The sequence below is a fragment of the Alosa sapidissima genome, chromosome 18 (genome assembly GCF_018492685.1).
Source record: "Alosa sapidissima isolate fAloSap1 chromosome 18, fAloSap1.pri, whole genome shotgun sequence".
Classification (NCBI taxonomy): Eukaryota; Metazoa; Chordata; class Actinopteri; order Clupeiformes; family Clupeidae; genus Alosa; species Alosa sapidissima.
The window spans coordinates 3,854,707-4,431,422 of record NC_055974.1 but is presented as its reverse complement, the minus strand read 5'-3'; the positions used below and the strand labels follow the sequence as shown (position 1 = coordinate 4,431,422).

Below are 576,716 nucleotides of genomic sequence, written 5' to 3'. Positions count from 1 at the left end.
TCTAAAAATCTTCTGCATCGTGTATTTGGGTACCCACCCCTGCCAGCTTGTGATAGAATGAACAAGCCAGTAATGGACCCCTGCGGAGCGGCCGTCCACCCAGCCTGCCTCGGCGGTCTACACTGCGTCCAGACTGCCCTCCTGAGCTCCTCCGATGGTCCGTCTCTGGTCCCGGCCACCCTTTCGAGCCGCCTAGACAGAGCCACCTCGGCCGGTCTGCCCTGTCTGCCCTGCCACCAGGTCGTCCACCTGAGCTGCCCAGCCAGAGGGCTTCGGCCCCCAAGCCCCCTCCCACCCACCCTGCTTGGACTTGCTAGTTTCTGTTAGGGGCATCTGGAAGCCGTCCCTTAATAGGGGGCACTGTCACAGTTTGAGGTTTTTGGTTTGGGACTTGTCTCCGCCCCTCACCTGAGTCTTAAGTTAAGTTTGATTACCTTGTTCCATGTTTACCTGTGTCTTCTTGCCCGTGTCCAGTGGATTGTGTTTCCTGAGTAGTTTCCTGTGTATTTAAGATCTTGGGCTATATTTTAACGGTCTGAAACGGAAGTGTCTTTGCACAAAACGCAAGTCTCTTTGTGGGCGGATCTTGGATGCTGATGCTATTTTACCGGCGGGATATTTGACTGTTGCGCCCGACACAAATCTAAAATGGGGTGGTCTGAAGTAGCTACATTAATCATGAGTGTGGTTTGGGCGTAACGTGCAATAAACCAATCAGGGCGTCATATCACATTCCCTGTAACAACAGGCACGCTTCTTCCATAGCTAATTGCTATTATGGTGGCGTATTTGCCAGGCACAGGCGCTATAATTATACTGTTCAGTTAGGAACGGTCAGCTATTGATTTTTCCTCTTGACAAAATTTAATACAGAATTGTCACAAAGACATACTTTCCGATGTTTTGGGATCACTCTCACTGAATCACGAGATTATGAATGCATGGTGATATTTTTGCTATGTACAATGTAATCTAACATTACCTCTCTATAGACAATGCATATCTTCTGTCAGTTAATCTCTTCTCTCCCGTGCTGCCGCTGGGGCATTTGGGTTAAATGGCATCGGCATGCAATTCCCTCTCCTTACGTCTGCTTAAGTCATCTAATATTTCCTAATTTATGTCATCAACACATCCGTGATTCGTGAAAATGTGTACGCTAGATTTATGCCTATTTTTTCACATAACTTTAGCCTTTATAGGGCTGTATAAAGTTGTCCAAATTAATTAGGCAACTTGTTATAATTAGGCGTTGTTGTTGTAAAGATATTGCATGTAGATGTTGTGCTACTAAATTTTTAGGTCACCAATGTACGAACAAAACCGGGAAATGGACAAATATTATCAAGGCTTTGAATGTTTCCGTCTGTGCACGGGGGTGTCTGTAGATTGGTGCGCAACGCATTCATTCATGCAGGCCTGTGGTCATGCATGCGCCCTTAAAATAGCATCTGCATTTGCGCCACAGACTTTAGACCAGGGAGTTCCTGGTCTGTGGCGGAATTGTTTTCTGAAACTGCAAAATATCAACAGTGAACGTTTGCGCCGGAACATGCCCCGTCTTTTCGCTGAACCGCCCCGGTGGGCGCAATCGAATTCCCTAATTTACAGGCACGTACCTGTGGAGGGAAAATTCCAATATGCGCTGACTGCAAAATAGGAAAGACAAAAGCGCGAGTTTACAAAGTCAATTGCGCTGGGATGCACGATAGAGCCCCTTGTGTTTGCTTTGGTCTTTGCTTGGTCATTGTCTATTGTCGCGTTGCCCCTGTGTTTCGTGTGAGTTCTTTGGTGTAAAGATCCTGTTTTGTTTAACTTATGCAACCGTGTCTGCACAGTACATGACAATCTAGGCATAAGTATTATAGTTTGTTGACGGAATAATTTGATTTGAGAGAAAGAGTTAAAGGGAGAGAAAGGGGGAGAGGCTGCAGAATTGAGGGAGATCGAAACGCCATTGAGAGAGAAGAAGGGATGTGTGAGGTATAGGACAATGAGTGGAGAAATACTACTACTACTACTCTTCTGTCTTCTCTTCCCCTGCTTTTCAACCTTCTATGTGCAAACAAATTAAACACATAGGCCTTGGGCCTGGCCTGTCCTATCATACATACATCATCACAGTTACGGATTCAGAGTTGTGTATATATATGTGTGTGTGTGTGTGTGTGTGTGTGTGTGTGTGTGTCTGTTTGGCAAGAAGTTGGGGCAAACATTTCACTGGAAGAACATCCTGAATGAGTCACTCTGTGTTTACCATCCACATAACAGTGTGCCACTTGCTTTTTCCCCTTCTCCCTCACACACACACAAACATACACAAACAGTGTGCCACTTGCTTTTTCCCCTTCTCCCTCACACACACACACACAAATACACACACACTGTGCCACTTGCATTTTCCCCTTCTCTCACACACACATATAGCATGGCAACACCAGACACAGTGGCCTATGCAGCTGCTGCCAGAGCCCCACTCTGGCCATTAGTACATTCAAGTGCAGTGTGAAGTAGGGGATTTAGAAAAGATGTCTGGATTGAACCAGATGTGAAGAAACAAGCTAAGAGTGGAGAGAGTGAATGGAAGAAAGAGAGGGGGGGGGGGGTGTTTGACGCTTTGGCAACACAATTTTCCTGTAAATGGTCATGCCAATAAAGCATTGAAATTAACTAAATTTAACTGAATTGAATAGAGTGAGAGAGAAAGAGAGCAGCTAAATCGATGGGGGTGGGGGAGAGGGGTCATTGCACACTGTCTAATCTCTACCCTCATAAGATAGCTTCCAGGTGTTCAGAGGTGGAGTGTGTTAATACAGAACTAAATAAAGCGATAGCCAGCGCATAAACACACTGGGCCAAAAGAAAGAGGTTGGTAATAAATAGACATTTTTTATCCAAGAGAGATGAAGGGGAGGAGAGAAAAGGAGAAAAAGAAAGGTGTCCTAAAAATGTCTTGTGCTTTCCGTACCTCTCTTGCCCAGACGAATGTGCTCACTTTCAAACAAATCTGTGGAGACAAGACAACAAAGAGATTTCAGTTGTCAGACCACATTGTGTGTGTGTGCGTGTGTGCGTGTGTGCGAGTTAATTTATGCACATATTCTAGTGTGTATGTGTGCTCATATATGAGTTGCAAGCAGGGGTGAAAGTAGTTTTTATTTCTTGGTGGTACTATGATATAGAGTTATAATGCACGCCCAGAGCGCGCGCCGAAAATTTCACTTAGCCTAATTATTTATTATTTATTTATTTGTTTATTTACTGTATTATAGTCTACTTATCAAGCATTCACTAGGACTTCTTATCACTCTAGTATCACTCTTTAACCCACCTGCATCTGTTTTTGATTATGAATAAATTGCAAACACTTAATTTCAACATTTATTTATTTTTATTTATTATTTATTTAACCTAGTTACTCTGCTCGCTCCCACTTCCAATCAATTTTTTTTATATAGGCTACTGTATATCATGAAACACGTTTCTTTGAGTCATGCCTTTTTATTTGGGAGACTGCAACATACTTCTGTCCGCTAAAACACTTTCATTATTGCTGCGCAAGATCTGGTTAAGCCGTACACGCACTGTCTGTCTCCTGTCTCTCCAGCGAAACACTGCACACATAAAACCAGAATAGGCTATTGAAACATCAACATATTTTTCTTTAGCCTGTATGTTTTTTTTATTTGGGAGACTTTCCAAGAAACGTCCGTCTGCTAAAACACTTTGGATACCAGTGCACGTTGGCGCAATTACTGTAGGCTACTGTACGCGCGCTATAGCTTGCTCGTTGTCTGTCCAGCTGCACGGGAGGTTTAGACACAATTCAGATACAGTTCAGAACGATGTATATGAAATATATTTTGGGGGAAACGTGTTGCTTCTGGTAATTTGACGTTAGCAGTTGTGTTGTCATGCTGAAAGTGCTATATTTTTCAGAGACAGTATAGTTTTCTTTCCGGTACGGCGTACCCTCTCCAAATATTTTAGTGGTACTCCATACCGGCCAGTACCGGCTTACTTTCACCCCTGGTTGCAAGGGATTCTGAGTGCATATGAGTGTGTGTGTGTGTGTGTGTGTGTGTGTGTGTGTTTGTGTGTGTGTGTGTGCATGTGTGAGAGAGATAATTTACGTATGTTTTTGTGTGCATGTGTGCTCATGTCTGAGTTGCGAGTTAGGGATTCTATAAGTGACCGTGTGTGTGTGTGTGTGTGTGTGTGTGTGTGTGTGTGTTCACATATGAGCAGACACTCCCACCACACTACTCCAACCATGACCGACTGCATAACTCTCATTCACAAACAAATAAATGTCATTTCTGGTATTAGTAGCTCCCATCCAAACCTCCTACCCCAACACACACACAGACACACACCAGATGACCACCGCGGTGCTTGCGGCGACGCTCCGATAAGCTATCAGAGCAACAGACGTGTGTGTTTATTAGCTCGCCGTTGGGTGTTTGCCGAACAAAATATTTTTTGTTGCTATTTGAAGAACAGACCGAATATTGGGCTTGTTTAGAGGGAGTGATATAAAAACGTCTGGATATGCCCAGATAGCACCCTGTAAACGTTTACTCGGGAGATAATCCGACCTTACACAACTGGCCCAGTCGAGTGGAGAACACACCAACAAAAGGAACAGAATTCAGTGGAGCGGACGGGGATAAAGTGATGGAGAGACGTGCTGAACAGAAGAGTGAACAGCAAGAGGATGGAGGGATGGGGGGGATACCTGCGGGAACGTGAGGGTGGTCATCGATGCCGAGTTGCCCGCTGGTCAGGGTCAGTTCAGGACAAGCCTCCCTCTGCAGAGGAAAAGACAATTACAATAAATACAGATCTGGGATCAGTTTCTGAACCCCTTAAGATGAGCGCTGAATGAAATTAGTGCAGATCTAGCAGTGATAAGGGATGCAATGATGCTACTGCCTTCCCTGTTACCACATAGGTTAACACTGCAGCTGCTTTAAGGTATACCTAGACAACACAGTGTGCAAAGCGACTGATGATCAGGGATTAATCACAATACCCATTCATAAAGAACAGGTCTGAGAGCAGAATCAAATCCGAATCCTGCTCTTCTACTTCTATGTGATCATGCGCGGTGGCCCCCGACATCCACAAACCCCCTTCTCAATGAAGCACATGGGCACACAGTGGCCCACTATCTGAGCACACAGCATTCATCCATTATAGAGCAAAGTGAAAGTCAACAGAGTGAGATTCAGCAGACACTTTTAAGCAAAGCGACAGGGACTCACAACATACCAGGTTTTTGGTTTCAAAATATGGTTGCGACAAAACCAGACTGAATACTGTCCACGTGTGTGTTTGTTTTTTTCCCTTCTCACACACAAGCACACACACAGTGTGCCACTTGCTTTTCCCCTTCTCTCTCACACACACACACACACACACACACACACACACACACACACACACACACACACACACAAACAGTGTGCCATTTGCTTTTTCCCTTCTCTCTCTCACACACACACACACACACAGTGTGCCGCTTGCTTTTTTCTCTTCTCTCACACACACATATAGCATGGCAACACCGTGACACTGTGGCCTTGTGGGTGATTATCATCAGCTGGGGATATGTGTGTGTGTGTGTGTGTGTGTGTGTGTGTGTGTGTGTGTGTGTGTGTGCGCACGCCTTCTATCTTGGCTTATAAAACATGCCATACCCTTCCCCAGTCAAAAGACCTGCCGTCAGGGGATGAACGAACATGTCTTCTGCTTAAAGACAGGAATTGACGATTTTAAGCATGACTCAAGCCAGTTTTATGCGGTTTTCCTGGACTTTCGCGATGCTTTTGGTACTCTACCGCAGAGTGTCATGCTGCACGCCTTGAAAGACATAAATCTCCCTCCCTCTCTTACATAAACATAGTTGCATATGTATACAAAACATCTTTTATCCAAGTCATTTGCATCAATATTTCAACAGACCCGAATCACGCTACCATTGTTCATCCAAGTAATTTGCAACAATACTCTAACAGACCCAAATCATGCTACGAGTTGGTATTAGAACAGAATGCCCTTGGAGTGAAGTAAACCTCACCCTGACCCTGGCCATCAACAACTGGATGGAGTGGTTGGAGCAGTGCAGTGGTGCGCTCACCACACCCAGTCCAAATGGCTTCCAGAGATGAGCGTGTAATCCATCAGATGCTCCACAGTCCTGCAGTAGTCGAGACTGGAGGTGAAGCATGACCAAATTACCAAATGTCTTTTTTTTTTATGAAAGACGTAACGGAGGAAACCGCTGGTACTCCTCAAAATTAGACAAACCACCTACATTCACAATACCACAGAAGCTAATAAGACTCTGTTCCTGATACAGATACCTCAGCTATACATTTAATGTAGCAGGTAACTGGGAAGAGCCAATCACATAGCTCACCAGCGACTACTCCACCAGACAGGACCTCAATATGCAAATATCCATATTCCACAAAACATATTGACAGAATTGAACAATAAAACCGACTGGTAAGTAAGTGGCTCGGGCTGAACACACATTCAACCCGGGACATTATCTTTCAGTCTCGGAAGGATGGCGGCCTGGGTCTCCCAAATATTGAATGGATGTACATTGCCACAAGAACCAGCCACTTGCTCAACATGTTTAACAATAGCAATAACATAGCGATCCAACTGTGAAACAGATGGCCCGCGCATTACTTATCCAAAATCAAAGGCGGAAAGTCACAATCGCTAAGGAGAATGACACACAGGTTCTTGGATATAAAGTAAAAGACAACGGCAAGCTAGACATCAAAGCGTCAGGATATGGTGTGAGGTCGGACTGGCTTGACCTAAACAATCTCTGCCATCTGACTGGAGTAGATCTGATGTGGTCAAGACCCTCTGTAATATTCCAAAAACCCCAGATATCACCATCATAGATGTAATTAGTAAGAATATGACTACTGTTGAAATAGGATGTTCTTTTGTTTTGTACATGGATACTTGTTACTCCAAGCTATTCAAATATCAGCCATTTTCTGACAGTATTACAGTGCTGACAGTATTCAATGCAAACTTATTGTTCTTGTGTTTTGGGAGTCTTGGGCATGTGCACAAACTTGTTATATGTGGACTGCAACTGTGTGGACTAAGCAAGCCAAATGCAAAAACACTAGCAAAGTACTGTACTGCTCCATTTCTGCAACGATAAGTAGTGTATCCATATGGAGACGACGATGCCATACCTCTATCAATGTTTGGATCTGTAAATTCTTCCCCTATGTTAGGATCCAAATAAAAACATTGTGTGTGTGTGTGTGTGTGTGTGTGTGTGTGTGTCTGTGTGTGTCTGTGTGTGTGTGTGTGCGTGTGTGTCTCTCACCAGCTGGGGGACATCTCTGATGTGGAGGGGCACCTGGATCAGACCCCAGTGGCTATGGGAGCCCACCTCCTCACTGCAGTCCAGGTTAGGGTTTCGCAAGCTGATCAACACCTGGGGTAGAGCATCACAGGAACACACACACACACACACACACACACACACAAATATAGAAACCCAGAATTCATATTTTATACACTTCCATTATCATTTTATCATAAAAGCTGCATACACATATGTAGTGAGAAATTCCAGAGTGTACTGTATGTATTTTAACATTCCAGAGTGTATGTATTTTAACATTTGTTTTGATCATCGCCACCCAAGGTCTTTTGATTAAGCCAACCCAAATCGCAAACCTTTGTCACGCCACGTGATGGGATTAATCATCGCTGACGTGTTTTTCTCTTAACACAATCATTGAAGAGTTGAAGAGTGCTACTTGCTTTAACATAATGCTGGCGCCTCACGAGACAAGGTACGACCGGAGAGAGAGCGTCACGTGAGGCGACGGAAGGGGGATCACTAGAAATGTATTTAAGCAAGACAATTTGTATTTTTTCTTGGAGTTAGCACGGTTGTGAGGCTGGAATGGCCCACAGTCTGTATCGACTCCCGGATTCGTTTTGAGTTGGTATGGTTGTGATGCTGAGATGGCCTACGTTCTGTATCAACTCCCGGATTCGTTAATAAACCTCGAGTGTTTTGTGTCTTTGCCACTGCTCGCTTTGGATTGTCTCCATTTTGTTATGTTAGTTGGTTATTTTTTACACATACACACAACACAGCTTAAAGGTGCCATGTGTAATGTCCGGCAAAAAATCAATTCATACTCCACATTCCCTAAAAGATGGGGGCAGTATACCTCCAGAAAGTGAGTTGGTCTACCCTAGAGTAACAACCGAGACACGTGTATTGCAGTTTGGCTGGCGGTTATGTTGCCCGCATACCGCCTCCCATGGCCGAAACTGGTATTATGACACCTGTCGGGCTGTGGCTAGTAATTTAGCATGCTAATTCAGGTTGATATCTCTGTTGCACTATACCTTGTCATTTTTTTAATGACATCATCGCCCTTATTTCTTCTCATTCTTTTGATACGTGTAGCTCATTTTTTGGATATTTTTACCTCAATTCTTACACATGGCACCTTTAACAACATCATCTCAATACATCATCTTAAGTTAACAAAAAACCCAGCAGAATATTTCCAGTAAATCAACACATAAACTTTGATCTTTTCTGGGCATGTTAATCTGCTCTTTATCTCTTGGGGAGGGTTTGTGGTGGGGGGGGGGGGCGTCTGACTCACCTCCAGGAAGTCCTTGGGAGCGTAGACAGGCCTGAATTTACTCAGGTCTGAAGAAAGACGAGAGAGAGAGAGAGAGAGAGAAACAGCTCAGTGATGTGCAGATATGTCGTTACATTTTTATGGCTCTCATATTCCTAAGTAAGTGCAGAGCCTTCCGGATGCAGCCGTGCGACAGTGATAAGTGTTCTAAAAGCGTTTGTTTTTGGTAAAGTTTTGGTTGTTAAAGCCGTCAACACTTTTTTTGTGAACTTTCGTGACAATTTTGTAGAGGAGATAAATGAAACATAAAACGTGACACAGCAAGATAAACAGTGGACACAACACACACCTAACCAACCCAAAACCTTAAACACACTTGTTCACTCCCCTCCAAACACACTGTATACAGTGGTAGGCCAAAGGGGAGGAAGAGAGGGAGAAAGATTAAATAAGAAGGACAGAGGGAGGGAGGGGGGGGGGGGGGGCACGACTATCGAGAGTTCCCCGAGGTTACCGAGGATGAAACCCAGAGACCTGGACATCCTCTGGGCCCCGGTAAAGAGGGAAGGGCTGTTTATGTGGCCGTCTGGTTAGCCTCGTAAATGTTAGCGTTGCCTCCTCACACAGATAGCATTGTTACAGCACTGTTAGGCTACGAAGGCAGTGTAAACCTCACAGTGTAAAACAGGAATGATACTGTCTGGCAGACACACACACATACATACACACACACACACACAAACACACACACACACACACACACAGAGGGTTCACACTAAATTGAGGCATGTAATTTTAGTGTATAAAAATCAACAGACTGTGAGTTTCCCATACATTGACTTATTTGTGGCGGCCCACCACAATATCAACATTGAGAACGACACACTGATTTTTCAGGTTGTACTAAATTGTGCTTAAATCTGGTTAGCATCATAACCACGCTGTGTTAATTTGTTAAAAACTGTTGTATTCAAGTTAATTCTGCAAACCACCACAAATAGAATTCAATTCTGTGGGAAACACTGACTATTTATAATATTCCTTGTCAAAGGGAGCTAATGTCACATTGATAATTTGCTGAGTGTCTTAGTGGTCTCAGCACAGAAAAATCCTCCCTTCTCAAAACCCCACTGGGGTCAGATGCAGAGCAGAAACCGATATCCATGCCCCCACTGATGCATATGGGTGTTTGTGTGTATGTGTGCCTATGCCCAGCCAGCAGTACCCTGCATGAGTGTCAGCTCTGTGCCAAACCATGGCAATCTAAAAATGTAATGTCTCCCCTACTGTAACTGCCATTGTTAATGCAACAGGGGAAATATGCTTTGGACACTAAACCTGTGTGTGTGTGTGTGTGAGAGAGAGAGAGAGAGAGAAAGAAAGAGAGAGAAAGAGAGAATGAGAAAGAGAGGGACCTGGTTCATCCGTCCCCATCTCGTTCCACTTGTTTGACAGCTCCCTCTGTTCTGGCACTGGCCTCTGAAATACAGAACACCGACACAAACGACATTAGGACACAAACAGTTCCCCACCACCACACACTTCCTCACGTACACAATCACTCACATCTCAAAAAGAAAATAAACACGCAAAAACATTAACACTAATGACCTGCAGATGACCGCAAAGCAGATAGAGTGAGAACCTCCTCCATTAATGGATCAGATTGATTAATGAAGACAGAGATAAGGGGATGTTGTTGTGTCTCCAGCTTGAATGTACCTCAGTTCAGAAACATCAGAATACTTTTCTAGCAAAAGACCCTTAGTAGAACGTTTAAGCCTTTTAAAGGTGCCATTTGTAATGTCCGGCAAAAAAATCAATTCATACTCCACATTCCATAAAAGATGGGGGCAGTATACCTCCAGAAAGTGAGTTGGTCTACCCTAGAGTAACAACCGAGAAATGTGTATTGCAGTTTGGCTGGCGGTTATGTTGCCCGCATACCGCCTCCCATGGCCGAAACTGGTATTATGACACCTGTCGGGCTGTGGCTAGTAATTTAGCATGCTAATTCAGGTTGATATCTCTGCAGCACTATACCTTGTCATTTTTTTAATGACATCATCGCCCTTATTTCTTCTCATTCTTTTGATGTGTGTAGCTCATTTTTTGGATATTTTTACCTCAATTCTTACACATGGCACCTTTAAGGATCCAAAGACAAAATATTTTTTTTCAGCATTCAGTCTTGATCTGATTGGAAATCTCAGGAAAAACGCTTCTGCTGATTGAGTCAGACGGAGGTGTTCCACGTTGCCATCTCTGGTTACTGTTTCCTGCTGTGAAAGTCACGCAGCGCCAAAGGGAGTCCAAACAAGTTCGGTTTTTAATGTCATAATTATTTGGGCTTGGCTATAAACACGGTGCTTTGGATCTGGCCAGTACCGTTCCTGCCAAATCGCTCTGTGAAAGTGTCACTCGACCGCAACATGAAACAGAGCTGAAAGTGACCAGAAGTAAGGGCGTAAGGCCTATTTGAGCGAACAAGTGAGTGTTGCATAATAAAGGTTCAAAACCAAAAGGATTTAAGTCATGTTCCATGTCAAGCAATAATTTGAAATGCCCATCAATGCTCTGGGGAGCTTTAACACAAAAGCTGTTGAACTGTCGAATCTATGGACTGCCTGTGATGTCGAAACCCCTGCTAATCAGTGTAAAATCCAGACCTGGCCCAATTATTGCAGTCATACTCAGTTACTGTTTGTAATAATCAGTGGCAAGGTTAATTTGTCCTGTCAAAATTTGCCAAGTCTCGTTTCGACCTTCTAGCCCATGCAGGTAGATTCACAAAACTATAAAAAATAATAATATTAGTCTCTAATGGTCTCTCACATACACACATAAACAAACACACACACACACACACACACACACACACGCTAGGTCTCACCTTGCTCGCCAGTGGAACCCCTAGTTCAGTGCACATGCTGTTCAGACTTTTCAGGATCCTCTTCTCCCAGCTGGCCTGTAAGGACACACGCGCACACACACACACCACAGTGATTCCCTCAAAAATATAATTGACACTTGAGTAAGCAACCCATCACACTGCACTTCCTCACTCCTTTACTCAACAGAACTGAAATGAAAAAACTGGCACTGTATCCATGGGTCATGCATTATAGATTTGGTGAAAAGACCAAAAAGAGGGGGGGGGGGGGGGTTTAAATGGAGGGGGGATGATGGGTGGTAAAATAATGACTGGAGAAGATTGAGACAGAAATAGAGAGGGAGACATCTCAGAGGGGAATGGACCGAGAGAAAGGGATGCAGATGAGATGAGGATCTAGAGGCACGAAAGAGATGAGTGTGGAACGAAGGACACAACCCACCTGGGCCTTGCGCATGTAAGCCAGTGGCTCTTTGGTGTGCTCAGGGGGGGCAGCAGGGTGCCTGGGGGGAGGCCTGCTAAAAAACACAGAGCCAAAATATAACACACACACACACACACACACACACATGCAAGCACATACTGTATATACACGATACAGATACTGTGTGCATAGAGGCAGATGTAAACACATACACAAATAAACCTAAACACACACAAACACACACATTCACAACACATCTGTACACATGGAGAGAGACACACACAAACAAACACACACATGTACGCTCTATCACACATATGTACACCCAATTACTCACACACGCACACACACACTGTCCTGAAATTACATCTGAGGCATCGGAACATGATGATGATGGAGAAGCTAGAACAAAGAAGAGGGCAGTGAAGTATGGACATGGGGCTCTGTCTGCACTCTCACTGTACAGAACTAGTCTTCTCCTAAACAGGGATGTCATGAGTCACATTCATTTTCTCTGTAGCAATCATTGCTGTAGATCTTACCACCAAACTGAGTACGTAGGACATGTTATTCACATGTTGAAAAATCAGATCAGTATGGTACCATGGAATCTCTGGTGATTCCTGCCCTTAACCCTACCTACCTATACTGGGTACTAATATGACACATTTGCTGTACCATGAGTCCCTGGTCTGATCCAACTGTGTGGATCAAAAGAGCAGCTCGGCCCTGGGTGACCCGCGTACACACAACCAACCTAAACACATCAAACCTGAGACAGACACCCAGGTTCATGACTTATGGTCCAGAAAGGGAAGGAATCACTTCACTTTTATTTCATGCTGACCCCCGGTCCAGTTAGAGAGGGCCATTACTCACTACCAGTCCTTGATGGCTGCTTGGCCTCAAAGTTTAAACACAGTAAAAAATCTGCACTTAGAGACACACTGTGTCTGTGACCCCCCCCCACCACCACCACCACCACCACAAACGTCAGGACAGTTACATTGCTTCACTCTAGATCCAAAGCTTGTGAGCATTGTGTATTTATGCGAATATTGCCTATACATTGTCAATGTTCAAGCACTAAATGACATCAACGCCCAGAACCAAAATTCTTGAGTGAAGATGCACTGCAAAAATTGCTTGTCTAACCAAGTGTTATTAATCTAAAAAAATAGATTAAAAAAAAATAAAAAAATAAGATAAAAAAATAAACCTTAGATGGCATTGTTTTTAGCATAAAGTCATTTACTTCCTAGTATAATCATTGGACTTAATTTAATGAGTTTGACTTATTTTAATAAATATTATCAACAAAACAATTTGGCTGCTTATTTTAAGACGTCTCAAGACAAATTTGTTCGACGTACTGGCTGCCAAATTTGCTTGTTTTCTTGATAATATGTCTTAAAATAAGTCAAACTCTTATTAAATTAGTCAAATGATTTTAAGAGAAAACACTAAATATGTGTCTTTATACTAAAAACAATATTAACTAGATATTTTTTCTATTCATATAAGATTAATAACACTTGGTTAGATATCAGTTATTGCAGTGTACTTGGCAAATAAAATCCCATTCTGATTCTGCTTGATGTCAGTCGGTACCAAACCAGCACATCTCATTGTAAATGAGGTGAGGTATATTTGATAACAAAAGGAACGAGAGAAGCAAAACAACACTGTTTAAACATGTGCAAATGCCTCACACGAATCCCAACATGTTTATGTGTTTACAGAGACTTACTTGCTCTACAACTTCACACCAGACCAATACATTTCAACTCAAGAGACTGACTGGAACATGACCCATAACAATAATCCCACTCCTAAATAAGACCCCATCCGGCAGATTTGCAAATCAAGCTCAATATGACCTCTTGTAACTCCTGCAGATAGAGATGGGGGTGTGCATGGGTTATGCCAGTACTACAGGTTTGGTCTGCACTTGAGCCAGTGAGAGAGGATGGACCACGTCATCCTGTCACTTCCAAACCATTGCAGGATGGAAGATTTCTCTCCATAAAGCACAGTATAAACACTATGACACAAACTGCAGGGTGGGTGTATGTGTGAGAGTGAGAGACAGAAAGAGGAAAAGAGAGCTAGAGAGAGAGACAGAGAGAGAGAGAGGATGAAACTTAAAGTTTCATCCTCTTGCACTTGGAATTGGAGCTTTAAATACTACCTAGTGTTCCTCAATAGCCTATTGAAATGAGGTCTTTGCATTTAGGCATTAATGCATTTCATTTGCATTTTAGATTTTAACCATTATCTAGATGGATGTCTTATATGTATCTGCATCTGACAAAAGCTCATAGCTGTTAGTAAAAAATATACTGTAATATATGTCTGATAATGGCATGTGAATGAGAAAATAGCCTAGAATGGAAAGAAGAAAAACTGCATTAATATTACATAAACAAACCATTATTAAAGTACAACCCAGATTATTAACTTACATATGCAATTCTCTGTACACTGCATTCTGAAGCTTCCTCTCCCAACCTGTAAAGAAAACTGTAATTGTAAAACAGACCGCATAGGCCTATGCAAAAGTCGCCCGCCTGGTATTGCATCCCAGCAAAAAGTACCCGGACACATATTACAGAGCACCACCAATTGACTGCAGCATGACCTACCCGATACTTTCAAGAAATTCCGAACATCGTCTTTAAGTGATTCAAGTTTTATATCCGGTCTGTGCAAACATTCCTGTAGTGCAGAAAGAAACTTGTGAGAACATCTGTGTAATTACATCGTAATGTAGCTTACATGAGATAGGACAGCTGTCATAACGCTAGCATCAGCTAAAAACAGCATCCCAGATATCCAACAGCACTAGCTGTGCTTCCATTGCTAGGCTAGCGAGCTAACCTGAGTGTGTTAGTGGTACTGTGGCACACCATAACGTTACTGTACTGCACACATAGGAAACTGTACTACTCACTTTCGCCTGCCTTTCTAGCTGAGAATGCAAATGTGTTCCTTTTAAGCGCTGAACAATTTGGGCGATTGTAAACGACAGCTCAGTTTCCTCATCCATCATTATGTGATTCCATGTAAACAACTCCTTCTTTAGCTAGCAACTCTTGCTAGCTGAAATCTGCAGATGCAGACCCCACTACCGTAACCAAGCAACTAAGGACCATATATTTGGAGGAAACAAAGGCCAAGGAAACATGGTTCCTACTGCAAAATATGACAGCTGTTTTATTCAAAATTGTACCAAGAAGTGGTCAAATTATTATTTGAAGTCTGCTAGATCGTAACTTGTAATGTGTTGATTGATATGAAATAGATTAGGTCTCGAGATAGGCTATGTCAATTTGTGCAGCCTATGAAGCAGTCAGACAATCTTTCTGAAAGATTAATAGAAACATTAGCCTGGTCCTGTAATCTGTTAGCTGTAGCTGGTAAATTAACATATTCCACAAGTTACTTTATGTCAGCTAAAAAATGTAATGATTATTTTTTCCCATCACAAAATTGAAATGCATATAGATCCACCTCATTCAGCAGGACATCTGCTTCACCACACAGACATACAGTAATAATAATGTAACCTCTGCTTGAATTTACTGCCATCATGGATGGCCAAAAAAATGATGCTCTCACTTGACTCATTTAGGCCTACATGCTGTCTTGACACTCAACTGTGCTTTTGCAAATTGTAAGTGACTCTTCTCTCCAGCATTTTTCCAGCATCATTGAAGACCGCATTTATCAAACCTCTCTTGAAATAGAAAAACCTTGATTCTTCAGTCTGCTTTATAACTAAATGCCTATTTCAAACCTCCCCTAGGCAAGGTTATTGAGAAAGCTGCTTTTACCAAATCAATCACAACGCTGTCCTCACTGGCCTCTCCAAAAAGTCCATTATACAGATAGGCCTACAGGTTTTGGAAAATGAATTTAAACTAAAACCAAGAAAAGAGAGCAAACACATCACTCCAAACTAAGGCATTTGCACTGGCTGCCAGTTAGATTCAGAATTTAATTCAAAAGCCACTAGAAACTACATAATTTTCCCTTGCCTTTGACTAATCAGTTGACTTTTGGGTTGCAAGTTATAAAATGATTGTTTTGTAGCAGTGAGTTTATTTTTATTATCATTATTATTTATTATATTATTTATTATTTTATTATTATTATATTTCATAATTCTATTTCATCCCATGTTTAACTTTATTCTGTGCATGGCATTGTGGCATATAAATAATTTTGAACTTGAACGTTTTAATAATAATAATAATAATAATAATAATAATAATAATAAGCTTTATTTGTATAGCACCTTTCATAGACAGAATGCAGCTCAAAGTGCTTTACATTTGGAGCATGTAACACAATAATAGTCAGTCAGTCATTATCAATCACTTTCACTTTTCTTCATTGCTGTGGCCATTTATGATCCAATCAGCAACATATCAGAAATATAGAAAATAACATGTAACACAGTTATTAGAGAAGAGTCAGTCATTCCCCTTTGTTGCTGTGGCCGTTTATGATCCAATCAGCAACATATCAGAAATACTAGTATGGATATATAAAGGCTTTGCTGACAAATGCCTAGGCTAACAAATGCTTAGGCCCCGTTGATGCGGACTGTTTTAAGTTTTATTAGGCATATGTAGGCCTATGGAAGGCCTGCTGTGGTAGGCTAATGTTCATCTAATTTAGAAGGCTCCTGTTATGATTTGGAGATTAAGATCTAAAGGACAAGTTTGTTCGAGTTAAGTGATGTTTAATCCTCTATAAGTGGCCTTAATATCGGATGACCAGTCTTTTTTCGAGTTAAAATATGAACGTTGCCCACTTCTTTAGGATTTTTCCATTAAAAAGCCTAAAAAAGAACAGTAGAGGAAGCAGTTGCTGCAGTTTCTGCAGTACCCAAGTCTCTAACTCATCTTGGTCTGTATTTCATTAAACTAAAGGAATTGTCTTGAGGACAGATCAAAGTTATGATAATTAAATATAGTTCAGCCCGACCTGAATATACCAGAATGCGGTCAAAATCAAATATATGAATACAAAAAGGCCTGCAAGCTTTGAAATGTGAATAAAGAGTCTGGATTGGGAGGAGGACATTGGTGAGTGGGTGGTGCAGCCAGAGTATGGTTCCCGAGAGAGGAAGCCACATCCGACACAGGATCTCTTTCTGCCACTTCTTGAGTTTTGGGTAATGTGGGAAAGTGAATTGAACTGGTTGCTGTGTGCAGAACTCGTGTGTGTTGGTAAACTGGTGTAAGACGGAAACTGTACAGACAAAAGGGTTTAAATGAAGGTAAAGCATGTGAGGTGTTTGGCAAGCTGTTAGGAATGTAAAAGTTGCCATTTTGCATAGATAACTCTAGGCATACTGTTCTTTGTGTCATGCTTCATACTGACCCAATTGGCCATGTGTTCCTGAAGCCTGGTCTATGAGAGTTCAGCCTTGGACATCTCATCTCTCATCGCCATGGTTTTATATTATTCTATTTTTAAATTTGTTTCTAAACTTGTCTGAGCCATGCATGTGTGTTTTGCACCTGTCTACTGTTATAACTGAGCATCTCAAATGTCAAGAAAGAGCTATTGCAGGAGACTCTTGGGAAACATTATAGACATAACACTGGCAAGGTCATCTGCAATGGACTCAAATTTATAATTGTATATAGTTTTTTTCTCTAAAACAATTATCTGACAACCATGCAGAAATGGTGTACTGTAGAGGTTCTAGCTTCTGAGTTTTTTTGGGTGTGGTCTGTTTCCACTTTTACCATGCCACAAACACCATAAAATCACCATTACCATGCCACAAACACCATCAAATCAATACTTATGTCATTGGTACATGTCACTGAACTTCTACGATGGACACCAACTGAACATTCATACCGTATACCAGCTAAATGGGGTTCTAATCTGATTAAAGATATCTGTAAACAAGAAATTCAGAATTGCAATCAGTTATATCCTCTTTGTTTTGGGAGCAAAATAAGATTATCTTTCTGGAAACCAGCATCTCTTATTGAGAGATCATGATGGGTCATCTGGGGATAGTGGGCCTTGTAATATAATTGACATATGTAAGTCGCTTTGGATAAAAATGTCTTCTAAATGAATACAAGTAAATGTAAACTGCAATATTTTTTTCTAAATCTTCTTCTCTGTGACTTGCTACAGTATGTGGTCCTCTTAATGACGGACTGGGGAAAAAAAAAAAAAAAAAACGGACCTGGAATTTGCAACACAACTACTGCCACCACCACACGCACACTCGCCATCTCCAAGGATAGGGTCACCATTCACACCATGAACAGTGGCTGCCCGATCGCTGAATTAATCACTACCGCTACACAAAATTCCCCCAAAAGAAACTCCTGACCATTTTTACCAGCTTGAGTTGACACTAACAAATAAAAATATAGATATACACAATATAGCATACAGTACAGTATCACCAACATTTTGCCAAAATACTAATTAATTGTTAACAATTTTCATATTGGGTTTATAATTCATGGTATCAAAACTAGGATAGCAATTCTACACATATTTATCTTAAGTTTCAGAGTAATGTCACTTATTCCTTAATCCTTTGATGGGTAGGATACACTATGACCGTGATGTACAGGACAGGAAAATTGTATAGCAGTCAGCTGTCTAGTAATGATCAAATCATAAAGTTTATAGTAATTGATAAACTACTAGATTGAGCTGAAAATTATGATGGCTGAAGTTGGTAAACATGGAGGCCTCATGTGGAAATAAAGAGGGCCTGCCTACTTGGGTGTAGTGTGTTCCTGCACCACGCCAATGGTAGGCTACGTTTGCCAGTGATACGGAGCATTCTGAGTGGCCCATTTGATGGGTGGCCCTTCTGGTATTTCCCCAAAATCCAGATGACCACTGGGTCCTATAAATGGAATGACGATCACTTCAGCAACTCATCTGGTGCAACCAGGGGCGTTTCTAGACTTTCAGGACAACCAGGGCTTAGCCCGGCTGGACCGGATGTCAATGTAAAGATTAGCTGAGGATTTTTTTATATATATACAGTACATAAAAGGTGTTATTATAGTAGACAACAGACTACATTAGACTGCCCAAATTATTTATTATTGAATTACTAGGTACATACATGTTTAAGTGTGAGGTTGCATGTAATGTATCATTAAGCAAATGTTCTCCTTCTGTTGATCTCCCTTCTCTCTCCATCACCTGACGGCTCTTGTTGTTTGATCTATGCCAGAGATCTACCAAAAAGACAGTAAAATGTTTGATGTTAAAATGGGATTGCACACAGAGAGAGAGAGAGAGAGAGAGAGAAAACAGCTACCCTCTACAAAATCATGGAATCAGATCAGTGTGTAGCAAACCAACAAAAACATACTATACTACATTGCAGGATACAAAGAACTTTTGAGATTGCAATGTTCAGCTCTAATTACAAATGCTTTGCTTATGCATAGGGCATTTGCATACATTTCAGTGGACATTTAAACACATTCCCATGAAACATGTTCATTCCCATGAAACTTGGGTTTTTTAATGCTGTTTTATGTTTATGTCATCAGCTTTGTAATCACTTTGATGGTTAAATGGCTCATTACAGGGTGAATGAAAGCTGTCTCAGCCCCCCCTAGATATTTAATGGTTTATAGTTTGTCACTGTTAAAACATCTCCCTTACGAAAAAATCCTACATTGCAGGCCTACTGTGTATCAAAACTGCAATTTTTTGCTATAGTGTTAGAGAGTGTAACATCCTTGTCTGCTCCTCAGAACATCAGTACAAATGTTCAACAACAGGGGAAAGCATTTAGCCCTTCTGGCTAAATTTAGTTATTTAGAGCTGAGCGTAGCCTAATAAATCTCTCTCTCAAAACGAGCACTGAAATGTGTCGTGCCAATTAACCTGACCAGATGCCTTGCAGTTGCCTAATGCTTGCTTAGCCTAGTAGCAGGGCTCAAAATTGCACCAGACAAATGCTGGTAAATATTGATATTGGTAGATTTCAGACAGAAAATACGGATTACCTTATTCAATATGGATTATTGAATGGTGGGTGAATTTCGCCACTTCATTTGTCAGTGAATTTATTCAAGATAGTGAATGGTAGATATTCACATTTCAAAAAGTTAATTTTGACTCCTGCTTAGTATTTACTAGCCTAATGATAGCTTGCTAGCCAGCTAGCGATAGGATAGGTAAACAACACTAATAGCTGGCCTTTATGGAGTTGGTCGGACAGGACTAAACTTATATTTCAGTTTGCAAACATGAATTCTTACCCTTTGCCTTTCGCTTGAAAAAGCCAAACAGTTTAAATTGTTTTTTTGCTGGCCATGTCACATCTGCTTTCTCCACGTACTGCAACCTATGACGCTGCACCACCCAGTGAGTTGACAGCAGTAACGTTAGTTGAGAGAGCACAGATTCCACTGATCTCAGACCAGACCGCGAAGCGACCCTCTGCCGCTCTCCACCCACCCCCGCCCCGCCCGTTCTGCTTCTCCTTGTCAGAGTTTAGTGCTCGGGATTCCTTGTTCGAACAGGCTACAAGGGATAGAATGCACAACGAAATAAAAAAAAGTTAAATAACATTTTTTTGGCTACCCGGGCTGAGCTCAATTTACCCCGGGCTGAAGCCCCGGTAAAATCGGCTGGCGACGCCCCTGGGTGCAACATCATCTGTTTATACTGAATATGTCAAATGAAGCAAATATCATGGTGTCATTGGTAGTGTAATATGTGCTGTAATGTGTTGTCCAGAAAGGGGTCACATTCCTATGGTTGCAGAATCCTTCACTATCCATGCACTGAAAAGGGGTAGTCATTTGACAGGGGCGGAACTTTGGGTTGAACAAGTATTTACAGTGTGTGTGTGTGTGTAGGAAGCTTAGCTACATACTGTATGATTTGACATTTATATCATCTCCATTCCCGATGGGGAAAAAAGGTAACAATTATTTATGATGATGGGGGAAAATAACTCCACTTCAGAATGATTGTAGGCCTACAAGGTTAATGAGGGCTGCTATATGCCCCAAGGCTCTTTTACATCTGACATGAAAAAAGCCTTCAGTGGTTGTTTTACATAATTTTGTGTAGGCTATCACGTTTGACATTGATGGTGCCCTGTGAGAGTTGGGTTATGACTTTTGAACTGTATTATAGGCTAACTGAAACTGAACAGTGATTTTGGTCCTATGTTGTTGTTTGGGTTTTTGTAGCCTTTTCGGTTGTCTCTTGTTCTCTTAAAGTTGTAATGTTGTATAGCCTAAGGATTTCTGACTTTTTAATGTGATGGTTGTATTTATATAAGGTTAAAAAGGTTAAAAACCGTACCTCAGAAAAACCGTAGATAGATGGAAAGGCGGGATTAGGGTTAGAAAATCCGAACCACCCATGCGCTCTCGTGCGCTCCTTCAGAATCCTCTAGCCCTTCAGCCGTAAACAGCGCGCGCAGTTCATCAACCGAGACCACAGGCATGAAGTCGTAATGGACGGTGTATTTCATACGCTTTGGACATCAGCTTTATTCTTTCAATGAACTGTGGTGGACTTGGTTATGGACACGCATGCCGCTAATTGGTTGCAAACTGCTTTTGAATTCGTCGTTCGTTCTTTTAATTTTTCTGAAGATTTGATTTAGGTGCAAGAAAAGTAGTGTTTACTACGGGAGGCATAATGCAGCAAGATCAATTAACATACTATCTACACTTGAAATGAAAATGCGCCTTAACATATTTGCGTAATACGTGGAGAAAATAAAGCAAGGCAATGGAGACGTTTACCACCCATGATATGCTCATAAATACCACCGATATTTATAAAATATTATGTGGACTTGGAATTGGGAACGTCTCAGAATGTGAACCTGACGCCCCTCCGGAACCAAAAGGTAAAGTTTACATATACTCGATAAGTGGATAGCCTATGTTTCAATAATGCTACGAATGAATATCTTAATCGTAATAAATTACTAAATATGTTTTCAATTACTAGTTATATTATTAATTCAATTTATATATCATTTCATAGCAAATTTATTTAATACGACGAAAAAGAACTAATAACTTTTGAAACCGGATGCCTAAGTGTAGACCATATTTTATTTTTTTCTATGCTTTTATATGCCAAACTGTACACATTCCTCCCTTGTTTGCCGTTGTAGTGGTCCGGTATCTATGGTTCACTATTAGAGACACTTATGGGTCCACTTTCTGCACCACGGGGGCAACTTCAACTCTCACCAACAGATGGGCTGCCCGAGGAGGGAATATTAATAGACTCTTCTAGACTTTGTTTAAACATTTTGGCCCATTCTGCCTGTACAAAAAAAGGGAACTGAATGAATATATTATTAATGATATTGCAAAATTTCATATAAAATATAGATAATACCATTTATTATTGTTGTTATTATTGTTATTATTATTATTTGTATTATAATCACTGTTATCATTGTTATATGTCAAAGAGAAGTATTTTGTTAGTAATATACTATGCACATACACGCACAGCCAACCTGTTGCGCATTAAGCAGTAACCAATATGTAATGTTTGCATTGTACTTTTTTAGTGGGTGAGGGGCCACTAACAGTTGAATCAATTATGCACTTAAACTCATGTGCTCCAATTTGTACAATATTATGAAGTCTTTTGAAATCCAGTATCCAGTTCCCCTTGGTCTTAGTCTTACACTATTCCTCTGTTTGTCCTGGTTTTCCCCTGCATTTATCAGACATGAACCAGGCCGTGCGGATCGCTCTGTACAGCATCATCTTCCTCCTGAGCATCTTTGGCAACAGCCTCATCATCGCCGTGCTGGTGAGGAACCGGCGGATGCGCACCGTCACCAACCTCTTCCTCCTGTCGCTGGCCGCCAGTGACCTGATGCTCTGCCTCTTCTGCATGCCCTTCACCCTCATCCCCAACCTCATGAAGGACTTCGTCTTTGGCAGCGCCATCTGCAAAGGGGCCATGTACTTTATGGGTGAGTCTCGTATTAAGGCATTAGGAGTCACTGTCATTGTCTGGCAGCAGACACTCAATCTGAGATCAGTCTTTATGCACAATCTAACTGTGGTGTTGGCGAAGGGTCCTATATTATTTTCATGTGAGAACTGGGTTCCAAAAACAAAGGTTCCCAATCTGAGTGTTTCAGTTCTGGAACAAGGGCGTTGCCTCGTTCCTCTCCTCGGTCCACTGTGCCGGTCAGAACTAAACACATACAGTAGATGGCCAGCTTCCCATACATGGATTAACTAGACTAAAAGCTTTTCCCTATGGAAATCTCCTTTTTTAGTCCAGGACTACAGTAGGCGTAATCCATGTATGGGACACCAGTCCAGGGTGTTTGAAGAGGGACTTGGCCGTAGCATAGACCCTTTTCAGAAGATTTTCCTGCGGTCAGACCCACCAACCAGAAAATATGGTGAAAGGACAGTTTGCTACTGAGGTCTTTATTGAGAACATCTTGTAGCACTAAATCTGCACTGGGAGAGAATTTTCTTGAGAGTTCTCAAGCTTAAGAGTAAACCAACATTCTTGTCCCTGTTGAATATATCATGACTAAAATGTGGGATTTGTTCCTAATTATAAACACCCTTGGGTGTAGTGATTCAAAAACCCTTTCAGGAATGACTGTGTAAGCCAAATTTGGTTGCACGGTCAGTCTCTTGGATCTCACTAATCCAACAGTCCAGTATTCTAATCCATTACCTAAGATTGACGCTTAGTGTTGGGTAAAGCAAAAACAAAATATAATGTCTGTTGCTTGTAATCCTGCATCAGTCAACCCCAATGACATGTTTACAACAAATGAGAAATTGTTCGGCAAATCCTCTGGACATTTTATTGGGAGGTGGTGGTGTGAAGCTCTATTAAGCAACTAGTGTTTAATGGGGCTTGGGGGCCGTGCATCAAAGAGGGTCGTGGGCATTAGTGCTTGTCTCCGCTGCTGAGCGAGAGCTTGTGACTCTGAGAGGTTGTGCGCGTGATGAGTTAAGGAAACATTTACAGAGACCTGCTCCTCTGAGGGCAGCACTTACCACCAATTGCGTTTGTTGGACCCCCCTGCATCAATCTCAAACAGACATGCGACCGCAGGCCTGTGTCGTATTACTGTGAAGGTTTGAAAAGTCTCACAAACTCTACAGGCACATGCGCGCGCGCGCGCGCACACACACACACACACACACACACACACACACACACACACACACACACACACACACACACACACACACACACACACACACACACACATGCATGCATGCATAGACACACACACACGCACACATACACACCTCTTAAACCTCTCCCTCATGAATATTTTCAGGGCAGAACCCATTGAAAATAATCATCTCTCATCAAACAACTGCTAAATTTATCACGCGAGATAGCCAGAGGTCTTCACAGTTGGATAATCTCCAAGGTGGGTCAATGGCGGGACAACAGTGTTGCTCTTATGAGGCCTCTGTGTCCAAACCTGTCCCAGTTGTTTAATGTGTTTACGTGGCTCGCTGAGACCTGCGATAATGCCGACGGATTTACTGCGACCCGTTGTAAAGGCTCTCGGGGTTTGTTAACATTTATATCGGTAACAGATAGTGGCTGTTGATTGTGGAGAAGTGCCATGGTCCTAGCTCAGTCTCCGAATGGTTGTAAAGAACAAAGTTGACATGCTGTTGGCATTAGCTCATGCACTTCTATGCACTTCTTTCAGTAAGGACTGGTTTAAATCAGTTGCCTTCCGTATGTGACATCATTAACTAAGGGAATTCCTGAGAGGTTATTATCTGTATTTTCATAAATATGAAATCAAGTAGCACACGTTTAAAAAAATTCTGTATTACTTGTGTGATGACAACATTGAGGACATTATGCATAATTGAAGGATAGGCACCCTTTCTTAGCTTTTGTGTAGGCTACTGTGCCCTGTGTACCCAGAGACTACGGACTCATTCTGTCAATCACGGACGCTTGATCCAGAAGTGTGTTATGGATATTCAAAAAGGGTCTGTTGGACTTAGGTTTTTTTAAAGTTAACTCACAGTTTGCTTATTAACTCCAATCTTGAACCACCTACAGTATGATGAATGAGTGTATCAAGGTGAAGCATAACGTTCAATAGTATTTGGTGGATTCTCAATGATCTAGTGTTGCAAAACATAAACATACTGTAACATGCAGTTTAGCTGAAGACAACCAATAAGGGAGCATTTGATCTAATGTGAACCATTAGAAAGTTGAGTTTTTTTTTAAACAGAGCCCTGCCAGGCCAGGGTGACAGAGCCCTCTCCATTGCTGCTCAGCGCTCCCCTCTGGAACTTCCACGCCAAACACATGCTTTTAATGACTAATGGAGATTAATGTGCTGCTTTTGTTGAACAGTTTTTACTTTGATTCTTTTAAATTGCATGTAAAACACCTCATTTCAGTACCTTGAAAAGCATTCATTACATTATTATAGTCTCAACTTTGTCCAGTTGGCACTGGGTTTTGAGAGGAGAGCCACTCTTGTTTGCATCAGCTGTTGAAACCTGGTCCTGTGAGAAATCCTGTGACCAGACGAAAGTCACCCATGTAATTCCATCTGACAGTTCACAGGTGAAACTGTCTGTTTCATACGTTCAGAAGCTGCTTCTCAACCTGGTCACTCATGATGTTACCATGTACTATATAGTATGACTTGTATGTACTATGTCCACACTCACAGTGATAATAATGATTTCACCTGACAGCTGCAACAGGACATTTTCATTAACACATGTGCCATGCCCCCACCCCTCCACAGGGATCTCGGTGAGTGTGTCGACCTTTAACCTGGTAGCCATCTCACTGGAGCGCTACAGCGCCATCTGCAACCCACTCACCTCGCGCGCCTGGCAGACCAAGTCGCATGCCGCCAAGGTGATCAGCGCCACCTGGGTGCTGTCCCTCCTGCTCATGCTGCCCTACCCCATCTCCAGCACGCTGGTGCCCTTCACCCGCGTCAACAACAGCACTGGCAACATGTGTCGCCTCATGTGGCATAGCGATGCCATCCAGCAGTCCTGGTGAGGAGGAGAGGAAAGGAGGGAGGGAGGGAGGGAGGGAGGACATGTAAGGAGGCCAGTTGAGCAGACACATGGGATCCATTTTTGTCGATCCATGGGAATGCTAAAATTGGGAGTTCTATTTGGACATTTTGAAAGTGCTTTACTAATTTACTGACTTGGATTTCAGTAAGCAAGTATTGGTATTGAAATATTTCTCACCGTTGATCAGTGGTAAGAAACATTTTAAACAAATCAAATAAACTAGGTTTATTTCATAATGTCAGTAAATTGTACATTAGTACATTAGTACAATATTGGCATGCAACGACTAGTTAAGGTTAACTGAGTAATTCAGGTCACACATTTGTTAAAGCAACATACAAAAACAATACATTCAACAATAATGAGATAATTAGGGATGGGTAAAAATACATCAGGATGAATTTCAAAATAAAATACCTAATACTCTCATTTTTAATGTATCAAAACAAACTACAAAATACAGTAATCATATTATGTATCAAAATAAATGAATTTTGAAAATACTCAAAATACCTTTTTCAAGGGAGTATGGAAGCACTGTAAAAAACAATGTACAGTATACAATTTGGCCCCTGTGATACCAAATAGTATACTGTATGCAAGTTAATGTAGTGTGATCAGAGTTAAGAATCATTCAAGAATTTACATTTAGTCATTTAGCTTATGCTTATCCAAAGTGACTGACAGAGCTTTCAATTAACCACATTATAATCAATAGGCCAAAATCATAATTGTGTATCTGTGACAAGATTCCTAATTCAAGTCCAGTGCAGAAGTGAATAATCACAAGGCTATGTATCTTGAAGTTCCAGAACGTGAGAAACTTGATGTACCTAAATATCTCCAAACTCAAGTATGCAGCTAATAAGGAAATATAATTGTTATTTAAATGTATTGTTACTTCTCCCCACTGTGAAATGCAGAAAGAGATGTTACAAGGAAGGGAATTCAAACACACCCAACACCTTACCATCTATTAATGTCATTGTGGTTTATTGAAATACCTGTCATTTTTTACCTGTTAAGGATTAGCATAGAGGCAATAGGACTGGTTGCCTTTGTCGGTGTCCTTTGCTCTGAGAACTTGCACAGGTAAACTTGCTCATCTTTACTTGCGTACGACTTCGCACCAAGGCTTCACACCAGAGCTGACACTTTAGCAATAGCCGTCACTGAAATACTGTGAGCTTCTTTGAACACAGCTGTTCTCACATTAGCTGATTGCAATAAGAGTAAACCATTGTTGCCTAATTACCAATTATTCAGTGTGCCCACACATATATATATATATATATATATATATAAAAATTGATTACATCTTTTAATCATGTGTCGTGAGGCTGGTCAAACTACACAACAAATCGGACCAGATTCAAATGTTTGACGGATCCGACTGATTGTGGGCTACAAGCCAGCACCAATGAGAGGCTCTTTGCATCATTTTGCGCTTTTATGACATCATCACATAGAGAGTATGTTACAGTATTTTTAAAATACAAAGATACACACCAATAAAGTATTTTGATACAAAATACAGAACCATTTTCTTCAACCCAATAAAATACAAATGACAAAATATTACATGTATCAGAAATACTGACCATCCCTGGAGATTATTTTTCAGTAAGAATGACGCAGTTAAATTAATCAAGAAAGTATCATGGTAAAGAATCTGTGACTTATACATGAAGTATACATTGGAGAAATCTACAAAACAAGCAAATATTTAGCAGAATGACGGCTGGTTTTTCCCTGTAATGGGTTTAAATAGAAGGCCAGTTTGGCCAAACCAAACAAAGACACTTGGAGCTCTCGTTCCAGACTGAGCCAAACAAACGGATCCCTGTTTACTCGTGGAAGACCATGTGTGTTTGATATATTGCACAGGGTATTTAATGTCTTAGTGTTTTATTTTCATTATGGGCAAGCAAAGCCAACCAGTTTGCCCAGGAAAAGGAGACACACAGTTTACATTTTGGGGTGATGTGTGGCGATTGTTGATTGCCCTGGGCAATTGAAGGTCATGATTGAGAATAGTCATCAAGCCATAGTTTAACAGTGTACAATAGTTCATTTGCTGAAAAATTCTACAGGTTAGTATGGTGAATGATGGGCAAGAGTGTGATTATACTATTGAGATGTATTTGTCACCAAACCTTTTGATGTCTTCGTATCAAAAAGTGAAACAGTTTTAAATACACAAATATAAAATTTTCAGTACATACTGGATAGAATGGTTTGTCATTCTATTTGTAAAGGTAAAAGTACACTGACTCTGTTAAATAAGTGGACAGTGTTAAGAGCAACAGCTATTCTCTGCCTATGAGAAATGCCATACATACAGTCAACAGATCAACTATACTGACCTGCCAGTTGTATCTCATAGCTTAAATACTATATCAGAGATGTACTCAAAAAGTCACAACTGAACTTGTCAAGTGGTGCAAACTAACCAAACATATTGTTCCATGAGTACACTGATGAACCTATTATGTCAGTGTACTGATGGTACACTGACATAATACAGAGAATGACATCAGTCATTGTCACTGCATGCCCAGAATTCTTAAAATGCTTTAGATGAGACATGAGGCAACTTGTTGAGCAATTTTACAGGGAAACCTGCCAGCTGATGATTCCAGATAAACAACAGCAAAGGGAACATGTCAGAACAACTATATCAGGAACATTGCTCAGAAAGGTGCTTTGTGTATCATCAGCTTTGGAGGACACATACACATCACAGTCTAAGTTACTCCAAAATTCTACGTGTGGGTCAACAATTAACCATGTGGTTATGTGGTATTGTGTGTGTCAAGGGCATAGATTTGTATATGGACCATAGGGTCATGTCCATACGAATATTTTGGGATCACAAAATTGTCCTAGCCCCTACCAATATTTTATTGAATTCTTGTATTATTTTTGTTGTGAAGTCATATTCAGTAAGTCATTCATTTGAACGTGTCCTCATAAAGCGTACATCTCCAGGACAACCGGTTTATGTCCCTACCAAAGCTGGAACCAAACCTACACACTTTGTGTGTGAGCAACCTATACATTACTTATCTTGCACTGGATCATCATTTTTCAGCACCATTCAGAGGCTACATTCATTTTTCTGCACTTTTATGATGTCATCACATCACCAAAAATATTTGGCAGTATTTTTAAACTACAAAAATACCCAGTTCTAAAATATTTTGATACAAAATAGGCAGCCATTTTCTTCAACCCAATAAAATACAAATGACAAAATGCTAGTTTGTATTTGAAATACGTATCTTAAATACATGTATCATTAATACTGCCCATCCCTTGTCTTTAGGTATGTGTTTCTGCTGCTGATTCTCTTCCTGCTCCCGGGGATAGTGATGACATTGGCCTACGGCCTGATTTCTCTGGAGCTGTACAGAGGAATCAAGTTTGAGATGGACAACAGGAAGGCAAACAGGGGTGGGGCTTGAAAGTAGTTTAATTTGTTTACTAACCAGTTACTACTATTAAAGTAGATTAACTTGTTTATGTAGAAAATGTTTTGATTCCTTGTTGCATGTTGTGGGTGTCTCAAGCCAATTGGGTGCTTTTGTTGTATCTTGTGTTATGTTACATAACATCAATTAGGCTTGCTTGTTGATTGGCCTCTGGGGGAAGTCCCCAACCAATGACAGTCTAATATAAAGCTAATATGTGCTTAAAAGGACTATACATGTAGTCACTCTCACCCAGTGTCCTCACTTGTGCTATCTTTCACTCTGCTTCGCCCACCAGAAAGGGAGAGCAGCACGGGGAGCCTGAAGCCTGCCGATTTTGATGGCTGCTACTTCCAGCCCTCCAAGAAGCGTCGCTCCGACGTGACCCACCACCAGTCGGCAGCGCTGGTGATCTCATCCAGCAGCAGTAGCAGCGCTGCTGCGGGCGGTGGGGGTGGGGGTGGTGGTGGCAGCGGCGGCGGGGGCAAGGCCAAGGTGAGCCGCGTGTGCAGCAGCAACCCCACGGCCAACCTGCTGGCCAAGAAGCGCGTCATTCGCATGCTCCTGGTCATCGTGGTGCTCTTCTTCCTCTGTTGGATGCCCGTGTTCACGGTCAACGCGTGGCGCGCCTTCGACCGCCGCTCGGCCGACCGCCTGCTCTCGGGCGCGCCAATCTCGTTCATCCACCTGCTGTCGTACACGTCCGCCTGCGTCAACCCCATCATCTACTGCTTCATGAACAAACGCTTCCGCCAGGGATTCCTCACTACCTTCAGTTGCGGCACGGGCCGAGGAGGAAGAGCAGGAGGAGGAGCGGCGAGCGAGCGCACCGGTAGCCGGCGTAGTGTCCTGACCATGACGGGTGGTGTCGGAGGAGGAGGAGGCGGAGGTGGAGGAGGGACGAACGATAATGGCCACGCACAGTCGAGTGGCAGGGGCTCGCTGACGCGCTTCAGCTACACCAGCATCCGAGGCTCTGCCCAGGCCTGAGCCTGTCCAAGTGCAGTCCACCTTTACAAACACCAGACCCCCACCAGAACCCCATCCAACACCCCCCCCCCACACACACACACACACACACACACACGCACGAACGAACGAACGAACGAACACAAGAACGCACTTCCCTTATCTCTCTTTTTTCCTTCACCCCCCTCCCCCATCTCACCACCATACACGCACACACGTACGCATGTACACACGTCCGCACACGCGCACACAGATGACACACACACACACACACACACAGCAGTCACCGTTAACAACTTACTGGGTGTTTCTCTGCTCTCTTGCCGGCTGGTGGTGGCAGTTCAGTCATCCCTTCACCTCCACTTGACTCATGTCCCTCCCTCAGAGGGGCCTGTCTCTCCCAGTCTCTTGTGGTTCTGGCTGTGCGCTTGACGTTTTCCTTACAGTGCGCTCAGCCTGGCTTTAAGGCCATGACTCACAGACCACAGGGCCAAGACTCTGGAAGCCGAACACTAATACGGCCTGACACGGACTCTGCTGTTGTAAATACAGAACCCTAACATACTACTTGGCCCCTGTGTTGCCAGACTTAAGGCAGGACAGATAGTGGGCTTCTGGCCTTTTAGGGGGCATGTGGGGATGCTTAAAAGCACAGATTCTTTTCAGCCGTAAGGGAAGCGCTAGTGAGTGTGGATTCAAGTCCTGTCTCCCACCTCTCTTTGTTACTTGTGCAGCCATAGTGCAGACCTACAGTCGTGTTCTCTCGTTAAAGCTCAGTGGCTCAGTCCTCCCCTGGCAGCAAACACATACACACACACACACACACACTGAATTCGAGCATCTTGTACACTATTGCTGCTGCTTCCAGACCCTCCTACTAGCTGCCCAACCATCACTGCCGCACAGCCTGTGAAAGGTGCTTTACTGTCGGGCTCTGACACTGTCCAGACGTCCTCCTGAAAGTGCGGCGCTAGCGCCTCCAAATCCTTTTAAGATCTCCAGAGAGCGCTGAGGCGTCAGCAGTCAGCAGACACATAGACAGACAGATAGCTGTGCACGGCCACACCGAATACTTGAGGCCATGGCGCAACAAATACTTTCCCATCATTAGATTCCCTCATAACACTTTCAAGCTAAGCTGCTAATTACATAACACAGGCAAGAATAGTCATCGGTGGACATTGCCTTGCTTTCCTGCTGCATATTTGAGACAAAAATTTGTGGCCAGTATTAAGGGAACCTGACAAAAATGTGTAAACAGGTTTTCAACAGATCTCTACTCTACACTATTGTTAAAGTATATGCCATCACTTTTTGTTCAGGAATGGCAGTCTAAGTGCAAAAAGTTGTAAGTGCTCTTCGGTATATGTTGAAGATTCATCATGTTTGTGCAAGCTCAACCACTGATGGAGGAGCTGGCAGGAAATGGACCTTGGTCTGATCTGACAGAAAATGGACCTGGGTCTGGTCTGACAGGAAATAAACCTGGCTCTGAACTAAATGGGATAAAGCTGGCAAAACCCATTTCACTTTAAAACAGCTCCATTTAGTTCTTTTACCATACAATAATGGCTTCAAACTCATGCCACACTGACTTACAAAAAAGGAGAATGAAGTCTCTGACATTGGTAATGCACCCCCGAAACCCCTGGTATTGCACCATAGATATTAGAAAGCTAGATACCGCATTGTCCATCGAGTTCTATTAGGTGGCATATGTAAACGCGGCCGCCATATTGCTGGGGGCAATACCTTTGCTGTCTATGGGCAACACTTGCTGGCAATCAGAGACACCTGTTTCTCCATTGGCCTCCAGTGATTACTGCCCCCACCAAGATGGCGGCGCTATTTATGTACGTTTTGGAGCCCAATGCCCAATGGTATTGCTCTATGTAAAGTTGTTGTAGTGGGTAGGCGCATGACCCTTTTTGACAGTTTTAGACGTTAGCATTATGGTGTATCCAGTATGTTGAAAGGATGAGTGAAGTCATCCACCTTAGTCACTAACTTGGCACCCAAGTTAGCACTGCGCAAAGAAAGAGAGCTTTTGGACATGAATCACCTTAGATGCTGTCCATGTCCCATGTCTTCCTCTAGCACCCTCATACATTTTGAAGTGCTCCTTAACCTTTGTAACATGAATAATTGTGGTTGCCATTCTTTCATCCCTCTAACCTCCTGAACACTCACAACTCTAGTAAATCCCCATCGAGTAAACCCTTAAGGATAAACTTCAGGGTTCCGAGGAAGCAAGTGCAGTTATTGGAAGAAGGCCTGTGTTCCATAACTTTGTACTTTGCATGCAGTCAGATGCTGTAACTGTCGCCTGGTGTCCTTGACCTGTTCATTGTTTTTCTCCTGTGAGTGTACCGGTTTGTATACTTTGTGCAGTGAACTGGTGTTATCTTCACATGGGAATCCAGCATCTGTCACCATAGACTTCAAAGAACTCTAAATTCTTGCTGAAACTTGCTGTTCCCACCTGGCTTAGTTTGGTTTTTGCTCTGAGAGGGTCTGAAAGCAGCCTTTACCATGTAGCATTTAAATCCATGTCCTTGTTTGTTGTGAACAAAACTTAATAGCAAAGAGAGAGCACTTTGCATAATTGTGTAATTTGCTTTTGTTGTTTTATATTTGATAAAAGAATGTAATATCAATTTAGTATTAGGCCCACTGTCATGTTACGGATGCCTTGAATGTGCATTTTTTTTAATATATTGTAATGCTGTTATAGTTGCTTATGGTTCTACTGTATATAACTTCTATTTTGCTTGTGAAGCTAAATGTAAAAATTGGTCAGCTTTAAATGACAAAAATCACTTGTTTTTAAAGTTCTGTTATATAGCAGTCTATCATCACATTTGTGAAGTTGTGAAGTTTTAATTAATTTCCATGTACATATTATTTACCAAAAAGGAATAACACATTAGAAATAAACATGAACAGTGTCATTCCGGTTTCACATACCAATGTTTTACATATGAATGCAACAAACTTCAAAGACCAGAATTGTGTTGTAGGCCATAACAGTACGGTGTTTCTCTATGTACAAATATGGCAAACACCTTCTTCATAAAGGCTAAAGCAAAAGGAATTCATGTAATTAATTCCATATAAGGGTGTAACACAGTCATACCACAACATTATTGTTTCATTTCTGAGACAGTATCAAAGGAATCACAAAATGAAAAGCTTCTGCACATAAAATATCCCATTTTCATTGCACTTTCTTATACTGTACCTCTCACTTTGTTGGTTACACACACACACACACACTTTCACAGCCCCTGTGCTGCGTGTTTGTATTTCTCCTCTCTCAACTGTCAAGCGCGATAAACTCTCATGTGTATCAGTGAGGAAAGCAGTCGGCTTGGAGAACACAGGGATTAGACAAAGCTTTTAAGCACCTGGCTGGATGCATCATTTATACACACGCTGCGTTTCTCTCCGAAAATATTTGGTCGGGATGAATGGACCTCTGTGTACGTGTGTCTGTGTGTATGAGTCTGTGTTGGCCTTCACTCTCCTATAACCCTCCCGCATTGCTGTGCTTCAAAGAGCAAAAGAAGCTCAAAGCTTTTAATGGCCAATATGCAAAGAGGTTCTAGGAATCTTAGGACCAGTGGCACGGACGGCTGTGACAGTGCCCGTTTTCCTACCTTGTCCCCACAGTGTAAACGCTCAATCAGTTGCCACAGAGGGGACATGCCAGTTTTAGAGGGAAAAAATGGCTTAGAAAGTCCCTGGTGGCTTATCCTGAAGACAAATATCTCTGGAAGACATACCTTAAAGGTACACTGCAAAAACTGCAAAATATCAGTGTCTTGTGTTATTAATCTTAGTAATAGACACATTATCAAGAAAACAAGCACATTTGGCTGCAAGTGCGTTAAGCAAATAAGACGTCTTATCATGATACATTTGCTTGTTTTCTTAATAATATGTCTTAATAAGTCAAACTCTTATTAAGTCAAATGATTTTAGGAGAAAGTGTCTTTATACTAAAAACAATACTAACTAAATGCTTTTTTTTATATATTACATTGCATTGCCCATTACATTGATTGTTAACACCTGCCTCAACTCTGGTGTGGTGCCTGCTGCCCTAAAGACTGCTGCAGTTCCACCCATTCTCAAAAAACCTGACTCCGACCCCACATCACAAATAAACTACCGCCCGATCTTCAACCTCCCCTTCCTGGCCAAGGTACTGAAAAGAGTGGTGGCCTCACAACTACACACCTTTCTTAACCACCACGACCTGTATGAGCCCTTTCAATCTGGCTTCCGCTCATGTTACAGTACAGACTGGCCTTCTACGCATAGTTAACGACCTCCTCCTGTCTGCTGACTCTGGTTCACTTAACATTCTCATTCTCCTTGACCTTAGTGCTGCTTTCGATACCATCAACCACAATGTTCTAATCTCCCGTCTGTCTGCTATTGGTGTTTCTGGCACAGCCCTCAATTGGTTTCAGTCATACTTCACCAACAGAAAGCAGTTTGTAACACTTGGTCCACATCAGTCCCCTAAGTTCCCTTTCACTCGTGGTGTCCCCCAGGGTTCTGTTCTTGGGCCCCTCCTCTTTCTCATATACATCCTCCCTCTTTGCCAGATTATTCGCAGCCACGGTCTCAACTTCCACTGCTATGCAGATGACATCCAACTCTATCTTACCACTCCCTCTCCCTCTGACCCCCCACCACGTTCCCTCACTGAATGCCTCTCTGACTTGATGCAAAACAATTTTCTCAAGCTCAACACAGACAAAACTGAAATTCTGCTGATTGGCCCTAAAAGCATCCTCACCAAATCTCCCCATCTCACTCTCAACATTGATGGCTCATCTGTCCACTCCACCCCTGTTGTTCAAAACATTGGCATTCAGCTTGACTCCACCCTTAGCTTTGATCCTCATATCAAATCACTCACTAAGATTGCTTTTTTTCACCTCCGTAACATTGCACGCCTCCGACCCTTCCTCTCTGCTAGTGATGCACAGACTTTGGTTCACTCTTTCATTATGTCCCGTTTAGATTACTGCAACTCACTTTTCCTTGGTCTCCCCACTAAAACCCTTCAAAGACTACAATATATTCAAAACTCTGCAGCTAGGCTCCTCACCCATACCAGACGATCAGCACACATCACCCTCATTCTCCATCAACTCCATTGGCTACCAGTTCCGTCCCGGATCAAATACAAAGTACTACTACTCAACTTCAAAGCCCTCCACAACCTTGCTCCCCCCTACATCTGCGACCTCCTGACCCCTTACACTCCTTCCCGCTCACTCAGATCCTATGACCAAAACCTCTTGGCTATCCCCCGCTCCAGACTCTCCACCCTGGGTGGCAGGTCCTTCAGTGCCTTGGCCCCCAAACTCTGGAACTCCCTCCCCCAACCCCTTCGTGCCTGTCCTTCTCTTCCTTTCTTCAAAGCACATCTCAAGACCTTTCTGTTTAATTATCACTTCTCCTCCACACCCAACACATAGTTCCTACAGATAACTTGTCTTTGTTGTAGTTTTGTTTGTTTGTTATTGTATTTCCCTGCCTTTGTCTCTGTTGTATTGTTTGTTTGTTTGTTATTGTGTTTCCCTGCCTTCCTACTATGTGAAGTGACCTTGGGTTTGAGAAAGGCGCTATATAAAATAAACTTATTATTATTATTATTATTATTATTATTATATAAATAGAATATTAATAACACTTGGTTAGAAAAGTTTTGATTGTAGTCCAATATGCTTTTTGCCAGTTTTAGGTAATTCATTTTCACAGTTCACAGCCCTGAATCTAAGGGTAAATCAGGAAAAGAGGGTTGTATTAAGATTAACTGTACTGCTAAAACATCAGCAACATCTCCTGGACCACCAACACAGCATCACTGGCGAAGAAAGCCCAGCAGCGCCTCTACTTCTTGCGCAAATTGAAGAAGGCGTGTGCCACGCCTCCCGTCATGACCACATTCTACAGAGGGACCATCGAGAGCATCGTGTCCAGCTGCATCACAGTGTGGGGCGGAAGCTGCACAGATCAGAACAGGAAGACCCTCCAGCGCATTGTTAACATAGCTAAGAGGATCATTGGAGCACCACTCCCCTCCCTGCAGGACATTTACACCACCCGCCTCACCCGCAAAGCACTAATGATTGTCAAGGACACAACCCACCCTGCACACGAACTGTTCAGCCTCCTGCCCTCTGGAAAGAGGTACAGGAGCCTCCGCTCCGCACCACCAGACTTGCAAGTAGCTTCATCCACCAAGCAATCAGGATGCTGAACACTCTACCCACTCTCCCATCACTGACAGCCCCCCCACCCACCAGCCAGCTAGGAACCTAGGCTCCTGTCTACCCTAACCCCCCCAACACCTCCCCAGGACCGCCCTGTGGAACTGCACTGTGACTGCGCAGCCTAACATGTTGCTGCTTCATATCAAGCCTGATATACTTGAAATGACTGCATATCAATGTAAATATACAGTACACACAAGCACAAGTTTAAACTTCATGTAAAAGCTATTAATGTTATTTATCACTCTGCCACAATGCTGCTATGTAAATATACAACACAACTACCTCTATTTTTTTATATATTCTATATTTCTATATTCTAATACATGTTCTATATTTCAGTCTCGCACTTTAATGTCTGTATGTGGTATGTCTGTATATTTTTATTTTTTATTGTCTATGGCTATGTCTATGTCTAAAGTATGTCTATGTCTGTATTTAAAGTATGTCTATGTCTGCATGGGAAAGTAAGAAACGAAATTTCAATTCTTTGTATGACCAGTGCATGTAAAGAAATTGACAATAAAGCCGACTTGACTTGAACATCTCTAAAATCACCAACTCTTCAAATTGCATGCTGCATAATATTATTAATCATCCAATGATTTTCTGTTTGAAGGTTGATTGTTTAACCTCACTTGCATATTGGGCCATGTTATGCATAAGAAAGACAGTCAAAGTATGTATAACTCTTTATTCCACTTTTTTATTTCATGGTTTTTATGCCAATATTGCAAGTTTTTTTTTCCTTTTATAACATGGAACTGAGCAGGTGCAATATGTACAAAAAAACAATCAGACAAACAAACAAACAAAAAAAAAAACAACAACTATCATATGTTATCAAAAAACTGTCCCCTTGTTTCATGTTATTGCTAGAAGTTACAAACAGCACAGACTCTACCGTCAGAGGCCCTCTGAGCACTGAGTTGACTAACACACCAACAGCTCTGCTTATACGACTACAACAATACACTCACTGATAGAGAGAGAGACAGTGAGCATGAAAGAAGTTAAATGACTGATGGAAACATGTAAAACAAACAGGAAAAAAGAGCAACTAAATACGAAAATTGGTGAAAACCAGAGAAAAGATGTATGAAATGAACCGTAGAGAGGAAGGTTTGGGGGGCTATGCTGCCGAGGGAGTAGTTGCAAGCATGGAAGATAAATGGGTCTTAAACTGATCCGTGATCAGTGCCAGTCAGGCCACATTAGGCGAGCCCCATGCTTTAGCTACACAAACATTTTGGAGGGCTTATTGGCCAATGCTCAGAGATTTTTGGGAGCGTGTTTTCCAAATGAAAGAAAATGCTTCAATGATCACCGTAACAGCAGAACAGAAGAGAGACTTTGCAGTGCAGCAGCTTTGGGAAGATCAAATAAGTGAACACTGGTGAATGGAAAACCACAGCGTGCACAAGAACACAAGAGGGCCAAGACCTCTGCTAACATACGAGGCGTGCAGGCTCCTCTCTTCATAGACACTATTAGACAGTCAAGGTGAGAGAGAGAGAGAGAAAGAGAACAAGGTGAACACTTCTATTCAGTGCAGCCTCTGGGACTGAGATTGTAAGGCTGAGAATCCACAGAGAAAGTTCCTCATGTTGTTGGGCTGTTTCTCTTCTTCTCCATGTTGTTTCTTTTTTACTTTTCTTTTCTTAAAGCTGCCCCTCCCGCTGCTCTCTGTAGGTCTTATCCTAAATAGCAGTGCATGGAATTCTACGTTTTTTTTTTTTTTTTTTTTTTTTTTTTAAAGACATTTGGCATATTGGAGAACATACACACAAACACACGTTGATCAGAGCTCCTTGTTTAAAAAACAAAAAACATGACAGCTGCTTTTGGAAGAACATACATTTTATGATGAAAAAATAAAAAGAATGAAGTGATTTGTTTTTTCAAAAAGAAAATATCAGTCAATGTAGTTTTGACATATCATCCCATTTGACTGAGAAGGTGAGGAAGCGTAAGTTGTTAAATAGGTACTTTTGTTTTTAAAAAGGCTTGTAACAGGCTACAAACAACAAACAACCCACTTCCAATCAGGCTGAGGTGAAATCGAATTAAAAGTGATAAAACTGAATTAGAAATGGTTTCAAATGTATCTAGTTGATATTTTGATAACCCATATGATTGAATGGATTAATGACACCTTTAAAGCACTGACACCAGTGAAAGCCCATGAATGTGCTCGTGTTGACTGTGTGGTCTCTTCCTTTCTAAACGGATATGTGTAAACAGTGGAACCAGACCAGAAGCAAATGACTGTTTTGCTTCTGATGTGGTCTTGACAGTTGGCTGAGAAGAGCCTTGTGACCAGCACTGTTCGGCTAAGTTGCTGAGTTCATATTGGCGGACAGATTTTGCCTCTATTTCTGAAATCCCAGGGGTCAGGACTAGATGGCAGACTAGGTGGCACAGAGAGAGAGAGAGAGAGAGAGAGAGAGAGAGAAAGAGAGAGAGAGAGAGAGAGAGAGAGAGAGAGAGAGAGAGACCTCCTCATTCCAAAATACCAAAAACAACAAAGACTAGCAGCCGAATGAGTAAACGAAACCACACAGATATAACTGGAACAGAGAATCTCAAGGACACAGTTATACAAAGAATATGTTGGAGTCTAAGGGTGCCAAGACATGAACTGAATGTGTTTTAGTGTGTTTACAAATATAAAACCGATAAAACTCAAACTTGAGTGACTTGTAGTGCATGCAACAATCATTGGCTTTGGTAATGACGCACAGTTCTAGTGGTGGTTCTTTAAAATGAGCCAGTAGTTGTACACTACATCAACTTATTAATCGGTTGCTGAATTTTACCCCAAAGAAACAACAGTTTCATTACAAATACAGTAAAAAATATCCACATATTTACTGAAGACACAATAACCAAATCAAATCAAGACCGAGAGTAAGAGGCAAGTTGATAAGCAGTATGTTCTCCTACATCACTGATGCAAAAACTCCATGTAACACAGATAACAGATGACAATTCTCAGGGTTTGATGTGACACTTTCAATGACAAGAAAGAAAAAAGAGAAATAAAGAAGTCAGGCTCTTAGCACCGGTTCCCTCGGAAACTGCCAGCAAGCCGTCACCATGGTGACTATTTAAATATCAACTCCCAGGCCATAAGGAGGCAACTTGGGTATAAATGCACTTAATTTATTTTGGTTGGGGGGGGGGGCATAATATTAGACTGGGTGTGGGAAGGGACATATTTTAGAATAATTTAAAAAGAATAACAATATTACATTGTATAACGCTTCCACTAGTGACTACAAAATGGGACAAAATTGTCAGCACAAATCCCTTAAAATTGATGATTTGACAAAGGCAAAAAGACAAGGGGGGAAAAAAAAAGTCTCCATTGTTCTGAAAGAGAACCAGGACATACATGAAAGATACCGCCAAGAAACAAGAGGAAAAAAACACTTTCATTTTTGTTTTTTTCCCAACATTCAAGTTACAGTTTTCCCCGGAAGATTAGGCTGTAATACTAGTATTGCCTTAATATACATTTATTTTTTGTTTGTTTTCAAAGAATGTTTTGTTCATCCATGTCTACCAGCATACAGGAAGACAGTGCAGCAGTAAATGAGTATGGAGTTTATAAGAGCGTTTGCTTGGTTAGAAAGCTGATGAGTGAAGTGTTACACAAAACGATGGACCTAGATTTTTTTTTGTTGTTCTTGTGGTTTTAAAAATGACCACAAAGATACAAGACCAGGCAGCTAGGTCAGTGGTTATCACATCTAGACCAGACAGAGAGCATGACCTATACAATATTGCTGTTCCCTACATTTTCTTTGAAAACCCTCAACACATCAACGCGTAAAGAAAGGGATGCCTTCCTTTCACAACTTCTACTGACTGTTTTGTCTATCATTGTATCTCTTTACACACAACACAGCTAAACGACAGCAAATACAAATATGGTAGTAGCTAGCTAGTGCTTTCTGGAGAGTACGGTAGCACGTACAATGAACATCTAACTGCAGGAAAACCACAGACCATTTTTCTTCTAGGCTAGGGGCCACAAAGGTGCTGATACTAGACTAGATTTAAAGTGTGTCAAAACACATGGAGGCAGTGCAGTGATCGTGAGCGAGACACGGACCCTGTGCTCATTGAGACAACTGAATCCTTCTGGGAGAGAAAAAAACATCACCAGTAAGGCTAATCTTTCGACAAAATTGTTGGCGCTGCAGTTTATCTAAACAATCACACCATTTCTTTTTTCTTTTCTTTTTTTTTTTTTTTTATCAGGCTCACAGCCGATATATCCTGCTGGTTTTCGTGTTCGTTTTTAGAGTCAGTGACTGGATTTAAATGCACCCATTTTTTCCCACGCTGCTGGACAATTTCAGGGTATTAAGGCCGTGCTTTTGATGAGACATTATGTGCTCGATGAAACACAGCTTCTAACACGTGTGTTTGTGGTTTTTACAGAGTCCAGGAGTCATCTTGACATATACGTAACAAGCAGGTTAAAAGAGGCATTGAGAAACTTTTTGTTTTTGTTGTTGCTGCTGTTGTTGTTCTGCGTCAAAGGCATCGGTTGTATAACAACAGCCAAAGCAGAAGCACTCTTACAAGCTTTCCAGACAATGAGCTGAATATCAATGCGGATGCAAGAGCAGTCCATAGCGTGACTGCAAAGAGCTCTGGTCATCAGGATCAGAAATCTTGAAGATGAAATGACACTATTACTAACAATTCAAGCGGAGACCTGCCTTTGGTATACAATGGCCTGCAACCGGAGACGACAGTGAGTTCAATAACCACTTCACATTAGTCTGGCAGCTGCTTCCATATTCGAGGAACATTAACTGTGCATGTATATGAGAGTATGTACCACTGACATCATCCCCGCTTCCACATGCTACAGGATTTCCAGAAGTCGGCAACTGACAGTTGTGCGACGAAGAAACAGCAATCAGAACGTTTCATATAACACCTCGACATAACTCCGGCCACTCGAGTCGGGCGCTGAAATCTGACAGAAAGGCAAGTGAGGAGCGCAAGAGCAACACAGTCAAAACAGGTCATCCTTTTCAAGGAGCGACTGTGCTCTCAGCACTCGGCTGCAGTAAGGCCACGTCAAAAATGGAAGAGTCTGCCTTTCATGTGCATGCCAATGCTTCGGCTCTTCCATCAGTCCTGAACTGAAAGTCAAAATTGAACGAAAGGAAACTGAATTTGAGGAAGTTGAGGGATAACTATAAAAAACAAAGGCCTTGATTTCAAAGTCCGGTAAAACTTTTTTTGTTTGTTTGTTTTTAAATGTAACATCTGATACTTCCATGGTAACAACAACAAACACCATTATGACAACTTGATTGATATTGTGGATATGTGGGTTTTCTTTTTCGAGTAGTACATGATCTTCTCTTTGTAAGTACACTGAAAACATGAGCTAGAAGACATTAAACTACTTTATGGCAAACCGTTAGGACTTAAGCACCACAGCTAAGGCTAGATTGGATGAATCGACAAAGAGTTAGTCTGCCTGTGAACCGCATGTGTCGACTGGAAGCCTTGCTGGATAAAGAACAGAAGACTCTAGGATTTGCAGACATCGCCATGGCTAGTGGGAGATTATGCAGACGTGTTTATGCTTCTTAAAGGAAATGTAGCGCACAGAGTATTGCAGGCAAGGCAGAGGCATTGCTTAAAGCTTTTCTTCTTTTTTTCTTCTTCTTGTTCTTTTTTAAAAGTCTTCATAAAAACACAGGATAAAAAAGAGGACCTCTGAGTTTCTCCCAAACGCAAATTAATTAACATTTTCAGTAAAAACAGGAAGGAGAGAGAGAGAGAAAAAAAAAAAACACCCTCACACTAAAGAATCTTCTTTTACCTCTTTGAAACAAAAAAAAGTAGCAAAACATAAAATCTCCATCTGAAAGGCCCCCCAAGAGCAGGCATTTGTAAGAGGGGAAAAAAATCTATGATACAGATGCACGTGAGGAGACAGCAACCCCAGACAACGGAGGAACAATGTAAAAATAAAACAAAACATACATCAGGACAGAGGCTCAGAGGAAGAATAGAAACTATTTGGTAACAAAAGTGTACTATATGTTTGATACAAAAAAGGTATGAAGAAAATGTACCTTTACTAAAGCTTATAGAATATCCTTGGTCCATAAAAACTGTTATTATCACGATTTGTATGCGTGTTCCACTAGGACTCAACCCTCCTTTTGCACAATAATACATCTTGCCCTTTACAGAAACAAAAAAAACATAACAGACCAAGACAAAAGATAAAAACAAACAAACAGAAAGGAGAAATGATAAAAACAGAAAGGGAAAAAACAAAAACGCAAAAATAGACTTCTTTTTAGACAAAGATTTGTACATGGCTGATGTATCATTGCCGTGGCAACACTTTCACGGGCCTATCACAGGCGCTGGTGCTCTCGGCCAATAGGGAAGCTCCTTTCACGAGAGGAAGGTTGGTGGAGGCGGAGTCCACCACCTGCACCAGAAGGGCGTGTCTCTTTAGCATGTGCCACTGGAGGGTGCTGTCGAACACCACGCAATCATGACATCAACATTTTCCCCCGGACTTCCGTTATCCACTGCTCAGTCATCTCCCAACTCCTCGTTTGTTTTTCCACGTTCACGTTTTTTTTTTTTGTTAAGGTTCTCCGTCAAACTTAATATGCAGCACTTTTTTTTTTTTAAGAAGTCTGTATGCTCAGTCTTTTTCTCTTTGCTGTTCGTTTGTTCCGTGTAGCAGGGGTGTGTGTGTGTGCATATATGTACACCCACAGAAACCCTGAACTCACACCCACCACCACCACCACCACACACTCTTTCACTCCCGGTGTGTGCGTATGTGTGTGTGTGTGTGTGTGTTAGGACACCACGGCCGCCGCGGATGATGCCGACGCCGGTACCCCTCCGCTGGCTCCGGATCCGTAGGGCCCCGTGTCGGGCCCCCCGCTGTTGGGCCCCGTGCTGTTGGGCGTGCTGGCTCCCGAGAGGAGACTACTGTTGCCGCCGGACCGCAGGATGGCCCCGGCCGCACTGCAGTGAGGCCTCGGCCCCGGCTCGGGCGTGTAGGTGAAGGTGAGCGTGGTGGAGTAGATGATGCCGTCGTTACGCACCAGCGTCACGGGCACCTGCACCGGCTGCCGCACCCAACGCCAGCCCTCCCGGAAGGCAGAGATGTCGGGCACCACGCACAGCATGCTCTCCGCACACCTGCGGAACGGACGGAGAGAGATATGCAAAGTTTAATCCGCGCCTTATGTTAGCCAATAGGTGGTGGGTAGACTTCAAAAATTGTGTGAAGGACATAACTAAAATCAGAAGCTTGCACTCTACAGTGCAGAGAAAACGCCAAAATGTGGAGGGATAAGGCAACGTGTTATCTGGCAGACAGCGCAAATTTTTCAGGTGCGCTGCAAAAACGGATTGTCTAATCAACTGTTTTTTTTGTATGAAGGCACTTACTTAGCACTTTCTCTCATCATTTGACTTCATGTAATAAGAGAGTATTTTGACTTATTTTAAGACACATTATCAAGAAAAGAAGCAAATTGCTCAATTCATCGTAAAAAAAAAACATTGAATCATATCGCCTTAAGTTGACAAGGAATTTTAAAAAATAAGGAGAAACTCTGAACACCATTTCCCTGTGGAGTGAGAAACATGGAGTGAGGGTTGGGGGTGGGGGCGATATGACACAGTGGGTCCACAAAGAAGAATGGAAAGAGAGAACACAAAGTGAAAAGAAAGGGCCGGCAAGATGGATGTGAGAGAACATCGGAACTTACAGAAGCAGGGTAAAGGACACAGATGAGAAAGGGAGAGGATTTCACCCCACGGAGTGGGAACAGGAGGAGGAAGAGGAGGGAGGAGTGGAAAAGAGGGCAAGAGAGAGTGAGTAAGGCCAGTGACAGTGATGGAGATTAACAGGTGAGACGGCGACAGAGACGGGAGGAGAGAGAGGCAGGCGGACAGGTAAGCTGGCGGACAGGTAAGCTGACGCACAGAAACATAAAGGTAGTAATTGATTAAACTGCTTCAACACCACCACATACAGTACGCTTGAGCAGGCAATCGATGCTGACATGCATCACAGCTACCTGGCCTTGTTCATAGTAACCAAACAACACACATGAATCAATAAATATGTCTGACGCTAATTGGAATAATGTACAGTCTGCTGGCAAGGGGAAAAAGATTCTGACAGGTCAAACAGGACCTTAACTTGCCAACTTTCAGTTACAGTGACGTTCAGTTATTATAAGCTGATTTTCAGCAGGCATTTTAAAGCATTTTTATACGGCTCTTCACAATGCAAGTAGAACGCTCCATTGACTTGAATTTATACTAAAAACAAAAAAAATTAAAAATGGGGGCAGCCGTGGCCTACTGGTTAGCACTTCGGACTTGTAACTGGAGGGTTGCCGGTTCGAACCCCGACCAATAGGCACGGCTGAAGTGCCCTTGAGCAAGGCACCTAACCCCTCACTGCTCCCCGAGCGCCGCTGTTGTTGCAGGCAGCTCACTGCGCCGGTATTAGTGTGTGCTTCACCTCACTGTGTGCTGAGTGTGTTTTACTAATTCACGGATTGGGATAAATGCAGAGACCAAATTTCCCTCACGGGATCAAAAGAGTATATATACTTAATTGGATTTTCCAAAGTTCTACCGGTCATTATTTCCGTCTAAGGACCTCTAAACTAGATGTACCGCATAGCGGTACAAAATATGACCGCCGCTCAGTCCTGTACATCCATTCCGCGAAAATAAATCATATAAATGAATTTGTCTCCATCTTCTACTCCATCCCCCACTCTTGAAACTTTTGTGTATGCTTGTTTGGAATGTGTGTTTGCGGGCTGCACACAAAGTAGCCTACTGGCGCTGCAAAGGTGAATAGATTTGTAGCAGTTGCCAAAAAATTTGTAGCATTGTTATAAAACCTTTAAAATATCTAAACAATCACAAGTAGGGCAATTCATCACAGTCCATCCATTGCAACTGGACTGATGAAAGGTACACCTGTAGGCTACATTGTATTTGGGAAAAGCAGAAGGTAGCAGCATAATCTATTTATTTATTTGTTTTTAAACAAAACAATCCCTGTCAGTTCCATGCAGTTTTCAACAGCTATCAAGAAGAGAGGTCATGTCATGGATTTTTGTGAATGTTTCTTCTTCTACATATGCATAAGTTTAGTCATCTAGTTCATATGATATTCAGCTTTATTGTCAATACACAAATTAAATACCAGTAGTCTAAAACAAAATGCCGTTTTACCCAGTGGTGCAAATAACTGACATGTCCAAAAGGGCCTTCATGAAATGCGTTGCTAGACTGTTCATACACATTTTAACGGGCCAAGTTGAAGAGCTACTGTCCGTTATTGTTTGTGCAAATAATATGCTGATTCATGTTCCCTTGCATTTTGCAACTATGAGGTCCATGGTTAGTCTGGCTTTCGCCAGACCAAGCTCAATCTTTTAAGAAATCGAAAAGGAATCGCCGGCAGATCAGGCTGAGTTCACCCAGCCTAGTCCATTGTAGGCGTCTGATAGAAATATTGTTTAATTTTGCAATTGAGATATCCACGCACTGCTAACGTCTCAGTCTCACGGTATAGCCATAGGCAAAACTGTATTGGACCGGTGTAACGTTGGTACTAAATCATCCATCGCAAAGAATGATTTTTGTAGCACGTGCAACAAATATGTGTAGGTACAGCCCTGCCCTGGATACATCGCTCTAAAACATTTAGTTTAAATGGAGATGTTAATCACGGGTGCGTTAATAAATCTACATTGCGGCGAGTTGACACAAATTATTCACTTTGACGAATTTATGTAGTTTCAGTCCTAGTTACTTTACTTTGAGCCATGCTCTTCCTTACTTGAATCACCTTTGAAAATAGAGGATTGAAGTAGCCTATATGGGTGTTTGGGAATGAACGTTGACTCAGATGCTTTTTGAGACTTTGAGCTAAATGTCCCAGCTTGGTGTTTAGGATGAATCATCAGGTTATCTTTCAGGTAGCCTATATTTTCCATTAGAAAACCATCACGTAGCGAACGTGTTGTGGCTAACTCACTTAGCTCCTGTTAGTAGCCTAGGTTATGGTTATAAGCAAATGAGATGACCGTCGAAAGATGCAATTAGTGCTGTTATAGTGCTAGCGAAGCTAGCGAAGCGGTCATATAATGATTGTCTTTTTTCGTCATCTACTTCCTGAATTTTTGGTCAACGATACCCGGGACACCGAAACACCGGTGCATATGAAATTTAGTGGGTATGTAGCCCCACTAGACTTTTACGGAAAAACTTTGTTTCGTCCCCGGGGGCCACTAACCCCCCCACCCCCCCCCCCCCTGTGCTGGGCCCCCCGAACCGCAAAAAAAGCAGTTTTTCCTAAATAACTACCTGAACCGTGGCACTGAGGATGAAGAATCTTTTATGGTATGTTGGTCTCAAGGGCCCACATCAACCTGGCCCATAATCACTCATTTGTGATTTGCACCCACCCGGTAAAAAATGAAAATGCAATATTATTCTGCTTTAATCGCCCCTATCTTCAGTTAAGATGTTCAGAACTGCACCAAATTTTATGTGTATGATTGACCTGGCATTCTCTGGGGGTATGCCAAGTTTCGTAGAATTTCATCCATGGGGGGGGTCCAAATAAAATGAGGTTATGTGTACATTTAGTGACTGTACACTCATCAAAAGTCAAAGTCAAAGTCAAAGTCAGCTTTATTGTCAATTTCTTCACATGTTCCAGACATACAAAGAGATCGAAATTACGTTTCTCACTATCCCACGGTGAAGACAAGACATATTTTACCAATTTAGGTCTACAGACAAACATAACATTCAAGTAAACAAAAAAGTAAGTAAATAAGTAAATAAGAGGGCACATATAATAATGAAAAAATAAGAGCAGCAAAATTTGGTTGAAATTGTGCATAGACAGTCAATAAAATACTAGTGCAAAGTCAGGCCAATAAAAGGCTTGGGTAGTTCTGTTTGACCTAAGTAAGAAAGAAAGTGGCATAGTGGTGCAAGTTATGTAAGAGCAGCAGAAGTGTTGTGTTTTCAGGACAACAACACCAAGTTGTAAAGTGTACAGTGTGCAAGTGTGCAAGTGTGCAAGTGGAGTAGTGCAGGCGGCCATTGTGGGTCCAATGTCCAGGATGTTATGTAGCTGAGGGTGGAGGGGGGAGAGGAGGGAGAGAGTTCAGCATCCTTACAGCTTGGTGTATGAAGCTGTTGGTGAGTCTGGTAGTGCGGGAGCGCAGGCTTCTGTACCTCTTCCCAGAGGGCAGTAGATCAAACAGATTCTGAGCGGGGTGACTTGCATCACTCACAATTTTGGTCGCCTTGCGGGTGAGGTGGGTGGTGTAAATGTCCTTCAGGGAGGGGAGTGAAGCACCAATAATCCTTCCAGCAGTGTTCACTATGCGCTGCAGGGCTTTCCTGTTGTATTCAGTGCAGCTTCCGCCCCACACAGCGATACAGCTGGAGAGGATGCTCTCAATGGTGCCTCGGTAGAATGTGGTCATGATGGCTGGTGGAGCACTTGCTCGCCTGAGTTTCCGCAGGAAGTACAGGCGGCGCTGAGCTCTCTTCGCCAGTGATGCAGTGTTGGTGGTCCAGGAGAGGTCTTCACTGATGTGCACCCCCAGGAATTTGGTGCTGCTCGCTCTCTCCACCACAGCACCGTCGATGGTCAGTGGCAGGTGTTGGGTGTGACCTCTCCGGAAGTCAACAACAATCTCTTTGGTCTTGCTGACGTTCAGCAGGAGGTTGTTGTCCCTGCACCACGTTGTCAGATGGTCGACCTCCAACCTGTATTGAGTCTCGTCGCCCTTGGTGATGAGACCCACCAGAGTTGTGTCGTCAGCAAATTTCACTATGTGATTGTTGCTGTAGGTTGCAGTGCAGTCATGCGTCAGCAGGGTGAAGAACAGCGGACTGAGCACGCAGCCTTGGGGGGCCCCTGTGCTCAGTGTGATGCTGCTTGAGGTATTGTTGCCAACACGTACTACTTGGGGCCTCTGAGAGAGGAAGTCCAGTAGCCAGTTGCAGAGGTAGGTACTGAGTCCCAGTTTGTCAAGTTTGCAGATGAGTTGTTGTGGTATTATGGTGTTGAATGCAGAACTGAAGTCTATAAACAGCAATCTCACATATGAGTCTCTTTTTTCCAGGTGGGTGAGGGCTGGGTGGAGGGCAGAGCAGATTGCATCCTCTGTAGACCGCTTGGCTCGGTATGCAAACTGGAAGGGGTCCAGGGTGGGGGGGAGAATGGCTTTGATATGTGACATCACAAGCCGCTCAAAGCACTTCATGATGATGGGTGTCAGTGCCACAGGGCGGTAGTCATTGAAGCAGGATGGAGCAGTTTTCTTCGGCACAGGTATGATGGTGGCAGCTTTGAAACATGATGGGACGATGGCTTGCACTCATTGGCCTGTAGATGGCGGTGCACACATATACACATGCACACACACACACAGGCACCCACATACTATCGGTATTAGAACGGCCGATACATAATTACAAATTCAGTAGGATTAAAAGAAAGCCAAATTCATCATGGCTGCATTTCCAGTATTGGCGATAAGAAGCGGTTTGTCCACTAGATGGCGCATCGTTGCAGTAAAACGTAATTTTGTTGGAAGTGGGATTGAAAAACAATGGACGCTTCCTACAAGGACTGTAGCAGAGCCCGTCTACGGAGAGCCTTGCCACTCCGTATTAAGTCCCATTGTACCGAATTTTGGATGCAGTTCCACCAGAGTTCCACTGGGGGCGATCGCCATGAGTGCAGAATGAATGTGAGTCAATGGAGCTAGACGGCTAAAATTGTCTCTTTCACCTGATTGTCGTTGACAAATCTCAGATTTGATTGTAGTTTGTATAACTTCAACATGGGTTAAAGGGCAAAAGTTGAATGAACGAGTACTTATGTCCTTTTGATTTCTTACAGGTTGGGTCGTTGTTGCACATAACATGCTAGCATTGTGCTAATGAATGACGTCATTGACACATTTGAAAGGCTTTTTAGAACAATTAAGTGACTTTAAAAAATATAATACTCAACCAAGTGTATTTTCTTTGCCTCCCCTTTCGAATACAATACTCAAATTACTTGAAAAAAAATTATATCCCGAGAAAAGTGGATTTTGAGGGGTACAGCTCCATAGACCTCCATGCATTCTGCACTCGTGGACGAGCGCCCTCATGTGGAACCACAGAAGGAACTGCAACCAGTTCAGAAACCGGAAGTTTTCCGAGAGTGGCAGTTCTCCCCTTATTAGACATTCTCTGACTGTAGTTTACCGCAGAGAACGTCTAATAAGGATAGGACGATGTTCACATGAAATGTAATTCCCATTTCTTCTTGAAGCCAAAATAAATCTGAGGATGTTTATCGGACATGCTTGGTTTTTACTGCAGGTAAGTTAATCTTTTAATATCAATAAGGACCTAGGTAATGTTACCGTTAGCGTTGGTTGAGTGATGGAGGCCAATTTGATTGATTGCATTTGTAGGAAACTATAAATGCGGTTATACCAAGCAAATTGATAGCAGCACTGTAATTGTATCATTCGACTGTCATTTGCACGTGCTACAAAAATCAAGTCAAGTCAAGTCAAGTTTATTTATATAGCGCATTTCATACACAGAGGTCATTCAATGTGCTTTACATAAACAAAACAATAATAACAATAATAACAAATAAAAGCATAGAAGGGCAATATAGTCAAAGAATAGTTAAAAGGTAAAGATCATAATAAAAAGAAAACATAAAACACAAGGTAAAATCATTTAAAAATAAAGAATAATTAGTAAGCAAAAACAAAGGCAAAAGTAGTAAAAAAAAGTAATAAAAGACAAGGTAGAATAATTATCAAGGCAGATTCAGAATTTGTAACTCGGCACAGTTAGCAGAAAGCATCTGAGAACAGTTTGGTCTTAAGTCTAGATTTAAAACTGGCTACAGTTGGGGCCTTTTTGATGTCATCCGAAAGTTGGTTCCACAGCTGAGCCGCATAGCAGCTAAAAGCTGCTTCACCATGTTTAGTTCTAACTGTGGGTTTTACTAGCAGGTTTTTTACCTGGGACCTGAGAGGACGAGAAGGTGTGTACTGCTGAAGCATGTCTGACAAGTATTTAGGTCCTGCTCCATTTACTGATTTATAAACAAGCAATAGTGCTTTAAAGTCAATTCTGTGATTTACTGGAAGCCAGTGCAAGGACTTAAGAATTGGAGTAATGTGGTCAGTTCTTTTAGTTTTTGTTAGAATCCTAGCTGCTGCATTTTGTATCACCTGAAGCTGTTTAATAGTCTTTTTAGGAAGGCCTGTGAACAGTCCATTGCAGTAATCAACCCTGCTGGAGATAAAAGCATGAATGAGTTTTTCTAAGTCATGTTTTGACATCAGCCCTCTGAGTTTGGCAATATTTTTGAGGTGGTAAAAAGCTGATTTAGTTATCGCTTTCATGTGGTTGTTGAAATTTAGATCACTGTCAATTAATCCACCAAGATTTTTAACAGTATCCTTTGCCTTCAACCCTTTTGTGTCAAGGAGAGTGGCAACCCTAAGTCTTTCCTCCTTTTTACCAAATATAATTACTTCAGTTTTTTCTTTGTTCAGCTGAAGAAAATTTTGAGACATCCAGGTGTTGATTTGTTCTATACACTGACACATAGATTCAAGAGGACCATAGTTGTTTAGTGATAGAGCTAAGTAAATTTGTGTGTCATCTGCATAGCGATGATATGAAATCAAATTATTTTGAATGATTTGTCCAAGTGGGAGCATATAGAGGTTGAATAATAGTGGCCCCACGATCGACCCCTGGGGAACACCACAGGTCAAGGACGTTGGTGTTGAGGTACAGTTTCCGATGGCAACAAAGAAGCTCCTTTCTTGTAGATATGATTTTAGCCAGCTGATAACTATGCCTGTAAATCCAACCCAGTGTTCTAGTCTGTGTAGCAAAATATTGTGATCAACAGTGTCAAATGCTGCACTAAGGTCCAGTAGCACTAGGACTGATGTTTTACCTGAATTTGTGTTGAGGCGTATGTCATTGGAAACTTTAATGAGAGCTGTTTCAGTGCTGTGATTTGCCCGAAAACCAGACTGAAAGTAATCAAAATACCCATTTGATGTTAGGAAGGTGGTTAATTGATTAAAGACTACTTTTTCAATAATTTTGCCAATAAAAGGTAGATTGGATATGGGCCTGTAATTGTTTAGCATGGAGGCATCCAGGTTATTCTTCTTGAGAAGTGGCTTTACAACAGCTGTTTTCAGTGACTTACTGTAGGAAAAGTGCCAGACAGCAGTGATACATTTACAATTTGAAGGACATCCGCCGCTATGAGGTGAAAAACAGTTTTGAAGAAATTGGTAGGCAGAGTGTCTAAGACACATGTGGAAGAGCTGAGATTCTGTACCGTTTTTTCAAGTGTTTCGTAGTCTATCAAGCTGAACTCTGACATCAAGTTTAGTTTCCCTCTGTTTGTTGCTGGAAGTTCAGGTTGTTGAATTTGTAATTGAGCAGATATGTTGAGTCTGATTTTGTCAATTTTACCTTTAAAAAAAGATGAAAACTCATTGCATTTATTAGTTGAGAGAAGTTCAGGCGCTAATTGTGAGGGGGGATTTTTTAACTTATCAACAGTTGAAAATAGAATACGAGTGTTATTTGAACTTCTATTGATAATGTTAGAAAAGAAAGACTGTCTTGCTTTGCATATTTCAGAGTTATATGTGCGGAGCATCTCTTTATGGATTTCATAGTAGATCTGAAGTTTGTATTTACGCCATTTTCTTTCAGTCTTCCTACACTCTCTTTTTAGAAGTTTAACTGCTGGATTTTGCCTCCATGGTGCTTTCTGTTTGTCCTTAACTTTCTTGAATTGTAATGGAGCAATGTCGTCCATAATGTTTGCCATTTTTGCATTAAAGTGATAAAATAAGTCTTCAGAGTCTGACAGTTGACTTGACTTTAGTGAAAGTGCTTGCACAAAGAGAGCACTTGTCTGATCATTTATGATTCTCCTTTTTACCATCATAGCTGTGTTTTGAGTGTGTGGGGACATAGACACATCAGAGAACATGCAGAAATGATCAGATAAGGCCAGGTCTTTAACAGCTGTAGAGACATCGAGACCCTTTGTGATAACAAGGTCGAGGGTATGGCCGAGAGAGTGTGTTGGCCCCTGTACATGCTGTGTTACGGAGAAAGTATCGATTATCGAATCATTCTGTGCAATGGAAGATTTACCAACGTTACACCGGTCTGATACAGTTTTGCCTATACATGCGTGAGAATGAGACGCATGTTTATTTGTTTTAAGTGCGTGCAGGGTGTGAGAGGGTAATCTATGTGCTTTGATTCCAGCTTGGTAGTTGTAGTCTGTGAAATTAAAAAGCACGTGTGTGTGAAGTATCCAAACAATGACACCTTCATTTCATTATGGCTGCTTTAGCAACACACCTTAAGCTACTGTGTAGTGGGCCCCATTTAGAAGTGGCTACTTCATTCGCGCTTTCCTTGACTCATGGAGCTGCGTGAATTTTATTACAACTTTTCGCCACGATATGGCAGTTTAAGTCCGCTTGATACTGTAAGGCGTAAGCCATTGGTTTCCAAAGGAGATTTTATTTGTGTCGCCAGCATAGCCTATTGACAATTTATGTTGTAAATAGGCCTACCTTATAAGCCTACCTGTAGCTTAGGGAAGCTAACAGCTTACTATTAGGATCTAGTTTGTTAGTTACAGTTTTGTCATAACTCCCTGATGCATTTTTGCATTTAGAATAGCCAGAGCGTGGATATCTCAATCGGAAAATTAAACAATATCGGGTGCCTATGGACTAGGCTGGGTGAACCCAGCCTGATCTGCCCGCTATTTATTTTTTGATTTCTTAAGATGAGCTTGGTCTGGTGAAAGCCAGACTAGTCATGGACCTCAGTTACACAATGCAAGGGAACATGAATCAGCCTATATTTGCACGAACAATAACGGACAACAGTTCTTCAACTTTGGCCCGTTAAAATGTGTATGAACAGTCTAGCGACGCATTTCATGCCCATTTGGACATGTCAGTTATTTGCACCATTGGTTAGATGTAAAACAGCATTTCGTTTCAGACTACTGTTACTTAATTTGTGTATTAACAATAACGTTTCAGACTACTGTTACTTAATTTGTGCATTGACAATAAAGTATCACATGAACTAAAGATGACTAAAATCTTATGTAGAAGAAACATTCACAAAAAATCCATCCATCCAAAAATGACCTTTGTTTTTGATAGCTGTTGAAAACGGCATGGAACTGACAGAGATGTTTTTGTTTATTTATTTATAAATAAATAAATAAATAAATAAATAAATAAATAACATTATGCTGATACCTTTTGCTTTTCCCAAACACAATGTAACCTACAGGTGTAAGTGACCTTTCATCAATCCAGTTGCAATGGATGAACTGTGATGACCTGCCCTACTTGTGATTGTTTAGAGATTTTAAAGGTTTTATAACAATGCTACATCTTCTTTGGCTATTCTACAATCAATTCACCTTTTCAGCACCAGTAGGCTACTTTCTGTGCAGCCGCACACACACACTCAGGCATGCCAAACAAGCATACACAAAAGTTTCAAGAGTGGGGGATGGAGTAAAAGATGGAGACAAATTGAAGTGTGATTTATTTTCGCGGAACGGATGTACAGGACTGAGCGGCGGTCATATTTAATACCGCTATGCGGTACATCTAGTTTTACCTACTCTAGGCTATTGATATAACTTAAGATTAACGTAGCCTACCTGCAGTAAAAACCAAGCATGTCCGATAAACATTCGCAGATTTATTTCGGCTTCAAGAAGAAATGGGAATTACATGTCATCCTTATTAGACATTCTCTGCGGTAAACTACAGTCTTGTCCTTGTAGGAAGCGTAGTGTCTTTCCAACCCACTTTAGATTAACTTCCAACAAAATTACGTCTCACTGCAACGATGTGCCATCTGGTGGACAAACGACTACGTGACGCCAATACTGGAAATGCAGCCAAATTATTATGATGAATATTTGGTTTTCCTTTAATCCTACTGAATTTGTAATTATGTATCGGCCGTTGTAATTGCCGATACTGATGGTATGTGCGTACCTGTGTGTGTGTGTGCGTGTGTATATGTGTGCACCACCATCTACAGGCCAATAAGTGTACAGTCACTAAATGTACATATAACTTAATTTTTTAGACCCCCCCATGGATGAAATTCTACGAAACTTGGCATACCCCCAGAGAATGTCAGATTAATCATACACATAAAATTTGGTGCAGTTCTGAACATCTTAACTGAAGAGAGGGGAGATTAAAGCAGAATGATATTGCATTTTCATTTTTTACCGGGGGGGTGCAAATCACAAATGAGTGATTATGGGCTAGGTTGATGTGGGCCCTTGAGACCAACATACCATAAAAATTCTTCATCCTCGGTGCAACGGTTCAGGTAGTTATTTAGGAAAAACTGCATTTTTTGGGTTTCGGGGGGCCCAGCGCGGTGGGGGAGTGGCCCCGGGGACGAAACGAAAATTTTCCGTAAAAGTCTAGACGGGGCTACATACCCACCAAATATTATGTGCCCCGGTGGTTCGGTGTCCCGGGTATCGTTGACCAAAAATTCAGGAAGTAGATGACGGGGGGGGAAAAAAAAGAAAAAAAACTATGACAATCCCTATATGACCGCTTCGCTAGCGGCGGTCACAATAATGACCACTGTCAATAGAAACGGATTTCCGTTCAAAAGTGAAGGCAGACGGTTGATTAGCTGTGTTCTAAAGAACAGTTGATTCAAGTTCAGCGTGTGTTTCTCAGCAAAAGCAACAATGAAACAGTAAAAAATAAATGTAAAGAGACATATCGTGGAGTTTATTTTTTCGTTTTGGCAAGTAGCCGCATAATAAGTGGGATAATGTGTAAAGTCCCTTCAGGGCAAAGCAAGAACGGTTCGCCCGGTCGGGACTTATTTTCCCAATAATGACTGGCGTTCTATACATTATCCCTTCCATATAGGACCTAAGAACATTGCGATGGCCACAGCATTCTGAGCCGCTGTGTAACAAACCCTCATCAAAACTCCAAGTCTGGACTTCTGGAGCTCATGATGGCATGGCTGTTCAGTTCCAGATATCTACCATGTTATTTTCTCAGAAAAATAAATTCAATTGTTCCTCTAAGTCAGAGCTAGGAGCGGAGAGCACTTAGCATTTTACTAGCGGAGGTAAGACTGATGGGATCAACCTGCCATCTCCACATGTCACTCACAGTTTTGAACAGTGGGGGTTTAATAGGCTTGGCCTGTTTGTCTCTCTCTGTGTTCTCCTTTCATGGGAGGGGACAGAGTGGTCAGTGTAACCTTGCAGGCTCTAACTAGACTCGTGGAGATAAATATATGACTAACACATTCCAAAGAGACCGCAAAAAGCATGGTAACGGCATATGCCATGGTTTAGAGATCAGATGTTTATCGTTGTGTGTGTGCTTCATATAAAAAGAAAACAAATATATACTATAGTATAAAAACGAGACAGAGAGAGAAAGGGAGAAAGAGAGAGAGAGTCCTGTACCTGTACATGGTCTCTGCTTCCACATCGCCGAACCACACCCTCAGGTTTGGAGTGAAATTCTGCCCTGTGAGCTCAAGCATGGCCACATCACCACCTCCGTTCAGCTGCAAACAGCCAAAGAGAAGGTGTGGGTGTGTGTCAGTGTAAAAGATGCAAACAGCCAAAGATAATGTGTGTGTGTGTGTGTGTGTGTGTGTGTGTGTGTGTGTGTGTGTGTGTGTGTGTGTGTGTGTGTGTGTGTGTTTCAGTGTTAAAGATGCAAACAGCCAAAACAGCCATAGAGAATGAGTGTGTGTGTGTGTGTGTGTGTCACTGTAAAAGATGTAAACAGCCATAGGGAATGTGTGTGTGTGTGTGTGTGTTTCAGTGTTAAAGATGCAAACAGCCAAAACAGCCATAGAGAATGAGTGTGTGTGTGTGTGTGTGTGTCACTGTAAAAGATGCAAACAGCCATAGAGAATTTGTGTGTGTGTGTGTGTGTGTGTGTGTGTGTGTGTGTGTGTGTGTGTGTGTGTATGTGTGTCAGTGTAAAATATGCAAACAGCCATAGAGAATGTGTGTGTGTGTGTGTGTGTGTGTGTGTTACCTGTAAGCTCTCTACCACAGGCACAGGTGTGACCGGTGAGTGGACAGGGCCCATGCCCTCGTAGAAGGTGTACTCTGCCTTGTCCGTGCTAATGATTGTCCAGGAGGCGCCATCGTTTATCATCTCCTTGTTTGGTTCTTTTGGGCATGGAGTGGCCTTGAAAAGCAATAAAACACACACACACACACACACACACACACACAGTCAGAAACAGCAACACCTATCGAAATGCTCATCTGTACAAGTACATTAGCTTATAAACTAGGCCTTAAGAAGTATACCTTTTATGAACCATGATGAGCAGATTGTCCCTCTAAACATAATGTACCTAAAATATGAAGTGTAATGATAGAATGGAGGGTTCTTAATAGGGCACAATCTATGGCAGGACCTGTTCTGTTTGAGGTCGAGTTGGATTCCCTTTAGATACTTTAGATACTAATTTGAGATTAGTATGGCTATTTTGGTTGACAGTTTGTGAGACCTTGAGTAGTGCAACGTAGACAGCTTGTTTAGGTCTAGTTTAGACTGATTTTTGTTCTTGCACCATGTTTGCTCTACGTTGTTTATCAAAGTAATCACCTTCTTCCTTTTGTGATCACAATACTGCGGTCACTAAATAAGGACATTCTTGAGTTGATTATTTTCCACATGCTGCACAACACATATTTATCACAAGGACATAACTTCATCATCCCTACCATTGCCATTAGCATATCACTTGTTTAAAGCCCCCCTGGTAGGATTAGCTATATTTCCCCCTTTGCTGGAGAAGGTGTGCATTATGCTATTTCAAACTGTGGAAAAAGGTAACGATAAAGCACATGGATTTGTTTACAAGCTAGCGAAACGGTTAGCATAAGTTCAGCAGAACAATGTGAAAGTTACACGTGAAACGCGATTTAAAACAAGTTTCTTGTTTCTCACTTCTCTTACCGGGACGGTCGTCCCAATGTTGGAAGGTTGGTTTTCCACCTGGGGACGCTAGGGGAAAGTCACCATTTTCACCGGAACAGGTCAATTAACCATCCAAATGATTTCTAAACGGGTTTATTAAGTTGAAATAGTCGTCAACTTCCCCTGTTTACTGAATGTAAATTTTGTGATTTTTGGTTCACTAAAAGGTTGGAAGGTTGGTCAATGAACGGCAGAGAACAAGTAGGATCATATCCATCAATCAAACTTGATCCATTTACTTTGCTTTACTGAGGTCTCTTTCTGTGTGCAATGTGCTCTAACGAGAACTCTCGGCAAAGCTACCCATCACAACGCTACATATCTCAACTCCTCACATGGTGAGTCAGGCTTATCATCATGTTTTCCTACAAATTACATATTTCCACATGCTGCACCAGAGATATTCATCGCAAGGACACAAATTCATCATCCCAGTCATTGCCCTCTCAATCTCCGTCTCCTCAAGAGCGCTACTCCAGGAAGCCTGACTCAAACTTCTCGGATACTAATTAGATGACTGCATCACAAACGTTGGCAGGCATAGATAACGCTCGCCGGTCGGCACGGCAACCGCATGTCTAGAGGTAATGAGGCGGGCAGGTTTCCGACCGAGAGTGGAGCACAACGCGGTGATTTCGGTATTCTGCATCCATTACATGGCATGACTGACAGCTTGGTGACATCAGCCATCCTGCCTTGATGAGGTCTAGCTAATGCCCCAGAACAAAGCAGCACTGGGAAAGGAAAGGGGAAGGTCACATCACAACCAAACACCACCACACCACAACACAGAGGTCTGGGCACATGCCCAAGTACCTACATTAATGAGTAGGTCTGAGTAAGTCTCAAAAACATGAGCCTGGAAAAGTCAAGGAACGACTATAAAGCACAGCACTGAACTGGAATAACTGAAGTCTTGGGTTGTGTGCAGTCTGGGAACTGCCTTCAAATCAATGTGGGTGCGATGGGATACATAATGAAATGATTAAGTACAAAGGCATGTGGGTGCGATGGGATACATAATGAAATGATTAAGTACAAAGGCATGTGGGTGCGATGGGATACATAATGAAATGATTAAGTACAGCAGCCCAATACTGAAGCAAGCCATTCTCAAACTTTTCAATCTAGTTCTAGCTGTTTTTCCCACGGCCATGGAAAGAAAATCAAATTGTACCAATCTACAAAAACGGAGATAAACTAGATCCAAACAACTACAGAGGCATTGCTGTAAGCAGCAACTTGGGAAAGCTTTTCTGTAGCATCATAAACAACAGAATGGTAGAATTCTTACAGGAAAATAGAGTTCTAAGTAACTCTCAGATGGGGTTTATGCCAAAACACAGAACAACTGACCACATATATACATTACAGACATTAATTGAAGAATATGTACAGAACACCAACAGAGGAAAACTTTTTGGATGCTTTGTAGACTTCAAGAAGGCATTCGATTCAGTCTGGCATGATGGACTCTTACTTAAACTGTTAGAAAATGGGATAGGGGGAAGAATCTATGACCTTATAAAAGATATATACAAAAACAACAGATGTTGTGTCAAAATCGATGATAAAAGAACGTCATACTTTAAACAAGCCAAAAGGTGTTCGGCAAGGTTGTAGTCTTAGTCCTATACTCTTCAATCTATATATCAATGATCTAACATCAGACATAGCAAAATCCAAACTATCAGGAGTCACAATCGGAGGTAGAGACATTAAAGGTCTCCTGTTTGCAGATGACCTCCTACTTCTGTCTCCAACTGAGGAGGGGCTACAAGAGAGTCTGTCAATCCTGGAAAAATACTCTCAAATTTGGAACCTCCCCATAAATAAAGAAAAAACAAATATAATGATATTTCAAAAAAAGACACGTTCAACAGAGAATAAATATAATTTCACCCTTGGTGAAAAAAGACTTTCTCAAGTGACAAGCTATAACTATTTGGGCCTAAATATTTCCTCCACGGGCAATTTTAATCTGGCTATTAAAGACCTGGTTGACAAAGCACGGAGAACATATTATTGCATAAGAAAATCACTAGACCAATACAACACCCGTATCAAATTGTGGCAAAAGATTTTTGATTCGGTTATCAAGCCCATTATCTTATATGGCAGTGAAATTTGGGGCATAAAACATCAAGATAATTATGAGCTATGGGACAAAAGCCCAGCAGAAACACTACACCTGGAATTCTGTAAGAACATCTTGGGGGTACGCAGGAATGCAACAAATATTGCATGCAGAGCAGAACTTGGAAGATATCCACTATTAGTTGATATAAAAGAGCATGCAAATTGTATTACCATGTACTGTCCTCAAAACCAGAGAAATATAATCACAGTGCCCTTCTACAGAGGAGAACCCACCCAGAGAGAGATCCTTTTGATTATCTTATATCAAAACACAATTTGAATTTGAATACACCTGACATGTCTCAGACAAAGTTAAAACATATCGAAAAATTAACAGAATATTACAAATATTGGCTAGACAAAATTAAAAAATCCAACAAACTGATCTATTATCAAAAAATAAAAACCAATTATGAATTTGCATCTTATTTAAAAGAAATTCACATTTCATTTATTATTCTCTCTTTTTAATTATTATCATTTTGTTATTATTATTATTATTATTATTTTATTTGTATTTTTATTTTTTAAACAGATATTGTATCTGTGTTGTTTTGTTATATGTTTGCTTTGGCAACACTGCTTCATTGAGTAATGCCAATAAAGCTCCATTGAAATTAAAATTGAAATTGAAATTGAGAGAGAGAGAGAGAGAGAGAGAGAAAGAGAAAGAGAGAGAAAGAGAAATAGAGAGTGACTGAAAGAGAGGGAAAGAGTGAATAGGCGAGTGAGTGCACTCACTTGGAATTGGATGATCCTCTCTTGGGAAAGGCACAAGTACATGCGCTCCGTGTCCTTTAGATAGAAGGCACACTTATGCAGCTGAGAGACGGGGTCATCAGCGTCCAGCAGGGCCGTCTGCTTATCCACCTTACGGATGATCTGAGGGGAGACGTGGGGGGAGGAGGGACAGAGACAGAGAGAGTGTGGTTAGTATGCCATCACGAAAGCCTTCAAAGTCAAGCACTCTAATAACGCTGGGTGGAAAAGAATAACGTAAGGCAGTGTTTCTCAAAGCGTGGTCCGCGAGCAGACGTGGTAAAATATAATATAGATGAGTTGTTTGCAATATTGACCCAACTTGTATATGAATCCAAACAGTTCTGCAACACTGCCTATGTAAGCTACGCCAGTTTAAATCATATGAATCGTCTGACACAATAAGCAAGGTGCAAAGACAATAACCAAGGTGGTTCAGTGAGTAGGCCTATTGTGTAATACTTTTGAAGTAGGTCTACTGTTTGGTTTTTTTTTCAGCTACTGTAGGTGGTCTGTGATTTTTTTTTTATTGGTTAAGTGGTCCTTGGTCTTAAAACTTTGAGAAACACTGACATAAGGCAAGGACAGGGAAGAGCCAATGAAAGAGAGACAAAAGCAGGGTGGAGGGCATACGAGGAGAGTTTAAGACAAGGGAAAGGGATATGCATAGGTAGAGACCAGAGATAATACAGAGCAGTGAGAGCAGGGGGCTCTCGCTGGTGAGACTGCTGTACGGAGAGAATCAGAGAGAGAGAGAGAGAGAGAGAGAGAGAGAGAGAGAGAAAGAAAGAGAGAGGGGATGGGGGGGCTGTACCAGTCGTGGCAATGCCATTCCTGTGACCGAGCAGACCAGTTTGACCGTCTGGCCATAGTGGATGTAACCGTCCCGCACTGTGAACTCCTCCCCCTCGGACTCCTCATCATCCACTGGTCAGACAGACAGACAGACAGACAGACAGACACCATAAAGAGGACTCAGATGGCTGCTAAGTACATATGAATGATGCAGAGTAAGAGTCTAATTTGTAGAGAAAATGTAACAGTGACGTACATGTACTGTAAGTGAATGTGCATGTGCATGTGCATGTGCATGTGCATGTGCGTGTGCATGTGCATGTGCGTGTGCGTGTGCATGTGCGTGTGCATGTGCATGTGCGTGTGCGTGTGCGTCAGTCAGACTTACGGAGGTGGATGTAGAAGGCGCCCCACTGCTGTGAGCTGGCGTGGAAGTTTCCCCCCTCCACGTGGAGGTAGCGCGTACTGACCGTCTGTGACCGCAGCCTGTTAAACAAGGCCACCTTAGTGCCCGACGCTATACACACTGCAGAGAGACAGAGAGAGAGAGAGAGAGAGAGAGAGAGAGAGCGAGAGAGAGAGAGAGAGAGAGAGAGAGAGAGCGACAGAGAGAGAGAGAGAGCGACAGAGAGAGCGACAGAGAGAGAGAGAGAGAGAGAGAGAGGAAGAATCAGAGAGAGAGGGAAAAAGAGGGGAGGGAAAGAAGGGGAACAAAGAGAGAGAAAGAGGGGGAGAGAGAGAGATACAAAGATACAGGGGGAGTGGAGTGAAAGGGTGGCACAAAAAAGAGGAGAGAGAGACAGGGTGCCAGTCAGAGAACAGGCCAACATGCCAAGTTCCAGAGCAGACACATTAAACATTCCCCAACCCCCTGGAGAACACAGGGGACCTAAGCACAGCTAGACTCTTACTTTAGAAGTAACATACAAAACAATCCTGGAGAAAAAAAAACATCAGCAGCAGCAAGCACTAAAAAAAAAAAAACATAGTACAGAGAAATACACAGCCAGACAAGCCAGTCAGGACAGGACTGGCAAACTTGGGAAATGGGCTACAAAAAAAAGGTTGGCGTGTCATGCTAAGTTCACTCCCAGGCCTCAGTTTTCACTCAAGAGAACAGCACCACCTGGTGGTGAAACAGCTTTCCAGTGCTTTCCGGAGTTTGTCCAGTGCTTTTAATGATGCAAAGGCTTATTCTAATGGTTCACATCCCATAATGTGGAGTGAAATCTTTGAATGTCTTACATTAAAAATATACATACAAGACCTTGTTGTCTCTCTCTTGACCTCTCACCTTCAGTAAACCTCTGAGTTACAATGCCAATGTCACCACCTTGAATGAATTGATTGCATTTATGAAGATCACATATTACACTATGCTTTTCAAGACATAACTTTGCTCGTTATACACACATGAGACAGTGTGTTTGCTTATCTGTGTGGGTGAGTGCATGCATGCATGAGATCGTGTTATGTTGTAATGTTGTAAGGTCGCAATGTTGCAGAGTAACAGTGTGTGTTTGTGTGTGTGTGTGTGTGTGTGTGTGTGTGTGTGTGTGTGTGTGTGTGTGTGTGTGCGTGTGTGCGTGTGTGTGTGTGTATGATTTGGGTGAATGAGGCAGCACGCTTGCTTATCTGTGAGTGTGTATGTGTGTGAGCTCCTTGTGCTGAGCTAACTCACGATCTGCATTCTTGAGCGACTGCTTCTTTTTGGAAGGTTTGGAGATGACTTTGATCCTCCTGCTGAGGAAGACGCCGATGTCGGCGCTGTTGCCGTAGAACATCTTGACCGACAGCATGAAGTGCTTTCTCTTGTCCGAGTCGGATATGTACAACGTCTTCGCTGTGCAATAGTTCTACAGGAGAAGACAAATCAAGTTGTAGATGATGATTGACAAAGACAGTGGATTCACTAAGTAGTTGTTAGTGTTAGTGTTATCGTCCATGTCCACGTCCGTGTGTGTGTGTCTGTGTGAGAGAGAGCAAAGGATGTTCAGGATTAACACACACATGGTTGCCAGTAACCCCACTTCTACATACACATGTCTCACGTGCAAAAGGACCTGCTGGTCCAGGAAAGGACTATTCAGCCATCAGGAAACTCACGACTCAATGGATAGCCATAAGCAAGCAGTGAGTGTGAGTGTGAGTGTGATTATGAGCGTGAATGAGACAGAGTTTAAAATAGACAAGATATAGACAAGATAAAATAGACGAGCGCTTTAAACTCTAACCAGCGTCACAATGGAGAATGAAAATGACAGCTCTGCCTCATAGGCCACATAAAGCGTGATCAAATCAGAATGGGGAACTCCCCTCCGTGTGTTTGCAGCTTCCCAGAGTAATTGCACAGCTCTCAGTCAAGGCCCAACTGGAGTTTATTTCCGCCTCTAGGCTGCTTTTCGACGGTCTATGGAAGGGACTTCTGCTCAGACATGGGCTCTTTCGACATACATAATTGCATGCATAATTACATGCCTCACACTGCGCAAGACTGTTCCCAGCCAAGTAAATGTATGTTCATCTTAGTTTATGTCCGGAGAATTATACCCCTGTCAGTGACACGTGAAATGGGATCTACACTTAGTGATCAACTGTGCTGGAAACAGACAGAAAAACAGAATGTGTATGTGTGCATGTGTATTTGTGTGTGTGTGTGTGTGTGTGTGTGTGTGTGTGTGTGTGTGTGTGTGTGTGTGTCTAAGACAGAGGAGAGAGAGGGGGGGGAGAAAGAGAGAGAGTGTGTTTGTATGTAAATCTATGAGCCAGCCTGAGCCTACATCAGTGTGTCTACATGCATGTCTGCAGCACAACAACATCTGTGTTTACATAAGCATCCATGACTAGTATGAATACTCGTTTTGGTAAAATTTACTAAATTAAGTTAATGTGCTCACATGAACGGCCATTGACTAAGCTTTCCAACTATATGTATATCGAGGGTATTGCAAAAAGTATCGCTAAGATAACCGCATCCAAAGTTGCCATGGTTCTCCTGTCACGATACGCCAGAAGAGGAGAAAATCACCTTTTTAAGTAAATTGTCATGTGCGATAGTGTGAGGACACAGCTATTATTAGCCTTACGGTAGCATGACTTTGAAGCGGATGACTGACTATGTCCAGTTTTATCAACCAAGTGAGTTACTTTTTCTTCCCCATAGTTAATACCTGGGACGGTCACAAGGTGTCACTATAGAATATAATTAATGTATTTCGGGGAAGTAAGAGGAGAAGAAGTTCTGTGTACACAGATTGTGTAGGCTATAGGCCCACTTTTAAAATGTGCTACGGATGGAATATGGAATGATGGAATACTTCTCCTGGTCCGTAAAATGACGCCAGGATATTTCTAAAAGTTCGTGCTTTTGACCGTTCGTGCCCTGAAAGGCAAGTCTTTCACATTCATATTCGGTTACATCTGCCAAGAACGATAGAGAGCTTACTGTACACATTGAGTAACGAGTAGCCTAATGAGTACATTTTCGCTCTACCGTAAAACCTTATAGCAGCATGGACAAACGCTGGAATGACTGCTAATGTGTTTAATCTTCACCTAAATAAAGTCAGGGTTTAACAGTCAAAACGTATGTTTATCGAGAAATTTGTTCACAGTATGAAAGTGTAGACTGTATACTGTCGAATTATGCGAAAACGTGAAATTCAACATTTTAACCCGTACGTTTGTTTATCGTGGATTTTCTCAAAATAGCACTGTGCGCAAGACGACGGTTTTGCCTTGCAGGGTCACATATGTATATATGTGCATATGAAATATGTATATTGTGTATATATGCACAATGTACATGTGTGTGTGTGTGTGTATGTGTATGTGAGCGTGTGTACATGCGTGCACGTGTGTCTGTGTGCAAGTGTGTGTGTGTGCATACTTTTCCCTCCAGGTTAAGCTGCTGCATCTCCTGGTCGCTGTTGCCGATGCCGATGAAGGCGCAGGGCTGGGACTCCTGCTCAGAGCAGCCCTCTCTCTCCATCTGCTCTTTCTTTTTCTTCCAGCCGCTGCCCATCAGGTACACACATGGAGGAGGGCAGAAGAACCTGCACACACGCACGCACGCAAACACACACACACACACACACACAGACAGACACAGAGAGAGAGAGAGAGAGAGAGAGAGAATCACATTACAAACACATTTTAGCAAGTGCATGCTCAGAATCACATGAACAAACCCAAAGACCAACCAACACACACACACACACACACACACACACACACACACACACACACACACACACGTGATCAAATTATGAGTTAATTACTCAGAATCACAGTTGTGTTCAGAATAATAGCAGTGTGTTTTAAAAAAATTAATAAAGCTCAAAATCCTTAGAATAACTGTTAATTCCATAATATCAAAGCATTGTGAACACTGCACAATCAATTTCAAATCAAAACATGACCCAAATTGATCAAGTTTGTGCTATACCTTTACAGAAAGTGAAGAAAAGGGAAAGTTAGACTGAATGTTAGATAGCAGTGTAATAGCAGTGTTTGCATTTTTCTTTACAAACTCAAACATTTACTGTATAAACTGAAAAATGTCTCAAGATTTTGCTTTACTTTGAATCACTGCACTAATATATAGTTGCATTGCCAATATTTCTGAGAATTGCTTCACATCTGTGTTGCATGGGGTCGACCAACTACTGGCACCTGTGAACAGGTATTCCAGCCCAGGATGATTGAACTACATTCCATTGAACTACATTCCTCTGCATTTCTGGGTTTTGCCTCAGAAACAGCATTTTTGATGTCATACCACAAGTTTTCTATAGGATTGAGGTCTGGGGATCGGGCTGGCCACTCCATAACGTCAATCATGTTAGTCTACAATCAAGACTTTGCTCGCTTACTGGTGTGTTTTGGTTCATTGTCTTGTTGAAACCCCCGTTTCAAAGGCATTTCCTCTTCAGCATAAGACAACATGACCTCTTCAAATATTTTGATGTATTGAAACTGATCCATGATCTCTGGTGTGAGATAAATAGGTCCAACACCACAGTATGAGAAACATCCCCATAACATGAATTGTGCACCACCATGCTTTACTGTCTTCAGTGTACTGTGGCTTGAATTCAGTGCTTGGGGGCCGCAGACAGCTTGTCTAACGACGCACATGCACACACACAACTACAGAAGCACACACGAACATACAAAGACACACACAGACACAACGAGTCCAATTATCTAATCAATATACTGCACTCAAGCACACACAACATACTTTTGAATTAACTGAACAAATCAATATAATTCAAATACAGCCTTCAGCTCAGACACAGACACAGGAAAGTCATTATTTTATCTTCATGGAAACAGTCCTTGACCCCATGACTCTTCCCTATAGGATGAACGCCACATGCTACATGCACCACCCCTTTCGGCCACTAGATGGCAGTATTACCAAATCTAAATCCGAGTGGGAACCCTTGTGGGCTCTGCGGTGAGGCAGTAGAGGAGCCAGACCAGCAGAGCAGAGCCCATGAAGAGCCACCATAACAACCCGTTCTAACAGATGCAAGGGGTCATTGTGATGGGCATCTATGGTGCACTGCATATGAATATACATAAACACTAACCAACACCATTCACCACAGCAAATAATACCTCCATTTCTTTATCTGATATATATGTTTCTTGCTTTTCCAACACTATTTCCGTTAAATTGGTCAGACATATTGAAGTGTATTGAACTGAATCACTGCCATATACAGTAGTTGTATGGTGCACTGCGTAGTTCTGAACACCAGTGGTTGGCCAGTGGGTGTAAACAACATGTCATGCCTGCCTTCTACACAGCATCAGAGACGCTGACAGCACACATCAATTAGGGACTGTCCTTAACAATATAGAACATGGGTATCTATATGCAAATGTGTGTGTGTGTGTGTGTGTGTGTGTTGGGGTGAAAGGGTGATAGACAGAAAGACAGAAAAGGTGGGGGTGTTGGAGCAAAAGCTTGCTCATGACTTCCTCCTACTTGAGGAGAAAGGACGAAATGGCTTCGGAGAAGACCAAGGCTGAAAGCACCTAGTGCCCCACAAGACCACCTGCACGGTAATATCCCCCTGGGGGGGGAGGGCAAGTAAACAAACCACAAGCTTCCTCCCGTCATCTCACAAGTGAGAGACAAGACTGAAGCAGAGAGAGAGACGGTTGGCCATGTTTCACCAACACCGGAGATATGGACCATATGTACTGGGTATCATGGGTGTGTGTGTGGGTCTCAGAGGAGGAGGACACTAGGGGACTTCTCCGTGACTGCTAATGACTGTGATAGAGATGTCTACTTTCACATCCGTAAACCAGACAGACAGCAGTCATGCCATCAAAAACATCTGATGCAACCTGTCTGTTTTGTGACACAAATACATACACACACACACACACACACACACACACACACACTTTAGGACACAATGTCTGAACTTTCTAATGAAAGGCCTGGACAGGATATTTGGTGGTGGTGGTGGTGGTAGTAGTAGTAGTAGTAGTATGTGTGTGTGTGTGTGTGTGTGTGTGTCATGAGTACACTCCAGTGTTTTCTGGGGACACGCTGTATGTGTGTATGTTCTGTACAGTTTGTGCATGACTGAGCCTTTGTGCATAAGCCAGTGTACACTTTTCACCGTGGACCTCTTCCAAATTCAGGGCTAGGGGGACCCAACAGACTAAACAGAGAGAGAGACAGAGACAGAGAGAGAGAGAGAGAGAGAGAGAGAGAGAGAGAGAGAGAGAGAGAGAGAGAACAAGGCCTCAACATTTCACTGTACTGTAGCAACAGATGAATTGGAGGGATTGTGCAGTGTGTGTGTGTGTAAAAAAGGTGGTTTGTGCAACATTCCCCTCACTCCAGACTGGAAAAAGGAAAATCTGTGTGTGTGTACTGTGTGTGTGTGTGTGTGTGTGTGTGTGTGTGTGTGTACTGTGTGTGTGTACTGTGTGTGTGTGTGTGTGTGTGTGTGTGAATGTTGCTCTGGCCTCCAACATCCCACAGTGCATTGTTGTTACGGGCTGTGACAAGACAGACTCCAGACAGAATCAAACGGTTTAAACAGTTTACCCTTCACTACACTACTCTCTCTCTCTCCTACTCCTCCACCTCTCCTGAGGAGCTCACCAGTGGAAGGTGTGTGTGGAGGTGTGTGTGGAGGTGTGCGTGGAGGTGTGTTTAGAGGTGTGCGTGGAGGTGTGCGTGGCACTCGGCCAAGAGGGAGAAATGGACATGGCTGATAGCGGCGGTCATAGCTGCCAAGGCTGCTGCCTCCTCCTTAGCTAAGACACCGGGCTAAAAGTCTTGACCGCCACAAGTGCCACCGACCAAGCACATACCTGACAGTCCATCTCATTCTCTCATTCTCTCTCTCTCTCTCTCTCTCTCTCTCTCTCTCTCTCTCTCTCTCTCTCTCTCTCTCTCTCTCTCTCTCTCTACTTTTGCCTGCTTGCCCAGTTTCCTCCTTTTCATTTGTTTTCCCTCCCATTCCTCCTCTCATACTTTCTTTCTCCCGCACCCTCTCCTCTCCTGCCTCGTCTCTCTCCCTGTGTGTGAGTGTGTGTACGCTCACCTTTTTTCATTTCCGTAGGACTTCTGGGCCACTTTGGCGTGCAGGATCAGGACTGTTTGGTCTCCCCTCTCCTTCAGGTAGTTCCGCATCGCTTCTCTGGGGAGGGAAGGGGAAGGGGGGAGAGATGGAGAGGACAGGGTTAAAAAGAGGGAGGGAGGGGGGGAGATCAGTTTGTCAGTTATGATGGAAGCACAAGATACTGTGTATCTGAAAAGGAAGTTACCAACACTGACAGCTCTAAATACTGAGGAAGAGAAAGACCGATGAAGAAATGAGACAGTTAGAAAAAAGGGGGGAGAGAGAGGGGGGGGAGAGAGAGAGAGAGAGAGAGAGAGAGAGAGAGAGAGAGAGAGAGAGCGCAAGACTGAGATGCAGCGGACTATGTAACAGCAAAGGAGAAGGTGGCAATAAGAGATGATCAAAATGACCAAAAAACGCAAAATACAAAGAGTGAGAGAGAGGAGAGAGAGAGAGAGAGAGAGAGAGAGAGAGAGAGAGAAGATAAAGAGAGTGAGAGAGAATTAAAGCGAGAGAGAAAGGGAGAGGGAGAGAATGAAAGCAATAGATGGTCTCCGGGAAAAAGCACTCCACATCTCAAACCTCAAGAGCTCCACTCCAAACAGAGTCCCTCGTCTGATTAGCCAACTCTCTTGTGTGCTAAAGTATGCACCACTCGCTATGGAGGGGGGGGGGGGGGGGCACATCACTACGGCCAAAAACCTCAACTTTCCAGCTGGGAGGGGGATTTGCTGTGTGTGTATGTGTGTGTGTAATTTGTAGAGAGTGAGTGTGCGAGTGTGTGTGTGAGTGAGTGTGTGTGAGTGAGTGAGTGAGTGTGTGAGTGTGTGTGTGTGTGTGAGGAGCTCACTAAGGGACACCAGCAAGGAGGGGGGATTGTTGAGGTTGAGGGAGGAAACGAGTGCAAGAGAGAGAAAGGGGAGAGAGGGAGAGAGAAAGAAAAGAAACAGAAGGAAAAAAACACACAGCAGAAACCCTTAGCTCACTTCCCAAGAATTCCAATTTCGTGTCAAATGTTGCACGGTCCGCGCTCCAATTACTTAGTTAACTAAGCAAAAACATGCTCCCCCAAGTCTGTAAAAATCAGCTCTGTCTACACGCAGTTGGCACTGACCAACAGTGGAGGAAACACAACGCAGCACCCCAGATGCATGTTTATGAAGGGGGTTTTGTGTGTGTGTGTGTGTGTGTGTGTGTGTGTGTGGAGCTTTGGGGAGGGGGGGGGGGGGTCATAGATATATGAGGGGTGGGGGGGCAACGAGACAGGATGATGGGTGATACAGAGTGCACAAAAGCACGGGTTCGGTATAGACATTTATAATTTTCTATCAGTGCATGCACACACACACACACACACACACACACACAGACACACACACAGACACACACACACACACACAGGGTCCATTTGCACAGATGTCACTGACACCTGACACGCTAGAGTGCTCAGAGGGACAGAGACATGGAATGGGGAGGGGGGGGGGGGGGGTAAGAGGGCGGGGGTGGCTTCACACACACACACACTCACACACACTCACACACACCACGGGTCTGCTTTGCTCTTCCACGACAACGCGGCACACGCACAAGTTAGACAAGCTTTTGTTATGGAAAGCAAGGGGCCCTTGAGAGAGAGAGAGGGAATAAGAGAGATAAAGAAAAGAGAGGGGGAGGAGGAGGAGGGGAAGAGAGAGGAAGGGGTGAGGAAAAGAGCTAAACAGAGGTGAGAGAGAAGACGGGGGGGGGGGGGGGGGGCAAGAAATAAGGGGAAGAATATGGAAAAAAGACAAGTGTCAAAGCGAGAGAAAAAGAAAAGGGGCAAGAAAGAAAAGGGCAAAGGAAGGGGAGAACAGGAAAAAGGGAGGGAGGGAGGGAGGGAGGGAGGGAGGGATGGTGAAAGAATGGCAGTAACCTTTGCTGTGAAAGCCACAGAGAGACGAGTGTGTGTGTGTACACATGACCATGCTTTTGTACACACGGATCCATAGTAATTGCTTTGGAATGGTGATTGTGTAAAATCATTGGTAGACACGTGTGGACAGGGCATTGCGCGCTGGCGTGTGTACATTCAACCATGCATCCATGTGTCCACTCCTGGCTCAGTGGAAGAACATGTGTGTGCGTGTGCATCTGTCTATGGAACTGTGTTTATCCATCAGTCCCAGTGTTTCTGAGTGTGCATTTGCATGTGTGTGCATACAATTTTATATACATCTGTGTTTGTGTGTGTGTGTGTGTCTGCGTGTATTTTCATCAGCGCAAGTGAGTGAGAGTGTGATAGTGTGAGTGTGTGTGTGTGAGTGTGTGTGTGTGCGTCCACGCTCTGCTGAAGCGCGGCATCAGTGGCTAGGCCTTGAGTGCTAACGTGATCCAGGCGTCCAGTAAATGTGCGGGGCCCCCCTGTCCCAGCTCCAGCTCCGACTGCCTGCCCAGCCACCTCACCAGCAGGGCTGCCCTGGAGGACCCCTTGTGACTGTCTGGGAGATTTTGGGGGGGGGTAGACATGAAGAGAGAAGAAAAGAAAGAGAGAGAGGGAGTGAGGGAGAATAAGAGAGGGAGCAGAGAGGGGTAGAAGGGCAGAAGGGAGGAGAGAAAGGAAAGGAAAAAAGGAGAAATGCAGACAGAATGAGAGCGAGGAAAGAGAAAGAGAGAGAGATAGAGAGAGAGAGAGAGAGAGAGAGAGAGATAGAGAGAGAGAGAGAGAGAGTGGGGGAGACTGAGATGGAGAGAAGGAGGGAGACCCAAAGAAAGAGAGGAAAAAGAAACGAAGGGGCAAAGAGCAAGTGAGCGCCCACCCGGGCCAGCGCTCATGCGAAGGGGGAAGGCTGCTGAGACATGTGACTGCGTAACGCTGAGTGGAAACCACAAGGCTTTAGCTGCAGCTTTAGCTGCCCGACTGCCTGCCTGCCCCCTCACTCCTGACCTCAGAGCTTCCAGGCACCGGCCAGAGACTGGCCACTGGAGGCTTCCACGGGGAGGAAGAGGGTGGGAGAAATGGGGGAACAGAGAGAAAAGGAGAGAGAGAGAGAGAGGGAGAGAGAGAGAGAGAGAGAGTGACTAAGAAGGTGGGAGAGAAAAAAAGAGATGTATGAGGGCCTCAGACATAAAGGGAAGGAGACAGGAAGGAATGAAGGAAGGAAGGAAGGAAGCACAGGGGAGAGTGACTGGGTAGGAAAGACAAGAATGAGAGAAGGAGTGAATGAGAGGAAGAAAGAGGAAGAGAGAGGAGGCAGCTGGAGCTGGACTAAACAGAGAATCCTGCTAATTCTACGCACAATAAATGGTGTGTATGCTTTTAAATGGGCTAATTGGCTCTGTGTTGTCGTCGGCCGTGGGTTCGGGATAAAGTCACTTGGACACCGGAGACGCTGCGAGCAGGTTCTGGTTTCCGTGGCCGCCGATGCAGACCCAGCACAGATCAATAACAACACAAACAAACAAGAGCAGTCTCAAGGAAACAGCCTAGCGCTAACACAAACACAGTTTACTCTTCAGAGTGCACACCGATGCAGAATGTGCCTGCGTGTGTGTGTGCGCGCGCGTGTGAGCGTGTGAGTGTGCGCGTGTGTGTGAGTAAATATATAAAAGGGAAGTGAGAGGATGGGTCAGTTGAGAATGGCAGAAAAGCACCCGCACGAAGACGAAGACAAACACGCACACACACACACACACACTCAAACACGCTATTATGCACACACATAGAGGAACGACTGCATTGGGTGAATCATCTGATTTCAAACAGGAAATGACAGATATCAAGCCTTTGGCTTCCAAGCACTCTGACAAGTAAACACATGCATGCAACACGCATGCACACAACAGACGACACACAAACACGCACAACTGCATCCACATGCAGCAGCCATAAACAATACACACAAATGCATTAACCTCAGTCATCCTGACCGCAAGTGAACATTTGCTTTGGTTCAAACTCTTCGCTGCACCGAGACAAGATGGATCGCTCCTAGCCCTGCCCACTTAGTTCTTTTATCTAGTTTACTCCCAAGTTGAAAAAAAGGACGAAAAAGGGTTCTCTTTCCCTCCCTCTCTCTGTCTGTCTCCCTCACACACACACACACACACACACACACACACACTAGCACTCCAATGGGAAAAAAACGATGTATTTTCCTACTGTAACTTAGTGTATAGCCTCGACCACGAGTGCAAACTGCTTGCAAAATATCCATCGGAATAATAGTTAAAGGAGAGGATCATTTTACACAGACAAGGCCACCATGGCCTGTGACCCCATGAGCCCTAATATTAACAGCAGGCAAAGTGCACAAGTCTGTCAAGAGACAAAGTTCTTGAACTTTAGTTTTCTTATGGCACGTGGGGGCACTGAGCTGAGCTGATCAATGTTTGCACTTCGATGTCTTGCCCATGTTGTTATATTAGCAACTTGAATTGGTCTCGTTATTAAATTAGCTTCAGAATTTGTACTTTGCCCATGATTCTAATGAGGGCCACATGTGTTCATATATTCATGAAAATATGTGAAAAATGGGTAGGTTGCAGTCACTTAAAAAAAGAAAATGAAAAATGACACAATGACCCACACCGGTATGAATTAGCCTAGATACAAACACACACACCAAGAATGCTTTCTTTTATCTATTCACCATTTTACCCCTTTTTTGCTTCTGCTGACTTTCTCCATGTTAAAAACTGCTGCATTTCTGCGTAGTTTGGGCCATGAACTACATGACGCATTTCTGCTGCTGCATTCAGCGCTTCACAGGTCAACACTGACAGCACAATTCCACTGATTTCAAAGGTAGCATTCTTAGCGACATCTGCTAACATTTTCTGCACAATCAACATTTCATCTCCCTCAACAAATTGTTCCATCAAATGGAACACACACTTGTCGTGCTTCGTCCTTCCCCAAAATTAGCTACCAGGACTTCAAAAGAATGGATTGTTTCAGCTGCCTGCCTCCATTCTCTGACAGCTGACTAAAGACACATATCTTGTAGTTGCCTGTAATGTAGTGAGGGAACCTGATATGGGTGACCCTCACTGGCTCGATCTGACCGATAAGCCAGAAAACCAAGCGTCCAACAATGGCCTCTACGTGGGTCATCAAACCAGGCCAACTTGACCAACAGTAGCCCATTCACACCCTTGGCCAACCATTTACTTTCCTGGGTCATTAGGCCCATATAAATAAGATTACATTTATGACTTCATCCAACTCAAGAGACTCCACTTCTTAACTTAATATCTCAAATGCAGAGAGAGAGAAGGAGAGAGATGAAGAAAGGGCATAAAGACAGATAGGAGGGGACAGGCGACAAAGGATGTGAGTGAGTAAGTGAGAGAGTGTGTGTGTGTGAGAGAGAGAGAGAGAGAAAGATACATAGAGAGAGAGTGTGTAGGCAGCCAGATAGACAGACAGATTCAGAGCAGCACACGGGAGGATCCCCAGGGGGAGACTGCTAATACGGCGGGTAAGTTGTGCTGCTTGTGTGTGTGTGTGTGTGTGTGTGTGTGTGTGTGTGTGTGTGTGTGTGTGTGTGTGTGTGTGTGTGTGTGCGTCTGTGTGTGTGTGTCTGTGTGTGTGTGTGTGTGTGTGTCTGGGGGGGGGGGGGGGGGGGTTAATAAGATTACTAGGTTAATAAGAACTGAAGTTGAATCAGACAGGCATCTGCCTGCTACATCTGTCACAGCGTCGCGACCAGTATGTCCAACACACTCACCCACCCCCTGCTGAGCAGCCAGCGCTGTGGTCACGCTACTCTCTCTCTCTCACACACACACACACACACACACACACACACACACACACACACACACACAGCAGGAGCAGCATGTACACAATGCCTGGACATAAGGGTCATATATCTGCATAGATGGCTGTAACACACAATTAAACCTCAGGAAATGTAAAATAAATGTCTCCTCTCCTCTGTAGTCTAAACACACAATGTGAGCATAGCCTTAAGAGCAAGCCTACAGAGCCACGACACATCTGTAAGATGCCTACAGAGCCACTACACATCTGGAAGATGCAACAGATAATCAACAGAAGGAATGTGAAACCAAACTAAATATACAGCATTTAGAACACCCAGAGAAATAAATGATGGCAACCACCATCACAACATTATGCATTATGGTAATAAATGTGTGGCTTGCATAATATTTCCTGATATAGAAGGCTATATGCATCAACACAACACTGAGATGTAATGGGACTCTTGAGTACCTTGTGGATTCTTTTGAGGGGAAAAAAATATTTAAGGCGTCTTTTAACACACAATAAGCCCTCTGTTGCCAAAAAGCTCTTTGTACTTTCGACTACAGAGCTCGCGCCTCCAAAAAAAAAATTGTAATAAAATTCAAAGAATGTTTCAGTGGCTCACTCAAAGCTTTAAGCTGCCGAAGCCTTACATGTGCAAGTCGGTGTCCTTCCCCCAAAGTATGCAGTAAGATCTGAGGGAATCTATGGCCTAATTCCAAATGGTGCACTTGTAGGGCAGTAAATCATCACTTCCCCTTGTTGTCTTTATGTACGGAAGTCTAACATGGGGCAACCTACAAGATTGTCTAAATAGAGCCCTAAAAGTCTTATGCTAAGCACAGTCGGGTGAGTCACCAGGATGTGACATAAAGACCATGTGCTACTGAAGGTCGGTCAGAAGGTCGAGGTACTATCGAGGCTCCAAAAAGACACTCTTTAGTCCACTAAGTTCTCGGAGGTGCTGAGCCCTCTACTGAGCGCTCTGTGGAAAACAAGGCAGCAAACGGGGCCCGTCACGGCTTTAGAGTTCCTCTGTGAACAGCACACTCTTCAATCTGGAGTGCCCTGGAGTATCCTGGCATGACTTCACTCCCTGCTTTGTTGAAAGCTGATTTCACTAACAGCAAGACCCAAAGGAGTGACACGAGCCTCAGGATATGATGCGGAACTGGATTCATTGATGCACAAGGGTGAGCACCACATCGATATTAGGCTATTACTACATTACTCTTATTATGATCATCCTCAAATTATACAGCACTACATTACTGCAATAACATAAGATGATAATATTGCTCTCAGAAATAGACACCGAGAGACCTACACATCTAAACAGACCTAAAATTTCCATTTTCAACTTGCTCCTACAGGAACATTGCAAGAGTTGGCAGACCCGCCCAGCACTCTGCTGCCTGTGTTCCGTTCCCTGGCCGCGGGGCAGGCTGGGCACGTGGAGACGAGCTTAGCCCATCAGCGCAATATCCTCCCCTAAACCTCACATGCCAGCCCTCAGAGAAGGCAAACAAGCAATAAAGGTATTGGCAAGGGCTTTTTTAGCTTTAGCGGTTAGCGACCGTCTCCCCGCTGCCAAGATCACTCTTGGTTCAAGCCCTGTGGAGTGACCAGGCGACTGGGGGCGACCGGGGCGACCGCTCAGGCCCGAGGCCCAGGGTGCAGCCCGTTTGCCAGCAGCCATGAGCCGTGCAGTTTATAAACACTGGCCACTCGCATCTGTGATTAAGTGGTGGAGGAGGAGGAGGAGGAGGAGGAGGAGGTGGAGCTGGTGCACTGGCCTGCTCGTCCTTTCGAACGCAGTCACTGAGCAGTCCAGCAGATGCTGGGTTTAGGAAAAAAAGGAGGGCTGGAGGGTTTGGGGGTGGGGATGGCGGTGGGAGGGGGAAGGTGGAGGCCCCTTGCCAGGGCCACGGGTAATAAGCGGGTCCCACCACGGCCCCAAACCGCGAAGCGTGCTGCCCGTCGACGACCGTGCCGAGAGCTGTGCCCGCACTCGTCGGCCCCGCTCTGTCATTGCGCTCGCATGCTGAGTAAATCAGAGGTCCGTTGGGGACGCCAGCAGCTGGCTACACAACAGACACGAGAGAGAGAGAGAGAGAGAGAGAGAGAAAGAGAGAGTGAGAGTGAGAGTGAGAGAGAGAGAGAGAGAGAGAGAGAGAAAGAGAGAGTGAGAGAGAGAGGGCAAGAGAAGGGGAGAGGGAAGGAGAAGGAGAGCAAGAGTCTCCTGAGTAATTTTTCAGCTTGTCAAGCGAACCTTCAACCTTTCATTTTCCAACCGAACTATCCTGGCCTCTCAAACCTCGTCCTCTCCCCCTTGTCTCTCCCTCAAAACACAGCATATATCATAACTCAGGCATACACAGAGAGAGAGAGAGAGAGAGAGAGAGACGAAGAAAGTGAAAGAAAGAGAAGGGAAAAAAAATATCATTGCCAACAGACCAAACCCCAAAGGCGGCCACAGTCCATAGGCCAAAAAAAGTTTAAATTGTGTAAGGACACGTGTCTAAAAAGAGCACCAGCAGCCAAATATAAGATCAACCTTCCTCACAGCAATGCACCCAAACCACCCCAAAGACACACACAGACACACACACACACAGACATACACACTTCTAAGGAACCATTTCATAAAAGGATGGCTCTTGTTCTTTAAAATCACAAGAAACGCAATTCACCCATGGTCTCCATATTGTAAAGAAACAAAACATCACACAAACTGTTCAGCTATGGACGAATACAGAACACAGAACAGAACAGAGTGGAGACCACAACAGAAGAACACAGCAGATTTTGAGGTGTTTTGGAAGGGTGTGGTGAAGACATCTCACCTTGTCAGGCGCTGCGGTTGAGGGTGCTCCCCAAACTTCCTGTAAACAAGCAAAACAAAACAAAGCCCATTAGCAAGACTGTTAGCATCGAGGTTATCACAGTATCAGAACAGAAACATCAACACCTGCACTGTCAGCCCCCCACACCACCCCCCCCCCCCCCCTCCCTCGCCACATGAACGTGCATGTGATTCTAATTGGCTGCTCCATGGGAAGGAATCTCAGCTTGCAGATGCCAAAGCGACCTTGGGAGTGAGGCGAGATGGGATGTGATCATGTGACTAGAAAACACGTGCAGGTGGCTCAGGGAGGTTTGTGTCTTCCTGCTTTGATTTTGTCTCTGTTGTGTGTGCGTGTGTGCGTGTGTGTGTGTGTGTGCGTGTGTGTGTGTGTGTGTGTGTGGTAAAGGGAAAAGCAACTGAAAGGGCATACGCCTATGTGGTGGGAGTGATGCCGGCGTGTTCATCTTGACCTTCCCTTAAACTCCTCCACAGGTGAAAGGAGGCAGAGTGTGTGTGTGTGTGTGTGTGTGTGTGTGTGTGTGTATGCATGGCTAGGACGTAGCTTGACTAGTGCAGAGGGGGCTAGTACTAATTGCAGTGGCCAAAGGATAGAACAAGAAGAACGCCAACCCCCATCATTGTATGGCTGGTTCTACAGCTGTATGATCATTTAGTGCACAAGGTGCCAATGTTTCATTCATAGACACATAGTTAATCATATTGTGCTCTTTGGCACTTGGTACTCTAAAAGCCCATAAAATGAGCAGATTTTCATGTTCGTAGTTACCCATATACCATTTTTATCCTTGACAAATGCAACATCCCCTAAATGTACAAATGCCCATTACTTGCGGACCCTTCAAATACTGGCATACCAAAATGAAAATGAAATATATTTAACGAAATCCATGACATAGAACATCAATGTGCATGCCATACAAACGTTCACTCACAATGAGTACATTTGTTTTCCATCCTACAAAGTTTTGGCTAGCTAAGAACAATACTGTTCAAGATATTAATGCCCAAAAACACCCTAGACAATGTGTTTTTGAGGCTAAAATAATACACTGGCCTAGCCTAAAAAAATACAAAGACTTTGAGATTTGAGCAGAAGTATTTTACAGACCTTGGATTTGTCATTGTGTGACAGACAAAATCTGAGACGGTGCAGCAACAACTTTATCTAATTTTACACAGAATAGTTGACGACATGAGCAGTCAGAGATTATGCCATCGCGTTTCATTGTTCAAGACACCCCTCCACACCCATTTTCTTTCTGACTGTTACAGTGACGCCACCAGTCTCTCACAACAGTGAACTATTTTAATCAGTACACAAACATTAAAGTTTTTTTCCTCTCCCTTTTAAACCACAGAGACTTTACTATGAGTGTGGTGCCACAAGCACAGGGAGCTGCAGACATGAGTGTCATATCACCACGACATCAAACACGAGTCGCGTCACCATATTTGACCACTGCTCCCTTTAGACAGCCTTGCAGAAACTTCTGAAAAAGCGGTGTGTTTGTGTGTGTTTGTGTGTGTGTGTGTGTGTGTGTGTGTGTGTGGGTGTGCGTGTGTGTGTTTGGGAGGTTTTGGTTGCCATGACTACAGTACAGCATCAAACCAGGAAAGTGACGCCCGAGCGAGGGACTTTTCACCAAAGTTCAACCACAGACGCTGTCGCTCAAAAGAGCCTGCCGTTTGACGACATGAACAACCTTTAAACAAAAGACATGTGATCTTCCAGACTCTGCTGTGCTGACTGTAAGGCTGGTGACAGGAGAGCGGAAAAAAGTTGTACCTGAATGACTCAAGAAGCAGTACACCACCCGAGTGGCGTGAGAGTATCAAGGGTACAAAAATAGGGACCAGACATTCCATATTCTACTGTATTGATTTTGAAATGTTTTCACGGTGCAGCGTTAGATGCCTTATGAAGTGGAACCAAGTAGCTCCGTGTTTTGTTCTGTCAACATCACCACACAATCCTAATTAAAACAAACAAAAGCTTTGAAAGGCAACGGCAATGTCTTGCAACAAAATTGGCTGTTAGAACACGTTGAGTCTCTCTCTCTCTCTCAGGTGGATTCTTGTTTTGTTCTTTAAAAGAGCTGGAAGAGTGAGGCAGCCTCAGCTGAGAGAATCGCAGAGTGCAGCCGACTGATGATTCAGAGAAGGGCCCTGCATCAAGAAGCACCCCCCCCCCCCCCCCTCCTCCTCCTCCTCCCCATCCCAATCCTCTCTCCTCACACGGCTCAAAGCCAACCGACAGCAACTGACAGCAACCTTGAGCCCTCGGTGCGGACCTACGGGGAGATGGGAGGCTCCGAGCAAAAATAGGATACAGGGAAGGCGAGGAGAGGATGAGGGGGAGGGAGGGAAATCAATGACTCCATCAGAAACACACACACACACACACACACACACACATGGAGGGAGAGGAGCCCTACTTGCCGCAGATGAGAGGATTTGTGTCTGTGCGTGCGTGTGTGTGCGTGTGTGTGCGTGCGTGTGTGTGTTCTGGATAGCATGGTAAACAGAAACTGTTCTACAACCATGCTTATATGAAAAAAATGAACCACATCAAGCCGCTCTACTGGCAGCCCAACATTAGACATATTATTGACAATAACAATGTTCAGCTTCCTTCCAGCCTTCAGTATTTAGTGATGTTCATAGTATTTGCTTAGAGGCGTCATGCTCAGGCTGCAGAATCATCACAGATACATGCACAACTTTAAAAGGTAACATAAATGTTTAGAGGACGTTTGCCAAAAGCCACTGCTCAAAGATACCACATTGGCGTCACATATCACTCCAGATGCTCTCACACACTGTGCACACACACACACACACACTGTGCACACACACACACACACACACACACACACACACACACACACACACACACACACACACACACACACACACACACACACACACACACACACGGAGAGGGTGAGTGAATGAAAATGAGACTTGAGGATCATACAGGATACAGAAACATGTAATGGAGGTCCAGTGAGCACAATGATCAGACACATGTTAGAGGAGAGAGAAAGAGAGAGAAAGAGAGAGAGAGAGAGAGAGAGGAAGAAGAGAACAATAGAGAGGGAGAAGGAGAGACACAGGGAGAGGAAGAGGAGAAAGAGTATTGAACATCAGGGAATAGGGACACAAAAAGGAGGAGATATTAGGGAAAGGCGAAATATTAGGGAACAGCCTAAGTATGATTGAGAGTGTGCATGTGAAAGATAGTCAAGATTATGAAACAGCAAGAGAGAATGTGTGTGTGTGTGTGTGTGTGTGTGCGCGTGTGTGTGTGTGAGGGAGAACAGGCAGTGCAGTAAGGAGAACGAGGGAGCAGCAGTGAAAGGGAGCGCAAGTGTGCGAGTGTGTGTGTGTGTGTGTGTGTGTGTAGGAATAATTATAGAGGAAAGGAGATCAATAAGGTTCCCACAGTGAGGCACTGATGCTGGGGAGGATAATGGATTCCAGGCAGCTGCTGGGTGGGTGAGGCACACGACGCAGCTCTCCTCAGCCTGGTGGAGACACGGACCAGGGGAGGCGCGGTGGCGTGGTGGATAAGGGATGCCCTCTCGATCCTGGACCACGGCGTTAGCATCCAATTCAATCAGCACACGTCGCCGTTTAGCTTAATCACCAGACCTGAGAATCGGAGCAGTTGGCGATGATGGAACGGACTTCTGGCAACTCATACGGCCAGATAGCGGGTGGTGATATAGATGCTTCTGATTTGGTTTGTGCACTAGATTTCTTCACTGGTAATTAGCAGCTTATGCATAACATTATGCAAAGTGCAAAAAGCCAGGCATAACATTAGGCAAAAATAAATGGTTACGGCGCTCCCGTGACGTCACATTGTCGTGCTACCGGTCGGGAGTGGCGAGTATGTTGAAGGCTTAAGGCCTCCCAACCCATGCAATAGGCTAAGGCCTCCCAACCCATGCAATAGGCTAAGGCCTCCCTAACCAGAGAGGAGGAGTTACAAAAATGTTCACAGAGCGCCCAACATCGAGAAAGTGAGTGAGTAGCAGACTGTAAGCGAGGACTTGATTTCCACGAAAAACCACCAGTGCTTCCTTGAAAACGCGCCACATTTAAAGGAGCGCTAGTACTGACGCCTCCAGAACACACATCAGGTTTGTTGGCATCCTCAGCAGCAGCTGCGTCGCTGCACTGACAATACAACAGCAGCAGAAATATATTTTTAACATACAGACTGAGCAGAAGAAAAAAAAAAAAACTTAACGGTCATTTTTTGTTGTTGTTGTTGTTGTTTGGCACTCTGGTGAAACTAACCACTAAGCCAAGCCTGTGCAAAAAAAGCAGTGCAGCTTTTTTGTGCTGCTTTGCACACAGAGATACTGTAAATAGCTGATGCTAGCTTGACCACTTCTCCCCCTTTCAAGTGCTAAACTTATCCCTTACTGACAGTAAGGGTGAACAGCCCAAATACAGACGGTTGACCAAATTACAGGGCTGATAGCCACAGCCAAGTGCAGTGACAGATAAGTTTGGCGGCATCAAGGCTTCTGAGGACAGGCTTTCACTGTCCCTGACTGACCAAAACTAAATAAATAAAAAAATACAAATAAGAATAAAAAAAAAAACACTTGTTTAATAAAATGACTCAATATGTGGTTGTTGAAGCCAGATGGAAGATTCAAAGTGGGTGACCATGCACATGGGCATGTGTGCGCTGGGTTCTGTTCATTCTAGTAGGGTTAGGGCTAGTCCACACGTACGAAACCGATCTTTTTTTCCTCCGTCTTCCCTGAAACCGCATCAAGAATATTTGCGTCCAAACGGATCCATCTCAACACGACTCAACACGTTACTTCATACCCCAAGCCTATAGGTGGCACTGTTTCTTTACAGAAATTGACCAAAGTTTGTGTGCTTTACAAACAGACAGAATAGGCTATGACAAAATGGCTAGTGCAAGGAAACCAGAATTGTTTGTGTGGACTGATGGTGAACTGACAACTGTAGTCAACTGTAAAACTAATACACTTTATTTTACGGTTTGTGAAGGGTGCAGTCGCGTCCTTTATTTGGCTAACGCAGGTAGGCCTACTAATCACCTTTACTTTCTTTGGTTGTAGGATAGTCCGTGATTCACATTAGTTTTGGCTATCACCGCAATTAGGCTACTAAACGCAAGGCTTACCCAAGTTCTAGGGTATTCTGTCGCCACATTTATAATATTGCTATAAAACCTTCGTTAGTAACAGTCAATACGTTTGCCTGCATCAAATCAAATCGCGCATTTGCATTCAGTGTGCTACCAGCTTAACGTGAGTTCTAAGCGTCTTTGTATGCTTATATCTGATTTCACTCAACTGTGAATGCATGTATATATGTTGTAAGACATGTAAAATAAATGAATGACACTGGCACTACGCACAAATTAATGTAGCCTAAACTTACACCGCACTTTCCTAATAACTTAAGTTCTCTAGCGTCACTGACAGTAGCTAGAATGCATTAAAAAACACCGAGGAAAAACAGTGTTCAGTCCACCAAGTCATAAGCTATCGGCGCTGCACAGCACCAGTTGTGATATTTATCTTACGGAGTGTAATCATAGGTAATGTCATGTATGAAAACTAGTATTGTTAGGCAATACTATAAGTGCAAGTCCAGGGCAGCTGAGGTGTGGCGATGACATCATCGATACGCAAGCAGGATGTGCGGTTTCACTGTCTAAACGAATTAAAACGGGCTACGGTTTCAGATTTCTCCACTCTGGGACCAGGTTTCAGAAAAGTGCGGTTTTGGGCAGTGCGTTTACAGGATTTGTTTGGACGCTCGGCCAAGACGAAGCAAAACCTCTGCGTTTAACCTAAAAAGCGTCTCCGTGTGGACGGGCCCTTAGAGGAAGTCACCAAAGTAGGTTCAAGGGGGCAGGCGAATTCCCGGAAGTAGAAGCATCGATGTAGCGGTGGTTATCAACTCTCTGCTAACCCCATAGAACGCCCATTCATTTAGAATTTTTTTGAACTCCCATAACTTCATATAACATATATCATGTGCCAATATTTTAGCTTCTGTGTTATCTACATAAACAATAAAAGGCAAAACAAGACTCGACTACCTCGTACGTAACGTTAGTTTCCCGTAAGAAGAATGTTTAGCAGGTCCGGTTGAAGGGAAGCTAACGCACTGAAGGGAGATAACCGTATTGTTTGGATAAGAAGCGTAGTCCAGCCAGCACGGAAACTCGTGATCAAAGCTATGTAGCCTACAATAAATAGCATTGTATGTTAAGGTAAAGCATAGAGGCAAGTAAACCTAATGAAAAACAGTAGTTTTACCGTTAGGTAGTGTAACGATAATCATTTCAGAGGTTTTCGATGGATTGACCGTAGGTCAGAAAAGTGGAAAGAAGATTACCTTCAAGACTAGAAGCTATAACTTTTTTGTTGTGTTTTACCATGACTGTTTTTGAAGATGATCATGTGTGGTAGTTTCAACATTAACACGACTTGATATCACTTGTGAGGATGATATTAATAATAATACATAAATAAATGTTTAACTTTGATGACTTTGAAGGCGAAGGAAGTGTGAGAAGAATTTCTGTGTATCTATCATATGAGTTACAAGATTCAGTTCGATGGCTAACGTCACGAAGTTAAGTGCGAGTCTGCCCAGTACTGGGGGGACCAACTGAAAAATTACTCAGTGTCTGTTCGTCCATTTCTTTTACTGTCTATGAGTAGGTTAGGCTATTTCTCTTCCTCTTCACTACCTCTATAGTGGAACACGCTGATGGGTGGGTGTTAAAGTGTGAAGATGACAGCGATCTTCTGAAAGAACAACAGGTGGAAGCCGATATGCCCCGGGGGCCACAACCTGGCCCCAAAAATACACGTCTGCAGTGACCGGTGCCACCCAAACGGCCCTGGCACTGCCCTCTGCATTCTGCTGGTCTTTGGGATGAATTACTTACACAATACACAGTACAACAAAACTTTAACATCAAACTCAAAACCTTATTGTGATACAGCGATTCTAGCAGACTTAACAGAATAATAATAATAATAATAATAATAATAATAATAATAATAATAATAATAGTACATAACAATAACAACAACAACAACAACAACAACAACAACAACAACAACAACAACAACAACAACAAAAACAAAAGTAAATGGTGACTGTGAAAAAAGTTCAGCAGTGTGAGAGGAAACGAGGGAGGAGAGCAGAGCGCAAAGGGGAGGGAAGAGAGAGGCACAAAGACGTGTCGGACCTGCTGACATTTTGTCTTCTGGGGGGTGAAAAGGGAGCTCAATAAAGGAAACGGAAGTCCTGTGGAAATGGTGCTTTAATCTGCTCTGCTCCTGTACTATCCCTTTCCTCACCTCCTTCCTTCCATCTCTCCTGACTCTTCCTCCTCATCCACCCCCTCTCTCCCCAAGTATACTATCCGGCACTTGGAGAGAGTGATAGAGAGAGGGGGGGAGAGAGGGGGAGGGAGAGAGAGAGAGATAGGCTAGATGAAGGGCCAAAGGAGTCGGTGGTGTCAGAGGCCTTTCTAGCACCTGGTGCACTTAATCCGTGTTCTCAGAAAAAAAAAAAAGAATCACTCATTCACTACATAGCGCACTGTATTAAATAACCGCCATATAGTTATTCACTATACAGTGCACTATGCAGTGAAAGAGTGGAGGTTCTGAACAAAGGGTGTGACTCAACGACACCACACACGCCTGCACGTAAGGGACTATCCCCTCGTGCTGGGGTCATTCTATCATTTCACAATATTACACTCTCACTCCCTTATTGGACTTTATGGTCTCCTTTCATTTTTCAATGTTTGCCACTGTGCTATTTTCTTTCATGCCTGTACGTAAGTACGTAAATAAAAAAAAAAGCATAAATTATCTTTATTATGCTAATTATGAAGACCCAGTTAACTCAAGAAGGATAATTCTGAAATATAATACTGACCAACAGCCAGTGAGCGAACGACGCCTTAACCAAATATTCCCCAATTCCCACTAACCTGCATTCTGGGTGTGATGGAGTTACACAACCCACACAAGGAACCAGAGAGACAACAATGACCCGAGTGACCTTCTGAGGCAAGGTGAAGGATGTCCGACACAGGGGTCACTGGAACTAGTCATTACCGGTCATTACGAAACTGTTGCAGTCCGTCTTTGGGTGAAGACAGGAGGAAGCACTGACAGTGTGTTTTCCAAAGGGTAGTGAGTGACAATGATGTCATGAGTCGCACCGGCCAAAAAACCACCCACCTTGCAGTCCCTTCACCACAAGTCGAGAGCATGACATGAAAATGTGTCATCAGCATAAACAAACATGAGTGCTGTGCTGATATGCAAAGATAGGGGAAAGTTTAATGGTGTTGTTGCCATGATAACCCCCTAAAACAAAACACTTGTGAACATCCGCGAAAAAAAAAAAAAACAAGTGCCCTTCTTATTCTGACAGTATTCAGCTAAAGGATGACCATGGCTTCCTGAAAGTGTTATAAAGGTCATTTCCATTAAACCACTGCTACAGCTGAATGACTGGGGACAGATTTCCGATGACGCAGAGCCTGATAATATGACTTTCATAATTAAGCACAGGAAACCAAAAGAGCTTGCAGCATTTCCTCAATGCTCCTCCACATCAATGGCAATGGAACATGTACCATTTCATTCATCTCCCAAATGATACTGACGACGAGAATGGATTTCTCTGTAAAGGGGAACCAACTGGCCATTTCGACAGTGAATGAAACCAAACTTCAGCACAAGATTCTTCATCCTCAGCACATTGCTTTGCAGGCAACCAAAAATCCACATTGAAAAATATCCCCTTTGGTTATTTTTGGCGTCTCAGTGAAATAGCGATCCATGTTGAATGATTCACAGTTTGTCCTGAGAGTAGCATATCCCAGTGTGGTCTCTAGTGAGGCCTCTAAAACCAGCACTGTGCTGTGCTAAAGTTGATGCGAGATTACATGAAAAGATATTTGTAAGTCAATCCACCGAAGTACTTAGAAACACTCTCCCTTAACAAAACTGTAATAAAGGTTATAATTTAGAAGCCAAAACATCTCTATAGTTACAACATTTTAGACAGAATCAAAAGAAAAGTTATCTTCAGTCATTTTTCAGGCACACATAAAAAGAGGACCACATTCCCATGGTGCCCAATGACAGAGAAGCTCCATTTGAGATGTAATGCTAAGACAATCCTCTCAACCAAGCATTAAGGACATTACCAAAATATTTTGGTAACTTTCTAAACACACAATTTCTTCATACAGCCCTGGAGATGAAAAAATAAGAGCCTCGCACTCTTCAGTTAAAAAAAAAAATCATCCAAAATCACCTGAAACTCAGAGGCTCTTTGGCACAAAAACAAGCATCGTGCTGAGAGAAGAGCTAGGCCTTTAGCAAATTAAAAAAGCGTGAAGTGTGTATGCTATGAAGGGAAAGAGGAAATGACATAGAAGGTGGCATTAAAATGGTGTAAAGACCTTTCAGCTTGCTTTCAACGTGTGCACCAGTCAGGGCCTTGAAGCACCCCCCCCCCCAGCCTTTGTGCATCAAAGGTTAGCATTGTGCTTGCGAGCAACTGCATGGGACGAAAAATCAGTTCAGGTTAAAGTTGCAGGTTAAAGTGGAGAGTTTGGTTTGGTTGCGTTTGCCATACTGACTGGATGGACTATTCATGGATGTTACCAGGTTTATCAGGTCTTCTTAATTTTCTTGCACTGTGCTGTTTGGGGCATACGGACCCATCAAGGTCCCAAGTGTCCTCTTACACTCGCAGAGGTCAGCACGAGAGATATAGCTTCCCTAGGCATCTTCAGTCAAAGGTCACTCTTTCTGCAACCAGTGACAAGGGCAAAATGGCTACCAGAACACGCGTGATTGGCCCATACTGTGCAATGATCACCAGGTGACACAAAGCAATAGCGTTTAAAGCGCTGTCTGGAAGGAGCATGCGTTTTCTCAGAAGAGTAGAGCAACACACTTCACTAACTCATAGGGGTGTATTTCGGGCTTCTAAGAAAGGTTAAAACTAAGTGCTCTCCTACACTCTCTCTTGCGCACACACACATGAAAAGGCTTTTAAAAGGAAAGGAAATGTCTGTCACAAAACTGGAAAAATAGACGACATTTAGACACACAACCAACCCACCCCCCTCCTCCCCACCATCCTCTTCTGCACAGCAAGGAGAGTTGCTCTAGGGTGCAGGTGAGTGAAATCATACAAAGTTGTGAGTTGATGGGGGATACCAGACCAGTAGTAGAGGATTAGGGGGTATCCCATTACAGCTCCCTCAGGGTGGAGATAGTGGATACGGCTTCTGCTCCAGTGGAGCTCCGTAATTACTTAAGAATTGGTAGGTCTCTTTGTGTAAAAAGACACACACACACACACACACACAGAGTGAATGTTCAAAGAATAAGGTGTGAAGATGAGGCTGATACTGTGTTGTGAGCATCGAATTAGTATGGTGCTGCTTTACAGGAGCAAGCAGAAGAGATAGACGGCATGTTGCACCACCAATTAGACATGAGCTTTGTAATGAAATGAGTCAACTCATTTTGCAACCTGCAACCACATCAATACAAACTCACAAGCACAGGTGACCTAGCCTGTAACTTATCTTTCAGAAATCCCCCTTTACAGGTAAAGGTCTCAATGATGCACCTCCACACGCACGCAGCCATGCACACGCACGCACTAAGGAAGTGTGTATTTTGTTAATTAACGATCATCTAATTAGAAAAGATCACATGTAGCCCACGTTATGAGTGCTCTGAGGTGTTCTGTGTGTGGAAGGTGTGGGTGTATGTTTCATGGCTGTGGGAGGGCTTGGGCCCCAAAACATCACACAAAAGGTTGTAAGCCATTAAAACTATTCGAAAGCAGTATTTTTCATAGCTTACTTTTTTATGGGTGGATTTGAGGCCATTCTTAAAAAAAGTTTGCCGTACCTCGACCGACCCTGTCAATTTAGGACCGACCCAAATATTTATTTTTTTTTCCCCTTTCAGTCCCGATTTTTTTTTACACTTCCAAACAACTAATAAAATGCAATAAAACAATATGAATTATATTTTAGTAAGTATCGTGAATATAAATTGTCTACATACAAACATAGGCTATATTCTTTCTTTTCAATAAAAACCTGTGGCGTCATCTATGATTGTGTTTACACCATTGGTTTCCGCATGTCACACCTACAGTAAACTCCTAAACTGGGCTGGTGCATTTTGTCGAGTTCAGAGAAAAAAGCAGTGTTGATGGACACGATAATGTTGTCAGTGACCTGATCTGTAGTCTGTGCCTAGTTTAACATGTAACGTGAACACTGTTCAGTGTTCACACAACTTTATTGGTTGGTTAAACACACTTCCACAATGCCACAATTCTGTAAGTAGCCTAGGTAACAGGTTAAACCATTTCAAATCAGTTTTACTAATTAAAGCCTAGTCTACCCTATTGTATATAATAATATTAGTGTTATATATATACTATTGTATATAATAATACTGTGTCTCAAGCAAGTTTATTTATTACCTGTTTTGGTCCAACAAATATTCAGCCTTATCATCTTTATTCTAGCCTAATAGCCTACTATGAAGTGTCCATTAGGCCTATGAAATCTTCAGGAATAGAAGCTAACTGCAGGAATAGAAAATAACTGCAGGCACAGAAAAAGAAAGAAAACTCATGTAGATTTCTGAGAAGAGGAGGGCCAGGCCAAGCAGGCCCTTCACACTTTGGCCCAAGCCAAAAAGAAGAAATAAAGGCATTTTTATTTAGATGATTTTTTTGCCCACAATACAAGTTTTTTTTGTTGTTGTTTTTGTAAAAATTAGTCATTTTGTAGTTTGTTTTCTTTGTAAACCTTTGTAAGGTCTTAGGTCATTAGGTCTTAGAAGATATGCACTATTGGCATGGCAACAATGTCACTCGTGCTTGTTTCACTATGAAACGGCCATTTCCCTCTTCACGCACCCTTCTCACCTTTTTCACCACTGAAAACCACCGTTTGCATGAAAACCACTGTTTGCATGACTGAGTAAAGAAAATGTTCACGTCACCGTTCAAAGTCTTACGGGTTAGGGCACCATAGTAATACATCTAAAAAATGCATTAAAACATCTTGACACTGCTTTAAGTTGGCACAAAGTTCTGAAAGAACCGAGGTTTGCAACGGTGTGCCTAAAGGTATGGGTTGAAGACCCAGTCAGTGACGTCACAATATGCAAAATTCTTTAAATTCATACCTACGCCTTTACCATGATCAAAATTTTACTGTTTTTTTACTTTGAAAAAAATAGACCTACCTACAGGACCTTTTTTGTTTTGGCTGTTACTGCAAACAAAAATATTTTTAAGGATGGCCTGAGCAAGCATCAATGCAATTGATACATTAATCTGAAAATAATTGCTTTATATCAAATGGCAAGTGGGTAGATGACAAATAGCAGAATTCAGACTGTCCATGTGTCACACACTTATAAAAAATGGCAATTGTTAAGAATTGATATGGAAATGTTGTAGGTCTGGTAGGTTCAAGTTCTGTCATATTAAATTTATTGGATTTGTATTTCACTTTTGACTTAAAATAATCATCCAAACATAAAAAATGTCATATGGTGTGACTGTCCACCATGTGTGCGAACTTCCTAAAAAGAGTGTATATCCATAAAAAGTATAATTACTTTAAAGTTTTACCATGCATATAAAATAATTGGATGTTTTTTACAACCACAGAAAGTTTTGATGTTTATGCATGCTGTCCAACTAAGTTATAATCAAATATATTTTGTCCATAAAATGGTTGTCATATGGCGTGACACTATATTGTATATTTTGACCGGGCATTCATTTGGACATTATTATTGGGAAGAGGACCCTGCTTAATCAGGAAGTAACAATAGAATGTCAGGAGTAATTGGCATGGTCAAGAGGTGAGTTCTGCTTTTTGGATTTTTATATAAAAAGCTTTGAATTGGACATCATCAATCGTGGCCAAATTTTAGTGTCTTATGGTGTGACATCATTTGCCTAAAAAGTAGCTATTTTCCACAAATATTCTTCATGAATTCTTAAAAAGCACTGCTGCCATGTGGTCAGTTGCATGCTAAATAATAGTTAGCTGTATTTAACTGTCTAGAAAATTAGCTTAACTTTCAAAATGTCATATAGTGTGACGCTGCATCATATGGTGTGACAGCTTTTTTCAAGTCACACTATATGACATTTCTGTCACACCCTATGACCAAATTGCATTTTTACATAAAAGTTCTTGTAAAAACATGTTTTAAATTCAGATATTATATGTTTTTTGTTAAATCTGTGATAATTGGGGAAAAAAATGTATCTGTACAATTCATATTTCTCATACTTTTTTCTTTTATGTTACCATGCCATGTAAGTTTAAAAAATAAATACTAAACTTTCATCTATTTTGCTGTTACACGCATACACCATTCATACAGTGACTTCAAAATTCATTGTTAATGATTTTATTGTCATTAAAAACCCTGTTTTGCTCTGACACATGGTGGAGTGGTGCAGTTCATCATATGGCGTGACACCATGTCATTTGGTGTGACATTAAATAATGTCACAAAAAATACTTTATAATTGAAAAATCATTAAAACATCAATAGCACACAAAGGAAATGGTATCTGCAAGAACCTCAAGAATTTTGAGTGAGTTCTTACAAGAAATATTAGAATTAAGCTAAAATATCTGGTTACACTTAGGAGCATTCTCCACCTTGACAAAATAACTTGTTAAATTTTAGGTTTTTCTTCTAAATATTCACAAGGAAATGTTGCATATCAGAGCAAACGTGATTAAAATGTACAGTGACATAAATTAAAGTAGAAAAAAGTATCTAATTTTCATTTTATTTCAAATTATTTTCACGTCACACCATATGACAATTTTAGGCACTAACATGACAAATTGACATATAAATATATATTTTTTTTTTGATTTTTTTTTTTATATTAGTCAAGTTTAGAGATACAGCAACACATATAAACACTTTTTAGGGATGATATTTGAAGTTTTTTTAAATTCCTTTTTTCAGGCTTATTTGTCATCCACCCAAGTATTGGCATTTTATTTTATTTTAATTATTACCGATAGCAATTGCATATTGGATTGCTTCTGAGAGAATACAAAAATATACCTTCCAATCTCACGATTTTACATATCTTGCTGTTTTCAAATCAGATGAACAAAGTGAAAATGTTGAACATGTTTTCTAGTTTTTTTGTAATATGTATCACAGTACTATTGCATCATAAAGTCTCCAAAAGCCTGTCACAGAATCATACCATGTCACAGAATCATGTACTGTGCACAACCATCATCATACTGCATCAATGGGCCACTAGTGGTCCCTCCCTCGGTATTAAAGTGTTTCAGCTGGGCTACATCCAGTGTGCAACTGAAGCACTCCGTTCGTGGAGTGTAAAATTTGATTTAAAAGACTGGTCACACTTTTCCGAATTCGCGTGGTGCGATCACATCTGATGTAGTTGTGTACAGTGTAGCCAGGCTGTTTTAGGGTTCAGCTATATTCAACACAAAAATTAGACAAGACAAAAAATAATGCATAGGGAGTGCCTCTGCTTCCATGTGAATGATAGAACTCTGAGTTCTGACTGCTAAGGTTCACTAAGACAGTGACAGTTCACTAAGAAATGGCCGTCCCCTGATGTCACGCCAAAAACCCATACCCAGCCGAAAACCAATACCAGGCAAGTGTCTCCCACATCCTCAACCCAGAACAGTACTTGACACACGAGATGCCCCTCCAAAAATGCAAATGAACGAGTATTTTCACTCTTCCACTAACCAAATGAGTCCTGTACTACAAAAATCATATTATGAAATATGAATACATTTAAGTATTTAATTGACAAGATGGCAAATCATGTTTAAGTATTAAGTATATATACTCTTTTGATCTCGTGAGGGAAATTTGGTCTCTGCATTTATCCCAATCCGTGAATTAGTGAAACACACACAGCACACAGTGTACACCCAGTGAGGTGAAGCACACACTAATTCCGGCGCAGTGAGCTGCCTGCATCAACAGCGGCGCTCGGGGAGCAGTGAGGGGTTAGGTGCCTTGCTCAAGGGCACTTCAGCCGTGGCTACTGGTCGGGGTTCGAACCGGCAACCCTACGGTTACAGGTCCGAAGTGCTAACCAGTAGGCCACGGCTGCCCCAATGATTGCACATCAATAATTTAATGATTGCACATCAAGATGATGAAAGACACGGCCAAGATCATTTCATAAAAGACAGATCATCATGCGAGGCTGCCTGGCACAAATCGGTTGCAACACACCCAAAAACCATGAGCACTACTCACACACCATGAGGAAGGAAGAGGTTTTTTTTTTGAGGACCAGTGCCGACATGTCATTCAGTGACTAGAACTGATCAGAGTGTTCCAGAAGAACAACCAGTGTTCTGCACAAGAAACCATCGGTTCCCTCCTCTCAGCCCTCCTGCGGGTAGTAGTCGTAAAGTGGGGAAGTACTCGGCTTGGCCAACATGTGCCACACGCATGTGCCAACCATCACATTACCAAACAGCTCAGACTCAATATAAATATTCCTGTAGACTGTGTACGTGCCAAATCCCTGAGGAAATTTGGACTTAATGTAAGGAAAGACACCAAAAGGACAAGGAGAAGAGGGATATGGACCCTTTCAAGAGAGTTCCACGATCAGCATCATAGTTGGCCCCACAAGACTTCCGTTTTAACATTCCATATGTTATCTTAATGCAGAGGAAGTAGATTGGGGCCCAAATAGAACGTTCAAGCATTGTTTTTGTTTACCTTGTTGAAAGGGTCTATAAATGGCCAGAGGCAGTCGTTGTGGGGCAGAGAGAGAAAGAGAAGGAGAGAGAGAGAGAGAGAGAGAGAGAGAGAGAGAGAGAGAGAGAGAGAGAGAGGCTTGCCTGTTACCCGTGAGCTATGTCTGGATGAAAAATGACAACCTGGATATCGTACAAAGAAACACAGCGAGGAAATGGAGTGAATAGGGAAACCATAAATTCAGGCCATGCACCGGCCCCAACATAGCCCCTCTCAAGGCACGGAGGTCGGGCACTTCGTTTTTGGGGGGGGGGGGGGGGGGCATGCAGTGTGAGGGACCAAGCCACTGGTGCTGGCTCAGTGAGGGTTGGGTTGGGCTCTGCTGGGCTACGCAGGCTTTGGGTTGGGTTGAGTCAGGTCGCCTCAGGCCGCCTCAGGCCAGGGAGGAACGCATGATTCTGGCTGCGCCTGGAGCGCCAATTCCATCTGACATGGGGAGAGTTTAATGACAGGGAAAACACTGGAGAAATCTCTCGTGCCTGCTCTGACCACTTTCAACATCAAGTGAAACCCCTCTGGAGCTCTGTTTGGGGCTTTCGAGGGAGTCGTTTGGCACGGCTGTTGGAGACAAGCCTAAAACAATTACACAAACACACTTGCGAGTGCACACAGATGTCCATACACTTGTACAGTATCCTGTAATGCATTAAGCTATACATAATGTATACAGTGCAGGTAGAGGGGAAGCAGAGAGCAATCCAGCAAGTAAAATGTAGTGTATAAAGAAAGTGAATGAAAAAGTGGTAGCCTAGTCCATCCAATTCTGAGGTTTCTTAAAAAGCAGAAAATCTGAAAAAATACCGATCAAGCGAATGCTTCTGTGGCTAAGCAAGCTGAGCAAAGATGTTTAATGTATACATTTCATCTGAAACCACAGCAATACATTCTAGACTATATTTTTTCCCCAGAGAGCCCAGAGAGACAGAGAGAGAGAGAGAGAGAGAGAGAGCTTGAAGAGGAAGTCTTGGTGCTCTTCTGTGCCTCATGTCTCTCCAGTATAAAAAAAAAGAACGGACATCCTCTCACTTATGCACAGCTTTCAGCTTCCACCTTCAGCAAGCACAAGAGCTCCTTTCTGCACACTCTAGAGTCTCCTGTCTGCAGTTAAACAAGCAAAAGACATTTTTATCCTATTTTGGAAAACTTATTTTGGACTGGTAAAAGAAAAAAAAAAAGGACTAAAAGATATAAACCGCATGTTTGGGACTCCAGGGGCCAATGAGATCTGGAACCACAAAACCAGAGAAACCAAGTCAAATCAGATCAGAGCACAGTGGAAGCTAAGACCCACTGAGAGTAAAAATCCCAACCGACCAATTCCACGTCCGTTCAGAATACACAATCACCTCTGTTACATTATTCCGAGGTTGATGAGCAGGCTGAAATGGAATGAGTCCACCTGGACACTGCAGCAGGCAGAAAGAGGGAGGCAGTGATATGATCTGAAATAAAGCACTTTGGACAAACTGGAGGTTTGTCAGATTTGTATCTCCATAGACAGATTAATGATGTGTTGTGGCAGGGTCACATCTGGCGGGATATCATTATTACATTAACAACTTGGTGATGTGTGCTTGAGGGTGTATTGTGCAACAAGGACAATTTGTTAATTCCTTATCTACCATTTAAAAGCAATTATTTAAAACCTTAAAAGTATATTTTTGGCAACTGCAAAGATAAAGAACAGAAGATATATTTTGCATAAATGAACAGAGTACTGTTTAGACCTTTTGTCTTTTGAGGCCTGGTTGCTGACACTAAAAGGTCGTCCTGACGAAGATATGTTCACTTTCAACGAAAGAAAGGTCACTGCCTTTTCAACTTTCCTATCTTACACCACTGAAAATCAAAGGTCTTCTGAGAATTGTACCTTGAACACCTTAGGGCTTCACTACCCAAGGGATGGGCAACATCTGAAAGAAACGTGCTCCAATTTTTGTACTCCGAAGGTACTTGTGTTCAAATTGGAACGCCAGGATGACACAAAAGAGGTGTTTTTAAGGGTCTAGTGGTAATCTGCTAATTACACAAAGTGGCCCCACTCAAAGAGGACTGGGCCCCCAGCTACCCCGAGGTGGGTTCCTTCATGCCACATCTCTCTCTAGCTGGAGCATATGTGTGTGCTTAAAACACTTGTCAATCTCTCTGAAATAAACTCATTAGCCAAGCCCACCTGTTCCAATGGGCACTAATTTGATTGGCGAGCACTGACACTCCTCCATCTGTCTGGCTTGCATTCCATTGGCCGACACTTTGATTGTGTCCTCCCATAGCTGAGCAGTGGCTCGCTCTCATTGGAGGTGTCCGACTGGCAATCATGTGATCATGTTTTCAAGCTCGAGCAAGAGGTGCACATGTGGTAGACTTGTGTGGATTTTGCCTCAGAATTGTTGGACTTGGGATGCTTCTTTCCATATGCAGCAAGAATGCACTGCTACCAACCATGGTGATGTACCCCAGGGCTGAGAGAATTACACTAGTGCTTCTCTGGTAAAGTCTCTGGGCCTGGGTCTGATGCTCTGCGTTTGTTTAAAGACCACGTGTGAGCCATCTTTGCAAGAGAAGAGTCTTGACTGTTTCCAAACATGCTGTTGTGGGCCAGTTTTGGGGGCAACATTCATTGCTTACCACTTTTCTCTATGTGGCGCTTTCACTTCACAAGTGGTTGAGCTAAAAGCTTTTTTATTTACTATGTTTTCTCTGAGCCATCAAAATAGTTCCAAGCCTGGGTTGGCTTTGCTTTGATTCGTATGTAACTGACCACAACATTGCTTTTAACCAATTATGTGCCAGCACTTACTGTGCATCAGTCCCTCTCTGTTTCCAAACTCATTTATCTTTCCCTCTCAGAAACGTCAACAGTCTTCACTGTGTCCTGTTAAGTTAGTGCTAGCTCTCCCACCATCTCATTCACAAATGAAAAACGGGTCCTTGCTATGAAATCCTGATATCTATAATATCCTGATATCTACCCAAGACAAACAACTTAGTGGGATATCAGAAAGCAACTTGTGTGTCAAACTAAATTGACTGAATCCTATTATAAGTGTGTTAACTTTTGACTCTATCCAATTTGCTAGTCTGATGAGAGAGAGAGAAGAAAAGCCATGCTGTGAGTAAATAGTTGATGATCTGTTTTTGTATCTTGCACCCCCAATGACCTGCTTTTTCCCCCTCCTCTCTCACTCGCTCCTCCCTCTCAATTTGGCTGCAGAGGAGCAATGACTCATGGCCACTGGAGAGAAGGAGCAGGATGAATTGAAGGGGGGTGTAGGGGTACAGGGGGCTGGAGGTGGTGGGTCAGAGCGCACACAACAATTCTGCCAAAACCACCCATCTCCACCCCCATACACAACACACACACACACACACACATAACCACCCCTCGACACACACACACACACCACCACCTCTTGACACACACACGCACACCTTATCAAATAAGCCCCACTGCCTGAAACACCCACACAACTCATTGGTCAATTCTTACAATTCTGTTGCGCAAGAATCCCACATAATAGCCATTATTTCCTTCCCAAGTCAAGGCTTTTATAAACATGCCGCTTCATATTTTAATTCAGTGCCCCCCGCCCCCCTCCCCCCTTTTAAATTACTCATCGCAGACCTGCGCTTGCAACCTCCCACCCTTTCATCCACAGCCTTGAATAGTGTGCGGCTGTACCACAGCTGACATTAAAGGAGGTGAGAGGAAAGTGAAAGAGTAAGGTTTCCAGTGAGTGGTGGCCTGAACAAAGGGAAAAAATGAGAAGGGATAGAAATAGAGAGTGTGTGTGTGAGAGTGAGAGAGAGATAGAGAGAGAGGGGAAGAGAAGAAAAAACAGGCAAAAAAAGTGAAAACTCAGACGCTTCAAAATCTCAGTGACCTTTAGCCCACTTGTGATCCACAGCCGCCAATGAAAGCAAGGGAAGGAGTGGGGGGCAGAAGACAGTGTGTGGGGGAGTGGGCAGGGGAGGGAGCACAAGCTTGGGGGGGGGGGGGGGGGGGGGGGGGTAGCTGTACTGCAGAGTCGGTGTCACCTCTAACCCGCTGTCTGGTTTCTGTGTTGCTGTAATGGCAGAGGGAAAAAAAACATTTAACTGGCGCTTCTCGTTCCCCTATTTTTCACCTCTATCACTTTCTTCTTCCACGCCTCCAAGTCTGATGACCTTACAGGATGAGAGAAAGAGCGACAGAAAGGGAGCGTCCCTCCTTTGTCTGCCTGCCTGTCTGTCTGTCTGTCTAGTTGTCTCTGGCTGGTTTCTATCTTACCCTGTGCTCAAAATAAAACAAGCCAGCAAATCACTCCATCCTCATCAGTATCGCTTTGATTGGTTTGGTAAGACGCAGGGCTCCATCCAGCAAGTGAACAGGGAGGTGGGGAATTCAAAGTATGTGGTTTAGAGACTAACCTGTGTTACAAGTAGGCCTAAAGCTCCAAAAGAACAACCCTAGGCTTTGATTCTTCAGGACAAAGAAGACTTAGGGCCCTTAGGAGGTTGAACACTTCAAGTACTACTACTAAACAACCAATTTTGGAATACCCCCCAGGCACAGTCAGTTTGTGTTGAAACATGTGACAGTCAACAAGCACACCTCACTCAACCCAAAAAGACTCCACGATCTCTAAGAACATCCATGAAACTCATGAAATTCATGTTCTGACACCAAAGCCCATCCAAAAGAACTCTATGTCTTTGAAGTATAGCGAGTGACTTTGGTCCTCTCTGACTTGTGACCACTGAGTCACCCAACAGTCCCATGAGCAGACCAGCCTATTTCTTTACTCGGTGGAACGGGAACCTATTGCCTCCCTTTGGCAGAGTATGCCCTGACCAGGATAGGCATTTCCAATATCAACCAGCTGCAAAATTCCGATATCTACCTCGCTGACCAAACCCAGAGTTGATGGTCTCAACCAAACTAACAGAGTTACACTTCCTCCTGGCTAAATACTAAAAAGTCAAGAAGGACACGCGACTACATCATCGATGCCCTGCGATCCCTCAAGACAGTGTGGAGAAATGAAACAAGCATCTGCCACTATAACATCTGTTCAAATCGGGCTGGTGCAAATCCACATCTCACAATTGCAGATTACAGAATGCACGAGCTAGTTCACTAAGCAGTACTCTTTACGGTGTATAAAGCCCAACACAGACAGTACAGGGTGACTCAACAGTCAGCCTTCATTACAGCATGTCCTTTCAAGTCAATTTGAATTTGAATATTGTGGTGTTGTGCCATGATAAATGTTTGGGAACCTCTTCCCTGGTGATCTGCATGAACATGTTTACTACTGATAGAGCAGGCAGCAGTAGCAACAGCAAGGTGATGGTTTTGCCTATTAACACACACATTAACCAGAGAGCATACACTACATAGCAATCAGCCTTACCGACCTAGCCGAACGGTTGAACGTCTGGCCAGTCAATGTGCATGGCTCCAATCTGTGCGGTGTGCCAGTTTTTGTCTGGTGCATATGTTGACTGGTGATATTTGCGTAATCAGTAAATATTCAACAAGGCCCTACCTACATAGTTCTTAAAAGAGCTCTGCTCTGCCTCCGCCTCTGGTGTTTGTTAAGTCGGACAACATAATGGATCTCGCCGAAAAAACGTACATATCACGTCTAATGAATGTCCACTTCAGCATTGTACACACACAATACAAAATGTGAACTGAAAGAAATAAAAAAAAACAATAAAACAAATTAAAGCAACGGAGATTTTGATGGGGTTCGAACCATGAGTCTCAATGACTGAATGCAAATAAACTGAACGCAAAAGACACGCTGGTTTCATATCCCATTACGCCACTGCTATCTACCAGAGAATGGTGGTTTACAAAAGGATATTGCAATTATAACCTCTGATAACAAAGGGTAACATAAGTAAGGCAGCATCAACATTTGGCAGCATCAACATTCTTTAGAACAGTGGTTCTCAAATGGGGGTACGCGTACCCCTGGGGGTACGTCAAGGCACTCCAGGGGGTACGTGAGATTTTAACCCTTAGAACCCGATTGACGCAAAGTGCTGAAGGTAGTGGAAATGCCCTAAAAACAGCTTATGGTTAAAATATACATAGATTTAAAAAGTAGAATCCATGCAAAAATACTTTAAAAACAATTATTTAATAAATATTTCAGGAAAATATAAGTTAATACAATTATATTTCAGTAGGCTTTTCAATTTCATTATCTTTAAAACCCAGAGTCCCCCCATACCAGGATGGTTCGACCCAACCTGTCACATGCCACCCGCCATCACCTGTCAATCACTGCCAAAACTCAAACGATGGAGTCGTGGTTGAAGTTTATGGATGGAGTCGTGGTTCCAAAGTTTAATAAATTAGACACGGATGTCACAGTGCACTGTTTTAAGTCTTTTTTTCTCTCAAATAAAAATGCTTTGCGCTGGTTAGGGGGTACTTGGCTGAAAAAATATTTCACAGGGGGTACATCACTGAAAAAAGGTTGAGAACCACTGCTTTAGAACACAGCTGATCAACCGTCTGCTTTTACTTTTTAATGAAGTTCCATTGCAAGAAGTGACCGGACTACTTGCGGAGTGATATGAAAGATGTAAATCAGAAGCACAAAACCTGTTGCCATTGACAGCGGTAATTACATTACCCTTGAATTTCCCCTTGGGGATCAATAAAGTATCTATCTATCTATCTATCTATCTATCTATCTACCTACCTACATGAATATATTTTACTGTAGAACATTGGAAAATCCCATTCAAGTCAATGGAGTGTACTACTAGCATTGTGAAGAGCCGTATAATAAGTGAGAAATATACGCTCATCTTATCTGGTGATATTAACATAGGCTAGCCTAAACTGTAAATGCAAGCCTTGAAACAAAAATGCTCAATTGCCTAACATAGCAAAACTTATATTATGAGCAACAAACTGACAAGACCCCAATTCAGTTTTGGGGACAGAAAATCACACATTATAATGCAGAAACATAATTATCAGCGTCGCGTGTGGGCCTCAAACCTCTCACGAAAAGCTCAATGGCAGATTTATTTGGCCTTCATACCATGAGGCATTACAACTCTGCCAGAATGGGCAAATAAACGATTCATCGTGTTTTACTGAAATAAAATAAATGCTCATGTTGTAATGTGACAGTGACACAGCTTATTGTGTCAAACGACATTACATTGATCATAGCAATGGATAACTGAATGTTTGTAAATCATGACTGTTTTACTATCTGGCAACCATACTACTTTTTGCTTTTGCAGTGATTTTATACAAAATGTCACGAGTCAACATGATCACCAGACAAACTGGCACACCGGCAACACGACAGACCGCTATCATCTTGTATTAGACGACGCTGTAGGAAAACGGGTTATTCTGATTGGCTATTTAGCTTTCTTACTTGCTGCTTAGAAGCACAGTGTAATGTTCTCGTAAGGGTACTAGGGCTGGGACAACGCGTCGACGCAAAATATGCGCGTCGATTTGTCAGACCCAAAATGCGTGCTGCCAAATATTTTGAATTTTACACCTTCAATGGTTCCCATACGTTGACTAATCTGTGGTGGGGCGCCACGAAATCAAAACCGACCGTTACACATTGATGTTCTAAGTTGTACTATTTAAATTAAAAGATAAGATAAAATCCTTTCATTGAGCTGCACTTTTTACGCACGCAGCCTTTCCCTGCCCCGCCCGCTCTCTCTCGTAATGAGCCCGCTGCGACTCTTCTGCATGTGCATTTAACACAAAATATTCACGATTGTTGTTGCCACATAGAAGCATTGCATAGAACACAGCTGACTAAATTGCTATTAAATCCGCAAGGATTTGCAAGGGTTCCCTCACGAACGTCTTAAAGTGACAGGCACTCAATTAGACCTATACACTACTGAACTTTATTCAATGCTACCTCTGACTAAGAATGCATGACTTTGCACTTGTATTTTATTTTGGAATTTTAAGAGCAATAAACATGTATTGCAATGTTAAGGAATTCATGTTTTTTCATTCAGATATATATAAATCAACATGTATAAATTGCTATTAGTCAGTTAATGGGGAGATATTCGAAATCGAATCGGACTGAAAAAATGAATCGATTAATCGATGCATCGAATAAATAATGGCTAGATTAATCGTTTAAAAAATAATCGTTTATCCCAGCCCTAAAGGGTACACAATTGTGGTAGTTAGTATTTATCCTCTGGATAACTGGATCTAATAATAATTTTTTTCTCCTCAACCTCGCTTTCTTCCACAACCAAAAGACTGAGGACTGACAATACCAGTGTCATTTGCAAGCTAGGCTAGTGTTTCCCATACGTTGACTAATCTGTGGCGGGGCGCCACGAAATCAAAACCGGCCGCCACACATTAATATTCTATGTTGTACTATTTAAATTAAAGATAAGATCAAAATCCTTTCATTGAGCTGCGCTTTTTACGCACGCAGCCATTCCTTGCCCCGCCCCATCTCGTAACGAGCCCGCTGCCCCTCCTCTGCATGTGCATTTAACAATTGTTGAAGGAGTGTTGTTGCCACATAGAAGCATTGCATAGAAGACGGCGGGCTAAATTGCTATTAAATTTCCTTTATTTTAACTAACTAGGTAGACAATGTTATGAATTGCACCCACACATCAGCAGCCTTTTAACTGTGTTACTAGCAAGGGTTTCCTCACAAACTTCTTAAAGTGACAGGCACTCAATTAGACCTATACACTACCAAGACAATCTTAGCACCCCCCCCCCCCCCCCGCCACAAATTCAATCAAATTCTGTGGGAAACACTGTAGGCTATTAATGAAGCACGTTTTTGATTAGAAGTAGATAAGGTATTGGCTCTGGTGAGCAAGAGTAGTGTGAACATGATGAGCTAGCCCTGCTTTGTTTATGATTGGTTTATCTGCACGGCCCCTGTATCCGCATCGTGCTAGCAGCAGAATGTAGCCCATGTTCTCATTGACAGAGGGCACTCAAAGGCAGCACAAGGCAAATAAGTGGTCACTATCTAGTAGATAGTGCTTTAAAGTCAGACCACAAAAAGGTCTCAATGCAAATGTCTTTTCTTGCAAACAACAGTCCCTGGAGTACCCTAATTGGTGATGTGCAATTTTATCCCCCTCTCAAAGTGACTTTGAGGCTTCGAACCTTAAGAAGTTTGAAGGCCATGGCCCGGCCCTTCTCTGCTCTTCTCTTTCTCTCTCTTCAGGACTGATCTGGTCTCTGGATTTGTCCTCTGACGTCTCCCCCTGGTCTCTGAGGGATTGCACTAGGTCACTCGGTGGAAGTCCCCAGCGCAGCAGAGGATGATCTGTCTGTCTAGTCTGGTCTGGCCACCCTCTACTCACTTCCACCCTATAATTACTGATCTGGCTCAGAACAAGACGTACAAAGTGTGCGCGCTGGTGAATAGACTGGATGTGACACACAAAAGAACGAGGGAAAACTAGAAAAAGAGAGAGAGAGAGAGCGAGAGAGAGAGAGAGAGAGAGAGAGAGAAGCCTGCAGAGGAGAGATTAGATAAGGGCAAGAACAAAACCATATTCAGACTTGAGCTGGTTGAGCAAATTGAAGGGACAGAGATTGGATAGGTTCTCAGGCGAGTTAAGGGACAGATCTCTTTGAAGGATGTTGTATTCGGCTACAATGCACCACTAACTAAGCTTAAGCCTTCACTCTTTCCACTGAGGAGTGCGGATGGGTGAGAAGGTGAGATGGGTTTTAAAGAATCAGAAGATGAACTCATTTACTACCCCCATTCAGTTCCTTCAGTGCCTTCTAACCTGCCCTGCGTACACAGACCAAGCAACGCCCCAGCTGTTACAGTATCGCATTCTGACACACTCTCCTCTTGCAGTTTCCAGTGAAACAGTTCCGAAGAGAACAAAAGGAAGAAAGAAAGATCCTGCATTAAGTTTGCATACAATTTGCTCACATCCATTGGCCTGCCTTTAAAAAAGCATTCACGTTTTGCTGATTACCTTCCTGATTCCATCAGGTTTATTCTGTCACTCAACGACACTCTACACCATGGGGGCCTCCCTATTTTCAGCCAAAACAAACAATTCATCAACAAGGGGCCATTTTCCTGTCCAAAAGAATCACAAAACGGTCCTGATTTTTTTCTTTTTCTTACTGGCATGTTTTCCACAGCTGGGTCAACCTCTCCTGCAAAACTTTTCGAGCACTCAGACTTATCTCAATTTTAATTAACCACTCAGGCCAACATTAACCCGTCTATTGAGAAAACACTAGTCCACAAGAGAAGGTAGAAGGAGAGAAGGAGAGAAGGAGAGAGAGAGAGAGTTAGTCAGTTCATGATCCTGAACCCAAGGGAACCCGCCACAACTTGCAAGGGAAACTGTAGCAGAAAAACATTGCAAGGCTCGCAAGCAAGTTTTTGACTGCTTGTTGCTTTTAGCCTCTGCCCATAAAGATTGCAACACAGAGCACTTTGGTTGGAAGTTCACTGAATGAAACCAAATCTAAAACAGAACGAGAGTGGGAGGGGGCACTTAGTTTTTTTTTTCTGAATGAAGCATCCTGAATGTCGAGGGGGAGCGCAAAAATTTGCTGACAACAAAGAAAGACAAGTTCCCTTGGTCATGCCGTAATCACGACCAACAGGAATGGTTTATGAACGAGGAAACTCTTAAAGAGGAAGAGGGCACCCACAAAACAACATTTGTACTTTCATACGCCTTTTTTAGTGCCCCATACATCACGCATGCCAAGTCCTATAACAATGAAGAGCACTGTAAGAAACTCGAACATTTATATAGGTCTGTATAAAAAAAAAACTCTGTTCTGGTTACCATTCATTGTCCATGCTTGTATTTCATGGGGATCCACAACGACATTAGCTGGCAATATTCATGCAAAACAGTAATGACATGCCTGCATGATTTGGATAACTACTCACATAGTTCTCACAAACAAATAGGCTAAGCGGGAAACCGTACCATACAATAGTGTAAATTCAAACAGACAGCAGACCCCCTGTTCTGCAAATCCTAGTATAAATGTTCAAAAGTGCAAAAGTGCACGCGCGCGCGCGCACACACACACACACACACACACACACACACACACACACACACACACACACACACACACACACACACACACACACACACAGAGAGAGAGGCAGGAGACCAGCACAATCAATGTGCCAAACTGAAAAGGGACAAAGCCAAATTACTCAAAGAAAAAAAATTGCCTTTTCATTCGGAGTGCTATTCGTGTGGTGTGTGCCCTGGACCTAGTCTTGAGGGGGAAAGAGAGAGAGAAGTAAAGGGAGAGAGACCTTTTTTGAGGGAGAGGGAGAGGAGAGACCAGGCTGTCTTTTTTGAGGGAGAGGGAGAGGGAGAGGAGAGACCGGGCTGTCTTTTTTGGCCAACCACAAAAACAACTTGTCACATTTCAAATCAGCAAAATAAGAACCACACCAAACTCGGCACATGACCACCACAATGAGCCGTAGCTCTGAGGGGGGACATGGGAGCCTAGTTGTTTGTCTGCACTAACAAAGCCCTGAAGAGTGTATCTATTGGCAAATAATCTAGTATACCCATCCAATTCGCTCTTAAAAAACGTCCGAACACTTCAACAAAGCAAGTCCACTGTGTGTTGTGATCTGTCTGAAAATCTAAATATATTGTGTCAGCAGCTCATTCACCAACTCAAGCTGGCAGTCACATGGCAGGGCCTTAGGAAATGATGCAGGTAACGTTGACGTTGCTATTTTCTCTGAGTTGTGTGTGGGGATGGGGGCACTGATAGTCAAGAACACCCATCTCGTGAGATCACTTCCAAACCTTAAAGCCAGACTTGCATTCTGATACGTGTCTGGGTGATCACCCACACACACACACACACACAAGTATAATCTGTGCCCAGCGCTGGCGTGAATCAGTTGTTCCTCTGCGTGTGTGTGTGTGTGTGTGTGTGTGTGTGTGTGTGTGTGTGTGTGTGTGAGAGAGAGAGAGAGAGAGAGTATGTGTGTAGCCCAGCCGTCAGGTGTAATGGGTGTGTGATCTGTTGTTCACGCCCTTCTCCCTACCTGTGCCTGTGTGTGGAACAGGCCCGGGGGCAGGAGGGGTGAGGCCACATTTGTGCTCCCTTTTAACTCAACACCAGCAGGCCCCCCAGCCCTCACATCTGCTGCTGCTGCTCGCTTCTTTTCAACTCCCCCTCCTCGCTCTCTCTGTCTCTCTCTTAGTCACCCCCCTCCCCACACACACACACACACACACACACACACACACACACACTGAGCCCTTTTTCCTTTCATAACCAGTATTAGGGAAGAGGAGAGCCCCCTCGGGAACTTTTCTCCTGTAACACTTTTCACCTTTTCTTTCCAGGGAACTTCCCTCTCCTTGAGTGAACACACACGTGTGTACACACACACACACACACACACCTCAGCCTGTATGTCCTAAGCAGGCAGGCTTTGTGGTGTCCATCTTTGACTTGCACTCCTTTGGCAATGAAAGAGTATGAAGTTTAGGGTGGGGGGGGGGTGGGGGGGGGCAGCAAATGAAATAGGGAGGGGAAAAAAGAGAGAGGAAAGTTATATCAAATCCCATTCCCTGGGGGTAAGACTTTGGCTGCATTGTGTTGAAATAAGTGATTCACGGCTTTATCATCACAGGTGATGTGGAGAGTGTTTCCCCAGTGTGGCTGGGCTTCTTTCAACACCGCCAAAGCCGCATGTCCCTCTGATAGCCCAGAGACAAATCAACACCCACACACACTCACACTCTCTCTAAGTCTCCCTCTCTCCAACGAACACACACACACACACACACACACACACACACACACACACACACACAGCTCACGCTTTTTACAATCAAAGAAAACAAAGATTACAGCAGACTATCTCTTTTTCTCACTTTCTTCTCTCCTATCCGGGATTTGTAGAGGTGTACTGCAGCAGAGATAAGCAGCCTCACCTGATACTGTTACCTCAAATAACTTGGAATAACAACAGGCTGGCTGAAGGAGACAGGTTAGTAGCCCACTTTAGGGACCAGCTCTGTGCCACATGCATCTGTGAGAAGTCATGGTCCTCCCTGCCCCTCTGCCTCTTTCTAAAACTCATTCATTGAAGTCATAGCAGGCGGATGGATTTGGTGTCCGATTTATATTTAATACAGCCTAGACTGTAGAGAAAAAAACAATGCCACCCATCTGAAACAGGCTTCCTGCTAACTGCATTTTGCAATTACAAATATTTGTCCCCCCCAAACCAACCCCAAAAATGTCTAACCACGCTATGAAAGAAAGAAAAGGTCCACCACTTAATACAAAACAGGGGAGATGACTAAATGGCTAATATGAATAATAAACATGGCATTATTGTCATCATTGTCATCATTGTCATCAGCAGCACACAACTGTTTAGCACAGTGCATTGGTGGGCCACAGACCACCAATGAAACCTCCACATTCGAGGTGGAAAGAGGCAACAAAGAATAAATAAATACAATCGTTTACATTCAGGTTTCCCACTCTAAGTCAGATGTAAAATTCCATGACTCGTGGGAACCCTGTACATTATTTCATAATATCCTATTTCCTTTCTTTGCATGGACTTCTTCTGAAGAAACCAACAAAATTTATATTGGGTGATATTTTCTAAATTCATACAGTGCACAGAAACACGCACACTCACACACACACTCGGACACACCACAAGTGACACAATAATAAACCCAAGTATGGGTTTCATAAAATAAGCACCTGTCAAGTGTGACCACCATGGCTCGACCTTGCCGATAAAGACGTGCCTCTGGAACAGGTCTGAAGCACATACACAAACACACACACACACATACACACACACAAACAGTGCAGTGATAGTGCACCAACAACCAGTCACATTCCAGCAGGCTCCCTCCCCGGTGGCTGGACCAAGGAGTACTGTGCGGAGGAGTGCATCTAGCAGGCCTCACTGCAGGGGGTGGCCTGTGGTTTGGTGGTCACAGACGGCCCGTGCTGGCCCTTGCACACGACTGCCAATGTCTGCACTTCAGACAACTTGGAAGCTGGTGGGCTGGGGGTGGGGTGGTGACCCCCATCATGATTGGGTTTGCTCAACTGTAGCATGGAGACTGGGACACTCCTCGTGTAGCCTCCAGCCGTTGACACAACAGTACCCTTTGACTATGCTAATAAAGGGCCCTTATGGCACCCTCTCATTTACCCCCCCCCCCCCCCCCCCTCCAACACACACCCTCCCTTTTCCTCTCATTTAAGAAGAGAACAGGGAGTGTGCGTGGTGTGTGCTGGGGGGGCAGACTCAGTAAATATCATCTGGACAGGTGGCCAGTCTACCGGTTTCTCGCTTCCCTGTCAAAGCAGAGATGACAAGTACCATCACTGGATGCTGGAAAGCCCCAAAATGAACAGCAGCCATCTCCTTGCCCTCCCCTCAACTCACACCCCTCCCTGGCTTAAAAAAAATCCCTGTGTCTGTCACCCACTGTGCTGTCTATGAGGATTACAAATTGTGCAAAACAGAAAACCTGCTCACTGTCAATACCCAGCGAGGGGCATTGGCTATAGCGTTTTATCTAGATAAACAAAAAAAAATCTGTGTCGACTGATGCAGTATTGTTTTAAATTCCACATTTGTCCTGTATTTTTTCCTCTTTTTTAATTCACAGATTTGCAGCGCGGTTTCAACACCACTCGAAATACAACCATCGAAGTGTTCATAAGCAACTCCCACAGCAGACCAGTGATCTACTGTAAGGTTAGCTATAAACACCCAATTAAAACAGAGACCACGGAAAGGGACGTGGAACTCGCTGGGGCTTTCTGCCTTTTTCTTTCAAAGAATTACTCTAGGGGTTTAATCTCCCGGTTGCGCAATTACTGTCAAAGAAAGTGGGTTAGTCTTGAGTGGGGGGAAACAAATAGAAGAGAATGCGTTAAATTCTTAGTTAGGCTATTTTCTGTCTGAGTACAAATAGCGAACGGTGACAAATGAATTCCGATTAACGTTAGCATGCCAAATTGCAGAAGTGTATCATTTATAGATGCTAGCGAGTTGTCTGTGTCTCACTGCAGTTTGACGTCTTAGAATGCAGGCAACAATTAAAGCTTCATATTTTTTTTTAAAAAATGCTCAGCTTTGTCTGCTTATTCATCAAGTTAATGCCAGGTAGTGGCATATTTTCCATATGAAAAAATAACTGTTTGTAAAATAATTGTGGACTTATCTACACAATGCGCAACCACTTCTGTTTTCGGTGGCATCTAGGCATTTACTGTCCTTAGTTGCACTCGGCATTAAATAATCATTCGTCTGCACCGCGAGGGCGACGAAGGGAAGCCACCCGGACTGTTTGGTAAACAACACTTACATACGGACACACAGACGCATGTCAAAACAGTTTCTCCACACATAGTGACCAGCCCTACAGTATTATCGCTTACAATATGTCTACAATTTGGCCAATAATACAAAGCAACCGAAGTGAAGCGATACAAATACAGGGCAAAATGAATATCTTGAACAAAGCCACAATATGTTTTAAAAGCCCCGCGATCCATGTACCCTGTGTATGTTATCATACGTGGGCTTTCGAATCATATTACTTAATATATTTTTATTACCAAAATAAGCAGTCTGGATTGGTATTTTTTTCTCTCTCAATATAGTCTGGCTATTTCTATTCGTGTCGTTGTCTGGTGGTGCACAAAAAGACCGCTGGTAGCTACAAGCTAGCTGGCTAGCCCCAAACTCCCGTGCAGTCGTACTAGCGCTGGGGCTCGTACAAAAAGCCACAACACGGCACGGCGGTACAGCAACAGTCACTACACTAGAGAGTAACGTTAGTCAAAGAAAACCAGACAACACATTTCACTTAAAGAAAACACATCGCATTGTTTAAAAATAACCACCAAATCAGAAACAGATCCCCACTGAGTTACATGTTTTAACCAAAGGCATCAACTGAACTCTGAGTACTTAAAATCTACTTTAACTCCAACAGAAGCAGCAGCACTGAATCTCAGACTTACCCTGTCACAACAGGCGCCATCTTCCACAAACTCTCACCAAAACTCCAACACTCGCGAGATCCCTTTCTCCCAGACCAACTAGCCGCCGAGACAACAGCAGCAGACTGGAGATGAAGGAACGAGGGAGAAGGAGAGAAAGGGGGCGGGTGAGGAAGACAGAGGAAGGGGGGTAAGAGAGAGTGAGAGAAAAGGGCAGACGCCACAACAACAGGCGTGGGAAACTTCTGAAATCGCGCGAGACCTGGAAAACTCTCACAATAGACTAGAATGGAAAAGCGTGTTACCCATCGCGAGATGTGTGTGGATAGTTGCTGTGGCTTATTTTACAGCTCTCGAGGACTATTCCCACGTGTTTGCTCGGCAATAAATTAGGCTACAGCAGTGATCAGGACGTAGTTTGGCACGAAATTTCACACGATGTTGCGAGGAATCCAGAGTTTTCCCAGGCCCTCAAAAGGCAAAACAGGCTACGTAGTAGGCTACAGTGGGATAGCAAAAAACAGACAAGCATTCCCAACATAACTGCTAGTTTTGAAGTACATTTACAAAACAAGTCAGAGATGAAGGAATGCATTTTATAAGAAAGATGTGGAATTTGATCGAACGGAGACAGGTGGGGAAATACGAGTGATATTTTTTAACGGCGTGGGATTTGTTGACCGAATCTTGCCATTTAGCCAGATACGTGTGTAGAACAATTCAGCGCAATGCGCAACACATCTAGCTACTTAAAACATGAGCACTGCGTGGTGGGAGAGTACACGGCTTGCAGAACATTCAAATATAGCGAAACTGCGATTCTTTTTTCTTTTTTTTAAGGAAAGCCATTTATCCTGTGCAAACAACACGTGGAAGTGGAATGACCTGATCCAAGTTAGGTCGACGAACAAGGAGGTGTTTCCATTTTTATTATTCTCACACGCATAGGCTGGTTCCCAGGCTATGTTAATATCGTTGAATTAGCTATGTTTTATATCTGATAGGCTACGTTATGTATTTATGACGTGACTTATAATACACGCGGTGTTACTAACAATATTTCCCTAGAACATTCCTTCCCCAAGGCATGGTGAAAGTGCTACTGTGCGTGTGAGTGTCTGTGAAAGACAGAGCTGCCCCCACCGTACTTTTCATACGGTTTACATTGACTGTCTTGCACAAGTAATAATGCTTACAGCTAGTTCAGTTTGATAATTTGACGTTTAGATCTGCATTAGACTAGGTAGGCTAATCTACGTAATCTTCAACAATGTTGTTTACTTGTTTTTATTTAGCCTGCCCTAATGTCAGTGTGGGGGAGGTGGGGGCAAAAGACAGAGAGGGCAAGAGAGAGAACAGGAGTAAAAAAAATCTGCACTAGTGAGGGAGAGAGGGAAAGACTGGCCTGGAGCCCACACTAAGAAGACCTTATCCAGTTTTCCATCGTTTTTTCCCTTCCTCTTTTTTTAACAGTCGGAGGAGGACCTCCTGTTACTCACTGGAGTTTTATAGGAAGCGTAAAGTTTCCTAAATGTTTTACAGCTGAAGACAGTAAAAAGACTACACAAGTATAAGTACTTAAGCAAAAAATAAAACTGAATTGAGTCCAACAACGTCTATAAGCCCGCAGACTGCTTCTACTTTTTAAAAAGTACAGGGCTATAAGAAGTTGAACAATTTGGATGTGATCTTTGACCTCTTTGTGTTGTAAAGTCCATAAGATATTTTTATGGATACTTACAGACATGATTTAACGTTTCCCTTGGAGGCCTCCTAATTCTTAAGACTCCCTGACCATGCCCTCAACTGCATGCCTTTGAGTGTAATGGGGGGAAATCCTGGAGGAGTGCATATGTTGCAGCAACTATCATTTCATACAGTTTTGCGCATTAATGTAAGCACAGCAACAACAACATATCACAAATACTCTGTTTCTATTTATGCAAGTAGTGGATTTGCTCTTTATCGGTCTTATTCCATTTTACTTTCTTCGACCTCCTCCCTCCCCTCCACCCGTTCAGGTATAAAATGATTATTTTTAATGGAAAAGGCCTTCCTCTGGAGCTCAATAAAAAGCTAACAAAGGCCGCCAATTCAAGCAATCATGCCTAAGCCACGAGTGCGTTGTCCATAAATCCACTCTGCTGACTGCCTGTGTGTTTTGCCAAGAGAAAGATTGGTCTCATTTCACCGAACCGAATCTGACTCCCAACCAGATGCTGCCCTCCTTGCTCCGCCATGGACTGGAGAAGGGTGTGTGTGTGTGAGCATGGATCACATTGCAGATTTTTTAATTTGCCACTTCATTGCATTTATGACATATTTATCATGATAGCAACAGGATTCTGGACAGTCACTTATGGCACCAGGCCTTTGAGAGGAGGATCTGTTTTCCAAATGGAGGGTTCTCCAGGGCAGCGAGGAACTGAAACATTCCAATCAGACAAGCATGGTTTTCATTTTTCAATCGGAGGTTTTCTTTTTACAGTGCAAAAGCACCCTTTGGAATGATTCAGAGTGACAGAATATTTAGTAGGCAAGAACAGAGATATTTCCTTCAGACATTTGGCAGTTAATACATCTGCCAAGGATAATTGATTAGATCTCATAAATATTTACCTAAATATTCATTAGAATAAGCTTTGCGAAGGGCCAACAATTTCAGTGTGACACAATGCACACACACACACACACAAACATCCTTGTCAATGCTGCAAGAATCCGAGGTGATAAAAAGAGAGACATTCTTTTCAGTCTGCTTGCTGAAACCACAGGGCATCATAAGACAAGGCTGATGCTGTTCTAGGCTGAGTGTGACGCTAGCTGGCTGGCTCGGGCTGGAGTAGACCTCAGTGCAAGGGCGAAGGCGAGGGTGTCCCTGTGTGCCCATCAGGGGGAACACCCAGGGGAGCACAGGGCTGACAGTTTGACTAATGGAGAGGACGTGCGATCCAAAGGGAGGGCGTTTATCTTCAAACGTCCCCACTCTGACCTACGTCTGAACCACGCGTCTGTCCAGTCTGGAGACAGCAGACTATGTGTGCACTTTTAAAGAGCATTCAGTGCCCCCCAGTTTCTCTCCCAATTTTTTTTCATGATACCAAAATAGCGTTCATAATATTAGAAGGGCTTCAACTGATTTAATAATGAAATATTTAATATTTAAGGAGTTAACTTTTGATTGATCGAATGTCTGCTAACTGTAGATAAATATTCTGAATATTTGTGCTGTTTCAAAAGGCCTAGCCCTTAAGAAGTGACCTCATTGGGCTGATTAGTTTAGAAAAGTAATTTAAATAGCAGCTTTCAAGATTAACATCACCTCCGGCTGACTAATGGGGCCTGCTCAAGATATAAGTGATGTGCACGTCCCAACATTACATTTGCATAACGTGAAAATAGTTTCAGTTCTCTGAGCTGACGTGATACTAGAGAATCCTTTCTGTTTCAAAGAAATAAAAACCATTAGCCATTCCTTCAGCCCATGTGCATTCTGAAAGTCGAGAACATGACAGGTGTAAAAGACGTCAGATTGTATCATCACTGTGGTCTCTCATTTAAGCACATTTAATACATAAGAAGCCAAATAAAAATAAATCTGTATTTTCCGCACCTCACTGCAACTAATCATCATTAGCAGAAAAAAAAAATATTTTTATGAAAACAAGACAAGATTTTCTTCAGCATCATTAGTTCTAATCACCATCATCAACCCAAAAAAATGGCACAAAAAATGTTTGTCTCTTTGTTCTTTTCCCTATTTGCCTTGGCCAAAGGACTGCTCTACACTTGACCAGCAAAGGTTTTCTAGGGGCCAGTGATTTTTTCTTGAAGAAAATAGCTCAGGAAAGGGAGTGTGTGCGTGTGTGTGAGTGAGTGTGGTTTAGGCTACTTGGCGACGTGAGTGAGGGAGAAGCTTGGAGAGTTCAGTCAGAGCCTAAGGCTACTGTAGCTCTGGTAATGTGAAAAGCAGTGCATTACAGTGAGGACACTGAGCAAAAAGCCCTTAAAAAACGAGACTGGGAAAATAACAAGTCTTTATTTTTCTGTCAGAGCTGAGGAGACTTGAGGCTGATAAGGACTTTCCACAATTTATTTTGGACATCATTTCTGGGACACAGGTCCTCTTTGAATGTTGGATCGCACACCAAAAAGAAACTCATCTAACAGTCACAAACAGTTTCCATCTTCACCGGCAAGGAAATGTAACCCCAAGTGTGACAAAGTTTACTTAATCATGGAGGTTATGAACAAGTAAAAGTGACTGCAAAGGATATCACCCGTGCTCCCACATCCTCTCAGTGCTCACAGAACAAGGCTGTAGAATCATCAAAACACGGCCATTTCAGATGACTGAACCCAAAGGAAGAACTGAGTACACAAATAACTTTGATAATGTTTAAGGTATTTTCAAAGTTAAACTCACTATCAATCAATCTGAATGTACACATTTTCAAAGTAAAACTCACTATTAATCAATCTAAATTCAACTAAGCACTTGACAGTATTTTCACTGCCCCATAAGAATAATTGTTATTGTGCTACACCTACACCGAGACCCTCTTTGATCTGAACCCGAGAAGTAATCTTAAGGGGTGCTCACTAAGTTTTCAGGTTCTACCAAGGACCCTTGGCACAAAGCAGTATACACTGATCCAAGTAAAGCCTTAGGCAATGAATAATGACCTTCCTGTTTTTCCAAGGAAATGTTGTCCCTGTTATAGTGCCTTTTACACACATTGTTGACACGTTAGAGAACAACAATGCTAACTTCAAGAGCAGCAGTAGTCAAAGGCGAGACCATGACAGCCCAGGACTAATGTACAATTTGAGTCAATAATTAAGTGGCTCAAATATTTCTGCATATAGAATCCTTGCAGCAGCATGCTATGAATGTGTTTTATTTTTTAATATTCTTGGCCAAAAATCTGAGGATTATTAAGAACTCAAAAACCAAAAGGTGAAAGTGTTATTTCCTCATAACAAACTTGTCTACAGGAAACAACAAAAATAATATGGAGAAACAACAACAACAACATATGAACATTCAGGCATGCAACATTGTTTGTCATCCCTCTGTGGTAGGGGTAACATTGCCTGAACCTCTCAGTGTGGTAATGTGGTTTGTGAAGCGAGATGCATAGCTCTGCAAGATCATCTTGCCAGAAAGAGTGGTTGCTTTGAGTTCCTTTCCCCTCCTCAAAACACAGCCAAAGCCAGATGAATTAATATAGGGGTACAAGCCGAGATATGTCAACAGAGAGGCCTAAATGTGCTCTGGTGGAAGAACAGATCTTGTACAATGTATAAATACTCATTTGATCGCTATTTTATATGTTTGGGTTTAGTTAGTTTGGGTTATGTCTTTATTTCAATCAACAGTGACATCTCCAACAAGCTTCCACCCAAAAGTTGATATGAATTTAGTCTATTATGCTACTGCGTGGTATGTTATAGGCTGTGTTATGGTGAAATATTTTTTAGTAGTGTAGCCAATGTGAGGCTGTGCTCTGTGCTCTTCGGGTTTCACTCAGAGTAGTTTCAGTCAGGACCTGTTTTAACGTTACGCAGCTCTGCGCAGAGCACACTGCTGCTGTCTGAGCTGCCCACTGACAGTATAATCACAGACTCGGGCAGGGAAAGGAACCAAAGTTTTATGGGCCAACATTAAAAATATTCCCACTCCTATTAATTATACACCATCAAAAGCAACCCCTTGTTTTCTGCAGGAAAACCCTCATTGAAATACATAAAACATAATTATATAAAACAATATTATATAATTATGTACTCTAATTCATTTTTGAAATCTATGATATATGCCACAACAAACCTCATTGGAAGGCAAGGTAGTGGTGCCATAATCTTTGAGTGCCTAAGCAGTGTGGCTTTGATGTAAGCCATTTTTAATGGTAAGATACATACAGGATCATAACCACAACCTTGACAAATATCATACATTTCATTTCAAACGGCTTCAGATGACTGAACCTAAAGGAAGAAACGGAGCACACAAATAAGAATGTTTTATAGGTGCAAATGACCAATGTTTTGGGAAGAAAATGATTGTACATTTTAAGCAACGCATCTGGTTCGTTTGCTATTGTTTCAGTCAGATGGCTTACATGGGCAGCATGAATTTTGTTGGCTTCAACATTTTTTTAAACTAGGGGGGTGGGTGGAATGAAGTCTCAGCCAAGTGAACTCGTCAAAGCCCTGACCCAGATCTATCTCTCTCTGACTCTCTCTCTCTCTCTCTCTCTCTCTCTCTCTCTCTCACACACACAACTAAGATACTGTACAAGGGCATGCTCTCTCTCTCTCTCGCCTGTTTGTCATGCTTTTGTGAGCGTGTACACACATGCACATCCACACACACACACACACACAAACATACACACCACGGCACGCTGTACACTGTACTGATGGCTCTCAGACCCTGACCCTAACATCCAGCCCCCTCCTGTGCTCTCTGTCAGGCAGGAAGACTGCTGGCGATTACAGAGCGGTGGTGGAGCGGCCATGTGGGGAGGAGAGAGGGGGAGGGGAGGTGCGCTGAGCTTACAGCTCCGGCCGCCCTCCCACCCCCTGCCCTGACCCCCTCTCAGCCATTTTGGCAGGGATCCCGAAGAGGCCCCGGAAATGTTTGTGAAACATGCACACCCCAGACGAGGTAGGGAGGACTGCTATGAGATGAAACAATTGGGAAAGAGGTCATTCATAGAGCACTGGATCTCCTCATCTTGTATCATTGTCTTCTCTCTCTCTTGACCATTATCAGCTTTTTTGTTATTCAAAGGCTAGCCAGGCACATCAACCAGCTACAGTAAATCCCAGCCTAGATCTTAAAATAGTAAAAACTATTTGTAGTTGTAAATAGTGAGTCTAAAGATATAAATGCACACAACTCATTTAAGTGTACTTGTATTGCTATTATGTATTTAAATATGATAAATGTAGAGGAGCAAACCAGCTTCTTAGAAGCTTGTCTACGCAGTAAACCATATTTCATCATCTGTTATATGTGTTTTATATATGTTGTGCTATGGAACATGAAAGAAGATGTGTGGAAATGATTATCCCTATGGGACAATAAAGACTATCTATCTATCTATGGTTATACTCAGATTTACCTCCCATTGCCATTGTGTTACTCTAATCATATATCCACATATTTACTTTAAATATATTAAAACTGTTATGTGTGGACATAAAAAATACAACAAACGTGTACCTTCAAATTATTCCGAGATTGTTAACTGAGTTGTACTGCAGGTGTTATGTTTCTGCACGCACAAGGGGAACCTACACAGTCAGAAAGAGAGTATGAGTTGAGGTAGAGAAGACAGTGAGTGATTAAAAAAAAATTAAATCCACCGATTGACAGTGTGGGGAAACGAAAGGAAATAGCACGTTAGCAGGTGGGCACAAAGGCCATCACTGAGAAACACATGCGTCAAGTGTGTGTCTGTCTGTGTGTCTGTTTGTGCGTGCATGTAAGTCTAAAGGGGAATTAGGTGGGTGAGTAAGAGTGCAACTGCAAGATGGTGGAAAGATAGAACCATATGAAATCAGAGAAAGAAAGAGAGAGGGGGAGTTTAATGAACCACAGAGAAGGCAAACAGGAGGGGCATGGTGAGGAGAGGGGTGGCTTTTCCCCCCCTACTTCTTCTTCTCTTTTTTCCTTCCTTCCTTCTTTCCTCTCTCATTGCCCTCCCTCTCTTGGCAGTCCGCCTCAGACAATGTGACATGGCACACGCTATTAATTCTGGCTGAGCAGAGACCCTGCCTGGCCATCTGCTGAGGTCAGGGCACTCGCTGGGGTCGGCGTCGTGTGCCCCCCGCTGCAACCCTCCATCACCACCAACTCCCTCTCCACTACACCCCCAATACATACACACACACACATACACACACACACACACACACACACACACACACACACAGATACGCGGTTGCACACACAGTCCCCCTAGCCTGCCCCTCCCTCTTTCTCTCTCTCCAGCAGACACCCGTTCAACCCCCGCGTGCAGCATCTCGACAAACAATGCAGCCAACCTGCTCCCTCAGGACACTGAGGGAAAGGGGAGGGCAGGGGTGTTTGGGGGGGGGGGGGGGGGGGGGGGCATACTGCACCCGTCTGATAGAACAATAGCCTGTCAGGTGAAAAGCCCCCCCACACACACCACCACACGCACACACTCGCACACCCGCCTCAGTTGATATACATTACAAAAGGCTGGCAAGCCCCGCTACTCCCCACTAGCTGAATTTGAGCTTGGCGTTGCACCGGGGCCCTGTTCCTGTCACTCCACCACCCCTAACATTGCCATTACCCTCTTCTCTCTCCCTGAACCATTGTGTGTGTGTGTGTGTGTGTGTGTGTGTGTGTGTGTTGTGTGTGTTTGTGTGTGTATGTGTGTGTGTGAGGTGGGGTGTCCTTCACAAAATGTAAAAAAAATCTCTTCTGCCTGTCAATATGATAAAGTTTACGTGGACACTTCTGTCTCAACCCGGTGGGGATTTCATTGTCCTCCGCTGCCTTTGGCTACCCTGGCTTTAACTAGTAATTGATTGGTGGGTTCAGATCCCCGACTTAAGATCCTTAAAGGCCTATGGGATTGCCCCAGAGTTCAGTCAGAGTTGAAATGAAAGAAGATCAGATCCACACGCCGGAGAGACTGCCGTGGCGACATATGCCCCCGCAGGAAGAAGCCTGTGGACGTCTGTCTCGCACTTCTTTGGTCTGACAACTCACTCTGTCCTTGGAGCTGCCTCGTCCTTTCATCCGAGCCATTAATCATATTTAGTAAGCATGGCCCAACTGTTAATGTTTTTAATTTCAATTTTGCGCCCGACTCCACCCATTTTTTTTGTCAATTCATCCGCTGGATACAGATTTATTTTGTGATGTGTTTATTTGTTTACTTGATTGAGTGTGCATGTTGTCAGACTGAAGAGAAAATCCCCCGCTCAAGCCTTTAATCTTCGTCTGGAGGACAAAACAAACATAACCCACCCCCCAGACCTTTATCCGAAGAGTCCCGCTGTGCACACACCCCCGCACACACCCCACACACCCCCTGCATGGGTGCACGAAAACCCCTGATATGCTGAAATGCCACACCGCCACCTCTCCTGTCTACACCACTGGCACATGATCACGCATCACTCATATGACTGGTGATCAGACACAATGAGATTTCTTGGAAAAAAGTGTAAACAAAGCTGCCACCTTTGACATGTTAATCATTTTAGGACCAAATCCACGATTTCCCCTTCCAGCACATCACAGATCAGCCACTTTAATGCTACAAAAACTGTATGCAGTCACTGTTACATCAGCGTTTTTCACTAAAAATGGCCGTAGTTATGTTCTGAATAAAGAGGTGGAGGAAATCTGGGACTATTTTCCATACAGTTCCAAGTTTGTCTTGTCTGAGTCACATTCTGAGTCACAATTTCTAACTCACATTCTGAGTTACAATTCCCAAAGCCACATAGTGTATGACCAATTTGTTTGTAGCATGGAGTATACCACATATAACTCATCTTTACATTACATAACATAACATTGTTTTTTATAAGAAGCTGCAGCTATAACTAAAAAGTATTGTTTTTTGAGTATGTGACTAAGTTTATGACTTTTACATTATATTTCCATTCAGTCAATTAAATGTCAGCAGTACTAATAAGAAAAGTGCAATACATTAAGTCTGTTTTGGTTATTAAGGTTTGATTTATTTATAACCAATAACATGATAAATGTAGTCAGTTTTGAATAGTTATACTTCATTTATTTACTTCCCTTTTTGGGGGGAGTGGGGAGGGGGCATTGGGGTTCAGCGAGATGTCCCTCAGGAGACGAGATAGCTGCGATTGCTGGCCTGTCCGAGAACAGACGGTCAAGGTCACAGGTCACGGGGTCAGGAGGTCAAAGCCAGCTGGTGTCACAAACAAAAGCCTGCAGGTCAAGCTAAGCAGTCAGGAGGACACGCGGGGGCAGAGGGGTGGGCAGCAGACAGAGGCCGAGAGCAGAGCAGTTAAGGACAACAATGGAAGAGGGAGAGTGAGGGAAGGAATATAAAGCTGTGGATAGTCACCGTGGATAGTCAGGTAATTACACAAATAAACAAACATTTCCTTACGCAAAGCAAAAGAAAGGGAGAGAGTAAACACAGCACTCATACATACATACATACACACACACACAAACACACACAGACACACACACACACACTCACACACACACATACAGACACACACACATACAAACACACACACATACACACACACAAACACACACACACACACACACACACACACACACACACACACACACACAGACAAACAAGCCCAAACAAAACAAAGCTCGATAAATGTGGGAGATTAAAAAAGGGTTCGAGTCCTATTTTACAAGGCCAGGCAGAGAGAGTGGAGCGTAGACTCCCGGAGGCCCTCTGAAGCCTCTTGGCCAAACAATGGGCAGGCCTGCACACCACATGCAGGCCTTGCGCCCAGCGGATGCAGTCCACTCTCTGGAGTGGGCACAGGCACACTCCTGATTGTGTTTGTGTGTGTGTGTGTTATACTGGTTGTATATGCACTTGAAGTGTCTGCCATGTGAGATTACCTGTTAGTTTAGCATTTATTTTAAGCACATTGTTTATGCGTGTGTGTGTGCGTTTGTGCGTGTGTTTGTGTGTCTATGGATGTGAACGTGACTGTGTCTACGTCTATGCACATCCCTGTATTATGTGGTGTGTATATCTTCCTACTTGTGCCCTCAAGAACAGCCTTCACATTTCATGGCGATTTCCCCGTCTTTGCGATGGCAAAATCCCCTAACACAACTTTTTCCACCTTAAAATAAAGATGTCTGAGTCCGAAATATCTCTCTCCTTCTCTTTTTGTCTCTCTCATTCATCCTCTCTCTCTGTCTCTCTCTCTTTCTTTCTCTCTCTCTCTCTCTCTTTCCTTTTAAATCATTTTGTTTTTAGATCATCATGGTACTCTGCGGGTTTGGCGCCACAGGCAGCCATGTGACCGGCCCCGTCGTCATTAGCGACCGGTCAGCGTTGAGGTAATGGTGTTTTTCTGCTCCAACGTCGCCTCGCATGTCAAAACCATGGCCATCGGGCAGCCAAATGTCAGCGAGCGTTTAAAAACGTTTTCAGGGGTTTTCCTGCCGAAACCAAAATAAAATTACAAAAAAGAGTCAAGCCCTTCCACATCCTCAATACTGTTAATTATTCACCTCCCATTTGCACAGAGGGATGGAGAAAGACACACAAAGAGAGAGAAAGATAGAGACAGCGACAGAGAGAGAGAGGGAGAGAGAGAGAGAGGGAGATTAAAAGAAAAAGAGAGTGGGAGGGATAGAGGGGGGCAGACACAGCATGTGAGGCAGAGACAGAGAGGGAGAGATATTTGGCTTCAAGGCCATTTAACCATAACATGGAAAAAGTGAGATGGAGAGTCTCCTTCGTGCCAGCGAACTGATAGAGCTCTGACTTTTCTCCATCCCCCCCTTTCTTTCTTTCCCCCCTCTTTCTCTCTTTTCTTCCCCACTCTTTCTCTCCCCCCTTTCTCTCTTTACTCCCCCTTCTTTCTCTCTTTTCTCCCTCATTCTCTGACTTGGTGTTGTTTAACACTCAGTTCCTGAGCTGGCTCCTGTTTTGCCCAGTCGGGTTGAGTGGTGAGGAAGCCATTCGGAGCAATCAGATAGTCTGATTGAAAACATCCTTAATCACATCATGCACACTATGTTCTGCCAAGTATGACCGTGGCAGATCAGACACTCACACACACATGTATGGATACACACAAAGCAACACACACACACACACACACACACACACACACACACACACACACACACACACACACATACACACACACATTCTCTCCATGCTTCTGCACATAAACACACATGACCATATAAAATAGGCCCTCTCTCACACAAACATGCTTGCCCTCACACATTCAAACTTAAATAAACTTCCCCCCCCCCCCCACTTACACTTTTCCTCTAACATTTTTGAAAACATTCACACACACACACACACACACACACACACACACACAGGTGGCTGACCAGTGGCTGTGTGGCAGTGTGGAGGTCAGTCTGGGCCCTGGGCCAAAATGGCGGCAGGAAAAGCACCAGGAGCCACAGGAGGAGTCCGGGCTTCCAGCCAATACTCCCAGCCCCAAGCCCCCCCCAGAGTGACACACACACACCAATGCGCACACACACACACCAATACTCCCAGCCCCAAGCCCCCCCCAGAGTGACACACACACACACACACACACCAATGCGCACACACACACACACACACCAATGCGCACACACACACACCAATACTCCCAGCCCCAAGCCTCCCCCAGAGTGACACACACACACACACACACACACACACACCAATGCGCACACACACACACACACACCAATGCGCACACACACACACTCCCAGCCCCAAGCCCCCCCCCAGAGTGACACACACACACACACACACACACACACACACCAATACTCCCAGCCCCAAGCCCCCCCCAGAGTGACACACACACACACACACACACACACACCAATGCGCACACACACACACACACACAAACACACATACACACACACACACACACACACACACACACACACACACACACACACACACAGCTCACAGCCCATAATCCCACAGACCACTGCAGCGCACAGACACTAAGGACAACATTTCAACCAGAGCCAGGAGCAAGAGAGAGAGAGAGTGAGAGAAAGGTAGGATGGCATACAGAGTAGACAGAGGGATGGGAACGAATGACGAGAAGAGACAGGGTAGAGACAGAGGAAGAGAGGGAAAGAGAGAGGGAGTGAATGAATGAATGACTGAAGGAGGGAGAGAGAGAAAGAGATGTTTGGGCTCTGCACTCCTGAACCCGTGACAAGGTCACCACTATTTCCTCAACAGCACGGAGGCAACAGTGCTCCTTTTCATCCCTCGCTCTCGCTCTCTTCCTTCTCCTCTTTTCATCCCTCGCTCTCGCCTCTTCCTTCTCCTCTTTCCTCGCTGCACTCAGAGAGAAGGGAAGGGGAAAAGGAGGGAGAGAGAGAGGGAGGGAAAGAGTGAAGGGTTATGAGGGGGATGGTTAGGTGGAACAAGCAGCCCACAGTGTGTGCCAGAGAAAAGGCATAGTGTTTCCTGACACCGTGTTTTGATAAGTGAACCATTCTTGTAAGGGGGCCTTTCGCTCACTTCCTCGTTCTGTCAGGGCCCATCGCCGTCCCTCCGCAAATCACGCAAGAAAACACACAAGCCGCTTGCACCACAGATAAAGAGCTCGGAAAACAGAGCTGCCTTCCCAAAGCTCTATTCCCAGTCCAAGGTTCGGGTTACACCACAAACGTTCCAGCCAGCAGTTCCTACCAGCGCCGCTAGTTTACTCGGGCAGAGGCCCGTTTCTTTCTTTTTTTTGTCCACAAAGAAAAAGCAAAAGAGATTACCCAAGTGTCGTTAATCTGTATTATTCTAACAAGATCCCCTGATTCAGCCTTTCCTTCAGCCAAATATTGTTTGAGGAAATGATAATAAATATGTGGAGCGGCAGCATAAATTTTTGCCCACAATCCCCATTTTTCACAATGAGCAATAAAAGGTTGAACAGCAGTGCATGTGGAAATGCAATCCTCCTCCATTTGTCAAACTGTAGGATGCAAAGCCACAAACATTCCAAAAATGACATGGAGACAAACGACGTGGATGCTTGAGCACTTACATGTACGCATCGCCATGAAAAACATAAATAGCTCACTCTTACTTTTGCACACAAACACACATGCACACACACACACTCAACTGAGGGACGAACCATCTCCCCCCCCCCCCCACACACACACCCTGCTGTACACCCCCCTTAAATTCGTCTCAGCATGTTATCCTTTGTCAGGGCGTATAGTGTAGAAAGCCAATACCAGCGCTCTGACCACAAGCAGTGCTGTTCCAAACCAGAGATGACATCATCTTCCCCTTCCCCTTAACTCCCAAACTCCCCTCCATCAAAAAAAAAATCCCTCTCTCTCTCTCTCTCTCCCACTCACTCTCCTTCGCTCACTCTCTGTCGCTCTCTCTCACTCTATTGCTCTATTACTCTGTCTCCTGCTCCCTCTCTCTGTCTCCGGCTCCCTCCCTCTCTCCCTCACCACCATTTTCTCAAACAAAGCCATGGTCCAAAACACAGGCCTGTAATTACAGAGACATGGGGGTGGAGGTGGGGTGGTGCTGGTGGATGTGGATGTGAGCGCTGCCAGGGGCAGGATGGTGCACTGGTCTTGGCCCAGGCCTGAGGCTCGCTGCCTGACCAACAAGCATGTGCTGAGTTGCCGAAGCCCGAGGAAGAGCCGGGGCCTCGTCTGAGTCTGGGGGCCATGGCAGAGCAGGGCAGAGCAGGGCCGAGGCTCAAGCCCCCAACACAGAAAAAAAAATAATGAAAAATTCCCAGGTTGACCAGTTGAAAGGAAGGAAGACGGTAGGGAATCTCCCAAGCACCCCAAATATTCCACCTCCTTAGTTGGAATCCTGTGATAAGAGCTGCAAAAGGAAAGTAGCATGCAAGTTATTGATGAACTCATTTTGTATCATTTATCATTGTGTAGTATTGGTTACACCCAGTAAAACACTCATTAAAAAGTGTTGTCTGTGGCCAGATGTTTTGGTTTGGATGTGTGATATTTTGGTTGGGAAGTGTGTTTATTTTCTGGGGAAAAAAGAAAAAGAAATGAAAAAAAATTCTGAAGAATTCCATTTCTGGAGGGATTTTCTCATCCTTGCGGCCTGAAGATCTTAACCAGCAATTGCTCATGAGATTTATAGGTGGATGGACATCTGGGGGAAAGGGAGTTGTAAATTACAAAGATTTAACTTTCTGTTCATGGTGCTAAACAGGACAGTGAAGAATGACATCAAGCTGCTGCACAGCACACTAGGTTAAAAAAGCAACACAAACTAAATCAATTTGAGAACCCAGCAAAATACTGGATAACAGTACACCATAGTCCACTACCTAGAAGCACATAACTTATACCCTCACTGTTGGTGCCATGTTAAGAAATGTTTTTTATATTACATATTGTGTATGTTCTGTTTCCTAATACACTGAGGGATTGTAATGTTAGGTTGTGTTTCATTCATACTCGTGAGGGTCTTAAGAAGGGCATACTCCAGTAAAATACAACATCAACAGCATAATTCACACCACTTGCAAAGTCAGTTTGTGTTCTTTCAAAATATTTTTTAAGACAGAAGTGAATGACAAGGACTCAAACACACACACACACACACACACACACACAAACATATATATATATATATATATATATATATATATATATATATATATATATATATATATATATATATATATAGAGAGAGAGAGAGAGAGAGAGAGAGAGAGAGAGAGAGAGAGAGAGAGAGAGAGAGGGAAGTGCACACCATTTATATTTATGCTGTTCAGTTCATGTATGCATTAAAATAACACTTTGTAGAATTTTCAATGTACTGGGTGCCCATTTAGAGTTAAGACATACATTAATCTAAAATCAATGAAATGCTCCTACCCACGACAACAGGGTTACATATGGCAATACCAGGCGTTCTGTGCATGCATTTGCAATGTCAGAGACACCACTCTCCCTACTGTAAGTCAATGTGGAATCAAAATTGAGTTTGAAGCGTTATTTTTAGGTAAAATAACTACATTATGTTACTTTAAAACGTGGCTGCAAAGCAGCCCAGTCAGACACTTGACCACAACAAGCCACAACAAACGCAACCCGACGTGCATGCTTGCAGGGTCGTGTCTTACTGTACCTCCTGAAACCACAGACGCGTCAGAGTTAATTTCTCAGAAAGGCGCATGGTGGCGGCCGAAGTGCACCCCTGTGTATGCGCAACGAGCAGGATTCTTCCGCTAGCCAGCCAACAGCGGACAGTCTGTGTTCCATCAAGTGTTCCAAAGTTCCATTACTTACCCAGAGTCCTCTGGTGGGGCCAAGTCGTATATTGTGCTGTCATCCAGGGCGCTCTAATGAAAACCCACGAGAGACAGAATTCTGCATGTGTGTGTGTGTGTGTGTGTGTGTGTGTGTGTGTGTGTGTGTGTGTGTGTGTGTGTGTGTGTGTATGTGTGTGTGTCCATCTGTGTGTGCATTTGTGAGCATCATACTGAGTGAGGTAAGGCACTGAGATGCACAATTTTTTGCCACCATTTTGTTGGCAATTTTATGGCAACAAACTAATGAATATGTCCATGTCATCAAAATGAACCACATAATGAAATCGGTCCATTGTATGCCATCAGTTTTCGGCCTCCTACTAAAATTCTAAGGTGACTAAAGTCTCTCTCCCTCTCTCTCTCTCCTAAACCCCCCACAGGTTTGACATCATTAGAAAATGTTTGAAGACATTTCCTGCAACAGCATATAAAAACACACACGTGGGGGCTGCCTGGTTGTCTGTTGGGGACTTTTGTTATGATCACCCGGGGGTGGGGGGTCCTGTTTATTATTTTCTTCTTGAGACCACGGTGCGGGGCGACGCCAGGAAATATGAGTTTAAAACTCCATGGAACCAATGAAACGGCAGTGCTAAAGGGCCCTCCATGGAATTTAATGTGGAAGATCGCTTTGATATGAAGTGGAACACTTTTCATGACCAAAAAGTGTCCGCGTTTAATGTGACCTGTAAATCATTGTCTTCTCACTCTCCGCTTTACACGTTTAATGGAGAGTCACCCTCACGTGTTGCTGGCAATTCTGCTGGCCAACTGGACACTTCACAACAAATTTCCTCCAGCTAGAAGTTCACTGAATGTATAGTAGGAGGTGTCATTTATACACAGCATATAAATCTTTGATTGACACATTTCTGGTATATGGTTCTCACTGGCTATTGGCTTGCAGTGCATCTCATTTGTGAGTTACTTTGAGAACATGGATCTGCCAGTGAACTGTTTTATATTGTAACCGTACTTGTATATGTACTTCACAGAACACTCTTTGGTTCACCTATACACTGAAATGTTTTTACTGTATTCATTAGATCCCTCATACTCCTTTGAAGACTCCTAAGGGTTCTCATTAGGTAAATGGTGTAGATAAGTATCATAATATGGCACCCCTAGTGATCTAGTGACCTTCCCAAGAATTCTGCATTGCCTAACACATTATTGCAGGGGATAAAAAGCACTTGTTGGGTTTCTACAATAATGCAGATTACCTGATTGGCCTGTAGAGTCTCCACAAAGAAACCTTTTAAGTTAGTTAGTTATAGTTATGTCTGTAAGGGACAGACATACAGTATGGGGGCAGTAAGGGACAGTATGGGTCTTCTAAGACCTGAAGGAGAATATATTCTGGCTTTTGGTGCTTCTAAGATCTATATGTCATCTGCTTTCTGTTGAAATGACCAGGTGATGAGGTAAGGGCTCTGTGAGTAGATACTACAGGTCAAGAGACCTGTGAAAATGCCCTCTTTGCTTTCTTGTGTGTGTGTGTGTGTGTGTGTGTGTGTGTGTGTGTGTGTGTGTGTGTGTGTGTGTGTGTGTGTGTGTGTGTGTGTGCGTGCGTGCGTGCGCACTATCCTGAGTGTGTGTATCTTCACTCTGTGAAAGCCACAATTGTTGAGGAGAGAAGTGATTGTTAAGAGGAAGGGAGTGGAGGAGGAGAGGAGACTGCTCCCCACAAAAGGTGTTATTGTTTTAACACAGGTTTGGCCCTTTCATGACAGCTCACCTAGAATAAGACAGCTGTTCAGGCAAGGTGAATGGGGCACCTGCTATAGCCAAACAAATCATTTGCTATCTCTCTCTCTCTCTCTCTCTCTCTCTCATTCAACAAAGAGAGTTGGTCATGAAAAACACAAATGGGCCCAAACAGCAGGAATCACAGTTTTGCCAAACCCCCACACAATGCTCATATTAAAGAAAAAACACAAGCATAAGCAAATACATAGTCAGAATTGGTGAACAATGGGGAATTACCCCTGGATGAATTTGAGACGTTCGACTGCAAGCCATCAGCGACCGCAGCCTCATTTCGTGGCTCCGCGATGAAGTGCTCCCAGAGATTGAATTCACGAGCAGCACTGCTCAGCTTCAAGAGCGGCTTGCAGAGCGAAGCACATTATTCCAGTTTTGTCTCTGTGAGTGAATGAGAGGTGCTCTTCTTTGTTTTTCTATTCATTTCTCTACCCCCTTTTCCTCTCTCTTCCTCTCATCCTCTCTTCCTCTCATCCTCCCTCCCTCTCTCCTCTCCTCCCTCCTATCTATCCTGGTTTGCTCCCCTGGTGGGATCCAGTAACGTTAGCTCACCACAGCCCACGCTGTCAGGGGCCAGGGCCAGGCTCCGGCCTGCTACAGGATCTCATTTTTCCAGACATTGCTGAACACTTACGCTATCTCTTTCCACTGGGCTCCTTGGACCTGGTCAGGCCGGCCATGCCACCATCACCGCCAGCCTTTCAGAATAAAACCCTGTATGCAATCCAGTTGAAGATTTTTTTTTGAAGGTCCTCCAATGTAGTTATTAGTAATGGAGGAAAATGCAGGAAAAACGAACAGACAGATGTCTTGTGTTACCAAATGGGTCAGATATGTGCCGAGATAGACTCCAGTTTGTGTTTAAGCATGTGCCCCTTTGTCCTCAGACTTTGTGTGCGGCCTTGTGCTGTAACTATGCCTGTATTTGAGTTCTGTACACGAGTTGTATTCTGATATTCTGCAAGATCACGTGAGCCCCTGCACCTTTCCCTTTGACTTCTTTCACCAACTGCAACTGACAATTAACACATAGAAGTCACATTTCCTGCCGAGTAGCATCCATGTCTCCTTTATCTGCCTTCATTGGTGACAGCCTGGTAACAATGCTACTTAACATTGTTTGTCCCTGTTGTGAAATTAAACCGCTATGAAAACATTTCAGTGGAGCCTACAATAATCCAAGTAGCCTTTGACAGTTCAACCTGGTAACACGTGTCTGGTTCTGCAGCTGTGGACTGTTGTAAGGGGCATTTCTCAACTTGTGTAGGATTGATTTGAAGGACTGATAGGCCTACTTGAAATATTCAATCAATAATGTGTTACTGTTAGGGCTGTCAATCGATTAAAAAAAATAATCTAATTAATTACATACTCTGTGATTAATTAATCTAAATTAATCGCATATATAATTTTTGCTGTGAAAGTATTTTAAATATTTAAATTCAAATGAATCATTGAATCATCAGCACTAGTGACATTAAAGTTCAAAGACTCTTTTATTATTATTTTCACAAATAATTGCCATAATAATCTATGATATGACCTAATATGCTGAGGAAATAAATTCAAAAGTGCTTCGGGAAGAAGTTTTTTTTTTCACATACGTGATAAAACACTCCCCTCAATGTCAACACTTATTTCTTTGCATTGATGTGCAACTATAGAGTTGATGAACTCCGGTGATATGCAAATTCCTTGCTGCAGACATTGCAGAGGACATTTTTTTAACACCATCAGGCCGTTTTTTAAAAGTAAATGTTCCAATCAATGATCCAGTCAGCACATTTTCTTCTCTCTCCTTCATTTTACAGTCTAATTTTTACTGACTAGAACGGCTCGGGGTCAAAGGTCATACGGAATCGATTAATCTGCACTAATTTTTTTAATCAGTTATTTTTTCTCAAATTAATTAATCGAAATTAATCAGTTATTTTGACAGCCCTAGTTACTGTAGGTAAGTTTATTTTGTAACATTTTGTCAGTGATCAGCTTCAGTGCCTGGCCCCCAAAATTTACTGTGCACAGGTGCACGGACATGATATGGGTGTAATAGTATGTGATAGTGTGTGACACTGTGTACTGAAAACAAAATCGAAGGCATCTTCATGATTGTCATCCACTGGGAACCACAAGATCTTATTCCTCAAGATCTCATAGTCAAAGCAGTGAATCAATTTGTTCAAAAGTGATTCATCCCGGAGGCAGGGACTCTGCTCATTGTAGCTTTACACAATAATATTCAGTACACAATAATAACATAGTTTGAAGGAAGACTGGTTATCACTGTGAATGCTGCAGGTCTACAGTTCTGCAATGCAGTAAAAAATATTACCTATGCACCAGCCCAAACAGAGGAACATTTGAAATTCACATGGTGGGTGATACTTTGCTAAGCTGCTGGAGGCTTGCAGTCTTTCCTTTGCCTCAATTTCTGGTCTCTGCGTCTGCTGTTTGTCAAGAGGCTTGGCACGTCAGTCCACACGCGCGTCCCTCAGCAGTTTTGAGGCACCCGGGCCAATTAGCGCCCAGCTAATTGGTCCAGCTGCTAATCTGGATGTGCCATAAACATTTTCCATGAGAGGAAATCAGCCTGTCTCACAGAGGGAGACAGACACTGACAGAACTCTAACAGAGGAACCCACATACTGGCAGAAGTCGACACAATTGTTACAAGACATATAGTTTCAATTTTAAATTAAAGGCTAATTTAAATTAGGCTAATATATGTGAGCTAATGTTTACACTGAACACAGTGACTTTGTGGTCTTCCAAAAGACTCAAAAACAGGCATGTTGTTGACATGGAAATTGTCCTGCAACTAGGGGATCTCCAGTAAGTAATAAAGTGTTCCTGAAATTGTTACGTCTCAAGGACACAAGATGGTAGCCCTCCTGTGGTCAACCACAGCTGCTCTGAGGAACTGAATCCAAACTAAAGAAGGGTGTCCACTGTGGATTGTTCGTACAATACATGGGGGTTTGAAGCACTGATCTCAGGTCAGCTTTCATGTTCTGCTGGTAATGGTTGAGGGAGAAACAGGATAGGGGAGCAGCTGACCCTGGTCCAGCTGGGACTGCCAGCAGAACGAGCAGAGCTCCCCAGTGACTCATCCTCCCAGGAATGTCGCTTGCCCCCCCCCCCCCCCCCCCAACACACACACACACACACACACACACACACACACACTCTCTCTCTCTCTCCATCGGTTGTCCATCGCTTACCTCACTCACGTCCAAGGGCTCTGCTGCTGGAGGAATGGAGGACTCTGGAAAACACCAACGAGGTATGAGAGGAATTTTTGCTTTTCCTCAGTCGCGTTCCTCCCCACCTCCCCTCATCCTTTTTTTCATGCTGTTTTCCCTTTCTCCATCATTCTTTGCTTTGGACGCGCGCTAGCCACAGCGACGGGGCCCTCTGGAGTTGTCTTTGTTTTTGAACACTGACCAACAATAACAACATCCCATAAACAATGGGGTTTGTTGATTGGGGAGAGCAGGGACAGGGTGAGTGTGTGTGTGTGTGTGTGGAGGGGGTTATGGTGGACGGGGAGGGAGGCAGAGGGAGGTGAATGTTATTGGCTTTGGCAGCTAGGCCCGAGGCAGACTCCACTGAGAGTTTGCGATGTGCTCTTTGCGGTGTGGGCTGAGATATTATGTCAGTTCTTGGATATGTGGCAGCTCTCGCAAGGCAGAAAAAGGACCCCTGATTCCCCTCGACTCTCCTCTCTTACTCGTCTCTCTCCCTCTCTGCCTGTGAGATGGGTTTTGCAGACCAGGCCCTGCGCTAGAAGTCCTCTTGACTTCTCTGAAAGGGTCAGTCTGACTTTCCTGTAGCTGTCACTTCGCAAAGCACAAGCAGCAGTTTTGTTTTTGTGACACTGTGTCTTCACTGTGGCATTAAGTGACTGCTCCATCAATTGCCTGGGCTATATGGTCTACTTAAACACTGACTTTAGAACACTTATACATTATAATTGTTCTTATGCTAGGCTGCTTTGTATAACCATTAACATTCCACCTCACAATTGCTTGAGAGTTACCTTTGGGACACATGCATTGCAGACGAGACTTTGGGAATTCCAAAGGGGTGAAGGGTGGGACCTCAGAGTTCTGCAGGTGCACAGGTGCGGCCCTTCACTCTAGTCGTCATGGAGACAGAACTGGCTTTGCGCAGCACTTTCAGGAGAGCAGTGCATCTCAGGTTTCCAGATTCAGTTCAACAGGGTTGGGGCCTTTCCCCTCCACATACAACTCTTGCATTTATTCCACCTGTTCGGTGCCTTATCACCACCATGAACATACTAAAACGAACATACTAAAAATAGAACAAAGTCAGAAATGCAGTAGGTAGATATCTTAACTGAAAGGAGACAAATTTGGACTTAGGTGGTAGCGAGTATGATGGTCAAGACTGGGTATGCAGCGCCACCTTGTGGAATTTTAATAAATAAGGATTTACGGTAAGCACTCCCCATATATATTCAGCTATTCAACACACATTCTATTTAAATAAAACCATATGGACAAAATTACTGTGATCTTCAGATCCTGCATGTTAAATAACTATAGAACAATGACCTGTCCCAAGCCATTCCATACATCCATCACTCCATCACAAAGGAGTCACATCTGTGCAGTGAACTGCTAATTAAGGGGTATAAATAAATAGGTGTCAGTGGGCCGACCTTGCCACCTTCCACAGCAAACAAGAGCCAGCGGTCACCATGACTACATGCCCTCCTCGCACTAGGGCTTGGACAGCCATTTCATCATGACCTGTCATTTTCCATTCAATGCTTAATTAGATGTTCCTGCAACTATACTGATTGATACTGATGATACATACATGCTATAGTGTGCACATTGTTCTTTCTACTCCATTTGTCATTATGGAACTTTACAATGCTTTCAAATGTATTGCTTTATTTAGACAATCCCATCCCACCCAATAAGCAGTATAAGGCAGTATAAAGAACATGTTGCCACCAGGGTGTATGTACACAGCATATAGAGGTCTACTAAAAACAGGAGAACTTACAAGGTTGTAACTAACTTTTGTGTTTCCTACTATACATGTTCCTTTTCAGTGAAGAGGGGTGTCAACATATGTAGTAATAAACACTTGCTCCATCTCTGTTCCCTGTTTACTCAACCTAGCCCGCTACCTTTCACATATAATCTGAAACGTTCACATAATCGTAGATTAAGGCAGGATTAATTCAACTGATACACAAAAGATATGACTAATGTTATAGGCTACTATTGTATATTGTAGGGTGTAATGTTATATTATATCATGTTCATCTTTGATGAGTTCCTATGTGCTATTGCTGTCCTGTGTTCCTTGTGTTATTGGTTAGGGACTTCCCAAAGTGGCTGATCAAATACGACTTCAGATTCAGAAGTGTTATGACTGTTTTAAGAAGTTAGTAGTCATAGAAACTCACAAAGAGCTCAAATGTTTATGCTCTGCACAACATCCAAAGCTACACTTTATTAGGAATTACACATTTAAATAGGAGCATGATGGATGTCAAATGTAGTATAGCCAGACCAAAGAGCCTCCTGGTTTTCATGAATCAAGTGGTATAGATTCCATAGCTTAAAATCCTATTCCAGCGTAACATCCAATAGACTTTATTCATAGGATAAAGTGTTCTTCAAAGAATGCAACCCAAACCATCACCTCCAAACAATAAGTGCATTACAAGCAGACACACACACGTACACTCTAGCTCTCTCTCTCACACACACACACACCACTGTCAAACCGATGTTCATTAAGCAATCTGCAATCACTGCTCCAGCACAGGCTTCCTCAGTCTTGCCTTCATCAGAATATTCACTCTGATCGATCTTGGACAATGATCCATTACTTGGACTTGAATGGATCTGACCAAATTTTCACTCCTAAGGGAATAAAAGTCAACTTCATCAACCTTGTAAAATTTAGACAAAAAACAGTCAGATTTAACGTGATGCAACTAAAAAGCTCACACTTAACATAATTAAACAGGCAATACATTTGAGGCCTACTAATAGCCTACATTGTCTACAACAGAAATAACTAGACGATCTTTGGTAGAAGTGACCACAGTCGCCAGTCGCCACTGCCAGCTACATTGACATCAACAAAAGGTTGGTCCACATAACCATTTGGCCAACAAAACAGAATTTATCTGACATCCACACACATTTGCTCAGCATACACCTTATACGTACCCACAGGTTGTACGTCCGCTTGATTGATGCCCGCTCGGTTGGCTGTTTGAACTTGTCCTGCAGAATTTCAGAGATGATTTATTCTTATCGTTACAGACCATTGTTAGTTAGCTAGCTAGCCAGCCACCTAACAGAGACGTGAGGGCATTCATTCATACAGGGGAAACGTCATGATAAGTAACTGAAACCAGGTAATCACCACAACTATGAAATCAAGTGTAACGCATCTGCTGCCATTAAAGTTAGTTGTTGTCTTAGGTCATCTCTGAGGACCTGGTTAGCATGATGATAGCTTCAGTAACAGCAGACATAACTACTTTTTCTGTATTTGTGAAATTAGTTCACTTACTGTATTCATCTGTATGCGACATTGGATAGAAAAATATGGGATAGAATGTGGCTGCAACGGCTGCTACAAAACCTCCAAATACTAGCACTATTCTTCTGTTACTTGACATGATCTGACGAGGTTATGTATTCATCTCCTGGAGGGCAGTGAATCGGTGTCCATTTACTTCCGGGGTAAAGACGGGGGCGTGTTTGCTGAACGCAAAGAGAGCGAGTCACTGGAGAAAACTCCCTAAATACGAGATGATATCAGATATGATTCTGATCAGTTGTAACACAAAAACATTTACCATTGTAGAAAGCTACAATATCTATCAGGCCTATTCCCTCTTGTAACTACCATTTCAAAGGATGTCAAACTATTTATCAGAGTGTGAATATTTAACAAAGCACAAACACATGTGTACTCACCATGAAGTTAATAAGAAATGAAACAAATGAAAAAAAAAAATGAATACATGTGGGTGGGGGTAGGCTACAACAGGCGGTTAAACTCCTTCCATCTTTTCACACACTGAAGATTTGGATCTTCTACGCAAGCAAGTTGACCCTATGCAAAATGCATAGGCTACATAAAGGAATAAAGATTATAGTTTCAATGCCTGTCTGCTTTCTGCTATAGGCCTACCTTACCAGAAAACAATCATATGAAATAATGATAATCAAAATAATCACGTATACGGCTCCGATTATAAAGACCCATGAACTCCCCCCCCCCCCCCCCCCCCCAGCTGTAATGTGATGTAGGCCAAATAAAACTTATTTTAGATCCATTAAGGGGATTATGAGGTTAAACTATTTTGTTGAATGGTAAATGGCGAATACTAAAAAGGCGAAAGGCCCTCATTTTGCGTAGGCTAAGTTTGGACTCTCTCTCGCACTGTAGTTGAGGGGTGTGAGAAAACAACGTGACAGTCACATCGCTGTAAACAAAAGTTTTATGTCTTGCTTGCTTGCTGGAGGGGAAAATGCGGCTTCATTTTAGATTTACTTTTATAGGCCTGCTTTACTTTACACTAACAGTAGCCGAAAATGTGGCGAGTCCAATTCAGACCTTTGTCATTCCACACAGTCATATGGATGTCGGTTGGGTGTACACTGTTCAGGTAAACGAAACGAACTAATTTATTTGGCTGGTTAACAGATAACAGACATAGACATAATATCATCATCACCGGCCGCCCGCTGCTGTTGCCCAGTGCCTTGTTAGCATGATTGTGAACTTATCTGAAATAATAACAACATAAAGCGTCTTTCCGTTAACAAGCTTCCTTTTAATGTAGGAGAGTATGCATGCTTACGCGGCAAATGTCTATACTACCATGGTAGAGGAGCTGTCACGCGTGAAGCATCGAAAGTTCATAGCTGTGGAGCAGGAGTTCTTCCGCATTTGGTGGGACACAGTGGCCAGTGAAAAACATAAGCAGCAAGTATGAAGCAAACCTGTGTCTCCATTGATGTATGTGACGCCTCTGTAATACAAATGATGAATATTCTGTTCTACAGAAGTGCCTAAAGCTTACAAAGACAACGACATGCAGTTTGCGTCTAACCAAAAGTGCAGAAAAGTGCAATATGATGTAGGCTACAAAGTATAGACAGGTGGTGCATAGACAGGATAGTGCAGTGTAGGTGATTTACAGTAATATAAATGAAATATAAATATGTGCAGTGTAGTAGCAGTAATATTATAACAGTAGTAGAAATAATATAGTTGCAGTGTAGTAACAGAATATATTATAAGAAGAACAGAATGGATATTCAGTATGAACCATATAGACAGCTATGCACAGTATGTACAGCTATGTGCAGTGTGGTAACAGTATGCAGTGCAGAAACAATAACATTATTAGAGTAATAAGAATAAGTGTATGTGCAGGATGAATAGTATGAAGAGCAGTAGAATGTGTTATATACAATTTGTATATACAAACAATTTGCCTACAACAACCTCCAACAGTTATTGCTGTAAAGCAAAGGATTTAAGTCAAGACAACGAGTGCAATGTTGCAAGAGGTGATGGATCTAAATCATCTTTTATTTAGATTGTGTTTTTTTCCCTTCATAATCTTTGGAAGTCATAACTGACCATGAATTGAATTATTTGATTAATTGCCCTCATAGTCCCTTCACCACATTCTCTGAAATATTGTATGTGGTCTGTTTTCAGGCTGCCCTAGTTTAGTGGCAGCCTAAGCATACCCCTGTTAACAACATCTATACTAATTCCTCTTAGGTTAGACAGCTTTTACAAGATGGTCGTCTGGAGTTCATTATTGGCGGTCAGGTGATGCATGATGAGGCTGTCACGGACCTAGATGATGCCATCCTTCAGCTGACAGGTAAAGTGATATCGTTCCTGAGCAAAAATGGTAAATTATTAGTCATCAGAAGTTTCTCTCGCAGTGAAACATAACAGTACATTCATTAACATATATGTCACTGATACTCATGGCCTTTTGGTAACTCCATAAATCTGACTTGCAGATCAATTCATGCAAATACTAGTGATCCAGTTCTGCATCTATAAACACTTGCTTCTTCCCTTCAGAGGGCCATGGCTTCCTGTATGAGACCTTTGGAGTTCGGCCACGCTTCTCGTGGCATGTTGATCCATTTGGAGCTTCTGCCACCACGCCGGTCCTTTTCGCCCTAGCAGGATTCCACGCTCACCTCATATCACGCATTGACTATGACCTCAAAAATGACATGCAGAAGAATAAGGTATCATTGTTATAAAGCCTGTGACTGGGAAGGGATCACTGAGGTTGTAATTGTTAGAGGGAAATTAGTGCTAAATGGGCCTGTTTACATTAGTTTTTAGAATGTGTTTTGGGTAATTTTGTCTGAAGTGGTCAGCTGAGATCATTTAGTATATCCAAAGTCTACAGCTAGGTAGTCAAATAGTCATCTGCACACTGCCCAAACAAAGCCCAAACAAGCCCTTACATACTATAGTTGGCAGTTGTTGGTTGCAGTTGTTGGTTGCAGTTTTTAGAATGTTCAGAAAAACAACTTCCAGTTCCACACTGGCTAGACAGTAATTGATAAGACTGACTTAAGAAGAGTGATACTCAAACAATTCTATCCAACAAAACAACATAAAACTGAGTGCACACCAGCCCATCTGTTGATACTTGTGGGCGTTTGTTGGGGCAGTATGCAGGCACCTACAGATTCCATTATTATACAGCTCTTCGGAATGCTGCTGAAAATTCCATTGACATGAATGGACGTGAAATTTATTTTATTTGAGCTGCAAAAATTAACGACTGCTGCCAATGGCAACAAGTTTTGTGCTTCTGACTCATGTCTGTAATATTATTTTGTAAGTAGTTCTCTGCTTTGCATCCGGGTCCTGTTCACACTGTTGAGACTTATTTTCCGATACTGACCGGCAGACATTTCATTATGCCTTACTTACTGCCTTCACATTGATTAGAGGTGCCATTGTAGGGGATATATCAGAAGACATTAGTTTCCCCTACCAAGGATATGTGGTCACATGTGTTTCTAACCACCCCGGCAAGTGGATGGAGTGATCAGATCATAATGCGTCTTGGTGTTTACCCTTGTATCTAGAACTGACCATTTTTGATCAGATGAGCAGAAAACAAATATAAATAGGGTCTTTTAGTAAGCCCAAGGTTCTAGAAGTCAAAATCCCTCTTCTCATTGTGAAAGAAATATGGTGCAACTTGGCATTGCACTGACACAATGTGGTCCCTTGTGTAAGCAGCCATACTATTTCTCAGGTGTACTGATTAAAAATAGTTTTGAATCCATTGCACTCCACTCAAAACACTCACTGATAATCTTGTTACTTGCAATAATCCCTTTACTTTCTTTAACTGATTGGTAAAATGTGCTCTTTCAAGGGAAGATGTATTCAGAATAAAAGTTCCCTTCTAAAAGTGACTTTTTGACTGCTATTGGCATGTATATTCAAAGTGAAAGTTAACTGGAAGATAGATAGATAGATAGATAGATAGATAGATAGATACTTTATTGATCCCCAGGTGAAATTCAAGGTCTCAGCAGCATACAGACAACACAAACACATTCTTTAACAGCAGAAAGATTAATTAAAGTATATAATATGAAAAAAACAACAACTAAGCAATAAGGACAGTAGAAGATAAAGAATATGCTAAATATACTAAAATACAAATTATACTAACTAACACTTAATCTAAATCAATTCTAAAAACAGTATCCACATAGTGGTGATTAATCAATCAGAGGCGCTTGCAATGACTGAGGCAGGGACAGTCATTATCACCTATTCCTGAACAACGCTGAACTAAAACATTGAAAGTCCCCATTAACACTTTGTTGATCGAGGTGCATTCTTGCCTGGCCCGGACATAATGCGTTATCATAATAATAAAGGGAATGTAGCTCAGACTACCTCCGGTTGCAGGTGCAGTCATTATCACCTATTCCTGAACAACGCTGAACTAAAACATCGAAAGTCCCTATTTACACTTTGTTGATCAAGGTGCATTCTTGCCTGGCCCGGACATAATGTGTTATCATAATATGACATATAATGAACATGTTCTGAAGACAAAGAGTTGCTTCTATACTTTTATTGACACGTCATATTTACAGGTTTTTGCTCCATAGGCCTACTTTTTGGTGTGGCAGGTGTGAAGGCAATATAGGCTACAATCAATTGAGGAGACCTCTGCGCACAACTTTATCTTGCCATGGCACTGCACCTTGCTGTGTTTGGAAAAATGTCTTAACATTGTCTCGCACCAACATTGCTGCTCGAGCTGCCCTCACTGTACCGAGTCGCCGTGCCTCTAGGAGGCCGTTGTCACCAGTAACAACTTGTCGCCACTCTCCCGGCTGCACCTGTCCATCAGGTCGCTCAGTGTCAGCGTAGTTGGGTGGGTTGTACCGACGACCGTTTGCAGCATCCGTACGTGTAAGGAAATTGTGTAAAGCAACACATGCCTTAACAATGTGAGTGGCATTGTTTACACTGCAGTCAATGGGCTTGCCCAGTATCCTCCATCGTGAGGCCATGATTCCAAATGCGTTTTCAATGATCCGGCGAGCCCGTGAGTGGCGATAGTTGTACACACTCTGATCTGCTCGAAGGTTATGACCTACATAACATAAAAAACATTAGTGTTAAAAACCCATAGACTTTTCAGCATCCAGTTGAATATATAAATCATGAAGCAGTTGTAATGCACTTACCAGAGTATGGTCGCATCAAATTCAGATGCAGCGGAAAAGCAGCATCCGCCACAAACATGTAGGGGCTTGGAGTGTCTGTGCCAGGCAGTTTGGCTGGAGGTGGTAGACCCAAAGTGCCCTCGAGGATCCTTGCTCCATACTCACTTTCTTTGAAGACACCACCATCGCTTTCCCGACCATATGCACCAACATCCACCATTGTAAAGCGATAATGAGCATCGCATGTAGCCATCAGAACAATTGAATGTGTCCCCTTGTAATTAAAATAATCACTGCCGGCGTTTGGTGGGGCTTTAATCTGGACATGTTTGCCATCGATGGCACCTACACACAGAGGGAAGTTCCAAATTTGCCAGAAATCCTCCGCGATGTTAGCCCATTGTGCTTCAGATGGAAATGGCACGAACTCCGGCTGGAGACCTTTCCATAAGGCCTGACACACCTCGGGAATCAGCTTCGCCACTGTACGTGTCCCCAGCATGTAGTCAGCTGCAACTGCTTTCTGGGACGTTCCCGTACTCAGGTAGCGCAAAGTGACTGCAAGTCTCTCAGCTATACCAACAGGTGTGCTGTGAGTGTTCTGGTGGATGATAAATGGAGAGATGCGACGAACCAGCTCATCAAACTTTTCAGCAGACATGCGAAAGTATTCGTGGTGCTTCTCCTCATCTAACAGCCACATCTTTTGCACATAAGTGTTGAACATTCCTTCCCTGGCTCTTCCTTCGTTCAGTGGTCGCACATCCCACCTTCTTCTCTTCTTCATGCGTTGCTCTTCTTCCAACAACAGCAACATGCAACACAGCTCCTCTTCTTCTTCTTCATAGGTCGACATGTTGACAGTACCACTGCACACCTGCTAAAATGTGAACTGTCTTCCTGCTTTTAACTTCTTCTTTGGTGGGAGTGTCCTACTTTCAGGCTCAACGTACCGCCCCCCGTTGGCGGGGCAGATTATCACAGTTCATTCGTAGTGCGCATGCGCTAATCTTGATCGGCTAACGCGCATTCAAGAGATCAAAAACTGGAGTATGCTTCGTGTAAGCGTCGAAAATGACGCACGTCTTGGACACGCGCAAATGTGACGCAGGACCATACCAGAGCCTTAAGGTGCTCTGTGTGAATGAGTGTCATGGTGGTAGTGCAATGGTGATAGTGGTCATGGTGATAGTGCAAATGAGTAAGTCCAACAGTGCAACAATGCAGAAATAAAGTAAAGTCTATATATCTATATATTTAACTATTTAAAGAAAATGTATAAGTGTGGCTGTGGCATGGAGGGTGGGGTTATGCATATGTGCTAATATAGCACGCAAACAGTGAGGCATAAAGACAGTGGTAAAAGTGGCTAGTGGACAGACAGTATCCAAACATGGAGGGGGTGAAGAGGCAGACAGACTATGCAGAGAAGTCTATCTCTCCTCTTCCCTTAAGTGAGGCATTGAACAGTTCAATGGCCCTGGGGACAAATTACTTTCTCAGTCTGTCAGTTGTGCATAGGGTTGCCACCTGTGTCTGACAAAAATCCTGGACATTTTGACCATCCAATCGACCTTTTTGTTTGTAAGCAACGGCGCCTTTCGCACATCTAACCCAAGATAAAAACTGTCATTCTAAGCGACAATTGTATAGCTAAAATTAGTAAGAATGACAATTTCTAGTTATTTGTTTAGTTAATTGCTTTATTTAATAGCAGACCTTTATTATTTTGTTATATTTTCAACAGTTTTTAGTTGTGGACACCTGGGGGCAGTATTGAGAAAAAAGGGGGAATACAATTAGGTTCTGCTTTTTTGCTTATGTGGAATAACATTTTCTTTTCTCTGTCTCTCCTTGTCCCACACACTCTCCGTCTCCACCTTACCATTTCTAATGAACCTCCACGGTGCGTGCCCCCACCACCACCACCCATGTTATGCTACGTCATTTTTGTAGAGCCAATAAGGCTGTGCATACGTTTATGGACGTAGGCACTAGGCACGCTTCAATTAAACTGAAATACACATTTTGCGCATCATGTACAAAAATCCGGGACATTCAGTGTCCAGGATTTTTATTTTTATTTTCCTGGACAGACCATGAAAATCCTGGACAATCAGGAAAATCCTGGACAGGTGGCAACCCTAGAACTTGTGCACCATGTCAGGAATGCACCATTTTTAATAATGTGTTCCCACAGAGGCTGCAGTTTGTGTGGAGAGGCTCCCCTTCCTTAGGTGAGAAGCAAGAGATCTTCACCCACACCATGGACCAGTTCAGCTACTGCACCCCATCACATCTACCCTTTTCCAACATGTAATTACACTGTCTTTCTTACCAACACCTAACAAGTACAGTAACCTTTAAGGCTGGTTTCTTGTATAAGGATTAAAGGGGTGGTGCAGGATTTTGTACATAGGACCTCATTTCCAAGTTAGCAAGTGTGATATTTATCAGTGGAGACCGTTTTCAACACGTTTCATTCAGTCCTTCTAATTGCAGAGTTTGCAGGTGCTAGGCTAGCACAAGTCATCGGTATGTGTTAGCCTGCCACTAAAAACAGTCTTACCCACTCCAAAGTACACCCGAGGCAAATTCCAGACAATCGATGTAAATGTCTGTGTTGATAGAATAGTGTAAGAAATACAACTACTATCTCTATATACGGCTCTGGGTATCCCCATTGGACTGCGCTTCTCTATTAACTTTTCGGCGCAGTACTACTAACCGGAGCAAGTATAATTCCGCCGCTGCTAAGAAACTAGTCTCTCAAAATGTAATGCGATCATTGAAATGCAAGGATAGAATAATGTTAGAAATAAAACTATCAACACAGACATTTACATCGATAGTCTGGCGATAATTTATTTGCCTCGGGTGTACTGTGGAGTGGGTAAGACTGATGTAAGTGGCAGGCTAACACATATTAGGGGTTTGCACGGCGTGTCATCAGATCTGGATGTCGCCATATTGGAGATACTCGCCTCATTAGAAAGCATTAGGCACTGAAGTAAATCTCAAACATCGTCAAGGAAAATGGTTAATTATTGCCGTGTTTTAGGTTGTACCAATAGGTCCGACTGAGAAAAACATCTGGTGTAGGTATCGACTTCCAAAAGTTATTAAAAAACCAGGGAGAAAGGAGAATAATGTCAGAAGTTATCAGAGGAAGCTAGGGGGCACTTGTGGTTGAACTTGGTACTTCGTCTCCCTCACCCAACTCATATGGATCTGCGCTGCCAATAAACCGCCATTTCTCGAAATATCGCGCATTTTCTTGTGGTCCAAGTCCTGCCCTATATGCCTTTGCATCTTAGACGCATTTTGATGAGCTTTTCTGTTGTTTAGACACGGCTACAATCACGTAAGATATCCAAAGTGCATAATACTCCATTGTACTTCATTCACGGAGTATCGCCAATATGGCCGCGCGTGCTGGGTTACCATGGTTACCGGCCAGAACGTGATGTCCGTGCAAACCCCTAATACTGATGACTTGCGCTAGCTAGCACCTGCGAACTCTGCAGAACTAAACTAAAAACTGAACTAAAAGAGAGCTTTAATGAAGATCTACATTTGGAAAAGAGGTATTTAAATTGGATTGGGAGTATACTTAATCCATGTACGGGAAACTGTCCCAAGCTTTTTTCAGTGGAGATCTTCATTCAAGTTCTGTTTTAGTACGGAACCAAGCTTAATCCATGTCTGAGAAACCGGCCCTTAAAGATTATAAACACAGTAAATAAGATATGCAATAGCCAATTTGCCTAATGTTGTATGAAAATGTATGTGCGGCTAAAGACGACAATTGGAGTGTTGTTTGGTAATTGTTTTCAGAGGTATAATCAAAGTAATTTAAGGCTCCGTGTTTGTGCAGGTAATCATGCATTTCACTATGAGTAACGTAGCATGTCTTAATAGGTCAGGATTTTACTGGAATGGCGTGGCGTTGTTCCCTGATCCCCCTAAAGATGGTGTCTACCCCAACATGAGCTTGCCCGTCTCACCCAGCACGTTGGAACCTTATGCCCAGACCATGGTGGACAACATCAAACAGAGAGCCCAGTGGTTCAGGACCAACCATGTGCTTTGGCCTTGGGTCTGTTTAATGTCCAAGATCCATATTATATCTTCATCTATATAAGACTTCTGTGATGCTTCTCCCACATCAGTTAATGCAATTAGTATTTGAATCTAATTTAATTACTATATATTCTAAATTTGATATTTAAATATACAGTAAATCTAACTGTAGAATTCATCAGTTGTGATGAACTAATCTATGTTATAAACTTTCATGGTCTGCAAATGTGTGTCATGAAAATTCAATTGCAATCCATATTGTCTTCAAGCCCTTGAAATATTAGCACTATTGATGTTATGGCAGCTCTACATCTGGCTTCAGTTATCTCTAAAACTAAAATACTCCTTTTCACAGGGCTGTGATAAGCAGTTCTACAATTCATCGGTTCAATTCTCCAACATGGATGTTTTGATGGATTACATTAACCAGCACAGCGATAAGTTTGGAGTAACAGTTCAGTATGCCACCCTAAGCGAGTACTTCCAAGCTGTCCACCAGTCCAACCTCACCTGGGAAGTGAGAGGAAATCAGGATTTCCTACCGTACTCTACTGGTTAGAGGGCTCTGAGATCCATGTATATGAATCATTTATTAACCATTGTTTCTTCTATCTTTCACTGTGTGAATGTATATTTCTATTATAGAACCTTACCAGGCATGGTCAGGTTTCTATGCCTCCAGGAACCTTCTGAAGGGCCTGGCAAGGAAAGCCAGCTCCCAGCTTCACGCTGCAGAAACTCTCTTTGTTCGGTATCGCATCACTTACCCAGATGGACCAGTGGCAACTGACTGGGCCCTAGAAAAGCTAAGGGCCCTCAGATGGGCTGTCTCGGAGGTGCCTGATTTAAAATGAGTTTTATTTTTCCAGTGTCAGTTACGCTTTCTCAAAACCGGGATCTTGCTGAAGTTGGCTTTGCTGTTTCAGGTTCAGCACCATGATGGCATCACAGGGACAGAATCACCAAAGGTTGCTGACATGTATATGGAGCATCTCACCCAAGGCATGATGGGAGTTGAGGAACTACTAGCAGCAATTTTTATTTTACCTCAGTCCATTGGTACTTCTCAGGACCTGCATAAACTCCAGCCAGGTAACAGCCAGGAGTTCTACAATTTCTCAATTGCTCCCCTCATATGTATGAATGGCATTTTGTCTTTGCCATTTTATGTTTGGATATGAAATGTTGATAATTGTGTGTATGATTTTGATCATTGTTGTTAATTCTGTCTATGTTTCCCTTTTTAAGATCTCTCAAATGACTTGGAGCAGCACATCATCGTGTACAATCCTCTGGCCTGGAACGTCACCACTTACATCAACCTCACAGTAACATTCCCCATGGCACTGGTTTTCGATGAGTCTGGAAAGCCTGTACTGGCACAGGTGCGCACACACACACACACACTGATATATACTGCACATTATACAGTATATTATATATTATATACATATATAATCCTGTATGGTTGAAATGAAGTAGTCTGGTCTTAAACCTCATGGTATATTTATTTATTCATCCTCAGATCCAAAAAAAAGCTAATTCTACCTCGGAATACGACCTTTTCATTGTGGCTGAGCTGGGAGGGCTCCAGTTCCGGAAATATCTCGTCAAGTTCTCCGCGTGCGTGGGGTCCACCAGGTGTGGCAGGACTTACAAGGTGAGAACGGTGAAATTTGACAGACAGAACGTCAACCAGTGGAGAAGGACGGGCCGGAAACTCTTACCGATCTTCAGCGACTGTTACAAACTATTGTTTGACCAGGAGACGAACCTGCTACACAGCATCGTGGACAGGTAGGGATGGATTGGAGTGTTACATTTGTGTTCCAAATGATTTCAAGGTGAATTGTGAATTCACTTTTCACTTTAATTGTGAAGTCTTTAATGACATTAATCTAACTTTGTATTGCCTTGGTTTAGCAACCATAGCGTGGCTTGGTATGATCTATTCATTGGAGTGAGGCTCCTACACAATGGATATTAATGTCTGATGGTTAGTAATGAGTGTGCTGGATAAACAGATGCCTTTGCGGTGCTTTATAACTCCATTAGGCACAAGCATAGGAATGTGAGAGTGACCCAGGACTTCTGGGAGTATGAGTCCAATGGAGACGTGTACAAAGGCCCAATTTCAGACAACTATATCTTCAGCACCAACACCTCTGCTGTGCCTGCCTACAAAGCAGTCTCCATGGAGATCATTCCTGGCAAGATCATCTCAGAGATCCGACAGTACTTTTATAGGTTAATCAAGCTTATATGTCCAATCCAAAGTAAAATCTTCCTTTTTTCCTAAGTGATCAAATTATGATGGTTAATGTCAAATTCTGCTGAAAGTCATACTGGATTAACTTCACTGTGTGCTGAAAGACATGCAGTAACAGTAGGATTAGGAACCCAGATAAAGCAAACAAAAGTAACCTCTGGAAACGGTAGGCTTTTTAAATTAATTTGATTATAAACATTCTCTTCACAGGGAGGAAGAAGACAAAGACTATACTTACTCTGTGGTCACAAGAGTGCCTACTGGCCTGAGGGACCAGCGCCATTGCCCCAGGTTGGAGCAGAGGTACTCAGTGGGCCCCCTTGTGGTCAACCGTGAGACTGTCCTGATGACCAGAACCAGCCTGAAAAATAACAGGACCATCTTCACAGACAATAATGGCTATCAGATGATGAAGAGGACATATAAGGCCTTTGCCAACAACTCTATCCCCAGGGTGAGTTGGACAAGAAATACCCACATAGCTTTCATGCCCAGATAAATGTGCCTTTAGAGAGCCAGTCCCCAGAGTGTGGTTATGGGAATACACTAGCCTCTGATGCTGAAAGCAGGGAATACTAATCTGGTGGTGAGAATTGTGTGCTTTGTCCTTGTAGAACTACTATCCGATGGTGCGAGCAGCCTACATTGAGGATGAGTCCAGCAGACTGGTCGTCCTCAGTGAACGAGCCCACGGAGTGTCCAGTCAAAACAATGGCCAGCTGGAGGTCACACACACACACATACACATACACATACACACACACACACACACAAACAGAGGCTCAGAAACGGGCAATAACATACAAACATCCACCCACATAAACACTTTCTGTCTGTTATACTTTATATAGAGGTAAATATACACTCATTTTCATTTGTTGTCATGATACCAAAAGTATTACTTCAATACCAATACCATACCATGCCTGAGTATCTTCTTGATACCAATACTGAAATGGTACCACAGCAAAAACCTGAAACATCACTAATAGAATAGGCCTTGACAAACTTAATATATAATATAATAAATTATAAAAAAATCTCTCTCTCTTTATATACTGGTATCGTAACATTTTTAGTTTCAGGGTATCACAATACGTTTCTAGTATTGGTGCATTGGTGTTTCATTAATTTACTCACAGACTCACACACAGACACCTTTATGCTTGCCCCCCAAATGCAACCACTGAAATCCCATTCTCTTGTTCTTCTGATATCTTATCATGTGTGTGTGTTTTTTAGGTGATGCTTCACAGGCGTCTGTGGAACAACCAGGACTGGAATCGTGGGTACAACCTGACCCTCAACGACTCCTCCGTGGTGCAGCCAGTTCTGTGGCTAATGTTGGGGTCTGCAGCTGCAACAACATCTCTCTACCACCGTGAGGTGCTACAGCTTCAGCACAGGCCTGTGGTTATGCCCATAGATAGACCACGTAAGCACTCAGCTCTCTCTCACACACACACACACACACACACACACACACAAACACAGATAGATAACTGTTTGCCTGGGTAGCTGAATGTTATGGTCCCTGTTATGTATATATGTATTGTTCATAGTTATCTGTCTTCCATGTGTTTTCAGAGATGCCATGGAAGCAACAGGAGTCATGGACCAGTCTGCCTGTCTGCCCTGTGGTGCTGCCCAGTAACCTTCACATGCAGAGCCTCAGTGTCCCTGGCTGGGCTTACAGCCCCAACCACACTCTGAACCAGGAAAACCTGGATCCAGGTCAGCATGAGTTTAACACGCAAGCAAATAGCCCTCATTTGTGCTTATATTGCAAATATCTGTTGATATAGGGTAAACACATCATCTATACATTGTACATGTATGCAGGTAAACAGAAGCCAGGTGCTGATTACAACAGGATATTGCTGAGGATCATGCACCTGTATGAAACTGGCGAGGACCCAGAGCTCTCCAAGCCCACCACCATAAACCTTAAGGTGTGTGTGTATATGCAGTATAATTACAGATACACTGTGAGACTTTTGATACCAAAAAGAGTGTAGCCTCCCATATACATTTTTTTTCCATCTCAACAGGGAGTGTTGCAGGGCATTGGTGAGGTGACGGAGGTAAGTGAACGCTCTCTCACAGGAACCTGGGATATCTCAGACCTTCAAAGGTGGAAGTGGGAGACTTTTGGAGAAATGGATAAAAATGGTAAGACTCTTTCAATTACATGTTCTTCTAGGCCTTAAATAAAAATCAGGATGACCAGTTAGCTCAACAGTGAAGTCTGTGATAGAACGCACATGGTGAATATCTGTGTGGTTCATGCTGTTATTACTTGTTGTGGTGAGAATAGAACTGTCGCCATTTCAATGTCTTTGTTGTATTAATATTTTTATTAACGTTTGCAGATGGAGTACAAATATTTGATGGGGTGACAGAGGACTTCAGTGTAACCATATCACCCAAGGAGATCAGGACCTTCTTTGTGCACTTTAAATAGACTGTTTTTGTTTTTTTACTGTCATTGTTGTTGCACATAAATTGCACTTTAAATGTGGAATTTAAAATTCACTCTTTCCTGATTAACACTTGAGATAGTCAGATCTTGTCAGTTTTCTGTCATTTAATGATAATAATAAAATCTGTTGTTACAATAAATCCTTAAGTGCAGCTGTAAAAAGATGTCTTCGTTTGTTGTGTAAGATTAAAGGTTACAGTATAGTGGAAGTCTAGCCTGGGTGAGCCCAGATGAGCCTGCAGGTCTGTCTGGAAAGGATCCCATTGGCGCCTATTTCTGAATCACCAAAAACCCAGGATTTCATCATAATCACTTATCTGGCATGGGGTGGGCTTTATATGATGACAGCTACAGCAGTGTATTCGACACAACCAATGGCTGCACTGATGGCGACAGGGTTAAACAGATATGGATGTTTATTTTATTTGGAATTAAGTAAACAACTGCATTTAAAACCTTAGTTTACAAGAAAATGTGTTTGCTACACTTTTGGTTTGATTTGATTTAGCATATTAAGCAATAGCTATTTTTGTGTCTTTCATCAGCTTCATTTCCAGAGGTGACACAAACAAAAGTTCAAGCTGATTCTAGTTGCCAAGTGTTGATTATCTGCCTGTGTCTGCCAGGTCTTCTCATACAAGCAGGGTTCCCACAGGTCATGAAACCTCTGGAATATCATGGAATTTTGGAAAGTCTATTCCAGGCATGAAAAGTCAGGGAATTTCATCATTGTTGGGGAAAAGTCATGGAATATCAGGGAATTTTGTTGTAAATCTACTTGCCAAAATACATTAATACAAATATATTTCCACGCAAGACTGGTTATATCTGGTTATTAGCTTTACTGCTTGCTTGAGTAGTTGTGGTTAGCCCAACTTTGTTTATTCAATGCCCAATCATTGGAGTGGGAACCCTGTATAAGTTCCTTGTCAAACTGGTTACTGTTAGAAAGATAATATATGGATGTTAATGTTTTTATTGATTACTCAAAGATGCTGCTTGGGGAATCAGAGGCTATTTATAGCTTCTTTCAATTGGTCTTGTCTACCTCAGTCCCAGGCTGACAAGATGAGATCAGTTCCTGAGAAGACAAACAACTCCTGCCTATCTCATCATTTGGAAAGGTGTGTTGGTTGCATGCATTTTGGTAAATAAATAGCTTTGATTTCCTTCCCTTTTGCAACAGTTGTAGTCATGTGGACTGAAATCAGGGGCAAGCTAGAGCAGCTTTCAGAAAATAACTGCAATGAAGGAAACCCAGAAATGTGGCAAGAGCAATATGACTGCTTGAGATAATCACTAGGCCCAGAACAGGGTCTTTTGAGCCTACTTGCAAATATGTTACGTGACAATCGTGTGTTGTCATATACAATAACTGCCTATGGAAGTAAGTGACAAATGTCCATTCTACATAGCCTACATTTAATGGACAAGTTTGCTTTTTTTTCTCATGCCCCATAGTGTGTTGGGTCGATAACAGCTGAAATGTGTCAACATATTTAAACAACCAGTAATTAAGTAAAAGGTCTGGAGCCTTTAACCAGAATTTAAAGTAAAAGAAGTCACAAATGGCACAACAACTTGGGCTTGTTCACGATAGCCTACACGCCCCTATCAGCGACGCGCAGCTTTCAAGTATAGGAATCGAGGTAGGCTAGCTGTTTTATTTCAGCAGCTGCAGAGCCCGGTCCATAAAGTGACATTTGAAATGTCTTCGAATAGGCCTCTGGACAAGCAATGTGGGTTAAATCCGCACTAAACTGTTGGAACCCATTCATAACTTAATCAAATTAAGCACTGTACAATAATTATAAACTCGCCTGCTTCTCCCTTTCAAAAAATATTTTTTTATATATTTATCAATTTTTAGTCTTCTTACACTGAGTTTATCGATACAACATTTCTGTCCTGCGTATTTCAGTGACATGAGGAACAAGCCCAGCTCAAGCCACGCAGGTTCGTTTCGGGTTGCGAAGACTTCTACCCACGGAAGTGACGGCGAGGTGGCGATGGCGGCTTGCTGTTCGATTTCGGATTTGCTCTGAACTAGAAGGGGTTTTATGGTGACTGACTTTTTACTACGGTCTACCAAATCATTGCATATCGATTAGAGCAAGCAGGCGGAGGGCTATATTAAATGCGACGCCGAACCATCCTTACACCACTTTTATATTTAACGAAGGTTTGAATCTAACAAGCCGGAACACTACGTTAGCTTGCTGGCTCTCAAGCTAGCTTGCTAGTAAACGTTGGCTAGATACTTGGTTGAAGTAGCTGGCTACATTGGCGTTAGCAGGCTAGCTCACTGAAGCTAGCATAGTCGTCAACAGAACAATTTTGTGGAACGGTTTCGCGTTTTTTACTTGGTGGTTGGTGGTCATAGTATTTGGGCAAATGTTGTACGTATTTGATATTTTTAATCGAGTGCCAAGCAGACGTCCAGAGGCACTCATTCGACCAGTCTTCAACTGAACTGAGAACCGGCTGAGAGAGGCTTTGTAGGACATTTTTGGAAGACTCTGATCAAGTCTTTTAAAAAAGGGATCAACTAAAATAGCCCATTTTGAGTTTTTTTCTGCTTGGAGTCTGGCGTGGAGTGTCAACATGCTGAAGACTCGCCAGTGGCTGCTTGGTGTCCGCACTTTTCTCGGTGTGACGTCCAGAATATGGGGGTTTATCATGTACATCCTCAGGAAGCATTTACGTACGGTGAGTGTCAATGTCTGCGTTTCATGTCTCGAGTTCATGAAAGTCACAGTATCGCAACTGGTGGTCACTCGACACTCACTCCCGCTGTTGGCACCATCATAATGTAGTTTTTAGTGCAACGTTATGCCTAATCACTATACTTTGTACTCATCATACACATCTTAGTTTGGCTAATGCTACAACAAAGTCACAATGTAGCCACATCGTACATGATCAGGTTACAATGTAATCTGGAAAATTGGCACGTGTCGTGTTAAATTGGCTGTGCACCTCAGATGCTCTAGCTAGCACACGTTTAGTTGTCCTGAACTAATCTGGCTACTGTCAGCTAGTACCCCTAGGCGAATGCTGAAGTCAAATCGAATTTTTGTGAATTTAGGAATAATATATTGCGAAATATCAAAACAGTCCATTGGAAGTGAAACGAAGTGCTCAAGACGTCTTCAAAATTATGGAATGCCCCGACCAGTTCCCCGCGCTCTGTTAGCTGAACGTTATCACATTTGGTTTTATTTTAAGCCAACAAAACAGTGTTATGGTGGGACATTATTATTTCCATATGTCACAAAACTGTGAGTGTGGCCTTTGCATCTTTATTTACTGTTGTGAAACCTAAACTCAAGCACTGCCACATGGTAAACAAGCCCTATTACGATATCTTCCCTGCTGTGCTAAAACTGATGTGTCTGACAGTAGGTCACCTTTTCGAGTCTTCATTTAACTTGACTTTGAGTGCTAACCCAGCCAAGCATAAGGCTAGTGCAACAGGTGCTTCATGAATTCTAATTGGGGAAAGTACTGCAGTGCTCTTCACGTTTTTATACTTTATCCGACTGTTTAATATCCTCAAAAGCTTTGAAACAAGTCACATTAGTGGTTGTGCCACACTGAAATAGAAAGATGTGCTTCCCCTCAGAGCTCTGGTGCGTTCTCTCTGGTCCAGTTTTACCATTACTATAATCCATTAGAGAAAGGCAGTCCAACTTTGGCGGCAGTGTGTGGAGGATGAAGATGACACACAGACCTTACTGTTCTTTTCCAGCACTGAAGGAAGCATCTACTCTTGCACTCAAACACCACCAAACCCAGGGGTTAGTCCTGCAGTAACCCAAACACTGCAGCTGTAAGGTCAATCACTTTCCCACCAAGTAGTTACAGGAAACGTGAGGTTTTTTGTTTTTTTTCCCCTTCTCTTCAAAACAGCCAGAAATGAGCATCTCACTTATGTAAGCACCCTTGAACAATGCAGTGTTCTAATTCAGAAACAGGGCATATGTAAACAGGCTTGTAAGCTGATCATTCACATATGTGCACAGTTCTCTTAAGCCAGTTGCATAATAGTGGTAATCTATGGGTTGAGTATTAAGAAGTTGATCTGAGTAAAGAAACGGTCAGGAATAATATCCTGGAAGAGTTTATGTAGAGGGTGCCCAACACTTCATCAGTGCCCATCACTATCGTCAGCAAATTTTATCCAAAGCTTGTTATCAATATAAATACTTTAAATGACGGGATTTACAGTTGTTTTGCATTTTCATATGTGTAACAGCCTAAAATGCCAATATGACAAAGGCCTGAGCTGAAAACAGCTCATCATAAGCATTTCTGTTCATGCTACATGGTAATGAGCTTACCTCAGCAAAATGTGCCTTAATTTAGGTGGGTTACAAAAATCTAACTTGAAAACTGCATGAAAATAATGATTTTTGTTTTTTTATTATTGAACGTCTGCTGTAAGTACAATTATTCAGTGGAGAGATGTTTCTAACATCATGGCATCAATGATATAATCACCCAAAGCTATTGGCAAGTTTAGAACAGAAAATAGTCTCTTGCCAGTTTGTCTTTGGTGACTTTAGGGAGACCATTCAGACAGCCCCTCAACTGCTGACCAATGCACCAACTGGTAGATCAGGCATGCAGCTATGGCTGGCATATGTGCCGATGTGCGTGTACAACCTGTCTCAGGGTGCCCGTCTCTCTCTCTCTCTCTCTCTCTCTCTCTCTCTCTCTCTCTCTCTCTCTCTCTCTCTCTCTCGTTGGAGAAGGGCCTCACCGAAAGCTTCTGGGACAAAGTCACCCTGTGAGGTTCCCTTTTCCGCTTGGCCCCTCTTGTCCCATTGACACTCCTGGACAGCTGGGCCATCTAAAAATAGCCAGAGAGGGAGAGACTGCAGGCAGTGAAGAGTGTCTGCCCAATGGTGTGTGTGTGGTGGAGGAGTGCCTCTGTGGAGTACTGCTTAGGCCTACTCCGGGGTAGACATTAACAATGGTAGTTGAGAGACCCAAGGATGAGAAAAATTAGGAGCATCTAAATGCAGTGGCACAGTATGCGAAAGGTTCAGTCTAGAAAGAACTCGCACACCAATGTTGCCGATGCAATTTTTAATCCAGTTAGTGAAAAGTGCAAAGTGCTCCCAAGTGCAAAATGTTCTCAGTCCCATTCAGACCATCATCAGTGCATTTGGTCCCATTCAGACCATCATCAGTGAACTAAAGCACCCACCAGGCCTGGAGTCGTTGGCGCGATACCCTGTTTGCCCCATATCAGTCCAGTTTTGCAAACTAGTGATTAAACTAACGTTAGCGACAGCAGGTAACATTCTCTTTCATACTCAATTGTTCAGATATCAATAACACCTGTGAATATGTCTTCTGGGGTTGAGGTACACTACTTTCCATTCCCTGCTTGCCCAAGTGCAATGGGATGGTGGTCTCCTTTCAGTACGCAAATGACTCGTTTCTCTTAGTCTCATCACCCTTTAGTTCAGAGGAAGCAGAACTCGGACACACAGACTGTAAGTGTCCTCACTTGCCTCTGACTCCGCTAGCATGACAAATATGTAGCCGTTCTGGAGGTCCAGACATTTTTGCTTTTGTACCGCATTCCTAGAGGACCGATACCTGCCGAAGGAAAGGACAAGGTGGCCTTGTTAGTGGTGGCCAGTCTTAGTCACAGATTGCATCCCATGGAACACAGCGCACACGTCCGTGCTTTTGGACACGTCCTTTCTCTCCTTAGTAGAAGAAAGTGCCTCGGGGCAGGAGAGCACTAGGGAACACAGCTGCATTTAGAAACTAGTTTCTCCTCTTTTTATGCCATGTTTAAATATAGCCCTTGTGAGAATATAGGATTTTGATGTTGTGCGCCTTATCGTGATTCTGTGCTAAGTCTTTCCTGTTATGTGTGTTTTGCATCAGGTAATCCAGTATCAGACGGTGCGGTACGACACTTTACCGTTGTCTCCTATCTCCAGGAACAGACTCAGTGAGTATCTCTCTCTGTCTTGCCTCATGCACTCTTCTCTTTCTGTCACTCTCCTTCTTGCCCACTTTCTCTCTTCTCTCTGTCAGTGTGTTGAGAACTCAGACCCAGATGTAACAGGCTGTTCCAATCACATGCAGCTTATCTGCTGGTCTTTGTCACACTCATTCACTCATAAAACATGTATAATGTTTAATATTAATATTAATCGGTATCGGTCATTTTTCCCACCGATAAGCCGATATTGAAATGGATAAAGAATAAAACGCGCTACTTTGTCTGTAAAGCGCCTCTCACTCCCTGCACTATGTGGTCGAGAGCATTGTCCCGCCCACTACACCGTCTGATTTGTTAGTTAGCACGAATGCAGCCAATCAGGATCGAAGACTGAACACAGAAAGTTTAGGATTCTCACTGAGGCAGACTGACTGGGCTTCAGCTGTACGGAGCTATTTTTCGAAGGTAGCCTAAGGAAGGCACCTTACATTGCTGAAGTTGCAATGAATCACAATCATCTACACTGAAGTTACAAAAACACCACTTTGTAAGCTATTGTCTCTTTGATCCTGATCAATAAGTAAAGCTCCCACTTCCTTCATTTAGCGAATTCCCGATTGATGCACGTTATGCTGTTTAGCCTAGGCTACTAGTTACAAAGTCGGGTGCTGCGCGTCACGAGTTCTTTGCCTCCGGCCTCGTCCATTAATTGTGAATAACGGGACACCTTGACGAACGTTATCCCTTAGGCCTACATAGTAGACAAGTCCTAAATTATACGATAGCGAACGTCAAAAAGTCTAGTTGCTCCTTTTTGAAACGGACGGTCAGAAAAGACCAGGCTACAGGCACCCAGACCTAATCCGACCTGAAGTAAATCGCGTCCTGAGCTGGCTATTAACTTGCCTTTTAGGCTCACAAAAGTGTAGCTTAAAGCCTACCTATGGACACAAATTTTATGCTTAAATAGACTAAGAACTATTTTAAAACTGTTTTTGTTAAACTATTCAACCGTAACACTTGCCATCACGCATGCACCTCTTCCTCTCCCTCTCTCTTGCACTCACACACACGATGGCCAAGCATCCTCTTTGTGACGGGTCCCTTAACATGGTTAACAAGCCCATTGTCTAGGCCTAGTCTATGAAAATAATTGCTATCACTCAGCTCTTGGATTAACATCATACACAGGATTTACACTTGTGATGCAAGTTGATAGACAATTGTCAAATCGAAAGAAGAAAGGAAAGTTTGCATAATTAAATGCTTTTGAATGATTTTTTTGCAGCATATCACCTTTACTATCTACCCTCCTTTTTGACAACTGACATATCGGTTTTACATATTGGTTATCGGCCTCCTGTTTTGGTAATAATTGACATTGGTATCGGCCCTGAAAAAAACATATCGGTCGATCCCTATATAGCAGTACAGGTCTATGAAAGGTGTTTGGCCATGATGCAAATAAACAGGCAGCCCCCCGTCCCCCCAACAAACACACTCCCATGGATTGGCACACTTTAACAATGTCAGGAATGGACACACCATGAACACTTGATTTGTTGACACAACAAACACTTGTTGATTTTGACACCGTGCTGCCTTCCTTTATTTAGACATGTAATAATGTATGTGCCGCCTATAAGTTAGGACTATTCGGGATATTGACATGGGTTGCGGACCCACTCATTGGTTTGCCGTGGATCTTTGGAGGATGGGAAGTAACGCTCAAACTCATTTGAAAGCGCAACAAGGTGATCGCGCATCAGCTGCGAGAGAAAGGGCCCTGCCTCAGTCTCTCCCAAAAACCCCACTACTGTTTGGAACATATCAAATACACCCCGGTCCACTCGTTGTCCCCACAAATCAAGCTTGGCTTTAAATACAGTGACTTTATCTGCCAGTTTAAAGACAGTCGTCATTCTCCCCTGGAGTGACAGGTTGAGGTCATTAAGCAACCCGAATATGTCACACAGGTAATCGAGTTTTGACACCCAGTCCTCATCACTAAAATGTGCAGCTAACGGTGACTTTTTTTTTCTGTAAGAAATCTCTGCAGCAGCTCTCGCAACTCAAACACTCTGGCCAGTGACCTGCTAAAGATGATTGTTTTTTGTTGCTCATTCTAGCAGTTTAGCTAACATTGTGTGACGCTACCGTTCGCCAAGAACTGATCAAGTGAAGTGAGCTGACCTGAGGCTGCGCAGCGCTGAAGGCAATATGTAAAAGTGTTGAAGGCGGGACAGACAGATGTAAGAAGATGCAATCAAACAACTGCATATAGGCCTATGCCATGTAAAAACGTGACATTATTGCAAATTAAATTTAGTTTAGTTTGCATGCATTTTTTTTTTAAACTCATGTCGTAGGCTACGGCCCGGTTAGGAATGTCCTGCGGCCCGGTGGTTGGGGACTGCTGCTCTAGACAATGGAGAGACAAACACGGCTCATCTCAATTCCCTCCCAGCCTGCTGAATAGATCTGAACAAACAACTGTTGTCAAATGAGTGCTTGCTCTCTCAGACAGACGGACAGACAGACAGAGTCTGTTTGTGTTTAAGTTGGTGTGTTGACAAGTGTTCAGTGACTATTGTATGTGTTGAGGTTATGAGGTGGAGGTGTCCAAGGAAGTTTACATTTGTCTCTAATTTGTGTGTTTGTGTCCGTGTGGTTTTGTGTGTGTTTGTGCACAGACGCAGTGAAGCGGAAGGTCCTAGTTCTGGATCTAGACGAGACACTTATCCACTCGCACCATGACGGAGTTCTAAGACCCACAGTGCGACCCGGTACCCCTCCAGACTTCATCCTCAAGGTGGGTGAGCATGATGCTCATGCCAGCAGACACTGCACATGGCAATAGAAATATACACATACAGAGTCACAGGTTTTGTGAAAAGGTGCCGTCTTCACTGCTTTTATACTTGATGTTGATGTTGGATTTGTGCATGCAAGATTTTCATTGGCTTCATGTTAAATATAATGTAGATGAATGTTATGGTGTGATGGATAGCCACACCCTCTATTCCATAAAAGGGCCAGAACTTTGGACTAGAGGTTTTCCTTTTCACCAGTGTTTTTTTTCCCCTTCTAATATCTTTTAACATATCTTCTAATAAAAGAAGCACTGTGTTAATCAAAATGTCTTCAACATAACACACCTAAAGTCTTCATGTTCATACATACACAAGACATAAGACAATTCTAAGACTTGACTGTAATGCAGCCCCTTTGTCCAGTTGTTCAGATCAGCTAATTTAGATGTTAGTAGAATATGTCACGCCAGGGCTTGAGAACATGACCACTTTGTAGAAGACTTGCCACCGACAAGCATAGCACCATTAGATCACTTGATGCCAGTGTAAGAGATTGGATATTTAATCTTTTTTGTGCTGTGTTAGTGCTGACTAATGGTAATAGATCTAAAAACAAAAAGGCATGAGAGAAATGTTTAAAGACAGACACCATGGCTATGTTTACACAGTCAGTTAAATATGACCGAATTCCAATTTTTTTTTGCTCATATGTAATCCGATGTGCATCATGAACACACAAAAAAGCACATGGATTCGGATATGTGCCAATACGACTGTCCTGTAAAGGGACAGATTGGATATTCCCTGTCATTTTTAGCTTGTACATGATTGAAAATGCCCACAATCTTTTTTACCTTTTCGCATTTACATTATACATAATGTTGAAAACAGAGATGGAAAAGCTGCAGTAAGGACTCACTTTCTTTTTCACCTTAAATAAAACTGCTAAAAAACCTCGAAAACTAAAGTAAACAACTATCCAGTGAAATAACTTATTAACGAAAGCTTGTTGTTTTGTGCATTTGCATTGCCATCTGTGTGTTTGCTTTCATTTTGTTGACCAAAATTCCTTTAGTGCACATGTGGGTTGACTCAACTGTTAAGCAAATTAGTGAACCAGGTAATCAGAGATATCTGATATGGGCCACTTTGAAACGTAGATGTAAACAGGCAGTCAAAAATCTGATGTAGGCAAAAAATCAGAACTGTATCAAGGTCTGCCAGTGTAAACATAGCCCATGTCATCATGACCTCTTACACAAATACACTAATGACAGTCACTCATAGGGCTGCATAATTAATTGATTTTTAATTGAAATTACAATTTGAACTAATGCAATTAGCTAATCACAAAGACAACAATTAATCATGTAGCTCTGTCCCAATGGTCACTCTTGTCACATCTATGATTTTATGCCATCTTTCTTGCGTGACAGACAGTGAAGCCCACCTAACGGCTTCCACACACAGTTGCGTTCCGTCAATGCAGGCCAGTGGGTGTTCCCGACGGTAGCTATGCAAATGATTTAAGGTATAACCGTAATTTGATTGGCTGGTGCCGTTTGTTGTTCGCTTGTTCGTAATTTGATTGGCTGATGCCATCTGTCGGTGCAGCAAAAGTTGAACTTCTCAACGGGAGCGACGGGAGCAACACGACGCAATGGACCCAAAATTCAGTTCAGCAACGGATGACGTAAGCCCATGTAAAGTGAACAGGGATGCGTCTCAAGCACTGCAACGCACGCAACTGTGTGTGGGAGCCATAGCAGGAGTGCTGTGTTTTTCATACAGTAGGCATACTCACCAATCAGAAGTGTCCCAACTTAAAGTTAAATTTGGAAAATTGTGTTCTTACACCCGTTTTGTTCTTACACCCGTTTTCCCAGTCTTGTAACACATTTGTTTTGCACTCCTTGTTTTCACACCTCCCCCCAGATATGGTGTCAAAGATCAGATTGACATGGCCTTTGAATTTCTTATCTTTCACCCATGCAGGTGGCCCCTCACACAGACATACATGGGCATACCTCACACATCCCTCTACTGCGGAAGGCACAGTATTGATTCTAAATTTCCACCCTTGCTTTTTAGTACTGTAGCAGTCTTGCACACACACCGGAGATCTCATCAATACGTCTACAGTTACACTATTTCCGTTCACCCACACACCTTCTTTAAGGTGTTGAACACACACACACACACACACACACACACACACACACACACACACACTCCAACAACACAAGTGCACATTTATGCAGACACATGCATACGTCAGGTCAAACAGAAATGAATGACTTCTTCTACCTCTGTCTTGCAGGTAGTAATTGATAAACACCCAGTCCGGTTCTTTGTACATAAAAGACCACATGTTGACTTCTTTTTGGAAGTGGTAAGTCAAAGGTCTTTTAAATCGGCATAAGACGATATGCATTTTTGTTTGTTTTTGACCGTTTATTTGTGGGTGAAAATTGTATTAATTGCACAAGTGTAAATAAAATGGAAAGGAACTGATTGACAATGTATCCCTGCTCCCCTCACTTTGGTACAGGTTAGTCAGTGGTACGAGCTAGTGGTGTTTACTGCCAGCATGGAGATCTATGGCTCCGCAGTGGCAGACAAACTGGACAACAACAGAGGGATCCTGAAGCGCCGATATTATAGACAGGTAATCCTGTGAGGTCATCATATGGGAACTGCACTTTGTTTTTGGCAGTGTGTCTGGTTATCAAACCATTGCTTGTTTTGCGTAACAGGGTTACCCCAAATTAAAACAAAATGAAATGACGATCCCTGTTGTTGCACTGCTGCTTCACGTGTGTCATATGCTTTGTGAACAGTCACTGTTAAAATTTTAGTCTTGTGTGTTGGTAAGAGAAGTTTGTAGTGTCGATGGCTGCCCATAGAGTGTGAGGATGGACAATCTCACTGCTACCAAGACGTGTAAAGCTTCTTTACCCATACGTCAAACCAAGCTGTGTACCAAACTATAATTTTAGTGTGAGGACTAATATCAGGTGTTTTGTGCTTGTGCACTCTTCTTCTCTCTGCAGCATTGTACGTTGGATCTAGGTAGTTATGTAAAAGACCTCGCTGTTGTACATGATGACCTATCAAGTATAGTTATCCTGGACAACTCACCCGGGGCCTACCGCAGTCATCCAGGTATGGTGTTCAAAGTCAACACACACTCAGCATGCTGACGCGGCCTCTCTCTCCATCTCTCTTTTTTTTTAGCTCTTTTTTTTTTTTACTCTCTCTGTCTCGTAAACATTTACTCAGTGGTAATTATTGACTGAGTCAATTGCATGGTCAAACCAGTTGTTCCTCTCTGAAGTTGTGTCAGGTTGCCCAATCCATTTGTGTATTGACAACAAACTCACTTCCTTTCCTTTACATACAGACTCTGTGGTATTTTTTAAATTATTATTTCAATTGCATACATGTTGCCCAGCTATCCAGATTAACAAACACAGTATTAAACCACATGCTAGGCCACACATGTTTTCTAAACAAGGGTATTAGAGAAATTACTTAATAATTTAGCTGCCTTGTGGTTTGCTTGTTGTGTTGCAAGCTGAGAAGACTGGATTAGCTTCCACCTTCTTATTGTGTGTGTGTGTGTGTGTGTGTGTGTGTGTTTGTGTTTGTTCCTTTATCAGACAATGCAATACCAATTAAGTCGTGGTTCAGTGACCCGAGCGACACTGCACTTCTAAACCTGCTGCCTATGCTAGATGCACTAAGGTGAGCTCAACACCTACATAGTGAAACAGCTATGATCTGTGGTACACCTCTATATTTTACAGTGAAATCTATAAAACATGCAATTCGAACTTTTAGAAATTAATAATAAGTTGGTCGACTTCTAGACCATCACTTGCCATGACCCCTAATATGTTAATATAATATACTGTATAATGTGCATTTTATGTGTGTGTGTGCGCATGCAAACTGATCAACTCATGTTCTGTGCCTCTGTGACAGATTCACTGCAGACGTCAGGTCTGTCCTCAGTCGAAACCTCCACCAGCACCGGCTGTGGTGATGGACTTGCAGACAGGGGGTGCCTCGCCTCGTCCCCACCCCTCCCCGGGAGCCTCCCTGTTTTCATCCCATCCTGCCCGGCTGCTGACTCATCCCGCCCGCTCTCTCACACTGCTGACCTTTGACCTCCCCAGGAGTCCCCACATCCTGGGAGGTCACAGGGATCACAGACAGACACATAAAGCAGGATTGATGGGAGCGGGGAGAGCAAACCCTGGAATATACTTTAGTTTTATTTGTTTATCCCTTTTCTTTTTGTCTCCTTCCTTTAATGGAGTCCCGGCCTTACAGTTCTCTGGTTACAGACTTGTGTGCGAGGAGAATGCGTGCCTACATGGGAGTGTGGGAGTACGCTTGCTTTTGTATATTTTCTTTTTTGTGTGCGTGTGTGTCTTATTGTTTGGCAACACCGTATGGAAGGATGGATGCAAAAAAGAAGAGGAGAAGGAATCTTTTTCATTATTACGCATCATTTTAATATTTTTCCTCCTTTTTTTGCTAGCTGTGGAACACAGCCGTGACATCATTGTTTTTGAATGAACAGACTAAATACGACTATTATGGTTCATCATAGTGTTGTCCACAAACCTTTGGATTTGTATGAAACATCCTTGAGGACTTAATTGACTGTTGTACCAGAAGAATTAAGGCTTTTGCAGACTGAGTTGTGGGACTTTTAAAAAGAAAAAGAAAAAAAAGAGGTACTTTTATGGAGAAAATAAATTACAAGGAATATGTGAGACGTAGACGTTGACTGCTGTACACGTGGGAAGTCGTGAGAAGAATGAAGCTGAGACTCATTTTCTTTTAAAGATTTCTGTGAAATGTAATTCTCTATGATTGGTGTCTACATCCATCCTGGGCAGTCCTTGAAATCTACTCTCTACTTGACTTGTAACACATTAGGAGAATGATGAAAGGACGACAAAAAGGCATGGAAAAGAAAAAGGATTTTAATCGGTTAATGAATGCCTTGTTTTGTTTCTGTTTTCCAGTCATCTTTCTTTCTTCTCCCGGACAGGGGAACAGGGTTGACCCCCAACTGCATACCTGACAGTGGGAAGACCCATGCTCTCTTCCCCTGACATTTGGTAGTAAAATAACTTGAATTTATGGAACTTGCACTTCGTTGATTTGTTGAACTGCTGACTGAGCAACAACTACCCACAGTCCCTCCTTTCTATCTTTTTTTTTTTTTTTTTTTTTTTTTAAAACACCAACTTTAAAAACCCTCTCCTTTTACCTATCAGTGTCGTCCGGACGCCATTTGAACCATTGTAGTCTTGATGCTCAAGGCAGCTCGCTCAGGCCCAGTACACGGTTCTGTGCGTGGTACTAATAAAACACGTCAGTATCATAATATGCTCTATGCTGTTTTTTCCCCTTGATTTTCAGGAGTATTCCTAAATAATGCCATCTATTCTCTATGCATTCGTAATGGTGACCGGGTTCCCACGGGTCATGGAATTCTGGAATATTATGGAATTTTAATAAAGTAATAATTTTAAACAATTTTTGGGGGACAAAGTCAGGAAAAATCAGGGAATGTTATTGTAGAAGTTTAAATTTTACTTGCCAAAATACATTAATACAAATGTATTTCCACACAGCATCATGGTGTTTATAGCTTTTTCCATTACTGCTTGCTCCCGACTGTTCATGGAAATTCAGGATTTTTGTTAGGGAAAAGTCATTGAATTTTTACACTGGGCCTGTGATGAATACTTCACTTATCATTGCTGAGCAAGGGTCGAGTTGCATTTTGAGTATCTGATATGGTCAAGGGGATCCTGAAGCGCTGATATGTCGCAACGAATACTCATTTGTAAATTTTGATCTGCCATCTACTGGCCATAAGGAAATTGACTGTGTCGGTGTATTTTTCCGTCTTCTATCGTTCTGAACAGCTGTTTAGAAATGTGTGTTTATGAGATTGTAGAATTCTGTTTTCCACTAATTGGAGAGTAAAATTTTAGTCTGACAACAGAAATCAGCCAAGAGAAAAAACACTTTGCTCACAAGAAGACAGAATTATGATGCTAATTCTGGTCACGCGCTTACTTACTCATCCACCCCCGGAAATCAGTCATATGACGGTCGCATCACGAACACCAGACTAACCTTGCGCCCTTTGGGTTTAGCTGAAAATAAAGTAGATCTTCAGTCCGTTGTTGTTGTTCACTGAAAGGCGAAACATAATCATGACATCCTCCATATAGACTAAACTTCTAGCGCTTGACACGATTCAAACTAGCATCAAACTCGCTGTGTTTAGGTTGAAGTCCGGTGTAATGGTGTTGCAGGCATCCTGAAATAATCCACAGTTATTTATTTCAGTTGGTTGGTAAAGTCATTATATGGACGGAGATCATAGACCTAGAGATACATAGGTTATAGTCATAAACGGATATAAGACGACTGGCACTGAAGTCAACGTACGTGATATTTGGGAATATAATTAATTGCGCAGTTTACGTAGTTTGTTATTGTATCCATCCGCCACAGACGCACCAAGAAAACATCGAAGCAGCTAGTTAGCCAGCAAAGCAAGGCAGTTGGAATTGCAGGCTGCCTATAACGGTAACGTTACCTGTTCTCTACGCAAAGACAATTGGACATTTTTGGTATATTTCCGATAAAGAACATCTGTTAACAATGAAGTTTCAGTACAAAGAAGAGCATCCATTTGAGAAGAGACGGTCAGAGGGAGAGAAAATCAGAAAGAAGTATCCTGACAGGGTTCCTGTAAGTAGAAGCTAGCTATGATTGCTAACCTTAACGTTAGCCCAAAAGCTATCTGTCGTTCTTCAATCCAGCTAGCAGCTAGAAGCGAGTCATCTTTTTGGTTAGCCAATCGTTAGGAAACGGGGGACGTAAACAATTACTTCCTAATGTATAGATTACTTATTATGTGTGAACATACACCATTTAAATATATAATACCATCTATATGACGGTTTTCATCACATATGTAATTGAGTCATGCTATTTTGATGTTGCTACCGATAGTTAACATTACGGGATCAATGGTTTATGATAGCTGGCTAACGTTAGCTAGCTTCTAGCATCCAAAGAATGACCCTTAGAAGTCAACTTGACAGTGTTTTTATTTGTTTTAAGTAATGTTCACAACAATACACACTTACCAACTGTAAACATTATGTTCATGAAATACATACCGTTAACCTTAATAGATTCCACATCTTGAGCTATCTTAACATATTCACATTAGCATAACATAAGAAGCCAAGGTGAGCTTCTAGGCCAGCACACAAAACAAACATCAATTGGAAAGCTTGGTCTGTCGAATATCCGCGAATTGTGGTCTTTATTTAGACATAATTGATAGTCCAGCCCTCTTCAACACAACCGTATTTTTTCTTCGTATGGCATATTGTCCTATTCCGTTACGCAGGGATCAGTTTGCGCAATTGCCTCATATTTAGAAACTAAGTAGCCGTCAAGGAACAGAGTAACGCTAGCTAGCCAAAAATAGAACTGTTGACTTGTGTATGTGCGTCGGTTTACCACGGTTTTTGTCGCGTTTAACTCACAATTCATTTCAGATGTCCTCTACAAGCAGTTGTCGCACATTTCCACTGTCTTTTTATGTTGATGTGATGTGACCTGCCTACAGAATGGTGTATAGATCATGTAAACAATGGAACACTTGTAATGCTTGAACACCTAAAGCCATAAAAGCTGCCATTTGGTTTCCGATTCTCATTTTTAAAAGAGCACTTTGTTGTTACTAACGTCTCCATCAGACAGCCAGACTAGTGTCTTTTGTCATTAGTTATTTTAGCTTAGGCTTGGTTTCATGACAGCCCTTCCCCCCCTCCTAGCGAGCATATAATGTGTTTACTGGGTCACCAAGGCCAAGAGAGAGAAGCTGGTTTCAACCCCTAGTTTTTACATTACTATAAGGATAAATGCTATTGAAGCCTGCGTTTATATTTAATAGAACACAGTCATCACAACTGAACTCTTGCCTGACCAAAATTAAGTTGTACAATTGAAAATATACACAGGAGATATGTTAAATTCTTAGTGCTATAGGTAGGGGATTTCCCACAACGGCCAATAAACAACCAAGACTAATTATCAAAAACAAAATCACCAACAAAGCAACCTTTGTGGGCAAAAAAACAGACCAACAGAACAGCCTTTGGGAGCATTTCCCTGGGGTTATCAAGTAGTAAAATTAACCAAGACCATCCTAGTCTCTGTAATATGCAGCAAAAACAATTGAGCTTGGAAACAGTACTACGATATATCGGTTTCCTGGTGACAGTGCCCTTTATCTAAAGTACACAGCTTGTGCTGAAACTATGTATCTCTTCCCCTGTTTCTTCGCACATAAAAAATTAATCGTTCTGCGTATAAAGGGAGATTCCAATTGTGCATTCCTTCATAACACTAAGTACCACAGTACTAGTACTTGACATATGGGTGTGGTTATGGTTGTAATGGATTTTAACCATTGACTGCTTTTATTCACATGGCAGGTCATTGTGGAAAAGGCTCCCAAGGCCAGAATAGGAGATTTGGACAAGAAAAAGTACCTTGTCCCCTCTGACCTTACAGGTGAGTTTCTCAACCACTTCCTCAGAATATGTCAATATTGGAGGCTCTTAAGGGCTGTTCACACCAAGAACGCTAACTATAACCAATAATAGCAAAAAATATCGTTCTAGCTAATATGAATGACAACATGACACAATAAAAAGCTGACAGCCAATCAGAATCCATCAGATTTTAGCCATCATATTCATCAACACAAAGAGAGATGTTCTTAATCGCTGGTCAGTGTGGACGCTTATATTGTTATAGTTATCATTATAGTTATCGTTCCTGGTGTGAACGGCCCTTTAATCATTTACATCATATTTGAACTGAGTCCCTTGAGAAGCAAACAACAGGAAGAAATAGAAAATAACCTGTCAAAATATGTATGCTCCCTTGACAGATGCAATAGTAATTCCTAGCTAAGGTCTTCTTTGCACTGTAGCTTGAATGTTACTCTCCTTCTGTAAGTCACTTTGGATAGATTCGGAGTCGAAGCATCTGCCAAATGAATAAATTTAATAAATGTAAATGGGAACTTGATTAGATTTGACTGCTGTTACAGTGATTTTCTCTCTCTGTCTCTGTCTGCACCCCCTGTAGTGGGCCAGTTCTACTTCCTCATCCGGAAAAGAATTCACCTGAGAGCTGAGGATGCTCTTTTCTTCTTTGTAAACAACGTCATTCCCCCCACCTCAGCAACCATGGGGCTGCTGTATCAGGTACTGCCACTTTGTCTCTTCACTGTCACCTTTGTAGCTGACTGAAGAGTTGCACATAGACATCTTATACATTACTTTGCATTTCTTCTGTTTTACTGTCTTGTTTCCTTTGGTGCTCTCAATTTCTGCTAATATCAGCTTTTCAAAAGCGGTCTTGACCGTTATTGATTGTTGCACAAACTTGATGAAGGTTTAATGTGTAAAAACGCTAGGTGTAGGAATTTACGGTTGGGTTCACTTTGTCTCTCCATCTCTCTCTCAGGAGCACCACGAGGAGGACTTCTTCCTCTACATTGCGTACAGTGATGAAAGTGTCTACGGAGAAAGCCAAAGGGAAATGTAACCCCCTCCACTCCTCCAATCCCCTTCCACCTTCATCTCTCAACCCTTTCCTCACCCTTTCCCCTGCCTCCATTTAAAATTCTATTGTAAACCCAGATTGGCAGCCTAGAGTTCCCAGAGCAAAGACACCTGATGCACTTTTGTGGTCCTCCCAATGCTCGAATCTCTCTGTATATCCCACTCTTTCTCTTTTAGTTCTCTCTGAGTTTAGTCTGAGTGTTATCTCTCTGCTGCTTCAACACTATTGACCAGTGCCAGTAATTGACCAGTGTCAGTAATAATTATGAACAATCCAGAGGGTCAAAACAACATAAAGAGCTTCTCTGACTCAGTGTAAGTGACTGAGTATGGTCAACTGGACAATGTTGTACACGTAATGTGAATGTAAAACCATCAAACAAAAATGGGGGAGGGAAATTAATCCGGCAAAGGAAGTCAGTCGTTTTAATAGACATGTAGAGTTGTTTGACTGACTGGTCATATCTGGTCAGACATATCTGATGGAAATTTAAATTAAATTAAATTAATTTAATTTAGTGCCCCACTAGACAAGCTTTGGTATTACAAATTTTTGCCTGTAGCTAGAAATAATAAGGAGGGTAAAATTCAGACTAAGCAGTCATTGATCTTTTGTTTGTTCTCTGCAATGCCATCATGATTTAATATAATTATTATATATTGTGTATTAGTGAATATTTTAGCTTGCTTGATTGATGAAGAGTTTTAGTAAGCTACGTGATAGATTGATTTATTCTTTTCATTTTTTAAGAGTTGGTTTGGTTTTTAATCTTTGTTTTGTGAGTTTTTTTTTATTATTTGAACTCGGCATACAGCTGCATTACTGGTATCTTCCACTTCATAACAATATAAACTAGACAAAAAAATACTCTGCATGCTGTCTCTTTCTTAAAAAGTATACTGGACCAAAATAAACAGTGACTATCAGTAAAAAAGTGTCTACACAAAACATACTTTGTAGTACCAATGGTTCTTGCAAACCAAACACCTTTGATTCTTCCCATAGGTGGATATATTTTGAACATAAGAGTGATCAAAGATTGTGAAGTGATTACGTAACATTAACATAAACACCAAGCTGTAACACCATGGTGACCTGAGAATCAAACCAATGACAAACTTGATGTGCCTACTTCAAATATGCTGCTAATGCGGAAACAGAATTGTTAATTTACATGAGGAGAACATAAGAAGACTGAAGTCACACAGCAGCACACACACGTGAAGAGTTGAAACACGTCCTACCTCTGGAGATTTTTAATATCATTATGATGTGCTAACATATTATTTGGCATAGAGGCAATAGGACTGGTTGCCTTTGTCGGTGCCCTTTGCTCGGTGAACTTGCACAGGTAAACTTGCTCGCCTTTACCTGTGTACGTGTTCACACAAGGAGGGTTTCATATGAGGACTGACACTTCAGCAATACCCTTCACTGAAATACTGTTGGCTTTATTGAACATGGCTGTGTAGATCTGGTAAAAAAAAGTTTAATCACCGTTCCATATCAATGTTGATGAATGGTAACTATACAGTACCCTCCAGAATTATTGGCACCTCTGCTAAAGTTGACTAAAAACCGGTCTAAAAAGTAATCTGTTGGTGATTTATTGTAATCTCGTAATGAAAAAAAAAATAGGGAAAATTCAACCTTGAAGGGAAGCAAATTTATTTTAAGAAAAAGGAAAATTTCATTAAGAAATAAATATTTCTAAAACACGTTGCTCACAATTGTTGGCACCCCTGAAAAATCTTATAAACAAAACCTAACAGAAGCATTTTCCTAGCTAATTTCAATTTATTTAAGTTAATAGTTCAGAAGTAGTTCATGACTTTCTTTTTCACTATGGTATGAAAATAAAGTCACACAGAGGCTAAATCCTCTAGTCATTTTTCAACATCGGAAAGACAAGAGAATACACTAAATTTAAATAAAAAGAAAGTGTGTTGACATTTGTAAGTCAGAGAATGTCTATGACAACTAGGTACTTTGTTGAAAATGCCGATATTTACAGTTAAAACAATTATTAAAAGGTTCTAATCATCTGAAAATGTGACAAACATGCTTGGACAAAGACCTATGGTTATCTTGGCAAAAGTGACCTCTCTGCTAATAGATTATTTAGAGGGCATGCCAGGTAAAAGCCTGCACAGTCATTTAATTACCAATGTAAAGAGCCGGAGTTACTGAATGGTACAGTGACTTTGTCTGGAAGTGTGGTCTATTGTCAGATAAAATGAAAATTTTGCTCTTTGGCTAGAAACACTTTAGGTGTGTTTGGCATACATGGAAGAATGGCTATACTGAAAAGAACCCCATGCCTAATGAGAATGATGGTGGAGGGGCTGTGCTATTGTGGGGCTGTTTTTATTTCCAAAGGCCTTGGAAACCTAATTAAGGTGCATGGTTTCATGAACACCAAGAAAAACCTGAACATTTTCAAAGGAAATCTGTCAATCTCTGCCAAGACACTAAAAGTTGGTCATGATTGGATCATTCCTCAGGTCAGTGAACCAAAACAAATGTCCAGATCAAAACAAATATGGTTTGCTGAATACAAAATCAAGCTTCGGACATTGGCATCTCAGTCCCCTAATCTAAACTCCGTAGAAAAACAGTGGGGTCAGTCAAAGAGGAGAATGCACAAGTGTAGACCTAGGAATATGGACGATCTGGGGAGATTTTGTAAAGACGAACGGTCTTAAATCCCTTGCTTTGTATTCTCCAACTTTATGGGGTGTCATAGGAGAATATTACAAGCTGTTCTATAGGCAAAGGGAGGCTTAAGAAGGTATTACAAGCAGGGGTGCCAATAATTGTGAGTGTTTTTTGTTAAAAATATGTATTTCTTTATGAGATATTCCTTTTTTTTTTCAAAATAAATTTGCTTCCCTTCAAGGTTAGATTTTTCCTCATTTTTTTAATTGACGGATTACAATAAATCACCAACAGATTATTTTTTTATACCGGTTTTTAGTCAACTTTAGCAGAGATTCCAATAATTCTGGAGGGTACTGTAACAACCATAATAGGAAGACAGTTGAGCCTGGAAGCAGACTTCGTAACAATGGAATCAACTGTAAACAAGCTAACTGTCCACGGCTATCACTTATCACTGTTTGGGCCAAAGAAAGTTGTTCAACAAACTGAACAAGTTGGCTTCTTTTTATACTGAACCGCTTGTTTCCTTTGTGTGCTATAAAGGCATGACTATTACCTATAGTGGCAACCGAGTGATAAGCTTGATAACAGCCTTCCGCCTCGTCCATTAATTCCATATAACGGGGCACCATGCCGGTTATTATCCCTTCAATTGAATTAATATACATCAATTTCAAGACAATCTGTGTCTTTGACTTTTTAATGAATGAATTAGATGGATATATGGGTAAAAGATGCAACTGTATTAGCTGTTAGTTTCTGTTTTCAATTCTTTTCCACCTACAAAATCCATATTTGCCGGCCATCATGGCCCCCAGGGGCCAAATCCGAGGCGACTACGATCCTAAATGTGAGTTTCATAAAATGATCAATTGTTATAAAAACTTGAGTTTAACTGCCCCACTAACAGTATGGAATACCCTTAAGGCTGTATGGCAAAAAAGGTCTCCGTAATATCTTTATTGCCTTCACAACAGTCATATGACCCTAAATAGGCCTCGTTTGTAGTGTGTGTTCCTTGTGGTCTGTTTTTATCAAGGATGTCAAACTGTGGTCTGTGACCTAGTTGTTCAGAGACGCATCAATCAGGAAGTGAAACGTTGCTTGTATTCAAAAATAGATAAACCCTCCAATGTTTTTGTAAATAGTTATCCATGTGTAAACAACTTGAGTTGATTTATGAAAGAGAAGGCTGATGTACCAGATAAGTGTGGACAGAAACAGGCTTAAGATGAGCTCAAGAAAACAAACACAAAATATCACAATAGTTATGGAAAGCTATTATAACAAATACAGTTTGCTTCCACTTTTCAGATTTCTTAATTCTAAGTGTATAGGCCCATGGTAACAGAAACCGCTGTTATTATGCTCTACTCAGGCTGTACAGATAATATCTGTGTATATATATAATGTATATCTGTATATATAATATATTATATCAGAACTCAGCTATCCTTCAAGCTGACATTTACGACCAGGTGACTGTCCTCATATTGTTGTGCATTTTGCAGCTGCCTTTTGCTGCCCTCTAGTGGCTACTTGTGTCATATTCAAGGAAATGTCTTAATTATCAAAACACATTTCTGCTTGTGAAAACAGAGACAGATATTTAGAAATACAGCTATAATCATATATATATATATATATATATATATATATAAAAGCACGGACTGATTTAAAAAAGCTACAAAACAATTGAAAGTCACAGAACATATGCAAAATATTTCCTTTAGCCTATGTCCTCAAGGTTCCTAATCACAGCCACACAGTATGGAGAAACATCTGATTAAACTCCCCTGCTTTGCAGTACATCTAGTTTAATAAAGGGTTAGAATTTTATTTGTCTGAAAGTCTAAAAGCTGGTGGATGGAAGTTAATCTTGTACTCCAGTGAAACTGGGGAAGAGAGAATGATGTAAATGGTTGTGTTCTGCAAGATGATAACAACATCAAATAAGTATATTCAAAAGGCCTTATTCATCATTTTAAAAAGCATCTTCACCAGTACAAATGTTTGGAAAAACAGACCTACTCCATCTTTTTGTGTGTGTAGCTCCCAAAACATTTTCTTGTGAAAGTTAACATCTCTCTCATACACAAACACACCTTTTGACTGTCATGGAGTTAAGTGTGACGTCAATCAGGCTGTGATCATTATGACATCCCCCTCTGATTTTCTTTTTTTTACAAATCAAACCCTTAGCATGACCAACCTTGAAACATTAGAAAGTGCTTTATAAACACTGCCATCACTGCTGTCACACACCCACTGAAATATTTTGGGGGCGGGCAGACAGGCTGGTGATGTCACAATGAACAGGTGATGTCAGTAGATTCTTCCACTCTTGAAACAACTGCAAGACCATGTAACCACAGCACAACCAATTCCACAGAGGTAACAGCTGATAAGGTGAGTCGAACAATCTAGGTCTCTTCTTTCCATTAATAATTATTTTTATGTAGGGTAAGGGTAGATAAAGTGCTGAGAACGTTTTTTTAAAAAATGCTACATAACTTTAGATACAAAATAGTATTGTTTCTTGAATATGCAAATTATCAATATAATTACAGTATAGATTGTACTTCTGCTATTGTTTGATCCTATTTATTTAATTTAGTCAGCATCATACCCACTTAACTGCATGTGAGAAGTTCCTAATATCATCAACCTTACATTAAATCCACAGTTCACACTATGTACGCAATAAGTACTAGTCTACCCGTGATGTTTAGAGGCAATTACTGACTAGAAAAGCCAGTAAGACTACAGCGTTGGTTTGAATGTTGGAATGTGCAGAATGGCTTTGTGAGAGCAGGTTGCCCATGTCTGAGCCAACCTGTTAAGGTGCAAGACTGGATTGGTACAACAAGCCTAGTGACATGGCAGATGATTGAATGGGTGAAGGGTTTTTTTCACAGTACTTTGCTTACCCACTGTACACACCCAGCAGTGGGGGGACATCATGGCACAGATACAGAAAGCATACATACATTAGTGGTATTTATCAAGATCAAAATATAGAGAGCAATAATCTTGCTCTCACTTCACTCTGCCCTGATATAACAGAACAAGGTTTCCCTTAACCTTATTTTAGAAATCAGTCAGAGTTGTGCACAGGTTTCTATTGTATTTCATCCACTAACATGGGCTAGCACCTTGTATGACCATTCTAGCAGTGTTAAGAGAATCAAAAACAATCAATCAGCAATTACATATTGAATTGAACTGAACAATGACAATATGCTATGATTATGTTAAAGGCTATTGACTTAATTTAATGCTATAATCAAGTTGTCCTGGTCAAGTCTTTTGATTATGTTGTTTAACATGTCGCCCAAAGCATGGTTTCCCACACCTGCATTTTATCAGAAGAACAGCTCCAGTGCTCCATATGTCAGCACATGTTCACCAACCCAGTCTGCATCCCGTGTGGACACACCTTCTGCCTGAGTTGCATCTCAGACTACTGGGATGGCCGGCAGCAGGAGCAGTGTCCAAACTGTAAAGAGGTCTTCCTCGTCAGACCTAGGCTCAGCGTTAATGTCTTTGTGACGAAGCTGATTAATCGTCTCCGGAGGTCAGGTCTGGATAACGTGGTACAGATCTGCGAACAGCCTGTCAGTGAGCCTCACAGTACAACCACTGGGCTCACTGCAGGGAGGACTCTCTTGCTGCTCTGCATTCTCGCTGTGGCCGTAGGATATGCAGCACATGTGTTCCAGGACACTGCCCCATCCAAGCTGGCGGAGCCCTGTGACCAGAGAACGCTCACCCAGGAAATGGAAAATAGCAAGAAGCTGAGAGACTCTTTTGAGGGGAATATGCAGAAGGCTGTAACTAATTTGGACAGAAAACTGGACAATCTGTCAAAAAAAGTATCGGTCTTACTGAAAAACACATTGAAAATCCACACAACCAAACTGGGGAAGGTGTCTGAGAAGGAAACTGCAGCAGAGAGGAGTAAGTGGCCCTAGGTGCACTCTTAGGTCTGAGAATGTTCAGTTTGGTTCTATGTGCTGTACAGCTCTGATGTAACTTTGTTCAGTTATATGGATGTCATGGATGGATGTTTTTTCTTCAGCTTCCTTTCAAATGAAGGCAGCCTTTCAAAATGAATTAACTACTGTACTGAGAAAGGGGTTAGGCATTTGGCTGTGTTTTTCTTCCATCCAGATTAATGTGTCTGTAGATTAGGTTTGTTTAAGCATTATATATATATATATGTATATATATATATATATATATATATATATATATATATATATATATATATATATATATATATATATATATATACACAGTGCAACCGGAAAGTATTCAGACCCTTTCAAGTTTTCTACATTTTGTTATGTTTCAGGCTCATCTTAAAATGGATTCAGTTCATTTTTCTCTCATCAATCAACACACAATACTCCATACAAAATCAGGTGTTTGGAGTGTTTTGTAAATTTATACAAAATAAAAGTCTGAAATATTCCATTTACATATTCAGACCCTTTGTCATGACACTTGCAATTGAGCTCTGGTGCATCCTACTTCTATCAATGGTCCTTGAGATGAGGACAGGCAGACATCTCTTTATATAAGGTCTCACAGTTGATTGTGTATGTCAGAGTGAAAACCAAGCCACAAGGTCGAGACAATTGTCCGTAGACCTGCGAGACAGGGTTGTGTGCAGATCTGGGGAAGGACACAAAAACAATTCTGCAGCATTGAAAGTGCCCAAGAGCACGGTAGCCTCAATCCTTCTCAAATGTAAAGTGTTGGAGCATTGTGTGTAGATTGATGAGAAAAAAAAAACGAATTGAATCCATTTCAAGATGAGTCTGAAATATAACAAAATGTGGAAAACTTAAAAGGGTCTGAATACTTTCCGGTTGCACTGTACATACATACATACATACATACAGTTCTGGAAAAAAATGTAGGGTGCATTCACACTAGACCGTTTGGTGCGGACCTGGATCTGCACCATAGTCCACTTTTGGTCTGGGGTACGGTCACTGTTCTTTATAGATCAGTCAGAGGGTACGGTTCGTTAGTATTTTGGTGGAGTTCTAATGCTATCTGTTCCAAAACCAGCCATTTTTTGCGACGTTGCCAAGCGATGTTGGTAAACAGAAGCTAGAGTTTATGACATAAACAGTCCACAGACAAAACTGTAATTTGAACAGAGACCAGCTGGGTCAGGGCAAGGGGAGAATAATGGCACTTGGGTACGGTCCAGTTAAACGGACCCAGTGTGAAGGCAACCTAAGAGATCACTGCACATTTTTCTGATGTTATCCTACAATTGCTGAATGACATTCAAATGAGTTGACAGTCATATTAAAAATATATTTGAATATGGCCGTCAACTCACTCACTTAATTTTCTCCCGAGCTGTATATATATAGCTGGCTAAAAGTTTTGCGTAGTACTGTACATTCACCAAAAGTTGTGTGATATATACTTTTCATATTTCATAAAAGACTTGAACATGTTTTCTTACAGAACTGAAGAATATCCGGCAATATGAAGGTACTGTTATTATCATTACATGAAAACAAAAAAATACTATTTCAATTTGTGTTTTTCCTCCATGGTTACATATTTGTTTTTGGTTTTCTAGTGGATGTGACCCTAGATCCTGACACAGCCCATCCAAGCCTTCTCCTTTCTTCTGATGGTAAACAACTATGGCATGGACACACTCAACAAAACCTCACTAATCACCCAAAGAGGTTTGACTACTGTATCAGTGTCCTGGGAAAGGAGGGCTTCAACTCGGGGAGCTTTTACTACGAAGTGCAGGTCAAAGGAAAGACAAACTGGGATCTAGGAGTGGTTCGAGAATCCATTAACAGGAAGGGGAAGATTGTACTCGGTCCAACAAACGGGTATTGGACAATATGGCTTCGGAATGATGAAAATTATGCTGCACTGGATATGCCTACTGTCCCAATCTCTCTGAAAAACAGGCCTGAGACGGTGGGGGTGTTTGTGGATTATGAGGAAGGTCTTGTGTCCTTCTATGATGGGGACAGTGGGGGTCATATCTACTCTTTTACTGGTCTCTCTTTCACTGAAACACTCTACCCATACTTCAGCCCTGGCCTTAGTTCAGGAGATAAAAACTCAGCCCCGATGATCATTTCCAGGCATGTCTTCTAAATTAAATGTAGGGTCCGTTTCATGTACTCTGATCACTTAGGATCAGATCTAAACTTGAAAATGAACTGTGAAGTCTTAGATCACGTTATCCAATATTAGCTCTGATCTGGATCAAACTCTCAGTATGAATTGTAAAAATGTTTTAGAGATACATTTTGATTTAAATAAATCAGGATTATCCTAATCACAGCAGAAGAGTGGACTCAAGGTGGATTTCAGGTCCTCTGCCTTCGAGTGGCTCCTGTAATGTTCGGTACGTTAAGACGGCAAAATAAGATTTTTGCTATGCAATGCAACTTGCCATAGGTATAAAGTTTCATGCCATAGTATTAAAGTGGGCATAAAGTACATAATATACTTTACCGTTTATGGATATTCCAGAAGTGATATTCTGGAGTACATAATACAATATTTTTATTTTTAAAAGCAAGTACTTCTGTACTTCAACTTAAGTAAAAATCTGACTTAGCAACTTTCACTTGTATTGGAATAATATTTGACAAGGTGTATCTATACTTTCACTTAAGTAAAGGAATTGTGTACTTCGTTCACCTCTGGCTAGGTTATTGTGTGACATTGGTTTACACTACAGCAAAAAATCAACAAGTACATCAACACGTTTTCAGTAGCCTACCACTGTTGCAGAAATCACAAGAAGGTACAAGAAGGTATCCTTTTGATTTTTTGTACATTTTTGCACATTCCAACATAAGGATAGCCTAGAAATCTAGACGCACCCTAGCAGCAGCACATGTAATTCTTAAGTAACTCTAGTAACTCTCCGTTGGCTTGCGAGCTGGAAAAATTACTTGACGACGACCCGGCAGAAAGTCCATTATCCAGCTGCACATGGTCAGGTGCATGCCCAGACCCCTGAGCTTGGCAGGAACTATTGTGTTAAAGGCTGAGCTGTAGTCCACAAGCAGTTTTTGCATGTAACAGTTCTTTCCCTCCAGATGGGCAAGGACAGTATGAGGGGCAAGGACAGTATGAGGGGCCATGGCAATAGCATTGACCGTCGATCTGTTTGACGACATGCATATTGGATTGGATTGGATTGTCTTTAATGTCCCCAAGAGGCAATTTGGTTCACAAAAGTAGCCAGCACAAATATACTCAATCAACATAAATCATAATAAATACTGACATAATACACACATTCAAAATGTAAAATCACATAATAATACACACATTCAAAATGTAAAATCACATAATACTTGTGGCTGTAAATATATTCCATTCTGAATGTAAACATATCTACCTTGTTAAGAAACCAAACAGCTGATGGGACAAATGATCTGTTTGAACTGGCCAAAAAAATGCAGCATAGAACAGATGAAGCCCCTCAGCAGCCTCTCAGGGAATTCAATTATTTAGTTTTTCCACTTTCTCATATGCTACATAAAGAAAGATGGTGATTAAAAAACATTTCAAGTAACAGAACCATTTCAAGCACAGATAACTTATAACATTATACACGTCTCTATACTCAAAACATTTTTTTTCTCCATACCAGTTACAAAATATAAAAATAAATCTTTCAGAAATGTCTGTACAAAAACATTCACATAAATTAACTTTTTCCCATGTAGACCTTGATATGGTATAGCTACTATCAAAGTCTATATTTTATTGATCTAAAAGCACAGTCTGACAAGCAGACCTGAACTACATCAGCAGAACGATTCCAGAGGTGAAGAGTGCATGGGACAAGGTGGTGGTACCCTTGTCTTCTTGCATCACCAGAAATCAACTAGAAAACCAGAAACAACAAAATGCCACTGAAGAGAAGCTGTGCAATGATGTCAGAGGATTGGTAAAAAAAAGCTCACTCCTCAGAGTGTAGTCATGGTGGGTACCCATGATTCAGATGTTCTTCTGCTGCCTCAAGATAGCAATGTGCTAACAGTGTGCGTGAACACTTCTCATTTTAACACAAACATGGTCACAGGTGCTACACCTTGTGCAAACGCATGTGCTATTAGACAACGTGGACCCTGGGCAGGAAAATGAAAGTGGAGTTAGTCTGAAACTAGAAAAGGCTCTTGAGTCTGTACCCCTTTGGGCCGGTTGTAAGATAGGGTTACCTATGGAGATGATCCTGACTGTCTAAAAAACCAAACTGCTCTAAAAACGGTCTCAGCTTGGATGTCACAGCAGAGTCATTGCGTGGTAACTTCTTCATAAGCGCCTGCGTTGCTTTGACGGAGTCCTGAAATCCCCAGCTCTCGATCAATAGGACTGCCAAATCTGATGACTTTGCCCTCTCCAGTTTACCCCTGGGGATTGATGGTTGGCCTTCAGGGGCTTTCACTATGCTCTTCAGCCTCTTCAGTTGGTTCTCATCCAGTTCATCCAGAATATCACATAAAGTGGCCTGCCAATCATCTTCTTTCAATGAAGTCCCTCCTAAACAATATACAATAGATGCAATATGTTTAACTTAGACAACAAAACATACGAATCCAAATTGTATTACTTGACTGATTGCATTTCAGAAACTCACCCTGTTTTTCATGCTGAACCTCTGTTTTGACCTGGCTATCTGCAATATGATGAGAAAAAAATATGATCAAACAAATACTGTTATCTGAAATATGCCCCGAATAGAAGTGGTACCTACCATATTTTGCCTTGATAATCACACGACGATCCCAAGGCTGTTTATAACTTTGCTTGTCTCTAATCTTCACACGCATTTCAATTACATTGCAGTCAAAGAAAACTTCAAAAGATGGGTGTTGATAACCATGGTAGAGGCACTTAAAAACACATATCTGTAAACCAAGCCAAATAATATTATCACGCTATGAGGAAATGTTAACAAAACACAGTTATATAACACATTTTCTAGCACATTTACTTAGGAGTGTAGCAGCCAATAATGTGATAACAACCAATAATGTAATAACTTGCCAATGACGCTATTACATTATTGGCTGATTATTACGTTATTGGCTGAGTTTAAAAAATAATAATAATGTAATAATGTAATGACAGGAGCCTATAATGCAATAATATACCAATTTATCACCCGGAGAGAAGAAATACTTATCTTTTTCTTATATTCTGGCCATTCAGGAGGAAGAGATGCAGAGTGTATCTTAGGTATGAGCTACACCAGGCGCGTAACTGAAGCGTTCTGTTCGCGTAGCGTCTGCTGCAACAATTAGCTGCCACCTTAATCAATGGAAGTAGCTACACCTGACGTGATAGCGGCGCGTACGTTCGAAAAAAATTGACCAGTCTTTTAAAATGGATTTCACGCGTCGCAAACGGAATGCTTCAGTTCCGCGCCTGGTGTAGCTCATACCTTAGAATTGACCCCCCAACCATGCCCTCTGTCTAATGCGAACCTCTGTCTGATGTTCAATCTAGCGTTCTATCTCAGCCTGATCCTGGGCTTCTAGCTAACCCTCATGTTCAGCCTATGTCTGATATGGTAGGATGTTGGCAATCAGCCTGGGGTTCAATATCTACTATCAGAAATCTTATCAAGAATTATTGATTGATCTCAATCTAGATATGTCTATCTAGATATGACATCAAGCCTCTGTGAACTATCTACACCATTTCATTCCAATCTGTACATAACAGAGGTACTTGCAGAGTTTGGAACTGGACAAAGAGAATCACCGCACTATTAGTGTTATGAAGCTCTACAAGGCTGCTGGATGCAACAGTGGTCTTATTAATCTGAATTGCATGACCAAGGTTTTTCCTCATCAGCCTAGTGGTGCTACATGCCCACCAAGTTTCTAGGCTAGCGGCGGTCATATTATATAAAGTTATAAGTTATTACATTTTTCATGATTTTATTTTAAAACCCAGCTTATAACATAATAACCAGCCAATAATATAATGGGCCTTATGTTGGCAATTTGAAACGTCTGGTCGGAGGCAAAAAGTTTTAAGACATTTAAGGCGTGTCCAGTCCACATTCACTAATTTAATGGTGTGATTTTGTGATCAAATGCTGGGCGCAAAAGGGTTGATCTTATGTTTCTTAATCAGTCATGGGTGTGTTTTGGGGGTAACATATCTTTTAAACCAATGAGAATGACATCTGTCATTCCCTTTAAGAGCCAGCACACAACATCAAATAGCCTGTCAGTATTTTGACAGTCAATGTCATCTGACAGTCATCTGAAGGAATCTGCTTGCAGAATTCCACTAGAACACTACTTGCTTTACTAAAACCTGTGTTTTACCTGTATATGAGAGTACGTGTGAGTATATAACCAACATGCATCTGCACTTGCCTATTACTTGAACTTTATTTAAATATTGTTGCGCAAGGTGCACGATAGGCCCCAATAACTATTCCCAAAAACATTTTTGGTACAGACTACATTATCAGCATTATCTACATTAATGACTGCTACAAGGCGCACAACAGAAACATATATTTGGCACTCACATACACAGGCACACATGAAGAACATGAAACATAAGGCAGGCTTTTTAAAATATCCCAGAATTGCTTATTTTTTCACCTTGGGCTGCACTGCAGGCTTTTTTGAGTCTGTGATCAACTTGTACTTTCCATTGCGTCTTAAAATACAGTTGGAGCTTGTTTTGATGAAAACATACTCCTTCTGTTGCTCTTGGATCTGTGACAAATAGTTACAAACAGTTAAATGAGATAATTACAAACAGTCTGAAAACCACTTAATTGATAGAAAATCAAGTGAAGCCAGCTACTATACCTCAGCAAGAGGCACATTTCGAGACAACATGAACACCCAAAGCCTGTGTTCAGTATCAGTTATGCAGGGATCAAGGAAGAGAAGCACTTGGCCAAGGACACGGCCAGATGGTCGGCAAGATCGTTTTCTTTGTTTTTTACGCAATATCCCAAACTTACTAAGCCCATGGATTCGAACAGCTACATGTGTTTGGGTAAACTTTATTGGTGTAAGAAACTTTTTGCCGTTTGCAAAGCTGTGCATTACGACCAAGTCTCCAATAGCGTCCGCTGATGAAACAGGCATAGATGACAAAGTTGAAATAATAAACAATAACATAAGTAATGGCAAATAAATACACCATAAAACACAGCTATATGTAGATGTGTGACTCACCCTCAGTTTCACAGTGTGGCAGATGAAGTTGGCACATTTCTCTTTTGGAGCATGTAATGTCAAATAGAGGTCCTGCAGGTTCATAATGGTCCAATGACCTGATATTTGTGTCATAAGGGACCACACAATATTCTACATGTGCTTGTTTCCTCAGTCCAAACTTCAATCCTGTAGCTTTGCAGTAAAATGTCCCCCCAGTGGATGCCTGAAATCTAGAAAGCAGGGGGAACAAGAGCCAGCCACAAGGTCACAAATGTTACCATCTTGCTTAAAGGGTATTATACCCACATTATGTTGTAGGCATAGTCTGCAGCCTAGACGGTAAAACATAATGGACAAAGCGTTGTGTCTGCAGCCAGCCAGCTGTCAATCATAGGTGTAAACACGCCCTTTTTAGATTTGTTAATATAGCATTAAAAAAAAAAATTCAGCGAGAAAAGAAAAATTGTGTGTATTGAAGCATCTTGAAAACTATTTTTTCGAATAAAAAGTTGTAGATAAAAAAATAGTTTTAGGTGAGAAAACTGACACGGAAAGTTGGATACTTGGCCATTGAATTACATGGGGATGGGCGGAGTTACACATTGTACTGCAGCCAGCCACCAGGGGGCTCTGGACTAACGCTCGCATCACTCTTAACAGATGGCACACTGTCCAGTTCTATATAGTTTATGGTTGTAGGCATACCTGTAGGACATCTTGCCATTACAGACAGATATTTCTGGGTCAATCTCTTCCATCAAACAAGGGTGCTGGAAAAAGAAAAGTGCAGGCTATCTTTCTATTCTTCGATCTAAATGTACTGATCAGTTAAGATTTCAGAGCAAATGTAAATGTTAGAAGTATACTAGTGTGAACATCAATAATTTACAATGTTTACTATAGCCTACCTTTAGAGCAGCCTTGCCAGGTGGCTGTTTTTGTTCCTGATCGGTTTCTTTGTCATCATCAAGACTTGGCAACATTTCAAAGTGACTGTCCATCACAAAGGCTTCAGCATCCAACACCGGGTTGTTAAAGAGACTAAGATGAAACAGTGTGGTTAAGTAATAGTATTAAAAAGCACAAAAACGTACAAAAAGCACAAAAAAGATAAATAATCTGGTACTCACAAGACTTTCTCTGTACAGCGCCTTTTTTTCAGGAATTCCTCTTGAATTCTTTCAACTCCTTGGTCAGTGATATCATTGTTGTCTAGACTTTAACAGAATTTTTTTTTCAATATTTTGCCATCAAAGAACAGTCATGTCTGGCCTCATTACAATAACGGAGTCACTATTTGCACCCCTGGTACAATTGGCCTTGGCCACACAGCTGGGCAATTCACACCCTGTATGATGCGTGACAAAAAATGCATTGTGCATGCACAAAAAAACATGGCGGACATTCGTTTCTTCGTCAGCAGAAAGAGAAGAATTCAGCACTAATATCTGTTGGTCTGCTTCATGTCATGTGTCTGTTCATAGTCAAAGTCCCTGTTTTTCTGCTGTCATAGGCGAGCACCGTGCCACACTTAATGCACGCAACAAAGCCAACACATATAGGCTACACTGTAAAAATTGGATAGTTCCTTGAAGAACCTCAATGTTCCTCCAAGAACCCAGGGGGTCTTCTCAGAACTCAAACGTGCTTTGATGCTCTTAAAGGTCTCTGCAAGAACCTTAAAGCTGCAGTTGGCAAGTCTGACAGATTGTGGACTTAGCCAAAATGTTGAATATTTACAACTCTCATGCCCCTCCCCAACTACCACCGAGCACCATCTCATCCAGTCTGTGCTCGTCAGTGCGCACCAGACTGCACCAGACTGTGATTGACAACAAATAACAGGCTCTAGGTGGAGGTAGAAATGCGTTTTTTTTCTAAAACCAGCTGATTTATGTTGTTCTGTCGGAGCATAGTGTCGATTTCAGTGAATATGATCAAAAAAATCTTGCCAACTGCAGCTTTAACGATGTTTCTGTATGAAAGGAGGTTCCTCAAAGAACCCAATTCAATCAAGGTTCCTGGAGGATCTTCAGCAGAGAAAGAGCAATTTTCTTGAATTTATCTTTTATAGGCCTACATTAGTGTGTAGCCTAGGCCTAACAGATTCAAAATAAATAAAATAAGACTTTTGATGAATAATTCACCTATAGTTTTGACAAGTGTGTCATTGCGCAAAAGATCTGTAGCATTCAGCTACTTGTGTGGTGTTTTATTAAGAATAAGGCTATTTGCACCCTTGGTACAATTAGCAGTGTATGTTATTCGTACCCTGGTGCAATTAGAAGTGAATTCCCCATCTGATACAAATATCAATGTATGCTATTCGTACCTTGATCACACAATGTAATAAAAAAATAAAAAAATGACGAGCAACTCTTCTTTTAAAATTGATAACCTAACAGTATTTTCTTCAGCTGAGTCAACATAACTAGGTGAGTGCAACATTTTGACAGCCCTATCTCAAGCTTTTTTAATGTTGATATTTGTCGCAATACCTTAAATGACACATATTCTATGTCTGGAAACGAGATGTTTTAATTACAACCTCATTATAGGCTATAAAACTATAACTAAAGGTAAAGTCAACGTTAGCCTGTCATTGTTAGCTATTTAACGTTAACGTTTTGTTTAACATATCGATAGAGCTTACAGCCTAATGTTAATTTTAAATTGGTAAGTTATAAATTATGTTATTACCCTATATTGTATTATATATATTCTGTCTATTTTACTGTAGTTGAACTCACTGGCAGAGTCAGTAGGCCTGTTATCTTCTGCCTTATCTTCTAGTTAACTGTAGCCTACGTTAAGTTAACGTTAACGTAGGCTACATCTAATGTTAAACAGGAGCTCTGACTTTTTCCACAGGTCAGAAAAATGGAATTTAATTCAGGGAGCTTGTCCAATAGGTAGGCTAGGCATATTCTAAGAAATGTAATAAATAACACCATCCAACTTCAGTTTTACTTGGATGAATTTGAAGTATTGAATCCCTTGGGGTCAAAGCGGAGAAACATAAATGAACAGCAGTCTATTTTAGAATTGGCAATTTGTATAACAAAGAGTATATATACTTACTTAATATTTATCTGAACTTCAAAACATATATCTATCAACAGCACAAGTATATTCAATCTGGTTTCACCAACTACTCTGAAGTATTTCAACCTTTGCTGTCCGATGTTAAGAAATTATGGTGGAGGGAGAAGGTCTTCCGTGGCACAATAGCTACAATCTCCGCAGACAACTTCCCGGCTCATGCTGTTCTTGGATTGACTAGAACATTTAGCTTCAGAAGGGTCTGCCGGTTTTGTGCTACCAAGCAGGACATTTCCCATAAAATTACAGAAGATGACTATGTTATTAGAAATCCCCAAAACTACCAGTACCAATTAGAGGCTGTAACAGAAAATGCAACTAATGCTGCCATGTATGGAATTAGACATGCATGCTGCTTTTCGAAATTGAAATTCCTTCCTTCACCCATTGTTTATCTGTTCCCCCCTGACATAATGCATGATTTTATTGAAAGCATTATCCCCAAAATCATCAAATCAAAGTGTTACGAGAGCTGGTGAAAGAGAAAAAAAATGAAATTGGCACAGATCAACCAATCCAATCCAAAATGTCCCTTATGGAGTTAATGACAGAGTATCCAAACCCCCTCCAATATCTGAAAATGCACTTGTGGCCTGGTGGATGTCTGGCTGGTACAGCCACAGAGAAGTGGACGCTTCAAGCTCCACGTTGCACTTAAGCTAAACAATTAAATAGGCTACAGCACAGAGCAGGCCTGGTGTGATGCGTGCGAATGGAGGAGACGCTGTGTGCATAACAGGCAGATGACATTAGGCTACAAATGACATTTTGTTACTTTGTAGCTAACTTGTACAACTTTGTACACATGTGTTACTAATGCTTTGGACCTTTGCTTGAGGACATTTTCCGTAACTAGACCTCACTGAAGGTTAATTGAATACCCCTGCTCTAGATTAAAAAAATAAAATAAAATGCTTGATCAAGGATCCGGCCCAGCCTGGCCCGGCCGAGGATAGTGGTGGGAAATATCGGGGGTCGGATCAAGTTAGGGATCGGGCAGAGAATCTAAACTCTATGGACTATATCCTCTTTAACTACTGGCATTTCCTTCTGTAAATTCAAATTAACTTAAAGAGACACCAGGCAAGCCTGATGCTTTTTCTCTATGAAACTCCCCCTCGCTCGGTCTGAAGCTTTTTTCCTTTTTGTTTGTATCTTCCGTCAAGGGTTTTCGCTGCTTCTTTGCCGGCTCTGCCATTATACACACGTTTGCAACAATCGCATTTCGTTAGCCTGCCTCTGTGCTGTGGATGCAGGATGTAAACTGATCCTGCTTCGGTCGGCGGGTACGATACACTGAACTTGCAAGCGGGATATTCTTCATACAGGCAGTAGGGGCGGGCGAGAGAGTCTCCATTCGCCCTATAATGAGTCATTTAACCATAAAACGACTTACGAAGATGAGTAATTAAGACGAAAACGTCGCCTGGTGTTCCCTTAACTGCCCCTCATTAGCATCTCACTGACAATTTTATCTGCAAAAATCACATTTCCCGTCACGCATGTTTCAAGTGCAAGTTCAGTGCAAGTGCAAGTGCAAGTTCAAGTTTCCTCATAGACACACACACACATGCACGCATGCAGGCAGTTAAACACTCTCACACATATATACAAACACACACACACACACACACACAGAGGACATGCCACTCTTCCACTTTTTCAGTTCCCCATTATAGACATTGCACAAGCCATATATGTATATATAAGCATGTGCGTGTGTGTATTTGTGTGTATTTGTGTGTGTGTGTGTGTGTGTGTGTATGTGTGTGTGTGAATGAGTGAGTGAGTGAGTGAGTGAGAGAGAGAGAGAGAATGAAAGAAGATTACATTCAGTGCTGCAAAAAACCCATAAGAGACACACAGCAATAGCAACAGATCAAAATGACAGTAACAGCTGTCTTAAGAATTTGACGAGAGAAGACAAACACAATTTTTTGTAATACGAAATGTGAAACGGCGTGACTCTCTAAAATCAGTCTCTGGCACGTGATGTCACGTGGCCAGAGTAGGCTATCTCTGAATGCTTTTCACGAGTGTGGCATTCTGAAACCGTCCTTAAATTCGAGACCTATAGCTGTTAGAATTGTCCCTTGTTTCGATTTGGGACCGTGTAGTTGGAATTATCATTTGTTTATTTAAAGTCCAAAAACAGTCCAAAGTATTTAAAGTGTAGTGGCAGTTTATGGACGCATCATTTTAATGTTGGTTTACTACTCCATATCCATGTGGGTTGGTCTGTTGTTGCAAAATCCGCTGAATAATTTTCTGCAAGCAAACCGCATCCAGGTGCAATCTCTATATTGTTGAGGTCATATGTAATAATGTATTTGACTGTTATCTTTAATTTTATTCAAGAATTTTGCTGATCTACTATCTTTTATGGCCTATCGCTCTGACAATTTCATGATTTTAGGGGATTTTAACATTCACATCTGTTGCCCATCAAAACCTTTGGTTAAGGAGTTTTTATGCCTTGTGGACTCTTTCAATCTTGTGCAATCTGTTATGGCCCCGACACATCAAAAAGGCCACACATTAGACCTAGTATTGTCTTATGGTTTTAATGTATCTAACTTAGAAATTATGGATGTTGGGGTCTCTGATCATTTTTTGATTTTATTTGAATCTATTTTGTTTTGTCCCCCTGCATCTCCTATTCCTTTACCCATTCTATTATTCCACCACAGCCACAACATTCTCTAATACTTTCATCCTCTCTCACTTACCTACTATCTCTGTTGCTATTTCCACCTGCTCTGACATTGAAGAATTAGTCAATCTCTTTAATGCATCCTGTCTTGAGACCTTAGACTGTGTTGCCCCACTAAAACAAAAGTGTGTCAACTATCACCACTCCATGGTTAAATGCCATGACCCGTTCTGTCAGAAAATCTTGCAGGAAACCAGAGCGCAAATGGAAAAAAGAGAAGCTTCAGGTCTTCTATGACCTTTTCAGAGATTCTCTAAAGATCTACCAAAACTCTGTTAAGGCAGCAAAGGTTGAGTATTATGCTCAGCTTATCAACAATAATGCTCATAGGCCAAAAGTTTTATTTAATACCAATAATTCTATTATAAATCCTGCCTCTGCGTCTCTTTCCCCTTCAACTGAAATCTGTGAGAAGTTCCTCAACTTCTTCATCGATAAAATTGACAAAATAAAATCTCAAATCTCACCTCCGGATTCGGATCCCTCAGTGATAGAATTTTCACCTAGCTGCCTCCAACAGTTTCAGGATATCTTCCTCCCAGCTTTCTGAGGTTGTCTCCCATATGAAATCTACATCCTGCCACTTAGATGTTTTACCTGCACGCCTTTTTAAAGAAGTTTTTACCATCATCTGCCCTCTTGTATTGGCCATAATTAATCACTCACTAACCAATGGAGGTTTTAAACGTGCAATTGTGCAACCTTTACTGAAGAAACCTAACATTGAGCCTAGTTTCTGTCAAGAAAAGGTTGTCCTCTCTCAGGTTTCTTCTTATCTGAGTGAGTTCAATATATGTGATAAATTCCAATCAGGTTTTAGATCTCTGCACAGCACTGAATCGGCCTTGTCCAAAACGACATTCTCTTAGCAGTTGATTCTGGATCTTGCGCCCTCTTGGTGCTTCTTGATCTGGGTGCAGCATTTGACACCATCGACCATAACATCCTATTAAAACGCTTGGAGGATGAAGTTGGTCTCCAGGGTTCTGTTTTGCAATGGTTCTCTTCTTATCTTAGTGATAGATCATTTTCAGTTAGTTTAGGCAATTTCTCCTTTTCCTCTGCCCCTAAAGTGTGGTGTTCCTCAGGGTTCCATTTTGGGCCCTCTTTTACTCTCTCTTCATATGCTACCCCTTGGCTCAATTTTTAAAAAGTATAACATTCAGTATCACTACTATGCAGTCTCAGTCTCAGTAACTGTCTCAGTGACGTCAAATGCTGTATGGCAAAACATTTTCTTCAACTGAAAGAAAGTAAAACTGATATAATTATTTTTTGGCCCTCCAAGTGATGTTTCTATCTTGAAAAATGCACTAGGACCTCTCTCTGCAAACTGCCACAGTGAAGTCAAGAATCTTGGGGTTTTCTTTGACTCCTCTTTAAATTTTAATAAGCAAGTAAATAGTGTGGTCAAAGGCAGCTTTTTCCAGTTAAGAACCATTGCAAAACTGAAGCCCTTTCTGTCCTTCTCCGATCTTGAAACTCTTATACATGCTTTCATAACATCTAGACTAGATTATTGTAATTCATTATATGCAGGCCTGAGCCACTCCACTCTCAACAGACTTCAGCTAGTTCAAAATGCAGCAGCTAGATTATTAAGTGGCTCTAAGAAACGTGAGCATATAACTCCTGTGTTGGCTAAGCTGCACTGGTTACCTGTGGAGCACAGAGTTAATTTTAAAATGTTACTTTTTGTCTTCAAAGCCCTCAGTGGTTTGGCACCTAGTTACATAGGTGACCTACTAATTCCGTACAGCACTCCAAGATCACTTAGGTCTTCATCTCAGAATCTTCTCTATATCCCCAAAACACGCCTTAAAACTAAGGGTGATAAAGCCTTCTCTGTTGTTGCCCCCCAACTCTGGAATAGTCTACCTGTACATATTAAGTCCTCTCCAACCATTGACTGCTTTAAGTCTAACTTAAAGACTTTCATTTTCTCCCAAGCTTTTAATCTACCCTTAATACCCCCACGCACACACACACACTCTTTATTCTTTACTTTATTTTTGACCAATTTGTTTATTATTTAAATTATTTTTTTATTTCCCCCCCATGTTATGTTATTATTGTTGTTGTACCATTGTCATTGTTTTATGTTTGTTTGTAAGTGTAACGGATGCCAGCTAGCTTAGCTGTGCTTGTGGAACGTTGGTAAACCTCACTCCCCGACGCCTCAAGAGTGCTGCTGGCATGCAAGCCAGTAGCCTGGGCTATTGGCTCAATTGTTAGCGCGCTCGCCTCCCGATCCGAAGTGCTGCTCTTCGCGGGTTCGAGTCCGGGCGTGTGCAGGGCTGAATCGCGCAGGTTCAACACAGAGCGCAGGTTACATAAGCACTTTGGTTTAACTCAGTTGTTTTTAAATGTGCTATAGAAATAAAGTTGACTTGACTTGACTTGACTTTTGTATTTCAAATCCAAATATGTTACTCATCACAGCACTCACTTATAGGCTATGACTACGACAACACCTCCTTCTTCAATCTGCCAGGTAACTTATTTGCAGTCTACCTGCCGAAGCTGCAGCATCAGCTTAACTTTGCTCGCAACCCACCACCTCCCTCAGGCCTCCAGTCTTCTGTAGTTAAAAGTAAAGGAGTGTATGCCGTCATTCTAGTGCAGTGTTTCTCAAACTTTTTCAGACGAAGGACCACTTAACCAATAAAAAAGAAACGCACGGACCACCTAGCTAAAAAAAAAAAAGATTAGACCTACTTCAACAGTATATTAGCCTACACAATAGGCCTACTCACTGAACCACCTTAATTTATGATTTAAACTGATGGCATAGCTTACATAGGCACTGTTGCAGAACTGTTTGGATTTACAAACAAGTTGGTTCAATATTACAAACAACTCATCTATATTATATTTTACCACATCTGCTCGCGGACCACTTGGGATAGCTTGCGGACCACCAGTGGCCCCCGGACCACACTTTGAGAAACACTGTTCTAGTGGTAGCACAAGTCTTTTTTAAATCACAGCTTTTTCTTAAAGGTGCCCTGCCACACAAAACCATTTTTACTTGTATTTTTTTTAACATGTTAGGTCCATATTTGTTTGTGCTATGTCGTGAATGAAAATAAACAGCTACCTCCTCTGTCAGCTCTAGCCACTGAAAATAAATAAGCAGAGAAATTAGGCCAATTGCAAAAGCTCTTCAGATTGACGTGGAATTGATGAGCTCATTACTATTCATGAGCTCACCCAGTTGAGACCGTGCCCACAAAATTCGTTTAGCTCTGTGACAGTTTTAGTAGGCCTATGCAAGGATGGCTGAATGTCAAAGGACTTGTGCGCTATGCACGAATAGAACTTCAACAATGCATTTTGCCCAAGAACCCAGACTTGAGGATCAAATGGCTTCAGTTTATTTTTTGGAACAATGCTACAGGCTTTGCAAAAAGGTTGCTGTTGAAGCCTGGAGCAGTAGGCTACCATCACAGCAGTCTACGACCAGTGCCCGTAAGTAAAACGTTATTGTCAACTAGGGTTGCCAACCGTTCCGTAAAATACGGAATCGTCCCTTATTTAAAATGAAAAAGATGTGTTCCGTATTGACCTGATACGGAACGCATATTGTTCCGTATTATTGAGAATCAACTCAGTGCAAATCCGACAGATCAGTATAATAGCCTACGTTAGACTATGAACAAAGAATACATGATTAGTAGGCTATGAGATAATGGGAAACCTTGCTGCTGTCATTTATCCCTCTCGGTTTGTCTGTCATCACTATCCCAACAGGGAATGCACTTTTCGTTAGAGCCACTGTGAGTCACGACGTAGCCTAGCTTGTATCTTGTTTTGACAGATATCCCACTTCCTGAGCTCACAGCTTTTGTTGTGGCTAGACAGGCAGCAGCACAAGAGCCATGAGAGATGACAATGTCACTGTACTCACATTTAAACAGTTTCTGAGAATGATGTACGTGACCTGTCAGGAAGCATATGTGAATGTACTTTCAGCTACGTGACATTGGTCAGCCAGAGTAAGACACAGGGACCACAAGATCCGTACACTTTATGGGGCAACAGGCTACATTCAAACCAGAAGCATAGGTGACATTGGTCAGTCAGCCAGCCAGAGTAGATAGGAGACACGGCGGGGACCAGTTACACCAGTGGTTTTCCTGTGTAGAGACAGTTTGTTTCAGTCACTGAAAGTTTTTCTCTATTTTTATGTGGAGGAGAAATGTCCCGAGCATTAATAGGCCTACTCAAACTAGAAATGCAATTCCAAGGAATAACCAGTGCATGAAAATGCAAAACGTGATGTTAAATAATATAATAGTTAAAACAGCTGCACGATTGCACGATTACGGCCAAAATGATAAACACAATTATTTTGATCAATATTGAGATCACAATTATTCATTAATTTTAGTGACAAAAATATTTTTTCCCTAAACATATTGGACTTCCTATTGTAACCTGCGTTGTTTGGAACCACAAACACACGCCCAGACTTGATCCCGCGAAACAGCACCTCAGATCTGGAGTCGAGCATGCTGACAATCGAGCTAAAAGCCCAGGCTACTAGCTTTCATGCCAGCAGCACTCTTGAGTCGTCTGGGAGTCGACAAAGAGAGCCTCAAAGAGAAGCGTGCAACAGAAAGGGCCATGGCAGAGCTCCTGGAACAAGAGAAGGAGAAGCAGCTGAGGTGGACAAGGAGGGAAGAAAGAGAAGAAGACAGGCCACTTGAAAAAACAACTGGAGAGGGCGGCCCAAGACTGGACAGCCAGGATGGAACAACGACCAGAGGCATAATATGCCTCCACAATACAATTCAGACAGGCCGTTATGGACGCCCTGCCGAGACCAGTAAAGGCACAGTTGGAAAATGACTGGCGCCTGGGTTGCATGACTAAAGATGAGTTCAGACTAGCAGTGGCACACTACGTAACACTCCACAGGCAAGGAGAAGATAAAAAGGAACAACAAGAAAAGGAGGTCTTGCGAAAACTCACTCAAATGCAGTTCCAAGAGACAAAAAGCGCAAAACAGACCGCTACCCAAGCCCCAATGATGCCGGCCACAGACCCGGTACCAGGAGCCCAGACTCTTGCCCCACAAAAACAATCAACACAAATGGTACAGCAGCCTGTGGCAACACCAGTGGTACAGCAGCTGGTGACGACATCAGTGGTACAGCAGCTTGTGGCAACACCAATGGTACAGCAGCCTGTAACGGCACCAGTGATACAACAACAGGGGATGATACAGCCACAACAAATGCCACCAATGACATTTCAACCAGTGATGTATGGGCCTATACAACAACAGAGACAACAATGGAGGGTCAGTTCCCCGCCCTAACGAGGGGAGCTGACGTAGAACCGATGCTGCAGGTTCTAATACAGGACAGAGAGGTTAAATGTTTAGTGGACACGGGAGCAACGTACACTTGTCTTCACCCAAAAGATGCCCAACACCTCCCCAGGTCTTCAGGAAAATTTATGAAGACAGTGGGTTTCTCAGGAAAAACGCAGCTTATTCCAATGACAGCCCCAGTATCAACTGAAAATGAAGACAAGGAAATTAGGATACCAGTGTTAATAGCGGAACACACGCCTGTCAACCTGCTGGGGCGGGACGTGTTGTGCAATCTAAGACTCCAAATTGAATGCTCCCCGTCAAGAGTACAGATAACAGTGTTAGCAACCCAGATGGCTATGATGATACATGGCCCCCCACAAAACCACGTCCAGCAAGTTTACTGGATCGGCCAGTTGGAACAAGAGCTGTACAACAAACTTGCAGAACAAGTAAGCAACCTCCATGGCCATCTACGAGAACCAAGATGTCCCTTTCACGGCACAATTAAGTTTGACCAGACGCCAAATGAAGAAAGAGAGGAAAAGTGGAACAGAGAAGTGGAAGGCTGGAAACACATTCCGCTGGACATATACACACAGTAATAGTGGCTAAAGAGGGAGTGGCTGCTGACGTAAAGTTCATGGAAGGAGAGAATATGGGAGAATTATTTGACATGCCCCACATCACTTGGTAAGAGTGGTAGAAGGACACAGAACAAGAGAGATGGCTCAGTGATGCTCAAGGCTCGATGTGCCAAATGGAAGGGGACAACAAATGATTGGGTCCAAATAGCCGGTGAATGCGTGCATTGAGGACTATCCGGCAGACATACCACATGCTAATGTGTTACTGACAATAGGGTGTCATATTTCGTTCGACCTCCACTCCACTAGATGGCAGACATGTCATACGTCATCCCCGAGTCGAAAAATAGGCAGGCTTTAAACAAAACTTTCTAGCTACAGCGCATTGAATCAGTGCGTGAAATACCAGAGCTAGTGTGCGTGTGAGCCACTTTGTCAGAGCGATATTGTCAACGTCAGCGAGTATTTGCATTAGATTATCGTCTAATGGCATCAAAAAAGTTTACCCGAAATGAAGTGTTAGGTCTTCTATTCGCGGACCCTGATTCTGAAGGGGAATATCTGCCTTCAGAAAATGACGGTGATTCGTTTAGTGAGGTTTCAGATGTGTCCCTGCCTTGCAATGATATAGCTGGACAAAGTGAGAGTTTACTCCATAGTTTAGCTTACACCAAGCACAAACGTTGAATCGTTTGCCCAATGTCACTGGTGGGAATAATGTTTCACGGGTTCGGAGTGTTCATCGGGAAGTTAGCAGGGTGTTAGTGGTGTGGCGAACGAGGCTGGAGGTAGCCTAATGTCCATAGTTCTGTCTTTTGAACGTGTGCCTCTCCGCAGTCGCGGCGACAGTAACGTGGTGGAGCCTTTGTCTAATGGGTATGTTAGACGAGGTCAAAGTGCTCATAGGACAGTTAGGGGGGAATGTAGAGGCAGTGTGGGGAGTCACAATGAGAATGACAGTAGGCCTAGTCCGAGCTGCGCAAATTCTCTCCACTCGACGCAAGCGCGAGGCAGATCTGGCCATGCTGCTCGCAACAGGAGCAGAGGTGGTGACACGGGGCAGGAGAGCCATTAGGCCATGCATAGTCTATCACAAGATGATGGGAATGCCGGCCCTGTATGGATAGGATATGGATATGGATAGTCATTATCTCTACAGCAAAAGGCCTGCTACATAAAAAAAAAAAAATTGTCAGCCATTTATTAGTAATGATTTACACTGTTGATTATCTATTTCCCTGACCATTTAGGACATATATGTGTTCTGTTTTTGTGTGTTCATGTCCTTGTGATGTGTGTGTCTTTGTCAGCTAAGAAAAAAACAACAACAAAAAACATCAACAAAAACAACAAAAAGAAAACAAATACTAACATTGTCTCTTGTCTTGTCTCGTCATCTCACTCCTGATCTGTGCCTTGCCGTGGCAAGTGAGCTTTTGAACTAAACAGGTCTTGTCTACTTGTGTTTGTGTGTCATCTGAATAATAAATATGTGCCCCATACATGGAATCAGAGTGCCTACTGTATGTAGTAAATGGAAAATCTCTACAGCAAAAGGCGCCTACCGCTACATGCATTTGGTTTGTTTCTGCCATTTATTAGTAATGATTTACATAGTTTGTTTACTACTTAGTATTTACCTGAGCATTCAGTATTGTGCAATATAGCATACAGAAGGTGAGGGACATTTTGGGGAGAAAGAAGTGGTGCATTTTATCATTCAAACATGCGACTTTTCATGAAAATTCTATAATCCAAGATAGCCACCACCATATGACGTCATAATATGCAAATTAGATATAAACATTTAATCCCTACATAAACTTTGGGTCATCCTTAATATTTCTCTAATTTACAGAAAGTCTCTATCTCTTATCACTTTTAAGATATAGCCTTTTGAAATGAAGATGTCAAAATCGAACATTTCGGAAAAAAAACTCTGGCGCCTAAAGGGTTAACTGGAGGCAATGGCTCAGGGTTATCCACCATGCTTTCAGGGACTTGAGGCAGTGTATTCAGCATATGTCAAGGCCTCCAGCATTACCATGGGATGGTCAGTGATCATACACACCAGTCATGCAATAGCCCAGTTAGTTGAACAAGGAAAGTTCTGCCTGACACCCCAGAGACAGCTCAGATATTCGACTATGAGGGTGTACCACACAACTGTGTAGCAGACTCAGTAGCCTTCTGTAATCTTAGGGAGCATCAAGAGAGTGAGCTACTGGGGGATGGGATAACATACTTTGTAGATGCTGTAGTCATAATTATGACAACAAAACACACACAGGGTTCAGTGTAGTGCAAACATTGTAAAAAAAAAAAAAATAATTACAGTCATGTGCGAGCCCGGTACACAACCGTGTTCAGCTCAACTAGCGGAGCTTAAAGCATTAACAGCAGCATGCTCACTAGCGGAAGGACAGGAGGCAACCATATATATTGACAGTGCATACACTCACAATGTTTGCCATGTGCATGGCGCACAGTGGAGGCAAAGAGGCTTCAAAAAATAAATAAATAAATAAATAAATAAAAAAATTCAGATGTTATTCAGAAATTCAGTTATTATTAGCTGCCATAATGCGACCAAAAAGTCTAACTATATGCAAATGAAAAGCACACTGTAAGGGGCATTACCGTAGGTCATGTTAAGGCAGATGAGGTAGCAAAGGAAGCTGCCTTAGAGGCAAGAAGGCTTAATGCAGTCCCAAAACCACAAAAACCATTCAACAGGTCAAACTCGGATGGTGGCCCCAAATTGGCTCCTCGATCTCCTAATAGATCAGGCACATTGTGTTTCTCACAGTGCAAGGGAGGATGTGAGGCAGCAGATTCTTGACAGAGGATTCTGGGCACCATTGCTTCAGGATCGCATTGCTTATGTGTTGAGGAATGGTCACATTTGTGCAATAAGCAACTCAAGGAAAGGCATAAAAACAGGCATAGGGCCAAGACCCCTGGGACACATTCCACTCCCAGAAGGTCCATTCAAACATCTGGTGATGGATTACATTGACATGGGAAAAACAGTCAATTCATACAAACATGTTCTAGTGATAGTATGTCGATACTCAAGGTGGGTGGAAGCCTGACCAAGCAGGGGACAGGATGAAAAGACTGTGATTCATTTTCTGGCAAGAAGTGATCCCCAGGTTCAGAATTACAGAAATAATTAGCAGTAATAATGGTAGAGCTTGAGCGCAGATCCAAATTTGCCAAATCTAAATTGGGTAGATGCATTGCCAATTGCATTAATGAAAATGTGAAAAAATCGCACCATGCACCTAACGCCGCATGAAATGGTGACTGGAAGAGTGATTCCTACTCTGTGAATTAGTGACGGAGACCCTCGCTAGAAATATTGGAGCAGAAAGTGAGCAGTTATATTAAACAACTTTCCCAAGTTCACAGGGCAATTTTCAATGAGCGGAAGAAGAGAAAGGAGATTGGAGAGGGGGTTCGAAGAAGGGCCCATTCAGGGCGGTGTCACAGAGAAGAACGGAGGAGCCAGACGATGATCAGGGAAACCAAGGACCGCCGGGACCCCCACCAGACTCTCCTGGGGTGGATGATGGTGGTGGGGAATCCGGGGGAGAATCAAGTACGAGTAGGGGTATATCAAGGAGGATACTGCCAGCTCCTGATACTGGCCCTAGGCGTGATGTGCCTAGGGGGCATGGGGTTTTCTCTCCCCTATCTGTTCCTGCAGGGGCTGCTGATGATGGGGTCGAACCGGGTCCAAACAGGAGGAGGCAGGTACATTCACCTAACCCTGAGGACACTCCCGAACCCCAGATACCCGAGACCATACCAGCCCCAACTGCAGATAGTCCCCCAGCCGTCCATACAGCCGGCTCTACAGTCATCTCCACAACCCCCTACAACGATAGAGACCATGCCGATGAGAAGGCGGAATCAACAGACGAAGAAGTATCAGGACCAGAAGAGGAAGAAGGGGAAGCAGTATTCCCGCCGCCCACGCACCAGCAAGGGGACACAATCAACTGGCAGGCCAGTCACAACAGAGGATACTGCCATCAACTACGCAAACTACAAGCCATCCTCTTATCTTTCGCCCAGTTACCAGAGGCCACTGTTCCCTAACAACAGCCCCGGAGGGACCAGCAGACCCGGAACGTTCTGCAGATCACCCCCACTACAGGTATAGCTTCCTTGACACCCAGTGGAAAAAACAAGAAGAAACTAGGGACTGGTTCCCCCAGCGTTCGGAAAGCGAAGACGACGACTGATGGGGTGAAGGCACCAACCTTCTTGTCAAATAAGACATCAAGCGATATCCTGTATATGGAAGATTTGGTTGATGCCGTGTATATAGAAAAAGTGGATGAGACAATAAATCGACCTGAAGGGTCAGGTGAGGAGTGGAGAGACCAGGTGAGTAGCACAATTACAGAGATAAATAGCACAGCCATGCCAGTAAACAACGAAACAATACCTCTCCAGGCACTGGGGGAGGTTAGCGGAGGCCACGCCAATAAAAGTTGGATCAAAAGAAGGAACAAAAGGTCAACAGGAATTTTAAAAGACAATTCTTGGATGAAGTGGGCCGAGTACACTGCAAAGACAGTACACCCAGAAGGAAATTGCTATGTGTGCTCAACAATTAAACCAAAACTGACTGTACTGCCCATGGCTGGAACATGCGAAGAAGTTGCAGCCGACATGAAGTCAGGAAAAACATTTTTACAGGACCATTTCTCCCCGTTTCATTGCCTTATGATAATGGGGAGCCGGAGAGGACGAAAATTGAATGAGACAGCAACATGGAGTGATGATGAAACCCAATACAACCAAGATGACGGTAATCCAGTGAAGAATAATAAAAAGAGATGTACAGAGGCTTACCCAGGGGTGGGAATCGCGACAGTACCGATAACCCACCCATACTACAAGGTGCCTGAGGATGCGCAATTTGAATGCTTTGAGAGCCCAGCGGAACTGAAAATAAGAACAGGTCTAAAGGATTTTAAGCTCAACTCACAGGAAGTGAACACAGGCACCAGTATGATAGCACAGTTTCTGGCACACGCTATGAAAACTGCAGTGAGATATCAACGTCAGGATGCACAGATAAAGATGGAAGAGGCAGGAGTATTTGAAGGAAACTGTACTCCGAGATGGGTTCGTCAACCAACAGATTTCACGTTCAGGTTAATGGACAAAAGTGGACAGAAATGGACCGTTGAGCCCCCAGACAATGCGACAACAAAAATGTTTTCTCGATACCCACAGGACACTCCCCTGGCGGACGCATGGTGGGCCTGTGGAAAGAAGTGGGGAGTGCGAAATACTCTTCCAAAATACTGGACTGGAAAGTGTGCCCGAGTTATGCTGACCCAGACAACTCACATCATCCCCTGGAAGCAACGTAACTCCACATTGACCAACACGACCCTAGACTCACGAGAGCAAACGGAGAGCCGTGGTGGTCCAAAGAGGAACCGAAGAGCAGTCACCTCTGGAGAAATATACTTGGACGTATTTGGACAGCCAAGGAACATTCCAAAGGAGTTCAAAGTAAGGGACGAAGTGGTTGCGGGATTTGAGGCAGCTGCCATCCCATTTTATGGAGCAGCGGTGGGAATTGCTAAGAATGCAGAGTGGATTAACGCAATCCACTACAACCATCTGCGATTTATGAATGCCACTTCGGATGCGTTTCTTGCAGTGGACCGTAGGCTAAATAAAACCACTAGGATGGTAATAGAGAACAGGATGGTACTGGACTGGTTAGTGGCCAAAGAAGGGGGAGTGTGTGCAGTCGTAGGGACAGAGTCATGTTGCACATACATCCCAGGAGCAGATGAAGATATGGAGGATTTCACAAACGCAATGAACAGACTTAAGGACTTGAACAAAGAAGCCCATGAAATTTCTGGAAAAGGAATGATGTTTGGCTTAGGTGATGTGTCAGGAATTTTTAGACCAGTAACTCAGTGGCTGAAGGACACTTTTGGGTCACTAGGGGCACAAATTGTAGCGTTTGTTGGGAAGATACTGCTTGGAGCTGCCTTGGTGATAGGACTGTTCTGCTGTTTTACCCAATGCTGTGGGAAGATCTGCTCCAAGACTGTGGCCAAACAATTGATGGTCGTGGAAAATGAGTATGAAGAAATGTACCCGAACACACGTGGACATGAGAATCAAATAATGTTGGAGGGGCTCCAGACTTAATTGGTCCTCCATCCACCGGTTTGGCAAGAATAGGGTGGGGCATGCGAGGCGCCCACACCTATACACAAGAATACATAGATGCTTTGTCTGTACACACACACAATTACTGATAGGTAACCCACAAGACATGTACCTGCACGCCCAGGTGACAGAGAAAAGGATAGAAGTCATGGGCTGTGACCTGATACGAATAGTCGCCTCAAAAGAGCATCTTTAATCACACACTCATGCACAAAAAATCATTATAAATCTATGTCTGTCTGTAATCATTCATGCTAGTTTGCCAACATCCTGACAATGGTATGCACAATTGTAAACACAATAACTGCACACACTCAACATCAAGCACTGCTGAATGTGACAAGTTCAAAACTCACAAAGCTACTGCCATATTAGCTTCAAAGTCTCAGACTTACTTTACAACTTGTGCTTTGTGCAGATGTGGAAGCAAGTGGTCCAGGCGCTCATCTGTGAGTTGACAGTAACTGAAGTCCATCTTAGAGAGTTCATTGCACTGCTCCAGAACCAGCCCCAGTGCTTTACAGAGCCCAGTGTCCAACTGAACGTGACTGAGGTCTAACTCGTTCCCAACAGCTTTTAAGATAGCTGAAGCACAGTTTCTCAACTCCAGTTCACTACAGTGGAGCATGGTAGAGAGGAACTGCTTGAGGAGAGTTTTATCAAAGCTATCCAAAAAAGAAAAGAAAAATGTTACAATTTGTAAACCACAGACCAAATATGTTGAAGTCGAGTCATCTTAGTGAACTACCTGAAAACTACTTTGTGGAGAATTGGAAGTAGCTCCTCCATTCCAGATTCTTCCACTTGGCAGTCCCGTATGGTCAGCTGAATCTTGAGTTCTACATCACTAGCACAACAGATGGCATTTGAGATGGCCCTGCAGTCTTCTGCACTAAAATATATTTCATTCTGACCGGAGAAATCCAGTTTGTATTGCAGCGCTCTCAAGAGAGACACAGTCACCTTCTTCTGCTCATTGGAAACCACACTGGCATGGATGAGCTTAATCAGCAGCTTCTGGTCAACCCTTATATGAAGACACACAAAAAAATTAACTTATTGTGTAAACTTCCCTCATTCAAACAGGAACAACTTATAAAAGGCGTACCTAAGTTTTAACACTCTGTGTAGAAGTGTTAGGGCATTTCCAATGTCTTCTAATGGAATGATGGCATCTGTGAGGTCAAGTCTGATGCCATCACTATAGTGGAGTGCAAAGCGCAAGGCGTCAAAGTCGGTAGGGTCCAGTTGTTCTTCTCTAAGACTGATCTCATTGTAAAACGACTTGGTCAGTTGGATCACCAAGTGGCCTGCACGTTGTTTGTAGATCTCTCTCAGGAAATCTTTAACAAATGGACCTCTTACTCTGTAAAAACCAACATATTTTAAACAATACAATATAATAAATAATAATAATAATAATAATAACATCCTATAATTAATCATTGTTAGCTTACTTCCCTCTCATATTACAAACATCAACAATAAGTAGGCTTGTATCACTAACCCTTTGAAGTGTATTTTGTTAGGAATCTTCAGAAGTTCCACGATCTTGAGCACATTACACTGAATTCTCTGAGGGTCTATAGTAATTGGAGTCTTGGAGTGCTGAACAAAGTATTGAAGTACACTCCAGGACAGACTGCACTGTGAAAGGTCCCCATCAATCTTCTCCATGAACAACTGAGTGAGACTGGCATCTTGGACGGAATACACTACTTCAACAACTTGACTTAAAACTTCTTGGGACATTCTGAAACAAGTCAAGTCAAGTCAAGTTTATTTATATAGCACATTTCATACACAGAGGTCATTCAATGTGCTTTACATAAACAAAACCAAACAATAATAACAAATAAAAGCATAGAAGGGCAATATAGTCAAAGAATAGTTCAAAGGTAAAAATCATAATAAAATGAAAACATAAAACACAAGGTAAAATCATTTAAAAATAAAGAATAATTAGTAAGCAAAAACAAAGGCAAAAGTAGTAAAAAAGTAATAAAAGACAAGAATAATTATCAAGGCAGATTCAGAATTTGTAACTCGGTGCAGTTAGCAGAAAGCATCTGAGAACAGTTTGGTCTTAAGTCTAGATTTAAAACTGGCTACAGTTGGGGCCTTTTTGATGTCATCCGAAAGTTGGTTCCAGAGCTGAGCCGCATAGCAGCTAAAAGCTGCTTCACCATGTTAAGTTCTAACAGTAGGTTTTACTAACAGGTTTTTCACCTGGGACCTGAGAGGACGAGAAGGTGTGTACAGCTGAAGCATGTCTGACAGGTATTTAGGTCCTGCTCCATTTACTGATTTATAAACATGCAATAGGGATTTAAAGTAAATTCTGTGACTTACTGGAAGCCAGTGCAAGGACTTAATAATTGGAGTAATGTGGTCAGTTCTTTTAGTTTTTGTTAGGTCCTAGAATCCTAGCTGCTGCATTTTGTATCACCTGAAGCTGTTTAATAGTCTTTTTAGGAAGGCCTGTGAACAGTCCATTGCAGTAATCAACCCTGCTGGAGATAAATGCATGAATGAGTTTTTCTAAGTCATGTTTTGACATCAGCCCTCTGAGTTTGGCAATATTTTTGAGGTGATAAAAAGCTGTTTTAGTTATAGCTTTCATGTGGCTGTTGAAATTTAGATTTGAAAATTAGATGTCAATTAATACACCAAGATTTTTAACAGTATCGTTTGCCTTCAACCCTTTTGTGTCAAGGAGAGTGGCAACCCTAAGTCTTTCCTCCTTTTTACCAAATATAATTACTTGGGGCAGCCGTGGCCTACTGGTTAGCACTCTGGACTTGTAACCGGAGGGTTGCCGGTTCGACCCCCGACCAGTGGGCCGCGGCTGAAGTGCCCTTGAGCAAGGCACCAAACCCCTCACTGATCCCCGAGCGCCACCGTTGTAGCAGGCAGCTCACTGCGCCGGGATTAGTGTGTACTTCACTGTGTGCTGTTTGTGTTTCACTAATTCACCGATTGGGTTAAATGCAGAGACCAAATTTCCCTCACGGGATCAAAAAAGTATATATACTTATACTTCAGCTTTTTCTTTGTTCAGCTGAAGAAAATTTTGAGACATCCAGGTGTTGATTTGTTCTATACACTGACACATAGATTCAAGAGGACCATAGTTGTTTAGTGATAGAGCTAAGTAAATTTGTGTGTCATCTGCATAGCGATGATATGAAATCAAATTATTTTGGATGATTTGTCCAAGTGGGAGCATATAGAGGTTGAATAATAGTGGCCCCAAGATCGACCCCTGGGGAACACCACAGATCCAGGACGTTGGTGTTGAGGTACAGTTTCCGATGGCAACAAAGAAGCTCCTTTCTTGTAGATATGATTTTAGCCAGCTGATAACTATGCCTGTAAATCCAACCCAGTGTTCTAGTCTGTGTAGTAAAATATTGTGATCAACAGTGTCAAATGCTCCACTAAGGTCCAGTAGCACTTGGACTGATGTTTCACCTGAATCTGTGTTGAGGCATATGTCATTGGAAACTTTAATGAGAGCTGTTTCAGTGCTGTGATTTGCCCGAAAACCAGACTGAAAGTAATCAAAATACCCATTTGATGTTAGGAAGGTGGTTAATTGATTAAAGACTACTTTTTCAATAATTTTGCCAATAAAAGGTAGATTGGATATGGGCCTTTAATTGTTTAGCATTGAGGCATCCAGGTTATTCTTCTTGAGAAGTGGCTTTACAACAGCTGTTTTCAGTGACTTAGGAAAAGTGCCAGACAGCAGTGATACATTTACAATTTGAAGGACATCCGCCGCTTTGAGGTGAAAAACAGTTTTGAAGAAACTGGTAGGCAGAGTGTCTAAGACACATGCGCTAATTGTGAGGGGGGATTTGTTAACTTATCAACAGTTGAAAATAGAATACGAGTGTTATTTGAACTTCTATTGATTGCATATTTCAGAGTTATATGTGCGGAGCATCTCTTTATGGATTTCATAGTGGATCTGAGGTTTGTATTTACGCCATTTTCTTTCAGTCATACATACATGTGCACACAACCAAATCAACAAACACATGCACACACTGTATAATAGATATGTATATGCTTTCAGTGTCAACAGACACATCAGGGACGACAACACTGGATGACATTTGGATAACTAACCTGATGAGAAACGAGGCATTGAGACACAGTAGGCAAATGAGAGTGAGGCCATCAGTTAGCCATTTTGTCAGATCCAGTATTTTAACTGTCCATATTCTCAAAAGCAATGCCAAATCACTGAGCAAGCTTGCGGTTGTTGCCACTGCTTGACCAGGATTGTCCATGGTAACCTGAAGTTCCTCAATGATAACTGGTCTGTCACACCTCTTGACCATTTTGCCCAATTTCAATATAATGACCTCATTAATTCTAAAAAAAGGACGAGAGAAAAAAGGATGAGCCACAGTGCAAAAAGTCATTACCTAACAGTGTCTCCAAATGTGAGGTAATAAATTCCTAGATGTGTAAAACACAAGTAATATCAAAGTTCAAAGTCTGCTTTATTGTCAATTTCTTCACATGTCAAGACATACAAAGAGATCGAAATTACGTTTCTCACTATCCCACGGTGGAGACAAGACATAATTTTACCAATTGATGGCTTATTCATTCTAGGATTTAAAAAAACAGGCTTGGCCAGGCTAGTGTATGCATGTTCTGGTACAAATGAATTGCTGTAACGTTACAGATACAGCCTAATCAGATTGTTTGAATACAGATATCTAACCAACTGTTTGACTGGTTTTCAGAAAATAAGCCTGAATGCTTGATATTATGCTGATTGTGATTTTCACAATGTTGGTGTTACAGCAGGTGCACTGCCATATCAGTGACAGACATATCAGTGACGAAGCATTTCTGACAACCAACCTTTTTTGGTATTTGAAGATATAGCCACAAGTGTCACTATTGGAGTTTGCTCAGTAGTGGAGAGGGAGCGGAGAGGGCTTTGTTTCAGAAAGGGCCAATAAGATGGAGCCATAGCAATCAACAATCGAACCATACACCTAAAGATGCTGGCCAAATATGTATGTAAAAGCAAAGCTACAAAATCAGCTATTTTCTTCCTATAGGGTTTTCAGAGCACATCATGAGAAAAAACGAACTAAGGCATGCTTTCAGCCAAATATAGCAGACTTTACAAAAGCAGCTCAGGTAATGAGATCCTCTTTCCTCTTCCTTCCAATTTCTATATATCATGACATGACCTGCCACTGACATCTCCATATCTGACAGTCTGAAAAGTCAGTGCATATTATACTCAAGGGATATGTTTTCCTGGATTTCATTGTCCACACTTTACTTGGGGGATTGCATTATACCTTAGTGTTTTAAGATGGGTTACATCAGAGAGAAGCAACTCGGCTCCTTTCCGGGAAACTGCCACAGGAATCAGAGTGAGTGAGAGGTTTTCTTGTCGGTCTCGGTGGTCTAGAACTTCTTTCACTGCCTTACATATTCTGCTGGGCAACACACCCGCTAATGTAAAGGCAAAGTCCATTGGTCTGAGAAGCAAAGAGACCAGCTCTGGATTCCATTTACTGTCCACAGACAGGACCTCACACAAAGACTGGAGAAGCCCATCAACACAGCTAGAGAAAAATAAATAAATATACAGTACATACACTATATAAGCATACATAAATATAAACAATAGGCTATATGCGCTAATATTTTATTACCCACCAAGAAATTGGCCTTTTTAAATATTACTAGCCTTAGCCTACTGTTTTTTTTTTTTAACTTACATGAGTTTTGTAACATGAGGAAGACAGAGAAGGAAATCCTTGAGTGTGTGTTCTTCCTCTGTCCACCCCCTTATCTCCACTGGCCTCTTCACGGTTTGTAGCTTTAGAACCTGGGGGAGTGCAGAGATGTTTCCTTCAGAAAGGTCCACCTTCCAGACTTTAGGGGTTGTCTGGAGAATCTTCTCAACAAAAGAGAAGATGGAACTTTCCATCGGTGTCTGTTGGGTCACAATGTGTGAGTAGAGGTCCAACAGGAACCGTGTCTGCTTGTACCCATCATGTTCAGCAAAGGGGAAGGTTGAGTAGTGGCACAGTAACATAAGTCTTCTGTGTACCTCCTCTCCTCTTGAAGATGCCAGAGCAACAAGGCCAAGAAAGACTTTGGTACTTGTCTTGGGACTATTGTCAAAAAATGTAGCACTGATTCTGCAACAGAGTTAACAAATAGTCTCACTTTTAATGCATCATGGTATTAATGTATATTTATGACAGTAAGGGGGCGTTCGCACTGACACACTTTTTTCACCTCCAAAACATGAGTATTCCGAAGTAGTGTTAAACCATGCAAGGTAAAAAATAATTGTGTATGTTGTTGCTATGATACAATATATTTAGCTAAATCACTAGCTCCCTGATTTGGCTAAGGCAGGCAACTAAGCAATGACCCATTGTTGGAAAAAAAAAAATGTGACCTCAAAAGTTGAACTATTTTTTTTTCTCTTCCAGCTCCTCGTGTTTTTAGAAGCCTCACTTTTTTTCAATGGTCAGTCGTGCCATTCCATAGGGAAACGATTGAATTCAAGCGCCTGGAGGCGAAAAATGTATGTCAGTGTGAACCCTCTTTTAAGTAATTTGTTGACATCTGTATCGGCAATTAGGGGTTAGGCGGGGAGATCTGAACATGCTAAAACGTGACAGACTTGGATTTTTATAACATATTGAAATTGATGTGCCTTTTCTATTATTCATTCTGTGAGTGGAGTTACACATGTGACGTGAGCAACATTGGGAAAATTAGGTATAGAGGTTATAGGGCAATTCCATGGAAAATGATTTTTTTTGTAACATCCATAACGACAATGAAATGTGATGGTATGGTATGATGTGAATGATTACATGGAATTTGAGCATTTGCTATTTTTGGCTGAAGAATGTAAATGAGAAAAAATGCACAAAAAATGAATGTTATCATTCACATCATACAAATGCCAAGGCATTTCACTGGCGTTATGGATGTGACAAAAAGTCCATTTTCCGTGGAATTGCCCTATATATTTACCTGAGTTTTGAGACAAAAGGAATGCTGTCCAAAAGACCTGACAGTTCTTCTTCTTTTCCTGACCAGCCAGTTAATTCCAATGGCTTCTTTACTGTTTGGAGCTTAAGTATGCGAAGGAGCAATGAGGTCTTTGCATCAGAAAGGTCTACTGTCCAAACTGTAGGGACTGACTCATAAACAGAATTTAAAAATGGCCGAACACTGCTTTCTGCACACGAGTATAGGTCCAGTAGGAAGGTTCTTTGCATGTCTTCTTTTTTCTCAGCAAAGGGAAATGTTAGGTAGCTGCACACTGATGACAGGTTCCTCAGGGATTCATCACCCTCCGATGATGCAACGGTGATCAGTTCTAGAACTCGATAACATGCAGCACTGTAGTGACAGAGACTGTCACTGAAACTGTAGAAATAGAATAAGAAGCTTAAATGGTTCTGCCCAATCTGTTCTAAGCATGTATGTTCAAAGTCAGCTATCATGCAGGGCTATCAAATACATATACCCAATAAGCATAATACATACTACTATTACCTCAGTCGTGATACATATGGCAGGCACTGCAAAAACCTCCTGTTTTCATCCTCTGTTCCTTTCTTGTCTTTCAACTCCACTGGTGTCTTCTCTTTTTGGCACCTTTTGAAAATCTCAAGGAGGACTGACATCTTCCCACTTGATAGGTCCACTACCCAAACCGAGATTGACTGATATAAAGGTTGAAAGGCTCGGAGGAGGCCCTCTTCTGCTTTATTTTCATTTATCAAATATGAAAACAGGTTAAACAAAAATGCCATCTGCATGTCCTTATTCTCTTCAGCAAATGGAAAGTTTGTGTAGCTACATACTGCCAACAGTGCATCCAGGGTATTGTTTTTCATGGACAGTGCTTGAGTGAATAGCTTCACAAGGATTTTTATCTTAGTGTTGTTGTCTTGGATAGCCATGCAGTCATTGAAGCTGTGATGACAAATATTTTTTATTTTATCAAAAATTATTCTTTCACTGCTATGAAATTAGGCTAATTGTTAAAGGCAGACATCACAGAACGGATACAAAATTCATCTACCTTAGACACAAAGTTCTAGGATAAAGGGACTATGGACCCCAACTATTAGCAAATGGACCCCAACTATTAGCACTCACCGCAGTTGTGAGATGAAAGGTAGGCATTGGAGAACATTTTTCAACTCATTCACTTCTTCACTTTGTCCCCTCAGCTCAACAGGTTTCTGACAAGTTTGCAGCCTCATTATTTCAAGGACGATAGATGTCTTTCCTTCAGACAGGTCTATCACCCAACTGGTGGGGAGCGTCTGGAAAACTGGCTGTAATGCTTGTACGAGGTCCACCCCTTTCAATGCTTTGGCATCAGACTTAGAGTATAGCATCTGTATAAACTCACTCTGTTCCACAGGAGAAAATGAATGTGTGTTTCTAAGAACTGATAGCAGATGTTCTACATAAGAATGGCCTTTCTCCACCTCCAACAGAGCCCCCTTCAGGTATAGATCCATCTGTGCGATCCTCACTGTCTTTTTCCATGATTCTGTTGACATTACTTGGTCCCCAGAAAAACTGAATCTAAAAAAAATAAACACATAAATAAATAAATAATTATACAAAACATGACCCTACAGGTCTATGGTCCAACACACCCAATGTCAAAGGCACCTTTCACATTTTTGGACCTTAACATAATGTATCGTATACAAAATAATTTTGATGGCATATAACCTCATATGACGAACGACACTTCTGCTATTGTCTGAGCGACCCACTAAAAGCGATTACCGACCTAGCAACTTTCTAGTTTCAGGTAGCTGGGCTAGAATGCAGTAGCTTGAAAAGTTGTGGGTTCAATACCCGGCTTCCACCATTGTGCCCTTGAACAAGGCACTTAACCCCAAGTTGCTCTGGGGACAATAGCCCTTGTAATGCATAGTGACATAAGTTACTTTGGTAAAAGTGTCTGCTAAATATAAATGTAAACTATTCTACTGATTCTTCACCCCTCACCTTATATCTGAAATCTGAGGCAAACTCCCCACAATTAAGTCCAGCCATGAACACTGGAGAGGATATTTTGCATCCAAATGCAGAACAAGTTGTATTTTTGCTGATATTGCATGTGCCAGGAGTGATTGAGCATTTACAAGCAATTTCTGGTCTTCCTGATCTTGGACTGCTAGGTGCATATTGTATCCAAGCAATCTCAGCAAGTTGTCAATGTCAGTTTTTCGTTCAGCATGGAGGGCAATGTTCCATATCCAGTGCTGGATCTTGGGGGACATGCTGCAAAACACAAGACCGTTTTTTCAGTCTTCACATCACATAGTATATGATCAAACATAGTATACAAGCCAAAAGGAGAAAAGGCAACGTACCTGAGGCGCTGCAGATTTTTCAGGCACCCCAAGATCATTTTTACACCTGGCTCAGACAGGCTGCAGTCTAGAAGATTCAGTTCCACATTTTGTTTGATGGCCTGACTGATTACATAGGACACGGCACAGCACTGATGTGGATCAAGAGTTTCGTAACGCAAATCAAGATCATTATTTACTCTGTTCAGGAAGTCTAAACAGGCCTCCGGAGACTGATACTCATACAGGCACTGACAAATAAAAAGGATATTATCAGTCCCAGCCTCCTCCTGATCCACTGTGTAAAGAAATGTGGTAATTATGTCCTTGAAATACATAGAGGTTATGTGTTGTATGTGCTCTTCAGAAACAAGGCAGCTGATGCTTTCAAAGACTGTTTTGGACAGAAGCCCACACAAAAAGGGGAAAATGTATTTGAGGTATTTCCCATCCTCAGTGCGGCACTGACTAAGAGCATCACTGATGTTACCTGGCTCCATCAGCAAGAAAAGAGCTGCCCAAAATTCTTGCATTGTGTTGTGGAGGAATGCAGAGAAAGTTGTGTATGATGCTGATGAAACCTTGGATGACAGTGAAGTCAAAAAAGCATGCTGTAAACCCTCATCTTCGCCGTCTACATTTTTAATTTTGACTGTCTTAGCTTCCATGGCCTTATAAGACGTTTTTGCTAGGAACCTTATTTTCCCCTTGTTGTCCTGTATGTACTTGTTTAAGTTCTGTGCATTTTGTTCGCCAGTCCTTTTCAAGCAGTAATGAAAGATCTGCACATACATTTCTGTTATAGTATATGGACGTTTACAAGCATCTGATGGACTAAGGGGCATGCATGCAGTCACTATAAAGGCATACATTGGGACATGACACAGGCTGAAGAGCTCTGGGTTGTTCAAGGCATGACATTTTGCATAATTTTTTGTACCCAGCATCCACTCAAAGTAGGCATGAATAGAGGCAGCATTGAACCCATGAACCTCCACCCTGTAAGATGGCCAGTCAGCAAGAATGCTAAAATCTTCAGCCTCTGGTCTACATGTTGTCAAAATCTTGGCATCGCACAAAAGCTCCTTTTCCAGGACATTTTTCAGCACTGAGTTGTCAATCACATCCATTATGCCATCGAAAATAATGGTGACATTTTCCGAATTTTCCACAATGTCTTTGTAGATTTCCTCAATTCCCTCTTTAGGCTGGAGATACATCTCGAAAAGAAGGGATCTAAGTGTTCTTGGAGCTGACGAGTGACACATGATTCTCATCAATGGTTCATCAAAATAGAACATATAGCTTCCTTGACCATGGTCCTGTTCAGTCCAAAGCCTTAAAACTTGCTGGGCAACTGTTGTTTTTCCAATTCCCGGTTTACCAACGAGTAGAATTTTCTTCTCGTTGTTTCTCAGTAGATGCTCCGGGGACAAATTCTTTTGGTCTGTTGGAATATATGTTTTCAACTTTTTGGAACGAGTTTTTTTATAAGCCTTACACTTGAAAACCTCCCTGGAATCTGTGTCCAAAACCAGTGGTGTGTATTTAAATGTTTTCTCTCTTGCCTCATTTTTAAGAAAATTCACATTGTGCCGCCATTTTTCTTGAAGAATTTCTTTGGCTTTGTTTTTCAGTTCTTGCTGGTATGTTAAACAGGGACCATCACCTAAGAACAAGAAAATAAATAAATATTGGGGGTACATTTCAGCTGAAGGATTTATTATTCACATAGTCATTGTATTAATTCAGGTTTGCTTCAGTGACCTGCTGTCAGGCAAGGCTTGACCATTTAAAGCAAAAACAAAAGTAGGCATTATTTAGAACAACCATTAGAACAAGTGCTTGTTGTAGAGGAACAAACTGACTTGTGTGGGGTCGCAGGTGACGTAGACTACCACAATTTTAAAAAACTGGTAACTTACCACAATTTTAAAAAACCTGGTGACTTACCAAACTTATCCTCCTGAGAACCAATCCATAGACCTATGTCCTCTGTAGTGGACATAAGTTCTAGATGCATACCCCTTTACCCCTTTGAGCTATTCTATCAATTCCTGTGGTGTTTTAAAGAGGACATCCTGGGCTTTCTAATGATATATCATGTGATTGGCTGGGTTGCTGGGAACCTCCTCTTCCTGGTTCTCAAAAATGGTTGACATCAAAACAAGCACATTTTATGGAAGGAGGAGAGATAAGTCAAATAGTGTCTTCTTATTATTAAGCATTCATTATGATCACAATATATGGTCTTTTTAATGAAAATGTCAGGAATCATATCATTATATCATTTTGAAAGAAGTTAAGTTATTTATATTTTGAAATAATAGTGACTTTATGAATGTCCATTATAATGGACACCAGGACCAAAATATTTTGATTGAGGACTATGAACCTGTGCCTCAAGAAGATAGCGAGGAAGAGAAAAACTAAAAAATGAATTATCGCAGATGAAAGAAAAACATGAAAATGAAATGAACAATCCAGAAAAAAAGGCAAATAAAGTAGTCTAGAAGGATAAATAACATTTTACCTTATATTTGGTTAAGTTTACCCTTAATTTAATACCACTAAAAGCATAATTTGTACATTTTTGTCTATTTTCATGGCTACCTTTTCATACTAAAACAGTCCTTTTGTCCACCACAGGGGACATGCTATAAAATTTAAAATAAAAATAAAATAAATTAAAATAAAATTAAAATTGTAAAAATTGTTGGACACTTTTTTTTCTTGGTTCTCAGGAGGTTATAACACAAAATCCCCATATTTACAGTAACTTACTGAAATAATCATTTCAAGTATTTTACATAAGGGATAATGTATAGAACACCAGTTATTATTGTTCCACCCTGAAGGGACCGCTGAAGTCAAATTAGTTATTGTGCTTCTACATCAACTGCTAACCATTAACCAACAGGAAATGAACTGTCAGGAATTTTGCAAACACAAGCATTACATAAAGTGTGAGACGCAAGGGAACATGTGTTCTCCATTTGAATAACGTTATACGCAGGGTTCTAAATTAACTTTTTTGATCACCAGCCAATGTGACTGGTAACTTTCTAAAGCAACTTTCTAAAGTTACAAGCCAGTCTGAATTTCCACTAGCCAATTTTATTCCAGTGAAAATAAGAGAAATTATGAGTGCCACTGAATGCATTTGATCATTTTATTAACATTGTTGGCATGAAAAACACATATAAGTACAATAATATACACAGAAAGTGCAAACATTTCAAGTTTGGGATCTATCTATCTTTCTATCTATCCATCTATCATCTATCCATCTTCTTTTTCTTCAGAGGTGCCATCAGAATCTGAGCCACCCTCAGTTCCTTTTGTTCCATGTTTGCGCAAGTCAGGCCTGTGGGCGCAAATTGTCAGCATGCCAGATGGCTTTGGCTCGTTTCCTCTTCTCGCCCCCAGAAGTCTGTCCCAACCACCGCTGCATTTAGTTTAATCTTTTTACACAGAGAAATACATGGACAGTTGGTGTTTCTGGTGGGGATTTGAGATTGCATTGAGTAGTTTAAATATAACAAGATTTCGAAATGGCTTGCATAGTTTGTATTGGCTATTAATGTGTCGTATACTGTTAAGTACATGCCTATATTGGTGGTCCATTTGTGAGAAACACTTAAGACAAGTTATAACGAACTGACTATGAGCTGCAAACTGACATTTTAAACGAAACGCCCACCCACGACTGAACGAGGGGAGGCAGCGCGACACCATGCGTATGCCGTGTCGTGCTAGTGGATCAGCGCCGTCCCACACACAGTTGCGTGCGTTGCAGTGCTGGAGATGCATCCCGTTCACTTTACATGGGCTTACGTCATCCGTTGCCGAACTGAATTGTGGGTCCGTTGCGTTGCGTTGCTCCCGTCGCTCACATTGAAAGGTTCAAGTTTTGCTGCACCGACGGACGGCACCAGCCAATCAAATTAAAGTTATATCTTAAGTCATTTGCATAGCTACCGTCGGGAACACCCACTGGCATGCGTTGACTGAACGCAACTGTGTGTGGCAGCCATCACTCAAGTGAAAAGGAGAGGTCGGATGGGAACTCCGGTCGAGAGCGCAGAGCGCTACTTTGTTTTTCCCACAGCAGGTGTTCATGTGCTTTGCCGTCGGAATGTGCGACAAACACGGATGCCACAACAAAGGTTAAAACATACACTCACTAATCCTAAATAAACAACTGTATTAGCTTAAAATATAGTGTAAGACGCTTGTGAAAGAAAGATTTCAAGTGACAAAAACGGCAAATTCCCAGACTAGGCCTACAAACGAACTACAACGTGATGACAAAAGCGATGACGAGCCCCTAACTGGGCAACTCTGTTAGCAAAATCTAGCCCCAGTTTCCGACCTCTGACTTACACATTATGTGACGTGAAAGATGCGGAATGATGATGTTTTCACTGGGAAAAAGGTTTTTCCGAAGCCCATGAACGCTACAGTAGGTAGCCCATGTATGTATGAATGTATGGATGATATGCATCATCAACAACGTTGTTGGAGCTACGACGTTCAAACGCCAGAGGTAGCTAATTGCGACACAGGTAGGCTACGATGCTTTCTGGAAACAGGTGTAACAATGTCGTTGTTTGGTCGCAAGTTGCGTTGTACCACGGTGGTCGAGCAACGTCGTTGTTAAGTTTTCTAGAAACGAGCCCCAGGCTATTAAGTTTTTATTGACACCAGCCAAAATTAATTTTAACTCGCATTTGGCGGGTGTTAATTTAGAGGGCGCCGGAACGAGTTTCAAAGTGCAGGGGCCAGATAACGAACCCCCTCCTTCAACTTGCAAGTGCACTGCACTCAAAGCAGTTCAATGTTTTGGAAGTTGTGTGCGTGTCACCATTCAACATTGTGAAGGAGGGTGCGCGAGCTAGGCAGCAGCACTTCCATAAAGCAATTCGAATTCGCACAATTTTTAAAAGCACTAGGAAGAGCCGTGTTCCTTAACTTTTGAAGGCAGCTTTCAGTAGCCTAAGACAAAGCATTGATTAGCTATGTAAAAAATACCTGATAGGCCTACAGCGCAATTAAATAATAAATAAAAGGGGACGATACCGATAACAATGTCCATAGAAACATTTCAACGCAGTAACGCAAAAGTAGCTTAATGTAAGGCATTAATCCCCATAGAGTGTAAAGTAATGCTATAATAGATTAGATTTTTTTTACAGTAGCGAGTAATGAGTAGGCCCCAATAGATTACTTTTTTGAGTAACGACCTGAGTAGACATACACCTGCAGGCGCCAATGGCTACAGACTGTAATAATGCAGGCGCCAATGGCTTCTGTAATAATTTCAGAAAGGACCACACACACATTTGCCAGGGCACCAGCCCCGCATGTAATTTCAAAAGTAGACAGACAAAGCCTAGGCTATTTGAAGTTAAACAAAACATACCATATTTGAGTCCGTTCATGACGCTGCTTATCAAACGCAGCAGGTCTCTTTCAAAATGCAGCTGCTTCCGATTACAGTACGTTGAATATTAAGAAAGTAGCCTACATGACGGCATTTTTGAGCTAATGAGAGAGTCAGATTTTTAGCTTCTGGTAGTAACTTGCTAATTAACTAAAGCAAGACTTGAGTGATATCACAAATTTGAAAGGAAAAATATGAAGGCAACAAGTGGCGAGCGAGGCTAGAGTTGGAAGGATATTGTGTCCTGATGCTGTAAAGGATGTGAAAGTGTGTCTGACGTAATAGGCTCACAAGTCAAAGTCAAAGTCAAAACACAAAATAGCAATTTCACTGAGAAAAAAAAATCAGTCTACATTGTGTCGTCTCTCTCAAAATTGTGTCTAAATCACATGCAATGTCCTCTAGTCCAGGGGTCCCCCAACCTTTTATGTACCATGGACAGTGAAGGTAACAATCTCTTGTGAAAAACGTGAACTTGAAGAAGTGAAAAACAATATGAACTGTGAATATTGAACAACTTGAAGCTACAACTATAAGTGTGAACATGCTTAACAAAATATGGGAACAAAACATGGGAACTAAATGTGCATTACGAATATAATCAGTGGGAGCTCTGCTTGTTTCCCTGCAACAAGAAGCTTCCATCTGGGGGTGATGGAAGACAGTGACACCCTCAGTGTGTTTGAAATGTCCAGTCGATTGCGCAATTTGGTCTTAGTTGCAGTCATTGCCGAAAACCCGGCCTCACATAGATACGTGGTGGGAAACGTTTTCAGCGCTTTTACGGCTATCTCGGGATATTCTGCTTTGGTTTTGATCCAAAAACCCGCCAGAGAGGTTTCCTTATACACACTCTTAAGACCACCGTCATTTGCAATTTCAATCAACTGCTCTTCCTCCTGCGCTGACAAGTTAGGACTATTCGGGATATTGACAAATGGGTTGCGGACCCACTCATTGGTTTGCCGAGGATCTTTGGAGGATGGGAAGTAACGCTTAAACTCATTTGAAAGCGCAACAAGGTGATCGCGCACCAGCTGCGAGAGAAAGGGCCCTGCCTCAGTCTCTCCCAAAACCCCCACTACTGTTTGGAACATATCAAATACACCTCGGTCCACTCGTCGTCCCCACAAATCAAGCTTGGCTTTAAATGCAGCGACTTTATCTGCCAGTTTAAAGACAGTCGTCATTCTCCCCTGGAGTGACAGGTTGAGGTCATTAAGCAACCCGAATATGTCACACAGGTAAGCGAGTTTTGACACCCAGTCCTCATCACTAAAATGTGCAGCTAACGGTGACTTTTTTTCTGTAAGAAATCTCTGCAGTGGCTCTCGCAACTCAAACACTCTGGCCAGTAACCTGCTAAAGACGCTTGTTTTTTGTTGCTCATTCTAGCAGTTTAGCTAACTTTGTGTGACACTACCGTTCACCAAGAACTGATCAAGTGAAGTGAGCTGACCTGAGGCTGCGCAGCGCTGAAGGCAATATGTAAAAGTGTTGAAGGCGGGACAGACAGACGTAAGAAAATAGACCTTGCAAAATGCAAACAACTGCATATAGGCCTATGCCATGTAAAAACGTGACATTATTGCGAATTAAATTTAGTTTAGTTTGCATGCATTGTTTTTAAAACTCATGTCATAGGCTACGGCGCGGTTAGGAATGTCCGGGCCGCAGCCCGGTGGTTGGGGACCGCTGCTCTAGTCCAAGGCACCGGGGAATATATATTCTAGAATGCCGTCAATATCCCCCCCACATGAAGACTGATTTTTTTTGCCTGTAACATATGGAGTGAGGATTGTCTCAAAATGATTTAAATATATATAAAAGGATACATATACATACATTTATAAATATCCAAATACAAAATACAAATATAAATATAGCTGCAAGCAGCAATGAGGGGGCCAAGCAGAATAGGCCGGAGTAGCTACGGCGACAAGATAGAACTCAGCAGACACCCGCGATCAACAGGGCTGAAACAGGGCTGAGTATTGCCACGCCTCCGCCATCCAGCCCCCCCCCACCTAATCACCCCAGCCCGTCCCACCCCGTCCTGCCATGCCCTTGCACGCACGCATTAGAATTAACTGGATGGAACATGATGTCATCAGTTTCACATCAAAAAATAAAAGATTGATAAAACACATCAGCAACTACACATCAAAATGCAATATTGCTAATTGCAGCACCTCCTACAGGTCAAAGGTCACCAAATGTTTTGAGCGTCCTCCTAATGGGGTCATGAATCCATATAGTAAGTTTGGTTATGATACATGGCAGGGTTGTTGAGATATGAGCTCACTTCCTGTTTGGCGGCTTCGCCACCAATTTTGATTGACTGTTACAAGCGAATGCTTTTGCCAATTGTTCCAAAAAGCAATATATTGATAGATTATGGTCTGAAGATGGTCTCTGCCAATTTTGGTGAGAATCCGCTGAAATTTGTGACCTGTGAAAACTTGTACGTGTTTTTGATTAAATCCAATATGGCGGCCGAATCAATTACAATGACATCACAAATTCGCTTGGGTCGGCCTAAGGACCTCCAACAGTATTACCAGACACCACTAGTGCATTTTAATTCCAAACACAACAGCAGCTACAGGCCAAAAGGCATGTTTCTTAATTACAGCGCCCCCTAGAGGTCAAAGGTCACCAGATTTATTGAGTGTCCCCCTGATTGGGTCCTGAGTCTATGCACCCAGTTTGGCTTTGATACATGCAAGGGTTGCTGAGATATGAGCTCACTTCCTGTTTGGCGGCTTCGCCGCAAATTTCGATTGGCTGTTACAGCCGAATGCTTCTGTCAATTGTTCCAGAAAGCAATGCACTGATAAGGCATGGTCTGAAGATGATCTCTGCCAATTTTGTTGAGGATCCACTGAAATTTGTGACCTGCGAAAATTCGTACGTGTTTTTGATTAAATCCAATATGGCGGCCGAATCAATTACGATGACATCACAAGTTGGCTTGGGTTGGCCTAAGGACCTCCAACAGTATTACCAGACACCACTAGTGCGTTTTAATTCTAAGCACAACTGCTGCTACAGGCCAAAAGGCATGTTTCTTAATTACAGCGCCCCCTAGAGGTCAAAGGTCACCAAATTTCTTGAGCGTCCCCCAAATTGGGTCCTGAGTCCATGGAATAAGTTTGGTTATGATAGATCAATGGGTTGCTGAGATATGAGCTCACTTCCTGTTTGGCGGCTTCGCCGCATATTTCGATTGGCTGTTACGGGCGAACGGTTTGAGTTCCGAAGACGAAAAGGAGTATCTTTTGTGAGGCTTGGGCCGAAGATCATGTGTGTCAAGTTTGGTGACGATCGGACAAAATTTGTGACCTGTGAAGTTTTAGTTTCACTTTCACTAAAATCCAATATGGCGGAAAATCCATCATGGCGGAAAATGACGTCATAGGGTGCGTTGAACTCGGCTTGGTCCAAGGATTCCAACGATACCTAATTTTTGACAATCGGCCATACGGGTCAAAAGTTACGTGCGTGAACGCACGTCCAACTTTGGCCTGTTGGTGGCGCTAGAGTGCTCAAGGTGCTGACATGAAACTTGTTGACATGAATCATTGGACTGTCTCCAATCAGTGTGCCAAATTTCAGAACTTTTCGCCAGACGGTTCTATGGGCTGCCATTGACTTCAATGGCGGAATAATAATAATAAATATAGCTGCAAGCAGCAATGTGGGGGCCAAGCAAATAAGCAGAAGTTGGGATTGGACTGGACTAGACTAAGCTAGACTAGACAAGGTTGGACTGGACTGGACTGGACTGGATTGGATTGGATTGGACTGGACTGGACTGGATTGGATTGGATTGGATTGGACTGGATTGGGATTGGGATTGCAGAGATATGAGCCTACTTCATGTGATTGTTGATTGGATTGGATTGGATTTAATTGGACTGGATTGGATTGGACTGGATTGGATTTGATTGGACTGGATTGGGATTGCTGAGATATGAGCCTACTTGATGTGATTGTTGATTGGATTGGATTGAATTGGACTGGATTGGATTGGATTGGGATTGGACTGGACTGAATTGGACAGGACTGGACTGGATTGGATTGGAATGGACTGGATTGGATTGGATTGGGATTGCTGAGATATGAGCCTACTTGATGTGATTGTTGATTGGATTGGATTGAATTGGACTGGATTGGATTGGGATTGGACTGGACTGAATTGGACAGGATTGGATTGGAATGGAATGGACTGGATTGGATTGGATTTGGATTGCTGAGATATGAGCCTACTTCATGTGATTGTTGATTGGATTGGATTGAATTGGATTGGATTGGACTGGACTGGATTGGGATTGGGATTGCAGAGATATGAGCCTACTTCATGTGATTGTTGATTGGATTGGATTTAATTGGACTGCATTGGATTGGACTGGACTGGATTGGATTTGATTGGACTGGATTGGGATTGCTGAGATATGAGCCTACTTGATGTGATTGTTGATTGGATTGGATTGAATTGGACTGGATTGGATTGGATTGGGATTGGACTGGACTGAATTGGACAGGACTGGACTGGATTGGATTGGAATGGACTGGATTGGATTGGATTGGGATTGCTGAGATATGAGCCTACTTGATGTGATTGTTGATTGGATTGGATTGAATTGGACTGGATTGGATTGGGATTGGACTGGACTGAATTGGACAGGATTGGATTGGAATGGAATGGACTGGATTGGATTGGATTTGGATTGCTGAGATATGAGCCTACTTCATGTGATTGTTGATTGGATTGGATTGGATTGAATTGGATTGGATTGGACTGGACTGGATTGGGATTGGGATTGCAGAGATATGAGCCTACTTCATGTGATTGTTGATTGGATTGGATTTAATTGGACTGCATTGGATTGGACTGGACTGGATTGGATTTGATTGGACTGGATTGGGATTGCTGAGATATGAGACTACTTCATGTGATTGTTGATTGGATTGGATTGAATTGGACTGGATTGGATTGGATTGGGATTGGACTGGACTGAATTGGACAGGACTGGACTGGATTGGATTGGATTGGAATGGACTGGATTGGATTGGATTGGGATTGCTGAGATATGAGCCTACTTGATGTGATTGTTGATTGGATTGGATTGAATTGGACTGGATTGGATTGGGATTGGACTGGACTGAATTGGACAGGATTGGATTGGAATGGAATGGACTGGATTGGATTGGATTTGGATTGCTGAGATATGAGCCTACTTCATGTGATTGTTGATTGGATTGGATTGAATTGGATTGGATTGGACTGGACTGGATTGGGATTGGGATTGCAGAGATATGAGCCTACTTCATGTGATTGTTGATTGGATTGGATTTAATTGGACTGCATTGGATTGGACTGGACTGGATTGGATTTGATTGGACTGGATTGGGATTGCTGAGATATGAGCCTACTTGATGTGATTGTTGATTGGATTGGATTGAATTGGACTGGATTGGATTGGATTGGGATTGGACTGGACTGAATTGGACAGGACTGGACTGGATTGGATTGGAATGGACTGGATTGGATTGGATTGGGATTGCTGAGATATGAGCCTACTTGATGTGATTGTTGATTGGATTGGATTGAATTGGACTGGATTGGATTGGGATTGGACTGGACTGAATTGGACAGGATTGGATTGGAATGGAATGGACTGGATTGGATTGGATTTGGATTGCTGAGATATGAGCCTACTTCATGTGATTGTTGATTGGATTGGATTGGATTGAATTGGATTGGATTGGACTGGACTGGATTGGGATTGGGATTGCAGAGATATGAGCCTACTTCATGTGATTGTTGATTGGATTGGATTTAATTGGACTGCATTGGATTGGACTGGACTGGATTGGATTTGATTGGACTGGATTGGGATTGCTGAGATATGAGACTACTTCATGTGATTGTTGATTGGATTGGATTGAATTGGACTGGATTGGATTGGATTGGGATTGGACTGGACTGAATTGGACAGGACTGGACTGGATTGGATTGGATTGGAATGGACTGGATTGGATTGGATTGGGATTGCTGAGATATGAGCCTACTTGATGTGATTGTTGATTGGATTGGATTGAATTGGACTGGATTGGATTGGATTGGGATTGGATTTGGATTGTTGAGATATGAGCCTACTTCATGTGATTGTTGATTGGATTGGATTGAATTGGATTGGGATTGGGTCTTGAGTCCATGTACAAAGTTTGGTTTCAATCCATGAAAGCGTTAGTAAGATATGAGCCTAATTCAAGTCATAGTTTTCCCTAGTGGTCAAAAGACACCAAATGTATTGTAGCTATTCAGGATGTGTTCATGAGTCCACGTCCCAAGTTTGGTGTTGATACGAGAAAGTCTTGCTAATTATAGCACCCCTAGTGGTCAAAAGTCACCAAATTTATTGTGCGTCCTCAGGTTGTGACCACTAGTCCACGTACTAAGTTTGAGGTTGATGCGAGAAAGTATTGCTAATTATAGCGCCCCTAGTGGTCGTCAAAGTACACTAAATGTTTTGTGTGTCCTCAGGATGGGGTCCCAAGTCTATGAATCAAGTTTGGTTTTGATATGTGAAAGCGTTGCTGAGATAGAAGCTAACTTCCTGTAACTCTAGCGCCCCCCTAGTGGTCGAAGGTCACCAAATTGATTGTGTGTCCTCAGGGAGGGGTTCCAAGTCCATATACCAAGTTTGGTTTTGATATGTGAAAGTGTTGCTGAGATATGAGCCTACTTCCTGTGATTATAGCGCCCCCATAGTGGTCAAAAGTCACCAAATTTATTGAGCCTTCTCCTAATTGGGTCCTGAGCCCATGTACCGAGTTTGGTTTTGATACGTGAAAGCTTGGCGGAGATAACATTTCACTTCCTGTTTGGAGGCTTCGCCGCCAATTTCGATTGGTCGTCATGGCTGACTTGTTTTGAATAAAGGTCCAAAAAGCAATGTGTTTGTGACGGTTGGTCTGAAGATCATCTGTGTCAAGTTTCGTGAAAATTGGATGAAGTTTGTGACCTGTGAAAACTTTTAAGTGTTTTTGATGAAATCCAATATGGCGGTCCAATCAATTATGTTAATGTCAAAAGTTGAGATGTGACAGCCTAAGGACCTCCCAAAGTATTGATAGAGATCACTAATATGTTTTAATTTCAAACACATCACCCCATACAGGCCAAAACGTAGTTTTGTTCATTATAGCGCCACCTGTAGGTCAAAAGTCATGAAATTTATTGAGCCTCCTCTTAATTGGGTCCTGAGCCCATGTAGTGAGTTTGGTTTTGATATGTGAAAGCCTTGCCGAGATCTGAGTTCACTTCCTGTTTGGCGGCTTCGCCGCCAATTTTGATTGGTCGTGACTGGCGACCAGCTTTGAGTATGGGTGTCAAAGGCAATGTAATTATGAGACATGGTCTGAAGATCATCTGTGTCAAGTTTCGTGAAAATTGGATGAAGTTTGTGACCTGTGAAAACTTTTAAGTGTTTTTGATGAAATCCAATATGGCGGTCCAATCAATTATGTTAATGTCAAAAGTTGATATGTGTCAGCCTAAGGACCTCCCAAAGTATTAACAGAGATCACTAATATGTTTTAATTTCAAACACATCACCCCATAGAGGCCAAAACGTAGTTTTGTTAATTATAGCGCCACCTGTAGGTCAAAAGTCATGAAATTTATTGAGCCTCCTGCTAATTGGGTCCTGAGTCCATGTACTGAGTTTGGTTTTGATATGTGAAAGCCTTGCCGAGATCTGAGTTCACTTCCTGTTTGGCGGCTTCGCCGCCAATTTTGATTGGTCGTGACTGGCGACCAGTTGTGAGTATGGGTGTCAAAGGCAATGCAATTATGAGGCATGGTCTGAAGATCATCTGTGCCAAGTTTCGTGAAAATTGGATGAAGTTTGTGACCTATGAAAACTTTTAAGAGTTTTTGATGAAATCCAATATGGCGGAGGTCCAATATGGCGGAAAGTAATGTAATAGGAGTCAGTGAACTCAGGTCGGTCCAGGGGTTCCAACTGTATATGGATCTTCAAAATTGGACATACGGTTGAAAAGTTAAGTGCATGGATGCAACGCCAACTTTGAGACATTGGTGGCGCTAGACTGCCTGGGGTTCAGACTTGAAAATTTGTGAAATGGAATATGGGAAGGTATGGAATGAATGTGCCAAATTTCACAACTTTTTACTGTACGGTTCTATGGGCTGCCATAGACTTCAATGGCAGCGGAAAGATGTGTAATAATAATAATAATAAGAAAAGGTAGAATCACTAGGGGTTGCCGCGCAGCTTCGCTGCTTGGCCCCCAATAAGAAAAGGTAGAATCACTAGGGGTTGCCGCGCAGCTTCGCTGCTTGGCCCCCAAATATAGCTGCAAGCAGCAATGTGGGGGCCAAGCAAATAAGCAGAAGTTGGGATTGGACTGGACTAGACTAAGCTAGACTAGACAAGGCTGGACTGGACTGGACTGGACTGGATTGGATTGGATTGGACTGGACTGGACTGGATTGGATTGGATTGGATTGGACTGGATTGGGATTGGGATTGCAGAGATATGAGCCTACTTCATGTGATTGTTGATTGGATTGGATTGGATTTAATTGGACTGGATTGGATTGGACTGGATTGGATTTGATTGGACTGGAATGGGATTGCTGAGATATGAGCCTACTTGATGTGATTGTTGATTGGATTGGATTGAATTGGACTGGATTGGATTGGATTGGGATTGGACTGGACTGAATTGGACAGGACTGGACTGGATTGGATTGGAATGGACTGGATTGGATTGGATTGGGATTGCTGAGATATGAGCCTACTTGATGTGATTGTTGGTTGGATTGGATTGAATTGGACTGGATTGGACTGGACTGGATTGGGATTGGGATTGCAGAGATATGAGCCTACTTCATGTGATTGTTGATTGGATTGGATTTAATTGGACTGCATTGGATTGGACTGGACTGGATTGGGATTGCTGAGATATGAGACTACTTCATGTGATTGTTGATTGGATTGGATTGAATTGGACTGGATTGGATTGGGATTGGACTGGACTGAATTGGACAGGATTGGATTGGAATGGAATGGACTGGATTGGATTGGATTTGGATTGCTGAGATATGAGCCTACTTCATGTGATTGTTGATTGGATTGGATTGAATTGGATTGGATTGGACTGGACTGGATTGGGATTGGGATTGCAGAGATATGAGCCTACTTCATGTGATTGTTGATTGGATTGGATTTAATTGGACTGCATTGGATTGGACTGGACTGGATTGGATTTGATTGGACTGGATTGGGATTGCTGAGATATGAGACTACTTCATGTGATTGTTGATTGGATTGGATTGAATTGGACTGGATTGGATTGGATTGGGATTGGACTGGACTGAATTGGACAGGACTGGACTGGATTGGATTGGAATGGAATGGACTGGATTGGATTGGATTGGGATTGCTGAGATATGAGCCTACTTGATGTGATTGTTGATTGGATTGGATTGAATTGGACTGGATTGGATTGGGATTGGACTGGACTGAATTGGACAGGATTGGATTGGAATGGAATGGACTGGATTGGATTGGATTTGGATTGCTGAGATATGAGCCTACTTCATGTGATTGTTGATTGGATTGGATTGAATTGGATTGGATTGGACTGGACTGGATTGGGATTGGGATTGCAGAGATATGAGCCTACTTCATGTGATTGTTGATTGGATTGGATTTAATTGGACTGCATTGGATTGGACTGGACTGGATTGGATTTGATTGGACTGGATTGGGATTGCTGAGATATGAGACTACTTCATGTGATTGTTGATTGGATTGGATTGAATTGGACTGGACTGGACTGGATTGTACTGGACTGGACTGGACTGGACTGGATTGGATTGGATTGGACTGGATTGGACTGGACTGGATTAGATTTGATTGGACTGGATTGGGATTGCTGAAATATGAACCTACTTCATGTGATTGTTGATTGGATTGGATTGAATTGGACTGGATTGGATTGGGATTGGACTGGACAGAATTGGACAGGATTGGATTCGATTGGATTGGATCGGATTGGAATGGACTGGACTGGATTGGATTGGATTGGGATTGCTGAGATATGAGCCTACTTCATGTGATTGTTGATTGGATTGGATTGAATTGGACTGGACTGGACTGGATTGGATTGTACTGGACTGGATTGGATTGAATTGGACTGGACTGGATTGGATTGGGATTGGACTGGACTGAATAGGACAGGACTGGATTGGATTGGAATGGACTGGATTGGATTGGCATTGCTGAGATATGAGCCTACTTCAAGTGATTGTTGATTGGATTGGATTGAATTGGACTGGATTGGATTGGATTGGATTGGATCGGATTGGAATGGACTGGACTGGATTGGATTGGATTGGGATTGCTGAGATATGAGCCTACTTCATGTGATTGTTGATTGGATTGGATTGAATTGGACTGGACTGGACTGGATTGGATTGTACTGGACTGGATTGGATTGAATTGGACTGGACTGGATTGGATTGGGATTGGACTGGACTGAATAGGACAGGACTGGATTGGATTGGAATGGACTGGATTGGATTGGCATTGCTGAGATATGAGCCTACTTCAAGTGATTGTTGATTGGATTGGATTGAATTGGACTGGACTGGACTAGATTGGATTGTACTGGACTGGATTGGATTGGATTGGATTGGACTGGATTGGACTGGACTGGATTAGATTTGATTGGACTGGATTGGGATTGCTGAGGTATGAGCCTACTTCATGTGATTGTTGATTGTATGGGATTGAATTGGACTGGATTGGATTGGATTGGGATTGGATTTGGATTGTTGAGATATGAGCCTACTTCATGTGATTGTTGATTGGATTGGATTGAATTGGATTGGGATTGGGTCTTGAGTCCATGTACAAAGTTTGGTTTCAATCCATGAAAGCGTTAGTAAGATATGAGCCTAATTCAAGTCATAGTTTTCCCTAGTGGTCAAAAGACACCAAATGTATTGTAGCTATTCAGGATGTGTTCATGAGTCCACGTCCCAAGTTTGGTGTTGATACGAGAAAGTCTTGCTAATTATAGCACCCCTAGTGGTCAAAAGTCACCAAATTTATTGTGCGTCCTCAGGTTGTGACCACTAGTCCACGTACTAAGTTTGAGGTTGATGCGAGAAAGTATTGCTAATTATAGCGCCCCTAGTGGTCGTCAAAGTACACTAAATGTTTTGTGTGTCCTCAGGATGGGGTCCCAAGTCTATGAATCAAGTTTGGTTTTGATATGTGAAAGCGTTGCTGAGATAGAAGCTAACTTCCTGTAACTCTAGCGCCCCCCTAGTGGTCGAAGGTCACCAAATTGATTGTGTGTCCTCAGGGAGGGGTTCCAAGTCCATATACCAAGTTTGGTTTTGATATGTGAAAGTGTTGCTGAGATATGAGCCTACTTCCTGTGATTATAGCGCCCCCATAGTGGTCAAAAGTCACCAAATTTATTGAGCATTCTCCTAATTGGGTCCTGAGCCCATGTACCGAGTTTGGTTTTGATACGTGAAAGCTTGGCGGAGATAACATTTCACTTCCTGTTTGGAGGCTTCGCCGCCAATTTCGATTGGTCGTCATGGCTGACTTGTTTTGAATAAAGGTCCAAAAAGCAATGTGTTTGTGACGGTTGGTCTGAAGATCATCTGTGTCAAGTTTCGTGAAAATTGGATGAAGTTTGTGACCTGTGAAAACTTTTAAGTGTTTTTGATGAAATCCAATATGGCGGTCCAATCAATTATGTTAATGTCAAAAGTTGAGATGTGACAGCCTAAGGACCTCCCAAAGTATTGATAGAGATCACTAATATGTTTTAATTTCAAACACATCACCCCATACAGGCCAAAACGTAGTTTTGTTAATTATAGCGCCACCTGTAGGTCAAAAGTCATGAAATTTATTGAGCCTCCTCTTAATTGGGTCCTGAGCCCATGTAGTGAGTTTGGTTTTGATATGTGAAAGCCTTGCCGAGATCTGAGTTCACTTCCTGTTTGGCGGCTTCGCCGCCAATTTTGATTGGTCGTGACTGGCGACCAGCTTTGAGTATGGGTGTCAAAGGCAATGTAATTATGAGACATGGTCTGAAGATCATCTGTGTCAAGTTTCGTGAAAATTGGATGAAGTTTGTGACCTGTGAAAACTTTTAAGTGTTTTTGATGAAATCCAATATGGCGGTCCAATCAATTATGTTAATGTCAAAAGTTGATATGTGTCAGCCTAAGGACCTCCCAAAGTATTAACAGAGATCACTAATATGTTTTAATTTCAAACACATCACCCCATAGAGGCCAAAACGTAGTTTTGTTAATTATAGCGCCACCTGTAGGTCAAAAGTCATGAAATTTATTGAGCCTCCTGCTAATTGGGTCCTGAGTCCATGTACTGAGTTTGGTTTTGATATGTGAAAGCCTTGCCGAGATCTGAGTTCACTTCCTGTTTGGCGGCTTCGCCGCCAATTTTGATTGGTCGTGACTGGCGACCAGTTGTGAGTATGGGTGTCAAAGGCAATGCAATTATGAGGCATGGTCTGAAGATCATCTGTGCCAAGTTTCGTGAAAATTGGATGAAGTTTGTGACCTATGAAAACTTTTAAGAGTTTTTGATGAAATCCAATATGGCGGAGGTCCAATATGGCGGAAAGTAATGTAATAGGAGTCAGTGAACTCAGGTCGGTCCAGGGGTTCCAACTGTATATGGATGTTCAAAATTGGACATACGGTTGAAAAGTTAAGTGCATGGATGCAACGCCAACTTTGAGACATTGGTGGCGCTAGACTGCCTGGGGTTCAGACTTGAAAATTTGTGAAATGGAATATGGGAAGGTATGGAATGAATGTGCCAAATTTCACAACTTTTTACTGTACGGTTCTATGGGCTGCCATAGACTTCAATGGCAGCGGAAAGATGTGTAATAATAATAATAAATATAGCTGCAAGCAGCAATGAGGGGGCCAAGCAGGCAGTTCAGCAGTCCAGAAGTCCAGATTTGCCATGCAACTCAATGCCGTGGCATCAGGCATATAGCATTAAGCAGTCACAACAAGTTCCATGTCAAACAACCCAAGATTGGCTGAGTTACAAGGTCAAGTTTCACATCAAAACATAACTGATTTTGTGTGGCTGAACCAGGGCTGAGTGTCGCCGCCCCCTCACCCAGCCAGCCCACCGCCGCAACCGCCCCTGCCCGTCCCACCCCGCCCCACCCTTGCACGCACGCATTAGAATTAACTGGATGGAACTCGCTGTCATCAGTTTCACATCAAAAATAAAAGATTGACTGAGATATGATCACACTTGCTGTGATTTAAACATAGAGGTCAACAATTGACGTCATAGGGTGTGTTGAACTCGGCTTGGCCCAAGGATTCCAATGATACCTCATTTTGCCATTCGGGTCAACAGGTCAAAAGTTACGTCCGTAAACACAAGTCCAACTTTGGCCTGTTGGTGGCGCTAGAGCGCTTGAGGTGCCGGCATGAAACTTGGTGAAATGAATTATTGGACTGTCCCCAATTAGTGTGCAAAATTGTATAACTTTTTACCAGACGGTTCTATGGGCTGCCATTGACTTCCATTGCAAAATAATGCGCATCAGCAACTACTGGCCAAAATGCATTTTTGTCAATTACGGTGCCCCCTAGAGGTCAAATGTCACCACATTTCTTGAGCGTCCTCCCGATGGGGTCTGAGGTACATGTACTAAATTTGGTTTTGATACATGAAAGCGTTGCTGAGATATGAAATCACTTCCTGTTTGGCGGCTTCGCCGCAAATTTCGATTGGCTGGTACAGGTCAATGCTTCTGTCAATTGTTCCAGAAAGCAATGCACTCATCAGGCATGGTCTGAAGATGGTCTCTACCAATTTTGGTGAAGAACAGATGAAATTTGTGACCTGCGAAAACTTGTACGTGTTTTTGATTAAATCCAATATGGCGGCCGAATCAATTACGATGACATCACAAGTTGGCTTGTGTTGACCTAAGGACCTTCAACAGTAGTACCAGGCACCACTAGTGTGTTTTAATTCTAAGCACAACTGCTGCTACAGGTCAAAAGCCATGTTTCTTAATTACAGCGCCCCCTAGAGGTCAAAGGTCACCAAATTTCTTGAGCATCCCTCTGATTGGGTCCTGAGTCCATGTACTTAGTTTGGTTATGATAGATGAAAGGGTTGCTGAGATATGAGCTCACTTCCTGTTTGGCGGCTTCGCCGCATATTTCGATTGGTTGTTACGGGCGAACGGTTTTAGTTCCGAAGACAAAAATCGATAACTTTTGTGCGGATTGGTCTGAAGATCATATGTATTAAGTTTCGTTAAAATCGGACAAACTATGTGAGGCGTGAAACTTTAGTTTCACTTTCGATAAAATCCAATATGGCGGAAAATCCATCATGGCGGAAAATGACGTCATAGGTTGCGTTGAACTCGGCTTGGTCCAAGGATTCCAACGATACCTCATTTTTGACAATCGGACAAACGGGTCAAAAGTTACTTGCGTGAACGCACGTCCAAATTTGGCCTGTTGGTGGCGCTAGAGTGCTTGAGGTGCCATCATGAAACTTGGTGACATTAATCATGGGACTGTCCCTAATCAGTGTGCCAAATTTCACAACTTTTTACCAGACGGTTCTATGGGCTGCCATTGACTTCCATGGCGGAAGAAAGTTGCATAATAATAAGAAAAGATAGAAAAACAATGGGTGCCTTCGCAGCTTCGCTGCTTGGCCCCCAAATATAACCGCAAGCGGTGATTTACGGGGTCCGAGCAAAACGAACATGAGGTAGCATAGCTTTTTAGTTTTACATATGCTTTGATTGTTTGGGCCCAATTGTTCAAAAGAAACGTGATCGGATTTCGGTTATCGGATTTCAGTTACCGGATTTCGGCTATCGGATTGGATCAAATCTTGAAAATGGCTTGTTCAAAGGGAAACAAGGATCCTGAAATTGGATTAGATCACATAATCTATTCTTGGTTTTGATCTGGATAAAACCTTCACTTTGTGTTGTTCAAAACTTTTGAGTTAAATTGGAATAAATTTGATGCATAAAATTAGGATTACCCTGTGCTGTAACGTTATAGTGTGCTAACCTCCACAACCTAATAGTATTCTAACAATACCCTATTCTAGTGTGCTAACCTCCACAACCCAACAGTATTCTAACAGTAGTATTCTAGTGCGCTAATCTCCACAACTCGATAGTATTCTAACAATACTCTATTCCACAGGACTATGCATTTGTCATGGATAAGATGAAGCGTCTGTTAATGGAAGGCAGTGTTTCCCACAGAATGGAATTGTATTTGTGGTGGTAGGTGAAGGGGGGTGGGGGTGGGTTCTGTGTTGGAGTCAATAAGATGAACAACCTATAATTATGCAGTTATACTTGCCTTGCACGACAAGTCCTGTCAAGTAGCTGTAACGTTATAGTGTGCTAACCTCCACAACCCAACAGTATTCTATTCTAGTATGCTAACCTCCACAACCCAGCTGAAGGAACTGTAGGGGGCGATGTGGGTCGAGGTAGAGTGAGTGTGTGGCGAGCAGGCAGAGCCTCGGTCAGAAGGCTCAATGGTATGAAGTGATGACACGGAGATGGCAGGTTTCGGTGCAACACAAGTGAACTTTATTTGAGTTTCAATTCATCTGTTCTTTTGTTCTTTACTTGTATGTGTGCTGCATCAAAGAGGAAACAAACAGAAAATGGAGTAATCAGTGAAATGGGGTAAATCAGTACAGATCCCAACTCACAAACAAACCAATTGACATTTGAACAATAAACTGAAATCATATGGCTATATAAGGTACAACTAAACAATACTTGACATCCCAAGTCAACCAACATCACCTAATTATCTCTCACATGGGACTCCAACACACCAAACCAACAAACAAAGACCTTAACTATACACATGATGGCAGAGCTACTCTACAAACTGATAAACATCACAAAAGTCATAGTGAGGGTCATTAAAGTGATGACTTACGTTAACTCAAAGACGCACACAAAGCAGGACACACTGGAGTGCTGGGTTGAGATGAACAAAAGAGTGAACTGAGGGCGCGCAAACAATTTATCCTGGTCTGAGCCCCTGCTCCGGAGCTACAGGGTTTCCCAGCAGGTAAACTGGGTGTGGTTTGGTGACAGAGCCAAACAATCCAGCAATTTCTCCACAGCACCTCCTTACACTGACAGACTTTGGAAAGATTTGCAAAGATTTGGAAAAGATTTTTGAAAGACTACAGTCTCAGACCCTCTCACATCTAAAGACAAGTAGTAGAGTTTTAAGTCACAGACTATGATTTTGCAATGACTAGGGATCTTGCAGGGTCACTATTTACAAGACTGCAACACGATTCCTTTAAATTATTACCCATCGTGCAATAGATAAACAGGAACTGAAAATGATAGCCTACTAAACTCAAAGTCGTATTTTCGTGTTTCTGCAGCATTGTTTCATGCGTGACATCCTTAACCGATACAGAGTTGTTCTGTCAAGTGGAAGAGCCGACTAAATATGTATAAGAAATGACAAATATTATAAGAATAACAAATAATTATAGGCTACAGCTGTGTCGGAGTCAATAAGAAAAACAGCCTATAATTATACAGTTACACTACAAGTCCATATTGACAAGTAGCTGTAATGTAATAGTGTGTTAACCTGCACAACCCAACAGCATTCTATTGTAGTATGCTAACATCCACAACCCAACAGTATTCTAACACTAATGCTTCAAGTGGGATTTGAACTCTCAACCTAAGGATCACCAGTACAAGGCATTATCTCACTGAGCCACTGTCAATCCTACATGTTGGCCAGTCACATTCACATGGTGAAAATGTGTATTGGTAAACACACAACAAGAAAAACTCTAAGCATACATTTGACAATAAAATGAAGGGCTTTCCTAAAAGAGTACACCTGAAATCTTTTTGAAATTCTGGGGCAATAAGACATTTGTAGAGAAGAATACTAATGGATGAAATATAAATATGATAGACTTTATGATGAAGGAAAAATAGTAAACAAAGAAGTTCCCCTGAATGTCATAGAGTGTGAATGTTGATTGGCTGATGTCATTCAGGTGCTGTTCAATGGAATCTTCAATAACCAATAGCATGTGCAGCTTGATCCTGAAGTTCTAATGGGGATTCGAACACTCAACCTAAGAAACACCAGTACAAGGCATTATCCCACTGAGCCACTAACAATCATACACATTGGGCAGTCACATTCAAATGGTGAAAATGTGTGTTGGTAAACACACAAGAAAAACTCCAAGCATACATTTGACAATAAAATGAAGGGCTTTCCTAAAAGAGTACACCTGAAATCTTTTTGAAATTCTGGGGCAATTAGACATTTGTAGAGAAGAACACTAATGGATGAAATATAAATATGATAGACTTAACGATGAAGGAAAAATAATGAACAAAGAAGTTCCCCTAAATGTCAGAGTGTCTCGGCGTTCTGATTCTTGGCAACTAATGACTGTGTATGTTGATTGCCTGATGTCATTCAGGTGCTGTTCAATGGTGTGAATCTTCAATAACCAATAGCATGTGCAGCTTGATCCTGAAGTTCTAATGGGGATTCGAACACTCAACCTAAGAAACACCAGTACAAGGCATTATCCCACTGAGCCACTAACATTCATACACATTGGGCAGTCACATTCACATGTGAAAATGTGTGTTGGTAAACACATAAGAAAAACTCCAAGCATACATTTGACAATAAAATGAAGGGCTTTCCTAAAAGAGTACACCTGAAATCTTTTTGAAATTCTGGGGCAATTAGACATTTGTAGAGAAGAACACTAATGGATGAAATATAAATATGATAGACTTAATGATGAAGGAAAAATAGTGAACAAAGAAGTTCCCCTAAATGTCAGAGTGTCTCGGCATTCTGATTCTTGGCAACTAATGACTGTGTATGTTGATTGCCTGATTTCATTCAGGTGCTGTTCAATGGTGTGAATCTTCAATAACCAATAGTATTCGAGCTAGAGCCTAAAGCACTACCAGGGATTCGAACTCTCAACCTAACAAACATCAGCACTAGGCATTATCCCACTGAGCCACTGACAATCCTACATATTTGGCAGTCACATTCACATGGTGAAAAGGTGTGTTGGCAAACACACAACATCAAGAAAATTCCTAGCATACATTTGACAATAGAATTAAGGGCTTTATAAAAAAGAGTACAGATCTGAAAATGTGCACTGTTAATGGTATCCACATAATGATGGTTGTATGGTTGTTCACCAAGGAAAAAAAAATACTCATATAGGAATATAGGTGATATAGGAGAAATGGGCTGAGTGGTCGAACTTTATTGGTCTATATCTCTGAAATGGAAAAACATATCCAAATTATTTTGATAACTTTTGTGAGGCTTTGTCTAAACATTGTCTGTGAGAATTTTGGTGAAGATTTGATAATTTTTGAAGTATGTGAAACTTTTTATGATGTTTGGCTTTTCTCTGAAATTGTGGCAAAAGTAAACATTTTTAGAGCATAAGACCAGGGTGAAAAAGATGCATCTGAATGTAGAGATTAATATCATGAAAGAATTTTGAGTCTAGGTCAATCTGGTAAGGAGAAATAAGCATTTTTGACAAGAGCGCCACCTTTGGGTGCAGTACCCCAAATTTTGGGTTATGGGTAGTGGGGGGTACTGGTAACAATACTTGAAAATGTTTAGTTTCTAGGACTTACGGTTTATAGGAATATAGGTGATCTAGGAAAAATGGCCTAAGTGGTCTAACTTTATTAGCCTATATCTCTGAAATGGAACAAAATATCAAAATTCTGATCCATAACTTTTGTGAGGCTTGGTCTAAACATTGTCTGTGAGAATTTTGGTGAAGATTTGATTATTTTTGAAGAGTGTGAAACTTTTTATAATGTTTGGCTTTTCCATGAAATTGTGTCAAAAATAAACATTTTTAGACCATAAGACCAGGGCCAAAAAGATGCATCTGAGTTTAGAGATTAATATTATGAAAGAATTTTGAGTCTAGGTCAATCTGGTAAGGAGAAATTAGCATAATTAACTTTTTTTTCCAACAGCGCCACCTTTGGGTGCAGTACCCCAAATTTTGGGTTATGGGCAGAGGGGGGTACTGGTAACCATACCTGAAAATTTGAAGAGTTTTGGAGTTACGGTTTAGGCAGCAGTATGACTTTTACAGAATTTTGGCCAAAAATGAACGGTACAGAAACAATAGGGGTCCTGCAGCTACGCTGCTCGGACCCCTAATAAGAAAAGGTAGAATCACTAGGGGTTGCCGCGCAGCTTCGCTGCTTGGCCCCCAAATATAGCTGCAAGCAGCAATGAGGGGGCCAAGCAGAATAGGCCGGAGTAGCTACGGCGACAAGATAGAACTCAGCAGACACCCGTGATCAACAGGGCTGAAACAGGGCTGAGTATTGCCACGCCTCCGCCAGCCAGCCCCCCCACCTAATCACCCCAGCCCGTCCCACCCCATCCTGCCATGCCCTTGCACGCACGCATTAGAATTAACTGGATGGAACATGTTGTCATCAGTTTCACATCAAAAAATAAAAGATTGATAAAACACATCAGCAACTACACATCAAAATGCAATATTGCTAATTGCAGCACCTCCTACAGGTCAAAGGTCACCAAATTTTTTGAGCGTCCTCCTAATGGGGTCATGAATCCATATAGTAAGTTTGGTTATGATACATGGCAGGGTTGTTGAGATATGAGCTCACTTCCTGTTTGGCGGCTTCGCCACCAATTTTGATTGACTGTTACAAGCGAATGCTTTTGCCAATTGTTCCAAAAAGCAATATATTGATAGATTATGGTCTGAAGATGGTCTCTGCCAATTTTGGTGAGAATCCGCTGAAATTTGTGACCTGTGAAAACTTGTACGTGTTTTTGATTAAATCCAATATGGCGGCCGAATCAATTACTATGACATCACAAATTCGCTTGGGTCGGCCTAAGGACCTCCAACAGTATTACCAGACACCACTAGTGCATTTTAATTCCAAACACAACAGCAGCTACAGGCCAAAAGGCATGTTTCTTAATTACAGCGCCCCCTAGAGGTCAAAGGTCACCAGATTTATTGAGTGTCCCCCTGATTGGGTCCTGAGTCTATGCACCCAGTTTGGCTTTGATACATGCAAGGGTTGCTGAGATATGAGCTCACTTCCTGTTTGGCGGCTTCGCCGCAAATTTCGATTGGCTGTTACAGCCGAATGCTTCTGTAAATTGTTCCAGAAAGCAATGCACTGATAAGGCATGGTCTGAAGATGATCTCTGCCAATTTTGGTGAGGATCCACTGAAATTTGTGACCTGCGAAAATTTTTACGTGTTTTTGATTAAATCCAATATGGCGGCCGAATCAATTACGATGACATCACAAATTGGCTTGGGACGGCCTAAGGACCTCCAACAGTATTACCAGACACCACTAGTGCGTTTTAATTCTAAGCACAACAGCAGCTACAGGCCAAAAGGCATGTTTCTTAATTACAGCGCCCCCTAGAGGTCAAAGGTCACCAGATTTCTTGAGCGTCCCCCTGATTGGGTCCTGAGTCCATGGACTAAGTTTGGTTATGATAGATCAATGGGTTGCTGAGATATGAGCTCACTTCCTGTTTGGCGGCTTCGCCGCAAATTTCGATTGGCTGTTACGCGCGAACGGTTTTAGTTCCGAAGACGAAAAGGAGTAACTTTTGTGAGGATTGATGTGAAGATCAAGTGTGTCAAGTTTGGTGTTGATCAGACAAAATTTGTGACCTGTGAAGTTTTAGTTTCACTTTCACTAAAATCCAATATGGCGGAAAATCCATCATGGCGGAAATTGACGTCATAGGGTGCGTTGAACTCGGCTTGGTCCAAGGATTCCAACGATACCTCATTTTTGACAATCGGCCATACGGGTCAAAAGTTACGTGCGTGAACGCAAGTCCAACTTTGGCCTGTTGGTGGCGCTAGAGTGCTTGAGGTGCCATCATGAAACTTGGTGACATTAATCATGGGACTGTCCCTAATCAGTGTGCCAAATTTCAAAACTTTTCACCAGACGGTTCTATGGGCTGCCATTGACTTTAATGGCGGAATAATAATAATAATAATAATAATAATTCGCAGCTTCGCTGCTTGGCCCCCAATAATAATAAGAACAAATAGAAATATAGCTGCAAGCAGCAATGAGGGGGCCAAGCAGTATAGGCCGGAGTAGCCACGGCGACAAGATAGAACTCAGCAGACACTCGCGATCAACACTTTCAACAAGTGTAACATCAAACATAACTGATTTTGTAGGGCTGAAACAGAGCTGAGTATTGCCACCGCCTCCGCCAGCCAGCCTCCCCACCTAATCACCCCAGCCCGTCCCACCCCGTCCTGCCCTGCCCTGCCCTTGCACGCACGCATTAGAATTAACTGGATGGAACATGTTGTCATCAGTTTCACATCAAAAAATAAAAAGATTGATAAAACTCATCAGCAACTACAGATCAAAATGCAATATTGCTAATTGCAGCACCCCCTACAGGTCAAAGGTCACCAAATTTTTTGAGCGTCCTCCTAATGGGGTCATGAATATTTGTAGTAAGTTTGGTGATGATACATGGCAGGGTTGGTGAGATATGAGCTCACTTCCTGTTTGGCGGCTTCGCCACTAATTTGGATTGGCTGTTACAGCCGAATGCTTCTGTCAATTGTTCCAGAAAGCAATGCACTGATAAGGCATGGTCTGAAGATTGTCTCTGCCAATTTTGGTGAGGATCCGCTGAAATTTGTGACCTGCGAAAATTTTTATGTGTTTTTGATTAAATCCAATATGGAGGAAAATCCATCATGGCGGAAATTGACGTCATAGGGTGCGTTGAACTCGGCTTGGTCCAAGGATTCCAACGATACCTCATTTTTGACAATCGGCCATACGGGTCAAAAGTTACGTGCGTGAACGCACGTCCAACTTTGGCCTGTTGGTGGCGCTAGAGTGCTCTAGGTGCCATCATGAAACTTGGTGACATTAATCATGGGACTGTCCCTTATCAGTGTGCCAAATTTCACAACTTTTCACCAGACGGTTCTATGGGCTGCCATTGACTTCCATTGCAAAATAATGCGCATCAGCAACTACTGGCCAAAATGCATTTTTGTCAATTATGGAGCCCCCTAGAGGTCAAATGTCACCAAATTTCTTGAGCGTCCTCCCGATGTGGTCTGAGGTACATGTACTAAGTTTGGTTTTGATACATGAAAGCGTTGCTGAGATATGAAATCACTTCCTGTTTGGCGGCTTCGCCGCAAATTTTGATTGGCTGGTACAGGCCAAAGCTTCTGTCAATTGTTCCAGAAAGCAATGCACTCATCAGGCATGGTCTGAAGATGGTCTCTGCCAATTTTGGTGAGGATCCGCTGAAATTTGTGACCTGCGAAAACTTGTACGTGTTTTTGATTAAATCCAATATGGCGGCCGAATCAATTACGATGACATCACAAGTTGGCTTGGGTCGGCCTAAGGACCTTCAACAGTAGTACCAGACACCACTAGTGGGTTTTAATTCTAAGCACAACTGCTGCTACAGGCCAAAAGGCATGTTTCTTAATTACAGCGCCCCCTAGAGGTCAAAGGTCACCAGATTTCTTGAGCGTCCCTCTGATTGGGTCCTGAGTCCATGTACGAAGTTTGGTTATGATAGATGAATGGGTTGCTGAGATATGAGCTCACTTCCTGTTTGGCGGCTTCGCCGCAAACTTCGATTGGCTGTAACGCGCGAGCGGTTTTAGTTCTGAAGACAAAAAGCAATACATTAATGGGGCATGGACTGTAGATGATATCTGTGAAGTTTGGTGTCGATTGGACCAAATGTGTGACCTGTGAAGACTTATTAGTGTTTTTGATGAAATCCAATATGGCGGAAAATCCATCATGGCGGAAATTGACGTCATAGGCTGCGTTGAACTCGGCTTGGTCCAAGGATTCCAACGATACCTCATTTTTGACAATCGGCCATACGGGTCAAAAGTTACGTGCGTGAACGCAAGTCCAACTTTGGCCTGTTGGTGGCGCTAGAGTGCTTGAGGTGCCATCATGAAACTTGGTGACATTAATCATGGGACTGTCCCTAATGAGTGTGCCAAATTTCACAACTTTTCACCAGACGGTTCTATGGGCTGCCATTGACTTTAATGGCAGAGGAATAATAATAATAAATATAGCTGCAAGCAGCAATGAGGGGGCCAAGCAGTGAGATCAGCAGGCCAGATTAACCATGTAAATCAATGCCGTTGCATCAGACATATAGCCTTAAGCAGTCACAGCAAGTTCCATGCCATACAACCCAAGATTGGCTGTGTTACAAGGTCAAGTTTCACATCAAAACATAACTGATTTTGTGGGGCTGAACCAGCGCTGAGTGTCGCCGCTCCCTCCCCCAGCCAGCCCACCGCCGCAACCGCCCCTGCCCATCCCACCCCGTCCCACCCTTGCACGCACACATTAGAATGAACTAGATGGAACTCGCTGTCATCAGTTTCACATCAAAAATAAAAGATTGACTGAGATATGATCACACTTGCTGTGATTTAAACACAGAGGTCAAAAATTGACGTCATAGGGTGAGTGGGGGTGTGAACTCGGCTTGGCCCAAGGATTCCAATGATACCTCATTTTGCCATTCGGGTCAACAGGTCAAAAGTTACGTCCGTGAACACAAGTCCAACTTTGGCCTGTTGGTGGCGCTAGAGCGCTTGAGGTGCCGGCATGAAACTTGGTGACATTAATCATGGGACTGTCCCTTATCAGTGTGCCAAATTTCACAACTTTTCACCAGACGGTTCTATGGGCTGCCATTGACTTCCATTGCAAAATAATGCGCATCAGCAACTACTGGCCAAAATGCATTTTTGTCAATTACGGAGCCCCCTAGAGGTCAAATGTCACCAAATTTCTTGAGCGTCCTCCCGATGTGGTCTGAGGTACATGTACTAAGTTTGGTTTTGATACATGAAAGCGTTGCTGAGATATGAAATCACTTCCTGTTTGGCGGCTTCGCCGCAAATTTTGATTGGCTGGTACAGGCCAAAGCTTCTGTCAATTGTTCCAGAAAGCAATGCACTCATCAGGCATAGTCTGAAGATGGTCTCTGCCAATTTTGGTGAGGATCCGCTGAAATTTGTGACCTGCGAAAACTTGTACGTATTTTTGATTAAATCCAATATGGCGGCCGAATCAATTACGATGACATCACAAGTTGGCTTGGGTCGGCCTAAGGACCTTCAACAGTAGTACCAGACACCACTAGTGGGTTTTAATTCTAAGCACAACTGCTGCTACAGGCCAAAAGGCATGTTTCTTAATTACAGCGCCCCCTAGAGGTCAAAGGTCACCAGATTTATTGAGCGTCCCCCTGATTGGGTCCTGAGTCCATGGACTAAGGTTGGTTATGATAGATCAATGGGTTGCTGAGATATGAGCTCACTTCCTGTTTGGCGGCTTCGCCGCAAATTTCGATTGGATATTACGGGTGAACGGTCATAGTTCCGGAGACAAAACACCACAACTTTTGTGAGGCTTGGTCTGAAGATCATGTATGTCAAGTTTGGTGACGATCGGACAAAATTTGTGACCTGTGAAAAATTAGTTTCACTTTCACTTAAATCCAATATGGCGGAAAATCCATCATGGCGGAAAATGACGTCATTGGGTGCGTTGAACTCGGCTTGGTCCAAGGATTCCAACGGTACCTCATTTTTCAAAATCGGATCAACAGGTCAAAAGTTACGTGCGTGAATGCACGCCCAACTTTGGCCTGTTGGTGGCGCTAGAGCCCTCGAGGAGCCGACATGAAACTTGGTGAAATTAATCATGGGCCTGTCCCCAATCGGTGTGCCAAATTTCACAACTTTTTACCAGACGGTTCTATGGGCTGCCATAGACTCCCATGGCGGAAGAAAGATGTTAAATAATAATAATAAGAAATCATAGAAAAACAATGGGGCTTCGCAGCTTCGCTGCTTGGCCCCCAAATATAGCTGCAAGCAGCAATGAGGGGGCCAAGCAGAATAGGCCGGAGTAGCCACGGCGACAAGATAGAACTCAGCAGACACCCGCGATCAACACTTTCAACAAGTGTCACATCAAAATATAACTGACTTTGTAGGTCTGAAACAGGGTTGAGTATTGCCGCCGCCTCCGCCAGCCAGCCCCCCCACCTAATCACCCCTGCCCGTTCCACCCCGTCCCGCCCCGCCCTACCACGCACGCATTAGAATGAACTGGATGGAATATGTTGTAATCTGTTTCACATACAAAAATAAAAGATTGATAAAACACATCAGCAACTACAGATCAAAATGCAATATTGCTAATTGCAGCACCCCCTACAGGTCAAAGGTCACCAAATGTTTTGAGCGTCCTCCTAATGGGGTCATGAATATATGTAGTAAGTTTGGTGATGATACATGGCAGGGTTGCTGAGATATGAGCTCACTTCCTGTTTGTCGGCTTCGCCACAAATTTCGATTGGCTGTTACGGGCGAATGCTTCTGTCAATTGTTCCAGAAAGCAATGCACTGATAAGGCATGGTCTGAAGATGGTCTCTGCCAATTTTGGTGAGGATCCACTGAAATTTGTGACCTGCGAAAACTTGTACGTGTTTTGATTAAATCCAATATGGCGGCCGAATCAATTACGATGACATCACAAGTTGGCTTGGGTTGGCCTTGGGACCTCCAACAGTATTACCAGACACCATTAGTGCGTCTTAATTCTAAGCACAAGAGCAGCTACAGGCCAAAAGGCATGTTTCTTAATTACAGCGCCCCCTAGAGGTCAAAGGTCACCAGATTTCATGAGCATCCCCCTAATTGGGTCCTGAGTCCATGCACCAAGTTTGGCTGTGATACATGCAAGGGTTGCTGAGATATGAGCTCACTTCCTGTTTGGCGGCTTTGCCGCAAGTTTCAATTGGCTGTTTCAGCCGAATGCTTCTGTCAATTGTTCCAGAAAGCAAGGCACTGATAAGGCTTGGTCTGTAGATGGTCTCTGCCAATTTTGGTGAGGATCTGCTGAAATTTGTGACCTGCAAAAACTTGTACGTGTTTTTGATTAAATCCAATATGGCGGCCGAATCAATTACGATGACATCACAAGTCGGCTTGGGTCGGCCAAAGGACCTCCAACAGTATTACCAGACACCACTAGTGTGTTTTAATTCTAAGCACAAGAGCAGCTACAGGCCAAAAGGCATGTTTCTTAATTACAGCGCCCCCTAGAGGTCAAAGGTCACCAGATTTCTTGAGCGTCCCCCTGATTGGGTCCTGAGTCCATGTACTAAGTTTGGTTATGATAGATTTATGGGTTACTGAGATATGAGCTCACTTCCTGTTTGGCGGCTTTGCCGCAAATTTCGATTGGCTGTTACGCGCGAACGGTTTTAGTTCCGGAGACAAAAAGCAGTGCATTAATGAGGCATGGTCTGTAGATGATATCTGTGAAGTTTGGTGTCGATCAGACAAAATTTGTGACCTCTGATACGTTTTAAGACATTTTGATGAAATCCAAAATGGCGGAAAATCCATCATGGCGGAAAATAACGTCATAGGGTGCTTTGAACTCGGCTTGGTCCAAGGATTCCAACGATACCTCATTTTTGACAATCGGCCATACGGGTCAAAAGTTACGTGCATGAACGCACGTCCAACTTTGGCCTGTTGGTGGCGCTAGAGTGCTCTAGGTGCCATCATGAAACTTGGTGACATTAATCATGGGACTGTCCCTAATCAGTGTGCCAAACTTCACAACTTTTCACCAGACGGTTCTATGGGCTGCCATTGACTTCCATTGCAAAATAATGCGCATCAGCAACTACTGGCCAAAATGCATTTTTGTCAATTACGGAGCCCCCTAGAGGTCAAATGTCACCAAATTTCTTGAGCGTCCTCCCGATGTGGTCTGAGGTACATGTACTAAGTTTGGTTTTGATACATGAAAGCGTTGCTGAGATATGAAATCACTTCCTGTTTGGCGGCTTCGCCGCAAATTTTGATTGGCTGGTACAGGCCAAAGCTTCTGTCAATTGTTCCAGACCGCAATGCACTCATCAGGCATGGTCTGAAGATGGTCTCTGCCAATTTTGGTGAGGAACAGATGAAATTTGTGACCTGCCAAAACTTTTATGTGTTTTTTATTTAATCCAATATGGCGGCCGAATCAATTACGATGACATCACAAGTTTGCTTGGGTCGGCCTAAGGACCTGCAACAGTAGTACCAGACACCACTAGTGGGTTTCAATTCTAAGCACAACTGCTGCTACAGGCCAAAAGGCATGTTTCTTAATTACAGCGCCCCCTAGAGGTCAAAGGTCACCAGATTTCTTGAGCGTCCCCCTGATTGGGTCCTGAGTCCATGGAATAAGTTTGGTTATGATAGATCAATGGGTTGCTGAGATATGAGCTCACTTCCTGTTTGGCGGCTTTGCCGCAAATTTCGATTGGCTGTTACGCGCGAACGGTTTTAGTTCCAAAGACAAAAAGCAATGCATTAATGAGGCATGGTCTGTAGATGATATCTGTGAAGTTTGGTGTCGATCGGACAAAATTTGTGACCTGTGAAGAATTAGTTTCACTTTCACTAAAATCCAATATGGCGGAAAATCCATCATGGCGGAAAATGACGTCATAGGGTGCGTTGAACTCGGCTTGATCCAACCATTCCAACGATACCTCATTTTTGACAATCGGCCATACGGGTCAAAAGTTACTTGCGTGAACACACGTCCAACTTTGGCCTGTTGGTGGCGCTAGAGTGCTCTAGGTGCCATCATGAAACTTGGTGACATTAATCATGGGACTGTCCCTAATCAGTGTGCCAAATTTCACAACTTTTCACCAGACGGTTCTATGGGCTGCCATTGACTTCAATGGCGGAATAATAATAATAATAAGAACAAATAGAAACACAATGGGTGCCTTCGCAGCTTCGCTGCTTGGCCCCCAAAAACAATGGGTGCCTTCGCAGCTTCGCTGCTTGGCCCCCAAATATAGCTGCAAGCAGCAATGAGGGGGCCAAGCAGAATAGGCTGGAGTAGCCACGGCGACAAGATAGAACTCAGCAGACACTCGCGATCAACACTTTCAACAAGTGTTACATCAAACATAACTGATTTTGTAGGGCTGAAACAGGGCTGAGTATTGCCACCGCCTCCGCCAGCCAGCCCCCCCACCTAATCACCTCTGCCCGTCCCACCCCGCCCTACCACGCACGCATTAGAATGAACTGGATGGAACATGTTGTCATCAGTTTCACATCCAAAAATAAAAGATCGATAAAACACATCGCAACTACAGATCAAAATGCAATATTGCTAATTGCAGCACCCCCTACAGGTCAAAGGTCAACACATTGTTTGAGCGTCCTCCTAATGGGGTCCTGAACCTATGTAGTAAATTTGGTTATGATACATGGCAGGGTTGCTGAGATATGAGCTCACTTCCTGTTTGGCGGCTTCGCCGCAAGTTTCGATTGGCTGTTACAGCCGAATGCTACTGTCAATCGTTCCAAAACGCGATGCACTGATAAGGCATGGTCTGAAGATGTTCTCTGCCAATTTTGGTGAGGATCCGCTGAAATTTGTGACCTGCGAAAATTCGTACGTGTTTTTGATTAAATCCAATATGGCGGCCGAATCAATTACGATGACATCACAAGTTGGCTTGGGTCGGCCTAAGGACCTCCAACAGTATTACCAGACACCACTAGTACGTTTTAATTCTAAGCACAACTGCTGCTACAGGCCAAAAGGCATGTTTCTTAATTACAGCGCCCCCTAGAGGTCAAAGGTCACCAGATTTCTTGAGCGTCCCCCTGATTGGGTCCTGAGTCCATGGACTAAGTTTGGTTATGATAGGTGAATGGGTTGCTGAGATATGAGCTCACTTCCTGTTTGGCGGCTTCGCCGCATATTTCGATTGGCTGTTACGGGCGAACGGTTTGAGTTCCGAAGACGAAAAGGAGTATCTTTTGTGAGGCTTGGGCTGAAGATCATGTGTGTCAAGTTTGGTGACGATCGGACAAAATTTGTGACCTGTGAAGAATTAGTTTCACTTTCACTAAAATCCAAAATGGCGGAAAATCCATCATGGCGGAAAATGATGTCATATGGTGCGTTGAACTTGTCTTGGTCCAAGGATTCCAACGATACCTCATTTTTGACAATTGGGCCTATGGGTCAAAAGTTACGTGTGTGAACGCACGTCCAACTTTGGCCTGTTGGTGGCGCTAGAGCGCTCAAGATCCCGGCATGAATCTTGGTGAAATTAATCATTGGCCTGTCCCCAATCAGTGTGCCAAATTTCACAACTTTTCACCAGACGGTTCTATGGGCTGCCATAGACTCCAATGGCAGAGGAAAGATGTTAAATAATAATAATAATAATAAATATAGCTGCAAGCAGCAATGAGGGGGCCAAGCAGTATAGGCCGGAGTAGCCACGGCGACAAGATAGAACTCAGCAGACACTCGCGATCAACACTTTCAACAAGTGTCACATCAAACATAACTGATTTTGTAGGGCTGAAACAGGGCTGAGTACTGCCACCGCCTCCGCCAGCCAGCCCCCCCACCTAATCACCCCTGCCCGTCCCACCCCGTCCCGCCCCGCCCTACCACGCACGCATTACAATGACTGGATGGAATATGTTGTCATCTGTTTCACATCCAAAAATAAAAGATCGATAAAACACATCGCAACTACAGATCAAAATGCAACATTGCTAATTGCAGCACCCCCTACAGGTCAAAGGTCACCAAATTTCTTGAGCGTCCTCCTAATGGGGTCATGAATATATGTAGTAAGTTTGGTGATGATACATGGCAGGGTTGCTGAGATATGAGCTCACTTCCTGTTTGGCGGCTTCGCCGCAAGTTTCGATTGGCTGTTACAGCCGAATGCTACTGTCAATCGTTCCAAAAAGCGATGCACTGATAAGGCATGGTCTGAAGATGTTGTCTGCCAATTTTGGTGAGGATCCGCTGAAATTTGTGACCTGCGAAAATTCGTACGTGTTTTTGATTAAATCCAATATGGCGGCCGAATCAATTACGATGACATCACAAGTTGGCTTGGGTCGGCCTAAGGACCTTCAACAGTAGTACCAGACACCACTAATGGGTTTTAATTCTAAGCACAACTGCTGCTACAGGCCAAAAGGCATGTTTCTTAATTACAGCGCCCCCTAGAGGTCAAAGGTCACCAGATTTCTTGAGCGTCCCCCTGATTGGGTCCTGAGTCCATGGACTAAGTTTGGTTATGATAGATGAATGGGTTGCTGAGATATGAGCTCACTTCCTGTTTGGCGGCTTCGCCGCAAATTTCGATTGGCTGTTACGCGCGAACAGTTTTAGTTCCGAAGACGAAAAGGAATAACTTTTGTGCGGCTTGGTCTGAAGAGCATGTGTGTCAAGTTTGGTGACGATCGGACAAAATTTGTGACCTGTGAAGTTTTAGTTTCACTTTCACTAAAATCCAATATGGCGGAAAATCCATCATGGCGGAAAATGACGTCATAGGGTGCGTTGAACTCGGCTTGGTCCAAGGATTCCAACGATACCTCATTTTTGATAATCGGGTCAACAGGTCAGAAGTTACGTGCGTGAACGCAAGTCCAACTTTGGCCTGTTGGTGGCGCTAGAGCGCTCAAGGTGCCGGTATGAAACTTGGTGAAATGAATTATTGGACTGTCCCCAATTAGTGTGCAACATTTTATAACTTTTTACCAGACGGTTCTATGGGCTGCCATTGACTTCCATTGCAAAATAATGCGCATCAGCAGCTACTGGCCAAAATGCATTTTTGTCAATTACGGTGCCCCCTAGAGGTCAAATGTCACCAAATTTCTTGAGCGTCCTCCCGATGGGGTCTGAGGTACATGTACTAAATTTGGTTTTGATACATGAAAGCGTTGCTGAGATATTAAATCACTTCCTGTTTGGTGGCTTCGCCGCAAATTTCGATTGGCTGGTACAGGTCAATGCTTCTGTCAATTGTTCCAGAAAGCAATGCACTCATCAGGCATGGTCTGTTGATGGTCTCTGCCAATTTTGGTGAGGATCCGCTGAAATTTGTGACCTGCAAAAACGTGTACGTGTTTTTGATTAAATCCAATATGGTGGCCGAATCAATTACGATGACATCACAAGTCGGCTTGGGTCGGCCTAAGGACCTCCAACAGTATTACCAGACACCACTAGTGCATTTTAATTCTAAGCAAAACAGCAGCTACAGGCCAAAAGGCATGTTTCTTAATTACAGCGCCCCCTAGAGGTCAAAGGTCACCAGATTTTTTGAGCGTCCCCCTGATTGGGTCCTGAGTCCATGTACTAAGTTTGGTTATGATAGATGAATGGGTTGCTGAGATATGAGCTCACTTCCTGTTTGGCGGCTTCGCCGCATATTTCGATTGGCTGTTACGGTCAAACGGTTTGAGTTCCGAAGACGAAAAGTGATAACTTTTGTGCGGCTTCGTCTGAAGAGCATGTGTGTCAAGTTTGGTGACGATCGGACAAAATTTGTGACCTGTGAAGTTTTAGTTTCACTTTCACTAAAATCCAATATGGCGGAAAATCCATCATGGCGGAAAATGACGTCATAGGGTGCGTTGAACTCGGCTTGGTCCAAGGATTCCAACGATACCTCATTTTTCAAAATCGGGTCAACAGGTCAAAAGTTACGTGCGTGAACGCACGTCAAACTTTGGCCTGTTGGTGGCGCTAGAGCCCTCGAGGTGCCGACATGAAACTTGGTGAAATTAATCAATGTACTATCCCCAATCAGTGTGCCAAATTTCACAACTTTTTACCAGACGGTTCTATGGGCTGCCATAGACTTCAATGGCAGAGGAAAGATGTTAAATAATAATAATAAGAAATCATAGAAACACAATGGGTGCCTTCGCAGCTTCGCTGCTTGGCCCCCAAATATAGCTGCAAGCAGCAATGAGGGGGCCAAGCAGTATAGGCCGGAGTAGCCACGGCGACAAGATAGAACTCAGCAGACACTCGCGATCAACACTTTCAACAAGTGTCACATCAAACATAACTGATTTTGTAGGGCTGAAACAGGGCTGAGTACTGCCACCGCCTCCGCCAGCCAGCCCCTCCACCTAATCACCCCTGCCCATCCCACCCCGTCCCGCCCCGCCCTACCACGCACGCATTAGAATGACTGGATGGAAAATGTTGTCATCTGTTTCACATCCAAAAATAAAAGATCGATAAAACACATCGCAACTACAGATCAAAATGCAACATTGCTAATTGCAGCACCCCCTACAGGTCAAAGGTCACCAAATTTCTTGAGCGTCCTCCTAATGGGGTCATGAATATATGTATTAAGTTTGGTGATGATACATGGCAGGGTTGCTGAGATATGAGCTCACTTCCTGTTTGGCGGCTTCGCCGCAAGTTTCGATTGGCTGTTACAGCCGAATGCTACTGTCAATCGTTCCAAAAAGCGATGCACTGATAAGGCATGGTCTGAAGATGTTCTGTGCCAATTTTGGTGAGGATCCACTGAAATTTGTGACCTGCGAAAATTCGTACGTATTTTTGATTAAATCTAATATGGCGGCCGAATCAATTATGATGACATCACAAGTTGGCCTGGGTCGGCCTAAGGACCTCCAACAGTATTACCAGACACCACTAGTGCGTTTTAATTCTAAGCACAACAGCAGCTACAGGCCAAAAGGCATGTTTCTTAATTACAGCGCCCCCTAGAGGTCAAAGGTCACCAGATTTCTTGAGCGTCCCCCTGATTGAGTCCTGAGTCCATGCACCAAGTTTGGCTTTGATACATGCAAGGGTTACTGAGATATGAGCTCACTTCCTGTTTGGCGGCTTCGCCGCATATTTCGATTGGCTGTTACGGGCGAACGGTTTGAGTTCCGAAGACGAAAATGAATAACTTTTGTGAGGCTTGGTCTGAAGATCAAGTGTGTCAGATTTGGTGTCGATCGGACAAAATTTGTGACCTTTGAAGACTTTTTAGTGTTTTTGATGAAATCCAAAATGGCGGAAAATCCATCATGGCGGAAATTGACGTCATAGGATGCGTTGAACTCGGCTTGGTCCAAGGATTCTAACAATACCTAATTTTTGAAAATCGGATCAACGGGTCAAAAGTTACGTGCGTGAACGCAAGTCCAACTTTGGCCTGTTGGTGGCGCTAGAGCGCTCAAGGTGCCGGTATGAAACTTGGTGAAATGAATTATTGGACTGTCCCCAATTAGTGTGCAAAATTTTATAACTTTTTACCAGACGGTTCTATGGGCTGCCATTGACTTCCATTGCAAAATAATGCGCATCAGCAACTACTGGCCAAAATGCATTTTTGTCAATTACGGTGCCCCCTAGAGGTCAAATGTCACCAAATTTCTTGAGCGTCCTCCCGATGGGGTCTGAGGTACATGTACTAAATTTGGTTTTGATACATGAAAGCGTTGCTCAGATATGAAATCACTTCCTGTTTGGTGGCTTCGCCGCAAATTTCGATTGGCTGGTACAGGTCAATGCTTCTGTCAATTGTTCCAGAAAGCAATACACTCATCAGGCATGGTCTGTTGATGGTCTCTGCCAATTTTGGTGAGGATCCGCTGAAATTTGTGACCTGCAAAAACGTGTACGTGTTTTTGATTAAATCCAATATGGCGGCCGAATCAATTACGATGACATCACAAGTCGGCTTGGGTCGGCCTAAGGACCTCCAACAGTATTACCAGACACCACTAGTGCATTTTAATTCTAAGCAAAACAGCAGCTACAGGCCAAAAGGCATGTTTCTTAATTACAGCGCCCCCTAGAGGTCAAAGGTCACCAGATTTTTTGAGCGTCCCCCTGATTGGGTCCTGAGTCCATGTACTAAGTTTGGTTATGATAGATGAATGGGTTGCTGAGATATGAGCTCACTTCCTGTTTGGCGGCTTCGCCGCATATTTCGATTGGCTGTTACGGTCAAACGGTTTGAGTTCCGAAGACGAAAAGTGATAACTTTTGTGCGGCTTGGTCTGAAGAGCATGTGTGTCAAGTTTGGTGACGATCGGACAAAATTTGTGACCTGTGAAGTTTTAGTTTCACTTTCACTAAAATCCAATATGGCGGAAAATCCATCATGGCGGAAAATGACGTCATAGGGTGCGTTGAACTCGGCTTGGTCCAAGGATTGCAACGATACCTCATTTTTCAAAATCGGGTCAACAGGTCAAAAGTTACGTGCGTGAACGCACGTCAAACTTTGGCCTGTTGGTGGCGCTAGAGCCCTCGAGGTGCCGACATGAAACTTGGTGAAATTAATCAATGTACTATCCCCAATCAGTGTGCCAAATTTCACAACTTTTTACCAGACGGTTCTATGGGCTGCCATAGACTTCAATGGCAGAGGAAAGATGTTAAATAATAATAATAAGAAAATATAGCTGCAAGCAGCAATGAGGGGGCCAAGCAGTGAGATCAGCAGGCCAGATTAACCATGTAAGTCAATGCCGTTGCATCAGACATATAGCCTTAAGCAGTCACAGCAAGTTCCATGCCATACAACCCAAGATTGGCTGAGTTACAAGGTCAAGTTTCACATCAAAACATAACTGATTTTGTGGGGCTGAACCAGGGCTGAGTGTCGCCGCCCCCTCCCCCAGCCAGCCCACCGCCGCAACCGCCCCTGCCCATCCCACCCCGCCCCACCCTTGCACGCACACATTAGAATGAACTAGATGGAACTTGCGGTCATCAGTTTCACATAAAAAATAAAAGATTGACTGAGATATGATCACACTTGCTGTGATTTAAACACAGAGGTCAACAATTGACGTCATAGGGTGTGTTGAACTCGGCTTGGCCCAAGGATTCCAATGATACCTCATTTTGCCATTCGGGTCAACAGGTCAAAAGTTACGTCCGTGAACACAAGTCCAACTTTGGCCTGTTGGTGGCGCTAGAGCGCTTGAGGTGCCGGCATGAAACTTGGTGAAATGAATTATTGGACTGTCCCCAATTAGTGTGCAAAATTGTATAACTTTTTACCAGACGGTTCTATGGGCTGCCATTGACTTCCATTGCAAAATAATGCGCATCAGCAACTACTGGCCAAAATGCATTTTTGTCAATTACGGTGCCCCCTAGAGGTCAAATGTCACCAAATTTCTTGAGCGTCCTCCCGATGGGGTCTGAGGTACATGTACTAAATTTGGTTTTGATACATGAAAGCGTTGCTGAGATATGAAATCACTTCCTGTTTGGCGGCTTCGCCGCAAATTTCGATTGGCTGGTACAGGTCAATGCTTCTGTCAATTGTTCCAGAAAGCAATGCACTCATCAGGCATGGTCTGAAGATGGTCTCTACCAATTTTGGTGAAGAACAGATGAAATTTGTGACCTGAGAAAACTTGTACGTGTTTTTGATTAAATTCAATATGGCGGCCGAATCAATTACGATGACATCACAAGTTGGCTTGGGTCGGCCTAAGGACCTCCAACAGTATTACCAGACACCACTAGTGCGTTTTAATTCTAAGCACAACTGCAGCTACAGGCCAAAAAGCATGTTTCTTAATTACAGCGCCCCCTAGAGGTCAAAGGTCACCAAATTTCTTGAGCGTCCCCCTGATTGGGTCCTGAGTCCATGGACTAAGTTTGGTTATGATAGATGAATGGGTTGCTGAGATATGAGCTCACTTCCTGTTTGGCGGCTTCGCCGCAAATTTCGATTGGCTGTTACGCGCGAACGGTTTTAGTTCCGAAGACGAAAAAGAATAACTTTTGTGCGGCTTGGTCTGAAGAGCATGTGTGTCAAGTTTGGTGACGATCGGACAAAATTTGTGACCTGTGAAGTTTTAGTTTCACTTTCACTAAAATCCAATATGGCGGAAAATCCATCATGGCGGAAAATGACGTCATAGGGTGCGTTGAACTCGGCTTGGTCCAAGGATTCCAACGATACCTCATTTTTGACAATCGGGTCAACAGGTCAGAAGTTACGTGCGTGAACGCAAGTCCAACTTTGGCCTGTTGGTGGCGCTAGAGCGCTCAAGGTGCCGGTATGAAACTTGGTGAAATTAATTATGGGACTATCCCTAATCAGTGTGCCAAATTTCACAACTTTTCACCAGACGGTTCTATGGGCTGCCATTGACTTCAATGGCGGAATAATAATAATAATAATAAATATAGCTGCAAGCAGCAATGAGGGGGCCAAGCAGTTAATTCAGCAGGCCAGATTAACCATGTAAGTCAATGCCGTTGCATCAGACATATAGCCTTAAGCAGTCACAGCAAGTTCCATGCCATACAACCCAAGATTGGCTGAGTTACAAGGTCAAGTTTCACATCAAAACATAACTGATTTTGTGGGGCTGAACCAGGGCTGAGTGTCGCCGCCCCCTCCCCCAGCCAGCCCACCGCCGCAACCGCCTCTGCCCATCCCACCCCGTCCCACCCTTGCACGCACACATTAGAATGAACTAGATGGAACTTGCTGTCATCAGTTTCACATTAAAAATAAAAGATTGACTGAGATATGATCACACTTGCTGTGATTTAAACATAGAGGTCAAGAATTGACGTCATAGGGTGTGTTGAACTTGGCTTGGCCCAAGGATTCCAATGATACCTCATTTTGCCATTCGGGTCAACAGGTCAAAAGTTACGTCCGTGAACACAAGTCCAACTTTGGCCTGTTGGTGGCGCTAGAGCGCTTGAGGTGCCGGCATGAAACTTGGTGAAATGAATTATTGGACTGTCCCCAATTAGTGTGCAAAATTTTATAACTTTTTACCAGACGGTTCTATGGGCTGCCATTGACTTCCATTGCAAAATAATGCGCATCAGCAACTACTGGCCAAAATGCATTTTTGTCAATTACGGTGCCCCCTAGAGGTCAAATGTCATCAAATTTCTTGAGCGTCCTCCCGATGGGGTCTGAGGTACATGTACTAAATTTGGTTTTGATACATGAAAGCGTTGCTGAGATATGAAATCACTTCCTGTTTGGCGGCTTCGCCGCAAATTTCGATTGGCTGGTACAGGTCAATGCTTCTGTCAATTGTTCCAGAAAGCAATGCATACATCTGGCATGGTCTGTAGATGGTCTCTGCCAATTTTGGTGAGGATCCGCTGAAATTTGTGACCTGCAAAAACGTGTACGTGTTTTTGATTAAATCCAATATGGCGGCCGAATCAATTACGATGACATCACAAGTAGGCTTGGGTCGGCCTAAGGACCTCCAACAGTATTACCAGACACCACTAGTGCATTTTAATTCTAAGCACAACAGCAGCTACAGGCCAAAAGGCATGTTTCTTAATTACAGCGCCCCCTAGAGGTCAAAGGTCACCATATTTCTTGCGCGTCCCCCTGATTGGGTCCTGAGTACATGTACTAAGTTTGGTTATGATAGATGAATGGGTTGCTGAGATATGAGCTCACTTCCTGTTTGGCGGCTTCGCCGCAAATTTCGATTGGATATTACGGGTGAACAGTTATAGTTCCGAAGACGAAAAGGAATAACTTTTGTGCGGCTTGGTCTGAAGAGCATGTGTGTCAAGTTTGGTGACGATCGGACAAAATTTGTGACCTGTGAAGTTTTAGTTTCACTTTCACTAAAATCCAATATGGCGGAAAATCCATCATGGCGGAAAATGACGTCATAGGGTGCATTGAACTCGGCTTGGTCCAAGGATTCCATCGATACCTCATTTTTGACAATCGGCCATACGGGTCAAAAGTTACGTGCGTGAACGCACGTCCAACTTTGGCCTGTTGGTGGCGCTAGAGTGCTCTAGGTGCCATCATGAAACTTGGTGACATTAATCATGGGACTGTCCCTAATCAGTGTGCCAAATTTCAAAACTTTTCACCAGACGGTTCTATGGGCTGCCATAGACTTCCATGGCGGAATAATAATAATAATAGGGAAGAAAACATAGAAACACAATGAGGTCCTCGCAGCTTCGCTGCTTGGCCCCCAATAATAAGAACAAATAGAAACACAATGGGTGCCTTCGCAGCTTCGCTGCTTGGCCCCCAAATATAGCTGCAAGCAGCAATGAGGGGGCCAAGCAGTGAGATCAGCAGGCCATATTAACCTTGTAAATCAATGCCGTTGCATCAGACATATAGCCTTAAGCAGTCACAGCAAGTTCCATGCCATACAACCCAAGATTGGCTGAGTTACAAGGTCAAGTTTCACATCAAAACATAACTGATTTTGTGGGGCTGAACCAGGGCTGAGTGTCGCCGCCCCCTCCCCCAGCCAGCCCACCGCCGCAACCGCCCCTTCCCATCCCATCCCGTCCCACCCTTGCACGCACACATTAGAATGAACTAGATGGAACTTGCTGTCATCAGTTTCACATAAAAAATAAAAGATTGACTGAGATATGATCACACTTGCTGGGATTTAAACACAGAGGTCAACAATTGACGTCATAGGGTGTGTTGAACTCGGCTTGGCCCAAGGATTCCAATGATACCTCATTTTGCCATTCGGGTCAACAGGTCAAAAGTTACGTCCGTGAACACAAGTCCAACTTTGGCCTGTTGGTGGCGCTAGAGCGCTTGAGGTGCCGGCATGAAACTTGGTGAAATGAATTATTGGACTGTCCCCAATTAGTGTGCAAAATTTTATAACTTTTTACCAGACGGTTCTATGGGCTGCCATTGACTTCCATTGCAAAATAATGCGCATCAGCAACTACTGGCCAAAATGCATTTTTGTCAATTACGGTGCCCCCTAGAGGTCAAATGTCACCAAATTTCTTGAGCGTCCTCCCGATGGGGTCTGAGGTACATGTACTAAATTTGGTTTTGATACATGAAAGCGTTGCTGAGAAATGAAATCACTTCCTGTTTGGCGGCTTCGCCGCAAATTTCGATTGGCTGGTACAGGTCAATGCTTCTGTCAATTGTTCCAGAAAGCAATGCACTCATCAGGCATGGTCTGAAGATGGTCTCTACCAATTTTGGTGAAGAACAGATGAAATTTGTGACCTGCGAAAACTTGTACGTGTTTTTGATTAAATTCAATATGGCGGCCGAATCAATTACGATGACATCACAAGTTGGCTTGGGTCGGCCTAAGGACCTCCAACAGTATTACCAGACACCACTAGTGCGTTTTAATTCTAAGCACAACTGCAGCTACAGGCCAAAAAGCATGTTTCTTAATTACAGCGCCCCCTAGAGGTCAAAGGTCACCAAATTTCTTGAGCGTCCCCCTGATTGGGTCCTGAGTCCATGGACTAAGTTTGGTTATGATAGATGAATGGGTTGCTGAGATATGAGCTCACTTCCTGTTTGGCGGCTTCGCCGCAAATTTCGATTGGCTGTTACGCGCGAACGGTTTTAGTTCCGAAGACGAAAAAGAATAACTTTTGTGCGGCTTGGTCTGAAGAGCATGTGTGTCAAGTTTGGTGACGATCGGACAAAATTTGTGACCTGTGAAGTTTTAGTTTCACTTTCACTAAAATCCAATATGGCGGAAAATCCATCATGGCGGAAAATGACGTCATAGGGTGCGTTGAACTCGGCTTGGTCCAAGGATTCCAACGATACCTCATTTTTGACAATCGGGTCAATAGGTCAGAAGTTACGTGCGTGAACGCAAGTCCAACTTTGGCCTGTTGGTGGCGCTAGAGCGCTCAAGGTGCCGGTATGAAACTTGGTGAAATTAACTATGGGACTATCCCTAATCAGTGTGCCAAATTTCACAACTTTTCACCAGACGGTTCTATGGGCTGCCATTGACTTCAATGGCGGAATAATAATAATAATAATAATAAATATAGCTGCAAGCAGCAATGAGGGGGCCAAGCAGAGAGATCAGCAGGCCAGATTTGCCATGTAAGTTAATGCTGTTGCATCAGACATATAGCCTTAAGCAGTCACAGCAAGTTCCATGCCATACAACCCAAGATTGGCTGAGTTACAAGGTCAAGTTTCACATCAAAACATAACTGATTTTGTGGGGCTGAACCAGGGCTGAGTGTCGCCGCCCCCTCCCCCAGCCAGCCCACCGCTGCAACCGCCCCTGCCCGTCCCACCCCGCCCCACCCTTGCACGCACGCATTACGCTGTCATCAGTTTCACATCAAAAATAAAAGATTGACTGAGATATGATCACACTTGCTGTGATTTAAACACAGAGGTCAAAAATTTACGTCATATGGTGTGTGGGGGTGTGAACTCGGCTTGGCCTAAGGATTCCAATGATACCTCATTTTGCCATTCGGGTCAACAGGTCAAAAGTTACGTCCGTGAACACAAGTCCAACTTTGGCCTGTTGGTGGCGCTAGAGCGCTTGAGGTGCCGGCATGAAACTTGGTGAAATGAATTATTGGACTGTCCCCAATTAGTGTGCAAAATTTTATAACTTTTTACCAGACGGTTCTATGGGCTGCCATTGACTTCCATTGCAAAATAATGCTACTGGCCAAAATGCATTTTTGTCAATTACGGTGCCCCCTAGAGGTCAAATGTCACCAAATTTCTTGAGCGTCCTCCCGATGGGATCAGAGGTACATGTACTACATTTGGTTTTGATACATGAAAGCGTTGCTGAGATATGAAATCACTTCCTGTTTGGCGGCTTCGCCGCAAATTTCGATTGGCTGGTACAGGTCAATGCTTCTGTCAATTGTTCCAGAAAGCAATGCACTCATCAGGCATGGTCTGAAGATGGTCTCTACCAATTTTGGTGAAGAACAGATGAAATTTGTGACCTGCGAAAACTTGTACGTGTTTTTGATTAAATTCAATATGGCGGCCGAATCAATTACGATGACATCACAAGTTGGCTTGGGTTGACCTAAGGACCTTCAACAGTAGTACCAGACACCACTAGTGTGTTTTAATTCTAAACACAACTGCAGCTACAGGCCAAAAGGCATGTTTCTTAATTACAGCGCCCCCTAGAGGTCAAAGGTCACCATATTTCTTGAGTGCTCTACAGATGGGGATATAAGTCCATGTACTAAGTTTGGTTATGATAGATGAAAGGGTTGCTGAGATATGAGCTCACTTCCTGTTTGGCGGCTTCGCCGCATATTTCGATTGGTTGTTACGGGCGAACGGTTTTAGTTCCGAAGACAAAAATCGATAACTTTTGTGCGGATTGGTCTGAAGATCATATGTATTAAGTTTCGTTAAAATCGGACAAACTATGTGAGGCGTGAAACTTTAGTTTCACTTTCGATAAAATCCAATATGGCGGAAAATCCATCATGGCGGAAAATGACGTCATAGGGTGCGTTGAACTCGGCTTGGTCCAAGGATTCCAACGATACCTCATTTTTGACAATCGGGCAAACGGGTCAAAAGTTACTTGCGTGAACGCACGTCCAACTTTGGCCTGTTGGTGGCGCTAGAGCCCTCGAGGAGCCGACATGAAACTTGGTGAAATTAATCATGGGCCTGTCCCCAATCGGTGTGCCAAATTTCACAACTTTTTACCATACGGTTCTATGGGCTGCCATAGACTCCCATGGCGGAAGCGTAATAATAATAATAGGGAAGAAAACATAGAATCACTATGGGTTGCCCTGCAGCTTCGCTGCTTGGCCCCCAAATATAGCTGCAAGCAGCAATGAGGGGGCCAAGCAGGCAGTTCAGCAGTCCAGAAGTCCAGATTTGCCATGCAACTCAATGCCGTGGCATCAGGCATATAGCATTAAGCAGTCACAACAAGTTCCATGTCAAACAACCCAAGATTGGCTGAGTTACAAGGTCAAGTTTCACATCAAAACATAACTGATTTTGTGTGGCTGAACCAGGGCTGAGTGTCGCCGCCCCCTCACCCAGCCAGCCCACCGCCGCAACCGCCCCTGCCCGTCCCACCCCGCCCCACCCTTGCACGCACGCATTAGAATTAACTGGATGGAACTCGCTGTCATCAGTTTCACATCAAAAATAAAAGATTGACTGAGATATGATCACACTTGCTGTGATTTAAACATAGAGGTCAACAATTGACGTCATAGGGTGTGTTGAACTCGGCTTGGCCCAAGGATTCCAATGATACCTCATTTTGCCATTCGGGTCAACAGGTCAAAAGTTACGTCCGTAAACACAAGTCCAACTTTGGCCTGTTGGTGGCGCTAGAGCGCTTGAGGTGCCGGCATGAAACTTGGTGAAATGAATTATTGGACTGTCCCCAATTAGTGTGCAAAATTGTATAACTTTTTACCAGACGGTTCTATGGGCTGCCATTGACTTCCATTGCAAAATAATGCGCATCAGCAACTACTGGCCAAAATGCATTTTTGTCAATTACGGAGCCCCCTAGAGGTCAAATGTCACCAAATTTCTTGAGCGTCCTCCCGATGGGGTCTGAGGTACATGAACTAAGTTTGGTTTTGATACATGAAAGCGTTGCTGAGATATGAAATCACTTCCTGTTTGGCGGCTTCGCCGCAAATTTCGATTGGCTGGTACAGGTCAATGCTTCTGTCAATTGTTCCAGAAAGCAATGCACTCATCAGGCATGGTCTGAAGATGGTCTCTACCAATTTTGGTGAAGAACAGATGAAATTTGTGACCTGCGAAAACTTGTACGTGTTTTTGATTAAATCCAATATGGCGGCCGAATCAATTACGATGACATCACAAGTTGGCTTGGGTCGGCCTAAGGACCTCCAACAATATTAACAGACACCACTAGTGCATTTTAATTCTAAACACAACTGCAGCTACAGGCCAAAAGGCATGTTTCTTAATTACAGCGCCCCCTAGAGGTCAAAGGTCACCAAATTTCTTGAGCGTCCCTCTGATTGGGTCCTGAGTCCATGTACTTAGTTTGGTTATGATAGATGAAAGGGTTGCTGAGATATGAGCTCACTTCCTGTTTGGCGGCTTCGCCGCATATTTCGATTGGTTGTTACGGGCGAACGGTTTTAGTTCCGAAGACAAAAAACAATGCATTGATGAGGCATGGTCTGAAGATCATGTGTGTCAAGTTTGGTGACGATCGGACAAAATTTGTGACCTGTGAAAAATTAGTTTCACTTTCACTTAAATCCAAAATGGCGGAAAATCCATCATGGCGGAAAATGACGTCATAGGGTGCGTTGAACTCGGCTTGGTCCAAGGATTCCAACGGTACCTCATTTTACAAAATCAGATCAACAGGTCAAAAGTTACGTGCGTGAACGCACGTCCAACTTTGGCCTGTTGGTGGCGCTAGAGCGCTGTAGGTGCCGGCATGAAACTTGGTGCAATTAATTTTTGGCCTGTCCCCAATCAATGTGCCAAATTTCACAACTTTTTACCAGACTGTTCTATGGGCTGCCATAGACTCCCATGGCGGAAGAAAGATGTTAAATAATAATAATAAATATAGCTGCAAGCAGCAATGAGGGGGCCAAGCAGGCAGTTCAGCAGTCCAGAAGTCCAGATTTGCCATGCAACTCAATGCCGTGGCATCAGGCATATAGCATTAAGCAGTCACAACAAGTTCCATGTCAAACAACCCAAGATTGGCTGAGTTACAAGGTCAAGTTTCACATCAAAACATAACTGATTTTGTGTGGCTAAACCAGGGATGAGTGTCGCCGCCCCCTCACCCAGCCAGCCCACCGCCGCAACCGCCCCTGCCCGTCCCACCCCGCCCCACCCTTGCGCGCACGCATTAGAATTAATTGGATGGAACTCGCTGTCATCAGTTTCACATCAAAAATAAAAGATTGACTGAGATATGATCACACTTGCTGTGATTTAAACATAGAGGTCAACAATTGACGTCATAGGGTGTGTTGAACTCGGCTTGGCCCAAGGATTCCAATGATACCTCATTTTGCCATTCGGGTCAACAGGTCAAAAGTTACGTCCGTGAACACAAGTCCAACTTTGGCCTGTTGGTGGCGCTAGAGCGCTTGAGGTGCCGGCATGAAACTTGGTGAAATGAATTATTGGACTGTCCCCAATTAGTGTGCAAAATTGTATAACTTTTTACCAGACGGTTCTATGGGCTGCCATTGACTTCCATTGCAAAATAATGCGCATCAGCAACTACTGGCCAAAATGCATTTTTGTCAATTACGGTGCCCCCTAGAGGTCAAATGTCACCAAATTTCTTGAGCGTCCTCCCGATGGGGTCTGAGGTACATGTACTAAATTTGGTTTTGATACATGAAAGCGTTGCTGAGATATGAAATCACTTCCTGTTTGGCGGCTTCGCCGCAAATTTCGATTGGCTGGTACAGGTCAATGCTTCTGTCAATTGTTCCAGAAAGCAATGCACTCATCAGGCATGGTCTAAAGATGGTCTCTACCAATTTTGGTGAAGAACAGATGAAATTTGTGACCTGCGAAAACTTGTACGTGTTTTTGATTAAATCCAATATGGCGGCCGAATCAATTACGATGACATCACAAGTTGGCTTGGGTCGGCCTAAGGACCTCCAACAGTATTAACAGACACCACTAGTGCATTTTAATTCTAAACACAACTGCAGCTACAGGCCAAAAGGCATGTTTCTTAATTACAGCGCCCCCTAGAGGTCAAAGGTCACCAGATTTCTTGAGTGTCCCCCTGATTGGGTCCTGAGTAGATGTACTAAGTTTGGTTATGACAGATGAATGGGTTGCTGAGATATGAGCTCACTTCCTGTTTGGCGGCTTCGCCGCAAACTTCGATTGGCTGTTACGCGCGAACGGTTTTAGTTCCGAAGACAAAAAACAATGCATTAATGAGGCATGGTCTGACGATCATGTGTGTCAAGTTTGGTGACGATCGGACAAAATTTGTGACCTGTGAAAAATTAGTTTCACTTTCACTAAAATCCAATATGGCGGAAAATCCATCATGGCGGAAAATGACGTCATAGAGTGCGTTGAACTCGGCTTGGTCCAAGGATTCCAACGGTACCTCATTTTACAAAATCGGATCAACGGGTCAAAAGTTACGTGCGTGAACGCACGTCCAACTTTGGCCTGTTGGTGGCGCTAGAGCGCTGGAGGTGCCGGCATGAAACTTGGTGCAATTAATTTTTGGCCTGTCCCCAATCAATGTGCCAAATTTCACAACTTTTTACCAGACTGTTCTATGGGCTGCCATAGACTCCCATGGCGGAAGAAAGATGTTAAATAATAATAATAATAATAAGAATTCATAGAAACACAATGGGTGCTTCGCAGCTTCGCTGCTTGGCCCCCAAATATAGCTGCAAGCAGCAATGAGGGGGCCAAGCAGTGAGATCAGCAGGCCAGATTAACCATGTAAATCAATGCCGTTGCATCAGACATATAGCCTTAAGCAGTCACAGCAAGTTCCATGCCATACAACCCAAGATTGGCTGAGTTACAAGGTCAAGTTTCACATCAAAACATAACTGATTTTGTGGGGCTGAACCAGGGCTGAGTGTCGCCGCCCCCTCCCCCAGCCAGCCCACCGCCGCAACCGCCCCTGCCCATCCCACCCCGTCCCACCCTTGCACGCACACATTAGAATGAACTAGATGGAACTCGCTGTCATCAGTTTCACATCAAAAATAAAAGATCGACTGAGATATGATCACACTTGCTGTGATTTAAACACAGAGGTCAAAAATTGACGTCATAGGGTGTGTGGGGGTGTGAACTCGGCTTGGCCCAAGGATTCCAATGATACCTCATTTTGCCATTCGGGTCAACAGGTCAAAAGTTACGTCCGTGAACACAAGTCCAACTTTGGCCTGTTGGTGGCGCTAGAGCGCTTGAGGTGCCGGCATGAAACTTGGTGAAATGAATTATTGGACTGTCCCCAATTAGTGTGCAAAATTTTATAACTTTTTACCAGACGGTTCTATGGGCTGCCATTGACTTCCATTGCAAAATAATGCGCATCAGCAACTACTGGCCAAAATGCATTTTTGTCAATTACGGTGCCCCCTAGAGGTCAAATGTCACCAAATTTCTTGAGCGTTCTCCCGATGGGGTCTGAGGTACATGTACTAAATTTGGTTTTGATACATGAAAGCGTTGCTGAGATATGAAATCACTTCCTGTTTGGCGGCTTCGCCGCAAATTTCGATTGGCTGGTACAGGTCAATGCTTCTGTCAATTGTTCCAGAAAGCAATGCACTCATCAGGCATGGTCTGAAGATGGTCTCTACCAATTTTGGTGAAGAACAGATGAAATTTGTGACCTGCGAAAACTTGTACGTGTTTTTGATTAAATTCAATATGGCGGCCGAATCAATTACGATGACATCACAAGTTGGCTTGGGTCGGCCTAAGGACCTCCAACAGTATTACCAGACACCACTAGTGCGTTTTAATTCTAAGCACAACTGCAGCTACAGGCCAAAAAGCATGTTTCTTAATTACAGCGCCCCCTAGAGGTCAAAGGTCACCAAATTTCTTGAGCGTCCCCCTGATTGGGTCCTGAGTCCATGGACTAAGTTTGGTTATGATAGATGAATGGGTTGCTGAGATATGAGCTCACTTCCTGTTTGGCGGCTTCGCCGCAAATTTCGATTGGCTGTTACGCGCGAACGGTTTTAGTTCCGAAGACGAAAAAGAATAACTTTTGTGCGGCTTGGTCTGAAGAGCATGTGTGTCAAGTTTGGTGACGATCGGACAAAATTTGTGACCTGTGAAGTTTTAGTTTCACTTTCACTAAAATCCAATATGGCGGAAAATCCATCATGGCGGAAAATGACGTCATAGGGTGCGTTGAACTCGGCTTGGTCCAAGGATTCCAACGATACCTCATTTTTGACAATCGGGTCAACAGGTCAGAAGTTACGTGCGTGAACGCAAGTCCAACTTTGGCCTGTTGGTGGCGCTAGAGCGCTCAAGGTGCCGGTATGAAACTTGGTGAAATTAATTATGGGACTATCCCTAATCAGTGTGCCAAATTTCACAACTTTTCACCAGACGGTTCTATGGGCTGCCATTGACTTCAATGGCGGAATAATAATAATAATAATAATAAATATAGCTGCAAGCAGCAATGAGGGGGCCAAGCAGTGAGATCAGCAGGCCAGATTTGCCATGTAAGTCAATGCCGTTGCATCAGACATATAGCCTTAAGCAGTCACAGCAAGTTCCATGCCATACAACCCAAGATTGGCTGAGTTACAAGGTCAAGTTTCACATCAAAACATAACTGATTTTGTGGGGCTGAACCAGGGCTGAGTGTCGCCGCCCCCTCCCCCTGCCAGCCCACCGCCGCAACCGCCCCTGCCCATCCCACCCCGTCCCACCCTTGCACGCACACATTAGAATGAACTAGATGGAACTTGCTGTCATCAGTTTCACATCAAAAATAAAAAATTGACTGAGATATGATCACACTTGCTGTGATTTAAACACAGAGGTCAAAAATTGACGTCATAGGGTGTGTTGAACTCGGCTTGGCCCAAGGATTCCAATGATACCTCATTTTGCCATTCGGGTCAACAGGTCAAAAGTTACGTCCGTAAACACAAGTCCAACTTTGGCCTGTTGGTGGCGCTAGAGCGCTTGAGGTGCCGGCATGAAACTTGGTGAAATGAATTATTGGACTGTCCCCAATTAGTGTGCAAAATTTTATAACTTTTTACCAGATGGTTCTATGGGCTGCCATTGACTTCCATTGCAAAATAATGCGCATCAGCAACTACTGGCCAAAATGCATTTTTGTCAATTACGGTGCCCCCTAGAGGTCAAATGTCACCAAATTTCTTGAGCGTCCTCCTAATGGGGTCATGAACATATGTAGTAAGTTTGGTGATGATACATGGCAGGGTTGCTGAGATATGAGCTCACTTCCTGTTTGGCCGCTTCGCTGCAAGTTTCGATTGGCTGTTACAGCCGAATGCTACTGTCAATCGTTCCAAAAAGCGATGCACTGATAAGGCATGGTCTGAAGATGTTCTCTGCCAATTTTGGTGAGGATCCGCTGAAATTTGTGACCTGCGAGAATTCGTACGTGTTTTTGATTAAATCCAATATGGCGGCCGAATCAATTACGATGACATCACAAATTGGCCTGGGTCGGCCTAAGGACCTCCAACAGTATTACCAGACACCACTAGTGCATTTTAATTCTAAGCAAAACAGCAGCTACAGGCCAAAAGGCATGTTTCTTAATTACAGCGCCCCCTAGAGGTCAAAGGTCACCAGATTTTTTGAGCATCCCCCTGATTGGGTCCTGAGTCCATGTACTAAGTTTGGTTATGATAGATGAATGGGTTGCTGAGATATGAGCTCACTTCCTGTTTGGCGGCTTCGCCGCATATTTCGATTGGCTGTTACGGTCAAACGGTTTGAGTTCCGAAGACGAAAAGTGATAACTTTTGTGCGGCTTGATCTGAAGAGCATGTGTGTCAAGTTTGGTGACGATCGGACAAAATTTGTGACCTGTGAAGTTTTAGTTTCACTTTCACTAAAATCCAATATGGCGGAAAATCCATCATGGCGGAAAATGACGTCATAGGGTGCGTTGAACTCGGCTTGGACCAAGGATTCCAACGATACCTCATTTTTCAAAATCGGGTCAACAGGTCAAAAGTTACGTGCATGAACGCACGTCAAACTTTGGCCTGTTGGTGGCGCTAGAGCCCTCGAGGTGCCGACATGAAACTTGGTGAAATTAATCAATGTACTATCCCCAATCAGTGTGCCAAATTTCACAACTTTTTACCAGACGGTTCTATGGGCTGCCATAGACTTCAATGGCAGAGGAAAGATGTTAAATAATAATAATAAGAAATCATAGAAACACAATGGGTGCCTTCGCAGCTTCGCTGCTTGGCCCCCAATAAGAACAAATAGAAACACAATGGGTGCCTTCGCAGCTTCGCTGCTTGGCCCCCAAATATAGCTGCAAGCAGCAATGAGGGGGCCAAGCAGTGAGATCAGCAGGCCAGATTAACCATGTAAATCAATGCCGTTGCATCAGACATATAGCCTTAAGCAGTCACAGCAAGTTCCATGCCATACAACCCAAGATTGGCTGAGTTACAAGGTCAAGTTTCACATCAAAACATAACTGATTTTGTGGGGCTGAACCAGGGCTGAGTGTCGCCGCCCCCTCCCCCAGCCAGCCCACCGCCGCAACCGCCCCTGCCCATCCCACCCCGTCCCACCCTTGCACGCACACATTAGAATGAACTAGATGGAACTCGCTGTCATCAGTTTCACATCAAAAATAAAAGATCGACTGAGATATGATCACACTTGCTGTGATTTAAACACAGAGGTCAAAAATTGACGTCATAGGGTGTGTGGGGGTGTGAACTCGGCTTGGCCCAAGGATTCCAATGATACCTCATTTTGCCATTCGGGTCAACAGGTCAAAAGTTACGTCCGTGAACACAAGTCCAACTTTGGCCTGTTGGTGGCGCTAGAGCGCTTGAGGTGCCGGCATGAAACTTGGTGAAATGAATTATTGGACTGTCCCCAATTAGTGTGCAAAATTTTATAACTTTTTACCAGACGGTTCTATGGGCTGCCATTGACTTCCATTGCAAAATAATGCGCATCAGCAACTACTGGCCAAAATGCATTTTTGTCAATTACGGTGCCCCCTAGAGGTCAAATGTCACCAAATTTCTTGAGCGTTCTCCCGATGGGGTCTGAGGTACATGTACTAAATTTGGTTTTGATACATGAAAGCGTTGCTGAGATATGAAATCACTTCCTGTTTGGCGGCTTCGCCGCAAATTTCGATTGGCTGGTACAGGTCAATGCTTCTGTCAATTGTTCCAGAAAGCAATGCACTCATCAGGCATGGTCTGAAGATGGTCTCTACCAATTTTGGTGAAGAACAGATGAAATTTGTGACCTGCGAAAACTTGTACGTGTTTTTGATTAAATTCAATATGGCGGCCGAATCAATTACGATGACATCACAAGTTGGCTTGGGTCGGCCTAAGGACCTCCAACAGTATTACCAGACACCACTAGTGCGTTTTAATTCTAAGCACAACTGCAGCTACAGGCCAAAAAGCATGTTTCTTAATTACAGCGCCCCCTAGAGGTCAAAGGTCACCAAATTTCTTGAGCGTCCCCCTGATTGGGTCCTGAGTCCATGGACTAAGTTTGGTTATGATAGATGAATGGGTTGCTGAGATATGAGCTCACTTCCTGTTTGGCGGCTTCGCCGCAAATTTCGATTGGCTGTTACGCGCGAACGGTTTTAGTTCCGAAGACGAAAAAGAATAACTTTTGTGCGGCTTGGTCTGAAGAGCATGTGTGTCAAGTTTGGTGACGATCGGACAAAATTTGTGACCTGTGAAGTTTTAGTTTCACTTTCACTAAAATCCAATATGGCGGAAAATCCATCATGGCGGAAAATGACGTCATAGGGTGCGTTGAACTCGGCTTGGTCCAAGGATTCCAACGATACCTCATTTTTGACAATCGGGTCAACAGGTCAGAAGTTACGTGCGTGAACGCAAGTCCAACTTTGGCCTGTTGGTGGCGCTAGAGCGCTCAAGGTGCCGGTATGAAACTTGGTGAAATTAATTATGGGACTATCCCTAATCAGTGTGCCAAATTTCACAACTTTTCACCAGACGGTTCTATGGGCTGCCATTGACTTCAATGGCGGAATAATAATAATAAATATAGCTGCAAGCAGCAATGTGGGGGCCAAGCAAATGAGCAGAAGTTGGGATTGGACTGGACTAGACTAAGCTAGACTAGACAAGGCTGGACTGGACTGGACTGGACTGGACTGGACTGGATTGGATTGGATTGGACTGGACTGGACTGGACTGGATTGGATTGGATTGGACTGGATTGGGATTGGGATTGCAGAGATATGAGCCTACTTCATGTGATTGTTGATTGGATTGGATTGGATTTAATTGGACTGGATTGGATTGGACTGGATTGGATTTGATTGGACTGGATTGGGATTGCTGAGATATGAGCCTACTTGATGTGATTGTTGATTGGATTGGATTGAATTGGACTGGATTGGATTGGATTGGGATTGGACTGGACTGAATTGGACAGGACTGGACTGAATTGGATTGGAATGGACTGGATTGGATTGGATTGGGATTGCTGAGATATGAGCCTACTTGATGTGATTGTTGATTGGATTGGATTGAATTGGACTGGATTGGATTGGGATTGGACTGGACTGAATTGGACAGGATTGGATTGGAATGGAATGGACTGGATTGGATTGGATTTGGATTGCTGAGATATGAGCCTACTTCATGTGATTGTTGATTGGATTGGATTGAATTGGATTGGATTGGACTGGACTGGATTGGGATTGGGATTGCAGAGATATGAGCCTACTTCATGTGATTGTTGATTGGATTGGATTTAATTGGACTGCGTTGGATTGGACTGGACTGGATTGGATTTGATTGGACTGGATTGGGATTGCTGAGATATGAGACTACTTCATGTGATTGTTGATTGGATTGGATTGAATTGGACTGGACTGGACTGGATTGTACTGGACTGGACTGGACTGGATTGGATTGGATTGGATTGGACTGGATTGGACTGGACTGGATTAGATTTGATTGGACTGGATTGGGATTGCTGAAATATGAACCTACTTCATGTGATTGTTGATTGGATTGGATTGAATTGGACTGGATTGGATTGGGATTGGACTGGACAGGATTGGATTGGATTGGATTGGATTGGATCGGATTGGAATGGACTGGACTGGACTGGATTGGATTGGATTGGGATTGCTGAGATATGAGCCTACTTCATGTGATTGTTGATTGGATTGGATTGAATTGGACTGGACTGGATTGGATTGTACTGGACTGGACTGGATTGGATTGAATTGGACTGGACTGGATTGGATTGGGATTGGACTGGACTGAATAGGACAGGACTGGATTGGATTGGAATGGACTGGATTGGATTGGCATTGCTGAGATATGAGCCTACTTCAAGTGATTGTTGATTGGATTGGATTGAATTGGACTGGACTGGACTAGATTGGATTGTACTGGACTGGATTGGATTGGATTGGACTGGATTGGACTGGACTGGATTAGATTTGATTGGACTGGATTGGGATTGCTGAGGTATGAGCCTACTTCATGTGATTGTTGATTGTATGGGATTGAATTGGACTGGATTGGATTGGATTGGGATTGGATTTGGATTGTTGAGATATGAGCCTACTTCATGTGATTGTTGATTGGATTGGATTGAATTGGATTGGGATTGGGTCTTGAGTCCATGTACAAAGTTTGGTTTCAATCCATGAAAGCGTTAGTAAGATATGAGCCTAATTCAAGTCATAGTTTTCCCTAGTGGTCAAAAGACACCAAATGTATTGTAGCTATTCAGGATGTGTTCATGAGTCCACGTCCCAAGTTTGGTGTTGATATGAGAAAGTCTTGCTAATTATAGCACCCCTAGTGGTCAAAAGTCACCTAATTTATTGTGCGTCCTCAGGTTGTGACCACTAGTCCACGTACTAAGTTTGAGGTTGATGCGAGAAAGTATTGCTAATTATAGCGCCCCTAGTGGTCGTCAAAGTACACTAAATGTTTTGTGTGTCCTCAGGATGGGGTCCCAAGTCTATGAACCAAGTTTGGTTTTGATATGTGAAAGTTTTGCTGAGATCTGAGTTCACTTCCTGTTTGACGGCTTCGCCGGCAATTTTGATTGGTCGTGACTGGTGACCAGTTTTGAGTATGGGTGTCAAAGGCAATGCAATTATGAGACATGGTCTGAAGATCATCTGTGTCAAGTTTCGTGAAAATTGGATGAATTTTGTGACCTGTGAAAACTTTTAAGTGTTTTTGATGAAATCCAATATGGCGGTCCAATCAATTATGTTAATGTGAAAAGTTGATATTTGACAGCCTAAGGACCTCCCAAAGTATTGATAGAGATCACTAATATGTTTTAATTTCAAACACATCACCCCATACAGGCCAAAACGTAGTTTTGTTAATTATAGCGCCACCTGTAGGTCAAAAGTCATGAAATTTATTGAGCCTCCTCTTAATTGGGTCCTGAGCCCATGTAGTGAGTTTGGTTTTGATATGTGAAAGCCTTGCCGAGATCTGAGTTCACTTCCTGTTTGGCGGCTTCGCCGCCAATTTTGATTGGTCGTGACTGGCGACCAGTTTCGAGTATGGGTGTCAAAGGCAATGCAATTATGAGACATGGTCTGAAGATCATCTGTGTCAAGTTTCGTGAAAATTGGATGAAGTTTGTGACCTGTGAAAACTTTTAAGTGTTTTTGATGAAATCCAATATGGCGGTCCAATCAATTATGTTAATGTCAAAAGTTGATATGTGTCAGCTTAAGGACCTCCCAAAGTATTAACAGAGATCACTAATATGTTTTAATTTCAAACACATCACCCCATAGAGGCCAAAACGTAGTTTTGTTAATTATAGCGCCACCTGTAGGTCAAAAGTCATGAAATTTATTGAGCCTCCTCTTAATTGGGTCCTGAGCCCATGTAGTGAGTTTGGTTTTGATATGTGAAAGCCTTGCCGAGATCTGAGTTCACTTCCTGTTTGGCGGCTTCGCCGCCAATTTTGATTGGTCGTGACTGGCGACCAGTTTCGAGTATGGGTGTCAAAGGCAATGCAATTATGAGACATGGTCTGAAGATCATCTGTGTGAAGTTTCGTGAAAATTGGATGAAGTTTGTGACCTGTGAAAACTTTTAAGTGTTTTTGATGAAATCCAATATGGCGGTCCAATCAATTATGTTAATGTCAAAAGTTGATATGTGTCAGCTTAAGGACCTCCCAAAGTATTAACAGAGATCACTAATATGTTTTAATTTCAAACACATCACCCCATAGAGGCCAAAATGTAGTTTTGTTAATTATAGCGCCACCTGTAGGTCAAAAGTCATGAAATTCATTGAGCCTCCTCTTAATTGGGTCCTGAGCCCATGTAGTGAGTTTGGTTTTGATATGTGAAAGCCTTGCCGAGATCTGAGTTCACTTCCTGTTTGGCGGCTTCGCCGCCAATTTTGATTGGTCGTGGCTGGCGACCAGCTTTGAGTATGGGTGTCAAAGGCAATGTAATTATGAGACATGGTCTGAAGATCATCTGTGTCAAGTTTCGTGAAAATTGGATGAAGTTTGTGACCTATGAAAACTTTTAAGTGGTTTTGATGAAATCCAATATGGCGGAGGTCCAATATGGCGGAAAGTAACGTAATAGGAGTCATTGAACTCAGGTCCGTCAAGGGGTTCCAACTATATATGGATATTCAAAATTGGACATACGGTTCAAAAGTTAAGTGCATGGATGCAACGCCAACTTTGACACATTGGTGGCGCTAGACTGCCTGGGGTTCAGACTTGAAAATTTGTGAAATGGAATATGGGAATGTATGGAATGAATGTGCCAAATTTCACAACTTTTTACTGTACGGTTCTATGGGCTGCCATAGACTTCCAGAGGAGAGGAATTATAATAATAATAATAAGAAAAGGTACAAAAACTATGGGTTGCCGCGCAGCTTCGCTGCTTGGCCCCCAATAATAATAATAAGAACAAATAGAAACACAATGGGTGCCTTCGCAGCTTCGCTGCTTGGCCCCCAAATATAGCTGCAAGCAGCAATGAGGGGGCCAAGCAGTATAGGCCGGAATAGCCACGGCGACAAGATAGAACTCAGCAGACACCCGCGATCAACACTTTCAACAAGTGTCACATCAAAACATAACTGACTTTGTAGGGCTGAAACAGGGCTGAGTATTGCCACCGCCTCCGCCAGCCAGCCCCCCCACCTAATCAGCCCTGCCCGTTCCACCCCGTCCCGCACCGCCCTTCCACGCACGCATTAGAATGAACTGGATGGAACATGTTGTCATCAGTTTCACATCAAAAAATAAAAGATTGATAAAACACATCAGCAACTACAGATGAAAATGCAATATTGCTAATTGCAGCACCCCCTACAGGTCAAAGGTCACCAAAGTTTTTGAGCGTCCTCCTAATGGGGTCATGAATATATGTAGTAAGTTTGGTTATGATACATGGCAGGGTTGCTGAGATATGAGCTCACTTCCTGTTTGGCGGCTTAGCCATCAATTTCGATTGGCGGTTACGGGTGAATGCTTTTGTCAATTGTTCAAGAGAGCAAGATATTCATAGCTTATGGTCTGAAGATGGTCTGTGCCAATGTTAGTGAAGATCAGATGAAATTTGCGACCTGTGAAAACTTTTTGATGTTTTTGATTAAATCTAACTTGGCGGCCGAATCAATTACGATGACATCACAAGTTGGCTTGGGTCGGCCTAAGGACCTCCAACAGTATTACCAGACACCACTATTGCATTTTAATTCTAAGCACAAAAGCAGCTACAGGCCAAAAAGCATGTTTCTTTATTACAGCGCCCCCTAGAGGTCAAAGGTCACCAGATTTCTTGAGCGTCCACCTGATTGGGTCCTGAGTCCATGCACCAAGTTTGGCTTTGATACATGCAAGGGTTGCTGAGATATGAGCTCACTTCCTGTTTGGCGGCTTCGCCGCAAGTTTCGATTGGCTGTTACAGCCGAATGCTTCTGTCAATTGTTCCAGAAACCAAAGCACTGATAAGGCATGGTCTGAAAATGATCTCTGCCAATTTTGGTGAGAATCCGCTGAAATTTGTGACCTGCGAAAATTTTTACATGTTTTTGATTAAATCCAATATGGCGGCCGAATCATTTACGATGACATCACAAATTGGCTTGGGTCGGCCTAAGGACCTCCAACAGTATTAACAGACACCAGTAGTGCGCTTTAATTCTAAGCACAACAGCAGCTACAGGCCAAAAGGCATGTTTCTTAATTACAGCGCCCCCTAGAGGTCAAAGGTCACCAGATTTATTCAGCGTCCCCCTGATTGGGTCCTGAGTCCATGTACTAAGTTTGGTTATGATAGATGAATGGGTTGCTGAGATATGAGCTCACTTCCTGTTTGGCGGCTTCGCCGCATATTTCGATTGGCTGTTACGGGCGAACGGTTTGAGTTTCGAAGACGAAAAGGAATAACTTTTGTGAGGCTTGGTCTGAAGATCAAGTGTGTCAGGTTTGGTGTCGATCGGACAAAATTTGTGACCTGTGAAGACTTTTTAGTGTTTTTGATGAAATCCAAAATGGCGGAAAATCCATCATGGCGGAAATTGACGTCATAGGGTGCGTTGAACTCAGCTTGGTCCAAGGATTCCAGCGATACGTCATTTTTGACAATCGGGTGAACGGGTCAGAAGTTACGTGCATGAACGCACATCCAACTTTGGCCTGTTGGTGGCGCTAGAGCGCTCAAGGTGCCGGTATGAAACTTGGTGAAATTAATCATGAGAATGTCCCCAATCAGTGTGCCAAATTTCAGAATTTTTCACCAGACGGTTCTATGGGCTGCCATTGACTTCAATGACGGAAGCGTAATAATAATAATAATAAATATAGCTGCAAGCAGCAATGAGGGGGCCAAGCAGTGAGATCAGCAGGCCAGATTAACCATGTAAGTCAATGCCGTTGCATCAGACATATAGCCTTAAGAAGTCACAGCAAGTTCCATGCCATACAACCCAAGATTGGCTGAGATACAAGGTCAAGTTTCACATCAAAACATAACTGATTTTGTGGGGCTGAACCAGGGCTGAGTGTCGCCGCCCCCTCCCCCAGCCAGCCCACCACCGCAACCGCCCCTGCCCATCCCACCCAGTCCCACCCTTGCACGCACACATTAGAATGAACTACAGTAGATGGAACTTGCTGTCATCAGTTTCACATCAAAAATAAAAGATTGACTGAGATATGATCACACTTGCTGTGATTTAAACATAGAGGTCAACAATTGACGTCATAGGGTGTGTTGAACTCGGCTTGGCCCAAGGATTCCAATGATACCTCATTTTGCCATTCGGGTCAACAGGTCAAAAGTTACGTCTGTAAACACAAGTCCAACTTTGGCCTGTTGGTGGCGCTAGAGCGCTTGAGGTGCCGGCATGAAACTTGGTGAAATGAATTATTGGACTGTCCCCAATTAGTGTGCAAAATTGTATAACTTTTTACCAGACGGTTCTATGGGCTGCCATTGACTTCCATTGCAAAATAATGCGCATCAGCAACTACTGGCCAAAATGCATTTTTGTCAATTACGGTGCCCCCTAGAGGTCAAATGTAACCAAATTTGTTGAGCGTCCTCCCGATGGGGTCTGAGGTACATGTACAAAATTTGGTTTTGATACATGAAAGCGTTGCTGAGATATGAAATCACTTCCTGTTTGGCGGCTTCGCCGCAAATTTCGATTGGCTGGTACAGGTCAATGCTTCTGTCAATTGTTCCAGAAAGCAATGCACTCATCAGGCATGGTCTGTAGATGGTCTCTGCCAATTTTGGTGAGGATCCGCTGAAATTTGTGACCTGCAAAAACGTGTACGTGTTTTTGATTAAATCCAATATGGCGGCCGAATCAATTACGATGACATCACAAGTCGGATTGGGTCGGCCTAAGGACCTCCAACAGTATTACCAGACACCACTAGTGGGTTTCAATTCTAAGCACAACTGCTGCTACAGGCCAAAAGGCATGTTTCTTAATTACAGCGCCCCCTAGAGGTCAAAGGTCACCAGATTTCTTGAGCGTCCCCCTGATTGGGTCCTGAGTCCATGGACTAAGTTTGGTTATGATAGATGAATGGGTTGCTGAGATATGAGCTCACTTCCTGTTTGGCGGCTTCGCCGCAAATTTCGATTGGCTGTTACGCGCGAACGGTTTTAGTTCCGAAGACGAAAAAGAATAACTTTTGTGCGGCTTAGTCTGAAGAGCATGTGTGTCAAGTTTGGTGACGATCGGACAAAATTTGTGACCTGTGAAGTTTTAGTTTCACTTTCACTAAAATCCAATATGGCGGAAAATCCATCATGGCGGAAAATGACGTCATAGGGTGCGTTGAACTCGGCTTGGTCCAAGGATTCCAACGATACCTCATTTTTGACAATCGGGTCAACAGGTCAGAAGTTACGTACGTGAACGCAAGTCCAACTTTGGCCTGTTGGTGGCGCTAGAGCGCTCAAGGTGCCGGTATGAAACTTGGTGAAATTAATTATGGGACTATCCCTAATCAGTGTGCCAAATTTCACAACTTTTCACCAGACGGTTCTATGGGCTGCCATTGACTTCAATGGCGGAATAATAATAATAAATATAGCTGCAAGCAGCAATGAGGGGGCCAAGCAGTATAGGCCGGAGTAGCCACGGCGACAAGATAGAACTCAGCAGACACTCGCGATCAACACTTTCAACAAGTGTCACATCAAACATAACTGATTTTGTAGGGCTGAAACAGGGCTGAGTACTGCCACCGCCTCCGCCAGCCAGCCCCCCCACCTAATCACCCCTGCCCGTCCCACCCCGTCCCGCCCCGCCCTACCACGCACGCATTACAATGACTGGATGGAATATGTTGTCATCTGTTTCACATCCAAAAATAAAAGATCGATAAAACACATCGCAACTACAGATCAAAATGCAACATTGCTAATTGCAGCACCCCCTACAGGTCAAAGGTCACCAAATTTCTTGAGCGTCCTCCTAATGGGGTCATGAATATATGTAGTAAGTTTGGTGATGATACATGGCAGGGTTGCTGAGATATGAGCTCACTTCCTGTTTGGCGGCTTCGCCGCAAGTTTCGATTGGCTGTTACAGCCGAATGCTACTGTCAATCGTTCCAAAAAGCGATGCACTGATAAGGCATGGTCTGAAGATGTTGTCTGCCAATTTTGGTGAGGATCCGCTGAAATTTGTGACCTGCGAAAATTCGTACGTGTTTTTGATTAAATCCAATATGGCGGCCGAATCAATTACGATGACATCACAAGTTGGCTTGGGTCGGCCTAAGGACCTTCAACAGTAGTACCAGACACCACTAATGGGTTTTAATTCTAAGCACAACTGCTGCTACAGGCCAAAAGGCATGTTTCTTAATTACAGCGCCCCCTAGAGGTCAAAGGTCACCAGATTTCTTGAGCGTCCCCCTGATTGGGTCCTGAGTCCATGGACTAAGTTTGGTTATGATAGATGAATGGGTTGCTGAGATATGAGCTCACTTCCTGTTTGGCGGCTTCGCCGCAAATTTCGATTGGCTGTTACGCGCGAACAGTTTTAGTTCCGAAGACGAAAAGGAATAACTTTTGTGCGGCTTGGTCTGAAGAGCATGTGTGTCAAGTTTGGTGACGATCGGACAAAATTTGTGACCTGTGAAGTTTTAGTTTCACTTTCACTAAAATCCAATATGGCGGAAAATCCATCATGGCGGAAAATGACGTCATAGGGTGCGTTGAACTCGGCTTGGTCCAAGGATTCCAACGATACCTCATTTTTGATAATCGGGTCAACAGGTCAGAAGTTACGTGCGTGAACGCAAGTCCAACTTTGGCCTGTTGGTGGCGCTAGAGCGCTCAAGGTGCCGGTATGAAACTTGGTGAAATGAATTATTGGACTGTCCCCAATTAGTGTGCAACATTTTATAACTTTTTACCAGACGGTTCTATGGGCTGCCATTGACTTCCATTGCAAAATAATGCGCATCAGCAGCTACTGGCCAAAATGCATTTTTGTCAATTACGGTGCCCCCTAGAGGTCAAATGTCACCAAATTTCTTGAGCGTCCTCCCGATGGGGTCTGAGGTACATGTACTAAATTTGGTTTTGATACATGAAAGCGTTGCTGAGATATTAAATCACTTCCTGTTTGGTGGCTTCGCCGCAAATTTCGATTGGCTGGTACAGGTCAATGCTTCTGTCAATTGTTCCAGAAAGCAATGCACTCATCAGGCATGGTCTGTTGATGGTCTCTGCCAATTTTGGTGAGGATCCGCTGAAATTTGTGACCTGCAAAAACGTGTACGTGTTTTTGATTAAATCCAATATGGTGGCCGAATCAATTACGATGACATCACAAGTCGGCTTGGGTCGGCCTAAGGACCTCCAACAGTATTACCAGACACCACTAGTGCATTTTAATTCTAAGCAAAACAGCAGCTACAGGCCAAAAGGCATGTTTCTTAATTACAGCGCCCCCTAGAGGTCAAAGGTCACCAGATTTTTTGAGCGTCCCCCTGATTGGGTCCTGAGTCCATGTACTAAGTTTGGTTATGATAGATGAATGGGTTGCTGAGATATGAGCTCACTTCCTGTTTGGCGGCTTCGCCGCATATTTCGATTGGCTGTTACGGTCAAACGGTTTGAGTTCCGAAGACGAAAAGTGATAACTTTTGTGCGGCTTCGTCTGAAGAGCATGTGTGTCAAGTTTGGTGACGATCGGACAAAATTTGTGACCTGTGAAGTTTTAGTTTCACTTTCACTAAAATCCAATATGGCGGAAAATCCATCATGGCGGAAAATGACGTCATAGGGTGCGTTGAACTCGGCTTGGTCCAAGGATTCCAACGATACCTCATTTTTCAAAATCGGGTCAACAGGTCAAAAGTTACGTGCGTGAACGCACGTCAAACTTTGGCCTGTTGGTGGCGCTAGAGCCCTCGAGGTGCCGACATGAAACTTGGTGAAATTAATCAATGTACTATCCCCAATCAGTGTGCCAAATTTCACAACTTTTTACCAGACGGTTCTATGGGCTGCCATAGACTTCAATGGCAGAGGAAAGATGTTAAATAATAATAATAAGAAATCATAGAAACACAATGGGTGCCTTCGCAGCTTCGCTGCTTGGCCCCCAATAATAAATATAGCTGCAAGCAGCAATGTGGGGGCCAAGCAGGCAGTTCAGCAGTCCAGATTTGCCATGCAACTCAATGCCGTGGCATCAGGCATATAGCATTAAGCAGTCACAACAAGTTCCATGTCAAACAACCCAAGATTGGCTGAGTTACAAGGTCAAGTTTCACATCAAAACATAACTGATTTTGTGTGGCTGAACCAGGGCTGAGTGTCGCCGCCCCCTCACCCAGCCAACCCACCGCCGCAACCGGCCCTGCCCGTCCCACCCCGCCCCACCCTTGCACGCACGCATTAGAATTAACTGGATGGAACTCGCTGTCATCAGTTTCACATCAAAAATAAAAGATTGACTGAGATATGATCACACTTGCTGTGATTTAAACATAGAGGTCAACAATTGACGTCATAGGGTGTGTTGAACTCGGCTTGGCCCAAGGATTCCAATGATACCTTATTTTGCCATTAGGGTCAACAGGTCAAAAGTTACGTCCGTAAACACAAGTCCAACTTTGGCCTGTTGGTGGCGCTAGAGCGCTTGAGGTGCCGGCATGAAACTTGGTGAAATGAATTATTGGACTGTCACCAATTAGTGTGCAAAATTGTATAACTTTTTACCAGACGGTTCTATGGGCTGCCATTGACTTCCATTGCAAAATAATGCGCATCAGCAACTACTGGCCAAAATGCATTTTTGTCAATTACGGAGCCCCCTAGAGGTCAAATGTCACCAAATTTCTTGAGCGTCCTCCCGATGTGGTCTGAGGTACATGTACTAAGTTTGGTTTTGATACATGAAAGCGCTGCTGAGATATGAAATCACTTCCTGTTTGGCGGCTTCGCCGCATATTTTGATTGGCTGGTACAGGCCAAAGCTTCTGTCAATTGTTCCAGAAAGCAATGCACTCATCAGGCATGGTCTGAAGATGGTCTCTGCCAATTTTGGTGAGGAACAGATGAAATTTGTGACCTGCTAAAACTTTTTTGTGTTTTTGATTTAATCCAATATGGCGGCCGAATCAATTACGATGACATCACAAGTTGGCTTGGGTCGGCCTAAGGACCTTCAACAGTAGTACCAGCCACCACTAATGGGTTTTAATTCTAAGCACAACTGCTGCTACAGGCCAAAAGGCATGTTTCTTAATTACAGCTCCCCCTAGAGGTCAAAGGTCACCAGATTTCTTGAGCGTCCCCCTGATTGGGTCCTGAGTCCATGGACTAAGTTTGGTTATGATAGATGAATGGGTTGCTGAGATATGAGCTCACTTCCTGTTTGGCGGCTTCGCCGCAAATTTCGATTGGCGAACGGTTTTAGTTCCGAAGACGAAAAGGAATAACTTTTGTGCGGCTTGGTCTGAAGAGCATGTGTGTCAAGTTTGGTGACGATCGGACAAAATTTGTGACCTGTGAAGTTTTAGTTTCACTTTCACTAAAATCCAATATGGCGGAAAATCCATCATGGCGGAAAATGACGTCATAGGGTGCGTTGAACTCGGCTTGGTCCAAGGATTCCAACGATACCTCATTTTTGACAATCGGGTCAACAGGTCAGAAGTTACGTGCGTGAACGCAAGTCCAACTTTGGCCTGTTGGTGGCGCTAGAGCGCTCAAGGTGCCGGTATGAAACTTGGTGAAATTAATTATTGGACTGTCCCCAATTAGTGTGCAAAATTTTATAACTTTTTACCAGACGGTTCTATGGGCTGCCATTGACTTCCATTGCAAAATAATGCACATCAGCAACTACTGGCCAAAATGCATTTTTGTCAATTACGGTGCCCCCTAGAGGTCAAATGTCACCAAATTTCTTGAGCGTCCTCCCGATGGGGTCTGAGGTACATGTACTAAATTTGGTTTTGATACATGAAAGCGTTGCTGAGATATGAAATCACTTCCTGTTTGGTGGCTTCGCCGCAAATTTCGATTGGCTGGTACAGGTCAATGCTTCTGTCAATTGTTCCAGAAAGCAATGCACTCATCAGGCATGGTCTGTTGATGGTCTCTGCCAATTTTGGTGAGGATCCGCTGAAATTTGTGACCTGCAAAAACGTGTACGTGTTTTTGATTAAATCCAATATGGCGGCCAAATCAATTACGATGACATCACAAGTTGGCCTGGGTTGGCCTAAGGACCTCCAACAGTATTATAAGACACCACTAGTGTGTTTTAATTCTAAGCACAACAGCAGCTACAGGCCAAAAGGCATGTTTCTTAATTACAGCGCCCCCTAGAGGTCAAAGGTCACCAAATTTCTTGAGCGTCCCCCTCATGGGGTACTGAGTATATATACTAAGTTTGGTTATGATAGATGAATGGGTTGCTGAGATATGAGCTCACTTCCTGTTTGGCGGCTTCGCCGCAAATTTCGATTGGCTGTTACGCGCGAACGGTTTTAGTTCCGAAGACGAAAAAGAATAACTTTTGTGCGGCTTGGTCTGAAGAGCATGTGTGTCAAGTTTGGTGACGATCGGACAAAATTTGTGACCTGTGAAGTTTTAGTTTCACTTTCACTAAAATCCAATATGGCGGAAAATCCATCATGGCGGAAAATGACGTCATAGGGTGCGTTGAACTCGGCTTGGTCCAAGGATTCCAACGATACCTCATTTTTGACAATCGGGTCAACAGGTCAGAAGTTACGTGCGTGAACGCAAGTCCAACTTTGGCCTGTTGGTGGCGCTAGAGCGCTCAAGGTGCCGGTATGAAACTTGGTGAAATTAATTATGGGACTATCCCTAATCAGTGTGCCAAATTTCACAACTTTTCACCAGACGGTTCTATGGGCTGCCATTGACTTCAATGGCGGAATAATAATAATAATAAATATAGCTGCAAGCAGCAATGAGGGGGCCAAGCAGTGAGATCAGCAGGCCAGATTTGCCATGTAAGTCAATGCCGTTGCATCAGACATATAGCCTTAAGCAGTCACAGCAAGTTCCATGCCATACAACCCAAGATTGGCTGAGTTACAAGGTCAAGTTTCACATCAAAACATAACTGATTTTGTGGGGCTGAACCAGGGCTGAGTGTCGCCGCCCCCTCCCCCAGCCAGCCCACCGCCACAACCGCCCCTGCCCATCCCGCCCCACCCTTGCACGCACGCATTAGAATTAACTGGATGGAACTCGCTGTCATCAGTTTCACATCAAAAATAAAAGATTGACTGAGATATGATCACACTTGCCGTGATTTAAACATAGAGGTCAACAATTGACGTCATAGGGTGTGTTGAACTCGGCTTGGCCCAAGGATTCCAATGATACCTCATTTTGCCATTCGGGTCAACAGGTCAAAAGTTACGTCCGTAAACACAAGTCCAACTTTGGCCTGTTGGTGGCGCTAGAGCGCTTGAGGTGCTGGCATGAAACTTGGTGAAATGAATTATTGGACTGTCCCCAATTAGTGTGCAAAATTGTATAACTTTTTACCAGACGGTTCTATGGGCTGCCATTGACTTCCATTGCAAAATAATGTGCATCAGCAACTACTGGCCAAAATGCATTTTTGTCAATTACGGTGCCCCCTAGAGGTCAAATGTCACCAAATTTCTTGAGCGTCCTCCCGATGGGGTCTGAGGTACATGTACTAAATTTGGTTTTGATACATGAAAGCGTTCCTGAGATATGAAATCACTTCCTGTTTGGCGGCTTCGCCGCATATTTTGATTGGCTGGTACAGGCCAAAGCTTCTGTCAATTGTTCCAGAAAGCAATGCACTCATCAGGCATGGTCTGAAGATGGTATCTGCCAATTTTGGTGAGGAACAGATGAAATTTGTGACCTGCCAAAACTTTTTTGTGTTTTTGATTTAATCCAATATGGCGGCCGAATCAATTACGATGACATCACAAGTTGGCTTGGGTCGGCCTAAGGACCTTCAACAGTAGTACCAGACACCACTAATGGGTTTTAATTCTAAGCACAACTGCTGCTACAGGCCAAAAGGCATGTTTCTTAATTACAGCGCCCCCTAGAGGTCAAAGGTCACCAGATTTCTTGAGCATCCCCCTGATTGGGTCCTGAGTCCATGGACTAAGTTTGGTTATGATAGATGAATGGGTTGCTGAGATATGAGCTCACTTCCTGTTTGGCGGCTTCGCCGCAAATTTCGATTGGCTGTTACGCGCGAACGGTTTTAGTTCTGAAGACGAAAAGGAATAACTTTTGTGCGGCTTGGTCTGAAGAGCATGTGTGTCAAGTTTGGTGACGATCGGACAAAATTTGTGACCTGTGAAGTTTTAGTTTCACTTTCACTAAAATCCAATATGGCGGAAAATCCATCATGGCGGAAAATGACGTCATAGGGTGCATTGAACTCGGCTTGGTCCAAGGATTCCATCGATACCTCATTTTTGACAATCGGCCATACAGGTCAAAAGTTACGTGCATGAACGCACGTCCAACTTTGGCCTATTGGTGGCGCTAGAGTGCTCTAGGTGCCATCATGAAACTTGGTGACATTAATCATGGGACTGTCCCTAATCAGTGTGCCAAATTTCAAAACTTTTCACCAGACGGTTCTATGGGCTGCCATAGACTTCCATGGCGGAATAATAATAATAATAGGGAAGAAAACATAGAAACACAATGAGGTCCTCGCAGCTTCGCTGCTTGGCCCCCAATAATAATAAGAACAAATAGAAACACAATGGGTGCCTTCGCAGCTTCGCTGCTTGGCCCCCAATAATAAGAACAAATAGAAACACAATGGGTGCCTTCGCAGCTTCGCTGCTTGGCCCCCAAATATAGCTGCAAGCAGCAATGAGGGGGCCAAGCAGTGAGATCAGCAGGCCAGATTAACCATGTAAATCAATGCCGTTGCATCAGACATATAGCCTTAAGCAGTCACAGCAAGTTCCATGCCATACAACCCAAGATTGGCTGAGTTACAAGGTCAAGTTTCACATCAAAACATAACTGATTTTGTGGGGCTGAACCAGGGCTGAGTGTCGCCGCCCCCTCCCCCAGCCAGCCCACCGCCGCAACCGCCCCTGCCCATCCCACCCCGTCCCACCCTTGCACGCACACATTAGAATGAACTAGATGGAACTCGCTGTCATCAGTTTCACATCAAAAATAAAAGATCGACTGAGATATGATCACACTTGCTGTGATTTAAACACAGAGGTCAAAAATTGACGTCATAGGGTGTGTGGGGGTGTGAACTCGGCTTGGCCCAAGGATTCCAATGATACCTCATTTTGCCATTCGGGTCAACAGGTCAAAAGTTACGTCCGTGAACACAAGTCCAACTTTGGCCTGTTGGTGGCGCTAGAGCGCTTGAGGTGCCGGCATGAAACTTGGTGAAATGAATTATTGGACTGTCCCCAATTAGTGTGCAAAATTTTATAACTTTTTACCAGACGGTTCTATGGGCTGCCATTGACTTCCATTGCAAAATAATGCGCATCAGCAACTACTGGCCAAAATGCATTTTTGTCAATTACGGTGCCCCCTAGAGGTCAAATGTCACCAAATTTCTTGAGCGTTCTCCCGATGGGGTCTGAGGTACATGTACTAAATTTGGTTTTGATACATGAAAGCGTTGCTGAGATATGAAATCACTTCCTGTTTGGCGGCTTCGCCGCAAATTTCGATTGGCTGGTACAGGTCAATGCTTCTGTCAATTGTTCCAGAAAGCAATGCACTCATCAGGCATGGTCTGAAGATGGTCTCTACCAATTTTGGTGAAGAACAGATGAAATTTGTGACCTGCGAAAACTTGTACGTGTTTTTGATTAAATTCAATATGGCGGCCGAATCAATTACGATGACATCACAAGTTGGCTTGGGTCGGCCTAAGGACCTCCAACAGTATTACCAGACACCACTAGTGCGTTTTAATTCTAAGCACAACTGCAGCTACAGGCCAAAAAGCATGTTTCTTAATTACAGCGCCCCCTAGAGGTCAAAGGTCACCAAATTTCTTGAGCGTCCCCCTGATTGGGTCCTGAGTCCATGGACTAAGTTTGGTTATGATAGATGAATGGGTTGCTGAGATATGAGCTCACTTCCTGTTTGGCGGCTTCGCCGCAAATTTCGATTGGCTGTTACGCGCGAACGGTTTTAGTTCCGAAGACGAAAAAGAATAACTTTTGTGCGGCTTGGTCTGAAGAGCATGTGTGTCAAGTTTGGTGACGATCGGACAAAATTTGTGACCTGTGAAGTTTTAGTTTCACTTTCACTAAAATCCAATATGGCGGAAAATCCATCATGGCGGAAAATGACGTCATAGGGTGCGTTGAACTCGGCTTGGTCCAAGGATTCCAACGATACCTCATTTTTGACAATCGGGTCAACAGGTCAGAAGTTACGTGCGTGAACGCAAGTCCAACTTTGGCCTGTTGGTGGCGCTAGAGCGCTCAAGGTGCCGGTATGAAACTTGGTGAAATTAATTATGGGACTATCCCTAATCAGTGTGCCAAATTTCACAACTTTTCACCAGACGGTTCTATGGGCTGCCATTGACTTCAATGGCGGAATAATAATAATAATAATAAATATAGCTGCAAGCAGCAATGAGGGGGCCAAGCAGTGAGATCAGCAGGCCAGATTAACCATGTAAATCAATGCCGTTGCATCAGACATATAGCCTTAAGCAGTCACAGCAAGTTCCATGCCATACAACCCAAGATTGGCTGAGTTACAAGGTCAAGTTTCACATCAAAACATAACTGATTTTGTGGGGCTGAACCAGGGCTGAGTGTCGCCGCCCCCTCCCCCAGCCAGCCCACCGCCGCAACCGCCCCTGCCCATCCCACCCCGTCCCACCCTTGCACGCACACATTAGAATGAACTAGATGGAACTTGCGGTCATCAGTTTCACATCAAAAATAAAAGATTGACTGAGATATGATCACACTTGCTGTGATTTAAACACAGAGGTCAAAAATTGACGTCATAGGGTGTGTGGGGGTGTGAACTCGGCTTGGCCCAAGGATTCCAATGATACCTCATTTTGCCATTCGGGTCAACAGATCAAAAGTTACGTCCGTGAACACAAGTCCAACTTTGGCCTGTTGGTGGCGCTAGAGCGCTTGAGGTGCCGGCATGAAACTTGGTGAAATGAATTATTGGACTGTCCCCAATTAGTGTGCAAAATTGTATATCTTTTTACCAGACGGTTCTATGGGCTGCCATTGACTTCCATTGCAAAATAATGCGCATCAGCAACTACTGGCCAAAATGCATTTTTGTCAATTACGGAGCCCCCTAGAGGTCAAATGTCACCAAATTTCTTGAGCGTCCTCCCGATGGGGTCTGAGGTACATGTACTAAATTTGGTGTTGATACATGAAAGCATTGCTGAGATATGAAATCACTTCCTGTTTGGCTGCTTCGCCGCAAATTTTGATTGGCTGGTACAGGCCAAAGCTTCTGTCAATTGTTCCAGAAAGCAATGCACTCATCAGGCATGGTCTGTAGATGGTCTCTGCCAATTTTGGTGAGGATCCGCTGAAATTTGTGACCTGCAAAAATGTGTACGTGTTTTTGATTAAATCCAATATGGCGGGAGAATCAATTACGATGACATCACAAGTCGTCTTGGGTCGGCCTAAGGACCTCCAACAGTATTACCAGACACCACTAGTGTGTTTTAATTCTAAGCACAACAGCAGCTACAGGCCAAAAGGCATGTTTCTTAATTACAGCGCCCCCTAGAGGTCAAAGGTCACCAGATTTTTTGAGCGTCCCCCTGATTGGGTCCTGAGTCCATGGACTAAGTTTGGTTATGATAGATGAATGTGTTGCTGAGATATGAGCTCACTTCCTGTTTGGCGGCTTCGCCGCAAATTTCGATTGGCTGTTACGCGCGAACGGTTTTAGTTCCGAAGACGAAAAAGAATAACTTTTGTGCGGCTTGGTCTGAAGAGCATGTGTGTCAAGTTTGGTGACGATCGGACAAAATTTGTGACCTGTGAAGTTTTAGTTTCACTTTCACTAAAATCCAATATGGCGGAAAATCCATCATGGCGGAAAATGACGTCATAGGGTGCGTTGAACTCGGCTTGGTCCAAGGATTCCAACGATACCTCATTTTTGACAATCGGGTCAACAGGTCAGAAGTTACGTGCGTGAACGCAAGTCCAACTTTGGCCTGTTGGTGGCGCTAGAGCGCTCAAGGTGCCGGTATGAAACTTGGTGAAATGAATTATGGGACTATCCCTAATCAGTGTGCCAAATTTCACAACTTTTCACCAGACGGTTCTATGGGCTGCCATTGACTTCAATGGCGGAATAATAATAATAATAATAATAATAAGAACAAATAGAAACACAATGGGTGCCTTCGCAGCTTCGCTGCTTGGCCCCCAATAAGAACAAATAGAAACACAATGGTTGCCTCGCAGCTTCGCTGCTTGGCCCCCAAATATAGCTGCAAGCAGCAATGAGGGGGCCAAGCAGTGAGATCAGCAGGCCAGATTAACCATGTAAATCAATGCCGTTGCATCAGACATATAGCCTTAAGCAGTCACAGCGAGTTCCATGCCATACAACCCAAGATTGGCTGAGTTACAAGGTCAAGTTTCACATCAAAACATAACTGATTTTGTGGGGCTGAACCAGGGCTGAGTGTCGCCGCCCCCTCCCCCAGCCAGCCCACCGCCGCAACCGCCCCTGCCCATCCCACCCCGTCCCACCCTTGCACGCACACATTAGAATGAACTAGATGGAACTCGCTGTCATCAGTTTCACATCAAAAATAAAAGATTGACTGAGATATGATCACACTTGCTGTGATTTAAACACAGAGGTCAAAAATTGACGTCATAGGGTGAGTGGGGGTGTGAACTCGGCTTGGCCCAAGGATTCCAATGATACCTCATTTTGCCATTCGGGTCAACAGGTCAAAAGTTACGTCCGTGAACACAAGTCCAACTTTGGCCTGTTGGTGGCGCTAGAGCGCTTGAGGTGCCGGCATGAAACTTGGTGAAATGAATTATTGGACCGTCCCTAATTAGTGTGCAAAATTGTATAACTTTTTACCAGACGGTTCTATGGGCTGCCATTGACTTCCATTGCAAAATAATGCGCATCAGCAACTACTGGCCAAAATGCATTTTTGTCAATTACGGTGCCCCCTAGAGGTCAAATGTCACCAAATTTCTTGAGCGTCCTCCCGATGTGGTCTGAGGTACATGTACTAAATTTGGTTTTGATACATGAAAGCGTTGCTGAGATATGAAATCACGTCCTGTTTGGCGGCTTCGCCGCAAATTTCGATTGGCTGGTACAGGTCAATGCTTCTGTCAATTGTTCCAGAAAGCAATGCACTCATCAGGCATGGTCTGAAGATGGTCTCTGCCAATTTTGGTGAAGAACAGATGAAATTTGTGACCTGCGAAAACTTGTACGTGTTTTTGATTAAATCCAATATGGCGGCCGAATCAATTACGATGACATCACAAGTTGGCTTGGGTCGGCCTAAGGACCTCTAACAGTATTAACAGACACCACTAGTGCGTTTTAATTCTAAGCACAACAGCAGCTACAGGCCAAAAGGCATGTTTCTTAATTACAGCGCCCCCTAGAGGTCAAAGGTCACCAGATTTCTTGAGCGTCCCCCTGATTGGGTCCTGAGTCCATGCACCAAGTTTGGCTTTGATACATGCAAGGGTTGCTGAGATATGAGCTCACTTCCTGTTTGGCGGTTTCGCCGCATATTTCGATTGGCTGTTACGGGCGAACGGTTTGAGTTCCGAAGACGAAAATGAATAACTTTTGTGAGGCTTGGTCTGAAGATCAAGTGTGTCAGATTTGGTGTCGATCGGACAAAATTTGTGACCTTTGAAGACTTTTTAGTGTTTTTGATGAAATCCAAAATGGCGGAAAATCCATCATGGCGGAAATTGACGTCATAGGGTGCGTTGAACTCGGCTTGGTCCAAGGATTCTAACAATACCTAATTTTTGACAATCGGATCAACGGGTCAAAAGTTACGTGCGTGAACGCACATCCAACTTTGGCCTGTTGGTGGCGCTAGAGCGCTCAAGGTGCCGGTATGAAACTTGGTGAAATTAATCATGAGACTGTCCCCAATCAGTGTGCCAAATTTCAGAACTTTTCACCAGACGGTTCTATGGGCTGCCATTGACTTCAATGACGGAAGCGTAATAATAATAATAATAATAATAATAATAAGAAAACTAACAAACACAATGGGTGCCTTCGCAGCTTCGCTGCTTGGCCCCCAAATATAGCTGCAAGCAGCAATGAGGGGGCCAAGCAGGCAGTTCAGCAGTCCAGAAGTCCAGATTTGCCATGCAACTCAATGCCGTTGCATCAGACATATAGCCTTAAGCAGTCACAGCAAGTTCCATGCCATACAACCCAAGATTGGCTGAGTTACAAGGTCAAGTTTCACATCAAAACATAACTGATTTTGTGGGGCTGAACCAGGGCTGAGTGTCGCCGCCCCCTCCCCCAGCCAGCCCACCGCCGCAACCGCCCCTGCCCATCCCACCCCGTCCCACCCTTGCACGCACACATTAGAATGAACTACATGGAACTTGCTGTCATCAGTTTCACATCAAAAATAAAAGATTGACTGAGATATGATCACACTTGCTGTGATTTAAACACAAAAGGTCAAAAATTGACGTCATAGGGTGTGTGGGGGTGTGAACTCAGCTTGGTCCAAGGATTCCAATGATACCTCATTTTGCCATTCGGGTCAACAGGTCAAAAGTTACGTCCGTAAACACAAGTCCAACTTTGGCCTGTTGGTGGCGCTAGAGCGCTTGAGGTGCCGGCATGAAACTTGGTGAAATGAATTATTGGACTGTCCCCAATTAGTGTGCAAAATTGTATAACTTTTTACCAGATGGTTCTATGGGCTGCCATTGACTTCCATTGCAAAATAATGCGCATCAGCAACTACTGGCCAAAATGCATTTTTGGCAATTACGGTGCCCCCTAGAGGTCAAATGTCACCAAATTTCTTGAGCGTCCTCCCGATGGGGTCTGAGGTACATGTACTAAATTTGGTTTTGATACATGAAAGCATTGCTGAGATATGAAATCACTTCCTGTTTGGCGGCTTCGCCGCAAATTTCGATTGGCTGGTACAGGTCAATGCTTCTGTCAATTGTTCCAGAAAGCAATGCACTCATCAGGCATGGTCTGAAGATGGTCTCTACCAATTTTGGTGAAGAACAGATGAAATTTGTGACCTGCGAAAACTTGTACGTGTTTTTGATTAAATCCAATATGGCGGCCGAATCAATTACGATGACATCACAAGTTGGCTTGGGTCGGCCTAAGGACCTCCAACAGTATTACCAGACACCACTAGTGTGTTTTAATTCTTAGCACAACAGCAGCTACAGGCCAAAAGGCATGTTTCTAAATTACAGCGCCCCCTAGAGGTCAAAGGTCACCAGATTTCTTGAGCGTCCCCCTGATTGGGTCCTGAGTCCACGTACAAAGTTTGGTTATGATAGATTAATGGGTTGCTGAGATATGAGCTAACTTCCTGTTTGGCGGCTTCGCCACAAATTTTGATTGGCTGTTACGGGCAAACGGTTTTAGTTCCGAAGATGAAAAGGAGTATCTTTTGTGAGGCTTGGTCTGAAGATCATGTGTGTCAGGTTTGGTGTCGATTAGACAAAATTTGTGACCTGTGAAAACTTTTTAGTGTTTTTGATTAAATCCAAAATGGCGGAAAATCCATCATGGCGGAAAATAACGTCATAGGGTGCGTTGAACTCGGCTTGGTCCAAGGATTCCAACGATACCTCATTTTGGACAATCGGCCATACGGGTCAAAAGTTACATGCGTGAACGCACGTCCAACTTTGGCCTGTTGGTGGCGCTAGAGTGCTCTAGGTGCCATCATGAAACTTGGTGACATTAATCATGGGACTGTCCCTAATCAGTGTGCCAAATTTCACAACTTTTCACCAGACGGTTCTATGGGCTGCCATTGACTTCCATTGCAAAATAATGCGCATCAGCAACTACTGGCAAAAATGCATTTTTGCCAATTACGGAGCCCGCTAGAGGTCAAATGTCACCATATTTCTTGAGCGTCCTCCCGATGTGGTCTGAGGTACATGTACTAAGTTTGGTTTTGATACATGAAAGCGTTGCGGAGATATGAAATCACTTCCTGTTTGGCGGCTTCGCCGCAAATTTTGATTGGCTGGTACAGGCCAAAGCTTCTGTCAATTGTTCCAGAAAGCAATGCACTCATCAGGCATGGTCTGAAGATGGTCTCTGCCAATTTTGGTGAGGAACAGATGAAATTTGTGACCTGCCAAAACGTTTTTGTGTTTTTGATTTAATCCAATATGGCGGCCGAATCAATTACGATGACATCACAAGTTGGCTTGGGTCGGCCTAAGGACCTTCAACAGTAGTACCAGACACCACTAGTGGGTTTTAATTCTAAGCACAACTGCTGCTACAGGCCAAAAGGCATGTTTCTTAATTACAGCGCCCCCTAGAGGTCAAAGGTCACCAGATTTCTTGAGCGTCACCCTGATTGGGACCTGAGTCCATGGACTAAGTTTGGTTATGATAGATCAATGGGTTGCTGAGATATGAGCTCACTTCCTGTTTGGCGGCTTCGCCGCAAATTTCGATTGGCTGTTACGCGCGAACGGTTTTAGTTCCGAAGACAAAAAGCAATGCATTAATGAGGCATGGTCTGTAGATGATATCTGTCAAGTTTTGTGTCGATCGGACAAAATTTGTGACCTCTGATACGTTTTAAGTGATTTTGATGAAATCCAAAATGGCGGAAAATCCATCATGGCGGAAAATGACGTCATAGGGTGCGTTGAACTCGGCTTGGTCCAAGGATTCCAACGGTACCTCATTTTTCAAAATCGGATCAACAGGTCAAAAGTTACGTGCGTGAACGCACGTCCAACTTTGGCCTGTTGGTGGCGCTAGAGCCCTCGAGGAGCCGACATGAAACTTGGTGAAATTAATCATGGGACTGTCCCCAATCGGTGTGCCAAATTTCACAACTTTTTACCAGACGGTTCTATGGGCTGCCATAGACTCCCATGGCGGAAGAAAGATGTTAAATAATAAATATAGCTGCAAGCAGCAATGAGGGGGCCAAGCAGAATAGGCCGGAGTAGCTACGGCGACAAGATAGAACTCAGCAGACACCCGTGATCAACAGGGCTGAAACAGGGCTGAGTATTGCCACGCCTCCGCCAGCCAGCCCCCCCACCTAATCACCCCAGCCCGTCCCACCCCGTCCTGCCATGCCCTTGCACACACGCATTAGAATTAACTGGATGGAACATGATGTCATCAGTTTCACATCAAAAAATAAAAGATTGATAAAACACATCAGCAACTACACATCAAAATGCAATATTGCTAATTGCAGCACCTCCTACAGGTCAAAGGTCACCAATTTTTTTGAGCGTCCTCCTAATGGGGACATGAATCCATATAGTAAGTTTGGTTATGATACATGGCTGGGTTGTTGATATGAGCTCACTTCCTGTTTGGCGGCTTCGCCACCAATTTTGATTGACTGTTACAAGCGAATGCTTTTGCCAATTGTTCCAGAAAGCAATATATTGATAGATTATGGTCTGAAGATGGTCTCTGCCAATTTTGGTGAGAATCCGCTGAAATTTGTGACCTGTGAAAACTTGTACGTGTTTTTGATTAAATCCAATATGGCGGCCGAATCAATTACGATGACATCACAAATTCGCTTGGGTCGGCCTAAGGACCTCCAACAGTATTACCAGACACCACTAGTGCATTTTAATTCCAAACACAACAGCAGCTACAGGCCAAAAGGCATGTTTCTTAATTACAGCGCCCCCTAGAGGTCAAAGGTCACCAGATTTATTGAGTGTCCCCCTGATTGGGTCCTGAGTCTATGCACCCAGTTTGGCTTTGATACATGCAAGGGTTACTGAGATATGAGCTCACTTCCTGTTTGGCTGCTTCGCCGCATATTTCGATTGGCTGTTACGGGCGAACGGTTTGAGTTCCGAAGACGAAAATGAATAACTTTTGTGAGGCTTGGTCTGAAGATCAAGTGTGTCAGATTTGGTGTCGATCGGACAAAATTTGTGACCTTTGAAGACTTTTTAGTGTTTTTGATGAAATCCAAAATGGCGGAAAATCCATCATGGCGGAAATTGACGTCATAGGATGCGTTGAACTCGGCTTGGTCCAAGGATTCTAACAATACCTAATTTTTGACAATCGGATCAACGGGTCAAAAGTTAAGTGCGTGAACGCAAGTCCAACTTTGGCCTGTTGGTGGCGCTAGAGCGCTCAAGGTGCCGATATGAAACTTGGTGAAATGAATTATTGGACTGTCCCCAATTAGTGTGCAAAATTTTATAACTTTTTACCAGACGGTTCTATGGGCTGCCATTGACTTCCATTGCAAAATAATGCGCATCAGCAACTACTGGCCAAAATGCATTTTTGTCAATTACGGTGCCCCCTAGAGGTCAAATGTCACCAAATTTCTTGAGCGTCCTCCCGATGGGGTCTGAGGTACATGTACTAAATTTGGTTTTGATACATGAAAGCGTTGCTGAGATATGAAATCACTTCCTGTTTGGTGGCTTCGCCGCAAATTTCGATTGGCTGGTACAGGTCAATGCTTCTGTCAATTGTTCCAGAAAGCAATACACTCATCAGGCATGGTCTGTTGATGGTCTCTGCCAATTTTGCTGAGGATCCGCTGAAATTTGTGACCTGCAAAAACGTGTACGTGTTTTTGATTAAATCCAATATGGCGGCCGAATCAATTACGATGACATCACAAGTCGGCTTGGGTCGGCCTAAGGACCTCCAACAGTATTACCAGACACCACTAGTGCATTTTAATTCTAAGCAAAACAGCAGCTACAGGCCAAAAGGCATGTTTCTTAATTACAGCGCCCCCTAGAGGTCAAAGATCACCAGATTTTTTGAGCGTCCCCCTGATTGGGTCCTGAGTCCATGTACTAAGTTTGGTTATGATAGATGAATGGGTTGCTGAGATATGAGCTCACTTCCTGTTTGGCGGCTTAGCCGCATATTTCGATTGGCTGTTACGGTCAAACGGTTTGAGTTCCGAAGACGAAAAGTGATAACTTTTGTGCGGCTTGGTCTGAAGAGCATGTGTGTCAAGTTTGGTGACGATCGGACAAAATTTGTGACCTGTGAAGTTTTAGTTTCACTTTCACTAAAATCCAATATGGCGGAAAATCCATCATGGCGGAAAATGACGTCATAGGGTGCGTTGAACTCGGCTTGGTCCAAGGATTCCAACGATACCTCATTTTTCAAAATCGGGTCAACAGGTCAAAAGTTACGTGCGTGAACGCACGTCAAACTTTGGCCTGTTGGTGGCGCTAGAGCCCTCGAGGTGCCGACATGAAACTTGGTGAAATTAATCAATGTACTATCCCCAATCAGTGTGCCAAATTTCACAACTTTTTACCAGACGGTTCTATGGGCTGCCATAGACTTCAATGGCAGAGGAAAGATGTTAAATAATAATAATAAGAAATCATAGAAACACAATGGGTGCCTTCGCAGCTTCGCTGCTTGGCCCCCAATAATAAGAACAAATAGAAACACAATGGGTGCCTTCGCAGCTTCGCTGCTTGGCCCCCAATAAGAAAACATAGAAACACAATGGGTGCCTTCGCAGCTTCGCTGCTTGGCCCCCAAATATAGCTGCAAGCAGCAATGAGGGGGCCAAGCAGAATAGGCCGGAGTAGACACGGTGACAAGATAGAACTCAGCAGACACCCGGGATCAACAGGGCTGAAACAGGGCAGAGTATTGCCACCGCCTCCGCCAGCCAGCCCCCCCCCCCCCACCTAATCACCCCAGTCCGTCCCAGCCCGTCCTGCCCTGCCCTGCTCTTGCACGCACACATAAGAATTAACTGGATGGAACATGTTGTCATCAGTTTCACATCAAAAAATAAAAGATTGATAAAACACATCAGCAACTACACATCAAAATGCAATATTGCTAATTGCAGCACCCCCTACAGATCAAAGGTCACCAACATTTTTGTGCGTCCTCCTAATGGGGTCATGAATCTATGTAGTAAGTTTGGTTATGATACATGGCAGGGTTGCAAAGATATGAGCTCACTTCCTGTTTGGCGGCTTCGCCACCAAATTCTATTGGCTGTTACGGGCGAATGCTTTTGTCAATTGTTTCAGAGAGCAACATATTGATAGGTTATGGTCTGAAGCTGGTCTGTACCAATGTTGGTGAAGATCAGATGAAATTTGCGACCTGTGAAAACTTTTTGATGTTTTTGATTAAATCTAACATGGCGGCCGAATCAATTACTATGACAACACAAGTTGGCCTGGGTTGGCCTAAGGATCTCCAAAAGTATTACCAGACACCACTAGTACATTTTAATTTCAAACAGAACAGCAGCTACAGGCCAAAAGGCATGTTTCTTAATTACAGCGCCACCTAGAGGTCAAAGGTCACCAGATTTATTGAGTGTCCCCCTGATTGGGTCCTGAGTTCATGCACCCAGTTTGGCTTTGATACATGCAAGGGTTGCTGAGATATGAGCTCACTTCCTGTTTGGCGGCTTCGCCACTAATTTCGATTGGCTGTTACAGCCGAATGCTTCTGTCAATTGTTCCAGAAAGCAATGCAATGATAAGGCATGGTCTGAAGATGGTTTCTGCCATTTTTGGTGAGGATCCGCTGAAATATGTGACCTGCGAAAACTTGTACGTGTTTTTGATTAAATCCAATATGGCGGCCGAATCAATTACGATGACATCACAAGTCAGCTTGGGTCAGCCTAAGGACCTCCAACAGTATTACCAGACACCACTAGTGCATTTTAATTCTAAGCACAACTGCTGCTACAGGCCAAAAGGCATGTTTCTTAATTACAGCGCCCCCTAGAGGTCAAAGGTCACCAGATTTCTTGAGCGTCCCCCTGATTGGGTCCTGAGTCCATGGACTAAGTTTGGTTATGATAGGTGAATGGGTTGCTGAGATATGAGCTCACTTCCTGTTTGGCGGCTTCGCCGCATATTTCGATTGGCTGTTACGGGCGAACGGTTTGAGTTCCGAAGACGAAAAGGAGTATCTTTTGTGAGGCTTGGGCTGAATATCATGTGTGTCAAGTTTGGTGACGATCGGACAAAATTTGTGACCTGTGAAGTTTTAGTTTCACTTTCACTAAAATCCAATATGGCGGAAAATCCATCATGGCGGAAAATGACGTCATAGGGTGCGTTGAACTCGGCTTGGTCCAAGGATTCCAACGATACCTCATTTTTGACAATCGGGTCAACAGGTCAGAAGTTACGTGCGTGAACGCAAGTCCAACTTTGGCCTGTTGGTGGCGCTAGAGTGCTTGAGGTGCCATCATGAAACTTGGTGACATTAATCATGGGACTGTCCCTAATCAGTGTGCCAAATTTCACAACTTTTCACCAGACGGTTCTATGGGCTGCCATTGACTTTAATGGCGGAATAATAATAATAATAATAATAATAATAATAAATATAGCTGCAAGCAGCAATGAGGGGGCCAAGCAGGCAGTTCAGCAGTCCAGAAGTCCAGATTTGCCATGCAACTCAATGCCGTGGCATCAGGCATATAGCATTAAGCAGTCACAACAAGTTCCATGTCAAACAACCCAAGATTGGCTGAGTTACAAGGTCAAGTTTCACATCAAAACATAACTGATTTTGTGTGGCTGAACCAGGGCTGAGTGTCGCCGCCCCCTCACCCAGCCAGCCCACCGCCGCAACCGCCCCTGCCCGTCCCGTCCCACCCCGCCCCACCCTTGCACGCACGCATTAGAATTAACTGGATGGAACTCGCTGTCATCAGTTTCACTTCAAAAATAAAAGATTGACTGAGATATGATCACACTTGCTGTGATTTAAACATAGAGGTCAACAATTGACGTCATAGGGTGTGTTGAACTCGGCTTGGCCCAAGGATTCCAATGATACCTCATTTTGCCATTCGGGTCAACAGGTCAAAAGTTACGTCCGTAAACACAAGTCCAACTTTGGCCTGTTGGTGGCGCTAGAGCGCTTGAGGTGCCGGCATGAAACTTGGTGAAATGAATTATTGGACTGTCCCCAATTAGTGTGCAAAATTGTATAACTTTTTACCAGACGGTTCTATGGGCTGCCATTGACTTCCATTGCAAAATAATGCGCATCAGCAACTACTGGCCAAAATGCATTTTTGTCAATTACGGTGCCCCCTAGAGGTCAAATGTCACCAAATTTCTTGAGCGTCCTCCCGATGGGGTCTGAGGTACATGTACTAAATTTGGTTTTGATACATGAAAGCGTTGCTGAGATATGAAATCACTTCCTGTTTGGCGGCTTCGCCGCAAATTTCGATTGGCTGGTACAGGTCAATTCTTCAGTCAATTGTTCCAGAAAGCAATGCACTCATCAGGCATGGTCTGAAGATGGTCTGTACCAATTTTGGTGAAGAACAGATGAAATTTGTGACCTGCGAAAACTTGTACGTGTTTTTGATTAAATTCAATATGGCGGCCGAATCAATTACGATGACATCACAAGTTGGCTTATGTTGACCTAAGGACCTTCAACAGTAGTACCAGGCACCACTAGTGTGTTTTAATTCTAAGCACAACTGCTGCTACAGGTCAAAAGCCATGTTTCTTAATTACAGCGCCCCCTAGAGGTCAAAGGTCACCAAATTTCTTGAGCATCCCTCTGATTGGGTCCTGAGTCCATGTACTTAGTTTGGTTATGATAGATGAAAGGGTTGCTGAGATATGAGCTCACTTCCTGTTTGGCGGCTTCGCCGCATATTTCGATTGGTTGTTACGGGCGAACGGTTTTAGTTCCGAAGACAAAAATCGATAACTTTTGTGCGGATTGGTCTGAAGATCATATGTATTAAGTTTCGTTAAAATCGGACAAACTATGTGAGGCGTGAAACTTTAGTTTCACTTTCGATAAAATCCAATATGGCGGAAAATCCATCATGGCGGAAAATGACGTCATAGGGTGCGTTGAACTCGGCTTGGTCCAAGGATTCCAACGATACCTCATTTTTGACAATCGGACAAACGGGTCAAAAGTTACGTGCGTGAACGCACGTCCAACTTTGGCCTGTTGGTGGCGCTAGAGCGCTGGAGGTGCCGGCATGAAACTTGGTGCAATTAATTATTGGCCTGTCCCCAATCAGTGTGCCAAATTTCACAACTTTTTACCAGACGGTTCTATGGGCTGCCATAGACTCCCATGGCAGAAGAAGGTATAATAATAATAAGAAAAGATAGAAACACAATGGGTGCCTTCGCAGCTTCGCTGCTTGGCCCCCAATAAGAACAAATAGAAAAACAATGGGTGCCTTCGCAGCTTCGCTGCTTGGCCCCCAATAAGAACAAATAGAAACACAATGGGTGCCTTCGCAGCTTCGCTGCTTGGCCCCCAAATATAGCTGCAAGCAGCAATGAGGGGGCCAAGCAGAGAGTTCAGCAGGCAAGATTTGCCATGTAAGTCAATGCCGTTGCATCAGACATATAGCGTTAAGCAGTCACAGCAAGTTCCATGCCATACAACCAGGGTAGGAATTTCACGCCCCTTGCGTTGGCCGTGATGCCCCTTTGAAAATCAGAGGTTTACAGGCCACGGTGGCCTTGGTGCCCCCTTCTTTCAATATTCTGCTTTGCGTCCTACTAATAGCGATTTTTATTTAGCCTGTGGCCTGTCAAAATAATCTTAGAATTCACAGCGCAAATTAATTTAGTCTTTTACGCAGTGGAGAAAGTGACAGTGCAAGAAAGAAAGTGCGTCCAAATTCACCCATTCTTCTCAGTTTAACTACTCGCGAAGTAGCCTACTCATCATCACACAGACATCACAAGTATCACATGAAAGAGCTTTTTCTCAGCTTTTAAACGATGTTAGCCGATAATTGCTGTGTTGAACGGTTCGCGATAAAAGTAAATAATATAATTCAATTTAATCATACATTCTACTGAAGGTTTTGCGTCCATGATCTCCCTACCCATTCATATCGGTGGAATACTTCACGAACCCTTCTTTTAACACATGACAAACCATATATAAGAATAAACAGCAGACCTTACCGAACACAAAGGTGTAAAACAGTCCCCTGTACAGTTAGCTGTTCCAGAGTAATCCAGTTTCGAATTTGCAGTAAATTTCGACATGCATGGATGTCTCCAAATTTGGGCTTTAAGTTTTACAATGTGTTTAAATTGTTCCACATGATTTCATAGTGGGCCAAATACAAAATAAATCTTACAAATATCGCCTAGATATTGGTAAATCAGAGGACAGCTGACTAACAGTTTGTGAAAGTAGCCTTAATGATCACAAAATGCTAAGCATGCATCTAGGCTATTTGAGTTTCTTAAAGCTGAGCTGTGCTTAAATTGTTCAATACATGATTTCATAGCAGGCCAAATATAAAATAACTGTTATATGTAGCCTAGATATCTGTAATTATTAGATGATCAGAAGATTTACAGTTCTATGTAATATGTCATTTTTCATGTTTTTGTCATGTTTCATACAGTGATGCAGGTCTACTGCAGTGAATAGGCTAAATACAACTTTGATCATTTTTATATGCTATAGTTAACTTTGGCCTTGGTGCCCTGACATGTGGCCTTTGTGCCCCCCACCAAATATGCCCAACTGAAGGCCAAGTGGCCTTGCCCCCAGAATGGTGAAATTCCAAGCCTGCATACAACCCAAGATTGGCTGAGTTACAAGGTCAAGTTTCACATCAAAACATAACTGATTTTGTGGGGCTGAACCAGGGCTGAGTGTCGCCGCCCCCTCCCCCAGCCAGCCCACCGCCGCAACTGCCCCTGCCCATCCCACCCCGTCCCACCCTTGCACGCACACATTAGAATGAACTACAGTAGATGGAACTTGCTGTCATCAGTTTCACATCAAAAAAAAAAAAAAGATTGACTGAGATATGATCACACTTGCTGTGATTTAAACACAGAGGTCAAAAAGACGTCATGGGGTGTGTTGAACTCGGCTTGGCCCAAGGATTCCAATGATACCTCATTTTGACATTCAGGTCAACGGGTCAAAAGTTACGTCTGTGAACACACATCCAACTTTGGCCTGTTGGTGGCGCTACAGCGTTTGAGGTGCCGGCATGAAACTTGGTGAAATTAATTATTGGGCTGTCCCCAATCAGTGTGCAAAATTGTATAACTTTTTACCAGATGGTTCTATGGGCTGCCATTGACTTCCATTGCAGAATAATGCACATTAGCAACTACTGGCCAAAATGCATTTTTGTCAATTACAGAGCCCCCTAGAGGTCAAAGGTCACCAGATTTCTTGTGTGTCCTCCCGATGGGCTCAAAAGTGCATGAACTACGTTTGGTTTTGATACATGAAAGCGTTGCTGAGATATGAGCTCACTTCCTGTTTGGCGGCTTCGCCACCAATTTCGATTGGCTGTTACGGACGAATGCTTTTGTCAATCGTTCCAGAAAATTAAACACTGATAAGGCAAGGTCTGAAGATGGTCTGAGCCAATTTTGGTGAAAATCAGATAAAATTTGTGACCAGTGACAACTTTTTCGTGTTTTTGATTAAATTCAATATGGCGGCCGAATCAATTATGTTGACATCACAAGTTGGCCTGGGTCAGCCTAAGGACATCCAAAAGTACTACCAGACACCACTAGTATGTTTTAATTCCAAACACATCAACAGCTACAGGCCAAAATGCATTTTCGCTAATTACAGCGCCCCCTAGAGGTCAAAGGTCACCAGATTTTTTGAGTGCTCTACAGATGTGGATATAAGTCCATGTAGTAAGTTTGGTTATGACAGATGAAAGCGTTGCTGAGATATGAGCTCACTTCCTGTTTGGCGGCTTCGCCGCATATTTCGATTGGTTGTTACGGGCGAACGGTTTTAGTTCCGAAGACAAAAATCGATAACTTTTGTGCGGATTGGTCTGAAGATCATATGTATTAAGTTTCGTTAAAATCGGACAAACTATGTGAGGCGTGAAACTTTAGTTTCACTTTCGATAAAATCCAATATGGCGGAAAATCCATCATGGCGGAAATTGACGTCATAGGGTGCGTTGAACTCGGCTTGGTCCAAGGATTCCAACGATACCTCATTTTTGACAATCGGGCAAACGGGTCAAAAGTTACTTGCGTGAACGCACGTCCAACTTTGGCCTGTTGGTGGCGCTAGAGCCCTGGAGGAGCCGACATGAAACTTGGTGAAATTAATCATGGGCCTGTCCCCAATCGGTGTGCCAAATTTCACAACTTTTTACCAGACGGTTCTATGGGCTGCCATAGACTCCCATGGCGGAAGCGTAATAATAATAATAGGGAAGAAAACATAGAATCACTATGGGTTGCCCTGCAGCTTCGCTGCTTGGCCCCCAAATATAGCTGCAAGCAGCAATGAGGGGGCCAAGCAGGCAGTTCAGCAGTCCAGAAGTCCAGATTTGCCATGCAACTCAATGCCGTGGCATCAGGCATATAGCATTAAGCAGTCACAACAAGTTCCATGTCAAACAACCCAAAATTGGCTGAGTTACAAGGTCAAGTTTCACATCAAAACATAACTGATTTTGTGTGGCTGAACCAGGGCTGAGTGTCGCCGCCCCCTCACCCAGCCAACCCACCGCCGCAATCGCCCCTGCCCGTCCCAGCCCGCCCCACCCTTGCACGCACGCATTAGAATCAACTGGATGGAACTCGCTGTCAACAGTTTCACATCAAAAATAAAAGATTGACTGAGATATGATCACACTTGCTGTGATTTAAATATAGAGGTCAACAATTGACGTCATAGGGTGTGTTGAACTCGGCTTGGCCCAAGGATTCCAATGATACCTCATTTTGCCATTCGGGTCAACAGGTCAAAAGTTACGTCCGTAAACACAAGTCCAACTTTGGCCTATTGGTGGCGCTAGAGCGCTTGAGGTGCCGGCATGAAACTTGGTGAAATGAATTATTGGACTTTCCCCAATTAGTGTGCAAAATTGTATAACTTTTTACCAGACGGTTCTATGGGCTGCCATTGACTTCCATTGCAAAATAATGTGCATCAGCAACTACTGGCCAAAATGCATTTTTGTCAATTACGGTGCCGCCTAGAGGTCAAATGTCACCAAATTTCTTGAGCGTCCTCCCGATGGGGTCTGAGGTACATGTACTAAATTTGGTTTTGATACATGAAAGCGTTGCTGAGATATGAAATCACTTCCTGTTTGGCGGCTTCGCCGCAAATTTTGATTGGCTGGTACAGGCCAAAGCTTCTGTCAATTGTTCCAGAAAGCAATGCACTCATCAGGCATGGTCTGAAGATGGTCTCTGCCAATTTTGGTGAGGAACAGATGAAATTTGTGACCTGCCAAAACTTTTTTGTGTTTTTGATTTAATCCAATATGGCGGCCGAATCAATTACGATGACATCACAAGTTGGCTTGGGTCGGCCTAAGGACCTCCAACAGTATTAACAGACACCACTAGTGCATTTTAATTCTAAACACAACTGCAGCTACAGGCCAAAAGGCATGTTTCTTAATTACAGCGCCCCCTAGAGGTCAAAGGTCACCAGATTTCTTGAGCGTCCCCCTGATTGGGTCCTGAGTCCATGGAATAAGTTTGGTTATGATAGATCAATGGGTTGCTGAGATATGAGCTCACTTCCTGTTTGGCGGCTTCGCCGCAAATTTCGATTGGCTGTTACGCGCGAACGGTTTTAGTTCCGAAGACAAAAAGCAATGCATTAATGAGGCATGGTCTGTAGATGATATCTATGAAGTTTGGTGTCGATCGGACAAAATGTGTGACCTCTGATACGTTTTAAGTGATTTTGATGAAATTCAAAATGGCGGAAAATCCATCATGGCGGAAAATGACGTCATAGGGTGCGTTGAACTCGGCTTTGTCCAAGGATTCCAACGGTACCTCATTTTTCAAAATCGGATGAACAGGTCAAAAGTTACGTGCGTGAACGCACGTCCAACTTTGGCCTGTTGGTGGCGCTAGAGCGCTCGGGGTGCGGACTTGAAACTTGGTGAAATTAATCATGGGGCATTGCCTAATTAGTGTGCCAAATTTCACAACTTTTCACCAGACGGTTCTATGGGCTGCCATAGACTTCAATGGCAGAGGAAAGATGTGTAATAATAATAGGAAAAGCTAGAAACACAATGGGTGCCTTCGCAGCTTCGCTGCTTGGCCCCCAAATATAGCTGCAAGCAGCAATGAGGGGGCCAAGCAGTGAGATCAGCAGGCCAGATTTGCCATGTAAGTCAATGCCGTTGCATCAGACATATAGCCTAAAGCAGTCACAGCAAGTTCCATGCCATACAACCCAAGATTGGCTGAGTTACAAGGTCAAGTTTCACATCAAAACATAACTGATTTTGTGGGGCTGAACCAGGGCTGAGTGTCGCCGCCCCCTCCCCAAGCCAGCCCACCGCCGCAACCGCCCCTGCCCATCCCACCCCGTCCCACCCTTGCACGCACACATTAGAATGAACTAGATGGAACTTGCTGTCATCAGTTTCACATCAAAAATAAAAGATTGACTGAGATATGATCACACTTGCTGTGATTTAAACATAGAGGTCAACAATTGACGTCATAGGGTGTGTTGAACTCGGCTTGGCCCAAGGATTCCAATGATACCTCATTTTGCCATTCGGGTCAATAGGTCAAAAGTTACGTCCGTAAACACAAGTCCAACTTTGGCCTGTTGGTGGCGCTAGAGCGCTTGAGGTGCCGGCATGAAACTTGGTGAAATTAATTATTGGACTGTCCCCAATTAGTGTGCAAAATTATATAACTTTTTACCAGATGGTTCTATGGGCTGCCATTGACTTCCATTGCAAAATAATGCGCATCAGCAACTACTGGCCAAAATGCATTTTTGTCAATTACGGTGCCCCCTAGAGGTCAAATGTCACCAAATTTCTTGAGCGTCCTCCTAATGGGGTCATGAACATATGTAGTAGGTTTGGTGATGATACATGGCAGGGTTGCTGAGATAAGAGCTCACTTCCTGTTTGGCCGCTTCGCTGCAAGTTTCGATTGGCTGTTACAGCCGAATGCTACTGTCAATCGTTCCAAAAAGCGATGCACTGATAAGGCATGGTCTGAAGATGTTCTCTGCCAATTTTGGTGAGGATCCGCTGAAATTTGTGACCTGCGAAAATTCGTACGTGTTTTTGATTAAATCCAATATGGCGGCCGAATCAATTACGATGACATCACAAATTGGCCTGGGTCGGCCTAAGGACCTCCAAAAGTATTACCAGACACCACTAGTGCATTTTAATTCTAAGCACAACAGCAGCTACAGGCCAAAAGGCATGTTTCTTAATTACAGCGCCCCCTAGAGGTCAAAGGTCACCAGATTTCTTGAGCGTCCCCCTGATTGGGTCCTGAGTCCATGCACCAAGTTTGGCTTTGATACATGCAAGGGTTGCTGAGATATGAGCTCACTTCCTGTTTGGCGGCTTCGCCGCAAATTTCGATTGGCTGTTACGCGCGAACGGTTTTAGTTCCGAAGACGAAAAGGAATAACTTTTGTGCGGCTTCGTCTGAAGAGCATGTGTGTCAAGTTTGGTATTGATCGGACAAAATTTGTGACCTGTGAAGTTTTAGTTTCACTTTCACTAAAATCCAATATGGCGGAAAATCCATCATGGCGGAAATTGACGTCATAGGGTGCGTTGAACTCGGCTTGGTCCAAGGATTCCAACGATACCTCATTTTTGACAATCGGCCATACGGGTCAAAAGTTACGTGCGTGAACGCACGTCCAACTTTGGCCTGTTGGTGGCGCTAGAGTGCTCTAGGTGCCATCATGAAACTTGGTGACATTAATCATGGGACTGTCCCTAATCAGTGTGCCAAATTTCACAACTTTTCACCAGACGGTTCTATGGGCTGCCATTGACTTCAATGGCGGAATAATAATAATAAATATAGCTGCAAGCAGCAATGAGGGGGCCAAGCAGTGAGATCAGCAGGCCAGATTAACCATGTAAGTCAATGCCGTTGCATCAGACATATAGCCTTAAGCAGTCACAGCAAGTTCCATGCCATACAACCCAAGATTGGCTGAGTTACAAGGTCAAGTTTCACATCAAAACATAACTGATTTTGTGGGGCTGAACCAGGGCTGAGTGTCGCCGCCCCCTCCCCCAGCCAGCCCACCGCCGCAACCGCCCCTGCCCATCCCACCCCGCCCCACCCTTGCACGCACACATTAGAATGAACTAGATGGAACTTGCGGTCATCAGTTTCACATAAAAAATAAAAGATTGACTGAGATATGATCACACTTGCTGTGATTTAAACACAGAGGTCAACAATTGACGTCATAGGGTGTGTTGAACTCGGCTTGGCCCAAGGATTCCAATGATACCTCATTTTGCCATTCGGGTCAACAGGTCAAAAGTTACGTCCGTGAACACAAGTCCAACTTTGGCCTGTTGGTGGCGCTAGAGCGCTTGAGGTGCCGGCATGAAACTTGGTGAAATGAATTATTGGACTGTCCCCAATTAGTGTGCAAAATTGTATAACTTTTTACCAGACGGTTCTATGGGCTGCCATTGACTTCCATTGCAAAATAATGCGCATCAGCAACTACTGGCCAAAATGCATTTTTGTCAATTACGGTGCCCCCTAGAGGTCAAATGTCACCAAATTTCTTGAGCGTCCTCCCGATGGGGTCTGAGGTACATGTACTAAATTTGGTTTTGATACATGAAAGCGTTGCTGAGATATGAAATCACTTCCTGTTTGGCGGCTTCGCCGCAAATTTCGATTGGCTGGTACAGGTCAATGCTTCTGTCAATTGTTCCAGAAAGCAATGCACTCATCAGGCATGGTCTGAAGATGGTCTCTACCAATTTTGGTGAAGAACAGATGAAATTTGTGACCTGAGAAAACTTGTACGTGTTTTTGATTAAATTCAATATGGCGGCCGAATCAATTACGATGACATCACAAGTTGGCTTGGGTCGGCCTAAGGACCTCCAACAGTATTACCAGACACCACTAGTGCGTTTTAATTCTAAGCACAACTGCAGCTACAGGCCAAAAAGCATGTTTCTTAATTACAGCGCCCCCTAGAGGTCAAAGGTCACCAAATTTCTTGAGCGTCCCCCTGATTGGGTCCTGAGTCCATGGACTAAGTTTGGTTATGATAGATGAATGGGTTGCTGAGATATGAGCTCACTTCCTGTTTGGCGGCTTCGCCGCAAATTTCGATTGGCTGTTACGCGCGAACGGTTTTAGTTCCGAAGACGAAAAAGAATAACTTTTGTGCGGCTTGGTCTGAAGAGCATGTGTGTCAAGTTTGGTGACGATCGGACAAAATTTGTGACCTGTGAAGTTTTAGTTTCACTTTCACTAAAATCCAATATGGCGGAAAATCCATCATGGCGGAAAATGACGTCATAGGGTGCGTTGAACTCGGCTTGGTCCAAGGATTCCAACGATACCTCATTTTTGACAATCGGGTCAACAGGTCAGAAGTTACGTGCGTGAACGCAAGTCCAACTTTGGCCTGTTGGTGGCGCTAGAGCGCTCAAGGTGCCGGTATGAAACTTGGTGAAATTAATTATGGGACTATCCCTAATCAGTGTGCCAAATTTCACAACTTTTCACCAGACGGTTCTATGGGCTGCCATTGACTTCAATGGCGGAATAATAATAATAATAATAATAATAAGAACAAATAGAAACACAATGGGTGCCTTCGCAGCTTCGCTGCTTGGCCCCCAAATATAGCTGCAAGCAGCAATGAGGGGGCCAAGCAGTGAGATCAGCAGGCCAGATTTGCCATGTAAGTCAATGCCGTTGCATCAGACATATAGCCTTAAGCAGTCACAGGAAGTTCCATGCCATACAACCCAAGATTGGCTGAGTTACAAGGTCAAGTTTCACATCAAAACATAACTGATTTTGTGGGGCTGAACCAGGGCTGAGTGTCGCCGCCCCCTCCCCCAGCCAGCAGACCGCCGCAACCGCCCCTGCCCATCCCACCCCGTCCCACCCTTGCACGCACACATTAGAATGAACTAGATGGAACTCGCTGTCATCAGTTTCACATCAAAAATAAAAGATTGACTGAGATATGATCACACTTGCTGTAATTTAAACACAGAGGTCAAAAATTGACGTCATAGGGTGTGTTGAACTCGGCTTGGCCCAAGGATTCCAATGATACCTCATTTTGCCATTCGAGTCAACAGGTCAAAAGTTACGTCCGTGAACACAAGTCCAACTTTGGCCTGTTGGTGGCGCTAGAGCGCTTGAGGTGCCGGCATGAAACTTGGTGAAATGAATTATTGGACTGTCCCCAATTAGTGTGCAAAATTGTATAACTTTTTACCAGACGGTTCTATGGGCTGCCATTGACTTCCATTGCAAAATAATGCGCATCAGCAACTACTGGCCAAAATGCATTTTTGTCAATTACGGAGCCCCCTAGAGGTCAAATGTCACCAAATTTCTTGAGCGTCCTCCCGATGTGGTCTGAGTTACATGTACTAAGTTTGGTTTTGATACATGAAAGCGTTCCTGAGATATGAAATCACTTCCTGTTTGGCGGCTTCGCCGCAAATTTTGATTGGCTGGTACAGGCCAAAGCTTCTGTCAATTGTTCCAGAAAGCAATGCACTCATCAGGCATGGTCTGAAGATGGTCTCTGCCAATTTTGGTGAGGAACAGATGAAATTTGTGACCTGCCAAAACTTTTTTGTGTTTTTGATTTAATCCAATATGGCGGCCGAATCAATTACGATGACATCACAAGTTGGCTTGGGTCGGCCTAAGGACCTTCAACAGTAGTAGCAGACATCACTAGTGGGTTTTAATTCTAAGCACAACTGCTGCTACAGGCCAAAAGGCATGTTTCTTAATTACAGCGCCCCCTAGAGGTCAAAGGTCACCAGATTTCTTGAGCGTCCCCCTGATTGGGTCCTGAGTCCATGTACTAAGTTTGGTTATGATAGATGAATGGGTTGCTGAGATATGAGCTCACTTCCTGTTTGGCGGCTTCGCCGCATATTTCGATTGGCTGTTACGGTCAAACGGTTTGAGTTCCGAAGACGAAAAGTGATAACTTTTGTGCGGCTTGGTCTGAAGAGCATGTGTGTCAAGTTTGGTGACGATCGGATAAAATTTGTGACCTGTGAAGTTTTAGTTTCACTTTCACTAAAATCCAATATGGCGGAAAATCCATCATGGCGGAAAATGACGTCATAGGGTGCGTTGAACTCGGCTTGGTCCAAGGATTCCAACGGTACCTCATTTTTCAAAATCGGATCAACAGGTCAAAAGTTACGTGCGTGAACGCACGTCCAACTTTGGCCTGTTGGTGGCGCTAGAGCCCTCGAGGAGCCGACATGAAACTTGGTGAAATTAATCATGGGACTGTCCCCAATCGGTGTGCCAAATTTCACAACTTTTTACCAGACGGTTCTATGGGCTGCCATAGACTCCCATGGCGGAAGAAAGATGTTAAATAATAATAATAGTAAGAAATCATAGAAACACAATGGGGCTTCGCAGCTTCGCTGCTTGGCCCCCAAATATAGCTGCAAGCAGCAATGAGGGGGCCAAGCAGAGAGTTCAGCAGTCCAAATTTGTCATGCAACTCAATGCGGTTACATAAGCAGTCACAGCAAGTTCCATGCCAAACAACCCAAGATTGGCTGAGTTACAAGGTAATTTCCTGTTTGGCGGCTTCGCCACCAATTTCGATTGGCTGTTACGGGCGAATGCTTTTGTCAATCGTTGTAGAAAATGAAACACTGATAAGGCATGGTCTGAAGATGGTCTGAGCCAATTTTGGTGAAAATCAGATGAAATTTGTGACCAGTGAAAACGTTTTAGTGTTTTTGATTAAATCCAATATGGCGGCCGAAACAATTATGTTGACATCACAAGTTGGCCTGGGTCAGCCTAAGAACATCCAAAAGTACTACCAGACACCACTAGTATGTTTTAATTCCAAACACATCAACAGCTACAGGCAAAAATGCCTTTTTGCTAATTACAGCGCCCCCTAGAGGTCAAAGGTCACCAGATTTGTTGAGTGCCCTACTGATGGGGTTATAAGTCCATGTACTAAGTTTGGTTATGACAGATGAAAGGGTTGCTGAGATATGAGCTCACTTCCTGTTTGGCGGCTTCGCCGCAAACTTCGATTGGCTGTTACGCGCGAACGGTTTTAGTTCCGAAGACAAAAAACAATGCATTAATGAGGCATGGTCTGACGATCATGTGTGTAAAGTTTGGTGACGATCGGACAAAATTTGTGACCTGTGAAAAATTAGTTTCACTTTCACTAAAATCCAATATGGCGGAAAATCCATCATGGCGGAAAATGACTTCATAGAGTGCGTTGAACTCGGCTTGGTCCAAGGATTCCAACGGTACCTCATTTTACAAAATCGGATCAACAGGTCAAAAGTTACGTGCGTGAACGCACGTCCAACTTTGGCCTGTTGGTGGCGCTAGAGCGCTGGAGGTGCCGGCATGAAACTTGGTGCAATTAATTTTTGGCCTGTCCCCAATCAATGTGCCAAATTTCACAACTTTTTACCAGACTGTTCTATGGGCTGCCATAGACTCCCATGGCGGAAGAAAGATGTTAAATAATAAATATAGCTGCAAGCAGCAATGTGGGGGCCAAGCAGGCAGTTCAGCAGTCCAGATTTGCCATGCAACTCAATGCTGTGGCATCAGGCATATAGCATTAAGCAGTCACAGCAAATTCCATGCCAAACAACCCAAGATTAGCTGAGTTACAAGGTCAAGTTTCACATCAAAACATAACTGATTTTGTGGGGCTGAACCAGGGCTGAGTGTCGCCGCCCCCTCCCCCAGCCAGCCCACCGCCGCAACCGCCCCTGCCCATCCCACCCCGTCCCACCCTTGCACGCACGCATTTGAATGAACTGGATGGAACTTGCGGTCATCAGTTTCACATTAAAAATAAAAGATCGATTGAGATATGATCATGCTTGCTGTGATTTCAATGCCCCCATAGAGGTCAAAGGTCAACAAATTATTTGTGCATCATCAGGATGAACCAGACGGTTTTATGGGCTGCCATTGACCTCCATTGCAGAATAATGCAGCAACTACAGGCCAAAATACATTTTTGCCAATTCCAGAGCCCCCTAGAGGTCAAAGGTCACCAAATTTATTGAGCGTCCTCCTGATGGGTCCTGAGGATCATGTACTAAGTTTGGTTTTAATACATGAAAGTGTTGCTGAGATATGAGCTCACTTCCTGTTTGGCGGCTTCGCCGCAAATTTCGATTGGCTGTTACAGGCGAACGCTTCTATCAATTGTTCCAGAAAAAAATACACTGATAAGGCATGGTCTAACGATGGTCTCTGCCAATTTTGGTGAGGATCCGCTGAAATTTGTGATCTGCGAAAACTTGTACGTGTTTTTGATTTAATCCAATATGGCGGCCGAATCAATAACGATGATATCACAAGTTGGCTTGGGTCGGCCTAAGGACCTCCAACAGTATTACCCGACACCACTAGTGCATTTTAATTCTAAGCACAACAGCAGCTACAGGCCAAAAGGCATGTTTTTAAATTACAGCGCCCCCTAGAGGTCAAAGGTCACCAGATTTCTTGAGCATCCCCCTGATTGGGTCCTGAGTCCATGTACAAAGTTTGGTTATAATAGATCAATGGGTTGCTGAGATATGAGCTCACTTCCTGTTTGGCGTCTTCGCCGTAAATTTTGATTGGCTGTTACGGGTGAACGGTTTTAGTTCCGAAGACGAAAAGGAGTATCTTTTGTGAGGCTTGGTCTGAAGATCATGTGTATCAGATTTGGTGTCGATCGGACAAAATTTGTGACCTGTGAAAACTTTTTAGTGTTTTTGATTAAATCCAAAATGGCGGAAAATCCATCATGGCGGAAATTGACGTCATAGGGTGCGTTGGACTCGGATTGCCCCAAGGATTCCAACGATACCTAATTTTTGACAATTGGGCCTACGGGTCAAAAGTTTCGTGCGTGAACGCATGTCCAACTTTGGCCTGTTGGTGGCGCTAGAGCGCTCGAGGTGCCGGCATGAAACTTGGTGACATTAATCATGGGACTGTCCCTAATCAGTGTGCCAAATTTCACAACTTTTCACCAGACGGTTCTATGGGCTGCCATTGACTTCAATGACGGAAGCGTAATAATAATAATAATAAGAAAACATAGAAACACAATGGGGCTTCGCAGCTTCGCTGCTTGGCCCCCAATAATAAATATAGCTGCAAGCAGCAATGAGGGGGCCAAGCAGAGAGATCAGCAGGCCAGATTTGCCATGTAAGTTAATGCTGTTGCATCAGACATATAGCCTTAAGCAGTCACAGCAAGTTCCATGCCATACAACCCAAGATTGGCTGAGTTACAAGGTCAAGTTTCACATCAAAACATAACTGATTTTGTGGGGCTGAACCAGGGCTGAGTGTCGCCGCCCCCTCCCCCAGCCAGCCCACCGCTGCAACCGCCCCTGCCCGTCCCACCCCGCCCCACCCTTGCACGCACGCATTACGCTGTCATCAGTTTCACATCAAAAATAAAAGATTGACTGAGATATGATCACACTTGCTGTGATTTAAACACAGAGGTCAAAAATTTACGTCATATGGTGTGTGGGGGTGTGAACTCGGCTTGGCCTAAGGATTCCAATGATACCTCATTTTGCCATTCGGGTCAACAGGTCAAAAGTTACGTCCGTGAACACAAGTCCAACTTTGGCCTGTTGGTGGCGCTAGAGCGCTTGAGGTGCCGGCATGAAACTTGGTGAAATGAATTATTGGACTGTCCCCAATTAGTGTGCAAAATTTTATAACTTTTTACCAGACGGTTCTATGGGCTGCCATTGACTTCCATTGCAAAATAATGCTACTGGCCAAAATGCATTTTTGTCAATTACGGTGCCCCCTAGAGGTCAAATGTCACCAAATTTCTTGAGCGTCCTCCCGATGGGATCAGAGGTACATGTACTACATTTGGTTTTGATACATGAAAGCGTTGCTGAGATATGAAATCACTTCCTGTTTGGCGGCTTCGCCGCAAATTTCGATTGGCTGGTACAGGTCAATGCTTCTGTCAATTGTTCCAGAAAGCAATGCACTCATCAGGCATGGTCTGAAGATGGTCTCTACCAATTTTGGTGAAGAACAGATGAAATTTGTGACCTGCGAAAACTTGTACGTGTTTTTGATTAAATTCAATATGGCGGCCGAATCAATTACGATGACATCACAAGTTGGCTTGGGTTGACCTAAGGACCTTCAACAGTAGTACCAGACACCACTAGTGTGTTTTAATTCTAAACACAACTGCAGCTACAGGCCAAAAGGCATGTTTCTTAATTACAGCGCCCCCTAGAGGTCAAAGGTCACCATATTTCTTGAGTGCTCTACAGATGGGGATATAAGTCCATGTACTAAGTTTGGTTATGATAGATGAAAGGGTTGCTGAGATATGAGCTCACTTCCTGTTTGGCGGCTTCGCCGCATATTTCGATTGGTTGTTACGGGCGAACGGTTTTAGTTCCGAAGACAAAAATCGATAACTTTTGTGCGGATTGGTCTGAAGATCATATGTATTAAGTTTCGTTAAAATCGGACAAACTATGTGAGGCGTGAAACTTTAGTTTCACTTTCGATAAAATCCAATATGGCGGAAAATCCATCATGGCGGAAAATGACGTCATAGGGTGCGTTGAACTCGGCTTGGTCCAAGGATTCCAACGATACCTCATTTTTGACAATCGGGCAAACGGGTCAAAAGTTACTTGCGTGAACGCACGTCCAACTTTGGCCTGTTGGTGGCGCTAGAGCCCTCGAGGAGCCGACATGAAACTTGGTGAAATTAATCATGGGCCTGTCCCCAATCGGTGTGCCAAATTTCACAACTTTTTACCATACGGTTCTATGGGCTGCCATAGACTCCCATGGCGGAAGCGTAATAATAATAATAGGGAAGAAAACATAGAATCACTATGGGTTGCCCTGCAGCTTCGCTGCTTGGCCCCCAAATATAGCTGCAAGCAGCAATGAGGGGGCCAAGCAGGCAGTTCAGCAGTCCAGAAGTCCAGATTTGCCATGCAACTCAATGCCGTGGCATCAGGCATATAGCATTAAGCAGTCACAACAAGTTCCATGTCAAACAACCCAAGATTGGCTGAGTTACAAGGTCAAGTTTCACATCAAAACATAACTGATTTTGTGTGGCTGAACCAGGGCTGAGTGTCGCCGCCCCCTCACCCAGCCAGCCCACCGCCGCAACCGCCCCTGCCCGTCCCACCCCGCCCCACCCTTGCACGCACGCATTAGAATTAACTGGATGGAACTCGCTGTCATCAGTTTCACATCAAAAATAAAAGATTGACTGAGATATGATCACACTTGCTGTGATTTAAACATAGAGGTCAACAATTGACGTCATAGGGTGTGTTGAACTCGGCTTGGCCCAAGGATTCCAATGATACCTCATTTTGCCATTCGGGTCAACAGGTCAAAAGTTACGTCCGTAAACACAAGTCCAACTTTGGCCTGTTGGTGGCGCTAGAGCGCTTGAGGTGCCGGCATGAAACTTGGTGAAATGAATTATTGGACTGTCCCCAATTAGTGTGCAAAATTGTATAACTTTTTACCAGACGGTTCTATGGGCTGCCATTGACTTCCATTGCAAAATAATGCGCATCAGCAACTACTGGCCAAAATGCATTTTTGTCAATTACGGAGCCCCCTAGAGGTCAAATGTCACCAAATTTCTTGAGCGTCCTCCCGATGGGGTCTGAGGTACATGAACTAAGTTTGGTTTTGATACATGAAAGCGTTGCTGAGATATGAAATCACTTCCTGTTTGGCGGCTTCGCCGCAAATTTCGATTGGCTGGTACAGGTCAATGCTTCTGTCAATTGTTCCAGAAAGCAATGCACTCATCAGGCATGGTCTGAAGATGGTCTCTACCAATTTTGGTGAAGAACAGATGAAATTTGTGACCTGCGAAAACTTGTACGTGTTTTTGATTAAATCCAATATGGCGGCCGAATCAATTACGATGACATCACAAGTTGGCTTGGGTCGGCCTAAGGACCTCCAACAATATTAACAGACACCACTAGTGCATTTTAATTCTAAACACAACTGCAGCTACAGGCCAAAAGGCATGTTTCTTAATTACAGCGCCCCCTAGAGGTCAAAGGTCACCAAATTTCTTGAGCGTCCCTCTGATTGGGTCCTGAGTCCATGTACTTAGTTTGGTTATGATAGATGAAAGGGTTGCTGAGATATGAGCTCACTTCCTGTTTGGCGGCTTCGCCGCATATTTCGATTGGTTGTTACGGGCGAACGGTTTTAGTTCCGAAGACAAAAAACAATGCATTGATGAGGCATGGTCTGAAGATCATGTGTGTCAAGTTTGGTGACGATCGGACAAAATTTGTGACCTGTGAAAAATTAGTTTCACTTTCACTTAAATCCAAAATGGCGGAAAATCCATCATGGCGGAAAATGACGTCATAGGGTGCGTTGAACTCGGCTTGGTCCAAGGATTCCAACGGTACCTCATTTTACAAAATCAGATCAACAGGTCAAAAGTTACGTGCGTGAACGCACGTCCAACTTTGGCCTGTTGGTGGCGCTAGAGCGCTGTAGGTGCCGGCATGAAACTTGGTGCAATTAATTTTTGGCCTGTCCCCAATCAATGTGCCAAATTTCACAACTTTTTACCAGACTGTTCTATGGGCTGCCATAGACTCCCATGGCGGAAGAAAGATGTTAAATAATAATAATAAATATAGCTGCAAGCAGCAATGAGGGGGCCAAGCAGTGAGATCAGCAGGCCAGATTAACCATGTAAGTCAATGCCGTTGCATCAGACATATAGCCTTAAGCAGTCACAGCAAGTTCCATGCCATACAACCCAAGATTGGCTGAGTTACAAGGTCAAGTTTCACATCAAAACATAACTGATTTTGTGGGGCTGAACCAGGGCTGAGTGTCGCCGCCCCCTCCCCCAGCCAGCCCACCGCCGCAACCGCCCCTGCCCATCCCACCCCGCCCCACCCTTGCACGCACACATTAGAATGAACTAGATGGAACTTGCGGTCATCAGTTTCACATAAAAAATAAAAGATTGACTGAGATATGATCACACTTGCTGTGATTTAAACACAGAGGTCAACAATTGACGTCATAGGGTGTGTTGAACTCGGCTTGGCCCAAGGATTCCAATGATACCTCATTTTGCCATTCGGGTCAACAGGTCAAAAGTTACGTCCGTGAACACAAGTCCAACTTTGGCCTGTTGGTGGCGCTAGAGCGCTTGAGGTGCCGGCATGAAACTTGGTGAAATGAATTATTGGACTGTCCCCAATTAGTGTGCAAAATTGTATAACTTTTTACCAGACGGTTCTATGGGCTGCCATTGACTTCCATTGCAAAATAATGCGCATCAGCAACTACTGGCCAAAATGCATTTTTGTCAATTACGGTGCCCCCTAGAGGTCAAATGTCACCAAATTTCTTGAGCGTCCTCCCGATGGGGTCTGAGGTACATGTACTAAATTTGGTTTTGATACATGAAAGCGTTGCTGAGATATGAAATCACTTCCTGTTTGGCGGCTTCGCCGCAAATTTCGATTGGCTGGTACAGGTCAATGCTTCTGTCAATTGTTCCAGAAAGCAATGCACTCATCAGGCATGGTCTGAAGATGGTCTCTACCAATTTTGGTGAAGAACAGATGAAATTTGTGACCTGAGAAAACTTGTACGTGTTTTTGATTAAATTCAATATGGCGGCCGAATCAATTACGATGACATCACAAGTTGGCTTGGGTCGGCCTAAGGACCTCCAACAGTATTACCAGACACCACTAGTGCGTTTTAATTCTAAGCACAACTGCAGCTACAGGCCAAAAAGCATGTTTCTTAATTACAGCGCCCCCTAGAGGTCAAAGGTCACCAAATTTCTTGAGCGTCCCCCTGATTGGGTCCTGAGTCCATGGACTAAGTTTGGTTATGATAGATGAATGGGTTGCTGAGATATGAGCTCACTTCCTGTTTGGCGGCTTCGCCGCAAATTTCGATTGGCTGTTACGCGCGAACGGTTTTAGTTCCGAAGACGAAAAAGAATAACTTTTGTGCGGCTTGGTCTGAAGAGCATGTGTGTCAAGTTTGGTGACGATCGGACAAAATTTGTGACCTGTGAAGTTTTAGTTTCACTTTCACTAAAATCCAATATGGCGGAAAATCCATCATGGCGGAAAATGACGTCATAGGGTGCGTTGAACTCGGCTTGGTCCAAGGATTCCAACGATACCTCATTTTTGACAATCGGGTCAACAGGTCAGAAGTTACGTGCGTGAACGCAAGTCCAACTTTGGCCTGTTGGTGGCGCTAGAGCGCTCAAGGTGCCGGTATGAAACTTGGTGAAATTAATTATGGGACTATCCCTAATCAGTGTGCCAAATTTCACAACTTTTCACCAGACGGTTCTATGGGCTGCCATTGACTTCAATGGCGGAATAATAATAATAATAATAATAATAAGAACAAATAGAAACACAATGGGTGCCTTCGCAGCTTCGCTGCTTGGCCCCCAAATATAGCTGCAAGCAGCAATGAGGGGGCCAAGCAGTGAGATCAGCAGGCCAGATTAACCATGTAAATCAATGCCGTTGCATCAGACATATAGCCTTAAGCAGTCACAGCAAGTTCCATGCCATACAACCCAAGATTGGCTGAGTTACAAGGTCAAGTTTCACATCAAAACATAACTGATTTTGTGGGGCTGAACCAGGGCTGAGTGTCGCCGCCCCCTCCCCCAGCCAGCCCACCGCCGCAACCGCCCCTGCCCATCCCACCCCGTCCCACCCTTGCACGCACACATTAGAATGAACTAGATGGAACTCGCTGTCATCAGTTTCACATCAAAAATAAAAAATCGACTGAGATATGATCACACTTGCTGTGATTTAAACACAGAGGTCAAAAATTGACGTCATAGGGTGTGTGGGGGTGTGAACTCGGCTTGGCCCAAGGATTCCAATGATACCTCATTTTGCCATTCGGGTCAACAGGTCAAAAGTTACGTCCGTGAACACAAGTCCAACTTTGGCCTGTTGGTGGCGCTAGAGCGCTTGAGGTGCCGGCATGAAACTTGGTGAAATGAATTATTGGACTGTCCCCAATTAGTGTGCAAAATTTTATAACTTTTTACCAGACGGTTCTATGGGCTGCCATTGACTTCCATTGCAAAATAATGCGCATCAGCAACTACTGGCCAAAATGCATTTTTGTCAATTACGGTGCCCCCTAGAGGTCAAATGTCACCAAATTTCTTGAGCGTTCTCCCGATGGGGTCTGAGGTACATGTACTAAATTTGGTTTTGATACATGAAAGCGTTGCTGAGATATGAAATCACTTCCTGTTTGGCGGCTTCGCCGCAAATTTCGATTGGCTGGTACAGGTCAATGCTTCTGTCAATTGTTCCAGAAAGCAATGCACTCATCAGGCATGGTCTGAAGATGGTCTCTACCAATTTTGGTGAAGAACAGATGAAATTTGTGACCTGCGAAAACTTGTACGTGTTTTTGATTAAATTCAATATGGCGGCCGAATCAATTACGATGACATCACAAGTTGGCTTGGGTCGGCCTAAGGACCTCCAACAGTATTACCAGACACCACTAGTGCGTTTTAATTCTAAGCACAACTGCAGCTACAGGCCAAAAAGCATGTTTCTTAATTACAGCGCCCCCTAGAGGTCAAAGGTCACCAAATTTCTTGAGCGTCCCCCTGATTGGGTCCTGAGTCCATGGACTAAGTTTGGTTATGATAGATGAATGGGTTGCTGAGATATGAGCTCACTTCCTGTTTGGCGGCTTCGCCGCAAATTTCGATTGGCTGTTACGCGCGAACGGTTTTAGTTCCGAAGACGAAAAAGAATAACTTTTGTGCGGCTTGGTCTGAAGAGCATGTGTGTCAAGTTTGGTGACGATCGGACAAAATTTGTGACCTGTGAAGTTTTAGTTTCACTTTCACTAAAATCCAATATGGCGGAAAATCCATCATGGCGGAAAATGACGTCATAGGGTGCGTTGAACTCGGCTTGGTCCAAGGATTCCAACGATACCTCATTTTTGACAATCGGGTCAACAGGTCAGAAGTTACGTGCGTGAACGCAAGTCCAACTTTGGCCTGTTGGTGGCGCTAGAGCGCTCAAGGTGCCGGTATGAAACTTGGTGAAATTAATTATGGGACTATCCCTAATCAGTGTGCCAAATTTCACAACTTTTCACCAGACGGTTCTATGGGCTGCCATTGACTTCAATGGCGGAATAATAATAATAAATATAGCTGCAAGCAGCAATGAGGGGGCCAAGCAGAATGGGCCGGAGTAGCCACGGCGACAAGTTAGAACTCAGCAGACACCCGCGATCAACACTTTCAACAAGTGTCACATCAAAACATAACTGACTTTGTAGGGCTGAAACAGGGCTGAGTATTGCCGCCGCCTCCGCCAGTCAGCCACCCCACCTAATCACCCCTGCCCGTCCCACCCCGTCCTGCCCTGCCCTGCCCTTGCACGTACGCATTAGAATTAACTGGATGGAACATGTTGTCATCAGTTTCACATCAAAAAATAAAAGATTGATAAAACACATCAGCAACTACAGATCAAAATGCAATATTGCTAATTGCAGCACCCCCTACAGGTCAAAGGTCACCAAATGTTTTGAGCGTCCTCCTAATGGGGTCATGAATATATGTAGTAAGTTTGGTGATGATGCATGGCAGGGTTGCTGAGATATGAGCTCACTTCCTGTTTGGCGGCTTCGCCACAAATTTCGATTGGCTGTTACGGGCGAATGCTTCTGTCAATTGTTCCAGAAAGCAATGCACTGATAAGGCATGGTCTGAAGATGGTCTCTGCCAATTTTGGTGAGGATCCGCTGAAATTTGTGACCTGCGAAAACTTATATGTGTTTTTGATTAAATCCAATGGCGGCCGAATCAATTACGATGACATCACAAGTCGGCTTGGGTCGGCCTAAGGACCTCCAACAGTATTACCAGACAGCACTAGTGCATTTTAATTCTAAGAACAGCAGCTACAGGCCAAAAGGCATGTTTATTAATTACAGCGCCCCCTAGAGGTCAAAGGTCACCAGATTTCTTGAGCGTCCCCCTGATTGGGTCCTGAGACCATGGACTAAGTTTGGTTATGATAGATGAATGGGTTGCTGAGATATGAGCTCACTTCCTGTTTGGCGGCTTCGCCGCAAATTTCGATTGGCTGTTACGCGCGAACGGTTTGAGTTCCGAAGACGAAAAGGAATAACTTTTTTGAGGCTTGATGTGAATATCAAGTGTGTCAAGTTTGGTGTTGATCGGACAAAATTTGTGACCTTTGAAGACTTTTTAGTGTTTTTGATGAAATCCAATATGACGGAAAATCCATCATGGCGGAAATTTACGTCATAGGGTGCGTTGAACTCGGCTTGGTCCAAGGATTCCAACGATACCTCATTTTTGACAATCGGTCATACGGGTCAAAAGTTACGTGCGTGAACGCACGTCCAACTTTGGCCTGTTGGTGGCGCTAGACTGCTCTAGGTGCCATCATGAAACTTGGTGACATTAATCATGGGACTGTCCCTTATCAGTGTGCCAAATTTCACAACTTTTCACCAGACGGTTCTATGGGCTGCCATTGACTTCCTTTGCAAAATAATGCGCATCAGCAACTACTGGCCAAAATGCATTTTTGTCAATTACGGAGCCCCCTAGAGGTCAAATGTCACCAAATTTCTTGAGCGTCCTCCCGATGTGGTCTGAGGTACATGTACTAAGTTTGGTTTTGATACATGAAAGCGTTGCTGAGATATGAAATCACTTCCTGTTTGGCGGCTTCGCCGCAAATTTTGATTGGCTGGTACAGGCCAAAGCTTCTGTCAATTGTTCCAGAAAGCAATGCACTCATCAGGCATGGTCTGAAGATGGTCTCTGCCAATTTTGGTGAGGATCCGCTGAAATTTGTGACCTGCGAAAACTTGTACGTGTTTTTGATTAAATCCAATATGGCGGCCGAATCAATTACGATGACATCACAAGTTGGCTTGGGTCGGCCTAAGGACCTTCAACAGTAGTACCAGACACCACTAATGGGTTTTAATTCTAAGCACAACTGCTGCTACAGGCCAAAAGGCATGTTTCTTAATTACAGCGCCCCCTAGAGGTCAAAGGTCACCAGATTTCTTGAGCGTCCCCCTGATTGGGTCCTGAGTCCATGGACTAAGTTTGGTTATGATAGATGAATGGGTTGCTGAGATATGAGCTCACTTCCTGTTTGGCGGCTTCGCCGCAAATTTCGATTGGCTGTTACGCGCGAACGGTTTCAGTTCCGAAGACGAAAAGGAATAACTTTTGTGCGGCTTGGTCTGAAGAGCATGTGTGTCAAGTTTGGTGACGATCGGACAAAATTTGTGACCTGTGAAGTTTTAGTTTCACTTTCACTAAAATCCAATATGGCGGAAAATCCATCATGGCGGAAAATGACGTCATAGGGTGCATTGAACTCGGCTTGGTCCAAGGATTCCATCGATACCTCATTTTTGACAATCGGCCATACGGGTCAAAAGTTACGTGCGTGAACGCACGTCCAACTTTGGCCTGTTGGTGGCGCTAGAGTGCTCTAGGTGCCATCATGAAACTTGGTGACATTAATCAAGGGACTGTCCCTAATCAGTGTGCCAAATTTCAAAACTTTTCACCAGACGGTTCTATGGGCTGCCATAGACTTCCATGGCGGAATAATAATAATAATAGGGAAGAAAACATAGAAACACAATGAGGTCCTCGCAGCTTCGCTGCTTGGCCCCCAATAATAATAATAAGAACAAATAGAAACACAATGGGTGCCTTCGCAGCTTCGCTGCTTGGCCCCCAAATATAGCTGCAAGCAGCAATGAGGGGGCCAAGCAGTATAGGCCGGAATAGCCACGGCGACAAGATAGAACTCAGCAGACACCCGCGATCAACACTTTCAACAAGTGTCACATCAAAACATAACTGACTTTGTAGGGCTGAAACAGGGCTGAGTATTGCCACCGCCTCCGCCAGCCAGCCCCCCCACCTAATCAGCCCTGCCCGTTCCACCCCGTCCCGCACCGCCCTTCCACGCACGCATTAGAATGAACTGGATGGAACATGTTGTCATCAGTTTCACATCAAAAAATAAAAGATTGATAAAACACATCAGCAACTACAGATGAAAATGCAATATTGCTAATTGCAGCACCCCCTACAGGTCAAAGGTCACCAAAGTTTTTGAGCGTCCTCCTAATGGGGTCATGAATATATGTAGTAAGTTTGGTTATGATACATGGCAGGGTTGCTGAGATATGAGCTCACTTCCTGTTTGGCGGCTTAGCCATCAATTTCGATTGGCGGTTACGGGTGAATGCTTTTGTCAATTGTTCAAGAGAGCAAGATATTCATAGCTTATGGTCTGAAGATGGTCTGTGCCAATGTTAGTGAAGATCAGATGAAATTTGCGACCTGTGAAAACTTTTTGATGTTTTTGATTAAATCTAACTTGGCGGCCGAATCAATTACGATGACATCACAAGTTGGCTTGGGTCGGCCTAAGGACCTCCAACAGTATTACCAGACACCACTATTGCATTTTAATTCTAAGCACAAAAGCAGCTACAGGCCAAAAAGCATGTTTCTTTATTACAGCGCCCCCTAGAGGTCAAAGGTCACCAGATTTCTTGAGCGTCCACCTGATTGGGTCCTGAGTCCATGCACCAAGTTTGGCTTTGATACATGCAAGGGTTGCTGAGATATGAGCTCACTTCCTGTTTGGCGGCTTCGCCGCAAGTTTCGATTGGCTGTTACAGCCGAATGCTTCTGTCAATTGTTCCAGAAACCAAAGCACTGATAAGGCATGGTCTGAAAATGATCTCTGCCAATTTTGGTGAGAATCCGCTGAAATTTGTGACCTGCGAAAATTTTTACATGTTTTTGATTAAATCCAATATGGCGGCCGAATCATTTACGATGACATCACAAATTGGCTTGGGTCGGCCTAAGGACCTCCAACAGTATTAACAGACACCAGTAGTGCGCTTTAATTCTAAGCACAACAGCAGCTACAGGCCAAAAGGCATGTTTCTTAATTACAGCGCCCCCTAGAGGTCAAAGGTCACCAGATTTATTCAGCGTCCCCCTGATTGGGTCCTGAGTCCATGTACTAAGTTTGGTTATGATAGATGAATGGGTTGCTGAGATATGAGCTCACTTCCTGTTTGGCGGCTTCGCCGCATATTTCGATTGGCTGTTACGGGCGAACGGTTTGAGTTTCGAAGACGAAAAGGAATAACTTTTGTGAGGCTTGGTCTGAAGATCAAGTGTGTCAGGTTTGGTGTCGATCGGACAAAATTTGTGACCTGTGAAGACTTTTTAGTGTTTTTGATGAAATCCAAAATGGCGGAAAATCCATCATGGCGGAAATTGACGTCATAGGGTGCGTTGAACTCAGCTTGGTCCAAGGATTCCAGCGATACGTCATTTTTGACAATCGGGTGAACGGGTCAGAAGTTACGTGCATGAACGCACATCCAACTTTGGCCTGTTGGTGGCGCTAGAGCGCTCAAGGTGCCGGTATGAAACTTGGTGAAATTAATCATGAGAATGTCCCCAATCAGTGTGCCAAATTTCAGAATTTTTCACCAGACGGTTCTATGGGCTGCCATTGACTTCAATGACGGAAGCGTAATAATAATAATAATAAATATAGCTGCAAGCAGCAATGAGGGGGCCAAGCAGTGAGATCAGCAGGCCAGATTAACCATGTAAGTCAATGCCGTTGCATCAGACATATAGCCTTAAGAAGTCACAGCAAGTTCCATGCCATACAACCCAAGATTGGCTGAGATACAAGGTCAAGTTTCACATCAAAACATAACTGATTTTGTGGGGCTGAACCAGGGCTGAGTGTCGCCGCCCCCTCCCCCAGCCAGCCCACCACCGCAACCGCCCCTGCCCATCCCACCCAGTCCCACCCTTGCACGCACACATTAGAATGAACTACAGTAGATGGAACTTGCTGTCATCAGTTTCACATCAAAAATAAAAGATTGACTGAGATATGATCACACTTGCTGTGATTTAAACATAGAGGTCAACAATTGACGTCATAGGGTGTGTTGAACTCGGCTTGGCCCAAGGATTCCAATGATACCTCATTTTGCCATTCGGGTCAACAGGTCAAAAGTTACGTCTGTAAACACAAGTCCAACTTTGGCCTGTTGGTGGCGCTAGAGCGCTTGAGGTGCCGGCATGAAACTTGGTGAAATGAATTATTGGACTGTCCCCAATTAGTGTGCAAAATTGTATAACTTTTTACCAGACGGTTCTATGGGCTGCCATTGACTTCCATTGCAAAATAATGCGCATCAGCAACTACTGGCCAAAATGCATTTTTGTCAATTACGGTGCCCCCTAGAGGTCAAATGTAACCAAATTTGTTGAGCGTCCTCCCGATGGGGTCTGAGGTACATGTACAAAATTTGGTTTTGATACATGAAAGCGTTGCTGAGATATGAAATCACTTCCTGTTTGGCGGCTTCGCCGCAAATTTCGATTGGCTGGTACAGGTCAATGCTTCTGTCAATTGTTCCAGAAAGCAATGCACTCATCAGGCATGGTCTGTAGATGGTCTCTGCCAATTTTGGTGAGGATCCGCTGAAATTTGTGACCTGCAAAAACGTGTACGTGTTTTTGATTAAATCCAATATGGCGGCCGAATCAATTACGATGACATCACAAGTCGGATTGGGTCGGCCTAAGGACCTCCAACAGTATTACCAGACACCACTAGTGGGTTTCAATTCTAAGCACAACTGCTGCTACAGGCCAAAAGGCATGTTTCTTAATTACAGCGCCCCCTAGAGGTCAAAGGTCACCAGATTTCTTGAGCGTCCCCCTGATTGGGTCCTGAGTCCATGGACTAAGTTTGGTTATGATAGATGAATGGGTTGCTGAGATATGAGCTCACTTCCTGTTTGGCGGCTTCGCCGCAAATTTCGATTGGCTGTTACGCGCGAACGGTTTTAGTTCCGAAGACGAAAAAGAATAACTTTTGTGCGGCTTAGTCTGAAGAGCATGTGTGTCAAGTTTGGTGACGATCGGACAAAATTTGTGACCTGTGAAGTTTTAGTTTCACTTTCACTAAAATCCAATATGGCGGAAAATCCATCATGGCGGAAAATGACGTCATAGGGTGCGTTGAACTCGGCTTGGTCCAAGGATTCCAACGATACCTCATTTTTGACAATCGGGTCAACAGGTCAGAAGTTACGTACGTGAACGCAAGTCCAACTTTGGCCTGTTGGTGGCGCTAGAGCGCTCAAGGTGCCGGTATGAAACTTGGTGAAATTAATTATGGGACTATCCCTAATCAGTGTGCCAAATTTCACAACTTTTCACCAGACGGTTCTATGGGCTGCCATTGACTTCAATGGCGGAATAATAATAATAATAATAAATATAGCTGCAAGCAGCAATGTGGGGGCCAAGCAGGCAGTTCAGCAGTCCAGATTTGCCATGCAACTCAATGCCGTGGCATCAGGCATATAGCATTAAGCAGTCACAACAAGTTCCATGTCAAACAACCCAAGATTGGCTGAGTTACAAGGTCAAGTTTCACATCAAAACATAACTGATTTTGTGTGGCTGAACCAGGGCTGAGTGTCGCCGCCCCCTCACCCAGCCAACCCACCGCCGCAACCGGCCCTGCCCGTCCCACCCCGCCCCACCCTTGCACGCACGCATTAGAATTAACTGGATGGAACTCGCTGTCATCAGTTTCACATCAAAAATAAAAGATTGACTGAGATATGATCACACTTGCTGTGATTTAAACATAGAGGTCAACAATTGACGTCATAGGGTGTGTTGAACTCGGCTTGGCCCAAGGATTCCAATGATACCTTATTTTGCCATTAGGGTCAACAGGTCAAAAGTTACGTCCGTAAACACAAGTCCAACTTTGGCCTGTTGGTGGCGCTAGAGCGCTTGAGGTGCCGGCATGAAACTTGGTGAAATGAATTATTGGACTGTCACCAATTAGTGTGCAAAATTGTATAACTTTTTACCAGACGGTTCTATGGGCTGCCATTGACTTCCATTGCAAAATAATGCGCATCAGCAACTACTGGCCAAAATGCATTTTTGTCAATTACGGAGCCCCCTAGAGGTCAAATGTCACCAAATTTCTTGAGCGTCCTCCCGATGTGGTCTGAGGTACATGTACTAAGTTTGGTTTTGATACATGAAAGCGCTGCTGAGATATGAAATCACTTCCTGTTTGGCGGCTTCGCCGCATATTTTGATTGGCTGGTACAGGCCAAAGCTTCTGTCAATTGTTCCAGAAAGCAATGCACTCATCAGGCATGGTCTGAAGATGGTCTCTGCCAATTTTGGTGAGGAACAGATGAAATTTGTGACCTGCTAAAACTTTTTTGTGTTTTTGATTTAATCCAATATGGCGGCCGAATCAATTACGATGACATCACAAGTTGGCTTGGGTCGGCCTAAGGACCTTCAACAGTAGTACCAGCCACCACTAATGGGTTTTAATTCTAAGCACAACTGCTGCTACAGGCCAAAAGGCATGTTTCTTAATTACAGCTCCCCCTAGAGGTCAAAGGTCACCAGATTTCTTGAGCGTCCCCCTGATTGGGTCCTGAGTCCATGGACTAAGTTTGGTTATGATAGATGAATGGGTTGCTGAGATATGAGCTCACTTCCTGTTTGGCGGCTTCGCCGCAAATTTCGATTGGCGAACGGTTTTAGTTCCGAAGACGAAAAGGAATAACTTTTGTGCGGCTTGGTCTGAAGAGCATGTGTGTCAAGTTTGGTGACGATCGGACAAAATTTGTGACCTGTGAAGTTTTAGTTTCACTTTCACTAAAATCCAATATGGCGGAAAATCCATCATGGCGGAAAATGACGTCATAGGGTGCGTTGAACTCGGCTTGGTCCAAGGATTCCAACGATACCTCATTTTTGACAATCGGGTCAACAGGTCAGAAGTTACGTGCGTGAACGCAAGTCCAACTTTGGCCTGTTGGTGGCGCTAGAGCGCTCAAGGTGCCGGTATGAAACTTGGTGAAATTAATTATTGGACTGTCCCCAATTAGTGTGCAAAATTTTATAACTTTTTACCAGACGGTTCTATGGGCTGCCATTGACTTCCATTGCAAAATAATGCACATCAGCAACTACTGGCCAAAATGCATTTTTGTCAATTACGGTGCCCCCTAGAGGTCAAATGTCACCAAATTTCTTGAGCGTCCTCCCGATGGGGTCTGAGGTACATGTACTAAATTTGGTTTTGATACATGAAAGCGTTGCTGAGATATGAAATCACTTCCTGTTTGGTGGCTTCGCCGCAAATTTCGATTGGCTGGTACAGGTCAATGCTTCTGTCAATTGTTCCAGAAAGCAATGCACTCATCAGGCATGGTCTGTTGATGGTCTCTGCCAATTTTGGTGAGGATCCGCTGAAATTTGTGACCTGCAAAAACGTGTACGTGTTTTTGATTAAATCCAATATGGCGGCCAAATCAATTACGATGACATCACAAGTTGGCCTGGGTTGGCCTAAGGACCTCCAACAGTATTATAAGACACCACTAGTGTGTTTTAATTCTAAGCACAACAGCAGCTACAGGCCAAAAGGCATGTTTCTTAATTACAGCGCCCCCTAGAGGTCAAAGGTCACCAAATTTCTTGAGCGTCCCCCTCATGGGGTACTGAGTATATATACTAAGTTTGGTTATGATAGATGAATGGGTTGCTGAGATATGAGCTCACTTCCTGTTTGGCGGCTTCGCCGCAAATTTCGATTGGCTGTTACGCGCGAACGGTTTTAGTTCCGAAGACGAAAAAGAATAACTTTTGTGCGGCTTGGTCTGAAGAGCATGTGTGTCAAGTTTGGTGACGATCGGACAAAATTTGTGACCTGTGAAGTTTTAGTTTCACTTTCACTAAAATCCAATATGGCGGAAAATCCATCATGGCGGAAAATGACGTCATAGGGTGCGTTGAACTCGGCTTGGTCCAAGGATTCCAACGATACCTCATTTTTGACAATCGGGTCAACAGGTCAGAAGTTACGTGCGTGAACGCAAGTCCAACTTTGGCCTGTTGGTGGCGCTAGAGCGCTCAAGGTGCCGGTATGAAACTTGGTGAAATTAATTATGGGACTATCCCTAATCAGTGTGCCAAATTTCACAACTTTTCACCAGACGGTTCTATGGGCTGCCATTGACTTCAATGGCGGAATAATAATAATAATAATAAATATAGCTGCAAGCAGCAATGAGGGGGCCAAGCAGTTAGTTCAGCAGGCCAGATTAACCATGTAAGTCAATGCCGTTGCATCAGACATATAGCCTTAAGCAGTCACAGCAAGTTCCATGCCATACAACCCAAGATTGGCTGAGTTACAAGGTCAAGTTTCACATCAAAACATAACTGATTTTGTGGGGCTGAACCAGGGCTGAGTGTCGCCGCCCCCTCCCCCAGCCAGCCCACCGCCGCAACCGCCCCTGCCCATCCCACCCCGTCCCACCCTTGCACGCACACATTAGAATGAACTAGATGGAACTTGCTGTCATCAGTTTCACATCAAAAATAAAAGATTGACTGATATATGATCACACTTGCTGTGATTTAAACATAGAGGTCAACAATTGACGTCATAGGGTGTGTTGAACTCGGCTTGGCCCAAGGATTCCAATGATACCTCATTTTGCCATTCGGGTCAACAGGTCAAAAGTTACGTCCGTAAACACAAGTCCAACTTTGGCCTGTTGGTGGCGCTAGAGCGCTTGAGGTGCCGGCATGAAACTTGGTGAAATGAATTATTGGACTGTCCCCAATTAGTGTGCAAAATTGTATAACTTTTTACCAGACGGTTCTATGGGCTGCCATTGACTTCCATTGCAAAATAATGCGCATCAGCAACTACTGACCAAAATGCATTTTTGTCAATTACGGAGCCCCCTAGAGGTCAAATGTCACCAAATTTCTTGAGCATCCTCCCGATGTGGTCTGAGGTACATGTACTAAGTTTGGTTTTGATACATGAAAGTGTTGCTGAGATATGACATCACTTCCTGTTTGGCGGCTTCGCCGCAAATTTTGATTGGCTGGTACAGGCCAATGCCTCTGTCAATTGTTCCAGAAAGCAATGCACTCATCAGGCATGGTCTGTAGATGGTCTCTGCCAATTTTGGTGAGGATCCGCTGAAATTTGTGACCTGCAAAAACGTGTACGTGTTTTTGATTAAATCCAATATGGCGGCCGAATCAATTACGATGACATCACAAGTTGGCTTGGGTCGGCCTAAGGACCTTCAACAGTAGTACCAGACACCACTAGTGGGTTTCAATTCTAAGCACAACTGCAGCTACAGGCCAAAAGGCATGTTTCTTAATTACAGCGCCCCCTAGAGGTCAAAGGTCACCAAATTTCTTGAGTGTCCCCCTGATTGGGTCCTGAGTCCATGGACTTAGTTTGGTTATGATAGATCAATGGGTTGCTGAGATATGAGCTCACTTCCTGTTTGGCGGCTTTGCCGCAAATTTCGATTGGCTGTTACGCGCGAACGGTTTTAGTTCCGAAGACGAAAAAGAATAACTTTTGTGCGGCTTGGTCTGAAGAGCATGTGTGTCAAGTTTGGTGACGATCGGACAAAATTTGTGACCTGTGAAGTTTTAGTTTCACTTTCACTAAAATCCAATATGGCGGAAAATCCATCATGGCGGAAAATGACGTCATAGGGTGCGTTGAACTCGGCTTGGTCCAAGGATTCCAACGATACCTCATTTTTGACAATCGGGTCAACAGGTCAGAAGTTACGTGCGTGAACGCAAGTCCAACTTTGGCCTGTTGGTGGCGCTAGAGCGCTCAAGGTGCCGGTATGAAACTTGGTGAAATTAATTATGGGACTATCCCTAATCAGTGTGCCAAATTTCACAACTTTTCACCAGACGGTTCTATGGGCTGCCATTGACTTCAATGGCGGAATAATAATAATAATAATAATAAGAACAAATAGAAACACAATGGTTGCCTCGCAGCTTCGCTGCTTGGCCCCCAATAATAAGAACAAATAGAAACACAATGGGTGCCTTCGCAGCTTCGCTGCTTGGCCCCCAAATATAGCTGCAAGCAGCAATGAGGGGGCCAAGCAGAATAGGCTGGAGTAGCCATGGCGACAAGATGGAACTCAGCAGACTTCCACGATCAACACTTTCAACTAGTGTCACATCAAAACATAACTGATTTTGTAGGGCTGAAACAGGGCTGAGAATTGCCACTGCCTCCGCCAGCCAGCCCCCCACCTAATCACCCCTGCCCGTCCCACCCCGTCCTGCCCTGCCCCGCCCTTGCACGCATGCATTAGAATGAACTGGATGGAACATGTTTTCATCAGTTTCACATCAAAAAATAAAAGATCGATAAAACACATCAGCAACTACAGATCAAAATGCAATATTGCTAATTGCAGCACCCCCTACAGGTCAAAGGTCACCGAAGTTTTCGAGTGTCCTCCTAATGGGGTCATGAATCCATGTAGTAAGTTTGGTTATGATACATGGCAGGGTTGCTGAGATATGAGCTCACTTCCTGTTTGGCGGCTTCGCCGCAAATTTCGATTGGCTGTTACGGGCGAATGCTTTTGTCAATTGTTCCAGAAAGCAATGCACTGATAAGGCATGGGCTGAAGATGGTCTCTGCCAATTTTGGTGAGGATCCGCTGAAATTTGTGACCTGCAAAAACTTCTACGTGTTTTTGATTAAATCCAATATGACGGCCGAATCAATTACGATGACATCACAAGTTGACTTGGGTAAACCAAAGGACCTCCAACAGTATTACCAGACACCACTAGTGCGTTTTAATTCTAAGCACAACTGCAGCTACAGGCCAAAAGGCATGTTTGTTAATTACAGCGCCCCCTAGAGGTCAAAGGTCACCAGATTTCTCGAGCATCTCCCTGATTGGGTCCTGAGTCCATGTACTAAGTTTGGTTATGATAGGGGAATGGGTTGCTGAGATATGAGCTCAGTTTCTAAGCACAACACCAGCTACAGGCCAAAAGGCATGTTTCTTAATTACAGCGCCCCCTAGAGGTCAAAGGTCACCAGATTTATTGAGTGTCCCCCTGATTGGGTCCTGAGTCTATGCACCCAGTTTGGCTTTGATACATGCAAGGGTTGCTGAGATATGAGCTCACTTCCTGTTTGGCGGCTTTGCCGCAAGTTTCGATTGGCTGTTACAGCCGAATGCTTCTGTCAATTGTTCCAGAAAGCAAAGCACTGATAAGGCATGGTCTGAAGATGATCTCTGCCAATTTTGGTGAGGATCCGCTGAAATTTGTGACCCGCGAAAATTTTTACATGTTTTTGATTAAATCCAATATGGCGGCCGAATCAATTACGATGACATCACAAGTTGGCTTGGGTCGGCCTAAGGACCTCCAACAGGTTTAACAGACACCACTAGTGCATTTTAATTCTAAACACAACTGCAGCTACAGGCCAAAAGGCATGTTTCTTAATTACAGCGCCCCCTAGAGGTCAAAGGTCACCAGATTTCTTGAGCGTCCCCCTGATTGGGTCCTGAGTACATGTACTAAGTTTGGTTATGACAGATGAATGGGTTGCTGAGATATGAGATCACTTCCTGTTTGGCGGCTTCGCCGCAAACTTCGATTGGCTGTTACGGTCAAACGGTTTGAGTTCCGAAGACGAAAAGTGATAACTTTTGTGCGGCTTGGTCTGAAGAGCATGTGTGTCAAGTTTGGTGACGATCGGACAAAATTTGTGACCTGTGAAGTTTTAGTTTCACTTTCACTAAAATCCAATATGGCGGAAAATCCATCATGGCGGAAAATGACGTCATAGGGTGCGTTGAACTCGGCTTGGTCCAAGGATTCCAACGGTACCTCATTTTTCAAAATTGGATCAACAGGTCAAAAGTTACGTGCGTGAACGCACGTCCAACTTTGGCCTGTTGGTGGCGCTAGAGCCCTCGAGGAGCCGACATGAAACTTGGTGAAATTAATCATGGGACTGTCCACAATCGGTGTGCCAAATTTCACAACTTTTTACCAGACGGTTCTATGGGCTGCCATTGACTTCAATGACGGAAGAAGGTATAATAATAAATATAGCTGCAAGCAGCAATGAGGGGGCCAAGCAGTGAGATCAGCAGGCCAGATTAACCATGTAAATCAATGCCGTTGCATCAGACATATAGCCTTAAGCAGTCACAGCAAGTTCCATGCCATACAACCCAAGATTGGCTGAGTTACAAGGTCAAGTTTCACATCAAAACATAACTGATTTTGTGGGGCTGAACCAGGGCTGAGTGTCGCCTCCCCCTCCCCCAGCCAGCCCACCGCCGCAACCGCCCCTGCCCATCCCACCCCGTCCCACCCTTGCACGCACACATTAGAATGAACTAGATGGAACTCGCAGTCATCAGTTTCACATCAAAAATAAAAGATTGACTGAGATATGATCACACTTGCTGTGATTTAAACACAGAGGTCAACAATTGACGTCATAGGGTGCGTTGAACTCGGCTTGGTCCAAGGATTCCAACGATCCCTCATTTTTGACAATCGGGTCAACAGGTCAGAAGTTACGTGCGTGAACGCAAGTCCAACTTTGGCCTGTTGGTGGCGCTAGAGCGCTCAAGGTGCCGGTATGAAACTTGGTGAAATGAATTATTGGACTGTCCCCAATTAGTGTGCAACATTTTATAACTTTTTACCAGACGGTTCTATGGGCTGCCATTGACTTCCATTGCAAAATAATGCGCATCAGCAACTACTGGCCAAAATGCATTTTTGTCAATTACGATGCCCCCTAGAGGTCAAATGTCACCAAATTTTTTGAGCGTCCTCCCGATGGGGTCTGAGGTACATGTACTAAATTTGGTTTTGATACATGAAAGTGTTGCTGAGATATGAAATCACTTCCTGTTTGGCGGCTTTGCCGCAAATTTCGATTGGCTGGTACAGGTCAATGCTTCTGTCAATTGTTCCAGAAAGCAATGCACTCCTCAGGCATGGTCTGTTGATGGTCTCTGCCAATTTTGGTGAGGATCCGCTGAAATTTGTGACCTGCAAAAACGTGTACGTGTTTTTGATTAAATCCAATATGGCGGCCGAATCAATTACGATGACATCACAAGTCGGCTTGGGTCGGCCTAAGGACCTCCAACAGTATTACCAGACACCACTAGTGCATTTTAATTCTAAGCAAAACAGCAGCTACAGGCCAAAAGGCATGTTTCTTAATTACAGCGCCCCCTAGAGGTCAAAGGTCACCAGATTTCTTGAGCGTCCCCCTGATTGGGTCCTGAGTACATGTACTAAGTTTGGTTATGACAGATGAATGGGTTGCTGAGATATGAGCTCACTTCCTGTTTGGCGGCTTCGCCGCAAACTTCGATTGGCTGTTACGCGCGAACGGTTTTAGTTCCGAAGACGAAAAGTGATAACTTTTGTGCGGCTTGGTCTGAAGAGCATGTGTGTCAAGTTTGGTGACGATCGGATAAAATTTGTGACCTGTGAAGTTTTAGTTTCACTTTCACTAAAATCCAATATGGCGGAAAATCCATCATGGCGGAAAATGACGTCATAGGGTGCGTTGAACTCGGCTTGGTCCAAGGATTCCAACGGTACCTCATTTTTCAAAATTGGATCAACAGGTCAAAAGTTACGTGCGTGAACGCACGTCCAACTTTGGCCTGTTGGTGGCGCTAGAGCCCTCGAGGAGCCGACATGAAACTTGGTGAAATTAATCATTGGCCTGTCCCCAATCGGTGTGCCAAATTTCACAACTTTTTACCAGACGGTTCTATGGGCTGCCATAGACTCCCATGGCGGAAGAAAGATGTTAAATAATAATAATAATAGGAAATCATAGAAACACAATGGGGCTTCGCAGCTTCGCTGCTTGGCCCCCAATAAGAAAAGATAGAAACACAATGGGTGCCTTCGCAGCTTCGCTGCTTGGCCCCCAATAAATATAGCTGCAAGCAGCAATGAGGGGGCCAAGCAGTATAGGCCGGAGTAGCCACGGCGACAAGATAGAACTCAGCAGACACTCGCGATCAACACTTTCAGCAAGTGTAACATCAAACATAACTGATTTTGTAGGGCTGAAACAGAGCTGAGTATTGCCACCGCCTCCGCCAGCCAGCCCCCCCACCTAATCACCCCAGCCCGTCCCACCCCGTCCTGCCCTGCCCTGCCCTTGCACGCACGCATTAGAATTAACTGGATGGAACATGTTGTCATCAGTTTCACATCAAAAAATAAAAGATTGATAAAACACATCAGCAACTACAGATCAAAATGCAATATTGCTAATTGCAGCACCCCCTACAGGTCAAAGGTCACCAAATGTTTTGAGCGTCCTCCTAATGGGGTCATGAATATATGTAGTAAGTTTGGTGATGATACATGGCAGGGTTGGTGAGATATGAGCTCACTTCCTGTTTGGCGGCTTCGCCACTAATTTCGATTGGCTGTTACAGCCGAATGCTTCTGTCAATTGTTCCAGAAAGCAATGCACTGATAAGGCATGGTCTGAAGATAGTCTCTGCCATTTTTGGTGAGGATCCGCTGAAATTTGTGACCTGCGAAAACTTGTACGTGTTTTTGATTAAATCCAATATGGCGGCCGAATCAATTACGATGACATCACAAGTTGGCTTGGGTCGGCCTAAGGACCTCAAACAGTATTACCAGACACCACTAGTGGATTTTAATTTTAAGCACAACAGCAGCTACAGGCCAAAAGGCATGTTTCTTAATTACAGCGCCCCCTTGAGGTCAAAGGTCACCAGATTTCTTGAGCATCCCCCTGATTGGGTCCTGAGTCCATGCACCAAGTTTGGTTTTGATACATGAAAGCGTTGCTGAGATATGAAATCACTTCCTGTTTGGCGGCTTCGCCGCAAATTTCGATTGGCTGGTACAGGTCAATGCTTCTGTCAATTGTTCCAGAAAGCAATGCACTCATCAGGCATGGTCTGAAGATGGTCTCTACCAATTTTGGTGAAGAACAGATGAAATTTGTGACCTGCGAAAACTTGTACGTGTTTTTGATTAAATTCAATATGGCGGCCGAATCAATTACGATGACATCACAAGTTGGCTTGGGTTGACCTAAGGACCTTCAACAGTAGTACCAGACACCACTAGTGTGTTTTAATTCTAAGCACAACTGCTGCTACAGGCCAAAAGGCATGTTTCTTAATTACAGCGCCCCCTAGAGGTCAAAGGTCACCAAATTTCTTGAGCGTCCCCCTGATTGGGTCCTGAGTCCATGTACTTAGTTTGGTTATGATAGATGAATGGGTTGCTGAGATATGAGCTCACTTCCTGTTTGGCGGCTTCGCCGTAAGTTTCAATTGGATATTACGGGTGAACGGTTTAAGTTCCGAAGACAAAACACCACAACTTTTGTTAGGCTTGGTCTGAAGATCATGTATGTCAAGTTTGGTGACGATCGGACAAAATTTGTGACCTGTGAAAAATTAGTTTCACTTTCACTAAAATCCAATATGGCGGAAAATCCATCATGGCGGAAAATGACGTCATAGGGTGCGTTGAACTCGGCCTGGTCCAAGGATTCCAATGGTACCTCACTTTTCAAAATCGGGCCAACGGGTCAGAAGTTACATGCATGAACGCATGTCCAAATTTGGCCTGTTGGTGGCGCTAGAGCGCTCGTGGTGCGGACTCGAAACTTGGTGAAATTAATTCTGGGCCGCAGCCTAATTAGTGTGCCAAATTTCACAACTTTTCACCAGACGGTTCTATGGGCTGCCATAGACTTCAATGGCAGAGGAAAGATGTGTAATAATAATAGGAAAAGCTAGAAACACAATGGGTGCCTTCGCAGCTTCGCTGCTTGGCCCCCAATAATAATAATAATAAGAAATATAGCTGCAAGCAGCAATGAGGGGGCCAAGCAGTATAGGCCGGAGTAGCCACGGCGACAAGATAGAACTCAGCAGACACTCGCGATCAACACTTTCAGCAAGTGTAACATCAAACATAACTGATTTTGTAGGGCTGAAACAGAGCTGAGTATTGCCACCGCCTCCGCCAGCCAGCCCCCCCACCTAATCACCCCAGCCCGTCCCACCCCGTCCTGCCCTGCCCTGCCCTTGCACGCACGCATTAGAATTAACTGGATGGAACATGTTGTCATCAGTTTCACATCAAAAAATAAAAGATTGATAAAACACATCAGCAACTACAGATCAAAATGCAATATTGCTAATTGCAGCACCCCCTACAGGTCAAAGGTCACCAAATGTTTTGAGCGTCCTCCTAATGGGGTCATGAATATATGTAGTAAGTTTGGTGATGATACATGGCAGGGTTGGTGAGATATGAGCTCACTTCCTGTTTGGCGGCTTCGCCACTAATTTCGATTGGCTGTTACAGCCGAATGCTTCTGTCAATTGTTCCAGAAAGCAATGCACTGATAAGGCATGGTCTGAAGATGGTCTCTGCCATTTTTGGTGAGGATCCGCTGAAATTTGTGACCTGCGAAAACTTGTACGTGTTTTTGATTAAATCCAATATGGCGGCCGAATCAATTACGATGACATCACAAGTCGGCTTGGGTCGGCCTAAGGACCTCAAACAGTATTACCAGACACCACTAGTGGATTTTAATTTTAAGCACAACAGCAGCTACAGGCCAAAAGGCATGTTTCTTAATTACAGCGCCCCCTTGAGGTCAAAGGTCACCAGATTTCTTGAGCATCCCCCTGATTGGGTCCTGAGTCCATGCACCAAGTTTGGTTTTGATACATGAAAGCGTTGCTGAGATATGAAATCACTTCCTGTTTGGCGGCTTCGCCGCAAATTTCGATTGGCTGGTACAGGTCAATGCTTCTGTCAATTGTTCCAGAAAGCAATGCACTCATCAGGCATGGTCTGAAGATGGTCTCTACCAATTTTGGTGAAGAACAGATGAAATTTGTGACCTGCGAAAACTTGTACGTGTTTTTGATTAAATTCAATATGGCGGCCGAATCAATTACGATGACATCACAAGTTGGCTTGGGTTGACCTAAGGACCTTCAACAGTAGTACCAGACACCACTAGTGTGTTTTAATTCTAAGCACAACTGCTGCTACAGGCCAAAAGGCATGTTTCTTAATTACAGCGCCCCCTAGAGGTCAAAGGTCACCAAATTTCTTGAGCGTCCCCCTGATTGGGTCCTGAGTCCATGTACTTAGTTTGGTTATGATAGATGAATGGGTTGCTGAGATATGAGCTCACTTCCTGTTTGGCGGCTTCGCCGTAAGTTTCAATTGGATATTACGGGTGAACGGTTTAAGTTCCGAAGACAAAACACCACAACTTTTGTTAGGCTTGGTCTGAAGATCATGTATGTCAAGTTTGGTGACGATCGGACAAAATTTGTGACCTGTGAAAAATTAGTTTCACTTTCACTAAAATCCAATATGGCGGAAAATCCATCATGGCGGAAAATGACGTCATAGGGTGCGTTGAACTCGGCCTGGTCCAAGGATTCCAATGGTACCTCACTTTTCAAAATCGGGCCAACGGGTCAGAAGTTACATGCATGAACGCATGTCCAAATTTGGCCTGTTGGTGGCGCTAGAGCGCTCGTGGTGCGGACTCGAAACTTGGTGAAATTAATTCTGGGCCGCAGCCTAATTAGTGTGCCAAATTTCACAACTTTTCACCAGACGGTTCTATGGGCTGCCATAGACTTCAATGGCAGAGGAAAGATGTGTAATAAATATAGCTGCAAGCAGCAATGAGGGGGCCAAGCAGGCAGTTCAGCAGTCCAGAAGTCCAGATTTGCCATGCAACTCAATGCCGTGGCATCAGGCATATAGCATTAAGCAGTCACAACAAGTTCCATGTCAAACAACCCAAGATTGGCTGAGTTACAAGGTCAAGTTTCACATCAAAACATAACTGATTTTGTGGGGCTGAACCAGGGCTGAGTGTCGCCGCCCCCTCCGCCAGCCAGCCCACCGCCGCAACCGCCCCAGCCCGTCCCACCACTCTTGCACGCACGCTTTAGAATTAACTGGATGGAACTCGCTGTCATCAGTTTGACATCAAAAATAAAAGATCGATTGATTGCTGTGATTTCAATGCCCCCATTGAGGTCAAAGGTCACCAAATTATTTGTGCATCATCAGGATGAACCAGACGGTTCTATGGGCTGGCATTGACCTGCATTGCAGAATAATGCAGCAACTACAGGACAAAATACATTTTTGCCAATTACAGAGCCCCCTAGAGGTCAAAAGTCACCAAATTTCTTGAGCGTCCTCCTGGTGGGTCCTGAGGACCATGTACTAAGTTTGGCCCAAGGATTCCAATGATACCTCATTTTGCCATTCGGGTCAACAGGTCAAAAGTTACATCCGTAAACACAAGTCCAACTTTGGCCTGTTGGTGGCGCTAGAGCGCTTGAGATGCCGGCATGAAACTTGGTGAAATGAATTATTGGACTGTCCCCAATTAGTGTGCAAAATTGTATAACTTTTTACCAGACGGTTCTATGGGCTGCCATTGACTTCCATTGCAAAATAATGCGCATCAGCAACTACTGGCCAAAATGCATTTTTGTCAATTACGGTGCCCCCTAGAGGTCAAATGTCACCAAATTTCTTGAGCGTCCTCCCGATGTGGTCTGAGGTACATGTACTAAGTTTGGTTTTGATACATGAAAGCGTTGCTGAGATATGAAATCACTTCCTGTTTGGCGGATTCGCCGCAAATTTCGATTGGCTGGTACAGGTCAATGCTTCTGTCAATTGTTCCAGAAAGCAATGCACTCATCAGGCATGGTCTGAAGATGGTCTCTACCAATTTTGGTGAAGAACAGATGAAATTGGTGACCTGCGAAAACTTGTACGTGTTTTTGATTAAATCCAATATGGCGGCCGAATCAATTACGATGACATCACAAGTTGGCTTGGGTCGGCCTAAGGACCTCCAACAGTATTAACAGACACCACTAGTGCATTTTAATTCTAAACACAACTGCAGCTACAGGCCAAAAGCCATGTTTCTTAATTACAGCGCCCCCTAGAGGTCAAAGGTCACCAGATTTCTTGAGCGTCCCCCTGATTGGGTCCTGAGTACATGTACTAAGTTTGGTTATGACAGATGAATGGGTTGCTGAGATATGAGCTCACTTCCTGTTTGGCGGCTTCGCCGCATATTTCGATTGGTTGTTACGGGCGAACGGTTTTAGTTCCGAAGACAAAATTTGATAACTTTTGTGCGGATTGGTCTGAAGATCATATGTATTAAGTTTCGTTAAAATCGGACAAACTATGTGAGGCGTGAAACTTTAGTTTCGCTTTCGATAAAATCCAATATGGCGGAAAATCCATCATGGCGGAAATTGACGTCATAGGGTGCGTTGAACTCGACTTGGTCCAAGGATTCCAACGATACCTCATTTTTGACAATCGGGCAAACGGGTCAAAAGTTACTTGCGTGAACGCACGTCCAACTTTGGCCTGTTGGTGGCGCTAGAGCCCTCGAGGAGCCGACATGAAACTTGGTGAAATTAATCATGGGCCTGTCCCCAATCGGTGTGCCAAATTTCACAACTTTTTACCAGACGGTTCTATGGGCTGCCATAGACTCCCATGGCGGAAGCGTAATAATAATAATAGGGAAGAAAACATAGAATCACTATGGGTTGCCCTGCAGCTTCGCTGCTTGGCCCCCAATAATAGGAAAAGCTAGAAACACAATGGGTGCCTTCGCAGCTTCGCTGCTTGGCCCCCAAAAAATAGAAACACAATGGGTGCCTTCGCAGCTTCGCTGCTTGGCCCCCAAATATAGCTGCAAGCAGCAATGAGGGGGCCAAGCAGAAAGTTTAGCAGGCCAGATTTTCCACGAAACTGAACGCAGTTGCATTAGACATATAGCATTAAGCAGTCACAGCGAGTTCCATGGCAAACAACCCAAGATTGGCTGAGTTACAAGGTCAAGTTTCACATCAAAACATAGCTGATTTAGTGGGGCTGAACCAGGGCTCGCCGCACCCTCCCTCAGCCAGCCCACCGCCGCAATTACAGAGCCCCCTAGAGGTCAAAGGTCACCAAATTTCTTGAGGATCCGAGCCCCAGTGTTCAATATGGCGTTGACTACGAATTGGCCAGATTTATTAGCCTAGTGTCCCCCATTCATTTGTATGGAGGGCGGGACTTAATCACTCTCTCCAGTTATAATACCCCCATGTGTGAAACAACATAAGCTTCAATCAGATGTGTTTTCAGATATATATTGGGTGCAATAATGGTGTGACTGTTACCAAATGTTGGAGCCTATGTAATGCCAATAAAATACAAATATTTTTGTCTGACTTTATCCTTTATTCACATTTCTTTTTTTTTAATCATGCAAATTAGGCCTACCACAATTTATGCAGATATTGCCTGATTTGCTGAGTCTGGATATGAGATTTCAGCAGGGCCGTAGTCACCATAGACATTGAGGGGGACGTGTCCCCCCCAATATTCAAATATGACCAAAATGTCCCCCCCAATATACGGACATAGAAAAATAAAGAAAGAATAAAGCGCTATACTAGGCCTACAGGAAACCAACACGCATCTGAAATGTAATCAAACGTAAATAACGCACAAATTAGTGACCTATGGTTCCAGAGTAGCCTACACCCCTGAGTGGTTTGTCCTGGTGATTTTCCGTTTTTCGTTAGTGGCGTGCACAATCAAAAGCTTCCATTTACTGCACCCTACTACCCTACTGCGGAGGTAGGGCTGTCAACAATATCGCAAAAGCTACCGGTACAATTTTCACAAAACTTCTTGGAAAGGTGTAGCACAGGCTAAGGAAATCCCATACATGTTTGGAGCCGATCAGACTGAAAGGGAACATTTTCCATATTGTAGCCTATTCTCGCAATGATAGCGAAAGTGAAACGTTTTATTTTAAATGATGAATTTGTGCAAGCCTGTGTCATTTCTTTCACGTCTTTCAACATAAATAATGCCTTCATATGCTAGTAGTAATGCCAGAAATGACCGTTTATAGGCCTCTTAGAAATGATTGTTGCATCTTGCATATTATTTAGATGCGCACTCAATCGCGCATCCATGCAGGCAAAACGTGATCAAATGTGGCGACGGCACACAAGTTGGAAAAAAACGTTTACAATATGTGATAGCCTACAGTTAATGTGACAATAACCAAAGAAAGGAATTTGCACCTCCATTCACCAATTAAAGGCTGTAGTAGGTCTAGTGTTTCTACATGTTGGCACAAAACGTCATTTCTGTCAGAAGCCAGTCTATAATGCATACAGGGGTAACAGTAACATGAGGTGAGTCAGACAGAAGAGGGGCCTGTCTTAGTAGCCTATTCCTGAATCCTGTCCCTTTCAAACTACGTTAAAATTGTGTGATTAGCCACCAGCATAATACATTAGAAGACAAAATCTTATTAGGCTCCAAACCTATGAGTCTAAGCTGTGTCCAGGGGTTCATAATCCATCCATGCCATGCCTATGTCCGTCAAAAGTTTGGAATAACCTAATTGACTGACCTAACTAACGACTTGTTTGTGATTTTTAATAATATTTTTGCAATAATAATATATTAATATAATATATTAATAATATTATTGACCCCGCCACAGATTTGGTCCCCCCCAATGTAGCCTAGACATCATGACTATGGCCTTGGATTTCAGAAAACTTGCAATACAACAATGATGTTTTTTATGATAGTAAATAAGTTTCATGGTAGTTAAGTTTCATGGTGATATTTGTTTTTTAACCTATCACCTGTAATCTCTAACCTTTCCATCAAATGTATTTTGTGTTCTGTGTGGAAATATTTTGATATCGAGAATGGCAAATGAAGTAGGGACTTTTATTGTGACGAGTATCATCCAATAACTCGTCTGTGACATCTACCATCTTTCTTTTAGCTGACTACAACTGTCGAGGTAAGACGCAAAGTTAACGTCTCCAGAAAATGAATTGATATGTCTGTATATTTGATTTTGAGCTACTTATAACAGAATAGGCACACAAAAATATGAAAATATGTCTAGCTGAGGTGTATCTGGAGAGCCACCTTTGTTAAATGTGTTAGCAGCTAACGTTTTAGTGTCACACTATGAACGACAAACGTTAACGTTAAAGTTAGGCAGACAGGAAAGGTAGCGATTGTGTAAAAATGAATTAGGAACTTTAATAGCCTAATAGCCTAACGTTACATAAAACATATTATCCTACGGAAGCAGGCAATGTGTTGAGAACTGGCCGTTATCTCATGAAATACGTTGTATCGTCGAATTAAGTTCACATCATGCTGGCATGATGCTTCACGCCATGATGCAGGCTAACGTTAGGCACGTTTGATTGTGAGCAATTAACTTTGTGGTAACGTTAACGTTAACTGAACTCATTTTGAATAACTGTGTTAAACGTTAAAACGAAAACGTTTTTCGGTACTATAACCTTGGTTGAGTTTTGGAGTTATGTCTGATCTTGAAAGCCGTGTGGAATGCAAGTTAACCTTAATGTTAGCAGAGCCCGTTTAGACATTCTCTGCTAAATCAGAGACAGACTTCTAGCAGCTATAGCTGAAGGGAGAACATAGCAAACCCGTACGAGTTGATTAAGCATTAAACAAATGTATGGCTCCGTTTCATGTACACCGTGTGTAAAGGCAGGTAACTATGTACAATTCTTAACAAATGAAGTAATATAATTGATCTTAAACAGAAGATGTGAAGTTATCCTAGGTTAAATTGGTCTTGTTTGGGTGGAATGTGACTGAGGCTGCTAAAATCATAGCTATGAATACGTAGGTTACGGCTAAAATACTCTTTTACAATTACAAGCAAAATCACTCGTTTGTAAGCTCAAAGTACATATCTATGTAATTGTAAATGCTAAGTTTCATAAACTATATATGTTAAATGTTTTCCAGATTTTGGATTCCTTTTTGAGCAAGTTAATTGAAGGTAAGTGTTAAATGTTTCAGGGCTTTTATATACAACTTCTAGGGAAATTTTGAAACTTTTATGCTGCATTGCCTGCAAAATGTAAAACCGTAGTGCTAGTAAGAAATATGCCATATGTTGATCTGGAATAATTACAGCTGTGCTCGGCCTTGTGTATGGCATTGAAATGCCTTACAGTTCTGGACAGAAAAACTAGTATATTACACTGATATGCGCTGATTCAGAGTAATTTCTATGGCCTCAGAGTAGAAAGTCATGACAATCACTGCAGGGACTCCTGCAGTAGTTTTCAGTGGTGATGTGTGATATTATTTGGGTTATGGATTAATGTGGTGTGGCATGCATATGAAAGCAAGGAAGGAGGATTTAAGAGTTGTAGAGGGAAACATTACTGCTGTATTGTAAGTTAATCCTAACATTTGGTTAATAGTCTGATTTGTATACCGGGATGCAGGTTGAAGTGGGTTGCTGGGCTTTGGACAGAGATGCTCACGTAGTTGCTCATCCTGAGCTTGGATTAGTTTTATTCTTGTCTCGTATGCTTTGTACTTTAGGTCAAGAATGTGTATGCCTAACTAGGGTGTAGCTGTAAATGTGTGCAATAGGTTCCATTTCATGGTACTTGTGTGTAGGCCTAGTGGTATGTAACAATCCTCCAGATGTCAATTTGTTTAGCAGATTAATAATAGCTATAAAGCTACATATCACCCCTTTTGATAAATGCAGTGTGGCCTACCCTAGTAGGAAGTGCAAAACGAAAGTAACATTTGCCTACTGCCCCCATCAAAGCAAATATTTCAAAAAAATATAAATATCCTTGATTAGACTATGTTGGTTTTTGTGGAAGAGAAAATTGGCGTTAGTCCTGGTTTTAGTAGTAGTGGGCAGTATGCAGTCAGAGGTCACCATAGGCATATTTGGATTTGCTACGGATGGATTCACAAATAAATAAACTACATTTGGCAAGATACTTGATATACAGGCTAAATGCAAATGGGCTACGCCAATGCATTATATTTTACATTAACAAAATGCAGAAAAATAGAACGGATTGAAAATAAAGTAGGCAGGTATGTCAGTCATTTTTATTCTTCACAATTGGTGTACTGGCATGTTTAACTGTTAGCTGCAGTGCAATGTTACATTATGTGTAAGTTAAGTACAGAACCGACTGTGCAACCAGATTTTTTTCCTGTGCTCTTAAATCTTTTAACTTGGTCGCATAAGTGCTCCTGGATTTTTTTTTTTTAAATGTAGAGCCCTGTCTTAAGTTCAGAAGTTAAAGAGTCTTTATGATGTAAATATGTACATTGTTATTGCCTGTTTATCAGAACTGATGAAAGTATTAGTGCTAACTGTATGAGATTTCTGTTTTCTGTGTGTTTTGCAGATGCCGCGTCCAAGCAAGCGGTCCAGGGCGGCCAAGAAGAGAGAGGCTGACTTGAGGTCCACTGAGGTCAGGCTGTTGAGCTTTACTATATGTCCTGATGTATTATGATTGTGTGTTTAATAGGAAACATGTAATGTTGGACACATTTGATATGTTTGTCCCAATTCTTATTTACAGTAGTTTTTATGTTTGCTTGAAATATGCCGCTTACATGTTGAATGTATTTGATTTTAATGAAGGATGTGCTGCATGTCTAATTTAAAGGAGAAATCCAGCGAGTTCTTACATAGATCTACGTTTCTCAAGGTGACCAAGTATTGTCGGTACAAAAAATGAAAACGTTTGTTTTTACCGGTAGCTGCTGGTTGTAGCAACTCGAGCTAGGAAAAACTGATTGTTTTTGATTTTGTTTCATACCAACAGTACTCGGTGACCTTGAGAAACGGAGACCTATGTGAAAACTCGCCATATTTCCTTTTGAGAAGTTGCTGAATATTTATGATCTAAATATATTTACATTACTGTTCTGAAAGTATATGTATATTAGTTGCTTTAATGATGGAATTATTAAAGAAGTATGGTATGTTAGACTTGGTAACCTTATGATGGGTTTTCTGTGTTACAGGTGCCGAGCAAGAGGTCCCCGGTGGCGCAGGTTGACTTGGTCTCCTGTGACGAGGTTGGGCGTCCTCGTAAAAAAGCCCACACACAGTCTTCGGACGCTATACAGTCTTCGGACTGCCAGTTACAATGCCAGTTACAATGCCAGTTACAATGCCAGTTACAGTCTTCGGACGCAATACAAGCAAACTCTACCAACTCTCAAACAAACTCTACCAACTCTCTGAATATGTGCCATGACTCTGTTGTAAACTCATTGTCAAGTAATGTGAAAGAAAATAATGCTACTGATTGTTGTTCTTTGAATGAATCTGTTGACTTCCCAGAGAGATCTGTGCTGATGGGCTCTTTTCATCAAGGCGATTCACGGTTTGGAAATGTGCGCAACAAGCAGTGTGGTGCCATCAGCCTGACTGCTGTTTTGAAGTCCAAGATGAAGAACGTGTGGCGTTGGGAAACTCGAGATCTTGATGATGTTTTGATTAAGGGAACTGTTCTTTACAGGTCAATGAGTGCACAGGGTAAAATAAGAGACCATGGAAGGGGTTACATTGCTGTGTCTGAATTACCAAGGCAATATGAAGTGTGGAATTGTGATTTTGTAATAAACTTTGCCGAGTCTTACACTGGATTGATTCACGTTGATGACTATGACCATGCTTTGCGTGATGTTGCCATGCCTTTTGATGTAGCACTGCAGCGGGCACTGTTTAGCAATGATGCTTGTTTGTTAACCATTTGTGCTAATACATGTGCTATAGTGAATGTAGGACCAAGGTTTGCCTTTGTTGATTCACATGCAAACGGGAACGTCAACCAGAAAGGTGAGAGGACAAGTTGTGTTGCATACTTCAGCTCTGTACAGGCTCTGTGCACATATGTGTATGATTTTGCACGATCTTTTGACGTAAGCGCACCACGGTTTGAGGTAACTGGAGTCACAGTAGTAACTCATGCAACCGCCCAGATGACTGACTCAACCAGCTCTGCGAATTGCTGTCTGCTCTACAGTGATGCTGTGAAGGGTAAGCCTAAAGTGTACCAACGGCAGGAATTTGTAAGTGGGTTGCATAAGCCACCAAAGGTTGTAGGAAATGCCACAAATTGCACAGAACAGTTGCAGACAAAACGAGACACAAATGCCCGTTCCAATGTAAGCAGAAGAACACTCTACTGTGATGTTTTGAAAGGAGTGCCTGGTAAGGATGTTAAACAAAACGTTTGCAGACCTCTGTATGTACATGAAGTTGGTGTAACTCTGAACAGAGATCGTGCATCAAAGGACGAAAACAGAAGCTGTGAGTGTAATGTAAAGAAACCAGAGACCAAACAGGAGCAGTCATTCAATGAAAGTACAACAACAAACGATGTCATTCTTGTCAATGTAGAAACACACAAACAGTCTTTAAAGCGTAATCTGCAGGCAACTGATGATGTCATTATAAGTGATGTAAGATTTCACAAACAGGTTTTTAAACCGTTAACTCGTCATGACCAGGATGCACTGTGCACATGTTTAGATCTTCAAAATGAAAATGTTGATTTAGACCTAATGGCAACCACTGATCTCGACGACATGGGATGTCCCTGTAAGATAAGAAGCATAAAACCTGACGGGAATTGCTTTTACCGTAGCCTAGCCTTTAGCATTTGTCACAATGAAGACAAGCATTTGAAAATAAGACGGGCTGTCGTGAAACACCTTCAGAGAAACAGCACCAGATTTGAAACATATCTGAGGGATGAATACACATCTGTGCAGGACTATGTGACTAAATCAAGAATCTACTACTGTGGTTCATGGGCAAAAGAGATTGATATTTTTGCTGCTGCTGACTTAATGCAAACAACTATATTTACTTTCAATGATGAAAGATGGAATATGCACAGACCTATAGACTCTCAGACATGTAGGGAGAATTGCGTCTATTTAAATCACACTGGTAATCATTATGAAGTTGTTGAATGTGTACAACACAAAGATGCAGGAAGGCCTTGTGCAGGAACATGCCAGCCAGTCAAGATTGATGACAACTTGAGGCCACAACGAAAAAGAAAGTTGAAAGATGAATCAGAAAATGTGAAAGCAAAGAAAGAGCGCCAACGATATCAGAATGATAATGATTACAGACAGAGAAAACTTCAGCATGACAAACATAAGTACCAGAATGATGACCTTGCCAAACAAACTAAGCGTCAGTGCTCTCGTGACTATTTTCTGAAGAAATACAGAACAAATCCAGACTTTAGGAAATTCGTGCTTAAGCGTTTTCAGAGAAAATATAAAATCAATCCAAAATTTCAGACATTACGAAGTGTCTATTTTCAAAAGAGATATAAGGAAAATACAGATTTTCAAGTAAAGGTACGAGAGTATTCTAAGGACAAATACAAGAGACACCAGAAACATCAGAATGCTGTCCGTGATTACTCTAAAACCAAATACAAAACGAACAGGAACTTTCAGACTCTTGTCCGTGATTACAGTCGTATTAAATACAAGAAAAACATCGGATTCCAGAATGAAATGAACAAGCATAACAAGAAGAAGTACCAAGAAAATGAAAATATCCGTGTAAATAAAATCAAAAGAAGTCGTGAGAGTTATTCAACATGGCAGAAGAAACAGGAAGACATTGATCTAGCTATTGGTCATTTTCATCAGGAGGTCAGTCGTGGTCCTGAATATGTATGCTCAGTGTGTCACCGTTTACTCTTCAGGAAGCAAGTGGTTGAGTGTAAGAGACATGGCTATGAAAGCAAAGGAGCAGAAGTGGCTGCATTGGCTAATAGATGCATAACATTGCAATATTTACACGTGTGTGATGTCCAATGTGAGCAAGGATGCCATTTGTGTGATAGTCCATCAAGCAAGTTATGGATTTGCCATACATGTCACCGAAAAATACTTGGAGGAAAACTGCCAGAGGAGAGTGTTACAAACAACATGCATTTGAATGAAATTCCACCAGAGCTTAAATGTCTCAACTCTTTAGAACAACATCTCATTGCACGTCACATTCCCTTCATGAAGCTGTTGTGTTTGCCTCGAGGCCGTCAGAGAGCTTGTCATGGTCCTTGTGTCTCTGTTCCTGTTAATAACGCAAATGTGACAAATATACTCCCAAGAAATGAATGTGACGACAAGATGATAAGAGTGAAACTGAAACGCAAGTTGACATATAAAGGTCATTATGAATACATGTATGTCCACACTGATCGTGTCAGAAATGCACTGAGGTATTTGATGGCAAACAATAAATGGTACGGTGATGTGACTATGAATGACGAATGGGTAAACTCTCTGAATGGCACTGACCAACATGAGGAAAGTACCAGACAGGAAACACCTGATAACAGTGATGATGACAATGTTCCTGAAGAGCAAGCAGAGGAAGATGTGACTTATATCAAAGACCAGAATGGACTTTTGTCAGATACATCATTACAACCTGTCGATCTGGGTTCAGAGATCATTGATCAGAATTTTCAGGACATACTTAATGTGGCACCAGGTGAAGGTAACAGTCCAGTGAGGTTGCTCTCCGATAAAACAAACGAGGCAAAATGTTTCCCTGCTTTGTATCCATCTGGTGGACCTACATTCCATGATGAAAGAGAGTCCAAAATAACTCTGTCACGGTACCTGAATACACGCATTCTGAATGCAGATGGGCATTTTGCACAGAACACTGACTTCATTTTTTACGCACAATACATATCAGAGGTGCATCAAGTTGTATCTGGTGTATCAGTGGCATTACGCAAAGGTGGTGGTAACTCCTCTCTGAAAGACGCATCACCAGACATGTTGTTGAACTCAGAGTCGTTGAGTAAAATATTGCGCAATGACGAAGGATACAAGTTCTTACGAGGAATTCGTGGCACGCCTCCATACTGGATGTCAGTTCAGAAAGATTTATTTGCCATGATAAGACAACTCTCCATACCCACGTTCTTTGCATCTTTTAGCTCTGCAGATTTGAGATGGCCTGAAATGCTGAACTCTATTCTAAGAATAGAAGGTAAACAAATGTCTGTTGACGATCTTGACTGGTCTGACAAATGTGGACTCATACGTCGAAACCCTGTCACAGTGGCAAGAATGTTTGATCACCGATGGCATTGCTTTCTCCGTGATGTAATCATGTCGCCGGCAGAACCCATAGGGAGAATAAAAGACTACTTTTATCGTGTTGAATTCCAACAGCGTGGTTCTCCTCATGTCCACTGTCTTTTTTGGATTGAAAATGCTCCCAAGATTGATAGAGAGAGTGATGATGAAGTGGCACAGTTCATAGATACATACATCACCTGTGAGATTCCACCAGAAACTGATGCAGAGCTTAACGAGGTTGTGAGCAGCGTACAGAGGCACAGCACAAGACACTCTAAGACTTGCCGCAAGAAAAACACAGTGTGCAGGTTCAATTTCCCACGACCACCATCAAGCCGTACTTTTATCACAAGAGGTGGGAACTGTGAGGATTTGAATGGCAATGCTGATGACAATACAGGTGCTAGTGCCATCATGAAGAATGTAAAAACTGCATTGACCATGCCTGACATGAATTTTGACACAACTGATGCATTTTTTGAGTCTCTTGGGATAGATCAAGGTTTGTTTGAAAAGGCGTACAATATATGTTCCAAAAAGAAAAGCATTGTCCTGAAACGAAATCCTGGAGACATTTGGGTGAACCAGTACAACAAAGACTTACTCCGTGCTTGGCAAGGCAATATGGATATCCAGTATGTCACAGATGCCTTTTCTGTTGTGGTTTACATACTGTCGTACATTACAAAAGCAGAACAAGAAATGGGTTTGCTCTTACAACGTGCCCAAGATGAGTCAATGAATGGCAACCTTGATGCAAAAGCAGCATTCAAACAGCTTGGAAGTGTATACCTACACAACAGAGAAGTTTCAGCCCAAGAGGCAGTGTATCGATTAACACACATGCACTTGAAAGAATGCTCCCGTGACGTACAGTTCATTCCCGTTGGTGATAATCCTGTTAGGATGAGTTTACCATTGCACGTCCTCCAAACTAAAGCCCAATTCCAAGACTGTAATGACGAAAGCAGCATTTGGATGACCAATGTGATTGAGAGGTATAAGAGCAGACCCCAGAATGCACAATTTGAGGATTTATGCCTGGCCAGTTTTTGTTCTGAATACAGAGTTCTATCAAAGTCACAGGTTCCGACTGAAAGAGATTCACATGACATAATACAGCTCAACAACAACTGTGGCTTTGTGAAACGAAGGACCCGAACTGAACCTGCTGTCGTGAGATATCCCAGATTTTCTCCCACAAAAAACCCGGAAAAGTACTTCCATTCGTTGCTGCAACTGTTTCTGCCTTACTATGAAGACTGTCACCTCAAACCGCCCCAGTTTGATACATATGAACATTTCTATAAAAATGGTGCAGTGAAATGTGGCGTTGATGTTCAAAGAGTTCAGTCGATTGTGGATACCAACAAAGCTTTATTTGAAAAAGAAAGTGATGAGATTGACAGAGCTAAACAGTTGCTGGAAGACAACATTGATTTACAAGATGCCTGGGCTCAGATATGTCCTGAAACAGAAAGGGAGCGTCTTCGTTGTTTGGATCTGATGAAAGAAAAAGTTGTAGATGATGAAGGTGATGATGATGACAAACTCATTCCTGACCTGACAGCAAACCCACAGACTACATGCACTTTGGAAACAAATCATGTGTCAATGCCCAGAGAGGATGCATTGCATTTATTACGGTCATTAAATGAAGAACAGTCTGCCATACTCTATGCTGTTCGTAAGTGGTGTTTGCAGAAACTGTTTGGACAAAATCCTGAACCGTTGCGATTATTCATTACTGGTGGAGCAGGAACAGGGAAAAGCCATTTAATCAAAGCGATACATTACGAATCTACCAGGCTGTTGTCACAGATTGCTGAAAATCCTGAGGATCTCACTGTGCTTCTAACAGCACCTACAGGTGTGGCTGCATATAACATTGGCGCTGCAACAATTCACAATACATTCTCCATTGGTGCAAATGCCAAACTACCATACCAACCACTAGGTGATGAGAAAGTCAATTCTTTGCGAACCAAAATGGGCAGCTTGCAAATTCTGATCATTGATGAAGTGTCCATGGTCGACCACCGTATTTTGGCCTACATTCATGGTAGACTGCGTCAAATCAAGCAGACTGGTGATTATTCCTTGTTTGCAAAAGTGTCCCTGATTTGTGTGGGTGATTTTTTTCAACTCAAGCCTGTGAAAGGCACGCCTCTTTTTGCTGAAAACAAAGGAGCCAACCTGTGGGACAACAACTTTGAGGTTGCAGAACTGACTAAAGTTGTTAGACAAGAAAATGCAGCATTTGCGGAAATGCTTAATCGTCTCAGAGTCCGTAAAAAGAACGAACCTCTCATTGACCGTGATGTTCTCACATTGAAGCAGCGTGAAACTGGCGAGGAATCTGAAGACATTCATGTATATGCTACAAATGCGGAGGTTGATGAATATAACGTGAAGAGACTGCAAGAGATTTGCCCAGACGCAATCAGCATACGTGCTCAAGACTTTGTTCGAAATCCCAAAACTGGAAGAATGGAAAGGAAAGTTGGCTTTCACACAAAAGTTTTCAACTCTTGCTTGCCTAAATGTGTTTCGTTGGGTATTGGAGCAAGGGTGATGTTGAAGAAAAACATAGATGTGTCTGATGGCCTTGTCAACGGAGCATGTGGCACAGTCGTGGAAATCATTCAAAGTCAACAAGACGATGACATGCCTGCAGCTATCCATGTGGAGTTTGAAGATCCTAATGTAGGAAAGATCCAGAGGTCAAAAGCAAAAAGGGTTTCCGAGCGCTCAACGATAGTGGAAGTGCAAGAGGAACAAGTGGCTAATAATGGTGGAGTACGAAGGCAACTGCCAATCAGCCTGGCCTGGTCAGTAACTGTACATAAATGTCAAGGGCTTACTGTTGAAAGGGCTGTTGTATCACTCAAGAAGATCTTTGCTCCAGGGCAAGCATATGTTGCGTTGAGTCGCGTGAGAACTCTCGGTGGGCTGATAATTGAGGACTTCAAAGAATCTGCCATATTTTGTGATAACAAAGTAGATTCGGCTATGAAAAGCTTGCCTGAATTTAACTTTGGAATGTCTGTTTCATCCAACATGAACCCTGTGTGCACAGTAGCACTTCACAATGTACAGAGTCTGAATGCTCACATTCAGGATGTTCAATCCCACAAAGCCCTCATGAACGCTGATTGTATTTGCTTAACAGAGACGTGGCTGAATGTAGACACTGAAGAAGAGCCACAACTTCCAGGATACGTCTTCAAACACAATCCGAGAGGAAACTGTTACGATGACTCCGAGCCAGTCTTTGCAGCGCTGAAACAACAACAAAGAGGTGGAGTTGGTCTGTATTGTTCAGAAAACATTGATGTGCAGGTGTCAATTCCAGAAAGATGCAATTTGGAATGTCTGTATTTTGAAATACCTCATGCAAATTTGACTGCTGCTGTGTTGTACAGGCCCAGCTCTTATAAGATTGACATGTTTCGAGAACAGTTATTACAGGTCATCTTTGAACTTGAGAAGCATACAGGGAGAAAGCTCATCATGGGAGACTTCAATGAGGACATATTCGTATCTTCTACAATTCTCAAGTTACTGGAACGGCATGGATACAATCAGCACGTGCAAGCAGCTACAACTGAAAAAGGTACATTAATAGATCATGTCTACATTAAAGGCACAGAAGATGTTGTTGTTGAAGTTGTGCAGACATACTACAGTTTTCATGAAGCGATACTGATCTCACTGTTGTAATGTTTTCTGTGATTAATGATATTTGTCTTTGAATAGGTAGGCATTTATATTCTGGCTATGTTACACATGACGTCATTATGAGTTCACATCATATTCCGTCCGCTAAGTGGGGTTTGGGTGGGTGGGTGGTGGCAAGGAGAGAGCATAACACTGGACGGTCCTTGCAAGGCATGGGAGGGGTATGGGGGCCATTTTCCAAAAGAAGTTGCAAATAACGGTAAAGATATACAGATGAATATGTAAATATCAGGAAGCTATACAGTTGATTTATTATCTAGACAACTTTTTTTTTTAAAGAAGCCCTATGCAACAATTTTAGCAAAAATGACCTCAATTATGCAGGTTGAGAGTCGTTCTGATGGTTCTACAACACCTTTTGGGTCGTTTGGTGGGTGCTTCTTCTCCCCCTAGTGCTTCTCCGCGGAAAAAACGAATATGCAACTTTCTGGTCGCGGTCGGAACACATCCAGATGTAACTCAGTGGAAGTATCCAATCGCGCCTCGAAAATGTAGTCAGATTGTAGTTTCTAAGAAGACTGCAAAACGGACTCCGACTTCGCTTTGTTGCTGTTGAAATTGTAAGTGGCCTACCCTTGGGTGAACTTCAGTTTAGCTTGGATTCTTAGCTCGCTAGCTAGTGGGGGTTTAGCGTAGCAGTCACTTGCTACCAAAGCTGCAGGGGGAGCTATGTTGTGAAAAATGCGAGCCCAAATCAGATGAAAACCCAGAAACAGCGAAGGAATAACCAGACCTGTATAGGGCTTCTTTAAAGTCAGCGGATCATTCCTTAATTGTCTAAAGAGACTATGTCTTGTTAATGTTTGTCTAATTATTTAATTTTGGTGGCATTACACCACCATTGCACCAAGTTATGTGTAATGCTTTAAATGCTAAAAAGAATCCAAATTAAAGTTTTAATGAATGGCCAGATATAGCACTGTATAGCGTATTGAATGATTTTATCTTTAACGTTATTGTAAAACCTTAACATTATCAGTGAATTACAGTTAAGGCGATAACAGTCAATAACAGCAAACACAGCTGTTCAATTTTAGTATACAAATAAAATTGATAACAGTCAAATAAAATTAACCATATTATTTTACACAGATATTACAGTCAGTTGAAGACTGGTATTATTATTGCAACACTGAGTTAAAGAACAACAACCTATAGCATCTTAAATCTTAAATAAAGTGAAATAATGAATTGTGTTTGAATGAATTGTCTCAAGACTATGTAAGAATGGTGAAAACAAAGAAAACCAATGTTCAGTGCAACTTCTTTTGGAAAATGGCCCCCATACAGGGAACTTTTTTGTTCATTTTTATGAATTATGGAATTATACCAAGTGGACAGTCATACCATTGCTGTTTATCATGCATATCGAAGGTGTCCAAATCACCACCAATTTGCAGCTAAGCTACAGTTTTCAACATATACAGTTGCGTGACACAAAAAGTGTTCCTGCTTCACCCTTATTGGTGTCATACTGACAAATGCTTTGGTACAGTAAAGTGATACCATATATGTACAAGATCACTTGAGATAGTGCTGATTACAAACTCTGTAATTTACTGTGGGATCAGTTTTGTTGCCTTTAAGCTGACACAGGTCAGAGACCCAGCCTCATTTTGCTGCAACACCACTATTTCTTGGAAAAGGGCAGAATCTCCAAGGACATTCTGGTTGGTGGAGTTGCCACCAGCACCAGGGCAGTTGAAGGACATGAAAGCCATGGACAGCAATGCAGTCTGCTGAGACAAGCATGTGAGTAAACATGCTTGCTGGAGACAGGTGATGTGTAAAGGAGTCAAATTCAGAGGACACATTCAGAAGAACACCATTTGGATTAAAAAAAACAGCAGCAACAGCCATTATTCCTGTGTCGGACTACACAGCCATTTTTAGCAGTGATTTCTATGTCTACGAGACTGACAAGTGGCATCTTAGCACTGTGTATCTTTTATACCAATTGAACTGAATAATAATACTAATATGTTTATTTTATATAGCACCTTTCTCAAACCCAAGGTTGCTTTACATAGTATTAGGAAAACACCTCACCATTTTTGTCTGAGTGATGAAAATACATGTTAGCAGTCATTTACAGCACTGTCCACTTGGTATGCAGTTTTGTAAACAGGGTGTAATACACATGGTGAATCAAACTAAATTGCATTGTTAAAGTAGTTCAAATATGCATCAGTTGATCATTTCATTTACAATATATTGACAGACTTTAGATAATTATTTGTTTATGTAAAAATGCTATGTTTTGACATGAATTCAGAGAAAAAAGTTTATTTTTGTTTCTAAGTCTTAGACTGGGTGAAGACAATTCAGTTGGCTACATAATCAACCCAGGACAATTTCAGCCACTAGTCCTGTACAACTACTTGAAATAAGACATATTTAATGGTTTAAGTTTTATTTTTTCTGCCGGTGAGATGTGTTGTTTGTTTTTCATTTGGGCCTGATTTTGTATTAGGCTGTTTTTTTGTATGCACTGATTTGTTTTAGCTGCGACTGTACTATAAGTATTTTGTTACCACACCAAGGACTGTAATTCAGATAGTGTGTAACATGTTACTTTGTTGATATTGAATGAACTATTTTTATTTTGTTATTTTGTTTTGTTTTGTTTTGTTATATTATTGTCAATTATTGGGAAATTTTGGCATGGATAATTACAAAGAAGGAAGAGTTATTGATATTATATCAGAAGAGTTACTGATGCTCTATGAATTTCATTCCATAATGGGATATATGGAATCTGTTCACTAACATATTGCTAAATTTCACTTCTGGATCTGTACAATTAACCACCACAAAACAATGGACTTAATATGGAGTGCAAGAAGTCTTACTTTGTAAGACAAAACTGAACCAACCACTTCAGAGGTGTGGAGTCAAAAATGATGTCATCAGATCTTCTGACATTATGTAAGTACCCATTATATTTAGCTGTACATTTTACTGTATATTTTTTCAAAGACAGGCATCCTAATTCTGATTCATGCATATTTGACAGGATATAAACTTTAAGAAAAAGACATGTTGCTTTATTTCACCTGTGTAATAATAGCATGTAGACTTTTAATGTAAATGTACATCTGCTCCCAAATAACCATACAGAAAATGTTGGCCCAGACCCAGCAACGCAGCCTTTCGAGTGACCTGCACCAGTCCTGCTGCGGATCACGGACATCTGCCAGCAACGCAGCCTTTCGAGTGACCTGCATCAGACACAGGGCCTGCTGATGATCACGGACATCCACCAGCCTCACAGCCTTCCAAGTGACCTGCACCAGACACAGAGCCTGCTGCGGATGACGGACATCTGCCAGCCATGCAACCTTCCGAGTGATCTGCACCAGTCCTGCTGCGGATCACGGACATCCGCCAGCATTGTGGCCTTCTGAGTGACCTGCACCAGTCACAGAGCCTGCTGCGGATGGCGGACATCTGCCAGCCATGCAACCTTCCGAGTGACCTGCACAGGGCCTACTGAGGATCACGGACATCCTCCAGGAATGCAGCCTTGCGAGGTACCTGCACCAATCACAGGGCCTACTGAGGATCACGGATATCCACCAGCAATGCAGCCTATCAAGATCTTATCAGGTTATGTGAGTATTCATGCATTTCTTTTCCCAAAAGATGCAATCTAAATGTTAATGCATATTTTAGTAGGATGTATATTTTATACATTGTTAATGAATAGACATTTTGCTTTCTTACACCTGTGGAACGAAAGAATGTAGGACTTTTATTGTAAATTTACATCTGCTCTAAAATTACCTTACAGATAGTGTTTGCCCAAAGATGCTTCAGAGCTGTGGTCTGGCCACTGCCACAGGTATGCACAGAACTTGTCCATGCGTCTGTTTCATGGGACACACCAGCACTGTTGAGGCTCATGGACATTCACAAGCCACACAGCCTATCGAACCACCTCTACCAGATGGAGAGCCTGCTGAGACTCGTCCTCCTTTTCCATTGGTGGTTGTGGTGTTGCAGAGGGACTTTTACTTGTCAGAGTACCTGTTGAGGTTCATGGATCTCTACCAGTCTTGCAACCAACAGTAGTAAACTGTAACAGTCAGAGAGCCTGTTGAGGTTCACAGACCCTCACCAGTCTTGGGACCTGCTGATGCTCATAGCTGATCTTGGCAATCTACAACAGCACTACAGGACAACATTACAAAGAGCAATGAGCTGTAGATGAGGCCATCTACAGTACTTACTAAGGGCTGACAAGCCCAGTTAAGAAGATTGACTCTGTGCTGTAGATTATTATAGGACCATTTAGTAGTACAAGGCAAATGTAAGTAATTGGGGCTTTAACAACTTTATGTTTTGCCCTTGGGATGTCAAGTATTTATATATGTTTATGCATTTTGTCAGTCTTATTTTTTATTTTATTTTTTTACAATTTTGGGCATGTTTACTTTTTGTTTCATTGTTTTGTGTGGAACTTTCTATTCCTTACATTACATTTGACACAATAATTCTAAAAGAAATGTCTTACATCCAGCAGGTTAGTTTCAGGGTATTTGTTTGCATGACATCATGTAACTTCTAATTCTTCAATTATGACACTCATTGTCAATAATGTTTTGATAAAAAAACAGAATAATTCTGAAAATATGTTAACATGTTTATATATGTTATGCAATAGAATAAAAAAGATATCATGAGAATGACATGAGGAAAAGGACACGTTTAAAGATTGTTTAGTCTACCACAGAGTTGTAGCAGATTATAAATGACTGCAGTAATGACTTTCAGTCCATAAATAGCCTGAAAGGTAACCATCTAAACACACATGTGAAATATTGAATTAAATAACAATGGCTATGCTAATCAAAGTGTGATTAATTAAGTACAAATGTGTTTTGCCTTATTTTTCTTGAGTGAAAAAGACTTATTACTAAGTGACTTTTTGAAATGAATAAACTTAAACGTGTCAAGTTTTACATCCTTATACATAAACTGTTATCAAACAAAATTACGTTGACATCAAAAGTTGGCACATGTCAGCCAAAGGACCTTTTTCAATATGAACACACAGCCAGTAAGTCTTAAATCCAAACACTTCAACACTTAAAAGCCAAAATGCAGTTTTACTAATTACAGTGCACCCTACAGGTATAAGGTCACCAAATGTCTTGTGCCTTCTCAAAATCGGATCCTGAGTCCACATAGTAAGTTTGGTATTGATACATGGAATTGCAGAGATATCAGCTCACCTCTTGTTTGTCAAGTCAAGTCACTTTTATTTATATAGCGTATATTTGTATGCACAGAGTGTTTGGCGGCTTTGCTGATTGGCTTTTATGGGGAAATGCTATTCAATGCTATTCTACGGCTGGGGCTGCAAATTATCTGTGCCAGATGTAATCAAGAACAGACAACATTTGTGGAAATGATTGAATCTGTGTTTCTCATTAAAACCAAAAAGGCTGTCCGATCAATTACATTGACATCGCAAGTTGGCATGTGTCAGCCTAAAAACTCCAACAGACAGCACTATTATGTTTTAATTCCATACATTTTTGCTAACTGCAGCACCCCCTAGAGGTCAAAGGTCATTTCTTGAGCATCCTCATAATGGGGTTTGAAGTCTATGTACTAAGATTGGTTTTGATAAATGAAAAAGTTGCAGAAATATGACCTCACTTCCATGAGCCAAGTTTTGTGAAGATCGGACAAAATTTGCGACCTCTGAAATTTTTGATGGCATCCAATATGACGATTGATTATATTTACATCACAAGTTGGCATGTACTGGCCTGAGGAACTCCCACAGTATTAAAAGACACCATTTGTAAGCTTTAATTCCACATATATCAACAGTTACATGCCGAACTATATTTTTGCTAATTCCAGTGCCCCCTATAAGTCAAAGGTCACCTTGAATTCTTGAGCCTTCTCCTAATTGGGTCCTGAGTGCATATACAGTTTGGTTTTGATACATGAAATGGTTGCTGAGATATGAGCTCACTTCCTGTTTGTGGCTGTTATGGGCGAACAGTTTGCACAATTGCTCCAGAAAGTAATGCATGTATAACGCATGGACTGAACAATGTCTGGGCCAAATTTGGTAAGGATAAAGACAAAATTATGACCTGTGAATATGTTTGACTGTTTTTGATGAAATCCAAAATGGCTGCCGGATCGATTATCTTGACATCACAAGTAGGCATGTGTCGGCCTAAAGACCTCCCACAGTATTACCACACACCACTACTAAGTTTTACTTCCAAACACATTAACAGCTACAGGACAAAATTCATTTTTGCTAATTGCACTGCCTCCTAGAGGTCAAAGGTCACCGAATTTTGTTAACTTCCTCCTGATTGGGTCATGAGTATATGTACTAAGTTTGATTATGATACATGAAAGGGTTGCTGAGATATGAGGTCACTTCCTGTATTGCGGCTTCACAGCTGATTTCGATTGGCTGTTTCGGGCGTACGGTTTTAGATCTGAAAAGAAAAAGGGATAACGTTTGTGAGGCTTGTTCTGAAGATCATGTCTGTCAAGATTGGTGTTGATCGGACAAAATTTGTGACCTGTGAAAAAATTAGCTTCACTTTCGCTAAAATCCAATATGGCGGAAAATCAGTCATGGCGGAAATTGACTTCATGAGGTGCGTTGAACTCGGTTTGGTCCAAGAATTCCAACGATACCTCATTTTTGACAATCGGGTCAACAGGTCAAAAGTTACGTCCGTAAACACAAGTCCAACTTTGGCCTGTTGGTGGCGCTAGAGCGCTTGAGGTGCCGGCATGAAACTTGGTGAAATGAATTATTGGACTGTCCCCAATTAGTGTGCAAAATTGTATAACTTTTTACCAGACGGTTCTATGGGCTGCCATTGACTTCCATTGCAAAATAATGCGCATCAGCAACTACTGGCCAAAATGCATTTCTGTCAATTACGGTGCCCCCTAGAGGTCAAATGTCACCAAATTTCTTGAGCGTCCTCCCGATGGGGTCTGAGGTACATGTACTAAATTTGGTTTTGATACATGAAAGCGTTGCTGAGATATGAAATCACTTCCTGTTTGGCGGCTTCGCCTACAAATTTCGATTGGCTGGTACAGGTCAATGCTTCTGTCAATTGTTCCAGAAAGCAATGCACTCATCAGGCATGGTCTGAAGATGGTCTCTACCAATTTTGGTGAAGAACAGATGAAATTTGTGACCTGCGAAAACTTGTACGTGTTTTTGATTAAATTCAATATGGCGGCCGAATCAATTACGATGACATCACAAGTTGGCTTGGGTTGACCTAAGGACCTTCAACAGTAGTACCAGACACCACTAGTGTGTTTTAATTCTAAGCACAACTGCTGCTACAGGCCAAAAGGCATGTTTCTTAATTACAGCGCCCCCTAGAGGTCAAAGGTCACCAAATTTCTTGAGCGTCCCCCTGATTGGGTCTTGAGTCCATGTACTTAGTTTGGTTATGATAGATGAATGGATTGCTGAGATATGAGCTCACTTCCTGTTTGGCGGCTTCGCCGCAAGTTTCAATTGGATATTACGGGTGAACGGTTTAAGTTCCGAAGACAAAACACCACAACTTTTGTGAGGCTTGGTCTGAAGATCATGTATGTCAAGTTTGGTGACGATCGGACAAAATTTGTGACCTGTGAAAAATTAGTTTCACTTTCACTAAAATCCAATATGGCGGAAAATCCATCATGGCGGAAAATGACGTCATAGGGTGCGTTGAACTCGGCCTGGTCCAAGGATTCCAATGGTATCTCATTTTTCAAAATCGGATCAACAGGTCAAAAGTTACGTGCGTGAACGCACGTCCAACTTTGGCCTGTTGGTGGCGCTAGAGCGCTCGTGGTGCGGACTCGAAACTTGGTGAAATTAATTCTGGGACGCAGCCTAATTAGTGTGCCAAATTTCACAACTTTTCACCAGACGGTTCTATGGGCTGCCATAGACTTCAATGGCAGAGGAAAGATGTGTAATAATAATAGGAAAAGCTAGAAACACAATGGGTGCCTTCGCAGCTTCGCTGCTTGGCCCCCAATAAGAAATCATAGAAAAACAATGGGGCTTCGCAGCTTCGCTGCTTGGCCCCCAAATATAGCTGCAAGCAGCAATGAGGGGGCCAAGCAGTGAGATCAGCAGGCCAGATTTGCCATGTAAGTCAATGCTGTTGCATCAGACATATAGCCTTAAGCAGTCACAGCAAGTTCCATGCCATACAACCCAAGATTGGCTGACTTACAAGGTCAAGTTTCACATCAAAACATAACTGATTTTGTGGGGCTGAACCAGGGCTGAGTGTCGCCGCCCCCTCCCCCTGCCAGCCCACCGCCGCAACCGCCCCTGCCCATCCCACCCCGTCCCACCCTTGCACGCACACATTAGAATGCACTAGATGGAACTTGCTGTCATCAGTTTCACATCAAAAATAAAAAATTGACTGAGATATGATCACACTTGCTGTGATTTAAACACAGAGGTCAACAATTGACGTCATAGGGTGTGTTGAACTCGGCTTGGCCCAAGGATTCCAATGATACCTCATTTTGCCATTCGGGTCAACAGGTCAAAAGTTACGTCCGTGAACACAAGTCCAACTTTGGCCTGTTGGTGGCGCTAGAGCGCTTGAGGTGCCGGCATGAAACTTGGTGAAATGAATTATTGGACTGTCCCCAATTAGTGTGCAAAATTGTATAACTTTTTACCAGACGGTTCTATGGGCTGCCATTGACTTCCATTGCAAAATAATGCGCATCAGCAACTACTGGCCAAAATGCATTTTTGTCAATTACGGAGCCCCCTAGAGGTCAAATGTCACCAAATTTCTTGAGCGTCCTCCCGATGTGGTCTGAGTTACATGTACTAAGTTTGGTTTTGATACATGAAAGCGTTCCTGAGATATGAAATCACTTCCTGTTTGGCGGCTTCGCCACAAATTTTGATTGGCTGGTACAGGCCAAAGCTTCTGTCAATTGTTCCAGAAAGCAATGCACTCATCAGGCATGGTCTGAAGATGGTCTCTGCCAATTTTGGTGAGGATCCGCTGAAATTTGTGACCTGCCAAAACTTATATGTGTTTTTGATTAAATCCAATATGGCGGCCGAATCAATAACGATGACATCACAAGTTGGCCTGGGTTGGCCTAAGGACCTCCAACAGTATTATCAGACACCACTAGTGTGTTTTAATTCTAAGCACAACTGCTGCTACAGGCCAAAAGGCATGTTTCTTAATTACAGCGCCCCCTAGAGGTCAAAGGTCACCAGATTTCTTGAGCGTCCCCCTGATTGGGTCCTGAGTCCATATACTAAGTTTGGTTATGATAGATGAATGGGTTGCTGAGATATGAGCTCACTTCCTGTTTGGCGGCTTCGCCGCATATTTCGATTGGCTGTTACGGTCAAACGGTTTGAGTTCCGAAGACGAAAAGTGATAACTTTTGTGCGGCTTGGTCTGAAGAGCATGTGTGTCAAGTTTGGTGACGATCGGATAAAATTTGTGACCTGTGAAGTTTTAGTTTCACTTTCACTAAAATCCAATATGGCGGAAAATCCATCATGGCGGAAAATGACGTCATAGGGTGCGTTGAACTCGGCTTGGTCTAAGGATTCCAACGGTACTTCATTTGTCAAAATCGGATCAACAGGTCAAAAGTTACGTGCGTGAACGCACGTCCAACTTTGGCCTGTTGGTGGCGCTAGAGCCCTCGAGGAGCCGACATGAAACTTGGTGAAATTAATCATGGGACTGTCCCCAATCGGTGTGCCAAATTTCACAACTTTTTACCAGACGGTTCTATGGGCTGCCATAGACTCCCATGGCGGAAGAAAGATGTTAAATAAATATAGCTGCAAGCAGCAATGAGGGGGCCAAGCAGTATAGGCCGGAGTAGCCACGGCAACAAGATAGAACTCAGCAGACAGTCGCAATCAACACTTTCAACAAGTGTCACATCAAAACATAACTGACTTTGTAGGGCTGAAACAGGGCTGAGTATTGCCGCCGCCTCCGCCAGCCAGCCCCCCCACCTAATCACCCCTGCCGGTCCCACCCCGTCCTGCCCTGCCCTGCCCTTGCACGTACGCATTAGAATTAACTGGATGGAACATGTTGTCATCAGTTTCACATCAAAAAATAAAAGATTGATAAAACACATCAGCAACTACAGATCAAAATGTAATATTGCTAATTGCAGCACCCCCTACAGGTCAAAGGTCACCAAATGTTTTGAGCGTCCTCCTAATGGGGTCATGAATATATGTAGTAAGTTTGGTGATGATACATGGCAGGGTTGCTGAGATATGAGCTCACTTCCTGTTTGGCGGCTTCGCCACAAATTTTGATTGGCTGTTACGGGCGAATGATTCTGTCAATTGTTCCAGAAAGCAATGCACTGATAAGGCATGGTCTGAAGATTGTCTCTGCCAATTTTGGTGAGGATCCGCTGAAATTTGTGACCTGCAAAAACTTGTACGTGTTTTTGATTAAATCCAATATGATGACCGAATCAATTACGATGACATCACAAGTTGACTTGGGTAAACCAAAGGACCTCCAACAGTATTATCAGACACCACTAGTGCGTTTTAATTCTAAGCACAACTGCAGCTACAGGCCAAAAGGCATGTTTCTTAATTACAGCGCCCCCTAGAGGTCAAAGGTCACCAGATTTCTTGAGCATCTCCCTGATTGGGTCCTGAGTCCATGTACTCAGTTTGGTGATGATAGGGGAATGGGTTGCTGAGATATGAGCTCAGTTTCTAAGCACAACAGCAGCTACAGGCCAAAAGGCATGTTTCTTAATTACAGCGCCCCCTTGAGGTCAAAGGTCACCAGATTTTTTGAGCGTCCCCCTGATTGGGTCCTGAGTCCATGCACCAAGTTTGGCTTTGATACATGCAAGGGTTGCTGAGATATGAGCTCACTTCCTGTTTGGCGGCTTCGCCGCAAGTTTCGATTGGCTGTTACAGCCGAATGCTTCTGTCAATTGTTCCAGAAAGCAAAGCACTGATAAGGCATGGTCTGAAGATGATCTCTGCCAATTTTGGTGAGGATCCGCTGAAATTTGTGACCCGCGAAAATTTTTACATGTTTTTGATTAAATCCAATATGGCGGCCGAATCAATTACGATGACATCACAAGTTGGCTTGGGTCGGCCTAAGGACCTCCAACAGGTTTAACAGACACCACTAGTGCATTTTAATTCTAAACACAACTGCAGCTACAGGCCAAAAGGCATGTTTCTTAATTACAGCGCCCCCTAGAGGTCAAAGGTCACCAGATTTCTTGAGCGTCCCCCTGATTGGGTCCTGAGTCCATGCACCAGGTTTGGCTTTGATACATGCAAGGGTTGCTGAGATATGAGCTCACTTCCTGTTTGGCGGCTTCGCCGCATATTTCGATTGGCTGTTACAGGCGAACGGTTTGAGTTCTGAAGACGAAAATGAATAACTTTTGTGAGGCTTGGTCTGAAGATCAAGTGTGTCAGATTTGGTGTCGATCGGACAAAATTTGTGACCTTTGAAGACTTTTTAGTGTTTTTGATGAAATCCAAAATGGCGGAAAATCCATCATGGCGGAAATTGACGTCATAGGGTGCGTTGAACTCGGCTTGGTCCAAGGATTCTAACAATACCTAATTTTTGACAATCGGATCAACGGGTCAAAAGTTACGTGCGTGAACGCACATCCAACTTTGGCCTGTTGGTGGCGATAGAGCGCTCAAGGTGCCGGTATGAAACTTGGTGAAATTAATCATGAGACTGTCCCCAATCAGTGTGCCAAATTTCAGAACTTTTCACCAGACGGTTCTATGGGCTGCCATTGACTTCAATGACGGAAGCGTAATAATAATAATAAATATAGCTGCAAGCAGCAATGAGGGGGCCAAGCAGTGAGATCAGCAGGCCAGATTTGCCATGTAAGTCAATGCCGTTGCATCAGACATATAGCTTTAAGCAGTCACAGCAAGTTCCATGCCATACAACCCAAGATTGGCTGAGTTACAAGGTCAAGTTTCACATCAAAACATAACTGATTTTGTGGGGCTGAACCAGAGCTGAGTGTCGCCGCCCCCTCCCCCAGCCAGCCCACCGCCGCAACCGCCCCTGCCCATCCCACCCCGTCCCACCCTTGCACGCACACATTAGAATGAACTAGATGGAACTTGCTGTCATCAGTTTCACATCAAAAATAAAAGATTGACTGAGATATGATCACACTTGCTGTGATTTAAACACAGAGGTCAAAAATTGACGTCATAGGGTGTGTTGAACTGGGCTTGGCCCAAGGATTCCAATGATACCTCATTTTGCCATTCGGGTCAACAGGTCAAAAGTTACGTCCGTGAACACAAGTCCAACTTTGGCCTGTTGGTGGCGCTAGAGCGCTTGAGGTGCCGGCATGAAACTTGGTGAAATGAATTATTGGACTGTCCCCAATTAGTGTGCATAATTGTATAACTTTTTACCAGACGGTTCTATGGGCTGCCATTGACTTCCATTGCAAAATAATGCGCATCAGCAACTACTGGCCAAAATGCATTTTTGTCAATTACGGAGCCCCCTAGAGGTCAAATGTCACCAAATTTCTTGAGCGTCCTCCCGATGGGGTCTGAGGTACATGTACTAAATTTGGTTTTGATACATGAAAGCGTTGCTGAGATATGAAATCACTTCCTGTTTGGCGGCTTCGCCGCAAATTTCGATTGGCTGGTACAGGTCAATGCTTCTGTCAATTGTTCCAGAAAGCAATGCACTCATCAGGCATGGTCTGTAGATGGTCTCTGCCAATTTTGGTGAGGATCTGCTGAAATTTGTGACCTGCAAAAATGTGTACGTGTTTTTGATTAAATCCAATATGGCGGCCGAATCAATTACGATGACATCACAAGTCGTCTTGGGTCGGCCTAAGGACCTCCAACAGTATTACCAGACACCACTAGTGTGTTTTAATTCTAAGCACAACAGCAGCTACAGGCCAAAAGGCATGTTTCTTAATTACAGCGCCCCCTAGAGGTCAAAGGTCACCAGATTTCTTGAGCGTCCCCCTGATTGGGTCCTGAGTCCATGGACTAAGTTTGGTTATGATAGATGAATGTGTTCTTGAGATATGAGCTCACTTCCTGTTTGGCGGCTTCGCCGCAAATTTCGATTGGCTGTTACGCGCGAACGGTTTTAGTTCCGAAGACGAAAAAGAATAACTTTTGTGCGGCTTGGTCAGAAGAGCATGTGTGTCAAGTTTGGTGACGATCGGACAAAATTTGTGACCTGTGAAGTTTTAGTTTCACTTTCACTAAAATCCAATATGGCGGAAAATCCATCATGGCGGAAAATGACGTCATAGGGTGCGTTGAACTCGGCTTGGTCCAAGGATTCCAACGATACTTCATTTTTGACAATCGGGTCAACAGGTCAGAAGTTACGTGCGTGAACGCAAGTCCAACTTTGGCCTGTTGGTGGCGCTAGAGCGCTCAAGGTGCCGGTATGAAACTTGGTGAAATTAATTATGGGACTATCCCTAATCAGTGTGCCAAATTTCACAACTTTTCACCAGACGGTTCTATGGGCTGCCATTGACTTCAATGGCGGAATAATAATAATAAATATAGCTGCAAGCAGCAATGAGGGGGCCAAGCAGTATAGGCCGGAGTAGCCACGGCGACAAGATAGAACTCAGCAGACACTCGCGATCAACACTTTCAACAAGTGTCACATCAAACATAACTGATTTTGTAGGGCTGAAACAGGGCTGAGTACTGCCACCGCCTCCGCCAGCCAGCCCCCCCACCTAATCACCCCTGCCCATCCCACCCCGTCCCGCCCCGCCCTACCACGCACGCATTAGAATGACTGGATGGAAAATGTTGTCATCTGTTTCACATCCAAAAATAAAAGATCGATAAAACACATCGCAACTACAGATCAAAATGCAACATTGCTAATTGCAGCACCCCCTACAGGTCAAAGGTCACCAAATTTCTTGAGCGTCCTCCTAATGGGGTCATGAATATATGTAGTAAGTTTGGTGATGATACATGGCAGGGTTGCTGAGATATGAGCTCACTTCCTGTTTGGCGGCTTCGCCGCAAGTTTCGATTGGCTGTTACAGCCGAATGTTACTGTCAATCGTTCCAAAAAGCGATGCACTGATAAGGCATGGTCTGAAGATGTTCTGTGCCAATTTTGGTGAGGATCCACTGAAATTTGTGACCTGCGAAAATTCGTACGTGTTTTTGATTAAATCTAATATGGCGGCCGAATCAATTACGATGACATCACAAGTTGGCCTGGGTCGGCCTAAGGACCTCCAACAGTATTACCAGACACCACTAGTGCGTTTTAATTCTAAGCACAACAGCAGCTACAGGCCAAAAGGCATGTTTCTTAATTACAGCGCCCCCTAGAGGTCAAAGGTCACCAGATTTCTTGAGCGTCCCCCTGATTGAGTCCTGAGTCCATGCACCAAGTTTGGCTTTGATACATGCAAGGGTTACTGAGATATGAGCTCACTTCCTGTTTGGCGGCTTCGCCGCATATTTCGATTGGCTGTTACGGGCGAACGGTTTGAGTTCCGAAGACGAAAATGAATAACTTTTGTGAGGCTTGGTCTGAAGATCAAGTGTGTCAGATTTGGTGTCGATCGGACAAAATTTGTGACCTTTGAAGACTTTTTAGTGTTTTTGATGAAATCCAAAATGGCGGAAAATCCATCATGGCGGAAATTGACGTCATAGGATGCGTTGAACTCGGCTTGGTCCAAGGATTCTAACAATACCTAATTTTTGACAATCGGATCAACGGGTCAAAAGTTACGTGCGTGAACGCAAGTCCAACTTTGGCCTGTTGGTGGCGCTAGAGCGCTCAAGGTGCCGGTATGAAACTTGGTGAAATGAATTATTGGACTGTCCCCAATTAGTGTGCAAAATTTTATAACTTTTTACCAGACGGTTCTATGGGCTGCCATTGACTTCCATTGCAAAATAATGCGCATCAGCAACTACTGGCCAAAATGCATTTTTGTCAATTACGGTGCCCCCTACAGGTCAAAGGTCACCAAATTTCTTGAGCGTCCTCCTAATGGGGTCATGAATATATGTAGTAAGTTTGGTTTTGATACATGAAAGCGTTGCTGAGATATGAAATCACTTCCTGTTTGGTGGCTTCGCCGCAAATTTCGATTGGCTGGTACAGGTCAATGCTTCTGTCAATTGTTCCAGAAAGCAATACACTCATCAGGCATGGTCTGTTGATGGTCTCTGCCAATTTTGGTGAGGATCCGCTGAAATTTGTGACCTGCAAAAACGTGTACGTGTTTTTGATTAAATCCAATATGGCGGCCAAATCAATTACGATGACATCACAAGTCGGATTGGGTCAGCCTAAGGACCTCCAACAGTATTACCAGACACCACTAGTGCATTTTAATTCTAAGCAAAACAGCAGCTACAGGCCAAAAGGCATGTTTCTTAATTACAGCGCCCCCTAGAGGTCAAAGGTCACCAGATTTTTTGAGCGTCCCCCTGATTGGGTCCTGAGTCCATGTACTAAGTTTGGTTATGATAGATGAATGGGTTGCTGAGATATGAGCTCACTTCCTGTTTGGCGGCTTCGCCGCATATTTTGATTGGCTGTTACGGTCAAATGGTTTGAGTTCCGAAGACGAAAAGTGATAACTTTTGTGCGGCTTGGTCTGAAGAGCATGTGTGTCAAGTTTGGTGACGATCGGACAAAATTTGTGACCTGTGAAGTTTTAGTTTCACTTTCACTAAAATCCAATATGGCGGAAAATCCATCATGGCGGAAAATGACGTCATAGGGTGCATTGAACTCGGCTTGGTCCAAGGATTCCATCGATACCTCATTTTTGACAATCGGCCATACGGGTCAAAAGTTACGTGCGTGAACGCACGTCCAACTTTGGCCTGTTGGTGGCGCTAGAGTGCTCTAGGTGCCATCATGAAACTTGGTGACATTAATCAAGGGACTGTCCCTAATCAGTGTGCCAAATTTCAAAACTTTTCACCAGACGGTTCTATGGGCTGCCATAGACTTCCATGGCGGAATAATAATAATAATAGGGAAGAAAACATAGAAACACAATGAGGTCCTCGCAGCTTCGCTGCTTGGCCCCCAATAAATATAGCTGCAAGCAGCAATGAGGGGGCCAAGCAGTTAGTTCAGCAGGCCAGATTAACCATGTAAGTCAATGCCGTTGCATCAGACATATAGCCTTAAGCAGTCACAGCAAGTTCCATGCCATACAACCCAAGATTGGCTGAGTTACAAGGTCAAGTTTCACATCAAAACATAACTGATTTTGTGGGGCTGAACCAGGGCTGAGTGTCGCCGCCCCCTCCCCCAGCCAGCCCACCGCCGCAACCGCCCCTGCCCATCCCACCCCGTCCCACCCTTGCACGCACACATTAGAATGAACTAGATGGAACTTGCTGTCATCAGTTTCACATCAAAAATAAAAGATTGACTGATATATGATCACACTTGCTGTGATTTAAACATAGAGGTCAACAATTGACGTCATAGGGTGTGTTGAACTCGGCTTGGCCCAAGGATTCCAATGATACCTCATTTTGCCATTCGGGTCAACAGGTCAAAAGTTACGTCCGTAAACACAAGTCCAACTTTGGCCTGTTGGTGGCGCTAGAGCGCTTGAGGTGCCGGCATGAAACTTGGTGAAATGAATTATTGGACTGTCCCCAATTAGTGTGCAAAATTGTATAACTTTTTACCAGACGGTTCTATGGGCTGCCATTGACTTCCATTGCAAAATAATGCGCATCAGCAACTACTGACCAAAATGCATTTTTGTCAATTACGGAGCCCCCTAGAGGTCAAATGTCACCAAATTTCTTGAGCATCCTCCCGATGTGGTCTGAGGTACATGTACTAAGTTTGGTTTTGATACATGAAAGTGTTGCTGAGATATGACATCACTTCCTGTTTGGCGGCTTCGCCGCAAATTTTGATTGGCTGGTACAGGCCAATGCCTCTGTCAATTGTTCCAGAAAGCAATGCACTCATCAGGCATGGTCTGTAGATGGTCTCTGCAAATTTTGGTGAGGATCCGCTGAAATTTGTGACCTGCAAAAACGTGTACGTGTTTTTGATTAAATCCAATATGGCGGCCGAATCAATTACGATGACATCACAAGTTGGCTTGGGTCGGCCTAAGGACCTTCAACAGTAGTACCAGACACCACTAGTGGGTTTCAATTCTAAGCACAACTGCAGCTACAGGCCAAAAGGCATGTTTCTTAATTACAGCGCCCCCTAGAGGTCAAAGGTCACCAAATTTCTTGAGTGTCCCCCTGATTGGGTCCTGAGTCCATGGACTTAGTTTGGTTATGATAGATCAATGGGTTGCTGAGATATGAGCTCACTTCCTGTTTGGCGGCTTCGCCGCAAATTTCGATTGGCTGTTACGCGCGAACGGTTTTAGTTCCGAAGACGAAAAAGAATAACTTTTGTGCGGCTTGGTCTGAAGAGCATGTGTGTCAAGTTTGGTGACGATCGGACAAAATTTGTGACCTGTGAAGTTTTAGTTTCACTTTCACTAAAATCCAATATGGCGGAAAATCCATCATGGCGGAAAATGACGTCATAGGGTGCGTTGAACTCGGCTTGGTCCAAGGATTCCAACGATACCTCATTTTTGACAATCGGGTCAACAGGTCAGAAGTTACGTGCGTGAACGCAAGTCCAACTTTGGCCTGTTGGTGGCGCTAGAGCGCTCAAGGTGCCGGTATGAAACTTGGTGAAATTAATTATGGGACTATCCCTAATCAGTGTGCCAAATTTCACAACTTTTCACCAGACGGTTCTATGGGCTGCCATTGACTTCAATGGCGGAATAATAATAATAATAAATATAGCTGCAAGCAGCAATGAGGGGGCCAAGCAGTATAGGCCGGAGTAGCCACGGTGACAAGATTGAATTCAGCAGATACCCGCCATCAACACTTTCAACAAGTTTAATATGAAAACATACTTGATTTTGTAGGGCTGAAACAGGGCTGAGTATTGTCACTGCTTCCGCCAGCCAGCCCCCCACCTAATCATCCCTGCCCGTCCCACCCCGTCCTGGCACGCCCCGCCCCGCCCTTGCACGCACGCATTAGAATGAACTGGATGGAACATGTTGTCATCAGTTTCACATCAAAAAATAAAAGATCGATAAAACACATCAGCAACTATAGATCAAAATGCAATATTGCTAATTGCAGCACCCCCTACAAATCATAGATCACCAAAGTTTTTGAGTGTCCTCCTATTGGGGTGATGAATCCATGTAGTAAGTTTGGTTATGATACATGGCAGGGTTGCTGAGATATGAGCTCACTTCCTGTTTGGCGGCTTCGCCGCAAATTTCGATTGGCTGTTACGCACGAACGGTTTTAGTTCCGAAGACAAAAAGCAATGCATTAATGAGGCATGGTCTGTAGATGATATCTATGAAGTTTGGTGTCGATCGGACAAAATGTGTGACCTCTGATACGTTTTAAGTGATTTTGATGAAATCCAAAATGGCGGAAAATACATCATGGCGGAAAATGACGTCATAGGGTGCGTTGAACTCGGCTTGGTCCAAGGATTCCAACGGTACCTCATTTTTCAAAATCGGATCAACAGGTCAAAAGTTACGTGTGTGAACGCACGTCCAACTTTGGCCTGTTGGTGGCGCTAGAGCGCTGGAGGTGCCGGCATGAAACTTGGTGAAATGAATTATTGGACTGTCCCTAATTAGTGTGCCAAATTGTATAACTTTTTACCAGACGGTTCTATGGGCTGCCATTGACTTCCATTGCAAAATAATGCGCATCAGCAACTACTGGCCAAAATGCATTTTTGTCAATTACGGAGCCCCCTAGAGGTCAAATGTCACCAAATTTCTTGAGCGTCCTCCCGATGTGGTCTGAGGTACATGTACTAAGTTTGGTTTTGATACATGAAAGCGTTGCTGAGATATGAAATCACTTCCTGTTTGGCGGCTTCGCCGCAAATTTTGATTGGCTGGTACAGGCCAAAGCTTCTGTCAATTGTTCCAGAAAGCAAAGCACTCATCAGGCATGGTCTGAAGATGGTCTCTGCCAATTTTGGTGAGGAACAGATGAAATTTGTGACCTGCCAAAACTTTTTTGTGTTTTTGATTTAATCCAATATGGCGGCCGAATCAATTAGGATGACATCACAAGTTGGCTTGGGTCGGCCTAAGGACCTTCAACAGTAGTACCAGACACCACTAGTGGGTTTTAATTCTAAGCACAACTGCTGCTACAGGCCAAAAGGCATGTTTCTTAATTACAGCGCCCCCTAGAGGTCAAAGGTCACCAAATTTCTTGAGCGTCCCCCTGATTGGGTCTTGAGTCCATGGAATAAGTTTGGTTATGATAGATCAATGGGTTGCTGAGATATGAGCTCACTTCCTGTTTGGCGGCTTCGCCGCAAATTTCGATTGGCTGTTACGCGCGAACGGTTTTAGTTCCGAAGACAAAAAGCAATGCATTAGTGAGGCATGGTCTGTAGATGATATCTATGAAGTTTGGTGTCGATCGGACAAAATGTGTGACCTCTGATACGTTTTAAGTGATTTTGATGAAATTCAAAATGGCGGAAAATCCATCATGGCGGAAAATGACGTCATAGGGCGCGTTGAACTCTGCTTGGTCCAAGGATTCCAACGGTACCTCATTTTTCAAAATCGGATCAACAGGTCAAAAGTTACGTGCGTGAACGCACGTCCAACTTTGGCCTGTTGGTGGCGCTAGAGCCCTCGAGGAGCCGACATGAAACTTGGTGAAATTAATCATGGGCCTGTCCCCAATCGGTGTGCCAAATTTCACAACTTTTTACCATACGGTTCTATGGGCTGCCATAGACTCCCATGGCGGAAGCGTAATAATAATAATAGGGAAGAAAACATAGAATCACTATGGGTTGCCTCGCAGCTTCGCTGCTTGGCCCCCAATAATAAGAACAAATAGAAACACAATGGTTGCCTCGCAGCTTCGCTGCTTGGCCCCCAAATATAGCTGCAAGCAGCAATGAGGGGGCCAAGCAGAATAGGCCGGAGTAGCCACGGCGACAAGATAGAACTCAGCAGACACCCGCGATCAACACTTTCAACAAGTGTCACATCAAAATATAACTGACTTTGTAGGTCTGAAACAGGGTTGAGTATTGCCGCCGCCTCCGCCAGCCAGCCCCCCCACCTAATCACCCCTGCCCGTTCCACCCCGTCCCGCCCCGCCCTACCACGCACGCATTAGAATGAACTGGATGGAATATGTTGTCATCTGTTTCACATCCAAAAATAAAAGATTGATAAAACACATCAGCAACTACAGATCAAAATGCAATATTGCTAATTGCAGCACCCCCTACAGGTCAAAGGTCACCAAATGTTTTGAGCGTCCTCCTAATGGGGTCATGAATATATGTAGTAAGTTTGGTGATGATACATGGCAGGGTTGCTGAGATATGAGCTCACTTCCTGTTTGGCGGCATCGCCGCAAACTTCGATTGGCTGTAACGCGCGAGCGGTTTTAGTTCCGAAGACAAAAAGCAATATATTAATGGGGCATGGACTGTAGATGATATCTATGCAGTTTGGTGTCGATTGGACCAAATTTGTGACCTGTGAAGACTTATTAGTGTTTTTGATGAAATCCAATATGGCGGAAAATCCATCATGGCGGAAATTGATGTCATAGGGTGCATTGAACTCGGCTTGGTCCAAGGATTCCAGCGATACCTCATTTTTGACAATCGGGTCAACGGGTCAGAAGTTACGTGCATGAACGCAAGTCCAACTTTGGCCTGTTGGTGGCGCTAGAGCGCTTGAGGTGCCGGCATGAAACTTGGTGAAATGAATTATTGGACTGTCCCCAATTAGTGTGCAAAATTGTATAACTTTTTACAAGACGGTTCTATGGGCTGCCATTGACTTCCATTGCAAAATAATACACATCAGCAACTACTGGCCAAAATGCATTTTTGTCAATTACGGAGCCCCCTAGAGGTCAAATGTCACCAAATTTCATGAGCGTCCTCCCGATGTGGTCTGAGGTACATGTACTAAGTTTGGTTTTGATACATGAAAGCGTTGCTGAGATATGAAATCACTTCCTGTTTGGCGGCTTCGCCGCAAATTTTGATTGGCTGGTACAGGCCAAAGCTTCTGTCAATTGTTCTAGAAAGCAATGCAATCATCAGGCATGGTCTGAAGATGGTCTCTGCCAATTTTGGTGAGGATCCGCTGAAATTTGTGACCTGCGAAAACTTATATGTGTTTTTGATTAAATCCAATATGGCGGCTGAATCAATTACGATGACATCACAAGTCGACTTGGGTCGGCCTAAGGACCTCCAACAGTATTACCAGACACCACTAGTGGGTTTTAATTCTAAGCACAACTGCTGCTACAGGCCAAAAGGCATGTTTCTTAATTACAGCGCCCCCTAGAGGTCAAAGGTCACCAGATTTCTTGAGCGTCCCCCTGATTGGGTCCTGAGTCCATGGACTAAGTTTGGTTATGATAGATGAATGGGTTGCTGAGATATGAGCTCACTTCCTGTTTGGCGGCTTCGCCGCAAATTTCGATTGGCTGTTACGCGCGAACGGTTTTAGTTCCGAAGACGAAAAGGAATAACTTTTGTGCGGCTTGGTCTGAAGAGCATGTGTGTCAAGTTTGGTGACGATCGGACAAAATTTGTGACCTGTGAAGTTTTAGTTTCACTTTCACTAAAATCCAATATGGCGGAAAATCTATCATGGCGGAAAATGACGTCATAGGGTGCGTTGAACTCGGCTTGGTCCAAGGATTCCAACGATACCTCATTTTTGACAATCGGGTCAACAGGTCAGAAGTTACGTGCATGAACGCAAGTCCAACTTTGGCCTGTTGGTGGCGCTAGAGCGCTTTAGGTGCCGGCATGAAACTTGGTGAAATGAATTATTGGACTGTCCCCAATTAGTGTGCAAAATTGTATAACTTTTTACCAGACGGTTCTATGGGCTGCCATTGACTTCCATTGCAAAATAATGCGCATCAGCAACTACTGGCCAAAATGCATTTTTGTCAATTACGGTGCCCCCTAGAGGTCAAATGTCACCAAATTTCTTGAGCGTCCTCCCGATGTGGTCGGAGGTACATGTACTAAGTTTGGTTTTGATACATGAAAGCGTTGCTGAGATATGAAATCACTTCCTGTTTGGCGGCTTCGCCGCAAATTTCGATTGGCTGGTACAGGTCAATGCTTCTGTCAATTGTTCCAGAAAGCAACGCACTCATCAGGCATGGTCTGAAGATGGTCTCTACCAATTTTGGTGAAGAACAGATGAAATTTGTGACCTGCGAAAACTTGTACGTGTTTTTGATTAAATCCAATATGGCGGCCGAATCAATTACGATGACATCACAAGTTGGCTTGGGTCGGCCTAAGGACCTCCAACAGTATTAACAGACACCACTAGTGCATTTTAATTCTAAACACAACTGCAGCTACAGGCCAATAGGCATGTTTCTTAATTACAGCGCCCCCTAGAGGTCAAAGGTCACCAGATTTCTTGAGCGTCCCCCTGATTGGGTCCTGAGTACATGTACTAAGTTTGGTTATGACAGATGAATGGGTTGCTGAGATATGAGCTCACTTCCTGTTTGGCGGCTTCGCCGCAAATTTCGATTGGCTGTTACGCGCGAACGGTTTTAGTTCCGAAGACGAAAAGGAATAACTTTTGTGCGGCTTGGTCTGAAGAGCATGTGTGTGAAGTTTGGTGACGATCGGACAAAATTTGTGACCTGTGAAGTTTTAGTTTCACTTTCACTAAAATCCAATATGGCGGAAAATCCATCATGGCGGAAAATGACGTCATAGGGTGCATTGAACTCGGCTTGGTCCAAGGATTCCATCGATACCTCATTTTTGACAATCGGCCATACGGGTCAAAAGTTACGTGCGTGAACGCACGTCCAACTTTGGCCTGTTGGTGGCGCTAGAGTGCTCTAGGTGCCATCATGAAACTTGGTGACATTAATCAAGGGACTGTCCCTAATCAGTGTGCCAAATTTCAAAACTTTTCACCAGACGGTTCTATGGGCTGCCATAGACTTCCATGGCGGAATAATAATAATAATAGGGAAGAAAACATAGAAACACAATGAGGTCCTCGCAGCTTCGCTGCTTGGCCCCCAATAATAATAAGAACAAATAGAAACACAATGGTTGCCTCGCAGCTTCGCTGCTTGGCCCCCAATAATAAGAAAACATAGAAACACAATGGGGCTTCGCAGCTTCGCTGCTTGGCCCCCAAATATAGCTGCAAGCAGCAATGAGGGGGCCAAGCAGTGAGATCAGCAGGCCAGATTTGCCATGTAAGTCAATGCCGTTGCATCAGACATATAGCCTTAAGCAGTCACAGCAAGTTCCATGCCATACAACCCAAGATTGGCTGAGTTACAAGGTCAAGTTTCACATCAAAACATAACTGATTTTGTGGGGCTGAACCAGGGCTGAGTGTCGCCGCCCCCTACCCCAGCCAGCCCACCGCCGCAACCGCCCCTGCCCATCCCACCCCGCCCCACCCTTGCACGCACGCATTAGAATTAACTGGATGGAACTCGCTGTCATCAGTTTCACATCAAAAATAAAAGATTGACTGAGATATGATCACACTTGCTGTGATTTAAACATAGAGGTCAACAATTGACGTCATAGGGTGTGTTGAACTCGGCTTGGCCCAAGGATTCCAATGATACCTCATTTTGCCATTCGGGTCAACAGGTCAAAAGTTACGTCCGTAAACACAAGTCCAACTTTGGCCTGTTGGTGGCGCTAGAGCGCTTGAGGTGCCGGCATGAAACTTGGTGAAATGAATTATTGGACTGTCCCCAATTAGTGTGCAAAATTGTATAACTTTTTACCAGACGGTTCTATGGGCTGCCATTGACTTCCATTGCAAAATAATGCGCATCAGCAACTACTGGCCAAAATGCATTTTTGTCAATTACGGGGCCCCCTAGAGGTCAAATGTCACCAAATTTCTTGAGCGTCCTCCTAATGGGGTCATGAACATATGTAGTAAGTTTGGTGATGATACATGGCAGGGTTGCTGAGATATGAGCTCACTTCCTGTTTGGCCGCTTCGCTGCAAGTTTCGATTGGCTGTTACAGCCGAATGCTACTGTCAATCGTTCCAAAAAGCGATGCACTGATAAGGCATGGTCGGAAGATGTTCTCTGCCAATTTTGGTGAGGATCCGCTGAAATTTGTGACCTGCGAAAATTCGTACGTGTTTTTGATTAAATCCAATATGGCGGCCGAATCAATTACGATGACATCACAAATTTGCCTGGGTCGGCCTAAGGACCTCCAACAGTATTACCAGACACCACTAGTGCGTTTTAATTCTAAGCACAACAGCAGCTACAGGCCAAAAGGCATGTTTCTTAATTACAGCGCCCCCTAGAGGTCAAAGGTCACCAGCTTTCTTGAGCGTCCCCCTGATTGGGTCCTGAGTCCATGCACCAAGTTTGGCTTTGATACATGCAAGGGTTGCTGAGATATGAGCTCACTTCCTGTTTGGCGGCTTCGCCGCATATTTCGATTGGCTGTTACGGTCAAACGGTTTGAGTTCCGAAGACGAAAAGTGATAACTTTTGTGCGGCTTGGTCTGAAGAGCATGTGTGTCAAGTTTGGTGACGATCGGACAAAATTTGTGACCTGTGAAGTTTTAGTTTCACTTTCACTAAAATCCAATATGGCGGAAAATCCATCATGGCGGAAAATGACGTCATAGGGTGCGTTGAACTCGGCTTGGTCCAAGGATTCCAACGATACCTCATTTTTCAAAATCGGGTCAACAGGTCAAAAGTTACGTGCGTGAACGCACGTCAAACTTTGGCCTGTTGGTGGCGCTAGAGCCCTCGAGGTGCCGACATGAAACTTGGTGAAATTAATCAATGTACTATCCCCAATCAGTGTGCCAAATTTCACAACTTTTTACCAGACGGTTCTATGGGCTGCCATAGACTTCAATGGCAGAGGAAAGATGTTAAATAATAATAATAAGAAATCATAGAAACACAATGGGTGCCTTCGCAGCTTCGCTGCTTGGCCCCCAATAATAATAATAAGAAATCATAGAAAAACAATGGGGCTTCGCAGCTTCGCTGCTTGGCCCCCAATAATAATAATAATAAGAACAAATAGAAAAACAATGGGTGCCTTCGCAGCTTCGCTGCTTGGCCCCCAATCATAGAAACACAATGGGTGCCTTCGCAGCTTCGCTGCTTGGCCCCCAAATATAGCTGCAAGCAGCAATGAGGGGGCCAAGCAGTGAGATCAGCAGGCCAGATTTGCCATGTAAGTCAATGCCATTGCATCAGACATATAGCCTTAAGCAGTCACAGCAAGTTCCATGCCATACAACCCAAGATTGGCTGAGTTACAAGGTCAAGTTTCACATCAAAACATAACTGATTTTGTGGGGCTGAACCAGGGCTGAGTGTCGCCGCCCCCTCCCCCAGCCAGCCCACCACCGCAACCGCCCCTGCCCATCCCATCCCGTCCCACCCTTGCACGCACACATTAGAATGAACTAGATGGAACTTGCTGTCATCAGTTTCACATCAAAAATAAAAGATTGACTGAGATATGATCACACTTGCTGTGATTTAAACACAGAGGTCAAAAATTGACGTCATAGGGTGTGTGGGGGTGTGAACTCAGCTTGGCCCAAGGATTCCAATGATACCTCATTTTGCCATTCGGGTCAACAGGTCAAAAGTTACGTCCGTAAACACAAGTCCAACTTTGGCCTGTTGGTGGCGCTAGAGCGCTTCAGGTGCCGGTATGAAACTTGGTGAAATGAATTATTGGACTGTCCCCAATTAGTGTGCAAAATTTTATAACTTTTTACCAGACGGTTCTATGGGCTGCCATTGACTTCCATTGCAAAATAATGCGCATCAGCAACTACTGGCCAAAATGCATTTTTGTCAATTACGGTGCCCCCTAGAGGTCAAATGTCACCAAATTTCTTGAGCGTCCTCCCGATGGGGTCTGAGGTACATGTACTAAATTTGGTTTTGATACATGAAAGCGTTGCTGAGATATGAAATCACTTCCTGTTTGGTGGCTTCGCCGCAAATTTCTATTGGCTGGTACAGGTCAATGCTTCTGTCAATTGTTCCAGAAAGCAAGGCACTCATCAGGCATGGTCTGTTGATGGTCTTTGCCAATTTTGGTGAGGATCCGCTGAAATTTGTGACCTGCAAAAACGTGTACGTGTTTTTGATTAAATCCAATATGGCGGCCGAATCAATTACGATGACATCACAAGTCGGCTTGGGTCGGCCTAAGGACCTCCAACAGTATTACCAGACACCACTAGTGCATTTTAATTCTAAGCAAAACAGCAGCTACAGGCCAAAAGGCATGTTTCTTAATTACAGCGCCCCCTAGAGGTCAAAGGTCACCAGATTTTTTGAGCGTCCCCCTGATTGGGTCCTGAGTCCATGTACTAAGTTTGGTTATGATAGATGAATGGGTTGCTGAGATATGAGCTCACTTCCTGTTTGGCGGCTTCGCCGCATATTTCGATTGGCTGTTACGGTCAAACGGTTTGAGTTCCGAAGACGAAAAGTGATAACTTTTGTGCGGCTTGGTCTGAAGAGCATGTGTGTCAAGTTTGGTGACAATCGGACAAAATTTGTGACCTGTGAAGTTTTAGTTTCACTTTCACTAAAATCCAATATGGCGGAAAATCCATCATGGCGGAAAATGACGTCATAGGGTGCGTTGAACTCGGCTTGGTCGAAGGATTCCAACGATACCTCATTTTTCAAAATCGGGTCAACAGGTCAAAAGTTACGTGCGTGAACGCAAGTCAAACTTTGGCCTGTTGGTGGCGCTAGAGCCCTCGAGGTGCCGACATGAAACTTGGTGAAATTAATCAATGTACTATCCCCAATCAGTGTGCCAAATTTCACAACTTTTTACCAGACGGTTCTATGGGCTGCCATAGACTTCAATGGCAGAGGAAAGATGTTAAATAATAAATATAGCTGCAAGCAGCAATGAGGGGGCCAAGCAGTGAGATCAGCAGGCCATATTAACCTTGTAAATCAATGCCGTTGCATCAGACATATAGCCTTAAGCAGTCACAGCAAGTTCCATGCCATACAACCCAAGATTGGCTGAGTTACAAGGTCAAGTTTCACATCAAAACATAACTGATTTTGTGGGGCTGAACCAGGGCTGAGTGTCGCCGCCCCCTCCCCCAGCCAGCCCACCGCCGCAACCGCCCCTTCCCATCCCATCCCGTCCCACCCTTGCACGCACACATTAGAATGAACTAGATGGAACTTGCTGTCATCAGTTTCACATAAAAAATAAAAGATTGACTGAGATATGATCACACTTGCTGGGATTTAAACACAGAGGTCAACAATTGACGTCATAGGGTGTGTTGAACTCGGCTTGGCCCAAGGATTCCAATGATACCTCATTTTGCCATTCGGGTCAACAGGTCAAAAGTTACGTCCGTGAACACAAGTCCAACTTTGGCCTGTTGGTGGCGCTAGAGCGCTTGAGGTGCCGGCATGAAACTTGGTGAAATGAATTATTGGACTGTCCCCAATTAGTGTGCAAAATTTTATAACTTTTTACCAGACGGTTCTATGGGCTGCCATTGACTTCCATTGCAAAATAATGCGCATCAGCAACTACTGGCCAAAATGCATTTTTGTCAATTACGGTGCCCCCTAGAGGTCAAATGTCACCAAATTTCTTGAGCGTCCTCCCGATGGGGTCTGAGGTACATGTACTAAATTTGGTTTTGATACATGAAAGCGTTGCTGAGAAATGAAATCACTTCCTGTTTGGCGGCTTCGCCGCAAATTTCGATTGGCTGGTACAGGTCAATGCTTCTGTCAATTGTTCCAGAAAGCAATGCACTCATCAGGCATGGTCTGAAGATGGTCTCTACCAATTTTGGTGAAGAACAGATGAAATTTGTGACCTGCGAAAACTTGTACGTGTTTTTGATTAAATTCAATATGGCGGCCGAATCAATTACGATGACATCACAAGTTGGCTTGGGTCGGCCTAAGGACCTCCAACAGTATTACCAGACACCACTAGTGCGTTTTAATTCTAAGCACAACTGCAGCTACAGGCCAAAAAGCATGTTTCTTAATTACAGCGCCCCCTAGAGGTCAAAGGTCACCAAATTTCTTGAGCGTCCCCCTGATTGGGTCCTGAGTCCATGGACTAAGTTTGGTTATGATAGATGAATGGGTTGCTGAGATATGAGCTCACTTCCTGTTTGGCGGCTTCGCCGCAAATTTCGATTGGCTGTTACGCGCGAACGGTTTTAGTTCCGAAGACGAAAAAGAATAACTTTTGTGCGGCTTGGTCTGAAGAGCATGTGTGTCAAGTTTGGTGACGATCGGACAAAATTTGTGACCTGTGAAGTTTTAGTTTCACTTTCACTAAAATCCAATATGGCGGAAAATCCATCATGGCGGAAAATGACGTCATAGGGTGCGTTGAACTCGGCTTGGTCCAAGGATTCCAACGATACCTCATTTTTGACAATCGGGTCAATAGGTCAGAAGTTACGTGCGTGAACGCAAGTCCAACTTTGGCCTGTTGGTGGCGCTAGAGCGCTCAAGGTGCCGGTATGAAACTTGGTGAAATTAACTATGGGACTATCCCTAATCAGTGTGCCAAATTTCACAACTTTTCACCAGACGGTTCTATGGGCTGCCATTGACTTCAATGGCGGAATAATAATAATAATAATAATAATAAGAACAAATAGAAACACAATGGGTGCCTTCGCAGCTTCGCTGCTTGGCCCCCAAATATAGCTGCAAGCAGCAATGAGGGGGCCAAGCAGTGAGATCAGCAGGCCAGATTTGCCATGTAAGTCAATGCCGTTGCATCAGACATATAGCCTTAAGCAGTCACAGGAAGTTCCATGCCATACAACCCAAGATTGGCTGAGTTACAAGGTCAAGTTTCACATCAAAACATAACTGATTTTGTGGGGCTGAACCAGGGCTGAGTGTCGCCGCCCCCTCCCCCAGCCAGCAGACCGCCGCAACCGCCCCTGCCCATCCCACCCCGTCCCACCCTTGCACGCACACATTAGAATGAACTAGATGGAACTCGCTGTCATCAGTTTCACATCAAAAATAAAAGATTGACTGAGATATGATCACACTTGCTGTAATTTAAACACAGAGGTCAAAAATTGACGTCATAGGGTGTGTTGAACTCGGCTTGGCCCAAGGATTCCAATGATACCTCATTTTGCCATTCGAGTCAACAGGTCAAAAGTTACGTCCGTGAACACAAGTCCAACTTTGGCCTGTTGGTGGCGCTAGAGCGCTTGAGGTGCCGGCATGAAACTTGGTGAAATGAATTATTGGACTGTCCCCAATTAGTGTGCAAAATTGTATAACTTTTTACCAGACGGTTCTATGGGCTGCCATTGACTTCCATTGCAAAATAATGCGCATCAGCAACTACTGGCCAAAATGCATTTTTGTCAATTACGGAGCCCCCTAGAGGTCAAATGTCACCAAATTTCTTGAGCGTCCTCCCGATGTGGTCTGAGTTACATGTACTAAGTTTGGTTTTGATACATGAAAGCGTTCCTGAGATATGAAATCACTTCCTGTTTGGCGGCTTCGCCGCAAATTTTGATTGGCTGGTACAGGCCAAAGCTTCTGTCAATTGTTCCAGAAAGCAATGCACTCATCAGGCATGGTCTGAAGATGGTCTCTGCCAATTTTGGTGAGGAACAGATGAAATTTGTGACCTGCCAAAACTTTTTTGTGTTTTTGATTTAATCCAATATGGCGGCCGAATCAATTACGATGACATCACAAGTTGGCTTGGGTCGGCCTAAGGACCTTCAACAGTAGTAGCAGACATCACTAGTGGGTTTTAATTCTAAGCACAACTGCTGCTACAGGCCAAAAGGCATGTTTCTTAATTACAGCGCCCCCTAGAGGTCAAAGGTCACCAGATTTCTTGAGCGTCCCCCTGATTGGGTCCTGAGTCCATGTACTAAGTTTGGTTATGATAGATGAATGGGTTGCTGAGATATGAGCTCACTTCCTGTTTGGCGGCTTCGCCGCATATTTCGATTGGCTGTTACGGTCAAACGGTTTGAGTTCCGAAGACGAAAAGTGATAACTTTTGTGCGGCTTGGTCTGAAGAGCATGTGTGTCAAGTTTGGTGATGATCGGATAAAATTTGTGACCTGTGAAGTTTTAGTTTCACTTTCACTAAAATCCAATATGGCGGAAAATCCATCATGGCGGAAAATGACGTCATAGGGTGCGTTGAACTCGGCTTGGTCCAAGGATTCCAACGGTACCTCATTTTTCAAAATCGGATCAACAGGTCAAAAGTTACGTGCGTGAACGCACGTCCAACTTTGGCCTGTTGGTGGCGCTAGAGCCCTCGAGGAGCCGACATGAAACTTGGTGAAATTAATCATGGGACTGTCCCCAATCGGTGTGCCAAATTTCACAACTTTTTACCAGACGGTTCTATGGGCTGCCATAGACTCCCATGGCGGAAGAAAGATGTTAAATAATAATAATAATAGTAAGAAATCATAGAAACACAATGGGGCTTCGCAGCTTCGCTGCTTGGCCCCCAAATATAGCTGCAAGCAGCAATGAGGGGGCCAAGCAGTTAGTTCAGCAGGCCAGATTAACCATGTAAGTCAATGCCGTTGCATCAGACATATAGCCTTAAGCAGTCACAGCAAGTTCCATGCCATACAACCCAAGATTGGCTGAGTTACAAGGTCAAGTTTCACATCAAAACATAACTGATTTTGTGGGGCTGAACCAGGGCTGAGTGTCGCCGCCCCCTCCCCCAGCCAGCCCACCGCCGCAACCGCCCCTGCCCATCCCACCCCGTCCCACCCTTGCACGCACGCATTAGAATTAACTAGATGGAACTTGCTGTCATCAGTTTCACATCAAAAATAAAAGATTGACTGAGATATGATCACACTTGCTGTGATTTAAACACAGAGGTCAAAAATTGACGTCATACGGTGTGTTGAACTCGGCTTGGCCCAAGGATTCCAATGATACCTCATTCGGGTCAACAGGTCAAAAGTTACGTCCGTGAACACAAGTCCAACTTTGGCCTGTTGGTGGCGCTAGAGCGCTTGAGGTGCCGGCATGAAACTTGGTGAAATGAATTATTGGACTGTCCCCAATTAGTGTGCATAATTGTATAACTTTTTACCAGACGGTTCTATGGGCTGCCATTGACTTCCATTGCAAAATAATGCGCATCAGCAACTACTGGCCAAAATGCATTTTTGTCAATTACGGAGCCCCCTAGAGGTCAAATGTCACCAAATTTCTTGAGCGTCCTCCCGATGGGGTCTGAGGTACATGTACTAAATTTGGTTTTGATACATGAAAGCATTGCTGAGATATGAAATCACTTCCTGTTTGGCGGCTTCGCCGCAAATTTCGATTGGCTGGTACAGGTCAATGCTTCTGTCAATTGTTCCAGAAAGCAATGCACTCATCAGGCATGGTCTGTAGATGGTCTCTGCCAATTTTGGTGAGGATCCGCTGAAATTTGTGACCTGCAAAAATGTGTACGTGTTTTTGATTAAATCCAATATGGCGGCCGAATCAATTACGATGACATCACAAGTCGTCTTGGGTCGGCCTAAGGACCTCCAACAGTATTACCAGACACCACTAGTGTGTTTTAATTCTAAGCACAACAGCAGCTACAGGCCAAAAGGCATGTTTCTTAATTACAGCGCCCCCTAGAGGTCAAAGGTCACCAGATTTCTTGAGCGTCCCCCTGATTGGGTCCTGAGTCCATGGACTAAGTTTGGTTATGATAGATGAATGTGTTGCTGAGATATGAGCTCACTTCCTGTTTGGCGGCTTCGCCGCAAATTTCGATTGGCTGTTACGCGCGAACGGTTTTAGTTCCGAAGACGAAAAAGAATAACTTTTGTGCGGCTTGGTCTGAAGAGCATGTGTGTCAAGTTTGGTGACGATCAGACAAAATTTGTGACCTGTGAAGTTTTAGTTTCACTTTCACTAAAATCCAATATGGCGGAAAATCCATCATGGCGGAAAATGACGTCATAGGGTGCGTTGAACTCGGCTTGGTCCAAGGATTCCAACGATACCTCATTTTTGACAATCGGGTCAACAGGTCAGAAGTTACGTGCGTGAACGCAAGTCCAACTTTGGCCTGTTGGTGGCGCTAGAGTGCTCTAGGTGCCATCATGAAACTTGGTGACATTAATCATGGGACTGTCCCTAATCAGTGTGCCAAATTTCACAACTTTTCACCAGACGGTTCTATGGGCTGCCATTGACTTCAATGGCGGAATAATAATAATAAATATAGCTGCAAGCAGCAATGAGGGGGCCAAGCAGAATAGGCCGGAGTAGCGACGGCGACAAGATAGAACTCAGCAGACACTCGCGATCAACACTTTCAGCAAGTGTAACATTAAACATAACTGATTTTGAAGGGCTGAAACAGAGCTGAGTATTGGCACCGCCTCCGCCAGCCAGCCCCCCCACCTAATCACCCCAGCCCGTCCCACCCCGTCCTGCCGTGCCCTGCCCTTGCACGCACGCATTAGAATTAACTGGATGGAACATGTTGTCATCAGTTTCACATCAAAAAATAAAAAGATTGATAAAACTCATCAGCAACTACAGATCAAAATGCAATATTGCTAATTGCAGCACCCCCTACAGGTCAAAGGTCACCAAAGTTTTTGAGCGTCCTCCTAATGGGGTCATGAATATATGTAGTAAGTTTGGTTATGATACATGGCAGGGTTGGTGAGATATGAGCTCACTTCCTGTTTGGCGGCTTCGCCACTAATTTCGATTGGCTGTTACAGCCGAATGCTTCTGTCAATTGTTCCAGAAAGCAATGCACTGATAAGGCATGGTCTGAAGATGGTCTCTGCCATTTTTGGTGAGGATCCGCTGAAATTTGTGACCTGCGAAAACTTGTACGTGTTTTTGATTAAATCCAATATGGCGGCCGAATCAATTACGATGACATCACAAGTTGGCTTGGGTCGGCCTAAGGACCTCAAACAGTATTACCAGACACCACTAGTGGATTTTATTTCTAAGCACAACAGCAGCTACAGGCCAAAAGGCATGTTTCTTAATTACAGCGCCCCCTTGAGGTCAAAGGTCACCAGATTTCTTGAGCGTTCCCCTGATTGGGTCCTGAGTCCATGCACCAAGTTTGGCTTTGATACATGCAAGGGTTGCTGAGATATGAGCTCACTTCCTGTTTGGCGGCTTCGCCGCAAGTTTCGATTGGCTGTTACAGCCAAATGCTTCTGTCAATTGTTCCAGAAAGCAATGCACTGATAAGGCATGGTCTGTAGATGGTCTGTGCCAATTTTGGTGAGGATCCGCTGAAATTTGTGACCTGCGAAAACTTATACATGTTTTTGATTAAATCCAATATGGCGGCCGAATCAATTATGATGACATCACAAGTCGGCTTGGGTCGGCCTAAGGACCTTCAACAGTAGTACCAGACACCATTAGTGGGTTTCAATTCTAAGCACAACTGCTGCTACAGGCCAAAAGGCATGTTTCTTAATTACAGCGCCCCCTAGAGGTCAAAGGTCACCAAATTTCTTGAGCGTTCCCCTGATTGGGTCCTGAGTCCATGGAATAAGTTTGGTTATGATAGATCAATGGGTTGCTGAGATATGAGCTCACTTCCTGTTTGGCGGCTTCGCCGCAAATTTCGATTGGCTGTTACGCGCGAACGGTTTTAGTTTCGAAGACGAAAAGGAATAACTTTTGTGCGGCTTGGTCTGAAGAGCATGTGTGTCAAGTTTGGTGACGATCGGACAAAATTTGTGACCTGTGAAGTTTTAGTTTCACTTTCACTAAAATCCAATATGGCGGAAAATCCATCATGGCGGAAATTGACGTCATAGGGTGCGTTGAACTCAGCTTGGTCCAAGAATTCCAGCAATACCTCATTTTTGACAATCGGGTCAACGGGTCAGAAGTTACGTGCATGAACGCAAGTCCAACTTTGGCCTGTTGGTGGCGCTAGAGCGCTAGAGGTGCCGACATGAAACTTGGTGAAATTAATCATTGGACTGTCTCCAATTACTGTGCCAAATTTCAGAACTTTTTGCCAGACGGTTCTATGGGCTGCCATTGACTTCAATGGCAGAGGAATAATAATAATAAATATAGCTGCAAGCAGCAATGAGGGGGCCAAGCAGAATAGGCCGGAGTAGCTACGGCGACAAGATAGAACTCAGCAGACACCCGCGATCAACAGGGCTGAAACAGGGCTGAGTATTGCCACGCCTCCGCCATCCAGCCCCCCCCACCTAATCACCCCAGCCCGTCCCACCCCGTCCTGCCATGCCCTTGCACGCACGCATTAGAATTAACTGGATGGAACATGATGTCATCAGTTTCACATCAAAAAATAAAAGATTGATAAAACACATCAGCAACTACACATCAAAATGCAATATTGCTAATTGCAGCACCTCCTACAGGTCAAAGGTCACCAAATGTTTTGAGCGTCCTCCTAATGGGGTCATGAATCCATATAGTAAGTTTGGTTATGATACATGGCAGGGTTGTTGAGATATGAGCTCACTTCCTGTTTGGCGGCTTCGCCACCAATTTTGATTGACTGTTACAAGCGAATGCTTTTGCCAATTGTTCCAAAAAGCAATATATTGATAGATTATGGTCTGAAGATGGTCTCTGCCAATTTTGGTGAGAATCCGCTGAAATTTGTGACCTGTGAAAACTTGTACGTGTTTTTGATTAAATCCAATATGGCGGCCGAATCAATTACAATGACATCACAAATTCGCTTGGGCCGGCCTAAGGACCTCCAACAGTATTACCAGACACCACTAGTGCATTTTAATTCCAAACACAACAGCAGCTACAGGCCAAAAGGCATGTTTCTTAATTACAGCGCCCCCTAGAGGTCAAAGGTCACCAGATTTATTGAGTGTCCCCCTGATTGGGTCCTGAGTCTATGCACCCAGTTTGGCTTTGATACATGCAAGGGTTGCTGAGATATGAGCTCACTTCCTGTTTGGCGGCTTCGCCGCAAATTTCGATTGGCTGTTACAGCCGAATGCTTCTGTAAATTGTTCCAGAAAGCAATGCACTGATAAGGCATGGTCTGAAGATGATCTCTGCCAATTTTGGTGAGGATCCACTGAAATTTGTGACCTGCGAAAATTTTTACGTGTTTTTGATTAAATCCAATATGGCGGCCGAATCAATTACGATGACATCACAAATTGGCTTGGGACGGCCTAAGGACCTCCAACAGTATTACCAGACACCAGTAGTGCGTTTTAATTCTAAGCACAACAGCAGCTACAGGCCAAAAGGCCTGTTTCTCAATTACAGCGCCCCCTAGAGGTCAAAGGTCACCAGATTTCTTGAGCGTCCCCCTGATTGGGTCCTGAGTCCATGTACTAAGTTTGGTTATGATAGATGAATGGGTTGCTGAGATATGAGCTCACTTCCTGTTTGGCGGCTTCGCCGCAAACTTCGATTGGCTGTAACGCGCGAGCGGTTTTAGTTCTGAATACAAAAAGCAATACATTAATGGGGCATGGACTGTAGATGATATCTGTGAAGTTTGGTGTCGATTGGACCAAATTTGTGACCTGTGAAGACTTATTAGTGTTTTTGATGAAATCCAATATGGCGGAAAATCCATCATGGCGGAAATTGACGTCATAGGCTGCGTTGAACTCGGCTTGGTCCAAGGATTCCAACGATACCTCATTTTTGACAATCGGCCATACGGGTCAAAAGTTACGTGCGTGAACACAAGTCCAACTTTGGCCTGTTGGTGGCGCTAGAGTGCTTGAGGTGCCATCATGAAACTTGGTGACATTAATCATGGGACTGTCCCTAATCAGTGTGCCAAATTTCACAACTTTTCACCAGACGGTTCTATGGGCTGCCATTGACTTTAATGGCGGAATAATAATAATAATAATAATAATAATAATAAATATAGCTGCAAGCAGCAATGAGGGGGCCAAGCAGTGAGATCAGCAGGCCAGATTAACCATGTAAGTCAATGCCGTTGCATCAGACATATAGCCTTAAGCAGTCACAGCAAGTTCCATGCCATACAACCCAAGATTGGCTGAGTTACAAGGTCAAGTTTCACATCAAAACATAACTGATTTTGTGGGGCTGAACCAGGGCTGAGTGTCGCCGCCCCCTCCCCCAGCCAGCCCACCGCCGCAACCGCCCCTGCCCATCCCACCCCGCCCCACCCTTGCACGCACACATTAGAATGAACTAGATGGAACTTGCGGTCATCAGTTTCACATAAAAAATAAAAGATTGACTGAGATATGATCACACTTGCTGTGATTTAAACACAGAGGTCAACAATTGACGTCATAGGGTGTGTTGAACTCGGCTTGGCCCAAGGATTCCAATGATACCTCATTTTGCCATTCGGGTCAACAGGTCAAAAGTTACGTCCGTGAACACAAGTCCAACTTTGGCCTGTTGGTGGCGCTAGAGCGCTTGAGGTGCCGGCATGAAACTTGGTGAAATGAATTATTGGACTGTCCCCAATTAGTGTGCAAAATTGTATAACTTTTTACCAGACGGTTCTATGGGCTGCCATTGACTTCCATTGCAAAATAATGCGCATCAGCAACTACTGGCCAAAATGCATTTTTGTCAATTACGGTGCCCCCTAGAGGTCAAATGTCACCAAATTTCTTGAGCGTCCTCCCGATGGGGTCTGAGGTACATGTACTAAATTTGGTTTTGATACATGAAAGCGTTGCTGAGATATGAAATCACTTCCTGTTTGGCGGCTTCGCCGCAAATTTCGATTGGCTGGTACAGGTCAATGCTTCTGTCAATTGTTCCAGAAAGCAATGCACTCATCAGGCATGGTCTGAAGATGGTCTCTACCAATTTTGGTGAAGAACAGATGAAATTTGTGACCTGAGAAAACTTGTACGTGTTTTTGATTAAATTCAATATGGCGGCCGAATCAATTACGATGACATCACAAGTTGGCTTGGGTCGGCCTAAGGACCTCCAACAGTATTACCAGACACCACTAGTGCGTTTTAATTCTAAGCACAACTGCAGCTACAGGCCAAAAAGCATGTTTCTTAATTACAGCGCCCCCTAGAGGTCAAAGGTCACCAAATTTCTTGAGCGTCCCCCTGATTGGGTCCTGAGTCCATGGACTAAGTTTGGTTATGATAGATGAATGGGTTGCTGAGATATGAGCTCACTTCCTGTTTGGCGGCTTCGCCGCAAATTTCGATTGGCTGTTACGCGCGAACGGTTTTAGTTCCGAAGACGAAAAAGAATAACTTTTGTGCGGCTTGGTCTGAAGAGCATGTGTGTCAAGTTTGGTGACGATCGGACAAAATTTGTGACCTGTGAAGTTTTAGTTTCACTTTCACTAAAATCCAATATGGCGGAAAATCCATCATGGCGGAAAATGACGTCATAGGGTGCGTTGAACTCGGCTTGGTCCAAGGATTCCAACGATACCTCATTTTTGACAATCGGGTCAACAGGTCAGAAGTTACGTGCGTGAACGCAAGTCCAACTTTGGCCTGTTGGTGGCGCTAGAGCGCTCAAGGTGCCGGTATGAAACTTGGTGAAATTAATTATGGGACTATCCCTAATCAGTGTGCCAAATTTCACAACTTTTCACCAGACGGTTCTATGGGCTGCCATTGACTTCAATGGCGGAATAATAATAATAATAATAAATATAGCTGCAAGCAGCAATGAGGGGGCCAAGCAGAAAGTTTAGCAGGCCAGATTTTCCACGAAACTGAACGCAGTTGCATTAGACATATAGCATTAAGCAGTCACAGCGAGTTCCATGGCAAACAACCCAAGATTGGCTGAGTTACAAGGTCAAGTTTCACATCAAAACATAGCTGATTTAGTGGGGCTGAACCAGGGCTCGCCGCACCCTCCCTCAGCCAGCCCACCGCCGCAATTACAGAGCCCCCTAGAGGTCAAAGGTCACCAAATTTCTTGAGGATCCGAGCCCCAGTGTTCAATATGGCGTTGACTACGAATTGGCCAGATTTATTAGCCTAGTGTCCCCCATTCATTTGTATGGAGGGCGGGACTTAATCACTCTCTCCAGTTATAATACCCCCATGTGTGAAACAACATAAGCTTCAATCAGATGTGTTTTCAGATATATATTGGGTGCAATAATGGTGTGACTGTTACCAAATGTTGGAGCCTATGTAATGCCAATAAAATACAAATATTTTTGTCTGACTTTATCCTTTATTCACATTTCTTTTTTTTTAATCATGCAAATTAGGCCTACCACAATTTATGCAGATATTGCCTGATTTGCTGAGTCTGGATATGAGATTTCAGCAGGGCCGTAGTCACCATAGACATTGAGGGGGACGTGTCCCCCCCAATATTCAAATATGACCAAAATGTCCCCCCCAATATACGGACATAGAAAAATAAAGAAAGAATAAAGCGCTATACTAGGCCTACAGGAAACCAACACGCATCTGAAATGTAATCAAACGTAAATAACGCACAAATTAGTGACCTATGGTTCCAGAGTAGCCTACACCCCTGAGTGGTTTGTCCTGGTGATTTTCCGTTTTTCGTTAGTGGCGTGCACAATCAAAAGCTTCCATTTACTGCACCCTACTACCCTACTGCGGAGGTAGGGCTGTCAACAATATCGCAAAAGCTACCGGTACAATTTTCACAAAACTTCTTGGAAAGGTGTAGCACAGGCTAAGGAAATCCCATACATGTTTGGAGCCGATCAGACTGAAAGGGAACATTTTCCATATTGTAGCCTATTCTCGCAATGATAGCGAAAGTGAAACGTTTTATTTTAAATGATGAATTTGTGCAAGCCTGTGTCATTTCTTTCACGTCTTTCAACATAAATAATGCCTTCATATGCTAGTAGTAATGCCAGAAATGACCGTTTATAGGCCTCTTAGAAATGATTGTTGCATCTTGCATATTATTTAGATGCGCACTCAATCGCGCATCCATGCAGGCAAAACGTGATCAAATGTGGCGACGGCACACAAGTTGGAAAAAAACGTTTACAATATGTGATAGCCTACAGTTAATGTGACAATAACCAAAGAAAGGAATTTGCACCTCCATTCACCAATTAAAGGCTGTAGTAGGTCTAGTGTTTCTACATGTTGGCACAAAACGTCATTTCTGTCAGAAGCCAGTCTATAATGCATACAGGGGTAACAGTAACATGAGGTGAGTCAGACAGAAGAGGGGCCTGTCTTAGTAGCCTATTCCTGAATCCTGTCCCTTTCAAACTACGTTAAAATTGTGTGATTAGCCACCAGCATAATACATTAGAAGACAAAATCTTATTAGGCTCCAAACCTATGAGTCTAAGCTGTGTCCAGGGGTTCATAATCCATCCATGCCATGCCTATGTCCGTCAAAAGTTTGGAATAACCTAATTGACTGACCTAACTAACGACTTGTTTGTGATTTTTAATCATATTTTTGCAATAATAATATATTAATATAATATATTAATAATATTATTGACCCCGCCACAGATTTGGTCCCCCCCAATGTAGCCTAGACATCATGACTATGGCCTTGGATTTCAGAAAACTTGCAATACAACAATGATGTTTTTTATGATAGTAAATAAGTTTCATGGTAGTTAAGTTTCATGGTGATATTTGTTTTTTAACCTATCACCTGTAATCTCTAACCTTTCCATCAAATGTATTTTGTGTTCTGTGTGGAAATATTTTGATATCGAGAATGGCAAATGAAGTAGGGACTTTTATTGTGACGAGTATCATCCAATAACTCGTCTGTGACATCTACCATCTTTCTTTTAGCTGACTACAACTGTCGAGGTAAGACGCAAAGTTAACGTCTCCAGAAAATGAATTGATATGTCTGTATATTTGATTTTGAGCTACTTATAACAGAATAGGCACACAAAAATATGAAAATATGTCTAGCTGAGGTGTATCTGGAGAGCCACCTTTGTTAAATGTGTTAGCAGCTAACGTTTTAGTGTCACACTATGAACGACAAACGTTAACGTTAAAGTTAGGCAGACAGGAAAGGTAGCGATTGTGTAAAAATGAATTAGGAACTTTAATAGCCTAATAGCCTAACGTTACATAAAACATATTATCCTACGGAAGCAGGCAATGTGTTGAGAACTGGCCGTTATCTCATGAAATACGTTGTATCGTCGAATTAAGTTCACATCATGCTGGCATGATGCTTCACGCCATGATGCAGGCTAACGTTAGGCACGTTTGATTGTGAGCAATTAACTTTGTGTTAACGTTAACTGAACTCATTTTGAATAACTGTGTTAAACGTTAAAACGAAAACGTTTTTCGGTACTATAACCTTGGTTGAGTTTTGGAGTTATGTCTGATCTTGAAAGCCGTGTGGAATGCAAGTTAACCTTAATGTTAGCAGAGCCCGTTTAGACATTCTCTGCTAAATCAGAGACAGACTTCTAGCAGCTATAGCTGAAGGGAGAACATAGCAAACCCGTACGAGTTGATTAAGCATTAAACAAATGTATGGCTCCGTTTCATGTACACCGTGTGTAAAGGCAGGTAACTATGTACAATTCTTAACAAATGAAGTAATATAATTGATCTTAAACAGAAGATGTGAAGTTATCCTAGGTTAAATTGGTCTTGTTTGGGTGGAATGTGACTGAGGCTGCTAAAATCATAGCTATGAATACGTAGGTTACGGCTAAAATACTCTTTTACAATTACAAGCAAAATCACTCGTTTGTAAGCTCAAAGTACATATCTATGTAATTGTAAATGCTAAGTTTCATAAACTATATATGTTAAATGTTTTCCAGATTTTGGATTCCTTTTTGAGCAAGTTAATTGAAGGTAAGTGTTAAATGTTTCAGGGCTTTTATATACAACTTCTAGGGAAATTTTGAAACTTTTATGCTGCATTGCCTGCAAAATGTAAAACCGTAATGCTAGTAAGAAATATGCCATATGTTTATCTGGAATAATTACAGCTGTGCTTGGCCTTGTGTATGGCATTGAAATGCCTTACAGTTCTGGACAGAAAAACTAGTATATTACACTGATATGCGCTGATTCAGAGTAATTTCTATGGCCTCAGAGTAGAAAGTCATGACAATCACTGCAGGGACTCCTGCAGTAGTTTTCAGTGGTGATGTGTGATATTATTTGGGTTATGGATTAATGTGGTGTGGCATGCATATGAAAGCAAGGAAGGAGGATTTAAGAGTTGTAGAGGGAAACATTACTGCTGTATTGTAAGTTAATCCTAACATTTGGTTAATAGTCTGATTTGTATACCGGGATGCAGGTTGAAGTGGGTTGCTGGGCTTTGGACAGAGATGCTCACGTAGTTGCTCATCCTGAGCTTGGATTAGTTTTATTCTTGTCTCGTATGCTTTGTACTTTAGGTCAAGAATGTGTATGCCTAACTAGGGTGTAGCTGTAAATGTGTGCAATAGGTTCCATTTCATGGTACTTGTGTGTAGGCCTAGTGGTATGTAACAATCCTCCAGATGTCAATTTGTTTAGCAGATTAATAATAGCTATAAAGCTACATATCACCCCTTTTGATAAATGCAGTGTGGCCTACCCTAGTAGGAAGTGCAAAACGAAAGTAACATTTGCCTACTGCCCCCATCAAAGCAAATATTTCAAAAAAATATAAATATCCTTGATTAGACTATGTTGGTTTTTGTGGAAGAGAAAATTGGCGTTAGTCCTGGTTTTAGTAGTAGTGGGCAGTATGCAGTCAGAGGTCACCATAGGCATATTTGGATTTGCTACGGATGGATTCACAAATAAATAAACTACATTTGGCAAGATACTTGATATACAGGCTAAATGCAAATGGGCTACGCCAATGCATTATATTTTACATTAACAAAATGCAGAAAAATAGAACGGATTGAAAATAAAGTAGGCAGGTATGTCAGTCATTTTTATTCTTCACAATTGGTGTACTGGCATGTTTAACTGTTAGCTGCAGTGCAATGTTACATTATGTGTAAGTTAAGTACAGAACCGACTGTGCAACCAGATTTTTTTCCTGTGCTCTTAAATCTTTTAACTTGGTCGCATAAGTGCTCCTGGATTTTTTTTTTTTAAATGTAGAGCCCTGTCTTAAGTTCAGAAGTTAAAGAGTCTTTATGATGTAAATATGTACATTGTTATTGCCTGTTTATCAGAACTGATGAAAGTATTAGTGCTAACTGTATGAGATTTCTGTTTTCTGTGTGTTTTGCAGATGCCGCGTCCAAGCAAGCGGTCCAGGGCGGCCAAGAAGAGAGAGGCTGACTTGAGGTCCACTGAGGTCAGGCTGTTGAGCTTTACTATATGTCCTGATGTATTATGATTGTGTGTTTAATAGGAAACATGTAATGTTGGACACATTTGATATGTTTGTCCCAATTCTTATTTACAGTAGTTTTTATGTTTGCTTGAAATATGCCGCTTACATGTTGAATGTATTTGATTTTAATGAAGGATGTGCTGCATGTCTAATTTAAAGGAGAAATCCAGCGAGTTCTTACATAGATCTACGTTTCTCAAGGTGACCAAGTATTGTCGGTACAAAAAATGAAAACGTTTGTTTTTACCGGTAGCTGCTGGTTGTAGCAACTCGAGCTAGGAAAAACTGATTGTTTTTGATTTTGTTTCATACCAACAGTACTCGGTGACCTTGAGAAACGGAGACCTATGTGAAAACTCGCCATATTTCCTTTTGAGAAGTTGCTGAATATTTATGATCTAAATATATTTACATTACTGTTCTGAAAGTATATGTATATTAGTTGCTTTAATGATGGAATTATTAAAGAAGTATGGTATGTTAGACTTGGTAACCTTATGATGGGTTTTCTGTGTTACAGGTGCCGAGCAAGAGGTCCCCGGTGGCGCAGGTTGACTTGGTCTCCTGTGACGAGGTTGGGCGTCCTCGTAAAAAAGCCCACACACAGTCTTCGGACGCTATACAGTCTTCGGACTGCCAGTTACAATGCCAGTTACAATGCCAGTTACAGTCTTCGGACGCAATACAAGCAAACTCTACCAACTCTCAAACAAACTCTACCAACTCTCTGAATATGTGCCATGACTCTGTTGTAAACTCATTGTCAAGTAATGTGAAAGAAAATAATGCTACTGATTGTTGTTCTTTGAATGAATCTGTTGACTTCCCAGAGAGATCTGTGCTGATGGGCTCTTTTCATCAAGGCGATTCACGGTTTGGAAATGTGCGCAACAAGCAGTGTGGTGCCATCAGCCTGACTGCTGTTTTGAAGTCCAAGATGAAGAACGTGTGGCGTTGGGAAACTCGAGATCTTGATGATGTTTTGATTAAGGGAACTGTTCTTTACAGGTCAATGAGTGCACAGGGTAAAATAAGAGACCATGGAAGGGGTTACATTGCTGTGTCTGAATTACCAAGGCAATATGAAGTGTGGAATTGTGATTTTGTAATAAACTTTGCCGAGTCTTACACTGGATTGATTCACGTTGATGACTATGACCATGCTTTGCGTGATTTTGCCATGCCTTTTGATGTAGCACTGCAGCGGGCACTGTTTAGCAATGATGCTTGTTTGTTAACCATTTGTGCTAATACATGTGCTATAGTGAATGTAGGACCAAGGTTTGCCTTTGTTGATTCACATGCAAACGGGAACGTCAACCAGAAAGGTGAGAGGACAAGTTGTGTTGCATACTTCAGCTCTGTACAGGCTCTGTGCACATATGTGTATGATTTTGCACGATCTTTTGACGTAAGCGCACCACGGTTTGAGGTAACTGGAGTCACAGTAGTAACTCATGCAACCGCCCAGATGACTGACTCAACCAGCTCTGCGAATTGCTGTCTGCTCTACAGTGATGCTGTGAAGGGTAAGCCTAAAGTGTACCAACGGCAGGAATTTGTAAGTGGGTTGCATAAGCCACCAAAGGTTGTAGGAAATGCCACAAATTGCACAGAACAGTTGCAGACAAAACGAGACACAAATGCCCGTTCCAATGTAAGCAGAAGAACACTCTACTGTGATGTTTTGAAAGGAGTGCCTGGTAAGGATGTTAAACAAAACGTTTGCAGACCTCTGTATGTACATGAAGTTGGTGTAACTCTGAACAGAGATCGTGCATCAAAGGACGAAAACAGAAGCTGTGAGTGTAATGTAAAGAAACCAGAGACCAAACAGGAGCAGTCATTCAATGAAAGTACAACAACAAACGATGTCATTCTTGTCAATGTAGAAACACACAAACAGTCTTTAAAGCGTAATCTGCAGGCAACTGATGATGTCATTATAAGTGATGTAAGATTTCACAAACAGGTTTTTAAACCGTTAACTCGTCATGACCAGGATGCACTGTGCACATGTTTAGATCTTCAAAATGAAAATGTTGATTTAGACCTAATGGCAACCACTGATCTCGACGACATGGGATGTCCCTGTAAGATAAGAAGCATAAAACCTGACGGGAATTGCTTTTACCGTAGCCTAGCCTTTAGCATTTGTCACAATGAAGACAAGCATTTGAAAATAAGACGGGCTGTCGTGAAACACCTTCAGAGAAACAGCACCAGATTTGAAACATATCTGAGGGATGAATACACATCTGTGCAGGACTATGTGACTAAATCAAGAATCTACTACTGTGGTTCATGGGCAAAAGAGATTGATATTTTTGCTGCTGCTGACTTAATGCAAACAACTATATTTACTTTCAATGATGAAAGATGGAATATGCACAGACCTATAGACTCTCAGACATGTAGGGAGAATTGCGTCTATTTAAATCACACTGGTAATCATTATGAAGTTGTTGAATGTGTACAACACAAAGATGCAGGAAGGCCTTGTGCAGGAACATGCCAGCCAGTCAAGATTGATGACAACTTGAGGCCACAACGAAAAAGAAAGTTGAAAGATGAATCAGAAAATGTGAAAGCAAAGAAAGAGCGCCAACGATATCAGAATGATAATGATTACAGACAGAGAAAACTTCAGCATGACAAACATAAGTACCAGAATGATGACCTTGCCAAACAAACTAAGCGTCAGTGCTCTCGTGACTATTTTCTGAAGAAATACAGAACAAATCCAGACTTTAGGAAATTCGTGCTTAAGCGTTTTCAGAGAAAATATAAAATCAATCCAAAATTTCAGACATTACGAAGTGTCTATTTTCAAAAGAGATATAAGGAAAATACAGATTTTCAAGTAAAGGTACGAGAGTATTCTAAGGACAAATACAAGAGACACCAGAAACATCAGAATGCTGTCCGTGATTACTCTAAAACCAAATACAAAACGAACAGGAACTTTCAGACTCTTGTCCGTGATTACAGTCGTATTAAATACAAGAAAAACATCGGATTCCAGAATGAAATGAACAAGCATAACAAGAAGAAGTACCAAGAAAATGAAAATATCCGTGTAAATAAAATCAAAAGAAGTCGTGAGAGTTATTCAACATGGCAGAAGAAACAGGAAGACATTGATCTAGCTATTGGTCATTTTCATCAGGAGGTCAGTCGTGGTCCTGAATATGTATGCTCAGTGTGTCACCGTTTACTCTTCAGGAAGCAAGTGGTTGAGTGTAAGAGACATGGCTATGAAAGCAAAGGAGCAGAAGTGGCTGCATTGGCTAATAGATGCATAACATTGCAATATTTACACGTGTGTGATGTCCAATGTGAGCAAGGATGCCATTTGTGTGATAGTCCATCAAGCAAGTTATGGATTTGCCATACATGTCACCGAAAAATACTTGGAGGAAAACTGCCAGAGGAGAGTGTTACAAACAACATGCATTTGAATGAAATTCCACCAGAGCTTAAATGTCTCAACTCTTTAGAACAACATCTCATTGCACGTCACATTCCCTTCATGAAGCTGTTGTGTTTGCCTCGAGGCCGTCAGAGAGCTTGTCATGGTCCTTGTGTCTCTGTTCCTGTTAATAACGCAAATGTGACAAATATACTCCCAAGAAATGAATGTGACGACAAGATGATAAGAGTGAAACTGAAACGCAAGTTGACATATAAAGGTCATTATGAATACATGTATGTCCACACTGATCGTGTCAGAAATGCACTGAGGTATTTGATGGCAAACAATAAATGGTACGGTGATGTGACTATGAATGACGAATGGGTAAACTCTCTGAATGGCACTGACCAACATGAGGAAAGTACCAGACAGGAAACACCTGATAACAGTGATGATGAAAATGTTCCTGAAGAGCAAGCAGAGGAAGATGTGACTTATATCAAAGACCAGAATGGACTTTTGTCAGATACATCATTACAACCTGTCGATCTGGGTTCAGAGATCATTGATCAGAATTTTCAGGACATACTTAATGTGGCACCAGGTGAAGGTAACAGTCCAGTGAGGTTGCTCTCCGATAAAACAAACGAGGCAAAATGTTTCCCTGCTTTGTATCCATCTGGTGGACCTACATTCCATGATGAAAGAGAGTCCAAAATAACTCTGTCACGGTACCTGAATACACGCATTCTGAATGCAGATGGGCGTTTTGCACAGAACACTGACTTCATTTTTTACGCACAATACATATCAGAGGTGCATCAAGTTGTATCTGGTGTATCAGTGGCATTACGCAAAGGTGGTGGTAACTCCTCTCTGAAAGACGCATCACCAGACATGTTGTTGAACTCAGAGTCGTTGAGTAAAATATTGCGCAATGACGAAGGATACAAGTTCTTACGAGGAATTCGTGGCACGCCTCCATACTGGATGTCAGTTCAGAAAGATTTATTTGCCATGATAAGACAACTCTCCATACCCACGTTCTTTGCATCTTTTAGCTCTGCAGATTTGAGATGGCCTGAAATGCTGAACTCTATTCTAAGAATAGAAGGTAAACAAATGTCTGTTGACGATCTTGACTGGTCTGACAAATGTGGACTCATACGTCGAAACCCTGTCACAGCGGCAAGAATGTTTGATCACCGATGGCATTGCTTTCTCCGTGATGTAATCATGTCGCCGGCAGAACCCATAGGGAGAATAAAAGACTACTTTTATCGTGTTGAATTCCAACAGCGTGGTTCTCCTCATGTCCACTGTCTTTTTTGGATTGAAAATGCTCCCAAGATTGATAGAGAGAGTGATGATGAAGTGGCACAGTTCATAGATACATACATCACCTGTGAGATTCCACCAGAAACTGATGCAGAGCTTAACGAGGTTGTGAGCAGCGTACAGAGGCACAGCACAAGACACTCTAAGACTTGCCGCAAGAAAAACACAGTGTGCAGGTTCAATTTCCCACGACCACCATCAAGCCGTACTTTTATCACAAGAGGTGGGAACTGTGAGGATTTGAATGGCAATGCTGATGACAATACAGGTGCTAGTGCCATCATGAAGAATGTAAAAACTGCATTGACCATGCCTGACATGAATTTTGACACAACTGATGCATTTTTTGAGTCTCTTGGGATAGATCAAGGTTTGTTTGAAAAGGCGTACAATATATGTTCCAAAAAGAAAAGCATTGTCCTGAAACGAAATCCTGGAGACATTTGGGTGAACCAGTACAACAAAGACTTACTCCGTGCTTGGCAAGGCAATATGGATATCCAGTATGTCACAGATGCCTTTTCTGTTGTGGTTTACATACTGTCGTACATTACAAAAGCAGAACAAGAAATGGGTTTGCTCTTACAACGTGCCCAAGATGAGTCAATGAATGGCAACCTTGATGCAAAAGCAGCATTCAAACAGCTTGGAAGTGTATACCTACACAACAGAGAAGTTTCAGCCCAAGAGGCAGTGTATCGATTAACACACATGCACTTGAAAGAATGCTCCCGTGACGTACAGTTCATTCCCGTTGGTGATAATCCTGTTAGGATGAGTTTACCATTGCACGTCCTCCAAACTAAAGCCCAATTCCAAGACTGTAATGACGAAAGCAGCATTTGGATGACCAATGTGATTGAGAGGTATAAGAGCAGACCCCAGAATGCACAATTTGAGGATTTATGCCTGGCCAGTTTTTGTTCTGAATACAGAGTTCTATCAAAGTCACAGGTTCCGACTGAAAGAGATTCACATGACATAATACAGCTCAACAACAACTGTGGCTTTGTGAAACGAAGGACCCGAACTGAACCTGCTGTCGTGAGATATCCCAGATTTTCTCCCACAAAAAACCCGGAAAAGTACTTCCATTCGTTGCTGCAACTGTTTCTGCCTTACTATGAAGACTGTCACCTCAAACCGCCCCAGTTTGATACATATGAACATTTCTATAAAAATGGTGCAGTGAAATGTGGCGTTGATGTTCAAAGAGTTCAGTCGATTGTGGATACCAACAAAGCTTTATTTGAAAAAGAAAGTGATGAGATTGACAGAGCTAAACAGTTGCTGGAAGACAACATTGATTTACAAGATGCCTGGGCTCAGATATGTCCTGAAACAGAAAGGGAGCGTCTTCGTTGTTTGGATCTGATGAAAGAAAAAGTTGTAGATGATGAAGGTGATGATGATGACAAACTCATTCCTGACCTGACAGCAAACCCACAGACTACATGCACTTTGGAAACAAATCATGTGTCAATGCCCAGAGAGGATGCATTGCATTTATTACGGTCATTAAATGAAGAACAGTCTGCCATACTCTATGCTGTTCGTAAGTGGTGTTTGCAGAAACTGTTTGGACAAAATCCTGAACCGTTGCGATTATTCATTACTGGTGGAGCAGGAACAGGGAAAAGCCATTTAATCAAAGCGATACATTACGAATCTACCAGGCTGTTGTCACAGATTGCTGAAAATCCTGAGGATCTCACTGTGCTTCTAACAGCACCTACAGGTGTGGCTGCATATAACATTGGCGCTGCAACAATTCACAATACATTCTCCATTGGTGCAAATGCCAAACTACCATACCAACCACTAGGTGATGAGAAAGTCAATTCTTTGCGAACCAAAATGGGCAGCTTGCAAATTCTGATCATTGATGAAGTGTCCATGGTCGACCACCGTATTTTGGCCTACATTCATGGTAGACTGCGTCAAATCAAGCAGACTGGTGATTATTCCTTGTTTGCAAAAGTGTCCCTGATTTGTGTGGGTGATTTTTTTCAACTCAAGCCTGTGAAAGGCACGCCTCTTTTTGCTGAAAACAAAGGAGCCAACCTGTGGGACAACAACTTTGAGGTTGCAGAACTGACTAAAGTTGTTAGACAAGAAAATGCAGCATTTGCGGAAATGCTTAATCGTCTCAGAGTCCGTAAAAAGAACGAACCTCTCATTGACCGTGATGTTCTCACATTGAAGCAGCGTGAAACTGGCGAGGAATCTGAAGACATTCATGTATATGCTACAAATGCGGAGGTTGATGAATATAACGTGAAGAGACTGCAAGAGATTTGCCCAGACGCAATCAGCATACGTGCTCAAGACTTTGTTCGAAATCCCAAAACTGGAAGAATGGAAAGGAAAGTTGGCTTTCACACAAAAGTTTTCAACTCTTGCTTGCCTAAATGTGTTTCGTTGGGTATTGGAGCAAGGGTGATGTTGAAGAAAAACATAGATGTGTCTGATGGCCTTGTCAACGGAGCATGTGGCACAGTCGTGGAAATCATTCAAAGTCAACAAGACGATGACATGCCTGCAGCTATCCATGTGGAGTTTGAAGATCCTAATGTAGGAAAGATCCAGAGGTCAAAAGCAAAAAGGGTTTCCGAGCGCTCAACGATAGTGGAAGTGCAAGAGGAACAAGTGGCTAATAATGGTGGAGTACGAAGGCAACTGCCAATCAGCCTGGCCTGGTCAGTAACTGTACATAAATGTCAAGGGCTTACTGTTGAAAGGGCTGTTGTATCACTCAAGAAGATCTTTGCTCCAGGGCAAGCATATGTTGCGTTGAGTCGCGTGAGAACTCTCGGTGGGCTGATAATTGAGGACTTCAAAGAATCTGCCATATTTTGTGATAACAAAGTAGATTCGGCTATGAAAAGCTTGCCTGAATTTAACTTTGGAATGTCTGTTTCATCCAACATGAACCCTGTGTGCACAGTAGCACTTCACAATGTACAGAGTCTGAATGCTCACATTCAGGATGTTCAATCCCACAAAGCCCTCATGAACGCTGATTGTATTTGCTTAACAGAGACGTGGCTGAATGTAGACACTGAAGAAGAGCCACAACTTCCAGGATACGTCTTCAAACACAATCCGAGAGGAAACTGTTACGATGACTCCGAGCCAGTCTTTGCAGCGCTGAAACAACAACAAAGAGGTGGAGTTGGTCTGTATTGTTCAGAAAACATTGATGTGCAGGTGTCAATTCCAGAAAGATGCAATTTGGAATGTCTGTATTTTGAAATACCTCATGCAAATTTGACTGCTGCTGTGTTGTACAGGCCCAGCTCTTATAAGATTGACATGTTTCGAGAACAGTTATTACAGGTCATCTTTGAACTTGAGAAGCATACAGGGAGAAAGCTCATCATGGGAGACTTCAATGAGGACATATTCGTATCTTCTACAATTCTCAAGTTACTGGAACGGCATGGATACAATCAGCACGTGCAAGCAGCTACAACTGAAAAAGGTACATTAATAGATCATGTCTACATTAAAGGCACAGAAGATGTTGTTGTTGAAGTTGTGCAGACATACTACAGTTTTCATGAAGCGATACTGATCTCACTGTTGTAATGTTTTCTGTGATTAATGATATTTGTCTTTGAATAGGTAGGCATTTATATTCTGGCTATGTTACACATGACGTCATTATGAGTTCACATCATATTCCGTCCGCTAAGTGGGGTTTGGGTGGGTGGGTGGTGGCAAGGAGAGAGCATAACACTGGACGGTCCTTGCAAGGCATGGGAGGGGTATGGGGGCCATTTTCCAAAAGAAGTTGCAAATAACGGTAAAGATATACAGATGAATATGTAAATATCAGGAAGCTATACAGTTGATTTATTATCTAGACAACTTTTTTTTTTAAAGAAGCCCTATGCAACAATTTTAGCAAAAATGACCTCAATTATGCAGGTTGAGAGTCGTTCTGATGGTTCTACAACACCTTTTGGGTCGTTTGGTGGGTGCTTCTTCTCCCCCTAGTGCTTCTCCGCGGAAAAAACGAATATGCAACTTTCTGGTCGCGGTCGGAACACATCCAGATGTAACTCAGTGGAAGTATCCAATCGCGCCTCGAAAATGTAGTCAGATTGTAGTTTCTAAGAAGACTGCAAAACGGACTCCGACTTCGCTTTGTTGCTGTTGAAATTGTAAGTGGCCTACCCTTGGGTGAACTTCAGTTTAGCTTGGATTCTTAGCTCGCTAGCTAGTGGGGGTTTAGCGTAGCAGTCACTTGCTACCAAAGCTGCAGGGGGAGCTATGTTGTGAAAAATGCGAGCCCAAATCAGATGAAAACCCAGAAACAGCGAAGGAATAACCAGACCTGTATAGGGCTTCTTTAAAGTCAGCGGATCATTCCTTAATTGTCTAAAGAGACTATGTCTTGTTAATGTTTGTCTAATTATTTAATTTTGGTGGCATTACACCACCATTGCACCAAGTTATGTGTAATGCTTTAAATGCTAAAAAGAATCCAAATTAAAGTTTTAATGAATGGCCAGATATAGCACTGTATAGCGTATTGAATGATTTTATCTTTAACGTTATTGTAAAACCTTAACATTATCAGTGAATTACAGTTAAGGCGATAACAGTCAATAACAGCAAACACAGCTGTTCAATTTTAGTATACAAATAAAATTGATAACAGTCAAATAAAATTAACCATATTATTTTACACAGATATTACAGTCAGTTGAAGACTGGTATTATTATTGCAACACTGAGTTAAAGAACAACAACCTATAGCATCTTAAATCTTAAATAAAGTGAAATAATGAATTGTGTTTGAATGAATTGTCTCAAGACTATGTAAGAATGGTGAAAACAAAGAAAACCAATGTTCAGTGCAACTTCTTTTGGAAAATGGCCCCCATACAGGGAACTTTTTTGTTCATTTTTATGAATTATGGAATTATACCAAGTGGACAGTCATACCATTGCTGTTTATCATGCATATCGAAGGTGTCCAAATCACCACCAATTTGCAGCTAAGCTACAGTTTTCAACATATACAGTTGCGTGACACAAAAAGTGTTCCTGCTTCACCCTTATTGGTGTCATACTGACAAATGCTTTGGTACAGTAAAGTGATACCATATATGTACAAGATCACTTGAGATAGTGCTGATTACAAACTCTGTAATTTACTGTGGGATCAGTTTTGTTGCCTTTAAGCTGACACAGGTCAGAGACCCAGCCTCATTTTGCTGCAACACCACTATTTCTTGGAAAAGGGCAGAATCTCCAAGGACATTCTGGTTGGTGGAGTTGCCACCAGCACCAGGGCAGTTGAAGGACATGAAAGCCATGGACAGCAATGCAGTCTGCTGAGACAAGCATGTGACTAAACATGCTTGCTGGAGACAGGTGATGTGTAAAGGAGTCAAATTCAGAGGACACATTCAGAAGAACACCATTTGGATTAAAAAAAACAGCAGCAACAGCCATTATTCCTGTGTCGGACTACACAGCCATTTTTAGCAGTGATTTCTATGTCTACGAGACTGACAAGTGGCATCTTAGCACTGTGTATCTTTTATACCAATTGAACTGAATAATAATACTAATATGTTTATTTTATATAGCACCTTTCTCAAACCCAAGGTTGCTTTACATAGTATTAGGAAAACACCTCACCATTTTTGTCTGAGTGATGAAAATACATGTTAGCAGTCATTTACAGCACTGTCCACTTGGTATGCAGTTTTGTAAACAGGGTGTAATACACATGGTGAATCAAACTAAATTGCATTGTTAAAGTAGTTCAAATATGCATCAGTTGATCATTTCATTTACAATATATTGACAGACTTTAGATAATTATTTGTTTATGTAAAAATGCTATGTTTTGACATGAATTCAGAGAAAAAAGTTTATTTTTGTTTCTAAGTCTTAGACTGGGTGAAGACAATTCAGTTGGCTACATAATCAACCCAGGACAATTTCAGCCACTAGTCCTGTACAACTACTTGAAATAAGACATATTTAATGGTTTAAGTTTTATTTTTTCTGCCGGTGAGATGTGTTGTTTGTTTTTCATTTGGGCCTGATTTTGTATTAGGCTGTTTTTTTGTATGCACTGATTTGTTTTAGCTGCGACTGTACTATAAGTATTTTGTTACCACACCAAGGACTGTAATTCAGATAGTGTGTAACATGTTACTTTGTTGATATTGAATGAACTATTTTTATTTTGTTATTTTGTTTTGTTTTGTTTTGTTATATTATTGTCAATTATTGGGAAATTTTGGCATGGATAATTACAAAGAAGGAAGAGTTATTGATATTATATCAGAAGAGTTACTGATGCTCTATGAATTTCATTCCATAATGGGATATATGGAATCTGTTCACTAACATATTGCTAAATTTCACTTCTGGATCTGTACAATTAACCACCACAAAACAATGGACTTAATATGGAGTGCAAGAAGTCTTACTTTGTAAGACAAAACTGAACCAACCACTTCAGAGGTGTGGAGTCAAAAATGATGTCATCAGATCTTCTGACATTATGTAAGTACCCATTATATTTAGCTGTACATTTTACTGTATATTTTTTCAAAGACAGGCATCCTAATTCTGATTCATGCATATTTGACAGGATATAAACTTTAAGAAAAAGACATGTTGCTTTATTTCACCTGTGTAATAATAGCATGTAGACTTTTAATGTAAATGTACATCTGCTCCCAAATAACCATACAGAAAATGTTGGCCCAGACCCAGCAACGCAGCCTTTCGAGTGACCTGCACCAGTCCTGCTGCGGATCACGGACATCTGCCAGCAACGCAGCCTTTCGAGTGACCTGCATCAGACACAGGGCCTGCTGATGATCACGGACATCCACCAGCCTCACAGCCTTCCAAGTGACCTGCACCAGACACAGAGCCTGCTGCGGATGACGGACATCTGCCAGCCATGCAACCTTCCGAGTGATCTGCACCAGTCCTGCTGCGGATCACGGACATCCGCCAGCATTGTGGCCTTCTGAGTGACCTGCACCAGTCACAGAGCCTGCTGCGGATGGCGGACATCTGCCAGCCATGCAACCTTCCGAGTGACCTGCACAGGGCCTACTGAGGATCACGGACATCCTCCAGGAATGCAGCCTTGCGAGGTACCTGCACCAATCACAGGGCCTACTGAGGATCACGGATATCCACCAGCAATGCAGCCTATCAAGATCTTATCAGGTTATGTGAGTATTCATGCATTTCTTTTCCCAAAAGATGCAATCTAAATGTTAATGCATATTTTAGTAGGATGTATATTTTATACATTGTTAATGAATAGACATTTTGCTTTCTTACACCTGTGGAACGAAAGAATGTAGGACTTTTATTGTAAATTTACATCTGCTCTAAAATTACCTTACAGATAGTGTTTGCCCAAAGATGCTTCAGAGCTGTGGTCTGGCCACTGCCACAGGTATGCACAGAACTTGTCCATGCGTCTGTTTCATGGGACACACCAGCACTGTTGAGGCTCATGGACATTCACAAGCCACACAGCCTATCGAACCACCTCTACCAGATGGAGAGCCTGCTGAGACTCGTCCTCCTTTTCCATTGGTGGTTGTGGTGTTGCAGAGGGACTTTTACTTGTCAGAGTACCTGTTGAGGTTCATGGATCTCTACCAGTCTTGCAACCAACAGTAGTAAACTGTAACAGTCAGAGAGCCTGTTGAGGTTCACAGACCCTCACCAGTCTTGGGACCTGCTGATGCTCATAGCTGATCTTGGCAATCTACAACAGCACTACAGGACAACATTACAAAGAGCAATGAGCTGTAGATGAGGCCATCTACAGTACTTACTAAGGGCTGACAAGCCCAGTTAAGAAGATTGACTCTGTGCTGTAGATTATTATAGGACCATTTAGTAGTACAAGGCAAATGTAAGTAATTGGGGCTTTAACAACTTTATGTTTTGCCCTTGGGATGTCAAGTATTTATATATGTTTATGCATTTTGTCAGTCTTATTTTTTATTTTATTTTTTTACAATTTTGGGCATGTTTACTTTTTGTTTCATTGTTTTGTGTGGAACTTTCTATTCCTTACATTACATTTGACACAATAATTCTAAAAGAAATGTCTTACATCCAGCAGGTTAGTTTCAGGGTATTTGTTTGCATGACATCATGTAACTTCTAATTCTTCAATTATGACACTCATTGTCAATAATGTTTTGATAAAAAAACAGAATAATTCTGAAAATATGTTAACATGTTTATATATGTTATGCAATAGAATAAAAAAGATATCATGAGAATGACATGAGGAAAAGGACACGTTTAAAGATTGTTTAGTCTACCACAGAGTTGTAGCAGATTATAAATGACTGCAGTAATGACTTTCAGTCCATAAATAGCCTGAAAGGTAACCATCTAAACACACATGTGAAATATTGAATTAAATAACAATGGCTATGCTAATCAAAGTGTGATTAATTAAGTACAAATGTGTTTTGCCTTATTTTTCTTGAGTGAAAAAGACTTATTACTAAGTGACTTTTTGAAATGAATAAACTTAAACGTGTCAAGTTTTACATCCTTATACATAAACTGTTATCAAACAAAATTACGTTGACATCAAAAGTTGGCACATGTCAGCCAAAGGACCTTTTTCAATATGAACACACAGCCAGTAAGTCTTAAATCCAAACACTTCAACACTTAAAAGCCAAAATGCAGTTTTACTAATTACAGTGCACCCTACAGGTATAAGGTCACCAAATGTCTTGTGCCTTCTCAAAATCGGATCCTGAGTCCACATAGTAAGTTTGGTATTGATACATGGAATTGCAGAGATATCAGCTCACCTCTTGTTTGTCAAGTCAAGTCACTTTTATTTATATAGCGTATATTTGTATGCACAGAGTGTTTGGCGGCTTTGCTGATTGGCTTTTATGGGGAAATGCTATTCAATGCTATTCTACGGCTGGGGCTGCAAATTATCTGTGCCAGATGTAATCAAGAACAGACAACATTTGTGGAAATGATTGAATCTGTGTTTCTCATTAAAACCAAAAAGGCTGTCCGATCAATTACATTGACATCGCAAGTTGGCATGTGTCAGCCTAAAAACTCCAACAGACAGCACTATTATGTTTTAATTCCATACATTTTTGCTAACTGCAGCACCCCCTAGAGGTCAAAGGTCATTTCTTGAGCATCCTCATAATGGGGTTTGAAGTCTATGTACTAAGATTGGTTTTGATAAATGAAAAAGTTGCAGAAATATGACCTCACTTCCATGAGCCAAGTTTTGTGAAGATCGGACAAAATTTGCGACCTCTGAAATTTTTGATGGCATCCAATATGACGATTGATTATATTTACATCACAAGTTGGCATGTACTGGCCTGAGGAACTCCCACAGTATTAAAAGACACCATTTGTAAGCTTTAATTCCACATATATCAACAGTTACATGCCGAACTATATTTTTGCTAATTCCAGTGCCCCCTATAAGTCAAAGGTCACCTTGAATTCTTGAGCCTTCTCCTAATTGGGTCCTGAGTGCATATACAGTTTGGTTTTGATACATGAAATGGTTGCTGAGATATGAGCTCACTTCCTGTTTGTGGCTGTTATGGGCGAACAGTTTGCACAATTGCTCCAGAAAGTAATGCATGTATAACGCATGGACTGAACAATGTCTGGGCCAAATTTGGTAAGGATAAAGACAAAATTATGACCTGTGAATATGTTTGACTGTTTTTGATGAAATCCAAAATGGCTGCCGGATCGATTATCTTGACATCACAAGTAGGCATGTGTCGGCCTAAAGACCTCCCACAGTATTACCACACACCACTACTAAGTTTTACTTCCAAACACATTAACAGCTACAGGACAAAATTCATTTTTGCTAATTGCACTGCCTCCTAGAGGTCAAAGGTCACCGAATTTTGTTAACTTCCTCCTGATTGGGTCATGAGTATATGTACTAAGTTTGATTATGATACATGAAAGGGTTGCTGAGATATGAGGTCACTTCCTGTATTGCGGCTTCACAGCTGATTTCGATTGGCTGTTTCGGGCGTACGGTTTTAGATCTGAAAAGAAAAAGGGATAACGTTTGTGAGGCTTGTTCTGAAGATCATGTCTGTCAAGATTGGTGTTGATCGGACAAAATTTGTGACCTGTGAAAAAATTAGCTTCACTTTCGCTAAAATCCAATATGGCGGAAAATCAGTCATGGCGGAAATTGACTTCATGAGGTGCGTTGAACTCGGTTTGGTCCAAGAATTCCAACGATACCTCATTTTTGACAATCGGGTCAACAGGTCAAAAGTTACGTCCGTAAACACAAGTCCAACTTTGGCCTGTTGGTGGCGCTAGAGCGCTTGAGGTGCCGGCATGAAACTTGGTGAAATGAATTATTGGACTGTCCCCAATTAGTGTGCAAAATTGTATAACTTTTTACCAGACGGTTCTATGGGCTGCCATTGACTTCCATTGCAAAATAATGCGCATCAGCAACTACTGGCCAAAATGCATTTCTGTCAATTACGGTGCCCCCTAGAGGTCAAATGTCACCAAATTTCTTGAGCGTCCTCCCGATGGGGTCTGAGGTACATGTACTAAATTTGGTTTTGATACATGAAAGCGTTGCTGAGATATGAAATCACTTCCTGTTTGGCGGCTTCGCCTACAAATTTCGATTGGCTGGTACAGGTCAATGCTTCTGTCAATTGTTCCAGAAAGCAATGCACTCATCAGGCATGGTCTGAAGATGGTCTCTACCAATTTTGGTGAAGAACAGATGAAATTTGTGACCTGCGAAAACTTGTACGTGTTTTTGATTAAATTCAATATGGCGGCCGAATCAATTACGATGACATCACAAGTTGGCTTGGGTTGACCTAAGGACCTTCAACAGTAGTACCAGACACCACTAGTGTGTTTTAATTCTAAGCACAACTGCTGCTACAGGCCAAAAGGCATGTTTCTTAATTACAGCGCCCCCTAGAGGTCAAAGGTCACCAAATTTCTTGAGCGTCCCCCTGATTGGGTCTTGAGTCCATGTACTTAGTTTGGTTATGATAGATGAATGGATTGCTGAGATATGAGCTCACTTCCTGTTTGGCGGCTTCGCCGCAAGTTTCAATTGGATATTACGGGTGAACGGTTTAAGTTCCGAAGACAAAACACCACAACTTTTGTGAGGCTTGGTCTGAAGATCATGTATGTCAAGTTTGGTGACGATCGGACAAAATTTGTGACCTGTGAAAAATTAGTTTCACTTTCACTAAAATCCAATATGGCGGAAAATCCATCATGGCGGAAAATGACGTCATAGGGTGCGTTGAACTCGGCCTGGTCCAAGGATTCCAATGGTATCTCATTTTTCAAAATCGGATCAACAGGTCAAAAGTTACGTGCGTGAACGCACGTCCAACTTTGGCCTGTTGGTGGCGCTAGAGCGCTCGTGGTGCGGACTCGAAACTTGGTGAAATTAATTCTGGGACGCAGCCTAATTAGTGTGCCAAATTTCACAACTTTTCACCAGACGGTTCTATGGGCTGCCATAGACTTCAATGGCAGAGGAAAGATGTGTAATAATAATAGGAAAAGCTAGAAACACAATGGGTGCCTTCGCAGCTTCGCTGCTTGGCCCCCAAATATAGCTGCAAGCAGCAATGAGGGGGCCAAGCAGGCAGTTCAGCAGTCCAGAAGTCCAGATTTGCCATGCAACTCAATGCCGTGGCATCAGGCATATAGCATTAAGCAGTCACAACAAGTTCCATGTCAAACAACCCAAGATTGGCTGAGTTACAAGGTCAAGTTTCACATCAAAACATAACTGATTTTGTGTGGCTGAACCAGGGCTGAGTGTCGCCGCCCCCTCACCCAGCCAGCCCACCGCCGCAACCGCCCCTGCCCGTCCCACCCCGCCCCACCCTTGCGCTCACGCATTAGAATTAATTGGATGGAACTCGCTGTCATCAGTTTCACATCAAAAATAAAAGATTGACTGAGATATGATCACACTTGCTGTGATTTAAACATAGAGGTCAACAATTGACGTCATAGGGTGTGTTGAACTCGGCTTGGCCCAAGGATTCCAATGATACCTCATTTTGCCATTCGGGTCAACAGGTCAAAAGTTACGTCCGTGAACACAAGTCCAACTTTGGCCTGTTGGTGGCGCTAGAGCGCTTGAGGTGCCGGCATGAAACTTGGTGAAATGAATTATTGGACTGTCCCCAATTAGTGTGCAAAATTGTATAACTTTTTACCAGACGGTTCTATGGGCTGCCATTGACTTCCATTGCAAAATAATGCGCATCAGCAACTACTGGCCAAAATGCATTTTTGTCAATTACGGTGCCCCCTAGAGGTCAAATGTCACCAAATTTCTTGAGCGTCCTCCCGATGGGGTCTGAGGTACATGTACTAAATTTGGTTTTGATACATGAAAGCGTTGCTGAGATATGAAATCACTTCCTGTTTGGCGGCTTCGCCGCAAATTTCGATTGGCTGGTACAGGTCAATGCTTCTGTCAATTGTTCCAGAAAGCAATGCACTCATCAGGCATGGTCTAAAGATGGTCTCTACCAATTTTGGTGAAGAACAGATGAAATTTGTGACCTGCGAAAACTTGTACGTGTTTTTGATTAAATCCAATATGGCGGCCGAATCAATTACGATGACATCACAAGTTGGCTTGGGTCGGCCTAAGGACCTCCAACAGTATTAACAGACACCACTAGTGCATTTTAATTCTAAACACAACTGCAGCTACAGGCCAAAAGGCATGTTTCTTAATTACAGCGCCCCCTAGAGGTCAAAGGTCACCAGATTTCTTGAGTGTCCCCCTGATTGGGTCCTGAGTAGATGTACTAAGTTTGGTTATGACAGATGAATGGGTTGCTGAGATATGAGCTCACTTCCTGTTTGGCGGCTTCGCCGCAAACTTCGATTGGCTGTTACGCGCGAACGGTTTTAGTTCCGAAGACAAAAAACAATGCATTAATGAGGCATGGTCTGACGATCATGTGTGTCAAGTTTGGTGACGATCGGACAAAATTTGTGACCTGTGAAAAATTAGTTTCACTTTCTCTAAAATCCAATATGGCGGAAAATCCATCATGGCGGAAAATGACGTCATAGAGTGCGTTGAACTCGGCTTGGTCCAAGGATTCCAACGGTACCTCATTTTACAAAATCGGATCAACGGGTCAAAAGTTACGTGCGTGAACGCACGTCCAACTTTGGCCTGTTGGTGGCGCTAGAGCGCTGGAGGTGCCGGCATGAAACTTGGTGCAATTAATTTTTGGCCTGTCCCCAATCAATGTGCCAAATTTCACAACTTTTTACCAGACTGTTCTATGGGCTGCCATAGACTCCCATGGCGGAAGAAAGATGTTAAATAATAATAATAATAATAAGAATTCATAGAAACACAATGGGTGCTTCGCAGCTTCGCTGCTTGGCCCCCAATAATAAGAACAAATATAGCTGCAAGCAGCAATGAGGGGGCCAAGCAGTGAGATCAGCAGGCCAGATTAACCATGTAAATCAATGTCGTTGCATCAGACATATAGCCTGAAGCAGTCACAGCAAGTTCCATGCCATACAACCCAAGATTGGCTGAGTTACAAGGTCAAGTTTCACATCAAAACATAAATGATTTTGTGGGGCTGAACCAGGGCTGAGTGTCGCCGCCCCCTCCCCCAGCCAGCCCACCGCCGCAACCGCCCCTGCCCATCCCACCCCGTCCCACCCTTGCACGCACACATTAGAATGAACTAGATGGAACTTGCCGTCATCAGTTTCACATCAAAAATAAAAGATTGACTGAGATATGATCACACTTGCTGTGATTTAAACACAGAGGTCAACAATTGACGTCATAGGGTGTGTTGAACTCGGCTTGGCCCAAGGATTCCAATGATACCTCATTTTGCCATTCGGGTCAACAGGTCAAAAGTTACGTCCGTGAACACAAGTCCAACTTTGGCCTGTTGGTGGCGCTAGAGCGCTTGAGGTGCCGGCATGAAACTTGGTGAAATGAATTATTGGACTGTCCCCAATTAGTGTGCAAAATTGTATAACTTTTTACCAGATGGTTCTATGGGCTGCCATTGACTTCCATTGCAAAATAATGCGCATCAGCAACTACTGGCCAAAATGCATTTTTGTCAATTACGGTGCCCCCTAGAGGTCGAATGTCACCAAATTTCTTGAGCGTCCTCCTAATGGGGTCATGAACATATGTAGTAAGTTTGGTGATGATACATGGCAGGGTTGCTGAGATATGAGCTCACTTCCTGTTTGGCCGCTTCGCTGCAAGTTTCGATTGGCTGTTACAGCCGAATGCTACTGTCAATCGTTCCAAAAAGCGATGCACTGATAAGGCATGGTCTGAAGATGTTCTCTGCCAATTTTGGTGAGGATCTGCTGAAATTTGTGACCTGCGAAAATTCGTACGTGTTTTTGATTAAATCCAATATGGCGGCCGAATCAATTACGATGACATCACAAATTGGCCTGGGTCGGCCTAAGGACCTCCAACAGTATTACCAGACACCACTAGTGCGTTTTAATTCTAAGCACAACAGCAGCTACAGGCCAAAAGGCATGTTTCTTAATTACAGCGCCCCCTAGAGGTCAAAGGTCACCAGATTTCTTGAGCGTCCCCCTGATTGGGTCCTGAGTACATGCACCAAGTTTGGCTTTGATACATGCAAGGGTTGCTGAGATATGAGCTCACTTCCTGTTTGGCGGCTTCGCCGCAAATTTCGATTGGCTGTTACGCGCGAACGGTTTTAGTTCCGAAGACGAAAAAGAATAACTTTTGTGCGGCTTGGTCTGAAGAGCATGTGTGTCAAGTTTGGTGTTGATCGGACAAAATTTGTGACCTGTGAAGTTTTAGTTTCACTTTCACTAAAATCCAATATGGCGGAAAATCCATCATGGCGGAAATTGACGTCATAGGGTGCGTTGAACTCGGCTTGGTCCAAGGATTCCAACGATACCTCATTTTTGACAATCGGCCATACGGGTCAAAAGTTACGTGCGTGAACGCACGTCCAACTTTGGCCTGTTGGTGGCGCTAGAGTGCTCTAGGTGCCATCATGAAACTTGGTGACATTAATCATGGGACTGTCCCTAATCAGTGTGCCAAATTTCACAACTTTTCACCAGACGGTTCTATGGGCTGTCATTGACTTCAATGGCGGAATAATAATAATAATAATAAGAACAAATAGAAACACAATGGTTGCCTCGCAGCTTCGCTGCTTGGCCCCCAAATAGAAACACAATGGGTGCCTTCGCAGCTTCGCTGCTTGGCCCCCAATAATAATAAATATAGCTGCAAGCAGCAATGAGGGGGCCAAGCAGTGAGATCAGCAGGCCAGAATAACCATGTAAATCAATGCCGTTGCATCAGACATATAGCCTTAAGCAGTCACAGCAAGTTCCATGCCATACAACCCAAGATTGGCTGAGTTACAAGGTCAAGTTTCACATCAAAACATAACTGATTTTGTGGGGCTGAACCAGAGCTGAGTGTCGCCGCCCCCTCCCCCAGCCAGCCCACCGCCGCAACCGCCCCTGCCCATCCCACCCCGTCCCACCCTTGCACGCACACATTAGAATGAACTAGATGGAACTTGCTGTCATCAGTTTCACATCAAAAATAAAAGATTGACTGAGATATGATCACACTTGCTGTGATTTAAACACAGAGGTCAAAAATTGACGTCATAGGGTGTGTGGGGGTGTGAACTTGGCTTGGCCCAAGGATTCCAATGATACCTCATTTTGCCATTCGGGTCAACAGGTCAAAAGTTACGTCAGTGAACACAAGTCCAACTTTGGCCTGTTGGTGGCGCTAGAGCGCTTGAGGTGCCGGCATGAAACTTGGTGAAATGAATTATTGGACTGTCCCCAATTAGTGTGCAAAATTGTATAACTTTTTACCAGACGGTTCTATGGGCTGCCATTGACTTCCATTGCAAAATAATGCGCATCAGCAACTACTGGCCAAAATGCATTTTTGTCAATTACGGAGCCCCCTAGAGGTCAAATGTCACCAAATTTCTTGAGCGTCCTCCCGATGTGGTCTGAGGTACATGTACCAAGTTTGGTTTTGATACATGAAAGCGTTGCTGAGATATGAAATCACTTCCTGTTTGGCGGCTTCGCCGCAAATTTTGATTGGCTGGTACAGGCCAAAGCTTCTGTCAATTGTTCCAGAAAGCAAGGCACTCATCAGGCATGGTCTGAAGATGGTCTCTGCCAATTTTGGTGAGCAACAGATGAAATGTGTGACCTGCCAAAACTTTTTTGTGTTTTTGATTTAATCCAATATGGCGGCCGAATCAATTACGATGACATCACAAGTTGGATTGGGTCGGCCTAAGGACCTTCAACAGTAGTAGCAGACACCACTAGTGGGTTTCAATTCTAAGCACAACTGCTGCTACAGGCCAAAAGGCATGTTTCTTAATTACAGCGCCCCCTAAAGGTCAAAGGTCACCAAATTTGTTGAGCGTCCCCCTGATTGGGTCCTGAGTCCATGGACTAAGTTTGGTTATGATAGATGAATGGGTTGCTGAGATATGAGCTCACTTCCTGTTTGGCGGCTTCGCCGCAAATTTCGATTGGCGGTTACGCGCGAACGGTTTTAGTTCCGAAGACAAAAAGCAATGCATTAATGAGGCATGGTCTGTAGATGATATCTATGAAGTTTGGTGTCGATCGGACAAATTGTGTGACCTCTGATACGTTTTAAGTGATTTTGATGAAATCCAAAATGGCGGAAAATCCATCATGGCGGAAAATGACGTCATAGGGTGCGTTGAACTCGGCTTGGTCCAAGGATTCCAACGATACCTCGTTTTTCAAAATCGGATCAACAGGTCAAAAGTTACATGCGTGAACGCACGTCCAACTTTGGCCTGTTGGTGGCGCTAGAGCGCTTGAGGTGCCATCATGAAACTTGATGACATTAATCATGGGACTGTCCCTAATCAGTGTGCCAAATTTCACAACTTTTCACCAGACGGTTCTATGGGCTGCCATTGACTTCCATGGCGGAAGAAGGTATAATAATAATAAGAAAAGCTAGAAACACAATGGGTGCCTTCGCAGCTTCGCTGCTTGGCCCCCAATAATAAGAACAAATAGAAACACAATGGGTGCCTTCGCAGCTTCGCTGCTTGGCCCCCAAATATAGCTGCAAGCAGCAATGAGGGGGCCAAGCAGTATAGGCCGGACTAGCCACGGCGACAAGGTAGAACTCAGCAGACACCCGCGATCAACACTTTCAATAAGTGTCACATCAAAACATAATTGACTTTGTAGGGCTGAAACAGGGCTGAGTATTGCCACCGCCTCCGCCAGCCAGCCCCCCCACCTAATCAGCCCTGCCCGTTCCACCCCGTCCCGCACCGCCCTTTCACGCACGCATTAGAATGAACTGGATGGAACATGTTGTCATCAGTTTCACATCAAAAAATAAAAGATTGATAAAACACATCAGCAACTACAGATGAAAATGCAATATTGCTAATTGCAGCACCCCTACAGGTCAAAGGTCACCAAAGTTTTTGAGCGTCCTCCTAATGGGGTCATGAATATATGTAGTAAGTTTGGTTATGATACATGGCAGGGTTGCTGAGATATGAGCTCACTTCCTGTTTGGCGGCTTCGCCACCAATTTCGATTGGCGGTTACGGGCGAATGCTTTTGTCAATTGTTCAAGAGAGCAAGATATTCATAGGTTATGGTCTGAAGATGATCTGTGCCAAAGGTGGTGAAAATTAGATGAAATTTGCGACCTGTGAAAACTTTTTGATGTTTTTGATTAAATCCAATATGGCGGCCGAATCAATTAAGATGACATCACAAGTTGGCCTGGATCGGCCTAAGGACCTCCAACAGTATTAACAGACACCACTATTGCATTTTAATTCTAAGCACAACAGCAGCTACAGGCCAAAAGGCATGTTTCTTAATTACAGCGCCCCCTTGAGGTCAAAGGTCACCAGATTTCTTGAGCGTCCCCCTGATTGGGTCCTGAGTCCATGCACCAAGTTTGGCTTTGATACATGCAAGGGTTGCTGAGATATGAGCTCACTTCCTGTTTGGCGGCTTCGCCGCAAGTTTCGATTGGCTGTTACAGCCGAATGCTTCTGGCAATTGTTGCAGAAAGCAAAGCACTGATAAGGCATGGTCTGAAGATGATCTCTGCCAATTTTGGCGAGGATCCGCTGAAATTTGTGACCTGCGAAAATTTTTATGTGTTTTTGATTAAATCCAATATGGCGGCCGAATCATTTATGATGACATCACAAATTGGCTTGGGTCGGCCTAAGGACCTCCAACAGTATTAACAGACACCAGTAGTGCGTTTTAATTCTAAGCACAACAGCAGCTACAGGCCAAAAGGCATGTTTCTTAATTATAGCGCCCCCTAGAGGTCAAAGGTCACCAGATTTCTTGAGCGTCCCCCTGATTGGGTCCTGAGTCCATGTACTAAGTTTGGTTATGATAGATGATTGGGTTGCTGAGATATGAGCTCACTTCCTGTTTGGCGGCTTCGCCGCATATTTCGATTGGCTGTTACGGGCGAACGGTTTGAGTTCCGAAGACGAAAAGGAATAACTTTTGTGAGGCTTGGTCTGAAGATGAAGTGTGTCAGGTTTGGTGTCGATCGGACAAAATTTGTGACCTGTGAAGACTTTTTAGTGTTTTTGATGAAATCCAAAATGGCGGAAAATCCATCATGGCGGAAATTGACGTCATAGGGTGCGTTGAACTCAGCTTGGTCCAAGGATTCCAGCGATACCTCATTTTTGACAATCGGGTCAACGGGTCAGAAGTTACGTGCATGAACGCAAGTCCAACTTTGGCCTGTTGGTGGCGCTAGAGCGCTAGAGGTGCCGACATGAAACTTGGTGAAATTAATCATTGGACTGTCTCCAATCACTGTGCCAAATTTCAGAACTTTTTGCCAGACGGTTCTATGGGCTGCCATTGACTTCAATGGCAGAGGAATAATAATAATAAATATAGCTGCAAGCAGCAATGAGGGGGCCAAGCAGTGAGATCAGCAGGCCAGATTTGCCATGTAAGTCAATGCCGTTGCATCAGACATATAACCTTAAGCAGTCACAGCAAGTTCCATGCCATACAACCCAAGATTGGCTGAGTTACAAGGTCAAGTTTCACATCAAAACATAACTGATTTTGTGGGGCTGAACCAGGGCTGAGTGTCGCCGCCCCCTCCCCCAGCCAGCCCACCGCCGCAACCACCCCTGCCCATCCCACCCCGTCCCACCCTTGCACGCACACATTAGAATGAACTAGATGGAACTTGCTGTCATCAGTTTCACATCAAAAATAAAAGATTGACTGAGATATGATCACACTTGCTGTGATTTAAACACAGAGGTCAAAAATTGACGTCATAGGGTGTGTTGAACTCGGCTTGGCCCAAGGATTCCAATGATACCTCATTTTGCCATTCGAGTCAACAGGTCAAAAGTTACGTCCGTGAACACAAGTCCAACTTTGGCCTATTGGTGGCGCTAGAGCGCTTGAGGTGGCGGCATGAAACTTGGTGAAATGAATTATTGGACTGTCCCCAATTAGTGTGCCAAATTGTATAACTTTTTACCAGACGGTTCTATGGGCTGCCATTGACTTCCATTGCAAAATAATGCGCATCAGCAACTACTGGCCAAAATGCATTTTTGTCAATTACGGAGCCCCCTAGAGGTCAAATGTCACCAAATTTCTTGAGCGTCCTCCCGATGTGGTCTCAGGTACATGTACTAAGTTTGGTTTTGATACATGAAAGCGTTGCTGAGATATGACATCACTTCCTGTTTGGCGGCTTCGCCGCAAATTTTGATTGGCTGGTACAGGCCAAAGCTTCTGTAAATTGTTCCAGAAAGCAATGCACTCATCAAGCATGGTCTGAAGATGGTCTCTGCCAATTTTGGTGAGGAACAGATGAAATTTGTGACCTGCCAAAACTTTTTTGTGTTTTTGATTTAATCCAATATGGCGGCCGAATCAATTACGATGACATCACAAGTTGGCTTGGGTCGGCCTAAGGACCTCCAACAATAGTAGCAGACACCACTAGTGGGTTTCAATTCTAAGCACAACTGCTGCTACAGGCCAAAAGGCATGTTTCTTAATTACAGCGCCCCCTAGAGGTCAAAGGTCACCAAATTTCTTGAGCGTCCCCCTGATTGGGTCCTGAGTCCATGGACTAAGTTTGGTTATGATAGATCAATGGGTTGCTGAGATATGAGCTCACTTCCTGTTTGGCGGCTTCGCCGCAAATTTCGATTGGCTGTTACGCGTGAACGGTTTTAGTTCCGAAGACAAAAAGCAATGCATTAATGAGGCATGGTCTGTAGATGATATCTTTTAAGTTTGGTGTCGATCGGACAAAATTTGTGACCTCTGATACGTTTTAAGAGATTTTGATTAAATCCAAAATGGCGGAAAATCCATCATGGCGGAAAATGACGTCATAGGGTGCGTTGAACTCGGCTTGGTCCAAGGATTCCAACGATACCTCATTTTTGACAATCGGGCAAACGGGTCAAAAGTTACTTGCGTGAATGCACGTCCAACTTTGGCCTGTTGGTGGCGCTAGAGGGTTCGAGGTGCCGACAGGAAACTTGGTGAAATTAATCATTGGACTGTCCCCAATCAGTGTGCCAAATTTCACAACTTTTTACCAGACGGTTCTATGGGCTGCCATAGACTTCCATGGCGGAATAATAATAATAATAAGAAAACTAACAAACACAATGGTTGCCTCGCAGCTTCGCTGCTTGGCCCCCAATAATAGGAAAAGCTAGAAACACAATGGTTGCCTCGCAGCTTCGCTGCTTGGCCCCCAATAAGAAAACTAACAAACACAATGGTTGCCTCGCAGCTTCGCTGCTTGGCCCCCAAATATAGCTGCAAGCAGCAATGAGGGGGCCAAGCAGTGAGATCAGCAGGCCAGATTTGCCATGTAAGTCAATGCTGTTGCATCAGACATATAGCCTTAAGCAGTCACAGCAAGTTCCATGCCATACAACCCAAGATTGGCTGAGTTACAAGGTCAAGTTTCACATCAAAACATAACTGATTTTGTGGGGCTGAACCAGGGCTGAGTGTCGCCGCCCCCTCCCCCAGCCAGCCCACCGCCGCAACCGCCCCTGCCCATCCCACCCCGCCCCACCCTTGCACGCACGCATTAGAATTAACTGGATGGACCTCGCTGTCATCAGTTTCACATCAAAAATAAAAGATTGACTGAGATATGATCACACTTGCTGTGATTTAAACATAGAGGTCAAAAATTGACGTCATAGGGTGTGTTGAACTCGGCTTGGCCCAAGGATTCCAATGATACCTCATTTTGCCATTCGGGTCAACGGGTCAAAAGTTACGTCCGTGAACACAAGTCCACCTTTGGCCTGTTGGTGGCGCTAGACCGCTTGAGGTGCCGGCATGAAACTTGGTGAAATGAATTATTGGACTGTCCCCAATTAGTGTGCAAAATTGTATAACTTTTTACCAGACGGTTCTATGGGCTGCCATTGACTTCTATTGCAAAATAATGCGCATCAGCAACTACTGGCCAAAATGCATTTCTGTCAATTACGGTGCCCCCTAGAGGTCAAATGTCACCAAATTTCTTGAGCGTCCTCCCGATGGGGTCTGAGGTACATGTACTAAATTTGGTTTTGATACATGAAAGCGTTGCTGAGATATGAAATCACTTCCTGTTTGGCGGCTTCGCCGCAAATTTCGATTGGCTGGTACAGGTCAATGCTTCTGTCAATTGTTCCAGAAAGCAATGCACTCATCAGGCATGGTCTGAAGATGGTCTCTACCAATTTTGGTGAAGAACAGATGAAATTTGTGACCTGCGAAAACTTGTACGTGTTTTTGATTAAATTCAATATGGCGGCCGAATCAATTACGATGACATCACAAGTTGGCTTGGGTTGACCTAAGGACCTTCAACAGTAGTACCAGACACCACTAGTGTGTTTTAATTCTAAACACAACTGCAGCTACAGGCCAAAAGGCATGTTTCTTAATTACAGCGCCCCCTAGAGGTCAAAGGTCACCAGATTTCTTGAGCGTCCCCCTGATTGGGTCCTGAGTACATGTACTAAGTTTGGTTATGACAGATGAATGGGTTGCTGAGATATGAGCTCACTTCCTGTTTGGCGGCTTCGCCGCAAACTTCGATTGGATGTTACGGTCAAACGGTTTGAGTTCCGAAGACGAAAAGTGATAACTTTTGTGCGGCTTGGTCTGAAGAGCATGTGTGTCAAGTTTGGTGACGATCGGACAAAATTTGTGACCTGTGAAGTTTTAGTTTCACTTTCACTAAAATCCAATATGGCGGAAAATCCATCATGGCGGAAAATGACGTCATAGGGTGCGTTGAACTCGGCTTGGTCCAAGGATTCCAACGGTACCTCATTTTTCAAAATTGGATCAACAGGTCAAAAGTTACGTGCGTGAACGCACGTCCAACTTTGGCCTGTTGGTGGCGCTAGAGCCCTCGAGGAGCCGACATGAAACTTGGTGAAATTAATCATGGGACTGTCCACAATCGGTGTGCCAAATTTCACAACTTTTTACCAGACGGTTCTATGGGCTGCCATTGACTTCAATGACGGAAGAAGGTATAATAATAATAAGAAAAGATAGAAACACAATGGGTGCCTTCGCAGCTTCGCTGCTTGGCCCCCAATAAATATAGCTGCAAGCAGCAATGAGGGGGCCAAGCAGAATAGGCCGGAGTAGCTACGGCGACAAGATAGAACTCAGCAGACACCCGCGATCAACAGGGCTGAAACAGGGCTGAGTATTGCCACGCCTCCGCCATCCAGCCCCCCCCACCTAATCACCCCAGCCCGTCCCACCCCGTCCTGCCATGCCCTTGCACGCACGCATTAGAATTAACTGGATGGAACATGTTGTCATCAGTTTCACATCAAAAAATAAAAGATTGATAAAACACATCAGCAACTACACATCAAAATGCAATATTGCTAATTGCAGCACCTCCTACAGGTCAAAGGTCACCAAATTTTTTGAGCGTCCTCCTAATGGGGTCATGAATCCATATAGTAAGTTTGGTTATGATACATGGCAGGGTTGTTGAGATATGAGCTCACTTCCTGTTTGGCGGCTTCGCCACCAATTTTGATTGACTGTTACAAGCGAATGCTTTTGCCAATTGTTCCAGAAAGCAATATATTGATAGACTATGGTCTGAAGATGGTCTCTACCAATTTTGGTGAGAATCCGCTGAAATTTGTGACCTGTGAAAACTTGTACGTGTTTTTGATTAAATCCAATATGGCGGCCGAATCAATTACTATGACATCACAAGTTCGCTTGGGTCGGCCTAAGGACCTCCAACAGTATTACCAGACACCACTAGTGCATTTTAATTCCAAACACAACAGCAGCTACAGGCCAAAAGGCATGTTTCTTAATTACAGCGCCCCCTAGAGGTTAAAGGTCACCAGATTTATTGAGTGTCCCCCTGATTGGGTCCTGAGTCTATGCACCCAGTTTGGCTTTGATACATGCAAGGGTTGCTGAGATATGAGCTCACTTCCTGTTTGGCGGCTTCGCCGCAAATTTCGATTGGCTGTTACAGCCGAATGCTTCTGTCAATTGTTCCAGAAAGCAATGCACTGATAAGGCATGGTCTGAAGATGATCTCTGCCAATTTTGGTGAGGATCCACTGAAATTTGTGACCTGCGAAGATTTTTACGTGTTTTTGATTAAATCCAATATGGCGGCCGAATCAATTACGATGACATCACAAATTGGCTTGGGACGGCCTAAGGACCTCCAACAGTATTACCAGACACCAGTTGTGCGTTTTAATTCTAAGCAAAACAGCAGCTACAGGCCAAAAGGCCTGTTTCTCAATTACAGCGCCCCCTAGAGGTCAAAGGTCACCAGATTTATTGAGCGTCCCCCTGATTGGGTCCTTAGTCCATGTACTAAGTTTGGTTATGATAGATGAATGGGTTGCTGAGATATGAGCTCACTTCCTGTTTGGCGGCTTCGCTGCAAACTTCGATTGGCTGTAACGCGCGAGCGGTTTTAGTTCTGAAGACAAAAAGCAATACATTAATGGGGCATGGACTGTAGATGATATCTGTGAAGTTTGGTGTCGATTGGACCAAATTTGTGACCTGTGAAGACTTATTAGTGTTTTTGATGAAATCCAATATGGCGGAAAATCCATCATGGCGGAAATTGACGTCATAGGCTGCGTTGAACTCGGCTTGGTCCAAGGATTCCAACGATACCTCATTTTTGACAATCAGCCATACGGGTCAAAAGTTACGTGCGTGAACGTAAGTCCAACTTTGGCCTGTTGGTGGCGCTAGAGTGCTTCAGGTGCCATCATGAAACTTGGTGACATTAATCATGGGACTGTCCCTAATCAGTGTGCCAAATTTCAAAACTTTTCACCAGACGGTTCTATGGGCTGCCATTGACTTTAATGGCGGAATAATAATAATAATAATAATAATAATAATAATAAATATAGCTGCAAGCAGCAATGAGGGGGCCAAGCAGTGAGATCAGCAGGCCAGATTTGCCATGTAAGTCAATGCCGTTGCATCAGACATATAGCCTTAAGCAGTCACAGCAAGTTCCATGCCATACAACCCAAGATTGGCTGAGTTACAAGGTCAAGTTTCACATCAAAACATAACTGATTTTGTGGGGCTGAACCAGGGCTGAGTGTCGCCGCCCCCTCCCCCAGCCAGCCCACCGCCACAACCGCCCCTGCCCATCCCGCCCCACCCTTGCACGCACGCATTAGAATTAACTGGATGGAACTCGCTGTCATCAGTTTCACATCAAAAATAAAAGATTGACTGAGATATGATCACACTTGCCGTGATTTAAACATAGAGGTCAACAATTGACGTCATAGGGTGTGTTGAACTCGGCTTGGCCCAAGGATTCCAATGATACCTCATTTTGCCATTCGGGTCAACAGGTCAAAAGTTACGTCCGTAAACACAAGTCCAACTTTGGCCTGTTGGTGGCGCTAGAGCGCTTGAGGTGCTGGCATGAAACTTGGTGAAATGAATTATTGGACTGTCCCCAATTAGTGTGCAAAATTGTATAACTTTTTACCAGACGGTTCTATGGGCTGCCATTGACTTCCATTGCAAAATAATGTGCATCAGCAACTACTGGCCAAAATGCATTTTTGTCAATTACGGTGCCCCCTAGAGGTCAAATGTCACCAAATTTCTTGAGCGTCCTCCCGATGGGGTCTGAGGTACATGTACTAAATTTGGTTTTGATACATGAAAGCGTTCCTGAGATATGAAATCACTTCCTGTTTGGCGGCTTCGCCGCATATTTTGATTGGCTGGTACAGGCCAAAGCTTCTGTCAATTGTTCCAGAAAGCAATGCACTCATCAGGCATGGTCTGAAGATGGTATCTGCCAATTTTGGTGAGGAACAGATGAAATTTGTGACCTGCCAAAACTTTTTTGTGTTTTTGATTTAATCCAATATGGCGGCCGAATCAATTACGATGACATCACAAGTTGGCTTGGGTCGGCCTAAGGACCTTCAACAGTAGTACCAGACACCACTAATGGGTTTTAATTCTAAGCACAACTGCTGCTACAGGCCAAAAGGCATGTTTCTTAATTACAGCGCCCCCTAGAGGTCAAAGGTCACCAGATTTCTTGAGCATCCCCCTGATTGGGTCCTGAGTCCATGGACTAAGTTTGGTTATGATAGATGAATGGGTTGCTGAGATATGAGCTCACTTCCTGTTTGGCGGCTTCGCCGCAAATTTCGATTGGCTGTTACGCGCGAACGGTTTTAGTTCTGAAGACGAAAAGGAATAACTTTTGTGCGGCTTGGTCTGAAGAGCATGTGTGTCAAGTTTGGTGACGATCGGACAAAATTTGTGACCTGTGAAGTTTTAGTTTCACTTTCACTAAAATCCAATATGGCGGAAAATCCATCATGGCGGAAAATGACGTCATAGGGTGCATTGAACTCGGCTTGGTCCAAGGATTCCATCGATACCTCATTTTTGACAATCGGCCATACAGGTCAAAAGTTACGTGCATGAACGCACGTCCAACTTTGGCCTATTGGTGGCGCTAGAGTGCTCTAGGTGCCATCATGAAACTTGGTGACATTAATCATGGGACTGTCCCTAATCAGTGTGCCAAATTTCAAAACTTTTCACCAGACGGTTCTATGGGCTGCCATAGACTTCCATGGCGGAATAATAATAATAATAGGGAAGAAAACATAGAAACACAATGAGGTCCTCGCAGCTTCGCTGCTTGGCCCCCAATAATAAGAACAAATAGAAAAACAATGGGTGCCTTCGCAGCTTCGCTGCTTGGCCCCCAATAAATATAACCGCAAGCGGTGATTTACGGGGTCCGAGCAAAACGAACATGAGGTAGCATAGCTTTTTAGTTTTACATATGCTTTGATTGTTTGGGCCCAATTGTTCAAAAGAAACATGATTGGATTTTGGTTATCGGATTTCAGTTACCGGATTGGATCAAATCTTGAAAATGGCTTGTTCAAAGGGAAACAAGGATCCTGAAATTGGATTAGATCACATAATCTATTCTTGGTTTTGATCTGGATAAAACCTTCACTTTGTGTTGTTCAAAACTTTTGAGTTGGATTGGAATAAATTTGATGCATAAAATTAGGATTACCCTGTGCTGTAACGTTATAGTGTGCTAACCTCCACAACCTAATAGTATTCTAACAATACCCTATTCTAGTGTGCTAACCTCCACAACCCAACAGTATTCTAACAGTAGTATTCTAGTGCGCTAATCTCCACAACTCAATAGTATTCTAACAATACTCTATTCTACAGGACTATGCATTTGTCATGGATAAGATGAAGGCAGTGTTTCCCACAGAATGGAATTGTATTTGTGGTGGTAGGTGAAGGGGGGTGGGGGTGGGTTCTGTGTTGGAGTCAATAAGATGAACAACCTATAATTATGCAGTTATACTTGCCTTGCACGACAAGTCCTGTCAAGTAGCTGTAACGTTATAGTGTGCTAACCTCCACAACCCAACAGTATTCTTAACAGTATTCTATTCTAGTATGCTAACCTCCACAACCCAGCTGAAGGAACTGTAGGGGGCGATGTGGGTCGAGGTAGAGGGAGTGTGTGGCGAGCAGGCAGAGCCTCGGTCAGAAGGCTCAATGGTATGAAGTGATGACACGGAGATGGCAGGTTTCGGTGCAACACAAGTGAACTTTATTTGAGTTTCAATTCATCTGTTCTTTTGTTCTTTACTTGTATGTGTGCTGCATCAAAGAGGAAACAAACAGAAAATGGAGTAATCAGTGAAATGGGGTAAATCAGTACAGATCCCAACTCACAAACAAACCAATTGACATTTGAACAATAAACTGAAATCATATGGCTATATAAGGTACAACTAAACAATACTTGACATCCCAAGTCAACCAACATCACCTAATCATCTCTCACATGGGACTCCAACACACCAAACCAACAAACAAAGACCTTAACTATACACATGATGGCAGAGCTACTCTACAAACTGATAAACATCACAAAAGTCATAGTGAGGGTCATTAAAGTGATGACTTACGTTAACTCAAAGACGCACACAAAGCAGGACACACTGGAGTGCTGGGTTGAGATGAACAAAAGAGTGAACTGAGGGCGAGCAAACAATTTATCCTGGTCTGAGCCCCTGCTCCGGAGCTACAGGGTTTCCCAGCAGGTAAACTGGGTGTGGTTTGGTGACAGAGCCAAACAATCCAGCGATTTCTCCACAGCACCTCCTTACACTGACAGACTTTGGAAAGATTTGCAAAGATTTGGAAAAGATTTTTGAAAGACTACAGTCTCAGACCCTCTCACATCTAAAGACAAGTAGTAGAGTTTTAAGTCACAGACTATGATTTTGCAATGACTAGGGATCTTGCAGGGTCACTATTTACAAGACTGCAACACGATTCCTTTAAATTATTACCCATCGTGCAATAGATAAACAGGAACTGAAAAATTATAGCCTACTAAACTCAAAGTCGTATTTTCGTGTTTCTGCAGCATTGTTTCATGCGTGACATCCGATACAGAGTTGTTCTGTCAAGTGGAAGAGCCGACTAAATATGTATAAGAAATGACAAATATTATAAGAATAACAAATAATTATAGGCTACAGCTGTGTCGGAGTCAATAAGAAAAACAGCCTATAATTATACAGTTACACTACAAGTCCATATTGACAAGTAGCTGTAATGTAATAGTGTGCTAACATCCACAACCCAACAGTATTCTAACACTAATGCTTCAAGTGGGATTTGAACTCTCAACCTAAGGATCACCAGTACAAGGCATTATCTCACTGAGCCACTGTCAATCCTACATGTTGGCCAGTCACATTCACATGGTGAAAATGTGTATTGGTAAACACACAACAAGAAAAACTCTAAGCATACATTTGACAAAAAAATGAAGGGCTTTCCTAAAAGAGTACACCTGAAAACTTTTTGAAATTCTGGGGCAATAAGACATTTGTAGAGAAGAATACTAATGGATGAAATATAAATATGATAGACTTTATGATGAAGGAAAAATAATGAACAAAGAAGTTCCCCTAAATGTCAGAGTGTCTCGGCGTTCTGATTCTTGGCAACTAATGACTGTGTATGTTGATTGCCTGATGTCATTCAGGTGCTGTTCAATGGTGTGAATCTTCAGTAACCAATAGCATGTGCAGCTTGATCCTGAAGTTCTAATGGGGATTTGAACACTCAACCTAAGAAACACCAGTACAAGGCATTATCCCACTGAGCCACTAACAATCATACACATTGGGCAGTCACATTCACATGTGAAAATGTGTGTTGGTAAACACACAAGAAAAACTCCAAGCATACATTTGACAATAAAATGAAGGGCTTTCCTAAAAGAGTACACCTGAAATCTTTTTGAAATTCTGGGGCAATTAGACATTTGTAGAGAAGAACACTAATGGATGAAATATAAATATGATAGACTTAATGATGAAGGAAAAATAATGAACAAAGAAGTTCCCCTAAATGTCAGCGTTCTGATTCTTGGCAACTAATGACTGTGTATGTTGATTGCCTGATGTCGTTCAGGTGCTGTTCAATGGTGTGAATCTTCAGTAACCAATAGCATGTGCAGCTTGATCCTGAAGTTCTAATGGGGATTCGAACACTCAACCTAAGAAACACCAGTACAAGGCATTATCCCACTGAGCCACTAACAATCATACACATTGGGCAGTCACATTCACATGTGAAAATGTGTGTTGGTAAACACACATGAAAAACTCCAAGCATACATTTGACAATAAAATGAAGGGCTTTCCTAAAACAGTACACCTGAAATCTTTTTGAAATTCTGGGGCAATTAGACATTTGTAGAGAAGAACACTAATGGATGAAATATAAATATGATAGACTTAATGATGAAGGAAAAATAATGAACAAAGAAGTTCCCCTAAATGTCAGAGTGTCTCGGCAACTAATGACTGTGTATGTTGATTGCCTGATGTCATTCAGGTGCTGTTCAATGGTGTGAATCTTCAGTAACCAATAACATGTGCAGCTTGATCCTGAAGTTCTAATGGGGATTCGAACACTCAACCTAAGAAACACCAGTACAAGGCATTATCCCACTGAGCCACTAACAATCATACACATTGGGCAGTCACATTCACATGTGAAAATGTGTGTTGGTAAACACACAAGAAAAACTCCAAGCATACATTTGACAATAAAATGAAGGGCTTTCCTAAAAGAGTAACCCTGAAATCTTTTTGAAATTCTGGGGCAATTAGACATTTGTAGAGAAGAACACTAATGGATGAAATATAAATATGATAGACTTAATGATGAAGGAAAAATAATGAACAAAGAAGTTCCCCTAAATGTCAGAATGTCTCGGCGTTCTGATTCTTGGCAACTAATGACTGTGTATGTTGATTGCCTGATGTCATTCAGGTGCTGTTCAATGGTGTGAATCTTCAGTAACCAATAGCATGTGCAGCTTGATCCTGAAGTTCTAATGGGGATTCGAACACTCAACCTAAGAAACACCAGTACAAGGCATTATCCCACTGAGCCACTAACAATCATACACATTGGGCAGTCACATTCACATGTGAAAATGTGTGTTGGTAAACACACAAGAAAAACTCCAAGCATACATTTGACAATAAAATGAAGGGCTTTCCTAAAAGAGTACACCTGAAATCTTTTTGAAATTCTGGGGCAATTAGACATTTGTAGAGAAGAACACTAATGGATGAAATATAAATATGATAGACTTAATGATGAAGGAAAAATAATGAACAAAGAAGTTCCCCTAAATGTCAGAGTGTCTCGGCGTTCTGATTCTTGGCAACTAATGACTGTGTATGTTGATTGCCTGATGTCATTCAGGTGCTGTTCAATCTTCAGTAACCAATAGCATGTGCAGCTTGATCCTGAAGTTCTAATGGGGATTCGAACACTCAACCTAAGAAACACCAGTACAAGGCATTATCCCACTGAGCCACTAACAATCATACACATTGGGCAGTCACATTCAAATGGTGAAAATGTGTGTTGGTAAACACACAAGAAAAACTCCAAGCATACATTTGACAATAAAATGAAGGGCTTTCCTAAAAGAGTAACCCTGAAATCTTTTTGAAATTCTGGGGCAATTAGACATTTGTAGAGAAGAACACTAATGGATGAAATATAAATATGATAGACTTAATGATGAAGGAAAAATAATGAACAAAGAAGTTCCCCTAAATGTCAGAATGTCTCGGCGTTCTGATTCTTGGCAACTAATGACTGTGTATGTTGATTGCCTGATGTCATTCAGGTGCTGTTCAATGGTGTGAATCTTCAGTAACCAATAGCATGTGCAGCTTGATCCTGAAGTTCTAATGGGGATTCGAACACTCAACCTAAGAAACACCAGTACAAGGCATTATCCCACTGAGCCACTAACAATCATACACATTGGGCAGTCACATTCACATGTGAAAATGTGTGTTGGTAAACACACAAGAAAAACTCCAAGCATACATTTGACAATAAAATGAAGGGCTTTCCTAAAAGAGTACACCTGAAATCTTTTTGAAATTCTGGGGCAATTAGACATTTGTAGAGAAGAACACTAATGGATGAAATATAAATATGATAGACTTAATGATGAAGGAAAAATAATGAACAAAGAAGTTCCCCTAAATGTCAGAGTGTCTCGGCGTTCTGATTCTTGGCAACTAATGACTGTGTATGTTGATTGCCTGATGTCATTCAGGTGCTGTTCAATCTTCAGTAACCAATAGCATGTGCAGCTTGATCCTGAAGTTCTAATGGGGATTCGAACACTCAACCTAAGAAACACCAGTACAAGGCATTATCCCACTGAGCCACTAACAATCATACACATTGGGCAGTCACATTCAAATGGTGAAAATGTGTGTTGGTAAACACACAAGAAAAACTCCAAGCATACATTTGACAATAAAATGAAGGGCTTTCCTAAAAGAGTAACCCTGAAATCTTTTTGAAATTCTGGGGCAATTAGACATTTGTAGAGAAGAACACTAATGGATGAAATATAAATATGATAGACTTAATGATGAAGGAAAAATAATGAACAAAGAAGTTCCCCTAAATGTCAGAATGTCTCGGCGTTCTGATTCTTGGCAACTAATGACTGTGTATGTTGATTGCCTGATGTCATTCAGGTGCTGTTCAATGGTGTGAATCTTCAGTAACCAATAGCATGTGCAGCTTGATCCTGAAGTTCTAATGGGGATTCGAACACTCAACCTAAGAAACACCAGTACAAGGCATTATCCCACTGAGCCACTAACAATCATACACATTGGGCAGTCACATTCACATGTGAAAATGTGTGTTGGTAAACACACAAGAAAAACTCCAAGCATACATTTGACAATAAAATGAAGGGCTTTCCTAAAAGAGTACACCTGAAATCTTTTTGAAATTCTGGGGCAATTAGACATTTGTAGAGAAGAACACTAATGGATGAAATATAAATATGATAGACTTAATGATGAAGGAAAAATAATGAACAAAGAAGTTCCCCTAAATGTCAGAGTGTCTCGGCGTTCTGATTCTTGGCAACTAATGACTGTGTATGTTGATTGCCTGATGTCATTCAGGTGCTGTTCAATCTTCAGTAACCAATAGCATGTGCAGCTTGATCCTGAAGTTCTAATGGGGATTCGAACACTCAACCTAAGAAACACCAGTACATGGCATTATCCCACTGAGCCACTAACAATCATACACATTGGGCAGTCACATTCAAATGGTGAAAATGTGTGTTGGTAAACACACAAGAAAAACTCCAAGCATACATTTGACAATAAAATGAAGGGCTTTCCTAAAAGAGTACACCTGAAATCTTTTTGAAATTCTGGGGCAATTAGACATTTGTAGAGAAGAACACTAATGGATGAAATATAAATATGATAGACTTAACGATGAAGGAAAAATAATGAACAAAGAAGTTCCCCTAAATGTCAGAGTGTCTCGGCGTTCTGATTCTTGGCAACTAATGACTGTGTATGTTGATTGCCTGATGTCATTCAGGTGCTGTTCAATGGTGTGAATCTTCAATAACCAATAGCATGTGCAGCTTGATCCTGAAGTTCTAATGGGGATTCGAACACTCAACCTAAGAAACACCAGTACAAGGCATTATCCCACTGAGCCACTAACAATCATACACATTGGGCAGTCACATTCACATGTGAAAATGTGTGTTGGTAAACACAAGAAAAACTCCAAGCATACATTTGACAATAAAATGAAGGGCTTTCCTAAAACAGTACACCTGAAATCTTTTTGAAATTCTGGGGCAATTAGACATTTGTAGAGAAGAACACTAATGGATGAAATATAAATATGATAGACTTAATGATGAAGGAAAAATAGTGAACAAAGAAGTTCCCCTAAATGTCAGAGTGTCTCGGCATTCTGATTCTTGGCAACTAATGACTGTGTATGTTGATTGCCTGATGTCATTCAGGTGCTGTTCAATGGTGTGAATCTTCAATAACCAATAGTATTCGAGCTAGAGCCTAAAGCACTACCAGGGATTCGAACTCTCAACCTAACAAACATCAGCACTAGGCATTATCCCACTGAGCCACTGACAATCCTACATATTTGGCAGTCACATTCACATGGTGAAAAGGTGTGTTGGCAAACACACAACATCAAGAAAATTCCTAGCATACATTTGACAATAGAATTAAGGGCTTTATAAAAAAGAGTACAGATCTGAAAATGTGCACTGTTAATGGTATCCACATAATGATGGTTGTATGGTTGTTCACCAAGGGAAAAAAATTACTCATATAGGAATATAGGTGATATAGGAGAAATGGGCTGAGTGGTCGAACTTTATTGGTCTATATCTCTGAAATGGAAAAACATATCCAAATTCTTTTGATAACTTTTGTGAGGCTTTGTCTAAACATTGTCTGTGAGAATTTTGGTGAAGATTTGATAATTTTTGAAGTATGTGAAACTTTTTATGATGTTTGGCTTTTCTCTGAAATTGTGGCAAAAGTAAACATTTTTAGAGCATAAGACCAGGGTGAAAAAGATGCATCTGAATGTAGAGATTAATATCATGAAAGAATTTTGAGTCTAGGTCAATCTGGTAAGGAGAAATAAGCATTTTTGACAAGAGCGCCACCTTTGGGTGCAGTACCCCAAATTTTGGGTTATGGGTAGTGGGGGGTACTGGTAACAATACTTGAAAATGTTTAGTTTCTAGGACTTACGGTTTATAGGAATATAGGTGATCTAGGAAAAATGGCCTAAGTGGTCTAACTTTATTAGCCTATATCTCTGAAATGGAACAAAATATCAAAATTCTGATCCATAACTTTTGTGAGGCTTGGTCTAAACATTGTCTGTGAGAATTTTGGTGAAGATTTGATTATTTTTGAAGAGTGTGAAACTTTTTATAATGTTTGGCTTTTCCATGAAATTGTGTCAAAAATAAACATTTTTAGACCATAAGACCAGGGCCAAAAAGATGCATCTGAGTTTAGAGATTAATATTATGAAAGAATTTTGAGTCTAGGTCAATCTGGTAAGGAGAAATTAGCATAATTAACTTTTTTTTCCAACAGCGCCACCTTTGGGTGCAGTACCCCAAATTTTGGGTTATGGGCAGAGGGGGGTACTGGTAACCATACCTGAAAATTTGAAGAGTTTTGGAGTTACGGTTTAGGCAGCAGTATGACTTTTACAGAATTTTGGCCAAAAATGAACGGTACAGAAACAATAGGGGTCCTGCAGCTACGCTGCTCGGACCCCTAATAATAATAAGAAAAAATAGAAACACAATGGGTGCCTTCGCAGCTTCGCTGCTTGGCCCCCAAATATAGCTGCAAGCAGCAATGAGGGGGCCAAGCAGGCAGTTCAGCAGTCCAGAAGTCCAGATTTGCCATGCAACTCAATGCCGTGGCATCAGGCATATAGCATTAAGCAGTCACAACAAGTTCCATGTCAAACAACCCAAAATTGGCTGAGTTACAAGGTCAAGTTTCACATCAAAACATAACTGATTTTGTGTGGCTGAACCAGGGCTGAGTGTCGCCGCCCCCTCACCCAGCCAACCCACCGCCGCAATCGCCCCTGCCCGTCCCAGCCCGCCCCACCCTTGCACGCACGCATTAGAATCAACTGGATGGAACTCGCTGTCAACAGTTTCACATCAAAAATAAAAGATTGACTGAGATATGATCACACTTGCTGTGATTTAAATATAGAGGTCAACAATTGACGTCATAGGGTGTGTTGAACTCGGCTTGGCCCAAGGATTCCAATGATACCTCATTTTGCCATTCGGGTCAACAGGTCAAAAGTTACGTCCGTAAACACAAGTCCAACTTTGGCCTATTGGTGGCGCTAGAGCGCTTGAGGTGCCGGCATGAAACTTGGTGAAATGAATTATTGGACTGTCCCCAATTAGTGTGCAAAATTGTATAACTTTTTACCAGACGGTTCTATGGGCTGCCATTGACTTCCATTGCAAAATAATGTGCATCAGCAACTACTGGCCAAAATGCATTTTTGTCAATTACGGTGCCGCCTAGAGGTCAAATGTCACCAAATTTCTTGAGCGTCCTCCCGATGGGGTCTGAGGTACATGTACTAAATTTGGTTTTGATACATGAAAGCGTTGCTGAGATATGAAATCACTTCCTGTTTGGCGGCTTCGCCGCAAATTTCGATTGGCTGGTACAGGTCAATGCTTCTGTCAATTGTTCCAGAAAGCAATGCACTCATCAGGCATGGTCTGAAGATGGTCTCTACCAATTTTGGTGAAGAACAGATGAAATTTGTGACCTGCGAAAACTTGTACGTGTTTTTGATTAAACCCAATATGGCGGCCGAATCAATTACGATGACATCACAAGTTGGCTTGGGTCGGCCTAAGGACCTCCAACAGTATTAACAGACACCACTAGTGCATTTTAATTCTAAACACAACTGCAGCTACAGGCCAAAAGGCATGTTTCTTAATTACAGCGCCCCCTAGAGGTCAAAGGTCACCAGATTTCTTGAGCGTCCCCCTGATTGGGTCCTGAGTCCATGGAATAAGTTTGGTTATGATAGATCAATGGGTTGCTGAGATATGAGCTCACTTCCTGTTTGGCGGCTTCGCCGCAAATTTCGATTGGCTGTTACGCGCGAACGGTTTTAGTTCCGAAGACAAAAAGCAATGCATTAATGAGGCATGGTCTGTAGATGATATCTATGAAGTTTGGTGTCGATCGGACAAAATGTGTGACCTCTGATACGTTTTAAGTGATTTTGATGAAATTCAAAATGGCGGAAAATCCATCATGGCGGAAAATGACGTCATAGGGTGCGTTGAACTCTGCTTTGTCCAAGGATTCCAACGGTACCTCATTTTTCAAAATCGGATGAACAGGTCAAAAGTTACGTGCGTGAACGCACGTCCAACTTTGGCCTGTTGGTGGCGCTAGAGCGCTCGGGGTGCGGACTTGAAACTTGGTGAAATTAATCATGGGGCATTGCCTAATTAGTGTGCCAAATTTCACAACTTTTCACCAGACGGTTCTATGGGCTGCCATAGACTTCAATGGCAGAGGAAAGATGTGTAATAATAATAGGAAAAGCTAGAAACACAATGGGTGCCTTCGCAGCTTCGCTGCTTGGCCCCCAATAATAATAAGAACAAATAGAAACACAATGGTTGCCTCGCAGCTTCGCTGCTTGGCCCCCAATAATAAGAAATCATAGAAACACAATGGGTGCCTTCGCAGCTTCGCTGCTTGGCCCCCAATAATAAGAAATCATAGAAACACAATGGGTGCCTTCGCAGCTTCGCTGCTTGGCCCCCAATAATAATAATAATAAGAACAAATAGAAACACAATGGGTGCCTTCGCAGCTTCGCTGCTTGGCCCCCAAAAATGTGACATACAAATAAATAAACAAATTTATATAAATAAACGTGTCTTTGTAAATATATTTTCGAGATTTAAAAATAAATATGCTTGACTTTGTATGTGAAATCCATGGACATAATATACATAGACGCCGCATTGGCTGCTGGAAACAAGAAATGCGGCCGCCATCTTGGACCGGTCATACTCCTCGTTGCGTTGCAGCAGAAGACACAAGATGACAGCACTGTGCAGCATGTTCCTTCTCAAATCGGCGGACCATACTCGGGGGATTTACTTTTCACAAGTAAGATTTAACATAACCGTACTATTGGTTATATTTTGTGAATAGAATATTACCAGAGAGCTGAGAAGGAGCAATCTTTGATATTAGGCCTACTGTATGAAAATCGTAGCCATCTAGCTAGGCTATGTTTACTCGGTGTTCACCCGGCTATGAACTGAGACTTGATAAGTCATATTCCATAACACTGACTTAGATTACAACTGACACAAGAAGGCTATTGTAGAAATAAATCATACTAGATTTGGCCGGCGAATTTTACACAAGTGGCACAGACTAGCCTATTGGGCAATCGCTAGCTGCTACTTGTAGCCTAAGTGTGTTGGTGGTAGCCTCACTATTTCCTGAATAAAGTAACTTTTCAATAGCTCAACTTCTTTATTTATCAAGTAGCTTAGCCAGACAAGCTACACTTTTCTTGTCATGTGAAATTAGCACAATTTAAAGTAGCTTCCTATGTAGTGAACTAGCCTACTGCTGTGTTTGTGTTAGGCTACTAATACATTTGACTGGGTGGTAGTTTTGTGTAGTGTTTTAGCTCACTAAAATTTCGAAGTAGCTTGCCCAACGCTGTATTATTCACATGTCATTTACCCTAACAAGAATAAGATGCCTCAAATTCCTTTTCATTCATTTATTTATTATTTTGTATCTCTCCAGAACAACTGCCTTGTTCAAGAAGACTGTGAATGAACTGAACGGTCTCCTCACACCCCTGGAACTGAGGAAGGTGCAGCTCTTCATTGCAGTACTGCAGGGTATCTGCTACACTGTGACTGAATGTTTGATTTATGAGCTCCACCTTCATCACCTGCATTCGCCACTCTGTGTCCCATTTTCCCATCGTCTGGTTGACTCAGTCCTCTTTTATGGAGTTTACCCAGTTTACTATGCCATCTTATTTGCCCACCTGCTGTCTGAAGCACTTTTGTTCTCAGCCAAAGTGTACCCAAGCAATTTTAGCAAGGTGGGAACATACAAAATGACATGCACCAGTTGTCGAAATCATAGAACCAACTGCATGACGGTAACTCTGTCTCACTGAGCCTGTGAAGACACTCCCTGATTCTTTACTGATTGCAATGAACGGGTTGATCTTAGCAGTTTCTAAAATGTTTCTTAATTCCTTTTTATTTAATCTCTTCATTGGGGCTGGAACCTTTCTGTGAACTGTAAATAACAGATGCTGTTGATGAACCCATTGACACTGTACAAGTGACAAGTCACCTTTTTGTCTTGAATTGATGAACTGTTACACTTACTATGCCAAACCAATGTCTGTTTTTTAAGGATCAGAAACAAACCTACAAACTTGCACTTTACAATATTTATGGAACTTGTCTAACAAATGCTGTTGATATTGAACCCAGTTACTCCATTTCCTTTATGCCACACCAATGTCTGTTCATCACTTTATTTTTGATGGCACTGAACTGAAAATGTTAATGGATTTTTTTCTGTAAATTTAACTCATTAAAACTTGTATCAAACCAGTTTTTGTCTATGCTGTCAAACGTGGATTAGTTATGTTCCCAGTTTTTATATTGGATGTCATCACTTTATAATATATCATATATATCAGAATATTCTATTACTGTTAAGCCCACTATGAATATTAAAATACACACAACCATGTTTCCTGTATCATACAGCTTTTCTACTGGGAGGTTTACAACTTATTCTGAGTCAATTTACCCAAGTTTGTCACTAAACCATATAGGCCTACTTGGAAAACCCCTCAGATGTCTGAATGGCACTGATCTCACTTAAATGTTTATGGAACCTTTCTGTGGACTGTGAATAATGCTGTTGATGGAACTTTTCTGTCAACTGTGAACTATATTTAACTCATTAAACTTGTATCAAACTAGTTTTGTCTATGCTGTCAAACATGGATTATGTTCCCAGTTTTGATATCGGACGTCAGGTCACTTTATATCATATATCAGAATATTCTATTACTGTTAAACCCACTATGAATATTAAAATACGCTAAATCATGTGTCCTGTATCATAGCTACATGTATGACCTTTGCAGCAAATAAAACCGCGTGAGAATCTGTTCGGTATTCAGTGAGATATGATTAATTAAGTGCGCTGACAGCTCATCTCACCGGCCAAACAGATTACACTGAGTGGAGTGGATGACCGGTCCAAGATGGCGGCTCCAAATCTCGTCAGCGCTAGTAAGGAGTAGCGGTCGATGTGGCGTCTATGTATATTATGTCTATGGTGAAATCTGCATTTGTGAATCTCCTTTTTGCTTTTATGTCGATGACGTAATTTTGAGACATTCCTACAGCAAACCAAGATCCACAAATAAATACCACTAGATTTGAATGCAAAGACACCCTCCACTGAACAACCAGCAGATGGCAGTGTTGCACAACATGTCTAGCCTGGCTAGCGCCACCACTTCTCAATGAGACGTGGTCTGGGAACTAAACGTTCATTTTCTCGTATTTGAAAAAAATGCCCAGATCCGTTTATTGGGTGCCACGGATGTCTATCAAATGCGTCTGTGCATAGCTCATCATCGTCTTGCTTTCCCCCCTGTTCTGTGATTGGTTCCCTATCTCAGGCGAAAATTTGCTCCATGGTCTCCAGGCTGCCATAGCAGCGTGAATCAAATCGCGCGCAAGGCAGCATGGGAACACCCAGGCTAAATAGTTTTAGAAATTGTGCTATAAGAATCACGGTTGTGTTTAAGCATTCAGAAAAAACTGTAAGGGCCCCCCACTAATTGTTGCATATGTGTGTGTGTGTGGGGGGGGGGTTTCCTGTATTCTGGTGCATTTTGGGGATGGCCAATACTAAATTCAATCAGATTCATCCTGATTTGTTGATATTGAGGCAATGATTGAATGCAATGGCTTGGGCTTCAGGGCCCCCTGACCCCTTGGGCCCCTGGGCCTGGGCCCGGTAGGCCCGTGCAGTAATCCATCCCTGGATATGAAAACACCATTTTTAAGAAGGTGTGAAGAGTTAAGCAAGGTGTGTTAGCTTTTGCAAGAGAACTACAATGTTTTGCTGATTTGGTGAAAGGTTTTCCTATTTGTGTGTAGAGTTTTGCAAAAATAGCCATAGTTACAAAAAATGTGCTTAAAAGCAATCAGAATAAACTGTATAGCCCAATCGCCTATTTCTCAGTTGTGCAATAAAAGCAGTATCATCATAGCAGTATTATCATATCATCGATAATCGTTCACATTTTACTATAAGCTAATGACAACCACTGTCTTTCAGCTGGAGCTGCAGAGGAGTCTCCAGAACGCGAATGACTTGAGTATGAAATATCACTTTTTGAAAAGGGGAAAAAAGGCTAGAGGCTAGAGTTGGAAGAATTGTGTCTTGTTGCTGTAAAGGAGAACGCGGGAATGACTGCCGCTAAGAACCATAAATCAGCCTTAAACTGCATTAAGATGTCCACACGAAATGCAGCCTCATTTTTGTCAGCAGAAGTTTGTATCAGCAAATGTGGTTTGGGAAACGGGGACACAGAAGTGAAATAGGTTAACCTGGTCTCAGGGGCGCCACCAAGGGGTGGCCACAACGTAAATTCTGGCCACCCCTGGCCATGTGGCTGAGGGACGCAAAATGTGTCCAAATTTACACCCATTATTCTACGTTGAATTGCTCACGGAGTACTTATCACACATAAATTACACAGATATCACGTGAAAGAGCTTTCCCATGATATTAGCGGCTAGATGTTGTGATAAACGGTTCGCGAGAAAATTAACGTTGGATATACAAGGCATTTAAATCGTATTTCCATTGTGCACACAGCGCTTAGTCTATCTTCACATCCATTACTCTCGGTGGTATATCTCACGAACACCTTGAACAAACCATATATCAAAATAAACAGCAGACCTTACCAGGGCTCCGAACCGGTTCAAGGATTGAAAACGAAAACAGAAAACGAACGGAATTTTACGAGGAGCGGAAACGGAAACGAAAACAAAATGGTCTTCAACTGTTCCGGAACAGAAACGTTATTCTGAAATCCACAAAACCGGTTAATAACGTTTTTTTTCGTTCTCTATATATTTTATAAAATTTCACAAAAGCATATCCTATGTCAGGGAGACTATTTCCTGTTGTGCGAAAAACAAGCCCGCATCTACACTGTTAATGTGAGCTAACAAGCCACTATGTAGCCAACTACTGTAGGCGAACAGCCTAATAATTTGATTTCTGCAGTTTGAAAAAAAAAAAAAAACGAATAAATGGACCTTTGGTCCAAATGTGTATATTTTGTCTTGCTGTTGTAATGTAACCTATCCGTCTGCCACTTCGGATCTTAGGCCAGCTCTTAGCGTAGGCTACTGAAACTGATTTGGAAATTGTTTGTAGCCTATGCATAATAGTCTATTTTGCCTGTCAACGCCTTGTCGTTTTAAAGTCGGGATTTGAAATGTTTGCGCAATTATAGCCTATTCTATGTAGAAGAGTTAAACGGGAAATTTTAGATAGGCCTTGTCAGCAACAGACAGGTTCGTTTATAAACAGGGTTGGAATTATAGCGCAAGCCTTTGAAGATCTCCATATGGATAAAACAACCAGGTAAGGAGTTTAGCACGTATCCAGAAATATTTTTGATAATAAATTATTTATAGGCATAGGTTAGGCCTACAGTAAGTCTGTAGGCTATGGGATGGATAGCCCATCTGAATGTTTTTGGATGCCACCTGTGATTTATTATTTTTGGGCATAGCTACGGTATAGGCTAAATCAAGGGGAAATAATGAGTACGTCTATTCTAAGGTAAAGTCCACAAAAATAGACTTGATAGGCCCGCCAAACACTGCCTGTATTTTGCGTTTCTGAACCGGTCCAGGACCGATATGTTGGTGGCGGAACGCATGCAAGAACAAAAACATTAAACATAGGCCTACCTGAACCGTTCGGAACGGAACGTTTGAAAAATAATTTCTTTTTCATGCCCTGGACCTTACCGAACACGAGGATATGAAGCATACCTCTGTACACTAAGCGGATCCCAAGAAATTGCAGCAAAAAATCTACATGTTATCCAACTTTGGGCTGAAATTCTAATATATTCTATAGCAGCCCAAAATAATGAACTTGGTTTCCGAATCAAATAATCAAAAGTTGGTCATGTCATGCACAGATCAGCTGTGCTTTTGAATAGATATGTCTACCAGCATGCTTCAGGTGACACGATGCAGACACAAAGTATTTTTCCCTAATATAAAGGCTGACCTAACATATAAGCAACCATGATCACATTATATAGCCTATTCTATTCAGATATGGGTAGCCTATACGGTCTTGAAAAGAGCTCTTTTCCAAAGCTATAAATCATTTTTTGTAGGCTAAACATTAATAAGTCATATTATTTAATTGTGTTTTTCAGGTAATATCAATAAAAGTGCAGTTGTGTTGTTTTGATTGAGTAAATAGGCCTAACAATTACCCAATTACAGTTCCGATAACAAAATAATTATTTAAAAAAAGATTTAAGAAAATGCATTAAAATGGAGGATAAAGTGTTTTGGAGCTATACTCTTCTTATGTGTCCTAATGCCATCCCAGATAGCAAGTGGCTGGCGGACCACTGTCGGTCCATTGGGGGCATAGCTGGCGGGTTGCAGACAAATTGCCCAATATTTATAGCCTAGAAATCTAGACGCACCCTAGCAGCGCCAAATTAATTTGCTCAGCCTGTACGTCTAGTATCAAACCATAGGGATTTCTATTGGCTGACGCCGTGGACGTCATCCAATCACAGCGCTCTATTTTGTTAGAGAGTCTTAAGGCGGGCTTAACAGAATGGCGACAGTCCTGCGACAGTGAACAACAAGGAAGGTGGCTATGGCAAACGAAGAGCGGTTGTTTGAATCGGCGTTGGCGTCAACTTTGGAGGAGTTGGACTTGTGCTTTTCTTTGAAAGTTGAGCAACACAATGCACTTAAGTCATTCCTTTCGAAGAAGGATGTATTTGCCGTTTTGCCGACCGGATACGGATATGGTCGTAGCGCTGGCCTATTGCATGCCTAGGCAGTTTGAAAGACAATTCTCTGCCCGCCCTAAGAGCTGCGAGGTGAATGGCTCGATTCCAGACTATACATTTCAATGATATAGGATGGCCCGCCAGGCTACAATATTTAGCCACTATTGGTCTAAAATCTCTCATTTGTTCGGTTATACTCCATATATCATTTTATTAACTTTTCTTAATATTCATGACAAGTTAAATTTAAAGAGATGGTGGTCCAATGGCGGACCACAAGTGGCACGCCACCGGCGGCATAGGCCTACCACCAGTGGTCCACTATCTGCCAATCTGATTTTGCTATCTGGGATGTTTCGGATACATCACGCATGATATTAATTGAATGTCATGTCGCGCTATAGGGTAAATGTGGTTAGGCTATCGCAACAGATTAACAACTTCAATAATTGTTCACAATTAATATAGGCTAATGGCAACCACTGCCTCTGGAAAATAAACGAACAGTAGGCCTAGGCCGCAGATACATTGAAAGCACAATTTGAAGCCATCCCGAGGTGACAGCTGGAGCTGTAGAGTTGGAGTCTCCGATGCACAGGAGGACATTACTCTTAACTCAGGAACTTTACAATACAATCAATCATACCAAACCAGAATAAAATGTTATTAGATTCGGCTACATTTCCATCCCTTCACACATGTTGCATTGATTGAGAATGAACGTCCCAGAGTGGAGCGCTGTCTGCTCCCTGGGGTAGGCGCTCTGCTGGTGTTTTGCCCATCGGTTTTGACCCATGGGCAGAAAGTTTAAGGTTTTTCAACAGTGACGCTGCACAAATAGCTTTAGGCTATATTAGATGCGGGCTACTACCGGTATGGTTAAACCTCTCTCCATTTTCTTTTTTTGTGGTGGATTTTGTTTAGCCTATTGAAAGATATTTTGAGCCCATTGGCCCCCTGGCCACTGTGCTTCCGGTATACGTGCGGATGTGCACAGCTACAGACACAGCACACAGTAGACCTACTTTCACTTTCTAGAGTGCACATTCATCACGTGAAAGATGCTTCACCAAAACAGCAATCACAAATAACCAAATGAATCATGACAAATGTTGCCACAAACACATACGCCTATTAGAAATATCCGAAATGTCAAATCCGAAATGCTTCATCGAGGACTTTGTTCTTAATCCTGAACACTCAAACTGGGTTTGTAAATGTTGTTATGTTTTGTGCAAATGAGTGAGCACAACCATAGCTTTAGGTGAACGGAGATGCAGACCATCTCACCAATTCATTTATTTGCGCATATATTTGTGCAAGCCCATGGTCTGCGATTCATTTTCATTTAAAAATATCTGCATTGGTTCTGAACATTCAACTGGAAATCCAATTGAAATCTGACTGAAAGGGTCTATACCTATACAGAGATATAGCCTACTGCCTGGCCAAAAAAAAGGTCACCACCACCCATTTACAGTTTTTTACAACTGTTCCACATTTTCAAAACTCGTGTCTATTTTTCAAAACTCACAAAATGCAAAATGTCTCAAATCCAGTGCTCGAATTACGTGGGAGGGAGCGGAGCTCCCTTAGAGTGAGGACTGATCCCATGAAAACTATAAAAATGTATAGTAATAATATGCGTCCAAATTCACATCCATTATTCTCTGTTGAGTTGCTCACAGAATAGGCTACTTATCTCACATAAATCACACAGTCACATGAAAGAGCGGAACTGGAGCTTTCCAATGATATTAGCGGCTATAGATAACAGATGGCCCTTACAAAGAGCTTAGCCTGGCCAGAGCCCGTCTCTGGCCTGGCCTTAATTGCCTTCTTACGTACTTCCGCTCGATTTTCATCTCCCTCTACGAATTGTAGAAGCGCTCCTTGTAGAAGCGAAGCGTACCAAGGGGATAGCAAATGGCCAGGCTACAATGAATGAGCTTACTGTAATAGTAAAATTAGGCCTACACTGAAAATAGCCTAGGCCTCAAAGGGTACCTACTGTACAATTCATTGAAGCCCTTTTAAGGTGTGATGAAATTTTACCTACAACCCTGGGGGCTAAGCCCCCCCCCCTGTCTTTCAATCCTAGTGACGTCCCTGTCTCTTACCATTAAAGACGTTAAATTAAAATATAGGCTACTACTGGATATAGACCTACCCTGCGCTCTTGATCACAGCATGACTGCACCACCACACCACTAGACTATATGAGCAAACCGCATACGATCGATTTGACAGCACTCACAAGTCCGAAGTCACCCTGCTTTGATGCGAGTGTTTTGTCTATTTAAATAGGCCTCCATTGGGCTAGCCTACATGGTTTGATATGTGCTGAAAAAGTCCTGTTTGCTGTTGAACTTGCGCTTCGCCTCTTATGTTTATTGACAAACCCATAAATTATGGCCCATAATACAGCCTACTTCAATGATTGTGTGAATTGATCTGTAGCTATCCTCTGCCTATGGCGCCGACTAAATTGTTTAGACTATTTCTTTATATTGTGAAATTGAAATGAAATATGGACTATTGCAATCAATAATATGTTGAAATGAATTAAAAGGAATCAATTTCTATGAAAAAGCTCTGTCAGTTGTGTGCGTGTGTCAAGTTAAAACCTAGGCCTACCGTGCGCATACTGCGCAAAAGCGCCACTCGCGCCTAGGCTATTTAATTGTATTGCCTTTAGGCTATGGGCGGGATGTGCCAACTTTTCATGAGATAGAGACCCCGTTAAAGTGGCAGTTGGCAAGTCTGACAGATTGAGGGGACTTAGCCAAAATTTTGAATGTTTACAACTAGGGCTGTGACTTTACGTTCGAAAATCGATTGCACAATCGATTGGACCAAACAACACAAGTTTCGAAAAACTAAAATAGGGAATCGATTTTAACCAAATATGTACACTATTAATTTTAAACGAATTAAACAAATAAAAAGGTAGATGTAACAAAATTCACAAACAAGAATATAAGAATATAAAAGAATTCTGAAGTGCAGTAAACATTGCGAAAGCTAAAAAGAAAATTCCCAACAATTTTACGCACCGGAAACAGATGTTTCAATCAGCTGCTGTGCTGCTCGTGTTTTGCCAAAAAATGGAGGACAACGTGATCAACCTGTGCGACATGTAGAGAGACGAGTGATAGGCCCTAATAACTTGAGGAGTTCGATGTAGAAGTACTTCGGATTTTTGGTCTATCAAACTATGGAGAAGAACAAAGGAGTAGGCTATGCAAACTGTGCAATCGAGTTCTACATAGGCGAACTTTGTTTGACATTTCTAATCGTAAACACAGACACAGCTACGTTGAAGCCTGCAGTCATGTTTGTTACTGATGTAATGGCAGTCCACTCGGCTTATTGTTTTTCGAAAACGTTGCACTCCTGTTTGTCATTGTGCACGAAAGTTCACACCAATAAATCATCAGAAATATTGCTGGCTTGCGTCTACAAGTGCCCTCTTTACGTTCGTCCTAATGCCTGTTAGTTGTTTGTGGATTAGCCTATATTTGGTGTTGAAAATGGAAACGTCTTTAGACATTAAAAAAAATCGATTTAATGAACAATTATGTCTCAAAAATCGAACAGGATTTTTTCACAAAAGTGACAGCCCTATTTACAACTCTCATGCCCCTCCCCTACTAGCACCGAACACCCTCTCAAAGTTTGTGCTCGTCAGTGCGCACCAGACTGACAGTCAGATCTTACACAGCCCTGCTCTGATTGGACCAGAAGAACCGGGAGCTGTGGATTTTTGCAAAACAAATAACAGGCTCTAGGTGGAGGTAGAAGTGCAGGGTTTTTTCTAAAACCGCCTGATTTATGTTGTTCTGTCGGAGCATAGTGTCGGTTTCAGTGAGTATGATCAAAAACATCTTGCCAACTGCAGCTTTAAAGACAAAAAGATAATTCGAGCCCTGCTCAAATCTCCTCGCCACACAACACGGAAATAAATGACGTTGCAGAAGCTTGTGGAAACTATGCCACAGCGAATGTGTGCCATAATCAAAGCTAAAGGCGGCCCCACAAAATATTAGAGTATGTGACCTTTTTTTTGGCCGGGCAGTGTATAGCCTATGATAAGTCAATGATTGGATGGTGTTCAGTAATGAGTGTTTTTACATTGAGGCATGAGAGTCAAGTTACTTCCTGTGTTAGATTTTTGTGTAGGTAGGCTACAGTACAGAATTGTGTGTGGTGTTTTGCTAAATTTAGGAAATTGAAAACTGAGTCAACCAGTGAGAATTATTGTATGGTTTTACAGATTTGGTGTGGGGTTATGGTTTTGAAAGACATGTTTAGGAAATTGTGTGACAAGCAAAGATTTAGTGTGTAAGCAGTTGGAAAAAACAGTATAGGCAGAGTGGCCACAGCAGAATGCACATATGAAACGCAACACAGCAGCCACAGAACACAGACGGAATGCACACACCATACAATGTATTTTAATGCAGGATATAAACTTTTTCCATCATCCTTGCCACATTATAATTTTTGCATGGAGGTGGGTCCCCATGTTTTGAGGAAGGTGGCTTCAAACAGCCTGTCATCCACTTCCTCTACCCCATGGCATTCTGTAGCATTTGCAAGGTGGGTGGAGTAAGCCTCAGAGCGGATGTGTGTGTGCATGGGTTAACGAGAAACTTGGGTCAGATGATGCCAGTTGAACACAATATTAAGAATTACTGCAGCACAATATTTTAAAAAAAGCTGCTCCCTGACTCTCCACATAGGTGCCAACTCTCACGCATTGGCCGCGAGACACACGCATTTGATTAGTTTCACACACTCACACGCCACACCCCCGATTTCTCACGCTGAAGTGTCAACCCGGTCGGTCAGATGCCTGAAAAATGAGTTTAGCCTATCTATAGATCTACCTGTTGAGCCACGGTTATGCTTTCAGAGACGGTGAGAGGGTTCAAGAGCACCCCCTGTCTGTGGAATTTTATAAATTTTCTCTCATTTGCGATGCTACTTCAGAAGCCGTCCCAAGCGCATTCCCCCCGCATTTCCCCGGCTTCAGGTATGCTTTGAGTACTATTTTTCACGCTGAAGTGTCAACCTGGTAGGTCAAATACCTGGCAGATGAGGTTCAACTAAACTAAACCTATACATATGATATCACTTTATTGTGATAAATGGTTCGCGAGAAAATTAACATTGAACCGATGTGCAATTTAGGCTAATCATATTTGCATTTTGCACACAGTGCACACCCATTACTCTCGGTTTAATATTTCACTAACCCTTCACACAACACGTGGCAAACCCAATATCACAATAAACAGCAAACCGTAACGAATACGAGGATATAAAGCCTCTGTGCAATAAGTGGTTCCTGAGTAATCCGGTTTTGAAATTGCAACACATTTCTACATAGCCTCATTGGGGCGAAATTATAATGTATTCTAATGTAAACTATTTGTCAGTAGGCCTACATACATTTTTGTAAATTGCTCAGCCATAGATTATCCCACTATGGTTCTTATATTGTCAGGTTCCAGCCAATCCCATTACAGATAAATTACTATATTTATATTGGCATGCTTCCTAGTGACATTAATGCAAAAATATGACGAAAATCAAATAACGAGACACAAATATTGATATAAAGCCTGACATAAGCCATATGCAAACATTCACATCATGCAGATATGGGTACATCCTGAAAAAGGAATAGCATGTAGGCTATAGGCTATGGCCATTACAATGACCAATATATTATCTTAAATAAACTAGCTGAATAACACAGGTGACCACTTCTGCATAATTTCATGGAGTGCTGAAATGTACACACATTTTTGAACATTTCTGAACTGTGAAATGTAGCATATGTTTTTGTGGTTGTGAACTTATTGCAATATCACCATAACTATTCCACCTGTGTGTGCATGGTTATAATTCTGAAGTGCAAAATAGCTTAGGCTACAGCACAAATATTTCCATAAAAATAAGCAAGTCTGACCTCTGAATTTATTTTGAAAGTGCACCTAATTGATGCATTTAAAAGTTAAAATATACAAACATTTCTTAAATTCTTACAAAACACCCACCCACTTTTTAAAATTGTTAGTTTGGACACCCTCACTTTTGCCGTGCGAAATACCAGTGCTGTTTTTAGCATCTGTTTAGCGCTTCATTGTCATTTTCATTGGATTCACGGTTTAGTTTGATATTTAATTTACTTTTGAACTGTTAGATTATATTGTTAAATGTTGGGACTGATGGGCACTGAAATCTGGGGAGGTATTTGATGATCACTATTACGTTCCATGTAGTTGAAAGAGTGTCGGGATTTCAAACAAACCATCCGCTTTCATGCGTTCATTGAACGTCTGCGGTGCTGTAATGGAAACCTTATTGCGTAGCCAAGTAGCCTATTGAGTTATTTTTAAATTATGCATGATTTACTTTTTATTAATTTCGTAGGCTGGCTTTATTTTGTTATATAGAAGTATCTAAATAACCTGTTAAAATGTACCAGAATTCAGGAAATTGCATCTATTCCAGTTTTCTGGGGGAGGACCCCCATACCCCCCCTCTGAAATGTCCCACCCACTTGTGCCTCCGACGCCCATGGACCTAGTAGTAGGCTAGATCCCTTTGATACCAATGTTCATTTAACTCTGGGACCCTGGTCCCAGGGATGGATTACTGCACGGGCCTTCCGGGCCCAGACCCAGGGGCCCAAGGTGTCAGGGGGCCCTGAAGCCCAAGCCTTTGCATGGAATCATTGCCTCAATATCAACACATCAGGATGTAGGCTATGAATCTGATTGAATTTAGTATTGGCCATCCCCAAAATGCTAGCCTGACGAGCCAGACCCACATTAAAATGTAGGGTCTGGGCACTCACCATTCGCAGTGCTCAGTCTGAGGGGCGGGATAATCGGTTGTCTTTCAAATTCCCTCTGCACGCAATAGGACAGCACTGAGTCCCATGCGTTTTCCCACCAGCGGAGCTAGTTGGCTAGTTCAAACTTTTGCCATCTCAAAACAAGCTTAACTCGTGTCACACTGTTGGCCAACAGCAATATCCATCTTCTTTGTTTTCAAGTAGCAGGGAATTCAAGCCAAACCGTTGCAAGTCTGCCATCAATCATTATGTTATGCCCCCCTAACGACTCTATAGACGATTTGATTGGCCTGATAGAAGTTTAATTTTTCGAACTCACAAGCCAACGGAGAGTTGCTAGACTAGCCCTGAAAGCAAATGTAATTTGCTGCCGCTAGGGTGTGTCTAGATTTCTAAGCTACCAAAATGCACCAGAATACAGGAAATCACATCAAACAAATGAAAAAAATTCTGGGGGAGGACCCCCAAATCCCCCTTCCACATATGCGACAATCAGTGGGGAGCCCTTAATACATGTGGGCCCAGGGGCCCGAAAGTTCATAATCCGTCCATGCCTGGTCCCTACACCTGAGAACCACTGATGTACGTTTTTTTTTACTGTACGGTATAATGCTGAATGAGCCAAACAAAAATTTCCGCAGCAAAATTTTGGTTGGCCCCACCAAATCTCACTCCAAGGTTTTTTGAAAAGTTGGCAGCCCTGTCTCCATATTGTATGTCTTATTGTGTTGCAAAGGTCTAATTTTGTCAATTCTAATCAAGATATAACATCATTAGCCTACTAAATCACTATTTACAAAAATGTGCGCACAATTGATTAAAATGTGCACTCGATTGATTTCATTGAGAGCACAATTTTAGAAAGATGCTATTTCCATAACCGGGAGATACGCGCTTCCCCATGACAGCAATGAGTTGTTAACGGACATGAACCAACTAAGACATATAAAATAACACATACTTGAAGTACCATTCATGATATGTTGTCAAATATTGAAGTTGTGGGAAGTTTACATAATTTAAGCTGTATGTTTCATTCGTCCCCCATGCTGTTTCATTTAAATTGTCTCAGCCAGGAGGATGAATGAAACAAAACGCACGTTCGACTTCTCCTTAAATAACTTTTGAACGGTTTTGTTCAGAGCTGTAAATGCAACTGTATTTGACAGAGGACAGATGTAGGTTGCTAGTGACAAAATATTAACTTTCAGAGTTTTATGATGTCTTTGTAAATTACGTTTCATTAGAAAGTGTTTCATTCGTCCCGGTGTTATACGGTAACTGGCTTTCATGTTAACTGGCTGGACTGGACTGTTTACTTTGCCTCTGGAGTTAACGTAACCGCCCCCTTCTCTTGCAGGTGTGTTCAGCTGATGATGTAGCCTCCGATACCTGGCTAGACAACCTGACACTTCCAACGCCGACACATCGTGTTGTAAAGCTTTATTAAACAACAAAGTGGAGCATCACAAACATTTCTATTTTAACTTCAGTTAAACAGACGAATCTGCGGCCAGGTATCGGAGGCTAAATCATCAGCTGAACACATCTGCAAAAGAAGGGGGCGGTTACGTTAACTCCAGAGGCAAAGTAAACAGTCCAGCCAGTTAACATGAAAGCCAGTTACCGACACCGGTGTTACATGGCTGGCTCCCATGTTAACTGGCTGCGTTGATGACGTTTCATATTGATGACGAGCAAAGATTCTAGAACAGAGCTCTATTCTAGAATCTTTGCTCGTCATCAATATGAAACGTCATCAACGCAGCCAGTTAACATGGGAGCCAGTTGCCATGTAACACCGGTGTCGGTAACTGGCTTTCATGTTAACTGGCTGGACTGTTTACTTTGAGCCAAAGATTCTAGAACAGAGCTCTGTTCTAGAATCTTTGCTTTGAGTTCTGTTCTAGAATCTTTGACGAGTCTTTGACAGATGTGGCCGCTTGCAGATTTGTCACTTTCTGATACACTAGAGACGCACACAAATATGCATGACATGTTTAAAAGTCAAAATTGTATGTAGTACTACATGCACTGGATCATGAATATGCCACCCAAAAAACAAACACCTAAATAGCATAAATTAACTCCACGTGGGTATCGAACCACGAATAAATTGATTGACCTGCTTACTTGGTAATCCGACGTCTATCCACTTGCGCCACGAACCAGCTGACAGGTCTCTCAGAAATTGACTTTAGTTGTATGATTAAAAGAAGTCAGCTAATGTTATTATAATTGTAACAACTTAACATAGCTGCTCATGTTATCTGGCTACCATGTTATCATGCTACCGTTGCCCAAGCCATTTAGTAGGCCTTCAAAGTATCGTGGTTAAGTTTTACAAACGTTCCACTGAGGTTAGGCTGTGGCCACCCCTACCTGAAGTGTCTGTAGAGCCACATGAACGTCAGCAAATAAATCAAATAAAAATGTGTTGCCTAATTGTGTATCCTTTTGTTCAGCCTATTCTTTTAAGAATTCAGTTCATGAAACACAGGCATTGAAACGCACACTGCAATGGAGAAGTCTATAACGTGTCCGTATTTTACACAAAGTTTGCGCACAGGGAGAGTCAAAACTCTTAGGCTTATAGGCTATTAACGGTAATGTTGCTGACATGTAAACATGGGTTTGATGTTTTTTTGATATTTTATTTCCTAAAACGCAAGTTAGTGCTTCTCCTGTGGCGCAACGGGTTCCATATTGCTTTTTCACGCAGTCGACATGGGTTCAATTCTCCCGCTCACACGGTTTTTATTATTATTTATTTATTTTTAGACCAGCAACGCTTCCTCAATTAGGCTACACATACTAGGTGGCCACAGAGAGCCTGACCAGCAGTCAGTGAAATGTTTGAAAACTTAACCATGATACTTTGAAGACCTACTGGCTTGGGCAACTGCTGTAGCAAGACAACACCATCAGCCGTGTTAACTTGCTACAATCATCAGCTGACTTCTTTTAATTGTATAGACTAAGTCAAGTAAATTTCAACGTGACTTATCAGCTGGTTTGTGGCGCAAGTATGTAGATGAATGGTTATCATGTAAGCAGTTTCGTTTAGGAAGCAGGTTCGATACCCACGATGAGTCATTAGGCTGTTTAGGTATGTATTTTTTTGGTGGCATATTCATGGTCCAGTGCATGTAGCGTAGGCTACTACAGCCAATTTTGACATTTAAATATGTCATGCATATTTGTATTTGGTCGTCTCCAGTTTCCATCAGAAAGTGACAAATCTGCAAGCGGCCACATCCGTCAAAGAAACGTCATCACTCGTGAAACGTCACCAACGCAGCCAGTTACCTGTTCTCCCTCCCCTACAATGACACGACTAAACCTCCGAAATAACAAACACATACACAGAGACAGACATTCCTGTCATTATACTGTAGATTGATCTTACCTTTCCCAGGTTCACTTTGAGTCTGCAAATCATCAACAAAAGAAAAACAGCTAATCCAGTGATGTAAATCTGGGTTATGTAGTCCAGATTTTGGGAAAGTCTTAAATCTTGTGGAGTACAAAATCGTCAAAAGTTCATAGCAGGCAGCCTCTCCTTTACATATCACCTGGTCGATCATATATTTGGATCCATCAGATGTCTCACTGAAGGACTTAATATAGGTAACTTGGTCTTTATCCAGCACTTTGTGGACAAGCAGTTTGTTGAGAATTACAGAGAGATTCTGTAAACTTTTCTCAAGAAGAGCTCGTCCCTTCTTTATAAAATCGAGGGCAGATTGTTCAGTGCTTGCCATGTTCCTGAATCAGTTTGAAATTTGAAAAGGACCTTGAAGAACATAATTCTTATCAAGCTATTAGACAGAAATCAAGTTTCAAGCCCATGTCAGCCGCTGACCTGCTCATCAATAAACACCTATAGCCTACAACTGAACGCTTCCAACAGTTACTACTACTACAGTTACAGTTGGGCTATTGATCGGTGCGATTTTTTTCGAGGAAGTGTAGGCACGTAGCCACTCCCGGGACAGTTGAAACACCAGATTGACAGCTGGCCCAGCCAATCAGAATTGTTAGAAATAGGCTATGCAGGGCTCTCAAGTGTCACGCATTGAGCGTGACAGACTCATTTCAGTCTTTTGTCACGCTCTCCCGCCACACATTGTATTTCTCACGCAGAAAAACTATTTATATATTTAATATGCTGCCGCAGCGCCCAAAATGTCTCTATGGAACAGGCAGGAATCAAGCGCGTCTCCCCTGGAGTTGAGCCTGCCACTTATCAGCCAATCAAAAATAACGAGAGGGGCTACACAATAGCCAATCAGAAAATAGCTCTATTGTATCTGGGTAAGATTTATCCTGGAATTGTTGAACGTGAATTATTGAACGTGAACCTATTACTTCTTCCAAAGTTTCGTTCACCTTGGAGCTTCGAGCATCATTTCATGGTATCAGCACAGAGTAAGTTATCTTTTAATGTTACAACAAATCCACAACTTGTTTGACACAAACAATGACAACGTGACTGCTGCTATAGAGAATGTTTCCCAGATAATTAGCATCAGTTGTTCATGACTGTCTGTAACTTAGCCAACAGTTTCACAGCCTGTTCATTGACAACACTTGCTCAGAACACGTAGCCTATGCCTAGTCATACGTTCGTTCACACGATGACTGACATATTGTCACATTCTAAACATCTCTATCTCCAAATAGGCTTAATAATTTTATTAACACTAAACAAATTAAAGTGTATTGCATAGCCTATTGTTATAGGTCACTTTTAAAATCATGTCATATTATATAATTATATCCTGGCCATGGATGCATTAATCATTGCATCTGTATTCAAAAATGTCAGGTAAAAAGCAATTAAGCATCCTCTCATTCACCCTGAGAGGAAAGCCCCCTAAAAGGTCCAGGTTAGTGGATGCTCAGAGGTGGTGAAAAGGCCCATTATTGAATTGTCAGTGTCATGTGTCAGATCTTTTCTTTTGCACATCTGAGCAATTATAAATTATACTTTTGCCCCATTTTGACTTAGGAGGGCATTGCTCCTACATACTTTAGCCAATAATCAAATGCCTGCTCTCTTTTGGAAAGCTGAGACACTGTTGGAAAACAATTAGAATAACTGTGTGATGTACTGACACAAGTTTAAGTGTGCTATATAAATAAATATGACTTGACTTGACTTGACAAAGTTACAAAGGCTAGATTATTATTTTCTTTTTCTACCGGATAACAAGCATCTTTGAACTGACCACATTTCAGCCCTCTAGGTCTTGAGTCCTAGCATTAGGTCTTGTCATGCTGTGTGCAAAAGTAGATCAATATAGAATGACAACATGAGTACTTTAGACCATTATTTGCCAAGGTATGCTCATGCATTTTGTAAAATGCCCTATGAAAAATCCCCACTTTGGGTTATCCAAAATGCATACTGGCAAACAAATGCTTACTGCATATGAACCCCTTATAAGCATAATTAAAACGAACTTAGAAACTTCGTTCAAACTTTGTAACGTAGGTCTTCAAACGGACCAAGCTGCTATGTTTTTTCAACTTTGAAACTTTTATACTTTTTAAACTATTAAAGAAAAACTTTTTAAAAATACCCATAGACTTAACATTGTGATTGTGACATCACAATACGGCTATTAAGCAATTAGAATCCTATGCCAGGTGTTCAGGCCACCTGCAGCCTCAGGCTTTAAGCATACAATTTGGGTCAATTAAGACTACACATCCTATTCAACTGTTTCCTCTGCCCAAAATTGTTTCAAAATAAAAGTCCTCACTACAATAATCCACTGTTAAACAATTTAACCCATTAAACTACTGAACTTTTTACATTCAACTTTTAAACGGTCTACTTTTAAACTATCATTAAACTATCTATCTATTAAACTAGCTGTCTATCAACAACTTTTAAACTATCTGAATTCAACTTTTAAACTATATACATTCAACTTTTAAACAGTCTACTTTTAAAAACTATCATTAAACTATCTATCTATTAAACTAGCTGTCTATTAACAACTTTTAACTTGTCATCAACTATGTCAACACTTGTCATCAACTATGACTCCTACCCACTGTAGCTAGTTAGCATAGTTAGCATTTTTAGCAAAACTGCTAGAAAACGTTAGCCTGGAAACTGACTTCGCAGAGAGTCTGGCCAAGATCCATAGGCGTTCGTTTATTTCCGGGTGGGAGGGCACAGGTTTAAAATCATTGGAGTTCCTTTGAACCGCTTTGAACCAATCACTAACAACCGGCGTTTCGTCATACAGAGAAGTTTCTCTGCAGCACGCCTATAACAAGCACGGGTGCATCTTATCAGCAAACAATCACACGTTTCATCTGCGTAACTCTCGCCAAAATGCATCATATAGTGTTTTGTGAATGTACCCAAGTCAAACTTTCATAATGCATAAGTACGTCCAAAGCGCCACTTTTAAGCTTGTATGCGTTGTCGTTTTCTGGTGAAATTACCTTTTGAATGGGATTCCTATAGGGCTACTACTTTTTTGATTCAATCGCGTCAAAATAGCTATTTTTCAAATACTATGAAGGCTCGACACAACATGAAACTTTGATCGAAGTATCATCAGTGTCTCTACACATGAACTCGAGCATTGAGAACATTGTTGGTGTACACAGAGTTTACTAAAAGAGAGGTTTTGAACAACTCGCTTGTTTTTTCTGATCGCTGCCATCTTGCAAGGAGTGAGTTGTCCAAAATCTTTCTTTTTAGTAAACTATGTGTACACGAAAAATGTTCTTAATGCTCGAGTTCATATGTAGAGACACTGATGATGCTTCGATCAAAGTTTCAAGTTATGTCGGGCCTTCTTAGTGTTTGAAAAATAGTGATTTTGATAGCGACCATGTAGCCTACTAAACTAGAGTTTGACTCGGGTACGTTCGTAGCCTATTTAGCTGACGATATAACATCCTACTCCACTTCGTTCGTGATACTCCTGTTAATAGGCTAAACTATTATTCACATTTGCTCAAAGATTTCATAAATATAAGCCCTTTTCGCTCCCTACGTTGATGTATTCCAAGCGATCTGCTTCAGGGGCAGGGACGTAGCTAAACACCATCCCTGAGTACGTAATCGCTCTCAGGGACGCCCTCTGTTCGCTGGTTGGTCGGCTGCCGAAGTAAACGAGCGTGAATCAACCTATTCCAGACGGAGTACTGTAGGGAAAAGAAATCGACCGGAAGTACGTAGACAGGCCAAGGCCAGGCTAAGAAAACGTTAGCTAAGTAGCATGGTTAGCATTGCTAACATTTTTAGCAAAACTGCTAGAAAACATTAGCTAAGTAGCATGGTTAGCATGGCTACCATAGTTAGCATTGCTAGCATAGTTAACATTTTTAACAACACTGCTAGAAAACATTAGCTAAGTAGCATGGTTAGCATAGGTAAAAATGTTAGCATAACTGCTAGCAAACATTAGAGCCATTCCAACTTTCAGTTATCGTCAAATATCTACCTATACACAGCCATTAAACTATTTGAATATCAACATTCATTAAACTTCCAGTCTATCAACAACTTTTAAACTATTTACCTTCAACTTTTAAACGGTCTACTTTTAAACTATCCACACAATGGTGTTTCCTGTACCTGCAGCAGGCCTTTCAAGAGGCACACAGTGAGGAGTGGGCTAGGAGATCCATTGACTATTTCACAGATTGTGAAATTCACAAAAGATCCTGCCTGAAGCTACCCTGGAAATCCAGAGTTCTCGCGAGAGCACAATGGAATTGTCTCTGCGAGACACTCTGGCCATGAGCAATGATGAACGTTACTTTTACCCCGATATGGCCTAAGAACAGCGAGGGCTAACCTGTCCCAGGGCATCAGGAAGGCAAAGAAGGATTACACAGACAAAATAACACACTTCAAAGACAGCAGAGACACACAGAGCCTGTGGCAGGGCATACAGGCCATCACTGACTACAAGCCTGCGCCACGGAGCTGCGAGAACAACAACACCTCTCTGCTAAATGAGGCCATCCTTAAAAATATTTTCGTTTGCCGTAACCCGACCGACCCTGTCAATTTAGAACTGACCCACATATTTATTTTTTCCCCTTTTAGTCCGACCGACTTGCCGGTTGTAAACTTGCGTTAAGACCGACCGATTATTTTTTTTTTACTCTAAACAACCAATACAAATAAAATACTATTTATTTTAGTAGGCCTAAGTATTGTGAATATAAATTGCCTACATACAAACGTAGGCTCTCTTAAATAAAACCCTGTGGTGTCATCTGTACACCATTGGTTTACGCATGTCACACTATGGCCTATACGCTTCGTTTCATTCACACAAACATCTCGACAACGCTCATTACTTGGCACGAAGTTCTCGAAGAACTGTGCCCAGATCTTTTCCCATTCCTTCTCACCTCTAGTCTAACGGTGACCGTGTTGAAGAATTGAAATTGGTTGTGGTCTATTCAGTATTTCTCAAAATATGGGTCCGCAAGACTGATGGTCCGCGGAGTCGTGGAGTGAAATTAGGCCCGGTTCTTCGTCTGATAATTTGCTGCGAAGTTGATAAAGATACCGCGGGCCGACAAAAAAAAGAAAACAAACGTTTCTGCTATCGATGTCATTAAACATGGAGCCATACAATAAAGTGGTGGTATGAGCGTTCATTCAATGCAGGCGTCTGCGCGAGAGAAACTGAAACTAATCGATAACGTTGGTATCAAAGCTTCGCTTCAACCTGTTGAATGCTATTTAATTGTTTAACGACACTTGATAGAACGACGTTGATTTTTGGAACTTCCATAGAAACAGAGCAGAGACTGTATAATACACTGTATAGCACTGAGTATTGTATAGTCAAATTTGAATATAACGTGGCCAAAAGCTATTGTAGCCTTCTTTCTATCTGTTAAAGATCAACAGATCAGTGATTTACGCCTATCTGCTCGCCAAAAAAGCTGGTATTGTGTTTCCTGAATCCTTACATTCAGGCATTCAAATTAAACTTCATTAAAAAACATGTATTTTTTTTTCTCCATACCAATGTATGATGCTTGCACGAGGGAAACATCCCAAAACAATAGCACCCATATAATTGTTGCTGTTTTGAGAAGTATTTCTTTTCTTATGCAAGCATCATGCAACCATGCAAAAGTAATGAAACAAATTATTTCTTACATTACTAAAGCAGTCCTCTGATGTGCATGTCACAAAATATTTAAGTGAAAGTGCATGTATAACAATCTAGGCATAATAATGATTGTGATAATGACAATTTGATTTGGAGGGAGTGGGGTTGGGTACGTGTAGATGAGCCTTATGGCCCCAAAGTCTGCCATGACTGGGCCTCAGGTCAAAGAAGTTTGAGAAAGGCTGGTCTACATAACCTGCATCAGATTGAGGTTTGCAGTGATGCGCCTGAAGGCACGGGTTGAGGACCCAGTCAGTTACGTCACAATATGCACAATTGTTTAAATTCATACCTACGTAATCACCATGACCAAAATTGTACTTTTTTTTTTAACTTTGAATCTTGAAAAAAAAAAATATTGACCTACCTACCGACCCATTTTTTTTTTTTTTTTGGCTGTTACTGCAAACAAGAATATTTTTAAGGATGGCCTGACCTGAACAGTTTTTTCGCCCGTTTTGAAGCACAAAATGACACTCACCCACAGAAAACCCCACCTCCCCCCCACGACCAACCCCTGTACCTGTCCTCTGCCAGCGTGAAGAGGACACTAGCCACCATTAACCCACGCAAAGCAGCAGGCCCAGACAACATACCAGGCCGAGTGTTGAAGGACTGTGCAGAAGAGCTGAAGGATGTTTTTACAGACATTTTCAACACCTCTCTGGAGCAAGCAGTCATCCCATCACTTTTCAAAGCTGCCACCATCATACCCGTGCCAAAGAAATCATCACCATCATGCTTCAATCACTACCGTCCTGTAGCACTCACGCCCATAATCATGAAGTGCTTTGAACGGCTAGTCATGTCACACATCAAAGCCACCCCTTCCAGTTTGCATACCGTGCCAAACGATCCACGGAGGATGCAATCTGCTCTGCCCTCCATCCAGCCCTCACCCACTTGGACAATAAAGACTCATATGTGAGAATGCTGTTCATAGACTTCAGTTCAGCATTCAATATCATAATACCACAACAACTCATCAGCAAACTGGACAAGCTAGGATTCAGCACCTCCCTCTGCAACTGGCTGCTGGACTTCCTGTTGCAGAGACCACAAGCAGTATGTGTCGGGAACAACACCTCAAGCACCCTGACCCCGAGCACGGGGGCCCCGCAAGGGTGTGTGCTCAGCCCCCTGCTCTTCACACTGCTAACACATGACTGTACAACCACTCACAGCTCCAATCATCTGGTGAAGTTTGCGGACGACACAACACTGGTGGGCCTCATCACTAAGGGCGATGAGGCTCACTACAGAGAAGAAGTAGACCTGCTGGCTAAATGGTGCAAAGACAACAACCTCCTGCTGAATGTCAGCAAGACCAAGGAGATTGTTGTCGACTTTTAGAGAGGCCACAAACAACTGCCACCACTGTCCATCGACGGAAATGCTGTGGAGAGAGTGAGCAGCACAAAATTCCTGGGGGTGCACATCAGCGACGACCTCTCCTGGACCACCAACACAGCATCAGTGGCGAAGAAAGCCCAGCAGCGCCTCTACTTCTTGCGCAAATTGAAGAAGGCAAATGCCACGCCTCCTGTCATGACCACATTATACAGAGGGACCATCGAGAGAATCGTGTCCAGCTGCATCACAGTGTGGGGCGGAAGCTGCACAGATCAGAACAGGAAGACCCTCCAGCGCATTGTTAACACAGCTAAGAGGATCATTGGAGCACCACTCCCCTCCCTGCAGGACATTTACACCACCCGCCTCACCCGCAAAGCACTAATGATTGTCAAGGACACAACCCACCCTGCACACGAACTGCTCAGCCTCCTGCCCTCTGGAAAGAGGTACAGGAGCCTCCGCTCCCGCACCACCAGACTTGCAAGTAGCTTCATCCACCAAGAAATCAGGATGCTGAACACTCTACCCACTCTCCCATCACTGACAGCCCCCCCACCCACCAGCCAGCCAGGAACCAGGAATTGTATATATGTTCTATATTTTGATATATGTTCTATATTTCAGTCTCACACTTTAATGTCTGTATGTGGTATGTCTGTATATTTTTATTTTTTATTGTCTATGGCTATGTCTATGTCTAAAGTATGTCTATGTCTGTATTTAAAGTATGTCTATGTCTGCATGGGAAAGTAAGAAATTTCAATTCTTTGTATGACCAGTGCATGTAAAGAAATTGACAATAAAGCCGACTTGATATCCCGGGGAACCAGGTAAACTGATGAAGATAGCTCTGCAACATTGGAGGACCGTAAACATGGTCTAGTGTTATCCAATTGCGTGCAGTGAGATTTTTAAATGCATGCTTATTGCCGCCCCTCGAGTTGGGCCATTACATTGTTCGTGGCCAGACCCTTAATCTTTATAGATTACCAGGGTCTGGATTTTCCAGGCTAGCCTGAAGCAGTCCCAGGCTGTTTATCCCCCGCCACCACCTTTCTCTCCCTTGCTCCTGGCCCAGTGGTTCGAGACAGTGCATGCCAACGATGTTGTCATCACCTTGATGAACTCAAAGGTGTCATCACTTCAACGTTTGGCAGAATTCTGAAGCTCGATTCCACTAAGAAGGTAAATGTAAACCTATTTAAGCTTGAGCTCATTTGTTCTTTTAGGGTTGGATAAAAATACATGTGCTAATGATGTATATACTTTTGTTATAACATAGGTGACCAAAAAACTGGCTGGGGGGATTGAGGAGACGGCAACATGGATGTCCAATGTGGGGAACGAGTATGGTCAGGTCCTCAACTCTGTCCTCACAACCGGCGAGGGGGCTGATTGTCCAGTTGCATTTTTGAGTGGGATGACCAGGACGTCCGTCAAGAGGCTGAAAGAGGCGAAGCTGTCAGAGCTGAAGCAAAAGTATCAGGGCCACGAGCCAACAGATGCCCAGGTGTGGCGCGCATCAGCTCTAAAGAGCTAGCCAAGCACTGCCGCAGGAAAACCCGGGGAGTGGAGGAGACCCGTGCCCTCATCAAAAGTCTTCTTGACTCAATGTGGCAGCTTGTGGACGGCACTGGGCTGCACCTTATCAACCATGAGCGCATGTCTTGAGTGGTACAGCAAAAGCACCTTGCCTGGATCCACCAGGAGAGGCTGGAGAAAGGAGAGAAGACACTGGATGTGCTAAGATGCGGCAGAGGGTCCTCCTCTCTGGAAAGCTTTCATTCCAGGCATGTTAAAACATCACACACATATGGTATATTTTGCTATTGAATGTTGACATAATATTGTTGTACTTTGTTGTAATCAGTGATCCTGTTTTTTGTCACATCAGGGTGGAGATGCAATGCATTGCACACTCAGATGGACATGCTTGAATGGGTGTCAAGGTGGAATTTAAACTGGTCAGCACAGGCGCTTTCTATGACTAAGACATTAACTCATTGAGTGCCATGCGTTGAGTGCCAAAAACGTAATATTACGTTTTTAGCTTTTTTTTTACGAAACTAGAGAATACTCTAACACACCTTATATGTGATTTTGGGAACTCTGTGATGAATGGAAATGAAATATATGACGATCGAAAACTCATGAAAACGCACAATCTGGACATTTTATCATAACTCGGTTGCCGCTTTGGGTCGAATCAGTGACGCATGCACGTCAGGTCAAAACCAGGCCATTTTCGTGGGTCTATCACTAGGTGGCAGTCTCGCCAGGTCTCGCTGATCACTTCCCGGAAAGTTTACACAAGTAAGTAACAAGCAACACTTCATATTTTATGAAAGACGTTATATCTCCATTTCTAGAAAAAAACAGTGATTTTGATGAAAACTAGCCACTGTTTAGCTTGGGATTTCTCAGGAACAGAGTCGTGTAGGAATACACGGTTTGCACCCACCGAGAGCTTAAAGTCTCACTTTTTAATCGAGCCATTGTATGTGTTCATAGCTATAACACAGAATATGCTGTGGCTGTACAAAAATCATCAACAATGGTCTAGATTGCTGGCAATCTAGGACAAAGCTCCCGAAAACAGCTTGGCATTCAATGAGTTAAGGACAAAGATGTATAACATTCATTTGATGTGCAATGTGAATGCGCTCAGCAACAAAGTGTTGGGAAGACCTCTTCTTCCAGAGTTTATCCCCCCTGGGAAACCTACCGGTAAGAAAAGTCTGCTGTTGATGATGATCAGACCTATACTGTGACATGGTAGGGAAGTAAACAATAATTTTTCCCTTGGTGAATACTTATTGCAGGAGACAGTATTGCTGTAGAATATCTTCTGGCACAGTCCAACAGAGATCTTCTGAGCCAGCAGATTGGTATTGGTGACATCCTGCCTGAGATCTTGGATGAAGACCTCGAGGACAAATGTCCTGATGTGACCGTACCACAGGCTCATGACCTCACATTGAACGTAATATTATGTCAACAGTATATCAGACATCAACAAAATCTTGGAAAACTAATAAACAATTAATTTTTAATGTAGAACAGACACAACAAACCTTTAAAAGATGATTTATTCTTTATTATTTATTCTTTCTTTTATTAATTACCTCAGCAATTTGAAAGCGGTGGCCCCAGGCCCGGGCCAGATCCCAGGTCCCCATTGGAGGAGAGAGATGCCTCTGCTGGGCCTGTCTACTCCCCATTGGAGGAGATGCCTCTGCTGGGCCCGTCTACTCCCCATTGGAGGAGAGAGATGCCTCTGCTGGGCCTGTCTACTCCCCATTGGAGGAGATGCCTCTGCTGGGCCCGTCTACTCCCCATTGGAGGAGAGTGGAGGAGATGCCTCTGCTGGGCCCGTCTACTCCCCATTGGAGGAGAGTGATGCCTCTGCTGGGCCTGTGTACTCCCCATTGGAGGAGAGTGATGCCTCTGCTGGGCCTGTCTACTCCCCATTTGAGGAGAGAGATGCCTCTGCAAGTCCCATCCACTCCCCAATTGAGAGTGATGCCACTACCAGGCCTGTCCTCACCCCATTTGAGGAGAGTGGGCTCGTCACTCCAGTACTGGTAAAGTGGATAATGTTTCACTATTAAAAATGTGGACTTCTTTATATTTGCTCTTGTACCAGATGTTTAAAATCTGGACTTCTTTTCTTCAGGCACCCCTGGAACAAGCCCAGAAGTGCTCATCTGCCAATCAGCTGCCCCCAGCTCACACTCAAGGCTGGTCTTCTTACCAGGCACCCCTGGCACACTCTCACGTTTGGTCCTCCACCCACCCACCCACCACTCTCAGCATCTACCCAGGGCTGGTCTGCCACCCACCCACAACCGTCAGCATCCTCGCCTTAACCATCTCGTCACTGAGTCAGAGCTGGTTTCATCCCCCCTGCCCCACCAAATCTCTCACCTCCTGATCCACATCATTATTTCTGCCGGCGGATGTTCCTGTGGGCTCCAATGCGGATGTGGGGCATCCCTCTGAAATGCACCCAATGCAATAGGAAGATGCACCATTCTGGCATTTACACAAAAGTCAGAGAGGCAATTGACATTGATTCGAAGTATTACCTGGTGGGTGGAGACTATCCAAGGTGCAACAAATGCATGATTCCCGTCTGCCCTTGGAGCACTGACATTTTAAAACAGCTCGATCCCTCCCACCGTTACAAATTTCCACCTGTCCTCACAACCCATTTCGCACTGGACAGGAGGTGTGTTGCGATGTTGCGCCCAAGAACAGGAGGGAACAGCTCCAGCTATTTACAGCAAACCTTGCAGGAGATACATAGAGGAGTGGGCTAGGCAGACCGTCGACTACCTAACTGATTGTGAAGTCCACAAAAAGTCCTGTGTCCTCACCCAGTCTGAAGTTGTGTATCAGCCGCCACAACCCTTCAGTCCCCTGTTAACAGTGTTTGGAAGGTGGTGTCTCATAAGGAACAAACTCGTGTTCCATAGGTCTTGGAATAGTTTTCTGAGAGTGTTTAGAGGTCCCAAACGCACTTAAATGCTTGCCCCCATTGGTTAGCTTTAGAGCTAATTTCGAAGCGCTGCAGCCAGGGCAGATCTCTGGCTTGATAAAATCAATTTGTCGGGTTTTTTGCTTTCCCCAACACGGGGTGACCCTAAAGGAAACAATTCTGGAGTTAAAAATGGCCTGAATTCCCCTTTAATGTAATAACTTTGAAGTCATTTTGATGGTAAACTAAGGTGTAATAGGGAGAGGGGGTGTAAGTGTTTTTTATGACAGTTGTGTAAAATACAAATACAATTTAAAAAAATGTTTTCAAGGAATGAGAGGCATTAGACAGGGGAGAAAGAGAGAGCCAATCTCAGAGAGAGGAGAGAGATCCATACAGAGAGGGAAGAGTGTGAGTGCCAGGAGACGTACACCCATCCTAACCAGCCTGACGCCAGAGTCATTCCTTGTCAGCAACTTTACAAATAAATCTCTAAGGTTTCAGGAGAAGTGGTTCAGAGATTATTCTTGGCTGCATCACAATCCAAGTGCAAAAGCCTTGTTTAGATTCTGTTGTATGCAAGCATTCCAAAAACACAACACGTTAGCAAAAAACATGGATCAAGCATTTGTGGCTACTGGATTTAGGAACTTGAAACGAGCAATTGAAAAATTTACAATACACGAACAAAGTGAAGCACACAAAGTTGCCATAACAACACACACATACAGTACCAAACTAGAACACAGACACGGTTAGCCAGTGCGTTGGCTACGGACTATGTTAACATGACATTTTCTTTTCAGTGCGTTTGGCGAAGTTTGTTTATCAACATACAGTGGGCAGTGCTTCGACTTGGCCAGCTTCACTCGCGGTCCACGCGTGGGATCACGTGGTATCACGCGACTTTAATTTGTATTTTTCCAGTGAGACGCTGCAACAACCCAAACAACCGGTAGATGGCTCAAGTGAGCAGGGTGTCTCGTAAAAAGAAATGGAGCCTGGAAAACCCTACACAGACTTCACTACAGACTTTAGCAGACTGGTTTAGAAATAATGTAATAGCCAGAAATATGCCTGCCCTGCCCTAATAAGAAATATTTGGTTAACTGCGAGTGAATCCCGTTTGCAGCCGTAGAAGAAACGCAGGACAAATTAAACATTCTGGTTTTCTCCTAGTGCAACGATGATAGACAGACATAATTTGGACAAAATATAGAGTATATTAACCTCCGTTGCTCAGCCAAATGCCTTCCTGTTACGTCCTGTTATCACGGAGTTAGCCTACAGGCGATAAACGATTTTTGATGGTGCAAATTTACTTCATTAGCGGTTTATTTATTTTTTTGATTATTAAAGAGTGTTTTTCAGTTAAAGGTTTGACTTCGTGCTTATTCGGTAGAGCATTTAGTGCTCTCCCCAATCCCAGACGTTCACATTGCATGTTTGTTTGTAATGGATGCAACGGTGAGATAGGCTATGCGTTTGACGGCAATGAGTTGTTAACAGACATGAACCAAGACATATAGCCCAGCAGCAATCTAGGGACTGTTCGTTATTTATTGAAGGGGCCACCGGAGGAATTTTGAGTGCTTCAGTTGCAAGTTGCATGACCCTCCGACAGAATTGTTAAAAAAGACATGACCCTCCCCTGCCAATTGTCGCTGTCTTCCGCCCGCGTCCCAGCCACACACTGTGATAACGTTCTTAAATCCATCTTTCCCGTGAGCTTGCATGCTACCAGTAACCTGACCCTAGCCAGATGAATGTCGTTCCACTTAGCTCCGCCTAGCTTCACTCACATCCATCTGGGACCTCTTCCATTGAGAGTGATTTCTCCAACCAACTTTAAGGTTTAGCCAATCAGGACGCAGGGCGGGAGTTTCATAGATGTGACATAGCGTAGAAGCGACTGTGACTCTGTTATTAGCGTCACGGGTTGGCTTCGATGTGAGTGGTTGAAGTAGCACGTCAATAGATGACGGACAAGTGGCTTATTCAATCATATGCAAGCATTTTTTGATTAGGCCCAGCCTTCTGAAGCAACACTGCAATGGATCGGTTCCAGATGGATGAGTGGAGCTAGGCGGAGCGAAATTCATCTGGCTATTGCCAGGTTATGCTACCAGTCCTTCCTTTTCAAATGTGTTGCGCCTGTTTGCACAATTTCACAAATAATCATAATATGTGATTATTATTATAGGAATTATGTGATTAATAATATGACAAATAATCCCTGTGCACGGGGACCGAAACAATGCATGCCAACTTTTTCCGTGTTTATCACGTATTTTAACTTTCCCCCGCTGTCTTGCCGTTTTAATGTTTTCCCGTAGAATATCCCATATTTTAATACTGTCATAACAGCCCTGCCATCGGGCCTGTCTCTGTGTTGCCCGATTCATTGGCGCTTGCATGTTCGGCCTTATGTCTACGTGCGCACCTGAGGCTACTCAGCTACAAGAGAAAGAATTTCCCCCGTTTCTATATTCACTGCAAGTTGGTGTGGTGATTTTATTAAGGCATCAGGCTTGTATGTATTGGTTTATCAGAAATGATTCCATTTATCATAAGAATGTTGTTTGTGCAACTGTTTTGCGACATTTACTGGAAGTCATGGGACTGGACTGTCAGAGACTAAGAGTGAAAGTAAACAAGACAGGGCCTGGGAGAGAAAGGTACTTACCAGAAGGGCATAAATAGAAGGGGCTAGCAGAAGAGGAGATGCAGGGACTTTCCAGAAAGAGGAAGTGAAACCAAAGTTGAAGTGACACATAGAACCAAACGAAACATACCCTGCCTGGCAACAGCTTACACATAGAACCTGGTCACATGTATTCTGCCTAGCAACACACATTTTTTAATGTTTAGATGAGAAGGGTTTTCCACCAATATCTCAAGTCCAAAAACGGTCTGATTGGCTAAAAGGGGCCTGGTGACGTTCCTGGTGATAGGAACGCCTCCCAGGCCCCTGAGAGCATAAAAGAAAGAGCTCAGGCACATTCAGATCAGATCTCATTGGGGTAGCAGCTGCAACTCATCACTCTATTGCCTGACGGTCCAGTCCTGACGCTGTTTGGATTGTATTCTCACTGCAATACGGTGAATAAAGGATCAACAGTCTTCAATGTTTCTCGTCTTGGTGTTCTCCTGCGGGTCTTTAACATCAGAGTGCTAATTGGCTTGGAGGTTCGGGAAGTGGTCAATTTTCCACGACATTGGCCTACCATAACTTACCAACTCTGCACTGTAGACCCTAACTGGCTATTTATATTTTTCTGTGAAATAAGCAAATGTATTTGTTCAACTTTATGAAGCAGAATTACGCATAGGCTACTTGGAACATAATACATTTGACAAAGGACAGATGTATGTTGCTAGTGACAAAATATTAACTTTCAGTGTTTTATGATGTCTTTGTCATGGGGAAGTGTTTTTCCCCATGCATTTATTCTAGGTTACTGTCAGTGACTGCCGTGAGAGAAGCGGGTTCTGTGTTTCGTTCATGTCAGTGAGCGAGAGAAGCGGGGTCTGTGTTGTGTTGCGTTAATTTATTTTCATTGGGCGTGCCGTGCCGTCCACATCTCTTCAGTTATGACAAAGCCAAAATTACACCTTTTGAAACAATGAGTGCAGGAAGCGCGTTTGTATGGTTATATTGCTTGACGGGGGGATTCCTTTGAGAACATTTCAATTCACCCGACACTAATATTCAAAATGTTGAAAACTATTTCGGCATAGCCTATAAAGCAGTTTAATTAAATGGAATGTTAGTTGTAAACAAACAAGCTACTTGGTGAGGCTTGGCCTCACAGATGCGCTCGTGCCTTAGATGGCAGGAAAAATCTTCACGATAGGCCTATTAACTAACCACCCGATTCACGTTGGCTGGGGGGAAGGGGGGCCATCAGACATTTGTGCCCAGTTTATCCGGCCCTGCCCCCAACAAATCACACCTTCCCACCTCTGACAGCTTAAAAGAAGTCAAGAGGACTCCTTACTCACAGACCTATTCACAAACCTGCGGCATTTTGCCGTGTTTTGAAATCCTATGCAGCTACAGGAGCTTCCAATTGTGAGGAAGCAATTTTGCATTGTAGGCATAACTAACATGCAATAACGCCGCCAACAACAACCAAAACTAGGCTAATCATTATCAACATGTAAATTAAATGTAACATTATTGTGAATCAAATTAAAATGTTCTCTTTTGCAAACGTAGGCATAGTAACAGAATAATTTAATAATGTTACAAAGATACTACATCAATCCGTATGTTTCATTAGGCTACTAGGCTATTTGTTTTGCCTTGATTCATTTAGGCTAGGCCTTTTTATTCAGGGGCCGTATTCACAAAGAATTTTAAGGCTAAAAGTAGCTCCTAACTGGCGAATTTAGGAGCAACTGCTAAAAATAATGGGCGTGTCACTCCTAACTTTAGGGACTCCTAATTTTTTCACAAAAAAGTTATTCACGAAGCATTTTAGACCTAAAAGTAGCACCTAAGTCTGGGACAGCTTAAGTCGAGAGGACTCCTAACTCACTAAGACCTATTCATAAACAGCTTTTTTGTGGCATTTTGCGTTGCGATGTTTTGAAATGCGTAGCCTATGCGCAACAGGAGCTTCCAATCGCGAGGGAACAATTTTGCATTCATAAAAGGGATGCAATAACGCCACCAACAACAACCAAAACTACTCATTGTTAACATGTAAATTAAATGTAACGTTTCATTGTGAATCAAATTAACATTTTCTCCTCTTTGCAAACGTAGCCTAGGCATATGGTGACAGATTAATTTAATAATGTTGCAAAGGTAGGCTACTGCATCAATCCATAGGCCTATGTTTCATTAGGCTACTAGGCTATTTGTTTTGCCTTACTCTTTATTAATTTAGGCTAGGCCTTTTTATTCAGTTATTAATCATCTTCCATCCTTCGCACTACTTGTGTAGCGCACGCATTCTCCGACCTGTCACCTGTCACTCATCATCAGAAGAGAGGTGTTTGGAATTCCCGCGTTACAATCGTCAGCCAATCAAGGTGGTCACTTCAGTCAAGCTCGTGCATGAGTAATGACGTCATCCATAGCCACGAAGACTCACTCCTAGTTTAGGAGTTGTCTGAAAGGTTTTGTGACTAACTTTTAAGAGAAAACTCCAAGCTAAAATCTTTAAGTGCGATTTAGGAGTAGCCTACTCCTAGTAGTAAGATAAAAGCCTTTGTGAATAGCCTACGATCCCAGTTTTTCATCATCTTCCGTCCTTGTGTAGCGCACGCATTCTGAGACCTGTCACCTGTCACTCATCATCGTAAGGGAGGTGTTTGGAAACATGCCCGCGTTACAATCATCAGCCAATCAAGGTGGTCACGCTTGCCCATTTACCCAAATGAATGGTCGAATATTACTGATGATCATTGTTATTTAAGAACATGATGTGTGCGTAGGGTACCAAAAACATCTTGCTCGTGAAAAAGCATCATAACGCACATTCTGGCGGGTCTGTTATTTACTGTATGCTGCGCAAACCACAGGCCTTTATTTTGGGCATTCATTCATTCATTCATTCATTCAACCTTTATTTATTCTCGGAGGGTCATTGAGGGAAGCCCTCATTTTCAATGAAGCCGAGATTACAGAAGCGAAGCAAAGCGCTCCACAAACAAGACAACATTCGAGGCCTTCTGTTGAAGAATTTTATATAAAGCCTGCGCTAACAGTAATCCTCCTGCCCCTGATAAGCCTACCACAGCTGTGGATAGTGTGGAATGTGCAAGTAATAACACAATCCAATGTGTGTCTCAATTGTCCCCTGCTGACCACCTCACACATTTCTCTAGATTTTGCAACGAACTTACATGACACAATGCCATAAAATATGCCAGTTTTAGGACACAGAATAATGTTTGTAATGATACCAGGTAGGCCAACGTTTAACAGTAACAAGTGTAATGAGCTATTCATTGTCGAAGGTGCATGGTGAAGTGACATCCTTACTTTGGAAAACAAACATTTGCCGATATCATCGCCGATCATCAGAATATTGCAAAAGATTCTGTGTTCTGGACTGCAGGTAACTTGTTAAGACAGTGGTTCTCAAACTTTTATTTCATTCCCCACTTTGATCAGCATGACTGATGATAGTGGAGATAACGTGTTATCCCGACGGTAGTCTATTAAAAATATAAGTTTTCGATGTGCCAAACGGAGAGCCATACTTTATTGTTTTTAACGATCTCTATGCTACTCACAAAAATGTAGGCATGGGAACATCATGAAGTAGGCTATCCAACTGTCGTGTGTTAAATTATTGTGATTACGAGCCAGTGGTTTTCAAACATTATGCGTGACTTGGACATCTAACTAAATGCAACAGGCTCATATCGTCCTCGCATTCGCAAAATGAGGACCAGTGTTTTGTCAAATTGCAAATAGCTATTCGTTTTAACGATTTTTTTATGATAGTAGCCTATACAAAAAGCACTTCATACTATCTTAATCTTGGAATATGGGGAGGGAAGTGGCGCGTCTGCAGTCAGCCAAATATGAATGTGTGGTTGCTAGCTAACCTGGTGGTGGCTATCTGCTTGGGCCTGTTTGTGCGGACGTGCGTGTTTGTTGCATGAGTGTGCATGTGTGGGAGTTTGGTTTGCTTGCTGCTCTATATTTTGTTTTGTCTTATTTGTACTCATTTGTTTTGTTTGTTTTATACTGCATGTACTGTCAAGTGGGCTTTCCCTGTGTATGTTGCTTGTCTCTCCTGCTGGGCCCTGCATTGGGCGCATGTTGGAGGGTTTATTCTCCTCTGGTGGTGTTTATCCCTTATTGTGTGTGCTGTGTTAATTAGTTTAGATAAGTCACCTTTTCATTTTGATCCTGACGATCTAGCATTACATGGTGTTGCTCTGTTATTGAAGTGCATGTACATTGATCCTGTTTTAAAGGAACCGTATGTAAGAAAAATATTTCAATTAATCATAAAATGGCCCTGATATGTCACTAGACATTAAGAAATAATGTTCACTTCAAATACTTATATCACTGACAACAGTAGTCCGGCCAGGATATTGTCATTTAAAAAGTGAAGTTGCAGCCCTCAACTGATGTTGATGTTGTGTTTTGTCATGTCATGTTGTGTTTTGGCCTGATGCGCCACCCTCCACCTATCTACTAATCACAAAGTCAGTAGTGTTTTGCCATCCGGGTTGGCAACCTCGAGTCAGGGGGGAGGGGGAGGGGGAGGGGATACACCGCTCTTCAGTATTTTGAAAGTGATTGCAGTACCAGTTTTGGCCACAATCTTACATATGGTTCCTTTAAATAAATAAATTGTTATAGTTTTGTATTGTAATCTCACATCTCTGCCTATTCTTCAGACTACCAACTTGTGTGACCCTAGTGGTAAACAGGGTATTAGAACCTGGTGACTGTTTATATATAAGGTAGGCTACTGTCACAATTGGGTAGCAAACATGACAGGTCAAAACAAAGCAACCTCTTGCTCTGTATGTTCATTGTGGTCCTCATTGTGTCAATCTTGCGACTCAGACAGCCTGTGACACATCCCCTGTTGTGTCTGGGTTTGGTCCACACACTTGGTACTCTGTACTAGAGGGCTGCATTGGGATTGGGTCCCGCCGGCTGTACCTATGGCTGTGCCCTCTCACAGTTTATACTGCAAATGATCAGTAGTGGGAACTAAAAAACTACTGGGAACTACTGTTGCCTCCATGATTTTTAAATGTTTCTTAAGAAGGAGATATCAATTATCAGCAATGATAAGCCAGCTGGAACCTGCTGCTCTCTCTTCCTCTCATGAGCACTCAGCCACGTTCCCAATTAAATGGACTGCTGCAAAGGAAATAACAAAGAGTAGGCATCATCTATCATCTCTATGTAACATGATGTTTTGACATTGACATTGTAAATGTTCTCAAAGAAGAGTGAAAAGCAGTTTGCAGTAAAGCTAACCAACATCATCTCTATTGCAGGACAAAAATAGCGAGCAGCCTGATAACCAAATGCTTGGCGGGCCGGATCCATGCCGCTGTTTGCCCACCCCTGCTGTAGGCACTAATGTTCATCCACACTGTCATAGATGTTGGGTTTCGAACTGAGCACTAAAACAAGTTAGATAGGTTGGATACTTGGATAGGCCCTCTCCTCTTTAGCCCAGGATTTAGTCTATGATTTCCAAAAAGACTGGCAAATTTTGATTGGTCTAACCACAGGACCTTTTTCCATGTTACCTCAGTCCATTTTAAACAAGCTTAGGCCCAGATAAGACAGTGGTATTTTCTATATCATGTCTCAATACAATTTTGGCTGCAGTTTTTGACTTGAGTATGAAACTGAGCACATAGACAATGGTTATCAGAGGTTTTCCTGAGCCCATACAATGACAGGTCTGGAAACAGGTCTGATGTTGATGCAGTGCCATCTGAGGTCCAAAAGATCACGGCCATCCAATTTGTTTTTCAGCTCTTTCCCTTGTTTGCAAAGATTCCTCTGGATTCTCTGAATGTTTTAATAATTATGTCTTGTAGATTACAAACTCTCCAAATACTTCACGTTTCAGTTTTTACACAACTTTTCCAACATTTTGTTACCCCCATACCCCCAACTTTGTTTGAAACATGTTGCTGGTATCAAATTCAAAATAAACATATATTTTCCATGAAATAGTCAAATTTATCATTTTCAACATTTCATGTGTGGTCTGTGTCCTTTTTGCAACTAAATATGAGTTGAAGAGATTTGCAGGTTATCACATTCTGACATTTTACACAAGGTCCCAACTTTTTCTGTTTTGGGGTTGTCTAAGACTATTTTTAAAGAGATTGCCCAGTCTGAAACAGGGAGTTTCATAGCTCTCAAACTCCTGTGCTACACGATAATTTGTAAGGATAGTGGCCATTTGTACAGTTGTAGGGCAATATGAGCAGGTTTTGCTCAGGCTAGGTTTATACATGGCCGGCTATTTTCATAAACGGACATTTCACCCTCTCCGTTTTCAAAAATAACAGTGTGCATACCTGTCCCCGTGTATAAATGCCGTCAAGAGCATGCCAAACTTGTCAGTGGCAGTCAGGTTTGTGCAAAATTCCAGAATTGAATTGAAACTGGCTCTTAAATTCCAATTCAATTCTTGAATTTCACTTGCATTTCAATTGAGGTAGCAAACAGGAAGCAGAATTGCTATTCGAATTGTGCACAACCCTGGTGGCAGTGTAAGGATAAACTCAATCCCACGTTAGCCAATCATAATCCCGAAAAATAGCAACAGCAGCAACAAATCACTTCCTATTTCACGTTAGAACTGTATTTGCAAATGCAAACAGGCCAAAAGCGTTTGCACAAACGTAAAAATGAGTCTAACCTTAATAGCATACATGATCAGTATACAAACAAACTGTAAACATAAGGCGCTCACATGACGTTAAGCATTTTCTGGCGCGTAATATGACGTTTGAGAACCTAAAACCCTGTTTCTCTCAGTTGACACGACAACACATAACCGTCGTTATCAGAAATCTCCACTTTGGCCGGAGTAAGAGGCCAAACCGCAGGGAAATATCTGCGTCTTCTCTTCGTGTAAACGGGGCCTGTCTTGAGGAAATGGCTGCATCTGGCTCCTCTGAGACACGCAAAACTGCAAGAGGACTTCTGGAGAACGTTCAGGAAATGCAGCAGCATGCCAGCATTTACACCAGCATCCACTGAATAGTTAGCCTGACGAGCCAGACCCACATCAAGATGTAGGGTCTGGGAACTTACCATTGGCAGTGCTCAATCCGATGGGCGGGATAAACGGTTGTCTTTCAAATTTCCTCTGCACGCAATTTCGCTTTGACCAGAGCAGCTTTAATACTCTCGGCAAATTTGAAAGGGTGCTACTCTCTGGAAAGGTGGAAGATCTTGTCAGTCTTTACCTAGAACTTAATCTGCATTCACTGGAAGTACAGCTGGCAATGTTTAAGCTGCAATATCCATCTAGCACAGTAACTGATGCAGTAGATTCTCTCAAAGCTATGCTGCCAGAGGTCCGTGCTCTCTTTAGTTAGACTTCTTCTTGTAGTGCCATGCTCCTCGGCCGAAGCAGAGAGAAGTTTTAGTGCCTTAAGGAGACTTAAGACATGGCTCCGCTCCACTATGCTTCAACGTCGTTTGAACAATCTGCCTGTCTGACAAATCCACCAGGACAAACTTGATGAGATAGACCTCAATGAGATCTGCCATCTCTGCAAATAACAACAGAAGAAATGTTTTTGGGAGCTTTGTTTAATCTGGTTAACAGAGTTGTTTGTATTTTTTTGCAGGTTCACATCGATCCAACCCAAGCTCTGTGATCGCTGTGTGTAAACGGAGTATTTTATCATTGTTCAGCAGGCGATCACGGTAGCGAAGTGTTAGTTATAGTCTGGTTACTGAACTGAGCTACGTGGTTACATATCTGCAGTAGGAATTGTTCAACAGGTGACCCATAGCTAAGTGCTGTAGATTTGTCTTCTCTGTGCTTTATTTAAAGCGCTATTGTTCAGTCGCGAATGGTGCGACTTCGATACATTCATTACATAGGCTACCACTGAGGTTTCTTTTTTTCTTTTGGGATGTCTACATTTTGTTTTCCTTTGGCGCCCAAGCTGCCTTTAAATGTAGGCTAAATATAAACAGAAAGCATCACATATTTCCCCCCTTGTTTTTTGGGGAAAGCTTCTCCTTTGTAATTGTTTTTGCTCATTTCTTTTTTCTGTTGTATTTTTGTTTAACCACATTGTAAACCTGTACTTTGCGGGTCTCGTTGTAAGCAGGATTGTCTCTGTGTTCTTGTAAAAAAAAACAACAAAAAAAACATCAATGTCGGGAACTGCTCTGTATTCTGGGCTGGCAGAGGTTCATAAGAGGTCTGTTGACTGAATACCTTTTAGCGTCTTTCTTTTATTTTTTTAACTGCTGCTGGTCTTTTTGAGTGGTTGTTTGCTTGTTATTGTGTTTTGTACAAAATATACTTTTTGAATATACCCGGACTTAAATGTTTCTTGGAGCTATTTCAGTTAAAGCCACGTAGGGGGGAATTGTCCCATTTGCGCGTAAATCACACGTAAGCTTTTTTTACGCGCATTTTCCCCTTCCCGCTTCTGTCCCATAATGCTAGACTGGGTAAACCCAGCCTGATCAGCCGGTGATTTTTTTTCGCTCTGTAGCTCAGGCTTGTCTTTCAAATTCCCTCTGCACGCAATAGGACAGCTATGAGTCCCATGCGTTTCCCATCAGCGGAGCTAGTTGGCTAGTTCAAACTTTTGGCAACTTAATAAAAGCTTAACTCGTGTCACACTGTTCGCCAACAGCAACATTATCTTATTTGTTTTCAAGTAGCAGGGAATTCAAGCCAAACCGTTGCAACACTGCCATCAATCATTATGCCTAACGCCTAACGACTCTAAACACGATTTGATTGGCCTGATAGAAGTTTAATTTTTCCGAGCTCACAAGCCAACGGAGAGTTGCTAGGGTGCGTCTAGATTTCTAGGCTAGGCTAGAAACCTGTGCATCTTTCTCTGCTGCTTCCGTTACAATTTTGCCGGGACTAATCACAAATTCGCTTATTCACCTGGCACACTATTGGCAGGTTTAAAACGATGACAACAGAGAAGCGCCGGCGATGGTCAATGTCTTCTTTAGGTTGGCAAACAAATCGATCGAGTGGGTGTAAATACCATTCACTTTCATGTTTTTTGCACAACCTGCAAATATCGCTCGATGCCATTGCTACTTCTGCAGACCACTGATAAATGGAACCTAACCTATTTCCTCCCTTTTATGTGTATGTGTCACTTAATATTCTTTTCTATACAAACAAAGATGGTGGATCTCTAATGAAACGTAAGCCCCCACCCCATAAGTGCATCTAAATTAGCTATGTGTCAAAAATTACATTTTACCTGACTCAAAGAGCTGTAAATAGTGTTGTAAGGGGTGGGGTACAAATCCGCTTTGAGCTCCAGTGGAATTTTGATTTTGCGATGAGAGTTCTCTTTCGCCGAGTGTGGCAGAAATCAGGCACCCACCAGCCCAGCACCAAACTAAAATTTGTTTCAGGCAGTAAATGCTCCCGTTAAGAACCAAACCAGATTTTGTTCAAATCAGACATACTGCCTATCCCTGGCTGTTGGCTGCAGCAACTCAAGCTAGGTAGTACTGATTGTTTTGTGTTTGTTTTGTGTTTACGTTAGTTTTGATCCAATTTGACAGCTTTGCTATGTTGCCCACCCAAAATTTCTACCAGCCCACCCAAATATAGTAGCCTAGCCTAGGTTAGAACCAGCCCTGCCCTGCATGGAGACATATTTTACAATAATAATGGAGAAAATGTTAGCAAAACTTTAGGTTTTTGTTAACGGAATCTCCCGACCCTATTTGCGCAACAGCCCACATTCTGCCTTCAATCCAGCGAGACAAGTGAAATAAATGTTTTTTTTTTTTTTAAAGCTGTCAGTCATAGGCACGATATTTAGGCTACCTCTGTTAAGCCTACACAAAGTTGCGTATTAAGGAGTATTTCCTGATCGGGAAACCTTTCGTTCCGCAGTTCAATTGTGCCGCAGGCCAATAAAGGCAAGTGTTTGCCACTTACATTTCTGACGTCTGACACTTCACACTGCTGCAAGTGCATCAAGAAAGGTCCCGCCTTACACCATGTTAATGGCCAATCGTAGACTAGGATTTGGGGTGGCACCTGGGGTGGCCAATCGAATCTCAAGGGTGGCCTGTGCCACCAGGAGCCACCCCTCTGGCTCCGCCCCTGTATATATATTATACCTACATACATATACATAGCCTAAACATTATGATGCTCCGGACCTTTGCTTGAGGAAATTTTCCGTAACGACCTCGCTGAAGATTAATTGAATACCCCTGGTGTATACTGTATTTTCTGTATTTTGTTTTTGTTCTTGACAATTGTCAGTGTCTCTTGAGTGATCAGAGCTAAATGTTTTGGGCTAATTTAGATGTAATATTGAGTCATTGTCTTTGATTTACTGGATTGACCCTAAAGCACTCCTTGTTTACAAATCACTTAAAGGACAATTCCGGTATGAATTGATCCATAGCTCTTGTTGGAAATCACTGTGTGCTGTTCATAGGAAAAAGAAAATGTGGCACAGCCAATTCTGAGTTATGGACAGGGAAGTATAGCCCAGCGCCGTATAGAAGTACTTTTGGTATTCCTGACATAATGCAGGGTAGCCGCGGGGTCTTAAAAGTCTTTAAACTGTCTTAAATGTCATGTTCCTTAATTAAGGTCTGAAAAAGTCTTAAATTCCGTTGCCAAAGTCTTAATTTTTTAAACGAAGGTCTTCAATTTTAATTATACTAGCCTGCAAGCAAGATGAAATGGGGGGAAAAACTAGCCTGGCGGGCCATCCTATATCATTGAAATCATCTGGAATCGAGCCATTCACCTTGCTTAATCCAAGGGGCGGGCAGAGAATTGTCTTTCAAACTGCCTAGGCATGCAATAGGCCAGCGCTACGACCGTATCCGGTCGGCAAAACGGCAAATACATCCTTCTTCGAAAGGAATGACTTAAGTGCATTGTGTTGCTCAACTTTCAAAGAAAAGCACAAGTCCAACTCCTCCAAAGTTGACGCCAACGCCGATTCAAACAACCGCTCTTCGTTTGCCATAGCCACCTTCCTTGTTGTTCACTGTCGCAGGACTGTCGCCATTCTGTTAAGCCCGCCTTAAGACTCTCTAACAAAATAGAGCGCTGTGATTGGATGACGTCCACGGCGTCAGCCAATAGAAATCCCTATGGTTTGATACTAGACGTACAGGCTGAGCAAATGAATTTGCCGCCGCTAGGGTGCATCTAGATTTCTAGGCTAGGAAAAAACAACAACAATGTGAAAATTCAACAGGGGGTTGATTAACGTCAGAGATCGTCTAATTTAGTGTTGCACGGTGCACCGATACTACAAAAGTGTCGCAATAGCTATTAGCAGTTGTCACAATACCTAATTTTATTAGTATCAATACTTTTAAGAATGACCGTGTTCTTGTTTGTGTGCACAAGGCATGCTTCTAGTGCCTCCTCCCCAAGCCTGTGGCTGTGCGTCTTTTCTCCTCACACACATATGCGCAGCTGACGTGCCATAAACAGCTAGACATGGCTGCTAGTTTAGCTTAAGTGATTCTGTGGTAACACATAATAATAGGCTAATATCAAGTTGATTTGCTCACTTGCACCTCTCAACTTTGTGTTGCTAACCTACCTAGGCTATGAGATGTACGTAGGTCTACTATTGGGTTTAATGTCATTTAGAAATAGGCAGCGCAACCTTTGCAAACTTTTACATCTGGAGAGAGCTCCTTGCTAACTAATTCTGCTAGCTCAGGTCATGTATGTCATTCGTAATTAGTGCTAAAATCATTATTGAACATGATCCCTTCTATGAACTTGATAGTTTTTTTATTTACATTTATTTTATCTAATGACAGACAACAATGAATTGCATCCACATATCCTTATGCATTATGTGCAACTATTATTCACTATCCTAAAACCGTGAGACTGAAGGCTACAGTAATTACTCACGTATTTCTTAAAGTGACTAACACTCAATTACACCTAGGCCTACACACCACATTAAAATAGGTGTAATAGTTTAAAAATAAATATTAAGTATTCAAATGACTAAATATGTTTAGTAATTATGCAGATTAAAAAATACTATACATTAACTGTACACTTTATATGAATTCGAAGGTATATGAAATATAAACATATGAAATAAGCCATAATTTTCCATGTGTGTGGAAAGAGTCAAGCAGAATCTAGGATGCCCACTGGTGTGAATGATAACACTATATTCAATATTACTGATGATGTCAAGGTGGTCTGGGCCCCCAAATCAAATACATTTTTTAAGAATTATCGAAGAAGTATCGAAATCGCAATTCTTAATGTGGTATCGGTATCGAAACAATAATTTTGGTATAATTTTGGTATCGTGGCAACTACACTAGTCTAATTTCTTAGGATATGCGCAAACAATACTTTGGGTTTTCGCACCGGCAGCAATGAATCAACATAATCAGTCGAAAGGAGAGGACAGCACATCATGGGGAAGTGTTGTTTTAATTGTCATTATGGATTTGATCTGGTGTTTTACAACCGCATAATGGGTGTGATGTAGGTCTTAATTTTCATGTAAGTGGTCTTAAAAAAAGTCTTATTTGGGGTGGTCAAACCTGGGGAAACCCTGTAATGGAAAGAAGATACCGAAGGCTTTTTTGCCATATTGAGTCAGCTTTACTTTCTTGTCCATAACTTGTCTAGGTTATGACACATTTTATTGTTCTTTGTCCTTTGGACAGTGCCTGGTGAGCTCGAACAACAAGGCTTTGAATCAGTTTACACCAGATTTGCCCTTCAATGAGACTGTGTGACATGTTCCAGCAATACTCATGCGTTTTAGGAAGGATTGTTCCAGTGCACCTATGCAGCGTTCTGGAGGAGGGGGGTGCGCTACCACAGAGACCGAAAATTCTCAGGACAGCAGCATGTGTCCAAATTTCAATCTTAAACGTTCTATTTAATCATAAACTATCTGAAAACAGGGCTTTAAGTGTAAAATACCGAACTTGTCCTTTAATCATTCAAAGCAGGAAATCAGTAGGAAATATGTGCTTGCTTTTATTGAAAGGCTGTTTACATCCTCAGCACGGATCCTATCCTTATCTCATAATTACGAGATAGTTATCTCGTAATTATGAGATACTATCTCATAGTATCTCGTAATAATGAGATAACCTGATTTTTTTTTTTTGTGATGTGAATGCAATGCGCCACCGTAGAATAGAGATGGCCTACAGTAAAATGGTGTCATCACATAGGAAAGAATTGACTTCACTAGGGCCATCGTTACAGCACTCATGGGATTTCTGACAAATTGTGGATTGAAAAAGGAAAATTTGATTGGCATCGGAACAGACAATGCATCTGTAATGACTGGGATACACAATGGGGTACACACAATGGGGTGCACACAATCTTACGTGAAGAATTTGGCCTTACAAATTTAGTTTTAATTAGGTGTGTGTGCCACTCCCTGCAATTGGCGGTCAGCCATGCATCCAGAGACACGATACCTAGAAGCGTAGAGTACCTGGTAAGGGAGACCTACCAGGTACTCTACGGGACAATAAACATCAGGAAAAAGCCCCTCCAAATCACACAAGTGCTTTGTGCTACGCGGTGGTTGTCGATAGAGCAGGCTGTTGAGCGGATTCTTTTGAGAACTGCTATATGGCAGAGACCTTACATGCCATGTTTTGCGACCCTCAAAATGTCCTCTACCTCACATTTTTACAGTCAATTTTGTCCGAAGTTCAAGGAGCTGTAAAGGCTTTCGAGTCGGAGCAAGGGGACCCATTAAAAACATTAAAACATTGAAACATTAAAAAACAACAAAAGTAATGAAATTACAGAAGTGTGCAAAATGCTTGGCTACTCCGGTATCCAAAAAGACAAAACAATGCAGCAATGGAGAACAATAGGCCATTTAGTAGGCTGAACTTATTTGGATAGCTAGTCTAATCAGGACTATAATTGATCTCACTCGTTATGGGCATTTCCACAGTTCTTGAGAGGATAAACTCTCAGCTGCCACTAATGAGCACGTTCGCCATGACCTAGAAATAATGTTCTCTCTTCCTTTCCATAAAAAAAAGTTAAAGTTAGTTTTAGTAGGCCTAGCCTAGTTCTTTTGAGGATGAACGCTCATCTGCGCAAAAAAAATTCCCGCCCCGTGGTCCTTTCCGGATCCGACCCGACTCTCCCACTTACTTCCTGTCACTCTCCACTATCCTGTCGCATTAAAGGCATAAAAAGCCCAAAAAATATATATATAAAAAAAGGTTTGTCTTTGATGGAAACCCCTCACCAGCTGGTCCACTGACCATAATGCCATAATGACACGCACCTGCAGCTGACACACTGGGCCCGCGAAATGACAAAGGCACAGGACGTTCAGTTATCGAATAAAAAAAAACCTTCTCCTTTTCCTTCTTCTCCAAAAAAACAACGGAAAAAAAAAACATCCCAAAAATGAAATAAAATAGTGTGGGGGAGATGCCGATGGACAGCACGGCGTATGCAAATTAGGTGTGGTGGCTTCACAAATGACGTCATCATGCGAACCAGCGAGCTCTAGCGACTTCTCAGAGAACCAACGGCACGACGTATGATAATGAGGCGTGATTACGTCACATTTGACGTCATTACGCAGTCTAGCGACTTTTCAGAGAGCCATTAGTGACTTCCTGTGATTTTTTTTTGCCAACACTGGTTTCTGCGGGACTTCATTTGTCTTTCTGGCCACAAACCCACAAGGATCATTAAAGGCACACTATGCAAGATTTTCACCAAAGCCAATTTGATGGTAAACAAACTTGTAATAGGCGAATCATTCTTCTAGCATAGCTATACAGCAGCACGGTTCCCAAACTTTTTTTCCCGCGGACCACCTGCTACATCCTGACTCGGCTCGCGTACCCCCACCATCCTAAAAAAAAAAACACATTCTATTGATGCAATCCAGGCATCATGTTTAATTAGCCACGCTATATGATAACAAATAGCAAAATCAATATGTGCAACTTGTCTATGAGCTCTCACGCTTAAAAAAAAAGTGTGGAAAACAACATTAGACTGGTTAGATAGCACCTCACTGCAAACCACGCACTGTGCCTTTGGGCAGTCTCTCTCCCAATCCACTTGAAGCCGAGGCCTATATGCCTCATCATAGGCTACTTTCGTTTCCTTCCCGCAGTCTTTTCTGTCTCATCCTACCCCCCTGCGCTCCATCTCAGCAAAATCAGATTGGCAGATAGCGGACCGCTGGTGGTATGCCGCCGGTGGCGTGCCACTTGTGGTCCGCCGTTGGACCACCATCTCTTTAAATTTAACTTGTCATGAATATTAAGAAAAGTTAATAAAATTATATATGGAGTATAACTGAAGAAATTAAAAAGATTTTAGACCAATAGTGGCAAAATATTGGGCAATTTGACTGCAACCCGCCAGAGAACCGATGAGCAAAATGCCAGCGGACCGCCAGCCTCTTGCTAGCCTGGTGGAGGCAACTGGAATCCATGCATTTCCACAGAATTATTTTTTGGAATCTGATCCCTTATCATACCTGTTCATTCGTACTCGTCGCTCGACTTATTGCGACTAAATTCAAGATGGCGGCGAACAGTAAACTTCCTGAAGGTCTGTTTGTATAAATCATCTTGTAAATAAACTACCAGTGCTTTTTCAAAGTTCTTAATGTCTCGTTTTAAATGTCAGGGCCCTTGGAAGTCTACCAATGAAGTGTGGAGCCACTTTGAGCCTCGTAAATGGTGTAAAACTAGCCTGGCTAACATCATACCCACATCTCAAATGTATTTGAAACGTGGTTTACGAATGCCCAGAGCCGTTAATTGGGCGCTACGAATGTCTATCAAATGCGTCTGTACGTGGCTCATAACGGCTACGGTGTGTCGTCATCGTCTTACTGCCCTCCCTCCGTTCTGTGATTGGTCCCGTAACTGAGGCGAAAATTTGCTCCATGGTATCCAGGCTAAAACCCAGGCTAGTGTAAAACAGTGATTTATTTGCATGGCTAGGCCGATGCCCGAGACACCCCCTTTGAGAACCTGTTGGTAGCATCGACTTACTAGCGCCAGATTTGGGAGTGCAGGGGATTAGCAGAGATGAGCTATGAGACATACGTTCACACTCGGTATCATGTTTCAACACACTTTAGGTCAATATCACACCGGAATTCTCCTTTAACGTAGGCCTACATCTCGCATAGCCAGACAATGCTGTTGGTGTGTGCCATAGGACGCCTGATGCTCGATTGGTCACGTCACGTGATGCTGCGGATGTCGGCGTTGTACAACGCTCGAGTCTGGCCTAACGTACCTGTGACATTGCGTCACAGCAGCGGGAAAACAAGGCAACTAGACACCGAAAGCCTCAATCAACACGCTGCAGCAGGCTAGTCTAGTCTCCAACAAACATCTAAAGTAAGTGATTTCATTAATGGTTTGATTTTGAGTTCATTTTCTTTTCTTTTATACAAAAAGTATTAACATAAACGTTACTAAGTTATTTATTCTAGCTTGTGAGGCGCTAATTTACTAGCTAGCTAACGTAAGCTAAAGTTAGCCAGTCAGCTGCCGCCTTGGGTTTAGAGAGTAACGTTAAAGGTCTCATTCACTGAGAAACCGTTTAATACTTGTTACTTTCGAAATACTATAGCTCACTCCAAGTTGCATATGCATGCTGTACGTGAAAATGATCTTCTACCCCCATTGCCCGCATTAGCCAATGAAAGAAAATACACGGAAAAACAAGCGAATCAGAAAGAGCCCTTCCCAATGAGGCCGAAGGGAAACTGATTATTCATGGCCTCGCCCACCTTGGCTTGTGACCGCCTACAGGAAGACTGGAAGATTTTGCGGCTAGGGGATTGTCTCTCTGCAGCTAGTAGGAGTTAACAGCAAGTTGCTAACATGGCGGAAAAAAAATCGTGCCTGTGTTATTTGTGGCAATAACACATCAATGTTGCATGTCTTGCCTTAGAAACATGAGTTGAGGAAGAAATGGTTCAGATTTATCGTTGGAACACCACCACCGAAGTAGTGCAACATTAGTTCTGTGTTCCAATCATTTCGACCACACTCACTGCCTACAGTTAGAAAGTGGTTTTGCATCATTTCATGTTCTGAAAACCTGGTTCTGTACCGTCATGATGATCGACCACAGGCTGTAAGTACAAACAAACTTTTCCACCTACAGTAACGTCTGTTACAAAATAGCATGTTCATATTCTTCACGTTAGCATGCATGAAAAGGGTACAAGCTAGGCTTAGGCTAGCCTATATTACAGGAAGCTACACCAGGCACGTAACTGAAGTGTTCTGTTCGCGACGTGTAAAATCAGAGAATGTCTAATAGGAAGGGCTCTGGTAAAATCCATTAGAGGAATGGTCTATTTTCCCGAACGTAGCCTACAGGCCACTAACACGCCAGGTGTAGCTACTTCCATTGATTAGGCCTATTGGAAGCTAATTGTTGCAGTACATAACGCGAACGGAATGCTTCAGTTACATGCCTGGTGTAGCTACACTCATAAGAAACTGACCACACTACCCAGATATTTAGCTTGTTGAACCTATAATCTTCTAACCTAAGTGTTAAACCACAAATAATAATATTAGGAACAATATCTTATGCTCAACTAAGTACGGGTATTGTTCTAGTCTGAACAGGGAAAATCAAAAACACAATACCCGTGCACTATTAGGCTAAGTTGCTATCACTAGAGCTCAGGTATTTACACTACAGTCTAATTTATGTCTTCTTGCCATTATTACATTGACCTTTGTAGGCCTACAATGATGTTTTGTTTAATTACTTGCTGTTTACTTAGTGTTTTGTATGTCTTCCAGAGCACATCCTCATGTCAGGCTACACAGCTTTCTAGCCTACATTACAGTAGGTCATCACGTTAGAAGCAAAGGTTTGTGATCTAACTTTTATTGTTGTGCTAGTTAGTTTCTTGAAGTCTTTTTCTAGTAGGCTAATACAGGTTCTTATGTGCTCGTCAATGTTTGGGAAAGTCAATTCATGGATTTCTTCAGGTCACTTTCCACAGGTGTATAAAATCAAGCACCTCGATTATGAATGTAGACTGCATGGTGCTTGATTAATACACCTGTGTAAATGGACCTGATGAAACCCATGAATTGCATAACAGATAGAAATGCACGTGAGCAAGGCTTCACGACACCAATCTTGCTCCAGCTGCGAGTTCACAACACATGATTGGCACGATGTCTTCACAACACACCATATGATTGGCTCAATGTGCCTGACTTAAAATCGGCGCAGCCAAATAAGAATGATTAAAAAATAGCAAAAATCGGCCGATTAAATCGGCTGGCCGATCGATCGGTCGGTCTCTAGACCGAAGGTCTCGTTGGTGTGGAGTTGTCATCATTTTGGGTCCTCATGTAGGGCTTTATGTGGTCCACATTGTATTTGTTTTTTAAAGTGATTCATACAGAATTTGTCAATGTGACAAGTTTGCCCCGCAGTGTTGCAATTATATACGGTCCGGAGAAATCCGGCTCAATTCTCCCTCCCTTCCTTCCCTGCTTCCTCATGTTGTACAGAAGCACCTCATCGCCAACACGGTACACAATTTGTTGGTGCTTTTTGTGACCTAGACCTAGTGCTTGTCACTTAATCTAATTTAGAATATTAATCTATTTCAGAGAAGTCACATCAGTCTGATGACATACATCATCAAGCATGGCAGAGCCTAAAAACATGCCCAAAACTAGATCTACTGGAAACATTTATAATGCAGATACTGACTTTTCTCCCTCCAAGACCTTCCAACCACCCACAAAACTCCCTACATTGCAGAGTGTCATAAGCATGATACGGTACCACCTGGAGATGGGCAATGGGAGAGTGACTGCAACTATGGCAGCACGGTAGGTGGCAAAACAGGTCTACGCCAAGTACTACCACGACACTGTGTTTTGTGTTTCCTTGAGCACCATCCAGAGGAAGGTAGAAAGGATCTGGAAACAGTTCAGTGAGGGCAGAAAGAGGTATGGACAGACAGGGAAAGAAGACTCACTGGCTGTCAAACAATACAAAGAGTTATTTAAGTCTGAGCTCTTTGATGTATTTGCCCATGACCCTTTACGGCAGCAATCACTGGAGAAAGAGTGGTGTGTAAGCATGAGTGAGATGTAGGGCTAGGCGATATAGACCAAAACTGATATCCCGATATTTTGGGGCTGATTGGCGATATACGATATCGATACAATATTGATATTTCAAACAGAAAGAGCGAAGTGCTTCATATATTCACTCAAAACAACAATTATGACAACACAGCCAGTTTTAATTATATTAATTTCAGACTGCTCTAACAGAGCTGTGCAAAAAAGTGTAAACAATAACAGGCCTACAATAGGCATAGGCTACAGTTGCTCTGATAAAGCTGTGCAAATAACAAAAGACCAAAAGTTGACCCTGACTGACAACGCAGGCCTACATTGTACTGCACAATGCAATAGGCTATTTTGGGCACAACAATATTGAAAAAACCTGCAGTTTTGTCACACAATGCCGTTGTTTTACCTGTAAGGGTTTGATAGGGCCTTGATGACAAGCAAATGTAGACTATGATGGCCTAGACATGTTGCCATCAACAACAAAAATAGTTTTAAACAATTAGGCTACTTAAACAACGTAACTGAGTCACTCATCAAGAGTGTGTTAGACGCTACCGTCATTTTGTATGCGTTCATTTTTGCATGTTCCAGTTCGTAAGAAAAATCCCTATGCACGATTGAATGGGGTTTCAGGAATCATAAAAAATTATGCCCTAACTGCTCGCGAGGTTGTCTCCCTGATGACTTTAGATCTGCTACTGTCGCTAAACGCAAGCATTCATCAGTGTATTTAAATTAGTTAGGCTATGTACCAAAAATGACATTTTACCGTGAGTCGAAGAGCTGTAGCTGCTAAACAGTGTTGTAACTTAAATCTGCGTGTACAAAACCGCTTGGAGCTCCAGTGGAATTTTGATTTCACAACGAGAGTTCTCGGTCTAGCCGTTGATGTGCCGACGGAATAGGCATCAGCACCAACCTCTGATCAAGGTAAACAAAATCTGACTCCGTGTCCGTCATGTTTGAAAGTTTGTAGTGCTGCGAGGGAGAACGTGCACACGCAAGGGGCGCAGTTGAACAGAGCTGCGGCTATCTGAATGGTCTGAACACAGAAGAGCAAGTGGCTTTGATAAAATGGCCCATTATTTGACATAATACCGGTATTATGATATTGTCTCAACTACATATCGTTTTCAAAAATATATTGGTCGTAGTTGTAATACCGATATATCGCCCAGCCCTAGTGAGATGGAGCTCAAATACTATGAAGACCAGAAGACAGAGCGAAGGATGTTCTGTTCCAAAGGTGTGGACCCTGTCTGGTACCATAGCATGATGTGAACCCAAAGGTTGAGGGAGAGGAGCGAAGAGTACCAGAGGAAGAGAGACCAGCAGTTCTCATACCAAACTCTGGACCATATCACAGATATCTTGATTGAAACTGAAGTGGATGAAGTGAAGAAGCTGACAGATCTCATGCTGCCCCATCTGAAGACTGTCCTGGCCAGGCAGAGGAGGGACTATGGGATTGATGAGGAGACCTTCCCAATGGACTACCCTGTCAGTGAACAGGCTAGTAACATTGATGGCACCCCTGTGCACAACATTGGGATGGAGAGACAATGTGGCAAGGTGGACTACAGACTGAAGAAGCTAGGCACACTGAACGCAGTCAGTAGGTCAATCATTTTACAGAAGAGCCAGGAGCTTAGGGATGGACAGATTCCGTCCTTCAGAGGTTTCAAGGCAGCAGCCCAAGCAAAAAGAGAGGTTGAACTCAACTGGAGTAAACTCATGAAGGCGAAATTCGAGAGTGGGGCAGACGAGAAACAGGAGATGGCTCAAAGAAAGGAGAGGAAGAGACTAGACATACATGCTGGACACACTGAAATCTTTAGGTGGCCCCTTCACTGACAGTGGGGAAGTTGAAAAGTTCCTTGTGGATGAAAGTCTGAACAACAACGCAAAGCTGCAGAGGATGACGCTTGAGGTTCAGTTTGCCAGAGAAAGCACCATGCTTCTGCCTAAAGTCGATCCTATCTTCAGAATCCAGGTGACACTGCCCAGTGGGAAGAGGAGGATGAAAACAGCACAGGAGTTTGGAGAAGCTCTCATGGCGTACCTAGGCAAGAGGAGTGACCGAACCACACTGGAATATGCAAAATTCCAAGAAAGTCTTGAAAGGCTAAGAAAAATATGAGGTGCTACTTAAAAACTGACAAGTTCAAGTTCTTTCCATGTCAATGTGACTGAATAAAAATGATTAAACTGTTTTGTATTTGAAATAAAAAAAAAATTCCAAATGAGTTCAGTGTTTTAGTATTGGTAGACTGTAAGAATAATGCATACAAAGGGCAGAACAGCTAAAAAACGCTCTTTTTGTGTTCTTTTTTTTATTTTAAAGAGGGATGGGGGATTATTTTCAAGATACAGAGTCACTTTGAGGTGTAACTATGGAGTAAAACTTGTGTCACCTTAAACCGAATTTGAATATGAATTTGAGCAATTGTATTGGAAAAACGAATTTGAATAGTATATGTTGAAACTGAATTCATTAGATTGGAACTGAATCCCAGTCAACTTGAAATTGAATATAATATTTTGAAATTTAACTCATTTGCTCTGATGCATAAATTATCCTGACTGAAAATTTTGCTCTTGGAATTTTCACATTCAGTTCTCACAATTCAGTTTCAAAACGTGAAATTCAATTTCAGTCTACCGAGACAAAAACAGCTGGTAGCTAAGGAAGAGCAATCGAGTGCAGAGCTATTGTGATCGCGTGATAAGTGCCGAGCGCGAAGCAAAGAGCATAGCATCCTCTTAGCGAGCTGTCTCCTGAACCCACTGATCTTTATACTGTAGATCAGTGCCTGAACCTCCTTACAGTGTCGGACAGAGAAAGAAGAGATGGCGACTGGCACATCTGAAAACCTCCAAGTAAGTTGATAACATATGGCATGTCTGTTAACGTTACTTTATATGTACGTGAATATACTGTAATGTACATTATATGCTAGCGATGGCTGGCTAGCCAGCATAGTTTCATCAACTAAGTTAAAAGTTTTTTCCATAGCTTCTAGTTCAGAACCAGTTAGGCTACTATAACGTTACTCTTTGATAGAACAATATGATTGGTCATTGTCATATCATTGTGCCTTTTAGGCATGTAAGAACACGTTACAATCTCTGGTTAAACTGCATTCATGGAGCAAAACTGGATATGTCCCCCCAGAGCCGTATATAGAGATATACACGGCTCAGTGTCCCCCTAGTTAAGATTTTTTCATCGTTGTGTTGTCCCCCTAGTTAAGCTTTTTTCATTGTTGTGTTGTCTGTTAGCTGATGCTACGTGGGGCCATTTTTTGGGCAATGCTGCCGTGCCGTGATGTTGCTAGGCAACTGGATTGCGACAACTTTGTTAGCAAATGGTAGCTAGCTTCTAATAGTTTCAAACTGCATGTTTTTCGATAATATGATCAAGACTCAAGAGACCCTAGCAATTGCAAAATCATGTAGGTTTATCCTTTGCAACATAAGGAAGATCAGACCTTATCTGACACAGGATTCCACACAACTTCTTGTTCAGGTCATCTCCAAGCTGGACTATTGTAATTTACTATTAGCTGGCTTACCTGCTTGTGTAGTAAGATTGTTACAGCTGATTCAGAATGCTGCAGCACGCCTGGTCTTTAATCAGCCAAAGAGGACATATGTGACTCCTCTCCTAGTTACTCTCCATTGGCTTCCTATAGTAGAATTAAATTTAAATCTCTCACTTTGGCCTATAGGACACTGACCGGATCTGCTCCTTGTTATTTTAATTCAATGATCAAGACGTACATCCCCAACTGCCCACTGCGGCCTTCTGAAGAGCGTCTGTTTTGTCGACCAGTCATAGGTCAAATTCAAGACTTTTCCTCATTGGTTCCATGTTGGTGGAATGAGTTGCCCAGTGCTCTGTTCCTGTGATAGTTTTGGGTCTTTTAACAGGGGTCTAAAGACATATCTGTTCAACATGCACTTAGTTCATTAAAACTTATGGTTTATATAGTATTGTTTTATTTTCATTTAGGCTGTTGATTAATTTGACATTGTTGTTTTTTATTGATATTCTCCATAATCTTACCATGCTATTGTTATTTTTATTATATTATTGACTGAATGTGAATTATTGTATATTATTGCTATTTTCCCTTTTTTTCTCATTGTTTGTGTCATTAGGCTATTGATTGAATTGACATGGTTGTTTATTATTGCTATTCTCTTTATGTCAATGTCAATGTCTGACCAACATCTTAATTTGTTCCCTGGTAACCATAACCATATGTAATTGGAAGCAAATAAAGGTAGCCTACACATCATAGTATTACAAGAGTGGCTTTAAACGTAAGAAAACGGTAATGATTTGTCCTTTGTGGTCATTCAAACATGTAGATATGTATTCCCATACTAGGTTGTTGCCTTTTCTAGTAGGTGGCAGTCCAGGATAAGAAATAGAGCAGTAGTTGAGTAGGAAAAACGAAAACGAGAGAAAGTTATGCCCATGACATTTTAAAGAATGACAGGCTAGAAGTTTGCATTAGTAGCCTACTGCAATTGGTAGACAGTACATTGATGTTTGATGGCTAGCTGTGTAATTCTGTATTTCAAGGACTGACAGGCTGGAAGTTTGAAATGTAATACTGCAAAAAATGTTTTAGCCTATTTGTTTAAAATTACAAAAACGGTAGGTAAGATAGTACATCGATGTTTGATTGCTAGCTGGGTAGTTGACAGGATTGACAGGCTAGAAGTTTTAGATGTAATACTGCAAAACATTTTTTATTTGTTTAAAATTACAAAAACGGTAGGTAAGTAGGCTACATCGATGTTTGATGGCTGGGTAGCCTAGGCTAGTTATGTATTTCAAGGATTGACAAGCTAGAAGTTTGAAATAATACTGCAACAAATGTTTTATTTGTTTAAAATTACAAACGGTAGGTAAGATGAATCGTGCAGATCTATCACAATAGCTCTGCACTCGATTGCTCTTCCTTAGCTACCAGCTGTTTTTGTCTCTGTAGACTGAAATTGAATTTCACGTTTTGAAACTGAATTGTGAGAACTGAATGTTAAAATTCCAAGAGCGAAATTTTCAGTCAGGATAATTTATGTATCAGAGCAAATGAGTTCCATTTCAAAATATTATATTCAATTTCAAGTTGGCTGGGATTCAGTTCCAATCTAATGAATTTAGTTTCAACACATACTATTCAAATTCGTTTTTCCAATACAATTGCTCAAATTCATATTCAAATTCGGTTTAAGGTGACACAAGTTTTACTCCATATGTAACAGTTCTTCTATTTATAGTGTTTATTAAATATCAAATGGGTTTGAAAGCATTTTTTCAACAGTATATTGGCAAGCGGTAAGAATAGCTTATGCATTCCAGGCGGAATGTGCAGAAAATGCCACTTTTTGGGTTCTTTTTTTCATTTTCAAGGGGTGGGGTTATTTTCAAGATACAGAGTGACTTTTGGTGTCAAAGTTCTTGTATTTATAGTGTTAATCATGTCCCAAATGGGTGTGGTGAAATTTTGAACTTGATGATTATCCCCCCACCCTAGCCTTGGCAATGTTTTCTGCGGCCTTTGCTTCTGCTGCCTCCTTTGACCCCTTCTTTTTGTTGACATATGCCCCATAACTTGCTTCCCCAGGAAGAATAAAGTTGGAAAGCTGAAAAAAAAAAAATTAGCAAAATACATAGCAAGTCAAAAGTATAACTAATTTAATGTTATTTTAATTTTTAATTTAATGTAGCGTGCACATTGAAATACAAAAGACGAGGATTATTTTCAGTTGTGAAGGTACTTATATATGCTCTAGAAAGACACTGACCAGCATGTCTACAGGCACTTCTGAGGGGAATACTGCCTCCCTCCCATACATCAGTTGAAAGGGAGAGTATTTTGTTGTGGTTTGCACTTTCGATCTAAGTGAAAACAATGTTGCTTCCAAAAACACATCCCAATTGTCTTGTTTGTCATTGACCAATTTCTTTAGAGCTCTAGACATACAACAAGGAACACAAAATATACAAACACAAATGCTTTCTTAAGCACGTGTAGTTTTAATTTCATGCTCCACCCACCACAAGGAGTTTTGTTATTGAAAAATACTGATGTACTGAATTAATTTCTTTATTTTGTTAGTGAATAACTACTGAAATATTTAAAGCAACACCAAAGAGTTTTTTGTACCTTAAAATAATGTTTCCAAAATTGTTTCCGTGGTTCATCAACTCGTAACAGGGTGAACGGCACTTCTGCCCTCTATCGGCTATAACCGCACTGTAAGTTTGCCTGTTTGGATCTGTAGTTCGATGGAATGAGACATAAGAAACTACAAATTTGACTTGCATGATGTCACAATACATCGTACTTTCATAAAATCATGCAACATATTCTACCTTGTCTATGGACATTGTTATTTGCAAGGCCGTTGCTGGATAAACAAATAGCGTGCGTGCGACAGAGGAAAAGTTCTTTGGTGTTGCTTTAATAACAATCAATCTATGATATTATATTGTGATGCAATGTTTACTGTAATAGACTCGGTCATGACTACTCTGACATCAAAGTGGAATGTGAAACGTAATTTAATGTGACAAGCCTATCGAAAGCTTAAAAAGGAAACTTGGCGCTTGATGTTATCGTTGGTCTTCTCATCGAGGCCATTAGTTTGGGGATGATATGCAGCCGTGACACTCCTCTCGATCCCCAACAAATTGCAGAGGGTTGTGTTAAGCTGGAAAAAGAAAATACATTTAAAAAAAAAGAGAACCAAGCAGAAATTGTATCAATATTGGTATTTTACATGTAAACATACACATACATCATTTACGTATTCCCTTCCTCTGTCTGAAAGAATTCTGTTGGGGCAGCCATGGCGGTATATCACTGTGCCGAGATGCCTTCCCACTTCAGCTACTGACTTATTCCTTAAGGGGTAAGCCTCTACCCATTTCGAGAAATAGTCAGTGACTGTCATGATGTATTCATGGCCAGCCTTGGTTTTTGGGTGTTGGCCCGTTAAGTCAATCCCTACCAACTTCCAGACAGCAGACACCTGTGAATTGACGTAAATTAAATCTATTTACTCATTTAACATTATTTAATTGGTTGTGTTGTTGTATAATCTGAAGAACAAATACATTTACCTTTTTATAATAATAATAATAATAAGCTTTATTTGTATAGCACCTTTCATACACAGAATGCAGCTCAAAGTGCTTTACATTTGAAGCATGTAACACAATAATAGTCAGTCAGTCATTATCAATCACTTTTCTTCATTGCTGGGGCTGTTTATGATCCACTCAGCAACATATCAAAAATATAGAAAATGACGTCATAAGACTGGCAGCCTTAACCCTCTTACCCCCCACAAGCACGCCATATGGCAACTGTGGCAAGGAAAAACTCCCATATTCCAGGAAGAAACCTTGAGCAGAACCTGACTTAATAGGGGGAGCCCATCTGCTTCTGGCTGGCTGGCTCCAATAGTAGCAGATGTAGAATAATCTGAAAAAGTAGTCTACAGGATAAGATGAGTTAACTAAAAGCTTTCCTGTACAGGTATGTTTTCAGATCTTTTAAAAAAATATTTACTGAACTCGCCTGCTTGATGTACAGAGGCAGGGTGTTCCATAGTTTGGGGGCATAATGGATAAAAGCAGCTTCTCCACTTTGTTTGTGGAGCACTTTGGGTACGATTAAAAGATTAGAATTGGATGATCTAAGTTTCCTTTGTGGTTGATAAGATATTAAAAGCTCAGAGATATATGAAGGTGCTATGCCATTCAGAGCTTTGTAAGTAATTAACATAACCTTAAAATCAATTCTATAGGAAATAGGGAGCCAGTGCAGTTCAGCCAACACAGGGGTGATGTGTTCTCTCTTCTTAGTCTTAGTTAAAAGTCTAGCCGCAGAGTTCTGTATGAGTGCCAATTTCTTTAGATGTTTTTTGGGAAGACCAGTGAAAAGTGCATTGCAGTAGTCTAACCTGCTAGTGATAAAGGCGTGAATTAGTTTTTCTGCATCTTGTTGAGTTAAAAAGGGCCACACTTTGGCAATGTTTCTCAAGTGGAAATAGGCTGTCTGAGTAACTTTACTGATATGGGGCTTAAAACTTAACTCTGCATCTAAGATGACACCGAGGCTTGTTACTTTTGGTTTGACCTGGTGCGCCAAGTTCCCCAGATTACTAAGAATAATATCTCGCTTTAGTTTTGGTCCAACCAGAAGTACCTCTGTTTTGTCATCATTTAGTTTCAAAAGATTTTTGCTCATCCACTGATTAATGGAGGTTAGGCATGCAGTGAGGGAGCAAAGGCCATCTGGGTTAGTTGGCTCCACAGAAATATACAATTGGGTATCATCTGCGTAGCTGTGGAAGTTTACACTATGCTGACTTATGACGTTTCCCAATGGAAGCATATATAGAGAAAATAGCAGGGGACCAAGGCAGCTCCCCTGGGCCACACCAAAAGGCAAGTCACGTTTTTCAGATACATGATCTCCTAGACTGATATAAAAATCTCTGCCAGTAATGTAGGTTTGAAACCAGTTTAGAGCATTATCAGAGAGACCCACCCACTTCGCAAGGCGGTGAATTAGGATGCTATGATCAATGGTGTCAAATGCCGCACTCAAATCCAGAAGAATAAGGATTGAGACTTTGTTTGAGTCAGTAGCCAGTCTGAGATCATTGACTATTTTTACTAGAGCCGTTTCTGTGCTGTGATTTGATCTAAAACCTGATTGGAATTTTTCAAGGATACTGTTTTCGTTGAGGAAGGTATTTAACTGATTACAAACAACTTTTTCAAGTACTTTGCTCAAAAACGATAGATTTGATATAGGCCTGTAGTTGCTCAGATTGGTACGGTCAAGATTTGACTTTTTAAGTAAAGGTTTCACAACAGCGGTTTTTACACTGTAAGGGTTGCACAGAGGTCAGAGGCTTCCCAACCTTCTGGCATTTGTCACATTCCAGTATCTTTGAGAAACAAACAGTTAGTTTATCGGCTACAGCTTCGACAATAGTTCAAGACAAAAAAAATGCTCAAGCACATACCCATTGTTCAATGTCAACAGACATGCCATGCCAGTAGAACCTAGAACACGTCGCCTTTAATGTCCTTATGATCCACCCATGGCCCCCCAACGATGAGTCGTGAAACTCTATGAAGAGCCGCCTGGTGCAGGCTTGGAATTTCACCATTCTGGGGGCAAGGCCACTTGGCCTTCAGTTGGGGATATTTGGTGGAGGGCACAAAGGCCACATGTCAGGGCACCAAGGCCAAAGTTAACTATACAGTAGTAGCATATAAAAATGATCAAAGTTGTATTTAGCCTATTCACTGCAGTAGACCTGCATCACTGTATGAAACATTACAAAAACATGAAACATGACATTTTACATAGAACTGTAAATCATCTGATCATCTAATAATTACAGATATCTATATATAACATTTATTTTATATTTGGCCTGCTATGAAATCATGTATTGAACAATTTAAGCACAGCTCAGCTTTAAGAAACTCAAATAGCCTAGATGCATGCTTAGCATTTTGTGATCATTAAGGTTACTTTCACAAACTCTGCTGTCCTCTGATTTACCAATATCTAGGCGATATTTGTAACATTTAGTTGGTATTTGGCCGTTATGAAATCATGTGGAACAATTTAAACATATTGTAAAACTTAAAGCCCAAATTTGGAGACATCCATGCATGTCGAAATTTACTGCAAATTCAAAACTGGATTACTCTGGAACAGCTAACTGTACAGGGGACTGCTTTACACCTTTGTGTTCGGTAAGGTCTGCTGTTTATTCTGATATATGTGTTAAAAGAAGGGTTCGTGAAGTGTTCCACCGAGATGAATGGGTAGGGAGATCATGGACGCAAAACCTTAAGTAGAATGATTAAATTGAATTATATCATTTACTTTTCTCGCGAACCGTTCAACACAGCAATTATCGGCTAACATCGTTTAAAAGCTGAGAAAAAGCTCTTTCATGTGACACTTGTGATGTCTGTGTGATGATGAGTAGGCTAGGCTACTTCACGAGTAGTTCAACTGAGAAGAATGGGTGAATTTGGACGCACTTTCTTTCTTGCGCTGTCACTTTCTCCACTGCGTAAAAGACTAAATCAATTTGCGCTGTGAATGCTAAGATTATTTTGACAGGCCACAGGCTAAATACAAATAGCTATTAGTAGGACGCAAAGCAGAATATTTAAAGAAGGGGGCACCAAGGCCACCGTGGCCTGTAAACCTCTGATTTTCAAAGGGGCATCACGGCCAACGCAAAGGGGTTAAGACGGCCATGGCCGTCGTGGCCGCTGTGAAATCCCTACCTTAGCCTGGTGTCTTCTTTACTTTTGACAGCTCGTCTTGTTCCCGCAAAGAAGAGCTGTCCTTCTGCACATATGTAAACATTAATTAAACACATGGTGAGACTGTTTAACAAAACAGTTATGCAGTTTTGTGCGTGTGCATGTGTGTGTAGACGTATGTCCACAAAGTCCATTTCATGCATTTGCCTATTTAACATTTTAACACTCGGAACATTTTAACATTTCAAGTGAACCAGTGAGTGAGTGTGTGTGTGTGCATGCGTCCACAAATTCCATTTCATGCATTTGCCTATTTAACATTTTAACACAGAAAATTTTAACGTGTGTGTGCGTGTTGGCACGCGTAGTCAATCTGTAGATCCACATTAAGCTGAAACAGGAAATTAAGATGGAGATGTGTAAGATTCATTTTTTTGTAATCAAAAAAACTCTCTAGACATGTGTGACATATATATGTTCCGTCTTGTTCCAAACTAACAATTCCTCCTTGATTTTATATCAACTTGTAAAGTCTCCCATTCCATCTTCATTGATTGAAAAGATGAGAAGGAGATAGGGCAGTTTTCAGCTCCACATATGAACTGGTGATTTGCTGCATGTTGGTGTTTTTTGGCATGGCTAAGGAAGCATGTCAAGTTGGACATGCATATGTCGCAAAATTTACACTTATACATACTTGAGAATGCTGATGCTGTTGGGGTTCTGTTACAGTTCTTTTTTTCCGTCTGGGGAAATTCATGTTTATTAATTTCAGAAAACAATTTAATACTTTCATGTCATAGGTAGTGGCTCATGATCATCTTCATGTGAAACACGTGTAGGCCTATTACAATGTCGGGGGGTAGGGGGGGCTGGGGGGGAGGAATGAGCTTACTTGCTACCCAGAATGCATTGCATGATTAGGTAGGTTCTGCCTCTCTTTAGGCCAAATAGAAGAATATCGGTTTACATTATGCAAAATATAATTCATTATTCATCTTTTCTTTATTTTCAAATAAAAAAAAGCATGCCCTCAGTTAAACAGAAGTGGCATGGATTTTCATATGCAGTCGTAACTCTAGGCGGTTAGAGACAAGTATGCTCTCGCTCGACTCGATATGGTTTAATGCATTACATGTACCAGAAGTAGTAACGTTGTAAAATTGGGTAATAGTAGTCCTACTGATTAAAGTGCTTCTCCGTCGCATTCGTGGATAGATATAAATGTCTTACTACATTAGTTGACGTTATTAGGCCTGTGAGCAAAACATCGGTCGAAGTAGGCTACAGATAGCACACGTTTTGGCTGAAGTCTGGCATACGTTTGGTATTTTTGGGTTTGTTTTAGCATAGAAGCGGCAAAGTAAATGCTTTCGGCTGAACTGTGCAAGATTGTGGTTTACCATAATAGATAAAAAGGCGCCAGCGGTAGATAACTAGTTATGGCATATGTCTGGTTAACCAGATGAATGGGCAGGGCAAATAGCGGGACGGTTTACTGACGTATGCAGGTGTGTTTTGGCGTCCTTGTGGTTTGCCAGAAGACTGATCAAAGACCGGGAATTTTCTCTAGAAAAGACGTCTAGTACTTCACGAACTCCAGCACTATCACAGACGGTAAGAACATTTTCCTGTCTTCAAATAAACGTCTGAATTGTATACAAATATAGTCGTGTTTCTACATAGCTCTATAACAGATATGACTATAGCTTCGTTTTGGTGAATAGCTTTGTAACAGCCCACTATGCAAACGTTATTTATCGACAACACGTCTTTTTATAGAGCTGCACAGTCCCGCCCACTATGGAATGTTTTTTGGGCCAAAATTAAATAAATAAATGAAATATTAAATCAATAAATGAAATATGAAATAAATAATTAAAAGTTGAAATAAATAAATGAAATAAATAAATAAAATGTGAAATAAAAAGTTAAATAAATAAATAAAATTTGAAATAAATAAACAAAATATTAAATGTAAAAAACATATATACATTGACATTTACATTCCATATGCACGGTCTTGCAATGTGCCATGAAATAAATAAATACGTCAGTCACCCATCAAGGCGGGACCTAGACGCTGATTGGTTGCTGCCTGAAAAACCAAAAGTTGGTGGGCGTGAGGGGCGGTTGCTATGATGATTGGAATAAAGTTTGTAAACAACGCTCATTGACAGAAGCTAAAAGCTAGTGCTAGGCATTTTCATTAATTCATTTCAAAGATTGTGTTCCTGTAAGATGTCGGGACGTCCTCCATTAGCCATAAATGTTGACTCTTTGGAAAACAGTATCCACGCTGGATTGAGTGCTAAATTAGTTGCAGAAGAGCAGGGAGTGTCAGAAAGGACGATAAGAAGAAGACTCCAACAATACGTTGTAAGGTAAGTGTGTTTCTGAATGTATTTTTCTAGCTATAAGCGGCACCTGGCCCGTATCTACCTAAAACTTTTTTTTCTACATAACAAGTTAAAAAAATGGAGATAATCGATAGTTAGCTAGCTAGCTATAATAAAGTCATGATTAACGTTAATTATAAGAGTTGCTAGGTTACGGGGACGCAGGTAAGACGTACGCTCTGTATGGCATCTAATGATTTTGTTTGTTTTTATGTAGCAGCTAATATTCGTAATTCTATGTATTGTTCTGTTAATTTTTTGTATTTATTTGTGTAGTGAAATGTATTCACTCTTTATTTAACGTCCTTTTTTCTGCCTACAAGTTTGTTGATGCCTTTGACGTTAAAGTTGAATAGCTTAACGTTACCATGGTTTTGTCCTGGGCCTCTAATATCCATCCGTGAACGTAGCACTTGTGTTCAGCTAGACTAAGTAGCAACTGTAGAGTTTAGTGTTACAATATTACGGCATTGCCTGTTAGAAGTATCAGCTCTAACGTTAGCCATGGCTCTAACCGATCAAACTGCATTATCATTACTTTGTAGAAAGACGGACCTTTTCACGCCACCAACTGATGACGAATTGGACCAACTTGTCACTAGCGCTCATAGAAACCATCCCAACAGCGGCTACAAAGTGATACGTTCTTTATTGCAAGGAGATGGTGTACATGTTCCAAGTAAGAACGACAGTAGCCTACTAGACTACATAATAAACAACCTTAACACGACGGTTGGGGTGTTAATGATTAACCAAAGTGAGTCAACTCAACCTATTATTAAGTTAGACCTGTTTGGGACCTAAAGGGTCCTCTATTAGTTTGCATGGCACAGTAGACCTCAACATCATGGTAAACACTGCAGCTGGTGTAATCATGACAAAATGGGCAAAATGACATGCCCGGGTCACTTCCAGGCTAACGAGTTTTGACTAAAAACGGTAAAATCGAACTTTCTCAAAACACATCTGAATGACATGATTTTAATGTATGTACTCCCAATCATCCATAAATTGATCTAAAGTGCATTTTACTCCAGATAATTCCTTTAAACGGCAGGTTGCATCGATAAGGTAATGATGATTCAACATTTATATTACATTTAAATTTCAATATCAACCATAATGATGATTCAGATGGGAAAAATCAATATTTAATCAATGTTGGCTTGCTGTGTGGGGTGACACCGACTCACCGGAAAAAAAGAATCCTTTTCTCCCCAAGTCCTGCGGCCGCAAGGGCAGACTTTTCTCCCATTGTTGGTACTTGCGTTACCCCTTGTCCAGCCAAGCAGAAGAAAGTGTGGGTGTAGGAGTGAGAGGGAGAGTGAGATGCAGAGGCTTGGGGGAGAGGGCGTCTTCGCCTTGGTGTAACGTTAACGTTAGCGCTAGCGCTTGCACCAGCTGCTAACCTGTAAGGCTGGAAAAGCCTTGCTGCCTCGGCTGTAAAGTTAGCAAACGTGAGTTGAGTTACGATATGACTCAAAACGATCATTTGTTTAGTTAATACCATAGACTGTGTAATAAGTAGGTTAATATAAAAAAAATACAGTAGCCTAAGTGAACATGACGCTACGCTGAGGTAACGCCATTAGCGACTTACCTTGGGCAGGATTCCGGTGGTGAGGCAAGTTAATTCGGGGAGAATTGTCCTGTAGACCTGCAGGTGTTTGTCTTAATGCCTCTTGAATTAAATTGGCTGCCTCCCGCAACAAATCAGGACAACTTCTTGAAATATCAGACATTTTAGGCTCTTTTGTCGTGGGGTAGGCTACTTAACCAGCTCTCCAGTCTCTAGCCTACTATGGAATGTTTCACTTCAGAACAGCCCACCAATCAACAACCACACATAGCCTTGATAGATACATTGTGTTAAGTTATACCTGAACTAAACTCACTACCTACAGTCTATGCTCACTACAGACAACCTGACAGTTCCAACGCCGACACATCGTGTTGTAAACCTTTATTAAACAACAAACAGACGAATCTGCAACTAGATATCAGAGGCTGAACCCTACCATAAACAGATAGCAAAGTCGTTTGCCGTAGGTAGTAGAAGTTTGCTTTTTAGCCTAACTGTTTGTGCCTACTAAATGTGCACATAGCAAGTCTATCAACCCTTGCAAATTCGTGTACAACAAAACATACCTATGAAACAACAACATTTTCACGCCTGATTTCTTCCTAAAAGTATGAATTTAGAATGAAATCCTTGTTATTGTATGTTTTGTGAGTTATGACTAGCCTTGATAAGTCTGAGCTGAGCTGTGTCCTTACGTGAGGTTCACATGTAACAAGGATACAAGGATACAAGGAAGTTTATTGTCACATGCATATAGTTACTGGAAGTAAGAAATGCAGTGAAATTATGTCTGGTGTCAGCCTATTTGTGCATTAATGGGGGGGGGTAAAAAGTGCAGTAGAAGAGGGGTTTAGTAGATTAAGTGGCAAGGGCTGCATAAAAAAAGGTGGGGGAGGATTGGGATTGGGTGGGGGGCACCAACAAGGAGCACCCAAGAGCAACAGGGGCAAGGAAAAACTCCCTTACCAAGGAAGAAACCTTGGGCAGATCCACGGCTCAAGGGGCTAACCCAACTGCCAGGGGTCTTGGTGTGTGTGTTGGGGGGGATGACAGGGGAGATGGGATAGTGTACTGTGTATGTGGGGAGAGGGCAGTGTGCAATATGTGTGTTGGGGAAGCTTCCTCATGAGACAATGTGCTGTGTATGTAGGGGGGGGGGGGGGGGGGGGGGGGGGCAGGGACTTACTATTGCAAGCAGAGTACTGTATGTATGATGTATGTGAGTGATGACAGTGAAGATGTGTGTGTGGGCGGGAGGGGAGTGGAGCAGTGACTGTGTGTGTGTGTGTAGTGTGTGTGTGGGCAGTGTGCTGTAAGTATGTTGGGGATGTGTGTTGGAGAAGCTTCCTGATGAAATAATGTGCTGTGTATGTAGGGGGGGGGGGGGCAGGGACTTACTATTGCAAGCAGAGTACTGTATGTATGATGTATGTGAGTGATGACAGTGAAGATGTGTGTGTGGGCGGGAGGGGAGTGGAGCAGTGACTGTGTGTGTGTGTGTAGTGTGTGTGTGGGCAGTGTGCTGTAAGTATGTTGGGGATGTGTGTTGGAGAAGCTTCCTGATGAAATAATGTGCTGTGTATGTAGGGGGGGGGGGGGGGGGGGCAGGGACTTACTATTGCAAGCAGAGTACTGTATGTATGATGTATGTGAGTGATGACAGTGAAGATGTGTGTGTGGGCGGGAGGGGAGTGGAGCAGTGACTGTGTGTGTGTGTGTAGTGTGTAGGTGGGGGCAGTGTGCTGTAAGTATGTAGAGGATGTGTGTTGGAGAAGATCCTGAAGACAATGTGCTGTGTATGTAGGGGGGGGGCAGTGTGCAGCAAGTATGTAGAGGAGGCTTACTGTAGCAAGCAGTGTGCTGTATGTATGTGAAGTGATGACAGTGATGATGTAACGTTAGCTAGTCGGCGCCGGATCATTTCCAGAGCTATCTTGTTTTTCAGGCAGCAACCAATCAGCGGCTAGGTCCCGCCTTGATGGGTGACTGACGTATTTATTTATTTCATGGCGCATTGCAAGACCGTGCATATGGAATGTAAATGTCAATGTATATATGTTTTTTACATTTAATATTTTGTTTATTTATTTATTTAACTTTTTATTTCACATTTTATTTATTCATTTCATATTTCATTTATTTATTTCAACTTTTAATTATTTATTTCATATTTCATTTATTCATTTAATTTTGGCACAAAAAACATTCCATAGCCCACAGCCGATGCCGAATGTAAATTCAATGCAATTTCTCCATTGACAATTGCGGTATAAGCCATAAAAACTTAACTACACGTGGTAGACTTAAAACCAGCTACGGCTGTACTAAGCGATTGTATATGCTCCTATAGACACCAAGAGTTCATGGGGCATTAACCTTGTTTTGAGATAAATGCCTTTTATTCGCGATCTCTTGGATAAGTACTTCATTACCCACAATCCTGAACAATCCCACAGTGATGCCTCTGATTGGTGGAAGGCCGTTATGGTCATAGTTTGAAACTTTCTCAACGAAAAATATTGACAAAGATGGAGTCTTTTACTGCCTATGGCGAAAATCTTAATGTGATTAAAAACTTTCTTGACTAATATTGGTACTTGTATCAACAAGGATTTATACATCACACGAACTTAGTCAGGGCCAATACACTATCAAATAGACCACTGTAAATGTTAGTTTAAACACTCAAAGCATTTCCGACATTGTATGTCATTACATAATGCAGCTAACATTAGCCTACATGCTGCAACACAGGTATGAAATATATTATGTTTTAGTGAGTGTCCAAAGGGGTGAAAGCCACTTTAAATCGGGTCACATTATTGACTGTTGTGTGTCCGAGAGTCAGTTTGTGGGTTTTGTAAGGGTCAGCATGCTGTAAAACTCTTTAGATACGGATTTTTGAATTTAGAACGTCAAATGAATGGGAATCTTACATCCGGCACCTAACCGCATTTTGGCTGTGGGCGGGACTGTACAGCTCTATAATCGTGTAAATAATAGTGTTTTGATATTGCATTTTATATTTATCATTGTGTATTTTATATCGTGTGTGTGTGTGAAAGCGGTTAACGTTAACGGCAGTGCTTCGTAACGTTACCTGACTCATCCTATGCTGTCATCACTGCTCAGTCGGGCTGATGCATGGACTGGTGCATGGTCTGCTCTTGGACCACCATATTCACTAGCACTGCTAGCTGCATTAACGTTACCAACCTCCCTGCTTAACTCACCACAACTTTGTAGGTCTTGTCCCTCATGCTGGCCCTTACAAAACCCACAAACTGACTCTCGGACACACAACAGTCAATAATGTGACCCGAAGTGGCTTTCACCCCTTTGGACACTCACTAAAACATAATATATTTCATACCTGTGTTGCAGCATGTAGGCTAATGTTAGCTGCATTATGTAATGACATACAATGTCGGAAATGCTAAAGGTTAGCCTGTCGGCTACCTGAAAAGTTTGAGTGTTTAAACTAACATTTACAGTGGTCTATTTGATAGTGTATTGGCCCTGACTAAGTTTGTGTGATGTATAAACCCCAATCCTTGTCGATACAAGTACCAATATTCGTCAAGAAAGTTTTTTATCACATTAAGATTTTCGCCATAGGCAGTAAAAGACTCCGCCATCTTTGTCAATATTTTTTGCTGAGAAAGTTTCAAACTATGACCATAACGGCCTTTCCACCAATCAGAGGCATCACTGTGGGATTGTTCAGCATTGTGGGCATATGAAGTACTTATCCAAGAGATCGCGCCGACAATTGTTTTATGCTATATATCTATTGTAGGCCTATATCGCCTATCGTCAGTAGGAACATTGCCTGTAAATTCACAAACGGGCTGTTGCTTAACCTCAACGTTGGCATCCTAATGTATTACCACCTGCCAGTTAGCAGGTTCATGGCTAGCTACCGATTGCTAGTTGTGTGGCAACTTTCCAAAAAGTCGACATGCACCAACCGGACCTTTTTTTGACTGATTGATCTTGCTCGACACACTTTTTACATAGATTGGGAAACTAGTTTTGAGTAGGTGGTACATAACTTTGGCTTGCATTTATGTTAAATTATGAAACAATAATGGTTGGCACTTACCTCAATAATCGCAGGATTGAAAAAGAGGAGTCTAGGCAGGATAATGGCTTTTTCTCAGGCAAAATTGTTACAAATAAGCACATCATTACAGTAGCGATACTGTTTTGTGTAAACTAACACTAAAAAACACTACATATTTAGATAATATTCGGGTGAAATGCAAGCATATTAGGCACATATCTCCAGATGGCTCCAATGTAGGCTAATAGGGCGGGAGCGTACCTATGTTCCCCGGGTCCTATGTTCCCCGCTATTTGTATGGGACCGGGAAACATAGGACCCTTTTCTACAAAAAGGGTCCTATGTTTCCCGCCTTGTATCTGACCACGGAAATTGCATGGGATATGCTTGCGAGTGCACATTTCGTGCACAAACGGTAGCAAAGTGTATTTTCTGTCAATGTTGCTTGCCGTAGCACACCAGGTAGACCTACACATACACGCACGGTGCAATATTGACACAAGCCAGAAGGGCGATTTTCCTAACTTCCACATTGAGTATAGCGGAGTAAAAGAATAGATGAAGAACATTTTTTATAACATAGGCCTACAATGGTTTTACTTGTGTAGTGCTTACTGAATATAACGAGTTCAAAGTTAACATTATAGGTAACTTCGTATTGTCTGCTTCAGCACTAAATTGAGGACAGCAACACACACGAGCTGCACCTCTCACAGAAGAAAAGCGCTACAACTACATGCCTTTTTAAGTTGATATTTAATTGGTTTGTTTTGTTCATTTTTCCGTTCGCTGGCACGCTGCAGGGGGTCTGCGCGTTGCTCCGAAGCCCCTTTGGTCTGACTCGTCAATAATCCAAAAATGTCCCTTTGGGTCTATAGCCTAGTATAGTTTGATATCTCTTTGTTCCATTAAAATGAATCCCATTCTTCCGACAGCTCAACCAAAGGCTATTTTAGATCACCTCCTTCACCTCTTGTACAGTAAGAATCAACAATGACATGCCAAGCTCTTTTTCCATAGAATTAAACAACTTTTACTCCAGATTCGACACAGTGGACCACTCAGACACCTGCAGGACTCTACTGGAGGCCATTCCCACCCTGGAACCAGACCCCCAGGTCCCATTTACAACTGAGGATGTGCGTCAGCAGCTGAGGAGATGCAAGCCTGGGAAAGCTCCGGGTCCAGACGGCATCCTTGCCCGGGTGCTAAGGGACTGCGCAGCTGAGCTCTCCCCCACCATCTATTCACTGTTTGCCGAGTCATACAAAACCGCTACTGTACCAGTGCTGTGGAAAACATCTACTATCATACCAATACCCAAGAAACCCCGCCCCTCCGAACTCAACCACTACCGGCCAGTTGCACTCACCTCAATAATCATGAAATGCCTGGAAAAACTGATCCTCAGAACCCTCCTCCCAGTTGTCAGCCCACAGCTGGACAGCCACCAGTTTGCCTACAAGGCCAGGAGAGGGACGGAGGATGCTGTGGCATGTCTCCTCCACTCCCTCCTCCAACATCTTGAAACACCTACAAACTTCGCCAGATTACTCTTCATTGACTTCAGTTCTGCCTTCAACACCATCCAACGCCACCTGATGATCAACAAACTCCACCACCTGCACGTCCCCCCGACCCTCATCCACTGGACCCACAACTTCCTCAGTGACAGACCACAAGCCGTCAAGATAAGTGCAGTCACATCACCACTCACCACAATTAACACCGGCGCCCCGCAGGGGTGTGTCCTAAGCCCCTTCCTCTTCACCCTCTACACCAATGACTGTGTCAGTCCCACACCCATCACCACATACTTCAAATACTCTGATGACACTGCTGTACTTGCACTCCTCAACGACAATAACTCCATATCTGCATACCAAGACTCCATTTCCCACCTCACACAATGGTGCACTGACAACTACCTTCAGCTTAACATCAGTAAAACCAAGGAACACCAGAACACCATCTGACACAATCCACAACCCCACCTGCATCAACAACGACACTGTAGAAATAGTGGACTGTTTCAAATACCTTGGACTCACCCTGGACAATAAACTCAGCTTTGAGCAACACACCACTGACATACAAAAACGCAGTCAACAGAGACTATATGCCATCCGTAAGCTCAGATCACTTTCTGTTGCTCCCTGTCACCTGCTCCTTCTGTACAAAAGCATAGTCCAGCCCATCCTCCTCTACTGCCTTCCCTGCTTTTTCAACATGCTAACTGCTGCCAACAGAAACAGACTCACACGCATCACTCATACCGCAGCCAAAGCAATAGGCCTCCCCACCTCTAATCTATCAGATCTCAACAGTAAATTCACCAAGAACAGAGCACAGACCATCGCTCATGACCCCACCCACCCCCTCAATCCCTTCTTCATTCTGCTTCCATCAAGACGCAGATACAGGGCTATGGGGTGGAAGCGAGTACGCTTTGGGAAAAGCTTTGTGCCCTCTGCAATAGCAGCACTGAACAACACACAGCGGTGATGGATCACTGTGCCGCCCTCATTCCTCTGTAATGCCAACTGGTGATGGTTTTCCTGTTGTATCGGTGTAATGTGCTGTATATGTGCTGTTGTGATATATGTGCTGTATATGTGCTGTTAACATCTATGTGGGTGGGGTATGTGGTAACAGGGTGGTGGGTGAAGAACCGTAACTGTGTGTATCTACGTATTTCATGTCTGTGAGGCTTGTATTGTATGGTATGTGAAAACAAATTTCCTATGTAAGGACAAATAAACTAACTAACTAAGTGCAAAGACAATGACAAGCTTGGGACTGAAGCCATGCAGACTCGGCTAGATTTAAACACAGCAGGCCGTTGCAGCAAGACAGTGAGCCAATCCTAATATCATAGGAAAACAGGTGGGGCTGTGTCATTAGGTTGATTGCCACTGACACCAGCTACTGTTACATACAAGACTTAAGTGTCTCAATTAAATCAATTAAACGTGACTATATCACACTGGGCTCCGCACTGCGCCTCTGTGCAAAGAACTTCAGTTTGCGGCGCCCCCTCTCCTTCCCTCATCACAAACAAAGTGTGGGCATGGAGCAACAACAACCCGCGCCTTGCCGTGCGGCTGCAGTCTACTTGGAAGCAGCGGGGAACATAGGACCCTTTTTTCAAAAAAGGGTCCTATGTTCCCGGGGAACATAGGGATGACCCCAATAGGGCCTAGCCTAGGCTACTTTATAAAAACATAATTTCCTGACTGCATGTGGTTCTTGCCATAGCTGGTCAGGCAGAGGCTGCTGCGTTGCCTGAGTTCTTTGTTACATTGCTCCGGAACTGTTCATTGCAGCGAGATGAAACCTTAAATGCGTGACAGAGCAGAAGTGGGGCTTTCCAACGAGACTAAACACTTGTCTGTGCGATCAAGTATGAAAATGAAAGAATCATGAAATTAAATCAAATTGCATCATATTTACAGTTCACCTGCGCACCCATTACTCTCGTTTGAATTAGGCTACTCGCGAATCCATGATCACATAGATATGGCAAGCATATCAGTAGAAAGAGGAGGCACAGGGCTATCCATGCAAAGCATGTTCATAATCCAACGCTATCATGTGTTTCTCTATGGCAAAGCATGTTCATAATCCGGTTTTGGGATCCTAGCAAATTCCTGCATGGCATCCAATTCAAGACTCCCATTGCATCCCAATTTATTCGACAAAGAAACACCTTCTTGCCTTCACTTTGTTCATGGCAATGCAGTAAAAAGTTGTTGTAGAATCATCATGAGTGCACACACAGACTAACATGCAAACTCGGGTCAAATCAGGTCAGATCAGTTCGAGCCACAGATATGGAGCATAGAAAGGTCATTTTTCATTACTAAAAAAAAAAAATGGCATTTATTTCTGTAGGGCGCACACCACATGTCTGTAAATTGCTCAGCCCCAAAGCCCCCCCTCCACTATGGTTCTTATATTGCCAGATTCAGGACAGCCTGCCCCACACATCAGTGGCGGCCGGTGGTTAAAAAAATACCGGAGGAAGAAATGTCCACTTGATTGGTGTTAGTGGCAAATGTAAGTTTGTGATGGTGTTGGTGGCATATGTGAACGAGTATGTAGGCCACCTACCCAGACACATTTATAGCAGCAGAATGTACTATGTAGCATTTTAACTGGCAATGTTGTGCAATAAATGCTGTTCTGACATTCTTGGGGGGGTGGGGGGGGGTGCTGACCTTTCTACTCTGCAGTAGCCAGAAAAGTTGTGGGTTCAATTCTTGGCTTCCACCATTGTGCATTTGAGCAAGGCCCTTAACCCCAAACTCCTCCAGGGACAATAGACTTTGTAATATAATTTAAATATACAAGTCACTTTGGATAATAGTGCTAAATTAATAAATGTAAATAAATGTAAATGTAGGTCTGGGAAGTCAGGGAAGATATGTAGGTCTAGTTATGAAACACTGTTTTCCTGATGTGCAAAATTATGAAAAGTCTGGAGGTTTTGCTCAATGTAATACATTTGCAAAAAAGTCTATAATACTAAAAATAGACACTTGTTTTATAAAACCATGTAACTATTGACCATTAAAAATAGAACTTAAAAGTGGTTATTTGTAACATGCTAATGTTTTTAAAGCCAAATTGCTATTATTTAAAGACAGGTTGTAATAGCTAAGTGGGAATTTATAATCGAAAGGCAAATGTTATTGAAGACGTCATTAAAGGAATGCATCATGGTCTGAAACATTCATTAAAAAGGTAACCATCCAAAGATACAGTTAGAACGGTCAAAACAAGAGCATATTAACAACAAGAACATCATTTAACAATTGTTTAGTTGAGGCCAGGGGCGGAGCTTGACAGGGTGCGGCACACCCCGGGCCCGGGACCCGCAGGGACCTCCGGGTAAGGTGGGACGGGCCTCTCCCACGGCACAAGGGCGGAGGAGCTAAGATCATGCAAGCGGTTTCTTTTCAATCATTTTCAGTGGGATGTATTAGGCTTATAGGTTGCCCCAGTCAGGACGAGTTATGACTCACGGTTGCTAAAAAGTTTTGAAATTTACTTTGATGATTTAGTAGGTGTAAAATATTGAATAAAATGTTCTGCTGTATGACTGGCTTTATTTTAACTCTCATATTGAACTTTACGACGTGCAAATTTACAAAATTGGATCAACGATATTGTCTCCTACAGGCGTCAATGAGAGAAAACTTACACTTAGCCTACATGATTTTGGTTTCGATTTTCTAATTGGAGTAAGTCTTTATGACAACACGTCATGATACATTTGATAATGTTTGATCGTTGTTTTGGTATGAAGCATCTTTTACGTAGCCTAATAAATGCGCTCTAGAAAGTGAAAGTAGCCTAACTTAGACCTATATGCGCTCTGTGTCTGAGCTGTCTGTGCACGTCCGCAATTGATTATGTTCCTCAAATGGAGAACACATCAATCCCATGGTATTTTTTGCCCTAAAATGCATGAAACATGCAAGTTCAAAATCCCGCCGGTAGCCACGTTACATCTCCGTTTCATATTTGCCTAGGCTACTAGCCTACAATAAATTGAACAAACTCAACTGACAACAGGTATATCTACTGATTCGGTCATTGAGACTACAGAATACAGTACAACAAACTTTCTGAAGTTTATTTTTGTATTCCGGGGTACAGTAGCCTAATTGGGTGACCGTGATTTGTTCAAGTAAGAGTTTTTCCTGGACCAACAACTCTTCTGTCCTCTGTCATCAATGTGAGTCTTCTGCTTCTCCCATTGCCATTGAAATTTCCCTTCAGAAACAACCAGTGGATCACCAACTTGTATCTCAATAAAGGTAGGTCCTTTGTGTAAAATAGTTGTAAGATAAAGTAATTCCGAGTGGAATCTGAATATATGCACCTTAGATTTTTTTTTATTTTAGTTTTAGTTGACTTGGTTCCATGTTTGTCTAATGTTAGCTGCCAGGCAGGGACCATACATTTACTGTAATACATTAGCTTCCTAATAGGTAATTCAGTGGCTATGCATCTTTTAAACTAGATGTACCGCATAGTGGTACAAAATATGACCGCCGCTCAGTCCTGTACATCCATTCCGCGAAAATAAATCACACTTCAATTTGTCTCCATCTTTTACTCCATCCCCCACTCTTGAAACTTTTGTGTATGCTTGTTTGGCATGCCTGAGTGTGTGTGTGCGGCTGCACAGAAAGTAGCCTACTTGTGCTGAAAAGGTGAATAGATTGTAGAATAGCCAAAGAAGATGTAGCATTGTTATAAAACCTTTAAAATCTCTAAACAATCACAAGTAGGGCAGGTCATCACAGTTCATCCATTGCAACTGGATTGATGAAAGGTCACTTACACCTGTAGGCTACATTGTATTTGGGAAAAGCAAAAGGTATCAGCATAATGTTATTTATTTATTTATTTATTTTTTATGTATTTATAAACAAAAACATCTCTGTCAGTTCCATGCCGTTTTCAACAGCTATCAAAAACAAAGGTCATTTTTGGATGGATGGATTTTTTGTGAATGTTTCTTCTTCTACATAAGATTTTAGTCATCTTTAGTTCATGTAATACTTTATTGTCAATGCACAAATTAAGTAACAGTAGTCTGAAACGTTATTGTTAATGCACAAATTAAGTAACAGTAGTCTGAAACGAAATGCTGTTTTACATCTAACCAGTGGTGCAAATAACTGACATGTCCAAATGGGCCTTGATGAAATGCGTCGCTAGACTGTTCATACACATTTTAACGGGCCAAAGTTGAAGAGCTTTTGTCCGTTATTGTTCGTGCAAATATAGGCTGATTCATGTTCCCTTGCATTGTGTAACTGAGGTCCATGGCTAGTCTGGCTTTCATCAGACCAAGCTCAATCTTTTAAGAAATCAAAAAATAAATAGCGGGCAGATCAGGCTGGGTTCACCCAGCCTAGTCCATAGGCACCCGATATTGTTTAATTTTCAGATTGAGATATACACGCTCTGGCTATTCTAAATGCAAAAATGCATTAGGGAGTTATGACAAAACTGTAACTAACAAACTAGATCCTAATAGAAAGCTGTTAGCTTCCCTAAGCTACAGGTAGGATTATAAGGTAGGCCTATTTACAACATAAATTGTCAATAGGCTATGCTGGCGACACAAATAAAATCTCCTTTGGAAACCAATGGCTTACGACTTACAGTATCAAGCGGACTTAAACTGCCATATCGTGGCGAAAAGTTGTAATAACATTCACGCAGTTCCATGAGTCAAGGAAAGCGCGAATGAAGTAGCCACTTCTAAATGGGACCCACTACACAGTAGCTTAAGGTGTGTTGCTAAAGCAGCCATAATGAAATGAAGGTGTCATTGTTTGGATACTTCACACACACGTGCTTTTTAATTTCACAGACTACAACTACCAAGCTGGAATCAAAGCACATCGATTCCCCTCTCACACCCTGCACGCACTTAAAACAAAATAAACAGGCGTCTCAGTCTCACGCATGTATAGGCAAAACTGTATCAGACCGGTGTAACGTTGGTAAATCTTCCATTGCACAGAATGATTTTGTAGCACGTGCAATAAATGACAGTCGAAAGATACAAACAGTGCTGCTATCAATTTGCTTGGTATAACCGCATTTATAGTTTTCTACAAATGCAATCAATCAAATGGGCCTCCATCACTCAACCAACGCTAACGGTAACATTACCTAGGTCCTTATTGATATTACAAGATTAACGTACCTGCAGTAAAAACCAAGCATGTCCGATAAACATCCTCACTTCATCCTCACTTACACTTCATGTGAACATCGTCCTGTCCTTATTAGATGTTCGCTGCGGTAAATTACAGTCCTTGTAGGAAGTGTCCATTATTTTTTCAACCCACTTTTAACTTCCAAAAAAATTACGTCTCACTGCAACGATGCGCCATCTAGTGGACAAACGACTACTTATCGCCAATACTGAAAATGCAGCCATGATGATGATGATGAATATTTTGGCTTTCTTTTGATCCTATTGAATTTGTAATTATGTATCGGCCGTTCTAATACCGATAGTATGTGGGTGCCTGTGTGTGTGCATGTTTATATGTGTGCACCGCCATTTACAGGCCAATGAGTGTACAGTCACTAAATGTACACATAACCTAATTTTTTTAGCCCCCCCATGGATGAAATTCTACGAAACTTGGCATACCCCCAGACCCCCAGAGAATGCCAGGTCAATCATACACATAAAATTTGGTGCAGTTCTGAACATCTTAACTGAAGATAGGGGTGATTAAAGCAGAATAATATTGCATTTTCATTTTTTACCGGGGCGGGGGGGGGCAAATCACAAATGAGTGATTATGAGCCAGGTTGATGTGGGCCCTTGAGACCAAAATACCATAAAAGATTCACAGAGAACTGTGTCTGCCCTACCCTCCTTTCGGGGGGTCCAGTCCAGCGGGGGGGCTGCAGATGAAAACGAAAAATGACGGTTCCATGCTATCCATGTGGGGGTACATGCCCACCAAGTTTTGTGTACCCCGGTCTTTCAGTGTCCCGGGAATCCTTGTTGGTGTACGTCACTAAATGTACACATAAATTATTTTATTGTAAGGCCCCCCATGAACGAAAGTACACAAAACTTGGCATGCATTCAGAGGGTGTCATAATGATCCTACACTTTTAATTTCGTGCAGTTTTGACCTTGTCAGCCAGAGATATTGAGATGAAAACACCTAATTTTTTGCTTTTTAATTTTTAACTAGGTGGCGCTATACATGAAATAAGTGGTAATGGGATGGGTTGACATGCCCCCTTAAGACCAACATACAAAAAAAAGGTGGACCTCCTAGGCCCTACGGTTCTCGAGATATTCACAGAAAACTGTCTCCGGCCACCTACAGGCCAGTTGGTGTATAGTAACATAAATTAATTTATTGTGTGGCCCCCCATGAACGTAATTCCACAAAACTTGGCGTGCATACAGAGGGTGTCATAATGATCCTACACTTCCAATTTCGTGCAGTTTTGACTATGTTAGGTCACAGATACCTTCAATTACACCACCTCATTTTTACTTTTTTGTGTTTAACTAGGTGGCGCTATACATGAAATGAGTGGTTATGGAATGGGTTGACATGGCCCCTTGAGATCAACATACAAAAAAAAATGGTCCTCCTAAACCCTACGGTTTTCGAGATATTCACAGAAAACTGTGTCTGCCCTACCCTCCTTTCGGGGGGTCCAATTCAGCGGGGGGGCTACAGATCAAAACGAAAAACGATGGTTCCATGCTATCCATGTGGGGTTACATGTCCACCAAGTTTCGTGTACCCCGGTCTTTCAGTGTCCCGGGAATCATTGACGGAAATTTGGGCATGCGAAAAAGAAAAAAGAAAAAAAAAAATCTGACTAAACCTATATGACCGCCGCTTCGCTGCGCGGCGGTCATAATAACTTATTTCGAAGGGATACAGTAGTTGAAGTAGCTTTGAAGCTCATTTAGCAATCTTGGTGCCGCTGTTATTATGTTAGAGGCTAGGCTAGGGAACATAAATTTACGCTACCAAATTAGCTCGCTAAGAGGTAGGTGCAGCATGCAACTATGTGAAGTGCCAAGCCGGTGTTATGTTAGTTCACTTGCTAAGGAGCACACTTTTGGACTACTAATGTAGCTTGGTAATAGGCTAAAGCAGTAGCTTTTGTTTGGACATGTCCTGGAGCGACGTTGCCATGTTGGTCTTGGACCGTCTTTACAATGTTGGTCCAGGACCCACATTGTCATGTTTGTCCAGGACCGTCATTACAATGTTGGCCCAGGACCGTCTTTACAATGTTGGTACAGGACCCACATTGTCATGTTTATCCAGGACCGTCTTTACAATGTTGGTCCAGGACCCACATTGTCATGTTTGTCCAGCACACCGTCATTTGTAGCTTGGTAATAGGCTAAAGCAGTAGCTTTTGTTTGTACATGGTCCTGGAGCGATGTTGCCACGTTGGTCTTGGACCGTCTTTACAATGTTGGTCCAGGATCAACATGACGATGCTGGTCCAGGATTAACATTGTCAGGACAGTCATTGTCATGTTTGTCCAGGACTGTCATTACAATGTTGGTCCAGGACCCACATTGTCATGTTTGTCCAGGACAGTCATTGTCATGTTTGTCCAGGACTGTCATTACAATGTTGGTCCAGGACCGGCTTTACAATGTTGGTCCAGGACCCACATTGTCATGTTTGTCCAGGACCATCTTTACAATGTTGGTCCAGGACCCACATTGTCGTGTTTGTCCAGGACTGTCATTACAATGTTGGTACAGGACCCACATTGTCATGTTTGTCCAGGACCGTCATTACAATGTTGGTCCAGGACCGGCTTTACAATGTTGGTCCAGGACCCACATTGTCATGTTTGTCCAGGACCGTCTTTACAATGTTGGTCCAGGACCCACATTGTCGTGTTTGTCCAGGACTGTCATTACAATGTTGGTCCAGGACCGTCTTTACAATGTTGGTCCAGGACCGACTTTACAATGTTGTCTTTACAATGTTGGTCCAGGACCGTCTTTACAATGTTGGTCAGGGACCGTCTTTAGAATTTTGGTCCAGCACCGTTTTTACAATGTTAATCCTGGACCAGCATCGTCATGTTGATCCTGGACCAACATTGTAAAGACGGTCCTGGACCAAAATGGCTCCTGGAAGATGTACAACAAACAAAAGTGACTACTTTAGCCTATTACCAAGAAGAGACCCAATAGTTGATATAGCTTTGAAGCTCATTTAGCAATCTTGTTGCCATAGTAATTAATGCTAATGTTAGCTGCTAGGCTAGGTAAAATACAAAAAAATAGCTTGCTATTAGGCAATACAGATCTGTCAGTTGTCGTTAGACTGATTTTTTTCTTCCTACATTTCTGAGAAACTTGCCATGTTTAAACCTTAATACAATAAGCTGCTAAATATTTTTTCTGCTTTGTTTATTCAATCACAGTGATGCTGGTTCAGGTCCATCATAAGGAAGCTGGTCCAGGCCCATCACAGTGCAGCTGGTCCAGGTCAATCACAGGGATGTTGGTCCAGGTCCATCATAAGGGACCATACATTTACTGTAATACATTAGCTTCCTAATAGGTAATTCAGTGGCTCCATGGTCCATCATAAGGAAGTTGACCCAGGTCCATCATAAGAAATAGCACTCTGCAGTCTGCACACTCTGCTCTGGTCTGGACCCAAATGAATGGTCAATAGCCTTGTGCAATGGCAGCAACGTCTGCTACACAAGCGATAAATCCCTGTTTCAATTTAATTTTCTCCTCATTAATCTGTTTATACTATAATTTAAGGGGGTGGGACATGGAACAGCAGTTTAAGAAAGATAAGATTAGTAGGGGATTGACTTTTGCCATGTTAAGCTATGGAGACTGGAGTGTGGGTCGGTAAGAGTGCTTATTTGGAAAAATATATTGAATTATATTTTAAGTGTCAAAAATATATATTTTTGTCATATTTGTCAATATATATTTTTTGTATATATTTTATTTTATATTATATTTTTCATTTTCTACAAGAGGCCAGACAACATCAGAGACTATGAAAACAGACTGCCCACCTGCACCAACACCGCAATATTTCCAGATGGAAATTATCCATGTGGGCACTGAGCACAGGACAATTTCACACACAAATGTCACTCCTTTAATCACCATAAAACAGGAAAAGACCTATGGGTTAAAGGAAAAATCACATGCAGCACTACTAATTAGGTATATTTGATCAAATGTCCCTGTGGGAAAGCATGTAGGAAAAACACGCAGGGCTCTGAAGACAAGAATTTGAACACAGGAGCAACATCAGAAACAATCATTATAAGAGTCCCCTGGCGGTTCATTTAAACAAATTTGGAGGTTCATAGGGTAAGAACAAGTCAAAAACCACCGAAGAGGAGGGGACATAGACAGTCAGCTTTTAAAAAGAGAGGCTTTTTAGATCTACCACCAGGGAACTTTAGCCCCAAGAGGGCTTAATGAAGATTTTGTAATCAGACCTTTTCTGTAATATGAACTTGTAATATGGACTGTGAACAGAAAGTCTAATGAATGATTGAGCTGTATATTTTTTTCAAATCTGCATTTGTATACACTAGAGATCTGTTTTGGTCTTATATAAAGTTCTGCTAATGTTTCTTATAATGTTCTTATGCATTTGTTTGGCATTAGTCACGCCACAAGCTTGCCTGCCATACCTGTAAGGGTTAATGAGTCACTGAGCTGGCTCCCCCCTATACTGTAGGCCAGGTGATTTAGACCATGTGCAATGCCTGTGTTTGCAGTGAATCTGAGGAAGAACAATCAAGGTCATAACGTCTTGCCAAACTATGAGAAAATAAAATCAAGAAAAGAAAATACCAAGGAGTGTGTGGACTTTTTCCTAAACACTTTTGCTTGTTTTTGTCCTGTATCTGGGATTGTGCACAAAGTCCCTTTACAAGTTGTTAGAGAATGGAGCCATACACTTTTCTAAGAATCTCTGAATTTACCTGTATAGGTGTCACCAAGCCATATGTAATTATTTTACAATATCAGAGAATCATGTTTATTGGTTGCAAAAGAGTTTGGGGTAGATTGTGGAATGACAGTGGCAACATACTGTAGAATAGCATTCACAATTTATTGTAACATTGTAACATAATGTGTCACAAAAGAACAGTTAACATCGCTATAGAGTCAGGGACATCAGTATAACTTTACCCAATATAGCCTTTAACTTTTTCTTTTTGGGTAATCTTTGAACTATTGTACAGTTGAGTCACATTTCCTATTTGGAAACGGGCTGATCTTGCATATATTATTTGGGGACTTGCTGACTGCAGATTTAGAAACCGATATACTGTGGTTTGTTTATGAGGCACTTTGAAGCTTGCCTAGCAATGTCCATCAATAGGGGGAAGTGAATGGACAGTGTGAGCCACATGGCAGTCCCATGTTTGAGGTGGGCTACACGCTTCACAATGACAGCAAAGAGTTGTTATCAGACATTCACTAAGACTTATTACCCAGCACAAATCTATCTAATAAAAACTTTTGGAAGTGCCATTAATGATATGTTATAAAATATTATAAAATATACCCGACCGAGGACTGAATATTTTAAAATTAAATAAAGGAAAACCGAATATTGATCCTTTATTTAAATTTCCAGTATTATCGTTATGTGGTATATAGGAAGTTGAACCAAGTCAAGCAGCATGCGTTGTCTGATGGACAAAGCACATAACGATGACAACTCTTTGCTGTCATTGTGAAGCGTGTAGCCCACCTCACAATGATTCTGCCATTTTTATAGCTGTAACAGTAAGTGTTAACATACTGTTCCCCATTTTCACAATATATTTTGAAATATATGTACATATTCAAAATTGACAAAAAAAAAACAATTTTGACACTTAAAATATATTTCAATATATTTTTTTCCAAATAAGTGCCCTTAACGACCCACACTCAGTCAGTCTCCATAGCTTAACATGGTAAAAGTCAATCCCCTACAAAACATCTTTCTTAAACTGCTGTCCCACCCCCTTTAATTATAGTATAAACAGATTAATGAGGAGAAAATTAAATTGAAACAGTGATGTATCGCTTGACCATCCATTTGGGTCCAGACCAAAGCAGAATGTGTGCAGACTGGTATTTCTTATGATGGACCTGGGCCAGCTTCCCTGTGATGGACCTGGACTAATTTTTTTATGATGAGCCTGGACCAATTTCCCTGTGATGGACCTGGGTCAACTTCCTTATGATGGACCTGGACCAACTTCCCTGTGATGGACATGAAGCAACTTCTCTGTGATGGGCCTGGACCAGCTTCACTGTGATGGACCTGGACCAACTAACTTATTATGGACCTTGGCCAACTTCCCTGTGATGTACAGGGACAAACTTCCCTATAATGGGCCTGGAATAAACAAAGCAGACAAAAATATTTTGCAGGTTTAAACATGGCAAGTTTCTCAGAAATGTAGCAAAAAATAAAAACAGTCTAACGACAACTGACATATTTGTATTGCCTATTAGCAAGCTATTTTTTGTATTTTACCTAGCCTAGCAGCTAACATTAGCACTAATTACCATGGCAACAAGATTGCTAAATGAGCTTCAAAGCTATATCAACTATTGGGTCTCTTCTTGGTAATAGGCTAAAGCAGTCACTTTTGTTTGTTGTACATCTTCCAGGAGTGACCACCATTTTGGTCCAGGACCGTCTTTACAATGTTGGTCCAGGATCAACATGGCGATGTTGGTCCAGGATTAACATTGTAAAAACGGTGCTGGACCAAAATTCTAAAGACGGTCCTGGACAAACATGACAATGTGGGTCCTGGACCAACATTATAATGACGGTCCTGGACAAACATGACAATGTGGGTCCTGGACCAACATTGTAAAGATGGTCCTGGACAAACATGACAATGTGGGTCCTGGACCAACATTGTAAAGCCGGTCCTGGACCAACATTGTAATGACGGTCCTGGACAAACATGACAATGTGGGTCCTGTACCAACATTGTAAAGACGGTCCTGGACCAACATTGTAATGACAGTCCTGGACAAACACGACAATGTGGGTCCTGGACCAACATTGTAAAGATGGTCCTGGACAAACATGACAATGTGGGTCCTGGACCAACATTGTAATGACAGTCCTGGACAAACATGACAATGACGGTCCTGGACAAACATGACAATGTGGGTCCTGGACCAACATTGTAAAGACGGTCCAAGACCAACGTGGCAACGTCGCTCCAGGACCATGTACAAACAAAAGCTACTGCTTTAGCCTATTACCAAGCTACAAATGACAAACATTGTAAAGACGGTCCTGGATAAACATGACAATGTGGGTCCTGTACCAACATTGTAAGAAGAAGACTTACATTGATGACATCACAAGGCTGTGATTGGTTAAAGAGTTGTTGGTCCAGGACCGTCTTTAGAATGTTGGTCCAGGAACAACTCTTACTTGATCAAATCACGGTCACCAGCCTAATTGCATAATGTCTTGACAATAGTTTTTCTTACCGGCTTGCTGTTTAAACTGACTGCGCCGCTCTGAACTTTCCTGCCAGGTTTATGACGTAAACCGCATCTCGGCTCTGGCATTGCCTAAACTCATCGTGTGGGAAATCAGATTATCTGTCAATATTGGGCTTTGAAAGTAAGGGATATTTGCTCAGTAATAGTAGGCTACATTTTGTAACATTTATAGAGAAACCGAGGGGAAGTTAAATTAGAATCGTTGGAAATTGAAAACGCATACAAAACAATATTCGGGGCTTTTGAAAAGAGTTTCGGGGCTTGAGCCCCCGAAACCACCCCCTCGCTCCGCCAATGCAACCACCCAGCAGTAACTTCTGCATTCAAGATCATTAAAAACCACCATAGAGAATGAGAGAGCAAAGAAAATGGACATACACAGAGCATCGTGGACGAGTTCGCGGAGCGCAAGGCTCGTCGTATGCCCTTCAAATAGTGCTGCGTATTATTGTTGTTTTATTATTAGGGGTCATGTAGCCTAATGTTTTTGTTGTTGTTCTCTTGGTTACACTTCATGTACGTTCGATGGACTTCAAAATTACATAGTTGTCTCTGTGGTGCTGACACTTGAAAGACCCGCTTTTACAGGCATGTGTACCCTATGTTTAAAATTATGTTATGATGAGTTTAATAAAGGGCCCGGTCATGTGCCCCGCCCCCAGCCCGGCTCTGACTTGTTCCGCCACTGGTTGAGGCATAACTTGGATGATTATAACAATACATAACTATCCGAAAATGTTTTTATCACCAAATCCCTGAACTGTCCACGTTTGTTGTCCACTATTATTCAAGCTCTCAACGGAAGAATGTACGGGTGTGAGGCGTTTGGAAAAATAGCTCCACAGTTTTACAACGCATGGTAAAGCATCTTTTGCAGCGATTTTTGTGTGAGCATATCAGCGAACACCCCTGACCACTCGGTGAGTTTCACGTCTTTGTAAACGAAAGTTTAATGCGTTTTAGGAAGGATTGTTCCAGTGGACCTATGCAGCATTGTGGAGGAGGGGGGGCGCTACCACAGAAACTGAAAATTCTCAGGACAGCAGCATGTGTCCAAATTTCAATCTTAAACGTTCTATTTAATCATAAACTATCTGAAAAAAGGGCTTTAAGTGTAAAATACCAAACTTGTCCTTTAACTACAACTTGGCTGTGTTCGCGCCATAAATGAAGCTGTTCCATAAAATTCGTAATTGTACATTCAAATACAACTCTGTTTGAGTAACCGAATTCTTTAATGTCATTGAAATGCCAAAAACACTGTTAATTGGATTATTAAGTTCTAAATTCTAAGATACTTTCGCTTTCTTCAAATAAGGTGACATTAGCTATGATCACCATGTGGTCATGCAAACATAATTTACATTTAAACATGTTAACGTTGATCACCATGTTTGTTACTACCTATTAAAATTTGCACCATGTACAAGTTAACATTGGGGTGTTCGGCAAATAGGTAGCATTGGGCAAAATGTTAAAATCTGCTGTTTATATGGAGATATCCAAAACAGCAACCTACCTCCAGTTGTCCACAGGATCGAAAGGAAAGATTCTGGGCAAGGCGTTGTTTTTTCTCACAAAATGGTGGCGACGTGTATGCAATTCCGGTGATGTTCTCAGGAAATGTCCATTTTTTTTTAAATTCAGAAATATTTGCCATAATTTATTCCCATAAACTATAACAGGCTAATAAAAACGGATTCATTGTTTAGTCAGTGCCATTGTAAACCATCGCAAAATATTTATATGCCTTTAATGTGACAGGATAGTGGAGAGTGACAGGAAGTGAGTGGGAGAGTCGGGGTGGGATCCGGAAAGGACCACGGGACGGGAATCGAACCCGGGTCACCAGCGTACGGTGCAGGTGCCCCAGCCAGTTGTGCCACGGCTGGGGCCGCAAAATACAAATTAAAGAAATATTTGAGTACCTCAGGAATTTCTTTTATCAAAATGACATTTTATTCAGTTAAATATTGTTAAAAATCAGGAAACTGCAGCACATAGCGGTTGCTGTACATCTGGGCAGAGTACACTTGCACAGCTTTTACCCGAGTGTATTCGGCCAACTTCTGTTTTGCTGAGTCCTTGCCGACACCTCCCCCTGCAGGTGGAAAACTGTAATGGGACCGATTTTATTTTGCCGGGTCTGACCTCAGTTTGCCATTGCCGAATCACAGCCGATTCCCCCGCAGAAAATACGGAATTGGCCCGATCCTTTTTGCTACTTGGGGTCTTAACATCAATTTGCGGTATGTTCATCAAGTGACAACTTGTCCTCAGCAGCAGTTTTGATTTTTTTTACCTTTCTTTTTCACTGTGCCCACATACACATATTGGTGAACAGCATAATTTGCTGAGAGAAATTTTTGTCAAACATCACCTGCAGGTTGGAAGGCTTCTGTATGAAAGCTGCTTGGTTCAGCTTCTGCGGGTGGTTGACAGTCACTGTTTGGTTAATCAGCTTTGATAAGCTCTTTCCAACACGATGAACAGAGTTTCTATCCAGGTACCAGGCCAAGTATTTTGGCTTTGTCCTCATTTAAACAGCGGAGGGATCCATGCTTTTGAAACTAATGCCCCTTAAAATAAACACTTTTAAACGGGTATTTTAAAAAGATACTTACGAGTTATCTTCTTTTTATGAATGCCTCTTGGATCCACACAATAGTGTTGCGAGCCCTCATACCTTGTTATGAATACTTTCATGTCATTCTCAACTGAAGTACTGATCTCCATCTTGATGCTCTTTGTCACTCACAGAGGACTGCATACCATACATATATAGACTGCCTAAACAGCTGGCTAGTAATTATTAAAAGGGATATTCCACCATTTGGAGAATTACACTGATTTTCCACCTCCCCTTGAGTTAAACAATTGATTTTTTTACCTTTCTCCAGTTCATCCAGCCGTTTTCTGAGTCTGGCAATACCACTTTTAGCTCCAGCCTAGCGTAGATCATTAGCATTTCGTCTGCTAGCATCACAAAAGAAAGTGTAATAAGACCAACGGAAAATGAAACGTGGCGATTTTCTAGGCTGATTTGACATGGAACTATACTCTCATTCAATGGAGGTGGAAAATTAATGTAATTCCCCAAATGGTGGAATATCCCTTTAAAGTACTCACATAGGCACTGATAGGTTGAAACTGGTGTAGAAAACTTGTTACAAAGATGGCAATTATGCTAAATCCTCTTGCTGCATGTATGATGACCAGTCAGTCTTATGTGTGTATAATTTACTTGATCAGTTTATTTTCTCTAAATAAGATTTGTTTATGAGTAGGATGTTGTTCATGTTGCAATACTTATTTGGAGCAATTCAACTATGAACCATAAAATGTGTTTTAATTGGATATGTGCAGCAAACAAGTGACTCTCTTACTCTAACATTGACTTCCATTGTATTAAAAGAGCACCACATGTTGTGTGCAAAGTGGTACTGCAGATCCAGTACAAATTCAGTGGATTTATAGACGACATTTTTCAAAATGTTAATCTCAATAAAGAAACTCAGCAACAAGTCCAAATTTTACAGAATGATATGCTTATTTAAAAAAAAAAATCCTGTTAACTGTCCATGTGAAATGAGAAGATGAAAACAGGCTTTTTGAAAATCAAGCCCAATTTTTTTTTCTTTTAAATGCACTGACTGATACCAAAGTTAATGCATGAACATGGCCTTATAATCCATACATGAGTGGGGGGGAAATCTGATGCACTTGTGTCACATACTTTTTTAATGAGAAGCCCTTAAAGGTGCTGATGTCTTTTCACATAATGAATTTATAGCCATTTTCAGAGCTTTCTACTTCTATTCACATAGTTTCACTAATGTGTGTGAAATACCAAAGGAGCAAAAAGGATTGTTCACCACAATGCTTAAAATGACTTAAAACTTCAAAGGGCTGTAGTTTTGGAACCATTAATGATACAGATATACTATTTAAGGTTTATGCATAGGTTTGGTCTACAAACACCTGTGATTTTCCCCCCAGATTTTTTTGGAGAGGGTGACCTGTCAGCCACTGGGTGATTTGACACGGATTGACCCACTTGAGAATCAGGTCTCTGCTCTCTTGTTTTACATACGAACTTGTTAAGCCAATTTTTTTAACTGTTCGGTGGGATTTTCACCCCTTTTTGTCCCTCTGTGGTGGCGTAGTTGGGTCATTGTAATTTCGGGGCTCGTGCTGGCCCCAGTTAGCCTGGCGGGCCATCCTATATCATTGAAATGTAGTCTGGAATCGAACCATTCACCTCGCTTAATCCAAGGGGCGGGCAGAGAATTGTCTTTCAAACTGCCTAGGCATGCAATAGGCCAGCGCTACGACCATATCCATATCCGGTCGGCAAAACGGCAAATACATCCTTCTTCGAAAGGAATTACTTAAGTGCACTGTGTTGCTCAACTTTCAAAGAAAAGCACAAGTCCAACTCCTCCAAAGTTGACGCCAACGCCGATTCAAACAACCGCTCTTCGTTAGCCATAGCCACCTTCCTTGTTGTTCACCGTCACAGGACTGTCGTTATCCTGTTAAGCCCGCCTTAAGACTCTCTAACAAAATAGAGCGCTGTGATTGGATGAAGTCCACGGCGTCAGCCAATAGAAATCCCTATGGTTTGATACTAGACGTACAGGCTGAGCAAATTAATTTGCCGCCGCTAGGGTGCGTCTAGATTTCTAGGCTAGGCCCCAGTCACATTGAGATTTAATAAAACACATTTAATTGGAGAAATACTTACTTTGAAATGTTTAAAGGAGAATTCCGGTGTGATATTGACCTAAAGTGTGTTGAAACATGATACCGAGTCTGAACGTATGTCTCATAGCCCATCTCGGCTTGTCCCCTGCACTCCAAAATCTGGCGCTAGTTAGCCGATGCTACCAACAGCTTTTTCAATGGTGGTGCTTCGGCATCGGGCTAGCCATGCAAATAAATCACTGTTTTACACCATTTACGAGGCTCAATGTATCTCCACACTTCATTGGTAGACTTCCGAGGGCCCTGACATTTAAAACGAGACATTGAGAACTTTGAAAAAGCACTGGTAGTTTACTTACAAGATGATTTATACAGACAGTATCTTCACGAAGTTTAGCGTTTGCAGCCTTATTTAGTCACGATAAGCCGAGCGACAAGTTAGAATGAACAGGTATGATAAGGGATCAGATTCCAAAAATAATTCTGTGGAAATGCATGGATTCCAGTTTCTTCCAGTAGCAGCAACTGGAATCCATGCATTTCCACGGAATTATTTTTGGAAGGTTTCGACAATTGGCCAGGGAGGGTCATGTCTTTTTTGAAAACATTGCTGGAGGGTCGTTGAAAATTTTCTTGCAGGTAGGGGAGGGTCATGCAACTTTTGATTGAAGCGCTCAAAATCCCTCCGGTGACCGTGTTTATAAATAACAAACGGTCCCTAATCATGTCAATGTTACAAAAAAGCAAACTAAATAAGTCATTGACATTTGTTTCGTTTTAAATCACTTGGGGAGACATAGGATACATGATCCAGACGTTGCGTTGTCATGGACTATTTTGGCAGTGCATTTGGAGTGCATTACCACCATCTGCTGGACTGAGGTGTGATGGCAGGTGTACACAGTAGCCTCGTTCTAGCTTACAATAGCTGCCGAATACATAAGGCAAATTGTCCAACCTTTTCAACGTGTCTCACACGGTTATTTGGACATTTAAATTCAGTAATTTAGCTGATGCTTTTATCTAAAGCGACTTATAAAAAAGGAACAATCAAGGTATTTGTAATGCCCATTATAGAGGCACATATGAACACACTTTTCGTAAAAGAAGGGAAGATGCAATGAGTTTGGCTGTGGGGAAATGGTTTTGCCTGGCCAATCTACAGTATAAGAGTGCTCTTATGGAAGCATACTTTTTTTCTTTGTGTGGTTCATTAAAAACCTGAGATAGTAACGGATTTAAAAATAAATGGACTGTAGGCTTGGTAGTAAAGGTGAGTATCTGATTTTACTGAATAACACCACAAATATTCACTCTTGAACTACCACAGTGGGTCACTGTGGCTGTCCAGCTGGGGCGCTCCCTGGTGGCCCCTCAGTCAGGATTCCCCTGGGTCCCTCCATCCCCCAAAAGCCTTCTCCAGGTACAAGGCGGTGGCCAATGTCAGGCGGTCCTGCAGTTTCCAGGAAATCACCTGCACACCCAGCGGCAGCCCCTCTCTGCTCAGCCCAAGAGGACACTGGGTAATCGGCAAACCAAGGACGTTGAAAATGCCTGCAGCAGAGAGGTGGTGGAAAAGGAGACATTTTAAGGTCCGTATTTAAAGTGGACGTGAAACAATGTCCTTTTTATGGGTTTGGTACAAAGTAAAATTCATTGGAATTTATTTTGAGGAAAAGAAAATAACGTAAGGTAACTGCTGATCATTTAAACAGGCATTATGTACAACAGTAAAGCAGGCTTTTATTTTGACTCGCCATATTGCTTTTACGTCAGCCATGACATCACTGGGTTGGTTAGTTGACCGCTCGTCGACAGTCGACGCAGAAAGTGCACGTAAAGAGACATTTTGGAATTTGAATTTGAGAGGAAACAGCGCCTTACACAGTGGTAAATATGGCAGAAGACGAGGAGGAAAGGTCTTTCGAGGTTACCAGGAACCCTATGGCCTACGCTTTTGAAGGAGAGGAGAGAAAGACAAGCGCAGATTAACGGATTATCAGATGCTGTGCTGTGAGCGTAGGGTGGCCTTTCGTCCGGACAGTTCAGTTTTTGAGCTCACTGTCCGGACAGAGAGAGTGTGTCCTCCTTTTTGGACAATTGACCAGATTTTTGTCATGAGTGGCCATCATGAGCACATAGGCTACGCCTCATTTCAAGGCCTCTGTAAACTACTCATCTCTGTTACGTGTCATCATTTCTGACACCCCGCCACCACCGTTGCACGGGACATCACAAAACTCCACCGATTTCCTTTTCGCGAAGCAGTCAATGCGACAACTCCCCTCGTGATTGAATGAATGAACACCATTGCTGAGCCTTAAAGCTGCAGTTGGCAAGATTTGTTTGATCATATTCACTGAAACCGACACTATGCTCCGACAGAACAACATGAATCAGCTGGTTTTAGAAACAAACCACTTCTACCCCCACCTAGAGCCTGTTGTTTTTAAAAAATCCACAGTTCCCGGTTCTTCTGGTCCAATCAGAGCAGGGCTGAGTGAGATCTGACTGTCAATCACAGTCTGGTGCGCACTGACAAGCACAAACTCGATGAGCGGGTGCTCCACAGATACACATAATAAAGGCTAGATGTCTTATGGCGGAGTCTCTAACGGCATCACAGGCGGCCATCTTGTCACAGGCAAGCTATCTGGTGGGCTCTGTGGTACCTGATCGTGAGTGATCTGCACGAACACAAATACTCTTATCTCGCTCAAATCTTGACGGACTTACAAACGGTTTGGTTTCTTACAAACGTTATTAACGTAGCTATAATCTGGATGCTTGAACATTTTTAAGTTAAACATTTTCATAAGTATGCAGTGTCATAACTACATCTCTGACGTTTATAACGTTTGTAAATTTGAGCATGTTAATGGTTATTTGAAACACAATATTATGAGTTACCGAGCTGACTGTGGCAAGATGGCCGCAAGGTGCGGACGTCGACCTCCGACATCTAGCCTTTATTATATATATCTATGGGGTGCTCGGTGGTAGTGGGGGAGGGGTATGAGAGTTGTAAACATTTAAAAATTTGGCTAAGTCCCCTCAATCTGTCAGACTTGCCCACTGCAGCTTTAAGTTGCATATGGCGAAACGAAAGACGTCTTTCAACTCTGCGTGGTATTCTGAACACCACTTTGCTGACAGACAGGACAAATGCATTTTTTAAACTGTGAAACAGATATTGAGCTCCAGGGGTAAGAGTGCCATAGAGAGGCATGCTCTCACAGGCAGGCACAAAGAGAAAGCCAGATCTGCTGGGAAATCCTCTGTGGCATCGTTTTTGCTCCAGCAACAACCACAGCTGCAGAGCTCACTAAGTTATTAAGTCACTAAAAAGTTATTGGGTTAAAAAGGTGGGTTTGTTGACTAATGTGGAAAAAAACACACACACACAAAAAAAACCTAATGTTACTATGTTATTATAATAAGTATGGGAATGTTGGAAATAGCTGACTAATGTGAAAAAATATATATATATTATGTTATAATAAATAGGTGCCTTATATAGAAATGGTTTATTTCCCCATATGTTACTCCGATTCCATATGTGACCTCACTTTTGGACACAAGTGTCCTCATTTTCAATGTCATGGCGGTGGTCACCCTATGTGAGGGGGACGTCTTGGGAGTGTCTATGCTCTACGTGAAGTTTGTGCTGAAACCTTGGACCAGCCCATCAACAGCAGGTAAGTTCGCTGTAGCTAACGTTCTTTTAACACAAGCTGCCGGTTATGTTTCTCATTGTACAAAATATGATGAATGTTTAAAACATAGATATAAATGAAAAAGTTTGCTTTTACCTACGTATTGATTGACTACTCGCTACATGTGTATCTGTCACTTGAGTAGCATTCGGGAGGCTAGCCTTAGCCTGTAACTTAACCTGAGCTAGGTTAGCCATCCCCAGCTGGCTAACTAACGCTAACGTTAGTTGCCATAGGCCGATGATGACTGCGATGGTGTTAGTACAGAAGGTTATTTGGGTAAGAATGAACGTGTTAATTTCAGATTTAATTAGGGAAAGATTGTTTAGACAATATGCCTTTTCTCAGTCTGTTCAGTACTGCCTACAGACAGTTCTCTCCTGATCCCTCCTCCATTGAACTGCCCCCCTCAAACCCATCCCATTCATCAGCACTCAAACTACAGGCTGTGGCGGTGGTGGCGGCGAAGGTCTGAATTCCAGAACTGGTTTACTGTAAGGATGGTCATGGGTAAGGATTTGAAAAAATTCAATGTCATCAGTCATTGTGGCTTTGTTGTTGTACTGCTGCACTTCCTGATCTGTCTGGGTGCCCACACTGACATGTTTTATTGTTTGCTGCTGTTCCTCAACAATGTCACACTCGGCAATACTGTTGCTGTCTAACTGATGCATCAGATACACATGTGTCTGCCTGAACTATGGAAATAAAGAATATGTTTGTAGTACAAAGGATTTTTTGCATTTGTGTATTTAAATATTTTGCATACATGTATGTAAATGGAAACTAAGGATTATACAATGAATAAACCAGAGTCACTGACATTATTCAACCCATTCGGATTGATAGTGATTATCAATATTTCAAACTAAGAAAACTTAATCTTGTGTTTCATGTCCTCTTTAAAAAATATAAAAGGTGGTAACACTTTATAATAACTACACACAATTCATCATTTGTTAAGCATTTGTAAACTATTAGTAAATGGCTTGTTTATCATTTGTTAGGTATTATTCCTCATCAGTAAAGCATTTGTACACACAGTTATGAATGGTTTGTTCATAGTAAATAGGCCTATATCTAAAATATGGGTAATAGTATATCAGATATCAGACAATATACAATAAAAGTATGGGACAAAGTGTCAGTTACCTGTGTAGGCAAGGTTGAAGGGTCTGAAGAGTTGGTGGTGGTGTTTGGGGGCCACCCAGGGATTAGGGGGGTACAGTAGCACCCCATCAGAGCCCAGCAGCTCCTCCAGACGCCTCTCAAGCGCCTCCTTCTGCTGCAAAAGGAACGGTGATGGCTTGCCAAAGTCAGCAAACTGTTTGAGAGCCACGCCTTGGACAAACAAAAGCATGCACATGCATGCACGCTATTACAAACAATGGTGTCTGCTTTAGAATGTGTGTATGTTGGTCATGCCTAACATGCACATATGATACAATTTAGACACCAAAATGTGTTTTCTTGACATGAACAGGGCTTAAAGCAATACAAATGTCTGTGCCTGAAGTTATCAGACATTTATGAGGACGTCATATAGTAAGTAAGTAAAATGTATTTATGGCACATTTAAAATCCAGTGTACACTGACCAAAGTGCAATGAAAAGAAAGTAGACCTTCAACTCCTACTCAAGCGAGTAGGACGCATTTCACACTGCTCCTGCTTCACCTATCCTTTTAGCAATTTCCACTCTTTTTCATTCTTTTATTTCATTTACAAGCTAGTTTAGCAAAGACAGTGAAACCAGTACATTTAAATCTGAAACTTTAGTGGTTAGTTTTTTACTTTAAATGAGCCAGCCAAGTCAACGAGCAAAAACTGAACGGCAATTCACCTTGAAGTTGGATTAAAACAAAATGCGCTCCTCCGGCCAGAGACCCAGGAGATCATGCCGAAAATGTACTGAGCTAGAACAGAGGATTTCTACTTTGGAATCAAAGATGCATGCCCTTCCATCAACGACAGATGAACTACGAGAGGCATCTCATGAAGTGAGTACAGCAACTACTGGAAATGCAGAGAATGTAACCCAGCAGTCTAATATCACTGCTAATAGAGCAGATGAATGCATCGACCTCACAAAGGGAAATGTGAGTACAGAGCCTTGGCACAGGCAAGGTGCCAGACCAAAAAACAAAAAACTTAATACAAGAACTGTAATTACCTCAACACCAGTAAATTCAGATGTTAACTTCAGGCCTCGTATCAGAAATACAGACAGATCAGCAAGCTACTACAGGGCTTGTGGTCCTAAGGGAAGCCCACAGCCCCTAACACTATGGAACAGATTTGAATGCCTCCGGGACGTGAGAGAGGAATTTTCCAGGGAACAGACCCAAAGCAGGCAGCGATCAAACCACAACAAAAGAAAGATGGGCACAGACAAGAAGCAGCACTCGACCCCTATTCATCCCACAACCCTCGTTCTAGGCGACTTTGCTGTGAGACATATAAATGGGGAAAGGATGATTGTATGTTGTTTCCCAAATGCTTCAGTGTCTGACACAAAAAACAAGCTTGCAGAACTGGTGTCAAAATATGCAACTATCAAGCGCATCATTGTGCATGTTGGAGCAAATGACATCTACAGAGAACAGCTGTATGTCAAAGAAGATTTCAAGGAACTTTTCTCTGCCCTATATGAGCTTGGAATACAAATTTTCATCAGTGGCCCACTCCCAGCAGAGGGAAGCTTTGTATTTTCCAGACTATTCAGTTTAAACACCTGGCTCGCAAAACATGCTTTTCAGTTGGGATGAATTTTATTGACAATTTTAACCTTTTTTGGAATCGCAGGGAATACTTCAGACCAAATAGCACAGAGCTGAGTTGGACTGGGGCCAAGATCTTAACCGAATACTATCACCTCTCTCTCCTGCACCCAACATTTTTTCTGCCAACCTTGAGCCGAGCCTCTGATAAGCGCTCAGTGGCCATACAGACAGAACAAGCGGATGACATCAACAACTCAGCTAAACCAAAACACTCTGCACAGGCTGAAACAGAGATATGCCCAACCTCCCCTGCTGTGGGGCCCTCTGATAACCACCCGCTAGCCTCCACTGAAATGCAGACCTTGGAGAAACATAAACAACCAGCTCAACAATGCCAAGCCATGTCCACTGGACAAGATAAGATGGGTGCTGCTAAAATGACTCAAAGTCAATCACTGGCGTCAAACTCTCTGGAATCTCAGCAAACAAATGGATGTGATGAGCATGAGGAGATAGCACCTATCAAAGCTGCTGAGAGGATATCAGAAAGGAAGGGTCATGTTGTAACACCAGTACCGATACCCCTCCCTACCTCCGTCGTCTCCTTGTCACCACAAAGACACAACAACATGGAATACACTACTGGAATACATGCTGAAAGCGGAGCATCTGCAACAAACTTCCCAGAACCTCAGCAGGCAGATGGAGACTCTGGATCAATTTTCAACCCCAACCTCCTTGATTTCCCATCACCACCCACACCCAATCACGTCCCCACCCAATCAAACTCCCCAGGCCACACAAACCCCCCTAATCTCCCATCCCCATCCCCACCCCTTCATCCCACCACCCACTCAAACTCCACAGGATCCCCTGAATACCCATCACCATCCCCACCCAAGCACATGATGTTCCCTGCAAGAATGGAGAGACTGCTACCAGTAGCCATGCAGAGTTTTACTAGCCCAAGATCATTAGCACCAAAGAAGCGAAGGGCACCTCCACCCCCTCGCCCTCCCCCTCCCCGTTTAGAAGGATCTCTTAAGCAGCAGCAACCTCTTAGTTCATTTTCTCAGCCGGCATATAGCATGGAATGTGCAGTGGAAAATACAGATGGCAGCAGCAGGGGACAATTATATGATGACTGTATTGCATGATATTCTCAGGGTCCCTGCAATATAAATGGTACTGACAGTAGTTTTGAGAACATGCCGGGACCCAGTAAGCCCATGACATTCTCTATTCCTGTATTGACAAGAAATAGAACACAAATGCATCGAGCTTATAGGGTAAACTAGTCCAATCTCCTACCCGTACCACATCAACCTCAGATTTCCCCCATGGATCATATTTCCCCAACACTTAAACTAACAAAACTAGCACTCCTAAATATCAGATCTCTTTCAAACAAATCATTCTTAATTCATGATCTAATTTGTACACACAACCTTGATTTTTTACTTTTAACTGAGACATGGTTAGATCAAGCAAACAGTGCTGCTACTCTCATCGAATCAGCTCCCCCAAACTTCAGTTTTTTGAGTGCTACCAGAGCAAATAAAAGAGGTGGGGGGATAGCCACAATTTTCAAGACGTCTTTTCAGTGCAATCAGTCGTCATTCGGTGACTTTACTTCATTTGAATATCTGTGTGCATGCATTAAGTCTTCTCCTCAGATTTTATTACTGACAATTTACAGGCCTCCAAAACATTCAGCTAAAGTTTTTCTTGAAGAGCTAGGTGAACTGCTATCAGTTGTTTGCATAGAGTATGACTGTCTTATTATATCAGGGGATCTAAACTTGCATGTGGATAATCCTGAAAACAATTATGCCAAGGAATTCATTGCACTAATCGATACTTTCTCCCTAACACAGCATGTACAGGGGCCAACACACTCTCTCGGCCATACCCTCGACCTTGTTATCACAAAGGGTCTCGATGTCTCTACAGCTGTTAAAGACCTGGCCTTATCTGATCATTTTTGCGTGTTCTTTGATGTGTCTATGTCCCCACACACTCAAAACACAGCTATGATGGTAAAAAGGAGAATCATAAATGATCAGACAAGTGCTCTCTTTGAGCAAGCACTTTCACTAAAGTCAAGTCAACTGTCAGACTCTGAAGACTTATTTGATCACTTTAATGCAAAAATGGCAAACATTATGGATGACATTGCTCCATTACAATTCAAGAAAGTTAAGGACAAACAGAAAGCACCATGGAGGCAAAATCCAGCAGTTAAACTTCTAAAAAGAGAGTGTAGGAAGACTGAAAGAAAATGGCGTAAATACAAACTTCAGATCCACTATGAAATCCATAAAGAGATGCTCCGCACATATAACTCTGAAATATGCAAAGCAAGACAGTCTTTCTTTTCTAACATTATCAATAGAAGTTCAAATAACACTCGTATTCTATTTTCAACTGTTGATAAGTTAACAAATCCCCCCTCACAATTAGCGCCTGAACTTCTCTCAACTAATAAATGCAATGAGTTTTCATCTTTTTTTTAAAGGTAAAATTGACAAAATCAGACTCAACATATCTGCTCAATTACAAATTCAACAACCTGAACTTCCAGCAACAAACAGAGGGAAACTAAACTTGATGTCAGAGTTCAGCTTGATAGACTACGAAACACTTGAAAAAACGGTACAGAATCTCAGCCCTTCCACATGTGTCTTAGACACTCTGCCTACCAATTTCTTCAAAACTGTTTTTCACCTCATAGCGGCGGATGTCCTTCAAATTGTAAATGTATCATTGCTGTCTGGCACTTTTCCTAAGTCACTGAAAACAGCTGTTGTAAAGCCACTTCTCAAGAAGAATAACCTGGATGCCTCCATGCTAAACAATTACAGGCCCATATCCAATCTACCTTTTATTGGCAAAATTATTGAAAAAGTAGTCTTTAATCAATTAACCACCTTCCTAACATCAAATGGGTATTTTGATTACTTTCAGTCTGGTTTTCGGGCAAATCACAGCACTGAAACAGCTCTCATTAAAGTTTCCAATGACATACGCCTCAACACAGATTCAGGTAAAACATCAGTCCTAGTGCTACTGGACCTTAGTGCAGCATTTGACACTGTTGATCACAATATTTTACTACACAGACTAGAACACTGGGTTGGATTTACAGGCATAGTTATCAGCTGGCTAAAATCATATCTACAAGAAAGGAGCTTCTTTGTTGCCATCGGAAACTGTACCTCAACACCAACGTCCTTGACCTGTGGTGTTCCCCAGGGGTCGATCTTGGGGCCACTATTATTCAACCTCTATATGCTCCCACTTGGACAAATCATTCAAAATAATTTGATTTCATATCATAGCTATGCAGATGACACACAAATTTACTTAGCTCTATCACCAAACAACTATGGTCCTCTTGAATCTATGTGTCAGTGTATAGAACAAATCAACACCTGGATGTCTCAAAATTTTCTTCAGCTGAACAAAGAAAAAACTGAAGTAATTATATTTGGTAAAAATGAGGAAAGACTTAGGGTTGCCACTCTCCTTGACACAAAAGGGTTGAAGGCAAAGGATACTGTTAAAAACCTTGGTGTATTAATTGACAGTGATCTAAATTTCAACAGCCACATGAAAGCGATAACTAAATCAGCTTTTTACCACCTCAAAAATATTGTCAAACTCAGAGGGCTGATGTCAAAACATGACTTAGAAAAACTCATTCATGCATTTATCTCCAGCAGGGTTGATTACTGCAATGGACTGTTCACAGGCCTTCCTAAAAAGACTATTAAACAGCTTCAGGTGATACAAAATGCAGCAGCTAGGACTCTAACAAAAACTAAAAGAACTGACCACATTACTCCAATTCTTAAGTCCTTGCACTGGCTTCCAGTAAGTCACAGAATTGACTTTAAAGCACTATTGCTTGTTTATAAATCAGTAAATGGAGCAGGACCTAAATACTTGTCAGACATGCTTCAGCAGTACACACCTTCTCGTCCTCTCAGGTCCCAGGTGAAAAACCTGCTAGTAAAACCTACAGTTAGAACTAAACATGGTGAAGCAGCTTTTAGCTGCTATGCGGCTCAGCTGTGGAACCAACTTTCGGATGACATTAAAAAGGCCCCAACTGTAGCCAGTTTTAAATCTAGACTTAAGACCAAACTGTTCTCAGACGCTTTCTGCTAACTGTGCCGAGTTACAAATTCTGAATCTGCCTCGATAATTATTCTACTTTGTCTTTTACTTTTTTTACTACTTTTGCCTTTGTTTTTGCTTACTAATTATTCTTTATTTTTAAATGATTTTACCTTGTGTTTTATGTTTTCCTTTTATTATGATCTTTACCTTTTAACTATTCTTTGACTATATCGCCCTTCTATGCTTTTATTTGTTATTATCGTTTGGTTTTGTTTATGTAAAGCACATTGAATGACCTCTGTGTATGAAATGTGCTATATAAATAAACTTGACTTGACTTGACTTGACTAGTACATAACACAAACACATACACATAAAAGTACATAAATACAGTGTAAGCCCCGTATTTATGCCAACCTTTTGCGTTCTTGAAACAGAAAAGACAATTTCATATTGTCTTAGCCGGCCATGGCTAGGATTCCCAACATCCTCGCTAATGCATACAGTGGCCATTTGGTCTTTTGTTCTGGTCCCTCTGCTGAGAGCTTCTCAGTCCTGGGCCACAGGAAAATATCTTAACTCTAAATTTGTGTCAATGGAGAAATTATAATCTGCTCGTGTTTGGTATCAATTTTAAGGTCTACATGTGAGAAATACAGTATTGTCGATTGTGGAACAGTAAAGTTAACGTGTATGATGTTTCTGTAACCTGGGTTACTTAATGTCTTATGATGAGATGCTCCACACCCCTCTATCAAAGGACATTCACACTACCCAGGGGACCAGGCAGACCTCATTATCATATAATATTGGTCTATAAAAGTATGTTGTGAATAATACATTCATGTTTGGTCTTCAATTAATACTTGAAATGTGGACAACAGTCTGATCATGGTTTCGTTACAATTTAATGTATCTGTGCATAGTTGTAGACTAAGAACTACACTATAGTCTAAAGGTATGATATCCACCTGGGCCACACCCATCCCCCTCAGATAACAAAGGTCCTGCTGAGTCGGGGTGGCCCTGGCTCTGACCTCTCAGCCTCTCTCTCCCCCTCTCTCTATCTCCCTTTGTCTTTCTCTCTATCCCTCTCATTCCCTCTCTCTTTCTTGCATCCTCACATCAGCAGCCTTTTAACTGTGTTGCAAGGGTTCCCTCACGAACGTGACAGGCACTCAATTAGACCTATACACTACCAAGACTATCTTAATCCCCCCCGCCACAAATTGAATCCAATTCTGTGGGAAACACTGAACCAGCAATAAAATCTTAACATTTATCCTGTGCTGGATGGGCAACCAGTGGAGAGAGGCTAGGATGGGGGTAATACAGTGGGCATCGCTTTCAAATGGCCACTTCAGTAGCGCATTACGAGGCGTGAAGCTGCGTGAAGCTTTAGTACCACTTTCAGCCACTGTGCGTCGCTCTGCCACTGTACATCGCTCTGTCAGTAGCCTGACTGCCGCCCCTTCTGAAAAAGCAGGGGGCTAGGCTACCTTTAAACGTAATTGTTACCGAGAGGAATCCCAGCCTACAAATTCAATAACAAAATAAATCTTAATTAAACATTACCTCGATTAAGGCTGCTTGGGTATGGCTTAAGGCTTGACTACACGGTGGTAGCGAAAATCGAAATCTGCTTTTGATAGCCTACCGGTGCCGCTCCACAAAACAAAAAAATATCTTAATTTGCTGTCTATGTTATTGTCAGTGTTGGGGGTAACGCAACTACGCAAATCAAAACAGTGTCTTAATTTGCCCTACTTCTTGACTGCAATGTAGTCAATTGACTGCTTGACATGTCATTTTTATTTTTCTGTACAATAAACAAATACATCTGCTTTATGCCGCAGAATTACATTCATATTTGGCTGACTGCAGACGCGCCACTTCCCTCCCCATATTCCAAGATTAAGATAGTATGAAGTGCTTTTTGTATAGGCTACTATCATAAAACAAATCGTTAAAACGAATAGCTATTTGCAATTTGACAAAACACTGGTCCTCATTTTGCGAATGCGAGGACGATATGAGCCTGTTGCATTTAGTTAGATGTCCGAGTCACGCATAGGCTAATGTTTGAAAACCACTGGCTCGTAATCACAATAATTTAACACAGACAGTTGGATAGCCTACTTCATCATGTCCCCATGCCTACATTTTTGTGAGTAGCATAGAGATCGTTAAAAACAATAAAGTATGGCTCTCCGTTTGGGACATTGAAAACTTATATTTTTAATAGACTACCGTCGAAGATGCTGACTTCAAAAGCCTCGGGATAACACGTTATCTCCACTATCATCAGTCATGCCCCTTGATCAAAGTGGGGAATTAAATAAAAGTTTGAGAACCACTGTCTTAACAAGTTACCTGCAGTCCAGAACACAGAATCTGTTGCAATATTCTGATGATCGGCGATGATATCGGCAAATGTTTGTTTTCCAAAGTAAGAATGTCACTTCACCATGCACCTTCGACAATGAATAGCTCATTACACTTGTTACTGTTAAACGTAGGCCTACCTGGTATCATTACAAACATTATTCTGTGTCCTAAAACTGGCATATTTTATGGCATTGTGTCATGTAAGTTCGTTGCAAAATCTAGAGAAATGTGTGAGGTGGTCAGCGGGGGACAATTGAGACACACATTGGATTGTGTTATTACTTGCACATTCCACACTATCCACAGCTGTGGTAGGCCTATCAGGGGCAGGAGGATTACTGTTAGCGCAGGCTTTATATAAAATTCTTCAACAGAAGGCCTCGAATGTTGTCTTGTTTGTGGAGCGCTTTGCTTCGCTTCTGTAATCTCGGCTTCATTGAAAATGAGGGCTTCCCTCAATGACCCTCCGAGAATAAATAAAGGTTGAATGAATGAATGAATGAATGCCCAAAATAAAGGCCTGTGGTTTGCGCAGCCTACAGTAAATAACAGACCCGCCATAATGTGCGTTATGATGCTTTTTCACGAGCAAGATGTTTTTGGTACCCTCCGCACACATCATGTTCTTAAATAACAATGATCATCAGTAATATTCGACCATTCATTTGGGTAAATGGGCAAGCGTGACCACCTTGATTGGCTGATGATTGTAACGCGGGCATGATTCCAAACACCTCCCTTACGATGATGAGTGACAGGTGACAGGTCTCAGAATGCGTGCGCTACACAAGGACGGAAGATGATGAATAACTGGGGTCGTAGGCTATTCACAAAGGCTTTTATCTTACTACTAGGAGTAGGCTACTCCTAAATCGCACTTAAAGATTTTAGCTTGGAGTTTTCTCTTAAAAGTTATTCACAAAGCCTTTCAGACAACTCCTAAACTAGGAGTGAGTCTTCGTGGCTATGGATGACGTCATTACTAGTGATGTAGTACTCGAGTCCGGTCTCGAGACCAATTTCTGCTTTCTCGGTCTCGTCTCGGACTCGTTCCTTCAAAGACTCGGTCTTGACTCGGTCTCGGACCACAGTGGGAGGAGAAGGACTCGTAATTTCAGACCGAGTCCTCGAGACCAACGCATTTTTTATGTTCATATAAAAAAACAGACAACACATAACAACAATAATAATAAAATGCAATGTTGACCGGCATTATTTGAAAATGACATCCCATGGTGCAATGCAAAGATACTGCCGTCAGAGTCGTTTATTTATCTCTATGGCTCTGCTGCCGGTGAGTGTCTGTAGGTCAGCATAGTCCATATTAAGACGTTAAGACTGCTCCTCTAAACAATTCCCAATCTAGCTTAGTCTGTAGGCCTAACTGTTGATTATTAACTGGGGTGATATTAAATTCTGAATATTAAAACTGAATTTTTTTTATGGTCTTGGTCTCGACTCGGTCTCGACTCCTAAAGGACTCGGTCTCGACTCGGACTTGCTTCTTCAAAGACTCGGTCTTGACTCGGACTCGACTGTATTTGAAAACCAACAGACTCGGTCTCGACTCGGTCTCGACCCTTCAAAGACTCGGTCTTGACTCGGACTCGGCATAGGCGGTCTCGTCCCCATCACTAGTCATTACTCATGCACGAGCTTGACTGAAGTGACCACCTTGATTGGCTGACGATTGTAACACGGGAATTCCAAACACCTCTCTTCCGATGATAGGTGACAGGTCGGAGAATGCGTGCGCTACACAAGTAGTGCGAAGGACGGAAGATGATTAATAACTGAATAAAAAGGCCTAGCCTAAATGAATAAAGAGTAAGGCAAAACAAATAGCCTAGTAGCCTAATGAAACATAGGCCTATGGATTGATGCAGTAGCCTACCTTTGCAACATTATTAAATTAATCTGTCACCATATGCCTAGGCTACGTTTGCAAAGAGGAGAACATTTTAATTTGATTCACAATGAAACGTTACATTTCATTTACATGTTAACAATGAGTAGTTTTGGTTGTTGTTGGTGGCGTTATTGCATCCCTTTTATGAATGCAAAATTGTTCCCTCGCGATTGGAAGCTCCTGTTGCGCATAGGCTACGCATTTCAAAACATCGCAACGTAAAATGCCACAAAAAAGCTGTTTATGAATAGGTCTTAGTGAGTTAGGAGTCCTCTCGACTTAAGCTGTCCCAGACTTAGGTGCTACTTTTAGGTTAAAAGTTAGGAGTTGCTCCTAAATTCGCCAGTTAGGAGCTACTTTTAGCCTTAAAATTCTTTGTGAATACGGCCCTGAATAAAAAGGCCTAGCCTAAATGAATTAAGGCAAAACAGCCTAGTAGCCTAATGAAACATACGGATTGATGTATCTTTGTAACATTATTAAATTATTCTGTTACTATGCCTACGTTTGCAAAAGAGAACGTTTTAATTTGATTCACAATAATGTTACATTTAATTTACATGTTGACAATGATTAGCCTAGTTTTTGTTGTTGTTGGCGGCGTTATTGCATGTTAGTTATGCCTACAATGCAAAATTGCTTCCTCACGATTGGAAGCTCCTGTAGCTGCATAGGATTTCAAAACACGGCAAAATGCCGCAGGTTTGTGAATAGGTCTGTGAGTAAGGAGTCCTCTTGACTTCTTTTAAGCTGTCAGAGGTGGGAAGGTGTGATTTGTTGGGGGCAGGGCCGGTTTAACTGGGCACAAATATCTGATGGCCCCCCTTCCCCCCAGCCAACGTGAATCGGGTGGTTAGTTAATAGGCCTATCGTGAAGATTTTTCCTGCCATCTAAGGCACGAGCGCATCTGTGAGGCCAAGCCTCACCAAGTAGCTTGTTTGTTTACAACTAACATTCCATTTAATTAAACTGCTTCATAGGCTATGCCGAAATAGTCTTCAACATTTTGAATATTAGTGTCGGGTGAATTGAAATGTTCTCAAAGTAGCCTTATGGCTGAAAGCTGCTTGGGATCTCCGCTTCCTGCACTCATTGTTTCAAAAGGAGTAATTTGCAGAGTAATTGTCAGAACTGAAGAGCTGTGGACGGCATGGCAAGGTATGCCCAATGAAAATAAATTAACGCAACACAACACAGACCCCGCTTCTCTCGCGTCAATCACTGACAGTAACCTAGAATAAATGCATGGGGAAAAACACTTCCCCATGACAAAGACATCGTAAAACACTGAAAGTTAATATTTTGTCACTAGCAACATACATCTGTCCTTTGTTAAATGTATTATGTTCCAAGTAGCCTATGCGTAATTCTGCTTCATAAAGTTGAACAAATACATTTGCTTATTTCACAGAAAAATATAAATAGCCAGTTAGGGTCTACAGTGCAGAGTTGGTAAGTTATGGTAGGCCAACTTGCAGTAAACATACAAACAGGGGAAATTCTTTCTCTTGTAGCTGAGTAGCCTCAGGTGCGCACGTAGACATAAGGCCGAACATGCAAGCGCCAATGAATCGTGCTCTCACGACAATCACGCCGTTAAACTTAAATAGGTTAACATCACTCTAAGTTCGCCTTCAAGCAAGGAAAACGATGATTTGAAGACATCTGTTTCGTTGGAAGGGCAAGGGGTAGCAACAGGGCAACACAGAGACAGGCCCGATGGCAGGGCTGTTATGAGAGTATTAAAATATGGGATATTCTACGGGAAAACATTAAAACGGCAAGACAGCGGGGGAAAGTTAAAATATGTGATAAACACGGAAAAAGTTGGCATGCATTGTTTCGGTCCCCGTGCACAGGGATTATTTGTCATATTATTAATCACATATGATTATTTGTGAAATTGTGCAAACAGGCGCAACACATTTGAAAAAGAAGGACTGGTAGCATGCAAGCTCACGGGAAAGATTGATTTAAGAACGTCATCACAGTGTGTGGCTGTGGCGCAGGCGGAAGACATGTAGCGACAATTGGCAAAGGGGGGTCATGTCTTTTTTAACAATTCTGTCGGAGGGTCATTGAACAATTTCTAGCAGGCAAGAGAGGGTCATGCAACTTGCAACTGAAGCAATCAAAATTCCTCCGGTGGCCCCTTCAATAAATTACGAACAGTCCCTATAGATTGCTGCTGGGCTATATGTCTTGGTTCATGTCTGTTAACAACTCATTGCCATCAAACGCATAGCCTATCTCGCGGTTGCATCCATTACAAACAAACATGCAATGTGAACGTCTGGGATTGGGGAGAGCACTAAATGCTCTACTGAATAAGCACAAAGTCAAACCTTTAAATGAAAAACACTCTTTAATAATAATAAAAATGAAGTAAACTTGTGACCATCAAAAATCGTTTATCGCTTGTAACTCCGTGATAACAGGACGTAACAGGAAGGCATTTGGCTGAGCAACGGAGGTTAATATGCTCTATATTTTGTCCAAATGATGTCTGTCTATCATCGTTGCACGTTACATTCTGGAGAAAACCAGAATGTTTAATTTGTCCTGCGTTTTTTCTACGGCTGCAAACGGGATTCACTCGCAGTTAACCAAATATTTCTTTATTAGGGCAGGGCAGGCATATTTCTGGCTATTAAATTATTTCTAATTCTTTACCACCACAGCTATTTGCTTATTAAAGCAAAACTCAGAGTCGAAAATGACACCTAGGTTTCTAGAAGTGGTGTGATATATTTGTATGTATGTATGTAATGTGTGCTGAGTGAATGTACCGAAGATCACAGTATCCACTCGAAGGCAGAGGACAAAAGTGTGTAGAGCAAAATGTTAGAAATTTCCAATTTCATCGTCCCCGCGAGAGTTTAACAGGTGTGATGACTCTAAATCCCCATGTTAATGGGTCCTACTCCATCCCCTATTCTTGCAACTTTTGTCTATGTAAATGAGTGTGTGTCTTTGTTTTAGAGTATTTGTTTGCTTCTCTGTGTGTGTTCGCTTGTGAGTGTGTGGATAATGGGGTGTGTGTATGTATGTGCCTGCTTGCCTGCATGTGTGTTTTTATGTGTGTGTTTATGTTTGGTGTGTGTGTGCGTGCATGTATACCTGTGGTGCCTGTGTGTGTGCGCGTGTGTCTTTATGTGTGTTTGTGTGTGTGCGTGCGCCCACAAATTCTTTGCAACAAACGCCTAAAAACACTGCAACTTCCATCGCATACCAATAACCGGGATCATTGTGGTCACTTTAATCGTCATGTTAAATTGTCATACCGTTACATGTCTATCCTACACTTCTGTGCAGTTTTGAACAATTCTGTGCAGTTTTGAACCTGTCAGCCAAAAAACAATAGTTCCATGTCATCCTTGTGGAGCTACATGCCCACCAAGTTTCGTGCAGCCCGGTCTTTCAATGTCCCGGGAATCGTTGACACAAATGTATAAAAATAAAATAAATAAATAAAAAATCTGGAAGAAAAAAACTCTGACTATACCGATATGACCGCCACTTTGCACGGTGCAATGCATGCTGCTTGCACGATGGTCATAATAACAGGATTTGTTGGGATGTGGCATCCCAACAAATGTGGCAATAAACTGAGCAAAAGTATATGTGTGCGTGGGTGCGTATGTGTGTAATCTGCGATGTGTTGAACCTGCGCGATTCAGCTCTGCACACCCGTGAACAGCAGTTGAGCTAAAAGCCCAGGCTACTAGCTTGCATGCCAGCAGCACTCTTGAGGCGTCGGGGAGTGAGGCTTACCATCGTTCCACACACACAGCTAAGCTAGCTGGCATCCGTTACATGTGCATGACTGTGCATTATTACCTATTGCTGCCATAGTGTGTGAAGATCTTCCCAGCATCCACTTGACAAGCTCCAATGGAGGACAAATAGGTGACCCCTCCTCCCCCATATGCTCGGACATGGACTTTGGGGCCTGAAGATAACACTCAGTCAACACCAAAATCACACTCACTTTGGGTTATTGCTGTTGTGCATATGAAAAAAAACTCACTACATCAACAAGTAATGACCTTACACTATCACCTACCTTTCCATCTTTGTCAGGTAGGCCCATGAGGGTCAAATAGATGCCAGCGGCATACTTGAGCTCTGGCAGACGCAACTCCTGAACTTTGACCCCAAGGTCTGCCTCCAGGTGCTCGACAACCTATAATAACACACAGACACACACACACTGTTTGGGGTCAGGGTTTAAAGGGTTAGCTTCCTCAAAAAATTGGCACTCAACATGTGCTCACTTCTGCCCCCATTTTCAAACAAGACAATGGTGTAACTTTCAAAAAACAGTCTCTGGCAAGTGACGTCACCAAAGTCCTTTTAGGCAAGTCCCTCCACTTGGTAGCCATATTGCAACGCATTTTGGGCACTACTCGGGCATCTATTTCGGGCAGAACTGCGCGTGTGCAAGGCTTCATGACACCAATTTTCCTCCAGCTGTGAGATTGGCACAATGTATTCACAACATACCACAAGATTGGCACGATGTATTCACATGTCAACTTTTGACGGAGGAAGAGGCGGAATATAGACGACTGCCATGCTTGCGTTATGAACTAACTCCATACATTTCTATTGGAGATTCTTTGAGTGCTGTGTCTCATTAGAAAGTCTCTGACGTTCTGCGTCTGTCTTCTTTGGAGCATTTAACACAATAATAGGCGAAAATAACAAAACAACGGTTGTTAATGTATTTGAGTGCATATGTACAGTTGTGTTCAGAATAATAGCAGTGTGTTTTTAAAAAAGTGAATAAAGCTCAAAATCCTTAGAATAGCTGTTTGTAAAGAAAAATGCAAACACTGCTATTTTTTTGAACAGCCTAATATTCCTTTTTGTTCACTTTCTGTAAAGGTCTAACACAAACTTTATCAATTTTGGTCATGTTTTGATTTGAAATTGAATGTGCAGTGTTCCCAATGCATTGATATTATGGAATTAACAGCTATTCTAATGATTTTGAGCTTTATTCACTTTTTTAAAACACACTGCTATTATTCTGAACACAACTGTATGTGTGTTTATGTTTGTGCGTGTGTGTGTGTGTGTGTGTGTGTGCGCGCGCACACGTGTGATTTTGTGTGAGTGTACATGTGTGTATGTTTTTGACCTGTCTCTGAGCTTGTATGAGCTGTTTGTCCACAGGAGAAGTGTATGGGGATCCACCATCATGAGGAACAGAAAAGAAACGCAGCTTCTTCAAGTCCACAGGTTCAGATAAGGAAAGCCTGAGAACACAGCAACGTACATGAACACACACACACGTTAAGTTCTGAAGGTAAGAGGGTAAATCATTTCTGTTGAGTGTTCTAAACATTTGTGTGTGTGCAGGGCCAGGTTAAGGTCATCTGGGGCCTCCCCAGAGCCCCCCCCCCCTATTTTTCCCCCCCAATATATACATTACCTTCAAGTCTCAAGCAAGTCCAAGTCATTTTTTGTGACAGTCAAGCAAGTCAAGTCAAGTCATAGCTTGGGTCAAGCAAGTCAAGTCAAGTCATGTCATAGCCAAATCATACAAATTAATGATGATTTACCCATGTTACCCATGTAAAATAAGCTACAATAGGCTAGTTATGAACTGCTGGAGTTTTATTTGTAACAAACAAATAGACATTACATTCATTCAAGCCACATAGCCTACATCTGAACGGTTTATAGAATAACATGAAATGTATATGAATAAAAAAATTTTTTATTTCAAGTAGACCTATTATAAAATAGCCTATTATTGTTTCAATATGCTTCAAATATTAGGTAAGCTACATCAAATCATGAAAATATATTCAAACAGTTCAAGTTACACCTGTCCTGACCTGTCACATCTCCAGGGACCCAATAATGTTGAAAAAGTGAACTAATCCATCAATCAAACGCTGCCACCGCCGTCACTGCCAAACTTTGACAAGCGCGACAGCGCAATGGGTTTTAGGAGGGTTTAGGACCGTCAATGCTATATCATATTATACATAAGCCTAACATGTGAAGTAAGCTACTTCTCTATGCTGATTGCTGGCAGTTAGCTAGGCCTACTTACTGTTGTTAGCCTACTACTAGGCTGTAACGTATGGAACAGGGACGTGTTTAAGAGGGAGGGAGAAAAAGAGGCGCTTACTTTAGGTTACATTGGCAACATTTTATATCAAGATTAAACTTGGACAAGAAAATGTTTCACTTTGCCATTTCACACATTTTAACCTAATAGATTCAAAGCCAACTCTTAAATTTGACGTTAGGTTTCTAACACGACTAACTTCTGATGGATGAAAATCAACGTGGTGGTGGTTATGTCGCTAATTTGCGCACTTGCAGACTGCTGTTCATTTCTCATTTGAGGAGTTGTCAGATACACATCCTCTGTGAAGCCAAAAATTATGTTTTGGTATAAACGTAGAGCCTTCCATATTTGCAAGTTAGCCTACCTCAGTCTGTCTCATTTGATCTGGCACTTGCTGTTGGTCTGTCGCGTCACTTGGTAACAATGACAGGTTTGCTCGCGTGACGCATGCAACAGCACCTAAGCAGATTTTCTAAAATCATAAAGTTAACTCCTTACTGTAATATCTATGAAAAAAAAAAAAAAAGTCAAGTCATTTGTCTCAAGTCTAAGTCAAGTCTCAAATCATGAATAGCAAGTCAAAGTCGAGTCTTTTATACATGTTGATCAAGCAAGTCTCAAGTCCTATAAAATGTGACTCGAGTCAAGTCATGTGAAACACGCAGTGTAGCGTGCACACACACAGACCAAATAAGGGGAGTGTCGGAACTGATAACGGTAACGTTGTCAGGGACAGGATATGCCTAGACGTAGACTTATTACTATTTTGATCCTCGTCAGGGCAATCAAAGTTCAGGGCTTCATCCTCAGCCAATGACAAAGTGCCTTTTAGTCACGTTTCACTGGTGGAGTGAGTACGGTAGTTCGAAAGCCTTCAAGGCTGCAGCATCGTCGAACTGCGACAGGAAATAAACAAAATCGTTCTTGATTAAAACCCAGGTAGCCTACTAGCAGTGTTGGGGGTAATGAATTACAAAGTTACACGCTTCTGTAATTTAGTTACATTATTGGGTGAAGTAAAGTAATGCATTACAATTCAAATTTCAGTAATTAGTTACAGTTAGGCTGAATAACTCGTCCATTTCTGCGTTACTCACAATATCTCTAATATATTGACTTACTTTTTCCATAGCAGCACGCAGTGATTGCTTATTTAAAATATAAATTAGATGCATTCTTTCATTGTAGAGATAGAGCAAGCATTCTCTCCCTGCACTGCCCTCCCTACTACTGCCCTGGCTTCAGCCCGTACCGCTTGTGCAAGGACTTGTCATGCAGATTACAACTGTCGCGGTGTAGCCTAGATTTTCAAAATTGATGCATTCAAGTTAAAGGAGAATTCCGGTGTGATATTGACCTAAAGTGTATTGAAACATGATACCGAGTGTGAACGTATGTCTAATAGCCCATCTCGGCTTGTCCCCTGCACTCCAAAATCTGGTGCTAGTTAGCCGAGGCTACCAACAGCTTTTTCAGATAGAGCCTGTATCAGGACCATATTTAGTTCAATGTGTTATATGTACTATTTTTGGTAGCCTACTGTACTTAAATGGCCAGTATTTTCTTTATTCATTGAAGCCTCTATATTTACAGTACAGGCTTGTGGCAATGCAGAGTGTGCTATAGGTGCCAAAATCTGTGTTTGGTACTGCCACATTATGTGTTATGTACTGTCTTTTTCATTGCACTTTGTACAGCACTTTGGTCAGTGTACACTGTATTTTATGTGCCTTATAAATACATTTTACTTACTTTCTTACTAGTTTTGTTCTAGCAAAGGCTGGCGTTAAACAGTGGTAATAGCCTAACGTTTTGACAAGCACACCAATCTTGCCTACCTTGTTCTTGCGACTTGCCCATTTGAAATAACTCTTCTAGCTTTGCTGTCTTCATCCTTTCTGTTTTCGTTGTTTAAAAAAAAATGTGTTATGGCCCCAGCAGTGGCGCGACTGGCTGGGGCACCTGCACCGTACACCGGCGACCCGGGTTCAATTCCCGCCCCGTGGTCCTTTTCGGATCCCACCCCGACTCTCTCTCCCACTCACTTCCTGTCAATCTCCACTATCCTATCTAATTAAAGGCATAAAAAGCCCAAATAAATATACTTAAAAAAAAAAAAAAACATGTTATATTTTCACGATGAGTCTCGAGTTAGTGAATTAGCTTATAACATTGTGTGCTTAGTACACCTGCAGGCGCGCCTTACTAAAAACATTCTCTCTTTTTTCGAGCTCCGCTTTCATGTTTCCTAATCGTCATTTAGCATTACATTGTTGTCTGTAATAGCATGCATTGATACGGGCAACAATACGTGACGATAAGACAACGTAGGCTTCACTACGTGGTGGAGAAATGCATCAAAAATATCAAAATATGATCATATTATTTTTTTCTTTTTTAAATGTCCCAAGCCGGGGCCCCCTGGTGGCCGGGGCCCGGGGCAGCAGCCCCTTTACCCAATGCCCAAACACGGCCCTGTGTGTGTGTGTGTGTGTGTACTTGTGAGCATTGGGTCCTGCCATGATCTTCAGCATGGGCAGCAGGTCTTCAGCGTAGCGGCACATGGGTCCAGTGCTCACATAGTCCTCCTGCCGACCAGAGAAAAGGGGATGCTGGCCGTCATTATTCACAATGTCTGTGTGGGAAAACACACACAAACACACAATATTCAAACACTGTATTGAATATTGATGCCTGGAGTTACAATGCCACACTTCCATACATTCACACACACACACACAACTTATCATGGCTGTAGAATTGTATATATATATATGTATATATATATATAGCATTAAGACATAACAAAAGTCCCTTCTGTGTCACAGGCACAAACCTATTATACCTACCTACATTATAATTACTGTACTGTATAACACAGTGCCTCATATCCACATACAGAAGTATGTAAAATTGGATTGTGACTAATGATTACATTCCAACAGTATACATTATTGCACTGTAGTCTTTAATACATGACTATTTTGCACACAGCATATGTTATAGAACGATTAAGAACATATAAATACTCACGTGGGGTGCCCTTGTGGCCAAAGATGCCGTTGAAGTAGCAGGGCAGACGGATGCTGCCGCCGATGTCTGAGCCCACCCCAAACACAGAGGCCCCTCCGCCCAGCAGACTACCCTCCCCTCCTGAGAGAGAGAGAGAATAGTCAGTTTCATTGATTTTGTAGTCAAAATTAATTGTTGCAGCATACGCTCGGCGAATGGAATGCTTCAGTTACGTGCCTTGTGCAGCCTCTCTGTCTCGCTCCATCATAGTAATTGCCTCAATTACCCTAGCAACCACTTTGCATGGTAATTCCTTCAGGAAATACAGGGTTCGTACACCTATTCCAAGATCAAATTCAAGCACTTTTCAAGCACTTTCAAGGTCAATTTTCAAGCTTTTCCAGCACTTTACAGCGGTGGCAAATGACATTATACGAATATACTAACTCAAAATGATTTTCACTTTTTTATCATTTAAAGATGGTTTTAACAGACAAAATTGTGTTTCTTAATAGCAGGAAAAGAAATTAAAGGAAAACTTAAAAATGTGTCACCTGTCTGGAAGTAGACTTTGCTTGCTATCTAACTGGCTGAGTCAATATACCAAAAAAATAAAAAAAAATAAAAAAAAACATTAAAAAAATAAATAAAATAAGAAAAGAAAATAATCACCCAACAAATAACTATTCTTTGCTGAATATGTGAACTCAAACTAATGTTAAGGCTGCTCTTTCATGACAGTCAAGACTGATTATGTCTCTTTCTTGCCTACAACGGCATGCAGACAGGCCTACATTTGTTATCATGAGCTACCAACCAGTAGGCTAGCAATGCGGAGATGTGACGTTGGGTGACGTAAAGATGACTGAGTTGTCATATAATTTGATAAATTTAACTTCTTGCCAAAAGGCACGATATGCACATATGCATGGTGTTTTAATGTCTTTCCACTTGTAGGTCCTATAAGCATTAAACCACAAAACTGAGCTGAAGTTTGACATGACCAAGCCAGGATTCAAATACCGAGGTCATGGGTGTTGATAGAAATGTTGCCCCCCGCGAAATACTATGGGGGTCCGGGGGCATGCCCCCAAGGAAGAATAAATTTAAAAATAACCCCTTAAATGATGACTTATGGTGAATATTGCGGAAACTAATAGATACATTTACATAAATATAATTTATACATTAAAGCATAAATCACACTTAGAAATACAGCCTATTAGGCATATGGTACATTTATAAAAGAACAAAGTAGCCTATATATGCCTATGAAAGACTTAACCATAGAGGGCTGTAATGTAAAGGCTATCATGATCATTTTGCCGTATGACTTAGAAACATTTGTTCAGTTTATAACATGTTTTGTTTATAACTTAAACCAACACACTTTTCCACAATATTCTACTTTTTTAGATGCACCTGTATATTTCAAGAGCATTTTCTCCAATTGGTTTTGAGGATATTTATACTGATCTCTGCTCCATCTTTATTTAAGAATGCTCTGCTTCTCCTCATCAGAGTAGTGAATGTTACATTTATAAATTGCAGGGTCATAGGCTGCGGAGCTTGTACCTTCTGACACAGTGAGTGTCACATCTTGTCTCTCACTCACTTGTGAGGGCCCTTTGCCTATTATTTCCCTCCCTTCTCCTAACTCTCTCCTCATTTCCACCTTTCTGCCCGATTTCCCTTCTCCCGTCTCCTGTGTAAATAACTGGCCGATAATCAATATCATGCTTAGATAATATCCATATAAATATCTACTATTATCTACTATCTAGGCTACTATCAGTGCAGGTTAGCTAGCTGCAACTCCACTGAATTTCAGCATAACATTTTGAGTAGGCCTTGAAGTCAGCCTTTGTTCAGGTCTGACGATTATTTATTTTGGACAATGGATTTGTGGGTATTGAAGTTTATTTGAGCTGCGTGAGACACTGTGTTGCGTCGTTAGTTAAGACATAGCTCCGCGATAGCAGTCAACTGTACTTTCGTTTTCACATGTCAGGGGTATATCTACAACTACGTGTTGCGTGACGCTGCGTTGATGCAAGGATAATTGTCTTGTTATTTTTAGTTAATGAATAAAACGAAATTTGAAGAAAGAAAGGTGACCTCTATGGTAGATACGGCCATAGACATGACTGGTGCGGTTTTGCATTCACATGCCATAAAGTTTCGTCTCCCTCTTCAACCTAACTTTTTCCTTGTCTTCCAATGATTGGAGCTAAGTAGCCTATTCAATAATATGTTAGCTTTAATGGCGACCTAGCTAGCAATGCATCTGTAAGACCCTAGGCCTACATGATTTCTGTTCAGCAGTCCGAAATAGCTGTTTTCTAACCAACGCTCATTGAAACGGCAACCTCACTTCATGTTGATGGTCATCTCCGACTGTGTGCAGGGGGGCGTTGTCACGCATGAAAACAGACTGGCAGATCAGTCACATAGCCTACGCAGATCGGTGCGCAACCGAGGACCATGGCGGAGAAGTTTTAATTTTAAACTCTCCGACGTTCTGCATCTAATAAGCTAACTATTCCGTCAGATAGCTATTTGTGTCAAAAGAAATACACTTACAATTTTAAGCATTTTCAAGCACTTTATCCGAAATGCAAGCACTTTTCAAACCTTGAAAACGCAACATTAAAATTCAAGCATTTTCAAGGATTTCAAGCACCCGTACGAACCCTGGAAATATTTCTCTTGTTAAGATATTGCTGTAGAGTACTGTAGACAAAATACAGTGTATAGCACACCCCTATTACCATGCTTTTTTTTTTAATACTGAGAGTTCCATATTTTTTCCATAGTTCCATAGAGTTCCATATTTTTTACCTTTCTCCCTCCAGTCTCACTTTTTTCTTTATAGTGCAGTCCAGACAAATGCGTTTGTTCAATTTTCTTGGGGATTAGTAAAACTATAATTTGGAAACTTAACATGACAAATAAAAAAATACTTGATTACATTTTTTCAGAAGTCATTACTGCAGTCATTTTGGATCTGGAAAATTGTATTATTGGATAATTTGGGGATTTCTTGCCTTGCCTAAAATTAAAATAAATCTGATAAAAATACAATTTATTCCTCAAACTGCCATGATGTCATTTGGACCTGTATAACTCCAAAATAATTGGACTGCGTTATACATCTGCATACTATATAGTCAGTAAGACAGAAAGCCAACAGCACCTAAGCTTCACATTTCCCCACTCTCCTCTATTTATCGAATACCATTTTGGTTGGCTAACAACATCTATTATTATATAAAACTGAGAATAGCGGAGCACAAAACGGCTATACGCACTAAGAATACCACCTACGCTATTGCAAGACACTACATGGAAGCCAATCACTTCCTGATGAAATAATGTGCTGTGTATGTAGGGAGGGGGGGGGGGGGGGCAGGGACTTACTATTGCAAGCAGAGTACTGTATGTAATGTATGTGAGTGATGACAGTGAAGATGTGTGTGTGGGCGGGAGGGGAGTGGAGCAGTGACTGTGTGTGTGTGTGTGTGTGTAGTGTGTAGGTGGGTAGGTGGGGGCAGTGTGCTGTAAGTATGTAGAGGATGTGTGTTGGAGAAGATCCTGAAGACAATGTGCTGTGTATGTGGGGGGGGGGGCAGTGTGCAGCAAGTATGTAGAGGAGGCTTACTGTAGCAAGCAGTGTGCTGTATGTATGTGAAGTGATGACAGTGATGATGTAAGTGTGTGTGTTGGGGGGGGGGGGGGGTCAGGGACTTACTATTGCAAGCAGAGTACTGTATGTAATGTATGTGAGTGATGACAGTGAAGATGTGTGTGTGGGCGGGAGTGGAGCAGTGACTGTGTGTGTAGTGTGTGTGTAGTGTGCTGTAAGTATGTAGAGGATGTGTGTTGGAGAAGATCCTGAAGACAATGTGCTGTGTATGTGGGGGGGGGGGGGGGGGGCAGTGTGCAGCAAGTATGTAGAGGAGTGCTGTATGTATGTGAAGTGATGACAGTGATGATGTAAGTGTGTGTGTTGGGGATGGGGGTGGGGTGGGGTGGGGGGTGGGGGGGAAGAAAGGCTAGGCAATCAAGGACATGGGTAGATGGAGGAGAAATCAAAAATAATAAATAAAAAGTGTGCAAAAGTTGGAGAAAGTCAGATATGTGTGTGTGTGTGTGTGTGTGTGTGTGTGTGTGTGTGTGTTTTGACGTGTGATGAAATAAGAAAATAAATAAAAGGTCTGTAGCATAGGGAGAGGGATGTAAAAGTGTAAAAGTGCTAAAAGTCTTGTAGGTGTGTGTGGGTGTGTGTGTGTGTGGGGGGGGGGTCATGAGTGCTGAGGAGTGAATGAGTGCAAAGTCAGTATAGTGTGAGTTCAGAGTTGGGAAATGTTTGAGAGTGCTGAGGAGTGAATGTGTGCAAAGTCAGTATAGTGTGAGTTCAGAGTTCGGATGGCCTGGGGATAAAAACTTCTCCTGAGTCTCTCAGTTCTGGCTTTGTGACTACATAGGCGTCTTCTTGATTTCAGCGGTAGGAATAATCCATTGTTAGGATGAGAAGAGTCCTTCAGAATCTTTTGGGCTCTTAGGAGTACTCTTCTGGAATAGATATCTTGTAGAGCAGGGAGTTGAGTTCTTATAGTACGTTCAGCTGAGCGCACTACTCTCTGCAGAGTACTACAATCTCTAACTGTGGAGTTCCCATACCAGGTGATGATGCTACCAGTTAGAACACTCTCAACCGCTGAAGTGTAAAAGGCCTTCAGGCGGCAATGTTATTAAGAAGCTTCTATGCAGGGAGGCCTATTGGATCTACACACTGGACACACCTGAGCCTTCTGGTCTCAATGAAGAATTGAGCCCGTCATGTTTCCTGTAATACTAGGTTAATATATGACTTTTAGCCATCGACTCTTAAAATAAAAAAATAAATAAAAATAAAATTGATTGAAAAGTAGTTTTTTTTTTTATTACTGGTGAGTTTTCTCATCTCCATGAAATGTCTAGCAATTAGCGTCTTCTCTTTCTTTTTCTTTTCTTTCTCTTGTTGGTTCATTTAGTTATTGTTTCATTGTAGAGATAGATAGATAGATAGATAGATAGATAGATACTTTATTGATCCCCAGGGGAAGCTTATGTGTAAAAAAAGTTTTACTTGTATTTTTCTTTTGGCTAACATACTTATTGAGTGCAGCCCTTGGAGGGAGGCCCAAGATCTGCCACGCCTTCTACACCTGATTGTGATTCTTTTTTCACATAATGGGCGCTCCTGTCCATGCTATGCAAGGACTCTGAGGAAGATACATGAAGCATCGAAACGTTAGTCCCTTTTGTGCACCTTAATTGAAGTTTATAGCTAATACTACATCTGTGCTGCTCCGAATTTTTACTTTTAGTATATCTACACGGTCCGCTCTTCCTGTGATGCACCAGATGTAATGCTGCAGAAGCGCGGTGGATCCACTCTTTTGTGAAAACATCTATTATTTTTTGAATTCTCTCTCTCTCTCTCAAATTCAAAAAGAGCTTTATTGGCATGCCATGTGGTGTTAAAACAACACCAACTAAGAAAAGTAAACTTATGACTGCTAAACTTCAACAATAAGACATTTTTTTCACAGAGGAAGGAAATATTTTTTTTTAATTAATAAATAAATTCATACATAAAAGGAAACTAGTAACTAAGATTCACCATATTTTTGGTAATATCAAAATGAAAAGGAAATATAAATTTGTATGTCAAAATTGAGCTATGATAAAAAAAAAGGAAACTTATTAATGCACCTAAATAAAACGGAAACCTATAAATAAATTAACCTACATAAAAAGGAAACTTATAAAATAATTATATTACATGCAGAAAGGAAACTTATAATAAAATATACTACACATTTAAAAGGGATGCTTATAACTAACCTAATCTACAGAAATAAAAGAAAACTTATGACCTTAAACGTATTTCTATAAACTAAAAGAAAGTTAACCATAGGAAAAAAGGAAACCTCTAACCTTATACTTGAAATATTGATTTTATCGAAATGCATAATATGTATGCATATATAATATGTATATTATACACTAGTAAAACACTAACATGAGGGTAAGATTTTGAAATGTTAACATGTCACTCTGGTTTTGTGGCAGGTCATTATGTAATCTGCAGCTATATTTGAGCAATTTTTGTTCTCACCCAGTAGTATACATATTTTGGACTGGCGTGGTAGATTTTCAAAATCATGTATATGTTTTGTTAATTCTGCAAAAAAAAATCTGTTATAGACGTATATTTACAACAATAAAGTAGGAAGTGTTCTTCATTTTCAACCTCATTTATACAGAAACCACAGCTTCTCATTTCTCGAGGCAGCCATGTTTGTTTATGTCTGCCTGTTTCAATATGTAGATTGTGGTCACTGATTCTACATTGTCATTAGGCTTCTTTTTTTCCTGTCTTTGATGTTATTGAAGTAGGGAGCTTATTATTATTATTATTATTACAGTGCATGAAAATGCACTGTTCTGTTATCCGAAACGTTAGTTAAGTTAGCTAAGTAGCATGGTTAACATAGTTAACATTGCTAACATAGTTAGCATGTTTATCAAAACTGCTAGAAAACGTTAGCTAAGTAGCATGGTTAGCATGGCTAGCACTGCTATAAATCATTAGCTAAGTAGCATGGTTAGCATAGTAAAAAGTCTTAACTGCAGCATAACTGCAAGCAAACATTAGAGCCATTCCAACTTTCAGTTATCGTCAAATATCTACCTATACACAGCCATTAAACTATTTGAATATCAACATTCATTAAACTTCCAGTCTGTCAACAACTTTTAAACTATTTACCTTCAACTTTTAAACTATCATTAAACTATCTATTAAACTAGCTGTCTATCAACAACTTTTAAACTATCTACTGTCTATCAACAACTTTTAAACTATCTACATTCAGCTTTTAAACAGTCTACTTTTAAACTATCAACTTTTAAACTATCAACTTTTATTAAGCTATGCAACCACCATGTCTATCCTAGCATCACCGTAGTAACCACCTCTGTATTATCTGTTTTAACTATACATGATATTTTACATCACAACTTTAGCATTTTCATTTCTCTTGAACAGTTTAACTTAGAAACTTTGTTCAAACTTTGTAACGTAGGTCTTCAAACGTACCAGGTTGCTATGTCTTTTCAACTTTGAAACTTTTATACTTTTTCAACTATTAAAGAAAAACTTTTTAAAAATCCCCATAGACTTAACATTGCCGATTGTGACATTATAATACGGCCATTAAGCAATTAGAATCCTATGCCAGGTGTTCAGGCCACCTGCAGCCTCAGGCTTTAAGCATACAATCTGGGTCAATTAAGACTACACATCCTATTCAACTGTTTCCTCTGCCCAAAACTGTTTCAAAATAAAAGTCCTCACTACAATAATCCACTGTTAAACAATGTAACCCATTAAACTACTGAACTTTTTACATTCAACTTTTAAACGGTCTACTTTTAAACTATCATTAAACTATCTATTAAACTAGCTGTCTATCAACAACTTTTAAACTATCTACATTCAACTTTTAAACTTTTAAACTATATACATTCAACTTGTAAACAGTACACTTTTAAAAATGATCATTAAACTATCTATCTATTAAAGGGGTGATAGAATGATGATATAGGGTGGTTTGTGCTGGTCTCTGAATAGGGTGTGTAACATTGGTTGGGCTGAAAATGACATATGTGCTGTTCTATGCGCCCTAATAGCCTGGGTGTTCCCATGCTGCCTTGCGCGCGATTTGATTCACGCTGCTAAGGCAGCCTGGAGACCATGGAGCATTTACATAGTAGGCTACAATGGAGTAGAGTACAATAATCAAAAATCCTTTAAATATCACTGTTTAAAATACAGTAGGTACAGTCAGTGTAATGTAATCTTGTAACTATCCTGCTGACATCTGATTGAGATTATTACCTTCTTTCCATGTAGTAGCCTAATATGTGATCTTACAACTCTGGTACTTTGCTACTTTGTGCTACCTGCTCATTCAAAATTACGAAATAACAGCAGGGAAATTATGTTTGTTTTTACAGGTTATTAAAAGAATGACTCAGGTTCCTGAGGAGCTGACCTGAATGACCATTATGGCCTCAATCCGTTGTGCCTCTATATTCTTTGCAAAATGCAATGAATATTTACAGAGCTGACCATGGCCGTTTGAGAATCAGAGGAATGGAAAGGTGAGGACAATCTGATAGAAGTGTTAGCAGTTACAGTATAGAAAATAAAATATTTTTAACCAATACACATTCATTATTGGTTCAGCATATTGCAAAAACACAGTTTGATCAACACCACAAAATGATAAACTTTATTTATTTTTTTCAACAATCGTCCAGTGATACTCTGATGTAAAATATTAAAAAATAAATAGTAAAAAAAAATTGCTTTTCCACCCTGTTCTCGTTGCAGGCAATGAAGTGACTTGGACAGGTCTTTTGTGAGCAGGAGCTGGGGTTTCCTTAGAAGAAGCGTCCGTGTCATGATCCCCTTGTGTGTGGTGCTACGCATATGGAGGGAGCTTCCGGATACTTCAGGCCAGTACGTTGGATTCAGACCCCTTTTCGACTGAACCGTGACATGTTCAGCAACAGCATCCTCCATGGAAGGTCTGTCAAGCTGAGCACACAAGTCCTGGGGCACAGGAATCCGCTGGACGGCATCCCAATAAGGAAGAGGGTCTTTGATGATCTCGAAGAGGACAAGAAAGAGGACTTATATTGGATACTGTAATACAGTGCATTGTAGGCTGTATACTGTACAATAAACAAATTGTATGGCCCTGAACATTGTGCTTTGTTTACAGTACTGATGATGATTTTGACACCAGTAGCATCAGGTCTAAGACAGCCTGTTGTGTGTGAATTGATAAGTTCTTTTTAGTGCCTATACTGTTGCACATTTTGATTTGTTGTTTGTAATAAAAACATATTTTATTAAACTTACAAATTGTTTGGCAAGTCTGTACATAGTTTCTCCTTGGCTGTCTTCTGTTGTGGGGACTCAGCATTCTCATTGAAGTGCATGGCTGCTAGATAAAGCCTAAACCAAACAACAGAAATGTTGTAACATAAGTGAAAGTCACTTTTGCATGCACACACCAAGCTGTTAACTCACAGCAAAAGCATTTGCTAATATTCTAAGACCCGCAAGATTCCACACTTGGGGCATCTGTTTGGCATGCTGCCGTTCTTGTAATGTTCTAAAATAAGAACGTGCAAATAAATCCATTGTATCTAGACAACACGGTTTTCAACATATCGACTAGATATCATTTGAATTGATAACGTGAAGTTGTTTCCACTTCTGACGTCAAAAACGTATGTGTTGTATGGGTATGGGTTATATTACAGCTTAGCAACCAAACTATCGTGTTACTCAGCTTCAGTTAGTTAGTTTTATCCGAATGACACACATTAAAATTAAATAGCCTTGCAAACGAACTAAATCACACATTCTACTTGCTAGATACACGTTAGCATGGTTAATAACTGCTTAGCGACAAAATAATACTTACAGCATGCGGTTGTGATGACCTTACGGTCGGAACAGCCCCTCGTTTAAGTAACAGCAGCTTAGCAAATCCTGCTTAACTGTACAAGGTTTTGAAAACTGCCTTCGGTGAAATGTTTTGCAAATTAATAACGGAGTGTCAAACTTTGCAGGGATCTTCTGGTAGAAAAACATTATCCATGCCCCTCGAACTTTTGAATCCTTGGGAAGACTATGGAAAGTCTCAGCTTTATTTGTAGCCTAAGTTTCAGCCTGGAACACTGCATTTACGTCCGTGGCTCATTTTCGATATCCTTGAAGAACTGTCTGCTTTATAATTCCTGTGGAAGTAAACGAGCAGGCAGCTAAACTAGTGTTTGTCTCATCTTCGCTCTCCATTCACGTTCCTGGGCTCAGAGCACCAGTGGGCTGGTCTGTATGTAAATTTTGAGGCGTGACAAATGTACAGGCCAGAGCCAAATAAGGTACCACCTGCGAGTTTGCGTGAACTCGCAGCTTCGTTTGGATTCGCCCGTTTTATGGCGGGAGTTTCGAATTGTGAGATTTGCATAGGAAGGAGGTGTCGGTGGGGTTTTGAAGTTCTCTGTATGTCCATTTCACCCACTGAACGATCACTATTCATCTATGACAAAGTAAACTCGGTTTTGCATTCTATGACCCCTTTAAACTAGCTGTCTATCAACAACTTTTAACTTGTCATCAACTATGACTCCTACCCACTGTAGCTAGTTAGCATTGTTAGCATAGTTAGAATTGTAAAATTTTTAGCAAAACTGCTCGAAAACAGTTAGCTAAGTAGCATAGTTAGCATTGCTAGCATAGTTAGCATGTTTAACAAAACTGCTAGAAAATGTTAGCTAAGTAACATGGTTAGCTTGTTAGCATTGCTAACATAATTAACATGTTTAACAAAACTGCTAGAAAACGTTAGCTAAGTAAGATGGTTAGCATAGTTAACATGTTTAACATTGCTAGCATTTTTAGCAAAACATTAGCTAGGTAGCATGGTTACCATTGCTAACATAGTTAGCATTTTTAGCAAAACTGCTAGAAAACATTAGCTAGGTAGCATGGTTACCATTGCTAACATAGTTAGCATTTTTAGCAAAACTGCTAGAAAACATTAGCTAAGTTAGCTAAGTAGCATGGTTAATATAGTTAACATTGCTAACATAGTTAGCATGTTTAACAAAACTGCTAGAAAACATTAGCTAAGTAGTATGGTTAGCATAGTTAAAAATGTTAGCATAACTGCTAGCAAACATTAGAGCCATTCCAACTTTTAGTTATCGTCAAATATCTACCTATACACAGCTATTAAACTATTTGAATATCAACATTTATTAAATTTTCAGTCTATCAACAACTTTTAAACTATCTACATTCAGCTAATTAAAAAGTCTACTTTTAAACTATCAACTTTTATTAAGCTATGAAACCACCATGTCTGTTCTAGGATCACCGCAGTAACCAGCTCTGTATTATCTATTTTAACTATACATGATATTTTACATCACAACTTTTGCATTTTCATGCACTGGTAATTCCTTGGGAATTGCATTTCTAGTCTTCTTATTATTCTTCCCACCAAATTTCTGCGTCTAATTCAGCTTCAACCGTTTAACGTAGAAACTTTGTTCAAACTTTGTAACGTAGGTCTTGAAAAGGACACGTGGGGAATGTATTTTTCACTTTTGTAAACTTTATACTTTTTGAGATATTAATAAAAAAACAAGCTTATTTCCCCCCATAGACTTAACATGGGCTGATGACATCACAATGGGCTAATTAACTTGATTTGCACCTGTATCAACTTCCAGCTGCTCACTACTAGGACCCATCAAAGGGCCAGTTAAACTGATTGCACCTGTATCAACTGCTTTCTGCTTAACTAGGCCAACTCTCTCTGTGTCTCTCCATTCTACAAGGATATAAGGCACAATCCATCCAACTTTCTATCCATTCTCTTTAAACCATTCACTCATCCACCCATTAAACTATCCACCAACATCTATTAAGCAATCTGCCTATCAACATCCATTACACTATCTAAATTCAACTTTTAAACTATATACTAATTCACTATTAAATAATTTAACTATTTAAACTACTCAACTATTTAACTATTTAACATTCAACTGTCAGTTGTTATCAACTATGACTCCTGCCAACTGTTTCCAAATAAAAGTTTGTTTTGCATTTTATGTTAATATACAGTATATTTATATTTTCATGCACTGGTAATTTCCTCGAAATTACATTTTCTAGTTAATATTATTTTTGTTTGCAAGATTGAATAGAGGGTCACCATGATGGGTAAAGGACTTGTTCTTGAAAACTTTATGATGGAAGGTCTCAGTGTTGCTTTTTGCCAGATGGAACCAAAATGTAGATGCCCTTTTGTCGATGTCAAGGAGTAAAGGGAACCTCCCCAACTCTGTACGAATTGCTAGGTTGGAGGTTGTTCTATGAACACCCAAGATATTTTTACAGATTTGTAGGTGGAGTACTTCTGTTGGACTTTAGTCCCACTGTTTGTAGTTCAGTCCATACAGTGGCCCCAAACAGTGTTGCCAACTTAGCGACTTTGTCGCCATATTTAGCGAGATTTCAGACCCCCCCAAGCGACTTTTTTTGTGAAAAGCGACTAGCGACAAATCTAGCTACTTTTTCGGGCGTTCTTGGAGACTTTTTGAGACTCTGATGTGATGGCATGTAACTTCCCTTTTTACTCTTCTGAGTGAGCAGTGAGTTCGGCTGTGCTGTGTAAGGGTCTCAGCGCTGTTTCGTTTGTGAATTAGGCCTACCCTACATCGAGTTCGCCCAAAGCGTTGCCCCGTGATTGGCCTATGTAGTATCAGCCCATGTTATCCACGGAAGTAGATGTTCTATAGATCTAACAGCTCAGACAACGTTATTGGAAGGTGCAGCAACTTCGGGTGAGATTACAACCAGAGTCAACGAGACGAGAGCAATGATGACAGGGAAACAGGGAGACGCTTTCCAGCACCGTTCAACAAAGGAAAGTAGGCTTCAGACTTCAAGATGTGCAAAGCAAATGCAGCAGTTGGGAATAGGTTGAAAATTACTGATTTTCAGCCACTTAATGCTCATTCTGGTGTAGCCATACAAGATATACAGAAGTGTAAAGTGTATCAATTACCCTAATATACAAGCAACATCATTCACAAGCAGATAGTTAAAAATCGAGCATACAAGTTAGAAAAACCTAAAGCATTCGTTTAGGCTATGTAGCCTCAATGTTGTCAATGCAGGACAGACTGTCGGCTGAGGGAAAAATAATTATTTCGGTCTGTCCGAGTGACATTAACTAAATAAATCCAAAATATAGCCATTGTCGTAAGGTTAAATTGTGTGTAGCCTATAGTGAAGTTATAATCAGACTTCAAGCTGTGCAAAGCAAATGCAGCAGTTGGGAATAGGTTGGAAATTACTGATTTTCAGCCACTTAATGCTCATTCTGGTGTAGTCATACAAGATGTACAGAAGTGTAAAGTGTATCAATTACCCTAATATATATTAAAGGAGAATTCCGGTGTGATATTGACCTAAAGTGTATTGAAACATGATACCGAGTGTGAACGTATGTCTCATAGCCCATCTCGGCCTGTCCCCTGCACTCCAAAATCTGGCGCTAGTTAGCCGATGCTACCAACAGCTTTTTCAATAGTGGTGCTTTCGGCATCGGGCTAAAAATAATTCAGTGGAAATGCATGGATTCCAGTTTCTTCCAGTAGCAGCAACTGGAATCCATGCATTTCCACTGAATTATTTTTGGAATCTGATCCCTTATCATACCTGTTCATTCTTACTCGTTGCTCGACTTATCGTGACTAAATTCAAGATGGCTGCAAACGCTAAACTTCATGAAGATACTGTCTGTATAAATCGTCTTGTAAGTAAACTACCAGTGCTTTTTCAAAGTTCTCAATGTCTCGTTTTAAATGTCAGGGCCCTCGGAAGTCTATCAATGAAGTGTGGAGATACATTGAGCCTCGTAAATGGGTGTAAAACAGTGATTTATTTGCATGGCTAGCCCGATGCCGAAGCACCACTACTGAAAAAGCTGTTGGTAGCATCGGCTAACTAGCGCCAGATTTTAGAGTGCAGGGGACAAGCCGAGATGGGCTATGAGACATACGTTCACACTCGGTATCATGTTTCAATACACTTTAGGTCAATATCACACCGGAATTCTCCTTTAAATTAAATATATTTAAATTAGGATCTTAAAGTTGCCTATTTGAGTAGGCCTAGGAGAAAAGCAAACAGGTGTAAAGGGAAATTAAAGGGCCATCACCGTTTTGTTTTGTTTTTTGGACGTAATTGATATGCAAATTAGTGGCCCCAAATTTCACTGCCATAGAGGGCAATTGGCTTGGAGTCAATTATCTTAAGCCAAAATTTAGTGGGTGGATTGAGCTTTTGAAGCTGCTTCTTGAAGCTGTCCTAGATAATTATAATTAGTTGTTTCCTTAATGACAGTTTCTTCAATTTTGAAATTGTCTTTTTTAGATGTTTTTGGTTTCTTCTGGGAAATCATTATTTTTGTTTTGTCAGTATTAATTGGCAATGCCCAGTTTGTACTGAAAGTGTGTAGGATGTTGAGACTCTCTTGCAGGCTTTCTTTTGATGGCGATAGAAGCACAATATCATCTGCAAAAAGAAGACACTTTATATTTGTGCTGTCAAGTACAAGTCCAGAACCTGTTGAACCGTCTATTTCTTTAGCCAGTTCATTAATGAATATGTTGAACAGTATCGGGCTTAGGCTGCATCCTTGTCTGACTCCTCTGCTTTGTTTAAAAAACTCTGTTCTCGACTTGTTGATTTTTATAGAACATTTATTTTGCTTGTATATGTCTTTTATAATGGAGTAGATATTGCCTCTTATATCACTCTCTAGGATTTTCAATAACATGCCTTCGTGCCAGACAGTCAAAAGCCTTTTGGAAATCAACAAAACATGCATAAATCTTTCCTTTGTTTGTTTTCTGTACATACTGTTCTATAAGTGTGTTGATAGTGTAGATGTGATCTGTTGTCCTAAATTCTGGAAGGAAGCCTATCTGACTTTTACATAGAATGTTTTTATTCTGTAAAAAGGTAAGTATTCTTGTTTTTAAGATATCACAGAATATGTTACCAAGAATGCTGGTCACACAGATCCCACGATAATTATTTGGGTCCATTTTGTCGCCACTTTTATGCACTGGTGTGATCAATCCTTGGTTCCATATCATGGGAAAGTATCCAGAACTCATAACAAGGTTGAACAGTTTGAGGATTGCTTGTCGTGTTAGAGATGTACTATGTTTTAGCATTTCTGTTGAGATGTTATCAATTCCATAAGCTTTTCCTATTTTTAATGACTTAATTTAATACTTTACATACTTATACTTATTTTAATTCAGCTTAGGTGAGTCAAATATGTTTGATTAAATGCATGTCAGACACCAAACAGGACGAGGACCACAAAAGCGTCACGTTCAAAAGTTTATTTAAGGGTTGGGGGTAAAGGGGGTTCCGGGGGGGGGTACAGGAGTTCCAAGAGTCTGCGTGTGTGTGTTCCCCCAGTAGCCGAACAGCGATGGCAGGAGCTGGATGATCCGGGAAGTCCTGGGGGAAGCACACACACAACAGCAATTGAAACGAAGCAGCAGTACAGTCAAGGACTAGGCTGTATTCGTAGAAGAGGGACGGAAGGCAGGTCAAGATTACCGGGGCTGGAGGACACAGAAGTAGTCGAGCGGGTCTGGGATCACAGGCAAAGAGTCAGAGGCGTTTTCCAAAACAGGCAGGTAACTGGTGCTGGTTGCAGTGCAGCTGGTAGGTTAACGAGGGTGAGGCAGAGCAGAGCAGGAACAGGTGGAGGTCATCAGACTTCAATCAGCACGTGTTACCAGGCAGAGAGAGAGCTCATGACAGAACCCCCCCCCTAAGGGACGGCCCCAGAAGTCCCCAAGAGTGACACCACGTCGGGAGGGCGGAGGGGAGCCGGTGGAGGGCTAGAATTCCTCCGAGCGGTCCGAGTGAACCTCCTCATCCTCGGAGGGAGCTGGAGGGTCGTGGACAGAAGACGGGACAGGTACCGAGACAGGGTCAGGCACAGGACAGGAAGCCGGGCGGGCAGGACGGTTAGGGACCCCTCTGGGGCGGCCCCTACGGATTGCAGGTTGATCAGGATGCAGACGGTGGAAGTCGGCGATGAGTGTCCGGTCCACAATCCGACTGGCTGGCACCCAGGTTCTCTCCTCAGGTCCATAGCCCTCCCAGTCGACGAGATACTGGAGGCCCCTACCTCGCCGTCTGGACCGAAGCAGGCGTCGAACGGTGTACACAAGCCCACCGTCAACGAGGCGAGGAGGAGGAGGAGGAAGCGGCACGGGGACCAGCGGGCTTTCATGCGTCGGCTTGACTTTCGAAACATGGAAAGTAGGGTGCACCCTCATGGAGGTTGGCAACTGGAGCCGGACTGCGGTTGGGCTGATGACCCTCTGGATGGGGAACGGGCCGAGGAATCGAGGTGCCAGTTTACGCGATTCCACCCGCAGTGGGAGATCCTTGGCTGACAGCCACACCTTCTGGCCAACACGGTAGGCGGGTGCCGGCGATCTTCGGCGGTTAGCCCCAGTGGCATAGCTGACAGCTGACTTGAGTAGCGTGGCACGAGCTTGTGACCAGGTACGACGGCAACGGCGGGCATAGGCGAGGGCAGACGGGCAGGACACATCTCCTTCCTGGCTGGGGAACAGGGGGGGCTGGTAGCCATACACACACTGGAAAGGTGACATACCAGTGGCAGAGCAGGTGAGGGAGTTGTGAGCATACTCTATCCACATCAGTTGTTGTGCCCAAGCCTGGGGTTTGCGAGAAACCATGCACCGCAGCGCCTTCTCCAGCTCCTGGTTTGCCCGCTCGGATTGACCATTGGACTGGGGGTGGAACCCAGAGGTGAGACTCACTGTGGCCCCTAGAAGACGGCAGAACTCCTTCCAGAATGTAGAGGTGAATTGCGGGCCTCGGTCAGAGACAACATCCCTGGGCAGCCCGTGTAGACGGAAGACATGATCAAGAACAGCCTGGGCAGTCTCTCTGGCAGATGGCAGTTTAGGGAGGGGAATGAAGTGTGCCATCTTGCTGAACCGGTCAACCACAGTGAGAATGACCGTCATCCCACCTGATGGTGGGAGGCCAGTTACAAAGTCCAAGGAGACGTGGGACCAGGGTCGTGTGGGCACAGGCAAGGGCTGGAGTAAACCAGCGGGGGGCCGAGTGGAGGACTTGTTCTGATTGCAGGTGGGGCAGGCACGGACAAATTCTCGGACATCCCTTCTCAAAGAAGACCACCAGAAGCGCTGGGCAAGGAGATGGCAGGTGCGGGCGGAGCCCGGGTGGCAGGCAAGGCGGGAGTTGTGTCCCCACTGTATGACCCGGGACCTCAAATTCTCTGGGACGAAGAGACGACCGTCTGGGCATGCACTGGGACTGGGATGGTCACGGAGGGCCTCTTGAATTTCCTCCTCGATATCCCAGGTCAGGGCAGCTACGACGCAGGGATCGGGCAGAATTGATGCAGGTTCCTGGGAAGGGGCGTCATCCTTATGAAACTGACGGGAGAGAGCGTCCGGCTTGGTGTTCCGAGAACCTGGGCGGTATGACAGGGTGAAGTTGAATCTGGTGAAAAACAAGGCCCAGCGGGACTGTCTGGGGTTAAGACGTTTGGCATTGCGGATGTATTCGAGGTTTTTGTGATCGGTCCAGACCAGGAACGGAACTGTGGACCCCTCCAGCCAGTGACGCCACTCCTCCAGGGCAAGCTTGACAGCCAACAGCTCACGGTTTCCAACATCATAATTGCGCTCTGCAGGTGAAAGCCGGCGAGAGAAAAATGCACAGGGGTGCAACTTGTTGTCCTCCTCTGCCCGTTGAGAGAGTATGGCCCCGACTCCCACGTCTGAGGCATCCACCTCGACAACGAACTGCCGGTCTGAATCCGGCATCTGGAGGATGGGGGCAGTGGTGAACCGGGCCTTGAGGGTATGAAAGGCTGTGTTGGCCTCTGGGGTCCAGAAAAAGGGGTGTTTGATGCTGGTCAGAGCTGTGAGAGGAGCGGCGACGGAGCTGTAGTTCCGGATGAATTTCCGGTAGAAATTGGCAAAACCAAGGAATTGCTGCAACATCTTCCTATTCCCCGGAACTGGCCAGGAGGTAACTGCCGAGACCTTTGCGGGGTCCATCTGGATATTGCCTTCAGCGACGATGTATCCCAGGAATGACACAGTCTGAGCATGGAACTCGCATTTCTCCGCTTTGACATAGAGCGAGTTCTCCAGGAGCCGCCGAAGAACCAGCTGGACATGACGGGTGTGTTCGGACAGAGTTCTGGAGAAAATTAAGATGTCGTCCAGGTACACGAAGACGAATTTATTCAGCATGTCCCGCAGCACATCATTCACCAGCGCCTGGAATACCGCTGGGGCGTTGGTGAGACCAAATGGCATTACCAGGTACTCATAATGGCCGGTGTGGGTGTTGAATGCAGTCTTCCACTCGTCACCCTCCCTTACTCGCACTAGGTGGTAAGCATTTCTAAGGTCCAGTTTGGTGAAAATAGTGGATCCCTGGAGCAACTCAAAAGCAGAGGTGAGTAAAGGCAGAGGGTACCGGTTCTTCACTGTGACATCATTCAGACCTCGATAATCAATGCAGGGGCGAAGAGAACCATCTTTCTTTCCCACGAAGAAGAACCCGGCACCAGCAGGAGAGGAAGACGGGCGGATGAGTCCAGCTGCCAGGGAGTCCCTGATGTAATCCTCCATAGTTTTTCTTTCAGGAGGGGATAGTGAGTAGAGGTGACCTTTGGGTGGAGCAGTCCCAGGGAGGAGATCAATGGCACAGTCGTACGGACGGTGTGGGGGCAGAGATGTGGCTTTGGTCTTGTTGAACACCTCTCGGAGGCCATGGTAACATTCAGGGACATTAGAAATGTCGGGGGCAGTGCTGGGAGGTACTGAGCCGGGGGGCAGCGCGGCAGCACGCAAACAGGTCAGGTGGCAGGCATTTCCCCACTCTTTCACAGTTCCGGAGGCCCAATCGAGGTGAGGATTGTGGAGACGGAGCCAAGGGTAGCCCAGGATTAGGGGTTGGCCTGGAGAGCTGAGCAGGTGGAAGCGGATGGTCTCTCGGTGGTTTCCTGACACCATCATTGAGATGGGGGCTGTGACGCTGGTAACTGTGCCAATTACGTGACCGTCCAGGGCCCGGGCTGGAACAGGAGTGGACAAGCGATGGCTTTCCAAGCCCAGCTGACGAGCAAGTCCTGTGTCAATAATGTTTGCTTCTGCGCCAGAGTCCACCAGGGCTGCCAGGGTGTGGGTGGAATCAGACAGGTGAAGACAGACTTGGATGAGGGGTTTACGGCTGATGGAGGGCTGAATGTTCATTGAGCTCATCCGGATTCCTCCTACATCTGGTGAGCTCCGGCTTTTGCTGGACAGGTGGCGACTCGATGACCATCACCACCACAGTACAGGCACAAGTTGGAGGTGATGCGTCGCTGGCGCTCTGCAGGGGTTAGGGAGGCGCGGCCGATCTCCATCGGTTCAGACTGGTCCGGCTGGCTAGATGGTGTGGCAGGTGCGGACAGAAGGGCAGTTGGAACACTCCGTGTGCTAGTGGATGGACTCTGGCGCCCTCTCTCACGACGGCGGGCCTGGATCCTGCGGTCGATGTGGACAGCCAGAGCAATGGCTTCATCAAGAGTGGGAGGTTGATCATGGGAAACCAGCTCGTCCTTTATGTAGTCCGCCAGGCTGTGGAGGAAGGCATCCACCAATGCTTCCATGTTCCAGGAGCTCCGACTTGCCACAGTTCGAAAGTCAATGGAGTAATCCGCAACAGTCCTTCTGCCTTGGCGAATACTCATCAGGATCCGAGATGCCTCGGCTGTTGTGGATTCCAAATCGAATACCTTGAGCATCTCCTCTGCGAATAGGTTGAAGGTTGCACATGCTGGGGTCTGGCGCTCGAACTCCGCCGTTCCCCAGAGTCGAGCTCGGCCCGTCAGGTGAGTGATCACGTAACCGACCCTCGCCCCTTCAGTGGCAAAAGTCCTGGGTTGCAGGGTAAACTGGACACGGCAGCTCGTCAGGAACGCCCGTACCTGGGTTGGGTCGCCGCTGAACCGCTCTGGATTGCCGATCCTGGGTTCTGGGGCTCCGGCAGCCACGGCAGCCACGGCAGCAGTGGACTGGGCAGGAGACTCGGGTGCTGGGCCGGTGAGCAGGCTGGCTGGGGCTGGGCCGGTGGGAGCAGGCAGAGGAGAAAGGTTGGTGAGAAGTTGAATGATCATTGCAAGTTGTTGCTGTTGCTGCTGGAACTGCTGACGCTGTTGGTAGCCGGCTTGAAGTAGGGAGGCAATGTCAGCAGTGTTGTGGTTGGCCTCTCTCTCTGTCTCTTCCAGGCGTTGCATGGCGGTGGGTGGTTCTGGTTCGTCGGTTTCCATGCTGGTTCGACCGTGCGCTGGGTCCATGTTTGGTCAGATCGTACTGTCAGACACCAAACAGGACGAGGACCACAAAAGCGTCACGTTCAAAAGTTTATTTAAGGGTTGGGGGTAAAGGGGGTTCCGGGGGGGGGTACAGGAGTTCCAAGAGTCTGCGTGTGTGTGTTCCCCCAGTAGCCGAACAGCGATGGCAGGAGCTGGATGATCCGGGAAGTCCTGGGGGAAGCACACACACAACAGCAATTGAAACGAAGCAGCAGTACAGTCAAGGACTAGGCGGTATTCGTAGAAGAGGGACGGAAGGCAGGTCAAGATTACCGGGGCTGGAGGACACAGAAGTAGTCGAGCGGGTCTGGGATCACAGGCAAAGAGTCAGAGGCGTTTTCCAAAACAGGCAGGTAACTGGTGCTGGTTGCAGTGCAGCTGGTAGGTTAACGAGGGTGAGGCAGAGCAGAGCAGGAACAGGTGGAGGTCATCAGACTTCAATCAGCACGTGTTACCAGGCAGAGAGAGAGCTCATGACAATGCACTTTGGGCAGCCGTGGCCCACTGGTTAGCACTCTGGACTTGTAACCGGAGGGTTGCCGGTTCGAGCCCCGACCCACTGGTTGAAGTGCCCTTGAGCAGGGCACCTAACCCCTCACAGCTCCCCGAGCGCCGCTGTTGTTGCAGGCAGCTCACAGCGCCGGGATTAGTGTGTGCTTCACCTCACTGTGTGCTGTGTTTCACTAATTCACGGATTGGGTTAAATGCAGAGACCAAATTTCCCTCACGGGATCAAAAGAGTTCACTATACTATACATATATAGTTTGTTTTGTTAGTTGGGATCTGTACTGATTTACCCCCTTTTACTGATTACTCCATTTTCTGTTTATTTCCTCTTTGATGCAGCACACATACCAGTAAAGAACAAAAGAACAACTGAATTGAAACATTAAAGTTCACTGGTGTTGCACCGAAACCTGCCATCTCCGTGTCATCACTCCATACCATTGAGCCTTCTGACCGAGGCTCTGCCTGCTCACCACACATTCACTCTACCTCGTCCCACATCGCCCCCTACAGTTCCTTCAGTTAGAATACTGTTGGGTTGTGGAGGTTGGCATACTAGAATAGAATACTGTTAAAATACTGTTGGGTTGTGGAGGTTAGCACACTATAACGTTACAGCTACTTGTCAATATGGACTTGTCGTGCAAGGCAAGTATAACTGTATAATTATAGGCTGTTCATCTTATTGACTCCGACACAGAACCCACCCCCCCTTCACCTACCACCACAAATACAATTCAATTCTGTGGGAAACACTGCCTTCCATTATCAGACCCTTCATCTTATCCACGACAAATAAATAGTCCTGTAGAATAGAGTATTGTTAGAATACTATTGGGTTGTAGAGATTAGCACACTAGAATAGAGTATTGTTAAAATACTATTGGGTTATGGAGCTTAGCACACTAGAATAGAGTACTGTTAGAATACTGTTGGGTTGAGGAGGTTAGCACACTATAACATTACAGCACAGGGTAATCCTAATTTTATGGATCAAATGTATTCCAATCCAACTCAAAAGTTTTGAACACCACAAAGTGAAGGTTTTATCCAGATCCAAGAATAGATTATGTGATCTAATCCAATTTCAGGATCCTTGTTTCCCTTTGAACAACCCATTTTCAAGATTTGATCCAATCCGATAGCCGAAATCCGGTAACTGAAATCCGATAACTGAAATCCGATCACGTTTCTTTTGAACAATTGGGCCCAAACAATCAAAGCATATGTAAACTAAAAAGCTATGCTACCTCATGTTAATTTTGCTCGGACCCCGTTAATCACCGCTTGCGGTTATATTTGTTATTACAACACTACTACAACCAATCAATTAAACCTATACCAGATAACTTTCAGGAGCAAGTGCAACCAGTCAAACTTTTCATACATTTATAGGCTTAATACTGCACATTACAGTGAACACGTTTTTAATTATTTTACCAGGGATATGAGCCAAAAACAACAAGAACCCCTGAACTTGGAAAACATGAACGAGAACTAATATTATTTTTGTTTATCTTTGGCTTCCTAGCACAACCTCCAAGACATCCAGAAGCTTATCTTTCCTGGCCCTGCTTTCCCTCTCTTGCCTTTCCTCCAACGCCCTCATCCCTCTGTAATGCAGTTCCTCCCTTTCTTGCTCCGCGTTCTCTCTCTTGTCTCGCTCTTGTCACCTTTTTGCCTAAGCCAGTGTAAGGGTAGCCAGCTGGTCCATAGCTATGCAGTACGTACGTTTGTAAACCTCCCTCCCGACGCCTCAAGAACAGTTCTGGCAGACCCGGCTGCAGAGAGTAGTGATCGCGAGTTAAGACCCAGCTGTGTTCCAACATTAGGCCTACCTTACCCCATAAGGCTCTTACATGCATGTGGCTAACTGCTGATAACATTGCCAGTCTAACAAATATTATCTCCGCGATTGACTTTGTTGACTTTGTGATAAAAACTAATTTGCATGCATGAGTAGCCTATTAAACTTAATTTGCGCTGTGGTGTTGATAATGCTGCTAACCTTCAGTGAACACCGAGCTGACCGGTCATTCTGTGCTGCAACAATCTTGAATTGTTCTGATTCAAGCAGAGTGGAGGTCTGCATATTGGTGTGTTTTCTGTGTGTGCACACACACTCACCTGAGCTCCCTCCAGCTGTGCGGTCCAGGCTGTAGGGGTTTCTGGTGAGTCCGTAAAGGCGGTTGTGGCTCTCGATCCACATACAGAGCTCCGGGGTGTTGGTGACCCCCATAGGAATGGCCCCTGCTCGCTTCAGGTAGGTCACAACTGGCGCATCCACACTGGCCAACACCTTTGCCCTGGAGACCAGGCCAGCTGCGTGTGGCATTCCTAAGAGGGAAAGGGTGGAGGAAGTACACAACACTGCAAGGTAAACTGTGACTAATGTGATACTAAAGGCTCTGGTATACTCTTGTGCACACAGTTGCACAAAAGTACACTTCTCATGCTTTTCAACATGTTTCAGCAAACTAAGTAAACACATCCATGCCTGTGACTAGCCCTGTTCTTGGCATTCCTACGAAAGGAGGGGTACAGTACACTAAAAGACAAGATTAGTGCTATGTGTTAGTGTGACGTTGTTGAGAGTGACACTCAGTGTAACATATCTAAATGTGTGTGTGCGTGTACCTTGCACGGCGAAAGACTCCTTCACGGAGAGTGGGACCCCAAGCAGAGGGAGTCGTTCAGCCAGGGCCTCCTCTCCTCCTTCAGTCTCTTCCTCTATCAGTCTGTCTACCTGAGCAGCCTCCTGCAGAGCAGCAGAGAACCTGGGAGGGAGGGAGGGAGAGAAAGAGAGAGAATGAGAGGGAGGAAGAGAGTCTGCCTATCTGTGTCTCTGGTTAAAAATCCAGTCACATACAAAAATTAGCCATATAGTGGTGTGCAGTAGCCCGTTGATAGCCCAAGCCCATTAATATTTGCACTACTTGGATTAGCGGTGCAGTATAGTTAGCTCATGTGGACTGTTTCAGGAGTTGACGGAAGCTAGTGGATGACTGACAACATATGTTTTGATGTGCTTTGTGCAGGTGTGCCCATATCTTTATTATTTTATTTAAACACATTTGGTCAGTTTAATATCTATATGGAGAGAGTAGTTGAAAGGGGCTAGTGGAGGACTGACTGCTTTAATAAAGTCATGACAAGCTTGTATGATTGAACTGAAAGAGAGAAAGATGCTCTAATGGCAGTTCCTGGACATGGGTAACAGCTTATAAAGTTGGCTACCTGTGCTGTGGGTGTTAAGTTATGTTGTTGTGATAAACCTGTAGCCTACCACTGCCATACATGTTGCAACACACACACACACACACACACACACACACATACCACACACCAAAGAATGGGGATTACCTGAACTTGACCATGGCATTGAGTAGAGGGTTAACCTCCTGGATGCGGTCAATGTAAGCCTGGACCACATCAACACTTGACAACTGCATACACACAATAAATAACAGTCTGTAGTACAAGATGATACATGTTGTGCACACTCTATTTGCTTCTCACACTTTTCAACATTTTTCAGCAAACAAAGCAAACACATGCATATCTGTGAAGCCTTGTGCATAGGCCGGTTCTTGGCATTACTTAGAGGAGAGGGGGTATAATCCAGGAAAAGGACAGCTCTCATTTTGAAGCCAAAAATAGAACTAATTGTAAAATAATTTTGTTTAGCATAGGACTTTTAGTATGTTATTCTGGACACCTCATAGAAATTATTTAAGCTGCCAAAAATGCTTTTACAATTAGTCTGTCGTAAAACGCTACTTTGCCTGGACTAGTAGGCTACAGTGTACTGCAAGATAGACAGTGATCGATTTACTGAGCTCTATGCTTATGTGAGTGTGACAGTAGGCTAACAACGCATTATGTAATAACTTGACAGGTCTAATACATTGTCACGTCATTAGGCTAAAGCTGGAAGCCAATGTAATTCAGTCCTTCCAGGATTTCTTGAGATTGTTGCGATCTAAAATGCCTGATTTCGCGACAACTTTTGCAATGGAAGTTGCAGTGTTTTCAGCTGTTTGTTGCGAAGAAATTGCGAGAGGAAGTGAAAATTGCAAAAATAGTTGCGATTTTTTTTTAAATTATTTTTTAATTGAGAATAATTAAGGTTAGTAAGACCAAAATTACACTGATCATCTTGATGCTTATTAAAAAGCATAAGTAAAGGTAAATAGTAAGGGTTACAGAAAATCAAAGTAGGCCTACTTTATTTGTGTAAATACTTTGACTGGGGTAATTCACAAAGCAGTATAACCTTTCGTAGAACTGTTCAAAAAGACAGCCCCAGAGCCCCAGACAGAGATGGCATAATGTCATATGTTTCAATACATTCATATGTTGTAATTCATATTAAGTTCATATCTTTTTAATAATTCATATTCTGTGACTTGCATAATTACTAATAGCCAACTAAGTATCTAGTAATTTCATATTGATTTAAACTATTAGACTACACTTTTCTTTAATGTTATTACATTGGTGGTGTGTAAGTCTAATTGACTGCCTGCCACTTTAAGGACGTGAGAGTAGCGTAATAACATATCTAAGTGGATTGGAACGCTTGCATCTCACTGTGTTCGGCTACGACTGGAAATAACTTTTTGCATAGTGCATTACGATATGTGGATAGAATTCGGGATGTTTTTTATGTCATTAGTTAAAATAAATGTTTAAAAATAACTCGTATGAAATCATTCTTGGATCATAGAAGAGGTAAATGTCTTACAATGTTATTAATTTATATGATTTTTGTAGCACTGCACTACACAAACTGAGCCAACAAGCTAGCAAACATGACACGAGCTAAAAGGACATCTCCAGGTGTAAACGTTTGTCGATGGGTTACATATTGTAGCCTACTCAAATGTCAGTAAACCAAGTAGGCCTTAATTAACTTACTTTCATAGCTTAGGCAGGTTAGCAACACTAGGTTGAGATGACAGATGCAAGTAAAGCAGATCATTAACGTTAGCATTCTATTTATGGTCATCAAAACTGCAGAGGAGTGAACAAGTTATAGGGCAGTCTCTGGTGTCTGCAGGGGTGAGTGTGGCATCTGAGTCAATATTCTGCGCGAGGGGCTGTTGTGGTAGGTGAAATTGAACCATGACGATTGGTCAAATTTGCGAAAAAGATGCAGTGTTTGGACAAAATTGCGAGGTCGCACAGAATTCACTTGGATTTGCTGAATTTGCGTTAATTGTTGCGATCGCAACATCGCGAATTCCTGGAGGGACTGGAATTTGCTGCCGCTGGGTGCGTCTAGATTTCTAGGCTAGCATTTTGTAATAATGTGCCAAATTTGGTAATAAACTGCTTGTTTATTGCAAAACACAATTTAAGCAAGGTCGTAGGCACATAAAAATAGACCAGACTTTGTCCTTAGTCAAATAGTGTCGTCACTCGTCACTGGCAGTGCTAAAAGTGTAATTCCAGCCAAAATTGACCCGGGTGTTTTTCTGCATTAAAACACAACATCAAATGTGGAGTGGAGACATTTTGCCTCCGTGAGACTCATGTTCGAAACCCAACAAAACCTTCGTTGTTTTACTTTGACAATTTCCTGTTTGCAGAGCATTTTGTGTGGATGCTTCAGCAGACATACATTATACAGGAACAGGTGATTTCGATGAGAATTGTGTAGCCTACAGTAAAAAAAAAAACTTTATGATGCAAACCTCTCTCCGACGAATTTTCTTTGCAAGTTGCGTAGCAGACAGCTTCAGCAGCGGGTTGGTGACTGGAGGGACTTTGGTAGGTGCACCAGCGGTCGGTCTTGGACTTAGCAACCAAAATATAGCATATAACACGCCCATGAACGCACGCCTAACCCACACTTGCAATCGTTCGAAGTAGGTGAGCGCCATGGTGGCGATGTGTAAACTTCGCTCAGATGCTTTAAGTCAGGAAAAGCCTCTAACTGTTAGAGTCTAACACATTCTGCTCAGGCTGAACTGTCTAATATAGAGCATCACAGTCCCGCCCCTCCTCAGAGAGAGCTTAGTTTTCGGTGTTATACGGTAACTGGCTTTCATGTTAACTGGCTGGACTGTTTACTTTGCCTCTTGAGTTAACGTAACCGCCTTCTCTGGTGTGTTCAGCTGATGATTTAGCCTCCGATACCTGGCCGCAGATTCGTCTGTTTAACTGAAGTTCAAATGGACATGTTTGTGATGCTGCACTTTGTTGTTTAATAAAGCTTTACAACACGATGTGTCGACGTTGGAAGTGTCAGGACCTTCAAAGTATAGCCTAGGCTTAATGGTTTTTACGTTTCACTGACTGCTGGTCAGGCTGCCCGCGGCCACCTAGTCTATCTTCAGCCTAAATTGAGGAAGCATTGCTGGTCTAAAAATGCATAAATTTAAAAAACTGTGGCGAGGATTGAACCCGGAAAACATTGTCAACGCATCAACCTGTTGAGCCACATATGCAACTTATCACTTCATAAGAAATAAATTATTAAAATATAATCCAATACATCTCAAACCTATGTTAACATGTCAAAACACGAACGTAAACAGCCTAGGCTTACGTGTATCTTGTGATATTTGATATTACATATCTTTTGTGATATGTAAAATGAAGACATAGACTTTTCCTGCACATTGTGCGTTTCAATGCGTGGTGCACGTTCGTTGTGATATGCATCAGGTTAATATGCAGATTATAGTTCTAGTTTTGTCATTCGAGTTCGAATCTCATAGTTGAACTTTTTTATTTTATTTATTTGCTGGCGTTCATAATAAGACACTTCAAGTAGAGGCGGCCACAGCCTGGCAGCAATCAGTGAAACGTTTGTAAACTGCATGATACTTTGGGCAACATTGCAAGATAACACAGTAGTCAGTCACCATAATCCGCTGTGTTAACCTGCCAAACACAATAACATAGGTGACCTCATAGTAGGCCTAGTATTACCAATTTCGCTGAGAAGTGTCAACTGGTTAGTGGCGCAAGCATGTTGGTGTCAGGTTATCATGCAAGCAGTTTAATTTAGTAGGCTAGTGGTTCGAGACCCACGTGGAGTTTATTTAGTTTTATTTAGGGACCGTTCGTTATTTATAAACGGGGCCACCGGAGGAAAATAGGGGAGGGTCATGTCCAGGGATGAAAGTAAGCCGGTACTGGCCGGTACGGAGTACCACTAAAATATTTGGAGAGGGTACGCCGTACCGGAAAGAAAACTATACTGTCTCTGAAAAATATAGCACTTTCAGCATGACAACACAACTGCTAACGTCAAATTACCAGAAGCAACACGTTTCCCCCAAAATATATTTCATATACATCGTTCTGAACTGTATCTGAATTGTGTCTAAACCTCCCGTGCAGCTGAATTGTGTCTAAACCTCCCGTGCAGCTGACGTTGTCTGTTGTCGACAGACAACGAGCAAGCTATAGCGCGCGTACAGTAGCCTACAGTAATTGCGCCAACGTGCACTGGTATCCAAAGTGTTTTAGCAGACGGACGTTTCTTGGAAAGTCTCCCAAATAAAAAAAACATACAGGCTAAAGAAAAATATGTTGATGTTTCAATAGCCTATTCTGGTTTTATGTGTGCAGTGTTTCGCTGGAGAGACAGGAGACAGACAGTGCGTGTACGGCTTAACCAGATCTTGCGCAGCAATAATGAAAGTGTTTTAGCGGACAGAAGTATGTTGCAGTCTCCCAAATAAAAAGGCATGACTCAAAGAAACGTGTTTCATGATATACAGTAGCCTATATAAAAAAAAATTGATTGGAAGTGGGAGCGAGCAGAGTAACTAGGTTAAATAAATAAATAAATGTTGAAATTAAGTGTTTGCAATTTATTCATAATCAAAAACAGATGCAGGTGGGTTAAAGAGTGATACTAGAGTGATAAGAAGTCCTAGTGAATGCTTGATAAGTAGACTATAATACAGTAAATAAACAAATAAATAAATAATAAATAATTAGGCTAAGTGAAATTTTCGGCGCGCGCTCTGGGCGCGCATTATAACTCTATATCATAGTACCACCAAGAAATAAAAACTACTTTCACCCCTGGTCATGTCTTTTTATTCTTTGTTGAGGGGAGGGTCACCTAACTTTTTTTTGTCTAGGAGGGAGGGTCACCCATCCTTTGTATTAATGAAAACAGCAAAAAATCAAAGTGGCTTGTTTGATTGTTGATTTCTGTCGCCATATAACGTTCTCTTTCGTTCTATAGCTCTGTCAACATTGAACAATGAAAATAAGGGAGATTTCCCAGGTTTCTCACGCAAAACACGGAAAATGTCAACATTCGTCCCCATTAACGTTGGAAGGGTTGGAGCAACAAAGTAGCCTACTTTATTCACGCCTAACAGCCTATATCCATTTGGTCAACTTTATCCAGCCCTAAAAAAGTTAAATTTAACTTTGGTTTACTTGTAGTTTACCGTGTAGCCTAACTTTAAACAGTGTGCATGCTTAACATAAAGCATACTTGTGCTTCATTCATCCACACATCCAGCTCCTAACGTTTTGACAAGCATTTCTACCAATTGACCTCGTTCCTGCCCATCTCTAGCTTTGCTGTCTCCATCCTTTCTGTTTTTGTTGTTTGCAAAAAAAAAAATAGTATTTATTGGTAACCAGCAACAAGTGCAATTTGTTAATCGCTGTCATTCTCTCTCCTGCCAACAAAAATGTGTTACGTTCCAAGTAGCAGTGCGTAATTCTGCTTCATAAAGTTGAACAAATACATTTGGTCATATAAATAGCCAGTTTATGGTCTACAGAGTTGGTAAGTTATGGTAGGCCAACTTGGAGTGAATATACAGGGGGAATTCTTTGTCTAGCTGAGTAGCATGGCAGGTGCGCACGTAGGCATAGCCTACGGCCGAACACTGCAAGCGCTAATGAATCGTGCTCTCACGACAACCACGTCGTTAACTTAAATAGGCCTAGGTTAACATCACTCTGAGTTCGCATTCAAGCAAGCAAAACGATGATTTGAATACATATGTTTCACTGGAAGGGCAAGGGGTAACAACAGGACAACACAGAGACAGGCCAGAATGCAGGACTAATGTTATGAGAGTATTACAGTAATATGGGATATTCTACGGGAAAATATTAAAACGGCAAGACAGCGGGGAAACGTTAAAATGATAAACCCGGAAAAAGTTGGCATGTTAGGTATTTTTCGGTCCCTGTGATTATTTGTGAAATTGTGCAAACGGCCTTTTCAAGTCATTTGAGAAGGAAGGAGTGTAGCAAGCTCCCAAATTGACGCTCGTCTGAAAAATTGAGTTTTGGATAATGTTCAGCTTCAGCAGCTTTACAATGACTGAGGAAGCCTAGAGATGAGTCCATAGCAACAAGTTCATGTGTTGAATTTGTTATTACCCAGTGTGCTTTGTTGAATGGTCTCGATGCTTTATTGTTTTATTTCATGTGAATACTTACTAGAGGAGTAACTTTTCAAGTAGGCTAATGCAGTTGCAGGAAGTGTGCATTTAGTTTCCATGCTTATTGTGTTTCCACAACAATGTTAGTGAGTAAATCTACTGAAATGGCCACCATCTTGGTGAAGTGTGATGTGTAAGATCAGAAAGCAGAGGTTGGTTTTACGGCAGTAGATATGTTGATGTGTTTTCATTGCGCGTAAGAGCGTGGGTGGAAGACATCGACAATTGGCTGGGGAGGGTCATGTCATTTTTGAAAATGCTGCTGGAGGGTCGTTGAAAATTATATAGCAGGCAGGGGAGGGTCATGCAACTTTTAATCGAAGCACTCAAAATCCCTCCGGTGATCCCGTTTATAAATGTAGTGGGTAGGGTGGTTGAGACAGGAAGCGCAGCTTGAAGGCCGTCCCACTGACGCTGATTATTTGGATCAGGTGGTACCAGTAGCGCTCGCTTCCTTTTAAATGTGGAGTGAGATGCGGACAGGAGAACAATAATGCGGTGTGCGTTGAAGAGTAAGCTTTGTGGAATAAGCTGTGCAAACAGGAGAACCTCGGCCTGGTGTCTGTGCGTATGGTGACCAGTAAATGGTACACGCAGTTTCAAGTCTACTTTGCTCGCATAATAGCGAGTAGTGAATCCACACTGGTTTGCAGCAACAAGCAACGCTGATGCTGGCGAGAGTGTGCACAGCTATTAGTCATCCACACTGGTATAACTTTATTGGTTCGTCTAATTCATCTTGGCTGGTCTTAAAAACGAGGATTGCCTTCGTCTGTCCAACAAGCCACTGTTTTATTTCAATTAATGTATGTATGTGCCTCGGAAACCTACCACATCTGTTGAATGTTTACTGGGAACTTAGGTGGGCCTAGGGGGAAGCCTGCTGGTGGTAACCTGTTATCTTAAATGTTTTGTTTGTTTCTTTGTCTGTTTGTCTGCCAGTCATTGTAATACGTGTTCGGCCTGGCAATGGTGCAATATTTCTTATGGGGACAGTGCTTCGTTTGCAGTGCTCACTAGTGTGAAGTGTGAAACGCCGTGTCTGTGTGTACGGCCCATTTGGTGTGAAGTGCCTCTTGCAGATTGGAGTGTTTTTAGATTGTGTATGTGAAGTATTTATTAATGTATTTGACTTTATACACTGTAACTCATCTGGAAGACCTATTCATTCGTTGTTATTTATTGTAGAATTTCATCCACTGTTGCCTATGTGGAACATTTTGCTTGTCCTGATTGCCGATCAGTGTATTTATAGTGTCTGTCTAGTGTCTAATAAATGTATATTTTTTGATTACATCAGTTCCATTCCTCTTCCTTCATTGGACATAACCTGCCTAGATAGTTTGAGGGAGAGCTCTGTTTGGTGGCCTAGCTTAGCTATACAAATTGCGAGCTTGAGCACCCCCTGGGGGTCAAATAAATAACGAACGGTCCCTTATTTGGTAGCATATTCATGCAGCGCATGTAGCCTAGGCACAGACCTCTCAAGTCTCACGCATTGAGCGTGAGACACACGCATTTCAATGACTCCACACGCCACACATGGCATTTCTCACTCCGAAAAATTATTAACTTGCCCGCACAGAAATTTCTAAGGGCTTTTACAAACGTGTCACACAACGTTGCTGTCTGTGCGCTCATTCAGCTCAGAGAGCTGCTGTTCAGTTACTAACCTATCGGCCAATCAAAAAAAAGGATTTCTCAACCAATCAGGAAATAGTTTTGTTTTGATGTGGGTCCGCAACGTGGAGACTGCTGGTCCGCGGAGTCGTGGAGTGAAATTAGGCCAGGTGCTTCGTCTGATAAATTTGCTGCGCAGTTGATCCCGCGGACCAACAAAAAAAGAAAACAAACGTTTCTGCTATCGACGTCATTAAACATGGAGCCATACAATAAAGTGTTGGTAGGCTATGAGCGTTCATTCAATGCAGGCGTCTGCGTGAGAGAAACTGAAACTAATCGATAACGTTGGTATCAAAGCTCCGCTTCAACCTGTTGAATGCTATTTAATTGTTTAACGACACTTAATAGAACAATGTTGATTTTTGGAACTTCCATAGAAACAGAGCAGAGATTGTATAACACTGAGTGTAGTTTTATTGTATAGCACTGAGTAATGTATAGTCGAATTTGAATATAACGTGGCCAAAAGCTAGCCTTCTTTCTATCTGTTAAAGATCAACAGATCAGTGATTTACGCCTATCTATCTGCTCGCCAAAAAAGCTGGTATTGTGTTTCCTGAATCCTTACATTCAGGCATTCAAATTAACTTCATTTAAAAACATGTATTTTTTTTCTCCATTTCCTACCAATGTATGATGCTTGCATGAGGGAAACATCCCAAAACAATAGCACCCATATCATTCTTGCTGTTTTGAGAAGTATTTTTCTTATGCAAGCATCATGCAACCATGCAAAAGCAATGAAACTAATTATATCTTACATTAGTAAAGCAGTCCTCTGATGTGCATGTCACAAAACATTTAAGTGAAAGTGCATGTATAACAATATAGGCATAATAACAGTGTTGGGAACGTTACTTTAAAAAAGTAATTAGTTATAGTTACTCACTACTTGTTCCAAAAAGTAAATGAGTTAGTAACTGAATTACTCTATGATAAGAGTAACTCGTTACCAGGGAAAGTAACTATTTGCGTTACTGTTACAAAAAAAAAAAAGTTGCTATATGTCTCACTCCTTGCAAACTTCAAAACTTGAGAGCCCTGCTAGGCTACTACAGACAACCTGACACTTCCAACGCCGACACATCGTGTTGTAAAGCTTTATTAAACAACAAAGTGGAGCATCACAAACATTTCTATTTGAACTTCAGTTAAACAGACGAATCTGCGGCCAGGTATCAGAGGCTAAATCATCAGCTGAACACATCTGCAAAAGAAGGGGGCGGTTACGTTAACTCCAGAGGCAAAGTAAACAGTCCAGCCAGTTAAAGGAATTATCCGGAGTAAAATGCCCTTTAGATCAATTTACGGATGATTGGGAGTACATACGTTGAGTTGACATCAAAATCATGTCATTCGGATGTGTTTTGAGAAAGTTCGATTTTACCGTTTTTAGTCAAAACTCGTTAGCCTGGAATTGACCAGGGCAAGTCATTTTACCGCTACAAAACGCTATTTTTATACCTCTTCTACAGTTCCAAACAACATTACACTTACGTGGTAGTGAGTAGAGGGTCCCTAAAGCCGAACCGAAGTATCCCGAGGTCTTTATGTGGTCGGATAGAGAGTCCAGAATGAATTTCATCAAGCCAGTACCTTTCCGGAAATGTTACTGCTGCAGCTGGCGTCTTTAGGGGAAAGTCCGTAGGAGTCGATTGCCAAGTGTGGAGTAACACGCTCTGGAAATTCACAATTTCGTCGCCGTTTTTTTTTTTTTTTTTTTAAAACATAGGCCAGTATTTCTTTCGAAATTGAAATGAAGTTGTATGGACTGGACTATGTTTTTTTTTTTTTTTTTAAAAACGGCGACGAAATTGTGAATTTCCAGAGCGTGTTACTCCCATAGACAGTAAAAG

At 42.7% G+C, this 576,716-nt stretch overlaps 11 protein-coding genes and 7 long non-coding RNA genes across 26 annotated transcripts in view; 10 read left to right on the top strand and 8 right to left on the bottom strand.

Annotated features, from left to right (window-relative positions):
- The window catches only part of tbc1d19 (TBC1 domain family, member 19), a 32,162-nt gene extending 17,032 nt beyond the window's left edge, over positions 1-15,130 (bottom strand). The window contains exons 1-10 of the mRNA XM_042069686.1: positions 14,931-15,130; positions 14,623-14,695; positions 14,443-14,488; positions 11,996-12,071; positions 11,554-11,628; positions 10,076-10,139; positions 8,682-8,728; positions 7,373-7,483; positions 4,739-4,811; positions 2,969-3,007 (exon numbers count right to left, since the gene is read on the bottom strand). Of these exons, the coding sequence (XP_041925620.1) occupies positions 2,969-3,007; positions 4,739-4,811; positions 7,373-7,483; positions 8,682-8,728; positions 10,076-10,139; positions 11,554-11,628; positions 11,996-12,071; positions 14,443-14,488; positions 14,623-14,695; positions 14,931-15,029 (703 nt within the window). The 5' untranslated portion in view covers positions 15,030-15,130. The remainder of the gene's footprint in view (positions 1-2,968; positions 3,008-4,738; positions 4,812-7,372; positions 7,484-8,681; positions 8,729-10,075; positions 10,140-11,553; positions 11,629-11,995; positions 12,072-14,442; positions 14,489-14,622; positions 14,696-14,930) is intronic.
- Positions 15,131-16,892: 1,762 nt separating this feature from the next.
- Positions 16,893-33,995, top strand: cckar (cholecystokinin A receptor). 2 transcript variants are annotated; one of them, XM_042069483.1, is made up of 5 exons: positions 16,893-17,267; positions 22,716-22,967; positions 25,773-26,034; positions 29,387-29,514; positions 29,830-33,995. In XM_042069483.1, exons 2-5 carry the CDS (start codon positions 22,718-22,720, stop codon positions 30,519-30,521), a joined length of 1,332 nt encoding a protein of 443 aa, XP_041925417.1. In that variant the 5' UTR covers positions 16,893-17,267; positions 22,716-22,717; the 3' UTR covers positions 30,522-33,995. The 2 variants fall into 2 exon arrangements, with proteins under 2 accessions (XP_041925417.1, XP_041925416.1); XM_042069482.1 differs by lacking the exon at positions 16,893-17,267 and adding an exon at positions 21,313-21,872 and having other exon boundaries at positions 29,830-33,994.
- Positions 18,435-20,427, bottom strand: LOC121689584. The gene is made up of 3 exons (XR_006024823.1): positions 20,260-20,427; positions 19,107-19,221; positions 18,435-18,881 (listed from the first exon to the last, which is right to left on the bottom strand). It is a non-coding gene; the product is annotated as an uncharacterized LOC121689584 (long non-coding RNA).
- Positions 33,996-37,476: 3,481 nt separating the features above from the next.
- rbpjb (recombination signal binding protein for immunoglobulin kappa J region b) lies at positions 37,477-110,042 on the bottom strand. 3 transcript variants are annotated; one of them, XM_042069479.1, is made up of 12 exons: positions 109,865-110,042; positions 77,886-77,924; positions 69,273-69,368; positions 65,576-65,741; positions 63,368-63,542; positions 62,981-63,019; positions 62,075-62,212; positions 61,706-61,818; positions 60,874-61,014; positions 57,037-57,192; positions 56,451-56,554; positions 37,477-44,011 (listed from the first exon to the last, which is right to left on the bottom strand). In XM_042069479.1, the coding sequence occupies exons 1-12, from the start codon at positions 109,882-109,884 to the stop codon at positions 43,663-43,665; spliced, it is 1,536 nt and encodes a 511-aa protein (XP_041925413.1). In that variant the 5' UTR covers positions 109,885-110,042; the 3' UTR covers positions 37,477-43,662. The 3 variants fall into 3 exon arrangements, with proteins under 3 accessions (XP_041925413.1, XP_041925412.1, XP_041925414.1); XM_042069478.1 differs by lacking the exon at positions 109,865-110,042 and adding an exon at positions 93,314-93,395; XM_042069480.1 differs by lacking the exons at positions 62,981-63,019; positions 109,865-110,042 and adding an exon at positions 93,314-93,388.
- Positions 110,043-130,812: 20,770 nt separating this feature from the next.
- On the bottom strand, positions 130,813-134,423 carry smim20 (small integral membrane protein 20). 2 transcript variants are annotated; one of them, XR_006024868.1, is made up of 4 exons: positions 134,225-134,423; positions 133,876-133,932; positions 133,417-133,563; positions 130,813-130,843 (listed from the first exon to the last, which is right to left on the bottom strand). XR_006024868.1 is itself a non-coding variant. In XM_042069907.1 (3 exons), the coding sequence occupies exons 1-3, from the start codon at positions 134,331-134,333 to the stop codon at positions 133,526-133,528; spliced, it is 204 nt and encodes a 67-aa protein (XP_041925841.1). In that variant the 5' UTR covers positions 134,334-134,423; the 3' UTR covers positions 133,115-133,525. The 2 variants fall into 2 exon arrangements, 1 of the variants encoding a protein (XP_041925841.1); XM_042069907.1 differs by lacking the exon at positions 130,813-130,843 and having other exon boundaries at positions 133,115-133,563.
- Positions 134,424-135,110: 687 nt separating this feature from the next.
- man2b2 (mannosidase, alpha, class 2B, member 2) lies at positions 135,111-148,386 on the top strand. 2 transcript variants are annotated; one of them, XM_042069890.1, is made up of 19 exons: positions 135,111-135,329; positions 135,507-135,653; positions 136,460-136,565; positions 136,775-136,947; positions 141,617-141,732; positions 143,338-143,515; positions 143,855-144,053; positions 144,145-144,335; positions 144,426-144,591; positions 144,748-144,884; positions 145,025-145,296; positions 145,555-145,746; positions 145,979-146,222; positions 146,383-146,493; positions 147,011-147,203; positions 147,356-147,502; positions 147,611-147,720; positions 147,820-147,940; positions 148,141-148,386. In XM_042069890.1, exons 1-19 carry the CDS (start codon positions 135,192-135,194, stop codon positions 148,230-148,232), a joined length of 3,033 nt encoding a protein of 1,010 aa, XP_041925824.1. In that variant the 5' UTR covers positions 135,111-135,191; the 3' UTR covers positions 148,233-148,386. The 2 variants fall into 2 exon arrangements, with proteins under 2 accessions (XP_041925824.1, XP_041925825.1); XM_042069891.1 differs by lacking the exon at positions 135,111-135,329 and having other exon boundaries at positions 135,615-135,682.
- Positions 148,387-150,161: 1,775 nt separating this feature from the next.
- On the top strand, positions 150,162-162,441 carry LOC121689786 (CTD nuclear envelope phosphatase 1A-like). Its single transcript, XM_042069905.1, has 8 exons — positions 150,162-150,959; positions 154,161-154,227; positions 156,915-157,033; positions 159,355-159,426; positions 159,586-159,702; positions 160,088-160,199; positions 160,697-160,781; positions 161,022-162,441. Exons 1-8 carry the CDS (start codon positions 150,855-150,857, stop codon positions 161,080-161,082), a joined length of 738 nt encoding a protein of 245 aa, XP_041925839.1. The 5' UTR covers positions 150,162-150,854; the 3' UTR covers positions 161,083-162,441.
- A 1,146-nt stretch (positions 162,442-163,587) lies between these two features.
- On the top strand, positions 163,588-167,597 carry LOC121689787 (gamma-aminobutyric acid receptor-associated protein). The gene is made up of 4 exons (XM_042069906.1): positions 163,588-163,826; positions 165,590-165,668; positions 166,251-166,369; positions 166,632-167,597. The coding sequence occupies exons 1-4, from the start codon at positions 163,737-163,739 to the stop codon at positions 166,710-166,712; spliced, it is 369 nt and encodes a 122-aa protein (XP_041925840.1). The 5' UTR covers positions 163,588-163,736; the 3' UTR covers positions 166,713-167,597.
- Positions 167,598-171,726: 4,129 nt separating this feature from the next.
- Positions 171,727-175,733, top strand: LOC121689785 (nuclear factor 7, ovary-like). 3 transcript variants are annotated; one of them, XM_042069903.1, is made up of 6 exons: positions 171,729-171,800; positions 172,078-172,255; positions 172,730-173,351; positions 174,885-174,911; positions 175,003-175,572; positions 175,615-175,733. In XM_042069903.1, the coding sequence occupies exons 3-5, from the start codon at positions 172,733-172,735 to the stop codon at positions 175,542-175,544; spliced, it is 1,188 nt and encodes a 395-aa protein (XP_041925837.1). In that variant the 5' UTR covers positions 171,729-171,800; positions 172,078-172,255; positions 172,730-172,732; the 3' UTR covers positions 175,545-175,572; positions 175,615-175,733. The 3 variants fall into 3 exon arrangements, with proteins under 3 accessions (XP_041925836.1, XP_041925837.1, XP_041925835.1); XM_042069901.1 differs by having other exon boundaries at positions 175,003-175,733; XM_042069902.1 differs by lacking the exon at positions 172,078-172,255 and having other exon boundaries at positions 171,727-171,800; positions 172,732-173,351; positions 175,003-175,733.
- Positions 175,734-175,805: 72 nt separating this feature from the next.
- On the bottom strand, positions 175,806-207,716 carry LOC121689778. Its single transcript, XM_042069889.1, has 21 exons — positions 207,609-207,716; positions 206,736-207,173; positions 206,127-206,549; positions 205,599-205,997; positions 204,320-204,745; positions 203,894-204,163; positions 203,442-203,587; positions 202,692-202,940; positions 200,062-200,307; positions 199,663-199,920; positions 199,303-199,581; positions 198,950-199,219; positions 181,741-181,827; positions 181,519-181,651; positions 181,316-181,380; positions 180,629-180,840; positions 180,254-180,522; positions 180,041-180,157; positions 178,168-178,321; positions 178,051-178,089; positions 175,806-177,953 (listed from the first exon to the last, which is right to left on the bottom strand). Exons 8-21 carry the CDS (start codon positions 202,904-202,906, stop codon positions 177,628-177,630), a joined length of 2,670 nt encoding a protein of 889 aa, XP_041925823.1. The 5' UTR covers positions 202,907-202,940; positions 203,442-203,587; positions 203,894-204,163; positions 204,320-204,745; positions 205,599-205,997; positions 206,127-206,549; positions 206,736-207,173; positions 207,609-207,716; the 3' UTR covers positions 175,806-177,627.
- Positions 207,605-448,006, bottom strand: LOC121690195 (protein NLRC5-like). The gene is made up of 4 exons (XM_042070620.1): positions 447,556-448,006; positions 207,977-209,624; positions 207,746-207,884; positions 207,605-207,622 (listed from the first exon to the last, which is right to left on the bottom strand). Exons 1-4 carry the CDS (start codon positions 447,908-447,910, stop codon positions 207,605-207,607), a joined length of 2,160 nt encoding a protein of 719 aa, XP_041926554.1. The 5' UTR covers positions 447,911-448,006.
- Positions 336,038-339,957, top strand: LOC121689789. Its single transcript, XR_006024869.1, has 4 exons — positions 336,038-336,291; positions 337,284-337,317; positions 338,708-338,773; positions 339,333-339,957. It is a non-coding gene; the product is annotated as an uncharacterized LOC121689789 (long non-coding RNA).
- Positions 386,923-390,824, top strand: LOC121689790. Its single transcript, XR_006024870.1, has 4 exons — positions 386,923-387,176; positions 388,163-388,196; positions 389,587-389,652; positions 390,212-390,824. It is a non-coding gene; the product is annotated as an uncharacterized LOC121689790 (long non-coding RNA).
- A 72,404-nt stretch (positions 448,007-520,410) lies between the features above and the next one.
- Positions 520,411-569,755, bottom strand: LOC121689781 (fatty-acid amide hydrolase 2-A-like). Its single transcript, XM_042069895.1, has 11 exons — positions 569,437-569,755; positions 567,101-567,183; positions 566,375-566,514; positions 565,865-566,074; positions 543,128-543,247; positions 542,594-542,729; positions 539,150-539,267; positions 538,070-538,189; positions 537,844-537,955; positions 524,011-524,199; positions 520,411-520,696 (listed from the first exon to the last, which is right to left on the bottom strand). The coding sequence occupies exons 1-11, from the start codon at positions 569,623-569,625 to the stop codon at positions 520,521-520,523; spliced, it is 1,593 nt and encodes a 530-aa protein (XP_041925829.1). The 5' UTR covers positions 569,626-569,755; the 3' UTR covers positions 520,411-520,520.
- On the top strand, positions 520,671-523,423 carry LOC121689792. Its single transcript, XR_006024873.1, has 3 exons — positions 520,671-520,734; positions 522,725-522,840; positions 523,207-523,423. It is a non-coding gene; the product is annotated as an uncharacterized LOC121689792 (long non-coding RNA).
- LOC121689793 lies at positions 548,042-551,575 on the top strand. The gene is made up of 3 exons (XR_006024874.1): positions 548,042-548,401; positions 551,177-551,323; positions 551,556-551,575. It is a non-coding gene; the product is annotated as an uncharacterized LOC121689793 (long non-coding RNA).
- On the bottom strand, positions 551,432-553,382 carry LOC121689791. Of its 2 annotated transcripts, XR_006024872.1 has the most exons (4): positions 553,058-553,382; positions 552,661-552,976; positions 552,090-552,185; positions 551,432-551,834 (listed from the first exon to the last, which is right to left on the bottom strand). It is a non-coding gene; the product is annotated as an uncharacterized LOC121689791 (long non-coding RNA). The 2 variants fall into 2 exon arrangements; XR_006024871.1 differs by having other exon boundaries at positions 552,661-553,379.
- Positions 567,596-569,300, top strand: LOC121689794. Its single transcript, XR_006024875.1, has 3 exons — positions 567,596-567,679; positions 568,023-568,026; positions 569,033-569,300. It is a non-coding gene; the product is annotated as an uncharacterized LOC121689794 (long non-coding RNA).
- Positions 569,756-576,716: the final 6,961 nt, after the last annotated feature.

What these genes read in the sequence shown, in the direction of transcription:
- smim20 (XM_042069907.1), bottom strand. Translation starts at nt 134,333, where the DNA reads ATGTCAAGTAACAGAAGAATAGTGCTAGTATTTGGAGGTTTTGTAGCA. An exon ending in GTCGCATACAGATGAATACA is followed by an intron (nt 133,933 to 134,224) that starts GTAAGTGAACTA and finishes GAAATTCTGCAG; the next exon opens with GACAAGTTCAAACAGCCAAC. An exon ending in AGCGGACGTACAACCTGTGG is followed by an intron (nt 133,564 to 133,875) that starts GTACGTATAAGG and finishes TTATTCCCTTAG; the next exon opens with GAGTGAAAATTTGGTCAGAT.
- LOC121690195 (XM_042070620.1), bottom strand. Translation starts at nt 447,910, where the DNA reads ATGGCAAGCACTGAACAATCTGCCCTCGATTTTATAAAGAAGGGACGA. An exon ending in TCAAAGTGAACCTGGGAAAG is followed by an intron (nt 209,625 to 447,555) that starts GTAAGATCAATC and finishes TCTTGTTCTTAG; the next exon opens with GTGATGGTCCCTGTTTAACA. An exon ending in AAAAATCTGCAGCGCCTCAG is followed by an intron (nt 207,885 to 207,976) that starts GTACGTTGCCTT and finishes TGTGTTTTGCAG; the next exon opens with CATGTCCCCCAAGATCCAGC.
- LOC121689785 (XM_042069902.1), top strand. Translation starts at nt 172,733, where the DNA reads ATGGTTTCCCACACCTGCATTTTATCAGAAGAACAGCTCCAGTGCTCC. An exon ending in GGAAACTGCAGCAGAGAGGA is followed by an intron (nt 173,352 to 174,884) that starts GTAAGTGGCCCT and finishes GTTTTCTTACAG; the next exon opens with AACTGAAGAATATCCGGCAA. An exon ending in GAATATCCGGCAATATGAAG is followed by an intron (nt 174,912 to 175,002) that starts GTACTGTTATTA and finishes TTGGTTTTCTAG; the next exon opens with TGGATGTGACCCTAGATCCT.
- LOC121689786 (XM_042069905.1), top strand. Translation starts at nt 150,855, where the DNA reads ATGCTGAAGACTCGCCAGTGGCTGCTTGGTGTCCGCACTTTTCTCGGT. An exon ending in TTGACTTCTTTTTGGAAGTG is followed by an intron (nt 159,427 to 159,585) that starts GTAAGTCAAAGG and finishes ACTTTGGTACAG; the next exon opens with GTTAGTCAGTGGTACGAGCT. An exon ending in GGCCTACCGCAGTCATCCAG is followed by an intron (nt 160,200 to 160,696) that starts GTATGGTGTTCA and finishes TTCCTTTATCAG; the next exon opens with ACAATGCAATACCAATTAAG.
- LOC121689781 (XM_042069895.1), bottom strand. Translation starts at nt 569,625, where the DNA reads ATGGCGCTCACCTACTTCGAACGATTGCAAGTGTGGGTTAGGCGTGCG. An exon ending in GGAGTCTTTCGCCGTGCAAG is followed by an intron (nt 566,075 to 566,374) that starts GTACACGCACAC and finishes TTTCCCTCTTAG; the next exon opens with GAATGCCACACGCAGCTGGC. An exon ending in ACACACTATGGCAGCAATAG is followed by an intron (nt 524,200 to 537,843) that starts GTAATAATGCAC and finishes TGTTTGTCCAAG; the next exon opens with GCGTGGCTCTCAAACAGTTT.
- LOC121689787 (XM_042069906.1), top strand. Translation starts at nt 163,737, where the DNA reads ATGAAGTTTCAGTACAAAGAAGAGCATCCATTTGAGAAGAGACGGTCA. An exon ending in AGTATCCTGACAGGGTTCCT is followed by an intron (nt 163,827 to 165,589) that starts GTAAGTAGAAGC and finishes TTCACATGGCAG; the next exon opens with GTCATTGTGGAAAAGGCTCC. An exon ending in TGTCCCCTCTGACCTTACAG is followed by an intron (nt 165,669 to 166,250) that starts GTGAGTTTCTCA and finishes CACCCCCTGTAG; the next exon opens with TGGGCCAGTTCTACTTCCTC.
- rbpjb (XM_042069478.1), bottom strand. Translation starts at nt 93,363, where the DNA reads ATGACATGTCGGCACTGGTCCTCAAAAAAAAAACCTCTTCCTTCCTCA. An exon ending in GTCGCTCAAGAATGCAGATC is followed by an intron (nt 63,020 to 63,367) that starts GTGAGTTAGCTC and finishes AATTCATTCAAG; the next exon opens with GTGGTGACATTGGCATTGTA. An exon ending in GAAGCAGAGACCATGTACAG is followed by an intron (nt 44,012 to 56,450) that starts GTACAGGACTCT and finishes TCCGTTCCGCAG; the next exon opens with GTGTGCGGAGAGCATGCTGT.
- LOC121689778 (XM_042069889.1), bottom strand. Translation starts at nt 202,906, where the DNA reads ATGGTCAAGAGGTGTGACAGACCAGTTATCATTGAGGAACTTCAGGTT. An exon ending in AACAAAATACACTTCAAAGG is followed by an intron (nt 199,921 to 200,061) that starts GTTAGTGATACA and finishes TGGTTTTTACAG; the next exon opens with AGTAAGAGGTCCATTTGTTA. An exon ending in CGCTGTACAGAGAAAGTCTT is followed by an intron (nt 181,652 to 181,740) that starts GTGAGTACCAGA and finishes GTTTCATCTTAG; the next exon opens with TCTCTTTAACAACCCGGTGT.
- man2b2 (XM_042069890.1), top strand. Translation starts at nt 135,192, where the DNA reads ATGCGGCTTCATTTTAGATTTACTTTTATAGGCCTGCTTTACTTTACA. An exon ending in TATGCCCATAGATAGACCAC is followed by an intron (nt 147,204 to 147,355) that starts GTAAGCACTCAG and finishes ATGTGTTTTCAG; the next exon opens with AGATGCCATGGAAGCAACAG. An exon ending in CCAGGAAAACCTGGATCCAG is followed by an intron (nt 147,503 to 147,610) that starts GTCAGCATGAGT and finishes ACATGTATGCAG; the next exon opens with GTAAACAGAAGCCAGGTGCT.
- cckar (XM_042069482.1), top strand. Translation starts at nt 21,752, where the DNA reads ATGGAGACGTTTACCACCCATGATATGCTCATAAATACCACCGATATT. An exon ending in GATGCCATCCAGCAGTCCTG is followed by an intron (nt 26,035 to 29,386) that starts GTGAGGAGGAGA and finishes CCTTGTCTTTAG; the next exon opens with GTATGTGTTTCTGCTGCTGA. An exon ending in CAACAGGAAGGCAAACAGGG is followed by an intron (nt 29,515 to 29,829) that starts GTGGGGCTTGAA and finishes TTCGCCCACCAG; the next exon opens with AAAGGGAGAGCAGCACGGGG.